The sequence below is a fragment of the Pristiophorus japonicus genome, chromosome 15, assembly GCF_044704955.1.
Source record: "Pristiophorus japonicus isolate sPriJap1 chromosome 15, sPriJap1.hap1, whole genome shotgun sequence".
NCBI lineage: Eukaryota > Metazoa > Chordata > Chondrichthyes > Pristiophoridae > Pristiophorus > Pristiophorus japonicus.
This window is the reverse complement of record NC_091991.1, coordinates 101,532,720-102,109,435: the sequence shown is the minus strand read 5'-3', so window position 1 is coordinate 102,109,435 and position 576,716 is coordinate 101,532,720. Positions and strand designations below refer to the sequence as shown.

General features: G+C 48.2%; 1 protein-coding gene and 2 pseudogenes across 1 annotated transcript; 2 read left to right on the top strand and 1 right to left on the bottom strand.

The window, feature by feature from the left end:
* Positions 1 to 103,020: 103,020 nt before the first annotated feature.
* Positions 103,021 to 543,948, top strand: LOC139281577 (zinc finger protein 585A-like; annotated as a pseudogene).
* Positions 519,433 to 519,634, bottom strand: LOC139225994 (U2 spliceosomal RNA; annotated as a pseudogene).
* A 2,104-nt stretch (positions 543,949 to 546,052) lies between the features above and the next one.
* Positions 546,053 to 548,884, top strand: LOC139281576 (histone H2B-like). Its single transcript, XM_070901731.1, has 3 exons — positions 546,053 to 546,123; positions 547,253 to 547,487; positions 548,765 to 548,884. The coding sequence occupies exons 1-3, from the start codon at positions 546,053 to 546,055 to the stop codon at positions 548,882 to 548,884; spliced, it is 426 nt and encodes a 141-aa protein (XP_070757832.1).
* The last annotated feature ends 27,832 nt before the right edge of the window (positions 548,885 to 576,716 follow it).

Sequence of the window (576,716 nt, the reverse complement as noted above, 5' to 3'; positions counted from 1 at the left end):
CCGCAGTATGTTGTAAATTCTCCCCATTCAAATAATATTCCCTTTTACTGTTTTTTTTTTGCAAGGTGGATGACCTCACATTTTCTAACATTGTATTCTATCTGCCAAACCTTAGCCCATTCGCTTAACCGAACTGAATCGCTTTGCAGGCTCTCTGTGTCGTCTACAAAACCGCTTTCCCACTAATCTTTGTGTCATCTGCAAATTTTGTTACACTACACTCTTTCTCCTCTTCCAGGTCATCTATGTATATTGTAAACAGTTGTGGTCCCAGCACCGATCCCTGTGGCTCACCACTAACCACCGATTTCCAACCCGAAAAGGACCCATTTATCCCGACTCTCTGCTTTCTGTTAGCCAGCCAATTCTCTATCCATGCTAATACATTTTGTCTGACTCTGCGTACCTTTATTTACTGCAGTAACCTTTATAGTGTGGCACCTTATCAAATGTCTTTTGGAAATCTAAATATACTACATCCATCGGAATACGTCTATCCACCATGCTCGTTATATCCCCATCGGAGACTATGTGATGACCCCGGGCCGGCAACAGACCATGTGATGACCCCGGGCCCAGGAGGACATGTGATGACATTGTGCCCGGCAGACCATGTGATGACCCTGGGCCGGCAGGAGACAATGTAATGACCTTGGGCCAAGGAGACCATATGATGACCCTCGGCCCAGGAGACCATGTGATGACCCTGGGCCAGGAGATCATGTGATGACCCCGGGTGCAGGAGATCATGTGATGACCCTGCGCCAGCCGGATACTATGTGATGGCCCCAGGCCAGGTGATGATTACTGGCGGGCAGGAGACCATGTGATGACCCCGGGCCTGGAGACCATGTGATGGCACTGCACCGGCAGGAGACCATGTGATGACGCCGCGGTGGCAGGAGACCATGCGTTGATCCTATGCCAGCAGGAGACCATGTGATAACCCTGGGCCAGGAGGCAATATCAAGACACTGGTCCAGCAGGAGACCATATGATAACTTTGGGCACACTAGACCATGTGATGATTCTGGGCCCAGTAGACCATGTGATGAACCCAGGCCCAAGAGACTATGTGATGACCCCGGGCCCAGGAGACCATGTGATGATCCTGGGCCAGGAGACCATGTGATGACCCCGGGCCCAGGAGGTCATGTGATGACCCTCTGCCCAGGAGACCATGTGATGACACCGGGTCCAGGAGACCATGTGATGACCCCGGGCCCAGGAGATCATGTGATGAATCTTGGCCAGACGGAGACCATATGTTGGCCCCGGGCCAGGTGATCATCTCATGTGATGACCACTTGGTCCTGTGCCCATGCCGAGGTGACCATGTGATGACCCCGGGCCAGGAGACCATGTGATGACACTGCACTGGCAGGACACCATGTGATTTCCCAGGGCTGGCAGTAGACCATGCGTTCACCCTGTGCTGGCAGGAAACTATGTGATGAGCCTGAACCAGGAGACCATATCATGATTCCGGTCCAGCAGGAAACTATGTGATAACCTTGGGCACACGAGACCGTATGATGATTCTGGGCCCAGTAGACCATGTGATGACCTCGGGCCCAAGAGTCTATGTGATGACCCTCGGCCCAGGAGACCATGTGACGACCCTTGGCCGGAAGGAAACCATGTGATGACCGCGGGCCCAGGAGACCATGTGATGACCCTGGGCCAGGAGACGACGTGATGACCCAGGGCCCAGTAGAACATGTGATGACCTTGTGCCTAGGAGACCATGTGATGACCCTGGGCCCAGGAGACCATGTGATGACCTTGGCCGGAAGGAAGCCATGTGATGACCCCGGGCTCAGGAGACTATGTTTTGGCCACTGGCCGGCAGGAGACCATGTGATGAGCCTGGGCCCGGAGACCATATAATGTCTCCAGTCCAGCAGGAAACCATGTGATATCCTTGGGCACAGGAGACCATATGATGATTCTGGGCCCAATAGACCATGTGATGACCATTGGCCGGAAGAAAACCATGTGATGACCCCGTGCCCAGAAAACCATGTGATGACCCTGGGCCAGGAGACCATGTGATGACCCCGGGCCCAGGAGACCATGTGATGAACCTGTGCCCAGGAGACCATAAGAACATAATAACATAAGAATTAGGGACAGGTGTAGGCCATCTAGCCCCTCGAGCCCGCTCCGCCATTCATCAAGATCATAGCTGATCTGGCCGTGGACTCAGCTCCACTTACCCTCCCGCTCCCCGTAACCCTTAATTCCCTTATTGGTTAAAAATCTATCTATCTGTGATTTGAATACATACAATGAGCTAGCCTCAACTGCTTCATTGGGCAGATAATTCCACAGATTCACAACCCTCTGGGAGAAGAAATTCCTTCTCAACTCGGTTTAAAATTGGCTCTTCCGTGTTTTGAGGCTGTGCCCCCTAATTCTAGTCTCCCCGACCAGTGGAAACAACCTCTCTGCCTCTATCTTGTCTATCCCTTTCATTATGTTAAATGTTTCTCCAAGATCACCCCTCATCATTCTGAACTCCAACGAGTAAAGATCCAGTCTACTCAATCTATCATCATAAGGTAACCCCCTCATCTCCGGAATCAGCCTAGTGAATCATCTCTGTATCCCCTCCAAAGCTAGAATATTATTCCTGAAGTAAGGTGACCAAAACTGCACGCAGTACTCCACATGCGGCCTCACCAATACCCTGTACAGTTGCAGCAGGACCTCCCTGCTTTTGTACTCCATCCCTCTCGCAATGAAGGCCAACATTCCATTCACCTTCCAAATTATCTGCTGCACTTTTAAGAATTCATATATACGGACCCCCAGGTCCCTCTGCACCGCAGCATGCTGTAATTTCTCCCCATTCAAATAATATTCCCTTTGACTGTTGTTTTTTTGCAAGGTGGATGACCTCACATTTTCCGACATTGTATTTTATCTGCCAAAACTTAGCCCATTCGCTTAACTGAACTAAATCGCTTTGCACGCTCTCTGTGTCGTCTACACAACCCGCTTTCCCACTAATCTTTGTGTCATCTGCATATTTTGTTACACTAACTCTGTCCCCTCTTCCAGGTCATCTATGTATATTGTAAACAGTTCTGGTCCCAGCACCGATCCCTGTAGCACACCACTAACCACCAATTTTCAACCCGAAACGGACCCATTTATCCCGACTCTCTGCTTTCTGTTAGCCAGCCAATTCTCTATCCATGCTAATACATTTCATCTGACTCCGCGTACCTTTATCTACTGCAGTAACCTTTTGTGTTGCACCTTATCGAATGCCTTTTGGAAGTCGAAATACACCACATCCATCTGTACACGTCTATCCACCATGCTCGTTATATCCCCATAGCAGACTATGTGATGACCCCGGGCCGACAAAAGACCATGTGATGACCCCGGGCCCAGGAGGCCATGTGATGACCTTGTGCCCGGGAGACCATGTGATGACCTGGGCCGGCAGGAGACCATGTGATGACCTTGGGCCAAGGAGTCCATATGATGACCCTCGGCCCCGGAGATCATGCGATGACCCTTTGCCCAGGAGACCACGTGATGTCCCTGGATCCAGGAGACCATATGAGGACCCTCGGCTGGCAGGTGACGTTGTGATGACACTGGACCCATGTGATGATTCCTGCCTGGCAGGAGACCATGTGATGGCCCTGGGCCAGCCGGAGACCATGTGATGGCCCTGTGCCCAGCTGATGATCCCTGGCGGGCAGGAGATCATGTGATGACCCCGGGCCCAGGAGATCATGTGATGACCCTGGGCCAGCCAGAGACTATGAGATGGCCCCGGGCCAGGTGATGATTAGTGGCGGGCAGGAGACCATGTGATGACCCCGGGCCAGGAGACCATGTGATGGCACTGCACCGGCAGGAGACCATGTGATGACCCCGGGCCAGGAGACCATGTGATGGCACTGCACCGGCAGGAGACCGTGTGATGACCCTGGGCCAGGAGGCAATATCAAGACACCGGTCCAGCAGGAGACCATATGATAACCTTGGGCACAGTAGACCATGTGATGAACCCAGGCCCAAGAGACTATGTGATGACGCCAAGCCCAGGAGACCATGTGATGATGCTGGGGCAGGAGACCATGGGATGACCCCGGGCCCAGGAGATCGTGTGATGACCCTCTGCCCAGGAGACCATGTGATGACCCCGGACCCAGGAGACCATGTGATGACCCCGGGCCCAGGAGATCATGTGATGAATCTTGGCCAGACGGAGACCATATGATGGCCCCAGGCCAGGAGATCATCTCATGTGATGACCACGTGGCCCTGTGCCCATGCCGAGGAGACCATGTGATGACCCCGGACCAGGAGACCATGTGATGACACTGCACTGGCAGGAGACCATGTGATTACCCCGGGCTGGCAGTAGACTATGCGTTGACCCTGTGCTGGCAGGAGACTATGTGATGAGCCTGAGCCAGGAGACCATATGCTGACTTCGGTCCAACAGGAAACTATTTGATAACCTTGGGCACACAAGACGATATGATGATTCTGGGCCCAGTAGACCACGTGATGACCCAGGGCCAGTAGACCATGTGATGACCCTGTGCCCAGACCATGTGATGACCCTGGGCCCAGGAGACCATGTGATGGCACTGCACCGGCAGGAGACCGTGTGATGACCCTGGGCCAGGAGGCAATATCAAGACACCGGTCCAGCAGGAGACCATATGATAACCTTGGGCACAGTAGACCATGTGATGAACCCAGGCCCAAGAGACTATGTGATGACGCCAAGCCCAGGAGACCATGTGATGATGCTGGGGCAGGAGACCATGGGATGACCCCGGGCCCAGGAGATCGTGTGATGACCCTCTGCCCAGGAGACCATGTGATGACCCCGGACCCAGGAGACCATGTGATGACCCCGGGCCCAGGAGATCATGTGATGAATCTTGGCCAGACGGAGACCATATGATGGCCCCAGGCCAGGAAATCATCTCATGTGATGACCACGTGGCCCTGTGCCCATGCCGAGGAGACCATGTGATGACCCCGGACCAGGAGACCATGTGATGACACTGCACTGGCAGGAGACCATGTGATTACCCCGGGCTGGCAGTAGACTATGCGTTGACCCTGTGCTGGCAGGAGACTATGTGATGAGCCTGAGCCAGGAGACCATATGCTGACTTCGGTCCAACAGGAAACTATTTGATAACCTTGGGCACACAAGACGATATGATGATTCTGGGCCCAGTAGACCACGTGATGACCCAGGGCCAGTAGACCATGTGATGACCCTGTGCCCAGACCATGTGATGACCCTGGGCCCAGGAGACCATGTGATGACACTTGGCCGCAAGGATACCATGTGTTGACCCCGGGCCCAGGAGACTATGTTATGGCCACGGACCGGCAGGAGGCCATGTTATGAGCCCGGGCCTATGAGACCATATGATGACCTTGTGCCCAGGATACCATGTGATGTCCCTCGGCCAGGAGACTATTTGATGACCCTGGGCCCAGGAGACCATGTGATGAACTTGGGCACAGGAGACCATGTATTGACTCTGAGCCCAGGGGACCATGTGATGACCCTGGGCCCAGGAGACCATGTGATGAACCAGGGCCCAGGAGACCATGTGATGACCCTGGGCCAGCCGGAGAACATGTGATGGTCCTGTGCCCAGGTGATGATCCCTGGCGGGCAGGAGACTATGTGACGACCCCGGGCCAGCAGATCATGAGATGAACCTGCGCCAGCCGGAGACTATGTGATGGCCCCGGGCCAGGTGATTATCAGTGGCGAGCAGGAGACCATGTGATGACCCCGTCTAGGAGACCATGTGATGGCACTGAACCGGCAGGAGACCATGTGATGACCTCGGGCCTGCAGAGACCATGCGTTGATCCTGTGCTGGGAAGAGACCATGTGATGACCCTGGCCCAGGTTACCATATGATGAATCCTGGCCGACAGGAGACCGTGTGATAACCCTGGGCACAGGAGACCATGTGATGACTCAGTGCCCAGAAGACCATGTGATGAGCCCTTGCCCAAAAGGCGATGTGATAACCCTGGGGCCAGAAGACTATGTGAAGAACCTTGGCCGGAATGAAACTATGTGATGACCCTGGACCCAGGAGACCATGTGATAACCCTGGATCGAGGAGACCATGTGATGAACCTGCGCCCAGGAAACCATGTGATGACCATGGGCCAGGAGACCATGTGATGAACCTGGGCCCAGGAGACCATGTGATGGCCCTGGGCCTACGAGGCCATGAGATAATCCTGGGCCCAGGAGACCATGTGATGACCCTTGGCCAGATGAAAACCATTTAATGAACCTGGGCCCAGGAGATTATGTGATGGCCATGGGCCGGCAGGAGACCATGTGATGAGCCGGGGCACAAGAGACCATATGATGACCTTGTGCCCAGGAGACCATGTGATGACCCTGGGCCAGGAGACCATGTGAAGAACCTGGGCCCAGGAGACCATGTGATGAACTTGACCCAGGCGACCATGTATTGACCCGAGGCCCAGACGACCATGTGATGACCCTGGGCCCAGGAGACCATGTGATGACCCTGGGCTAGCCGGAGAACATGTGATGGTCCTGTGCCCAGGTGATGATCCCTGGCGGGCAGGAGACTATGTGACGACTCCGGGCCAGCAGATCATGAGATGAACCTGGGACAGCCGGAGACTATGTGATGGCCCCGGGCCAGGTGATTATCAGTGGCGAGCAGGAGACCATGTGATGACCCCGGGCCAGGAGACCATGTGATGGCACTGCACCGGCAGGAGACCATGTGATGACCTCGGGCCTGCAGAGACCATGCGTTGATCCTGTGCTGGGAAGAGACCATGTGATGACCCTGGCCCAGGTTACCATATGATGAATCCTGGCCGACAGGAGACCATGTGATAACCCTGGGCACAGGAGACCATGTGATGACTCAGTGCCCAGAAGACCATGTGATGAGCCCTTGCCCAAAAGGCGATGTGATAACCCTGGGGCCAGAAGACCATGTGAAGAACCTTGGCCGGAATGAAACTATGTGATGACCCTGGACCCAGGAGACCATGTGATAACCCTGGATCCAGGAGACCATGTGATGAACCTGCGCCCAGGAAACCATGTGATGACCATGGGCCAGGAGACCATGTGATGAACCTGGGCCCAGGAGACCATGTGATGGCCCTGGGCCTACGAGGCCATGAGATAATCCTGGGCCCAGGAGACCATGTGATGACCCTTGGCCAGATGAAAACCATTTAATGAACCTGGGCCCAGGAGATTATGTGATGGCCATGGGCCGGCAGGAGACCATGTGATGAGCCGGGGCACAAGAGACCATATGATGACCTTGTGCCCAGGAGACCATGTGATGACCCTGGGCCAGGAGACCATGTGAAGAACCTGGGCCCAGGAGACCTTGTGATGAACTTGACCCAGGCGACCATGTATTGACCCTGGGCCCAGACGACCATGTGATGACCCTGGACCCAGGAGACCATGTGATGACCCTGGGCTAGCCGGAGAACATGTGATGGACCTGTGCCCAGGTGATGATCCCTGGCGGGCAGGAGACTATGTGACGACTCCGGGCCAGCAGATCATGAGATGAACCTGGGACAGCCGGAGACTATGTGATGGCCCCGGGCCAGGTGATTATCAGTGGCGAGCAGGAGACCATGTGATGACCCCGGGCCAGGAGACCATGTGATGGCACTGCACCGGCAGGAGACCATGTGATGACCTCGGGCCTGCAGAGACCATGCGTTGATCCTGTGCTGGGAAGAGACCATGTGATGACCCTGGCCCAGGTTACCATATGATGAATCCTGGCCGACAGGAGACCATGTGATAACCCTGGGCACAGGAGCCAATGTGATGACTCAGTGCCCAGAAGACCATGTGATGAACCCTTGCCCAAAAGGCGATGTGATAACCCTGGGGCCAGAAGACCATGTGAAGAACCTTGGCCGGAATGAAACTATGTGATGACCCTGGACCCAGGAGACCATGTGATAACCCTGGATCCAGGAGACCATGTGATGAACCTGCGCCCAGGAAACCATGTGATGACCATGGGCCAGGAGACCATGTGATGAACCAGGGCTAGGAGACCATGTGATGGCACTGCACCGGCAGGAGACCATGTGATGACCTCGGGCCTGCAGAGACCATGCGTTGATCCTGTGCTGGGAAGAGACCATGTGATGACCCTGGCCCAGGTTACCATATGATGAATCCTGGCCGACAGGAGACCGTGTGATAACCCTGGGCACAGGAGACCATGTGATGACTCAGTGCCCAGAAGACCATGTGATGAGCCCTTGCCCAAAAGGCGATGTGATAACCCTGGGGCCAGAAGACTATGTGAAGAACCTTGGCCGGAATGAAACTATGTGATGACCCTGGACCCAGGAGACCATGTGATAACCCTGGATCCAGGAGACCATGTGATGAACCTGCGCCCAGGAAACCATGTGATAACCATGGGCCAGGAGACCATGTGATGAACCTGGGCCCAGGAGACCATGTGATGGCCCTGGGCCTACGAGGCCATGAGATAATCCTGGGCCCAGGAGACCATGTGATGACCCTTGGCCAGATGAAAACCATTTAATGAACCTGGGCCCAGGAGATTATGTGATGGCCATGGGCCGGCAGGAGACCATGTGATGAGCCGGGGCACAAGAGACCATATGATGACCTTGTGCCCAGGAGACCATGTGATGACCCTGGGCCAGGAGACCATGTGAAGAACCTGGGCCCAGGAGACCATGTGATGAACTTGACCCAGGCGACCATGTATTGACCCTGGGCCCAGACGACCATGTGATGACCCTGGGCCCAGGAGACCATGTGATGACCCTCGGCTAGCCGGAGAACATGTGATGGTCCTGTGCCCAGGTGATGATCCCTGGCGGGCAGGAGACTATGTGACGACTCCGGGCCAGCAGATCATGAGATGAACCTGGGACAGCCGGAGACTATGTGATGGCCCCGGGCCAGGTGATTATCAGTGGCGAGCAGGAGACCATGTGATGACCCCGGGCCAGGAGACCATGTGATGGCACTGCACCGGCAGGAGACCATGTGATGACATCGGGCCTGCAGAGACCATGCATTGATCCTGTGCTGGGAAGAGACCATGTGATGACCCTGGCCCAGGTTACCATATGATGAATCCTGGCCGACAGGAGACCATGTGATAACCCTGGGCACAGGAGACCATGTGATGACTCAGTGCCCAGAAGACCATGTGATGAACCCTTGCCCAAAAGGCGATATGATAACCCTGGGGCCAGAAGACCATGTGAAGAACCTTGGCCGGAATGAAACTATGTGATGACCCTGGACCCAGGAGACCATGTGATAACCCTGGATCCAGGAGACCATGGGCTAGCCAAACTGGAAGCAATACGGTGGAGGAGGATTTCCTGGAGTGCATAAGGGATGGTTTTCTAGACCAATATGTTGAGGAACCAACTAGGGGGGAGGCCATCTTAGACTGGGTGTTGTGTAATGAGAGAGGATTAATTAGCAATCTCATTGTGCGAGGCCCCTTGGGGAAGAGTGACCATAATATGGTGGAATTCTGCATTAGGATGGAGAATGAAACAGTAATTTCAGAGACCATGGTCCAGAACTTAAAGAAGGGTAACTTTGAAGGTATGAGGCGAGAATTGGCTAGGATAGATTGGCGAATGATACTTAGGGGGTTGACTGTGGATGGGCAATGGCAGACATTTAGAGACCGCATGGATGAAGTACAACAATTGTACATTCCTGTCTGGCGTAAAAATAAAAAGGGGAAGGTGGCTCAACCGTGGCTATCTAGGGAAATCAGGGATAGTATTAAAGCCAAGGAAGTGGCATACAAATTGGCCAGAAATAGCAGCGAACCTGGGGACTGGGCGAAATTTAGAACTCAGCAGAGGAGGACAAAGGGTTTGATTAGGACAGGGAAAATGGAGTACGAGAAGAAGCTTGCAGGGAACATTAAGGCGGATTGCAAAAGTTTCTATAGGTATGTAAAGAGAAAAAGGTTGGTGAAGACAAACGTAGGTCCACTGCAGTCAGAATCAGGGGAAGTCATAACGGGGAACAAAGAAATGGCGGACCAATTGAACAAGTACTTTGGTTCGGTATTCACTAAGGAGGATACAAACAACCTTCCGGATATAAAAGGGGTCAGAGGGTCTAGTAAGGAGGGGGAACTGAGGGAAATCTTTATTAGTCGGGAAATTGTTTTGGGGAAATTGATGGGATTGAAGGCCGATAAATCCCCAGGGCCTGATGGATTGCATCCTAGAGTACTTAAGGAGGTGGCCTTGGAAATAGCGGATGCATTGACAGTCATTTTCCAACATTCCATTGACTCTGGATCAGTTCCTATGGAGTGGAGGGTAGCCAATGTAACCCCACTTTTTAAAAAAGGAGGGAGAGAGAAAACAGGGAATTATAGACCGGTCAGCCTGACCTCAGTAGTGGGTAAAATGATGGAATCAATTATCAAGGATGTCATAGCAGTGCATCTGGAAAATGGTGACATGATAGGTCCAAGTCAGCATGGATTTGTGAAAGGGAAATCATGCTTGACAAATCTTCTGGAATTTTTTGAGGATGTTTCCAGTAAAGTGGACAAAGGAGAACCAGTTGATGTGGTATATTTGGACTTTCAGAAGGCTTTCGACAAGGTCCCACACAAGAGATTAATGTGCAAAGTTAAAGCACATGGGATTGGGGGTAGTGTGCTGATGTGGATTGAGAACTGGTTGTCAGACAGGAAGCAAAGAGTAGGAGTAAACGGGTACTTTTCAGAATGGCAGACAGTGACTAGTGGAGTGCCGCAAGGTTCTGTGCTGGGGCCCCAGCTGTTTACATTGTACATTAATGATTTAGACGAGGGGATTAAATGCAGTATCTCCAAATTTGCAGATGATACTAAGTTGGGTGGCAGTGTGAGCTGCGAGGAGGATGCTATTAGGCTGCAGAGTGACTTGGATAGGTTAGGTGAGTGGGCAAATGCATGGCAGATGAAGTATAATGTGGATAAATGTGAGGTTATCCACTTTGGTGGTAAAAACAGAGAGACAGACTATTATCTGAATGGTGACAGATTAGGAAAAGGGAAGGTGCAACGAGACCTGGGTGTCATGGTACATCAGTCATTGAAGGTTGGCATGCAGGTACAGCAGGCGGTTAAGAAAGCAAATGGCATGTTGGCCTTCATAGCGAGGGGATTTGAATACAGGGGCAGGGAGGTGTTGCTACAGTTGTACAGGGCCTTGGTGAGGCCACACCTGGAGTATTGTGTACAGTTTTGGTCTCCTAACTTGAGGAAGGACATTCTTGCTATTGAGGGAGTGCAGCGAAGGTTCACCAGACTGATTCCCGGGATGGCGGGACTGACCTATCAAGAAAGATTGGATCAACTGGGCTTGTATTCACTGGAGTTCAGAAGAATGAGAGGGGATCTCATAGAAACGTTTAAAATTCTGACGGGTTTAGACAGGTTAGACGCAGAAAGAATGTTCCCAATGTTGGGGAAGTCCAGAACCAGGGGTCACAGTCTGAGGATAAGGGGTAAGCCATTTAGGACCGAGATGAGGAGAAACTTCTTCACCCAGAGAGTGGTGAACCTGTGGAATTCTCTACCACAGAAAGTAGTTGAGGCCAATTCACTAAATATATTCAAAAGGGAGTTAGATGAAGTCCTTACTACTCGGGGGATCAAGGGTTATGGCGAGAAAGCAGGAAGGGGGTACTGAAGTTTCATGTTCAGCCATGAACTCATTGAATGGCGGTGCAGGCTAGAAGGGCTGAATGGCCTACTCCTGCACCTATTTTCTATGTCTATGTTTCTATGTTTCTATGAACCTGCGCCCAGGAAACCATGTGATGACCATGGGCCAGGAGACCATGTGATGAACCTGGGCCCAGGAGACCATATGATGGCCCTGGGCTAGCCGGAGAACATGTGATGGTCCTGTGCCCAGGTGATGATCTCTGGCGGGCAGGAGACTATTTGACGACCCCGGGCCAGCAGATCATGAGATGAACCTGGGACAGCCGGAGACTATGTGATGGCCCCGGGCCAGGTGATTATCAGTGGCGAGCAGGAGACCATGTGATGACCCCGGGCCAGGAGACCATGTGATGACCCTGGGCCAGGAGACCATGTGATGACCCTGGGTCCAGGAGACCATGTGATGACCCTGGGCCAGGAGACCATGTGATGACCCTGGGTCCAGGAGACCATGTGATGAACCTGTGCCCAGGAGACCATGTGATGACCCTGGGCTAGGGGACCATAAGAACATAATTATATAAGAATTAGGAACATCTAGCCCCTTGAACCTGGTCCGCCATTCAACAAGATCATGGCTGAACTGGCCGTGGACTCAGCTCCACTTACCTGCCCGCTCCCGTAACCCTTAATTCCCTTATTGGTTAAAAATCTATCTATCTGTGATTTGAATTCATACAATGAGCTAGCCTCAACTGCTTCCTTGGGCAGATAATTCCACAGTTTCACAACCCTCTGGGAGAAGAAATTCCTTCTCAACTCGGTTTTAAATTGGCTCCCCTATATTTTGAGGCTGTGCGCCCTATTTCTAGTCTCCCCGACCAAAGGGAACAACCTCTCTGTCTCTATCTTGTCTATCCCTTTCATTATTTTAAATGTTTCTGCAAAATCACCCCTCATCATTCTGAACTCGAACGATTAAGACCCAGTCTACTCAATCTATCATCATAAGGTAACCGCCTCATCTCTGGAATCAGCCTAGTGAATCGTCTCTGTACCCCCTCCAAAGCTAGTATATTATTCCTTAAGTAAGGTGAACAAAACTGCACGCAGTACTCCAGGTGCGGCCTCACCAATACCCGGTACAGTCGCAGCAGGACCTCCCTGCTTTTGTACTCCATCCCTCTCGCAATGAAGGCCAACATTCCATTCGCCTTCCTGATTACCTGCTGCACCTGCAAACTAACTTTTTTTGGGATTCATGCACAAGGAGTTTCATTATCTAAAGGGGCTGCTCCTGAAATTCTGGCCGCACTTCAGTCCCACTCTCCTGATCTTTGGGCACCCTGTGCGGAGGGGAGCGGGTAGGTCCGAGGGCCTCCTCGTAGGACTGCTCCTGGGCACGGCCAAGGGTGCCAATAGCCGGTCCAGGCAGCGGGCGGTCGAGGGGGTCGTTCAACCTGACTGCCTGCCTCTCTTCCGCTCTTACATCCGGTCCAGGGTGTCCTTGGAGATGGAGCACGCGGTGTCCACCGGTACGCTCGCGGCCTTCCGCGAGAGGTGGGCACCGGAGGGACTGGAGTGCATCATCACGCCCGGCAACCAAATTTTAATTTGATTTTACGTTTTAAAGTTTAATTTGTTTTAATTGCCGGTGCTTTTAGTGTCCCCCTCCCCTTTTATAGGGGGCACTGGAAAAAATTTGATTTTAGCGCCCAAAAAAAAACCCCCAAAAAAAGAAAAACACAAATAAAAACCACAAAAAAGAAAAAAAGGGCCTTGTAAATGTCTGCTGTGTCATCCAGGGCGGGTGGCACGGTTTAATGTTTTATGTTTTACAGGTAAACTCCAAAAGAGTTTCATGCACAAGAACCCCCAGGCCCCTCTGCACCGCAGTATGTTGTAATTTCGCCCCAATCAAATAATATTCCCTTTTACTGTTTTTTTTTGCAAGGTGGATGACCTCACATTTTCCGACATTGTATATTCTATCTGCCAAACCTTAGCCCATTCGCTTAACCGAACTAAATCTCTTTGCAGCCTCTCTGTGTCGTCTACACAACCCGCTTTCCCACTAATCTTTGTGTCATCTGCAAATTTTGTTATACTACACTCTGTCCCCTCTTCCAGGTCATCTATGTATATTGTAAACAGTTGTGGTCCCAGCACCGATCCCTGTGGCACACCACGAACCACCGATTTCCAACCCGAAAAGGACCTATTTATCCTGACTCTCTGCTTTCTGTTAGCCAGTCAATTCTCTATCCATGCTAATACATTTCGTCTGACTCTGCGTACCTTTATCTACTGCAGTACCCTTTTGTGTGGCACCTTATCGAATGCCTTTTGGAAATCTAAATACAGCACATCCATCGGTACACGTCTATCCACCATGCTCGTTATGTCCCCATAGGTGACTATGTGATGACCCCGGGCCGGCAACAGACCATGTGATGACCCCGGCCCCAGGAGGCCATGTGATGACCTTGTGCCCGGGAGACCATGTGATGACCCTGGGCCGGCAGGAGACCATGCGATCACCCTTGGCCCAGTAGACCATGTGATGACCCTGGGTCCAGGAGACCATGTGAGGACCCTCGGCTGGCAGGTGACGATGTGTTGACACTGGGCCCATGTGATGATCCCTGCCTGGCAGGAGACCATGTGATGATCCCTGGCCAGGTGACCATGTGATGAATCTGGGCCCAAGTGACCAAGTGATGACCCTGGATCCAGGACTCCATGTGATGACCTGGGCCAGGAGATCATCTGATGACCCTTGGCCCAGGAGACCATGAAATGACACCGGCCCCAGGAGATCATGTGATGGCCCTGTGCCCAGGTGATGATCCCTGGGCCAGGAGACCATGTGATGGCCCTGGGCCAGCCGGAGACCATGTGATGGCCCTGTTCCCAGGTGATGATCCCTGGCGGGCAGGAGACTATGTGATGACCCCAGGCTAGGAGACAGTGTGAAGAACCTAGGCCCAGTAGACAATGTGATGAACTTGGGCCAGGAGACCATTTGATGACCCCGGGACCAGGAGATCATGTGATGACCCTGGGCCAGCCAGAGACTATGTGATGGCCCCGGGCCAGGTGATGATTAGTGGCGGGCAGGAGACCATGTGATGACCCCGGGCCAGGAGACCATGTGATGGCACTGCACTGGCTGGAGACCATGTGATGACCCCGCGCTGGCAGGAGACCATGCGTTGACCCTATGCCGGCAGGAGACCATGTGATGACACTGGCCCAGGAGGCACTATCAAGACACCGGTCTGGCAGAAGACCATATGATAACCTTGGGCACAGTAGACCACGTGATGATTCTGGGCCCAGTAGACCATGTGATGAACCCGGGCCCAGGAGACCATGTGATGATCCTGGGCCAGGAGATCATGTGATGACCCCGGGCCCAGGAGATCATGTGATGAAACTGCACTGGCAGGAGACCATGTAATTACCCCGGGCTGGCAGTAGACCATGCGTTGACCCTGTGCTGGTAGGAGACTATTTGATGAGCCTGAGCCAGGAGACCATATGATGACTCCGGTCCAGCAGGAAACTATGTGATAACCTTGGGCACACGACACCATATGATGATTTTCGGCCCAGTAGACCATGTGATGACCCCGGGCCCAAGAAACAATGTGATGAACCTAGGCCCAGGAGACCATGTGACAACCCTTGGCCGGAAGGAAACCATGTGATGACCGCGGGCCCAGGAGACCATGTGATGACCCTGGGCCAGGAGACCACGTGATGACCCAGGGCCCAGTAGACCATGTGATGACCCTGTGCCCCAGAAACCATGTGATGACACTGGTCCGAGGAAACCATGTGATGACCCTGGGCCCAGGAGACCAAGTGATGAACCTGGGCCCAGGAGACCATGTGATGACCCTGGGCCCAGGAGACCATGTGATGACCCTTGGCTGGAAGGAAACCATGTGATGACTCCGCGCCCAGGAGTGTATGTGATGACTCCGGCCGGCAACAGTCGATGTGATGACCCCTGGCCCAGCAGACCATGTCATGACCTTGTGCCCGTGAGACCATGTGATGACCTGGGCCAGGAGACCATATGATGACCCTGGGTCCCAGAGACAATGCGATGACTCTGGGCTCGTGAGACCATGTGATAATCATTGGCCGGATGGAAACCATGTGATGACCCCGGGCCCAGGAGACCATGTGATGACCTTGTGCCCAGGAGACCATGTGATGACCCTGGGTCAGGAGACCGTTTAATGACGCTGGGCCGGTAGGAGACCATGTGAAAACCCTGGGCTCGCAGGTGATCATGTAATAACACTGCGCCCTGGAGACCATGTGATGACCCTGGGCCCAGGATACCATGTGATGACCCTGGGACCAGGAGACTATGTGATGAACCTTGGGCGGAAGGAAACCATGTGATGACCCCGGGCACAGGAGACTATGTAATGGCCCCGGGCCTGCAGGAGACCATGTGATGATCCCGGACCCAGGAGACTATGAGATGACCCTTGGCCCAGGAGATCATGTGATGACCCTTGGCCGGAAGGAAACCATGTGATGACCACGGGCCCAAGAGACTATGTGATGATCCCGGGCCGGCAACAGACTATGTGATGACCCCGGGCCCTGCAGATCATGTGATGACCTTGTGCCCAGGAGACCATGTGATGACCCTGTGACAGGAGACCATGTGATGAACCAGGGCCGGCAGGAGACCATGTGATGACCTTGGGCCAAGGAGCCCATATAATGACCGTGGGCCCCGACCATGCGTTGACCCTGGGCCAGGAGATGATATGATGACGCGGGCCGGCAACAGACTATGTGATGACCCTAGGCCCTGCAGACCATGTGATGACCTTGTGCCCAGATGACCATGTGATGACGCTGGGACAGGACACCATGTGATGAACCAGTGCCGGCAGGAGACCATGTGATGACCTTGGGCAAAGGAGACAATATAATGACCCTGGGCCCCGGAGACCATGCGATGACCCTGGGTCCAGGAGGCCATGTGATGATCCCGGGCTGGAAGGAGACCATGTGATGACCCCGGGCCCAGGAGACCATGTGATGACATTGTACCCACGGCATCATATGATGACCCTGGGTCAGGAGACCATATGATGACCCTGGGCCCAGAAGACCATGTGATGACCTTGGGCAAAGGAGACCATGTGAGGGCGCTGGGCTCGCAGGTGACCCTGTGATGACTCTGCGCCCAGGAGACATGTGATGACCCTAGGCCCAGGAGACCATGTGATGACCCTGTGCCCAGGAGACCAATTGATGACCATTGGCCGGAATGAAACCATGTGATGACCTCGGACCCAGGAGACTATATGCTGGCCCCGATTCGGCAGGAGACCATGTGATGACCCCAAGCCCAGGAGACTATGTGAACTCCTTGTGCCCAGGAGACCATGTGATGACCCCGGGCCGGAAAGAGATCATGTGATGACCCCGGGCCCAGGAGACCATGTGATACCCTGTGCCCAGGAGACCAATTGATGACCCTTGGCCGGAAGGAAACCATGTGATGACCCAGGTCCCAAGAGACTATGTGATGGCCCCGGGTCGGCAGGAGTCCATGTGATGACCCTAGGCCCAGAAGACTATGTGAACTCCTTGTAACCAGGAGACCGTGTGATGACCCTGGGCCGGCAGAAGACCTTATGATGACCTTGGGCAAAGGAGACCATGTGAGGGCGCTGGGCTCGCAGGTGACCCTGTGATGACTCTGCACCCAGGAGACCATGTGATGACCCGAGGCCCAGCAGACCATGTGATGACCCTGTGCCCAGCAGACAATGTGATGAACCAGTGCCGGCAGTAGAACATGTGATGACATTGGGCCAAGGAGACCATATGATGACCCTGTGCCCCGGAGACCATGCGATGACCCTGGGCCCAGGAGACCATGTGATGATCCTTGGTCAGAAGGAAACCATGTGACCACCCCGGGCCCAGGAGACTATATGATGACCCCGGGCTGGCAGGAGACCATATGATGACCCCGGGCCCAGGAGACCATGTGATGACCTTGTGCCCAGGAGACCATGTGATGACCCTGGGTCAGGAGACCGTGTGATGACTCTGGGCCGGCAGGAGACGATGTGATGACCTTGGGCAAAGGAGACCATATGATGACCCTGTGCCCCGGAGACCATGCGATGAACCTGGGCCCAGGAGACCATGTGATGATCCTTGGCTGGAAGGAAACCATGTGACCACCCCGGGCCCAGGAGACTATATGATGACCCCGGGATGGCAGGAGACCATATGATGACCCCGGGCCCAGGAGACCATGTGATGACCTTGTGCCCAGGAGACCATGTGATGACCCTGGGTCAGGAGACCGTGTGATGACCCTGGGCCGGCAGGGGACCATGTGATGACCTTGGGCAAAGAAGACCATATGATGACCCTGTGCCCCGGAGACCATGCGATGACCCTGGGCCCAGGAGACCATGTGATGATCCTTGGCCGGAAGGAAACCATGTGACCACCCCGGGCCCAGGAGACTATATGATGACCCCGGGCTGGCAGAAAACGATATGACGATCCCGGGCCCAGGAGACCATGTGATGACCTTGTGCCCAGGAGACCATGTGATGACCCTGGGTCAGGAGACCGTGTGATGACCCTGGGCCGGCAGGAGACCATGTGATGACCTTGGGCAAAGGAGACCATATGGTGACCCTGGCGCCAGGAGACCATGTGATAACCTGGGGCTCAGGACAACATGTGAGGATCCTGGGTTCGCAGGAGACCATGTGATGACCGTTAGCCGGAAGGAAACCATGTGATGACCCCGGGCCCAGGACACTATGTGATGGCACCGGGCCGGCAGGAGACCATGGGATGACCCCGGACCCAGAAGAATGTGAACTCCTTTTGCCAAGGAAACCATGTGATGACACTGGGCCAGGAGACCATGTGTTGATCCTGGGCGAGCATGAGACCATATGATGACCCTGGACCCCGGAAACCATGTGATGAGCCAGGGCCCAGGAGACCATGTGATGACCCTGGGCTAGGAGACCATGTGATGACCCAGGGCTCCGAAAACCATGTGAAGACACTGGGACCAGGAGACCATGTGAGGAACCTGCGCCAGGAGACCATGTGATGACCCTGAGACCAGGAGAGCATGTAATGACCCTTGGCCAGAAGGAAACCATGTGATGACCCCCGGCGCATGAGACTATGTAATGGCCCTGGGCCGGCAGGAGTCCATGTGATGAACCAGGACGCAGGAGACGATGAGATGACCTCGGGCCCAGCAGACCATGTGATGACCTTGTGCCCGGGAGACCATGTGATGACCTGGGACAGGAGACCATGTGATGAACCAGGGCCAGCAGGAGACCATGTGATGACCTTGGGCAAAGGAGACCATATGGTGACCCTGTGCCCCGGAGACCATGCGATGAACCTGGGCCCAGGAGACCATGTGATGATCCTTGGCCGGAAGGAAACCATGTGACCACCCCGGGCCCAGGAGACTATATGATGACCCCGGGCTGGCAGGAGACCACATGATGACCCCGGGCCCAGGAGACCATGTGATGACCTTGTGCCCAGGAGACCATGTGATGATCCTGGGTCAGGAGACCATGTGATGACCCTGGGCCGGCAGGAGACCATGTGATGACCTTAGGCCAAGGAGACCATATGATGACCCTGGGCCCAGGAGACCATGTGATGACCTTGTGCCCAGGAGACCATGTGATGATCCCGGGCCCAGGAGACGATGTGATGACCCCGGCCAGGCAGGAGACCATGTGATGACCCCGGGCCCAGCAGACCATGTGATGACCTTGTGACTGGGAGACCATGTGATGACCTGAGACAGGAGACCATGTGATGAACCAGGGCAAGCAGGAGACCATGTGATGATCTTAGGCCAAGGAGACTATATGGTGACCCTGGGCCCAGGAGACCATGTGATGACCCCGGGCCGGCAGGAGATCATGTGATAACCCCGGGCCGGCAGGAGATCATGTGATGACCTTGTGCCCAGGAGACCATGTGATGACCCTGGGTCATTAGACCGTGTGATGAAGCTGGGACGGCAGGAGACCATGTGATGACCCTGGGCTCAGGAGACCATGTGAGGACCCTGAGCTAGCAGGTGACCATTTGATAACACTGCCCAGGAGACCATGTGATGACCCTGAGCCCAGGATACCATGTGATGACCCTGGGCCCAGGATACCATGTGATGAACCTTGGCCGGAAGCAAACCATGTGAAGACCCCGGGGCAGGAGACTATGTAATGCCCCGGGCCGGCAGGAGACCATGCGATGACCCCGGGCTCAAAGAGACTGTGTGATGACCCTTGGCCCAGGAGACCAAGTGATGACCCTTGGCCGGAAGGAAACTATGTGATGACCCCGGGCCCAGGAGACTATGTGATGACCCCGGGCCCAGCAGACCATGTGATGACCTTGTGCCCGGGAGACCATGTGATGACCCTGGGCCAGGAGACCATGTAATGAACCAGGGCCGGCAGGAGAACATGTGATGACCTTGGGCCAAAGACACCATGTGATGGCCCAAGGCACTGGAGACCATGCGATGATCCTGGGACCAGGAGACCATGTGATGACACTTGGCCGGAAGGAAACCATGTGATGAGCCCGGGCCCAGGAGACTATGCGATGACCCCGGGCTGGCAGGGAGACCATGTGATAACCCCGGGCCCAGGAGAACATGTGATGACCCTGGGCCCAGGAGACCATGTGTTGATCCTGGGCGAGCATGAGACCATATGATGACCCTGGGCCCCGGAAACCATGTGATGAGCGACCCTGGGCTAGGAGACCATGTGATGACCCAGGGCTCCGAAAACCATGTGAAGACACTGGGCCCAGGAGACCATGTGAGGAACCTGCGCCAGGCGACCATGTGATGACCCTGGGACCAGGAGAGCATGTGATGACCCTTGGCCAGAAGGAAACCATGTGATGACCCCGGGCGCATGAGACTATGTAATGGCCCTGGGCCAGCAGGAGTCCATGTAATGACCCAGGACCCAGGAGACGATGAGATGACCCTTGGCCCAGGAGACCATGTGATGACCCTTGGCCGGAAGGAAACCATGTGATGACCCCGGGCCCAAGAGACTATGTGATGACCCCGGCCCGGCAACAGCCCATGTGATGACCCCGGGCCCAGCAGACCATGTGATGACCTTGTGCCCGGGAGACCATGTGATGACCTGGGACAGGAGACTATGTGATGAACCAGGGCGAGCAGGAGACCATGTGATGACCTTAGGCCAAGGAGACCATATGATGACCCTGGGCCCCGGAGACCATGCGATGACCTGGGGTCCAGGAGACCATGTGATGATCCTTGGCAGGAATGAAACCATGTGATGACCCCAGGCCCAGGAGACGATGTGATGCCCCCGGCAAGCAGGAGACCATGTGATGACGCCGGGCCCAGCAGACCATGTGATGACCTTGTGCCCGAGAGACCATGTGATGATCTGGGACAGGAGACCATGTGATGAACGAGGGCCAGCAGGAGACCATGTGATCACCTTAGGCCAAGGAGACTATATGATGACCCTGGGCCCAGGAGACCATGTGATGACCCCGGGCCGGCAGGAGATCATGTGATGACCCCGGGCCGGCAGGAGATCATGTGATGAGCTTGTGCCCAGGAGACCATGTGATGACTCTGGGTCAGGAGACCGTCTGATGAAGCTGGGCCGGCAGGAGACCATGTGATTACCCTGGGCTCAGGAGACCATGTGAGGACCCTGAGCTAGCAGGTGACCATGCGATAACACTGACCAGGAGACCATGTGATGACCCTGAGCCCAGATACCATGTGATGATCCTGGGCCCAGGATACCATGTGATGAACCTTGGCCGGAAGCAAACCATGTGAAGACCCCGGGGCAGGAGACTATGTAGTGCCCCGGGCCGGCAGGAGACCAGGTGATGACCCCGGGCTCAGGAGTCTATGTGATGACCCTTGGCCCAGGAGACCAAGTGATGACCCTTGGCCGGAGGGAAACCATGTGATGACCCCGGGCCCAGGAGACTATGTGATGACCCCGGGCCCAGCAGACCATGCGATGACCCGGGGTCCAGGAGACCATGTGATGATCCTTGGCCGGAATGAAACCATGTGATGAGCCCGGGCCCAGGAGACTATGTGATGACCCCGGGCCGGCAGGAGACCATGTGATAACCCCGGGCCCAGGAGAACATGTGATGACCCTGGGCCCAGGAGACCATGTGATGATCATTGGCCGGAATGAAACCATGTGATGACCCTGGGTCAGGAGACCGTGTGATGACACTGGGCAGGCAGGAGTCCATGTGATGACCTTGGGCAAAGGAGACCATATGATGACCCTGGGCCCAGGAGACCATGTGATGACCCTGGGCTCAGGAGACAATGTAAGGACCCTGGGCTCGCAGGTGACCGTGTGATGACACTGCGTCCTGGAGACCATGTGATGGCCCAAGGCACTGGAGACCATGCGATGATCCTGAGCCCAGGAGACCATGTGATGACCCTTGGCCGGAAGGAAACCATGTGATGACCCCGGGCCCAGGAGACTATGTGATGACCCCGGGCCGGCAGGAGACCATGTGATGATCCCGGGCCCAGGAGACTATGTGAACTCCTTGTGCCCAGGAGACCATGTGATGACCCTGGGCCCAGGAGACCATGTGATGAATTTGGCACTGGAGACCATGTGAGGACCCTGGGCTGGCAGGTGACCATCTGATGACACTGGGCCCAGGAGACCATGTGATGACCGTGGCCCTGGAGACCACATGATAACCGTGGGCCCAGGAGATTATGAGATGACCCTGGGCCAACCGGAGACCATGTCATGGCACCGGACCAGGTGATGAGCCCAGGCGGGCAGGAGACCATGTGATGACACTGCACTGGCAGGAGACCATGTGATGACACCGGCCTGGCAGCAGACCATGCATTAACTCACTGCCGGCAGGAGACCATGTGATGATTCTGGGACAGGAGACCATATCATGACTCTGCTCCGGAGGGAGACCATGTTATAACCTTGGGCACAGGAGACCATGTGATGATTCTGGGCCCTGTATACCATGTGACGACCAAGAGACTACGTGATGACCCTCGGCCAAGGAGACCACGTGATGATCCTTGGTGGAAGCAAACCATATGATGAATGCGGGCCCAGGAGACCATGAGATGACCACGGGCCCAGGAGACCTTCTGATGACTCTGGGCCCAGGAGACCATGTGATGATCCTGGGCTGGGAGACCATGTGATGACTCTGGGCCCAGGAGACCATGTGATGATCCTGGGCACAAAAGAGAACATGTGATGATCCAGTGCCAGGAGACCCATGTGATGTGCCTGGGCCCAGGAGACCATGCGATGACCCTGGGCTCAGGAGACCAGGTGATGACCCTTGGCCGGAAGGAAACCATGTGATGACCCAGGGCCCAGGAGACTATGTGATGGCCCCGGGCCGGCATGAGACCATGTGATGACCCCGGGCCCAGGAGACTATGTGATGACCTTGTGTCCAGGGGACCATGTGATGACACGGGGCCAGGAGACCATGTGATGAACCTGGGTCAGGAGACTATGTGATAACCCTGGGCCCAGGACACCTTGTGATGACCGTGGGCTCAGGAGACCATGTGAGGACCCTGAGCTAGCAGGTGACCATGTGATAACACTGTCCAGGAGTCCATGTGATGACCCTGAGCCCAGGATACCATGTGATGAACCTTGGCCGGAAGCAAACCATGTGAAGACCCCGGGGCAGGAGACTATGTAATGTCCCGGGCCGGCAGGAGACCATGTGATGACCCCGGGCTCAGGAGACTATGTGATGACTCTTGGCCCAGGAGACCAAGTGATGACCCTTGGCCGGAAGGAAACCATGTGATGACCCCGGGCCCAGGAGATTATGTGATGACCCCGGGCCCAGCAGACTATGTGATGACCTTGTGCCCGGGAGACCGTGTGATGACACTGGGCCAGGAGACCATGTGATGAACCAGGGCCGGCAGGAGAACATGTGATGACCTTGGGCCAAGAACACCATATGATAACCCTGGGCCCCGGAGACCGTGTGATGACCCCGGGCTCAGGAGACTATGTGATGACCCTTGGTCCAGGACACCAAGTGATGACCCTTGGCCGGAAGGAAACCATGTGATGACCCCGGGCCCAGCTGACTATGTGATGACCCCGGGCTGGCAGGAGACCATGTGATGACCACGGACCCAGGAGACTATGTGAACTCCTTTTGCCAAGGAAACCATGTGATGACACTGGGCCAGGAGACCATGCGTTGATCGTGGGCGAGCATGAGACCATATGATGACCCTGGGCCCCGGAAACCATGTGATAAGCCAGGGCCCAGGAGACCATGTGATGGCCCAAGGCACTGGAGACCATGCGATGATCCTGGGCCCAGGAGACCATGTGATGACCCTTGGCCGGAAGGAAACCATGTGATGACCCCGGGCCCAGGACACTATGTGGTGGCACCGGGCCGGCAGGAGACCATGGGATGACTATGTGAACTCCTTTTGCCAAGGAAACCATGTGATGACATTGGGCCAGGAGACCATGTGTTGATGCTGGGCGAGCATGAGACCATATGATTACCCTGGGCCCCGGAAACCATGTGATGTGCCAGGGCCCATGAGACCATGTGATGACCCAGGGCTCCGAAAACCATGTGAAGACACTGGGCCCAGGAGACCATGTGAGGAACCTGTGCCAGGAGACCATGTGCTGACCCTGGGACCAGGAGAGCATGTGATGACCCTTGGCCAGAAGGAAACCATGTGATGACCCCGGGCGCATGAGACTATGTAATGGCCCTGGGCCGGCAGGAGTCCATGTGATGACCCAGGACCCAGGAGACGATGAGATGACCCTTGGCCCAGGAGACCATGTGATGACCCTTGGCCGGAAGCAAACCATGTGAAGACCCCGGGCTCAGGAGACTATGTGATGACCCCGGGCCCAGCAGACCAAGTGATGACCTTGTGCCCGGGAGACCATGTGATGACCCTGGGCCAGGAGACCATGTGATGAACCAGGGCCTGCAGGAGAACATGTGATGACCTTGGGCCAAGGACACCATATGATAACCCTGGGCCCCGGAGACCATGCGATGACCCGGGGTCCAGGAGACCATGTGATGATCCTTGGCCGGAATGAAACCATGTGATGAGCCTGGGCCCAGGAGACTATGTGATGACCCCGGGCCGGCAGGAGACAATGTGATGACCCCGGGCCCAGGAGACCATGTGATGATCTTGTGCCCAGGAGACCATGTGATGACCCTGGGTCAGGAGACCGTGTGATGACCCTGGGCAGGCAGGAGTCCATGTGATGACCTTGGGCAAAGGAGACCATATGATGACCCTGGGCCCAGGAGACCATGTGATGACCCTGGGCTCAGGAGACCATGTAAGGACCCTGGGCTCGCAGGTGACCGTGTGATGACACTGCGCCCTGGAGACCATGTGATGGCCCAAGGCACTGGAGACCATGTGATGATCCTGGGCCCAGGAGACCATGTAATGACCCTTGGCCGGAAGGAAACCATGTGATGACCCCGGGCCCAGGAGACTATGTGATGACCCCGGGCCGGCAGGAGACCATGCAATGACCCGGGCCCAGGAGACTATGTGAACTCCTTGTGCCCAGGAGACCCATGTGATGACCTGGGCCCAGGAGACCATGTGATTAACATGGGCCTTGGAGACCATGTGATGACCCTGGGCCCAGGAGACCATGTGATGAACTTGGCACTGGAGACCATGTGAGGACCCTGGGCTGGCAGGTGACCATCTGATGACACTGGGCCCAGGAGACCATGTGATGACCGTGGCCCCAGGAGACCATGTGATGACCGTGGGCCCAGGAGATCATGAGATGACCCTGGGCCAACCGGAGACCATGTGATGGCCCCGGACCAGGTGATGAGCCCAGGCGGGCAGGAGACAATATGATGACGGCGGGCCAGGAGACCATGTGATGACACTGCACTGGCAGGAGACCATGTGATGACACCGGCCTCGCAGGAGACCATGCATTTACCCTGTGCCGTCAGGAGACCATGTGATGATTCTGGGACAGGAGACCATATCATGACTCTGCTCCGGCAGGAGACCATGTGATAACCTTGGGCACAGGAGACCATGTGATGATTCTGGGCCCTGTATACCATGTGACGACCCCGGGGCCAAGAGACTATGTGATGACCCTCGGCCCAGGAGACCATGTGATGATCCTTGGTGGAAGCAAACCATGTGATGAACCCGGGCCCAGGAGACCATGAGATGACCACGGGCCCAGGAGACCTTGTGATGACCCTGGGCCCAGGAGACCTTGTGATGACCCTGGGCCCAGGAGATCATGTGATGATCCTGGGCTGGGAGACCATGTGATGACTCTGGGCCCAGGAGACAATGCGATGATCCTGGGCCCAGGAGACTATGTGATGGCCCCGGGCCGGCATGAGACCATGTGATGACCCCGGGCCCAGGAGACTATGTGATGATCTTGTGCCCAGGAGACCATGTGATGAACCTGGGTCAGGAGACTATGTGATAACCCTGGGCCCAGGACACCATGTGATGACCCTGGGCTCAGGAGACCATGTGATGACCCTGGGCCCAGGAAACGATGTGATGACCCTTGGCCAGAAGGAAGCCATATTTTGGCACCGTCCCCGGAGACCATGTGATGACTCCAGGCCGGAGGAGACCAGGTGGTGACCCGCGCCCAGGACACCATGTGATGATTCTGTGCCCAGGAGACCATGTGATGAACCTGAGTCACGGCACCATGTGATAACCTTGGCCCCAGGTCACCATGTGATGACCCTGGGTCCAGGAGACCATGTAGTGTACCTGGAACGAGATGCACATGTGATGACCCTGGACCCAGGAGACCACGTGATGAACCTGGATCATTAGACCATGTGATGAACTTGTGCCCAGGAGACCATGTGATGACCCTCGAAGAGCTGGAGCGCATGTGATGGCCCTGTGCCCAAGATATGATCCCTGGCGGGCAGGAGACCATGTGGTGACGCTGGGGCCAAGTGACCATGTGATGACACTGGACCCAGGAGTCCATATGATGACCCCGGACCCAGGAGATCATGTGACGACGCTGGTGCTGCCATTGACCAAGTGATGGCCGCGGGTCAGGTGATGATCCCTGGCGTGCAGGAGACCTTGTGATGACCACGAGCCAGGAGACATGTGATGACACTGCACCTGCAGGAGATCATGTGATGACCCCGGGATGGCAGGAGACCATGCGTTGACCCGGTGCCGGCAGGAGACCATGTAATGATCCTGGACCAGGAGACCACATGATGACTCCGGTCCGGCAGGAAACCATATGATAACCTTGGGAACAGGAGACCATGTGATGATTCTGGGCCCAATAGACGATGTGATGTCCCCGGTCCCAAGAAACTATGTGATAACCCTCGGCCCAGGAGAGCATGTGATGACCCTTGGCCGGAAGCAAACCATGTGATGACCCCGGGCCCAGGAGACCATGTGATGACTCTCGGTCAGGGCACCATGTGATGATGCCGGGCCCAGGAGACCATGTGATAACCCTGTGCCCAGGGGACCAAGTGATGAGCCTGGGCCGAGGATACCATGTGATGAACCTTGGCCGGAAGGAAGTCATGTGATAACACCGGGCCCAGGGGCTATGTGATGACCCCGGGCCGGCAGTAGACCATGTGAGGACTCCGGGCCCACGAGACCATGTGATGACCTTGTGCCCAGGGGAACATGTGATGACCTTGGGCCAACGAGACCATATGGTGACGCTGGGCCCCATGTCCATGTGATGACCCTGGGCTCAGGAGACCATGTGATGACCCTAGGCCCAGGAGGCCATGTGATGACCCTGGGCCCAGGAGACCATGTGTGGATCCTGCGATGTCTGGTGACCATGTGATGACACTGGGCCCATGTGATAATCCCTGGTGGGCAGGAGACCATGTGATAACCCCGGGCCTGGTAACCATGTGATGACCCCGTTCCCAGGAGATCATGAGATGACCCTGGGCCAACCGGACACCATGTGATGGCCCCGGGCCAGGTGATGAGCCCAGGCGGGCAGGAGACAATATGATGACCGTGGGCCAGGAGACCATGTGATGACACTGCACTGGATGGAGACCATGTGATGACCCCGGGCTGACAGGAGACCATGCGTTGAACCTCTGCCGGCAGGAGACCATGTGATGATCTGGGCTAGGGGACCATATCATGACTCTGGTCCGGCAGGAGAACATGTGATAACCTTGGACACAGGTGATGATTCTGGGCCCAGTAGACCATGTGACGACCCCGGGCCCAAGAGACTACGTGATGACCCTCGACCCAGGAGACCATGTGATGATCCTTGGCCGGAAGGAAACCATTTGATGACCCCGGGCCCAGGAGACAATGCGATTACCCTGGACGAGGAGACCATATGATTACCACGGGCCCAGGAGACCATGTGATGACCCTGGGCCCAGGAGACCATGTGATGATCCTGGGGCGAGGAGACCATGTGATAAACCTGGGCCCAAAAGAGACCACGTGATAACCCCGGGCCAGGTGACCATTTGATGAACCTGGGCCGAGGTGATCATGTGATGATCCTGGACCCAGGAGCTCATGTGATGACCGGGACCAGGAGACCATGTAATGACACTGGGCCCAGAAGACCATGTGATGACCCTGGGCCGGCAGCAAACCGTGTGATTACCCAGGGCTAGGAGATCATGTACTGAAACTGGGCAAGCCGGGGACCATGTGAGGGCCCTGTGCCCAGGTGATGATCCCTGGCGGGCAGGAGACAATGTGATGACCCCGGGCCAGGGGTCCATGTGATGACACTGCACGGACAGGAGACCATGTGATGAGCCTGGGCCGGAAGGAAATCATGCGACGACCCCGGGCCCAGGATACCATGTGATGATGCTGAGCGCAGGAGACCATGTGATGACCGTGGTCTAGGAGATCATGGGATGACCCTGGGCTCAGGAGACCATGTGATGATGCTGGGCCCAGGAGACCATGTGATGAACCTGGACCGGCAGGAGACTATGTGATGACCTTGGGCCCAGGAGACCATGTGATGATCTTTGGCCGGAAGGAAACCATGTGATGACCCCGGGCCCTGGACACTACATGATGTTACCCTGGGCCCAGGAGACCATGTGGTGACCTTGTGCCCAGGAGACCATGAGATGGGCCTGGGCCAGGAGACCATGTGATGACACTGGGCCGGCAGGAGGCCATGTGATGACGCTTGGGCTTCGAGACCATGTGATGACACTGGGCCAGGAGACCATGTAATGACCCTGGGCCCAGAATACCATATGAAGACCCTGGGCTGGCAGGTGACCATGTGATGACACTGGGCCCAGGAGACCATGTGATGACTGTGGGCCCAGGAGACCATGTGATGACACAGGGCCCAAGAGACTATGTGATGATCCTAGATCCAGGAGACCATGTGATAACCCGGGCCGGCAGGAGACCATGTGATGACCCACGCCCAGGAGACCATGGGATGATTCTGTGCCCAGGAGAACATGTGATGACCCTGTGCCCAGGATACCATGTGACGACTCTGGGCCCAGTTGACCATATGATCACCCAGGACCCAGGAAACCATGTGATGATCTTGGGCCAGGGGACCATGTGATGAACCTGGGCCAGCCGGAGAACATGTGATGGACCTGTGCGCAGGTGATGAGCCCTGGCGGGCAGGAGACCATTTGATGACTCCACGCCAGGATAGCAAGCGATGACCCCCCGGTCGTAAGGAGACCATGTGATGATCACGGGCCTTCAGTAGACCGTGTGATGACCCTGGGTCGGCAAGAGTACATGTGATGACCCTGCGCCGGCAGGAGTTCATGCGATGAATCGGGGCCCAGGAGACCGTGTGATGACCCTGGGCCCAGGAGAACATGTGATGATCCTGTGCTCAGGAGACCATGTGATGACCCTGGGCCCAGGAGACCAGGGGTGGACCCTGGGCTTGCAGGAGACCATGTGATGACACTGGGCCCAGGGGATCATGTGATGACCCTGGGTCCATGAGACCATGTGATGACCCCGGGCCCAAGAGAGTATATGATGACCCTTGGCATGAAAAAAACCATGTGATGACGCCGGGCGCAAGAGACCATGTGATGACCTTGGGCCGGTAGGAGACCATGTGATGACCCCGGCCCCGAAGGAGACCACGTGATGACGCTGTGTCTAGGAGACCATGTGATGACTCTGGGCCAGGAGACCATTTGATGACCCTGAGCCCCGGAGACCATGGGATGTCTCTGTGCCCTGGAGACCATGTGATGAACCCAGGCTAGGAGACCGTATGATGACCCCGTGTCCAGGAGACCATGTGATGATCCCGGGCCCAGGAGCTGAAGTGATGACCCTGTGCCCAGGTGATTATCCCTGGCGCGCAGGAGACCATGTGATGACCCCGGGCCAGGAGAATATATGATGATTCCGGGCCAGCAGGAGACCATGTGATAATCCTGGGCCCAAAAGACTATGTGATGACCCTGATCCCAGGAGACCATGTGATGAACTTTGGCCGGAAGGAAACTAAGTGATGTCCCCGTGCCCAGGAGACCATGTGATGACCCCCGGCCGCATGGGGACCATGTGTAGACCCCGGGCCTTCAGGAGACTATGTGAGTACCCTAGGCCGGCAGGAGAACAAGTGATGACTCTGGGCCGGAAGGCGACCACGTAATGACCCTGGGCCTACGAGACCATGTGATGACCCGGGGCCGGCAGCAGACCATGTGGTGACCCGTGTCCAGGAGACCATGTGATGACCCTGGGCCAGCCGGAGACCATGTGATGGCACTGTGCCCAGGTGATGATCACTGGTGGGCAGGAGACCATGTGATAACCCCGGGCCAGGAGACCATATAATGATTCCGGGCCGGCAGGAGACCATGTGATGACCCCGGGCCCAGGAGACCATGTGATGACCTTGGGCATAGGAGAACATGTGATGACCCTGGGCCCAGGAGACAATGTGATGACACTGGGCCCACGAGACCGTGTGATGACCCTGGGCCCAGGAGACCATGTGATGACCCCGGGCCCAAGAGGCTATTTGATGACCCTGGGCCGGAAGGAAACCATGTGATGACACCGGGCCTAGGACACCATGTGATAACCCCGGGCTGGTAGGAGACCATGTGATGACACCGGGCCCAGGTGACCATGTGATGACCTGGGCCAGGAGACCATGTTTTACCCCAGTCCAACGAGATCATGTGATGACCCTGGGCCAGCCTGAAAACATGTGATGGCTCTGTGCCCAGGTGATGATCCCTGGCGTGCAAGAGACCATGTGAAGACCCCGACCGCAAGGAGGCCATGTGCTGACGCCGGGCCTTCGGGAGACCACTTGATAACCCAGGCCGACTGCAGTCCATGTGATCACCCTAGGCCCATCAGACCATGTGATGACCCTGGGCCAGGAGACCATGTTATGCCCCTGGGCCAGCCGAAGAACATGAGATGGCGCTGTACCAAGGTGAGGATCCCTGGCGGTTAGGAGACCATATGATGACCCCACGCCAGGAGACCATGTTATGACACTGCACTGACAGGAGACCATGTGATGACCCTGGGCCAGCAGGAGACCATGTGATGCCACTGGGCTAGGAGACCATGTGATGACCCTGGGCCCAGGGGACCATGTGATGAACCTGGGCCCAGGAGATCATGTGATGAGCCTGGGCCATAAAGAGACCATGCGATGAACCCGTCCTTCAGTAGACCATGTGATGACCCTGGGCCGTTAGGAGAACATGTGATAACTCTGGGCCGGCAGGAGACCATGTACTGACCCCGGGCCCAGGAGACCATGTGATGACCCGGAGCCGGCAGGATACCATGTGATGACCCGGTGCCCAGGTGATGATCCCTGGCGGGCAGGGGACCATGTGATGGCCGCAGGCCAGGAGACCATGTGATGACACTGCATCGGCAGGAGACCATGTGATGACCCCGGGCCGGCAGGAGACCATCCATTGAACCTATGCCGGTAGGCGACCATTTGATAACCCTGGGCACAAGAGACTATGTGATGACTCTGGGCCGAGTAGACCATGTGATGAACCCGGGCCCATGAGACTATGTGATGACCCTGGGCCCAGGAGAACATATGATGAGCCTTGGTCAGAAGGAAATCATGTGATGGCCCTGGGCTCAGGAGACCAAGTGATGATCCTGTGCCAGCCGGAGATCATGTGATGGCCCTGTGCCCATGTGATAATCCCTAGCGGCCAGACCATGTGATGATCGCGGGCCAGGAGACCATGTGATGACACTGCACCAGCAGGAGACCATGTGATGAGCGTGAGCCGGCAGGAGACCATGCGTTGATCCTGTGCCGGCAGGAGACCATGTTATAACTCCGGGCCGGCAGGAGCCCATGTGATAACCCTGGGCACAGGAGACGATGTGATAACTCTGGGCCCAGTAGATCATGTGATGAACCCGGACCCACGAGACTAGGTGATGACCTTGCACCCAGGAGAACATGTGATGACCCTTGGCCTGAAGTAAACGATGTGATAACCACGGGGCAGCAGGAGGCCATGTGATCACCCTAGGCCCATCAGACCATGTGATGACCCTGGGCCAGGAAACCATGTGATGCCACTGGTCCAGCCGGAGACCATGAGATGGCGCTGTGCCAAGGTGATGATCCCTGGCGAGCAGGAGACCATGTGATAACCCCGCGCCAGGAGACGATGTTATGAGACTGCACTGACAGGAGACCATGTGATGACCCTGGGCCAGCAGGGGACCATGCGTTGACCCTGTGCCGGCAAGAGACGATGTGAAGACCCCGGGCCCAGGAGATCATATGATGAGTCCGGGCAGGCAGGAGACCATGTGATAACCCCACGCCCAGGAGACAATGTGATGACCCCTGGGGCGGCAGGAGACCATCTGATGACCCCGTGCCCAGTAGACCATGTGATGACCCTGGGCCCAGGAGACCATGTGATGACACTGGGCTAAAAGACCATTTGGTGACCCTGGGCCCAGGGGACCATGTGCTGAACCTGTGCCAGGAGACCATGTGATGACACTGGGCTAAAAGACCATTTGGTGACCCTGGGCCCAGGGGACCATGTGATGAACCTGGGCCAGGAGACCATGTGATGAACCTAGGCCCAGGAGACCATGTGCTGACCCTGGGCCAGGAGACCATATGATGACCCTGGGCCAAGGAGACCATGTGATGACCCTGGGCCAAGGAGACGATGTGATGAACCTGGGCCGGCAGGAGACCATGTGATGAACCTGAGCTAGGAAACCATGTGATGACCCTGAGACCAGGAGACCATGTGATGACCCTGGGCCCAGGAAACCATGTGACGAACCTCGGCCCAGGAGATCATGTGCTGACGCTGGGCCAGGAGACCATGTGATGAGCCTGGGCCCAGGCGACCATGTGATGACCCTGGACCCAAGAGACTATGTGATGAGCCTGGGCCCAGCGGACCATGTGATGACTCTTGGCCGGAAGGAAACCATGTGATGACCCCGGGCCCAGGAGACTATGTGATGACACCGGACCGGCAGGAGACCATGTGATGAGCTGGTACCCAGGAGACCATATGATGACCCTGGGCCAGGAAACCATGTAATGACCCCTTGCCCAGGAGACCATGTGATGACTCTGGGACTAGCAGACCATGTGATGACCCTATGCCAGGAGACCATGTCATGACCCTGGATCCAGGAGACCATGTGATGATCCGGCCGAAAAGAGGCAGCTTGTGCAGAGCACAGAGGGCAGCAGCATAGAGTGGCATCTGTGAGTTTGGTAAGTGGGTGCGTTTTAAGGGTTATTCTATTTAAACCATTTGGAGGCTGGAGTAAATTGTTAGTGGCAATTGCAAGAAGCTTCTAAGTAAGTAGCAGTTTAATTTAAAGGGGAAAAGTTAAGTAGTTGGGATTCTTTCAGGTTTAGGCAGAGAAAAACAAGGAAACTCTCCAGTAGGAGGCAATTAGCAGCTAGTTAAAACCAGTTCTGTAAACGACTGACCAGTAGTGAGTCATCTGACCTAGATACAGTTTAAAAAGAGGCAGCTCGTGCAGAAACACGGGGTGCAGCAGCATAGAGTGGCATTTGGGAGTTTGGTAAGTGGGTGAGTTCGGGCAAGTGCTGTTTTGTCTTGTTTTTCCGACCAGTGCTGACACTAGAGCAGCTGATAAGGAGTGCGAGAGTAGGAGACGGAGGCTCAGAGACCAGCCCAAGCAGCTGCAGACAATGATAGTGGGGTGAGAAATCGAGAGGTGATGTCAGAGTGCGGGGAGGAGCAGCGTCAGCGGCAGACCGGGGCCAGTGGCCTCCAAAGGCCCAGCGGCAGACTGGGGCCAGTGGCCTCCAAAGGCCCAGCGGCAGTCGGTGAGCGAGCAGTGCGGGGAGGAGGGACAAGAAATCAAAAAGTGACGTCACAGCCAAGCTGGTAAGTAGTTGGCTGATCGGCTGGTGAGTATATCTCTTTGATTTTGTGTTCTAATAGATAAGAGGATAAATTACTAAATAGCTGTTTAGTGTGTGTAGTGGGAGTCAGTGTTTTTGCTGGGTAATTTAAGGGTAACTAGTGGGATGGCAGGGCAGTTCGTTCAAACGGAATGCAACACCTGTGCCATGTGGGAATTCCTGGATGCTTCCCGCAACGGGGATGACCACATGTGCAGGAAGTGTCTCCAGCTCCTCCAACTCGAGCGCCGAGTCTCGGAGCTTGAGCGAGGACTGGAGGCACTGAGGAGCATCCGAGAGAATGAGAGGTACGTGGATAGCACGTTTCAGGCGTTGGTGATCCCACAGATTAAAAGGGTACAGGAGGATAGGGAATGGGTGACCGTCGCACACAAGAGTATGGCGAGGCAGGTAGTGCAGGAGGCCCCTGAGGCTATCCCGCTCTCCAACCGGTACTCTATTCTGACTACTGGCGAGGGTGGTGATGCCTCTGAGGAATGCAGCCAGGGCCAAGTCCACAGCACCGGGGGTGGCTCAGCTGCACAGGGGGGGAGGAAGGAGACGGGAAGGGCTATAGTGATAGGAGATTCAATAGTTAGGGGAACTGATAGGCGCTTCTGCAGCAGCAAAAGTGACATCAGAATGGTGTGTTGCCTCCCTGGTGCAAGGGTCAATGATGTCACTGAGTGACTGCAGGGCATTCTGGGGAGGGAAGGGGAACAGCAGTGGTTGTGGTCCACATTGGTACCAACGACATAGGTAGAAAGAGGGGTGAGATCCTGAAAGCTGAGTTTAGGGAGCTAGGAGTAAGATTGAAAGCCAGGACCTCAAAGGTGGTAATCTCGGGATTACTGCCAGTGCCACCTACTAGTGAGGGTATAAATAGGAAGGCTAGTCAGATAAATACGTGGCTGGGGCATTGGTGTAGGAGGGAGGGCTTTAATTTCCTGAACAATTGGGACCGCTTCTGGGGTCGGTGGGACCTGTACAAGTCGGACAGGTTACACCTCAACAGAGACGGGACCAATGTTCTCGTGGGTGGTTTTGATAGTGCAGTTGAGAGGGCTTTAAACTAGCTTGGCAGGGGGATGGGAACCCAGGAGAGGGCTCTGAGCTAGTTAGAGTGGGTGAGAGCTCAGATGAACAGAATCCCAAGAAAGGATGCAAAAGGCAGGAGGCAACAGAGCAGAGTAGCACTGGGGTAAGTGTAAACCACAGGGTGATAGGAAGGGAAAATATGTATGAATATAAAGGGGCTGCAGGAGGGGTCAAAACTAAAAATCATGGTTGAAAAACTAGTATTAAAACACTTTACCTAAATGCACACAGCATTCGAAACAAAGTAAATGAGTTGACGGCACAAATCATTACAAATTGGTATGATTTGGTAGCCATTACTGAAACGTGGTTGCAGGGTGGACAAGACTGGTAATTAAACATACAGGGGTATCTGACAATTCCGAAAGATAGACAAGAAGGGAAAGGAGGTGGGGTAGCTCTGTTAATAAAGGATGATATCAGGGCAGTTGTGAGAGACCATATTGGCTCTAATGAACAAAATGTTGAATCATTGTAGGTGGAGCTTAGAGATAGTAAGGGGAAAAAGTCACTGGTGGGTGTAGTTTATAGGTCCCCAAATAATAACTTCATGGTGGGGCAGACAATAATCAAGGGAATAATGGAGGCATGTGAAAAAGGAACGGCAGCAATCATGGGGGATTTTAACCTACATATTGACTGGTCAAATCAAATCGCACGGGGTAGCCTTGAGGAGGAATTCATAGAATGCATACGGGATTGTTTCTTAGAACAGTATGTTACAGAACCTACAAAGGAGCAAGCTATCTTAAATCTGGTCCTGTGTAATGAGACAGGAATAGTAAACGATCTCCTAGTGAAAGATCCTCTCGGAATGGTTGATCACAGTACGGTTGAATTTGTAATACAGATTGAGGGTGAGGAAATAGTGTGTCAAACGAGCGTACTATGCTTAAACAAAGGGGACTATTGTGGGATGAGGGCAGAGTTGGCTAAAGTAGACTGGGAACACAGACTAAATGGTGGCACAATTGAGGAACAGTGGAGGACTTTTAAGGAGCTCTTTCCTAGTGCTCAAAAAAATATATTCCAGTGAAAAAGAAGGGTGATAAGATAAGGGATAACCAGCCGTGGATAACCAAGGAAATAAAGGAGAGTATCAAATTAAAAACCAATGCGTATAAGGTGGCCAAGGTTAGTGGGAAACTAGAAGATTGGGAAAATTTTAAACGACAGCAAAGAATGACTAAGAAAGCAATAAAGAAAGGAAAGATAGATTACGAAAGTAAACTTGCGCAAAACATAAAAACAGATAGTAAAAGCTTTTACCGATATATAAAACGGAAAACAGTGACTAAAGTAAATGTTGGTCCCTTAGAAGATGAGAAGGGGGATTTAATAATGGGAAATGTGGACATGGTTGAGACCTTAAACAATTATTTTGCTTCGGTCTTCACAGTGGAAGACACAAAAACCATGCCAAAAATTGCTGGTCACGGGAATGTGGTACGGGAGGACCTTGAGACAATCACTATCACTCGGGGGGTAGTGCTGGACAGGCTAATGGATCTCAAGGTAGACAAGTCCCCTCGTCCTGATGAAATGCATCCCAGGGTATTAAGAGATGGCGGAAGTTATAGCAGATGCATTCGTTATAATCTACCAAAAATCTCTAGACTCTGGGGAGGTACCATCGGATTGGAAAGCAGCTAATGTAACGCCTCTGTTTAAAAAAGGGGGCAGACAAAAGGCAGATAACTATAGGCTGGTTAGTTTAACATCTATAGTGGGGAAAATGCTTGAAGCTATCAAAGAAATAGCAGGAAATCTAGATAGGAATAGTGCAATCAAGCAGACGCAACATGGATTCATGAAGGGGAAATCATGTTTAACTAATTTGCTGGAATTCTTTGAAGATATGACGAGCATGGTGGATAGAGGTGTACTGATGGATGTGGTGTATTTAAATTTCCAAAAGGCATTCGATAAGGTGCCACATAAAAGGTTACTGCAAAAGATAAAGGTACGCGGAGTCAGAGGAAATGTATTAGCATGAATAGAGAATTGGCTGGCTAACAGAAAGCAGAGAGTCGGGATAAATGGGTCCTTTTCGGGTTGGAAATCGGTGGTTAGTGGTGTGCCACAGGGATCGGTGCTGGGACCAGAACTGTTTACAATATACATAGATGACCTGGAAGAGGGGACAGAGTGTAGTCTAACAAAATTTGCAGATGACACAAATATTAGTGGGAATGCGGGTTGTGTGGAGGACACACAAAGGCTGCATAGAGATTTATATAGGTTAAGCGAATGGGCTAAGGTTTGGCAGATGGAATACAATGTCAGAAAATGTGAGGTCATCCACCTTGGGAAAAAAAAAAGGAAAAGGGAATATTATTTGAAAGGGGAGAAATTACAACATGCTGCAGAGGGACCTGGGGGTCCTTGTGCATGAAACTCTTTTAGTCTACCTGTAAAACAAAAACCATTAAACCGCGCCACCCGCCCTGGATGACACAGCAGACATTTACAAGGCCCTTTTTTTTTCCTTTTTTGTGGGTTTTTTTTGGGGCGCTAAAATCACATTTTTTCCAGTGCCCCCTATAAAAGGGGAGGGGGACACTAAAAGCACCGGCAATTAAAACAAATTAAACTTTAAAACGTAAAATCAAATTAAAATTTGGTTGCCGGGCGTGATGATGCTCTCCAGTCCCTCCGGTGCCCAACTCTTCCTTGTGCATGAAATTCTTTTGAGTTTACCTGAAAAAAAACATGAACATTAAACCGTGCCACCCACCCTGGATGACACAGCAGACATTTTCAAGGCCCCTTTTTTTTTTTTCCTTTTTTTGATTTTTTTTTCTTTCTTTTTTTGGGGTTTTTTTTTGGGCGCTAAAATCAAATTTTTCCAAGTGCCCCCTATAAAAGGGGAGGGGGACACTAAAAGCACCGGCAATTAAAACAAATTAAACTTTAAAACGTAAAATCAAATTAAAATTTGGTTGCCGGGCGTGATGATGCTCTCCAGTCCCTCCGGTGCCCACCTCTTCCTTGTGCATGAAACTCTTTTTGGAGTTCACCTGCAAAAACATAAAACATTAAACAGTGCCACCCGACCTGGGTGACACTCCAGACATTTACAAGGCTCTTTTTTTTTTCCCCCTTTTTTTTGTTTTTTTTTGTGTTTTTCTTTTTTTTGTTTTTTTTTGGGCACTAAAATCACAATTTTCCCCAGTGCCCCCTATAAAAGGGAAGGGGGACACTAAAAGCACTGGCAATTAAAACAAATTAAACTTTAAAACGTAAAATCAAATTAAAATTTGGTTGCCGGGTGTGATGATGCTCTCCAGTCCCTCCGGTGCCCACCTCTTCCTTGTGCATTAATCCCAAAAAGGTAGTTTGCAGGTGCAGCAGGTAATCAGGAAGGCGAATGGAATGTTGGCCTTCATTGCGAGAGAGATGGAGTACAAAAGCAGGGAGGTCCTGCTGCAACTGTACAGGGTATTGGTGAGGGTACAGAGACGATTCACTAGGCTGATTCCGGAGATGAGGGGGTTACCTTATGATGATAGATTGAGTAGACTGGGTCTTTACTCGTTGGAGTTCAGAAGGATGAGGGGTGATCTTTAAGATACATTTAAAATAATGAAAGGGATAGACAAGATAGAGGCAGAGAGGTTGTTTCCACTAGTCGGGGAGACTAGAACTTGGGGGCACAGCTTCAAAATACGGGGGAGTCAATTCAAAACCTAGTTGAGAAGGAATTTCTTCTTTTAGAGGGTGGTGAATCTGTGGAATTCTCTGCTCAGGGAAGTAGTTGAGGCTAGCTCATTGAATGTATTCAAATCACAGATAGATAGATTTTTAACCAATAAGGTACTTAAGGGTTATGGGGAGCGAGCAGGCAAATGGAGCTGAGTCCACGGCCAGATCAGCCATGATCTTGTTGAATGGCGGAGCAGGCTCGAGGGCTAGATGGCCTACTCTTGTTCCTAATTCTTATGTTCTTATGTATTTAATCTGGAGGGTCTGGCTGTCTCCTGGCGCAAAAGATCCAGGTAACTTTGTCCCTCCCTGATGCCTTGCAATGTCTGTAGCTCAGACTCCAGCTCCTCAACTCAGATCCGAAGTTCGTCAAGCCATAGACACTTACCGCAGATGTAGTTACCCTGGAGCAAAATGTCCAGAAGCTCCCATATACTTCAGCAGCAACACATCTCCTGTTTTCCCATTATATTATTTAATTAATTAGTTTAGCTTTAATCAAGTATTTACCCTATATAGTTTATTAAATTAGTTAAACAAATAAAGGTTAGTTTTTCATATTTAATTATATGCTATATGTTAATTTAAAAGAAAAACTTAGCCCACAATCACTACCAATCGCTTACCTGCCTTAAGTGGAATTAGTGACTCCAGAAGGTGTGGAATTAGCTGCTCCAGAAACAGGGAAATTACCTCCAGAAACAGCTGAATTATTTCCAACACCAGTGGAATTAGGAGCGCCAGAAACAATGGAATTAATGGAGAAATAGGAACTCCAGCAAAAAGAGGAATTAGCTTCAGCAACAGAGTAATTAGGACCTGCAGCAACCGCGAAATTTGCTTCAGAAACTGAGGAATTAAGAGCTCCAGAAATAGGGAATTTACTGACATGAACAGGGGAATTGGGAGCTCCAGAAACAGTGGAATAAGGAGCGCCAGCCACAGGGTAATTTGTTCCACAAAAAGGGGTACTATCCCCTGAACAGGGGAATTAGGATTTCCAGAAACAGCGAAAGTAGATGCTCCAGAAGCAGGGACATTTGGAGCTCCAGAATCGGGGCGATCAGGAGCTCCATAAACAAGGGAATTAGTTCCAGAAATTGAAGTATTAGAAGCTCCAGAAAGAGAGGAATTATGAGCTGCAAAAACAAAAATTCGTAACTATAGAGACAGAGGAATCAGCTCCTAAAACAGGGGAATTAGCGCCAAAAACAGGGGCAATTAGATCCAGAAATATTGGAAAGATGTGCTCCAGAAATAGGGGAATTATGAGATCCAGAAACAGGGATAATAACTCCAGAAACACGGGAATAAAGGGCTCCAGGAACAGGGAAAGTAGGTGAATGAGGAGCTCCGAGTCACCGGAAATAGCAGCTTGATAAAGAGCGAAATTAACAGCTCCATTAGCAGGGAAATTAGGAGTTCCAGAAACAGGTTAATTACGAGAGGGCAACGCAAAAATGGACCACTCTCTCAGTCCCCTGACCCCACTCACATACTCCTGACCCCACTCAATGACCCCATACTTTGATACTATTCTGTGACCACGCTCGATGATCCCTGACCCAACTAACTGACCCATTATCCCAATTACTGATCCCACTCATTGACCTAACCCCAATCTCTGAGCGACTCACTGACGACTGTCCTCCCTCTCTGACACGTGATACCATTCTCTGACCTCTGGTTCCACTCTCTGATCTCTGACGCCACTCTCTGTCCAACTATCTGACCCCGGCACCACTTTGTGACGGTTGACCTCACTCTCCGTTCCTGACCCCACTTTCTGAGCACTTAGCCCATTCAGTGAATGCTGAGCCCACTCACTGACACCTAACTTCCATCTCTGAACCCATTCATTGACCATACACACTTACCCCTCTCACTGACCCCACTCGCTGACCTGGCCCCAATCTCTGACCCACTCAGTGAATCCAACCCCAAATTCTGACCTCTGACCCTACCCTATTACCATTCTCTCTGACCGCACTCTGACCCCTGACCCCACTCACTGACCCCGACCTCCATCACTGACCCCACTCACTGAACTGACCAAAATCCTCCAATGATCCCAGTTACTGACCCCTGACACCACACTCTGACCCCTCTATCTGACAACTGACTCCACTCACTGTCCCTTCACTTCACATCCTGAAACCTGCTTCAAATATCTGACCCCTGATCCCACTCTCTGAATTCTGACCCCATTATCTGACCTAAACTCCACTCTCTGACCCCCTCTTTCTGACACCAACACCACTTTTTGACTGCTGACTCCACTCTCTGACCTTTGACCGCACTTTATGGCACCTTACCCCACTCACTGACACCACTCTGACCTCTGACCCCACTCTCTGACCCCTGACAGAACTCACTGACTCCTGACCCCACTCAATGACCCCAAACCCTGATACCACCCCTGACCCCACTAATTGACCCATGACACCACTTACTCACCCCACTCACTGTTCCTACTCACTGACCTCTGTACTTCCTCACTGAACCATGACCTCATTCTCTGACCAAAACCCAATCCCTGCACCACTCACTGATCCCTGACCCCATTCTCTGACCCTACTCACTGACCTCTGAACTCAATCTCTGACGATACTCTGTCCCCGACACCGCTTTGTGACCCCTGACATGACTCTCTGACACCTGACACCACTTTCTGACCCCTTATCCAACTCACTGACTCCTGAACCCACTCACTGCTCATTGACCCCACTCTCTCACCTCTGATCCCACTCTGCGCACACTCACTGACCCATGACCCCACTCACTGATCCCTGACCCATCTCGGTGACCCTATTTACTGAATGCCCACGCTTACCCCACTAACTGACCCCAGAGCCGATTTACTGACCTCTGACCCCACCCTTTGACTTGACCTCAAGCTCTGACCCACTCAATGACCTCAATCCCACTCTCTGACCCGATTCACTGAAGTCTGACCTCACGCTTTGACCATTCTCTCTGATTGCACTCACAGACCACTGACCCCACTCACTGACCCTTGACCTCATTCTCTGACACCTGACCCAATTCTTTAACACCTAATTCCACTATCTGTCGGCAAACCCCACTTTCTGACGCCAACAAAAATTTCTGACCGCTGACTCCACTCTCTGTTACTTGACCGCACTATCTCCTTGCCTCACTCACTGACCACACTCTCTGACCACTGACACCACACGCAGACCCCACTCTCTGGCCTCTGACTCCACTCTCTGAGCACATTCACTGAACCCTGAAACCACTCACTTCCTCCTGAACCCTCTCTCTTACCCCATTCACTGACCGCACAAAATTACACCACTAACTGACACAAGAGCTCACTCAGTGACCCCTGACCCCACTCTCTGACCTGATCCCAATCTCTGATCTCACTCACTGATAGCTGACCCCACTCACTGACCTCTGACCCCACTCACTCACACCACTCACTGACCTTGCTCTGACCTGACCAAAATCTCTGACCCCAATTAAATACCCCAGACTCCAAACTCTGATCCCTCTATCTGACCACTCACCACATTTATGGACACCTGATGTCACACACTGACAACTGCCCCAATTCTCTGACCCCCTGATACCACTCTCTTAACCCTGATCTCCTTATCTGACCACAAACCCCACTCTCCGACCCCATTTTCTGACCCCGACACCATGTTCTGACTGCTGTCTCCACTCTCTGACCCTTGAATTCACTTTCTGACCTCTTGACCCACTCACTGACCCCACTCCATGACAGCAGACCACACTCCCTGACCCCTGAACTCACCCACTGAATCCTGACCCTACTCAACGGCCCCATAATCTGATACTACACTCAGACCTGACTCAATGACCTCTGACCCCACTCTCTGACCCATGACCCCACTTACTGACCCCACTTACTGACCCAACTTACTACCAGTCTCTGAATCCACTCACTAACCCCTGTTCCTATTTATTGACTCCTGACCCCACTCAATGACCAGACCGCAATCTCTGAGCCACTCTCTGACCACTGACGCCGTGATGCCTGACTCACTCTCTGACACGTGACCCCTTTACCACTTTCTGACCGCTGACTCCACTCTCTGACACGACAGCACTTTCTGACACCTTACCCCACTCACTGACCCCACTCACTGACCATTGACCCCACTCATTGATGCCACTCTGAGAACACTCACTGACCCCTGACTCCACTCACTGACCCTGGCCCATCTCTCTCTGACTCCATTCACTGACTGTATGCAATTACCCCCCACCAGACCCAAGAGCCCACTCACTGACCCCTGACTCAACTTCTGACTTGACCCCAATCTCTGACCCTACTCACTGACACCACTCACTGAACTCTGACCCCAATTTTTGACCGTACTGACTGACATCTGACATCATTCAATGACTGCTGATCCAACTATCTGACCCCACTCTCTGATCCCACTCTCAGACCTAACCAAAATCTCTGACGCCACTTACGGATCCCTGACCCCACACTCAGACCCATCTATCTGAACCCTGACGCCACTCACTGACTCCTGACCTCACTTCCTGACACCTGCCCCAAATCTCTGACCCCTGCCCACCCACTGAGTCCTGACCCATACTCTTAGACCACACTCGATGACCCCTGACCCCACTAAATGATCCATGATCCCACTCTTTGACCCCACTTACTGACCTCACTCTCTGAGCCTACTCACTGACCCCTGTCCCTATTTACTGACCCCTGACACCAATCTCTGAGCCACTCTCTGAGCCCTGACGCCGTGATGCCTGACTCACTCTCTGACACGTGACCCCATTACCACTTTCTGACCACTGACTCCACTCTCTGACACGACAGCACTTTGTGACCCCGTACCCCACTCACTGAACCCACTCACCTCTGACTTGACCCCAATTTCTGACCACACTATCTGACCGCAATGACTGACCTCACTCACTGACCTCCGATCCCACTCTCTGACCCCACTTTCTGACCCCACTCTCTGACACGACCAAAATCTCGGATGCCACTTACGGTCCCGTGACCCATCTCTCTGACCCATCTCTCTGATCCATGACCCCACTCACTGACCCCTGACCTCACTCCCTGACACCTGCTCCACATCTCTGATTCCTGATATCACTCTCTGAAACTGGACCCCATTATCTGAGCGCAATTCCTACACTCTCACCCCACTTTCTGACCACGACATCACTTTCTGACCACAGACTCCACTCTCTGACCATCGACCGCAATGTATGACCCCTTACCCCACTCGCCACAATTTCTGACCGCTGACACAACTCATGGACTCCTATCACCACTCAATGAACCCACACTCTGCTACCACTCTCTGACCACACTCGCTGACCCCGCACCTCACTACCTGACCCATGACCCCACTCTCTGACCGCACTTAACAACACCACTCACTGACCTCTGTCCCTACTCACCGTTCCATGACCCCACTCTCTGACCTGACGGATGACTGAGCCACTCACTGACCCCACTCAATGAACCCACTCTCTGACATCTGTCCCGAATCCTTAACGCCTGAACTCACTGACACGTGACCCCATTCTCTGACCACTAATTCCACACTCTGATCACTGACCCCACTCGCTTACCTCTGATGCCACTCTGTTCCAGCTTTCTGACCCCGACACCACGTTGTAACCCCTGACTCCACGCTCCGACCCCTGACCCCACTTTCTGACCCCTTATGCCATTCAGTGAATCCTGAACCCACTCACTGACCACTGACCCCACTCTCTGAGCACAGTCACTGACCACTGACCCCACCTACTAATTCCTGACCCCTCTTTGTGTCCCCATTCACTGCCCGCCCAAACTGACACCACTAACTGACCCCATAGCCCAATCATTAACCCCTGACCCCAACCTCTGCCCTGACGCCAATCTGTGACCCACTCATTGAACCCAACCCCACTCTCTGTTCACATTCTCTGATCTCTGACCTCATTCTCTTACCATTCTCTCTGATCGCACTCACTGACCGCTGACCCCACTCACTGACCCTAATTTATGACCTGACTAAACTCTCTGACACCTCTATCTGACACCTGACCTTACTCACTGAACCCTGACCTCATGCTCCGACACCTGACCCAATTCTCTGACCCCTGATCCCATTCTCTGAACCCAGACTGCACTAGCTGACCGCAAATGCCTCTCTCTGACTCCACTCTCTGACACTTGAATAAATTTTTTTAACCCTAACTAAACTCAGTGAACCCACTCGCTGATGCCGGACCACAAGCTCTGAACCCAGACACCACCCATTGACTCCTCACCCCTCTCAACGGCCCCATACACTGATACCACACTCGAGGACCCCTGATCCCACTAATTGACCAGAAACCACACTCTCTGAGCCCACTTTCTTACCCCGATAACACTTTCTGACTGCTGACTCCATTCTCTGACACAACCATACTTGCTCCTTACCCCACTCACTGACCCCACTCACTGACCCCACTCTCTGACCCCAGTCTCTGAGCACACTCACTGACCCCTGACACCACTCACTGAACCCTGACCCCTCTCGATGACCCCATTCACAGACCCACTCAATTACATCATTAACTGACTTAAGAGCCCACTCACTGACCTCTGACTCCAGTCTCTGACCTAAACCCCACCTCTGACCCCCTCACTGACCCCTAACCACAATCTCTGACCCCACACTCTGCTGCACAGGAGGACAGGAAAAAGAGTGGGAGAGCTATAGTGATAGGCGATTCTATTGTAAGGGGAATAGATAGGTGTTTATGCCTCTGCAAACAAGACTCCAGGATAGTATGTTGCCTTCCTGGTGCAAGGGTCAAGGATGTCTCAGAGTGGCTGCAGGGCATACTGGAGGGAGAGGATGAACAGCCAGCTGTTGAGGTGCATATAGGTACCAACGATGTAGGTAAAAAACAGGATGAGGTCCTACAAGCTGAATTTAGAGAGCTAGGAGTTGAATTAAAAAGTAGGATCTCAAAGGTAGTAATCTTAGGATTGGTACCAGTGCCATGTGCCAGTCAGAGTAGGAATAGCAGGATAGTTCACATAAATATGTGGCTTGAGAAATGGTGCAAGGGGGAGGGATTGAAATTACTGGGACATTGGAACCGGTTCTGGGGGAGGTGCGACCAGTACAAACTGGACGGTCTGCATCTGACCAGGACCGGAACTGATGCCCTAGGCAGAGTATTTGCTAGTGCTGTTCGGGAGGGTTTAAACTAATCTATGCAGGAAGGCAGAGGAAAGTAAAAAGGGGGCAGAAGAAAAATGTAGGAAGGAGAAAATAAGAGTGGAAGGCAGAGAAATCAATGGCAAAAATCAAAAACCGCCACATCACAACATAATTCTAAAAGGGCAAAGAATGCTAACAAACAAGCCTAAAGATTCTGTGTCTCAATGCGAGGAGCATTCGTAATAAGGTGGATGAATTAACTACGCAGATAGCTGTTAACGGATATGATGTAATTGGGATTATGGAGACATGGCTCCAGGCTAACCAAGGCTTTGAACTCAAAATCCAGGGGTATTCAATATTCAGGATGGATAGGCAGAAAGGAAAAGGAGTTGGGGTAGCATTACTGGTTAAAGAGGAGGTTAACGCAATAGTAAGTTAGGTCATTAGCTTGGATGATGTGGAATCTATATGGGTAGAGCTGCGAAACACCAAAGGCCAGAAAATATTAGTGGGAGTTGTGTACAGACCACGTAACAGTAGTAGTTATGTTGGGGATGGCATTACACAGGAAATTAGAGATGCGTGCAATAAAGTTACAGCAGTTATCATAGGTGACTTTAATCTACATATAGATTGGGCTAACCAAACTGGTAGCAATACGGTGGAGGAGGATTTCCTGGAGTATATAAGGGGTGGATTTCTAGACCAATATGTCGAGGAACCAACTAGAGAGCAGGCCATCCTAGACTGGGTCTTGTGTAATGAGGGAGGATTAATTAGCAATCTTGTCATGCGAGGCCGCTTGGGGAAGAGTGACCATAATATGGTAAAATTCTTCATTAAGATGGAGAGTGACACAATTAATTCGGAGACTAGGGTGCTGAACTTAAAAATAAAATGGGGAAGGTGGCTCAACCGTGGTTAACAAGGGAAATTAATGAGAGTATTAAATCCAAGGAAGAGGCATATAAATTGGCCAGAAAATGTAGCAAACCTGGGAACTGGGAGAAATTAAGAACTCAGCAGAGGAGGACTAAGTGTTTACTTACGAGGGAGTAAATAGAGTTTGCCTGCAGAGAACATAAAAACTGACTGATGCTTCTATAGATATGTGAAGAGATAAAGATGTGTGAAGACGAATGTAGGTCCCTTGCAGTCAGAATCAGGTGAATTCATAATGCGGAACAAGGACATGGCAGACCAATTGAACTAATACTTTGCTTTTGTTTTCAATAAGGAAGACACGAAAAAGCTCCCGAAAAAACTAGAGGACCGAGAGTCTAGCAAGGAGGAGGAAGTGAAGGAAATCCTGATTAGTCAGGAAATGGTGTTAGGAAAATTGATGGGATTGAAGGCCAGTAAATCCCCAGGGCCTGCTAGTCTGCATCCCAGAATATTAAGGAGGTGGCCCTAGAAATAGTAGATGTATTGGTGGTCATTTTCCAACATTCCATGTATTCTGGATTAATTCCTATGGATTGGAGGGTAGCTAATGAAACCCCACTTTTTAAAAAAGGAGGGAGAGAGAAAACAGGCAATTATAGACTGGTTAGCCTGACATCGCTAGTGGGGAAAATGCTGGAAGCAATTATTAAAGATGTAATTGCAGCACATTTGGAAAGTAGTAGGAGGATCGTTTCAAGTCAGCATGGATTTATGAAAGAGAAAGCATGCTTGACAAATCTTGTAGAATTTTTTGAGGATGTAACTAGTAGAGTGGACAGGGGAGAACCAGTGGCTGTGGTGTAATTGGACTTTCAAAAGTTTTTTGACAATGTCGCACACAAGAGATTAGTGTGCAAAATTAAGACACATGGTATTGGGGGTGATGTATTGACGTGGATAGAGAACTGTTTGGCAGACAAGAAGTAAAGAGTGGGAATGAACGGGTCTTTTTCAGAATGGCAAGCAGTGATTGGTGGGGTACCGCAAGGTTCAGTGCTGGAACCCCAGCTATTTACAATATACTTTAATGATTTAGACGAAGGAATTGAATGTAATATTTCCAAGTTTGCAGATGACACTAAGCTGGGTGGCAGCTTGAGCTGTGAGGAAGATGCTAAGAAGCTGCAGGTTGACTTCGACAGGTTAGGTTAGTACGCAACTGCATGGCAGATGCAATATAATGTGGATAAATGTGAGGTTATCCACTTTGGAGGCAAAAACAGGAAGGCAGATTATTATCTGAATGGTGAAAGATTAGTAAAAGGGGAGGTGCAGTGAGACCTGGGTGTCTTGGTACATCAGTCATTGAAAGTACGCATGCAAGTAGAGCAGGCTGTTAAAAAAGCAATGGCATGTTGACCTTCATAGCGAGAGGATTTGAGTATGAGTAGGGAGGTCTTGTTGCAGTTGTACAGGGCCTTGATGAAACCTCACCTTGAGTTTTGTGTGCAGTTTTGGTCTCCTAATCTGAGGAAGGACATTCTTGCTATTGAGGTAGTGCAGCGAAGGTCCACCAGACTGATTCCCGGGATGGCAGGACTGACTGTGAAGAAAGACTGGATCGACTAGGCTTATATTCACTGGAATTTAAAGGAATGAGAGGGGATCTCATAAAAGCATATAAAATTATGACGGGATTGGACGGGTTAAATGCAGGAAGAATGTTCCCAATGTTGGGGAAGTCCAGAACTAGGCATCATGGTCTCAGGATAAGGGATAAGCCATATAGGACCGAGATGAAAAGAAACTTTTTCACCCAGAGAATTTAAACCTATGGAATTCGCTACCACAGAAAGTTGTTGAGTCCAGTTCGTTGGATATATTCAGAAGGGAGTTAGATGGCCCTTATGGGTAAATGGATCAGAGGGTATTGAGAGAAGGCAGGAGTGGGATATTGAAGTTGCATGATCAGCCATGATCATATTGATTGGTGGTGCAGACTCAAAGGGCCGAATGGTCTACTCCTGCACCGATTCTCTATGTTTCTATATTTCTATGACCTCACTCTCTGACCTCACTCTCTGACCTACCACTCTGTGACCCGCCGCTCTGTGACCCGCCGCTCTGTGACCCGCCGCTCTGTGACCCGCCGCTCTGTGACCCGCCGCTCTGTGACCCGCCGCTCTGTGACCCGCCGCTCTGTGACCCAACGTTCTCTGACCTCGCTCTGTGACCCGCCGCTCTGTGACCCGCCGCTCTGTGACCCGCCGCTCTGTGACCCGCCGCTCTGTGACCCGCCGCTCTGTGACCCGCCGCTCTGTGACCCGCCGCTCTCTGACCCGCCGCTCTGTGACCCAGCACGTTCTGACCCGACGCTCTCTGACCCAGCACGTTCTGACCCACTGCGCTTTGACCCACCGCTCTCTGACCTGCCACGCTCTGACCTACTACTCACTGACAACTGTCCCAATTCTCTAACCCCTGATCCTAATCTCTGAACCCTGACCCCATTTTCTGACCTCAATTCTCAATTTCTGACACTGTTTCTGACCCCGTCACCACTTTCTCACCCCTGACTCCACTCTGACTGCTTATCTCACTCATTGACCCCACTTCCTGACGCCTGACCACACTCTCTGACCCTTGACCCCACCCACTTAATCCTGATCCCACTCAACGGCCCCATATTCTGATACCATTCTGAGACCACACTCGATGACCCTGACCTCACTAACTGACACATGACCCCACTCTATGAACCCACTTAGTGACCTCACTCACTGACCTCTGTTCCTATTCACTGAGCCCTATCCCCTCTCAATGAAGCCTGATCTGAATCCCGGATGCATGACTCACTCTCTGACTCATGACAGCAATTATCACTTTCTGACCGTGGGTCCACTCACTGACCCCTCTCTCTGACCTCTGAACTCACTTGCTGACCTCACTGAGCACACTCACTGACCCCTGACACCACTCAGTGACTCCTGACGCCTCTCTCTGACCCCATTCACTGACCGTATGCACTTACCCTACTAATAGACTCAAGAGCCTACTCACTGACCCATGACCCACTCTCTGACTTAACCAAAATATCTGACCCCACTTGCTGACCCCTGACCTCACTCTCTGATAACTGCCCCCATTGTGTGACCCCTGATCTCACTCTCTGAAACCTGACCCCATTATCTGACCGCAAACCCTGCTCTGACTACAATCTCTGATTCTTGAACGCACCTTCTGACCGCTTAACCCACTCATTGACCCCACTCCCTGGCACCTGACCACACTCTCTTAGCTTTGACCCCACCCACTGACTCTTGACCCCATTCTCTGAGCACACTCTGACCCCTGACCTCACCTACGATCCCCTGACAACTCTCTTTGAAGTTTGCACTGACTGCACCCACTTACACACTAACTGACCCCAGAGCCCACTTAATAACCCCTGACCCCACTCGCTGACCTGACGCCAATCTCTGACCCACACACTGAACCCAACCGCACTCCCTAACCCCATTTACTGTCCTCTGACCCACTCTCTGATTATTCTCTCTGATCGCACTCACTGACCCCTAACCCTACTCACTGACCTCTGACCTCACTCTTCATCCCACTCACTGTTCCCACTCACAGAGTCAAATCTCTGACATGAACAAAATCTCTGGCCCCACTTACTGACATGTGACCCCACACTCTGACACGTCCATCTGACACCAAACTTTGACCACTATATCTGACCCCTGACCCCAATCACTGATGCCTGACCTCATGTTCTGATATCTGACCCAATTCTCTGACCCCTGATCCCACTCTCCGAACCCTGACTACACTATCTGACCGCAAACTTCACTCTGTGACCCCATTTTCTGATCTGGATGACATTTTCTGATCACTTACGCCACTGTCAACACACTTTCTCCATACCGCACTGATTGACCCCACTCTGATAACTCTCCCCACACACTGACCGCCCTTCTAGTCTCTGATCCCACTCACTGACTCCACTCTCTGAAAACACTCACAGACCCCTGACATCATTCACTTTCCCCTAACCACTCTCTCCAACACCATTCACTGACCGCACTCAATTACGCCACTAAATGACCCAAGAGCCCACTCACTGACCCTGGACCCCACTCTCTGACCTGACCCCAATCTCTGCTCCACTCACTGATCATTCACCCCGCTCTCTGACCCTATTCTTTGGCCCCACCGATTGACACTACTCTGACCTCACCAAACTCTCTGACCCCACTTACTGACCTTGACCCCACTCACTGACTGCTGACTTATCAGTTGGAAACCTTTGGCAATGTTGCGAAATTAAGTTAATCTAAGAGGTAAGTCATGGCAGGAGAACCCATACCCGTGCCATGCTCCTCCTATGCTATTTGGGAAATCTCTGTAAACCCCGCACTCTCTCTCTCTACCTCCCTCGGTCTGTTGGTCTCTTTGCCTGGCTCCAAAGATTTTTTTTAATCGTTCAGGAATGCGGGCATCGCTACCAAGGCTTTCCGTCCTTTATTGTCCTTTTACAACTGCGATGGAAACGCTGGTGGTGAGTCAACATTTTGAACCGCTGCAATCTGTGTGATGAACCCATTCCCGCAGTGCTGACTTTTTTGTAGCGGTTTGTTACAACTGAGTGGCTTCTTGGACCATTTTCGAGGCATTGAAGTATCAACCACATTGCTATGGATCTGGAGCCACGTATAGCCCAGACCACGTAAGGACAGCAGATTTCATCCCGTAATGGACATTAGTGGACCAGATGGATTGTTATGACAATGTAATAGTATCATGGTCATTACTGATACTAGCTCTTCAAATCCAGATTGTTGTAATTACTGAATTTAAATTCCCCAGCTACTGTGGCAGGATTTGAACTCACATCTCGGGAACTTTAGTCCAGGCCACTGGATTAGTATTTCAGTAACATTCCAACTCTGCTATCGTATGGTTTCTCTCTCTCTCTTGGTTTATTCCCATGCTGTCCTTCTTCTTTCTCCCCCATCTGCCTCTTTCTTCCCATCAGCATTTTTCACCGCCTGTCTCCATCAGTCTATCTCTCTTCCCACCTCCTATACCTGTCCGTCTCTTAGTCTGAACCCTCTTATGTCTCTCTCATTCTGCCTCCTTGTATGTTTCCACATTCTGTCTCACCTGTACGCTTCTCTTTCTGTCTCTGTCTCCTCATCAATCTCCTCTTGCTGTCCCCCCATCTTCTTCTCTCGCCAGCTCCCCTTGTCTGCCCGGCTGTTTCACCCATCTGTCTATTTATCTGTCTCTTACACGTCTACCTCACCCCCCGCCCCCCCCCGTCCCCTCTCACTCTCACTGTCTCACCCCACCGTCTCTCTCTCTCTCTCTATCTCAACGCAGTCTGTTCTCTTTCTGGCTAATCCCCATCTGCCTCCCCTGTCCATCACTCACTATCTTCCTTCCATCAGTCTGCCTTGTGTGCATCCCCTGTCTACCACGCTGTCTCTCAATCATTAGTCTCCCTCGTCTGCCTCCCCTCTCCATCACCCTCTGTCTCGTTTCAGTCATTCACCCTGTCTGGCTTGTCCCTTCTGCCATCCCAGTCTAACTGTCTCTTTGTGACCCATCATCACTCCTCCCACAGATGTCACCATCTGTTTCTCAGCCTGTTGGTCTATCTTGCTGCCCCCCACCCCCACCCCGCCCCGTGTAATGTTGCTCGTTAAATCCCCCACTGTCATTATCTCACTGTCAGGCACTATCTGTCTCCCATCCCCTCCACGACTGTCTCTCTTTGTCAAAACCTGTCTGTCTTGCTTTCTGTCTCTGTGGACTGGCTCCTCTCCATCAAAATCCCCAGTCATCAAGATCCACGGCATGGCCCTGGACAACGTGGACCACTTCCCTTATCTCAGGAGCCTTCTATCAACAAGAGCGGGCATTGATGACGAGATTCAACACAGCCCCCAGTGCGCCGGTGCAGCCTTCGGCCGCCTGAGGAAAAGAGTGTTTGAAGACCAGGCCCTCAAAACTCTCACCAAGCTCATGGTCCACAGGGCTGTAGTAATACCCGCCCTCCTGTATGGCTCATAAACGTGGACTATGTACAGTAGACACCTCAATTCGCTGGAGAAATACTACCATGTCTCCGCAATATCCTACAAATCCCCTGGGAGGACAGACGCACCAACATTAGTATCCATGACCAGGCCAACATCCCGAGCATTGAAGCACTGACCACACTTGATAAGCTCCGCTGGGCAGCCCACATTGTTCGCATGCCAGACACGAGACTCCCAAAGCAACCTCTCTACTCGAAACTCCTTCACGGCAAATGAGCCAAAGGTGGGCAGCGGAAACGTTACAAGGACACCCTCAAAGCCTCTCTGATGAAGTACAATATCCTCACTGATACCTGAGAGTCCCTGGCCAAAGACCGCCCTAAGTGAGGAAGTGCATCTGGGAGAGCGCTGGCCACCTCGAGTCTCATCGCCGAGAGCATGCAGAAATCCAGCGCAGGCTGCAGAAATAGCATGCAACAAACCAGTCCCCTGCACCCCTTCCCTCAATGACTGTCTGTCCCACCTGTGACAGAGACTGTGGTTCTCATATTCGACTGTTCAGCCACATAAAAACTCATGTTAAGAGTGGAAGCATGCATTCCTCAATTCCGAGGGACTGTCTATGATGATGATTTGCAACTTGCTTCAGGGCATTGTTTCTTCCCTACTATGAAAAGTGAGCGATACTCGGCCATTCCTGTTAAATATAATAATGGCTGCACCATATTCCGAGTGTAATCAACATTGAATATTTATTAACCAGTGTCTTAAAATCGTCTGTGAAATGAGAACGGATGAAATTTCAACACGCAAAGCACAAAGTCTGATTCAAGTTTCGCAATCTTTCTGCTCCCATATATTTACCTCAGTCTGAAAGAGAAAGTTACCAGTTGTCCATGCCGATTACAGCAATTATTCATCTTTCACATAATTTTATGTAATTCATTTAATAAGCTTCATTTTATTTAATAAATCACCGATCGAACCTGTGCCGTGGAGGATAGAACGCTGAATTCTCACCACTCTGCCAGGACCTCCCCAAAATCCAGGGAATTTTGGTAAATTACAACCAATGCCTCCACAATCCCTGCCTCTACTTCGTTTAATACCTTGGGATGCAAGCCATCAGGTCCAGAGGATTTATCTGCCTTTAGTCCCATTATCTTACTGAGTGCCACCTCCTTCTTGATTGTGACAGTGTTAAGTTCCTCCCCCCTATTGTCCCTTGACTATCCACTGGAATATTGTTGGTGTCCTCTACCGTAAAGACTGATACAAAATATTTGTTCAAAGTTTCTGCCATCTCCATGTTCCCCATTACTAAGTCCCCAGTCTCGTCCTCAATGGGACCAACATTTACTTTAGCTATTCTTTTCCTTTTTATATACCTATCTTTTTTTATATTTTGTGCTAATTTACTTTCATAGTTTATCTTCACTTTCTGAATCATTTTTTTAGTCATTCTTTGCTGGCTTTTAAAAGCTTCCAAGTCTTCTGTCCTCCCACTAGTTTTGGCCACTTTGTATGCCAATGTTTTTAATTGGATACCGTCGTTTATGTCTTTAGTTAGCCACGGATGTCTATCTTTTCTCTTACACCTTTTCCTCCTCACTGGAATATATTTTTCTTCAGAGTTGGGAAATATCTCCTTAAATGTACACCACTGTTCATCAACCGTCCTACACTTTAATCTATTTTCCCAGTTCACTTTAGCCAACTCTGACCTCATATCTTCATAGACTCTTTTATTTAAGTTGATTAGAGATCCAACGTTCTCACCCTCACTCTGAATTTGAAATTCAACCATGCTATGATCACTCATTCCAAGGGGATCCTTTACTAGGAGATTGTTTATTAATCCTGTCTCATGACACAGGACCAGATCTAAGATAGCCTGCCCCCTGGTTGGTTCCTTTACATACTGCTCAAGGAATCCGTTCCTTATGCACTCTATGAACTCCTCCTCAAGGCTACCCTGACCAATTTGATTTGTCCAATCAATAATCGAAGACTTCTTGAAGAGAGCCTGAATGAGGAGGTCGAGGGAGACAGGTAATTAAGTTACAAGAAACCATAGGCTTGCTTTGGCTTGGGCAATAGCTTGTGAGGACAAAAATCAGCCATAGCTTGGACATCAGCTTGTGTGGCAAGACAAGGCTAATCAAGAAAAAGTGAAATGTGATCATTCTAAATTAACTTTCAGCAGCTTATTGAATGAAGGGCACAACGGTTACAACTGTATTTGTGTGTCAAAAGCCCTGTTAACTGTGCTGACTGCAATTGCCAGTAACGTATTAGTACTGAAGCAACGATGGTTGCAACAGTGTGTAAGTCAATGGATCCTCTATTTGTGCTGACCGTAACCATCTATGAGATAAGTGTTTAACTGTCATCCAAACTGCTATCTAAACTAAGGTGCCTGGTGCAATACGAATTAAGGCTCATGATAAGAACATAAGAAGAGAAGAAATAGGAGCAATAGAACATAAGAACATAAGAAATACGGCCCCTCGAGCCTGCTCCGCCATTCAATAAGATCATGGCTGATCTGCTCTTGGACTCAGCTCCACTTCCCTGCCCACTCCTCAAAACCCCTTATCCTCTTATCGTTTAAAAAACTGTCTATTTCTGTCAAATTTATTTAGTGCCCCAGCTTCCACAGCTCTCTGAGCCAGCGAATTTCATAGAGTCGCAACCATTTGGGAGAATAAATTTCTTCTCATCACAGTTCTAAATGGGCGACCCCTTATTCTAAGATCATGTCCTCTAGTTCTAGTCTCCCCTATCAGTGGAAACATCCTTCTCTGCATTCAGCCTGTCAAGCCCTCTCATAATCTTATAAGTTTCGATAAGATCACCTCTCCTTCTTCTGAATTCCAATGAGTAGAGGCCCAAACTATTCAACCTTTCCTCATAAGTCAACCCCCTCATCCCCGGAATCAACATAGTGAACCATCTCTGAACTGCCTCCAAAGCAAGCATATCCTTTCATAAATATGGAAACCAAAACTGCACGCAGTATTCCAGGTGTGGCTTCACGAATACCCTGTATATCTGTAACAATACTTCCCTGCTTTTATACTCCATCCTCTTTGCAATAAAAGCCAATATTCCATTGGGCTTCCTGATCACTTGCTGTACCTGCATACTATCCTTCTGTGTTTCATACACAAGTACTCCCAGGTTCCGCTGTACTGCAGCACTTTGCAATCTTTCTCCATTTAAATAATAACTTTCTCTTTGACTTTTTTCTGCCAAAGTGCATGATCTCACAATTGCCAACATTTTACTCCATTTCCATTTTTGCCCACTCACTTAGCCTGCCTATGTCCTTTTGCATCTTTTTTATGTCCTCCTCACACATTGCTTTTCCTCCCATCTTTGTATGATGAAGTAATATAGAATATTCTACATGGTAGGCAGGGTCATTGTACAATCTGTGATTAATGTCTACAAATATCAGCAAACTGCTGTATCAATTCGGAGAAGCTTGGCTAAAGAGAGAAAGCAAGTTGTCTCCCCACGCATGTGAATAAAGCCCGTTTGAACTCTCGATTTCAGACCTGTGTTGAGTATTGTAAAATATTCCACAAGAATTGTTGTATTCGGCACGATCTCAACTGGATGGCAGACACTGGTGGATGGAAGCCATGCCGAAGGTGTAATTGTATTTTAATTACCACACACAGTTAGGACAAAGAGAGAAATCTGTCTGGTGTCAGCTATCTGAGAGATCCGATCCTGCAGATCTGAACGAGGCTACAGGCACTCCACAGTTGCCTACCCCACGTAAAATGACATATTTAATTGAGAGTTATCAGGATTGAATCGGCAGCATAGAGTGTTATCTGGATTGAATCGGCAGCATAAAGTATGTGTTAAGAACTTTGCGATTGCACGTATAAAGTCGGTATAAGTTGCAAGTGTCGGTCTGGGGAGAAAGGGAAATACTGATAACTAATAACCATGTGGAGTGAGGACATGGAGTGGGGACACGAGGTTCTCTAATCAAATATGTAGCCAATAGGAATAAAAAGATTACAGAAAAAAATCGTGTTATCTGGATTCAATCGGTAACATAGTGTGTACGTTAAGAACGTTGCAATTGACTGTAATTTTTAAAGGTGCACGTAACTGTCACATTCGGATAAGAGGAATGGAGGGAGGTACCGCTTCACAAACCATGGAGAACACGGATTTGGACTGGGTACCAGAGGGGTCCCTAACCAAATATTTGGCTGACAAAAATAAGAAAATTATAGAGAAAATGCAGCAAATAATTGGGATCCCGTCGAATAAAAGCGATGGTGGAAGGGTGAAAAGAAACATGTTGAAAAATAAATGGGATCCCAGTGCACTTCCCGTTGAGGAAACAAAGTCTTGGGAAGATGAGAAGAAATATAAGGAAGAAATGGCATGCATAATATTAGATTGCACATATAACAAAATAAGAAAAAAGGTTACTGAGGCAGTTACAAAAAGAATGCAAGCAAACACTAAGAAACCGTGCGCAAGTGCAATTGTATCACAATCCACAACAGTGCAGACAGCACCAGACATGGCAGGCAATGACCAGGATGATGACGGATCCATAGATTGGCAAGACTTTTGAGAGAAGGCAGCAGAATATAATAGGTGGCAGTTCAGCAAAGAGTACGAGATAAGATCCAAAGGGGGAACGAGGTAGCGGACAAAGCCATCCATAAGGCGGCAGAGATGGAAGCTGTGACCCAAATAGCTGCAGCTGACTTTGGGCCAGAGGAAAGATATATAAAGTACACAGATGTTAACGAAAAGGAAGGGTGGAAATAAAAGGGGGCAAAACAAGAGGAAGACAGGATGTGGAGAAATAATACCCGAGTGGTAGCACCCGACTGCATCCAGAAAAACCTATTAGACATATACCACGGGCCAGAATATGTAGGGAGAGAAAGTATGTTAAACAGATATAAACAAGATTGGTGATGGTGTGGTCTCAGCAGATAAGTGGCTAAACTCTGCCAATGTTTCACAACGAGTGCCGAGCATAATCCGGGCAAACCCATGAAGGTCCGAATTGCCCACCAGTCCAGACCAAAGGGACCATGGGAAAATCTACCAACAGGTTTCGCTGGACCATTACCATCTAGTAGAGGCAAAACCTACTGCTTGGTAATAACAGACCAATTCACTTGGTGGGTAAAGGCATACCCTACACGGGATTGCACCACCAATACTGTAGCCCAAATATTCACATACAAAATTATCCTGCGATGGTGTGTCCCGTTACAGATACACTCTGATTAAGGAAGCCATTTTACAGGAAAGGTAATGAAAGATGCCTGTCAATTACTGGGACTCCGATAACGGTTTCACGTACCCTACTACCCCCAAAGCTCCGGGATGGTGAAATGGATGAATCAAACCCTCAAAGCAGCTATAGCTAAAGCCATCACAGACACAGGAAAATCATGGTCAGATGTATTGCCCGGCATATTAATGCATCTTCGAGCAATGCCCAACCGAACGACGGGACTGACATTGCATGACTCATTGACTGGACGTGTTAGAAACATAGAAACAGAGAAAATAGGTGCAGGAGTAGGCCATTCGGCCCTTCGAGCCTGCACCGCCATTCAATGAGTTCATGGCTGAACATGCAACTTTAGTACCCCATTCCTGCTTTCTTGCCATACCCTTTGATCCCCCTAGTAGTAACGACAACATCTAACTCCTTTTTGAATATATTTAGTGAATTGGCCTCAACAACTTTCTGTGGTAGAGAATTCCACAGGTTCACCACTCTCTGGGTGAAGAAGTTTCTCCTCATCTCGGTCCTAAATGGCTTACCCCTTATCCTTAGACTGTGACCCCTGGTTCTGGACTTCCCCAACATTGGGAACAATCTTCCTGCATCTAACCTGTCTAAACCCGTCAGAATTTTAAACGTTTCTATGAAATCTCCTCTCATTCTTCTGAACTCCAGTGAATACAAGCCCAGTTGATCTAGTCTTTCTTGATATGTCAATCACGCCATCCCGGGAATCAGTCTGGTGAACCTTCGCTGCAGTTCCTCAATAGCAAGAATGTCCTTCCTCAAGTTAGGAGACCAAAACTGTACACATTACTCCAGGTGTGGCCTCACCAAGGCCCTGTACAACTGTAGTGACACCTCCCTGCCCCTGTACTCAAATCCCCTCGCTATGAAGGCCAACATGCCATTTGCTTTCTTAACCGCCTGCTGTACCTGCATGCCAACCTTCAATGACTGATGTACCATGACACCCAGGTCTCGTTGCACTGCCCCTTTTCCTAATCTGTCACCATTCAGATAATAGTCTATCTCTCTTTTTATCACCAAAGTGGATAACCTCACATTTATCCACATTATACTTCATCTGCCATGCATTTGCCCACTCACCTAACCTATCTAAGTCACTCTGCAGCCTCATAGCATCCTCCTCGCAGCTCACACTACCACCCAACTTAGTGTCATCCGCAAATTTGGAGATACTACATTTAATCCCCTCCTCTAAATCATTAATGTACAATGTAAACAGCTGGGGCCCCAGCACAGAACCTTGCGGTACCACACGAGTCATTGCCTGCCATTTTGAAAAGTATCCATTTACTCCTACTCTTTGCTTCCTGTCTGCCAACCAGTTCTGAATCCACGTCAGCACACTACCCCCAATCCCATGTGCTTTAACTTTGCACATTAATCTCTTGTGTGGGACCTTGTCAAAAGCCTTCTGAAAGTCCAAATACACCACATCAACTGGTTCTCCCTTGTCCACTCTACTGGAAACATCCTCAAAATATTCCAGAAGATTTGTCAAGCATTATTTCCCTTTCACAAATCCATGCTGACTTGCACCTATCATGTCACCTCTTTCCAAATACGCTACTATGACATCCTTAATAATTGATTCCATCATTTTACCCACGACCGATATCAGGTTGACATGTCTATAATTCCTTGTTTTCTCTCCCTCCTTTTTCAAAAAGTGGGGTTACATTGGCTACCCTCCACTCCATAGGAACTGATTCAGAGTCTATGGAATGTTGGAAAATGACTGTCAATGCATCCGCTATTTCCAAGGCCACCTCTTTAACCATTCTGAGATGCAGTCCATCAGGTGCTGGGGATTTATTGTCCTTCAATCCCATCAATTTTCCCAACACAATTTCCTGACTAATAAGAATTTGCCTCATTTCCTCATTCTTACTAGACCCTCTGACCCCTTTTATATCCGGAAGGTTGTTTGTGTCCTCCTTAGTGAATACCGAATCAAAGTACTTGTTCAATTGGTCTGCCATTTCTTTGTTCCCCGTTATGTCTTCCCCTGATTCTGACTGCAGGGGACCTACGTTTGTCTTTACTAACCTTTTTCTCTTTACATATCTATAGAAGCTTTTGCAGTCTGTCTTAATGTTCCCTGCAAGCTTCCTCTCGTACTCTGTTTTCCCTGCCTTAATCAAACCCTTTGTCCTCCTCTGCTAAGTTTTAAATTTCTCCCAAACCCCGGGTTCGCTGCTATTTCTGGCCAATTTGTATGCCACTTCCTTGGCTTTAATACTATCCCTGATTTCCCTTGATAGCCACGGTTGAGCCACCTTCGCTTTTTTATTTTTACGCCAGACAGAGTCTACCTGAAGGAATCTTCACCGGAAGCACAGAGCTAGGGCCAATCAGAAATTGAATTCGAAATTATGTTGCAATAATAAATGAGCAACTTAAAGCTCTATGGAGGGAAGTAATGGAACAACAGATAATTAAAGTTCAGCATAACTAGAATGCAGAACCAATAGAATTCATATCAATGGTAGAAGATTCAGTAATGGTCCAAACATTGCCTGGGCACCCAGGGTTTGCCATGCGGTGGACTGGAACCCATCATCATCATCATCATAGGCAGTCCTTCGGAATCAAGGAAGACATGTTTCCACTCTAAGAATGAGTCCTTAGATGGTTGAACATTCTAATATGAGAACCACTGACCCAGTCACAGGTGGGACAGGTAGTCATTGAGGGAATGGGTGCATGGGACTGGTTTGCCACACCCTCTTTACGCTGCCTGCACTTGATTTCTGCATGCTCTCGGCGATGAGACTCGAGGTGCTCAGCGCCCTCCCGGATGCACTTCCTGCACTTAGGGCAGTCTTTGGCCAGGTTCTCCGAGGTTTCGGTGGAGATGTTGCACTTTTTCACGGAGACTTTAAGGGTGTCCTTGTAACGTTTCCTCTGCCCATCTTTGGCTCGCTTGCCGTAAAGAAGTTCCGAGTAGAGAGCTTGCTTTGGGAGTCTCGTGTGTGGCATGCGAACAATGTGGCCTGCCCAGCGGAGCTGATCAAGTGTGGTCAGTGCTTCAATGCTGGAGATGCTGGCCTGGTCGAGAACGCTAATGTTGGTGCATCTGTCCTCCCAGGGGATTTGTAGGATCTTGTGGAGACATCATTGCTTGTATTTCTCCAGCAAATTGCGGTGACTATTGCCTCTGAGCCATGCAGGAGGGCGGGTATTAATACAGCCTTGTAGACCATGAGAGTTGTGGTGGATTTGACGGCCTGGTCTTCAAACACTCTTTTCCTCAGGCTGCCGAAGGCTGCACTGGTGCACTGGAGGCAGTGTTGAATCTCGTTGTCAATGTCTGCGCTTGTTGATAAGAGGCTCCCGAGGTATGGGACATGCTCCACGTTGTCCAGGGCCACGCTGTGGATCTTGATGACTGTGGGGGAGTGCTGTGCACCGAGGACAGGCTGGCAGAGGACCTTTGTCTTATGGATGTTTAGCGTAAGGCCCATGCTTTTGTACACCTCAGTAAATACGTTGAATATAACTTCGAATTCAGCCACTGTATGTGCGCAGATGCAGGCGACGTCCATGTACTGTAGCTGGATGACAGATATTGGGTGGTTTTGGACAAAGCCTGGAGTCGACAAAGGTTGAACAGGTCCCCACTGGTTCTGTAGTTTAGTTGCACTCCAGTGGGAAGCTTGTTGAGTGTGAGGTGGAGCATGGCAGCGAGGAAGATTGAGAAGATGGTTGGGGCGATGACACAACCCTGTTTGTCCCTGGTCCGGACGTGGATTGCGTCTGTTATGGATCCGTTGGAGCAGGCAGAGGATGGTGACAAACTTTTGAGTGCATCTGAAACGGAGAAGGACGCTCCATAGGCCTTCGCAGTTGACAGTGTCAAAAGCCTTTGTAAGTTTGAGGAATGCCATGTATAAGGGCTGGTGCTGTTCCCTGCATTTTTCCTGGAGTTGTGGCGCTGTAAAAATCATGTCCATTGTGCTCCATAGGGGACGAAATCCACACTGTGACTCCGGGAGGAGCTCCTCAGCCACAGGGAGAAAACGGTTGAGGAGGACTCTAGCGATGACTTTCCCAGTGGCTGATGTTAGGGAGATTCCTCTGTAGTTGCCGCAGTCGGACATGTCCCCTTTTTTAAAGGTGGTCACGGTCACTGCATCTCTGAGATCTCCTGGCATGCTCTCGTTTCTCCAGATGACAGAGCTGAGGTCATGTATTCGTGCCAACAGTACCTTTCCGCCATACTTCAGTGCCTCAGCAGGGATTCCATCCGCTCCCGTAGCATTGTTGTTCTTGAGCTGTCTTACGGCTTTTTCTACCTCATGCAGTGCTGACAAATGATACGTGTGCATGTGTAGATATGAATGGAAAGGATCATTAGAAACACTGGACCCAGCTTAAGAGATAAAATAGTAATAGCCACTAACTCTTGATGATGACCAAAACTTTATTATACCCTCACAGGTAAACCACTATTATGGGTTATTATTGGTTTTGGACTTACTACCGGCGAGGGTATACGTGGGCGATACCACTTCAATATATGATTTAACGCGGATGACATTGTAAACTACATTAATGGAACAATCTAGGCACGCACACGGGCACCAGTATGCATATAATGTGTGGAACATGGAAACTGGTCCCTCTTCACCAAAGAAAACGCAGTTCCATAATGACACTGAAACTGTGGGAGTGTCCGGAGACAACCCCGGGTCCTAACGGTGGACTGGTGTTAGTGAACAATCAGAGAATAATGTACGCCACGTGCACTTGCCTGCGGTATTGAATTTGGCACGGACCTATCTTCCCATATGGTATAGTCCACAAATGCAACAGCTTATATAACACACTGAAAAAAACTTGTAATAGACCATGCTGCACAAGGGTCAGGGACGCATAGGAAAGGATAAAGAAAGTGGGGTAAAAGGAAAATGAGCATACACGCGGGCAGAGAGAGACCCTGGTAGGTATATCACTGACATGAGTATGGAAACACAGTGACGTGCCCACACCCAGTAGGGACTGGAACCCAGTCACTATGCGGATTTAATATTACCACAAATTGCCCTATGGAAGTGACACGGGCCCTATATGAGCCAATTCGCGCTGCATGCCAGGGTAAGGGGAAGTGCTGTGAGACGACAAGTGAAAACAGTATACCTATGGACCCCTAGTGTGCCTGATCCACACTGCGAGCTTTTATTTTCACCCGCAAACCCCAACTACAATCGGGAACCAACACCTGGTAGTAATAGACAAAATACGACAGATGATCTTCACTGCCACGGAGGGGATCAAAGGGAACTTGCGGGAATACCTAATTCCGGGAGGGATCTGAAATCCCAAAACTTCCTGAGCATTTAACGCAGTTGGCGGAAAAGATGGAGAAAATTGTGAAACAATATCACCAGTTATAAGAAGAAACCAGTGACACTGGGAAGGAAATCAAAACATTGGGTGCTCCCCAGTGGTACACCAAAGTCTGGGACTGGGGCATGAATGTCAAGACTCATCCCTGGATAAGAATAGTGTCCCACACCTTGGTATACCTACAGGTAGTAATCAGTCTATAACTGACAGAAAGCTGCTGCAGGCAACTAAGAGCCAAAAGATTGGCAGAAGCCGCAAATGCTGATATGCACAGAGCCGTGTATGAGAACATTTACAGACAGATGGACAATGACCCTAATATGTCCTTACTACACAGTATAAATGCACACGAGGCCCATACTTGAGAAAAGATCACTCTGTGACCAGTTACCTTTATTACCCAGACTTCAAGAGGCAGACGGTGGGTGGAGCTTCCCCTTTTATACCGGAAAGTCCAGATTAGGAGTGTCTCCCACAAGTTCGGCCCCTGTGATCAGTGTCTCAAGTTGTACAACTTAGGTCAGCTTATACATGGGTTACAATGACAGTTGAATACATGACATCACCTCCCTCCGCAAAGTCTTATTGGGATCTCAGGTTAAGTCTCTCTGGTGGTTTACGCTCCCTTGTAGAGCGCCTGAGTTGGGGCTCCGGTTGTTGGACGCTGGATTGAGTGTCTGCTGTTTGCGGTGCCTCAGGCCTGTCCGGACTGTCCACAGTGACTGGGCTCTCCTCCACTTGGTTCCGGTGTTCGGTCACCTGTGGTGGAGTAAACTCTACGTTGTGTTCTTCCTCTGCTTCTTCTATGGTGTTGCTGAACCTCCTTTTAGTTTGATCCACATGGTTGCGGCAGATTTGTCCATTGATCAGTTTAACTATGAAAACCTATTCCCCTCTTTGGCAATCACAGTACCTACAAGTCATTTGGGTCCTGCAGCATAATTAAGGAAAAAAACAGGGTCATTGACATCAATACATCGCGCCCTCGCATTCCTGTCATGGTAGTCACATTGTGCTTGACGCCTGCTCTCAACAATTTCTTTCATACTAGGGTGTATAAGAGATCACCTGGTTCTGAGCGTCCTTTTCATTAGCAGCTCTGTGGGTGGAATCCCTGTGAGCAAGTCTGGTTGGGATCTATTGGCTAACAGGAGGCATGATAAGCGGTTTTGTAGGGAACCCCCTTGGATTCTGAGCATTCCCTGTTTGATTATCTGCACTGCTCGTTCCACCTGGCTGTTTGAGGCCGGCTTGAAGGGTGCCGTTCTGACATGGTTGATTCCATTGCCTGCCATGAAGTCCTGGAATTCAGTGCTTGTGAAGCACAGATCATTGTCACTGACCAAGACATCCGGTAGACCATGGGCGGCGAACATTACCCGTAGATTTTCTACCATGGCAGAGGATATGCTTGAATTTAAAATGGCACACTCAATCCATTGGGAGTAGGCTTCTACTACACCAAAAACATTTTTCCCATGAAAGGACCTGCGTAGTCCACATGGTTGTGTGACCATGGCTTGGAGGGCCAGGACCAGAGGCTAAGGGGGGCTTCCTTGGGTGCGTTGCCCAGTTGGGTACACGTGTTGCACCTGTGAACACAAAGTTCCAGGTCTGCATCTATCCCTGGCCACCAAACGTGTGACCTGGCAATTGCCTTCATCACGACAATGCCCGGGTGATCATTGTGAAGTTCTCTGATAAACAACTCTCTGTCCATCTGGGGCATGACTACTCGGTTTCCCCACAGTAAGCAATCGGCCTGAATTGAGAGTTCATCCTTGCGCCTATGAAACGGTTTAATTCCTCAGGGCATACCCCATACGTGGCTGCCCAGTCCCCATTCAGGACACATTTCGTAGCTAAAGACAGTAGCGGGTCTTTATTTGTTCAGACTTTAATCTGACGGGCTGTCACAGGTGAGCCATCGCTTTGGAAAGCTTCAACAGCCATGACCATCTCAGCATCATGCTCAGTTGGCCCCTCAGTGGTGGCTAGTGGGAGCCTGCTGAGTGCATCAGCGCAGTTTTCAGTGCCTGATCTGTGCCGAATTGTATAGTCATAGGTGGCTAACGTGAGTGCCCATCTCTGTATGTGGGTCGATGCATTCACATTTATGGCCTTGTTGTCGGCCAAAAGGGTCGTTAGGGGTTTGTGATCTGTCTCCAGCTCAAATTTCCTGCCAAACAGGTACTGGTGCATTTTTTTTTACTGTATATATACATGCTAGCGCTTCCTTTTCTACCATCCCGTAGCCCCTTTCTGCCTGGCACAGACTTCTGGAGGCATAAGTTATCGGCTGTAACTGACCATTGGAATTTACATGCTGCAACACACACCCGACCCCATAGGATGATGCAACGCACGTTAAAACAAGTTTCTTACACGGGTCATATAACGTTACCAGTTTGTTGGAGCATAACAAATTGTGTGTTCTATCAAAAGCCCTTTCCTGGCTTTCCCCCCAGATCCAATTGCGACCTTTGCATAGGAGCATGTGTAGCGGCTCTAACAGCGTGTTCAATTTGGGAAGATAGTTACCAAAATAGTTCAGGAGCCCCAAGACACAGCTCCGTCATGTTACGGGGTCTGGGTGCTCTCTGGAGCACTTCCATTTTGGACGCAGTAGGTCTGATCCCGTCTACTGCTACCCTCCTCCACAGGAATTCTACCTCTGGAGCTAAGAAGATGCACTTTGCCTTTTTCAGTCGCAGCCCTACCCGGTCCAGCCTGCATAGCACCTCCTCCAGGAGGTGTTCTTCAGTATCACATCCCGTGATGAGGATGTCGTCTTGAAAAACCACCGTCTTTGGAATCGGCTTGAGGAGGCTTTCCATATTTTGCTAAAAGATCGTGGCAGCCGAACGAATCCTGAACAGACATCTGTTATACTCAAACAACCCCTTGTGTGTCTTCGACTCACTCGCCAGCTCCTGGGTCATGTAAGCTGAGGTCAGGTCCAATTTTGAAAAAAGTTTGTCACCGGATAGCATCGCAAAGAGGTCCTCCGATCTCGGTAGCGGGTACAGGTCTTGGACTGACAATCAATTGATGGTGGCCTTGTAATTGCCACATATCCTGACCGACCCATCCGCCTTGAGCACCGACATGATCGGGCTCACCCAGTCACTGAATTCGACTGGCGAGATGATGCCTTCCCTCAGCAGGTGGTCCAATTCGCATTCTATCTTTTCCTGCATCATGAACGGCACCGCTCTGGCCTTGTGGTGTACTGGCCTGGCATCCGGGTTTATGTGAATCACTACCTTGGCCCCCATGAAAGTGCCAATGCCGGGTTGAAATAATGAGTCAAATTTGTCCAGGACCTGTGAGCATGATACTCGCTCCACAAAAGAAATTGCATTGACATCGTCCCCTTTCCAGTTCATGACAGCAAGCCAACTCTTCCCCAGTAATGCAGGACCGTCGCCCGGGACAATCCAGAGTGACAACATGTTCTCTGAATTTTTGTGGGTCACGACTACGGTGGTGCTGCCGAGCACCTGAATGATCTCCTTTGTATATGTCCGTAGCTGTGCGTCAATCAGCAAAAATGTTGGCCTCCTGGCTTTGGACACCCAAAACCTATCTACCTGTTTGATACTCATCAGGGACTGGCTGGCTCCCGTTTCTAGCTCCATTAATACTAGGATGCCATTGAGGAGCACTTTCATCATTATCCTGGCGTCCTGGTATATGTGCTCCACATGAACTCGCTGAACCTCAGCTTCCAGTGATTTCCCCCAGTATTCATTTGGCCTCATAGGGCTTACATCGGGTCCGTCCTCCTCGTACATCAACCTGGCTGCAGGCTGCCTGCACATACGCGCCAAGTGACCACTGATGTTGCAGTTTCTGCAGGTATGCTGCTGATACCTGCAAGCTCTGGCTGGGTGTTTGCCTCCACAAATCCAGCATGAGCTGGAGGCTCCATTGTTGGAAACAAAAGGTCCATTACCAGTCGATCATCTCTGACTGTCTCTGTAACTGTCCTTAAACGCACCATTAACAGGTGTTGATGGCCCCATTACTGGCCGCATTGTCCATTGCGATGGCATGAATCATCGTTTAACTAGCCATTGTCTCTGTTGAATTCCCCGTTTGGGTCCGACTACATGCTGGGGCATATCCGATTGCTCTTGTCTGCCTAGAGAACTGTGTGCCGCATTAACAATGTTGACTCCCTGGTCGTTTGCTGCATTTGAGCCAAGATTTTTGTCATACATCATTCTGGTCTCTTCCTCACCTGAGAAAAATATCTGTGCTATCAGAGCCGCCGTTTCCAAGGTCAAGTCGTTGGTCTCAATTAGTTTTCTGAAAACCCCAGCGTGCCCCATGCCCTCAATAAAAATATCTCGCAGCATCTCCACTCTGCATGCATCTGTGAACTTACATAGGCTCGCCAGTCGCCGGAGGTCTGCCATGAAGTCTGGAACGCTTTGCCCTTCTCGCCGCCGGTGTGTGTAAAACCGATGTCTCGCCATGTGCATGCTGCTCGCCAGTTTAAGGTGTTCCCCGATCAACTTACTGAGCTCTTCGAACGTCTTGTCCGCCGGCTTCTCTGGCGCTAGAAGGTCCTTCATCAGGGCATACGTTCTGGATCCACAAACCGTCAGGAGGTGAGCCCTGCTTTTGTCGGCCAAATCCTGTCCCAACCATTCCTTAGTGACAAAACTTTGCTGTAGTTTCTCAATAAAGTCGTCCCAATCATCACCAACATAGTACCTCTTTTCTGTGCTGCTAGTGGCCATGCTCACGTGGTTTAAATCCCAGTTTCTCATCGCCAATGATATGTACTTACTTTACAGTATAAATGCACACGAGGCCCATACTTGAGAGAAGGTCACTCTGTGACCAGTTACCTTTATTACCAAGACCTCAAGTGATGAAGGTGGGTGGAGCTTCCCCTTTTATACCTGAAAGTCCAGGTTAGGAGTGTCTCCCACATGTTCACCCCATTGTGGTCAATGTTCTTAAGGTGTACAACTTAGGTCAGCTTATACATGGGTTACAATGACAGTTGAATACATGACAGTTGATAATAGGGAGATTCCTCTGTAGTTGCCGCAGTGGGACTTGTCCCCTTTTTTAAATATGTTCGCGATCACTGCATTTCTGAGCTCTCCCATAGTTCCTAAGGAAAGGTGCAGGCCCTATTGCCTGGTGGGATGCTCAGCTAGCTCACCGGGCATCGTCGGGGATTGAGGATGGGGTGAGGTGGGTGAGTCGAGGAGGGGAATACTGAAGGGGGGAAGAGATCCAGGTCGCCGCTGCAGGAGGCTCGATGGTCGCAGGTAGTCCGGTCGTCGTCGCCAATGGATGATGTGGTGGGAAGCCTGAGGTAGGCCCGAAATTGTGGAATTGGATTGGGTTGAGTTTAAGCTTAAATTAAATAAAATAGAGTTGGCAGGGCAGATGATGTCTTGCAGCTGTAGCATGTGGGAGCTGGTGGACACCAGTTTGATCCACGGCGACCACACCTGCAGTAAGTGTTGGTGGCTCCAGGAACATCAGCTCAGAGGTGATGAGCTGGAGTCCGAGCTTCAGACACTGTGATACATCAGGGAGGGGGTGAGATATCTGGACGCTGTTCCAGGATGCAGTCACACCCCTTAGATTCAACACGACAGGGACAGGAGGGTATGACTATGAATGAGGCATGTATGGGGACTCAGGAGGTAGCATTGGAGGAGCCTCAGCCCTTGAAATTGTCCAACAGGGACGAAATTAAAAAGCAAAATCGCAATTGTAATAATCTTTGGATTACTATCTGAGCCACGAACACATTGGCATTATGTAAATAATATCAGAGAGATAAATGTGTGGCTCAAAGATTGGTGTGGGAGTCATTGGTTTCGATTCATAGAGCACTGGCACCAATATTGGAAGAAGAGGGAGCTGTTCCGTTGGGATGGGCTTCACTTGAACCATGCTGGTACCAGTGTCCTGGTAAATAGCCATCATAGAGATGTGGTTGCCAAGTGACCAAGGCTGTGAACTGAATATTCTGGGGTATTTGACAATTTGGAAGGACGGACAGAAAGGTAAAAGGTAAAGGTGTAGCACTGTTAATAAAGGATGAGATCAGTGCATTAGTGAGAAACAATATTGGCTCAGAAGATCAAGATGTTGAATCAGTTTGGGTGGAGATAAGGAACAATAAAGGGGAAAAATTCGCTGGTGGGCATAGTCTATAGGCCCCTTAAGAGTAGCTACATTGCTGGACAAATATCAATCAAGAAATAATGGAGGCTTGTAAAAACGGAACAGCAAAAGTCATGCGCGATTTTAACCTTATTGATTGGACACAGCAAATTGGCCAGGGTAGCCTTGAGGAAGAGTTCATAGAGTGTATCCGGGATAGTTTCCTTGAACAGTATGTTGCGGAACCAACCAAGGAGCAGGCTATCTTAGATCTGGTACTGTGTAATGAGACAGGATTTATAAACAATCTCCTAGTAAAGGATCTTCAAGGAATAAGTGACTATACCATGGTTGAATTTCAAATTCAGTTGGAGAGTGAGAAATTTGGATCTCAATCCAGCGTACTAAGCTTAAATAAAGGAGAATACAAAGGTATGAGAGCAGAGTTAGCTAAAGTAGACTTGTAAAATAGATTAAAGCATGGGATGGTTGATGAGCAGTGGCAGACATTTAGGGAGATATTTCATAACTCGCAACAAAAATATATCCCAATGAGAAGGAAAGACTGTAAGAAAAATGGCAACCATCTGTGGCAAACTGAGAAAATAAGGGATTGTATCAAATGAAAAACAGGGGCATACAATGCGGCCGAGTCTAGTGGGAGGTCAGAGGATTGGGAAACTTTTAAAAGCCAGCGAAGAATGACTAAATAAACAATAGAGAGGGAAGATAGATTATGAATAAAAACTAGCACGGAATATAAAAACATAGAAACATAGAAAGTAGGTGCAGGAGTAGGCCATTCGGCCCTTCGAGTCTGCACCACCATTCAATATGATCATGGCTGATCATGCAACTTCAGTACCCCATTCCTGCTTTCTCTCCATATCCTTTGATCCCTTCAGCCATAAGGGCCACATCTAACTCCCTTTTGAATATATCTAACGAACTGGCTTCAACAACTTTCTGTGGTAGAGAATTCCACAGGTGCACAACTCTCTGATGAAGTTTCTCCTGCTCTCGATCCTGAATGGCTTAGCCATTATCCTTAGACTGTGTCCCCTGGATCTGGACTTCCCCAACATCGGGAACATTCTTCCTGCATTTAACCTGTCCAATCCCGACAGATAGTAAGAGTTTTTACGCGTACATAAAAAGGAAAAGAGTGGCTAAAGTAAATGTTGCTCCCCTAGAGGATGAGACTGTGGAATTAATAATGTGGAACAGAGAAATGGCAGAAACGTTGAACAAATATTTTGTATCGGTCTTCACGGTAGAAAACACTAAAAACATTCCAATAGTGGATAATCAGGGGGCTATTTGGAGGGAGGAACTTAACACAATCACTATCGCTAAAGCAGTACTGCTCGGTAAAATAATGGGCCTAATGGCGGACAAGTCCCCTGGACCTGATGGCTTATATCATAGTGTCTTAAAAGTAATGGCTGCAGAGATAATAGATACTTTGGTTGTGATCTCCCAAAATTCCTTGGATTTTGGGGAGGTCCCAGCGGATTGGAAAACCGCAAAATAACACCCCTATTTAAAAAAGGAGGCAGACAGAAAACAGGAAATTATAGACCAGTTAGCCTAACTGGTCTATAATGGTTGTTGGGAAAATGCTGGAGTCCATTATTAAGGAAGCAGTGGCAGGTCAATTGGAAAAGCAAAATTCAATCAAGCAGAGTCAGCATGGTGTTATGAAAGGGAAATCATAAGAACATAAGAACTAGGAACAGGAGTCGGCCATACGACCCCTCGAGCCTGCTCCACCATTCAATAAGATCATGGCTAATCTGATAATGGGCTCAGCTCCACTTCCCCGCCCAGTCCACATAACCCTTTATCCCCTTATCCTTTAATAAATTGTCTATTTCTGTCTTAAATTTACTCAATGTCCCAGCTTCCACAGCTATCTAAGGCAGCGAATTCCACAGATTTACACCCTCCTGAGAGAAGAAATTTCTCCTCATTTCTGTTTTAAATGGTCGGCCACTTATTCTAAGATCATGCCCTCTAGTTCTAGTCTCCACCATCAGTGGAAACATCCTCTCTGCATTCTCCACCTTGTCAAGCCCCCTCATAATCTTATACATTTCGAAAAGATCACCTCTCATTCTTCTGAACTCCAATGAGTAGAGGCCCAACCTACTCAACCTTCCCTCATAAGTCAACACCCCAGAATCAACCTAGTGAACCTTCTCTGAACTGCCTCCAAAGCAAGTATATCCTTTTGTAAATATGGAAACCAAAACTGCACTCAGTATTCCAGCTGTGGCCTCACCAAAACCTAGTATAGCTGTAGCAAGACTTCCCAGCTTTTATACTCCATCCTCTTTGCAATAAAGGCCAATATATCATTGGCCTTCCTGATCACTTGCTATACCTGAATACTATCCTTTTGTGTTTCATGCACAAGTACCCTCAAGTCCCTCTGTACTGCGGCACTTTGCAATCTTTCCCCATTTAAATAATGACTTGCTCTTTGATTTCTTCTGTCAAAGTGCATGACCTCACAATTTCCAACATTTTACTCCATCTGCCAAATTTTTGCCCACTCACTTAGCATGCCTATGTCCTTTCGCAGATTTTCTGTGTCCTCCTCACACATTGCTTCTCCTCCCATCTTTGTATCATCAGCAAACTTATTAAACTCAGTCCCTTCTTCCAAGTCGTTAATATGTTTGACAAATCATGTTTGACAAATTTGCTGGAATTCTTTGAGGATGTAACGTGCAGGGTGGATAAGGGGGAAACAGTGGATGTGGTGTATTTGGATTTCCAGAAGGCATTTGATAAGGTGCTTCATAAAAGGTTACTGCACAAGGTAAAATTTCACGGAGTAAGGGTTAATATAATTGTGTGGATAAAGGATAGAGGAACTAACAGAAAACAGAGTGTCAGGATAAATGGGTAATTTTCTGGTTGGCAAATAGTAACTAGATAATGTCGATAAATGTGAGGTTATCCACTTTGGTGGTAAAAACAGGAAAACAGATTATTATCTGAATGGTGACAGATTAGGAAAAGGGGAGGTGCAATGAGACCTGTGTGTCATGGTACATCAGTCATTGAAAGTTGGCATACAGGTACAGCAGGCGGTGAAGAAGGCAAATGGCATGTTGACTTTCATAGCGAGAGAATTTGAGCATAGGAGCAGGGAGATCTTACTGCAGTTGTACAGAGCCTTGGTGAGGCCACACATTGAATATTGTGTACAGTTCTGGTCTAATCTGAGAAAGGACATTCTTGTATTGAGGAAGTTCAGCGAAGGTTCACCAGACTGATTCCCAGGATGACAGGACTGACATATGAAGAAAGATTGGATCGACTAGGCTTATATTCAATGGAATTTAGAAGAATGAGAGGGGATCTCATAGAAACATATAACATTCTGACGGGATTGGACAGGTTAGATGCAGGAGAAATATTCCCCATTTTGGGAAAGTCCAGAACCAGGGGCCACAGTCTAAGGATAAGGGGTAAGTCATTTAGGACCGAGATGAGGAGAAACTTCTTCATTCAGAGAGTTGTGAACCTGTGGAATTCTCTGCCACAGAAAGTTGTTGAGGCCAGTTCGTTAGATATATTCAAAAGGGAGTTAAATATGGCCGTTACGGCTAAAGGGATCAAGGGGTATGGAGAGAAAGCAGGAATGGGGTACTGAACTGCATGATCTGCATGATCATATTGAATGGTGGTGCAGGTACGAATGGCCGAATGGCCTACTCCTGCACCTGTTTTCTATATTTCTATGTTTCTATGTTTAGTGGGGTGCAACAGGGATCGTTGCTACGTCCCCAACTATTTAAAATCTATATTAATGACTTGGATGAAGGGACTGAGTATATTGTAGCCAAGTTTGCTGATCATACAAAGTTGGGTGGGAAAGCAATTTGTGAGAAGGACACAAAAATATCAGCAAAGGAATATAGACAGGCAAAGTGAGTGGGCAAATATTTGACAGATGGAATATAATGTGGGAAAATGTGAGCTTATCCACTTTGGCATTAAAAAATCCAAAAAGAAATGATTATTTAAATGGAAAAAATTGCAAAGTGCTGTATTACAGCAGGACCTGGGGGTACTTGTGCATAAAACACAAAAAGTTAGTATGCAGGTGTTATGTACGCAACACCTTGTAAGCAGCAATCTACTGCCACAAGAGGGCGCATCTGTTGGCGTCCCAAGGGATTCCAGCATCCTTTGGGAGCACTGCATATAAGCAGGCCTCCCATGCTGTGCCAGCACTCTGGAGTCAGAATAAAGAGACTAAGGTCACACTTACTCAAGTCTACAGTACTCAGTCACGTTGCTTTATTTGAGACATAACAACTGGCAATGAGTAAAATATAACAATCCATTACGTGAAAATGCAGAAAACTGTTGGTATCCTGGAGAAATTCTCAGAAGAAGACGATTGGGAGGCCTTAATGGAGTGACTCGACCAACACCTCATGGCCAGCGAGCTGGAAGAGAATGAGAACGCTGCCAAATGAAGGGCGATCCTCCTCACCGTCTACGGGGCAACAACCTATGGCCTCATGAAGAATCTTCTTGCTTCGGTGAAATCAACAACAAAATTGTATGAAGAACTGTGTGTGCTGGTTCGGGAGCACCTAAATCCGAAGGAGAGTGTTCTGATGGCAAGGTATCGATTTTACACATGACAATGGTCTGAAGGCCAGGAAGTGGCGAGCTACATCGCCGATCTAAGGCGCCTTGCAGGACATTGCAAATTCGATGGATTCCTGGAGCAAATGCTAAGAGACCTTTTTGTGCTTGGCATTAGCCATGAGGTTATCCTTCGCAAACTATTGACTGTTGAAACACCATAATGATAGCCAAGCATTTATGTACACCAGTGAATACACCAAACAAATTTTGCAGCATAAAAATGCATCGGCAAGTAATGTACACAAAGTAACGTCGTTTTCAGGCAGGAATGCATATGGCAGAATGTACGACCTCACATGACTCAGAGTCCGCCATCAAGTGTGAATGCCAGGCAGTTAACACCTTGTTGGCGCTGCGGAGGTGATTATTGAGCCCATCAATGCTACTTCAAACAATGCGTGCAAAGGCTGTGAAACAATGGGACACCTCCAGCGAATGTGCAGATGAGCTGCAAACCCTGCAAACCACCACATTGCAGAGGAAGACCGATCCATGGCAGATCAAACTGAACTAGAGTGTGGAAGAAAGAATCTATGAATCTATGGCTTATGGAAAAGGGAAGGGTTAAATTCTGTTTTTGCTATGCTTAAAGAAATAATAGGACTAGAAAAATAGCTACGCTTTTTAGCCTTGAAACTCAGAGATGCAATTAAATGACCATCTGGTATTAAAAGGGAGTCTCCTGATATCAGACTGTGAACAGGGAGAAACTATGCAAGGACAGATAGAGTGTGTACCTCCCGAGACGACCTTTGTACTCGCGGGACTAATGAATAAGATTCCTTTTATATTTCTGTATTCAATTTCTGTATAAAGATAGGGACAATTTGCTTGTACAGGAGAGTTTTCTGCCTTAGTACGGTCCAAGCAGGCTCTCCGAGATATCTCGCTTTTTAAAATACAATTCTCTCAAAGTGCAGTTCTGAAAGTCTCTGCCTGAGTTAATTTAAGCTAAATATTTCCTCGACAGATTCTGGCGTAGTCCGGCAGGATCTCTAAAAAACGAGATCCAAAAGAACTAAATTTAACTTTTAAAGAGAAAAGAGGAATTTTAAGGACCTTCCTAACTGAAAGGAGGAAGGTGCCTAGGCCGTCCTAGCAAAAGGGGGACGGACCGCCGAGATCCCCGAGGGGGTGAGGCATAAGGTAGCTACCACAAAGAAGCTAAAATAACAAAAAGGCAAAAGGAGACCCCGAGCTGAGCGGAAAAGAGAACACCGGTGAGCGCTTTGTAAATTATTGTATATTTTGTAGGATTGTCCTAACTCTCATTTCAGAAAAGATCGCGAGAAGTTGCACCCGGCAGAATGGGAAACGGCTCTAGTCGAGCAGGGTGCTTGCGCCCAGCTCCTAGAAAAGGAAAGAAGGACGACCTCTCAACTGAAAGAATGAAAGTACATCCTAAGACTGAGAAAAGAATCAGTAAGGTAGTAAAGCAACGAGAGAAGGTAGGAGATCCCATTGTGCCGCCCGGCTCGCTGGCGGACACTGTAATTAAAGAAACAGGAGACGACAGATACGCGGTAACGTTTAGTAGCGATTTGTACGGTTGGTCTGATGGGGATTGGCCATATAGAGGAAGTTTTAAATTGTCCTTAATTGAGGAATGGAGACAGACCACCAAAAATGGGACAGGGGACCCCACTTGGGATAAAGATTATATGGAGAATTGTTTTAAAAAAATATCAGCCGCCCCTAATCCTGTTAAGAAGCCAGTAGTCTTTCACAACTGGCTTGAGCAAACCTGTACCATTTATAACCCCCTCCCCGGAGATGTGAAATTATTACTGCAGGCAGCATATGGGTCCTCTTGGCAAGGGGTAAAAGATACCCGCCGGCGAAAACGGAGATTGGCGGGAAAATAATGACATGAGTCCCGGGAACATTGGTTGCAGCACCGGGGCAAGGATGCCATATTAAAGGGAGCTAAAAAGCATGGAGATATAGGGGAAGTCACCCGCTGCTTGCAGAAAGCAGAAGAATAGATTTTGCAGGCAGATGGAAAAATAGTTGGGACGAGCGTGCAGGAATACCAATGGATCAAAATGAACCTTTGGCAGTGCAAACCTTGTTAAATTGTATGTTGCCACAACAAGCAAGAACATACAAAATAAAGGTTTTGGACTGGCAAGGAAAAAGTTGGAAAGAGACAGTTACAGTACTGGCTAACATGGATAGAGAGGGACTATTTACCTATAAGGAAAATAAGGCTTAAACAGCAGGTCAGTACTATCAGCAAAAGGGACGAGGACAGGCACAGAATAATCAGCATAGGGATGCCCCGGAGGCTTAGTGGTACAGGCGGCAGCCCTCCGCTTATCGGCAGACATAGAAGAAAACCCTCTGGCAGTAGTAAAAGTAGGAGACACTTATGTGAAATTCCTGGTGGATACCGGTGCTACTATGTCTTCTGTACCATCCTCTGTGGGATTACCTGTAAGCAACACCACCGTCTTAAGTATGGGTGTGGCCGGTATCCTCATGAAAGAATTTTTATCTGAACCTACCAAATTGATAATTGAAGGACAACCAGTTAATGATGAGACTTTGATAGTCTCTAAAACAACACCTCTCCCTTTATTGGGAAGACAGACTTTGTGCAAACTAGGAGCCACAATTTATTGCACAAAGGAAGGAATGTTCATGGAGCTCCCTCCAAATAAAATCCATCAGTTCTTTAATGGGATTAAAGAAGAGAAAAGGGAGGATAACAAAGAAAAGGCTGCCCTCTATTGTTGGCAATTGATTGGCAACTTCTATTCCCCCTTGATACATGAAGTTATACAAAACTTAAAAGCTAAATTTGACTCTAATACTGAAGAATTGATGTATATAATTTTGACAAGCTTTGAGGCAGTTCAGCTTCACTGTACAGCCTGGTATACTCGACAAAAAGCTGAAACTTACCAGTGTCTGGTACAATCCTTTTTAAATAGAGAAGAAATAGTAGAAGCTACGCCCCGCATTTATTTTGGACCAGAAGGATTGGGGGTAGTCATCGATTTGACACCCTTACAGCAACAGCGGTTTAGAGAAGCGAACTCGACACCCCATCTGACATTGGCTGTAAAACCGCCAGCGAAACCTAAAGATATGGGTCCGATGATTGGAGGAATAGAAAAAGAAAAACAGCAACGAGGCTATCAACCTTGGGCAGTAATAAAATTGCAAAATGTTCAGATAGACTTTATCACCCACAACAGGGGGATTCTCCAGTGGAAAGGTAAAAATCATGCCTCCACTTTTGAAAAACAGCAACCCCCGGAACAACCAAGCCCTAAGCTGCCAATGGCATTGAATCAAGTATCTTCTGAACTTTGGGCAAAGCATAAGAATCATGTTGGGCAAGTACATTCTGCAGTACCCCATCGGGTACAATTGATAAAGAATGCCGTGTTACCAAGCATTAGGCAGTACAGACTGCCTCCAGAGGCAGAAAATGGGATAGAGCCAGTCATTTCTGCATTGTTGGAACAAGGAGTTTTAGAAAAGGCACAGAGCCTGTGCAACACTCCGATACTGCCCATACCAAAGGTTAATAGGCCGAATGAATGGAGATTTGTGCAAGATCTGAGAGCTATTAATAAGATAGTAGTCCCTATCACCCCTGTGGTACCGGACACCAACATTATACTATCTGCTATACCACCAACAGCAACTGTCTTTACTGTAATAGACCTGTGTTCAGCTTTTTTCTCCATCCCGTTAAATCAAGAAAGTCAGTATCTGTTTGCTTTCACCCACAAGAAGCAGCAGTACACATGGACCAGGTTGCCCCAAGGATACACCGAAAGCCCCGCAGTATATGCAGCAGCAGTAAAAAGAGACCTCGAAGACTGTTCATTATCAGACCAGTCTGTGCTGTTGCAGTATGCGGACGATTTGCTTGTGGCTTCTAGCCACGGATACAGGTGCATGCAAGATTCCCTGAAACTGTTACAGCACCTATGTGAAAGAAAGCACCAAGTGTCGTTACAAAAGTTACAATTTTGTCAGACTCAAGTCCAGTACCTGGGTTTTCACATATCTCAAGGGCAGAGGCAGCTAGGACCAGAAAGAATTCAGACAATTCAAAGGGCCACCATACCAAAGACAAAGAAGGAAATCTTGTCATTTTTGGGGATGGTTGGGTACTGTAGACAATGGATCCCCGATTATCGAGAATGGGATGCGGTCCTAAGATCAGCTGCCCTAAATGATGCCCCACCCAAGGTGGAGTGGACCCCAGAGAGAGAGGAGGCATTTAAACAGTTAAAGAAAGCCATTACTAATGCTCCGGTGTTGGGACTTCCGAATTATGGTAAACCTTTTCAGATGTATGTGAATGAGAAAGAAGGATTTGCAACAGCAGTACTAACCCAAGAACATGGTGGGGGAAATAGACCAGTTGCTTATTATTCGGTTTTGCTGCCTCCAGTAGTAAGGGGAATACCAGCATGTCTACGTGCTGTAGCTGCTACTGCGGTCATGGTGGAGAAGTCGGTACCTATTGTTTTGGATCATCCATGTACTGTCATTACAGCCCATGCTGTGTTATTACTTTTGAATTCAGCTGCCACACAACATTTTACAGCGTCTCGAAGAGCAGGTTATGAAGTATTACTGCTGTCACACCTTTCGACGTGCACCGGTAGTGAACCCAGCCACCTTTCTTTCTACTAAAGAAGTAGAGGATCCAGACCAGCATGATTGTCTGTTAACGATGGAAGTAGCCACCTTACCAAGACCAGATTTGCTCACAGAGCCCATGGACAATCCTGATCTTATTCTCTATACGGATGGATCATCACATAGGCCGTCGGATGATTTGTTTTTGGCAGGCTATGCTATTGTAAATCCCCACGAAACTGTTGAAGCATTCGCCCTGCCTCCCGGAACCTCGGCTCAGGCTGCTGAATTGTTTGCCCTCACTAGAGCTTGTATAATAGCTAAAGATCAAACTGCTAATATCTATACTGATTCTAGATATGCATTCGGGGTAGTCCATGATTTTGGACAACTGTGGAAAAACAGAGGCTTTATCACCTCTGGTGGAAAGCATATTAAACACTCTCAACTGGTGCTTAATCTATTAGACGCCATTCAGTTGCCAAGTAAGGTAGCCGTTATCAAATGTGCAGCTCACACAACCGGTGAGGATGAAGTATCAGTCGGAAATAGGAGGGCTGACGAAGCAGCCAAACAGGCCGCTTCGGTACAGGCAGACTGCCTTCAAGCAGTCGCAGTCTCCCCTCCACAGGTACTTGACATCCAACAACATAAAACAGCCCAACAACAAGTTACTATGCAGGAAGGAAGAACTTGGGAAAATCAGGGTTGTTTTCTAAAAACAACACCCTGATGGGCGAACTGTTCGCCCTAGATCTCTATTTTTGTCCCTGTCTCACCTAGCACACGGTCAGGCTCACATGGGCAAGGGAGGGATGATACATGCTATTAATGCACAGTGGTATGCACCAGGAATAACAGTAGTAATTGAGAAAGTTGCTAGAACATGCCAAATTTGTCAACAAAATAACAGAGGTAAAACACCTGCTGAATATGATCATCTACCCCAACCAAGTATGCCCTTTGAAAATTTGCAAATTGATTTTGTCCACATGCCTCCAGTATCAGGTCTTAAGTATCTATTAGTCATAGTAGATATGTTCACAAGGTGGGTAGAAGCGTACGCCACTAGGAGAGACGATGCCCGAACAGTAGTAAAAATTCTATTTAAAGAAATAGTACCAAGATATGGGATACCTATGGGAATCAACAGTGACAGGGGAACCCACTTCACCGGAAAAATAGTGCAAAATCTTGCAGAAGCGTTAGGTTTCCAGTGGAAGTTACATATACCATATCAACCACAGTCCTCGGGAATGGTAGAGAGAGTAAATGGGATAATAAAATCTACCCTTACCAAGGTATGTCAGGAGACTGGTCTGAAGTGGCCAGAAGCCTTACCATTAGTATTGTATACAATGAGAAACCAGAAAAACCGAAACACTGATTTAACACCACATGAAGCCTTATTGGGAAGACCAATGCCTACTGGCGTAAAACCACCACTGGCAGATGAAAAAATAGCATTAATTTGGAATGATGAACAATCACTAAAGTATGCTCAGGCCATGTGTGAAATAGCAAGAAGTCTGCATGAACAAATAAAGCAGACACAGGTGCCCCCGTCGGAAGGAAATATGCACCCTTTCAGACCTGGCGATCAAGTGTTAGTAAAAACATTAAATAAAGAATCCTTTTCTCCTAGGTGGAAAGGACCATATCAGATAATTCTCACAACACGAACCGCTTTGAAGTTCGAAAAGCACCCGAACTGGGTGCATGCAACCCGCTGTAAATATTATTTCCCCGACGAATTACAGCCGAAGGAAAAGGCATTGAACCAGGATGTACTACGGTCGCCCGACTAAGAAAACAGCCATCTTCTCGCTGAAGAACTGTACCTGCTCTTGTATTAAATATTTGGACTTGAAAATATTGCCCAAAATTCACGGACGGATGTCAGAGCTCATTTGTGTGCCAGTTTGGGCCTTTATTATTTGGGTCACTGTTACTATCGTGAGGACGTGTTGTTATTGTAACGACTTAATTCAAGAGTGGTATAGAAACAAACAAGAAAGGGAAGATGGGAAGGGACTCTTGGAAAAATTATAAATGGACGTTAGGTATACTGACCATTTTAGCGACAGGGAATTCCCGGCAGGAGGAAGAAGTCCTAAAAGAAGGAAGAGTATGGAAGGGAAATTTTACGGCACGATGTGAGGCATGTGGAATGAAGGAAGAAAGAGGGGAGTTCCAGTTTATATTGGGGAAAAGGTATCAGTTGTTCATAGAATATCAGGCCGATGTGTGGATGAAGTGTACCCGGAGCACAGGAAAAAACAAGAGATGGGGGTACATAGGAGGGCCGGACGAGAGAAAAAGACTTCCTCCGTTATTCATATACAATTATGGTAGAAGGGCAGCAGATGTTGTGCATGAATAACACCCCGGTGAATGGAGGAGACCCATTTGTGGTAAAATGGTCAGTAAAAGAATCTGGCCACCCAGAAGACCGGGACCCGGGACATCTAAAAAAGGATACTGACCACTTGCATCCCAGTGGTAAGATCCCCAGGTGTATTAAATCTAACAATACGAATTAAATATCCCCCAAAGAAAGAAGATGGTTGCCACACAACCAGTGTTAAGGTATCTTTTGAAAAAGAAAGACCCCAAAGAAAGAAACGGGATGTATTAGAGACTGTGTTAGGTGGAGTGGGAGCAGGAATAGGAGCATTGAACTCCATGGATATCGAGACCCTACAAAATAAAATCCAGGCCATCGGAGGACTGGTAGGGGAAGATATAAAAATCAGAAATGCCTGGGATGAAGGATTACAGCAATTACAGATATCAGGTTACGTCATAAATGAAATGACCTGGCAACAGAATGAAGGGATAGAGAAGGAAATAGAGAACCTAATGAAAGAACAACAGGGAGTAAACAAGTACACCCATTGCCTGTTTAAAGAAATGATCAGACAGCTATTAAGAGCCGAGTTAGAAAGGAAAATATTATCCTTCCATGCTAACACATGGGAAAGGTTGCTGGAAATTAACAAAAGAGATAAGCTTCTTAATTTAACCATTAGCCCTCAAAAAAGATATACCAGTTGTAATCTGGATGGAATTTTGTATAAACCCCCCATTAATAAATGCGTGAGAAGAGTCTACACTCTGTATGACCCTGAAGTAAAAAGAACTTATACCTTTGGGCAATGGCAAAATGTAGAAAAATATCTGTCTATGCACAAGATTGAACCCTTACCCCCTGTAATTAATTTGACCAGACTGCACAATTTGATACGGAATGACAAGAAAATTGAGGAAGCTCTGTCAAAGCAAGGCAGAGACATCCACCAATTTAGAGTCGAAATGAGTTACAAGAAGGGGCAGCTAGTGAGAATCGCAGACGAAGTCACCTCTTTGACAGTACACCACTGGTGGGATGTGTTTACCGGATGGTCCCCAAAAGCTACAGCAGTACTGAAGCTTACTATACACCTCATAGTAATCGTAGGCGTGGTTATGCTTGTATTATTAATAATCCTTTGCGGAATGTGGATAAAATTAAAAAATTTAATTAGTCAAGTAATGGGCCTGCTCTCCGAAATAGAAAGAAAAGGTGTGTGCATGAAAGGAAGGTTAAGTCGCTTAGAGGAAAAGGTTGATGAAGACGAATATCTCCAAATGCGACCCTATCCTGAAGGGTATAAACCCCCTTTTGTTCAAGAAGAGAATATTGTGTTGATCTAAAAAATAAAAAGATCAACAAGGAGGGAATTGTGGAAGAAAGAATCTATGAATCTATGGCTTATGGAAAAGGGAAGGGTTAAATTCTGTTTATGCTATGCTTAAAGAAATAATAGGACTAGAAAAATAGTTACGCTTTTTAGCCTTGAAATTAGAGATGGAATTAAATGACCATCTGGTATTAAAAGGGAGTCTCCTGATATCAGACTGTGAACAGGGAGAAACTATGCAAGGACAGATAGAGTGTGTACCTCCCGAGACGACCTTTGTACTCGCAGGACTAATGAATAAGATTCCTTTTATATTTCTGTATTCAATTTCTGTATAAAGATAGGGACAATTTGCTTGTACAGGAGAGTTTTCTGCCTTGGTACGGTCCAAGCAGGCTCTCCGAGATATCTCGCTTTTTAAAATACAATTCTCTCGAAGTGCAATTCTGAAAGTCTCCGCCTGAGTTAATTTAAGCTAAATATTTCCTCGACATAGAGACTCGAACCGAGGAGGCAGAAGTGTACGGGGTACACACCTTCACCACAAAATGTCCATCGATCATGTTAAAAGATGAACTGCACGGAATTCCAGTATCCATGGAATTGGACACGGGTGCGAGTCAGACTATCATGAGCAAAAAGGCCTTCGAGAGGCTGTGGTGCAACAAGGCACAAAGGCGCAAGCGGAGCCCTATTCATACCAAGCTGAGAACTTGCACTAAAGAGCTGATCCCTGTAATTGGCAGTGCAGCAGTAAAAGTCTCCTATGATGGAGTGGTGCACGAACTACCACTATGCATTGTACCAGGAGATAGCCCCACACTGTTCGGCAGAAGCTGGCTGGGAAAAATCCGAAGCAACTGGGATGACATCCCAGCACTTTCGTCCATCGATGATACCTCATGTGCCCAAGTTTTGGGCAAGTTTCCATCATTGTTTGAACCAGGCATCGGAAATTTCTCTGAGGCGAAGGTGCAGATCCACTTGATTCCCAGTACATGACCTGTCCACCACAAGGCACTTGGGATGCCATACATGATGCGAGAGAAAGTGGAGATTGAGCTGGAGAGGCTGCAACGAGAGGCATCATTGCGCCGGTTGAGTTCAACGAGTGGACCAGTCCAATTGTTCCAGTTCTCAAGGGCGATGGCACGGTCAGAATTTGTGGGAACTATTAAGTAATGATTAACCGTTTTTCGCTGCAGGATCAGTACCCGCTACCCAAGGCAGATGACCTATTTGCGATGCTGGCAGGAGGAAAGATGTTCACCAAGTTGGACCTGACCTCGGCCTACATGATGCAGGATCTACGGGAATCTTCGAAAGGTCTCACCTGCATCAACACACACAAAGGTCTGTTCATCTACGATAGATGCCCGTTTGGGATTCGATCGGCCACGGCTATTATTCAAAGGAACATGTAGAGTCTGCTCAATTCTGTTCTGCGCACCATGGTTTTCCAGGACAACATATTGATCACATTTCGGGACACCATCTAACACTTGCAGAACCTGGAATAGGTTCTAAGTCAGCTAGATCACATGGGACTCAGGTTGAAACGCTCGAAGTGTGTTTTCCTGGCGCCAAAGGTCAAGTTCTTAGGGAGAAGAATCGCGGCAGATGGCATCAGACTCACCGATGGCAAGACGGAGGCCATCAAGAATGTGCCGAGACCACAGAACGTGATGGAGCTGTGGTCGTTCCTGGGACTCCTCAATTATTTTGGGAATTTCCTACCCGGTTTAACCACCTTGTTAGAATCTCTACATTTGTTGCTACGCAAGGGAGATGACTGGGTATGCGGACTGCTTTTGAAAAAGCCAGAAATCTGTTATGTTCCAACAAACTGCTTGTTCTGTATGACCCATGTAAACGTTTATTGAGAGCTTGTGATGCGACTTCGAACGGGGTTGGGTGTGTGTTACAATAAGCAAATGAATCAGGAACATTGCAATCGGTCGCTTATGCATCCAGGAGTTAGTCCAAGGCTGAAAGGGCCTATAGCATGATTGAAAAAGAAGCTATGGCATGCATTTACGGGGTGAAAAAAATGCACTAGTATCTTTTTGGGCTTAAGTTCGGTTAGAACCTGACCATAAGCCACTCATATCACTATTCTCAGCATATTAATACCAATGCCTCTGCCCACATCCAAAGATAGGCACTCATGCTGTCTGCACATAACTATGTAATTCGCCACAGGCCAGGCAATGAGAACTATGCTGATGCTCTCATTGGCTACCATTACCAATCACTGGGGTGGAAATGGCACAGCCTGCAGACTTGCTCTTGCTGATGGATCCATTTGAAAATGAAAAGTTACCTGTTACGGGCCGCCAGATCAGGTCCTGGAACAGCCAGGATCCTTTACTGTCCCTTGTAAAAAAAGCTGTGTCCTCCATGGTAGCTGGTCCAGCGTCCCAGTGGAGATGCATGAAAAGATCAAGATGTTCCAGCGGCGCAAAGATGAAATGCCCATACAGGCAGACGGTCTTTTGTGGGTAATCGCGTAGTTTTGCCTAAGAAAGGCAGGGAAACGTTCATACGCGATCTACACAGTACCTATCCAGGCATAGTGATGATGAAAGCTATAGCCAGATCCCATGTTTGGTGGCCCGGCATCGACTCAGATTTGGAGTCTTGCGTGCACCAATGCAACACTTGATCTCAACTGAGCATTGGACCCAGGGAGGCACCGCTAAGTTTGTGGTCATGGCCCTCCAAACCGTGGTCTATGATACATGTTGACTTCGTTGGCCCATTTCTAGGCAAAATGTTCTTGGTTGTTGTGGCTGCTTATTCAAAATGGATTTAGTGTGTAATAATGTCTGTAAGCACGTCCATTGCCACCATCGAAAGCCTACGAGCCATGTTTGCCACGCATGGCCTGCCTGATGTCCTTGTCAGCAACAATGGGTCATGCTTCACCAGTGCTGAATTCAAGGAATTCATGACCCGCAATGAGATCAAACACGTCACATCTGCCCCGTTCAAGCTCGCATCTAACCGCCGGGCAGAACGGGCAGGCCAAATCATCAAGCAAAACTTGAAATGTGTGTCGGAAGGTTCCCTGCAGACCCGCCTGTCCCGAGTCCTGCTCAGCTACCTCACAAGACCCCACTCGCTCATCGGGGTTCCCCTGCCGAACTGCTCATGAAAAGGGCACTCAAAACAAGGCTCTCTCTAGTTCACCCTGATCTCCATGATCATGTCGAGGGCAGGCGGTATCAACAAAGCATCTACCATGATCGTGCAAATTTGTCACGCGATATTGAAGTCAATGACCCTGTATTTGTACTCAACTATGGATCTGGTCCCAAATGGCATGCTGGCACTGTCGTAGCCAAAGAAGGGAGTAGGGTGTCTGAGGTCAAACTTGCAAATGGACTAACTTGCAGAAAGCATTTGGACCAAACCAAACTGCGATTCACAGCCAGCCACGAGCAATCTTAAGAGGTCACCACCAACTTCGACTCTCCGATACACACACACAGGTGGCAACCGACATCACGGTTGACCACGAAGCTGAACTCATCGCCCCCAGCAGCCCAGCAAGGCCAGTTGCACTGCAGCCCAGCGAAGACCCAACCAACTCACCTGCACATGCATTTGTACCGAGACGATCAACTAGGGAGCGGAAAGCCCCAGATCGTCTCACCCTGTAAATAAGTGTACGATTGACTTTGGGGGAGAGTGATGTTATGTATGCAGCACTTTGTAACCAGCATTCTACCGCTACAAGAGGGCGCATCTGTTGGATTCCCAAGGAATCCCAACATCCCTTGGGAGCACTGCATATAAGCAGGCCTCCCATGCTGTGCCAGCACTCTGGAGTCAGAATAAAGAGACTAAGGTCACACTTACTCAAGTCTACTGTACTCAGTCACATTGCTTTATTTGAGACATAACAGCAGGTACAGCAAGTAATCACAAAGGCAAATGGAATGTTGGTCCTTATTACAAGGTGGATAGAGTATAAAAGCAGAGAAGTCCTGCTACACCTGCACAGAGTATTGGTGAGGCCACACCTCGAGTGCTGCGTACAGTTTTGCTCCCCGTATTTAAGGAAGGATATATTTGCATTGCAGGTTGTTCAGAGAAGGTTCACTAGGTTGATTGCGGAGATGAGGGGTTGATTATGAAGATAGGTTGATTAGTTTGTGCCTATACACATTAGAGTTCAGAAGAATGAGGTGTGAAATTATAGAAACATATAAGATAATGAGGAGGCTTGACAAGGTGGATGCAGAGAGGATTTTTCCACTCATGAGGAAAACTAAAACAAGGAGCCTTGTTTCAGTATAAGGGGCCGCCCATTTAAAACTGAGATGGGGAGGAATTTCTTCTCTCAGAGGATTGTAAATCTTTGGAATTATCAGCCCCAGAGAGCTATGGGGGCTGGGTCAATGACTATATTGAAGGCAGAGTTTTTTGAGTGATAAGGGAATAAAGGGTTATGGGGAGCGGGCGGGGAACTGGAGCTGAGCCCATGATCAGATCAGCTATGCTCTTATTAAATGGCAGAGCAGGCTCGAGGGGCCAAATGACCTACTCCTGCTCCTATTTCTTATATTCTTAAGGCATTAGTGTCCTGAACTTAAATACAAGCAATTGCAAGGTTATGAAGGCAGAGTTTTCTAAAGTGGACTGCGAAAACGGATTAAAGGATAATACAATAGCTAAAACGTGGCAGACAGTTGGGGAGATATTTCATAATTCTCAGCAAAGATGTGTTCCAGTGAGAAAAAAAATTCAATGAAGGATGATCCACCCATGGCTAATAAATTGAAAACAAAGGCATAAAATGATGTGAACATCAGTGTTAGGTCAGAGGATTCGGAAATTTTTAGAACCAAGAATAGGACGACTTAAAAAATAATAGAGAGAATATAGATTATGAGAGTAATCTAGCAAGAAATAAAAAAGAGCCTGTGAGAGCTTCTACAGGTATATAAAAATGAAGCGCGTAGCTAAAGTAAACGGTGGTGCCTCACTGGATGCGACTGGGGATGTAATCATGGGAAACAAGGAAATGGCAGAGACTTTCAACAAATATCTTGAATCGGTCTTCACAGTAGAAGGGACTAAAAGCATCCCAATAATAATAGATTTTCAAGGGGCTATGGGAATCACTAGAGAAATAGCACTCGGCAGAAAATAGGACTAAAGGTGGACCTGATGGCCTGCATCCTACGGTCTTAAAAGAAGTGGCTGACATTGGTTGTAATATACCAAAATTCCTTAGATTCAGGAGAGGCGCCAGCGGATTGGAAAACCGTAAATCTAATGCCCCTATTGAAGAAAGGAGGGAGACAGAAAGCAGGAAACTGTTCACCAGTTAGCCTAGCGTTTGTCATGGGGAAAATGCTGGAGTCCATTATTAACATAGAAGCATAGAAACAGAGAATATAGGTGCAGGAGTAGACCATTCGGCCCTTCGAGCCTGCAAAACCATTTAATATTCTGGCTGATCATACTCCTTTCCTGCTTTCTCTCCGTACCCCTTAATCCTTTTAGCCGTAAGGGCCATATCCAACTCCCTCTTGAATATATCCAATGAACTTGCATCAACAACTCTCTGCGTTGGGAATTCCACAGGTTAATAACTCTCTGAGTGAAGAAGTTTCTCCTCATCTCAGTCCTAAATGGCCTAACCCTTATCCTAAGACTGTGTCCCCTGGCTCTGGACTTCCCTAACATCGGGAACATTCTTCCCGCATCTAACCTGTCCAGTTCCGTCAGAATCTTACATGTTTCTATGAGATCCCCTCTAATCCTTCTAAACTCCAGTGTATAAAGGCCCAGTTGATCCAGTCCTCCTCATATGTCAGTCCAGCCATCCCGGGAATCAGTCTGGTGAATCTTCGCTGCACTCTCTCAATAGCAAGAACGTCCTTCCTCAGATTAGGAGCCAAAACTGAACACAATATTCCAGGTGAGACCTCACCAAGGTCCTGTACAACTGCAGTAAGACTTCCCTGCTCCAATACTCAAATCTCCTAGCTATGAAGGCCAACGTACCATTTGCCTTCTGCTGTATCTGCATGCCAACTTATAATGACTGATGAGCCATGACATCCAGGTCACGTTGCACCTCCTCTTTTACTAATCTGCCGCCATTCAGATAATATTCTGCCTTCGTGTTTATCCCCCCAAAGTGGACAACCTCACATTTATCCACATTATATTGCATCTGCCATGTATTTGCCCACTTAGCTAAACTGTCCAAGTCAACCTGCAGCCTGTTAGCGTCCTCCTCACAGCTCACATCGACACCCAGTTTAGTGTCATCTGAAAACTTGGAGACATTACACTCAATTCCTTCATCTAAATCATTAATGTATATTGTAAAGAGCTGGGGTCCCAGCACTGAGCCCTGCGGCACCCCACTAGTCACTGCCTGCCATTCTGAAAAGGACCCATTTATCCCGACGCTCTCTGTTCTGTCTGCCAACCAGTTCTCTATCCACATAAGTACATCATCCCCAATACCATGTGCTTTGATTTTGCACAACAATCTCTTGTGTGAGACCTTGTCAAAAGCCTTTTGAAAGTCCAAATACACCACATCCACTGGTTCTCCCTTGTCTACTCTACTAGTTACATCCTCAAAAAATTCCAGAAGATTTGTCAAGCTTGATTTCCCTTTCATAAATCCATGCTGACATGGACCGATCCTGTCACTGAATTCCAAATACGCTGCTATTTCATCTTTAATAATTGATTCTAACATTTTCCCCACTACTGATGTCAGGCTAACTGGTCTATAATTTTCCGTTTTCTCTCTCCCTCCTTTTAAAAAAAGTGGTGTTACACTCCATTCCTCCAGTCCATAGGAACTGATCCAGAGTCGATGGACTGCTGGAACATGATATCCAAAGCATCTACTATTTCTCTGGCCACTTCCTTAAGTACTCTGGGATGCAGCCTATCAGGCCCCCGGGATTTATTGGCCTTCAATCCCATCAATTTCCTAACACAATTTCTTGCCTAATAAGGATAATCTTCAGTTCCTCCTTCTCATTAGACCTTCGGTGCCCTAAGACTTCCGGAAGGTTATTTGTGTCTTCGTGAACACAGAACCAAAGTATTTGTTCAACTGGTCTGCCATTTCTTTGATCCCCACTATAAATTCACCTGAATCTGACTGCAAGCGACCTACGTTTGTCTTCACTAATCTTTTTCTCTTCATATATCTATAGAATCTTTTGCAGTCAGTCTATATGTACCCAGCAAGCTTCCTCTCAAACTCTATTTTCCCCCTCCTAATTAACCCTTTGTGATCCTCTGCTGAATTCTCAATTTCGCCCAGTCCTCAGGTTTGCTGCTTTTTCTGGCCAATTTATATGCCTCTTCCTTGGATTTAACACTATCCTTAATTTCCCTTGTTAGCTACGGTTGAGCCACCTTCCCCGTTTTATTTATTTATTTTTATTTTTATTTTTCGTTGCCAATCTTTCCAATTCTTTGTCAAATCACAAACGCCAGAGGTCACCTTGCACACATCAAGGATCACTCTGCGCCAATGCTCTTAGCCAAAAGGCCGAGAGCCACTGCACCGTTCCTGGAAGTACTGCAATACCAGGTTCGTGCCATGGAGGTGGATGGGTCAGGCCCCCCACACACCTCCTATTTTATTTTTACTCCAGACAGGGTTGTACAATTGTTGAAGTTCATCCATGTGATTTTTAAATGTTTGCCATTGCCTATCCACCGTCAACCCTTTAAGTATCATTTGCCAGTATATTCTAGCCCATTCACGCCTCATACCATCGAAGTTACCTTTCCTTAAGTTCAGGAAATAATTGCAGGACATTTGGAAAAGCATAATTCAATCAAACAAAGTCATCATGGTTTTATGAAAGGGAAATCATGTTTGACAAATTTGCAAGACTTGGATAAAGGGGGAGCAGTAGATATTGTGTATTTAGATTCCCAGGTGTTTGATAAGGTGTAACATAAAAAGTTACTGCACCAGTTAAGAGTTTACGGTGTTTTGGGTAATATATTAGAAAACAGGGAGTTGGGATAAATGTGTAATTTTTAAGTTGACAAACTGTAACTAGTGGGGTGCCACACGCATCAGTACTAGGTCCTCAACTATTTACAGTCGATATTAATGACTTGGATGAAGGGACTGAGTGTAATGTAGCCAAGTTTGCTGATGATACAAAGATGGCTGAGCAAGCAAATTTTGAAATCTGCAAAGGGATATAGATAGATTAAGCAAGTGGTCAAAAATTTGGCAGTTGGAGTATAATGTGGGAAATGTGAGGTTATCTACTTTGATGGGAAGAATAAAACAGCAAATTATTATTTAAATGGAGAGAGACTTCAAAATACAGGGTGGATGCAGTGAGGATGTTCCCCCTTGTGGGGGAATCTAGACCTAGAGAGCATACATGCAGAATTTAGGAGTCGCCCATTTATAATGGAGATGCAGAGGAATTTCTTTTTAGAGCAGCAGGGATTGTGGATACTTTGGTTGTAATTTACCAAAATTCTCTGGATTCTGCGGCGGTCCCAGCAGATTGGAAAACTGCAAATTTAACGCCCTTGGTTAAAAAAAGGAGGCAGATAAAATGCAGGAAACTATAGACCAGTTAGCCTAACATCTGTCGTTGGAGTCCATTATTAAACAGGCATAGCAGGATATTTGGAAAAGCAAAATTCAGCTAGGCAGAGTGAGCATGGATTTATGAAGCGGAAGTCACATTTGGCAAATTTGTTGGAGTTCTTTGAGGATCGAAACATAGAAACATAGAAACATAAAAACATCGAAATTAGGTGCAGGAGTAGGGCATTGGGCCCTTCGAGCCTGCAACACCATTCAACAAGATCATGGTTGATCATTCACCTCAGTACCCCTTTCCTACTTTCTCTCACTACCCCTTGATCCGTTTAGCTGTCAGGGCCATCTACAACTCCCTCTTGAATATAGCTAATGAACTGGCATCAACAACTGTCTGCAGTAGAGAATTCCACAGGTTCACAATTCTCTGAGTGAAGAAGTTTCTCCTTATCTCATACCTAAATGGCTTAACCCTTATCCTTAGGCTGTGACCCATGGTTCTGGACTTCCCCAACATTGGGAATATTCTTCCTGAATCTAATCTGTCCATGCCCGTCAGAATTTTATATGTTTCTATGAGATCCCCTCTCATTCTTCTAAACTCCAGTGAATATAGGCCCAGTCGATCCAGTCTCTCCTCATATATCAGTCGCGCCATCCTGGGAATCAGTCTGGTGAACCTTCACTGCACTCCCTGAAAAGCATAAACGTGCTTCCTCAGATTAGCAGAGCAAAACTGAACACAATATTCCAGGTCAGGCCTCACCAAGGCCTTGTACAACTGCATTAAGACCTCACTGCTCCTATACTCAAATCCGCTAGCTATGAAGGTCAACATGCCATTTGCCTTCTTCACCGCCTGATGTACCTGCATGCCAACTTTCAATGGCTGATGTACCATGACACCCAGGTCTCATTGCACCTCCCCTTTTCCTTATCTGCCGCCATTCAGATAATATTCTGCCTTCGCGTTTTTGCCACCAAAGTGGATAACCTCACATTTATCCACACTATACTACACCTGCCATGCATTTTGCCCACTCAGTTAACCTGTCCAATTCACCCTGCAGCCTCTTAGCATCTTCCTCATAGCTCACACCGCAACCCAGCTTAGCGCATCTGCAAACTTGGAGATATTACACTCAATTCCTTCATCTAAATCATTGATGTATACTGTAAATAGCTTGTGCCCCAGCACTGAGCCCTGCGGCACCCCACTAGTCACTGCCTGCCATTCAGAGAATGACCCGTTTATCACAACTCTCTGCTTCATGTCTGCCAACCAGTTCTCTATCCACGACAATACATTACCCCCAATAAAATGTGCTTTAATTTTGCACACTAATCTCTTGTGTGGGACCTTGCCAAAAGCCTTTTGAAAGTCCAAATACACCAAATCCACTGGTTCTCCCTTGTCCACTCTACTAGTTACATCCTCAAAAAATTCTACAAGTTTTGTCAAGCATGATTTCCCTTTCATAAATCCATGCTGACTTGGACCGATCCTGTCATTGCATTCCAAATGCGCTGCTATTTCATCTTTAATAATTGATTGCAACATTTTCCCCACTAACTGGTCTATAATTACCCGTTTTCTCTCTCCCTCCTTTTTGAAAAAGTGGTGTTACATTAGCTACCCTCCAGTCCATAGGAACTGATCCAGATTCGATAGACTGCCGGAAAATGATCACCAATGCATCCACTATTTCTATGGTCACTTCCTTAAGTACTCTGGGATGCAGCCTATCAGGCCCCGGGGATTTATTGGCCTTCAATCCCATCAATTTACCTGACACATTTCCTGCCTAATAAAGATATCCTTCAGTTCCTCCTTCTCACCAGACCTTCGGTGACCTAGTACTTCCAGAAGGTTATTTGCATCTTCCTTCGTGAAGACAGAACCAAAGTATTTGTTCAACTGGTCTGCCACTTCTTTGATCCTCATTATAAATTCACCTGAATCTGACTGCAAGGGACCTACGTTTGTCTTCACTAATCTTTTTCTCTTCACATATCTATGGAAGCGTTTGCAGTCAGTCTTTATGTTCCCAACAAGCTTCCTCTCATACTCTATTGTCCCCCTCCTAATTAAATCCTGTGTCATCCTCTACTGAATTCTAAATTTCTCCCAGTCCTCATGTTTGCTGCTTTTTCTCGCCAATTTATATGCCTCTTCCTTGGATTTAACACGATCCTTAATTTCCTTCGTTAGCAACGGTTGAGCCACCTTCCCCGTTTTATTTTTACTCCAGACAGGTTTGTAGAATTGTTGAAGTTCATCCATGTGATCTTTAAATGTTTGCCATTGCCTATCCACTGTCAAACCTTTAAGTATCATTTGCCAATCTATTCTAGCCAATTCACGCCTCATACCATCGAAGTTACCTTTCCTTAAGTTCAGGAAGTAATTACAGGACATTTGGAAAAGCATAATTCAATCAAACAAAGTCATCATGGTTTTATGAAAGGGAAATCATGTTTGACAAATTTGCAAGGCTTGGATAAAGGGGGAGCAGTAGATATTGTGTATTTGGATTCCCAGGTGTTTGATAAGATGTCACATAAAAAGTTACTGCACCAGTTAAGAGTTCACGGTGTTCTGGGTAATATATTAGAAAACAGGGAGTTGGGATAACTGTATCATTTTTAAGTTGACAAACTGTAACTAGTGGGGTGCCACACGCATCAGTACTAGGTCCTCAACTATATACAGTATATATTGCTGACTTGGATGAAGGGACTGAGTGTAATGTAGCCAAGTTTGCTGATGAGACAAAGATGGTGGGAAAGCAAATTTTGATAACTGCAAAGGGATATAGCTAGATTAAGCAAGTGGGCAACAATTTGCCGGTTGGAGTATAATGTGGGAAATGTGAGGTTATCTACTTTGATAGGAAGAATAAAACATCAAATTATTATTTAAATGGAGACTTCAAAATGCAGGGTGGATGCAGTGAGGATGTTTCCCCTTGTTGGGGAATCTAGACCTAGAGAGCATTCATGCAGAATTTAGGAGTCGCCCATTTATAACGGCGATGCAGAGGAATTTATTTTCAGAGCGGCAGGGATTGTGGATGCATTGGTTGTAATTTGTCATAAATTCTCTGGATTCTGCGGAGGTCCCAGCAGGTTGGAAACTGCTAATTTTAACACCCCTATTTTAAAAAGGGGGCAGACAAAAGGCAGGAAACTATAGACCAGTAGCCTAACATCTATGGTTGGAGTCCATTATTAAAGAGGCAGTAGCAGGATATTTGGAAAAGCAAAATTCGGTCAGGCGGAGTGAGCATGGAATTATGAAGGGGAAGTCACATTTGGCAAATTTGCTGGAGTTCTTTGAGGATAGAAACATAGAACCATAGAAAATAGGTGCAGGAGTAGGGCATTCAGCACTTCAAGCCTGCAACACCATTCAATAAGATCATGGCTGAACATTCACCTCAGTACTTCCTTCCTGCTTTCTCTCCATACCCCTTGATCCGTTTAGACGTCAGGGCCATATCTAACTCCCTTTTGAATATATCTAATGAACTGGCATCAACAACTCTCTGCGGTAGAGAATTCCACAGGTTCACAATTCTCTGAGTGAATAAGTTTCTCCTCATCTCGATCATAAATGGCTTACCCCTTATCCTTAGGCTGTGATCCCTGGCTCTGGACTTCCCCAACATTGGGAACTTTCTTCCTGCATCTAACCTGTCCTGCCCCGTCAGAATGTTATATGTTTCTATGAGATCCCCTCTCATTCTTCTAGACTCCAGTGAATATAGGCCCAGTCGATTCAGTCTCTCCTCAGATGTCGGTCCCGCCATCCCGGTAATCAGTCTGGTGAACCTTCGCTGCTCTCCCTCAATAGCAAGTTCGTCCTTCCTCAGATTAGGAGACCAAAACAGAACACAATATTCTGGGTGAGGCCTCACCAAGGCCCTGTACAACTGCATTGAGACCTCCCTGCTCCTATACTCAAATCCGCTAGCTATGAAGGTCAACATGCCATTTGCCTTCTTCACTGCCTGCTGCACCTGTGTGCCAACTTTCAATGACTGATGTACCATGACACCCAGGTCTCATTGCACCTCCCCTTTTCTTTATCTGCCACCATTCAGATAATATTCTGCCGTTGCGTTTTTGTCACCAAGTGGATAACCTCACATTTATCCACAATATATTGCACCTGCCATGCATTTTGCCCATTCAGTTAACCTGTCGAAGTCACCCTGCATCTTCTTAGCATCCTCCTCACAGCTCACACCGCCACCCAGCTTAGTGTCATCTGCAAACTTCGAGATATTGCACTCAATTCCTTCATCTAAATCACTGATGTATATTGAAAATAGCTGGGGTCCCAGCACTGAGCCCTGCAGCACCCCACGAGTAGTGACTGAGAAGGACCCGTTTATCTGTACTCTCTGCTTCCTATCTGTCAACCAGTTCTCTATCCACAACAATACATTAACCCCAATAACATGTGCTTTAATTTTGCACACTAATCTCTTGTGTGGGACCTTGTCAAAAGCCTTTTGGAAGTCCAAATACACCACATCCACTGGTTCTCCTTTGTCCACTCTACTAGTTACATCCTCAAAAAATTCTACAAATTTTGTCAAGCATGATTTCACTTTCATAAATCCATGCTGACTTGGACCGATCCTGTCACTGCTTTCCAAATGTGCTGCTATTTCATTTTTAACAATTAATTCCAACATTTTCCCCACTACTGATGTCAGACTAACCAATTATAATTCTCCGTTTTCTGTCTCCCTCCTTTTTTAAAAAGTGGTATTACATTAACCTCCCTCCAGTCCATAGGAACTGATTCAGACTCGATAGACTGTTGGAAAATGATCACTAATGCATCCACTATTTCTAAAGTCACTTCCTTACGTACTCTGGGGTGCAGACTAACAAGCCCTGGGGAATTATCGGCCTTCATTCTCATCAATTTCGCTAACACAATTTCCTGACTAATAAGGATTTCCTTCAGTTCCACCTTCTCACTAGACACTCGGTCCCCTAGTATCTCCGGAAGATTTATGTGTCTTCCTTCGTGAAGACAGAACCAAAGTACTTCTTCAATTGGTCTGCCCTTCCTTTGTTCCCACTAGCGTTTTCTGCCTTTTGGTATTCCGCAGCTCTACCCACACAGATTCCACATCATCCAAGCTAATGTCCTTTCTTACTATTGCGTTAATTTCCTCTTTAACCAGCATTGCTACCCCACCTCCTTTTTCTTTCTGTCTATCCTTCCTAAATGTTGAATACCCATGGATGTTGAGTTCCCAGTCTTGGTCACCCTGGAGCCATGTCTCCATAATCCCAATTATATCATATTCGTTAATAGGTGCCTGTGCAGTTAATTCGGCCACCTTATTATGAATACTCCTCGCATTGAGGCACAGAGCCTTCAGGCTTGCGTTTGTAACACACTTTGTCCCTTTAGAATTTGGCTGTATTGTGGCCCTTTTTGATTTTTGCCTTGGGTTTCTCTGCCCTCCATTTTTACTTTTCTTCTTTCTAACTTTTGCTTCTGCACCCATTTTACGTCCCTCTGTCTCCCTGCTTAGGTTGCCATTCCCTTGCCATATTAGTTTCACCCCTCCCCAGCAGCAGTAGCAAACACTGCCCCTAGGACATTGGTTCCAGTCCTGCCTCGGTGCAGACCATCCGGTTTGTACTGGTCCCACCTCCCCCAAAACCGGTTCCAATGTCCCAGGAATTTGAATCCCTCCCTCCTGCAATACTCCTCAAGCCACGTATTCATCTTAGCTATTCTGCGATTCCAACTCTGACTAGCACGTGACACTGGTAGCAATTCTGAGATTACTACCTTTGAGGTCCTGCTTTTTAATTTAACTCCTTGTTCCCTAAACTCAGCTTGTAGGACCTCATCCCAACTTTTACCTATATCGTTGGTACTTATATGTACCACGACCGTTGGCTGTTCACCTTCCCCTTCCAGAATGTGCTGCAGCCGCTCTGAGACATCCTTGATCCTTGCACCAGGGTGGCAACATACCGTCCTGCAGTCTCGTTTGCAGCCGCAAAAAAACGCCTATCTATTTGCCTTACAATAGAATCCCCATCACTACAGCTCTCCCACTCTTTTTCCAGCCCTCCTGTGCAGCAGAGCCACCTCTGGTGCCATGGGCTTGGCTGCTGCTGCCTTCCCCTGATGAGTCATCTCCCCCAACAATACCCAATGTGGTGTATCTGTTTGGAGGGAGATGCCCGCAGGGGGCCCCTGCACTACCTTCCTTCCACTGCTCTACCTGAGGGTCACCCATTTTCTATCTGCCTGAGTAATCTTTACCTGTGCTGTGACCAACTCACTAAACATGCTATTCACGACATCCTCAGCATTGCGGATGCTTCAGAGCGAATCCATGCGCAGCTCCAGTGCCGCAATGTTGTCTGTTAGGAGCTGCAACTGGATGCACGTCCCAACATGTAGTCATCAGGGACACTGGAAGCGACCCTGGCTTCCCACAGAGCACAGGGGGAGCATGTCACTGGTCTGGGCTCTCCTGCCATGACTTAACCCTTAAAATACTTAACAGGGTCAATAAAGGGGAACCAGTGGATGTGGTGTATTTGGACATCCAGTAGGCATTTCACAAGGTGGCACGTAAAAGGTTACTGCACAAAATAAAATTTCACGGGGTTGGGGGTAACATATTAGCATGGATAGAGGATTGGCTAATTAACAGAAAGCATAGAATCAGGATAAATGGTTCATTCTCTGGTCGGCAACCAGTAACTAGTGGGGTGCCACAGGGATAAGTGCTGGGACCCCAACTATTTGCAATCTATATACTTGAAAGAAGGGACTGAGTGTAACTTAGCCAAGTTTGCTGTTGATACAAAGATGGGAGGAAAAGCAATGTATGAGGAGGACACAAAATATCTGCAAAAGGACATAGACAGATTAACTGAGTGGGCAACAATTTGGCCGACAGAGTATAATGTTGGAAAGTGTGAGGTCATGCACTTTGGCTGAAAAACTCAAAGAGCAAGTCATTATTTAAAGAGAAAGATTGCAAAGTGCTGCAGTACAGCAAGACCTGGGGCTACTTGTGCATGAAATACAAAAGGATAGTATGCAGGTACAGCAAGTGATCTCGAAGGCCAATGGTATCTTGGCCTTTATTGCAAAGGGGATGGAATATAAAAGCAGGGAAGTCTTGCTACAGTTATACAGGGTATTGATAAGGCCACACCTGGAATACTCTGTGCAGTTTTGATTTCCATATTCACGAAAGGATATACTTGCTTTGGAGGCAGTTCAGAGAATGTTCACTTGGTTGTTTCCGGGGATAAGGGGGTTAACTTATGAGGAAAGGTTGAGTGGGTTGAGCCTCTACTCATTGAAATTTAGATGAATGAGAGGTGATCTTATCGAAACATATATTATGAGGGGGCTTGAGAAGGTGGATGCAGAGAGGATGTTTCCGCTGATGGAGGAAACTAGAACTAGAAACTAGAAAGTATAACTAGAACTAGAAACTAGAAATGGAACCTTAGAATAAGAGGCTGTCCATTTAAAACAGAGATGAGGAGAAATTTCTTCTCTCAGAGGGATGTAAATCTGTGGAATTCACTGCCTCAGAGAGCTGTGGAAGCTGGGACTTCGACTAAATTTAAGGCAGAAATAGACAGCTTCTTTAAGGATAAGGGGTAAGTGGTTATGGGAAGCGGGCAGGGAAGTGGAGCTGAGTCCATGATCAGATCAGCCATGATTTTATTAAATGACGGAGCAGGCTCGAGGGGCCGGATTCCTATTTCTTATGGTCTTATGTTCTATGTGAATCTTTGGAATTCTCTACCTCAGAGAGCTGTGGAGGCTGTGTCATTGAATATATTTAAGGTGGAGATGGACAGATTATTGAATGATAAGTGAGTCAAGGGTTATGGGGAGCGGGCAGGTAAGTTAGTTCAGGCCAAGATTAGATCAGCCGTGATCTTATTGAATGGCTGGGCAGGCTCGTTTGGTTTGTTTGCCAGCTTCGGATCCTCCCCTTCCAATATCCTGAAAATGGTGGTTACTGAAACTGTTACTGTAATTGCAGGATAGAAATTCAGAACGGATGATTCTAGATTCTATTGACCAAGCCACATTGTGCCACGAAATCCAGGCACCAAATCCAAGGATCACTTACACAGCGCCAAGAAATGGATTCATGGAATCATAGAAATTTACAGCACGGATGGGGGCCATTTCGACCCATCGTGTCCTTGCCAGTCAACAAGAAGCTATTCAGCCTAATCCCACTTTCCAGCTCTAGGTCCATAGGCCTGCAGGTTACAGCACTTCATGTGCACATTTAAGAAATCCAGGGATCACTTACACTGTGACACCAAATCCAGGGACCACTTATACTGTCACACCAAATAAAAGGAACACTTACACTGAGACACCAAATCCAGGGACCACTTTCACTGTGGTGCGCTAGTGCTGACTTTGGCCACCTCAGTCAGAGAGTGTTCAAAGATCAGGCCCTTCAATCCGGCACCAAGCTTATGGTCCACAGGGCTGTAGTGATACCCTCCCTCCTGTATAGCTCACATACTTTGCAATATTTATTTAATCAAGATAATTGATTTAAAATGTACTTTTATCAGGTCTATAGCTCCTGCATTGATCCCTGTCAATAATCTAGGTTCGGATTAGTGTTTAGGGAATGGGGTTACTGTTATGGATAGGAATGAGATTAGAGGCTGGGGTTAGGGGCTGGTGTTCGGGTTAGGATATTAGGCTAATGAGAAAGCGATTAGGTTTACAAACCACTATTGGCAACGCTAGTGTCACTAGATGCGTCCTTTATCATTTCTTTTTTTTTAATCTTAAAGACAAATAGCAAAACGGCCACATGAATTGTTCCTTCAAGGAACCTTCCTTCTGTTCTGAGCCCAATTTCCTCCCTTCCTTCACATCTCTACAGTTTCTACATAAAAGACATCAGTGACATTAGACTTTGGGAGTTGGGGACGAGAACAGGTGGATCCAGGTGCTGCATTGACTAAATCCAATCATCGGCCTACTTGAAAAGGGACTTCTGACAATAACCTCTCACCAGTCCGCATATACAGTAGATAACTCAAATCGTTGGAGAAATACCATCATTGATGTCGCTGCAAATCCCTCAAATCCCCCTGGGAGGACAGATGCACCAATGTTTGCGTCCTCGATCATAGAAACATAGAAAATAGGTGCAGGAGTAGGCCATTTGCCCCTTCGAGCCTGCACCAAAATTCAATAAGATCATGGCTGATCATTCACCTCAGTAGCCAACATCCCCAGCATCGAATCACTGACCAGACTCGACCAGCTCCGTTGGGTTGGCCACATGGTTCCCATGCCTGACACAAGACTCCCAAAGCAAGCGCTCTACTCAGAACTCCTACACGGCAAGCCAGCCCCAGCTGGGCAGAGGAAGTGTTTCAAGGACACCCTCAAAGCCTCCTTGATAAAATACAACATCCCCACCGACACCTGGGAGTGCCTGTACAAAGTGGAGGAAGAGCATCCCCGGGAGGGCGCTGAGCACCTCGATTCTCGTCACCGAGTGCATACAGAAAGCAAGTGCAGGCAGTGGAAGGAGCGTGCGGCAAACCAGGCCCCCCACCCACCTTTTCCTTCAACGACTGTCTGCCCCACCTGTGACAGAGATTGTAATCCCTGTATTGGACTGCTCAGTCACCTAAGAACTCACTTTTAGAGTCGAAGCAAGTCTTCCTCGATTTCGAGGGACTGCCTATGATAATGATGATGATCCAGTCTAATCCAAATTACCAGCTCTAAGCCTAATATCCTAACCCGAACACCAGCCCCTAACCCCAGCCTCTAAACCCATCCCTATCGATAACTGTAACCCCATTCCCTGAACACTAACCCGAACCTAGATTATTGACAGGGATCAATGCAGGCGCTATAGAGCTGATAAAATTACTATTTGAATCAATTATCTTGATCAAATAAATATTGCAAAGTATGTTAGGAATAAGAGATTAAATCAACAAAAACTTGTATTTATATATTGCATTTAACGTAGTGAAACATCCCAAGGTGCTTCACATGAGTATTATCTGATAAAAATTTGACACGAGTCACGCAAGTGACCGAAAGCTTGGTCAAAGTGGTATGTTTTAAGGACCGTCTTGAAGGAGGAAAGAGAGGTAGAGAGGCAGATATGTTTAGGCAAATAATGTAAGAGTTTGGGGCCTAGGCAACAGAAGGCGTGACCACTATTGGTTGAGCAATTATAATCATGGATAAAATTAACAAATATAATCATGCTCAAGTGGGCAGAATTAGAGGAGCGCAGATATCTCGGAGAATGGGCGATGGTGGGGGGGAAGGGGTGGTTGTGGGGCTTGAGGAGATTACAAAGATAGGGAGGAGCGAGGCCATGGAGGAATTGAAAATAAGGATGAAAATTTTGAAATTGAGGCGGTGCTCAACCGAAAGCCAATGTAGGTCAGCAATCACAGGGGTGATGGGCGAGTGGGACTAGGTGCCAGTTAGGACACAGGCAGCTGAGTTTTGGATCACCTCTAGTTTACATAGGGTAGATTGTGGGAGCAGTGCATTGGAATAGTCAAGTCCAGAGGTAACATGAATGAGGCTTCAGCAGTGATGAGCTGAGTTAGGACAGAAATGGATGAGGTTACAGAGATGGAAATAGGCGGTCTTAGTTATGCTGCGGATATGCAGTCAAAAATTAATTTCAAGGTCAAATATGACACCAAGATTGCGAACAGACTGGTTCAGCTTCAGATAGAAATTGGGGAGAGGGATGGAATCAGTGGCCAGGGAAAGGAGTTTGTGGTAATGACAATGACAAACATCAGAATATTTCAGAGGCTATCACATGCAAAACGTGCGGAGGAATTTATATTAAGTTAAATTGGATCCAAATGGTACTGACAATAACAGATTTCAAACCTTCTGCAAGACAGTTCAAAGGAACATCAGATGATTTTAAAATGAGACACTCTAGTTCAGCCTATGATAGCCACAAGCCATGTATTCAAACGGAACAATTTTTGGGTTTGATATGGTAGGACATGAACTAGATGAGAAGAGATATACGTTAGAGTAAGAAAAGGCCCAAACTGGAACAGTCGCAACAGAACAGCAATTAGAGAAATCAAATACTCGCCACACAGCGTGTGTATTCAATATTTATAAAGCATATTAATCTCCAGCCCTGGCATCGTGTTATTAAGATCAGCGGAAACAAACTATTACTGCCAGAATGGACATGTTTTAGTGCTAAATGCAAACACAATGAATCTGGTCTGTTCAGCAATGGCGGCTTTTACCCAGCATTCCCCGTGGGGCGGAACATGCCGCACCCAGACTACTGGAGCCCAATGCGCAAGCGCAGGATGCCCCTTGATTTGGAGCATGCGCGGTGCTTGTCATGGCGGAGCGGTCATGTTGCACGGCGGCTCTGGAAAAGCATCGTGATTCAGCACGGCCGGGGGGGAGCAACGAACCGACCGGTGTGCAGAGTGGCTTCATAAACCACTGGTGCCCGCAGTGAGTCCGGAAAAAGAATCTAAATGTCGGCGTTTGCAGCTTCCGGCTTTCTCCCGGACACAGGCCCAGGATAATGGCGACCATCTTTGTATAGGAGGGTAGGTTCCGTGCTCTGACATTTTGATTCAGTGAATAGCAAAGCGCATGCGCGGCCATCTTGGTGCAGGAAAAAAGAGTGAGCTGTGTCACTGTCTGATTCCAACCGGGTCCGCGTGCCCGTGTGAATCAAACAATCTCTCAAGATATTTTATTGTCACTCTCCACACCTCGGATTTCTCACCATCTCTTCTAAAGGCGCTGCACAGTGCCGAGCTTACAGTTTCCATCCCACACAATTGTAACTGAACAACCCTAGAGCTGAGTCCTCTTTTGCGGACCCAGGTCTGGAATCCCCTTCCATAATCCCAGGGTTAGAATCCCCATATACAGTCCCAGGGTTAGAATTCTGATGTATGTCGCAGGCAAGGTTAGAATCCCCATGTACAGTCCCAGGGATGGAACCCGATGTACAGTCCCAGGGATGGAACCCGATGTACAGTCCCAGAGATGGAACCCGATGTACAGTCCCAGGGATGGAACCCGATGTACAGTCCCAGAGATGGAACCCGATGTACAGTCCCAGGGATGGAACCCGATGTACAGTCCCAGGGATGGAACCCGATGTACAGTCCCAGGGATGGAACCCGATGTACAGTCCCAGGGATGGAACCCGATGTACAGTCCCAGGGATGGAACCCGATGTACAGTCCCAGGGTTACAATCCACATTTACTATCCCCATGTACAGTCCCAGCGTTACAATCTCCATGTATATCCCAGCGTTAGAATCATCATGTACAATCCCTGGGGTGCAGTGAATTGTGGGTCCCCGGCCGCCATTGGTCAATGGCTGTGGTCAGTGGTTTATTGCCTGATGATGGAAGGTCAGCACTCTGTTTCACTCTCCACAGGTGCTGCCTGACCTGCTGCATGTTTCCAGCATTTTCTGTTTTTATTTCAGATTTCCAGAACCCACAGTATTTTGCTTTTGTTTTATTGCAGGCCTTGCTCACAGAGCCAAATCTGGGAACACAGAGCGAGCAATTCAGAGCTGGTTAGCATTAAGGTGGGCACTGGATGAGGAAGTCGGTCTCTGGCCTCCTGTGTGGGTCTGTTTGTTGCATCAGTTTCAGCTGGAATGGCCAGGGAGGAGAAGCTGCTGTGTTTAAGCCCCCGTACTTTTGACAACAGTAGGACCCAATAATTTTGAAGTGAGGCTGTCAACGATGGTGGATTGTAGGGGAGATTTGGTTGCTAAATATACACTGTCCACACAATCTAGAACAGTATTGTGTTAGGAATAAGAATTTCTGTAGAGGCTTTCAATATACAGATTTGTTTTAATTCATTCTTGGGATGTGGGTGTCGCTAGATGGGCCAGAATATATTTCCAATTTCCATTTGCCCCTTTGACAAGGTGATGGTAGGCATTCTGCTCAAACTGCTACAGTCCGTGTGATGAAGGTACTACCACTATACTATTAGGTGAGGAGTTCCAGGATTTTCAACCAGTGACGATGTAGAAATGGCGATATATGTCCAAGTCAGGAAGATGTGAAACTTGGAGGTGATGGATTTCATCTGGTCCATCCAAGTTGTAGAGGTTGAGGGTTTTGATGACGATTGGAGGTTCTGTCAAAGTTCTGGTCGAGTTGCAGATAGATATACAGAGTCGATCGCCTCCCCCCCGCCCCCCCCACCTCTCTCTCTCTCTCTCTCTCTCTCTCTCTCCTCCCATAGAGGCCAAAGTCTTGTGTAGTCCCGGACAGGGTGGCAGGTTCCCTTCCCTGAAGGACATTAGTGACCAGTCGGATTTTTATGACAATCTGGCAGCTTTCATGGCCACTTTTTTCTGCTGCTGCTCGCACAAATAAGGTTCATTAAGCTCAATCGTACAACCTGACTTTGTGTTTTTGTGGGCTCTCTCTCGCTCTCCCTTTTTCATCTTTGAAATTCATTTTACAGGATGTTAAAAGAGGAGGATTTGTAGACTGGAAGCTCAAATCAAACATCACATCAAGATCTGACGGAGTTACTCGATTCATCCGGACTGGAATATCGTCGGCCTTTGACCATGGAAGCAGAAGGTACCACTCACAGCGGGGAGAAACCGTACACGTGTTCTGTGTGTGGACAAGGCTTCAGCCGATCGTCCAACCTGGAGAGACACAAGCGCAGTCACACCGCTGAGAAACCTTTCACTTGCTCTGAGTGTGGGATGGGATTCACTCGGTCAACCAGCCTGCTGATACACCAGCGAGTTCACACTGGGGAGAGGCCATTCACCTGCTCCGAGTGTGGGAAGGGATTCGCTCGGTCATCTGCCCTGCTGCGACACCAGCGAGTTCACACTGGGGAGAGGCCGTTCACCTGCTCCGACTGTGGGAAGGGATTCACTCTGCTTTCCACCCTGATGAAACACCAGCGAGTACACACTGGGGAGAGGCCATTCCTCTGCTCCGTGTGTGGGGAGGGATTCACTCAGTCATCCCACTTACTGACACACCAGCGAGTTCACACTGGAGAGAGGCCATTCCCTTGCTCTGAGTGTGGGAAGGGATTCACTACTTCATCCGACCTGTTGACACACCAGCGAGTTCACACTGGGGAGAGGCCGTTCACCTGCTCCGACTGTGGGAAGGGATTCACTCAGTCATCCAACCTGCTAACACACCAGAGAATTCACACTGGGGAGAGGCCGTTCACCTGCTCCATGTGTGGGAAGGGATTCACTCGGTCATCCCACCTGCTGAGACACCAGCGAGTTCACACTGACGAGAGACTTTTTAAATGCCCAGACTGTGGGAAATGCTGTAAAAGTTCCAGGGAACTGACGTGCCATCAACTTGTTCACACTGACTAGATACCGTTCAGGCTCTCTCACTGTGCGACTGGGTTTAGGCGATCATTTCACCTTACTGAACACCAGCGAGTTCACTCTGGGGAGGCGCCGTTCACCTGCTCCGAGTGTGGGAAGGGATTCACAACCTCATCCCATCACCATATCATAGGCAGTCCCTCGGGTTCGAGGATGACTTGCTTCCACACGAAAAATGAGTACTCAGGTGACTGATGAATTCATTTTAAACGGAAGATGCCTGTGCTTAAATTCTTTTAACATGGGGTGCTGTTGCACAACAGCCTCCACACGGACTTGACAGAACAAGGCCTTGGTCCAGTGGCATGGGGCTCCAAGATGACTGGAGACCAGGCTCCGCTGCATGTGCCAATACATACACACAAACTCAAACACTCCTACTGTCCTCCTTCCGACCTTCCCATAGGACCTCTCTCCACATGGAATTCATAGCACGCAATGTGAGCCTCGCAGCCTCGCTATTAGCATGTGCTGCGCTTTCCCTTGGTCAGTCATGTCCATGCTGCTCCACCTCTGGGCTCCGACCACTGCGTGCTCATCCCTTCTCTCCGCTCCCGACCCCCGCTCCTCGCCGCTCCCGACCCCCGCTCCTCGCCGCTCCCGACCCCCGCTCCTCGCCGCTCCCGACCCCCGCTCCTCGCCGCTCCCAACCCCCGCTCCTCGCCGCTCGCCGCTCCCGACCCCCGCTCCTCGCCGCTCCCGACCCCCGCTCCTCGCCGCTCCCGACCCCCGCTCCTCGCCGCTCCCGACCCCCGCTCCTCGCCGCTCCCGACCCCCGCTCCTCGCCGCTCCCGACCCCCGCTCCTCGCCGCTCCCGACCCCCGCTCCTCGCCGCTCCCGACCCCCGCTCCTCGCCGCTCCCGACCCCCGCTCCTCGCCGCTCCCGACCCCCGCTCCTCGCCGCTCCCGACCCCCGCTCCTCGCCGCTCCCGACCCCCGCTCCTCGCCGCTCCCGACCCCCGCTCCTCGCCGCTCCCGACCCCCGCTCCTCGCCGCTCCCGACCCCCGCTCCTCGCCGCTCCCGACCCCCGCTCCTCGCCGCTCCCGACCCCCGCTCCTCGCCGCTCGCCGCTCCCGACCCCCGCTCCTCGCCGCTCCCGACCCCCGCTCCTCGCCGCTCCCGACCCCCGCTCCTCGCCGCTCCCGACCCCCGCTCCCGACCTCCGCTCCCGACCCCCGCTCCTCGCCGCTCCCGACGCCCGCTCCTCGCCGCTCCCGACCCCCGCTCCTCGCCGCTCCCGACCCCCGCTCCCGACGCCCGCTCCTCGCCGCTCCCGACCCCCGCTCCTCGCCGCTCCCGACCCCCGCTCCTCGCCGCTCCCGACCTCTGTTGTTGATTCTGCTGCTGCGGTGGCTAGTTTATTTTGATTTGCCCACAGCTCCAACCTCATGCTCCAAACTGCTCTGACTCAAACTCCTCATCCCACCTCACTAAACACCAGCGAGTTCACATTGGGGAGAAGCCGTTCACCTGCTCTGAGTGTGGGAAGGGATTCACTTGGTCACCCTGTACAGGGTATTGCTGACCCCACACCTGGAGTACTGCGTATAGTTTTGGTCTCCATATTTAAGGAAGACTGTTCAGAGCAGGTTCACTAGGTTGATTTCAGAGATGAGGGTTTGACTTATGAAGATAGGTTGAGTAGTTTGTGCTTATACTCATTGAAATTCAGAAGAATGAGAGGTGATTTTATTGAAACTTATAAAATAATGAGGGGGCTCGACAAGGTGGATGCAGAGAGGATATTTCCACTCATAGGGGAAACTAAAACTAGGGGACATAGTCATAGAATAAAGGGCCGCCCATTTGAAAATGAGATGAGGAGAAATTTTTTCTCTCAGATTGTTGTAAGTCTATGGAATTCTCTGCCCCAGAGAACTGTGGAGGCTGGGTCATTGAATATATTTAAGGTGGAGATAGACAGATTTTTGAGAGATAAGGGAGTAAAGGGTTATGAGGAGCGGGCGGGGAAGTGGAGCTGAGTCCATGATCAGATCAGTCATGATCTTATGGAATGGTGGAGCAGGCTCGAGGGGCCAAATGGCCTACTCCTGCTCCTATTTCTTATGTTCTTATATCATGTTCATCCGCCCTGCTGAGAAACCAGCGATGTCACAAGTGACTGCAGGGGTTGGATGCTGCTGTTATTGCTGCTTTTAATCACATCCAGGACAATCATGTTCATTCCAACAGTTGGGGTGCGTTTCTGCTTATGTTAATAAACTCCAGCCCAGTTACAGAGGTTAATATTCTGGATAGATGTCAAATAAATCCGCTTTGCTTTCATCACATTGTTGTAGATTTTTGTCTTTCCCACCTGTGTGTTTAGCATCACCCGGCTCTAACTCAGAAAGGACAATCTGGGAGGAGGATTGTACGGGGCGGCAAACTTCAGTCTGGGCACAGTCCTTCAGAGCCACACTGAGAGCGGCAAACAGTAATTTGGTCTTTCTCGTCTCTCTTCACTGACAGCAAACTCTCCGTGTGAGTTAATGTTGGGGCCCGTATGAATTGTGTCCCAACTGTTCTCTTCCATTGTTCAGAGCTCCTAGGCACGGAACTGAAGGCTACTTTACAATCGTGTTTAGAGTCAGGAAGAACAGCGGTGAAAGCTGGAGACGTGCTGTCAAATCAGAGATTGGTTTAAACTTCGATCTGTTCCTGACTGAAAGTGACACGACACGGTAAGTTTCCAGTCATGGACATATGTCAAATAAATCTGCTTTGTTTCAAACACACAGTGCATCGAGTCTTTGACATCACTGAGATAAGGGCGGACTTACCGACTGTTCCATTTTGGGCCTTTTCTCCTTTGCTTGTATTTTTATAGTGGCTTTCAGTCTCAGGATGTCTCAAAGCAATTTACAGCCAATGAAGTACTTTTGAAGTGTAGTCACTGTTGTAATGTTGAAAGTGCGGCAACCACGGTGTGCACAGCAAGCTCCACAAACAGCAATGTGATAATGACGATCGGTTTTAGTGATGTTGACTGAGGGATAAATATTGGCCATGACACCAAGGAGAACTCCCCTCCTCTTCAAAATAACATCATGCGATCTTTTACGTCCACCTGAGAGGGAAGGTGGGCCCTTGGTCGAATGTTTCATCCAATAGATGGCACCTCTGACAGTGCAGCAATCCCTCAGTCCTGCCCCTCCGACAGTGCAGCGCTCCCTCAGTCCTGCCCCTCTGACAGTGCAGCGCTCCCTCAGTCCTGCCCCTCTGACAGTGCAGCGCTCCCTCAGTCCTGCCCCTCTGACAGTGCAGCGCTCCCTCAGTCCTGCCCCTCTGACAGTGCAGCGCTCCCTCAGTCCTGCCCCTCCAACAGTGCAGCGCTCCCTCAGTACTGCCCCTCTGACAGTGCGGCGCTCCTTCAGTGTTTGCTAGTGCTGTTTGGGAGGAGTTAAACTAATATGGTTAGGCCAAACAGTTCTGTTGCCTCAGCAAATTTGCTGAGTATTAATTGCAGGCCACTCCTTGTGTGCCATGAGGGCGCAGTCGTCAGCAAAGAGTGCCTGTAGAATCAGTCGTTTCCGTACTTTGGTCTTTGCAGCAAGGCGGCAGGGGTCGAACAGCGAACCATCTAATCGATATTACAGATAGACCCCAAACTCCAAGTCTTTTATGGCATAGTTCAAGACACAGGTAAAGAATAGGTTGAACAGAACTGGAGCGCGAGTACACAACCTTGTTTCACTCCATTTGAGATGGCAAATGGAGCCATGGTTGTGCCGTCTGAGAACACTTCACCTGTCATGTTGTCATGAAACAGCTCGATGATGTGGACAAACTTCCTTGGACACCCAAGTTCATCAAGATTGACCACAGTGCTGCTCTGTTGACAGTATCAAAGGCCTTAGTGAGGTCAATAAATACAGCGTACAGGTTCATATTCTGCTCAATGCACTTCTCCTGCACTTGTCTGCGTGCAAAGATCATGTCTGCTGTGCTCCGACCAAGTCGAAAGCCACATTGTGTTTCTGGGAAATTTGCTGCTGAGACACTAGCTATGAGTCAGTTCAGCACTATGCGGGCGATGATTTTCCCAGCAATGGACAGAAGCGATATTCCTCTATAATTGCCACACTCTCCTTTGTTGCCCTTGTTCTTGTAGAGGGAAACTATCATTGCATCACTAAAGTCCTGTGTCATGTCTTCCTCTTCCCAGATGCTGGTTATTATGTCATGAAAGACCTCGAGAGTTGCTGGGCCTACTGTCTTGTAGATTTCGGCAGGGATTCCATCCTTTCCTGGAGCCTTTCCTGCACTCATCTGGTTGATGGCTTTCTTTACTTCGTCCATGATTGGAGGGAGATCAAGATCTTCTTTGATAGGTTGCTGGGATATGGAGTCAAGTGCTTTTTCATTCACTGTTGAAGGTCTATTAAGAAGATTGCTGAAATGTTCTCTCCAGCTCTCATTTATGCCAGTCCTGTCTTTGATCTAAGTGCTGCCATCTGCTGAAAGGAGTGGAGTAGTGCTGGGTTTTGATGATCGATAGACTGACTTGATGGCGCTGAAGAAAATCTTTATATTGTGAGTTTCAGCATAATGTTCCACTTCCACTGCTTTTGTCTGCCACCATTTATCTTGCATCTGGCGAAGGTCTCTCTGTGTTTTGCTCTGCATGTGTCTGTAGCAGTCCCTCTTGGAAATTGAGGAAGGGTCATTTTGCCATTTTAGATAGGCTTTTTTCTTTTCATCCAGCGGTCTTGCAGATCTCAACATTGTTTTCATCGAACCAGTCTTGATGTACCTTCTTTTTAAGTCCAAGAGTTGTCTTTACTGATTCTGTCACCATCTGTTTGAGCTTTGTCCACTTCTGTGTGATGTTGCCAGTGAGCGGTCCGTGAGACATCAGCCTGTTATCGAGGTCATCCTGGAACTGCTCATGGTAGCACTGATGTTTCAGCCTAGCTGTGTTAAAGGCACTTCTGCTCGGTTTTGGACGCTTGCGCTGAAGTGGAGCAATGTGCAGCTGGAGGGTGGATCTGACTAGACGGTGACCTGTCCAGCATTCTGCTCCCCGCATGGCTCTTGTGATCTTTACATCCTTAATGTCTCGCCTTCTTACAATGACATGGTCTATCATGTGCCATTGCTTAGACCTGGGGTGCATCCAAGTTGTTTTCTACTTGTCAGCCTGCTTGAATAGAGTATTTGTGATAGTCAAGTCGTTTTCCGCACACATACTCAAGAGGAGGAGACCATTACTGTTTAATTTTCCTGTGCCATACTGTCCAATGATTTCCTTCCTGTGCTTGCTGTCTTTTCCAACTCGTGCGTTGAAATCACTCAGGATGATCAACTTGTCTCCAGCAGGTGTGGACCTGACCAGTCTGTCGAGATCTTCATATAACCTCTCTTTCATCTCATTGGGGCTTGGAAGGGTGGGTGTATAAGCACTTATAATGGTGATGTGGCGCTTGGCATTCAGGGGGGAATGCAGTTTCATAAGTCTTTCGTCAATCTCTTCAGGCAGATTCGGAAACTTGCGTAAGAGAAGTCTTCACTGCTATGCCAACTCCGTGGATCCTGTTCTCATTCTCTGTCTTGCCTTTCCAATGGAAGATGTAGCCGCTACCTAGTTCACCCACGTAGCCCTTCTCTGCAAGTCTTGTCTCGCTCAGAGCTGCTATATCGATGTTATAACGCTGCAGCTCTCTTGCAATAAGGGCAGTCCATCTTTCCGGTCTTAGAGAACCTCAGTTTTACTATCAGCCTGCCCCTGGCACACAGCACCTGCTCCCACAGTCACCATCGGCAGTATACAACTAGTGACAGTGGACAGCTTCAAGTACCTTGGCAGCACCATATCAAGTGATGGGTCCTTGGACAAGGAGATTGATGCAATGATCTGCAAAGCCAGCCAGGCACTTGGTCGCTTGCGCACTAAGGTGTTGAGTCACCACCATATCCTACTGTCAACTAAATTGTTGGTGTATAGAGCAGTCGTTCTCTCATCTCTCCTTTATGGATGTGAGACCTGGACATCCTACAGGCGACACACCAAAAAGTTGGAAGCTTTCCATGTGCGCAGTCTCAAACCGATACTCCACATATGCTGGCAAGACCGGGTGTCAAACCTTGAGGTTCTGGAGAGAGCACAATCAACTAGCATTGAGGTGATGATCATGTGAGCCCAGTTCTGGTGGGCGGGACATGTGATCCGTATTGATAAGTCAAGGATCCCTCGTCAGCTTCTTCACGGCGAGCTCTGTGAAGGCCGAAGACACGAGGGGCGCCCCCACAAGCACTATAAAGATTGCATTAAGGCTAACCTCCAGTACTGTGGCATCCGACCAAAGGACCTCGAGAATACAACAGCTAATAAAATCCAGTGGTGGACCCTCATGAGGACTGCTTGCCAGACCTTCGAAGAAAGCCGATGTCAACACCTGCGGGATACTAGAGATAGGCAACATCAGGTGGCAGTACTGTCAGCATCAGGCACACTAAACTTCCCTTGTCCGATGTGCAAGAGACTATGTGCATCCAGAATTGGCCTATACAGCCACTTGAAGACACATGCCATTGATGATTAGCACAACAACGTCTTTGTTGGATACGACAGACTACCAAAAAGACTAATATGGCAGGGAGATGGGAACCTATGCAGAGAGACTGAGGGGGATAAAATGGAGACAGGAGCAAAAGATAGAAAGGAGAATAGCAAAAGTGGAGGGCAGAGAAACCCAAGGCAAAAAACAAAAAGGGCCACTTTACAGCAGAATTCTAAAGGGTCAAAGTGTGCTTAAAAAGATAAGTCTGAAGGCTCTGTGCCTCAATGCGAGGAGTATTCAGAATAAGGTAGCCGAATTAACTGCGCAGATAACAGTTAACGGGTATGATGTGATTGGCATCATGGAGACATAGCTCTAGGGTGACCAAAGCTGGTAACTCAATATCCAGGGGTATTCAGCATTTAGGAAGGATAGACAGAAAGGAAAAGGAGACAGGGTGGCGTTGCTAGTTAAAGAGGAAATTAATGCAATTGTAAGGAAGGACATTAGCTTGGATGATGTGGAATTGGTATGGGTGGAGCTACGGAATACCAAAGGGCAGAAAACGCTAGTGGGACTTGTGTACAGGCCACCAAATAGTAGTAGTGAGGTTGGGGATAGCATCAAACAAGAAATAAGGGATGTGTGCAATAAAGGTACAGCAGTAATCATGGGCGACTTTAATCTACATATTGATTGGCTAACCTAACTGGTAGCAATGCGGTGGAGGAGGATTTCCTGGAGTGTATTAGGGATGGTTTTCTAGACCAATATGTCGAGGAACCAACCAGAGAGCTGGACATCCTAGACTGGGTGATGTGTAATGAGAAGGGACTAATTAGCAATCTTGTTCTGCGAGACCTCTTGGGGAAGAGTGACCATAATATGGTAGAATTCTTTATTAAGATGGAGAGTGACAAAGTTAATTAAGAAACTAGAGTCCTGAACTTCAGGAAAGATAGCTTTGATGGTATGAGGCGTGAATTGGCTAGATTAGACTGGCAAATGATACTTAAAGGGTTGACGATGGATAGGCAATGGCAAACCTTTAAAGATCATATGGACGAACTTCTCAACAATTGTACATCCCTGTCTGGAGTAAAAAATAAAACGGGGAAGGTGACTCAACCGTGGCTGACAAGGGAAATTAAGGATAGTGTTAAATCCAAGGAAGAGGCATACAAATTAGCCAGAAAAAGTAGCAAGCCGGAGTACTGGGAGAAATGTAGAATACAGCAGAGGAGGACAAAGGGTTTAATTAAGAGGGGGAAAATAGAGTACAAGAGGAAGCTTGCCGGAAACATAAAAAATGACTGCAAAAGCTTCTATAGATATGTGAAGAGAAAAAGATTATTGAAGACAAACGTTGGTCCCTTGCAGTCGGATTCGGGTGAATTTATAATGGGAACAAAGAAATGGCAGACCAATTGAACAAGTACAATGGTTCTGTCTTCAAAAAGGAAGACACAAATAACCTTCCCGATGTACTCGGGGTCTGAAGGTCTAGAGAGAAGGAGGAACTGAAGGATATCCTTATTAGGTGGGAAATTGTGTTAGGGAATTTGACGGGATTGAAGGCCGAAAAATCCCCAGGGCCTGATAGTCTACATCCCAGAGAACTTAAGGAAGTGGCCCTAGAAATAGTGGATGCATTGGTGATAATTTTCCAACAGTCTATCTACTCTGGATCAGTTCTTATGGACTGGAGGGTTGCTAATGTAACACCACTTTTTAAAAAAGGAGGGAGAGAGAAAACAGGTAATTATTGACCAGTTAGCCTGACATCAATAGTGGGGAAAATGTTGGAATCAATCATTAAGGGTGAAATAGCAGCACATTTGGAAAGCAGTGATAGGATTGGTCCAAGTCAGCATGGATTTATGAAGGGGAAATGATGGTTGACAAATCTTCTACAATTTTGTGAGGATGTAACTAGTAGAGTGGACAGGGGAGAACCAGTGGATGTGGTGTATTTGGACTTTCAAAAGACTTTTGACAAGGTCCCACACAATAGATTGGTGTGCAAAATCAAAGCACATGGTATTGGGGGTAATGTACTGGATAGAGAACTGGTTTGCAGACAGGAAGCAGAGAGTCTGGATTAATGGGTCCTTTTCAAAATGGCAGCAGTGACTAGTGGAATGCTGCAGGGCTCAGTGCTGGGACCCCAGCTCTTTACAATATATATTAATGATTTAGATGATGGAATTGAGTGTAATATCTCCAAGTTTGTAGACGACACTAAACTGGGTGGGGGTGTGAGCTGTGAGGAGGACGTTAAGAGGCTGCAGGGTGATTTGGACAAGTTAGGCGAGTGGACAAATACATGGCAGATGCAGTATAATGTGGATAAATGTGAGGTTATCCACTTTGGGGGCAAAAACATGAAGGCAGAATATTATCTGAATGGCGGCAGATTAGGAAAAGGGGAGGTGTCATGATTTATCAGTCATTGAAGATTGGCATGCAGGTACAGCAGGTGGTGAAGGAGGCAAATGGTATGTTGGCCTTCATAGCAAGATGGATTTGAGTATAGGAGCAGGAAAGTCTTACTGCAGTTGTACAGGGCCTTGGTGAGGCCCCACCTTGAATATTGTGTTAGTTTTGGTCGTTCTTGCTATTGAGGGAGTTCCGCGGAGGTTCACCAGACTGATTCCTGGGATGGCAGGACTGACCTATAAGGAGAGACTGAATCGATTGGGCCTGTATTCACTGGAGTTTGGAAGGATGAGAGGGGATCTCATCGATACATATAAAATTCTGACGGGCCGGACAGGTGAGATGCAGGAAGAATGTTCCCGATGTTGGGGAAGTCCAGAACCAGGGAACATAGTCTTAGGATAAGGAGTAAGCCATTTATGACTGAGATGAGGAGGAACTTCTTCACTCAGAGAGTTGTTAACCTATGGAATTCCCTACCGCAGAGAGTTGTTGATGCCAGTTCCTTGGATATATTCAAAAAGGAGTTAGATATGGCCCTTGCGGCTAAAGGGATCAAGGGGTATGGAGAGAAAGCAGGAACGGGGTACTGAAGGAATGATCAGCCATGATCTTATTGCAGGCTCGAAGGGCCAGATGGCCTGCTCCTGCACATATTTTCTATATTTCTAGTACTGCCCTTCCGACAGTGTGGCGCTCCCTCAGTACTGCACTTCCGACAGTGTGGCGCTCCCTCAGTACTGCCCCTCTGACAGTGCAGCACTCAGTATTCAGGAAGAAGATGTTGGTATTGTTCTTAATGAATACTTGTGCATCTGTTTTCACAAAGGAAAGGGGTAATGCAGATATCGAGGAGGAGTGTTCTGCATGAAATAAACAGAGTGAGAAAGGAGGTATTAGGGGTTTAGCAGCTTTGAAAGTAGATAAGTCCCCCAGGGCCGGATGAAATGCATCGCAGGCTATTGAAGTAAAAGAGGAAATAGCAGAGGCCTTGACCATCATTTTCCAGTCCTCTTTGGATCTGGGCATGGTGCCGGAGGACTGGAGAACTGCTAATGTGGTGCCCTTGTTTAAGAAGGGGGAAAGGGATAGGCCAATTAATTAAAGGCCTGCCAGCCTAACCTCAGTGGTGGGAAAATTATTGGAAAATATCCTGAAAGACAGGATAAATCTACATTTGGAAAGGTAAGGATTAATTAGGGACAGTCAGCACAGATTTGTTAAGGGAAGATCGTGTTGACTAAGCTGATTGAATTTTTTGAAGAGATAACCAAGAGGATCGACGAGGGTAGTCCATACAATGTAGTGTACATGGACTTTAGCAAAGTTTTTTGATAAAGTCCCACATGGTAGACTGGTCATGAAGCCCATGGGATCCAGGGCAAAGGGGCTAGATGGATCCAAAATTGGCTTCAAGGTAGGAAGCAAGGGGTAATGATTGATGGATCTTTTTGTGACTGGAAAGATGTTTCCAGTGGGGTTCCGCAGGGCTCAGTACTGGGTCCCTTGCTTTTTGTGGTGTATATCACTGATTAGATTTGAATATAGTGAGAATGATTAAGAAGTTTGCAGATGACACTAAAATTGGCTGTATGATTGGTAATGAAGAGAAAAGTCATGGGCTGCAGGAGGATATCAATCTACTGGTCAGGTGGGCAGAGCAGTGTCAAATGGAATTTAATTCGGAGAATTGTGCAGTAATGCACTTTGGGAGGGCTAATAAGGAAAGGGTATACACATTAAGTGGTAGGCCACTTAATAGTGTAGATGAACAAAGGGACCTTGGAGTGCTTGTATACAGAACTCTTTTTGGGAGGAAACTAAAACATTAAATCATTAAATCGTGTCCCCCCGATCTGGGGGGGACACAACATTTTCAAGGCCCTTTTTTTTTTGTTTTTTTGTGGTTTTGATTTTTTTTTTTTTTAGTTTTTTTTTGGGCACTAAAATCATATATTTTTTTCACCAAGTGCCCCCTATAAAAGGGGAGGGGTGCTTGTATACAGATCCCTGAAAGTAGCAGGCCAGGTGGCTAAGAAGGCACATGGAATGCTTGCCTTCATTGGCTGAGGCATGGAATACAGGAGCAGTGAGGTTATGCTTAAATTGTATTATACACTGGTTAGGCCACAGCTGGAGGACTGCGTGCAGTTCTGGTCGCCGTATTATAGGAAGGACGTGATTGCACTAGAGAGGGTGCAGAGGAGATTTACTAGGATGCTGCCTGGAATGGAGAATCTTAGCTATGAGGACAGATTGGATAGGCTGTGTTTGTTCTCATTGGAACAGAGAAGGTTGAGAGGAGACCTCATTGAGGTGTACCACATTTTGACGGGCCTGGATATAGTGGATAGTAAGGGTCTATTCCCATTGGTGGAGGGGTCAATTATGAAGGGGCATAATTTTAAGGTGGTTGGTGGAAGGTTCGGAGGGGATTTGAGGGGGGGCTTCTTTACGCAGAGGGTCGTGGGGATCTGGAACTCATTGGTTGGAATGGTGGTGGATACAGAAACCCTCACCACTTTTAAGAGATGGCTGGATGGGCAGGGTTACGGACCTAGAGCTGGTAATTTGGATTAGACTGGATCATCATCATCATCGTAGGCAGTCCCTCGAAATCGAGGAAGACTTGCTTCCACTCTAAACGTGAGTTATTAGGTGACTGAACAGTCCAATACGGGAGTTACAGTCTCTGTCGCAGGTGGGACAGACAGTCATTGAAGGAAAGGGTGGGTGGGACTGGTTTGCCCCACGCTCCTTTCGCTGCTTGTGCTTATTTTTTGTGTGCTCTCGGCGATGAGACTCTTCCTCCACTTAGGGCAGTCTTTGGCCAGGGACTCCCAGGTGTCAGTGGGGATGTTGCACTTTATCAAGGAGGCTCTGTGGGTGTACTTGAAATGTTTCCTCTGCCCACCTTGGGCTCGCTTGCCGTGTAGGAGCACTTGCTTTGGGAGTCTTGTGTCAGGCATGCGAACAAAGTGGCCCGTCCAATAAAGCTGGTCGAGTGTGGTCAGTGCTTCGATACTGGGGATGTTGGCCTGATTGAGGACACTAACATTGGTGTATCTGTCCTCCAAGACCATTTGCAGGATCTTGCAGAGACATCGTCGGTGGTATTTCTCCAGCGATTTAAGGTATCTACTGTTTCTGGCTCACCTCTCTGAGCGATACAGGAGGGCACGTATCACTACAACCCTGCAGACCATGAGCTTAGTGGTTGATTTGAGGGCCTGGTCTTCGAACACTCTCTTCCTCAGGTGGCTTAGACTGGATAATCTTTTGTTGGCTGGTGTAGACACGATGGTAAGTACTGCAGGGAATCGAATATGCCCAGGGTGATTTTTTGGACTAGTTCCGATCGCCTGGATGGGTCAGAGAGGAATTTTCCCAGATTTTCGTTTTTCCCCAATTGGCCTGGGTTTTTATCTGTTTTTTGCCTTTCCCAGATCACATGGATCCGGTTGGGGAGGAGTGTAGAATGTTTTAGTGTTAGGGGTGTCGCAGTTTATGTGGTGGACTGGTTTGGCTGGGTGCTCTTTAGCTTTCTGCCATTTTTAATAGGTTTATCTGTAACTTTCAGGGCTGCTGACCGAGGGCCGTGCAGCTCTTTGTCAGCTGGCGCGGACATGATGGGCTGAGGTGGCCTCCTTCTGCGCTGTAAATTTCTATGTTCTATGTTTCTAGGTACTGCCCCTCTGACACTGCAGTGCTATCTCAGTACTGTAATGGAATGTCAGCCCAGATTTTGTGCTCAATTCTCTGTGGGTGGAACCCACAATCTACTGATGCAGAGACGAGGATGCTAGCCGTGAGCCACAACTAACATTAGCATTACTTCAGATCATTTCAGTCCTCATAAATTCGATGACTCTCATCGAAAAGTCACAGCTCTCCATACCTTACAGAGTGGCTCTCCTAGCCGTGGTCCAGGGAATATCTCAGTAACACGACCATGTACCTGGCCTACAACTATCTTACATGTACTGTACCAGTCCTGTTACCAGTGCAGAGGGAGCTTTACTCTGTATCTAACGCCGTGCTGTACCTGCCCTGGGAAAGTTTGATGGGCAAGTGTAGGGGGAGCTTTACTCTGAATCTAACCCCGTGCTGTACCTGTCCTGGGAGTGTTTGATGGGATAGTGTAGAGGGAGCTTTACTCTGTATCTAACCCCGTGCTGTACCTGTCGTGGGAGTGTTTGATGGGACAGTGTAGGGGGAGCTTTACTCTGTATGGAGATATAATAGCAGCGCATTTGGAAAGCAGTGACAGGATCGGTCCAAGTCAACATGGATTTATGAAAGGGAAATCATGCTTGACAAATCTAGAATTTTTTGAGGATGTAACTAGTAGAGTAAATAAGGGAGAACCAGTGGATGTGGTGTATTTGGACTTTCAAAAGGCTTTTGACAAGGTCCCACACAAGATATTAGTGTGCAAAATTATGCCACATGGGATTGGGGGTAATGTATTGACGTGGATAGAGAACTGGTTGGCAGACAGGAAGCAAAGAGTGGGAATAAACGGGTCCTTTTCAGAATGGCAGGCAGTGACTAGTGGTGTACCGCAATGATTTAGACAAAGGAATTGAATGTAATATCTCCAAGTTTGCAGATGACACCAAGCTGGTTGGCAGTGTGAGCTGTGGGGAGGATGCTAAGAGGCTGCAGGATGTCTTGGATCGGTTTAGCTGAGTGGACAAATGCATGGCAGATGCAGTATAATGTGGATAAATGTGAGGTTGTCCACTTTGGTGGCAAAAATAGGAAGGCAGATTATTATCTGAATGGTGACAGATTAGTAAAAGGGGAGGTGCAACGAGACCTGGGTGTCATGGTACATCAGTCATTGAAAGTAGGCAAGCAGGTACAGCAGTCATTAAGAAAACAAATGGCATGTTGGCCTTCATAGCGAGATGATTTGAGTATAGGAGCAGGGAGGTCTTGCTGCAGTTGAACGGGGCCATTGTGAGACTACACCTTGAGTATTGTGTGCAGTTTTGGTTTCATAATCTGAGTAAGGACATTCTGGCTATTGAGGGAGTGCAGCGAAGGTTCACCAGACTGATTCCCAGGATGGCAGGACTATGAAGAAAGATTGGATCGACTCGGCTTATATTCACTGGAATTTAGAAGAATGAGAGGGGATCTCATAGAAGCATATACAATTCTGACGGGATTGGACAGGTTAGATGCAGGAAGAATGTTTCCGATGTTGGGGAAGTCCAGAATCATGGGTCACAGTCTAAGAATAAGGGGTAAGCCATCTAGGACCGAGATGAGGAGAAACTTTTTCACACAGAATTGTGACCTATAGAATTTTTTACCACAAAGTTGTTGAGTCCATTTCGTTGGATATATTCAAAAGGGAGTTAGATGTGGCCCTTACAGCTAAATGGATCAGGGGTTATGGAGAGAAGGCAGGATTAGGGTACTGAAGTTGTATGATCAGCCATGATCATATTGAATTGAATGGTGGTACAGACTCGAAGAGCCGAATGGCCTGCTCCTGCACCTATTTTCTATGTATCTAACCCATGCTATTCCTGCCCTGGGAGTGTTTAAAATAAATATAAGCAAAAAGGCTAGTGAAATATTATAACCAGAGGGCTAGAATATAAAGGGGAGGAGGCATTGCAACAGCTATAGAAAGCCCTGATTAGGCTAGCCAACAAAAGGTTAGAGTGAAGCTTCCTCTACACAGTCAGGTCAAATATAACCTGGGCACGTAAAGCACGGGTTAGATACAGAGTAAAGCTTCCTCTAAACTGTCCCATCAAACACTCCCAGAGCAAGTACTGCATTGGTTCGATACAGATTATGGCTCGCTCTGCACTGTTCCATCAAACCCTCCCAGGATAGGTACAGCATGAGTTCGATATAGAGAAAGCTCCCTTTACTGTGTCACACTAAACATTCCGAGGGCAGGTACAGCAAGGATTAGATAGAGTAAAGCTCCCTCTACACTGTCCCATTACACACTCCTGGTAGAGGTACAGCACGGTTTAGATACTGAGTAAAGCTCCCTCTACACTGTCCCATTGCACACTCCCAGTAGAGGTACAGCACGGTTTAGATACTGAGTAAAGCTCCCTCTGCACTTTCCCATTAATCACTCCCAGGTCAGGTCCACCACTGGTTAGGTACAGAGAAAAGCTCCCTCTACACTGTCCCATCAGACACTCCCAGGACAGGTACAGCACAGGGTTAAATGGAGAATAAAGCTCGCTCTACACTGTTCCATCAAACACTCAAAGAGCAGGTACCGCACAGGGTTTAGATACAGAGGAAAGCTCCCTTTACACTGTCCCATCAGACACTCCCAGGACAGGTACCACACGGGGTTAAATACAGAGTAAAGCTCCCTCTACACTGTCCCATCGAAGACTCTCAGGGCAATGCAGCACGGGTTAGATACAGAGTAAAGCTCCTCCCTCTCCCCGTCCCGTTTCCCCGCCCCCACTCCATGCCACATCCTCTTGTCCCTGCTTCCCACTCCACGCTCCTGCTTGCTGCCCTGTCTGTCTGTTCCCCGCCCCATCTTCCCACTCCCCTTCTCTGCTACAGCCCAGGTTAGATACAGAGTAAAGCTCCATCTACACTGTCCGATCAAACACTCCCCGGGCAGGTACAGCACGGGGTTAGATACAGAGTAAAGCTCCCTCTACATTGTCCCATCAAACACTCCCAGGGCAGGTACAGCACGGGGTTAGATACAGAGTAAAGCTCCCTCTACATTGTCCCATCAAACACTCCCAGGGCAGATGCAGCACGGGTTAGATACAGAGTAAAGCTCCCTCTACATTGTCCCATCAAACACTCCCAGGGCAGATGCAGCACGGGTTAGATACAGAGTAAAGCTCCCTCTACATTGTCCCATCAAACACTCCCAGGGCAGGTACAGCACGGGGTTAGATACAGAGTAAAGCTCGTTCTACACTGCTCCAAACACTGCCAGGGCAGTACAGCACGGGGTTAGATACAGAGTAAAGCTCCCTCTGCACTGTCCCATCAAACATTCCCAGTGCAAGTACAGCGCGGTGTTAGACACAGAGTGAAGTCACCGGGCATGTGCAGTATCTCTTCCAGCGACAGGAGCTGGGGAGCATCCTGTGCTGGACAGCGTGTTTAGTGGAACATTGGTGGGCGGCCCTCGACAGCTCACCAAACCTGTTAAGTGGCCCTCTATCCCAAATAATAGCCCACCCCTGCACTAAACCCTCCTTCACACTCTTGTTCCTGGGGAGTTACATTCAACCTGTCTCTCACACCCGTATCTGGGGAGGTCCCTCTAACCGCTCTCTTACACTCCTGTATCTGGGAAGATCCCTCTAACAACTCTCAGCCTCCTGTATCTGAGGTGAACCCTCGAACCCCTCTCTCACACTCCTGTATCTGGGGAGGTCCCTCTAAACCTCTCACTCACACACCTGTATCTCGGGAAGTACGTCTAACACCTCCCTCACGCTCCTGATTCTGAGGAGGTCCCTCTAAACCTTTTATCTCACTCCTGTTTCTAGTGAGGTCCCTCTAATTGCTCTCTTACATTACTGTATCTCGGGAAGTCCCTACAACCCCTCTCTCACACTCCTGTATCTGGGGAGATACCTCTAATCCACTCCTGTATCTGGGTAGATCTCTCTAACCCCACTCACACTCCTGTATCTGGGAAGATCCCTCCAAGCCCTCTTTCACAGTCCTGTATCTGGGGAGGTCCCTCTAACCGCTTTCTCACACCTGTATTTGGAGAGCCTCCTCTAACCCTTCTGTCACACTCCTGTATCTGGGACGGTACCTCTAACCCACTATCACATCCTATATCTGGGGAGGTCCCTTTAACTCCTCTGTCACACACCTGTATCTGGAGAGGTCCCTCTAACCCTTCTGTCACACTCCTGTATCTGGAGAGGTCACTTTAACCCTTCTGTCACACTTCTGCATCCGGGGAGGTCCCTCTAACACCTCTCTCACACTCGTGTATCTGAGGTGGACCCACTAACCCCTCAGTCACAGTTGTGTATCTGGGGACGATACTCAAACCACTCTCTCTCACGCCTTTTCCTGGGGAGGTCCCTCTAATCCCTCTCTCACACTTCTGTATCTGACGAAGCCCCTCTAATCCCTCTATCTCACTCCTGTTTCTGACGATGTTCCACTAACCGTTCTCTTACACTACTGCATCTGGGGAGACCCCTCCAATCCCTCTCTCACACTCCTGTGTCTGGGAAGGTCCCTCTAAAGACCACTTTCCCACTCCTGTATCTGGGCAAAACCCTCTAAACCCTCCCTCACATGCCTGTATCTGGGGAGATCCCTCTAACTCCTCTCTCACATTCAAATAATCTGGGCAGATCCCTCTAACCCCTCTCTCACACTCCTGTATCTGCGGTGGTCCATTTAACCAGGGGGCCGGTGCCCATGTAACTGTAGCCAGCAAGAATCAGTGCATGGACCTGTGTCAGATAGAGGTCACTGATTTGCTTGAGAGAGCAGAGAGGAGAGAATGAGGAAGGAGCTGTGATTCTATAATATCTGTTATGAATATCTATGTTGCTATTTCCCTGGTATTGTTGACATTTAGTGGTGAGCTATTGACTGGGTTTGTTTGGAAGATGTATATGAACTGCAGTTAACTGCAGCGATCCTGATTTCGATGTGGAACATTTGCTCACGGACAGAAAAAGGGAAGGGTAAAAAAAGGTTATAAAACTGACGTCGCTTGTGAACTGTGAGATTAAGACAACAGCTCTCAGCTATTGCCTAATGACTCATTCTGACTCCGGATACAGTCCAGCTATCTGGGGAGGTCCCACTAACCAGCAACTCTCTCACTCTGTATCTGGGGACATCCATCTAACCCCAATTGTCTCACTGCTGTATGACATTCCTCTAATTCTATCTCTCTCACTCCTGTATCTGGAGAGGTCCCACTAACCCCTAACTGATTCACTGATGTATCTGGAGAGCTGCCTCTAAAACCATCTCTCACACTCCTGTATCTGGGGAGGCCCCTCTAACCCCATCTCACACTCCTGAATGGTGAGTTGTCTCTAAACCCTCTTTCACAATCCTGCATCTAGGGAGGACCATCTAAACCACTCTCTCTTACCCCTTTTTCTGTGGAGGTTCCTCTAACCCCTCTCAACCCTGCAGCTGGGGAGGACCATCTAAACCACTCTCACTCCTTTTTCTAGGGAGGTCCCTCTAACCTCCCCTCGACACCTGTTTCTGGAGAGGGCACTCTAAACCCTCTCTTATACTACTGTATCTGGGGAAGTCCCTTCAACCACTCCTTCACAATCCTGTATCTGCAGAAGTCCTTCTAACCCCTCTCTCTCACGCCTGTATCTGGGAAGATCCCGCTAACCCTTCTCTCTCATCTTGAATCTGCAGTGGCCCCTTTAGCCAGACTAAAGTAGGTCCCCTGCAATCAGAATCAGGTGAATTTATAATGGAGAACAAGAAAATGACAGACCAATTGAACAAATTCTTTGGTTCTGTCTTCACCTAAGGAAGACACGAATAACCTCCCGAAAATACTAGGTGATCGAGGGACTAGCGAGAAGGAGGAACTGAGGGAAATCCTTATTAGTCAGGAAATGGTGTTAGGGAAATTGAAGGGACTGAAGGCCGATAAATCCCCAGGGCCTGATAGTCTGCATCCAAGAGTACTTAAGAAAGTGGCCCTAGAAATAATGGATGCATTGGTGGTAATTTTCCAACATTCCATGGACTCTGGATCAGTTCCTATGGATTTGAGAGTAGCTAATGTAACCCCACTTTTTAAAAAAGTAGGGAGAGAGATAACAGGGAATTATACACCGGTTAGCCTGACATCGGTAGTGGAGAAAATGATGGAATCAATCATTAAAGATGTAATAGCAGCGCATTTGGAAAGCAGTGATAGGATCGGTCCAAGTCAGCATGGATTTATGAAAGGGAAATCATGCTTGACAAATCTTCTCGAAGTTTTTGAGGATGTAACTTGTAGAGTGGATCAGGGAGAACCAGTGGATGTGGTGTATTTGGACTTTCAAAAGGCTTTTAACAAGGTCCCACACAGGAGACTTTTGTGCAAAGTTAAGGCACATGGGATTGAGGGTAATGTATTGACGTGGATAGAGAATTGGTTGGCAGACAGGAAGCAATGAGTGGGAATAAATGGGTCCATTTCGGAATGGCAGGCAGTGACTAGTGGGGTACCGCAAGGTTCAGTGCTGGGACTCCAGCAATTTACAATATATATTAATGATTTAGACGAAGGAATTGAATGTAATCTCTCCAAGTTTGCAGATAACACTAAGCTGGGTGGCAGTGTGAGCTGTGAGGAGGATGCTAAGAGGCCGCAGGGTGACTTGGATAGGTTAGGTGAGTGGGCAAATGCATGGCAGATGCAGTATAATGTAGATAAATGTGAGGTTATCCACTTTGGTGCAAAAGCAGGGAGGCAGAATATTATCTGAATGGTGACAGCTTAGTAAAAGGGGAGGTGCAGTCATTGAAAGTACAGGTACAGCAGGCAGTAAAGAAAGCAAATGGCATGTTGCCCTTCATAGCGATAGGATTTGAGTATAGGAACAGGTAGGTCTTGCTGCAGTTGTACAGGGCCTTGATGAGACCACATCTCGAATATTGTGTGCAGTTTTGATCTAATCTGAGGAAGGAGATTCTTGCTATTGAGGGAGTGCAGCGAAGGTTCACCATACTGATTCCCGGGATGGCAGGACTGACATATAAAGAAAGACTGGATCGACTAGGCTTATATACACTGGAATTTAGAAAAATGAGAGGTAATCTCATAGAAGCATATAAAATTATGACAGGATTGGACAGGTTAGAAGCAGGAAGAATGTTCCCGATGTTGGGGAAGTCCAGAACCAGGAAACACAGTCTAAGGATAAGGGGTAAGCTATCTAGGACTGAGATGAGGAGAAACTTTTTCACCCAGAGAATTGTGAACCTGTGGAATTCTCTACCACAGAAAGTTGTTGAGTCTAGTTCGTTGGATATATTGAAAAGGGAGTTAGATGTGGCCCTTACCGCTAAAGGGATCAGCGGGTATGGAGAGAAGGCAGGAGTAGGGTCCTGAAGTTGCAGGATCAGCCATGATCATATTGAATGGTGGTGCCGGCTCGAAGGGCCGAATGGCCTGCTCCTGCACCTATTTTCTATGTTTCTATGTTTCTATGAGCCGGTGCCCATATAACTATACCCAGCAAGTCTGAGTGCATGGACCTGTGTCATATAGAAGTCACTGACTTGCTTGAGGGAGCAGAGCAGAGAATGAGAATGTGAGCTCCTACACTGATACAGTGATCTCCTGCACTGACAGACAGATCCTTCATCATCATCATAGGCAGTCCATCGGAGTCGTGGAAGACTTGCTTCCACTCTAAAAATGAGTTCTTAGGTTACTGAGCAGTCCAATACTTGAACCACAGTCCCTATAACAGGTAAGACAAACGGTCGTTGAAGGCAAGGGTGGGTGGGGAGTCTGGTTTTTCGCATGCTCTTTCCGCTGCCTGCGCTTGGTCTGCATGCTCTCGGCGATGAGACTCGAGGAGCTCAGCGCCCTCCCGGATGCACTCCCTCCACTTAGGGCTGTCTTTGGCCAGAGTCCCCCAGGTGCCGGTGGGGATGTTGCACTTTATCAAGGAGGCTTTGACGGTGTCTTGAAACGTTTTCTCTGTCCACCTTTGACTCTTTTTTCCGCTAAGGAGTTCCGAGTAGAACGCTTGCTTTGGGAGTCTCGTGTCAGACATGCGAACAATATGGCCTGCCCAGCGGAGCTGATCAAGTGTGGTCAGTGCTTCAATGCTGAGGATGTTGACCTGGTCAAGGATGGTAACGTTGGTGCGCCTGTCATCCCAGGGGATTTGCAGGATCTTGCGGAGACATCGTTGGTGGTATTTCTCCCGTGACTTGAGGTGTCTGCTGTACATGGTCCATGTCTCTGAGCCTTACAGCAGGGCGGGTATTACTACAGCCCTGTAGACCATAAGCTTGTTGGCAGATTTTAGGGCCTGGTCTTTGAACACTCTTTTCCTCAGGCGGCCGAAGGCTGCACTGGCATTCTGGAGGCGGTATTGAACCTCGTCGTCAATGTCTGCCCTTGTTGTTAAAGGCTCCCGAGGTATGGGAAGTGGTTCATACTGTCCAGGTCTGCGCCGTGGATCTTGATCACTGGGAGGCAGTGCTGTGCGCCGAGGACAGGCTGGTGGAGCACCTTTGTCTGACAGATGTTTAGCGTAAGGCCCATGCTTTTGTACGCCTCAGTGAAAATGTTGACTCTGACTTGGAGTTCAGCCTCTGTATGTGCGCAGTCCGCATACTGTCGCTCAACGACAGAGGTTGGGGTGGTTTTGGACCTGGTCTGGAGATGGCATAGGTTGTACAGGTTCTCACTGGTTCTGTACTTTAGTTCCACTCCAGCGGGGAGCTTGTTGATTGTGAGGTGGAGCATGGCGGCGAGGAAGATTGAGAAGAGGGTTGAAGCGATGACCCGGCCCAGTTTGACCCTGGTCCAGACGTGGATTGGGTCTGTAATGGATCCATTGGTAAGGATCACGGCTTGCATGTCGTCATGGAGCAGGTGAAGAATGGTGATGTACTTTTGGGGGGCAGCCGAAACGGAGGAGGACGATCCCTAGACCCTTGGCGTTGACAGTGTCAAAGGTCTTTGTAAGTTGCAAGAAGGCCATGTATAAGGGCTGGCACTGCTCCCTGTATTTTTCTTGCAGCTGTCGCGCTGTAAAAAGCATGTCCATTGTATCCCGTAGGGGACAAAATCTGCACTGTGATTCCGGGAGGAGCGCCTCAGCCACAGGGAAAAGATGGTTGAGGAAGATTCTAGCGACGACTTTCCCAGTGGCTGATAGCAGGGAGATTCCCCTGTAGTTGCCGCAGTCGGACTTGTCCTCTTTTTTAAAGATGGTCATGATCACAGTATCTCTGAGATCACCCGGCATGCTCCCCTCCCTCCTGATGAGGGAGATGAGGTCATGCATTCATGCCAACAGTGCCTCTCCACCATACTTCAGTGCCTCAGTGGGGATTCCATCCGCTCCTGTAGCCTTGTTGGTCTTAACCTGTCTTATGGCCTTTTCTGCCTCGTGCAGTGCTGGGGATTTACTGAGGTGGTGACGGGTAGCATGCTGCGGGATGGAGTCGAAGACACTCGAGTCAGAGGCAGAGTCTTGGTTGAGGAGATCTTCAAAGTGCTCTTTGCAGCGGGCCCTGACTGCCTCGGTGTCCTTGAGTGTTTCCCCATTCTTGGCCAGCAGTGGGGTGGGGCCTTGGGTGTTTGACCCGTAGGTGGTCTTGATTGCAGTGAAGAATCCTCGCACATCATGGTTGTCGGCCAGCTGCTGTATCTCCCGTGCCTTCTCCATCCACCACTTGTCCTTCAGGGCCCAAGATTTTTGTTGGACGTCAACCTTGCTGCTCCCAAGTTGGGTTGTTGCTTTAGATTCAGAAATACCCAGTGCTTGCGATCTATTAGCTCCTGGATCTCCTGGCCATTCTCATCAAACCAGTCCTGGTCTTTCCTGGTTGAGTGACCGAGCGTCTCATCGCAGGCACTGGTTATGGAGGCCTGGAGGGCAGACCAAGTGCTGTGGCCATTCTGCGTCTCGGAGTCATTAAGGCATGCCAGGTTAGCAGTGAGACGCTGACTGTATAGAGCTCTCTTAGCTGGGTGTTTGAGTGCCCCGGCGTGATTTTTCTGCAGCAATGCATCTTTTGCCGTCATCGCTTTGGAGCTGTATTGATGTTGATGATGGAACGGATTAGGCAGTGGTCCGTCCAGCAGTCGTCGGCTTCTTGCTTGGATGATAACATCGTTGAGCAGGTGCCAATGCTTGGAGTGAGGTGCTTGCCACTGGCGGAACAAGGTGTTGGTCATGACAAGGTCGTATTGCAGGCTGTTTATCAGGAGTAGGGTAAAGCTGCCCATCTCTGCTGATCACGCCTCCCCAGAGGGCTGTGTTCCTACCAACTCTGACATTGAAGTCACCGAGGAGGATCTGTTTGTCATTCGTAGGGACGCAGAATAGAGATTGTTCAAAGCTGGAGTAAAATCACTGTTTGGCATCATCTGTTGCTATCTAACGAATCGCCATCTCTCTCCCCTCCCCCGACCCCCTGCCAGTAACGGAGGCCCAGCCCCGCCCGAAGCTCCCCTTCAGCCGCCGGCAAAGGTGTCAGTGAGTGTGTGAGTCCGCAGGGAGTCGCTCCAACTCCTCCCCCTGCGCTGTCACCACACAGCCACAGCCAGTGGCGATGCCGCACAGGGCATGAGCCCAACCAGCGCTGATCCATGCCAATCAGCAGCGAGGGGCGGGGCTACGGCACCAATCAATTAATCGGCAAAAAATACAAGGCTAACTCTACTTAAAGGAGCAGAGTCTCTTTAAAGGAAGAATGTCTCTGCGTCTGTTTAAAGGGACATTGTCTCTGGACCTGTTTAAAGAGATAATGTCTCTGGACCTGTTTAAAGCGGTAATGTCACTGTACCTGTTTAAAGAGGCAGTGTCTCTGGATGCTTAAAGGGGCAGTGCCACTGTGCCTGGTTACAGGGGCAGTGTCTCTCTGCCTGTTTAAAGGGGCAGTTTTCTGGGCCTGTTTAAAGGAGCAGTGTCACTGTGCCTGGTTAAAGGGGCAGTGTCTCTCTGCCTGTTTAAAGGGGCAGTTTTCTGGGCCTGTTTAAAGGGGCAGTGTCTGTTTAAAGGGCCAGTGTGCCTGTTTGAAGGGGCAATGTCACTGTGCCTGTTTAAAGGGGCAGTGTCACTGTGCCTGTTTAAAGGGTTTAAAGCAACAGTGTCACTGTCTGTTTGAAGGGGCAGTGTCACTGTGCCTGTTTAAAGGGGCAGTGTCACTGTGCCTGTTTAAAGGGGCAGTGTCACTGTGCCTGTTTAAAGGGGCAGTGTCACTGTGCCTGTTTAAAGGGGCAGTGTCACTGTGCCTGTTTAAAGGGGCAGTGTCACTGTGCCTGTTTAAAGGGGCAGTGTCACTGTGCCTGTTTAAAGGGGCAGTGTCTGTTTAAAGGGGCAGTGTCTGTTTAAAGGGCCAGTGTGCCTGTTTAAAGGGGCAGTGTCTGTTTAAAGGGGCAGTGTGCCTGTTAAAAGGGGCAGTGTCACTGTGCCTATTTAAAGGGGCAGTGCCACTGTGTTTAAAGAGGCATGTCTCTGGACCTGTTTAAAGCGACAGTGTCACTGTCTGTTTGAAGGGGCAGCACCACTGTGTCTGTTTAAAGGGGCAGCGTCACTGTGTCTGTTTAAAGGGGCGGTGTCACTGTGTCTGTTTAAAGGGGCAGTGTCTCTGGACTTGTTTAAAGCGACAGTGTCACTGTGTCTGTTTAACTGGGCAGTGTCACTGTCTGTTTGACGGGGCAGTGCCACTGTGCCTGTTTTAAGGGACAGTGTCTCTGTGCCTGTTTAAAGGGGCGGTGTCACTGTGTCTGTTTAAAGGGGCAGTGTCTCTGGACTTGTTTAAAGCGACAGTGTCACTGTGTCTGTTTAACTGGGCAGTGTCACTGTCTGTTTGACGGGGCAGTGCCACTGTGCCTGTTTTAAGGGGCAGTGTCTCTGTGCCTGTTTAAAGGGACAGTGTCACTGTTTAAAAGGGCAGTGTCACTGTTTAAAGGGGCAGTTTTCTGGGGCTGTTTAAAGGGCCAGTGTCTCATGGTCTGTTTAAAAGGGCAGTGTCTGTGCCTGTTTAAAGGGGCAGTGATTTTGTGCCTGTTTAAAGGGGCAGTACCTCTGGACCTGTTTAAAGGGGCAGTGGCTCTGTGCCTATTTAAAGAGGCAATGTCTCTGGACCTGTCTAAAGCGACAGTTTCACTGTCTGTTTGAAGAGGCAGTGCCACTGTGCCTGTTTAAAGGGACATTTTCTATGTGCCTGTTTAAAGGGGCAGTGCCACTGTGTCTGTTTAATCGGGCAGTATCACTGTCCGTTTAAAGGGGCAGTGTCACTGTGCCTGGTTAAAGGTGCAGTGTCTCTCTGCCTGTTTATAGGGGCAGTTTTCTGGGCCTGTTTAAAGGAACAGTGTCTCTGTGCCTGTTTAAAGGGTCAGCATCACTGTCTGTTTAAAGGGGCAGTTTCACTGTGCCTGGTTAAAGGGGCAGTGTCTCTCTGCATGTGTAAAGAAGCAGTGTCTCTGTGCCTGTTTAAAGGGGCAGTGCCACTGTGCCTGGTTAAAGGGGCAGTGTCTCTGGGCCTGTTTAATGGGGCAGTGTTCTGGGCTTGTTTATATGGGCAGTATCACTGTCTGTTTAAAGGGGCAGTGTATCTGTGCCTGTTTAAAGGGGCTTTGCCCGAAACCAGCTCCGAGAGTGGGAGCTGTCGAAATCTCGACCTCAGAAAAGAATGACTCCGACACTTACAGCTCCGATAGAAGTTTCCCTTTTAATTTACTTGCTCGCAAGGGGTAGGTTTCACTCAGTCAAGGGCTAAATGAACACCTCCGCAATGGTACAGCTTCACAAGATATTTATACAGTAAAACCCAAGTTCTGGCCTCTCCCTGTGTATTGCTCTGTCTCACAGTCAGTGAATACAGATAAAGAGTTAATTACTATATCCTGGTCCTGACATGGTGTCAAGATATTCCCTTTTGTCAGGGTTATCAGAAAGCCAAACGGCCATTACTCCATGAGTCATAGGTAATGGGCTATCACCTGTCTTGTATTGTGTCAGGATTATCCAATTTCCTGGTCAGTTTACCTGTTTGCTTCAAATGGATGAGGTCTCGGAAAGAGATAATGGCTAGAAGATAAGGGTGGGGTGACATGGAACTCCTGTAGTGTAGACAATAGGAGAGCACCATGGGGGGGTTACTTGTCTCAGCATGACTTGTCTCCTAGCTGTCTGATGGCCATCAGCCATCTAACAGCAGGTTTAGCTGTTTATGCAAGCTGGCTGCTAAAATGCAGAAAGTTCTGGAAGGGCCAGGACTCCATTTTAATCAAAAGGCACACAAATACCGTATGGTATCAGCTTAGATAAAAATACATTTCCACATTCCCCCATTTTGTCCTTCACAAGGACAACTCAATCCATTCTGATCTTGCACAGTCTCTCCATTTCCATTTCTTTAGTTTCATTACTCACTAGGCATATTATACCTTCAGGATTTCTTATTCTGGGAGTAATGCTTAGGAAGGGAGGCTGATGGTTATTATCATAATTGGGCTGGTACCATCCCTGGAAGGCTGTGAGTTTATACTCTGCCGACCTCCATTCTGTTTGCTCCTTCGTTTCTGGCCCCTTAGTTAGTTTTGTCCTATTTTGCACTGTCAACCATTCTACCATTTCTGATTCGTTAAAGGGGACAGATCTCAGGGGAATACCCCCCCTGGAGTGGACAGGTACATGGGAACATATCCAACAACTCGACAAGTTTCTTACTTGAGCATACCTATGACTCAGTGCCATAAATACGTTTACGTGCAATTCCCTTCGGTGGCGGGTCTGTACCCCTGGTGTAATCAATAATGTGAAGTAAAACCCTGTCAAGCCCAGCACCATCAGTCCCCATAGTCCATACAGTTCTTTATTCAGTCTTCCTTTTTCTGTTCCTCTGATTCCTTCGTCCCTTCCTCCTGGTCGGGTGCCCGTTTGCAATGGGATGCGTGGATCCATGTTGGTCTTTCCTTTACCTTGATTGCAGTATTGGTCGCCAGCAAGACCTGGTATGGTCCTTCGAATCATGGCTGTAGACTGCTTTTCCTTTTAAAAATCTTGATGTAAACGAATTCCCCTGGCTCCAGGTTATGACACTTCCCTTCCGCTGGCTTGACTTGGGCTTCCTTTACCTGTGAATGAAAGCTGGAAATACATTTGGTTAGTGCAATACAATAATTCAACATATTTTCCTCCATTTTGTGGATGTCCATCTGTTTTGCAGTAAATGGTGCTGTAAAAGGTAGTCGTTGGGGACGTCCCATAACTATCACATGCGGTGACAGGCCTGTTGTTCTGTTGGTTGAAGATCGCATTACCATCAAAGCTAAGGGCAGCAGTTCTGTCCATTTCAGTCCAGTGTCATTGCATAGTTTTGCCAGCTTATTTTTAAGCATTCCATTATATCTTTCAACAAGTCCAGCTGATTGTGGATGATAACTGCAATGAAAACGTTGATTAATCTGTAAAGCTTTACACATTTCTCTTATGACAGTTCCCGTGAAATGTGACCCGTTATCACTGGAAAGCTTAGCAGGGATTCCAAAGCGCGGTACAATTTCTTTTAACAAACATTTAGCAACAGTAGTGGCATCGGCCTTTTTACATGGAAAGGCTTCAATCCATCTAGAGAACACATCTACAATAACTAATACATACTTGAATCCCATACACATAGGTAATTCAATAAAATCCATTTGTAAATGTACAAAAGGCCCGACTGGATTTGGGTGGGAGGCAGATTCTACTTTTTCCGTCTTACCCGGATTCATTGTCTGACAGGTAACACAATTTTCACAGATTTGTTTTGCAATTGCCGAAATACCTGGTGCATACCAAGTTGACAAAATATAATCTGCCAATCCCCCTTTGCCTGCATGTGTGAATGTATGAACACATCGGGCAATCCATGGAAGTAAGGATCTAGGGGCCACCACGCGGCCGTCATGGTGAACCCATATTCCTTCTGGATTTTTATAACATTGATCCTTCGTCCAGGTCACCACCTCCTCCGTACTGGCCTGTGTCTGAAAGGCCAGCACGTCATTAATAGTGGGTGGCGGGTCTGAGCAATTATTTTTCCTTAGTGGGAACAATGACACCTGCATCCCCCCTTTTGACAGAGCTGCTGACTTAGCTGCATTATCAGCTCTGGCATTCCCAAGTGCCACCTCATTCGACTGGCCTGTATGTGCCTGGCATTTGATAATGGCAAGTTTTAAGGGGCATTGAATGGCTCGCAGGAGATTTTCCACTTGTTCTGCATTTTTGATAGGGGTTCCTGAAGAAGTCAGGTACCCGCGAATCTTCCAAATTTGTCCATAGTCATGTGATACCCCAAAAGCATACCTGGAGTCAGTGTAGATATTAACTGTGTGTCCTTCAGCCAGAATACAGGCTCGAGTTAACGCAAACAATTCGGCTTGTTGGGCTGAAACGGAGTCTGGAAGAGAGGCTGTTTCGACAAAATTAAACTGAGTTACAATTGCATAAGCTGCTCTCAGTTGGCCCTTATCATTTCGTAAGTCTGATCCGTCAACATAGTACACTAGCTCAGGGTTACACATTGGTACATCTGTTAGATTGATACGTGGTTTAGTCACTAATTCGGTTACCATTTCACATGAATGGGGTTCACCGTCGTCTTCCGTGGGGAGTAGAATGGCTGGATTTAAGGTAGTACATCTTTTGATGATAAGGTTCGGATTTGATAACAGTTCGACCTCATATTTAGTGGTTCTTGCGGAGGTTAGGTGGCACACTTAGTAAGTAAAATCTCAACAGAGTGTGGGATATATAAAATGGTCTGATGATTTAGAGTTATTGTCTGAGCCTGTTGCATAGCATAATAAGCTGTTGCCAACGAAGGAAGACATCCTGGTAGTCCGGTGCCACTGGGTCTAGTTGGGTACTGAAATACGCTACCGGTCGCTGCCTGTCCCCATGTAACTGAGTCAAAACAGATTGTGCAAAACCCGACTTGTGATGCACAAATAAGTTGAATAGCTTAGTGTAATCTGGTAATCCCAAGGCTGGTGCTGAAGTGAGGGACTGCTTAAGGTTCTGGAAAGCATTCCGGGATACTTCATTCCACATCCTTTAAGCATTGTGAGAATATAGTAGATTCATTCACAGCTCGTAGGTCATGGACAAACCTCCATTTGTGTGGGCTTCTGAACTGGACAAATCTGTGTGTTACACGGACTTCTCATTTATGCTTATAGTGATTCACAGATCACAGAATGTAAAGTACTTGTTTTCTAATCTTATTAAAAGGCCTCCAAACCCAAGATTTTTCCAATACACTCAAAATGTTGATCAAGGAGATCACCTGAAATATCTCAAAATTCCAATTCAATTATTGTACTGCCACTCTTTATCCAAAAAAATCCTCCTACTGAGTTAGAAGCTTTTGTACCAAGATTTTACACCAAGGACAATGAGAGTGTACTCCCCCAGCCTGCACCTCGAGAGACCCACAAAGGCTTTTTTTAAAAAAAAAAGGCATTACAACTTTTAACCACGGGACCATGTCTCAACAAACCTATCCTTTGTACATTTCCTAGCTCCGTAACCTCTCATCCGAATAAATCCACACCTGCGCTTCTAACTTAAAATGTCTTAAACTTCCCACATACAGGACAACACTATGAAGGGTTAAAAAACTTCACTTTGTTTGAAAAAGTGGGTGGAGCTAAAACAAACAGGCAGCTCCACAACTTTTCCAAACAGGTTTCCAGACACAAGGAAAAAAGACAGAAGCACTCTCATTCAAAGACAAGACATTCACGCACTCTCATTCAAAGACAAGACATTCACAAGTCTCTCTCCATTCAATAAAGCTTTTTCTTTTACTAGCTTCATTTTTTTTTTCATAAGTCACTATCAGGTTCTCTTTTTTTTTTCATTTGATTTACTTCCTCTGTTAATTTTACATGGGCTTGAAGAATCGGAACCCAGGCCTTTTCTATTACTTTCCTTTTTTTTTACCTGGATCTCTGTTTATAAGACATTCCTCTAGACATGTTGTTCTCTCTAAATTAAATGAACCATCGGGTGGAAATGGCCTGTTTTCACCCTTAGTCCACTTTACTGGTTTTTGTTTCTTTGGTCAATTGAAGACTGACCACAATTCTGGAGCATGACATAGGCTGGTGTGCCTTTTGTGGTGTTTTAACTTGCTCCGGCACCTATTCTGGATGATTTAAGATTTTCCACAGTTTCTGATCTCACAATCCTTTCGGCCAACCGAGTTCTCTACGCCCACTTCTCCTGGCCGTTACGTGGCCTGAAAAGGCTCTTAATTCGGGCTCAGTCTGGGTGTGTGAGATATGTTGGCACGAACCAACCGTAGTTGATCAATCAGTTACTGTTTCTTTTCTTAATCAATCCTTGTGTTTTTTTTTTCCCGAATCACAATTTTCCCTAGTGACTCTTCCCGTTTCTCTAATGGCAATGACTCACAAAGGTATTGCACACAACAATAATACAAGGACAACAAACAATATTCCCGTGAGTACACAAATCATAACCTCTAAACAAATTCTCAGTCTGCGTTGTACGCCACTACAGACCGAGTCCTTAACTTATCCTAATAACAGCTGATAAAACTTAAGGTTCCGTACCCAAACTCTTTGATCGATTGCGCTCTATTTTTAATAGTCTTATCACATAAGAACCCCTTCCGAATTAAAAACAATAAAAATCTTATCACATAAGAACCTTCGATCGATTAGCGCTTTCTTTTTTCTTTTTTTTTTTAATAGTCTTATCACATAAGAACCCCTTCCGAATTAAAAACAATAAAAATCTTATCACATAAGAACCTGGAACCCTTTTCGATCGACTAGCGCTCCCTTACCTACTGAAACCTTCCCCGGGCTGTCTCGAGATTTTTTCCAGAACCTGTTCTCTTCTGCTGGCGAGCTGAGAAAGAAATGGTTATAAAAAAAATACCTTTAACTTTTAAATGCCGAGTCTTGTAGATGCAGTACCTCCGCTGTGGACAACAGATTACATATGCGATTCAACAGTGAAGAAACCTCTTGTGAGCAAAGGCTCACCTTGTTTGGCCACCGAAGCCTTTCACTGGAGAGGCACTATGCCTGTATCCGTTTTACTCACAGAACAGAGAGTATGCATCTCGGTGGAACCTCCAATAACTGTCGAAATCTCGACCTCAGAAAAGAATGACTCCGACACTTAAAGCTCCGATAGAAGTTTCCCTTTTAATTTACTTGCTCGCAAGGGGTAGGTTTCACTCAGTCAAGGGCTAAATGAACACCTCCGCAATGGTACAGCTTCACAAGATATTTATACAGTAAAACCCAATTTCTGGCCTCTCCCTGTGTATTGCTCTGTCTCACAGTCAGTGAATACAGATAAAGAGTTAATTACTATATCCTGGTCCTGACATGGTGTCAAGATATTCCCTTTTGTCAGGGTTATCAGAAAGCCAAACGGCCATTACTCCATGAGTCATAGGTAATGGGCTATCACCTGTCTTGTATTGTGTCAGGATTATCCAATTTCCTGGTCAGTTTACCTGTTTGCTTCAAATGGATGAGGTCTCGGAAAGAGATAATGGCTAGAAGATAAGGGTGGGGTGACATGGAACTCCTGTAGTGTAGACAATAGGAGAGCACCATGGGGGGGTTACTTGTCTCAGCATGACTTGTCTCCTAGCTGTCTGATGGCCATCAGCCATCTAACAGCAGGTTTAGCTGTTTATGCAAGCTGGCTGCTAAAATGCAGAAAGTTCTGGAAGGGCCAGGACTCCATTTTAATCAAAAGGCACACAAATACCGTATGGTATCAGCTTAGATAAAAATACATTTCCACAGAGCAGAAGGGGATAAAAGCAGCGCCCAAAACCAGAACATTTAGAAAAACAAAACAAAGTGTGACAACACAGGAAAGCAGATACATCATTGGTGATTTCTTCTCCTATTTTTCTAAACTTGGGCACTGTTTTAAATTATGAGCTGTGATTACAGATTAAAAACTGTATATAGGTAATTCATATTTGTCATCAGGCTCAGCAGACTCATCGGGCGTGGCTGGGGATTGGGTGGGGCAGCTGAGTCGGCCACGTCCAGTCGGGAGAGAGAGGAAAGCCTGTAAGGAGCATGGGGAGAAGAGGAGAGATCCGAATGCCGCTGAAGGAGAGGAGGTCCGGTTGCTGTAGTAGAAGAGGTCCAGATTAATGCTGAAGGGAAGAGGCTCAGACGCTGCAGGAGGCTAGGTCGCCACTGGTTGGAGGATAGTTCAGTCATCGCTGATGGTTGGAAGTGGGGGTTCTGAGGGAAGCTTTGCGCCAGAGGTAGGCCCAAATTTGTGGGATTTAGGGTTTCCGGTAAAGAAATGCATCCCCTATTCGGGCTAGGGGAAGTTTAAACAGTGGAAGGGGGGAGATTGGGGGTGAAAGGTTGTCGGATGGTAACACATGGCAAGTATATGGTTGTTTGGCTGGGGTACTCCCGAGGATGCTGTCAACCTGGTGGCCATCTTGTACAGGGTAGATGCCGAAAGCTCCTGCACTGGCACAGCGAGCTCCTGCACTTGCACAGCGAGCTCCTGCACTGGCACAGCGAGCTCCTGCACTGGCACAGCGAGGTCCTGCACTGGCACAGCGAGGTCCTAGACAGATTGAGTAGCTGCGACACAACAACAACTTAGATTTATGTAGTGCCTTTAATACAGTAAAATGGTCCAAATCGATTCACAGGCGATGTTAAAAACAAAACTGATGATAAGCCACACAAGGAGATATTAGGGAAGGTGATAAACATCTTGATTAAACAGATGGGTTTTAAGGAGCATTTTAAAGGACAAAATTGAGGTTGAGAGTCAGAGCGTGTTAGGCAGGATGTTCCAGAGCTCGGGCCACTTCAAGATTGGGCATGGCTTCTAATACTTGAGCAATTATAATCAGGTAAGCTTAGGAGAGCAGAATTATAGGAGTGCATATCTTGTGGAGGTTGTGGGGCTGGAGGAGATTACAGAGATAGGGAGGGGAGGGGAGAGGCCATGAGCGGATTTGAACAAAAAGTTGAGAATTTTAAATTCGACCCGCTGCTTAACTGGGAGCCTATGTAGTTCGAGCACAGTGTTGATGGATTAGCGGGACGTGGTACGTGTTAGCATATGGTCACCGAGTTTTGTATCACTGCTAGTTTAAATAGAGTATAAGGTGGGAGGCCAGCCAGGTGAGCATTGAAATAGTCACATCTAGAGGTGACAAGGCTGAGGGTTTCAGCAGTGGCTGAGCTGAGGCAATGGCAGAGATGAGTGATCTTACAGAGGTGGAAATAAGTGGTCTTGGTTATGCTTCAGATATGTGGTCGAAACTCCTTTTTTGAAATATGACACCAAAGTTGCAAACAGTGTCATTCAGCCTCAGACAGAAGTTGGGGAGAGCGTTTAAGGCAGTGGCTCAGGAGCGGAGTTTTTGGCGGGGAGTGAAAAAAATGGGTTCAGTCTTCCCAATAATTAATTGGAAAAAAATTCTGCTCATCCAGACCTGGATGTCGGATAAGCAGTCGGACATTTTAGAGACTGTGGCGGGGTCGCGAGAATTGCTAGTGAGGCAGAACTGAGTGTCAACAGCGTAGGTGTGGAAAATGACACTATGCTTTCACATAATGATGCCAAGGTGCAACATGTAGATGAGAAATAGGAGAGGGCCAAGGATAGATCCTTGGGGGACACCAGAGGTAACAATGCGAGATCGAGAAGAGAAGCTATTGCAGGAGATTTTCTGGCTACGATTAGAATGATCAGAATGGAATCAACCAGTCTTATCCAGCTGGATGATGGTGGAGAGGGGTTGGAGAAGGATAGAGTGGTCATCTGTGTCAAAGGCTGCAGACAAGTCAAGAATGAAGAGGAGGGATAGTTTTCTTTTCTTACAGTTTCAAATGGTTTCCTTTGTGACTTTGATGAGAGCCGTTTTGGCACTGTGGCCACAGTGGAAAGCGGATTGGATGGATTCAAACATGGAAAGATGGCTGTGGATTTGGGAGGTGACGTCACGTTCAACGACTTCAGCGATGAAAGGGAGCTTGGCGATGGGGTGGTCGTTTGCAAAGCTGAATGGTTCAAGGGTAGTTATTTTGAGCAGAGGGGTGATGACTGCAGATTTGAGTGAGAGGGGAACAATAGCTAAGAAGAAAGAAACGTTAACAATGGCAGCTAATATGGCATCCAGAAAAGATGGTTGGGTGGTCACCAGTTTGATGGGAATAGGGTAAACGGAGCACAAGTGGATCTCATGGACAAGATGAGATCGGAGAGGCCATGCGGGGAGATCGGAGAGAAACTGGAGAAACTTGTGATATCAGGACTAAGGCAGTGTATTACTGCTCAACCCTGGGAAGCATAATACCACAGCCCGGGTAAAGCTCATCGTACACGAGCACAGTGACAAAAAATATCCCGGAGATTGCTGCTTGTTCACTCGGCACCCAGCAACATTTACTGAATGAAGGAAACGTTTTATTGGCTGCGTGGTGAAATCCATGGGCAGGGATTACCTGCAGCATCTGTCAGGCTGGCAAAATTGTGTAAATCGCTGCATTGTAGTCACATTTTTTCTGGAGCCATGGGTTTGAATCCTACATCTGACATTTAGGACTTTACATACACTATGTGTGGCCGGCTGAGGGTGATTGTTTGAATAAGTTGATTTACTCCTTCCAGAAAACAAAGGCAGTTTGATTCATCAGTCAAAAGAATGTCTGGTGTTGGGTGCAGAACAGGGCCAATGGAATCAATCCATTGTGACACAGACCAGTTCTTTCAATACCATAGTCACAAGCCTCATTTAACTCAATAGAAATCGTAAGGTGCCTCATTGTAAATTTTAATATAAAATTAAAAGTGAGCAATATTCAGTATTTGAACATGTGATCTCAATACTCATATTCACATGACCTATTCATGTGGACTAACCATTTTGTGTGCATTTGGTAACATTGTGAGATGAAAAGCAGAATGTGCAAGTGTTGTTTGATTGTTGTAATGCATTTACTAACTTGATAAGTAGAAGTCTGTTGTGAAATATATACACGTGGAGTACATTTACCTGAATTGTGTGTGTGTGAGGTGTTATACTCAAATACGTGCATGTGGATAAAATCATGTTGTCATAGCCCCAATGCGGGCACTTAGCACTACCTATTCGACAACACTGGCACAGAGCATAAGAACATAAGAAATATGCAGTATGCCCCACAGCCCCTCGAGCCTGCTCCCCCATTTAATAAGACTATGGCAGATCATCGACCTCAATTCCACTTTCCCGCCACCTTCTCATCCCTTCATTGCCCGAGACTCAAAAAAAATCTATCTATCGCAGCCTTGAATATATTCAGAGACTCAGCATCCACAGCCCCCTGGCACAGAGAATTCCCATGATTCATCACCTTCTGAGTGAAGAAATTCCTCCTAATCTATGTCTTAAATGGCCGACCCCTTATCCTGAGACTGTGCCCTCATTGTTCTGGAGAATCAAACCAGGAGAAACCTAAACGCACGCAGGATTCGAAATAAAGTAAATGAGTTGACAGCACAAATCATTACAAATGGGTATGATTTGGTGGCCATTACAGAAACGTGGTTGCAGGGTGGCCAAGAATGGGAATTAAACATACAGGGGTATCTGACAATTCGGAAAGATAGACAAGAAGGGAAAGGAGATGGGGTAGCTCTGTTAATAAAGGATGATATCAGGGCAGTTGTGAGAGACCATATTGGCTCTAATGCACAAAATGTTGAATCATTGTGGGTGGAGATTAGAGATAGTAAGGGGAAAAAGTCACTGGTGAGTGTAGTTTATAGGCCCCCATATAATAACTTCATGGTGGGGAGGGCAATAATCAAGGGAATAATGGAGGCATGTGAAAAAGGAACGGCAGTAATCATGGGGGATTTTAACCTACATATCGATTGGTCAAATCAAATCGCATGGGGTAGCCTTGAGGATGAATTAATACGGGATTGTTTCTCAGAATAATATGTTACAGAACCTACAAGGGAGCAAGCTATCTTAGATCTGGTCCTGTGTAATGAGGCAGGAATAATAAACAATCTCCTTGTAAAAGATCCTCTCGGAATGGGTGATCACAGTCTGGTTGAATTTGTAATACAGATTGAGGATGAGGAATTGTGTCTCAAACGAGTGTACTATGTTTAAACAAAGGGGACTACAATGGGATGAGGGCAGAGTTGGCTAAAGTAGACTGGAAACACAGACTAATCGGTGGCACAATTGAAGAACAGTGGAGGACTTTTAAGGAGCTCTTTCATAGTGCTCAACAAAAATATATTCCAGTGAAAAAGAAGGGCGGTAAGAGAAGGGATAACCAGCCGTGGATAACCAAGGAAATAAAGGAGAGTATCAAATTAAAAACCAATGCGTATAAGGTGGCCAAGGTTAGTGGGAAAATAGAAGATTGGGAAAATTTTAAACAACAGCAAAGAATGACTAAGAAAGCAATAAAGAAAGGAAAGATAGATTACGAAGGTAAACTTGCGCAAAACATAAAAACGGATAGTAAAAGCTTTTACAGATATATAAAACGGAAAAGAGTGACTAATGTAAATGTTGGTCCCTTAGAAGATGAGAATGGGGATTTAATAATGGGAGATGTGGAAATGGCTGAGACCTTAAACAATTATTTTGTTTCGGTCTTCACAGTGGAAGACACAAAAACCATGCCAAAAATTGCTGGTCACAGGAATGTGGGAAGGGAAGACCTTGAGACAATCACTATCACTAGGGGGGTAGTGCTGGACAGGCTAATGGGACTCAAGGTAGACAAGTCCCCTGGTCCTGATGAAATGCATCCCAGGGTATTAAAAGAGATGGCAGAAGTTATACCAGATGCATTCGTTATAATCTACCAAAAGTCTCTGGACTCTGGGAAGGTACCAGTGGATTGGAAAACAGCTAATGTAACGCCCCTGTTTAAAAAAAGGGGGCAGACAAAAGGCAGGTAACTATAGGCCAGTTAGTTTAACATCTGTAATGGGGAAAATGCTTGAAACTATCATTATGGAAGAAATGGCGGGACATCTAGATCGGAATAGTGCAATCAAACAGACGCAGCATGGATTAATGAAGGGGAAATCATGTTTAACTAATTTACTGGAATTCTTTGAGGATATAACGAGCATGGTGGATAGAGGTGTACCGATGGATGTGGTGTATTTAGATTTTCAAAAGGCATTCGATAAGGTGCCACACAAAATGTTACTGCAGAAGATAAGGGTACGCGGAGTCAGAGGAAATGTATTAGCATGGATAGAGAATTGGCTGGCGAACAGAAAGCAGAGAGTCGGAATAAATGGGTCCTTTTCGGGTTGGAAATCGGTGGTTAGTGGTGTGCCATAAGGATCGGTGCTGGGACCACAACTGTTTACAATATACATAGATGATCTGGAAGAGGGGACAGAGTGTAGTGTAACAAAATTTGTAGATGACACAAAGATTAGTGGGAAAGCGGGTTGTGTAGAGGACACAGAAAGGCTGCAAAGAGATTTCGATAGGTTAAGCGAATGGGCTAAGCTTTGGCAGATGGAATACAATGTCGGAATGTGTGAGGTCATCCACCTTGGAAAAAAAAACAGTAAAAGGGAATATTATTTGAATGGGGAGAAATTATAACATGCTGCGGTACAGAGGGACCTGGGGGTCCTTATGCATGAATCCCAAAAGGTTAGTTTGCAGGTGCAGCAGGTAATCAGGAAGGCGAATGGAATGCTGGCCTTCATTGCGAGAGGGATGGAGTACAAAAGCAGGGAGGTCCTTCTGCAACTGTATAGGGTATTGCTGAGGCCGCACCTGGAGTACTGCGTGCAGTTTTGGTCACCTCACTTAAGGAAGGATATACTAGCTTTGGAGGGAGTACAGAGACGATTCACGAGGCTGATTCCGGAGATGAGGGGGTTACCTTATGATGATAGATTGAGTAGACTGGGTCTTTACTCGTTGGAGTTCAGAAGGATGAGGGGTGATCTGATAGAAACATTTAAAATAATGAAAGGGATAGACAAGATAGAGGCAGAGAGGTTGTTTCCACTGGTCGGGGAGACTAGAACTAGGGGGCACAACCTTAAAATACGGGGGAGCCAATTTAAAACCGAGTTGAGAAGGAATTTCTTCTCCCAGAGGGTTATGAATCTGTGGAATTCTCTGCCCAAGGAAGCAGCTGAGGCTAGCTCATTGAATGTATTCAAATCACAGATAGATAGATTTTTAACCAATAAGGGAATTAAGGGTTACGGGGAGCGGGCGGGTAAGTGGAGCTGAGTCCACGGCCAGATCAGCCATGATCTTGTTGAATGGTGGAGCAGGCTCGAGGGGCTAGATGGCCTGTTCCTAATTCTTATGTTCTTATGTATTCAGGACACTTTTCTCGAATTATATATTTCAGAACCGACACTAGGACAAGCCATACTAGAATTAATGATGAGTAACAAACCCAAATTAGTTAATGATTTAAGGGAACATCTTTGGAATAGTGGCCATAATATTTCACATTAGGTTGGAGATGGAGAATCACAAAGATTTTAAATTTAAGTTGAGCCAACTTCGCATGGATAAGAAGTAAATTGACCACAGTAAACTGGGCTGAACTGTTAATGAGAAACGTACAGACAGTGGGACGTATTCAAAAAGGCATTTGATATGTTACAAAGTTGAAAAGCGTGAGGTCATACACTTTGGCAGTGTGAGGTCATGCACTTTGTTAGAAAAAAATCAAAGAGTAAGTTATTATTTAAATGGAGAAAGATTGCAAAGTGCTGCAGTATAGTGGGACCTGGGGGTACTTGTGCATGAAACACACAAGCATAATATGCAGGTACAGCAAGTGATCAGGAAGGCCAATGGAATCTTGGAATCTTGCCCCTAAATGGAATCTTCTTTCAGAGAGTTGTAAATCTGTGGAATTCGCTGCCTCAGAGCTGTGGAAGCTGGGACATTGAATAAATTTAAGACAGAAATAGACAGTTTCTTAAACAATAAGGGGTTATGGGGAGCGGGCAGGGAAGTGGAGCTGAGTCCATGATCAGATCAGCCATGATTTTATTGAATGGCGGTGCAGGCTTGAGGGGCCGTATGGCCTATTTCTGTTCCTATTTCTTATGTTCTTATGTTCTTATGAAACATCCTCTCAGCATTTACCCCTCAATCCCCTTCAGAATCTTGTATGTTTCAATGGGATTAACTCTCAGTCTTCTAACTCCAAAGAGTATACAATATCTCATCATAAGTCAAGCCTCTCATCACAGGAATCCATCTAGTGAACCTTAATTACACCGCCTCCAAGGCAAGTATATCATTCTAAATATAAGGAGATCAAAACTGTGCACAGTACTCTAGGTGTGGTCTCACCAGGACCCTGTACAATTATAGCAAGACTTCCTTACTCTTATACTCCAACCACCTTGCAATAAAGGACAGCATGCCATATGTTGTCAAAATCTCGACTCTCAATATACGACTCTAACACAATCAGCTCTGGTAGATGTTCCTTTAATAAATTTTACTTACAGCAAGGAAGAGTCTCACTCAGACAAAGGCTAAGCGAAGACTCCCAATATGGTACAGTTTCACAAGGTATTTATACAGTAAAAAAACAAGTTATAGTTCCATCCTGTGTATTGGTTCTGCCTTTGTAGTCAGCGAAAACAGATAAAGAGTTAATGATTACCCCATCCTTGTCTTGACATTTTTTCCAAATGTCTCCTTTGTCAGTGGTTTTGGTGGGCCAGTCAGCAATAACTCAATTAAGGTGTGATAATGTGCTATCACTGGCTTTGCATTGTTTTAGGATTGTCCAGTTCCCTGGCCAGTTATTTGGGCCCATGATTTCCATAGTGGTTGATTGGGTACTTGGCTTCTTGCATATTATGGATGAGTTCTGTACAAGAGATAATGGCTGAAAATTTGATTATCTCTTGGGGGGTGAATTGGTGCTGCATCTTTACAACCTTTATCCAGCCATTCTAAGGTCTGGTATAGCGACAGACTATTGATAATACAGGGGAGCACAATGGGTGGTACTTATCTCAGCAGGACAGTTTTAATATTGCCTGGTGGCTATTAATCAGCTATCAGCAGTTTCAGTCAAGGTTAGTAGGTTTATGCAAACAAACTGTCTGTTGCCAGAAGTTTCTGGTAGGACCAGGACTCCATTTTGTTTTGTGGCAAAAAGGGTACAAAAAAACAGTGTAATGCAATTTTAAAAATATATTTCCACATTCTCCCCTTTTTTCCTTCACAAGGACAACTTAATCCATTCTAATCTTGCACAGTCTTTCTATTTCCATTTCCACACAAGAAACCTTCAGCAGTTGTTGCTACCATAACCCTGGTCTCAGTTGGTAACACTGTTTTTACCAACCTGGCACAGCAACACTTAACTTAGGAAAACAAAAGATATAGGGCGAAGACTATCAGCAAGAATATGATCAAACACTGTACCAAAGATCTCCCTAGGGATACCAACCACCCTGATGACCAATCCCACAAGGTGGTACCATCCTGGCCAATAGTTTGTTTGTACTCTATTACCTTTTATCTAATATATTCAGCTAGACTGCCAATCTCTTCTGACTTATCCTGGATATACGTACAGCATTCTTCACCAATTAACGCGCATGTCCCTCCTTCTTTGGCTAGGAGATAATCTAAGGCCATACAATTTTGGAGAGCCACTGTTCGAATTGCTACCGTTTCATCATTCACCCCTTCGAAGGCTTGGGAAGTTGCGTTGGCTACTGATTCTACTAAATTAGCCAGTTCTCATAATTGCCATTCGTTTGATGCTATTCCTTAGGGTGGCATCATTACCTTGAATATTCCATTTAACCATGTCAAATCCCGTTTAAGTCTATGACTTCCATAGGCATCCCTTAGAGTGTTTGTTGTCCTAATAAAGGGTACCACATATCCTAAGTAACAGGACGCTGTCCAGTTGGTTGATAACCGTGGGTAGGCTTTATGGCCTCAAATAAAGTAAGTGCAATTATAAGACGACCGCTTTTGGTCCTTCCGTGCCATCCATACTCGAGTGGTCTCACCGTCCCGCCCTTCACCTGAGGCTTTATTATGGACCATCGTCCAGTTAACGGTTGCTATTTTTCTCCCGTCAGTGAGATTTGTTATGGCTTGCCATTTAGTCATTTGGGAACACTTGCTGCGTCCCATTTCTGGTCTTTTAGTCTCATTACTCACTAGGCATATTATACCTTCAGGATTTCCTATTCCGGGAGTAATACTTAGGAAGGGCGGCTGATGGTTATTATTATAATTTGGCAGGTACCATCCCTGGAAGGTTGTAAGTTTATACCATGCTGACCTCCATTCTGTTAGATCCTTCGTTTCTGACACCTTGGTTAAGTTTGTCTTATTTTACCATTCTAACATTTCTGATTCATTAAAGGGGACAGATCTTGGGGGAATACCCCATTCAGAGCGGACAGGTACATGGAAACATATCCAACAACTAGACACGTTTCTTTCTTGAGCATACGTATGACTCAGCGCCATAAATACATTTACCTGCAGTTCCCTTCGTTCGCGTTTCTGTACCCCATGGTATTATCAATGATGCAAAGCAAAACCCTGTCGAGCATAGCACTATCATTCCCCATAGTCTGTACAGTTCCTTATTCGGTCTTCCTTTTTTGTTCCTCTGGTTCCTTCTTCACTTCCTCCTGGTTGGGTGCTCTTTTGCAATGGGACGCATGGATCCATGTTGGTCTTTCCTTTTCCTTGATTGCAGTATTAGTCGCCAGCAAGACCTGGTATGGCCCTTCAAATTGTGGTTGTAGACTGCTTTTTCTTTTAAAGATTTTATGTAAACAAATTCCCCGGGCTCCAGATTATGACACTTTCCTTCCGCTGGCTTGACTTGAGCTTCTTTTACCTGCGAATGAAAGCTAGAAATACATTTGGTTAGTGCAATACAATAATTCAACATATTTTCTTCCATTTTCTGGATGTCCATTTGTTTTGCAGTAAACGGTGCTGTAAAAGGTAGTCGTTGGGGACATCCCATAACTATCTCATGCGGTGACAGGCCTGTTGTTTTGTTGGTTGCAGATCGCATTACCATCAAAGCTAAGGGCAGCAGTTCTACCCATTTCAGTCCAGTGTCATTGCATAATTTTGCCAGCTTATTTTTAAGCATTCCATTATATCTTTCAACAAGTCCAGCTGATTGTGGATGATAACTGCAATGAAAACGTTGGTTAATCTGTAAAGCTTTACACATTTCTTTTATAACAGTTCCCGTGAAATGTGACCCATTATCACTAGAAAGCTTAGCAGGGATTCCGAAGCGCGGTACGATTTCTTTTAACAAAAATTTAGCAACAGTAATGACATGGAAAGGCTTCAATCCATCTAGAGATCACATCTACAATAACTAATACATACTTGAATCCCACACACATAGGTAATTTAATAAAATCCATTTGTAAATGTATAAAAGGCCCGACTGGATTTGGGTGGGAGGCAGATTTTACTTTTTCCATCTTCCCCGGATTCATTGTCTGACAGGTAACACAATTTTCACAGATTTGTTTTGCAATTGCTAAAATACCTGTTGCATACCAAGTTGCCAAAATATAATCTGCCATCCCCATTTTGCCCGCAAGTATGAATGTATGAACACATCGGGCAATCCATGGAAGTAAGGATCTGGGGGCCACCAAGCGGCCGTCATGGTAAACCCATATTCCTTCTGGATTTTTATAACATTGATCCTTCGACCAGGTCAACACCTCCTCCGTACTGGCCTGTGTGTCTGAAAGGTCAGCACGTCATTAATAGTGGGTGACGGATCTGAGCAATTATTTTTCCTTCGTAGAAATAATGACACCTGCATCCCCCCTTTTGACAGAGCTGCTGACTTAGCTGCATTATCAGCTTTGGCGTTTCCAAGTGCTACCTCATTCAACTGTCCTGTATGTGCTTAGCATTTGATAATGGCAAGTTTTAAGGGGCATTGAATGGCTCGCAGAAGGTTTTCTACTTGTTCTGCATTCTTGATGGTGGTTCCTAAAGAAGTCAGGTACCCGTGAATTTTCCAAATTTGTCCATAGTCATGTGTTACTCCAAAAGCATACCTGGAGTCAGTGTAGATATTAACTGTTTGTCCTTCAGCCAGAATACAGGCTCGAGTTAACGAAAACAATTCGGCATGTTGGGCTGAAAAGGAGTCTGGAAGAGAGGCTGTTTCGACAACATTAAACTGGGTTACAATTGCATAAGCCGGTTTAGGTTGGCTCCTATAATTTCGTAAGGCTGATCCGTCAACATAGTACACTAGATCAGGGTTACACATTGGTACATCTGTTAAATTGATACGTGGTTTAGTCACTAATTCGGTTACCATTTCGCATGAATGGGGTTTGCCGACTTCTTCCGTGGGGAGTAGAGTGGCTGGATTTAAGCTAGTACATCTTTTAATAAGGTTTGAATTTGATAACAGTTCAACTTCATATTTAGTGGTTTTTGCAGAAGTTAGGTGTTGAGTGGCACATTTAGTAAGTAAAATCTCGACAGAGTGTGGAATATATAAAACAGTTTGATGATTTAGATTTATTGTCTGAGCCTATTGTACAGCATAATAAGCTGCTGCCGAAGAAGGAAGACATCCTGGTAGTCCACTTACCATTGGATCTAGTTGGGCACTGTAATACGCTGTCGGTCGCTGACTGTCCCCATGTAACTGAGTCAAAACAGATTGTGCAAAACCCGACTTGTGATGAACAAATAAGTTGAATGGCTTCGTGTAATCTGGTAAACCCAAGGCTGGTGCTGAAGTGAGGGACTGCTTAAGATTCTGGAAAGCATTGCGGGATACGTCATTCCAAATCAACTTTTCTGGTAGTGAGGGTATGGACATGTCTAACAATGGTCTAACGATCTCGGAATAACTCATAATCCATTGCCTGCAATATCCTGACATGCCGAGGAAATGTTTCCTTTCTCTCTTGGTTACTGGTAGTGGAGCAGAGCAGATTGCTTTTACTCGGTCTTGAGTCAATTTTCTCATATCTCTGACCAATTCGTGTCCTAGATACCGAACCCTTTCTGAGACAAATTGTAACTTCGCCTTTGACACTTTGTGTCCTTTTGAGGCCAAGGCTTTTAATAACACAAGAGAATCCATTTCGCAGGCTAATTTGGAGGGTGAGGCGAGCAGTGAGTCATCAACAAACTGCACAAGTGTGGAATCCGCTGGTAAAATTAAATCCTCCAGATCCTTCTCTAAGCATTGTGAAACTATAGTAGGGCTTTTGGTAAATACCTGCGGGAGTCTTGTCCACGTAGATTGCGGTCCTTTATACGTGAAGGCAAACAGGAATTGGGACTCTGGGTGAATGGGTATTGAGAAAAATGTCGAACACAGATCAATCACCGTATAATACGTTGAGTTTGCCGGAATACTGATCAGTATAGTCGCAGGATTGGGCACCACCGGATAAGTTGGGAATACAGATTCATTCACAGCTCGTAGGTCTTGGACAAATCTCCATTTGTCACTATTGGGCTTCTGAACCGGAAAAATCGGTGTGTTACACGGACTTCTAGTTGGAACTATTATTCCCTGTGCCAGCAGAGACGTAATGACTGGCTCGATACCTTGTTCTGCAGCTGGAGACAAGGGGTATTGGGGTTTCTTAGGAAGTGGTACGGTCGAATTGATTGCTACCTTATATGGGTGTGCGGTAAGCATCTTTCCTACTTCATTAGAGTGTGTAGACCAAAGTTGCTCTGGGACCTTAGCAAGAAGTTCTCCTGTTCCTTGTTGCAATGGAAAGCTAGTGACCGAAAGTATCTTTTCTTCTAAGATAGCATCGAAATATATTTTCCTATTCAACTTGACAGAATAGTCTTCCCCTCACTCATGTTGCCCCAGAGTTCCATTAAGTGTGTGCCATTTCTCGTGTACTGGAGATCCTTGCATTCTCTTAACCATTCATCCTAAATCCTGGGGTTTATATGTGCCTGCAACCGTAGGGGTGCAGTGTGGAACGCTCCCTTTAACCCGAGACAAGGTCTGATTGTGGGAGGATAATTCAACCCCTGCCGCTATTCCTTCAGGTCCGATAAAAATTTGTTCCATCATCAATTGATGTTTACGGTGCAAGAATGGTTGATAAAAGATGTGTGCTGTAGCGCCTGATCCAGTTTTGTCATAATGCACTGTACAGTGTCACGTTTTGTGCCAATTTCCCAAGTTTTGAGATTTGAGGTAGTATGTGATTAACCTTGTCGCACACCAATATGAACTAACCAAATAGGATAGGGTTCTGCTTAGTGTGGGGTCCAAACTTTTCTAGGCATACAATATGGGTGTTGTGGGTTGAAGTAGTGGATATGCGCCACATTTATCTATGGGGAGTCGAACTTCCATACCGGTTGGAGAACAGAGGATAGTGGCACTCATTTTACATAATAGGTCACGTCCACACAGATTTACTGGAACTTCCTTAGACAGTACGAATGAATGACTATCTTCATAATCTTCTAATTGTACATTGATAGGGTTGGAGAAAAACATTTGATGAGCGTGTCCAGATAGTCCAATCATTGAGGTTTGATTAGTGGAAGTCGGAATTCCCTTTGTATCTTCCCTCGAAAGGAGCGAATAGGTGGCGCCAGTATCCACCAGGAATGGAATATCCCTTCCTTGTATTCGTATTTTTACTTCGGGTTCTCCTATGGCATTTAAACAAACGACGGGAAGCTGTTTGCTCGTCGCACTTGGATCTGGGATTGGGCGTCATTGGTCATTATAGGGATAATTTGATCGTTGGCCGAATTGATTTTGATTCTGTGGTCCAAATGGATTTTGAACAGAGAAATTAGTCTGCGGTTTAGCATGTACCTGGACTTGGGTCGCATACGGATTGGGTTCTAGAGATGGAGGAGGTGGTCTATTACCAGCCTGTTGAGCCCAATCATAATTTGGTTGTTGCTGTTTTGATGGGTAATTTCTAGTCCAGTGTCCAGCCTGGCCACAATTGTAACAGGTGCTATATTGTCCTTGCCCTACACCTCCTCTCCTTCTTCCTCTAAAATTTCTTCCTCTGCCTCGTCCTCTTCCTCTACCCTGTGGAGGGCAGGAGGAAGGTGTCGCTGGGGCGGGTGTTGTTGGAGCTGGTTGTTCCATAAACACAATGACCTTGCTTTTAGATTCTCTATTTTGCTCTTTTATGTCCTTTAACATAGAAGCAACCTTGGATAGCGATTCCTGCAAAACAGATACACTGCTTTGAATACTGTTGGGGGGGAATGACTCATCAGGGGAGGGCAGCAGCAGCCAAGTTCATGGCACTGTGGCTGGCTCTGCTGCACAGAAGGGCAGGAAAAAGATTGGGAGCGCGATAGTGATAGGGGATTCGATGGTGAGGGGAATAGATAGGCGTTTCTGCGGCCGCAACCGAGACTCCAGGATGGTATGTTGCCTCCCTGGTGCAAGGGTCAAGGAGTCTCGGAGCGGGTGCAGGACATTCTGAAATGGGAGGGAGAACAGCCAGTTGTCGTGGTGCACATTGGTACCAACGACATAGGTAAAAAAAGGGATGAGGTCCTACGAAAAGAATTTAAGGAGCTAGGAGCTAAATTAAAAAGTAGGACCTCAAAAGTAGTAATCTCGGGATTGCTACCAGTGCCACGTGCTAGTCAGAGTAGGAATCGCAGGATAGCACAGATGAATACGTGGCTTGAGCAGTGGTGCAGCAGGGAGGGATTCAAATTCCTGGGGCATTGGAACCAGTTCTGGGGGAGGTGGGACCAGTACAAACCGGACGGTCTGCACCTGGCCAGGACCGGAACCAATGTCCTAGGGGGAGTGTTTGCGAGTGCTGTTGGGGAGGAGTTAAACTAATATTGCAGGGGGATGGGAACCTATGCAGGGAGACAGAGGGAGATAAAAATGAGGCAAAAGCAAAAGACAGAAAGGAGATGAGGAAAAGTGGAGGGCAGAGAAACCCAAGGCAAAGAACAAAAAGGGCCACTGTACAGCAAAATTCTAAAAGGACAAAGGGTGTTAAAAAAGCAAGCCTGAAGGCTTTGTGTCTTAATGCAAGGAGTATCCGCAATAAGGTGGATGAATTAACTGTGCAAATAGATGTTAACAAATATGATGTGATTGGGATTACGGCGACGTGGCTCCAGGATGATCAGGGCTGGGAACTCAACATCCAGGGGTATTCAACATTCAGGAAGGATAGAATAAAAGGAAAAGGAGGTGGGGTAGCATTGCTGGTTAAAGAGGAGATTAATGCAATAGTTAGGAAAGATATTAGCTTGGATGATGTGGAATCTATATGGGTAGAGCTGCAGAACACTAAAGGGCAAAAATCGTTAGTGGGAGTTGTGTACAGACCTCCAAACAGTAGTAATGATGTTGGGGAGGGCATCAAACAGGAAATTAGGAGTGCATGCAATAAAGGTGCAGCAGTTATAATGGGTGACTTTAATATGCACATAGATTGGGCTAACCAAACTGGAAGCAATACGGTGGAGGAGGATTTCCTGGAGTGCATAAGGGATGGTTTTCTAGACCAATATGTCGAGAACCAACTAGGGGGGAGGCCATCTTAGACTGGGTGTTGTGTAATGAGAGAGGATTAATTAGCAATCTCGTTGTGCGAGGCCCCTTGGGGAAGAGTGACCATAATATGGTGGAATTCTGCATTAGGATGGAGAATGAAACTGTTAATTCAGAAACCATGGTCCAGAACTTAAAGAAGGGTAACTTTGAAGGTATGAGGCGTGAATTGGCTAAGATAGATTGGCGAATGATACTTAAGGGGTTGACTGTGGATGGGCAATGGCAGACATTTAGAGACCGCATGGATGAATTACAACAATTGTACATTCCTGTCTGGCGTAAAAATAAAAAAGGGAAATCAGGGATAGTATTAAAGCAAAGGAAGTGGCATACAAATTGGCCAGAAATAGCAGTGAACCTGGGGACTGGGAGAAATTTAGAACTCAGCAGAGGAGGACAAAGGGTTTGATTAGGGCAGGGAAAATGGAGTACGAGAAGAAGCTTGCAGGGAACATTAAGGCGGATTGCAAAAGTTTCTATAGGTATGTAAAGAGAAAAAGGTTAGTAAAGACAAACGTAGGTCCCCTGCAGTCAGAATCAGGGGAAGTCATAACGGGGAACAAAGAAATGGCGGACCAATTGAACAAGTACTTTGGTTCGGTATTCACTGAGGAGGACACAAACAACCATCCGGATATAAAAGGGGTCAGAGGGTCTAGTAAGGAGGGGGAACTGAGGGAAATCTTTATTAGTTGGGAAATTGTGTTGGGGAAATTGATGGGATTGAAGGCCGATAAATCCCCAGGGCCTGATGTTCTGCATCCCAGAGTACTTAAGGAGGTGGCCTTGGAAATAGCAGATGCATTGACAGTCATTTTCCAACATTCCATAGACGCTGAATCAGTTCCTATCGAGTGGAGGGTAGCCAATGTAACCACACTTTTTTAAAAAAGGAGGGAGAGAGAAAACAGGGAATTATAGACCGGTCAGCTTGACATCGATAGTGGGTAAAATGATGGAATCAATTATTAAGGATGTCATAGCAGCGCATTTGGAAAGAGGTGACATGATAGGTCCAAGTCAGCTTGGATTTGTGAAAGGGAAATCATGCTTGACAAATCTTCTGGAATTTTTTGAGGATGTTTCCAGTACAGTGGACAAGGGAGAACCAGTTGATGTGGTGTATTTGGACTTTCAGAAGGCTTTCGACAAGGTCCCACACAAGAGATTAATGTGCAAAGTTAAAGCACATGGGATTAAGTGTAGTGTGCTGACGTGGATTGAGAACTGGTTGGCAGACAGGAAGCAAAGTGTAGGAGTAAATGGGTACTTTTCAGAATGGCAGGCAGTGACTAGTGGGGTACCGCAAGGTTCTGTGCTGGGGCCCCAGCTGTTTACATTGTACATTAATGATTTAGACGAGGGGATTAAATGTAGTATCTCCAAATTTGCGGATGACACTAAGTTGGGTGGCAGTGTGAGCTGCGAGGAGGATGCCATGAGGCTGCAGAGTGACTTGGATAGGTTAGGTGAGTGGGCAAATGCGTGGCAGATGAAGTATAATGTGGATAAATGTGAGGTTATCCACTTTGGTGGTAAAAACAGAGAGACAGACTATTATCTGAATGGTGACAGATTAGGAAGGGGAAGGTGCAGCGAGACCTGGGTGTCATGGTACATCAGTTATTGAAGGTTGGCATGCAGGTACAGCAGGCGGTTAAGAAAGCAAATGGCATGTTGGCCTTCATAGCGAGGGGATTTGAGTACAGGGGCAGGGAGGTGTTGCTACAGTTGTATAAGGCCTTGGTGAGGCCACACCTGGAGTATTGTGTACAGTTTTGGTTTCCTAACTTGAGGAAGGACGTTCTTGCTATTGAGAGAGTGCAGCGAAGATTCACGACTGATTCCCGGGATGGTGGGACTGACCTATCAAGAAAGACTGGATCAACTGGGCTTGTATTCACTGGAGTTCAGAAGAGTGAGAGGGGACCTCATAGAAACGTTTAAAATTCTGACGGGTTTGGACAGGTTGGATGCAGGAAGAATGTTCCCAATGTTGGGGAAGTCCAGAACCAGGGGTCACAGTCTAAGGATAAGGGGTAAGCCATTTAGGACCGAGATGAGGAGAAACTTCTTCACCCAGAGAGTGGTGAACCTGTGGAATTCTCTACCACAGAAAGTAGTTGAGGCCAATTCACTAAATATATTCAAAAGGGAGTTAGGTGAAGTCCTTACTACTCGGGGGATCAAGGGGTATGGCGAGAAAGCAGGAAGGGGGTACTGAAGTTTCATGTTCAGCCATGAACTCATTGAATGGCGGTGCAGGCTAGAAGGGCACCTATTTTCTATGTTTCTATGTTTCCTGTCGCCATCTGAGACAAACTAATTTAAAGGGATCTCTAAGTTTGGGTTGTAGTCCGTTTACCACGGCGGTAATCATGGGAGAATCTACTTCCTCTATTTTCATGCCTGAACATTGGATCATGATTTCTCGCACTCTTTCTACGTAATCCTCAACATCCTCATTCTATCTTTGTGTAGTTTCCATGATTTTGGACCAATTCGTTTTCCTAGAGAATACTTGATGTAAGGCTTCCCAACATCTTCCCCAGAACCCCTCTCCTGGCTTCGTGCCAGGATCTGCATTGGGGGCCTCTCGATGGGTTTAACATCTTTGAATTTTGTCTCGAATTCGGCAAATTTAGTGTCCTTTAACCATGCTTTCAGCAAAATTTGACCATCGAATATACTGGGTTCGTGGCACAAGATGATCACTTTTAATTGGGCTTTTCAATACTGGTTTTAGGGTCTGACAATCCTTCCACAATTGTTCTTAACTCATTTGGTGACCATGGTCGATAAATAGGAATCGGAGCTCCGTCAGGGACTGGATTGGGGAAAAATCTTAATGGGAATGTAGATGGCTCTAGGGCACTGGACCCTGGTCCACGAGTATGACTTCGCGTACTACCTGCAGGGCCGTCATGGTATTGATTTCCTTGTGACAGGTCTACTTCTCCTGTAGCCGCACCTGCATTGTTGGGAGCGGGTGTTACCCTTTCTCCCTGTGCTCTGTCCCGAGGATCGCCTCCTCCCTGTTGGCCTGGAGCACCCACTTGGGGTAGAACACATGGCGGTGGTCGATGGCTGTAGGAAGTCCATTCCTCGTCCCAATCCTCATCTTCATCTTTTTCCCAACCCTAAAGGGCATTTGTCGGGTGTGCCTTTGTTTCTTTAGCAACCATAACAGATGGATGTTTACCATGTCTAGGGCGATTCACCTGCTCTACTCGTTCATCCACCTGCTTTCTCCCTCTAGTACACTGCTAGCTAACCCATCGGCTCTTCTCGTGTCGTTCCTCGGCTTCCCTTTTCCAATCTCCAAATGCTGACCAATTTACTTTCTTTTTACCTCTTCTACCTGGGTCTCTGTCTATAAGGCACTCCTCTAGACAGGTTATTCTCTCTAAATTAAATGAACCATCGGGTGGAAATGGCCTGTTTTCACCCTCAGTCCATTTTACCCATTTTTTTTTAGGTGGTCAAGTGAAGACTGACCACAATTCTTAAGCATAAAATAGACTGATGTGTCCTTTGGTACTGCACCCATTCTGGATGATTAAGATTTTTTTCACAGTTTCTGATCTCACAATCCTTTCGGTCAACTGAGTTCTCTATGCCCACTTCTCCTGGCCGTCACATGGCCAAAAAAGGCTCTTAATTCGGGCTCACTCTGGGTGTGTGAGATATGTTGACACGAACCAACCGTAGTTGATAAATCAGTTACTGTTTCTATTCTCAATCAATCCTTGTTTTTTTTTCTGAATCACAATTTTCCCTAGTGACTCTTCCCGTTTCTCTAATTGCAGTGTCACACAAAGGTATTGAACACAAAAGTATAACAATGACAATTAGGACAATCAACATTCACACGGGTATACAAATCATAGCCTTAAACTCTATCTAAACAAATAGTCAATTCTCAGTCTGCGTTTACGCCACTACAGACTGAGTCCTTAACTTATCTTAATAAAGTTTATGGTCCTATCACACAAGTACCCGAATCCTATCACACAAGGACCCTGTCCCACTAAGGCATTCATATCGCACAAGGAACTTTCCTTTAGGGACTTGTATTATCCTATCACACAAGGATCATCTTAATTTATGTCCTACCACACAAGGGCCCTGATCCTATCACACAAGGATCATCGATCGATAGCACTCTTTTTTTTTTTTACCTTTTACCAATGAAAATCTCCCCGGGCTGTTTCCAGATCGGATATTTTAAGGATCAGATCCCTTCTGCCTATAAGCTGAGAAGGAAATGATTACAAAAATAACTTTAGCTCTTAAATGTCGAGTCTCGTAGATCGCAGTACCTCCACTGTGGACAACAGATTACATATGCAATTCAACAGTAAAGAGACCTCTTGCGAGCAAAAGGCTCACCTTATTCTGGCCAGTGAAGCCCTTCACAGAAGAGGCACTATGCCGGCATCTGTTTACTCACAGAGTAGAGAGTAAGCGATCTCGGTAGACCCTCCAAGAAGTAACTGTCGAAATCTCGACTCTCAATATACGACTCTCAATATACAATCAGCTCCGGTAGATGTTCCTTTAATAAGTTTTACTTGCAGCATGGAAGAGTCTCACTAAGTCAAAGGCTAAGCAAATACTCTGAATATGGTACAGTTTCACAAGGTATTTATACAGTAAAAAACACGTAATGGTTCCATCCTGTGTATTGGTTCTGCCTTTGCAGTCAGCAAAAACAAATAAAGAGTTAATGATTGCCCCATCCTTGTCCTGACATTTTTTTTCCAAATGTCTCCTTTGTCAGTGTTTTTGGTGGGCCAGTCAGCAATAACTCGATTAGCGTGTGATAATGTGCTATCACCGGCTTTGCATTGTTTTAGGATTGTCCAGTTTCCTGGCCAGTAATTTGGGCCCATGATTTTCATAGTGGTTGATTGGGTATTTGGCTTCTTGCATATTATGGATAAGTCCTGTACAAGAGATAATGGCTGGTAATTTGATTATCTCTTGATGCTGCATCTTTACAACCTTTATCTAGCCTTTCTAAGGTCTGCGACAGACTATTGACAATACAGGGGAGCGCAATGGGTGGTACTTATCTCAGCAGGACAGTCTTAATGTTGTCTGGTGGCTATTAATCAGCAAACAGACCTTAAATAATTATTTTATATTTATTTTGCTTCGGTCTTCACAGTGGAAGACACAAAAACCATGCCAAAAATTGCTGGTCACAGGAATGTGGGAAGGGAGGACCTTGAGACAATCACTATCACTAGCGGGGTAGAGCTGGACAGGCTAATGGGACTCAAGGTAGACAAGTCCCCTGGTCCTGATGAAATGCATCCCAGGGTATTAAAAGGGATGGCGGAAGTTATAGCAGATGCATTCGTTATAATCTACCAAAATTCTCTGGACCCTGGGGAGGTACCAGCGGATTGGAAAGCAGCTAATCTAATGCCTCTATTTAAAAAAGGGGGCAGATAAAAGGCAGTTAACTACAGGCCGGTTAGTTTAACATCTGTAGTGGGGAACATGCTTGAAACTATCATTAAGGAAGAAATAGCGGGACATCTAGATAGGAATAGTGCAATCAAGCAGACGCAACATGGATTCATGAAGGGGAAATCATGTTTAACTAATTTACTGGAATTTTTTGAGGATATAACGAGTATGGTGGATAGAGGTGTACCGATGGATGTGGTGTATTTAGATTTCCAAAAGGCATTCGATAAGATGCCACACAAAAGGTTACTGCAGAAGATAAAGGTACGCGGAGTCAGGAAATGTATTGGCATGGATAGAGAATTGGCTGGCTAACAGAAAGCAGAGAGTCGGGATAAATGGGTCCTTTTCGGGTTGGAAATCGGTGGTTAGTGGAATGCCACAGGGATCGGTACTGGGACCATAACTGTTTACAATATACATAGATGACCTGGAAGAGGGGACAGAGTGTAGTGTAACAAAATTTGTTAATGATACAAAGATTAGTGGGAAAGCGGGTTGTGTAGAGGACACAAAGAGGCTGCAAAGAGATTTAGATAGGTTAAGCGAATGGGCTAAGCTTTGGCAGATGGAATACAATGTCGGAATGTGTGAGGTCATCCACCTTGGGGGAAAAAAAACAGTAAAAGGGAATATTATTTGAATGGGGAGAAATTATAACATGCTACGGTGCAGAGAGACCTGGGGGTCCTTGTGCATGAATCCCAAAAAGTTAGTTTGCAGTTGCAGCAGGTAATCAGGAAGGCGAATGGAATGTTTGCCTTCATTGCGAGAGGGATGGAGTACAAAAGCAGCGAGGTCCTTCTGCAACTGTATAGGGTATTGGTGAGGCCACACCTGGAGTACTGCATGCAGTTTTTTTCACCTTACTTAAGGAAGGATATACTAGCTTTGCAGGCGATTCACTAGGCTGATTTCGGAGATGAGGGGGTTACCTTATGATGATAGATTGAGTAGACTGGGTCTTTACTCATTGGAGTTCAGAAGGATGAGGGGTGATCTTATAGAAACATTTAAAATAATGAAAGGGATAGACAAGATAGAGGCAGAGAGGTTGTTTCCACTGGTCGGGGAGACTAGAACTAGGGGGCACAACCTCAAAATACGGGGGAGCCAATTTAAAACCGAGTTGAGAAGGAGTTTCTTCTCCCAGAGGGTTGTGAATCTGTGGAATTCTCTGCCCAAGGAAGCAGTTGAGGCTAGCTCATTGAATGTATTCAAGTCACAGATAAATAGATTTTTAACCAATAAGGTAATTAAGGGTTACTGGGAGCGGGCGGGTAAGTGGAGCTTAGTCCACGGCCAGATCAGCCATGATCTTGTTGAATGGCGGAGAAGGCTCGAGGGGCTAGATGGCCTACTCCTGTTCCTAATTCTTATGTTCTTTTGACTGTCTGTTGCAGAAGTTTCTGGCAGGACCAGGACTCCATTTTGTTTTTTTACAAAAAGGGTACAAAAAACAGCGTAATGCAATTTTAAAAATACATTTCCACAGTGCCTTCCTTATTGCTTGCTGTACCTGCAGGTTAGCTTTCTGTTTCTTGCACAAGGACAGCCAAATCTCTCTGAACACCAACACTTAAAAGTTTTGCACTCACATTTCCCTACATTATACTCCATCTCTCACTTACTGCCTACTCACTTGATCTATCTACATCACTTTGCAGACGCTTGTGTTCTCCTCACAGCTTGCTGCCATGCATAGCTTTGTATCTACAGCAAATTTGGATACATTACACTCGGCTCCTTCAGCTAGATACTTAATATAGATTGTAAATAGCATCGTGGAACGGGCTGAGCCAGGATAGTTAGGCTCCGGTGTTTTCAGGCTTGGTTTGCGATTGTGGTCACTGATAAACTTTCCACAAACACGGAAGGATTGGCTGCAGTTTTTGTATAAAGCCCGGTGTCAAACACACACTCTGTACATGCACATTTGGTGTTGTATCATAGTTTGTGGGATACCTTTTAAGCCTGTTCAGAAGAAATTTGAAAACGTTCTCCATTGGAATAGAATAATTCAATTTTAAAATAGAAACATAGAAATTTGCAGCGCAGGAGGAGACCAGTTCGGCACATCGTGTCCACACCGGCCGACAAAGAGCCACACGGCCCTCAGTCAGCAGCCCTGAAGGTTACATATAAACCTATGAACAATGAACAATGGCAGAAAGGCAAAGTGCACCCAGCCCAAACAGTCTGTCCCACACAACTGCCACACCCTTTATACTGAAACCTTCTACACTCCAACCCAACCGTAGCCATGTGATCTCCTGGGAGAGGCAAAAAACAGATTAAAAACCCAGGTCAATTCAGGGAGAAAAAATAAGGGAAAATTCCTCTCCAACCTATCCAGGCGATAGACACTAGTCCAGGAGATAAACCTGGTTGTGTTTGATTCCCTGCAGTACTTACCATAATATCTGCAGTGGCCAACAAAAGGTCCTCCAGTCTAATCCCAATTCCCAGCTCTAGGTCCGTAACCCTGCAGGTTACAGCACTTTCAGTTGTAGGCATTTTGTATTGCTGCAATGAATGATGCTCTGTAGAAATTTGAAACGTTGGTTAGGAGGGCGCAATGGTTCTCATGATTCTTTGATTAATGGCAGGTCAAACAGCCCCAAAACACACGGTTTCCTGACAGGGAATCTAAACTCGGGCAGCGGTGGTGGGAGCGCTGGATCCTAACCATGTGACCACCAGTGAAGCATTGAAAAAATATTTACTCCTTCAAACCAGCTTCTTCTCCCAGCTTTTCCTGCCTTCCACAATCAATAGCCCTCTTTTACTCTGCTCACTATTCTCCCCACAACAATGTACACTTTCTGCCAGAAACACACCAGCCCAGTCTTTGGTGCTTTCTCCTTTGACATTCAGGTCACCAGGAAAACCGTTCGCACAAAATAATGCAACAGACATGTTCGTGCAACCACAGCACCAAGTGCAGGTAGGCATCTAATGATAATGCACAGTGAGGGAAAATATTACCACAAGGATTAAGGTTTAATTCGCCGTGGGGCATGGCTCGAATTCCACCGGTGCCGTAAATTTTGGTGGGGATATTTTTGGTCTTATCACAAAAACCCATCTGTTTCAAGCAATGCTCTGTGGCCAGAGCAGGTCTATACCAGCTGACGTGTGGCGCGTTGAACATATAGTGATTAGTACACTGCGTTATGGCCTCAGCAAACTCGGCTCGAATCCGAGTCATGGCACAGTTCACACTATGTCTTCAGTACCTGCTGATGGAACGCAGCAAATCATCAATCTTTAATACTTGAAACAAATATTATTTTGTCGGCATTGAAAATGTATTTACTTCTTCAAACCTGACTCCTCTCCCAGCGTTTTCTGCCTTCCACAATCAATAGCTCTCTCTTACTTTGCTCACTATTCTCCCCATCACAATTTTTCTGGCGACGGCAGCAGCCGTGTGACCTAATGGATAAGACTTCGATACTAACGAAGAACTGTCATGGTCATTTAACTCACCGGGCGAAACTTTTCTTCTCTGTTCTGAATCATTCTCATAAACGAACATTTCTGACAGTCCCTCACCTGAAGTAATGAACACCTTTAGCTGACAGAAGCTGATTTTACACTTTCACCATTGTCGATCTGGGTGCTCGGTAAGGACAAGCAGTGAATGGGGACTTTGTCTGCGGGGTTATCTGTTTGGATACAAAAAGCAGGAAAGGGGATGGCTTATCACATTGCCTCACTAAAATGAGATGGCCAAGTGGTAAATGCGAATGGTGTGCTAACCCATTGTGATAGCACGCAGTATTTGAATCCCATCCTCATCGGTATTATGGTAAACCTTTGATGCCTCTGGTTATTTTGTCAATCACCTGAAACTTCATGTCCAAATTCACCTTAAATTCCAAGCATGCTACACTCAGCTTATGTCATGTCTCAAATTACGAATATAAACTTTAAAGGGAAAACTTTTCGAGGACTATAGGGTATGGGACTAACGGTACAGCACTCTCAGAGACACAGCACAAGCACGATGGGCCGAAGAACTTTCTTCAGTACTTAATGTGTTGCACTTCTTTTTTTCGGCGGCTCATTGATCTTGGGTTTTGATTCTTGCTTTGGGATTTTTAAAGCTGAGATGCAAGAGATCACGGATAATCAAAAATCAGTTTCAATCAGTCGATTGACATTGCGGAAAACAATAATACTTTAAATTAAAAAGTGTGAATTTGCGCCGTATTCACATAACGTCCGAAATCGTAGAGCTTCACAAAAGTAACATGAAAACCAACCAAATGAATAAAGTTAAAGGTCTCTGAATGTATTCGGCACTGTATCGCAGGTCTTAAAACACGTGTTCAATTCCAGCCAATACAGGATATTTTATATTTTCCTTCCTGCACTCATGAACTCGCCTGAATTAGAATAAACTTACATTCATCGTCAAACTTCACATCTTCTTGAAACAGTCTCTGCCCTGAATAATACTCAGTGATGTTTTCTCCAGCGCCAAAAAGATGTGGAAGCTGGCATTTGAATTGGTCTTATTGGTACCGAATTCAGAGAATTACAGTGGATATATGGCACAGAAACAGACCTTTCGGCCTAACCAGTCCCTGCCGCCGTTTATGCTCCACTGGAGTCTCCTCCTGTCTTTCCTCATTTAATTCTATCAGCACAGCCATCTATTCCATTCTTCTTTAATATGCATATGGATTGGGCTAACCAAACTGGAAGCAATACGGTGGAGGAGGATTTCCTGGAGTGCATAAGGGATGGTTTTCTACACCAATATGTCGAGGAACCAACTAGGGGGGAGGCCATCTTAGACTGGGTGTTGTGTAATGAGAGAGGATTAATTAGCAATCTCGTTGTGTGAGGCCTCTTGGGGAAGAGTGACCATAGTATGGTGGAATTCTACATTAGGATGGAGAATGAAACAGTTAATTCAGAGACCATGGTCCAGAACTTAAAAAAGGGTAACTTTGAAGGTATGAGGCGTGAATTGGCTTGGATAGATTGGCGAATGATACTTAAGGGGTTGACAGTGGATGGGCAATGGCAGACATTTAGAGGCCACATGGATGAACTACAATAATTGTACATCCCTGTCTGGCATAAAAATACAAAAGGGAAGGTGGCTCAACCATGACTATCAAGGGAAATCAGGGATAGTATTAAAGCCAAGGAAGTGGCTTACAAATTGGCCAGAAATAGCAGCGAACCTGGGGACTGGGAGAAATTTAGAACTCAGCAGAAGAGGACAAAGGGTTTGATTCGGGCAGGGAAAACAGAGTACGAGAGGACGCTTGCAGGGAACATTAAAACGGACTGCAAAAGCTTCTATAGATATGTAAAGAGACAAAGGTTAGTAAAGACAAACGTAGGCCCCCTGCAGTCAGAATCAGGGGAAGTCATAACGGGGAACAATGAAATGGCAGACCAATTGAACAAGTACTTTGGTTCAGTATTCACTAAGGAGGACACAAACAACCTTCCGGATATAAAAGGGGTCAGGGGGTCTAGTACGAAGGAGGAACTGAGGGAAATCCTTATTAGTCAGGAAATTGTGTAGGGGAAATTGATGGGATTGAAGGCCGATAAATCCCCAGGGCCTGATGTTCTGCATCCCAGAGTACTTAAGGAGGTGGCCTTGGAAATAGCAGATGCATTGACAGTCATTTTCCAACATTCCATAGACACTGAATCAGTTCCTATCGAGTGGAGGGTAGCCAATGTAACCACACTTTTTAAAAAAGGAGGGAGAGAGAAAACAGGGAATTATAGACCGGTCAGCTTGACATCGATAGTGGGTAAAATGATGGAATCAATTATTAAGGATGTCATAGCAGCGCATTTGGAAAGAGGTGACATGATAGGTCCAAGTCAGCTTGGATTTGTGAAAGGGAAATCATGCTTGACAAATCTTCTGGAATTTTTTGAGGATGTTTCCAGTAGAGTGGACAAGGGAGAACCAGTTGATGTGGTGTATTTGGACTTTCAGAAGGCTTTCGACAAGGTCCCACACAAGAGATTAATGTGCAAAGTTAAAGCACATGGGATTAAGTGTAGTGTGCTGACGTGGATTGAGAACTGGTTGGCAGACAGGAAGCAAAGTGTAGGAGTAAATGGGTACTTTTCAGAATGGCAGGCAGTGACTAGTGGGGTACCGCAAGGTTCTGTGCTGGGGCCCCAGCTGTTTACATTGTACATTAATGATTTAGATGAGGGGATTAAATGTAGTATCTCCAAATTTGCAGATGACACTAAGTTGGGTGGCAGTGTGAGCTGCGAGGAGGATGCTATGAGGTTGCAGAGTGACTTGAATCGGTTAGGTGAGTGGGCAAATGCATGGCAAATGAAGTATAATGTGGATAAATGTGAGGTTATCCACTTTGATGGTAAAAACAGAGAGACAGACTATTATCTGAATGGTGACAGATTAGGAAAAAGGGAGGTGCAACGAGACCTGGGTGTCATGGTACATCAGTCATTGAAGATTGGCATGCAGGTACAGCAGGCGGTTAAGAAAGCAAATGGCATGTTGGCCTTCATAGCGAGGGGATTTGAGTACAGGGGCAGGGAGTTATTACTACAGTTGTACAGGGCCTTGGTGAGGCCACACCTGGACTATTGTCTCCTAACTTGAGGAAGAACATTCTTGCTATTGAGGGAGTGCAGCGAAGGTTCACCAGACTGAGTCCCGGGATGGCGGGTCTGACATATCAAGAAAGAGTGATCAACTGGGCTTGTATTCACTGGAGTTCAGAAGAATGAGAGGGGATCTCATAGAAACGTTTAAAAGTCTGACTGGTTCAGACAGGTTAGATGCAGGAAGAATGTTCTCAATGTTGGGGAAGTCCAGAACCAGGGGTCACAGTCTAACATAGAAACGTAGAAAGATAGAAAATAGGTGCAGGAGTCGGCCATTCGGCCCTTCGAGCCTGCACCACCATTCAATGAGTTCATGGCTGAACATGCAACTTCAGTACCCCATTCTTGCTTTCTCACTATACCCCTTGATCCCCCTAGTAGTAAGGACTACATCTAACTCCTTTTTGAATATATTTAGTGAATTGGCCTCAATAACTTTCTGTGGTAGAGAATTACACAGGTTGACCACTCTCTGGGTGAAGAAGTTTCTCCTCATCTCGGTCCTAAATGGCTTACCCCTTATCCTTAGACAGTGACCCCTGGTTCTGGACTTCCCCAACTAAGGATAAGCAATTTAGGACCGAGATGAGGAGCAACTTCTTCACCCAGAGAGTGGTGAACCTGTGGAATTCTCTACCACAGAAAGTTGTTGAGGCCAATTCACGAAATATATTCAAAAAGGAGTCAAATGTAGTCCTTGCTACTAAGGGGATCAAGGAGTATGGCTAGAAAGCAGGAATGGAGCACTTAAGTTGCATGTTCAGCCATGAACTCATTGAATGGCAGTGCAGGCTCAAAGGGCCGAATGGCCTACTCCTGCACTGATTTTCTATGTTTCTAAGTTACCTCATAACCTTATCTAACCACCCCTTACAGGCATCTATACTATTTGCTTGAACCATTCCCCATAGAGGCGAGTTCCACATTCTTACCTCTCTTTGGGTTAAGAGATTTCTTCTGAATTTGCTATTGGATACTATTTTGTACTGATGGCTTCTAGTGATGCTTTTCCCCAAAAGTGAAAAATCTCTATCTGTATCTACTCTATCAAAACCTTTCATGATGTCAAATACGTCGATTAGTTCACCCCTCCGACTTCTCTTTTCAATAGAAAGGATATTGTTCATCCTTTCCAAATACTATACCCTCGCATTTCTGGTATTTTCCTTGTAAATCTTCTCTGCATCCTCTCCAGTGCCTCTTTATCCTTTTTGTAATATGGTGACCAGAATGGCACACAGTAGGCAAAATGTGGTCCAACTGTTTTGACCGGGAATAAAACCAGTATAGCCAGGATGCCTGGTCTGTTCAAAATAAGTCTGTGCCTCAGCTATCTGTTGTGCTCCTAACACAGATGAGACTGCACACAGGTAGGTTAAAGTAACAATGACCTCAGTCTTTATTAAGACACTCCAGAGTGAGTAACAGGCCTTAGGGGCGGGCTTATATCCACTGCTCCCAAGGGATGCTGGGATCCCTTGGGACTTCAGGGGATGCGCTCCGTAGTGGCGGAACATGGGAGTGCATGCTTTACAGATACACAACATCACTTCCCCCCAAAAAGTCAAAGTGAAAACTATTTACAAGGTGAGGCGGTCGGGAGCCTTTCTTTCCCTGGTGGACCGCCTCGGTACAAATGTCTGTTCTGGTGTTGGCTTTGCCCTCACTGGGCTGGCGTGTTGTTGGCCCTGCAGGGCTCTGGGTGAGCCTGGCCTTGTTGGGCTGTTGGGCGTGATGGGTTCTATTTCCTGGTCCGGCGTGTGTCGTTGATCCTTTGGGTGTGTGTTGTGGGCTCGAAAAAGTTGGTGTCTGCTGTGGGTTGTTCAGGGCAGTCTATGAACCGCAGCCTCGTTTGGTCCAGGTGCTTTCTGCAAATTTGTCCATTGTCTAGTTTGACTAAAAACACCCTACTCCCTTCTTTAGCTATCACCGTGCCCGTGATCCACTTGGGACCATGTCCAGAGTTTAGCACATACACAGGGTCATTCAGATCCATTTCCTGTGACACAGTGACGCGACCATCATTTACATTTTGTTGCTGCCACCTGCTCTCTACCTGATCATGCAGGTTGGGGTGAACCTGCGAGAGTCTGGTTTTAAGTGCCATTTTCTTGAGTAGCTCAGCCGGGAGCACCCCTGTGAGCGAGTGGGGTCTCGGTGCGGTAGCTGAGCAGTACTCGGGACAGGCGGGTTTGGAGTGAGCCTTATGTGACTCGTTTGAGGCTCTGTTTGATTGTTTGTACTGCCCGCTCTGCCTGCCCATTGGAGGCTGGTTTAAACAGGGCCGAGGTGACATGTTCGATCCCATTGCAGGTCATGAATTCTTTAAATTCGGCACTGGTGAAACATGGTCCGTTGCCACTGACCAGTATGTCAGGCAGGCTGTGGGTGGCAAACATGGCCCTCAGGCTTTCAATGGTGGTGGTGGCGGTGCTTCCCGACATTATTTCACATTCAATCCATTTTGGGAAAGCACCCACCACCACCAGAAACATTTTACCGAGAATTGGGCCCGCATAGTCGACATGGATCCTCGACCATGGTCTGAAGGGCCAGGACCACAAACTTAGTGGTGTCTCTCTGGGCGTGTTGCTCAACTGAGCACACACGCTGCATTGCCGTACACAGGACTCTAAGTCAGAGTCGATACCGGGCCACCACACGTGGGATCTGGCTATCGCTTTCATCATTACTATACCTGGGTGTGTGCTGTAGAGATCCGAGATGAACGTCTCCCTGCCCTTTTTGGGTAGGCTACACGGTTATCCCACAACATGCAGTCTGCCTGAATGGACAGCTCGGCATTTCGCCACTCGAATGGCTTGATTAGCTCTTGCATTTCAACGAGGATGCTGGCCCAGCTCCCATGCAGTACACAGTTTTTTTTACTAGGGACAGCAGAGGATCTTGGCTGGTCCAAGTCCTAATCTGGCGGGCAGTGACAGGTAATTTAACATTTTCAAACCCTTCCATGACCATCAACAAGTCTGCGGGCTGCGCCACCATCAGCAAGTTTGCAGGCTGCGCCATTTCCACCCCCGTGGTTGGCAATGGTAACCAACTGAGAGCATCCACACAGTTCTCGGTCCCCTGCTTGTGGCGGATGGTATAGTTATATGCTGATAGCGCGAGTGCCCACCTTTGTATGTGGGCTGAAGCATTCGTATTTATCCCCTTGTTTTCAGCGAACAGGGATATGAGGGGCTTGTGATCGGTTTCCAGCTCAATATTGAGGCCACACAGGTACTGATACATTTTCTTTACCCCGAACACACACGCTAATGCCTCTTTCTCAATCATGCTGTAGGCCCTCTCAGACTTAGACAAGCTCCTGGAAGCATAGGCGACAGGTTGCAACCTCCCTGCAACGTTAGCTTGTTGTAAATACACACCCGACTCCGTACGACAACTCATCACATGCTAGCACGAGTCATTTACGTCAGTTATACAATACAAGCAGCTTGTTGGAGCATAAAATGTTTCTGGCTTTCTCAAAAGCAATTACTTGTTTTATTCCCCATACCCAGTTCTCACCTTTACGCAATAACACATGTAGGGGCTCTAAGAGGGTGCTTAACTCTGGTAGGAATTTACCAAAATAGTTGAGGAGTCCCAGGAACGACCGCTGCTCCGTGACGTTCTGTGGCCTGGGCGTGTCCCTGATAGCCTCTGTCTTGGCGACTGTGGACCGAATGCTGTCCACCGTGATCTTTCTCCCCAAAAACTCAATTTCTGTTGCCATGAAGACGCATTTCGACCTCTTCAGCCACAGCCCTACGTGATCCAGTCGCTGGAAGACCTCCTCCAGGTTTTGTAGGTGTCCCGACCCGTGACCAATATGTCGTCCTGAAAAATCACCATGCGTGGTACCGACTTGAGTAGGCTCTCCATGTTTCTCTGGAAGATCGCTGCAGCCGACCGAATTCCAAACGGGCATCTGTTGTAGATGAGCAGTCCCTTGTGCATGTTGATGCAGGTGAGGCCCTTTGAAGACTCCTCCAGCTCCTGCGTCATGTAGGCCGAAGTCAGGTCGAGCATGGTAAAGTCTTGCCTCCTGCCAGCGTTGCAAATAGGTTGTCTGCCTTGGGTAGCGGGTATTGGTCCTGTAGCGAGAAATGATTAATAGTTACTTGTTAATCGCCGCAAATCCTGACCATGCCATCACATTTTAGTACTTGAACAACCAGGCTGGCCCACTTGCTGAATTCCACTGGGGAGATGATGCCCTCGCGTTGCAGCCTGTCCAGCTCAATTTCCACTCTCTCCCTCATCATGTGAGGTACCGCTTGCACCTTGTGGTGAATGGGTCGTGCCTCTGGGACCAAGTGGATCCGCACCATCGCCCTGGAAAAGTTTCCAGTGCCTGGCTCAAAAGGGAAGGAAATTTGTTAAGAACCTGGGTACATGAGGCCTCATCGACATGTGATAGCGCTCGGATGTCATCCCAGTTCTAGCGGATTTTGCCCAGCCAGTTCCTTCCAAGCAGTGTGGGGCCATCGCCCTGGAAAATCAAGAGTGGCAGTTCATGCACCGTGCCCTCGTATGTGGTCTTTACCATGGTGCTGCCCAGGACAGTGATAAGCTCTTTGGTGTACGTTCTCAGTTTCGTGTGGATGGGGCTCAGGTCTGGTCTGAGTGACCTGTTGCATCACAGTCTCTCAAAAATCTTTTTACTCATGATAGATTGGCTAGCACCAGTGTCCAGTTCCATGTCTATGGGTAAGCCATTAAATTTTACGTTTAGCATTATAGGTGGACATTTCATCAAGAATGTGTGCACCCCGTGTACGTCAGCACCTGCCGCCTCTCTCTGAGGCTCGAAATTGCTTTGGTCCACCATGGACCGATCTTCCTCGGCCACGTGGTGGTTAGCAGATTTTGCCCCATTGTTCCACAGCTCTTGCAAACATACGCTTTGAAGCGGCATGAATAGGCTGAATGCAAGGCAATTCACATCTTGTTGGCGTTGTGGAAGCCTCCACAACGCAAACAAGGTGTGAATTGCCTTGCATTCATAACTTGTTGCGGACTCTGAGTCATCTGGGTCACCTGAGGCCTGCTGGCAGTTGCAGACTCATGGTTTCTGCCCTGTACATTTTTGCTCGTAAACACAGTTCCAATTAATTTATGAACATTGCTAGCACTTGTGTGCTGAGAGATTTGTTTGGTGTTATCAGTGGTGGACATAAACGCCTGTGCTATCGCAATGGCCTTACTGAGAGTCGGTATCTCTACAGTCAAAAATTTTCATAGGATGGTCTCGTGGCCAATGCCCAGTCTCTGAGCATTTGCTCCAGGTAGCCATCAAACTCACATTGTCCTGCAAGTCGCCTAAGCTCGGCGACGTAGCTCACCACTTCCTGACCTTCAGATCGCTGGTACGTATAGAACCGATACCTCACCATCAGCACGCCCTCCCTCTGGCTAAGATGCTCCCGAACCAGTGTACACAGCTCCTCATACGACTTATCTGTGGGTTTCACTGGAGCCAGAAGATTCTTCGTGAGGCTGTCGTTCGGTGCGCCGCAGACCGTGAGGAGGACCGCTCTCCTTTTTGCAGCGCTTCCTTCTCCATCCAGCTCGTTGGCTACAAAGTACTGGTCTAACCATTCGACATTGGCTTCCCAGTCCTCACCCTCGGAGAACTTCTCCAGGATGCCCACAGTTTGCTGCATCTTTGTGTTGGATTCGTGTACCCGTCGCCAGTTGTTGTGTTCCTAACACAGATGAGACTGCACACAGGGAGTCTTTATTAAGACACTCCAGAGTGAGTAACAGGCCTTAGGGGGGTGGCTTATATACAGTGCTCCCATGGAATGCTGGGATCCCTTGGGACTTCAGGGGATGCGCTCCCTGGTGGCGGAACATGGGAGTGCATGCTTTATAGATACACAACACTATCGATGAGACAGTTTACAGCTTCCTGAAGTAATGGAAGGCCTTTTGCTTACATTCAATGCTGATTGTACATTTTCAACTTTGGCGATCTGGGTGCATGGGCAGGGCACGCGGGGAAGGGGTCTTTCTGGCAGAGTATTTCTGTTTGGATGCAAAAAGCAAGAAATGGAATGGCTGTGTTGTTGTAGATGGTAGACGTGAGGTGCTCATGTGTTAAACGTTTGATGCTGAAAAAATGTCCCAGCATTTTATAAATCTTACATAAAATAGGCTTTAAATCCAAATCTCCTTAAAACCACTGGTCTGTGCCTTGGTATTGTTCATATCTTGTTAAAATTAACATGGACCATTGGAATTCTTCGCCGTCATGAATTAATGTATCGCATATCAGGGATATAACTTTTCCTCACTTCTTCCTTCAGTTCATTCAGCTGGAGCGAACTGACAGAGATTTTTAAAAATGATATCAAAAGGGAATAATGTGCACGAAAATCCTCTTTTACCGCAAGTCCTGCCCGTGGATCCAAATCCACAATGTTGAAACTGTGCAGTCCGCTTCTGTGAGCAGAAGTAAGTTAGGTATTTACATGACATGAGGTCAGAGACTGTTAGAAATGTTCAGGTGTAACAGAGTTGGAACCCAGTGTGCTAACCGACCACGACAGACTCTAATCGACAATTGTTTGATAACATTATGATACAAACCGAAAATAAACCTCGTATCCTTTATGCTAAACGGTCACTGACGATGTCAGGATGATTTCTTTTTTTTTGAACTGCCAACTGACCAGAGAAATTACTTTCACTCCACGTGATCGGCTCAGCCTATCATTGGGCCGCATGGCGATTGGTGCAACCAAATTCTCCAGCTGAATCATGAATGTTCTTTCAGGAATGGAACATGTCCCCAACACTTCCTATTATACAATTGGCCCCAGTCCCATCCCACTTTCATGATGCTTAATCCACTCTCAGCTGGACTGGGCAACCATTCTCAAGAAAAAGTCTCATGGTCTGCTCAGCAAAAAGTCAATTTGCTCGAGGTGCAGCTCTGCCAGACTGCATGTTCTTTCAGATAGCTTTGCAACTGCACACAGGCATCCAGTAGATAGTGTAAGTGCTTTACGAGCATCGCTGACTATTTCCATTCAACAGCATATGATTCTCTTTACAAACCGAAATATGCATCTGTGACTTGTATTATGAAAGATGATCATGCAGCAATAATAGATCTAGATTCTCGTTTGTCTCGGCATTCTCATATTATACACTCCATTTTCAGTCAACTGTAATCAAAATGCTGCTTTGGTTCACTGTGAAAGCGAACAGACATGTGTGTGAAGACATTGACCAAGACATTTCTCCTTTACATGGCCTATAGTTTCAGTCTTTCAATACCCTTCCCCCATACGCTTTTCTGTCCCTGTTGCGGGTTAGATCAGCCCCGGAGGACCATGAAAGACAAGAGACAGAGATGGAGAGATACATGTGCAGAAAATAACAAAAAACAAGAATAATGCAGCTTGAGGGGAAATCCTTCTCGTCTCTTCAAATGTTGCAGCAGGGCATTGGGTGAAAGTTTAAACGCACCTCCCTCGCTGGCGTATCTCTCTGGTTCAGGAAGGAAATGCAGCCCGGCATCTCCAGCTCTTATTTTTTCTAGAATTGAACGGAGCTTTAAACAGTGTCGCAGTGAGCAAAAATCCCGAGTGGATTTCAAGCCCAACGCATTAACCCTTCCGGCATCGCAGACAGTTGCGGTTTTGCTGGAAAATTTCACTTTCCAGCCTCGGAACCAGCAAACCCTGCCCTGTAGGGGTACCGGGATAGGACAGGGGAGTAGGACTAGCTGAGAGCCGGCACAGGCTCGATGGGACGAATGGCCTTCTTCTGTGCAGTAACCTTTCTATGACTCTACAATTGGATATCGGTGGGATTCGAATCGACAACTTTTGAATATTTCTATCAAACAGAATCAGCGAAAAGTCCAATGCATGAGCCATTGCGTCACTGAGCGCAAAATCCGCAACGACATGTTCAGGAGAATCTGCTGAAAATGCTGCAGGAAACATGTACAGATAACCCGTGAGTTTACACATCTTCCCGTTTTTGACAAATGTCTTCCCACTGAGTTAGAATCGGGTCTGTTTCTGGTACATTATTCTTTACATCAGAGTTACTCTTACTGAAGAAGAGTGAAAACGCCTCCATTCCCTACTATAAACAAGTATAACTCTAATCCTCCATTGCAAAATTGTGTGCAAGAGGAACCTAAGTGCTCAAATGGAACAGCTAATAAAAAGTTAACGTTTGGGGATGCATTAAAGCTCCGAATCCTGTAGAAATGGCACAAGCAAAAGCAATGGCTACTCTAGGTGAGCGTCAGATTTCTCTGTGGTAAATCATATATCGGAGTAGTATTGCGCATGTATACCCTCACCGGTAGTAAGTCCAAAGCCAGTGACTACCCATAATAGCGGCGTCATGGTTACGGTTTACCTGTGAGGATATAATATGGTCTTGGTCTCACCAGCAGTTAGTGGCTATTACTACTTAATCTCTTAATCTGGGTCCAGTGTTTCCATTATCCCTTTCCATTCCTATCTACACATGCACATGCATCGCTCATCAGTATTAGTTCGTGGGGTCCAGTCCGCCACGTGGCAAACCCTGGTCGCCCAGGCAATGTTTGGACCATTATGGAGTCTCCTACATTTGGAAGGAATTCTATTGATTCTGCATTCTGGTTATCCTGATCTTTAATTATCTGTTGTTCCATTACTTCCCTTCGGAGAGATTTAAGTTGCTTGTCTAATATTGTAACATAATTTTGAATTCAGTCTCAGATTGGTCCTAGTTCTGTGCTTCCGGTGGAGTTTCCTTCAGATAGACGCATAGCACGTCCAGTCACTGAGTCATACAGGGTCAGTCCCGTCGTTTGGTTGGGTATTGCTTGAAGATGCATTAATATGCCGGGCAATACATCTGACCATGATTTTCCTGTTTCTGTAATAGCTTTAGCTATAGCTGTTTTGAGAGTTCGATCCATCAGTTCCATCATCCCGGAGCTTTGGGGGTGATAGGGTTACGTCGAATTGTAGTCGGATTCCCAGTAATTTACAGGCATCTTTCATTACCATTCCTGTAAAATGGTTTTGTTGATCAGAGTGTATCTGTTGCGAGTCGCATCATCGCGGGATAATTTCATATGCGAATATTTGGGCTACAGTACTTGCAGTGCATTGAAACATAGAAAATAGGTGCAGGAGTAGACCATTTGGCCCTTCAAGCCTGCACCAGTATTCAATATGATCATGGCTGATCATGCAACTTCATTACCCCACCCTGCTTTCTCTCCATACGCATTGATCCCTTTAGCCGTAAGGGCCACATCTAACTCCCTTTTGAATATATCTAACGAACTGGCCTCAACAACTTTCTGTGGTAGAGAATTCCATAGGTTCACAATTCTCTGAGTTAAGAAGTTTCACCTCATCACGGTCCTAAATGACTTAGCCCTTATCCTTAGATTGTGATCCCTGGTTCTGGACATCCCCAACATCGGAAACATTCTTCCTGCATCTAACCTGTCCAATCCTGTCAGAATTTTATATGTTTCTATGAGATCCCCTCTCATTCTTCTAAATTCCAGTGAATATAAGCCCAGTTGATCCAGTCTCTCTTCATATGTCAGCTCTGCCATCCCGGGAATCAGTCTGGTCAACCTTCACTGTACTCCCTCAATAGCAAGAATGTCTTTCCTCAGATTAGGAGTCCAAAACTGTACACGATATTCATGGTGTGGCCTCACGAAGGCCCTGCACAACTGCAGTAAGACCTCCCTGCTCCTATACTCAAATCCTCTTACTATGAAGGCCAACATGCCATTTGCCTTCTTCACTGCCTGCTGTACCTGCATGCCAACTTTCAGTGACTGATGAACCATGACACCTAGGTCTCGTTGCACCTCCCCTTTTCCTAATCTGTCACCATTCAGATAATATTCACCCTTCCTGTTTTTGCCACAAAAGTGGATAACCTCACATTTATCTACATTATACTGCATCTGCCATGCATTTGCCCACTCACCTAACCTGTCTAAGTCACTCTGCAGCCTCTTAGCATCCTCCTCACAGATCACAGTGCCACCCAGCTTAGTGTCATCTGTAAACTTGGAGATAATACATTCAATTCCTTCATCTAAATCATTAATGTATGCTGTAAATAGCTGGCGTCCGAGCACTGAACCTTGCAGCACGCCGACTAGGCACTGCCTGCCATTCTTAAAACGCCACGTTTATTCCAATTTTTTGCTTCCTGTCTGCCAACCAGTTCTCTATCCATGTCAATTCATTACCCCCAATATCATGTGCTTTAATTTAACACACTAATCTCTTGTGTGGGACCTTGTCAAAATCCTTTTGAAAGTCCAAATACACCATATCCACTGGTTTTCCTTTATCCACTTTACTAGTTACATCCTCAAAAAACTCTCAAAGATTTGTCAAGCATGATTTCCCTTTCATAATCCATGCTGACTTGGACCGATCCTGTCACTGCTTTCCAAATGCGCTACTATTACATTTTTAATAATTGATTCCAGCATTTTCCCAACCAACGATGTCAGGTTAACTGGTCTATAATTCCCTGTTTTCTCTCTCCCTCCCTTTTTATCTTGTGCAGTAACCTTTTATGTGGCCCCTTGTCAAATGTCTTCTGGAAATCCAAATACATCCACTGGTTCCCCTTTATCCACCCTGTTCGTTACTCAAAGAACTCCAGCAAATTTGTCAAACATGACATCCCCTTCATAAATCCATGCTGACTCTGCCTGACCGAATTTTGCTTTTCCAAATGTCCTGCTACTGCTTCTTTAATAATGGACTCCAACATTTTCCCAACAACAGATGTTAGGCTAACTGGTCTATAGTTTCCTGTTTTTTATCTGCCTCCTTTTTTAAATAGGGGCATTACATTTGCAGTTTTTCAATCTGCTGGGACCTCCCCAGAATCGAGAGAATTTTGGTAAATTACAACCAATGTATCCACAAACCCTGCCGCTACTTCTCTTAAGACCCTAGGATGCAAGCCCTCAGGTCTAAGGGATTTATCTGCCTTTAGTCCCATTATCTTACTGAGTACCACCTCCTTAGTGATTGTGATTGTGTTCCTCCCCCCAGGTGCCCTCCCCCCCCCCCCCCCACCCCCCATAGCCCTTTCACTATCCACTGTCGGAATATTGTTAATGTCCTCTACCATAAAGACTGATGCAAAATATTTGTTCAGAGTTTTTGCCGGCTCCATGTTCCCCATTACTAATTCACCGGCCACGTCCTCTAAGGGACCAATATTTACTTGAGCCATCCTTTTCCTTTTTATATACCTATAGAAACTCTTGCTATCTGTTTTTATATTTTATGCTAGTTTACTTTCATAGTCTTAATTTCCCTTTCTTAATGATTTTTTTAGTCATTCTTTGCTGGCTTTTAAAAGCTTCCCAGTCTTCTGTCCTCCCAATAGTTTTGGCCACTTTGTATGCCCTTGTTTTTAATTGGATATCATCCTTTATATCTTTAGTTAGCCACAGATGGCTATCTTTTCTCTTACACCCTTTTCTCCTCACTGTAATATATTTTTCTTGAGAATTGTGAAATATCTCCTTAAATATACACCATTGTTCATCAACCATCCTACACTTTAATCTATTTTCCCAATCCACTTTACCCAACTCTGCCCTCAAAACTTTGTAGTCTCCTTTATTTAAGCTTAGTACGCTGGTTAGAGATCCAACTTTCTCACTCTCCATTTGAATTTGAAATTCAACCATGCTATGATCACTCATTCCAAGGGGATTCTTTACTAGGGGACTGTTTATTAATCCTGTCTCATTACACAGGACCAGATCTAGGATAGCCTGCTCCCTGGTTGGTTCCATATGTTACTGCTCAAGGAACCCGTCCCTTATGCACTCTGTGAACTCCTCCTCAAGACTACCCTGACCAATTTAATTTGTCCAATCAACATGGAGGTTAAAATCACCCACAATTATTGCTATTCCCTTTTCACAAGCCCCCACTATTTCCTAGTTTATGCTCCAACCATCAGAGTTGCTACTGTTAGGGGGCCGAAAGAACGTGATGTGAATTTCGAAGAAGCAAGGAGGAAAGACTGTGTTGGTCTACTTGTTGGCAAAACATTGGTAGCAGCTTCCCTTGTGGTTGAGTGGTTAGTATTCGGTGATCTCACCACTGCGGCCCTGGTTCGATTCTGATCAGGGACAGTATGTTTGGGCTGCTTGAACTGTTCCTGAACAAATTTACAGCTTACCACATTGCAGCTGCCCAACCATCAGCAGCGCATCATTTGTTGCAGCGACACCAACTATACTTCCATGCCTGCTGTTTTAAAGTCAGCAGCAATTGGAATTGCTGATTGACATTAAATGTTGCCAACATTTAACTGCAGTGTGAGAACAATCACGTTTATCATTAGTTTTCCATGTAAGTCCTTGCGCTACATCACCCTAGCTTATCACAGCACGGCTATCAGTCAATTCATCGGGCCAGTGTGGAAAAATGCACATTTTGAACATTGCAACGTGTGCAAGACTGGAATCATAGAAACATAGAAACATAGAAAATAGATGCAGGAGTAGGCCATTCGGCCCTTCGAGCCTGCACCACCATTCAATATGATCATGGCTGATCGTTCACCTCAGTACCCTTTTCCCCCTTGCATGGGCCGTGGGCAATGATAACTTTTGAGCATTAAGATTTTCATTATCATTATACATTACATTAAGACAACCTGAGCTCCGGGATCTACTCGGGACCCATTGCCCAGAAGTGAGGACTGAGTGAGTGGGGCAATTCCTCCCGGGGGTGGGTTTTCTTTCAAAAAGATGTGAGAATATTTTCTTCCATTTCTTGTTGCTTCGAAATAGCTCAGTTGGGAGAGCACTAGACTGAAAATCTCGAGGTACCTGGTTCAATCCTGGGTTTTGCCAGTTCATGGTTATTTTGTGTTCTCTTCATTTTAAGGGGTCTTATATTTATAATTGCATTGTGGAGAACATCTGTTGTTGTAAATGTAGTTCCTGATTATATCTTTACAGCTATGTTACTCATCCTCCATGCCAAATTGGGTGCAAGAGGAACCGAAGCGCTTGCACTGGACAACAACTAAGCAGACAGAGTTTGGGGATACATCAATCGTGGCTTTGAATCTACTCTAGGTGAGGCTCAAACTCACAACCTGGGCATTTCCCGGGCCTGGACGGCAATATCAGTACCGTCCACTAACCGATTGCACCAATGTGTTGTCTCAGTGCTCCCATCATACAGCTGCCTATTCCACCTGTCTTGTGAGAGCGAAGATAAATAATTATAGAATAATTCAGCACAGCATGAGGCCATTCATCCCATCCTGTCTGTGCCGGCTCTCTGCAACAAGTCTTCCATTATGGAGACTCCATAGATTACCGCCATAGATGTGTTTTATTTCTGTGTGTACTTTTTTGTTATTTCTAATGAATTCGGATATACATGTACAAATATATTTGTGCAACCACCTGTGTGATTTAAATGAAATTGTGTGTAGCGTTAGTTATCAAATAATTTGTGTTCACCTCTTATTATAAATGTTCCATGCTGCTCCCGCCCGCCGTTCGCCACTCCCTTTAAGGCCCCGACCTGCCGGTGATGTTCCCTCGCAGGTCAGGGCCTGCAGCACCGCTCCTTCTAAAGCTGCACACACACACACACTCAAAACATACACACACACACTCAAAACATACACACACACACTCAAAACACACACACTCACAACATACACACACACACTCAAAACACACACACTCACAACATACACACACACACTCAAAACATACACACACACACTCAAAACACACACACTCACAACATACACACACACACTCAAAACATACACACACACACTCAAAACACACACACTCACAACATACACACACACACTCAAAACACACACACTCACAACATACACACACACACTCACAACATACACACACACACACTCAAAACATACACACACACACACACACACTCACAACATACACACACACACTCAAAACATACACACACACTCACAACATACACAAACACAAAACACACACAAAACATACACACACACTCACAACATACACACACACACACACACACACACACACACACACACAAAACATACACACACACACACAAAACATACAAACACACACACTCACAACATACACACACACACACACACACACACAACATACACACACACACAAAACATATACACACACTCACAACATACACACACACTCACACACACACACACAAAACATATACACACACACACAAAACATATACACCCACACTCACAACATACACACACACAAAACACACACACTCACAACATACACAAACACAAAACACACACACTCAAAACATACACACACACTCACAACATACACACACACTCACACACACACACACAAAACATATACACACACACACAAAACATACAAACACACACACTCACAACATATACACCCACACTCACAACATACACACACACAAATCACAGACACTCACAACATACACAAACACAAAACACACACTCACAACATACACACACACAAAACATAGAAACACACACACTCAAAACATACACACACACTCAAAACATACACACACACAAAACACACACACACACACAAAACATACAAACACACACACAACATACAAACACACACACACAAAACATACATACACACACACAAAACATACACACACACACACACACAAAACATACACACACACTCAAAACATACACACACACTCAAAACACACACACACACTCAAAACATACACACACAAAACATACACACACACACACACTCAAAACATACACACACACACACGCTCAAAACATACACACACACTCAAAACATATACACACACACTCACAACATATACACACACACACACAAAACACACACACTCACAACATACACACACTCTCAAAACACACACACACAAAACATACAGGAGGAGGAGGCGGGAGTCTGGGTCAGCGTCCGAGGCCTATAAAAGGCCCAGTCGGTGAGTCGGAGAGGCAGTCGAGGAGGCGGGAGTCTGGGACAGTGTCCAAGGCCTATAAAAGGCCCAGTCGATGAGTCGGAGAGGCAGTCGAGGAGGCGTGAGTCCGGGGCAGCGTCGGAGGCCTATAAAAGGCCCAGTCGGTGAGTCGGAGTAGCCCATCGATGCAGCTGCAGCGGGGAGGAAAAAATAAGTAGAAAGAAATTGAAAGGTGACTTCACAGCCAAGGGGGTAAGTGATTGGCTGGTGATTGGTAAGCAGTTTTTCTTTTTCTTTTCCATATCAGTAAGAAACTTTTAGCATTGTTGTCAAATTAAGTTTAAAAAAAAAAGGGTTCAGTCATGGCAGGACAGCTCGGACACGTGTTATGCTCCTCATGTACTATGTGGGAAGTCAGGGATGCTTCCGGTTTCCCTGACGACTACGTCTGCGGGAAGTGTATCCACCTCCAGCTCCTGACAGACCACATTGGGGCACTGGAGCTGCAGGTGGATGAACTCTGGAGCATCCACGATGCTGAGAATGACGTGAATAGCAGGAAAAGGGTACACAGCCAGATAGTAAATGGGTGACCAGCAGGAAGAGCAGTGCAAGGAAGGGAGTGCAGGGGTCCCCTGCGGTCATCCCCCTGCAAAACAGATACACCGCTTTTGGTACTGTTGAGGGGGATGACTCATCAGGGGAGAGCAGCAGCAGCCAAGTTCATGGCACCATGGGTGGCTCTGCTGCACAGGAGGGCAGGAAAAAGAGTGGGGGAGCTATAGTGATAGGGGATTCGATTGTAAGGGGAATAGATAGGCGTTTCTGCGGCTGTAACTGAGACTGCAGGATGGTATGTTGCCTCCTTGCTGCAAGAGTCAAGGATATCTCTGAGCGGGTGCAGTACATTCTGAAAAAGGAGGGTGAACAGCCAGTTGTCGTGGTGCATATAGGTACCAACAATATAGGTTTAAAAAAAAAGGGATGAGGTCCTACGAGACGAATTTAGGAGCTAAATTAAAAAGTAGGACCTCAAAAATAGTAATCTCAGGATTGCTACCAGTGCCACATGCAAGTCAGAATAGCAATCACAGGATAGCTCAAATGAATACGTGGCTTGAGGAGTGGTGCAGATGGGAGGGATTCAAATTCCTGGGACATTGGAACCGGTTCTGGGGAAGGTGGGACCAGTACAAACCAATCGGTCTGCACCTGGGCAGGACCAGAACCAATGTCCTCTGGGGAGTGTTTGCTAGTGCTGTTGGGGAGGAGTTAAACTAACATGGCAGGGGGATGGGAACCTATGCAGGGAGGGAGAGGGAAATAAAATAGAGGCAGAAGCAAAAGATAGAAAGAAGAATAGTAAAAGTGGAGGGCAGAGAAACCCAAACCAAAAAACAAAAATGGCCACATTACCAAAAAAATCTAAAGGGGCAAAGTGTGTGACAAAGACAAGCCTGAAGGCTCTGTGCCTCAATGCGAGGAGTATTCGGAATAAGGTGGACGAATTAACTGCGCAGATGGCAGTTAATGGATATGAAGTAATTGGCATCACGGAAACATGGCTCCAGGGTGACCAAGGCTGGGAACTCAACTTCCGGGGGTATTCAACATTTAGGAAGGATAGGCAGAGAGGAAAAGAAGACGGGGTGGTATTGCTGGTTAAAGAGGAAATTAATGCAATAGTAAGGAGGGACATTAGCCTGGATGATGTTAAATTGGTATGGGTGGAGCTACGGAATTCCAAAGGGCAGAAAACGCTAGTAGGAGTTGTGTACAGACCACCAAACAGTAGTAGTGAGGTTGGGGACAGCATCAAACAAGAAATAAGGGATGTGTGCAATAAAGGTACAGCAGTTATCATGGCCGACTTTAATCTACATATTGATTGGGCTAACCAAACTAGTAACAATGTGGTGGAGGAGTATTTCCTGGAGTGTATGAGGGATGGTTTTCGAGACCAATATGTCGAGGAACCAACTTGAGGGCAGGCCATCCTAGACTGGGTGATGTGTAATGAGAAGGGACTAATTAGCCATCTTGTTGTGAGAGGCCCCTTGGGGAAGACTGACCATAATATGGTAGAAATCCTTATTAAAATGGAGAGTGACACAGTTAATTCGGAACCTAGGGTCCTGAACTTAAGGAAAGGTAACTTCGACGGTATGAGGCGTGAATTGGCTAGAATAGACTGGCAAAGGATACTTAAAGGGTTGACGGTGGATAAGCAATGGCAAACATTTAAAGATCACATGGATGAACTTCAGCAATTGTGCATCCCTGTCTGGGAAGATGGCTCAACCATGGCTAACAAGGGAAATTAAGGATAGTGTTAAAGCCAAGGAAGAGGCATATAAATTGGCTCGAAAAAGCAACAAACCTGAGGTCTGGGAGAAATTTAGAATTCAACAGAGGAGGACTAGAGTTTAATTAAGAGGGGGAAAATAGATTACTAGAGGAAGCTTGCAGGGAACATAAAAACTGACTGCAAAAACTTCTATAAATATGTGAAGAGAAAAAGATTAGTGAAGACAAATGTAGGTCCCTTGCAGTCGGATTAAGGTGAATTTATAATGGGGAACAAAGAAATGGCAGACCAATTGAACCAATACTTCGGTTCTGACTTCACGAAGGAAGACACAAATTACCTTCCGAATGTACTAGGGGACAGTGGGTCTAGTGGGAAGGAGGAACTGAAGGATATCCTTATTAGGCGGGAAATTTTGTTTGGGAAATTGATGATATTGAAGGCCGATAAATTCCCGGGGCCTGATAGTCTGCATCCCAGAGTACTTAAGGAAGTGGCCCTAGAAATAGTGGATGCATTGGTGATCACTTTCCAACAGTTTATCGATTCTGGATCAGTCCCTATGGACTGGAGGGTAGCAAATGTAACACCACTTTTTTAAAAAGGAGGGAGAGAGAAAACGGGTAATTATAGACCGGTTAGCCTGACATCAGTAGTGGGGGAAATGTTGGAATCAATCATTAAGGATGAAATAACAGCGCATTTGGAAAGCAGTGACAGGATCGGACCAAGTCAGCATGGATTTATGAAAGGGAAATCATGCTTGACGAAGCTTCTGGAATTTTTTGAGGATGTAACTAGCAGAGTGGACAAGGGAGAACCAGTGGATGTGGTGTATTTGGACTTTCAAAAGGCTTTTGACAAGGTCCCGCACAAGAGATTGGTGTGCAAAATCAAAGTGCATGGTATTTGGAGTAATGTACTGATGTGGATAGAGAACTGGTTGGCAGACAGGAAGCAGAAAGTCGGGATTAACTGGTCGTTTTCAGAATGGCTGGCAGTGACTAGTGGAGTGACGCAGGGTTCAGTGCTGGGACCCCAGCTCTTTACAATATATATTAACGATTTAGATGAAGGAATTGAGTGTAATATCTCCAGGTTTGCAGATGACACTAAACTGGGTGGCGGTGTGAGCTGCGAGGAGGATGCTAACAGGCTGCAGGGTGATTTAGACAGGTTAGGTGAGTGGTCAAATACGTGGCAGATGTCGTATAATGTGGATAAATGTGAGGTTATCCACTTTGGGGGCAAAAACACGAAGGCAGAATATTATCTGAATGGCGGCAGATTAGGAGGTGCAACGAGACCTGGGTGTCATGGTTCATCAGTCACATGCAGGTACAGCAGGTGGTGAAGAAGGCAAATTGTATGTTGGCCTTCATAGCTAGGGGATTTGAGTATAGGAGCAGGGAGGTCTTGCTGCAGTTGTACAGAGCCTTGGTGAGGCCTCACCTGAAATATTGTGTTCAGTTTTGGTCTCCTAATCTGAGGAAGGACGTTCTTACTATTGAGGGAGTGCAGCGAACATTCATCAGTCAGATTACAGGGATGGCTGGACTGTCATATGAGGAGAGACTGGATCAACTGGGCCTCTATTCACTGGAATTTAGAAGAATGAGAGGGGATCTCATAGAAACGTTTAAGATTCTGAAGGGATTGGACAGGTTAGATGCAGGAAGAATGTTCCTGATGTTGGGGAAGTCCAGAACCAGGGGACATAGTCTGAGGATAAGAGGTAGGCCATTTAGGACTGAGCTGAGGAGAAACTTCTTCACTCAGAGAGTTGTTAACCTGTGGAATTCCCTGCCGCAGAGAGTTGTTGATGCCAGTTCATTGGATATATTCAAGAGGGAGTTAGATATGGCCCTTACTGCTAAATGGATCAAGGGGTATGGAGAGAAAGCAGGAAAGGGGTACTGAGGGAATGATCAGCCATGATCTTATTGAATGGCGGTGCAGGCTCGAGGGGCCGAATGGCCTACTCCTGTGCCTATTTTCTATATTTCTATGTTTCTATACACACAAACACAAAACATACACACACACACACACACACACACACAACACACACATACCCCACACACTCACACATACAGAATACACACAAAGCATGATGTCTATCACTGCAAGGTACTGCACGAGCTCTTTCAGGATGGTGATGACAGCGAAGAGGGTGACTGGATTGGACATCATCAAGGTCCCTCCTTTTTTAAAAAGTGGTGTTATATTAGCTACCCTCCAATCCATAGGAACTGATCCAGAGTCTATAGAAGGTTGGAAAATGACCACCAATGCATCCACTATTTCTAGGGCCACTTCCTTAATACACTGGGATGCAGACTATCAGGCCCTGGGGATTTATTAGCCTTCAAGCATATCAATTTCCCAAACACCATTTCCTGACTAACAAAAGCAAGCTTGTTTTTTTTTATTTTGAACTGAGTGCCTGCGCACTGTTCTGCCAGCGCTGCCTGCCCTACTGGCAGGAAACCATGCAAATCGTTGTAAATGTCATGTTCAAACTGCAAACTGAGTTGCCTTCGGCCTTTCATTCGACATGGTATAGCTGCAGCTAATAATGAGGAGCGGCGAGAGATCATGGCGGAGGTGCGGCAAATGAGGGTAAAGGGCCCAGAAGAGCCGAGGGCCCAGGGGCAGCACGGACCAGCCTACACTGCGATATGTGCACTCACTCGGTCCATGCAGCAGAGCTGGTCTCCAGTCGTCTTGGTTAATCCTTGCCAATGGATAAAGGCCAAGCTCTGTCAAGCCCGTGTGGGGGCTGATGTGCAACGGTCACCACATGTTAAAAAAAAAACACGCACCGGCCTCCTCCACCCCTTCAACTGGTGTTCCGGACTGGAACATCGGGTCCTTCATTGAAACATCTGTGAACTCATGTGGAAGCAAGTTATCCTCGTTCGAGGGATTGCCAATGATGACTTGATAACCCTGGGCCAGCAGGAGACGATGTGATGACCACGGGCCAGCTGGAGACCATGTGATGATCCCGGGCCCAGGAGACCGTGTGATGACCCTGGGCCCAGGAATCCATGTGATGACCCCCGGCCGGCAGGAGACCATGTGATGACATTGGGCCAGGAGACCATGTGATGACCCTGGGCCGGCAGGAGACCACTTGATGAACCTTGGCCCAGGAGAGCATGTGATGACCCCGGGCTGGCAGGACACCATATGATGACCCCGGGCCGGCAGGAGACCACATGATGACCCCAGGCTGGAGGGAGAACATGTGATGACCCTGGGGCCAGGGGACCATGTGATGACCCTGGGCCCAGGTGACCATGTGATGACCGTGGGCACAGGAGACCATACGATGACCCCGGGCCGGCAGGGGACCATTTGATGACCCCAGATCGGTAGGAAACTGTGATGACCCCGGGCCGGCAGGAGACCATGTGATGACCCTCGGCCAGCAGCATACCATGTGATGACACTGGGCCCAGGAGATGATATGATGACCCCGGGCCAGCAGGAGAACATGTGATGACTCTGGGCCAGCAGAAGACCATGGAATGTCCCTGGGCCTAGATGATGATCCCTGGCGGGTAGGAGACCATGTGATGACCCTGGGCCAGCCAGAGACCATGTGATGGCCCTGTGCCCAGATGATGACCCTGGCAAGAAGGAGACCATGTGATGACCCCGGGGCAGGAGACCATGTGATGACCCCGGGGCAGGAGACCATGTGATGAAACTGCACCGGCAGGAGACCATGAGATGACCCCCGGCCGGCAGGAGACCATGCGTTGACCCTGTGCCGGCAGGAGACCATTTGATGCCCCAGGGCCAGGACACCATATGATGACCCTGGGCCTAGGAGAGCATGTGATGGCCCTGGGCCCAGGAGACCATGTGATGGCCCTTGGCCCAGGAGACCATGTGATGACACTGGGCCCAGTAGACCATGTGATGACCCTGGGCCAGGAGACCATGCGATGACCCTAGGCCCAGGTGACCATATGATGACCCTGGGCCCAGGCAACCATGAGATGACCCTGGGCCGGCAGGATACCATGTGATGACCTTGAACCAAGGAAACCAGATGATGAGCCTGGGCCCATGTGACCATGTGATGGCCCTGGGCCCATGTGACCATGTGATGACCCTGGGCCCATGTGACCATGTGATGACCCTGGGCCCATGTGATCATGTGATGACCCTGGTCCCAGGAGACCATGTGATGACCCCGGGGACACAAGACCATGTGATGAACCTGGGCCAGCTGAAGAACATGTGATGGCCCTGTGCCCAGGTGATGATCCCTGGCTGGCAGGAGACCATGTGATGACCCTGGGCCAGGAGACCATGTGATGACCCTGGGCCCATGTGACCATGTGATGACCCTGGACCCAGGAGACCATGTGATGACCCTGGGCCAGGAGACATATAATAACCCTGGTCCCAGGAGACCATGTGAAGACTCCGGGGACACGAGACCATGTGATGAACCTGGGCCAGCCGGAGACGATGTGAAGGCCCTGTGCCCAGGTGATAATCCCTGGCGGGCAGGAGACAATGTGATGAACCTGGGCCAGGTGACCTTATGATGACTCCGGGCCGGCAGGAGAGCACGTGATCACGCTGGGCCAGGAGACCACGTGATGGCCCTGGGCCAGCCGGAGACGATGTGAAGGCCCTGTGCCCAGGTGATGATCCCTGGCGGGCAGGAGACAACGTGATGACCCTGGGCCAGGAGACCATGTGATGAACCTGGGCCAAGGTAACCATGTGATGACCCTGGACCCAGGACAGCATGTAATGATCCTGGGCCCAGGAGATCATCTGATGTCCCTGGGTCCACGAGACCATGTGATGACCCCGGGCCAGCAGGAGACCATGTGATAACCCTGGGCACAGTAGACCATGTGATGACCCGGGGACGGCAGGTGACCATGTCATGACTCCGGGCCAAGGAAACCATGTGATGACCGTGAGCCCAGGAGACGATGTGATGACCACGGGCCCAGGAGATCATGTGATGACCGTGAGCCCAGGAGACCATGTGATGACCACGGGCCCAGGAGACCATGTGATGACCACGGGCCTTCAGGAGAACATGTGATGACACTGGGCCAGGAGACCACGTGGTGGCCTTGGGCCAGCCGGAGACCATGTGATGACTGTGCCGCGGACACATAGCGCAGGAGCCCAGTGCGCAGGCGCTAATCAGAGTTGGGCTCGGGCTGTGAGAGGCTGAGGCCGGACCCCAAATTTGCAGCGAAAACGAAAGCATCGGGCCGCAGGGGAGTAACGCACTCGGCGGGTAGGCTTCATAAGCACCTGGTGTAGGTCGCACACCCGGACTCGCAAACTACAGGTCCCGAATTTGCTGCTCCGGGGCTTATTCGCGGTTCCGGGCCCAGGCTGACGGCCGCCATCTTTGTAAAGGGCAGCTGCAGATTTGTGAGATTCATCGAGACACAGCGCATGCGTCATGAGCGAGGTGTGGGCGGGGCTTCAGGGTCCCAGTGACTGAACCCAGACAGAGTCAGACCTTCAGGGGAGGGGAACCAGTGAGTGTAGAACTGAACCCAGACAGAGTCAGTCCTTCAGGGGAGGGGAACCAGTGAGTGTAGAACTGAACCCAGCCAGAGTCAGACCTTCAGGGGAGGGGAACCAGTGAGTGTAGAACTGAACCCAGCCAGAGTCAGTCCTTCAGGGGAGGGGAACCAGTGAGTGTAGAACTGAACCCAGACAGAGTCAGTCCTTCAGGGGAGGGGAACCAGTGAGTGTAGAACTGAACCCAGCCAGAGTCAGACCTTCAGGGGAGGGGAACCAGTGAGTGTAGAACTGAACCCAGCCAGAGTCAGAGCTTCAGGGGAGGGGAACCAGTGAGTGTAGAACTGAACCCAGCCAGAGTCAGAGCTTCAGGGGAGGGGAACCAGTGAGTGTAGAACTGAACCCAGCCAGAGTCAGACCTTCAGGGGAGGGGAACCAGTGAGTGTAGAACTGAACCCAGACAGAGTCAGTCCTTCAGGGGAGGGGAACCAGTGAGTGTAGAACTGAACCCAGCCAGAGTCAGTCCTTCAGGGGAGGGGAACCAGTGAGTGTAGAACTGAACCCAGCCAGAGTCAGACCTTCAGGGGAGGGGAACCAGTGAGTGTAGAACTGAACCCAGCCAGAGTCAGTCCTTCAGGGGAGGGGAACCAGTGAGTGTCGAACTGAACCCAGCCCAAGTCAGTCCTTCAGGGGAGGGGAACCAGTGAGTGTAGAACTGAACCCAGCCAGAGTCAGTACCTTCAGGGGAGGGGAACCAGTGAGTGTCGAACTGAACCCAGCCAGAGTCAGTCCTTCAGGGGAGGGGAACCAGTGAGTGTAGAACTGAACCCAGCCAGAGTCAGACCTTCAGGGGAGGGGAACCAGTGAGTGTAGAACTGAACCCAGCCAGAGTCAGTCCTTCAGGGGAGGGGAACCAGTGAGTGTCGAACTGAACCCAGCCCGAGTCAGTCCTTCAGGGGAGGGGAACCAGTGAGTGTAGAACTGAACCCAGCCAGAGTCAGACCTTCAGGGGAGGGGAACCAGTGAGTGTAGAACTGAACCCAGCCAGAGTCAGTCCTTCAGGGGAGGGGAACCAGTGAGTGTCGAACTGAACCCAGCCCAAGTCAGTCCTTCAGGGGAGGGGAACCAGTGAGTGTAGAACTGAACCCAGCCAGAGTCAGTACCTTCAGGGGAGGGGAACCAGTGAGTGTCGAACTGAACCCAGCCCGAGTCAGTCCTTCAGGGGAGGGGAACCAGTGAGTGTAGAACTGAACCCAGCCAGAGTCAGTCCTTCAGGGGAGGGGGACCAGTGAGTGTAGAACTGAACCCAGCCAGAGTCAGTCCTTCAGGGGAGGGGAACCAGTGAGTGTCGAACTGAACCCAGCCCGAGTCAGAGCTTCAGGGGAGGGGAACCAGTGAGTGTCGAACTGAACCCAGCCCGAGTCAAAGCTTCAGGGGAGGGGAACCAGTGAGTGTAGAACTGAACCCAGCCAGAGTCAGACCTTCAGGGGAGGGGAACCAGTGAGTGTAGAACTGAACCCAGCCAGAGTCAGTCCTTCAGGGGAGGGGAACCAGTGAGTGTCGAACTGAACCCAGCCCGAGTCAGTCCTTCAGGGGAGGGGAACCAGTGAGTGTCGAACTGAACCCAGCCCGAGTCAGTCCTTCAGGGGAGGGGAACCAGTGAGTGTAGAACTGAACCCAGCCAGAGTCAGACCTTCAGGGGAGGGGAACCAGTGAGTGTCGAACTGAACCCAGCCCGAGTCAGTCCTTCAGGGGAGGGGAACCAGTGAGTGTAGAACTGAACCCAGCCAGAGTCAGAGCTTCAGGGGAGGGAAACCAGTGAGTGTCGAACTGAACCCAGCCAGAGTCAGTCCTTCAGGGGAGAGGAACCAGTGGGTGCAGAACTGAACCCAGCCAGTGTCAGCACATTCAGGGGAGGAGCACATAAGAACATAAGAAATAGGAGCAGGGGTAGACAATATGGCCCCTTGAACCTACTCTCTCATTTGATATGATCATGGCTGATCCGATCATAGACTCAGGTCCACTTCCCTGCCCGCTCCCCATAACCCCTTATTCCTTTTTTGGTTAAGGAAGTGTCTATCTCTGTATTAAATTTATTCAATGACTTTATCAGGGAGGCTTTGAGGGTGTCCTTGTAACGTTTCCTCTGCCCATCTTTGGCTCGTTTGTCGTTAAGGAGTTCCGAGCACTTGCTTTGGGAGTCTCGTATCTGGCATGCGAACAATGTGGCCTGCCCAGCGGAGCTGATCAAGTGTGGTCAGTACTTCAATGCTGGGGTTGTTGACCTGGTCGAGGACGATAATGTTGGTGTGTCTGTCCTCCCAGGGGATTTGTAGGATCTTGTATACCTATAGAAACTCTTTCGTGCTTGTTTATTTTGATAGTCTATCTTCCCTTAATAATTTTTTTAGTCATTCTTTGCTGGCTTTTAAAAGCTTCCCAATCTTCTATCCTCCCACTAATTTTTGTCACTTTGTATGCCCTTGTTTTTAATTGGATACCATCCTTTATTTCTTTTTTTAGTCATGGATGGCTATCTTTTCTTTTACACCTTTTCCTCATCACTGGAATATATTTTGCTTGAGAGTTGTGAAATATCTCCTGAAATGTACGCCACTGTTCATCAAGCATCCTGCATTTATTCTATTTTCCCAGTCCACTTCAGCCAACTCTGCCTTCATACGTTTATAGTCTCATTTATTTAAGCTTAGAACTGAACACAGCCAGAGTCAGCACCTTCAGAATAGGGAGAAGGAGGGGAACCAGTGAGTGTAGAACTGAACCCAGCCAGAGTCAGACCTTCAGGGGAGGGGAACCAGTGAGTGTAGAACTGAACCCAGCCAGAGTTGATGGTGAAAATTGGGAGCGGAGGACAAGCTGCCTTCAGATGGAGATTTGTTTGAATTTCAGGACAGGGAGGGGAAAGTGTATGGGGCAGGGATTTACAGCTTTGGAGGAACAAGAGAGGAAAGAATGTTCCATAAAATCTAGAATTGTCTGTTCTGAATTTATGTCCTGTACTTGCAGTAACGATTTTTATAAATTCCTTTTCCAGGGTATTCGAGGGGCAGGATTTGCAGACGGGGAACTCAAACCAAACATCACGTCAAGATCTGACGGACTCAATTAATTCCTCACGATCTGAATATCATCGGACTTTGAATGTGGAAGGAGAAATGTTTGTCTGTTCTGTCTGTGGGAACGTATTTCAAACATCAGTGTGACTGGACAAGCCCCAAGACACACACACCCGAGTGAGAGTTTCCAGTGCACTGACTGGAAAGACCTGTAACCCAGCCTGAAAAAACATCGCAGCATTGACAGCGGGGAGAAACCGTATGCCTGTTCTGCGTGTGGACCAGAGTTCAACTGATTGTCCAACCTGGAGAGACACAAGGACACCCGCACCATGGAGAAACCGTGGGAATGTGCGGACTGTAGGAGGGGATTCAATTACCCGTCTGAGCTGGAAGTGCATCGGCGCAGTCACACTGGGGAGAGGCCGTTCACCTGCTCCGAGTGTGGGAAGGGATTCACTATCTCATCCCACCTGCTGGAACATCGGCGCAGTCACACCGGGGAGAGGCCGTTCACCTGCTCTGAGTGTGGAAAGGGATTCACTGTGTCATCCCACCTGCTGAGACACCAGCGAGTTCACACTGGGGAGAGGCCATTCACCTGCTCCGAGTGTGGGAAGGGATTCACTCGGTCATCCCACCTTCTAACTCACCAGCGAGTTCACACTGGGGAGAGGCCGTTCACCTGCTCCGAGTGTGGGAAGAGATTCACTCGTTCATCCCACCTTCTAACTCACCAGCGAGTTCACACTGGGGAGAGGCCATTCACCTGCTCAGAGTGTGGGAAGGGATTCACTCAGTCATCCCACCTGCTGATACACCAGCGAGTTCACACTGGGAATAGGCCATTCACCTGCTCCGAGTGTGGGAAGGGATACACTCAGTCATCCGACCTGCTGATACACCAGCGAGTTCACACTGGGGAGAAACCATTCACCTGCACTGTGTGTGGGAAGGGATTCACTGTGTCATCCCACCTGCTGAAGCACCAGCGTGTTCACACCGGAGAGAGGCCATTCACCTGCTCTGAGTGTGGGAAGGGATTCACTCGATCATCCACTCTGCTGACACACCAGCGAGTTCATAAGTGAATGCAGGGTTTGGATTCTGCTGTTACCCCAGATTGAATCGTGCCCATTCTGACAAGTTGGAGTTTCTTTCTACTGACATTGATAAACTCCAACCCAGTTATAGGTGTAAGTATTCGGAATATTTGACCAATTAATCAATGGGAAAAGGGTGAGATAAAAATAATGCTGATTGTGTTTGCATCCTTACTTGACCCTTTAAAAAAACATAAATAGGAGCAGGAGTAGGCCATTGGCCACTCGAACCTGCTCTGCCATTTAATAAGGTCATGGCTGATCTGATCTTGGCCTCAGCTCCACTTCGCTGCCCGCTCCCCAAAATCCTTCACTCCCTTATCGTTCAAAAATCTGTCTATCTCCACCATTAATATATTCAATGACCCAGCCTCCACAGCTCTCTGGGGTACAGAATTCCATAGATTTGCAAACCTCAGAAGAAATTTCTCCTCATCTCAGTTCAAACTCAGCAATCCCTTATTCTTAAACTATGCCCCCTAGTTCTCGATTCCCCCATGAGTGGAAACATTCTGCATCCAATTTGTCGAGTCTCCTTAGTGTCATGTATTTCAATAAGATCACCTCTCATTCTTCGAAACTCCAATGAGTATGGGCCCAACCTGCTCAACATTTCTTCATAAGTCAACCCCCTTCCCTCTAGGAATCAAACTAGTGAAGCTTCTCTGAACTGTCTCCAATGCAAGTATATCCCTCCTTTAAATAAGGAGGAGACTAAAACTGTACGCAGTACTATCGGTGTCTCACCAATACTCTGTACAGGTATAGCAGGACTTCGCTGCTTTTATACTCCATCACCTACAATAAAGGCCAACATTCCTTTTTTTGCCTATTCTCCATCTACCAAATGTTTGCCCAATCTCTGAGCCTGTCTATATCCCTTTGCAGATTTTTTGTGTCGTCCTCACAATTTGCTGTCCCACCCATCTTTGTAACATCAGCAAGCTTGGCTACATTACACTCGGTCCCTTCATCATAGTATTATTATAGATTGTAAATAGTTGAGGCCCCAGCACCGATCCCTGTGGCACCCCACCAGTTACCATTTGACAACCGAAAAATGCCCTGTTTATCCCGACTCTCTTTTCTGTTAGTTAGCCAATCCTCTATCCATGCTAATATATTACCCCCAACCCCATAAGCTCTTATCTTGTGCAGTAACCTTTTATGTGGCACCTTATCGAATGCCTTATGGAAATCCAAATACACATTTACTGGTTTCCCCTTATCAACCCTGCTCGTTACATCCTCAAAGAACTCCAGCAAATTTGTCAAACATGATTTCCCTTTCATAAACCATGCTGACTCTGCTTGATTGAATTATTATTTTCCAGATGTCCCAATATTGCTTCCTTAATAGCTTTTTCCCAATGCAAGATGTTAGGCTAACTAGTCTATAGTTTCCTGTTTTCTGTCTCCCTCCGTTTTTAAATAGAGATGTTACATTTGTGGTTTTCTAAACAACTGGGACCTCTCCACAATCCGGGGAGTTTTGGTAGCTTACAACCAATGCATCCACTATCTCTACAGCCACTTCTTTTAAGACCCTAGGATGCAGGCCATCAGGTCCAGGGCAATGTCCACTTCTGGTCACATTATTTTACCGAGTACTTTTCCTGTAGTGTCAGTGAGGTTTTAAGTTCCTCCTTCCCTATAGCCCCTTGATTATCTATTATTGCGATGTATTTAGTATCTTCTACCATGAAGACCAATACAAAATATCAGAAGGGTTTTATTCAAATATTGAAAGCTGCAACAAATGGAGCCAAACTTTGTTAAATAATTGATAATAAAATGAATTGAATCCTCAGGTTGTGTTTGGATTTCTGAGACATGATGTGCCTTGAAATACCGCCAGTGCCAAGTAGATGACGCTGTCCTTGCAATTAATTTGAACTGATTGGAGCGTGGCTGCCCCCTGGAGCAGGAGGCATGTGGGCAGCTCAGGGTCAGACCCTGAACGTACTGCACCCCACAGGGACATCACACACTGCCCCCTCCCTGGGGCAGCTCAGGGTCAGACACTGAACATACTGCACACTATAGGGGATGCACGAACTGCCCTGTCTCTGGCGAGACAGCTATTAAGGAAGCAGTATCGGATTCATACCAAATCCCACATTCTGTGCTGCAGGCTGAGAAGTCACAGAGACCACGTGGAACCTCACGGACTTTGGAGAGACTCCCAGACCCCAGAGCTTTGGCCCACAGACCTGGGACACTGGGTCACTGGGTCTCCGCACGGGGTGAGCGATCCGTCTGCCCCTCAGATGCCCCATGTTAGCTCCACTGTCACTGTGAGCTGCGGGGAGTTACGTTTACCCACAGCAGCTCTCCTCCCCTGAAGATGCTGACTCTGGCTGGGTGCAGAAATACAGAGCAATCGTCTTCAATTCCCAGCACACACTCAGGAAACGTGCCCCACTTGCCGGGCACTGTACAGGACTGGAGCAGACAACATCTCCCTCAATTGTCCTGGTCCCAGACTGACCCAGAACCAGGCCTCCCCCCCCCCCCCCCCCCCCCTCCCCCTCACCCTCCCCTGTCCCAGACTGACCCAGACCCCCTCCCCCTCACCCTTCCCTGTCCCAGACTCCCCACCCTCCCCTGTCCAGACTGACCCAGACCCCCTCCCCCTCACCCTTCCCTGTCCCAGACTCCCCACCCTCCCCTGTCCAGACTGACCCCCCCCTCACCCTCCCCTCCTTCCCCCCTCACCCTCCCCTGTCCAGACTTCCTAAAAGGTTCTTGGTAAGATGCCACACAAGGGGCTGCTCTATCAACTCAAAGCCTAGACCATAAGAAATAGGAGAAGGAGTAGGCCATTTGGCCCCTCGCACCTGCTCTCCCATTTAATAAGATCATGGCTGATCTCATCAGGGACTCAGCTCCACTTCGCTGCCCTCTCCCCATTATATTTTATTACCTTATCTCTGAAAAAGCTGTCTATCTCCGGCTTAAGTATATTTAATGACCCAGCCTCCACAACTCTCTGGGCAACAGAATTCCACAGATTTACAAACCTCAGAGAAGAAATTTCTCCTCATCTCGGTTTTAAAGGGGCCCTTATTCTGAGACTGTGTTCCCCAGTTCTAGTTTCCCCTCTAAGTGGAAATATCGTCTCTGCACCAACCTTGTCGAGACCCCTCATTATCTTATATGTTTCGATAAGATCATCTCTCATCCTTCTGAACTACAATGAGTACAGGTCCAACCTACTCAATCTATCTTCATAAGTCAACCGCCTCATCTCTGGAATCAACCTAGTGAACCTTTTCTAAACTGCCTCCAATCCTTCCTTAAATATGGATACCAAAACTATATGCAGTACTCCAGCTGTGGCCTCACCAATACCCTGTACAGTTGTAGCAGAACTTCTCTGATTTTATACTCTATCCCCTTGCAACAAAGGCCAACATTCCATTTGCCTTCCTGATTACTTGCTGTACCTGCATACTAATTTCTTGTGTGTCATGCTCAAGGACGCCAGGTCCCTCTGTACTGCAGCATTTCTCCTGTTAAATAATAATTTGCTTTATTATTTTTCCTGCCCAAGTGGATAACCTCACATTTTCCCACATTATACTCCATCTGCTGAAATGTTGCCCACTCACTTAGCCTCTCTATATCCCTTTGCAGATTTCCTGCGTCCTCACAACATTCTTTACCATCCATCTTTGTATCATCAGCAAACTTGGCTACATTACACTCGGTCCCTTCATCCAAGTCATTAATATAGATTGTAACTAGTTCAGGCCCCAGCACCGATCCCTGAGGAACCCCACTAGTTACTGTTTGCCAACCGGAAAATTATGCATTAGTCCCAAATCTCTGTTTTCTGTTCGTTAGCCGATCCTCTATCCATGCTAATATATTACCCCCAACCCCGTGAGCTTTTATCTTGTGCAGTAACCTCTTATGTGGCACCTTATCAAATGCCTTCTGGAAATTCTGCTCCACAATTCAATATGATCGTGGCTGAACAGCCAAAAATCCAGACGGTGCTTCTGACAAAGGAATCCAATGCTGGGCCCAGCAAGAACAAGTAAAGTGGAAAGATTTAATCTAATAACACATTGGTTCTTTTCAGAGCCACCCACTCTAACTGAAAGGGCCTCTTACTGTCTGAAGATATTGATCTATTGATCACAATCTTACCAGCTGTGCTTCAGTTGGTAGCAACTCTCACTTCTGAGTCAGAAGGTTGTGGGTTCAAGTCCCATTCCAGGGACTTGAGCACAAAATTCTAGGTTGACACACCAGTGCAGTGATGAGGGAGTGCTGTCCTGTCGGAGGTGTCATTTATAGGAAGAGACGTTAAACCGAGGTCCCTTCTGCTCTTTCAGGTGGATGTAATAAATCCCACGGCCACTATTTTGAAGAAGAGCAGGTCAGTTATCCCCAGTGTCCTGCCCAATACTTATCCTGCGAGCAACATAACACAACAGCTTATCCAGTCATTATCACATTGCTGTTTGTTGGAGCTTGCTGTGTGTGAAATGTCTACCGCCTTTCCTATATTATGACCGTGTCTACACTTCAAAAAGTATTTAATTGGCTGCGAAGCATATTCAGAAGTCCGATCGTCGTGAAAGGTGCAATATAAATCCAAGTCTTTCATATTAAATCCCTACTGTTGATAAGCTGGGAGATTCCTGACCAAAAGTGACCCTCAGTCGATCTCAGTTATAAACTGGTCAATGTCTGTTGAACATGTAGAAATCTAGATTGACAAACAGAGCAGCGAGTTTGCTGCTTAGATCATTGAATATATATATTAAAACATTAATGAACCTTCCTCGTAAGTTTTTTTTGCCTGTTAGCAGATTAGAAACACAAAGAACAGAGTATAAATCAGGAGATGCTATAACTGATGACCCCATTCAAGAATATTTCATTGTGGCGATCAACAAATCTGATTGGATGTTTAAAGTGACCAATCGGAGAGATACAGAACAATGGATATTGACAAGGCGGCCAATGAACCAATCACAATCATTACCTTCACCGATCTCTCATGAGCATAGTGTTGTGGGCGGAGTGTGGGGCTGCCCATATAATGCTGGCTCGGAGCAGAGTTTCCTCAAACCTGCGCCTCACTGAACGAGACGATGGCTGATGAAAAGTAAAGAGTTACCGCCAAGAAAGGTGCCACGAAAGTAATCAAGAAAACACCACCGAAGGGCAGCAAGAAGCATAGAAAGTCGAGGAAGGAGAGTTACTCCATCCACATCTACAAAGTGATGAAGCAGGTTCACCCAGACACCGGCTCGTTTGTGAACGATATTTCCGAGCACATCGCGGGTGAGACTTCCCGCCTGGCCCATTACAACAAACGCCGCACCATCAGCTCCCAGGAGTTCCAGACCACCGTGCACCTGCTGCTGCCCGGGGAGCTGGCCAAGCACGCCGTGTCAGAACGGACAAAGGCGGTAACCGAGTACACCAGCTCAAAGTAAAACTGTATGCTGACCTGAGAGAACAAACCCCAAACACAACGGCTGTTTTAAGAGACACCCACAAACTCTCTGGAAGAGCTGTACAAACGCATCGCTCGTTAGACTCAAATCACTAATTATTTCCTGAACAAGTGAGAACCTTTGCAGTTCCAGCTGTAGGTTTAGTTTTGAATTCTCCGAAAAGCAGCTTCACTGTCCGGTTCGACCTTAGCGTCGCTGGAATTACCCGCTCACAAACTACAAACACGGTCCCAGGGCGCTCTTTCCCTTTGCTCTCAGGCCCATTCGTTTACACCGCCTGCCAAATTAAGAGCTTGTTTAGGGGCTGAGATTCAGATTTCAGTCACACATTCTCTCTCGCAAGCCCTTTTCATGTTTATTTTTCAATTCCTGTTGCAGGTCAGTCCGTTTATTAACCCGACATTCCCCACAGTGTAACAACCCCGAATGGGAGTTCTTACCGAGACCAGAACCGGGGCAGTTTGAACATTCTGTCCCTCTTCTCTTTTCACAGGACTCCCAGTTCTGGTCTCACTCCCACAGCAGCTCCTGTGAAAAGATGCTTACTTTTACAGAGTTTGAGTTGGAATGTGTCCTGTTACAGAATCAGTGGGGACTGACTCTCGCTCGTTAAAGACCGTTTGAAACTGAACCCCAATTTAATCCTGATTTAAACAAGCTGGAATTTGCAATGGAAATATGGAATATGACAAAAGGAAACCAAAAGTGTTTGGAAATATTTGGCTAATGGTAAATGTAACATAATCCACAATTTTAATAATTATTAGAAGGATTTTTGAATTAAAAAATCGTTCGGGTCTGACTGTTGAGAACAGTAATTTCCGCCCTATTTTCATTGGCGGGCTAAACAGACTCTGGCCATGGGAAATGACAAATGAAATCCACTGCAGAGTGACCAATCACAAGTTCGCTCCCTGCATTCCTCCAGAAGGTATAAGAAGGGCAGATGTGGGCGGAGTATCTCATTCTTTCGCTGAACGTGTGGATTGTGAAACTATCTGGAAGAGGAAAAAGCGGCGGCAAAGCTCGGGCCAGGTCTTGCTCCTCTCGGGTGGGACTGCAGTTCCCTGTGGGCCGTGTTCACAGGCTCCTGCGGAAGGGGAACTACACTCAGCGTATGGGTGCCGGAGCCCCGGTCTACATGGCTGCTGTGCTCGAGTATCTGACTGCTGAAATCCTGGAGCTGGGCGCAGCGCGGCCCGCAACAACAAGCAGACCCGCATCATCCCCTGACACCTGCAGCTGGCCATCCGCAATGACCAGGAGCTCAACAAGGTGCTGGGAAAGGTGACCATCGCTCAGGGCAGGGTGCTGCCTAATATCCAGGCTGTGCTACTGCCCAAGAAAATGACCAGCAAGTAGAGTGGACAAGATTTAATCCAATAGCCCAAAGGCTCTTTTCAGAGCCACCCACAGTATCAATGTAAGGGCAGGTTACTTTTCTATGGATCATAATTGCCCCAGATCTAAATCAGAACATAAGAAATTGGAGCAGTAGTAGGCCATTTGACCCCCCTAGCCTGCTCCGCCATTTAATACGATCATGGCTGATCTGATCATGGAATCATCTCCCTTCCCTGCCCGCTCTCCATAACCTCATATTCCCTGATCATTTAAGAAACTGTCTATTTCTGTCTTAAATTTATTCAATGTCCCAACTTCCACAGCTCTCTGAGGCAACTAATTCCACAGATCCACAACCCTCAGAGAAGAAATTTCTCATCTCAGTGTTAAATGGGCGGCCCCTTATTCTAAGATTGTGCCCTCTAGTTCTAGTTTCCCTATCAGTGGAAACATCCTCTCTGCATCCACCTTGTCAAGCCCCCTCATAATCATATACATTTCGATAAGATCACCTCTCATTCTTCTGAATTCCAGTGAGTAGAGGCCCAACCTACTCAACCTTTCCTCATAAGTCAACCCCCTCATCCCTGAAATCAACCTTGTGAATCTTCTCTGAACTGCCTCCAAAGCAAGTATATCCTTTCGTAAATATGCAAACTAAAACTGCACGCAGTGTTCCAGGTGTGGCCTCAACAATACCTTATACAACTGTAGCCAGACTTCCCTGCTTTTATACTCCTTTCCCTTTGCAATAAAAGGCCAAGTTCGTTGGCCTTCCTGATCACTTGCTGTACTTGCATACTAACCTTTTGTGTTTCATGCACAAGTACCCCCAAGTCCTGCTGTACTGCAGCACTTTGAAATCTTTCTCCATTTAAATAATAACCTGCTCTTCGATTTTTTTTCTGCCCAAGTGCATGACCTCACACTTTCCAACATTTGCCAAATTTTTGCCCACTCACCTAGCCTGTCTATGTTCGTTTGCAGATTGTGTGTGTCCTCCTCACACATTGCTTTTCCTCCCATCTTTATATCATCAGCAAATTTGCCTATGTTACACTCGGTCCCTTCCTCCAAGTCGTAAATATAGATTGTAAATAGTTGGAGTCCCAGCACTGATTCCTGTGGCACCCCACTGGTTACCAATTGCCAATCCGAGAATGAACCATTTATCCCGATTCTCTGTTTTCTGTTCGTTAGCCAATCCTCTATCCATGCTAATATATTACCCCCAACCCCATGAACTTTTATCTTGTGCAGTATCTTTTATGTGGAACTTTGTCAAGTGCCTTCTGGAAGTCCAAATACAGCAAATCCACTGGTTCCCCTTTATCCACCCTGATCATTACATCCTCAAAGAATTCCAGAAAATGTCAAACATGACTTTCCCTTCATAAATCCATGCTGACTCTGCCTGATCGAATTTTGCTTCTCCAAATGTCCTGCTACTGCTTCTTTACCAATGGACTCCAACATCTTCCCAACCACAGATGTTAGACTAACTGGTCTATAGTTTCCTGCTTTTTGTCTGCCTCCTTTTTTAAATAGGGGCGTTACATTTGCAGTTTTCCAATCTGCTGGGACCTCCCCAAAATCCAGGGAAGTTTAGTAAATTGCAATGAATTCATCCATTATCCCTGCCGCTACTTCTCTTAAGACCCTAGGATGCAAGCCATCAGGTCCAGGGGATTTATCTGCCTTTAGTCCCATTATCCTATTGAGTACCACCTCCTTAGTGATTGTGATTGTGTTAAGTTCCTCCCACCCCACTCCTCCCATAGCCCCTTGACTGTCCACTGTTGGAATATTGTTAGTCTACCGTAAAGACTGATACAAAATATTTGTTCAGAGTTTCTGCCATCTCCATGTTCTCCATTACTAATTCCCCGGTCTTGTCCTCTCAGGGACCAACATTTACTCTAGCCACTCTTTTCCTTTTTATATACCTATAGACATTTTTGCTATCTGTTTTTATATTTTGTGCTAGTTTACTTTCAAAGTCTTCCCTTTCTGAATCATTTTTTTAGTCATTCTTTGTTGCCATTTAATCGCTTCCCAATCTTCTGTCCTCCCACTAGTTTTGGCCACATTGTATACCCTTGTTTTTAATTGGATATCATCCTTTATATCTTTAGTTAGCCACGGATGGCTATCTTTTCTCTTACGCCCTTTCCTCCTCATTGGAATATATGTTTCCTGAGAGTTGTGAAATATTTCCTTAAATGTACACCACTGTTCATCAAACGTCCTAAATTTAATCTATTTTACCAGTCCACTTTAGCCAACTCAGACTTCATATCTTCATAATCTCCTTTATTTAACCTTTGTACGCTGGTTAGAGATCCAACTTTCTCACTCTCCATCTGAATTTGAAATTCAATCACACTATCATCACTCATTCCAAGGGGATCCTTTACTCAGAGATTGTTTATTAATCCTGACTCATTACATTAACAATTCAGCTGTTAGTTTCCTGATCAGAAATGACCCTCAGACATGCTCGGTTATAAATTGGTGACTGTTGACAAATATTGCAATGGGTTTGCTGTTATAAAATCCTGTTCCATCGTACCATAAATAATTTCTGGCCTCGAGGCTTGGTAAATTTACCTCGATTGCGATGGCTGGGAATCGAAGCTCGGTCAACTGCTTCCCTCGATATCGAGGAAGACTTGCTTCCGCTCTAAAAGTGAGTTCTTAGGTGACTGAACAGTCCAATACGGAATTACAGTTGTAGTGGAGTATTTAAAATTAACACTCAACACTAGGTCTGGGTTCGAAGATTCAAGTAGTCTTTAATATGCTTGCAAGGGAGAGTCAAGTCTGCAGTCAACCTCACTTGCTCTCTCTGACCAAAGAACACATAGGTTTTTTTATACAGTTCCTCGGTCTATAATGGCTGGACATTCAATACATGAGACATACATTGATTTAAATGGTCAAAACCCTTGTCACTCAAAGTAAAGGTACATTATTGACCACAACTATCTCCAGTACTTTTCCACAAACCTCAGTGTGTACCAAAAGTTCATTAACACATTGGAATGTTATCTTATCTCTCTTCCCTTGACCAGATGGAGTTTTTCCAAAGTGTCACTTTTGACCTCTTGCCCTGTCTACCTGCCCCTCTGAGCTTCCTGTGGTTCAACAGTTTAGCCTCCTGTAACTGTCCTCATTCATTCTGATATGTTATTTCCCTTTAAACACCGTTAGAATGTTGACCACTACAAAAGCCTATGTCAGCTCGTTTTAATTCCGAGATCCATTTTTAACATAATTATAACAGAGTTCGATAGCCCCACTTCACAGATTTTCATCATCATCATCTTAGGCAGTCCCTCGAATCGAGGATGACTTGCTGCCACATCAAAAAGTTTACAAGTGTTTCAGTGAAGGACCTAATATTCCAGCTCCCGAACTAAATCTTGAAGGATGGAAAATACCTGTGCGTGATTGTTAGAATGTGTGGTGACCATTGCACACCAGTCACCTCTGTCACAGGTGGGACAGACAGTCGTTGAAGGAAAGGGTGGGTGGGACTGGGTTGCCGCACGCTCCTTCTGCTGCCTGCACTTGTTTTCTGCATGCTCTCAGCGACGAGGCTAGAGATGCTCAGCACCCTCACGGATGCATTTCCTCCACTTAGGGCGGTCTTTGGCCAGAGACTCCCAGGTGTCGGAGGGGATGTTGCATTTTATCATGGAGGCTTTGAGGGGGTCCTTGAAACGTTTCCTCTGCCCACCTGGGGCTCGCTTGCCATGTAGGAGTTTCGAGTAGAGCGCTTGCTTTTGGAATCTTGTCAGGCATGCGAACAATGTGGCCTGCCCAATGAAGCTGGTCGAGTGTGGTCAGTCCTTAGATGCTGGCCTGATTGAGGACGCTAACGTTGGTGCTTCTGTCGCCCCAGGGGATTTCCAGGTACAGCCCTGTAGACCATTAGCTTGGTGCTAGATTTGAGGGCCTGATCTTCGAACACTCTCTTGCTCAAGCAGCTGAAGGCTGCACTGGAGGCGGTGTTGAAACTCGTCGTCGATATCTGCCCTTGCTTAAAATAGGCTCCCGAGGTATGGAAAATGGTGCAAATTGTCCAGGGCCGCGCATTGAAGAGAGACATAGAAACAGAGAAAATAAGTGCAGAGATTGGGGTGGTCTTGGATCTGGGCTGGAGGCAACAAATGTTGAACAGGTTCCCACTGGTTCTGTAGTTTAGTTCCACTCCAGCGGGAACTTATTCAGTGTGAGGTGGAGCATTGCTGCGAGGAAGATTGAGCACGATATGGTTGGCACGATAACGCAGCCCTGCTTCACCCTGGTCCAGACATGGATTGGGTCTGTGATGGATCCATTGATCAGGATCACGGCTTGCATGTCATTGTGGAGCTGGCAGAAGATGGCAACCAACTTTTTGGGACAGCCAAAATGGGGGAGGACACTCCATAGTCCCACACGGTTGATGGTGTCAAAGGTCTTGTAAGGTCAAAGCCAGGTTGGTGCTGTTCACTGCATTTTTCTTGCAGTTGTCGCGCCGATTCTGGGGAGGTCCCTGCAGATTGAAAAACTGCAAATGTCACACCCGTATTTAAAAAAGGAGGCAGACCAAAAGCAGGAAACTATAGACCAGTTAGCCTAACATCTGTGGTTGGGAAAATGTTGGAGTCCATTATTAAATAAGCAGTAGCAGGACATTTGGAAACGGAAAATTCGGTCAGGCAGAGTCAGCATGGATTTATGAACAGGAAGTCATGTTTGACAAATTTGCTGGAATTCTTTGAGGATGTAACGAACAGGGTGGATAAAGGGGAACCAGTGGATATGATGTATTTGGACTTCCAGAAGGCATTTGACAAGGTGCCACATAAAAGGTTACTGCACAAGATAAAAATTCACAGGGTTGGAGGTAATATATAAGCATGGATGGAGGATTGGCTAACTAACAGAAAACAGAGATTTGAGATAAATGATTCATTCTCGGGTTGGCAATCAGTAACTAGTGGGGTGCCGCAGGGATCAGTGCTGGGACCCCAATTATTTACAATCTATATTATCAACTTGGAGGAAGGGACCGAGTGTAACATAGACAAATTTGCTGATGATATAAAGATGGGAGGAAAAGCAATGTGTGACGAGGACACACAAAATCTGCAAAAGGACATAGACAGGCTAAGTGAGTGGGCAAAAATTTGGTAAGTGTGAGGCCGCACGGACTGCTGGGCTAGGCTGCTACACTGCTCCTTCCACTCCCCGGCCTGCTCCGATGGTCTATAACAGGCCGGGGGCTGCACAGATGGCTGTGCTAGGCAGCCACTCTGCTCGTTCCGTTCCCCGGCCTGCTCCGAAGCTGAAGTGGAGTCAAACTCTCTCCTGGCCCACGGTCAATGCTACGTTCAGAGTGTCTAGTGTATAGACCCCTCATGATTTTGAATATCTCTCTCAAATCTCTCAACCTTCTGAGCTCCATGGAAAATAACACCAGCTTCTCCTGTCTATCCACACAACTGAAGTCCCTGATCCCTGCTATCACAGGAATAGGAGATGGCAATTCAGCCCCTCGAGCCTGTTACATAGGTTCAGGAGGAGGCCATTCAGCCTCTACGGGCTTGTTAGACATGAATAGGAGGAAGCCCTTCAGCCCCTTAAGCATGTTAAATTAGGAACATGAAGAGGTCGTTGAGGGCCTCGGGAAACTTACATAGGAACGAGTCATTCAGCCCCTCAACACAGTGTTGTAAGAACAGGAGCCGCCCATTCATCCACGCGAGCTTGTACACAGGAACATGATCAGGTCATTCTGCCTCTCTAGCCTGTTACACTGGAAGAGGAGGAAGTCTTTCAGCCCATCGAGTCTTTATCCTTCGGGATTGTAGGAGGCCATCCAACCACCTCGAGCTTGTTACATAGGAAATGGTTGTGGCCATTCTGCCCAACATATCTATTACACAACAACAGAAGGAGGTCAATCAGCTCCTCCATCTTGTCACACAGAGAAGGAGGAGGAGCTCATTCAGCCCCTTGTGACTGTTACATTAGGACCAGGAGAAGGACAGTCACCCCATAGAGCATTTTGCATAGGAACAAGAGGAGACCATTGAGTCCCTTGAGATTGTTACGAGGAACTAGAGAAGGCCATTCATCCCCTGGAGCCTGTTACACAGGAATGGGAGGAGGCCATTCAACCCCTGGAGTCTGTTACATGGGAACAGGAGAAGGCCATTCATCACCTGGATCATGTTCTATCAGAACCGGATGTGGCCATTTTGCCCATCGAGTTTGATACATTGGAACAGAAGGCATTCAGCCTCAGAGCCCTTACCATTAGGAACGGGAGGAGTCCATTCAGCCCCAGAGCCTGTTACACAGGAAAGGAATGAGGACATTCTGCCCCTCGACCTAGTTGTATAGAGCAGGAGATCATTCAGCCCATTGAGCATGTTACAGAGAAACAGAAGAGGCCATTCAAACATAAAGCCTGTTATACAGTAATAGGATGAGGCAATTCTGCCCTGCAACCCTGTTAAACAGAACAGAAGGAGGCCATTTAGAACTCCAAACTGTTACACAGGAGCAGATTGAGGTTATGCTGCCCCTCAATTCTGTAATATACAACCGAACACTATTCCATCCCTTGAGCCTTTATCATTAGGAACAGGAGGAGGTCATTCAGCCCCTGGAACCTGTTACACAGGCAATGGAGGAGGCCATTCAGCCCCTCCAGCCCACTACACAAAAACAGGAGGAGGCCATTCAGCCCCAGAGCTTTTAACATTAGGAACAGGAGAAGACAATTCAATCCCTTAAGCCTATCGCATAGGAATGAATGGAAAGGAGGCCATTCAGCACCTCAGATCTGTGACTTAAGAACAGGAGCTGGCCATTCAGCCCTTGAGCCTGTAGCATTATCAACTGTTCAGCCCATCCAGCCTGTTACAAAGGAACAGGAGGTAATTGTAGGATAAGGAGGAGGTGATTCATCCCCTCGAGCTAATTATAATATACGGGGTCATGGTCCCATTAACGCGGATTGTGGTTCCATTGTCCGGGGCGGCTGTTCCATTAACCAGGATCATGGTCCCATTCAACCGGGGTCGGGGTCCCATTCAACCGAGGTGACGGTTCCTTTAACCAGGTACACAGTTCCTTTAACCAGGTTAAGTCTCCCATTAAGCCGGGTCACAGTCCCATTAACCAGAGTTCGGGTCCCAATAACCTCAGAGAGGAAGCCATTAACAAGGTTCAAAGTCTCTTTAACCGGTGTCAGGGACCCATTAAACTGGTTCAGGGACGCAATAACTGGGGTCACAGTCCCTTTAACCAGGGGAAGTGTGCCTTTAACCGGGGCTGGGCTCCCATTATCCGGGGTCGGGCTCCCATTAGCCGGGGTCGGGGTCACAGAAACATTGAAACATAGAAAATAGGTGCAGGAGGAGGCCAATCGGCCCTTCGAGCCTGCACCACCATTCAATAAGATCATGGCTGATCTTTCACCTCAGTACCCCTTTCCTGCTTTCTCTCCATACCACTTGATCCCTTAAGCTATAAGGGCCACATCTAACTCACTCTTGAATATATCCAACAGACTGGCATCAACAACTCTCTGCAGTAAGAAATTCCACAGGTTGACAACTCTTTGACTGAAGAAGTTTCTCCTCATCTCAATCCTAAATGGCTTACCCCTTATCCTTCGACTGTGTCCCCTGGTTCTGGACTTCCCCAACATTGGGAACATTCTTTCTGCATCTAACCTGTCCAGTCCCATCAGAATTTTATATGTTTCTATGAGATCGCCTCTCATCCTTCTAAACTCCAGTGAATAAAGGCCCAGTGATCCAATCTCTCCTCATATGTCAGAACAGCCATCCCTGGAATCAGTCTGGTGAACCTTCGCTGCACTCCCTCAACAGCAAGAACGTCCTTCCTCAGATTAGGAGACCAAAACTGAACACAATATTCCAGGTGAGGCCTCACCAAAGCCCTGTACAACTGCAGTATGACCTCCCTGCACCTATACTCAAAACCCCTAGATATGAAGGCCAACATACCATTTGCCTTCTTCACCGCCTGCTGTACCTGCATGCCAACTTTCAATGACTAATGTACCATGACACCCAGGTCTCGTTGCAACTCCACTTTTCCAAATCTGTCGCCATTCAGATAATATTCTGCCTTCGTGTTTTTGCCCCCAAAGTGGATAACCTCACACTTATCCACATTTTACTGCATCTGCCATGCATTTGCCCACTCACTTAACCTGTCCAAGTCACCCTGCAGCTTCTTAGCGTCCTCCTCGCAGCTCACAACGCCACCCAGTTTAGTGTCATCTGCAAACTTGGAGATATTTCACTCAATTCCTTCATCTAATCATTAATGTATATTGTAAATAGCTGGGATCCCAGCACTGAGCCCTGCGGTACACCACTCATCACTGCCTGCCATTCTGAAAAGGACCCGTTTATCCCGACTCTCCGCTTCCTGTCTGCCAACCAGTTCTCTATCCACGTCAGTACATGGCCCCCAATACCATGTGCTTTAATTTTACACACCAATCTCTTGTGTGGGACCTTGTCAAAAGCCTTTTGAAAGTCTAAATACACCACATCCACTGGTTCTTCCTTGTCCACTCTACCAATTACAGCCTCAAAATATTCCAGAAGATTTGTCAAGCATGATTTCCCTTTCATAAATCCATGCTGACTTGGACCGATCTTGTCACTGCTTTCCAAATGTGCTGTTATTTCATCTTTAATAATTGATTCCAACATTTTCCCCACTACTGATGTCAGGCTAACCGGACCATAATTACCTGTTTTCTCTCTCCCTCCTTTTTTAAAAAGTGGTGTTACATCAGCTACCCTCAAGTCCATAGGAACTGATCCAGAGTCGATAGACTGTTGGAAAATGACCACCAATGCATCCACTATTTCTAGGGCCACTTCCTTAAGTACTCTGGGATACATACTATCAGGCCCCGTGGATTTATCGGCCTTCAATCCCATCAATTTTCCTAACACAATTTCCCGCCTAATCAGGATAGCCTTCAGTTCCTCCTTCTCACTCGACTCTCGGTCGCCTAGTACTTCCGGAAGGTTATTTGTGTCTTCCTTCGTGAAGACAGAACCAAAGTATTTGTTCAACTGGTCTGCCATTTCTTTGTTCCCCATTATAAATTCACCTGAATCTGACTGCAAGGGACCTACATTTGTCTTCACTAATCTTTTTCTCTTCACATATCTCTCGAAGCTTTTGCAGTCAGTTTTTATGTTCCCGGCAAGTTTCCTCTCGTACTCTATTTTCCCGTTCCTAATTAAACCGTTTTTCCTCCTCTGCTGAATTCTAAATTTCTCCCAGTCCTCAGATTTTCTGCTTTTTCTGGCCAATTTATATGCCCCATTAACTGGGGTCAGGATCCCATTAACCGGGGCCGGGGTCCCATTAACCAGGGTCGGGGTCCCATTTACACATTAACCAGTGTCGCGGTCCCATTAGCCGGGGTCAGGATCCTTTTAGCAAGGTTAAGTGTCCCTTTAACCGGGTTCAGGCTCCCCTTAACCGGGATCAGGCTCCCTTTGACACGGGTCTGGTTCCCATTGACCCGGGTCACGGCTCCCATTGACCAGAGTCAGGCTCCCGTTGACCGGGGTCAGGCTTCCGTTGACCGGGGTCAGGCTCCCGTTGACTGGGGTCAGGCTCCCGTTGACCTGGGTCAGGGTTCCATTGACCCGAGTCAGGGTTCCATTGACCCGAGTCCGGGTTCCATTGATTGGGTCAGGGTCCCAATGACAGGGGTCAGGGTCCCATTAACCAGGGTCAGGGTGCCATTGACATGAGCCAGGGTTCCATTCACCTGAGCCAGGGTTCCATTGATTGGGTTGGGGTCCCATTGACCGGGGTCGGGGTCCCATTGACCGGGGTAACAGCACCCTTAACACATTAACCGGGGTCAGGGTCCAATCATCCGGGGTCAGGCTCCCGTTAACCAGGGTCAGGGTCAGGGTCCCATTAACTGGGGTCGGGGTCCCTTTGACCGGGGTCAGGGTTCTATTGATTGGGTCAGGGTCCCAATGACCGGGGTCAGGGTCCCATTAAGTGGGGTCAGGGCCCCCTTAATACATTAACCAGGGTCACGGTCCCAGTAACCTGGGTCACGGTCCCATTAACCGGGATCAGGGTCCCATTAAATGGGGTCAGGGTAACATTAACTGGGGTCAGGGTAACATTAACCGGGGTCACGGCACCCTTAACACATTAACCGGGGTCAGGGTCCAATGATCCGGGGTCAGGCTCCCGTTAACCGGGGTCAGAGTCAGGGTCCTATTAACTGGAGTCGGGGTCCCTTTGCCACGGGTCTGTTTCCCATTGACCTGAGTCAGGGTTCCATTGATTGGGTCAGGGTCCCATTAAGTGGGGTCTCGACACCTTTAACACATTAACTGGGGTCAGGATCACATTAAGTGGGGTCCGGACCCATTAACCAGGGTCAGGGTACCAATAAACGCCGGGAGGGATCCATTAATCAGGTTCACAGTTTTTTTAACTGGGGTTACGGTCCCATTAACCGAGGTTATGGTCCCATTAACCGGGGTCAGGATCCCATTAACCAGGGTTAGAGTCCCATTAAGCGGGGTCAGGGTCCCATGAACCGTGGAGAGGAACCCATTAACCAGGTTCACAGCCTCTTTTACCGGGGTCAGGCTCCAATTAACCGGGGGTCAGGCTCCCATTAACCGGGGGTCAGGCTCCTATTAACCGGGGGTCAGGCTCCCATTAACTGGGGGTAAGGCGCCCATTAACCGGGGGTCAAGCGCCCATTAACCGGGGGTCAGGCTCACATTAACCGGGGGTCAGGGTTCCCAATATCCGGCGTCAGGGTCCCATTAACTGGGATCAGTGTCCCTTTGACACGGATCTGGTTCCCACTGAACCGGGTCACTGTTCCATTTGACTGAAGTCAGGGTCCCCTTGACCGGAGTCAGGGTCCCATTGACAAGAGATCAGGGTCCCATTGACCGGGTTCACGGCTCCCTTAACACATTAACCGGGGTCAGGGTCCTATGATCCGGGGTCAGGATCCCATTAACGGGGTCAGGATCCCATTAACTGGGGTCAGGGTCAGGGTCCCATTAACAGGGGTCGGGGTTCCTTTGACACGGGTCATGGTCCCATTGACCGACATCAGAGTCCTATTAACCGGGGTCGGGGTCCCATTAACCGGGGTCATGGCCCCATTAACATATTAACCAGGGTCACGGTCCCATTAACCAGGCCCAGGGTCCCATTAACCGGGGCCAAGGGCCTGTTAACCGGGGCCAGGGGCCTGTTAACCGGGGCCAGGGTCCTATTAACCGGGCCAGGGTCCCATTAACACATTAACCGGGTCAGGTTCCCATTAACTGGGGTCAGTGTCAGGGTCCCATTAACTGGGGTCGGGGTCCCTTTGACACGGGTCTGGCTCCCATTGACCTGGGTCAGGGTTCCATTGAACGACATCAGGGTTCTATTAACCAGGGTCGGGGTCCCATTAACCGGGGTCATGGCCCCCTTAACACTTTAACCGGGATCAGGATCCGATTAACCAGGGTCAGGATCCCATTAACCGGGGTCCAGTTCACAATAACGGGGTCACAGTCCCATTAGCAAGGTTAAGTGTCCCATTAACCGGGGTCACAGTCTCACTGACCCGGGGTCTGGATCCCACTGACCCGGGGTCTGGGTCCCACTGACCCGGGGTCAGGGTCCCATTGACACATAAACCGGGGTCAGGTTCCCATGATCCGGGGTCAGAGTCCATTTAACCGGGGTCAGGGTCCATTTAACCGGGGTCAGGGTCCACTTAACTGGGGTCAGGGTCCCAATAAACGAGGAGAGGAACCCATCAACCAGGTTCAAAATCCCATTAACCGGGGTCACGGTCCCATTAACCGGGGTGAGGATCCCATTAACCGGGGTGAGGGTCCCTTCAGCAAGGTTAAGTGTTCCATGAGCCGGCGTGATGGTCCCTTTAACCAGGGTCACAGTCCCTTTAACCAGGGTAAGTGTCTCATTAACCCGGGTCATGGTCCGATTAACCCGGGTTCGGGTCCCAAGAACTGCGGAGAGGAACCCATTAACAACATAGAAACATAGAAACATAGAAAATAGGTGCAGGAGTAGGCCATTCGGCCCTTCTAGCCTGCACCGCCATTCAATGAGTTCATGGCTGAACATGCAACTTCAGTACCCCATTCCTGCTTTCTCACCATACCCCTTGATTCCCCTAGTAGTAAGGACTTCATCTAACTCCTTTTTGAATATATTTAGTGAATTGGCCTTTAACCGGTTCACAGACTCTTTAACCGGAGTCAGGGTCCCATTAACCAGAGTCAGGGTCCCATTAACCGGGTTCAGGATCCCATTAAACGGGGTCAGGGTCAAAATAACCGGGGTCACAGTCCCATTAACCAGGGTAAGTGTGCCTTTAACCGGAGTCAGGGTCCCATTAACTGTGGTCATGGTCACATTAACCGGGGTCAGACTCCAATTAACCAGGGTCAGAGTCCCAATATTCGGGGTCTTGGGTCCATTAACCGGGGTCAGAGACCCATTGACCCGCTTCAGGGTCCCACTGACCAGAGACAGGGTCCCGCTGACCGGAGACAGGGTCCCACCGACCCATTAACCGGGGTCACCGTCCCATTAACTGGGGTCACCATCCCATTAACCGGGGTCACCGTCCCATTAACCGGGGTCAGGGTCCTGGTCCCAATAACCGTCGAGAGGAAACAATTAACCAGATTCACAGTCTCTTTAACTGGGGTCACAGTCCCTTTAACCAGGGTCACAGTCCCTTTAACTAGTGTTCGGGTCCCAAGAACCGCGGAGAGCAACCCATTAACAAGGTTCACAGTCTCTTTAACTGGGGTCAGGTTCCCATTAACCGGGGTCAGGGTTAGCATCCCATAAACTAGGGTCGGGGTCCCTTTGACACAGGTCTGTTTCCCATTGACCCGGGTCAGGGTCCCATTGACCGAGGTCAGGATCCCATTATCCGGGGTCAGGGTCAGAGTCCCATTAACTGGGGTCACAGCCCCATTAAACCATTAAACGGGGTCACAGTCGCGTTAAACGGGGTCAGGTTCCCGTTAACCGCTGTCAGGTTCCCGTTAACCGGGTGATGGTCCTATTAACAAAGATCACGGTCCCATTCACCGGGGTCACAGTCTCTTTAACTGGGGTGAAGGTCCCATTAACCGGGGTCAGGATCCCATTAACCGGGGTCAGGATCCCTTTAGCAAGGTTAAGTGTCCCTTTAACGGGTTGGGCTCCCATTCACTGGGGTCGGGGTTCCATATAACCCTGGTCAGGGTCCCATTAACCTGGGTCAGGCTCTCATTAACCGGGGTCACAGTCCCATTAACCGGAGTCAGGTTTCTATTCACTGGGGTCAGGGTTCCTTTAACCTTGGTCAGGGTCCCATTAACCGTGGTCAATGTCCCATTAGCCGATGTCAGGGTCCCATTAACCGGGGTCAGGGTTCCATTTACCGTAGTCAGGTTTCCATTAACTGGGGTCAGGGTTCCCATTAACCGTGGTCAGTGTCCCATTAACCGGGACCGGGGGACGAGCGTCTGCACGGCCCACCCTCACTGCCTCAGTCCCCGGCCCATGGCCCAAGCCGCTCCCGGGGTCGGACCCTCCCTCTGCCCAGCCAAACATCTGCCCGTCGCCAAGCGCAACACATCTGCTCCCCACATGGTGCATGCGCTGTGCACTCCGGCCTCATTGCCACAAAACCTCCATGACATCAGCACGCTCAAGCTGAGCGATGCCGCCGCGCATCACGTGACTGTGACAACAGCCCGAGTGTGAGAGAGAGGGGGAAAGAGAGAGAGAGAGGGAGCTGTCAATCAAAGGAGCTGCAGACAGTCGGCCCCGCCCAGAGGGTGGTTGCAAAAATAAATGCAAATTCTGCAACCATGCACAAATCAAATGAGCAATTTTCTAAACAGAAAGAGGATCAAAACTACAAATGCTCGTGTGCAAAGGCAGCTAGGATTAACCTTTCAGGTCGACAGAAGGTTCAATGTCCCTGAGCCGTTAATCTGAGCTTCCCTTCCCCACAAAACCAGCAGGACCTGCTCAATCCTTTCCAGCATTTTATTTTATTCTTTCTGTATCATAGAAATTTACAGGAGGCCATTTCAGCCCATCATGTCCGCTCCAGCCAACCAAGAGCTACCCAGCCTAATCCCACTTTCTAGCTCTTGGTCCGTAGCTCTGTAGGTTCCGGCACTTTAAAGTGCACATCCAAGTACTTTTTAAATGTGGTGAGGGTTTCTGCCTCTACCTCCCTTTCAGGCAGTGAGTTCCAGACCCCCACCACCCTCTGGGTGAAGACATTTCCTCTCATATCTCCACTAAAGCTTCCGCCAGTGGCTTTAAACCCATGCCCCGGTTTTTGACCACTCTGCCACTCTATCTAGGCCCCTCATAATTTTATATACTTCAATCAGGTCTCCCATCGCCCTCCGCTGTTCCAAAGAAAATGTCCTGCTTTCCTCTTTGATCGTTTCCTGTGAAACTTTCAGCCTTATACTCAGTTTATATTTGCAGAATCATAGAAACTTACAGCACAGAAGGAGGCCATTCAGTCCTGTGTGTCTGTGCTGGATCTTTGACAGAGCTGTCGTGCTGAATTACACGCCGCCCGCTCTTTTGACCCTAACCTGTAGGTTGCTCATCCTCAAATACCTGCCCACTCCCTTTTAAAATGATTGACGGTGTCATGTATTCAACCAGCATTGTAACCCATGTATAAACTGACCTAAGTTGTACACCGTGAGAACACAGACCACTCCTAACCTGGACCTTCAGGTATAAAAGGGGAAGCTCCACCCACCTTGATCACTTGAGTGCTAAGGAATAAAGGACAGGTCACGGACTGACCTTCTCTCAAGCATGGGCCTCGTGTGCATTTATACTGTGTAGTAAGGACGTATCAATGGCGACAAGAAACTGGGATTTAAACCACGCGAGCATGGCCACTAGCAGAACAGACGAGAGGTACTGTGTTAAGGAATGGTTGGGACAGAGATTCAACATTGTTAAAGCAGCACACAGTTCTCCAGGCAGACAAGGGCAGTCAGGCATGCCCCAACATGTAGTCGAACCCAGAGGGGAAGTTCGACAGAGACAATGGCAAGCTGAACAGCGATTCACGCCATTGCAAGGGACAATGCGGCCAGTAATGGGGCCATCAACACCTGTTAATGGTGCACTCAAGGACAATAACAGGGGCAGTCAGGGACGATCGACTGGCAAGGGACCTTTTGTTTCAAACCGCAACTCATGCTGGAGGTGTGGAGGCATACGTTCAGCCGGAGTTTGCAGAGATGAGCAAAACACCTGCAGAAATTGCAGAAATGGACACTGGGGGAAATCGCTGGAAGCTGAAGTTCAGCGAGTTCATGTGGAGCACGTATACAGTTCATACACCAGGACGCCACCTCAACGTGCTCCTCAATGGCATCCCAGTATCAATGGAGTTAGACACGGGTGCCAGCCAGTCCCTGATGGGTATCAAACAGTTCGAAAAGTTGTGGGCATCCAAGGCCAGGAGGCCAAAATTATCGCCGATTGACGCACAGCTACGGACTTACACAAAGCAGATCATTCCGGTGCTGGGCAGCGCCACGGTAGTCGTGACACACAAAGATTCGGATAATAGGTTGCCACTCTGGATTGTCCCAGGGGACGGTCCCGCACTACTGGGGAGGAGTTGGCTTGCTGTCATGAACTGGAAATGGGGCGATGTTAATACAATTTCCTCTGTGGAGCGAGTATCATGCTCACAGGTCCTGGAAAAATTTGACTCATTATTTCAACCCGGCATTGGCACTTTCATGGGAGCCAAGGTAGTGATTCACATAAACCCAGACGCCAGACCAGTACACCACAAGGCCAGAGCGGTGCCGTACGTGATGCGGGAAAAGATAGAAGGCGAATTGGACCGCCTGTTGAGGGAAGGCATTATCTCGCCAGTCGAATTCAGTGACTGGGCGAGCCCGATTGTGCCGGTGCTCAAGGCGGATGGGTCGGTCAGGATATGTGGCGATTACAAGGCCACCATCAATCGGGTGTCACTCTGAGACCAGTACCCGCTACCGAGAGCGGAGGACCTCTTTGCGATGCTATCCGGTGGCAAACTTTTTTCAAAATTGGACCTGACCTCAGCTTACATGACCCAGGAGCTGGCGAGTGAGTCGAAGAAGCTGACCACCATCACGACACACAAGGGGTTGTTTGAGTACAACAGATGTCCATTCGGGATTCGCTCGGCCGCCGCGATCTTCCAACGAAATATGGAAAGCCTCCTCAAGTCGATTCCAGGGACAGTGGTTTTTCAGGACGACATCCTCATTACGGGTTACGATACTGAAGAACACCTCCACAACCTGGAGGAGATGCTACGCAGACTGGACCAGGTAGGTCTGCGACTGAAAAAGGCGAAGTGCGTCTTCCTAGCTCCAGAGGTAGAATTCCTGGGGTTGAGGTTAGCAGCAGACGGGATCAGCCCGACTGCATCCAAGACGGAAGCGATCCAGAGAGCACCCAGACCTCGCAACACGACGGAGCTGCGTTCGTTCCTGGGGCTCCTGAACTATTTTGGTAACTTTCTTTCCAAATTGAGCACGCTGCTCGAGCCGCTACAAGTGCTCCTACGCAAAGGTCACGAATGGGTCTGGGGGGACAGCCAGGAAAGGGCTTTTAATAGAGCATGCAATTTGTTATGTTCCAACAATCTGTTAACGCTATATGACCCATGTAAGAAACTTGTGTTAACGTGCGATGCGTCGTCCTATGGTGTCGGGTGTGTGTTGCAGCATGCCAATGCCAAGGGTCAATTACAGTCGGTAGCTTATGCCTCCAGGAGTCTGTCCCAGGCAGAAAGGGGCTACGGGATGGTAGAAAAGGAGGCGCTCACATGTGTATATGCGGTAAAGAAAATGCACCAATACCTGTTTGGCAAGAAATTTGAGCTGGAGACAGATCACAAACCCCTAACGTCCCTTTTGGCCGACAACAAGGCCATAAATGCAAACGCATCGGCCCGCATACAGAGGTGGGCACTCACGTTAGCTGCCAATGACTACACAATTCGGCACAGACCGGGCACCGAAAACTGCGCCGATGCATTCAGCAGGCTCCCACTAGCCACCACTGAGGGGGCTACCGAGCATGGTACTGAGATGGTCATGGCTGTTGAAGCTTTCGGAAGCGAAGGCTCACCCGTGACAGCCCGTCAGATCAAAGTCTGGACAAATAGAGACCCGCTATTGTCTCTAGTCAAGAAATGTGTCCTGAATGGGGACTGGGCAGCCACTACAGGGCATGCCCTGAGAAACTTAAACCATTTCACAGGCGCAAGGATGAACTCTCGATTCAGGCCGATTGCCTACTGTGGGGAAACCGTGTAGTCATGCCCCAGATGGGCAGAGAGGTGTTCAGCAGAGAACTCCACAATGGGCATTGTCACGATGAAGGCAATTGCCAGGTCACACGTTTGGTGGCCAGGGATAGACGCAGATCTGGAACTTTGTGTTCGCAGGTGCAACACGTGTGCCCAGCTGGGCCATGTGCCCAAGGAAGCCTCCCTTAGCCCCTGGCCATGGCCCGCCAAGCCTTGGTCACGCATCCATGTGGACTACGCAGGTCCTTTCATGGGGAAAATGTTTTTGGTTGTAGTAGACGCCTACTCCAAATGGATCGAGTGTGACATTTTAAATTCAAGCACATTCTCTGCCACGGTAGAAAGTCTACGGGCAATGTTCGCTGCCCACGGTCTACCGGACATCTTGGTCAGCGACAATGGCCCGTGCTTCACAAGCACTGAATTCCAGGACTTCATGGCAGGCAATGGAATTAACCATGTTAGAACGGCACCGTTCAAGCCAGCCTCAAACGGCCAGGCAGAACGAGCAGTGCAGATAATCAAACAGGGGATGCTCAGATTCCAAGGGGGTTCCCTACAAACCTGCTTATCACGCCTCCTGTTGGCCTATAGATCCCGACCACACTCGCTCACAGGGGTTCCACCCGCAGAGCTACTAATGAAAAGGATGCTCAAAACCCGATTATCCCTTATACACCTCACCATGAAAGAAATTGTCGAGAGCAGGCGCCAGTCACAATATCACTACCATGACAGGAATGCGAGGGCGCGATGTATTGATGTAAATGATCCTGTTTTTGTCCTCAACTATGCTGCAGGGCCCAAATGGCTCGCAGGCACTGTGGTTGCCAAAGAGGGAAATAGGATTCTGGTAGTTAAACTTACCAATGGACAAATCTGTCGCAAACCTGTGGATCAAACAAAAAGGAGGTTCAGCAACCCCATAGAAGAAGCAGAGGAAGAACACGATATAGAGTTCACTCCACCACAGGTGACCGAACACCGGAACCAAAGGGAGGAGAGCCAAGTCACTGTGGGCAGTCCGGACAGGCCTGAGGCACTGCAAACAGCAGACAGTCAGGCCAGCGCCCAACAACCGGAGCCCCAACTCAGGCGCTCTACAAGGGAGCGTAAACCACCAGAGAGACTCAACCTGTGATCCCAATAAGACTTTGGGGGGGGAGGTGATGTCATGTATTCAACCAGCATTGTAACCCATGTATAAACTGACCTAAGTTGTACACCGTGAGAACACTGACCACTAAGTGGGAGTCACTCCTAACCTGGACCTTCAGGTATAAAAGGGGAAGCTCCACCCACCTTCATCACTTGAGTGCTAAGGAATAAAGGACAGGTTACAGACTGACCTTCTCTCAAGTATGGGCCTCGTGTGCATTTATACTGTGTAGTAAGGACGTATCAGACGGGATCAGCATCCACTACCTTTTTAGGCAGTGCATTCCAGACCCCTCATCTGCCCTCTTGATGTTTTATAATGATTTTAAAACCATGACTGTGGTTTTTGGTATATGTGTGTGCTGTTTATTCTGTACCTGTCATTCTCTCATATGTGAGTGTGTATTTTATTCTGTACCTGTCAGTTTCTGGTATATGTGTGTGCATTTCATTCTGTACCTATCAATCTATTGTATATGAATGTGTGTTTAATCTGTATCTATGAGTTTCAGGTATATGAGTGTTTATTGTATTCTGTACCTATCAATCTCTGGTATAGAAACATAGAAAAATAGGTGCAGGATTAGGCCATTCGAGCCTGCACCACCATTCAATAAGATCATGGCTGATCATTCCTTCAGTACCCCTTTCTTGCTTTCTCTCCATACCCCTTGATCCCCATATCTAACTCCCTCTTGAATATATCCAGTGAACTGGCATCAACAACTTTCTGAGGCAGGGAATTCCACAGGTTAACAACTCTCTGAGTGAAGAAGTTTCTCCTCATCTCAGTCCTAAATGGCTTACCCTTTATCCTAAGATAATGTCCCCTGGTTCTGGACTTCTCCAACATCAGGAACATTCTTCCCGCATCTAACCTGTCCAATCCTGTCAGAATATAGGCCTAGTCGACCCAATCTCTCCTCATACAACAGTCCTAGCATCCCAGTAATCAGTCTGGTGAACCTTCGCTGCACTCCCTCAATAGCAAGAATGTCCTTTCTTAGGTAAGGAGACCAAAACTGCACACAATACTCCAGGTGCGGTCTCACCAAGGCCCTGTATAACTGTAGTAAGACATCCTTGCTCCTGTACTCAAATCCTCTTGCAATGAAGGCCAACATACCATTTGTCTTCCTAACTGCTTGCTGCACCTGTATGTTTGCTTTTAATGACTGGTGTACAAGGACACCCAGGTCCCTCTGTACATCGACACTTCCCAAGCCATCACCATTTAAATAATACTTTGTCTTTATGTTTTTCCTATCAAAGTGGATAACTTCACATTTATCCACATATAAGTGCAGTGTTTAAACTGTACCTGTCAGTTTCTGGTATGTGCATGTGGGGTTTAATCTCTACCTGTCAGTTTCTGGTTGATGAGCATGGTGTTCAATCTGAACCTATCAGTTTCTGTTATAGGAGTGCAGGTTTAATCTGTACCTCTCATTTTTTTGTTTGTGAGTTTATTTTTTATTATGTATCTGTTATATGACTGTGGTTTGAATCTGTGGCTGTCAGTTTATGCCAGAGGATTGTGAGTTTAATGTGCACCTATCAGTTTCTGGTATGTGATTGTGGGTTTTTCACTGTTCCAGTCAGTTTCTGGTACGATAGTGTAGTTTTAATCCGGTAGATCAATGTGGTGCCTAACATGTTCTTGTATATGTGTGTGGGGATTAATCTGTACCTGTCAGTTTCTGGTATATGAGTGTTTGTTCTCTCTATACTTGTTCATTTATGGTATGGAAGTGTGGGTTTTATCCTGTATCTCTCAGTTTCTGGTATATGAGTGTGGTGTTTAATCTGTACCCATCAGTCTCTGATAAGTGGGTTTTAATCTGTACCTGTCAGTTTCTGCTTTGTGAGAGTGGGTTTACATAGAAATATAGAAACAGAAAATAGGTGCAGGAGTCGGCCATTCGGCCCTTCAAGACTGCACCACCATTCAATGTGAACATGGCTGATCATGCAACTTCAGTACCCCATTCCTGCTTTCTCTCCATACCCCTTGATCTCTTTAGCCGTAAGGGCCACATCTAACTCCCTTTTGAATATATCTAATGAACTGGCCTCAACAACTTTCTGTGGTAGAGAATTCCACAGATTCACAATTTTCTGAGTGAAGAAGCTTCTCCTCATCTCGGTCCTAAATGGCTTACCCCTTATCCTTAGACTGTGACCCCTGGTTCTGGACTTCCCCAACATCAGGAACATTCATCCTGCATCTAACCTGTCCAATCCCGTCAGAATTTTATATGTTTCTATGAGATCCCCTCTCATTCTTCTAAATTCCAGTGAATATAAACCTAGTCGGTCCAATCTTTCTTCATATGTCAGTCCTGCTATCCCGGGAATCAGTCTGGTGAACCTTCGCTGCACTCCCTCAATAGCAAGAATATCCTTCCTCAGATTAGGAGACCAAAACTGTACATAATATTCAAGGTATGGCCTCACCAAGGTCCAGTACAACTGCAGTAAGACCTTCCTGCTCCTATACTCAAAGCCTCTTGCTGTGAAGGCCAACATGCCATTTGCTTTCTTCACCGCTGCTGTACCTGTATGCCAACTTTCAATGACTCATGTACCATGACACCCACGTCGCGTTGCACCTTCCCTTTTCCTAATCTGTCACCATTCAGATAATATTCTGCCTTCCTATTTTTGCCACCAAAGTGGAACAACTTCCCATTTATCTACATTATACTGCAACTGACATGCATTTGCCCACTCACCTAACCTGTCCAAGTCACACTGCAGCCGCTTAGCATTCTCCTCACAGCTCACACTGCCACCCAATTAGTGTCATTTGCAAACTTGGAGATATTACATTCAATTATTTCGTCTATATCATTAATGTATATTGTAAAAAGCTGAGGTCCCAGCAGTGAACCTTGCGGTACCCCACTAGTCACTGCCTGCCATTCTGAAAAGGACCCATTTATTCCGCCTCTTTTCTTCCTGTCTGCCAACCAGTTCTCCATCCATGTCAGTACATTACCCCCAATACCACGTGCTTTAATTTTGCACACTAATCTCTTGTGTGGGACCTTATCAAAAGCCTTTTGAAAGGCCAAATACACCACATCCACTGATTCTCCCTTGTCCACTCTATTTACGTCCTCAAAAAATTCTAGAATATTTGTCAAGTATGATTTCCCTTTCATAAATCCATGCTGACTTGGACCAATCCTGTCACTGCTTTCCAAATGCTCTGCTATTGCATCTTTAATAATTGATTCCACCATTTTCCCCACTACCGATGTCAGGATAACCGGTCTATAATTCCCTGTTTTCTCTCTCTCTCCTTTTTTCAAAAGTGGGGTTACATTAGCTACCCTCCAATCCACAGGAACTGATGCAGAGTCTATAGAATGTTGGAAAATGACCCCCAATGCATCCACTATTTCTAGGGCCACTTCCTTAAGTACTCTGGGATGCAGACTATCATGCCCTGGGGATTTATCAGCCTTCAATCACATCAATTTCCCTAACACAATTTCCTGACTAATAAGGATTTCTTTCAGTTCCTCCTTCTCGCTAAACCCTCTGTCCCAAAGGTTTTCCAGAAGGTTATTTGTTCTTCCTTAGTGAAGACTGAATCAAAGTATTTGTTCAATTGGTCTGCCATTTCTTTGTTTCCTTATTATAAATTCACCTGATTCTGACTGCAAGGGACCTACATTTGTCTTCACTAATATTTTTCTTTTCACATATCTATAAAAGCTTTTGCAGTCAGTTTTTATGTTCCCTGCAAGCTTACTCTAATATTGTATTTTCCCCCTCCTAATTAAACCCTTAGTCCTCCTCTGCTGAATTCTAAATTTCTCCCAGTCCGCAGGTTTGCTGCTTTTTCTGACCAATTTATATGCCTCTTCCTTGGATTTAACACTATCCCTAATATCCCTTGTTAGCCACTGTTGAGTCACTTTCCTCGTTTTATTTTTATGCCAGACATCACCCCCGGCAACCACATTTTAATTTGAACCACATGTCTAAAGTTTGATTTATCTAAGTCTGTCGGTTTTAGTGCCCCTCCTTTTTAACCAGGCGGCAATTGTTTAATTTGTGGTTTTGGTGCCCTCAGTAAAACCCAAGGGGCACTTGATTGAGTTTTTGGAGGGTGACCCCCCCCTTTAACTAGGGGGCACTTGTTTACAGATACAACACAAAATAGTTGTCGAGCTGTTGGGGACGGGGCCTGTACACTTGGTGCTGTGAGTCTGTGAAGGAAGGAGCTCCTGCAATTCTCTCTGCAAACCTTTGTACCCAGGAGAGGAGGAAGGGGCCTAATGAATCAACACTTCGAGGGAGAGGAGAGCAAGCGCATCAACAACACCACTTCCAAAGAGTTGGAGAGAGGGAAAAGAAAACAAACAACAAACAATTTGAAAAAAAAACAGCATTTGTGTGGAAGGAGGGAGAGCCATCTACAAACAAACTATGGTGAGTGTATTTGGTGCACTCATCAAAAAGACTTTGTTTTATCAGTGGGGGGAGGAAAGAAGATTAGAGACGGTCGGAATATCATGGGGTGTATGTGTGTCTAAGTGTGTGTGTGGTTCTTGCCAACAACTGGGCCCCACACACCACTAAAAGCACCCCTCCCCCATTGCATGGCCCGGGACAGCTGGAGTTGCTTGGGTGAAGACTCGTTTTTCAATCAATCATTACATCATTAAGACCTGGTAGAGGACGTGCCAGGGTAGTTCCATGTCCTGGGTGAAAACATCTCCCCTGCCCCCAAGCACCCTCCCCCCACTTCCTCCACAACAGAAGGCCACTCTTATAAGACTTAGTTTGGTTTCCATCGGGGAGTGCACCCCTGCAAGCACCCACTTAATCTGTGAGGAGTGACCCTGATCCCACAGCCTCCCTCTTTCCCAGCTCTCTCTCTCACTCTCTCTCTCTCTGTCACTCCCCTCTCTCTCTGCGAAGCCTCTTTCTCCACTTGTTTAAAAAAAAATTACTTAAAAAAACAGCAGAGAGAAAAAGGCCCCTCCCAAACTGTTAAGCAGGGGAGACGTCTGCCTCATTAAGAGCTCCCTCTGCTCAAATAAAGGAGGCCATTAAGACCTTTAGGCCTGAGACATTGGGCTGAGTGTAACCCTTAAAGGGACCCTGACATGGAGAGTCCATCTGCGTCGGTGGCAGGGCCAGTGCAAACTTATGCGCGTGTGGTGTCCGCCTTTTAAACTACTAACCAAAAAACATGGGGTCAAGAGCTACAACACTGAGGTGTGTGTGAGGGCAATGGCTGGGGTAATCGGCCCCTTGGCCATTGTAGCCACCTCTAAAATGTCCGGGAGACTGTGTTCTTCCTGGGGATGGAGCGGGCGGTGTCTCTGGACCTCAGTAAGGGGCTCACGGTGGGCCCAACTTTCCTGTCGATGGATCCTCTTGAAGCCACCGCACAGAGAGTTGTAATATCAAGCGTCATGCCCTTTGTTACTGGTAAGCTCCTCCTCCCCCACCTACGTCAAATGGGGGCGGTGAGATCTGGGATAAACCCCATACCGCTCGGCTTCAGGAATGCCAGCCTCCCTCATGTGTTCTCCTTCTGCTGCCAGCTTTTCATCCAGCTGGCATGGGAGGAGATAACGTGGTCCACGAGGGGACAGCCTACCGCGTCTTCTGGATGGTGTGCGGTGCCATGCCTGTAAGGAGGTGGCACACGTTCGCAAGAACTGCCCCACCTCCAAGGTTGCTAAAACAGCCAAAGTGTCCAAGACAGGTGCCGCCACCATTCCTCTCCCTGTCACCATCTGTGTGTCGGGAGCTGTAGGTGAGCGGGCATCATCGGGGGCCTTTTTCTTCACAGCCTCTGGCGGGGGGGAGGGAGAGTGTCCGTGCAGAAGGAAGGTGAGGAGGAAAATGAAACACCATCAGACGAGGCCCCTCAGTGTGCTCGGCCCCTTTTTATCACCGGCGAGCGCAGAACATCCTGAGCCGGTGCCCGAGCCCTTGACCACACCTGCTTCCATGGAGAGTTTACCACCCGCAGAAGGAGGGAGCAGAGACGGGAGCCCTGGCAGACATGGAGGTCGCCCTGTCTCCACGCCCTTCCAGATAAAAAAGGAACACTGCTCAGGAAAGCGGAGGATGATAAAGGTCCCTCCGTGGAGGAGTTGGTGCCTGGTATGTGTCCCACGTTCCCCACCAGCGCTCCCAATGCGCGCCGGAGGCAGAGGGAGTCTGTCCCTGAGAAGGGTGAGACATCCGAGGCTGCCCAACCTGTGCCTCCCAGGGATGGTGATGAAGAAGTGCCTGTTGTGGGGGGCGCTGGGCCGCAAATTTAATGTATCGCCGCCGAGTTGAGCATCACGTGGTTTAAGGTGGGCAAGGCCGAAGAGGCTATGTCCGAGCCCGCCCAGCCAAACATTGACATCCCCCAGGGTCTGCTCGATCTGGCGGTAAAAGAAAACGATTTAAACAAATGTTATGAACCCTCACCTGCTGGGCCGGAGGGTGGTGATGGGGAAGGTGAGGAAACTTCAATCTTCGTCCCTGACGTTGGAGCTGGGGGACATGGAGGATCTGAAACTATTTTTTGGCCCAGTTTCTTCATGCTCCCCGGTGCCTGGGGTGGACGGGAACCTCCATCCGCTGCCACTTCCCGACCCTGCATTCCAGGAGGATCCCAGGGGGACGCCTCTGCCGATGATCCTGAGGGTGGGATCGTGACAGAGGTAGGACCAGATGGTGCGGCCGGGCCATTTGCCACACCCTGTTCTCGATGGACCGGCTGCTGGTGGCGACCTCGCAGAAGAGGACAGAGACTCGGTGGTAAGTGCGGGAGCGGATTTAGAGTCCATCGCCAGTGAGATGATGGATCTCCTCATGCCCGTCGCTCAGTCGCCCATCATTCCTGCCAAGGAACTCTGGGACTTTTTGGTGGAATGCCAGGGTCACTGCAATAGAGCCCACCTGGCCGTGGACAAATGGTCCGAGCCGGCGCTGCTCATCAGGTCCGTCCGTGCCGCCGTCAAAACCATGAACGTGGACAGGACCTTATCAAAACAAGAAAACCTCAAGCTGCACCAGATCAAAACGTTCCTCGCTTAGTTGCTGAGGTCATCAAATGACTCCGCTCCCCCCCCCACCCACTCCACAGTAGTTTAAGTTAGAGGTTGCACTATGCTCTTGTCATGAAGATAACTATAGCCAGCCTCAACATCAAAGGCGGCAGAGAGGCTCGCCATAGATTTAACAATTTTTTGCTCCTACAGGAGGGGATATATGCGGTGTGCTTCCTGCAAGAAACCCACACTGTTGCGGGACATGAGGCCACGTGGCTCCTGGAATGGCAAGGAGAGATCTGCATGATCCACCTCACTGCCATTTCTTGTGGGGTGGCTATCTTGCTGACCCCACATTTTCAGCCGGAGACCTTGGGTTCGAGGAGCCTGTGCCAGGCCGCTTGCTCCATGTCAATGTTCACCTGGGGGATGCTCCAATTAGTGAACGTGTAAGCACCCCAGCCTGGTCCGCAGCAAGTGCACTTCTTGGAAGACGTGGCTACTCTTCTAGGCTTCGTTGACGTTGCTCGGGGTGAGGGACTGCTCCGGCGCACCGCAGAGCATGACGGCGATGGAGAAGTTGAGAGACCTGGTCAGGTCCTTCGACTTGGTGGATGTCTGCCAAAATCTCCATCCCGACTCCAGCACCTTTACTTAGGTGAGGCCTGGAAGAGGATGTTCCAGAATTGAATGCCTGTATATATCCTGGGCGTACATCCCCTGCATTCTGGCGGCCTCCATGCGGCCGGTGCCATGCTCGGACCACCACTCTGCGCGCGGGTGGGATCTGCGTACTGTCATTTTAACAACCTGCTGCTGGAGGACGAGTGATTCCAGGATTCGTATCGTTGGTTCTAGTCTGACTGGAGAAGGAAGCAGGGGTCTTCCCCTCCTTGAGGTTATGGTGAGATGTGGCCAAGGCTCACATCCATCTCTTCCAGCAAGAATACGCGAAGGGATCGACCAAGAGGCGGGAGGCCAGGGTGGGGCACCTGGAGAAGGAGGTGCTCGACCTGGAATCCCGTCTCGGTCAAGTCATCGAGGACCCATCTCTGCGAACAGTGTATGAAGTGAAGAAGGCCGCGCTGAACGACCTGCAGCTTGTCGGGTCTAGAGGCGTGTTGGTGAGGTCGAGGATCCAGTTCAGCCAGGACCTGGACTGCAGCTCCCCCTTCTTCTACATGCTGGAAAAAAGACAGGGGGTCCGCAAGCAGCTCTTGGCACTGCTGGCCGACGATGGTTCTCTCGTCTCCGATCTGGACGGCATCAGCAACAGGGCCCGAGCCTATTACAGGGCTCTGTTCTCTCCGAATCCATCCAGCGAGGAAGCGCATAGAATTTTCTGGCAGGACCTGCCGAAGGTCAGCCCGCAGTGCGCCGAAAATCTGGATGCTCCGCTAAGCCTGGCGGAGCTGACCGTTGCCCTCGGCCAGCTCTCAAGGAGAAAGTCCGCGGTTCTGGATGGGCTGACCATGGAGTTCCACAGGGCTTTCTGGGACATCCTGGTGGGCGACTACATGTGGGTCCTGGAGGATAGTCTAGCGACCGGGCAGATGCCCCTCTCTTGGTGCAGGGCAGTCATCGTCCTGCTGCCTAAGATGGGCGATCTCCGCCTACTTAAGAACTGCCGCCTGGTCTCCCTCCTCAGCACGGATTACAAAATTCTTGCCAGGGTGATGTATGCTCGCTTTGTCACCGTGCTGGATCACATCATCCAACCCAACCAGTCCTACATGGTCCCGGACTGTACAATCCATGACAACATCCATCTGGTCCAGGACCTGGTCCACCATTCCCAGAGGGCTGGTCTGGCAGTCGCCTTCCTTTCCCTAGACCAGGAGAAAGCCACGAGTATCTGTTCAGAACTCTGCATGCTTTCGGGTTTGAGATGCTTTTCGTCGCCCGTATCCGACTTTTGTAGGCCGCCGCAGAGTGTCTGATTAAGATTAATGGGCCTTTGACAGTGCCCCTTCACTTTGGGAGAGTGGTGCACCAGGAATGCTCCATGTCCAGACAGTTATCTGCCATCAGCATGCAGCCTTTGCTGCGCCTCTTGCGGAAGAGGTTGACGGGACTGGCTCTGCAAGGGCCGGGCGTGGAGGTCGACCTCTCAGCTTATGCCGATGACATGCTCCTCATGGTCAAGTATCCCATTGACCTGCGGAGGATGCGTGAGTGCCAGGAAATTTACTCGGCCACATCGTTCACCAGGATTAACTGGGAGAAATGTTGCAGACTCCTGGTGCGTCAGTGGTGGGTGGACTCCGTGCCAGGTGAGCTCAGGCTTTTTCCTGGAGCACGACCCATCTCCTCTATCTGAGAGTCTACCTTAGCCCTAATGAGGAAGCCTGGCCGGTGAACTGGCAGGAGCTGGAGGCCAAAGTCGCCGCTCGCCTAGGGCGCTGGACAGGACTGCTCCGAGTGCTGTCCTGCAGGGGTCGAGTGCTGGTCATAAACCAGCTGGTGGGCACTATGCTGTGGTAACAGCTGGTCACTTTGACCCTTCCCCCTGCGTTTGTCGCCAAGATACCAAAGAACCTGGTGGACTTCTTCTGGAACAACAGGAAGCACTGCGGTTCTGAGTCTCCTGCTTAGGGAGGGCGGTCAGGCATTGGTGTGCATCAGCACCCAGCATGTGACTTTCTGCCTTCATACCCTGCAGAGATACCTCTATGTCGAGCCCCCTCCTAGGTGGCATGTGCTGGCGACGTATTTCTTCTGCCAGCAGTACAGCCTCATTTACAACACGCAGCTCCTGTTTGTGAGCCTGGGGAGGCATCAGGACCGCCATGCGGGGGCTGCCTATCTTTTACCAGGAACTCATCAAGGTTTGGAACAGAGTTGCCACCAAGCACAGCTCTCCCCCATCTGGAGTGGTGGCTGTCCTGAAGGAGCCGCTGCTCAGGAATCCGTACCTCCACGACCGCGGTTTTAGGTGGCAGGTGGATGAGAGGGCTGTGGCTGGCGAGGTGACCAGGGTCAGGGACCTGCTCGCTGGTGGAGGAGCGGGCCGGATGGCGCCAGACGTGCTGGCATGGTGCCTATCCTGGGCTGACGTCTGGTACACAGCCAATGCCATCAAGTTGCTAAAAATAGCGCTGGACCCTGAATCCATTAGATGTGTCGAGGAGGCTCAAGCATGTGCGGAGATCCTGTCCAAACTGACCCCGTACAGATGGAATTCTTCATTGGCGCCAAGCCCCAAAACCTCCCTCGGGAGCCAGCACCTCACAACTTGAGACTCCTCGGGGAAATCTCCTCCGTGCCTTTCAGTTCTGCATGGAGGAGTTTTCTGTACGGGCTGCTCCTGCACACTCTCCATGTTGCCATCCTCATCTGCCGTCCGGACATGCCATGGCACACCATCATGCCATCCAGAGGAGGCGGGGTCCCCAATGGAGTGCACTCTATGCGGGAATCCTCCCTCTATTTATTGGGGATTTGGCCTGGTGGGTGTTGCACGGAGCAGTCCAGTGCAATAAGTTTTTAAGTCGATTCTCGGGTTCCCAAGCCACCTGCAATTTCTGTGGTCTGGAAGAGTCCGTGTTCCATGTTTTTATCGAATGTGCGAGCTTGCAGCCTCTATTCGTGTATTGAAGGAGCTGCTCCTCAAATTCTGGCTGCACTTCAGTCCCACACTCCTGATCTTTGGGCACCCTGTGCGGAGGGGAGCAGGCAGGCCGGAAGGCCTCCTCGTAGGACTGCTCCTGGGCATGGCCAAGGTGGTCATCAGCTGGTCCAGGCAGCGGGTGGTCAAGGGGGTCATTCATCTCGACTGCCTGCCTCTCTTCCACGGTTACATCCGAGCCAGGGTGTCCCTGGAGATGGAGCACGCGGTCTCCACCGTTACACTCGCAGCCTTCTGTGAGAGGTGGGCGCCGGAGGGACGAGAATGCATCATCACCCCCGGCAACCAAATTTTGATTTGATTTAATGTCCAAAATTTAATTTGTTTATTGTGTCGGTTTTAGTGCCTCCCCTTTTAGCCAGGGGGCACTTGTTTAATTTGTGTTCTTAGTGTCCCCTCCCAAAAAAAAACAAGGGGGCATGTGAAATTTTTTTGGAGTGTGCCCCCCTCCCCCCCGCTTTAATCAGGGGGCACTTGATAATTAGTTTACAACAAAATAGTTGTAGGTGGAGGGGCAATGTGTGACGGGGATTGATGGAGGGGGAGGGGCAGTGTGTGATGGAGGGGGAGAGGAGGGGCAGTGTGTGGGGGGGTTGATGGACAGGGAGTGGAGGAGAGGGACAGTGTCTGATGGAGATTGATGGATCTGGAGAGTCAGTATGTGATGAGGGTTGGTGTTGGGGGAGGGGCAGTGTGTGATGGAGGGGGAGGGGCACTCTGTGATGGAAGGGGAGGGGCAGTGTGGAATAGGGGATTGATAGATGGGGAGAGGTAATAAGTGATGGGAGATTGATGAAGAGGGTGTTGAGGGGCAGTGTTTGATGGGGAGGAGTAGTTTGTGATGGGGGTTTGATGGTGGGGGAGGGGCAGTGTGTGATGGGATATTGATGGAGGGGTAAGGAAGTGGCAGTGTCAATCAACAACAAAAAAACAATTTGTGGTCATTATCCTGTTATGCATTAATATTTGGGTTCAGCAGACACCAGAGGGCGCCGTGGTCGGAGGTCATCGGGTTGTACGCATGTGGCATGTGTGCTTGGTCACCTGTATATAAGCTGGGTGTTTTTGTCACGCAGTCACTCTTGGGCTGGAGTGAAGATGGATCAGTTTGCACCTGAGTGAGTTTACAGTAACCAGACTCTTGAGACATTACAATTGGTGACGAGCTAATTTAAGAACGTTCGCATGCACAATGGGAACTTTTGGAAACCTGGAGAGATTCGTGGAGGGCGAGGATTGGGTTGATTTTGTTAACCGCTTGAATCAGTATTTTGTGGTCAACAGCATGGAGGCAGAGCCCTACACAGTTAAGCGAAGGGCAGTTCTCATCGTTCGTGGTCTAAAAATTTACGGCCTCATGAAGATAGGTCTGGCAGAAAAAGGGTACGAGGAATTGTGTACGTTGGTGGGTAACCATCTGAAGCCACAAGATATTTTTGGGATTCGTTCAGCTGCAACCATATTTCAGTGGAATATGGAGAGTTTACTGAAATCCATTCCAAGAACTGTCGTGTTTCAAGATGACATTCTAGTCACAGGTCGCGACACTGCTGAACATATGAACAACCTTGAAGTCCTACACCGTCTGGACAAAGTGGGACTCAGGCTAAAATGCTCGAAGTGTGTATTCATGGCACTTGAAGTCGAATTCCTCAGGGGCAAGATTGCTGCTGATGGCATCAGGCCCACTGATTCAAAAACTGAGACCATCAAAAATGCACTCAGGCCTCAGGTTGTGACAGAGCTGCGTTCGTTCTTTGGGCTATTCAATTACTTTGGTGACTTCTTACCCCGATTGAGCACTTTACTAGAGCCACTGCATGTATTACTAAGAAAAGGCGCCAACTGGGTTTGGGTTGTGTCTCAAGATCTCTTTGAGAAAGCCAAGAATCTGCTATGCTCAAACAAGTTGATTGTTCATTATGATCCACGTAAGTGTCTTGTATTGGCCTATGATGTTTCATCATATGGGGTTGGCTGCATACTCCAACAAGCAAATGAATCGGGCAAGCTACAACCTGTTGCGTATGCTTCGAGAAGTCTGTCTAAAGCAGAAATAGCTTACAGTATGGTCGAGAAAGAAGCTTTGGCCTGTATGTATGGGATAAAAACAATGCACCAGTACCTGTTTGGCCTTCGTTTTTAACAAGAAGTAGACCACAAGCCACTCATTTTATTGTTTGTGGAAAACAAAGGTATTAATACCAATGCATCATCCCACATTCAAAGGTGGGCACTGACATTATCTGCCTATGATTATGTCATCTGTCATAGACCTGGTACTGTGCCGATGCACTGAGTTATCTGCCCTTACCCGCAACTGAGATGGAGACACCTCAACCTGCAGATCTACTGTTAGTAATAGATGCTTTTGAGAGTGAAGGAACTCTGTCACTGCTCAACAAGTTAGGATCAGGGCCAGCCGTGACCCTATTTTATCAGTTGTGAAATGGTGTGTAGTCAGTGGTGATTGGTCTGCCATACCTATGGAGATGCATGAGGAGACCAAACCTTACAACCATCGCAAGGATGAGCTGTCCATTCAGTCAGACTGTTTACTGTGGGGTAATCGTGTAACCATGCCTAAGAAAGGTAGAGAAACATTTGTACGTGAACTTCATAGCACTCATCCTGGTATTGTCATGATGAAGTCCATTGCTCGGTCTCATGTATGGTGGCCTGTAATTGACACTGATCTGGATTCATGCGTGCATCAGTGCAATATTTGCATGCAGCGAAGTAAAGTACCAGTGGAATCTCCGCTGAGTCTTTGGTTGTGGCCATCCAAACCATGGTCGAGGATCCACATTGATTTTTTGGGCCCGTTCTTTGGAAAGATGTTTTTTGTCATCGTAGATGCATATTCTAAGTCGATAGAGTGTGTTATTATGTCATAGAGCACGTCTACAGCCACCATTGAGAGCCTTCTTATCATGTTTGCTACTCATGGTTTGCCTGTCAATGTTGTGAGCGACAACGGATCTTGTTTCACAAATCTTGAGTTACAGGAGTTCAAGAAGCTCAATGACATCATGCATGTGAGATCAGCTCCATTCAAACCTGCTTCTAATGCTCAAGCAGAGTATGCCATTCAAACGATCAAGCAAAGTATGAATCATGTAACTCAGGGCTCACTGCAGAGACATGTATATTGCTCAGTTACAGGTCAAGACCTCCTACGCTTACTGGGGTTCCTCCTGCTGAACTACTGATGAAGAGAAATCTCAAGACAAGGCTTTCTCTTCTTCATCCTGATTTGAATGATCGTGTTGAAAACAGACATCAAAGTCAGCAATGTTGTCATGATCATGTTGCCGTGTCACATGACATCTCGGTCAACGATCTGGTTTATGTACTGAACTATGGTCAAGGTCCAAAGTGGATCGCCGGCACTGTTGCAGCCATCGAGGGTAACAGAGTGTTTATTGTCAGCAGGAAACACCTTGACCAGGTTAAACTGCTGCACATGGATGAACTGCCACTGAGTGAGTAAGATGCAGTCAGTGATCAACCAACCATTGTTCACTCATCAGAGGACTCTGCTGATATTACTGACACTGAACCTTCAGTCTCTGATGTGGTCATTAGCACTCCCATCAGAGCACCTACTCAGCCCTCAGCCTCAACGGACTCAGAATGCTCGCCCAGGGCCAAAGTTGAACTGAGATGATCAACTTGTGAGAGGAAAGCCCCAGACCATCTCAATTTGTAAAAAGACTACTGTTAATGTTTTAAAAGGGGGATGTTGTTATGTATTTATGCTTGGGGGTCACCAGACACCAGAGGGCGCCGCGGTCAGAGGTCATCAGGCTGTATGCATGTGGCATGTGTGATTAGTCACCTGTATAGAAGCTGGGTGCCTTTGCCACGCTGGCATTCTTGAGCTGGATTAAAGATGGATCAGGTTGCACCTGAGTTTACAGCAACCAGACTCTTGAGTCATTACATATCCCATTGCTGATTTTGGGAGCTTGCTGTGGGCAAATTGGTTGCCACCTTTTCTACAGTACAACAGTCTAGTACAGAAGTACTTCATTGGACGTAAATTGCTTTAGGATGTCTGATGGTCAAAGGTATTTTATAAATGCAAGTCTTCCTTTCTTTTATCTGCTTCAGTGAGATTAATGTCCAGAGCGGGTTGAAGACCGAATTCAAATTTCAGCAAAGATCGTTCAAAGTATGTGTAGATTGTTGAGGTGCCTGTAATCCAGAGTATTTGCATAGCCTACTTCCCAGTCCTTCAGATTCACATGGATTGATTTGGCTTCTTCTCCTAGTTTTCCAAAAGTTTCAGCGGCCGTTCAAGCTCAAATGGTTTGGACAGAAAGAGCGCTCATCTGGGATTTGAAACTGAGACCTCACACATATTTCAGCTAACAAACCCGAAGCGAGAAACGTAACATTAGAGCAACTAATGTTGCTAGCAGCAGGCACACTCCTGAACTACCCATAACCAAACCATTTGTTGCACATTCTTAATAACCAGAGCACGTGAGACCGATGCAGCTTTGACTTTGCCTTCTCGACCAGCCTTCGAAAGAGCCGCACTACTCCACATTTAATGTGCATTTAGGACGGCAATGTATCAAGGCAGCAGGTGTCCTTCCCGAGCGCAGCAACAGAATTTCTGCATTACTTTGGCGTGAGGCCTCAGATTTGGACAATGTATCAGCAAAGGCAGTGAGAAGGGATGGTGGCGGCCAATGATGCAACAACTGCCCCGGATGTGACATGTCGATTCTGTGACTGTGGCCAGTATTGTTTGGGCAGCGGATTTACTATCAGTTTAGAGCCCCGCCGAACTCTTTCCTCGCCCATCATGTTTTGCCGTGTCATGACATTCGGAGCAGGATTCGGGCAAATGGTTCGCTTTCTCCCCTGGGTTCGCTGTGGCTCGGACTGCTCTTTGTACCAAGTCACCCAGTTTGTAAAGTTAAACCTGAAAAAACTCCCTAGCATGGAAGGGGAGGCTGTCCAAATCTCAGTCCCGTCAGACAGATTTTTTGATCAAAACAATTACTACGCATTTCTAGGCAGCTCCTACTCAGACCAAGGGAGAGCCACCAGCGGCAGAGATAGGCCCTACCCAGACCCACACAGTTCCTACATAGCCAGATAGTTACTGCACAGACATAGGCAGTTCACGCACAGACCAATTGAGCTTAATCCGAGCAAGGGAGCGCCAAAACAAATCCAGACAGGCCCGACACAGACACAGAATGGTCCGACACAGAACAAGATTTTTCCTACACAGAACACAGCCAGAATATTTCTACACAGTCCCAGACAGCTGCTTCACAGACACAGGCAGCTACTGAACAGAGGAGCACTGCTGCTACCGCACTCAACACAGCTACTTCTACAACACAGACGCAGTCACTCCAATGCAGACCCAGAAAACTCTTGCACAGTCCCATGCTGCTTCTACACTGACCCCGACAGCTCCGTACACAGACCGATCATCACCTACACAGGACCAAACATCTCCAAATCATCTCCCACACAGACACAGATAGCAAGTACACAGACCCAGACAACTCATCATCATCATAGACATAGAAACATAGAAAATAGGTGCAGGAGTAGGCCATTCGGCCCTTCGAGCCTGCACAGCCATTCAATGAGTTCATGGCTGAACATGCAACTTCAGTACCCCATTCCTGCTTTCTCGCCATACCCCTTGATTCCCCTAGTAGTAAGGACTACATCTAATTCCTTTTTGAATATATTTAGTGAATTGGCCTCAACAACTTTCTGTGGTAGAGAATTCCACAGGTTCACCACTCTCTGGGTGAAGAAGTTTCTCCTCATCTCGGTCCTAAATGGCTTACCCCTTATCCTTAGACTGTGCCCCCTGGTTCTGGACTTCCCCAACATTGGGAACACTCCTCCTGCATCTAACCTGTCTAAACCCGTCAGAAATTTAAACGTTTCTATGAGGTCCCCTCTCATTCTTCTGAACTCCAGTGAATACAAGCCCAGTAAATCCAGTCTTTCTTGATATGTCAGTCCCGCCATCCCGGGAATCAGTCTGGTGAACCTTCGCTGCCCTCCCTCAATAGCAAGAATGTCCTTCCTCAAGTTAGGAGACCAAAACTGTACACAATACTCCAGGTATGGCCTCACCAAGGCCCTGTACAATTGTAGCAACACCTCCCTGCCCCTGTACTCAAATCCCCTCGCTATGAAGGCCAACATGCCATTTGCTTTCTTAACCGCCTGCTGTACCTGCATGCCAACCTTCAATGACTGATGTACCATGACACCCAGGTCTCGTTGCACCTCCTCTTTTCCTAAGCTTAGGCAGTCCCTCGAAGTGAGGATGACTTGCTTCCACGCCAAAAAGGGATGAGTTCACAGGTGTTTCAATGAATAATGTTCCAGATCCCGAAATACATGTTGAAGGATGGAAGATGCCTGTGCGTGGATTTGTTTTAACGTGTGGTGGCCGTTGCACACCAGCCACCACACGGGCTTGACAGAACTAGGTCTTGGTCCAGTGGCAAGGATTACCCAAGACGACTGGAGACCAGCTCTGCTGCAAGGCCCCAGTGCGCACACATATCGCAGTGTGGGCTGGCCCGTGCTGCCCCTAGGCCCGCCTTTCCTGATCCCGGTCACTTCCCTCTACAAACTCTTGCCTCTCCTTCGCCCCCTCCCCCTGTGCCTGCCCGCACTGCAATCAGCGACCTGGCTTCGAGCGGTAGCCCTCCTGCAGCAGCACGCACTGCTCCCTGCAGTGGCCCCGGCCTGCTGATGGTCTTGATAGACAACAACTACACAGACCCAGTGGCTGCACAGTCCTTCACCTAAAGTAAGCCTTTTGCTTGCATAAGCCGATTGTACATTTTCAACATTTTCGATCTGGGGCAACAGGCAGAAATAGTGCATGAGATCTGAGACTTCGGTTTCAAGACTTAACAGAAAGCTGGCATGGCCGATCGTGCAGCACTCGCTCAGTATTGCACTGGACTGTCAGCCTGGTAATGTGTGCAAGTATTTCGCGTGGGATTTGAGTTTGTCAACGCTGAGCCACGGCTGACATCTAAATTCACTTCATCCGTACGGAGTGAAATGACAAAGGTAAAAAAGAAAAATTGGCATTGGAGTAAAACTTCAACTTGGCGCCCAATAAGTAAACCGGGAATCCATTTCATAAGCAACGAAAAATAAGCTGTTTCTATAATGGACATTCTATATTAAAAATAATGTGCTGTCAGTCCCGGATCATGCTCTCACTGTTAAAACGGGATGCGTTGTTAGTTCCATCATTCTGTGTCTGTTTAAGAGGGATATGGTGTTAGTCCCCGATCATTCTGTATTTGGTTAAAAGGGATATGCTGTCACTCCCGCATCATTCTGTTTCTGTTTAAAAGGGACGCTCTCTCAGTCCCGGCTCATTCTGTGTCGGTTTAAACGGGTTTGCAGCCAGTCTTGGATCATTCTGGCTATGTTTAAAAGGGATGTGCTCTCAGTCCCAGATTATTCTGTGCCTGATTAAATGGGATAATTTTCAGTCACGTATCATTACGTGCCAATTTAACAAGGATTTGCTGTCAGTCCCAGATCATTCAGTGGCTGTTTAAAATGATTTGTTGTTAGTTCCGGATCATTCTGTGTCTGTTTAAAAAGGGATGTACAATCAGTGCCGCTTTATTCATTGTCTGTTTAAAAGTGATGTGCTCTTAGTTCCGTATGTCCTGTCAGTCCCGGTTAATTCTGCGTCTGGTTTAAATAGATTATTGTCAGTCCCGGATAATTCTGCCGCAGTTTAAAAGGGATGTGATGTCAGTCCCGGGTGATTCGGTGTCTGTTTAAAGGAGATGTGTCTCAGTCAGGGAACATTCTGTGTCTGTTTAAAAGGAATGTGCTGTTAGTCCCGGATCATTCTGGGTCTGTTTAAAGGGGATGTGCTGTTAGTCCCGGATCATTCTGCGTCTGTTTAAAGGGGGTGTGCTCTCAGTCAAGAAACACTCTGTGTTTGTTTAAAGGGGATGTGCAGTTAGTCCCGGATCAATATATTCAGAAGGCATCTGCTGCAAACCCAGGATCACTCTGTGTCTCTTTAAAAGGGATGCGCTGTCAGTCCCGGATAATTCTCTCCTGTTTAAAAGAGAGGTTCTGTCAGTCCCTGATCATTCTGTGTGTGTTTACATAGAAACAATAGGAGCAGTAGTAGGCCATTCGGCCCTTCGATCCTGTACCGCCATTCAATATGGTCATGGCTGATCCTGTATCTCAATATCATATTCCTGCTTTCTCCCCATACCCCATAATGCGTTTTGTGTCTAGAAATCTATATATCTCCTTTTAAAATATATTCAGTGACTTGGCCTCCATAGCCTTCTGTGGTAGAGAATTCCACAGGTTCACCACCCTTTGAGTGAAGAGATTCCATATCAACTCAGTCCTAAATTTCCTGAGACTGTGACAACTTGTTCTTGACTTCTCAGCCAGGGGAAACATCCTCCCCGCATCCAGTCTACCCATCCCCGTCAGAATGTTATATGTTTCAATGAGATCCCCTCTCATTCTTCTCAACTTTAGTGAATACAGGTCTAGTCGACCCAATCACTCCTCAGACGACAGTCCTGCCATTCCAGGAATCAGTCTGGTGAACCTTCGCTGCAATCCCTCTATGGCAAGTATATCCTTTCGTAGGTAAGGGGACCAAAACTGCACACAATACTCCAGGTGTGGTCTCACCAAGGCCCTGTATAACTGTAGTAAGACATCCTTGCTCCTGTACGCAAATCCTCTTGTAATGAAGGCCAACATACCATTTGCCTTTCTAACTGCTTGCTACACCTGCATGTTTGCTTTCAATGACTGGTGTACAAGGACACCCAGGTCCCTCTGTACATCGACACTTCCCAAGCCATCACCATTTAAATAATACTTTGTCTTTATGTTTTTCCTATCAAAGTGGATAACTTCACATTTATCTATGATATATTGCATCTGCCATGTGTTTGCCCACTCACTCAATCCATCTAAATCGCCTTGCAGCGTCTTTGCATCCTCCTCACAACTCACGACTAGTTTTGTGTCATCAGCAAACTTGGATATATTACATTTGGTTCCCTCATCCAAATCATTTGTAAATATATTATGAATAGCTGGGGCACAAGCATTGATCCCTGTAGTACCCACTAGTCACTGCCCACCACCACGAAAAAGACCCGTTTATTCCTACTCTCTGTTTCCTGTCAGTTAACCAATTTTCAATCCATACTAATATATTACCCCCAATCCTATGTGCTTTAATTTTGCACACTAGCCTCTTATGTGGGACTTCATCAAAGACCTTCTGAAAATCCAAATACACTACATCCACTGGTTATCCTTTATCTATTCTATCAGTTACATCCTCAAAAAACTCCAGTAGCTTTGTCAAACACGATTTTCCTTTTCTAAATCCATCTTGACTTTGTCTAATCCCGTTGATATTTTCTAAGTGTCCCGTTATCAAATCCTTTATAATAGACTTCAGCATTCTCCCTACTACTGATGTTCGGCTAACCGGTCTGTAGTTCCCTGTTTTCTCTCTCACTCCTTTTTTAAATAGTGGGGTTACATTTGCCATCCTCCAATCTGCAAGAACAGTTCCATAATCTATAGAATTTTGGAAGATGACAACCAATGCATCCACTATTTCCATGACTACCTCTTTTAGTACTCTGGGATGCAGATTATCAGGCCCTGGGCATTTATCGGCCCTCAGCCCCATTAGTTTTTGCAGCACTATTTTCTTACTAATAATAATGTCCTTTAATTCCTCTTGCTCAGTAGACCCTTGGTTCCCTAACATTTCTGAGATGTTATTTGTGTCCACTTCTGTGAAGGCAGAATCAAAGTATTTATTTAATTGTTCTGCCATTTTCTTGATCCCCATTATAAATTCTCCCGCTTTTTGACTGCGAAGGACCTATATTTGCCTTCATTAATCTTTTTGTTTTTACATACGTGTAGAGACTTTTGCAGTTGTGTTTTAATGTTACTTGCAAGTTTATTCTCTATTTTCCCCTCTTAATCAATCTCTTGGTCGTTTTTTGCTGAATTCTAAATTGCTCCGAATCCCCAGGCTTGCTACTTTGTCTGGAAACTTTGTGTGACTTCTCTTTGGATCTAATACTATCCTTAATTTATTTTGTTAGCCATGGTTGGGCCACTTTTCTTTTTGTGTTTTTGATCCATAAATGAATGTAAAACTTTTGCAATTCATCCATTCGTCCCTTAAATGTTAGCCATTGTCTATCCACCATCATGCCTTTTAATGAATCTTCCCAATCTATCATCCCTCATACTTTCATAGTTTCCTTTGGTTAGATTTAGGAATTTAGTTTTGAATTGGACTACTTCACTTAATAAAGAATCCAATTATGTTATGGTCACTCTTCCCTAAAGGATCCTGCACAACAAGACTATTCATTAACCACGTCTCATTGCACAATACCCAATCTAGGATAGCCTGTTCCTGAGTAGGCTCCTCAACATATTGTGCCAAGAAAAACATCTCATACACACTCCTCATCCTCCACAGTATTATTACTAACTTGGTTTGGACAGTCTATATGTAGATTAAAGTCATGACGATTACTGTAGTACCCTTGTGACATGCATCTCTAATTTCATGTTTGATGGCGTCCCCTACACTACCACTACTGTTTGGAGGTCTATAGACAACTCCCACCAAAGTTTTCTGCCCCTTGGTGCTCCTTAGCTCCACCCAGACTGATTCTGCATCTGGATTTTCTGAGCCAATAGCCTTTCTCACTATTGGTCTGATTTCATCCTTTACTAACAACGCCACACCACCCACTTTTCCTTTTTGTCTGTCCTTCCTAAATATCGAATATCCTTGGATATTCAATTCCAAACCCTGGTCACCCTGCAACCATATCTCCGTAATTGTAATTATATCGTATCTGTTTATATTTATTCGTGCTGTTAATTCTTCTACCTTATTACGAATGTTTCCTGCATTCAGATATAGGGCTTTTATGCTAGCCTTTTTAACATTATTAGACTCTTAACATTTTTTGAACTATAGCCCTATTTGTCATATCACTATTTTTTCTCAAAGGGATGTGCTGCCAACCCCGGTTCAGTCTGTGTCTGTTTAAAAGGGATGTTTTATCAGTCCCGCATCTTTCTGTGCTTTCTCAAGCAGTATTTATGTCAGTTCTAGATAATTCTGTATAGAAACATAGAAACATAGAAAATAGGTGCAGGAGCAGGCCATTCAGCCCTTCTAGCCTGCACCGCCATTCAATGAGTTCATGGCTGAACATGAAACTTCAGTACCCCCTTCCTGCTTTCTCGCCATAACCCTTGATCCCCCGACTTGTAAGGACTTCATCTAACTCCCTTTTGAATATATTTAGTGAATTGGCCTCAACTACTTTCTGTGGTAGAGAATTCCACAGGTTCACCACTCTCTGGGTGAAGAAGTTTCTCCTCATCTCGGTCCTAAATGGCTTACCCCTTATCCTCAGACTGTGATCCCTGGTTCTGGACTTCCCCAACATTGGGAACATTCTTTCTGCATCTAACCTGTCTAAACCCGTCAGAATTTTAAACGTTTCTATGAGGTCCCCTCTCATTCTTCTGAACTCCAATGAATACAAGCCCAGTTGATCCAATCTTTCTTGATAGGTCAGTCCCGCCATCCCGGGAATCAGTCTGGTGAACCTTCGCTGCACTCCCTCAATAGCAAGAATGTCCTTCCTCAAGTTAGGAGACCAAAACTGTACACAATACTCCAGATGTGGCCTCACCAAGGCCCTGTACAACTGTAGCAACACCTCCCTGCCCCTGTATTCAAATCCCCTCACTATGAAGGCCAACATGCCATTTGCTTTCTTAACCGCCTGCTGTACCTGCATGCTAACCTTCAATGACTGATGTACCATGACACCCAGGTCTCGTTGCACCTTCCCTTTTCCTAACCTGTCACCATTCAGATAATAGTCTGTCTCTCTGTTTTTACCACCAAAGTGGATAACCTCACATTTATCCACATTATACTTCATCTGCCATGCATTTGCCCACTCACCTAACCTATCCAAGTCACTCTGCAGCCTAATAGCATCCTCCTCGCAACTCACACTGCCACCCAACTTAGTATCATCCGCAAATTTGGAGATACTGCATTTAATCCCCTCGTCTAAATCATTAATGTACAATGTAAACAGCTGGGGCCCCAGCACAGAACCTTGAGGCACTCCACTAGTCACTGCCTGCCATTCTGAAAAGTACCCGTTTACTCCTACTCTTTGCTTCCTGTCTGACAACCAGTTCTCAATCCACGTCAGCACACTACCCCCAATCCCATGTGCTTTAACTTTGCACATTAATCTCTTGTGTGGGACCTTGTGGAAAGCCTTCTGAAAGTCCAAATATACCACATCAACTGGTTCTCCTTTGTCCACTTTACTGGAAACATCCTCAAAAAATTCCAGAAGATTTGTCAAGCATGATTTCCCTTTCACAAATCCATGCTGACTTGGACCTATCATGTCACCATTTTCCAGATGCACTGCTATGACATCCTTAATAATTGATTCCATCATTTTACCCACTACTGAGGTCAGGCTGACCGGTCTATAATTCCCTGTTTTCTCTCTCCCTCCTTTTTTAAAAAGTGGGGTTACATTGGCTACCCTCCACTCCATAGGAACTGATCCAGAGTCAATGGAATGTTGGAAAATGACTGTCAATGCATCCGCTATTTCCAAGGCCACCTCCTTAAGTACTCTAGGATGCAGTCCATCAGGCCCTGGGGATTTATCGGCCTTCAATCCCATCAATTTCCCCAACACAATTTCCCGACTAATAAAGATTTCCCTCAGTTCCCCCTCCTTACTAGACCCTCTGACCCCTTTTATATCCGGAAGGTTGTTTGTATCCTCCTTAGTGAATACCGAACCAAAGTACTTGTTCAATTGGTCTGCCATTTCTTTGTTCCACGTTATGACTTCCCCTGATTCTGACTGCAGGGGACCTACGTTTGTCTTCACCAACCTTTTTCTCTTTACATACCTATAGAAACTTTTGCAATCCGCCTTAATGTTCCCTGCAAGCTTCTTCTCTTACTCCATTTTCCCTGCCCTAATCAAACCCTTTGTCCTCCTCTGCTGAGTTCTAAATTTCTCCCAGTCCCCAGGTTCGCTGCTATTTCTGGCCAATTTGTATGCCACTTCCTTGGCTTTAATACTATCCCTGATTTCCCTAGATAGCCACGGTTGAGCCACCTTCCCTTTTCTATTTTTACGCCAGACAGGAATGTACAATTGTTGTAATTCATCCATGCGGTCTCTAAATGTCTGCCATTGCCCATCCACAGTCAACCCCCTAAGTATCATTCGCCAATCTATCCTAGCCAATTCACGCCTCATACCTTCAAAGTTACCCTTCTTTAAGTTCTGGACCATGGTCTCTGAATTAACTGTTTCATTCTCCATCCTAATGCAGAATTCCACCATATTATGGTCACTCTTCCCCAAGGGGCCTCGCACAATGAGATTGCTAATTAATCCTCTCTCATTACACAACACCCAGTCTAAGATGGCCTCCCCCCTAGTTGGTTCTCGACATATTGGTCTAGAAAACCATCCCTTATGCACTCCAGGAAATCCTCCTCCACCGTATTGCTTCCAGTTTGGTTAGCCCAATCTATGTGCATATTAAAGTCACCCATTATAACTGCTACACCTTTATTGCATGCACCCCTAATTTCCTGTTTGATGCCCTCCCCAACATCCCTATTACTGTTTGGAGGTCTGTACACAACTCCCACTAACGTTTTTTGCCCTTTGGTGTTCTGCAGCTCTACCCATATAGATTCCACATCATCCAAGCTAATGTCTTTCCTAACTATTGCATTAATCTCCTCTTTAACCAGCAATGCTCCCCCACCTCCTTTTCCTTTTATTCTATCCTTCCTGAATGTTGAATACCCCTGAATGTTGAGTTCCCAGCCCTGATCATCCTGGAGCCACGTCTCCGTAATCCCAATCACATCATATTTGTTAACATCTATTTGCACAATTAATTCATCCACCTTATTGCGGATACTCCTTGCATTAAGACACAAAGCCTTCAGGCTTGTTTTATTAACACCCTTTGTCCTTTTAGAATTTTGCTGTACAGTGGCCCTTTTTGTTCTTTGCCTTGGGTTTCTCTGCCCTCCACTTTTCCTCATCTCCTTTCTGTCTTTTGCTTTTGTCTCCTTTTTGTTTCTCTCTGTCTCCCTGCATTGGTTCCCATCCCCCTGCCATATTAGTTTAAATCCTCCCCAACAGCACTAGCAAACACTCCCCCTAGGACATTGGTTCCGGTCCTGCCCAGGTGCAGACCGTCCGGTTTGTACTGGTCCCACCTCCCCCAGAACCGGTCCCAATGCCCCAGGAATTTGAATCCCTCCCTGCTGCACCACTGCTCAAGCCACGTATTCATCTGCGCTATCCTGCGATTCCTACTCTGACTAGCACGTGGCACTGGTAGCAATCCCGAGATTACTACTTTTGAGGTCCTACTTTTTAATTTAGCTCCTAGCTCCTTAAATTCGTTTCGTAGGACCTCATCCCTTTTTTTACCTATGTCGTTGGTACCAATGTGCACCACGACAACTGGCTGTTCTCCCTCCCATTTCAGAATGTCCTGCACCCGCTCCGAGACATCCTTGACCCTTGCACCAGGGAGGCAACATACCATCCTGGAGTCTCGGTTGCGGCCGCAGAAACGCCTATCTATTCCCCTCACAATTGAATCCCCTATCACTATCGCTCTCCCACTCTTTTTCTTGCCCTCCTCTGCAGCAGAGACAGCCACGGTGCCATGAACTTGGCTGCTGCTGCCCTCCCCTGATGAGTCATCCCCCTCAACAGTACCCAAAGCGGTGTATCTGTTTTGCAGGGGGATGACCACAGGGGACCCCTGCACTACCTTCCTTGCACTACTCTTCCTGCTGGTCTTCCATTCCCTATCTGGCTGTGGACCCTTTCCCTGCGGTAAGACCAACTCACTACACGTGATACTCACGTCATTCTCAGCATCGTGGATGCTCCAGAGTAAATCCACCCTCAGCTCCAATTCCGCAACACGGTCCGTCAGGAGCTGGAGGCGGATACACTTCCCGCACACGTAGTCGTCAGGGACACCGGAAGTGTCCCTGAGTTCCCACATGGTACAGGAGGAGCATAACACCCGACCGAGCTCTCCTGCCATGTCTTAACCCTTAGATACACTTAAACTGGTAATAACAATGTTAAAAGTTACTGACTAATATAAGAAGAAAAAGAAAAACTACTCACCAATCACCAGCCAATCACTTACCCCCTAGGCTGTGACGTCACCTTTGTATCTTTGCCTTCTCCCTGTAGCTGCACCGGTACGCCTCTCGCCGACCCCGGACTCGCGCTGCTCCGATCTCCCGCCTCCTCGACTGACTGCTCGAACTGCTCGACTCCCGCTGGCCTTTATAGGCCTCTCGCCGACCCCGGACTCGCGCTGCTCCGAGCTCCCGCCTCCTCGACTGACTGCTCGAACTGCCTGACTCCCGCTGGCCTTTATAGGCCTCTCGCCGACCCCGGACTCGCGCTGCTCCGAGCTCCCGCCTCCTCGACTTTAAAGGTGGTGTGCTCAAAGTTGCGAATCATTCTGTATGGAATCTTTTTAAAAGGAGTGAGATTCCCACTGTGATGACTGAGTTGTTAAGGTGTTGTGTTCGAGGTTACATTGGATTTCACTGCGCAGATGTGAACCCAGCTCGCAACGCATCTGTTCATTTACTGGAAATATTGTCATTTATTTCCGAAATCTACTCCTTTAGATGAGCAGTTGTCCTGAAGTTGCTCACATTTCTCCTCACCACAATTTTCATGCCAATGGCAGTGGCCCCGTGGCTTAATGGATAAGGCATTTAACTTCAATGTTAACTGTGATATAATTAGAAGATTGCAGATTCGAGTCCTGCTGCAGTCGATTAACTCAGTGAATCATCTTTTTCTCTGTTCTCAATCTGTCTCAAGACCAACCATTTCTGACAGTCCCTCAATTGAAGTAACGGAAGGCCTTTTGCTTTCAGAAGCTGATTCTACATTTTCAACATTGTCGATCTGCTTGCACGGACAGGACACGCGGTGTAGCGCACTTTCTTGCAGAGTATTACATTTTGGATACAAAAAGCAGAAAATGGAATGGGTGTGGGTGATGAGGTGGCCCAGAGGTGAGGTGATGCACTGCTAAACTATTCTGCTCTGCACGCGCGGATTTAAGGACCGTCCTCAGCATTGTGCTAAACATTGAATGGCTATGGTTGTTTTGTCAGTCACCTTAAATCTCATGTCCAAAATCACCTTTTGTTCCCCAACATGCTGCACTTAGCACTAGTCGTGTCTGAAATTATTATAATATACTTCAAAGGGAAGACGTTTGTAGGACTATAGAAAGTGGCACTAATTAGATAGCTCTCTCAGAGACACAGCACAGGCTCAATGCACCAATTCTTCACTACAGTCACAATCTGAGATTTCAATACTTCATGAGTTGCACAGGTTTCGTTCGTTGGTCTAGGGGTATGATTCTTGCTTTGGGATTTTCATAGCTCAAAAAAGAGAGGTGCTGAGTTCAAATCCAAATCCAGGACAAATCCCATAAGATGTAAGAATCCTAAATCTAACTGAGTTTATGACCACGAGCACTAAAATGCTCTCCCATTGATACCCATTCCACTTGCCCAGCGTCATTCCCTAAAACTAGAACCGTCCCCTCCCTTGTTGGACTTGTGGCAAACCGGCTGTAATGGTTCCCTTGAATGCATTTTAGGAATTCTGTCCCCTCAATACCTTTCATCCTAATTCTATTCCAACAATATTAGGGTAGTTCGAAACACGTTGCAGTCAATTTCTTGTTCCACAGGTGGAATTTTGTATTTGTTAAGTCACAATAAACAATATTGGCTCATTTGTTCTTCACTGTCAGAGGAAGAATTAGCTGATATCCTCATGTATTTTATGTTGGAAACAAACACAGTTCATCATTCAGAATCAGAATCAATCCACAGATTGATACTGAGTTAAACACGAGAGATACAGGCATCATCGGCAGACATGGATAAATTAAAAACACACCCAAACTCCAACAGGCAGCGAAAGGTAGATATCAATGAGTGGAGGCGAGGCACTGAATTTGTGATTTGGCCCCGTGCCGTAGGTGCTCAAAACGCCTGTCTATCAAACAGTAGTTCCTGGGTTCGACTTCTAGCGGGGTCTGCTCATTTCCTGTTCATGGGCCACAAAGGACGAGTTTAAATGTAACTACGGTTGCACCAGTTCTCATTCTCGAGTAAGGCTCCAGTCGCTGTGGGCCCTGGGTCGAACTTCACCACTGCCATAATTTCTGGAGGGGCTGACTTTGGCCTCATTGCAAAAAATCCATCTTTTCTGAGCAATGCTGTGTTTGACTTTGCTAAGGTCAGAGCAAGTGTGCAGCAGCTGAAATGTGCCCTGTGGTTCGTACCCTGCATTATGACTGCAGCGGCCTCAGTTCGAATTCGAGTCATGGAACAGCTTGCTTTACTAACTTGAATGAAATATTTTGTTGGCGGTGAAATCCCACTTACTCCTTCAAACCTGCCTCTTCTCCCAGCTTTTCCTGCCTTCCACAATCAGTAGCCCTCCTTTACTTTGCTCACAATTCTCACTGCAACAATTTTTGTGGCGAAGCCATGACCACGTGGCCTGATCGATAAGGCGTCTGACTTCGGTGCTAACAAAGTCCAGTTGTGGTCGTTTAACTTACCGGGCGAAAATATATTTACTCTCTTCATAATCTGTCTCAAAACCGATCATTTCTGAAACTTCCTCACCTGAATTAACGGAAGTGCCTTTGATGACAGAAGCTGATTGTACACTTTCAATATTAAAGGGTTGACAGTGGATAGGCAATGGCAGACATTTATAGATTACATGGATGAACTTCAACAATTGTACATCCCTGTCTGGAGTAAAAACAAAACTGGGAAGGTAGCTCAACCGTGGCTAACAAGGGAAATTAGGGATATTGTTAAATCCAAGGAAGAGGCATATAAATTGGCCAGAAAAAGCATCAAACCTGAATACTGGGAGAAATTTAGAATTCAGCAGAGGAGTACAAAGAGTCTAATTAGAAGGGGGAAAATAGAGTATGAGAGGAAGCTTGCAGGGAACATAAAAACTGACTGCAAATGCTTCTATAGATATGTGAAGAGAAAAAGATTAGTGAAGACCAACGTAGGTCCTTTGCAGTCAGAATCAGGTAAATTTATAATGGGGAACAAAGAAATGGCAGACCAATTGAACAAATATTTTGGCTCTGTCTTCAGTAAGGAAGACACAAATAACCTTCCGGAAATACTAGGCGTTCGAGGTCTAGCGAAAAGAGGATCTGAAGGAAATCCTTATTAGTCAGGAAATTGTGTTAGGAAATTGATGGGATTGAAGGCCGCTAAATCCCCAGGGCCTGATAGGTTGCATCCCAGAATACTTAAGGAACTGGCCCTAGAATTGGTGGATGCATTGGTGATCAGTTTCCAACATTCTATTGACTCTGGATCAGTTCCTAGGGACTGGAGGGTAGCTAATGTAACACCACTTTTTTTAAAAGGAGGGCGAGAGAAAACATGGAATAATAGACTGGTTAACCTAACATCGCTGGTGGGGAAAATGTTGGAATCTATTATTAAAGATCAAATAGCAACGCATTTGGAAAGCAGAGACAGGATCGGTCCAAGCCAGCATGAATATATGAAAGGGAAATCATGCTTGACAAATCTTCTAGAATTTTGTGAGGATGTAACTGGTAGAGTGGACAAGGGTGAACCAGTGGATGTGGTGTATTTGGACATTCAGAAGGCTTTTGACAATGTCCCATACAAGAGATTAGTGTGCAAAATTAAAGCCCATGGTATTGGGAGTAATGAAGGTGGTGAAGAAGGCAAATGGCATGTTGGCCTTCATAGCTAGAGGATTTGAGTGTAGGAGCAGAGAGGTCTTACTGCAGTTGTACAGAGCCTTGGTGAGGCCACACCTGGAATATTGTGTTCAGTTTTGGTCTCCTAATCTGAGGAAGGACGTTCTTGCTATTGAGGGAGTACTGTGAAGGTTCACCAGATTGATTCTTGGATGGCAGGACTGAGATATGAGGAGAGACTGGATGAACTAGGCTTGTATCCATTGGAGTTTAGAAGAATGCGAGGGGATCTCATAGAAACATCAAAAAATTCTGATGGGATTGGACAGTTTAGAGGCACGAAGAATGTTCCCGTTGCCAGGGAGTTCCAGAACCAGGGGTCAGAGTCAAAGAATAAGCAATTTAGGACCAAGATAAGGAGAAACTTCTTCACTCAGACAGTGGTTAACCTGTGGAATTCTCCACCGCAGAAAGTTGTTGAGGCCAGTTCGTTAGATACATTCAAAAGGGAGTTAGATATGACCCTTATGGCCAAAGGGATCAAGGGGTATGGAGAGAAAACAGGAAAGGGGTACTGAGGTTGAATGATCAGCCATGATCTTATTGAATGGCAGTGCAGGCTCGAGGGGCCGAATGGCCTACTCCTGCACCTAATTTCTATGTTTCTATGTTTCTATGTCGATCTGGGTGCTCGGGCAGGACTAGCAGTGAAGGCACTTTGTCACATGGGATTTCTGTTTGGATGCAAAAAGCAGGAAACGGAATGGCTGATTGCGCTATACTACTAAGATGAGGTGGCCGGGTGGTTAAGGTGATGGATTGTTCATCTATTGTGCTGTGCATGCCTGGGTCTGAATCTTATCCTTGTCATTATTGTTTTAAACCCGTGATATCTCTGGTTTGTTTGTCATTCACCTTAAACTTCATGTGCAAATTCACCTTTTTCTCCCAAGCAGGCCATGTCATGTCTCAGATTACTAAGCGAGCCCCGCTAGCTTTGAGACAAAAATAAAGAAAAACTTCTGAATTTGCGCCGTTTTCCCCACATTGTCCATAATCCCAGAGTTACACAGGAGCAATGTGAATAGAAATCAACTGAGTCAAGTTAAAGGTTTCCAGTTGAGTTCAGCGCTGTGTCTCATTTGATAAATGTACATTCAGTGTCAATCTCCACAACTTCTTGGAAAAACCCTCTTCCCTGAAGACCAGTCAGTGTTGCTTTCTCGAGCGCAGAAAGTTGTGAGAATTTGACTTTTAAATTGGTCTCCTGGGTGCCGAGTTCATAGGAATAGAAACATAGATACATAGGAGCAGGCAACCCGGCCCTTCGAGCCTGCACCACCATTCAATAAGATCATGACTGATCATGCAACTTCAGTACCCCACTCCTGCCTTCTCTCCATACCCGCTGATCCCTTTAGCTGTAAGGGCCACATCTAACTCCCTTTTAAATCTAGCCAACAAACTGGACTCACCAACTTTCTGTGCTATAGAATTCCATAGGTTCAAAATTCTCTGGGTGAAATAGTTTCTCCTCATCTCGATCCTATATGGCTTACCCCTTATCCTTAAACCCCTAGTTCTGGACTTCCCCAACATCAGGAACATTCTTCCTGAATCTAACCTGTCCAATCCCGTCAGAATTTTATATGCTTCAATGAGATCCCCTCTCATTCTTCTAAATTCCAGTGAATATAAGCCTAGTCGATCCAGTCTTTCTTCATATGTCAGTCCTGCCATCCCAGGAATCAGTCTGGTGAGCCTTCACTGCACTCCCTCAATAGCAAGAATGTCCTTCCTCAGATTAGGAGAACAAAACTGCACACAATACTCAAGGTGTGGTCTCGTCAAGGGCCTATACAAATGCAGAAAGACCTCACTGCTCCTATACTGAAATCCTCTCGCTATGAAGGTCAACATGCCATTTGCTTTCTTTACTGCCTACTGTACCTGCATGCCTACTTTCAATGACTGATGTGTGAATGTAGATGGAAGAATCATGAAAGGGTTAATAAAATGGTTCTACGAATCAATAAGAAAATAAGAAAAGACAGAATTGGTTTCCCGTGAGAAAGTAGTGGACAAAGTCATCACTGATGAACAAGGGTTTATGGCCATGACTTGATAAGGAACACATTTGCTTCGTGTGATTAAGCTGGGCTATTCCGCTCGTAAAAGCATAAAGTGTTCTAAAGATAAACAGGCTGTCAATTCATGAAGCCCTAGTAACAACACACTGTGATTGATGAAGCAGGCCATACCTCCTTCGGTTTGTAAGAATAAAAGGGATGAGTCTGTGAGGATAGGCAGACCTTTTGTCTGCCTGCCCCGGAATCTGTAGACTCTGTGCTGGCAGTTTGGTAACAGGTCCGAAGCTGCTTCAATAAAGATGTAAAGATTGAAGGTATCTGAATCGATTATTGTCGAATGCAGCTGACCACCCGAACTAGGACTTACTGCATGCCTACTTTCAATGACTGATGTACCATGGCACCCAGGTCTCGTTGCACCTCCCCTTTTACTAATCTTTTATCATTCAGATAATAATCTGCCTTCCTGTTTTTGCCTCCAAAATGGATAACCTCACATTTATCCACATTATACTGCATCTGCCATGCATTTACCCACTCAGCTAACCTGCCAATCACCCTGCAGCCTCTTAGCATCCTCCTCACAGCTCACGCTGCCACCCAGCTTAGTTTCACCTGAAAACTTGCAGATATTACATTCAATTCCTTCGTTTAAATCATTAATATTTATTATAAATAGCTGGGGTCCCAGCACTGAACCTTGCGGTACCCCACTAGTCACTGCCTGCTATTCTGAAAATGACCCATTTATTGCCATGCTTTGCTTCCTGTCTACCAACCAATTCTCTATCCACGTCAATACAATACCCCCAAACCCATGTGCCTTAATTTTTCGCACTAATCTCTTGTGTGGGACCTTATCAAAAGCCTTTTGAAAGTTCAAATACAGCACATCCACGGGTTCTCCCTTGTCCACTCTACTGGTTACATCCTCAAAAAATTCTCGATTTGTCAAGCATGATTTCCCTTTCATAAATCCATGCTGACTTGGATCGATCCTGTCACTGCTTACCAAATGTGCTGCTATTGCTTCTTTAATAATTAATTCTAGCATTTTCCCCACTACCGATGTCAGGCTAACAGTCCATAATTTCCTGTTTTCTCTCTCCCTCCTTTTTTAAAAAGGTGGGATTACATTAGCTAACCTCCAATCCATAGGAACTGATCCAGCATCCATGGACTGTTGGAAAATGACCACCAATGCATCCACTATTTCTAGGGCCACTTCCTTAAGTACTCTGCGATGCAGACTATCAGGCCCTGGGGATTTGTTGGCCTTCAATCCCATCAATTTCCCTCACACCATTCCTGACTAATAAGGATTTCCCTCAGTTCCCTCAGTTCCTCCTTCTCGCTAGACCCTTAGTCCCCTTGTATTTTCAGGGGGTTATTCGTGTCGCCCTGAGTGAAGACAGAACCAAAGTATTTGTTCAATTGGTCTGCGATTTCCTTGTTCCCCATTATAAATTCACCTGAATCTGACTGCAAGGGACCTACATTAGTCTTCACTAATCTTTTTCTCTTCACATATCTATAGAAGCTTTTGCAGTCACTTTTTATGTTCCCTGCAAGCTTACTCTCATACTCTATTTCGCCCCTCCTAATTAAACCCTTTGTCCTCCTCTGCTGAATTCTAAATTTCTCCCAGTCCTCAGGTTTGCTGCTTTTTCTGGCGAATTTATATGCCTCTTCCTTGGATTTAACACTGTCCCTAATTTCGCTTGTTAGCCACGGTTGAGCCACCTTCCCCATTTTATTTTTCCGCCAAACAGGGATGTACAATTGTTGTAGTTCATCCATTAGATAGGATATGTAGTGCAGAAACAGGCTATTTGGACAAAGCAGTCCATGTTGGTGTTTATGCTCCACTAGAGCCTTCTCCTGTCTTTCCTCATCGAACTCTATCAGCATAGCCCTCTATTCCCTTCTCCCTCATATGCTTATCTAACCACCCCTTACATGCATCTATACCATTTGCTTCAACCGGACCCTGTGATAGCGAATTTCACATTTTTACACTCTCTGGGTAAAGGAGTTTCTTCTGAATTCCCTACTTGATTTATTGTTGACTATCTTATATTAATTGTCTTTGGTCATGCTCTTTCTCACAAGTGGAAACTCGCTTTCTGTATCTACGCTATCAAAAAACATTCATGATTTTAACAACCTCTATTGGGTCACCCCTCAGACTTCTCTTTTCAAGACAAACAAGACTAAGCCTGTTCATCCTCTCCTGATCAGGGACTAGACTTTCCATTTTTTTTGCATTGCTACCGCCACTTAACGTCCTTTTGAACACTGAGCTGAAGTATAACGTCCAGATACCACCCATTTAGGCACAAAATTGAAAATAACGCCCACTTTTTGCTCATTTATTGCCGAGCGTTATTTTCAGCATGTAATTAATGCTGAGAAATAATAATACTGCTCACCCACTTTTTATTGTCGTAAAGATCAGAATTGCCAAAACTCACACCCAAAATATCAGCGAGCATTACTTTTGCCACCTCACACACATATCGCCGAAAATATTTATCGCCGAAAAACTGCTGTGAAAACGTTGCTCTCACCTGAACTAATCAGAGCGATGTGGATGCCATTTTGTAAGTCGCAGGTCAGTTCATTTAAAAGGCTGCTTCAACTTCTAGGGAGTTTTGATGTACTGTGGAGTCCTTTTAAGGTGATTTGAACATCTTATCATACTGTGGACGATTGGAATTTATTTTAGGTGCCTAAGTGAAAAATGTATTGATTGTGAACAATAGGTATAATACTGATAGTTATTATAATGGGGCCTGTAATTTCTCAGCTTGTCTTGATGACGATGCACATGCTGCAGATTAAAGCTGGCAGAAGATATATTCAACAGCATTATTTGCCCAATCTAAGATGTGCCAGACTGCTGAGGAGGACGAGACCTTACACCCCACACACTTCAGGGAGAAGTAGTCTTACCTGAACACGCCTGATAACACGTGCCTTAGGAGACTGCGCTTCCACAAAGAGGCGATCAGTGAGATATGTCAGCTCATTAGGGGAGATCTGCAACCTGCCAGCACCATCAGGATCGCACTGTCTGTCGAGGTCAAGGTCACTGTGGTACTTTCCTTCTATGCATCGGGTTCCTTTCAGGCCTCAGCTGGCAACATTTGAATTATATCTCAGCATGCCACATATTGCTGCATTCAACAGGTCCCTGTACGCACGCAGGATAGACTTTATCAGCTTCCCTATGATCAGGGAGGCTCAGATGAGAGGGTTTTAGGTTTCTACCGAATTGCTAACTTCCCAAAGGTGCAGGGAGAAATAGACTGTATGCACATCGCCAAGCAGCACCTTTCAGGATGCACATGTTTTTCGGAACTAAAAGGGAGTCCACTCCCTGAATGTACAACTCGTTGTCGACCACCAGCAAATTATTTTGGCAGTGAATGCAAAATTTCCGGGCAGCATTCATGATGCTCACATCCTGCGTGAGAGCGCTGTATCGGACATGTTTACCAGTCTGCCAAAGGTCAATGCTGGATGCTTGGTGACAAAAAATATGGCCTCGCCACCTGGCTGATGAACCCCTTGCATAACACCCAGACAGAAGCTGAGAAGCGATACAATGAGAGCCACAGAGCCACATGAAATATCGTCGAGAAAACCATGGAGTGCTTAAGCAGCACTTTAGATGCCTGGACCACTCAGGAGGCGAGCTCCAATACCACCCTGAGCAGATAGCTAAATTCGTGGTGGTGTGCTCCATGCTGCAAAACTTGGCTATCAGGAGGGGACAAGAATTGCCAGAAGCGACTGCCAGTCCACGTCAGGAGAGAGAGGAGGAGGAGGACGAGGAGGTGGACACTGACCTCGAGCCAGATAATCAAACTGACGTTGAAGCCATGTCCCCGCCTCCTCTAGACTGCTGGAAAGGGCCCATGGTGGCTACATAGCTGCAAGACTCTTACGTCAGCAGCTCATAAATGAGTACTTTGCTTGAAATAACATTGGTGATATTTACAAAGCTGCAACACTGCTGTGTCTGTAGCTCATACATCAATAGTGTGCATCACCTTGGTGACAGCTAAAGTTTAAGTTGATTCAAGTTAAGTTTAATATTCCCCTTTCATGTTAAGGCATCACCAGTGAGTAACAGTGCAGCTATCTGGGACAATTCACAACAAGGTTATGTTAAATAAAAAATATTTAATGAGAATATTTGTATGAAATCTTAAATATAACTGTAAAAAACACCCCACCCACATCTACCCGACCCCGCAACAAATTTATAATATTTATATAATTCATTATACCTTTCACATTTCCAACCACAGTTCATAAACATTGAACACAAATGCAAAAAAACAAGGTGCCCCCTCCCCCCTAACCTCTCAACAAAATAGCAGCAACACCAATAAAATACTGTGAGCAAGACAACAGCTGCGGCCATGCACCTCACTTTCCTTTCCCCAGCCCCCCACCTACCCGCTTCTCCTCCCCACCTCTACCCGTTCCCCTTCCCCTCCTGACTCCAAGCCGCCTGGCCGAGGAGCTCCTCAGGCGCTGCTTCATTGGGGGAATGATGACAAAACCGCTGCTTGGACATATACCGGAGAGGATGGCCCCGAGATGGGAACGTGCTCCGAGCCAGAAGCAAGATCTTCCTCCATGTAGCTGGCAATAGGCGTGTGGCACCTTGGGGTCCAGTGCCATGCTCCGGGACCAGTGGGTGCTCTCTGGCACCAGTGTTCCTGGCTGTCACCTGGTGGGCCTCCGCCATCTGCGGCACATACTCGCTCATGGTAGCAGACATGCTGGCCATCTGTTGGGATATGCCGCCCCCCACCATTGTCTGTAGGATCTGCTGACCTATGTCAGCACTCCTCCTGGACAAGTGTACCATGTTGCCGCTCAGATCTGCTGCTCGTGGAGCAGGCCTGCTGTGTCGAACCACCCTCCGTGTGGTCAGCACCATCCTGGAGACACCTCAGGTGCCTTGCGACTAGGTGCTTGGGCCCGGTACCTCCACGGTGGAGGAGGGAATGGCTGCAGGAGCACGAGATGTAATGGGTGTCAGCTCCTCGAAGTCTGCACTCTCATCCGTGGCGAAGGCACCCAGCAGCTCCACGGGCGAGAATCGGGGCTCCTCAGCAACAGATGCACCATCGTCCTGCGACAATGGCCCCACATCCCCATCTTCTGGATTCGGTGGTGTTGCATGGGGCTGCGCTGCTGGCTGAGCTACAAAACGTAAATGAGGTTATTAGAGGAGAAGGCGGTGGGGTAGGGTCACAAGGTGATTCCAACGCTACACATAGCATATGCACGTCAAAAACAGCACCACTATCAAAACCATCACAGATATCACATTTCATGACCATGACCAAATTCTGCATTGCAACGATTCTCATGAGGCTATCATTATTTAGAGAACACTTTTTTCAATTATATATCATATGTTATTGGTCGGATATGAGTGGGTGTGGCATATATTGACTTTACATCATGCAATGGTGTATACTGTACTCACGTGGCATCACATTAGGTTCTGCAGCTGCCTGCGTGGCCAACCGGGGGTGGCTCCCCTCTACCCGCTCCTTGATGTCGGTGAGCTCGATGATGACTGGTGATCTACCATCCGTTCACCACTGCTTGGCCCTATTACTTGAAAGCTTCTTCTGTAAAAGATAACACAAGCACGACATGACATGAAATAGTTGCGTGTCGCAGAGACTGATATGACACAAAACCGACAGATGTAGTCATGATTATTATGATAATTATCAATCTTTACCTAGAGCTGTACACCTTAAACGCAGGCTTTGAGTAAAACGCTCCCGGCATAAGTGCAAGACATCTCATCTGATTGTAATCAATCATTACATTTACATATTAAATTATATCAATACATAAGTAAATGTAAGTAAATGTAATACTTACTCTGGTGGATCCGACAAGGTTGCTCCAGTGCTTGCGACATTGTTTGCCCCCACGTACCTTGTTGGTCGCCGACGAGACCAGCTCCACTATCTCAGCCCATATCCTCCGGTAGATTCACCCCAGCATGACTCCACCTCCTGCAGGAGGGAGGCATTTGCCTCATCAGAGAATCTCCTCGCTCATCTGCATCCTCCCAATTGTTCTTCTCCCAGCTCACTGCTTTCGCCAGCATCAGTCTCCACAGTATGTTGGGTTGCCTCCTCCATCCCTTCCATTTTAAATATTATTTTTTCGACAGAAACTCGGTGGCAACAACGTTATTTGTGCTCAGCAGGCCTTTTGCTGCTGGTAAATCTCCCTCCTGCCTCCAAAAACAGCCAAACAAACACACAATACATCCACACACGCTTTCAGTTGCTCTCTGCTCCCTCTCTCTCTCCTTTTCTGCACATGACCCCTGACCTCCTGAAACGCGGGAAACGACTTCTGCCATGCGTTGCTATGGACACCGACATTTTACGGCAGAAGGTCAAAAAAATTTAATGCTGACGCCCATTTCAGACCACTCGCAGTAACGCCCATTTTATAAAATGGAAAGTTGTGATTTTGAAAATGGGCGATAATCCGGCGATCTCAAAACCCATATTTACCGCTAACACTGTCAATAACGCCCATTTTTGGGTGATCTGCACATTAATGGAATGTCTATCCCAATATACCCTCGCATTTCTGGTATCATCCTTGAAAATCTTCTCTGCACCCTATCCAGCGTCTCTATATCTTTTTTATAACATGGCGACCAGAATTGTATGCTGTGTGCCAAATGTTGTCTAACTACACAGGGTTCTGTACTGGCCAGGAAACAAACTGGTGTGGCCAGGCTGCCTGGTCTCATTAAAAGAGGTCTGCACCTCATCTTTCAATAAGGCAGTTTACAGCTTTCCTGAAGTAATAGAAGGCATTTTGTTTACAGAAGCTGTGCGTACAATTTCAACATTGTCGATCTGGGTGCACGGGTAGGACTAGCGCTGAAGACCCTCAATGTTGAAAATGTACAGTCAGCTTCTGTGAGCAAAACGAATTTTGGTAGTCCGGTTACACGAGGTCAGAGACTGTTAGAAATGGTCGTGTATCAAACAGTTTCGATCCACGTTGGAACTCAGTGTGCAAACCGATCGCAATTTCCTGATATCAGAATGATACACACTGAAAATAAACCACTTCTCCATTATGCTACTCGGTCACTGACTAAGTCACGTTGATTTCTTGTTTTAATTGAAATTCCAACTGAAGTAAATGACTGGAGAATACCACGTGATCGGCTCGGCTGATCCTTGGGCCGCGTGGCGAGTGGTGCAAAATAATTCTGCAGCAAAAACTGCAACTGGATCATTATTTTTCTCCAAGAATTGGAAACTGCCCCTATACTTCCTGTTATACAAGTAGTCCCAGTCCCATCCCATTCTCATGATGCTTAATCTATGCTGAATTGGAGAACCATTTTCAAGAAGGAGGCTCATAGTCTGCTCAGCAGAAAGTCAATCAGTCGTAATAAGGTGGATGTATTGACTGCACAGATAGCTGTTAATTGGATATGATGTAATTGAGATTACGGAGACGGGCTCCAGGGAGAGCAAGGTTGGGAACTGAACGTCCAGGGGTATTCAATATTCAGGAAGGACAGACAGGATGGAAAAGGAGGTAGGGTAACGTTACTGGTTAAAGAGGAGATTAGTGCAATAGTAAGGAAGCACATTAGCTTGGATGATGTGGAATCTATATGGGTAGATCTGCGAAACACCAAAGGGCAGACAACGTCAGTGGGAGTTGTGTACAGGCCAGCAAATAATATTAGTGAGGTTGGGGATGGCATCAAACAGAAAATTAAGGACACATGCAATAAGGGTGCAGCAGTTATCATGGGTGACTTTAATCTGCATATTGATTGGGCTCACCAAACTGATAACAATACTGTGGAGGAGGATTTCCTGGAGTGTATTAGGAATGGTTTTCTAGACCAATATGTCGAGGAACCAACTAGACAGCAGGCCATCCTAGACTGGGTCTTGTGTAACGAGAGAGGATTAATTCCCTTTGGGAAGAGTGACCATAATATAGTAGAATTCTTCATTAACGTGGAGAGTGACACAGTTAATTTAAAGACTAGGGTACTGAACTTAAAGAAAGGAAACTTCGACGGTATGAGACGTGAATTGGATAGGATAGACTGGAAAATGATACTAAAGGGTTGACGGTGGATAAGCAATGGCAGACTTTTAAATATCACATGGATGAACTACAACAATTGTACATCCCTGTGTGGTGTAAGAATAAAAAAGGGAAGGTGGCTCAACCGTGGTTTCAAAGGGAAATTAGGGAGAGTGTTTAATCCAAGGCAGTGGCATATAAATTGGCTAGAAAAAGCAGCAAACCTGAGGATTGGGAGAAATGTAGAATTCAGCAGAGGAGGATTAAGGGTTAAATTAGGAGGGTGGGGAAGACACGAAAAACCTGCCGAAAATATTAGGGGACCGAGGGTAAAACAAGAAGGGGGAACTGAGGGAACTCCTTATTAGTCAGGAAATGGTGTTAGGGAAATTGAAGGGACTGAATGCCGATAAATCCCCAGGGCCTGATAGTCTTCATCCAAGAGTATTTAAGGAAGTGGCCCTAGAAACAGTAAATGCATTGATGGTAATTTTCCAACATTCCATGGACTCTGGTTCAGTTCCTATGTATTGGAGGGTAGCTAATGTAACCCCACTTTTTAAAAAAGGAGGGAGAGAGAAAACACGGAATTATAGACCGGTTAGCCTGACATCGGTGGTGGGGAAAATGCTGGAATCAATTATTAAAGATGTATTAGCAGCGCATTTGGAAAACAGTGACAGGATCAGTCCAAGTCAGCATGGATTTATGAAAGGGAAATCATGCTTGACAAATCTTCTAGAATTTTTTGAGGATGTAACTAATAGAGTGGATAAGGGAGAACCAGTGGATGTGGTGTAGTTAGACTTTCAAAAGGCTTTTGAAAAGGTCCCACACAAGAGATTAGTGCGAAAAATTAAGGCACATGGTATTGGGAGTAATGTGTTGACGTGGATAGAGAACTGGTTGGCAGAGAGGAAGCAAAGACTGGGAATAAACGGGTCATTTTCAGAATGGCAGGCAGTGACTAGTGGGGTGCCGCAGGGTTCAGTGCTGGGACCCCAGCTTTTTACAATATACATTAATGATTTAGACGAAGGAATTGAATGTAATATCGCCAAGTTTGCAGATGACACTAAGCTGGGTGGCAGTGCGAGCTGTGAGGAGGATGCTAGGAGGCTGCAGGGGGACTTGGATAGGTTAGGTGAATGGACAAATGCATGGGAGATGCAGTATAATGAGGATAAATGTGAGGTTATCCACTTTGGTGGCAAAAACAGGAAGACAGATTATTAGGTGACAGATTAGTAAAAGGGGCAGTGCAACGAGATCTGGGTGTCATGGTACATCAGTCATTGAAGGTAGGCATGCAGGTACAGTAGTTAGTAAAGAAAGCAAATGGCATGCTGGCCTTCATAGCGAGGGGATTTGAGTATAGGAGCAAGGACGTCTTACTGCAGTTGTACAGGGACTTGGTGAGACCACACCTTGAGTATTGTGTGCAGTTTTGGTCTCCTTATCTGAGGAAGGACATTCTTGCTATTGCGGGAGTGCAGCGGAGGTTCACCAGACTGATTCCCGGGATGGCAGGGCTGACATATGAAGAAAGACTGGATCGACTACGCTTATATTCACTGGAATTTAGAAGAATAAGAGGGGATTTCATAGAAACATATAAAATTCTGACGGGATTTGACTGGTTAGATGCAGGAAGAATGTTTCCGATGTTGGGGAAGTCCAGAACCAGGGGTCACAGTCTAAGGATAAGCGGTAGGCCATTTAGGACCGAGATGAGGAGAAACTTCTTCACTCAGAGAATTGTGAACCTGTGGAATTCTCTCCCACAGAAAGTTGTTGAGGCCAGTTCATTGGATATATTCAAAAGGGAGTTATATGTGGCCCTTACAGCTGAAGGGATCATGGGGTATGGAGAGAAAGCAGGAATGGGGTACTGAAGTTGCATGATCAGCCTTGATCATATTGAATGGTGGTGCAGGCTCGAAGGGCCAAATGGCCTGCTCCTTCACCTATTCTCTATGTGTCTATGTTTCTATGTAATCTGCTGGAGGTCCAGCTCTGCCAGACTGCATGTTCTTTCAGACAGCGTTCCAACTGGACACAGGCATCCAGCTGCCGTGTGAGCATTGCTGACTATTCCCAGTCAACAATATTAGATTTACTTTACAAAACTAATTGTCAATCTGTTACTTGTATTATCAAATAATATTTTGCAGCATTGACCATGTTGTCGTCTGTCTCGGAATCCGCATTTGTTATGCTCTAAAATTAATCAACTCCAATCAAAATGCTGCTTTCTTTCTCTGTGAGAGTGGAGAGCGATATATGTGAAGACATTGGCCAATAATTGTCACCGTTAATTGTCCTATAGTCGGTCTCTCTTCACCCTTATCTGCGCCTGTTGCGGCTTAGATCAGCCCTGGCCGGCCACGGAAACCTTAGAATTCAATTAGCAAAGAATAGAGAAAGAGGAGAGATAGAGAGAGGCATGCGAAGAAAATGAAGAGAAAATTAATATTGCAGCTTGAGGGGAACTCCTTCTCGTCTTTTTGAATTTTGCAACATGGCACTGGTGGATCTCTTCGGCTCTGAGTGAGGGAAATGCAGCCCGTCAGCTCCAGCTCTTATTTACTCGTGTATTGAACGGAGCTTTAAACAGTATCGCAGGAAAACCCGAGTGGATCAAGTCCTACGCATTAACCCTCCTGGCAATCGCAGCTGCAAGCGGCAGGCGCTACGCCTCCGGTGAGCAGAAAGTTGCAGTTCTGCCGCAAAATGTCACAGTCCAGCGCTGGAACCAACGAACCCTGTCCTACAGGGCTACAGAGATTGGACGGGGAAGTGGGACTATCTGGCATGGGCTTGATGGGACAAATGGCCTACTTCTGTGCGGTAACCATTCAATGATTCTACAGTTGGTTTTTGGTTTTACTCGAATCAACAAACACTTAGAATCAGCTAGCAGTCTAATGGTTGTCGCTTCACAGCCTACCAAAGTCCAATTTCAGGACAGGGTTCAATTGGATTTGGTGCTGGAATGTGATATTATCCACCAAATCGCAACTGTCTTATCGACGGAGATGGAGAGGGACAGAGGGATCTAGGGGTCCTTGTACATGAAAACCAAAAGCTTAGCATGCAGGTGCAGCAAATAATTAGGAAGGCAAATAGAATATTGACCTTTATTCTAAGGGGCTTGTATTCTTTGTACAAAATCTCGTGTTCTGAGAGGCTCTCAGCCTCAATTTTTAAGTAGAATATCGCCCGCCTCTTTAAGTAGGGACATACGAGGGATATGCAGGTCGGTTTTATTTTGTTGCTTGAATTCACATAACACGGATTAAAGCAAGGCCTCGCTAGAAGTCAAGCCCATGATTGCTTGGTTACGAGAGAGGTACTTCAACGAACAAGCCATGGAGCCATAGTACTTACGCTTCTGCTCCAGGGCCACAGATATTGTAGGTGTCCCCTGTTTGATTCTCCAACTATCGGTACTTTCTGAATTGTTGAGTTTGTTTTGCTTTGTGGATGAGCTCCTGCCCACACTCCCAGATTGACAACGTGGGCATTGTGGAGAAGCTTCTGATAACAAACGTATTGATAGCTGAAAGGGTAGAAAAGACTTAAACCGCCAAATCATTTAAAATGTACTTGGATATGCACTTAAGGGCTGTAACCTACAAGAGCTAGAAAGTGAGACAGGGTGAATGGATCTTTGTCGGCCGGCGCGGATACGACGGACGAATGGCTTTCTGTGCAGTAACTCTCTACTATTCTATGAGTCTATGACATTTTATGTTACAGTTTCGGCATATCTGGTACTGAATTCCTGATTTTATTAATACAATCGCGTGTTTCTTGCCATATAACTGGGCACATGCTCTGCAAAATCTTTTGGCAGCTACTATTTTAAGTCTACTGCAGTGACGCCACGATTCGTGATTATTGAACTTGAACCCGAGATCCAGAGATGGATTAAGTGTGCCTCGGGCTCTGGGCAGTACCCTGGGCATTGGTCCCATACTTCCATTCACATCAAGCAGTAAATGACATTAGTGAGCTAAGTCACAGGGTATTGAGTATGCATCAGGTCAAGGTCAGGTCAGGATTACATCTCAGGTTATATTATTGATAATCTGACGACACTCATTTAATATTTTATTATGTTTCCAAAGATTCAAACCGATACCTTCATGGAACCCTGTATAAACAGTGAATAACAATGCTCTAATAAAAAATATCCTTCCATTTTGAAACTGAATTGACAATGACAATTTTGAACAAGACACCGCATTTTATTTGGAAGACCATCATTTGTCATTTACAATCCATTTTCTCCACAGAGACAACTGCAAGTATAAATTACATTGGTCTTCTCCTAATGTTTTGCCGGCTAATCTAGTCACTGATTTTAGAGATGTCAAGTCCTCTCAATACTTTGCTTTCGACGCTGATGATTGAAATACTATTAAGTCGAGCTTGTCCCATTTGGTTCGTGACCCTATCCTTGATGTGTTTTAGTTTGGAGCTGGACCGATCAAAGCTGCAATGTGATACAGATTCAGCGTCCCAAATCCGGAGTCCGGAACCAAAACACCAGGCTGATCCGTGGCAAGGTAATCCGGAAACCGAAACATATTCCGAAATTTGGACATTCCCGCCTCGGCCGCCCGATTTCCTCCAGACTTGGCCTCCGGAACTCCGGCTGGCTCTGTTCCCCGCCTCGGCAGCCCGACTTTCCCCCCCGCCGCCCCCCACCCACTCCGCCTGAGCCGCCGGAACTCTTGCCACCTCAGTCGGCCAATATCCCTCCCGCCTCGGCCATCCGATCTCTGGCCACCTCGGTCCCCTGTTCAGCCGCCCGACCTTCACTCGCATCGGCCGGCTGATCACCCCCTGCCTCGGCCCCTCTACTTTCGGCTGTTCGACCTACCCCTGCCTCCGCCCCCCGCCTCGACCGCCTGAACTCCGGCTGCCCGACCTCCTACTGCCTCAGTTGCCCGACCTTAGCCCCCCGCATCGGCCGCACAAACGCCCCCCCTCCCACCCACAACGGCCTCCGGCTGCCCGACCTCTCCCCTCCTCAGCTACCTGACCTCCGGCCTGACCACTCTCCCATCCATTGGCGACACGAACACCCTCCTCTCCCCTTCCTACCTTGTCACAGGCGTTTCCGGATTCGGGACATCGGAAATACATTCTGTATTCCGGAAATACCCGAACCTCAGCCAGGGCGTTTCTGAAAATTTCAGTGCAAAGATGTTCTGAAATACGGAAATACCCTAAATCAGGAACGGCCTCAGTCCCGAGGTTTCCTCTACCATCATGGACAGATATATCCGAAGAGCTATATCAGTGTTGGAAAAGATTTGGATGAGGACGTTTGTGTGGAGGAATTGCTACATTCTCAGCTCTGCTGACTTAGTTTGTTTGACACAAATTGAGGCTTCAAACTCTGCTGAGGATGCCACCGTTAGAAAACTGGATGAATTAACTGTCAATCATAGGTTCCAGATCATTGCGATAGGAGCGGGCATGATGCTGCAGCTTGCTTGATCTCATGAGTCGAGAGAACATGCTAGTTTGGACAGGAATTTAAACTTACAGTTGATTTCCCTCTTTTCTTCAAGGCGGTGTTTCCAGGTCGTGTTTAATTGATCAATGATGACAAGGAACACTTCAGTTTTGAATTTCTCCTTGGGTGACAGCACAGAGTTTTCAGGAGCTTCATTGTCATATCAGCAGCTGCGTACCTGGAAGCCTCTCTGATCTGAATTGTACTCGTTGTGACCACAATATTGGTTTCCATATTTACGAAAGGATATACTTGCTTTGGAGGCAGTTCAGAGAAGGTTCACTAGGTTGATTCCGGAGATGAGGGGGTTGAGTAATGAGGAAAGGTTGAGTAGGTTGGGCCCCTATTCGTTGGAGTTCAGAAGAATGAGAGGTGATCTTATCGAAACGTATACGATTATGAGGGTGCTTGACAAGCTGGATGCAGAGAGGATGTTTCCACTGATGGGGGAGACTAGAGCGAGAGGGCACGATCTTAGAATAAGGAGCCGCCCATTTAAAACAGAGATGAGGAGAAATTTCTTCTCTCAGACGCTTGTAAATCTGTGGAATTCACTGCCTCAGAGAGCTGTGGAAGCTGGGACAATGAATAAATTTAAGACACAAATAGACAGTTTACAAACGATAAGGGGATAAGGGGTTATAGTGAGCGGGCAGGGAAGTGGAGCTGAGTCCATGATCGGATCAGCCATGATATTGAATGGATGAGCAGGCTCGAGTGGCCGTATGGACTACTCCTGTTCCTATTTCTTATGTTTTTATGTTCTTAACATTTAATTCTTAGGTCTTCAAAGTCCCCAAACACTGTCTGCAGAGTCTTGACAAAATCGACAAGGGACGTGACTAAGGAGACCATGACATTCAGCTTAAAGCTGAAGGAGAAATTGGTCAGGTGAAAGCTCTTCAACATTGTGTTCCAAGTAACAATGAGAATAGCTGGATCCAGTTCGCCCAGTTTGTCAAAGATCAATTGAGCTTCATTTCGGCATTACTTTCTGTTCCATGTCAGTTGGCAGGGATTCCAACATTTCACATATGGGAGTGTAACCTTTGAGCAGGGTTGACACTGCTTCATACCTTGCTGAGCATCGAGTAGCACAAAGCTGTTTGACGACAGGCAGGCCGAAATGAATTCGTTGTTCATAAAGTAGTTGCAAGTGATATGTCGATACAGAGAGAAACGTATGAACTTTTGTAGATTGACAAAAAATTTGACGATCACTGGGCTGCATTCGGCACTATTTTCCCCACAAGGTTGAGTGAGTGCGCTGCACATTGTATGAGCATCGCATAAGGTGATAATTTGGACACCAATGTATTTCCGATTCCTATTTGAAGCACTATCATAAGAATGTCAATATCAATCTCATCCAGAAATGCCCATATTATTTCTGCTATTTCTTGAACAGTATGGTTGAGTATCGGCAAGAATTTTAGGAACATTTCCTCAGGAACATTTCCTCAGGGCCAGTCGGTAGAACATAGTGGGTGACAAATGTCAGCTGATCTGAGTGTGTGACATCGGGTGTTGAATCAACAGATATTGAATCGAACTCCTGGAAAATCGTCTCAAGTACGTTGCCACACATTAGACTAATCAGTTCTTCACAAGTGGTGAAGACAAGTATGAAATATCCCCTTTCCATTGTTGGAGAACTGCTTGATGTGTTCAGCAAGAAATGCAGCGTAGTTTGTGAGAACACACTCAATTGATTGCATTACTTAGCAACACAACAGTTTCGTCTCTGCCTCGCAATGAATTGCCTCATTCAAAGAGAAACGTTATCACAAAAATAGCCCACTCTAGCACCTTGCACCGCTACTGCGTTTCATTTTCAAACTGGAAGATAATATGACCATCCACACAGACAGTGCCAGCTTCTCTCGTGCACATTACTACCATGGCTTCTCCTGGCTGGTGGCTGTTTTTTGAGATGAAATCCTCTCATCTCCATGCTTCCTGTCATTAAACACATGAGTAGTGGCTACTTGTTCATCCTGTGACCTTGCAATCAAAGTAGTATACTCTACCGTTTGAAGGTGAATAACAGAGCCACATTTGCTCCACACGTTCCCCTGTCAGTGGTTGCACACGTGTGAAAAAGAACTTTGATCAGTACTGGTGACATCTTTCCTTGGCATGAATAATGCCAGAGTTTTGGAAGACTTTATCACGGTTTCAGCAGTCCTTGCTACATTTTACAAACAAATGCCTTTGCATTTCTTCTGACATATTGTCTCCATTCAGCCCAATGTCAATCGTAAGTTGTGCATCTTCCAGCTCATTATGTACCAGTTGGTTTTCATCTTATTCAACTTTTTAGACTTGGAGCTCCAACTCGGCCAACTCCGGGTCTGGTACCACTGGTGGTTACATTGTTGAACTTGACTGCACAGTGTCGACTTGGCTTACATCTTTATGATCTTGAATTTTAGTTGGAAAACAATATCTAGTTTAAGCAGTTGAGCTACTTCTCGTCTCTTTTGCTCCTCACGTAGCTGGTGCTGTTTCATTTTTTTCGTGCCCGAATTGAGTGTAGAATGCATCTCTAGAAAAAGTGCACCTAAAGTCGGTTTACATCAAGTCGAGAATAACGTGCGCCTGAGCCCTCGCAGCTTCGCTCTGCACTTGCTACATCACTTATGTCAATACCCTTACCCTTAATCCGATCCTGTATGGGGCCCATTCTAGGTTTGGGCCCTGTGCCGCTGCTCCATCTGCCCCCGCCCCTTAATCCTTCCGTGCCAGGACTTCTCACAACTCTCTCCACGAAATATTTATAAGCACGAAATACAGAACCTCAGTCCATGTGCCCATATCCTGAATAACGGTGTTTAACTGTCTTACATAGTGTACTGTTTAATACGGCACACACTGCTCCCAGGATGTTCAGCCACCCCACTGCATTACATTTATTGGAAAAGGCTGACATTTGTGTCTGGGCTGAAATCCTGGGATTTTTTGGTGAGGAACAGAAGGAATATTTCAACAAGTTTTTTGAAGATCAGGCAGTGGCAGCAGCTGTTTTCAAACACGTGGAGGAGAACGAGATCCTGTACACCATGTGCTACAACCCTTCCTATTGCTGGATCCTCGGTCTGGCACTGGGTCCATTCTTTACACAAAGTGCCAGGAGACTGCAGTGAGTTCCGAAGACCATCACACAACTATATTTCTGCTATATTTACAACATCCTGAAAAACAATTTATAATGATTTAAAGCCACCATAATGTGTTACTGAAGAGCGGCGAGATGGCCATCACAGGAGTATCGAGAGAAGAAGATTTTGTTTAGAAATACAATTTTATCATGTATAAAATTGGCTGTGTGATTGATAATGAAGAGGAAAGTCATGGGCTGCAGGTGGATATCAATCTACTGGTCAGGTGGGCAGAGCAGTGGCAAATGGAATTTAATTCGGAGAAGTGTGAGGTGATGCACTTTGACAGGGCTAATAAGGAAAGGGTATACACATTAAGCGGTAGGCCACTGAATAGTGTAGATGAACAAAGGGACCTTGGAGTACTTGTCCACAGATCCCTGAAGGTAGCAGGCCAGGTGGATAAGGTGGTAATGAAGCCATACGGAATGCTTGCCTTTATTGCTGAGGCATAGAATATAAGAGCAGGGAGGTTTTGCTTAAATTGTATAATACTTTGGTTAAGCCATAGCTGGAGTAGTGCATGCAGTTCTAGTGGCCGTATTATAGCAAGGATGTGATTGCACTAGAGAGAGTGCTGGGGAGATTACTAGGTTGCTGCCTGGAATGAAGAATCTTAGTTATGAGGATAGATTGGTTTGTTCTCATTGGAACAGAGGAGTTTGAGAGACCTCATTGAGGTGTACAAAATATTGAGGGGCCTGGACATAGTGGACAGTAAGTGTCTATTTCCATTGGTGGAGGGGGCTATTATGAGGGGGCAGAGTTTTAAGGTGGTTGGTGGAAGGTTTAGAGGGGATTTGAGGGGGGCTTCTTTACACAGAGGGTTTGTCGGGATCTGGAACTCATTTCCTGGATGCAGAAACCCTCACCACTTTTAAGAGATGGTTGGATGGGTACTTAAAGTGCCGTAAGCTGCAGGCTTACGGACCTAGGGCTGGTAATTAGGATTAGACTGGATGACCTTTTGTTGGTCGGTGCAGATATAATGGTAAGTTCTGCAGGGAATAGAATACGGCCAGGGTGATCTCCTGGACTAGTTTCGATTTACTGGATGGGCAGGAGAGGAATTTTCCCAGATTTTTTCTCGCAAATTGGCTTGGGTTTTTATGTTTTTTGCCTCTCCCAGGAGATCACATGGCTCCAGTTGGGGTGGAGAGTAGATGTTTTTAATATAAGGGGTGTTACAGTGTTGTGGGGCGGACTGTTTGGACTGCTCTTTGCCTTTCTGTCATTGTTCATGGGTTTGTATATAACATTTAGGACTGCTAACGAAGGGCTGTGTGGCTCTTCATCGGCCGGCGCAGACACGATGGGCCGAAATGGCCTCCTTCTGCAATGTAAATTTCTATGTTTCTATGTTTCTATGAAACCTTCCCAGTTCCTAGCTGGGTTCATGATGCAGCATTTTGGAAAGAGATGATTCTGCCCAGAGCGTGGTGTACACATTCCCGCCCCTCACTATCCAAGAGTTTGTAGACACACTCGCACAATTCCTGACTTTTGATCCTGGAGACTTCTGGAAAATCTTCAGTGAAGCCTACAGCTTGAGGGGATGAGGGGCAATTTGAAATATTTGAGATAATGCTGGTCTCTCCTCCCCACAGGCAGCTTGGCACCTGAAGGAGTTTCCTCATCAAACAAACTGCAAAGTGATTGCTTAGTGAAGGAAAAGGTTGGAGGACAGATTGCAAACTGCTAAAAGCAACTTCCTGAACAAATTCCAGTATATGTTTGAATCTGTGGAAACACTTACATTTAAACTTTTGAGACTGACGCCAATTGACTGACTGTCCTCTCTCGTGTCATTATACACTGTGAGACAATAAACCACCTCGATCTGGGGAGATGCGTCATTCAGTATGAAGACGTCCAGCGGCTTGACCCCGTACAACACAGATGCCAAAAGTTGAGGTGACTGTTTATTTGTCTCTTACTGTTGGGTGAATTGTATTACATTCACGGAATGTGTTGTTGCTCCATAATTAAGGGAAGCAAAGAGATCAGTGAAACCAGAGAGAAGCTGATTCAACACAACAATGACCAATAATTAGAGGATCGGTTATTAATTCCCTAAGGACTGGAGTATCTAAAATGGATCCTTTTAGATAAGTTGGGATTTTGCATGATTTATCAGATCAGAAAATATAAGTCACTGAAAGAGTTTGTTCATTCAATTACATTAAATTTAATTTGATAAGACTTAACATCAGAATGTAAACAAAAAATATAAAGCATCAGAACAGAAAACAATTTAAAATATTTTTACCAGCCACTATTTCAACTAGAATTCAACTAGGCCTCAACTGGAGTATTGCATGCAGTTCTGGTCACCACATTGCAGGAAAGATGTGATTGCACTGGGAAGGTTGCAAAGGAGATTTACAGGAATGTTGCCTGGCCTGGAGAATTGTGGTATGACAAAAGGTTGGAGATGCTGGGTATGTTTTCTTTGGAACAGAGGAGGTGGGTAGGAGAGCTGATTGAGATGTATGAAATTATGAAAGGCCTAGATAGAGTGGACATGAAGGAACTATTTCCCTTGCCAGTAGGAGTCAACAACCAGGGTGCATAGATTTAAATTAATTGAAGGGGGGGAGGTTTAGAGAAGATATGAGGGGAAATGTCTTCACCCAGAGAGTGGTGGAGGTCTGGAATTCACTGTCTAAAAGGCATTAGAGGCAGAAACCCTCACCACATTTTAAAAATACTTCAATATGTACTTAAAGGGCTATGGACCAAGAGCTGGAAAGTGGGATTTGGCTGGCTAGAAACATAGAAACATAGAAAATAGGTGCAGGAGTAGGCCATTCGGCCCTTCTAGCCTGCACCACCATTCAATGAGTTCATGGCTGAACATTCAACTTCAGTACCCCATTCCTGCTTTCTCGCCATACCCCTTGATCCCCCTAGTAGTAAGGACCTCATCTAACTCCTTTTTGAATATAGTGAATTGGCCTCAACAACTTTCTGTGGTAGAGAATTCCACAGGTTCACCACTCTCTGGGTGAAGAAGTTCCTCCGCATCTCGGTCCTAAATGGCTTACCCCTTATCCTTAGACTGTGACCTCTGGTTCTGGACTTCCCCAACATTGGGAACATTCTTCCTGCATCTAACCTGTCTAACCCCGTCAGAATTTTAAATGTTTCTATGAGGTCCCCTCTCATTCTTCTGAACTCCAGTGAATACAAGCCCAGTTGATCCAGTCTTTCTTGATAGGTCAGTCCCGCCATCCCGGGAATCAGTCTGGTGAACCTTCGCTGCACTCCCTCAATAGCAAGAATGTCCTTCCTCAGGTTAGGAGACCAAAACTGTACACAATACTCCAGGTGTGGCCTCACCAATGCCCTGTACAACTGTAGCAACACCTCCCTGCCCCTGTACTCAAATCCCCTTGCTATGAAGGCCAACATGCCATTTGCTTTCTTAACCGCCTGCTGCACCTGCATGCCAACCTTCAATGACTGATGTACCACGACACCCAGGTCTCTTTGCACCTCCCCTTTTCCTAATCTGTCACCATTCAGATAATAGTCTGTCTCTCTGTTTTTACCACTAAAGTGGATAACCTCACATTTATCCACATTATACTTCATCTGCCATGCATTTGCCCACTCATCTAACCTATCCAAGTCGCTCTGCAGCCTCACAGCATCCTCCTCGCAGCTCACACTGCCACCCAACTTAGTGTCATCCGCAAATTTGGAGATACTACATTTAATCCCCTCGTCTAAATCATTAATGTACAATGTAAACAGCTGGGGCCCCAGCACAGAACCTTGCGGTACCCCACTAGTCACTGCCTGCCATTCTGAAAAGTACCCATTTACTCCTACTCTTTGCTAGCTCTTGGTCTGCCGGTGTGGACACGATGGGCCGAAATTTCCTCCTTCCGTGATGTAAATTTCTATGATACTACAAATCTATGAATTCTAGGTACTTATCCTTATCCTTAGACTTTGACCCCTGGTTCTGGACTTCCCCACCATTGGGAAAATTCTACAGTCTAAGGATAACGGTTAAGCCATTTAGGACCGAGATGAGGAGAAACTTCTTCACCCAGAGAGTGGTGAATCTGTGGAATTCTCTACCACAGAAAGTTGTTGAGGCCAATTCACTAAATATATTCAAAAAGGAGTTAGATGTAGTCCTCACTACTCCGGGGATCAAGGGGTATGGCGATAAAGCAGGACTGAAGTTGCATGTTCAGCCATGAACTCATTGAATGGTGGTGCAGGCTCGAAGGGCCGAATGGCCTACTACTGCACCTATTTTCTATGTTTCTATGTTTCTATACCATTGAATTTCATGAACTCCTGAAACTCAAGACTTGTGAAACAAGATCCGTTGTTGCTCAAAACAATGTCAGGTAAACCATGAGTCGCAAACATGACACGTAGGCTCTCAATAGTGGCTGTAGATGTACTGGATGACATAATAATACACTCTATCCACTTTGAATATGCATCCACCACAACAAAAAACATCTTTCTAAGGAATGGACCAACTAAATTGATGCGGATCCTTGACCATGGTCTAGATGGCCACGACCAAAGACTCAACGGAGATTCCGCTGGTACATTACTTAGCTGCATGCAAGTATTACACTGATGCACACATGATTCCAGATCACAGTCAATTCCAGGCCACCATACATGAGACCTAGCAATGGCTTTTATCATAACAATACCAGGATGAGTGATATGAAGCTCATGTATAAATTTTCTCGACCTTTCTTAGGCATGTTGACACGATTACCCCAAAGTAAACAATCTGACTGAATGAACAGCTTATCTTTGCGATGATTGTAAGGTTTGGTCTCTTCACACAACTCTGTAGGTATTTCAGACCAATCACCACTGAGGGCACAATGTTTCACAACTGACAAAATAGGGTCATGGCTGGTCCAGATCCTAACTTATTGAGCAGTGACAGGAGTTTCATCACTCTTAAAAGCATCCATTATCAACATTCCATCCGGGGTTGAGGCTTTTTCACATCAGCTTTCGGCAAAGGCAAATGACTCAGTGCATCGGCACAATTCTCAGTACCGAGTCTATGATGAATAATGTAATTATAGATCGACAATGTCAACGCCCACCTCTGAATACAGGACGATTCATTGGTATTAATACCTTTGTTTTCAGAAACGGCTTGTGATCTGTTTCGAGTTCAAAACGGAGATTCTGAAGCATCTTTGTTACACCATGCACACAGGCCAAAGGTTCTTTGTCTACCATGCTGTAAGCTCTTTCCGCTTTTGATAAAAAGCATGCGCAACAGGTTGAAGCTTACCCGACTCATTGGGTTGTTGGAGTACGCAGCCAACACCATATGATGAAGCGTCACATGCTAATACAAGACACTTACATGGATCATAATGAACAAGCAGCTTGTTTGAACATAGCAGACTCTTAGCTTTCTCAAAGGCTCCATCTTGAGACATACCCCAGCCATAATTGTTACCTTTTCTGAGTAGCAAAGGCAGTGCCTCTAATAAAGTGCTCAATCTGGTTAAGAAATTACCAAATTAGTTGAGCAGCCCACAAACGAACGCAGCTCTGTCACATTCCGAGGCGTGGGTTCATTTTTGATGGTTTTTGAATCAGTGGGCCTAATGCCTTCAGCAGCAATCTACCTACCAAGGAATTCAACTTCAGGTACCATTCAGCTTCACATTAACAGTTATCAGCTGGCTGTTTGACGAGAATGAATACAACTCTACACTTCCTCCTCAGGTTGTGTATCAAAGTCGGCACTGGACTGGTCATCATCAACAATATGATGAGCAGCAGCAGCACGCTTGCTCAGTTGTCGGCACATTTTTGGGAGATGTCGAACTTTCGAACAGCCATTACAAGAGTATTGTTTAAACCAACACTGATGAGGCCGATGATTGCCCCCATAACGCCAACACGGTGAACTCAGCTTCATACCAGTTGTCGGGCTCTGAGCAGCTATAGGTTTCACGTAAACAGTTGACTTGGCCCTGCCATGAGCAGCTTTGCCAGAAGACGACACAATCCTGTTTACAGTAACTGACAAGCCTGCCGTGGAGCTCCGACCATTGGATGATATCGGCCTCAAGTTCTCATCAGTCGTCATCCAATCCTGGGCAATCGCGATGGCCTTTTTTAAGTCCAGTTTCTCTTCGGCCAATAACTTCTGAAGCATCACATCATGGTTGATGCCTATCACGAAAACGTTTCTCAACCTGTCTCCCGAACTTACACGGCTCAGCAAGACATCATAGGTCGGCGATTAATCCCGACATGTCCAGGCCCTCAGCACGGACATGCATGTAAAAGTGATAGCGTGATATGATGATCCTTTCCTTTGGCTTTAGATGGTCATGCACCAAATCACACAATTCCTTGGCAGTTAGACGTAAAGGCGAGAGAAGGTTCTTCATAATGCTGTAAACCTTCTGACCACAGAGGGCGAGGAGAACCGCCCTGCGACCGCCCTGCGATGGACTGCATGAGCCTCCCCCTCCATTTTGTTGGCAACAAAATATTGATCCAGGCAGTTGACAAATCTGCCCAATTCTTGCCATCCACGAATTCGTGCAGAATTCCAATAGTGCCCATTGTAAATAAGAAAGTTCTTAGTTTACGTCATCGCCAAGGTAATAACACAAGAGTCCTGTTATTATAAACTGCCTCCGGTGTGTACCCGATCTCTTTTATTCCCACTTCGGATAAGTACAAGAGTTGACTTCCTGTATTACCTGAATGACATCTGACAGTGGTGCCCTCTGGTGTCAGGTGACGCCAAACGTAAATATATTATCCATCAATCTGACTCTACATTTATTTCAGTTGTAACTGGCCCAATAGTTTTTGAGGAATTTTCGGAAGTTACCTCCCGGAGCGGGGCCTCACACCTACTTGAACAAGCTTTTGGTCACTGACCTAATTTCTACTTATCTGTCTCAGTGTCAAATTTTTAAAATCTCAAAATACTCCTTGTGACATTTCACTGTGTTAAAGGCGCTATATAAATAAAAGTTTTGTTGTAGAAATAGGACAGAACTCCGAGTTTAAATCAAGCAGTTACATGTTCACTCCAATACTGTTCAGGGTGTGCCTCGTCGAGGGGACCGATTCCTTAATTGATAATATTGGGAATCAGGAATTCTTTCAGCTGTTAATGTTTAGAATTATTCAGTCCTAAACATTAAATTAAGGATGACATGCAGGATCGAAGGCCTTCTGGTTACAAAGGTTCCAGTCTAATGTTTGTGGGATATTATTCTCAGAAGACGGACACACACGGGCCAGCGGTGTGGCCTCGCACAAAGCGGACATTTTCTGGGTAAACCGCGGGCAGTCAACCCGGGAATTTCCAATAATCCTCCTCCTGTGTGTGAGGCCCCGCTCGGGGAGGGAACTTCTGAAAATTCCTCAAAAACTATCGGGCCAGTTACAACTGAAATAAATTTAGAGGCAAATTGAAGGGGAATAAAATGAGAGACTTCCATTGCCCTATAAATTAGGAGTACCGGGACAGTTGAATCTTGGAACGGGACAGAATAAACTCTCCTTGTTACATGAAATCCTGGGAGATGGATTTTACAGCAGCAGTTAGCGCCGTTTCACAATGTAACTCACCCCATGATATTATACAGATTAATGTAATGCACAGAATATAAAATAGAGGGAATCGTTGCTTTATCATGTTATTGAGGGAAAAACACACCGTTCCTATAAAACCCAGGATTTAAGGAGTTGAAGAAATGAGACAGGTTTCCCCAAACATGATGGGCCCGGTTACTGAGCTCATAGAGCGTAATTCTGATCATAAGGGAATGAGACCAGACTACGGGTCATTTAAAGACTTCACACAGACAGCACTTTATTTAATCAAAAGATTTACTGACAGTCCCTGAATAAATGGAGAGTTGGACAGAGTGAGATTTTTACCAGTGACTTCAAGGGGGGAATATTCTCAATGATCATCAGGCGCGATCGGTGGCGTGCTGTGTGTAAAAAAAAATATTTTTTGACGGTGGTCGGGACCCCGCTGTCAACCTGCCACCACCAGAAGCCTTTCCCAAATGTGGTTCTGTCAGCGCTGAGTAGACCAGACATGCAGCTGTGGTGGAGAGAATTCAGGTATCGTGACCTTGTTAACTGAGGATTAACAACTAATTTCAGCTCACCTTCAGATTTTATCAGTTCGCCCACAGGATTTATACTGCTCAGTGATCACGTGTGGTGAGCAGGACAGCATTTGAATGGCCATGGAATCATCTCATTATTTGACGGCAGGTAATGTGCTCAAAGCACCCATCTCACAACTGTTCACTTTCCAAGCTCAGCAACTGATTCTTAATGTATTTGCAAGACAGATTGAGGTTTATGCAGGTTGCAGGTGTTTGGACAAAACTATCTATCCAATGCCACCTTATTGGAACAACCACTCTCATCATTGACAGATCACTTTTGTCACCTGTCCCAGCAGTTGGAGGAGCGGCAGCGTCGGAGGAGCAGTCAACTGGTGCAGCTGCAGCGGGGAGAGAAGGCAGAAAAGAAGTAAAAATAAATCGAATTGTAACGTCACAGCCAAGGGGGTAAGTGATTGGCTGGTGATTGGTCAGTAGCTTTTCTTCTTTATCTTTTCCTTTATCAGTAAGAAACCCTTGACATTGTTGCCAAATTAAATTACTTTAAGTGTTAAGTCATGGCAGGAGAGCCCAGACCCGTGTCATGCTCCTCCTGTGCTATGTGGAAGTCAGGGACGCTTCCAATGTCCCTGACGACTACATGTGCAGGAAGTGTATCCAGCTGCAGCTCCTGACAGACTGCAATGCCGCACTGGAGCTGCACATGGATTCACATTGGAGCATGTCGTGAATAGCACATTAAGTGAGTTGCTCACACCGCAGATAAAGGTTACTCAGATACATAGAGAATGGGTGACCATCAGGCAGAGCAGTGGAAGGAAGGTAGTGCAGGGGTCCACTGCAGTCATCCCCCTACAAAACAGATACACCACCTTGGGTGCTGATGGGGGTATGACTCATCAGGGGCGGGCAGCTGCAGCCAATTTCATGGCACCAGGGGAGCTAGGAGTTAAATTAAAAAGTAGGACCTCAAAGATAGTAATCTCAAGATGGCTACCAGTGCCACGTGCTAGTCAGAGTAGAAATAGCAGAATAGCTAAGATGAATACTTGGGTTGAAGAGTGGTGCAGGAGGGAGGGATTGAAATTCCCAGGACATTGGAAGTGGTTCTGGGGGAGGTGGGACCAGTACAAACCGGAGAGTCTGCACCTGAGCAGGACCAGAACCAATGTCCTAGTTTGCTTGTGCTGTTGGGGAGGGGTTAAACTAATATGGCAGTGGGATGGGAACCTATCCAGGGAGACAGAGGGAAGTAAAATGCGGGCAGAAGCAAAAGAAAGAAAGAAGAAAAGTAAAAGTGGAGGGCAGAGAAACACAAGGCAACAATCAAAAAAGGCCACATTACAGCAAAATTCTAAAGTGACAAAGTGTGTTAAAAAGACGAGCCTGAAGGCTCTGTGCCTCAATGCGAGGAGTATTCGTAATAAGGTGCATGAATTAACTGAGCAGCAGCTATTAACAAATATGATATAATTGGGATAACAGAGACATTGCTCCAGGGTGACCAAGGCTGGCAATACTGGGAACAAAACATCCAGGGGTATTCAACATTTAGGAATGAGAGACAGAAAGGAAAAGGAGATGGGGTAGCATTGCTGGTTAAAGAGGAAATTAACACAATAGTAAGGAAGGACATTAGCTTGGATGACATGGAATCTGTATGGGTAGAGCTGCGGAATACCAAAGGGAAGAAAATGCTAGTGGGAGTTGTGTACAGACCACCAAACAATAGTAGTGAGGTTGGGGACAGCATCAAACAATAAATTAGGGATGCATGCAATAAACGTACAATAGTTATCATGGGCGACTTTAATCTTCATATAGATAGGGCTAACCAAACTGGTAGCAATACGGTGGAGGAGGATTTCCTGGAGTGTATTATGGATGGTTTTCTAGACCAATATGTCGAGGAACCAACTAGAGGGCTGGCCATCCGAGACTGCGTGATGTGTAATGAGAAAGGACTAATTTGCAATCTTGTTGTGCGAGGCCCCTTGGGGAAGAGTGGGCAAAATATGATAGAATTCTTTATTAAGATGGAGAGTGACACAGTTAATTCAGAGACTAGGGTCCTGAACTTAAGGAATGGTAACATTGATGGTATGAGACGTGAATTGGCTAGAATAGACTGGCAAATGATACTTAAAGGGTTTACGGTGGACATTTCAAGATCACATGCATGAACTTGAACAATTGTACATCCCTGTCTGGAGCAAAATTAAAACGGGGAAGGTGGCTCAACCGTAGCAACAAGGGAAATTAGGGATAGTGTTAAATCCATGGAAGAGGCATGTAAATTGGCCAGAAAAAGCAGCAAACCTGAGGACTGGGAGAAATTTAGAATTCAGCAGAGGAGGGCAAAGGGTTTAATTAGAAGGGGGGAAATAGAGTATGAGGAGAAGGTTGCTGGGAACATATAAAACTGATTGAAGAAGCTTCTATAAATATGTGAAGAGAAAAATATTATACAAGATAAACTTAGGTCCCTTGCACTCAGAATCAGTTGAATTTATAATGGGTAACAAAGAAACAGCAGACCAGTTGAACAAATATTTTGGTTCTGTCTTCACAAAGGAAGACACAAATAGCCTTCTGGAAATACTAAGGGACCAAGGGTCTCACGAGAAGGAGGAACTGAAGGAAATCCTTATTAGGCGGGAAATTGTGTTAGGGAAATTGATGGGATTGAAGGCCGAAAAATCCCCGGGGCCTGATAGTACGCATCCTAGAGTACTTAAGGAAGTGGCCTTAGAAACAGTGGATGCATTGGTGATCATTTTCCAACATTCTATCAACTCTGGATCAGTTCCTATGGACTGGAGGTAGCTAATGTATCACAACTTTTTAAAAAAGGAGGGAGAGAGAAAACGGGGTATAATAGACCGGTTAGCCTGACATCAGTAGTGGGGAAAATGTTGGAATCAATTATTAAGGATGAAATAGCAGCACCTGTGGAAAGAGTGACAGGATCGGACGAAGTCAACATGGATTTATGAAAGGGAAATCCTGCTTGACAAATCTTCTAGAATTTTTTGAGGATGTAACTGGTAGAGTGGACAAGGGAGAATCAGTGGATGTAGCGTATTTGGAATTTCAAAAGGCTTTTGACAAGGTCCCACACAAGAGATTGGTGTGCAAGTTTAAAGCATATAATTTTGGGGGTAATGTATTGTCATGGATAGCGAACTGGTTGGCAGACAGGAAGCAGAGTGTTGGGATAAACGAGTCCTTTTTAAGAATGCCAGGCAGTGAATAGTGATGCACCGCAGGGCACAGTGCTGGGACCCCAGCTTTTTACAACATACATCAATGATTTAGATGAAGGAATTGAGTGTACTATCACCAAGTTTGCAGATGACACTAAGCTGGGTGGCCGTGTGAGCTGTCAGCAGGATGCTAAGAGGCTGCAGGGTGACTTGGACAGGTTAGGTGAATGGGCAAATGGATGGCAGATGCAGTATAATGTGGATAAATGTGAGGTTATCCAGTTTGGCTTCAAGAACATGAAGGCAGAATATTATCTGAATGGTGGCAGATTAGGAAAAGGGGAGGTGCAACGTGACCTAGGTGTCCTGGTACATCAGTCATTGAAAGTTGGCATGCAGGTACAGCAAGCAGTGAAGAAGGCAAATGACATGTTGGCCTTCATAGCTAGGGGATTTGAGTATAGGAGCAGGGAGGTCTTACTGCAATTGTACAGGGCCTTGGTGAGGCCTCACCTGGAATATTGTGTTCAGTTTTGGTCTCCTAATCTGAGGAAGGACGTTCTTGCTGTTGATGGAATGCAGCGAAATTTCAACAGACTGATTCCAGGGATGACAGGACTGACATATGAGGAGAGACTGGATTGACTGGGCCTGTATTCACTGGAGTTTAGAAGAATGAGAGGGAATCTCATAGAAACATATAAAGTTCTGACGGGACTGGGCAGGTTAGATGCAGAAAGAATGTTCCCGATGTTGGGGAAGTCCAGAACCAGGGGTCACAGTCTAAGGATAAGGGGTAAGCCATTTCGGACCGAGATGAGGAGAAACTTCTTCACTCAGAGAGTTGTTAACCTGTGGTATTCTCTGCCACAGAGAGTTGTTGATGCCAGTTCGTCAGATATATTCCAGAGGGAGTTAGATATGGCCCTTACGGCTAAAGGGATCAAGGGGTATGGAGAGAAAGCAGGAAAGGGGTACTGAGGTGAATGATCAGGCATGATCTTATTGAATGGTGGTGCAGGCTCGAAGGGCTGAATGGCTTAATCCTGCACCCATTTCTATGTTTCCATGTTTCTATCTCAGTTTAACCACCACTATTCTCATCTTGGTCCTCAGAATGTGACCATGATCATGCCCAGCACCAGCAGCATCATGCACAACAATAGCACCAACATCCACATCAACCTTCTCCGCTACCACTTGATGCTGCACAGGACTCAACCACATTGCTGCCCAGGATGCCAGGGATGCTCTCACCATGGTCAGATATGCTTCACTTGATGCGGCACATTCTGGCAGCCTCATGTTGCGCCAGGTTGGCACCGCCCAACACCAACATAATAACGCATCCCAACAATGCACCAGCCATTCCTTTCACGCTCATATGTATTGTCTGACCATTCACTGTACCTCAATGATCCACTTACGAAGGCGCACACAGATCTGTCCAAGAACGGAAAGTATTGAAAGAAGGTTTCAATGTTTGACAGCACATTAACAGAATCGTCTCATGAACATTGGCGAAAATTCACATTTGCCTACCCTTTGTCTTGTTAATTAGTCTGATTATACTGGGTAGATGGTGAGTATGAGCGGTGGCCATTTGAGATGTGGATGTGATATTGTAGATAGAGAGGGATAGGAGGAGGAGTGATATAAGTTGTTATGAGTAATGATGTGGAGGAGTAGGGTAGGGAAGGCAGAGCGATGGGGTTGTGATGAGTGGTACAGCAGGTTGAGTATGAGTACGGCGTTGTAGCAACATTTAGTGATTTACTTAGTTCATTGAAGGGTTTGCACCACTGTAGCCGGTCCTCTGGATGACATCCCTGCTGGTGCCCTTCTGTGCAAAGTGCAATTAGCTGCGTTGGTCTCCTGGGGAGGTCATTGCAAGTGAGGTGGACCTCCCTGCGTCCTCTAAGCATATGGACGGTGTCATGGGATTGCTTAGGTGCATCCGTGCACCTCTGTGCAGTGCTTGTCAGTGTTTGAAGCACCTCAAACTGTAGAGCACTGACAGCACAACTGTACAAATCAATATGCCCCTGGTTCCTTGAAGGAAATCCTCTATGAAGCCTCATCGAATTATGTCATTAGGCTCACTTTCTTCAAATGGCCGGAAAACGCGCTGTGCGAGGCTTAACAAGACTAATCATGGGAGACTTTCATGGATTGGGCTGGAGCCGGCAGCAAGTTTGGGACCCCCCACCGAACCTGGCTGCACCAGACCCGCCCAGCTGGAGAAATGACTGCCGAAAACCGGGTTATTAATATCCTGAGGTTCTATAAGTGATTGCTGTAATATCCGAGAGATAACATATATGAGATCCGGCGTGTGGTTCAGATTTGTTTCTCACTCTCTGTTTGTGTTTAGACCGAGTGAGAATGCGATCAATAACCTAGGAGATTCAGGAGTGAAACTGCCGTCTGAGGAACCCGGACACTAAAATACAGCAACTGTGTTAAGTTCCAGACTGTGTGGGATTGTGTTTATAATAACGGGATGTTTAACACTATAATTACAATTAGTATCAGTAATAATGTTATTAATAAACACTGTACATTATTATTCGTATTAGTAATAATGTTATTAATAAACCCAGTATATTATTATCAGATAAACACTGGGGATTTACCATGAATCCTATTATTTATTTTTCCCTTCGATCCCCAGACTGCATAAAAACTATCTCACATATCCTCCGGATGATGATCTCGTCTCCATTCTAAGGACAAACCGTTCACAAATGGTTTTGTCCCTGGGGTCTAATAACCTGAGAGAGTCATGATGAAACTGGCTCAGTGGAACCCGGACTATAAAATAGAGAAAGTGTGGTAAGTTCCAGATTGTGTGTTCATAATAACTGGTTGTCTAAAACTGTACATTATTCTTAATTTCAGTAATAGTGTTATTCATAAAGACTGGGGATTTACTTTGATTCCTGTTATTTCTTTATCTCTGATCCCCAGGCTGTGGGAAAATTATCTCAGAAGTTCTTGTGCCGAAGATCTCACCACCGCTTTCAGTGCAAACTGGTCACTGAAGAATTTGTACCTATGGTCACAGTCCTTCACATCTGTTCCCTTTCTCTGCCGCCTCATAATGACCTACAACATTCTGGAGCTGACCGAATGAGTGTTGTGTTAATCTTTAATGTCATAGAAAACATAGAACCAGTGAAAATAGGTGCAGGAGTAGGCCATTCGGAGTAGGAGTCTGTACCACCATTCAGTATGATCATGGCAGAGCATGCAACTTCAGTACCCCATTCATGCTTTCTCTCTATATCCCTTGATCACTTTAGCCGTAAGGGCCACATCTAACTCACGTTTGAATATATCCAACGAACTGGCCTCAACAACTTTCTGTGGTAGAGAATTCTCTGAGTGAAGAAGTTTCTCCTCATCTCGGTCCTATATGGCTTACCCCTTATCCTTAGGTTGTGACTCCTGGTTCTGGTGTTCCTCAACATCGAGAATATTCTTCCTGCTTCTCACCCGTCCAGTCCCATCAGAATTTTATATGTTTCTATGAGATCCCCACTCATCCTTCTATACTCCAGTGAATACAGGCCCAATCGATCCAGTCTCTCCTCATATGTCAGTCCTGCCATCCCGGAAAACATTTCGGTGAACCTTCGCTGCACTCACTCAGATTAGGAGACCAGACCTGAACACAATATTCCAGGTGAGGCCTTACTAAGGCCCTGTACAACTGCAATAGGACCTCAATGCTTCCACACTCAAATCCCCTCGCTATGTAGGCCAACATACCATTTGCCTTCTTCATCGCCTGCTGTACCTGCATGCCAACTTTCAATGACTGATGTACCTTGACATCCAGCTCTCATTGCATCTCCCCTTTTCCGAATCTGCCACCATTCAGATAATATTCTATCTTCGTGTTTTTGCACCAAAGTGGATAACCTCACATTTATCCACATTATACTGCATCTGCCATGGGTTTGCCCCCTCACCTAACCTGTCCAAGTCATCCTGCAGCCTTTTAGCATCCACCACACAGCTCACACCGCCACCCAGCTTAGTGTCATCTGCAAACTTGGAGATATTACACTCAATTCCCTCACCCAAATCATTAATGTATATTTTAAATAGCTGGGGTCCCAGCACTGAGCCCTGCGGCACCTGACTAGTTACGGCCTGCCAATCTGAAAAGGACCCGTTTATCCCGACTTTCTGCTTCCTGTCTGCCAACCAATTCTCTATCCACGTCAGTACATTACCCCCAAGACCATGTGCTTTAATTTTGCACATCAATCTCTTGTGTGGGACGTTGTCAAAAGAATTTTGAAAGTCTAAATGCACCACATCCACTGGTTCTCCCTTGTCCACTCTACCAATTACATCCTCAAAAAATTCTAGATTTGTCAAGCAGGATTTCCCTTTCATAAATCCATGCTGACTTGGACCGATCCTGTCACTGCTTTCCAAATGTGCTGCTATTTCATCTTTAATAATTGATTCCAACATTTTCTCCACTACTGATGTCAGGTTAACTGACCTACAATTACCCGTTTTCTCTCTCCCTCCTTTCTTTGAAAATGGTGTTACATTAGCTACCCATATCAAATCCATAGGAACCGATCCAGAGTCGATAGACTGTTGGAAAATGATCACCAACACATCCACTAGTTCTAGGGCTACTTCCTTAAGTACTCTGGGATGCAAACTATCAGGCCCCGGGGACCTTCAATCCCATCAATTTCCCGAACTCAATTTCCCATCTAATAAGGATTTCCTTCAGTTCCTCCTTCTCATTAGACCCTCGGTTTCCTAGTATTTCCGGAAGGTTATTTGTGTCTTCCTTCGTGAAGACAGAACCAAAGTATTTGTTCAACTGGTCCGCCATTTCTTTGTTCCCCATTCTAAATTCACCTGAATCCGACTGCAAGGGATCTACATTTGTTTTCACTAATCTTTTTTTCTTCACATATATCTATAGAAGCTTTTGCAGTCAGTTTTTATGCTCCAGCAAGCTTCCTCTCATACTCTATTTTCCACCTCCTAATTAAATCCTTTGTCCTCCTCTGCTGTATTGCATAATTCTCCTCGTCCTCAGGTTTGCTGCTTTTTCTGGACAATTTATATGCTTCTTCCTTGGATTTAACACTATCCCTAATTTCCCTTGTTAGCCACAGTTGCGCCAACTTCCCCATTTTATTTTTACTCCAGTCAGGATGTACAATTGTTGAAGTTCATCCATGTGATCTATAAATGTTTGCCATTGCCTATCCACCATCAACCCTATAAGTATCACTCGCCAGTCTATACTCGCCAATTCACGTCTCATACCATCGAAGTTACATTTCCTTAAGTTCAGAACCATCGTCTCTGAATTAACTGTATCACTCTCCACCTTAATAAAGAATTCTACCATATTTTGATCACTCTTCCCCAAAGGGCTTCGCACAAGAAGATTGTTAATTAGTCCTTTTTCATTACACATCACCCAGTCTAGGATGGCCAGCCCTCTAGTTGGTTCCTCGACATATTGGTCTAGAAAAACATCCCGAATACACTCCAGGAAGTCCTCCTCCACTACATACTACCAGTTTGGTTAGCTCAATCAATATGTAGATTAAACTCGCCCATGATAACTGTTGTACCTTTATTGCAAGCATCGCTAATTTCTTGTTTGATGCTGTCCCTAACCTCACTACTGTTTGGTGGTCTGTACACAACTGCCACTAGCATTTTCTGCCCTTTGGTATTCCGTAGCTCCACCCATACAGATTCCACATCAACCAAGCTAATGTCCTTCCTTACTATTGCATTAATTTCCTCTTCAACCTGCAACGCTACCCCACCTCCTTTTCCTTTCTGTTTATCCTTCCTGAATGTTGAATACCCCTGGATGTTGAGTTCCCATCCATTGGTCACCCTGGAGCCATATCTCCGTGATGCAAATGACATCATATCCGTTAACTGTTATCTGCGCAGTTAATTCGTCCACCTTATTCCGAATACTCCTCGCACTGAGTCACAGTGCCTTCAGGCTTGTCTTTTTAACACCCTTTGACACTTTAGAATTTTGCTGTAATGTGGCTCTTTATGCTTTTTGCCTTGGGATTCTCTGCCCTCCACTTTTACTTTTCTTCTTTCTATCTTTTACTTCTGCCCCCATTCTACTTCCCTCTGTCTCCCTGCATAGGTTCCCATCCCCCTGCCATATTAGTTTAACTCCTCCCCAACAGCACTAGCAAACACTCTCTCTAGGACATTGGTTCTGGTCCTGCCCAGTTGCAAGGCCTATATAAGATAATGCGTGGGTTCGACAAGGTGAATGCAGAGAGGATGTTTCCACTCTTTGAGGAAACTAAAACTAGGTGACATAGTCTTAGACTAAGGGGCTGCCCATTTAAAACAGATAAGGAGGATTTTCTTCTCTCAGAAGGTTGTAAATCTATGGAATTTTTTGCCCCAGAGAGCTGTGCATGCTGGGTCATTGAACATAGTTAAGGCAGAGATAGTTTTTTGAGTGAAAGGGGAATAAATGCGTTTGGGGTGCGGGCAATGACGTTGAGGTGAGTCCATGATGATATCAGCCATGATCTTATTGCATGGCGGAGCATGCTGGAAGGGCCTGGTGGCCTACTCCTGCCCTTACTTGATATATTCTTGTGTAAGAGGTAACCTTGGACAGAAGATCTGAAGGATTTATGTTTTAACTCTCTTCACCATTTAGGGTAATCAGAGCTGTGATCAACCAAGGCTGTGTTATTATGCATCAAGTTTTACAGATAGATATGCTATTCAAACAACCTTTAAGTCACTGGTGCAACTCGAACCTCAGAATGGAGAATTAGTCTGCTTCGGGAGACTGAGAGATGAGTTTTGTGTTGGTGTCCTCTTTGGAGTTTTTCTGGTCATTGTTCAAGGTCTCCTCCACATTTGTCTATCTCAGGGACTGTGTAGTGGACTATATTCTGCTTTTACTTTAGAAGGGCTGCTCTTATACAATTGCTGTTGACAGAAACAAGCCTTCCAGTGACTTTCCAATCTCTCTCTCTCCAATGGTTACACAGATTGATGCTATTAAAAGATCCAGCAGGCGTTTGTGAGGCAGTCGTTGAGGCGGGAGTCTGGGGCAGCGTCGGAGGCCTATAAAAAGGCCCAGCAGGAGTTCGTGAAGCGGGAGTCCGGGGCAGTGTCGGAGGCCTATAAAAAGGCCCAGCAGGCGTTTGTGAGGCAGTCGTTGAGGCGGGAGTCCGGGGCAGCGTCGGAGGCCTATAAAAAGGCCCAGCAGGAGTTCGTGAGGCAGTCGGTGCAGTTGCAGCAGGGGCAGAAGGTAAACAAAGATGTGGAAAGAAATCAAAAGGTGATGTCACAGCCAAGGGGGTAAGTGATTGGAATGTGATTGGTGAGTAGTTTTTCTTTTCTTTTCCTTATCAGTAGGTAATCTTTATCATTGTTGTTTCCAAATTAAGTTAATCTAGGGATTCAGACATGGCAGGAGAGCTCAGACATGTGTTATGCTCCTCCCGTACTATATGGGAACTTAGGGACGCTTTCAGTGTCCATGATGACTACGTGTGCGGGAAGTGTGTCCTGCTGCAGCTCCTGACAGATGTTGAGGATATCATGAATAGCACGTTTAATGAGTTGGTCAGACCGCAGTTAAGGGTTACACAGACAGATAGGGAATAGATGACCAACAGGAAGAGCAGTGGAAGGGAGGTAGTGCAGAGGTCCCCTGCGGTCATCCCCCTCCAAAACAGATACACTGTTTTGGGTATTGTTGGGGGGATGAATCAGCAGCAGGGGAAGTCAGCAGCAGCCAAGTCCATGGCACCATGGGTGGCTTTGCTGCACAAGAGGGCAGGAAAAACAGTGGGAGCGCTATAGTGGTAGGGGATTCCATGGTAAGTGGAATAGATAGACATGTCTGTGGCCACAATCGAGACTCCAGGATGGTATGTTGCCTCCCTGGTGCAAGGGTCAAGGATGACTCGGAGCGGTTGCAGGACATTTTGGAAAGTGAAGAGCCAGTTGTTGTGGTGCATATAGGTACCAACGATATAGGTAAAAAAACGGGATGAGGTCCTACCAGGTGAATTTAGGCAGCTAGGACTAAAATTAAAAAGTAGGACCTCAAAAGTAGTAATCTCAGGATTGCAATCAAAACCATGTGCTATTCAGAGTAGGAAACGCAGGATAGCTCAGATGAATACGTGGCTTCAGGAGTGGTGCAGAAGGGAGGGATTCAAATTCCTGGGACATTGGAAGCGGTTCTGGGGGAGGTGGGACCAGTATAAACCGGACGATCTGCACCTGGGCAGGACTGGAACCAATGTCCTAGGAGGAGTGTTTGTTAGTGCTGTTGGGGAGGAGTTAAACTAATATGGCAGGGGGGTGGGAACCTATGCAGGGAGACAGAGGGAAGTAGAATGGGAGCAGAAGCAAAAGATAGAAAGAAAAAAAGTATAAGTGGAGGGCAGAGAAACCCAAGCCAAAAATCAAAAAGGACCACATTACAGCAACATTCCAAAAGGGCAGAGTGTGTTAAAAAGACAAGCCTGAAGTCTCTGTGCCTCAATGCGAGGAGTATTCATAAAAAGGTGGTCAAAATAACTGCACAGGCAGCAATTAATGAATATGATATAATTGGCAGCACGGAGACATGGCTCCAGGGTGACCAAGGCTGGGAATTCAACAGCCAGGGGTATTCAACATTCAGGAAGGATAGACAGAAAGGAAAAGGAAGTCGGGTAGCGTTGCTAGTTAAAGAGGAAATTAACGCAATAGTGTAGAAAGACATGAGCTTGGATGATGTGGAATCTGTATGGGTGAAGCTGCGGAACAGCAAAGGGCAGAAAACGCTAGTGGAAGTTGTGTACAGACCATCAAACTGAATTAGTGAGGTTGGGGACAGCATCAAACAAGAAATTAGGGACGCATGCAAGAAAGGCACAGTATTTATCATGGGCGACTTTAATCTACATATAGATTGGGATAACCAAACTGGTAGCATTACGGTGGAGGAGGATTTCTTGGAGTGTATTAGGGGTAGATTTCTTGACCAATATGTCGAGGAACCAACCAGAGGGCTGGCCATCCTAGTCTGGGCAATGTGTAATGAGAAAGGACTAATTAGCAATCTTGTTGTGCGAGGCTCATTGGGAACGAGTGACGATAATATGGTAGAATTCTTTATTAAGATGGAGAGTGACAGTTAATTCAGGGACTAGGGTCCTGAACTTTTAAGGAAAGGTAACTTCGATGGTATGAGGCGTGAATTGATTAGAATAGACTGGCAAATGCTATTTAAAGGGTTGACGGTGGATGGGCAATGGCAAACATTTCAAGATCACATGGATGAACTTCAACAATTGTACATCCCTGTTTGGAGTAAAAAATAAAACGGGCAAGTTGGCTAAACAGTGGCTAACAAGGGAAATTAAGGATAGTATTAAAACCAAGGAAGAGGTATATAAATTGGCCACAAAATGCAGCAAACCTGAGGACTGGGAGAAATTTAGAATTCAGCAGAGGAAGACAAAGGGTTTTAATTAGATGGGGGGATATAGAGTATGAGAGGAAGCTTGCAGGGAACATAAATACTGACTGCAAAAGTTTCTATAGGTATGTGAAGAGAAAAAGATTAGTGAAGACAAAAGTAGCTCCCTTGCAGTCAGAACAGGTGAATCTATAATTGGGAACAAAGAAATGGCAGACCAGTTGAACAAATACTTTGGTTCTGTCTTCATGAAGGAAGACACTAATAACCTTCCGGAAGTACTAGGGGACCGAGGGTCTAGTGAGAAGGAGGAACTGAAGGGTATCCATATTAGGCGTCAAATTGTGTTAGGGAAATTAAGCGGATTGAAGGCCGATAAATCCCCGCGGCCTGTTCATCTGCAGTGTACTTAAGGAAGTGGCCCGAGAAATAGTGGATGCATTGGTGATCATTTTCCAACAGTCTATCGAATCTGGATCTGTTCCTCTGGATGCAGGAAGAGTGTTCCCGATGTCTGGGGAAGTCCAGAACCAGGGGACACAGTCTTAGGATAAGGGGTAGGCCATTAAGGACTGAGATGAGGAGAAACTTCTTCACTCAGAGAGTTGTTAACCTGTGGAATTCCCTGCCGCAGAGAGTTGTTGATGCCAGTTCATTGGATATATTCAAGAGGGAGTTAGATATGGCCCTTACGGCTAAAGGGATCAAGGGGTATGGAGAGAAAGCATCAAAGGAGTACTGAGGGAATGAGCAGCCATGATCTTATTGAATGGCCTACTTCTGCACCTATGTTTCTATGCTACCGCACAGCACCTAGTGAATGCCAAGGTTCGTCGAGATCTCCTTATCTGCAGCTTCCAGACAATCTGCAGAACACTTTTGGAATAAGGTCAGTAAACTCAACATATCTTCTTGAACTAAGCAATGCAGGTCTCTTGCTAGTTCTTTAGTTTCCTTAGAATCGGTATTGAAATGCCTAAAATGTTTCCAGAGGGAGCAGATTGAAGAAAAAAATATGATTTGAAGGAATTGATTCCAATATAGGGAAACCCATTCGCAAGTCCAGCACCTTAACCACTCGGCCATCGCAGCTGCAGGAAATCTACCCCCAACAAGTTACATTTTCAAATACTGCGGATGCTGCAATCTGAAATAAAAACAGAAAATGCTGGAAATCTCAGCGTGTCAGGCCGCATCTGTCGAGCGAAAAACAGTTAACATTTCGGGTCGATGACCCTTCGTCAGAACTGGAGAATGTTCGAAAAGCACACATTCTGAAGAAGCATTGAAAGGGGGAGGGGAAGAATGAACAAAGGGGAAGGTCTGTGATAGGGTGGAAGACAGGAGGGATGAGAGAGAGAGAAAAGGGATGATGGGACGAATTGAAATGGTAATGGCAGGAGTTAAAAATGGTTAGTCTAGATAGGGTGTGAATGGCAGAATAATAACGAGCTTCCATTGGAGACAAAGAGAAAACTAACCTAAGAAAGGGAGAGGAGGGAGCGGGGAAGGGATCCAAAGATGGCTAGTGGTTATGCTCTAAAATTGTTGAAGTCGATGTTGAGTCCAGAAGGCTCTAAAGTGCCTAAAGAAAGATGAGGTGCTGTTCCTCGAGCTTGCGTTTGAGCTTCATTGAAACAGTGCAGGAGTCCGCGATGGAGATATGAGAGTGGGAATGGAGTGGAGAATTAAAGTAACAGGCGACAGGAAGCTCAGGATCATTCTTACGGACTGAGTGGCACTGTTCCGCAAAGCGGACACACAATCTGCGCTTATTCTCCCCAATGAAGAGGAGACCACATCGTGAGCAGCAAATATAGTATACTAAATTGAAAGAAGTACAAGTAAATTGTAACCTTAGACTCCAACATTCAGCGACAGGTAGCTGATAGATATCAGTGAGTGGAGGCGAGGCACCAGAGGTAGGATTTGGCTCCGTGGTTTTCCTGGTCAAAGCGCATATCTAGTAAACAGGCAATCATGAGTTCAATAGCCAGCAACATCTGCTCGTTTTCTATTCGTGACCCACAAGAGCTTAATTTCTTCCTGGGTGCAAATGCTGCAATCCTTTTAAATGTTACTACGGTTTACCAGTTCCCATTCTGGATTAACGCTCCATTCGCCGTGGGACGTGGGTCGAATTCCACCGCTGCTATAAATTTTGTTGGGGCTATTTGTGGCTTTATCACAAAAACCCATCTGTTTCAAGCAATGCTCTGTGGCCAGAGCAGGTCTTTACCAGCTGACGTGTGGCGCGTTGAACATATAGTGATTAGTACACTGCGTTATGGCCTCAGCAAACTCGGTTCGCATCCGAGTCATGGCACAGTTCACACTATGTCTTCAGTACCTGCTGATGGAACGCAGCAAATCATCAATCTTTAATACTTGAAACAAATATTATTTTGTCGGCATTGAAAACATATTTACCATTTCAAACCCGCCTCTTCTCCCACCGTTTCCTGCCTTCCACAATCAATAGCCCTTTTGTACTTCGCTCACTATTCTCCCCACAACAATTTTTCTAGCGACGGTAGCGGCCGTCTGGCCTAATGGATAAGATGACTGACTTCGATACTAACGAAGAACTGTCATGGTCATTTAACTCACCGGGCGAAACCTTTCTTCTTTGTCCCGAATCATTCTCACAACTGAACATTTCTGACAGTCCATCACCTGAAGTAATGAACACCTTTAGCTGACAGAAGCTGATTTTACACTTTCACCATTGTCGATCTGGGTGCTCGGTAAGGACAAGCAGTGAATGGGGACTTTGTCTGCGGGGTTATCTGTTTGGATACAAAAAGCAGGAAAGGGGATGGCTTATCACATTGCCTCACTAAAACGAGATGGCCAAGTGGTAAATGCGAATGGTGTGCTAACCCATTGTGATAGCACGCAGTATTTGAATCCCATCCTCATCGGTATTATGGTAAACCTTTGATGCCTCTGGTTATTTTGTCAATCACCTGAAACTTCATGTCCAAATTCACTTTTTATTCCCAAGCATGCTACACTCAGCTTATGTCATGTCTCAAATTACGAATATAAACTTTAAAGGGAAAACTTTTCTAGGACTATGGGGTATGGGACTAACGGTACAGCACTCTCAGAGACACAGCACAAGCACAATGGGCCGAAGAACTTTCTTCAGTACTTAATGTGTTGCACTTCTTTTTATCGGCGGCTCGTTGATCTTGGGTTTTGATTCTTGCTTGGGGATTTTTAAAGTTGAGAGGCAAGAGATCACGGATGATCAAAAATCAGTTTCAATCAGTCGATTGATATTGCAGAAGACAATAATACTTTAAATTAAAAAGTGTGAATTTGTGCCGTTTTTCACATATTGTCCGAAATCGTAGAGCTTCACAGAAGTAACATGAAAACCAACCAAAGGCCTCTGAATGTATTCATCACTGTATTGCAGGTCTTAAACACGTGTTCAATTCCAGCCAATACAAGATCTTTTACATTTTCCTCTCTGCACTCATGAACTTACATTCATCGTCAAACTCCACATCTTCTTGAAACATTCTCTACCCTAAATATTAGTCCCTGGATGCCGGGACTGACATATCAAGAAAGACTGGATCAACTGGGCTTGTATTCATTGGAGTTCAGAAGAATGAGAGGGGATCTCATAGAAACGTTTAAAATTCTGATGGGTTTAGACAGGTTAGATGCAGGAAGTATTACACCAGGCACCTTAGTTTAGATAGCAGTTTGGATGAGAGTTAAACATTTACCTCATAGATGGTTGCGGTCAGCACAACTAGAGGATCCATTGACCTATACACTTTTGCAACTATCGTTACTTCAGTCCAAATACGTACTGGCAATTGCAGTCAGCACAGTTAACAGGACTTTTAACACACAAATACGGTTGCAACCGTTGTGCCCTTCGTTCAATGTGGTGCCGGCAGTTAATTTAGAATTATCACATTTCACTTTTTCATGATTAGTCTTGTCTTGCCACACAAGCTGTTGTCCAAGATATTGCTGACTTTTGTCCAAACAAGCTGTTGCCCAAGCAAAAGCAGCCTATGGTTTCTGAAACTTAATTTCTCTGTCTCCCCTGACCTCCCCATTCAGGCTCTCTTCAAGAAGCCTTCAATTAGTGATTGGACAAATCAAATTGGTCAAGGTAGCCTTGAGGAGGAGTTCATAGCGTGCATAAGGGACGGATCCTTGAGCGCAAAGTGGCCTAAACTAGTGGGAGGACAGAAGACTGGGAAACTTTTAAAAGCCAGCAAAGAATGAGTAAAAAAATGATTAAGAAAGGGAAGATAGACTATGAAAGTAAATTAGAACAAAATATAAAAAGAGATAGGTATATCAAAAGGAAAAGAGTGGCTAAAGTAAATGTTGGTCCCTTTGAGGACGAGATGGGGGAATTAGTAATGGGGAACATGGAGATGGCAGAAACTCTGAACAAATATTTTGTATGAGTCTTTACGGTAGAGGACACAAACAATATTCCAGTGGATAGACAAGGGACTATAAGGGAGGAGGAACTTAACACAGTCACAATCACGAAGAAGGTGGTACTCAATTAGATAATGGGACTAAAGGCAGATAAATCCCCTGGACCTGATGGATTGCATTCCAGGGTATTAAGAGAAATAGCGGCAGGGATTGTGGATACATTGGTTGTAATTTACCAAAATTCCCTGGATTTTGGAGAGGTCCTAGCAGAGTGGAAAACTGCAAATGTAACGCCCCTATTTAAAAAAGGAGGCAGACAAAAAGCAGGAAACTATAGACCAATTAGCCCATCATCTGAGGTTGGAAATATGTTGGAGTCCATTATTTAAAAAGCAGTAGCAGGACATATGGAAAAGCAAAATTCGGTTAGGCAGAGTCAGCATGGATTTATGAAGGGATAGTCATGTTTGACAAATTTGCTGGGATTCTTGGAGGATGTAACGAACAGGGTGGATAAAGAGGAACCAGGGGATGTGGTGTATTTAGACTTCCAGAAGGCATTTGACAAGGTGCCACATAAAAGGTTACTGCACAAGATAAACGTTCACGGGGTTGGGGGTAATATATTAGCATGGATAGGAGATTGGCTAACTAACAGAAAACAGAGAGTCGGGATAAATGGTTCATTCTCGTGTTGGCAACCAGTAGCTAGTGGGGTGCCGCAGGAATCAGTGCTGGGACCCCAAATATTTACAATCTATATTAACGATTAGGAAGAAGGGACTGAGTGTAACGTAGCCAGGTTTGCTGATGATACAAAGATGGGAGGAAAAGTAATGTGTGAGGAGGACACAAAAAAATCTGTAAAAGGACACAGAGAGGCAAAGTGAGTGGGCAAAAAATTGGCAGATGGAGTATAATATTGGAAAGTGTGAGGTCATGCACTTTGGCAGAAAAAAATCAAAGAGCAAGTTATTATTTAAATAGAGGAAGATTGCAAAGTGCTGCAGTACAACGGAACCTGGGATTACTGGTGCATGAAACACAAAAGGATAGTATGTAGGTACAGCGAGTAATGAAGAAGGCCAGTGGAATCTTGGCCTTTATTGCAAAGGCGATGGAGTATAAAAACAGGGAAGTCTTGCTACAGCTATACAGGGTATTGGTGAGGCCATACCTGGAATACTGCGTGCAGTTTTGGTTTCCATATTTACGAAAATATATACTTGCTTTGGAGGCAGTTCATAGACGGTTCACTAGGTTAATTCTGGAGATGAGGGTGTTGACTTGTGAGGAAAGGTTGAGTAGGTTGGGCCTCGGCTCATTGGAATTCAGATAATGAGAGGTGATCTTATCGATACGTTTAAGATTATGAGGGGGGTTGACAAGGTGGATGCAGAGAGGATGTTTCCACTGATGGGGGAGCCTAGAACTAGGGCACATCATCTTAGAATAAGGGGCTGCGCATTTAAAACAGAGATGAGGAGAAATTTCTTCTCTCAGAGGGTTGTAAATCTATGGAATTCGCTGCCTCAGAGAGCGGTGGAGGCTGGGACAGTGAATAAATTTAAGACAGAAATAGACAGTTTCTTAAACGATGAGGGGATAAGGGGTTATGGGGAGCGGGTAGGGAAGTGGAGCTGAGTCCATGGTCAGATCAGCCATGATCTGATTGAATGGCGGAGCAGGCTCGAGGGGCCATATGGCCTACTCCTGCTCCTATTTCTTAGTTTCTTACATTCTAATTATTGACACTCCACAAATTTTCTCCATAGACGTATTTTATTTTTTGTGTATAATGTTTTGTAATTTCTGATGAATTTCGATATACATGCGTCATATTCATCAATATGTTTATGCATCTATCTGTCTGTTGTAAATTAAATTGCGTGTAGCCTTAGTTATCAATTGTTTTTTGTTCATCACTGTGTTCGTATAAATGTATTTGTTTGTATCTCTGTTTTATTTATGACCTTATCACTGTTTATATATGTGCTTTAATTGTATTTATGTTCATTTACGAGTTGTTAAATAAATCCTTCGCATTCAAGTATATAAATACTAACACAGATACAGAAATTAGATTTATATCCCACAGAAAAATGAGCAGCTACAATTGCTATTAACCAGAGACACCAAAATATATTTATAACTATCACAGAACAACTAACATTTTATTCACTGCGATTCCTTTAGAAAAAGCTGCTGTGTCTATTTCCCCTGTGCTTTTACTCGGGGTATGGGAAGGTTTGGCCAGGCCATGGTATATCTTTTCCAAGGCATGCACTTTCCGAGGCTACATTCATGGCTGTATTTGATACATAATAATTATCTGGACTTGGATATGTTAAGATCTACATTTGTTTCATCCTGGTGCATATCCCACTGCCAAATTAGTTTAGATCCTCCCTTGTACTAGTTAACCTTCCTATGAGGATATTGGTCCAAGCTCTGTTGATGTGCAACCCATTTAACTGTAACCATTCTCCGGCACCAGAACTGGTCCCAATGCCCCAAGATACTGATACTGAACGTCCTGTACCATTTATCCAGACACACGTTAATATTCCTAACTTCACTAGCGCAGGGACACTGAGAGTAATCCATATAATACCTTTCAGGTCCTGCCGTTTAATTTTCTCAATTGTACTTGAAACTCTGATTCAAGAAACTCATCCCCCTGCTTTCCTATGTCATTGGTTACCAAATCTACGACAGCTTTTAATGTTCCCCTTCCCCCCTCAAAATGTTCTGCACCCACTCAGTGATGTTCTTTATCCTGGGAAGGACCACACTAAGCATGACTCACGTTTCCGTTGCAGAAAAGCCCTGACTATCGAATCCCCAATGACCTCAACTTGTTTTACATTTTAGTTTCAAAAGTAAAGTACTGCGAATCCTGGAAATCTGATTGATATCTGAAAATGTTGCTTACACTCAGCCAGTCAGGCAGCATCTGTGGAAAGTGTGGTGTATGCAGCACACAAATCACTGACTCCACACGGTCTGGTGTAAGTCTAACTGCTGTGACCTTCGTCCTTTATTGTTCAGCTCCAGAGTGCCTCCCAGGTGTGGTGGTCAGCCTTATATAGTCCTTGTTGCAGGTACTACCAGGGTTTCCCACCACAGCGCCCTCTGTGGTGTGGCATAGTACTTACATTACATTTAAGGTACTGGGACGATGCACACATCATTACATAACATCACCTTCCCCCGCCCCCCACCAGGACGCAGGACAACGTTACACACGTCATTACATAACATCACACTTGTCCAATGGAAGGCAGGTGGGCATAGACAGTGCGTTAGTATGGTACATATTATCTGGTATATTAACTGGTTATTGACTGGTAGCGGAACCTTGATTTCCTTGTTAGCCATTCTCATTAATTGTACTTCATCCATTATTTTACACAAATACAGTGGCCATTCAGCATTAAAAAAGTAATTCTTATTATAAATTCACTATCTCACATTACATTGCTCATTTTAGACTCGCTCTGCCTTGCAGAAGTCCTTTGTGGGGATCACCTCTTGGTAAGGCCCTTTCAAGACTCCCGGGTGCATTTCCTTTTTAAGGCGCCATCTTTGGTGCAGGAGGATTCCACGAGGCTTCTCATTGGGCGCCGCCATCTTTGATGCTCTGCTGCTCCGACATGATGCCGCCGCCATCTTAGAATCATAGAAACATAGAAAATAGGTGCAGGAGTAGGCCATTCGGCCCTTCTAGCCTGCACCGCCATTCAATGAGTTCATGGCTGAACATGCAACTTCAGTACCCCATTCCTGCTTTCTCGCCATACCCCTTGATCCCCCTAGTAGTAAGGACTTCATCTAACTCCTTTTTGAATATATTTAGTGAATTGGCCTCAACAACTTTCTGTGGTAGAGAATTCCACAGGTTCACCACTCTCTGGGTGAAGAAATTCCTCCTCATCTCGGTCCTAAATGGCCTACCCCTTATCCTTAGACTGTGACCCCTGGTTCTGGACTTCCCCAGCATTGGGAACATTCTTCCTGCATCTAACCTGTCTAACCCCGTCAGAATTTTAAACGTTTCTATGAGGTCCCCTCTCATTCTTCTGAACTCCAGTGAATACAAGCCCAGTTGATCCAGTCTTTCTTGATAGGTCAGTCCCGCCATCCCGGGAATCAGTCTGGTGAACCTTCGCTGCACTCCCTCAATAGCAAGAATTTCCTTCCTCAGGTTAGGAGACCAAAACTGTACACAATACTCCAGGTGTGGCCTCACCAAGGCCCTATACAACTGTAGCAACACCTCCCTGCCCCTGTACTCAAATCCCCTCGCTATGAAGGCCAACATGCCATTTGCTTTCTTAACCACCTGCTGTACCTGCATGCCAACCTTCAATGACTGATGTACCATGACACCCAGGTCTCTTTGCACCTCCCCTTTTCCTAATCTGTCACCATTCAGATAGTCTGTCTCTCTGTTTTTACCACCAAAGAGGATAACCTCACATTTATCCACATTATACTTCATCTGCCATGCATTTGCCCACTCACCTAACCTATCCAAGTCACTCTGCAGCCTCACAGCATCCTCCTCGCAGCTCACACTGCCACCCAACTTAGTGCTATCTGCAAATTTGGAGATACTACATTTAATCCCCTCGTCCAAATCATTAATGTACAATGTAAACAGCTGGGGCCCCAGCACTACTTCTCCGCCACTCCGGATGCCCTCCGCCGTCGCAGCCTCCGCTCCCCTCCGCTGACTTTCCACCTCTCCTGCGGCCGTCGTGGTCTCTCCAGCGGCTGCACTTGTCGCGTCCCCTGCGGCCGCCATGGCCGCCGACCTCCAGCTGCTCCCGCCGCCCAACGCTACCAGCTCCTCGGCGAGGCCCGCCCAACGGCACCTTCCTCTGTGGGGCTCTTCCGAACCGCCGGCCATCCTGAATCCCTCGGCACCCGCCGGCTCACCCCCCCCCCCCCACCCCCCCACCGCTAGGCCCCTCTGTGCAGGGCTGCTTGCCTGTGGGGGCTGGGGCTGCAGGGTCTCTGTGTGAGATCCGGGCCTGGGACTTGCCTGTGGAGATTGAGTCTTCAGGGTCTCTGTGTGAGGTCCAGGCCTGGGGCTTGCCTGTGGGTGGATTGAGGCTGCAGCTCCAGCTCGGTCGGCGCTGCTCTCTGGGCATCCGGGGCACGGCAGCACCCCAGGAAGCAGCAGTCTGTGCAGTGATGAAGTCTTCTCAGCTCCCACGGACCGTCCCCATCCTCCTCCGGCCGAGGAGTGTCGGCCCATCGCCTGCAACGACCCACAGAGGTAAAGCGTGCGTCTCGTCCCCGTGGGATACCTACACCATCGCTCTGCCAAGAACAGGTATCAGTTCCCTGGTGTAGGTACGCAGCTTTGCTGTGACCAGGATCAGCTTGGATCGTGCAGCCGAGTTAATCCACAGTTTATCAAAAGTTCTCCGACTCATCAACGACGGACTTGAGCCCACGTTCACTTCCATACTCACAGGGACTCCGTTGATTTTTACTTCTCTTATCACTGGGGGCGAATCATCGGTACACGTGTACAGTCCCAACAACTCATCTTCTTCTACCTGCTCCTCGCTGAACAGTGGATCATCCCCCATCTCCTCAGCCACATGGTGAGTCTGATTTTTTTTACACATACGTTGAAGGTGGCCTTTCAGGTGGCAGGTATTGCACGTGTACTCCGCAAACCTGCACCGGTGAGCCCCATGGCTTCCTCCACAACGCCAGCATGGTGCTGCTTGATTGGCCCCCCTCGGTGGACTCTGAGCTCCAGGATCCCGAGGTCCGTGCTCTCTGCCCCGGGCAGAGCCATGTTCTGCAGTTTTGTCCCTGGTGGGCGCTATCCTGTGGACAGTGCCTACCGGGTTTGAGACTGTGTGGATTATTTGCTTGGTGCTGCAAGTCGAGGTCATATATGCCCGGCTGATGGCGATGGCCTTTGTTAGAATGATTGTGGGTTCCGTGGCCAGCAGCTTGTGAAGGAGGCTCTCGTGGCCAATCCCCATAATGAAAACGTCCCGCAAAGCCTCGTCAAGGTGTGCCCCAAAATCACATGGCGCTGCGAGTCTCCTGAGGTCCGCAGCATATTTGGTGACATCCTGGCCCTCGGGTCTGCAGTGATGGTAAAATTTGTATCTGGCCGTGAGGATGCTCTCCTTCGGTTTCAACTGGTCACGAATGAGTTCAATCAGCTCCTCGTATGACTTGTCCCTGGCACTCCCAGGTGCCAGCAAATCCCTGACAAGACAGTAAACCTCATCTCCACAACTGGAGAGCAATATCGCCTTACGCTTCTCTCTCATTGCGTATGTGTCCTCCGTCAGGTCATTTGCTGTGAAGTAGTACTCGAGCCTTTCCGTAAAGGCCTCCCAATCATTGCCCACAGTAAAATCCTTTAGCGAGCCCAGAGTAGCCATGGTTGCGTGGAGTTCGTCCGCTTCCTCGTTGCCAATGTGGTGTATGTAGCACACAAATCACTGACTCCACACGGTCTGGTGTAAGTCTAACTGCTGTGACCTTCGTCCTTCATTGTTCAGCTCCAGAGTGCCTCCCAGGTGTGGTGGTCAGCCTTATATAGTCCTTGTTGCAGGTACTACCAGGGTTTCCCACCACAGCACCCTCTGTGGTGTGGCATAGTGCTTACATTACATTTAAGGTACTGGGACAATACACGCATCATTACATAACAGAAAGATTTATGATGAAGGAGTTGTGATTAAATGTCATCGACCTGAATCATCAACAATGCAATCCAGATACTGTCCGACATTGTAATCCCAGAGCGCCAGTTTGTTGTTATTGAAACCCAGCCGGATACCACGCATTAATCTGAGAGTTAAATTGTTGTTGTTCTTCTTCTTGTAAAGAAACATCCAAGTCATCAAGAAAAATCCTATGTTTTACAGTTAATAAAAGGAGCAAGTTCCAAAATACATTCAATCCTCAAAAGGGTCAATCTGCGCCGTTTCATTCCCGCCATGTGTGCCGGGGCAAAACACAGGCTTTGGCTGTAATTTTATTGCGATTCACTGCTAAAGCGACTGGTTTATTTTGAACATTCTCCCTTTGAACATTCTCACAGAGGCCGCCTGACTGGTTCATGAGTTCTCGGCATCAACTGTGCTGGTCCTTTACTTGCCCAAGTGAATGGTACCTAGTGGTGAGAATTCAGCGTTCTATCCTCCACGGCACAGGTTCGATGCCCGGTCGGGGATTTATTAAATGAAAATGAAGCTTATTAAATGAATTACATAAAACTATGTGAAAGATTAATAATTGCTGTGATTGGCATGGACAACTGGTAACTTTCTGTTTCAGACTGAGGGACATACATGGGAACAGAAAGATTGCGAAACTTGAATCAGATTTTGTGTTTTGCGTGTGATGAAATTTCATCCATTCTCATTTCATAGACTGTATTTTAAGACTCTGGTTAATAAATGTTCAGTGTTGATTACACTAGGAATCTGGTGCAGTCATTATTATATTTAACAGGAATGGCCGAGTGTCGCTCACTTTTAAAATAGGGAAGAAACTATGCCCTGAAGCAAGTTGCAAATCATCATCATAGGCAGTCCCTCGGAATTGAGGAATGCATGCTTCCACTCTTAACATGAGTTCTTATGTGGCTGAACAGTCCAATACGTGAACCACAGTATCTGTCTTAGGTGGGGCAGAAAGTCATTGAGGGAAGGGGTGGAAGGGACTGGTTTGCCGCATGCTTTTTCTGCAGCCTGCGCTGGATTTCTGCATGCTCTCGGCAATGAGACTCGAGGTGCTCAGTGCTCTCCCAGATGCACTTCCTCCACTTAGGGCCGTCTTTGGCGAGGGACTCCCAAGTGTCAGTGGGGATGTTGCACTTCATCAGAGAGGCTTTGAGGATGTCCCTGTAACGTTTCCTCTGCCCACCTTGGGCTCATTTGCTGTGAAGGAGTTCCGAGTAGAGCGCTTGCTTTGGGAGTCTTGTGTCTGGCATGTGAACAATGTGGCCCGCCCAACGGAGCTTATCAAGTGTGGTCAGTGGTTCAATGCTGGGGATGTTGGCCTGGGCAAGGATGCTAATTTTGGTGCATCTGTCCTCCCAGGGGATTTGTACGATCTTGCGGAGACATCGATGGTGGTATTTCTCCAGCGAATTGAGTTGTCTACTGTACATAGTCCATGTTTATGATCCATCCAGGAGGGCGGGTATTACTACATCCCTGTAGACTATGAGCTTGGTGACAGTTCTGAGGACCTGGTCTTCAAACACTCTTTTCCTCAGGCGGCCGAAGGCTGCACTGGCACATTGGAGGCAGTGTTGGATCTGGTCATCAATGCCCGCTCTTGTTGATAGGAGGCTCCCGAGATAAGGGAAGTGGCCCATGTTGTCCAGAGCCATGCCGTGGATCTTGATGACTGGGGGGCAGTGCTGTGTGGCGAGGACTAGCTGGTGGAGGACATTTGTATCACTGATGTTTAGCATAAGGCCTATGCTTTCGTACGCCTCAGTAAATACGTCGACTATGTCCTGGAGTTCAGCCAGGCATCGTCCACCTACTGTAGCTCGACGACAGAGGTTGGGGTGGCCTTGGACCTGGCCTGGAGACAGCGAAGATTGAACAGGTTTCCACTGGTTCTGTACGATGTTAGCACGCACCTGTAGAGGCCCCGCAAGTGAGTTTCTTGGCGCATGATGAAGATGCACCGAAAACCGGTACTTGTGAAATGTCAAAATGGCTTTTGACAGGTCCAACGCATCCCCGGGAGAAGGGCCCTTACGATCGGAGATTTGGACTATTTTCTTGCCAAGAAAACCTCCTTATGCCTGTTTAAAGCAAAAAGATAATGATAAAGAGATAGACAGACAGGGGGAGAGAGTTATGTGCATGACAGAGAAAGGGACAGACAGACAGACAGGAGATTGTGATGGGGAGGAGACAGTCCACAGAGACAGAAGTGAGACAGACAGGTTTTGACAAAGAGAGACAGTCCTGGAGGGGATGGGAGACAGAGAGTGCCTGACAGTGAGATAATGACAGTGGGGGATTTAGCGAGCAACATTACACGGGGCGGGGTGGGGATGGGGGGCAGCTAGATTGACCAACAGGCTGAGAAACAGATGGTGACAAACTGTGGGAGGAGTGATGATCGGTCACAAAGAGACTGTTAGATTGGGAAGGCAGAAGGGACAAGCCAGACAGAGAGAATGACAGAAGGGAGACGGAGATTGATGGAGAGGTGAGGCAGACGAGGGAGACTAATGGATGGGAGACAGAGTGATAGACAGGGGATGCACACAAGGCAGACTGATGGAAGGAAGATAGTAAGTGACGGACAGGGGAGACAGATGGGGATTAGCCAGAAAGAGAACAGACTGCGTTGAGATAGAGAGAGAGAGAGACGGTGGGGTGAGACAGTGAGAGTGAGGGGGGGGTGGGGGGGGGGGGGGGGGGTGAGGCAGACGTGTAAGAGACAGATAAATAGACAGATGGGTGAAACAGCCGGGCAGACAAGGGGAGCTGGCGAGAGAAAAAGATGGGGAGACAGCCAGGGGAGATTGATGAGGAGACAGAGACAGAGAGAGAAACATACAGGTGAGACAGAATGAGGAAAACATAAAAAGAGGCAGAATGAGAGACCATAAGAGGGTTCAGACCAAGAGACGGACAGGGGTAGGAGGTGGGAAGAGAGAGATAGACTGATGGAGACAGGTGGTGAAAAATGCTGATGGGAAGAAAGAGAGAGGCAGATGGTGGAGAAAGAAGAAGGAGACAGCGCGGGAATACACTGAGAGAGAGAGAGAAACCATACGATAGTAGAGTTGGAATGTTACCGAAATACTAATCCAGTGGCCTGGACTAAAGATCCCGAGATGTGAGTTCAAATCTTGCCACAGTAGCTGGGGAATTTAAATTCAGTAATTACGACAATCTGGATTTGAAGAGCTAATATCAGTAATGACCATGATACTATTACATTGTCGTAACAATCCATCTGATTCACTAATGTCCATTACGGGATGAAATCTGCCGTCCTTACGTGGTCTGGGCTATACGTGGCTCCAGATCCATAGCAATACGTGGCTCCAGATCCATAGCAATGTAGTTGATGCTTCAATGCCCCGAAAATGGCCCAAGAAGCCACTCAGTTGTAACAAACCGCTACAAAAAAGTCAGCACTGCGGGAATAGGTTCATCACAGAGACTGCAGCGGTCCAAAAAATTGACTCACCACCAGCATTTCCATGGCCGTTATAAAAGGGCAATAAAGGACGGAAGGCCTTTGTAGCGACGCCCGCATTCCTGAATGAATTTTTTTAAATCTTTGGAGCCAGGGAAAGAGACCAACAGACCGAGGGAGGTAGAGAGAGAGAATCAATAGGGGGCGGGGGTTACAGAGAGCGGAGCAGATGGCGAGGTAATGGATGGGTCAAACAGAGAGGAGAGAGATGAAGAGAGAGACAGACTTGGGGAGAAACAGAGAGAGAGAGAAACAGAAGGAGAGGCACAGATAAAGACAGACAGACAGTGGGCAGACAGACCGGCGAAACAAAGAGAGACAAACATTTGGGGGTGACAGAGAGTGAGAGATGGGCAGAGGTGGGGAGACGGCGGTGGATAGACAGAGAAAGGTGGGTTTGAGACAGAACTGAGTACAGGTGCGGATGGACAGATGTGGGAGAGAGATGGGAAGAAAACAGACCCGGAGAGACTGAGGGAGAAAATGACGGGGTAGAAACATAGAAACATAGAAAATAGGTGCAGGAGTAGGCCATTCGGCCCTTCGAGTCTGCACCACCATTCAATAAGATCATGGCTGATCATTCACCTCATTGCCCCTTTCCTGCTTTCTCTCCATACCCCTTGATCCCTTTAGCCGTAAGGTCCATATCTAACTCCCTCTTGAATATATCCAATGAACTGGCATCAACAACTCTCTGCGGTAGGGAATTCCACAGGTTAACAACTCTCTGAGTGAAGAAGTTTCTCCTCATCTCAGTCTTAAATGGTCTACCCCTTATCCTAAGACTGTGTCCTCTGGTTCTGGACTTCCCCAACATCGGGAGCATTCTTCCCGCATCTAACCTGTCCCATCCCGTCAGAATCTTATACGTTTCTATGAGATCCCCTCTCATCCTTCTAAACTCCAGTGTATAAAGGCCCAGTTGATCCAATCTATCCTCATATGTCAGTCCGGCCTCCCTGAAATCAGTCTGGCGAACCTTCGCTGCACTCCCTCAATAGCAAGAACATCCTTCCTCAGATTAGGAGACCAAAACTGAACACAATATTCCAGGTGAGGACTCACCAAGGCCCTGTACAATTGCAGTAAGACCTCCCTGCTCCTATACTCAAATCCCCTAGCTATGAAGGCCAACATGCCATTTGCCTTCTTCACCGCCTGCTGTACCTGTATGCCAACTTTCAATGACTGATGAACCGTGACACCCAGGTCTCGTTGCACCTCCCCTTTTCCTAATCTGCTGCCATTCAGTTAATATTCTGCCTTCACTTACTGGACAGGGTTTATTAATCTAAAAATAAGTGTTTACATTCAATTTTTATATGTTTCAAAACTCTTACGCTGGTAAAAGCAAGCTATGCGCCTGCTTTTACCAGGCCTAAAAATTTGAAGGACATTCGCTGGGCATGAGTTGGGCAAATAGCCCAATTTCTCTCGCGCGAATGTCCTTCCCCCGGGGATGCGGAGGATCTGTCAAGAGAAAACTTAACAGATCGGAAAAGCCATTTTTTGGCGCATGCGCATTGTGCCCTGAAAAAGCAGCTTTTGCGCGTCCTCGCCGCGCCCGTACATATTTTGTACGGACCCGGCGAGGCTGCAATTTTCAGCCCATTAAAATGTTTTTCCCCAAAAAATTTTTTTTCTAAAACATTTAATTACTTTCGATTTCAATTAATTTTAAATGTGAGGTGTTTTTTCATTTATTGTGTTGTGTTTCTTGTTTAAGGGGGATATTCTCATTGATAGTAATGGAAGCTCGTAAAAACAAAGCTCCTAATATTATCAATGAGAATACTAGATACTGATTGGTGGCCCAGGCCCACGTGATTCCAGGCTGCACATGTTCCCGTACCCTGCGCAGTGAATGAAGGCCTCTGACCGGAATCCTACGTTCCTCCGGGACCACCAGGTATTTTCGTAGATTATTTTCGGGTAGACAAAGAGAAAGAGAGACATACGCTGGGAGAGTGTGAGACAGAGAGAGAACAACAACATTGGGTGTTGTGGGAGAGAGACCAACTGGTAGAATGGCGGATTGCGACAGACTGTTGATGTATTATAAAGAGAAGGACAGAGACAGTGCTGGGCGGGAGCAAGTAAACAGGTGAGCCAGACGGGGAGACGGCCGAGGGAGATAGGGAGGAGACAGAGAGGGAGTGATAGAAAGAGACCTACAGGAGGGGATAGAGAGAGAGTGACAGACCGTGTGGTGGTGTTAGACGGACTTGAAATGTGATAGAGGGATACAGTGGGAGAGACTGATGGTTGTAGACAGATGGGTGGAGGTAGACAGGGAGAGAGATGCAGCAGAGACAGACGGGGAAGATAGAAATAGAATAGATGGATCAGACTGACACAGGAGAGTTAGCGAAAGAGAGAGGCAGACGGGGGGAGACGGAGAGAATGACAAACGGGGAAGACAAACAGGAGGGAGACAGGAAGGTAGCGACAGAGACAGACAGTGAGAGAAATAGGGTGACAGACGGCGACGCCAGACGGGCGGAATACTACAAGGGACAGACTGGGGAGATGGAAGAAGAGACAGATGGGAGAGGGAAGGAGGAGGAGAGACTGATGGACGCAGATGGGGAGACAGAAAAAGAGAACAGCGGAGGAAAGGAAAAGGCAGTGTGAGTCAGATGGAGAGACAGACAGGGACTAGACAAATGGCTAGAAAGACAGTGGAGAGATAGATGGGCGAGAGAGAGTGGGTGATAGATGGGAGACAGAAAGAAAGCCAGACGTGAGGAGGCAGAAAAAGAAAAACAAACGGGGGGGACACTTTCCAGTTCCGCTTTCTCATCCAATTTTATGAATAACATTGTAACTGACACTGCAAATAATGTGGTGGGACATTGGGACATAACATTGCAAAGAGGCGTTGATTGTGTAGGAAAACAACTGTACAGATATAGGTCTCTGTGGTTGAGTGTAAATTCTTCCACTTTGGACCTCCGACAGATAGATCACAATACAATATACTTAGACACTGTGCCTGAAAATGATATTTAGGGTCCAAGTACTAACATCTTTCCTAAATCCACCATGTTGGTAGTCCTAAATCACCTGTCTTTGGAGCAACTAATGTCCCTGTCGCCGGAATCCTAATTCACCTTTACCTATATCGCCTATTTTCCACATTTTTCAGGAGCTCCTAACTCCCCTTTCTAGAACTGCTCATTCCCCTGTTTCAGGAGCTCCTAATCACCCTGCTTCTGGAGTTCCCAATTCCCCTGTTTCAGGAGCTCCTAATCACCCTGTTTCTGGAGCTCCAATTCCATTCTTTCTGGAGCTCCTAATCACCGTGTTTCTGGAGCTCCATTTCCACTGTTTCTGCAGTTCCTATTTCCAATGTTTTTGGAACGCCTCGCTGTATTGTGTCAGGTATTCCCTTGTCTTTGGAAGGCCTAATGCCCTATATCTGGAGCTCGTAATTTTCCTGTATCAGGCGATCCTAATTACCCTGTTTATCTCACTCCAAATTCCCCTTGTTCTCGTGCTCCTAATTCCTCTGCTTTTCGAGGTACAATTTCTCAATTTCTGCAACGCTTAATTTCCCTCTTCATGGAGCTCCTAATCCCCCTGTTTCTGGTATTCCTACTTTCCCTGATTATGATGCCCTGTCCTAATTCTCCAGTATACGGAGCTATGAATTCCACTCAATCTGGAACTGTCTAGTAATGTCCGTTTCTAGAGCTCGCTACTAATTTTCAGTTTTCTGGAACCCTCTCCTAATTCCTCTGTTGCTGGTGACCCTTCATAATTCCCTGGTTCCTGGAGGTCCTAATTCCCCTGTTTCTGTTGCTCCTAATTCTCCATGTTTCTGGAGATCCTAACTCCCCTGCTTCTTGATTCGAATTCCCCTTATTGTAGGGCACTCTCCTTATTCCGCTGTTTCTAGAGATCAACAAATGCCAATGTTTAGAGAACTCCTTATTTCACTTTTTCTGGAGCTCCTAATTCCCTGGTTTCTGAAATTCCAAATTCCACTCTTTCTGGTGCCCTCCCCTAATTCCTCCTTTTTATGAATATCCTAACTCCGCTGTTTCAGCAGCACCTAATTCCACCTTATTACAAATGCTCCTCACATTTAGACACAGAGCCTTCAGGCTTTTTGTTAACACTCTTTGTCTATTTAGAATTATGTTGTAATGTGGCTCTTTTGATTTTTGCCTTTGATTTCTCTGCCCTCCACTTTTCCTGATCTCCTTTCTACCTTTTGCTTCTGCCCCTATTTTGCTTCCCTCTGTCTCCTTGCATAAATTCCCACCCCCCTGCCATATTAGTTTAAACCCCCCTCAACGGCACTAACAAATACTTCCCCTAGGACACCGGTTCCAGTCCTGCCCAGGTGCAGACCGTCCACTTTGTACTGGTCCCACCTCCCCCAGAACCGGTTCCAATGTTCCAGGTATTTGAATCCCTGCCTCTTGCACCATTTCTACCTTCCTGTTTTTGCCACCAAAGTGGATAACCTCACATTTATCTACATTATACTGCATCTGCCATGCATTTGCCTACTAATCTAGCCTGTCAAACTCAACCTGCAGCCTCTTAGCATCTTCCTCACAGCTCACACTGCCACCCAGCTTAGTGTCATCTGCAAACTTGGAGATATTACATTCAATTCCTTCGTCTAAATCATAAATATATATTGTAAATAGCTGGGGACCCAGCACTGAACCTTACGGTAACCCAATAGTCACTACCTGTCATTCTGAAAAAGATCTGTTTATTCCCACTCTTTGCTTCTTGTCTGCCAAACAATTCTCTATCCACGTCAATACATTACCCCCAATACCATGTGCCTTAATTTGCACACTAATCTCTTATGTTGGACATTGTCAAAAGTCTTTTGAAAGTCCAAATACATCCACTGGTTCTCCCCTATCCACTCTACTAGTTACATCTTCAAAAAATTCTAGAAGATTTGTCAAGCATGATTTCCCTTTCATAAATCCATGCTGACTTGAACCGATCCTCCTACTACTTTCCAAATGTGCTGCTATTACATCTTTAATAATTGCTTCCAGCATTTTCCCCACTACCGATGACAGGCTAACCAGTCTATAATTGCCTGTTTTCTCTCTCCCTCCTTTTTTAAAAAGTGGAGTTACATTAGCTACACTCAAATCCATAGGAATTGATCCAGAATACATGGAATGTTGGAAAATGACCACCCATGCATCTACTCTTTCTAGGGCCACTTCCTTAAGTACTCTGGGATGCAGCCTATCAGGCCCTGGAGATATATTGGCCTTCAATCCCATCAATTTCCCGAACACCATTTCCTGACTAATAAGGATTTCCTTCAGTTCCTCCTCCTTGCTAGACCCTCGGTCCTCTAGTTTTTTCGGGAGTTTTTTGTGTCTTCCTTATTGAAGATAGAATCAAAGTATTGGTTCAATTGGTCTGCCATTTCCTTGTTCCGCACCATGAATTCACCTGATTCTGACTGCAAGGAACCTACATTTGTCTTCAATAATCTTTATCTCTTCACATATTTATTGAAGCATTTTCAGTCAGTTTTTATGTTCTCTGCAAGCTTACTCTCATACTCTATTTTCCCCCTCTGAAGTTAACCCTTAGCCCTCCTCTGCTGAATTCTAAATTTCTCCCAGTCCTCAGGTTTGCTACTTTTTCTGGCCAATTTATATGCCTCTTCCTTGGATTTAACATTATCCCTAATTTCCCTTGTTAGCCACAGTTGAGCCACCTTCCCCATTTTATTTTTAAGTTCAGTACGTCAGTCTCTGAATTAACTGTGTCACTTTCCATCTGATGAAGAATTCAACGATATTATGGTCACTCTTCCCCAAGGGATCTCGCACGACAAGATTGCTAATTAATCCTCCCTCATTACACAAGACCCAATCTAGGATGGCCGGCTCTATAGTTGGTTCCTCGACATATTGGTCTCGAAATCCATCCCTTATATACTCCAGGAAATCCTCCTCCACCGTATTGCTAACAATTTGGTTAGCCCAATCTATATGTAGATTAAAGTCTCCCATGATAACTGCTGTAACTTTATTGTACGCATCTCTAATTTCCTGTTTGATGCCATCCCCAACCTCACTACTACTGTTTCGTGGACTGTACACAACTCCCACTAAAGCTTTCTGCCCTTTGGTGTTTTGCAGCTCTACTCATGTAGATTCTACATCATCCACGCTAATGTCCTCCTTACTATTGCGTTAACCTTCTCTTTAACCAGTAATGCTACCCCACCTTCTTTTCCTTTCTGTCTATCCATCCTGAATATTGAATACCCCTGGATTTTGAGTTCAAAGCCTTGGTCAACCTGGAGCCATGTCTCCATAATCCCAATTTCATCACATCCGTTAACAGCTATCTGCGCAGTTAATTCATCCACCTTATTACGAATGCTCATCGCATTGAGACACAGAATCTTTAGGCTTGTTTTTTTAGCAGTCTTTGCCCTTTTAGAATTATGTTGTAATGTGGCTCTTTTTGATTTTTGCCCTTGATTTCTCTGCCCTCCAATCTTATTTTCTCCTTCCTACATTTTGCTTCTGCCCCCTTTTTACTTTCCTCTGCCTCCCTGCATAGATTAGTTTAAACCCTCTCCAACAGCAAACACTCTGCCTAGGACATCAGTTCCGATCCTGGCCAGATGCAGACCGTGGGGTTTGTACTGGTCCCACCTCCCCCAAAACCGGCTCCAATGTCCCAGGAATTTGAATCCCTCCCCCTTGCACCATTCCTCAAGCCACCTATTCATCTGAACTATCCTGCTATTCCTACTCTAACTGGCACATGGCACTGGTAGCAATCCTAAGATTACTACCTTTGAGATCCTACTTTTTAATGTAACTCCTAGCTCCCTAAATTCAGCTTGTCGGACCTCATCCTGTTTTTTACCTATATCGTTGGTACCTATATGCACCTCGACAGCTGACTGTTCACCCTCCCCCTTCAGAATGCCCTGCAGCCACTCTGAGACATCCTTGACCCTTGCACCAGGAAGGCAACATACCATCCTGGAGTCTCGTTTGCAGAGGCAGAAACGCCTATCTATTCCCCTTACAATAGAATCCCACATCACTATAGCTCTCCCACTCTTTTTCCTGTCCTCCTGTGCAGCAGAGTGTGCGGTCAGAATTAGGGTTAGGGATCAGTGAGGGGGTCAGATGTGGGGTCAGGTCAGAGAGCGGAGTCAGAGGTCAGTGAGTGGGCTCTTGAGTCAGTGGCATAATTGAGTGTGGTCAGTGAATGGGGTCATAGAAAGGGGTCAGGGTTCAGTGAGTGGTGTCAGGTGTCAGTGAGTGTGCTCAGAGACAGGGGTCAGATAGTGGGGTCAGTGAGTGGGGTAAGGAGCAAGTATATGGTTGTTTCAGAGAATGGAGTCAGCGGTCAGAAAGTGTTATCGGGGTAAGAAAGTGGGCTCAGAGAGTGTGGTTTGTGGTCAATTAGGAGGGTCAAGGGTCCTCGAGTGTGGTATCAGTGTATGAGGCCGTTGAGAGGGGTGATGAGTCAATGGGTGGTGTCAGGGTTCAGAACGTGTGGTCCGGCATCAGCGAGCGGGTTCACTGAGTGTGGTTAGCGGTAAAAAAATGTATTCAAGTGTCAGAGAGTGGAGTCAGAGAGAGGCATTTGTGGTCAGCTAGTGCAGTCCGGGTTCAGAGAGTGGGATCAGGGGTAAGAGAATTGGGTCAGGTGTCAGAGCATGAGGTCAAGGTTCAGTGAGTGAGGCCAGGCGTCAGGTAGAGGTGTCAGAGATTTTAGTCAGGTCATAAATTAGGGTCAGTGAGTGGGGTCAGGGGCCAGTGAGTGCGATCAGAGAGAATGGTAAGAGAATGAGGTCAGAGGTCAGTGAATGTGAACAGAGAGTGGGGTTGGGGGTCAATGAGTGGGTCAGGACAGAGTTTGGGGTCAGGGGTCACTGACTGGACTCTGGGGTCAGTTAGTGGTGTCAGTGTGTGTGGGCAGTGAATGGGGACACAAAGAGGGGTCAGGAATCAGTAGGTGGGGTCAGTGTTCAGTGAGTGTGCTCAGAGAGTGGGGGCAGAGAGTGGGGTCAGTGGCCAGTGAGTGGGTTCAGTATTCACTGAGTGGCATAAGGGGTCAGAAAGTGGGGTCGGAGCGTGGAGTCAGGGGTTTCAACGTGGTGTTGGGGTCAGAAAGTTGGAACAGAGTGGCGTCAGAGGTAAGCGAGTGGGGTCAGTGGTCAGAGTGTGGAACTAGTGGTCAGAGAATGGGGTCACGATTCAGTGAGTTCAGGCATTAATATTCGGGTCAGATGTCAGAGAGTGGGGTCTTTGAGTGGGGTCAGGGGTCAGTGAGTGGCTCAGTCATCGGGGTCAGGTCAGAGAGTAGGGTCATGGAACAGTGAGTAGGGACAGAGGTCAGTGAGTGGGGACGTTAAGTGGGATCAGAGAGTGGGGTCATGGGTCACGTAGTGGGGTCAGGGGTCATCGAGTGTGGTCAGAGAGTTGTATCAGAGTGTGGGTTCATTGAATAGTGACAGGAGATCGTGAGTTGTGTCAGCGGTCAGAAATTGTGGTGAGTGGGGTAAGGGGTCATACATTGCGGCCGATGGTCAGAGAGTGGAGTCTGTGGTCAGAAAGTGATGTCGGGGTCAGAAAGTGGGGTGAGAGAGTGGGATTTGCGCTCAGATAATGGGGTCCGGTTTCAGATAGTGATATCAGGAGTTAGAGATTTGGAACAGGTGTCAGGGGTCAGTGAGTGGGGTCAGGGGTCAGGGCTCAGAGAGATGGATCAGAGTGTGAGGTCACGGGTCCGTAATTTGCCTCAGAGATTTTGGTCGTGTTGGAGAGTGGGGTCAGAGAGTGGGGTTAGAGAGTCTGGTCAGAGAGTGGTATCGGAGGTCATTGACTGAGGTCAGGTGTCAGTCAGTGCGGTCAGATAGTGTGGTCAGAAATTGGGATCAAGTCAGATGTCGGGTCAGGGGTCAGTGAGTGGTCTCTTGGGTCTGTTAGTGGGGTAAGTGCACATGGTCAGTGCGTGGGGCCAGGGTCAGTGAGTGGCGTCAGTAGTCAGTGAGTGTGCTCAGAATGGCATCAGCGAGTGGGGTCAAAGATCAAAGAATGCGGTCAGTGAGTGGTGTCAATGGTCAGTGAGTGGGTTCAGTGAGTGGGGTAAGGGGTCAGAAAGTGCTGTCGTGTCAGATAGTGGAGTCACCGGTCAGAAAGTGGTAATGGGGTCACGTGTCAGAGAGTGACTCAGGCATCACGGCGTCAGGGGTCAGAGAGTGGCTCAGAGATTGGTGTCAGGTCAAAGAGTGGGGTCAGGGGTCAGTAAATAAGGACAGGGTTCAGTGAGTGGGTTCAGAGAGTGGGGTCAGTAAGTGGGGTCAGTGAGTGGGGTCATGGGTCAGTTAGTGGTGTCAGGGGTCATCGAGTGTGGTCTGAGAGTGGTATCAGAGTATGGGGCTGTTGAGTAGGGTCAGGAGTCAGTGGGTGGGGCAGAGGTCAGAGATTTTGGACAGGTGTCAGGGAGTGAGGTCAGGGGCCAGTGAGTGGGGTCAGGGTTCAAATAGATGGGTCAGAGTGTGGGGTCAGGGATCCGTAAGTGGCATCAGAGATTTTGGTCAGGTCTGAGAGTCGGGTCAGAGAGTGGGTCAGATAGTGGGGTCAGCAGTCATTGAGTGAGTGAGTGAGGGCAGATGTCAGTCAGTGCGGTCAGCTAGTGTGGTCAGAAATTGGGGTCAGAGTTCAGTGAGTGGGGTCAGAGATTGGGGTCAGGTGTCAGTGAGTGGTCTCTTGGGTCTGTTAGTGAGGTAAGTGCACATGGTCAATGCATGGGGTCAGAGAGATGGGCCAGAGTCAGTGAGTGGTGTCAGGGGTCAGTGAGTGTGCTCAAACTGGCGTCAGCGAGTGGGGTCAGTGAGTGGGGTAAGAGGTCAGAAAGTACTGTCGTGTCAGATAGTGGAGTCAGCGGTCAGAAAGTGGTAATGGGGTCACGTGTCAGAGAGTGAGTCAGGCATCACGGCGTCAGGGGACAGAGAGTGGCTCAGAGATTGCGGTCTGCTCATAGAGTGGGATCAGGGGTCAATAAATAGGAACAGGGGTTAGTGAGTGGGGTCAGTAAGTTGGGTCAGTAAATGAGGTCAGTAAGTGGGATCATGGGTCAGAGAGTGGGTCAGGGGTCATTGAGTGTGGTCTGAGATTGGTATCAGATTATGGGGCCGTTGAGTAGGGTCAGGAGTCAGTGGGTGGTGTCAGGGGTCAGGGAGTGTAGTCTGGTGTCATGGAGTGGGGTCAGTGAGTGTGTCAATGGGTCAGAAAGTTAATTCAAGGGTCAGAGAGTGGAGTCAGCAGTCACTCATGGTGTCGGGGTTAGAAAATGGGGTCAGAGAGTGGGATTTGCGGTCAGATAACGGGATCAGTGTTCAGAGAGTGGGCTCAGGGGGTCAGAGAATTGGGGCAGTGTGTGACATCAGGTGTCCGTAAATGGGGTGAGTGGTCAGATAGAGGGGTCAGAGTTTGGAGTCTGGGGTACTTAATTGGGGTCAGAGATTTTGGTCAGATCAGAGCAAAGTCAGTGAGTGGGGTCAGAGGTCAGTGAGTGGGGTCAGCTGTCAGTGAGTGGGATCAGAGATTGGGATCAGGTCAGAGAGTGGTGTCAGGGGTCACTGAGTGAGCTCTTGTGTCAGTTAGTGGTGTAATTTTGTGCGGTCAGTGAATGGGGTCAGAGAGAGGGGTCAGGAGTCAGTGAGTGATTTCAGGGTTCAGTGAATGTGCTCAGAGAGTTGGGTCAGAGGCCAGAGAGTGGGGTCTGTGTGTGGTGTCAGTGGTCAGAGAGTGTGGTCAGTGAGTGGGGCAAGGAGGTAATGCGGTCAAGAAACAGAGAGTGGAGTCAGCGGTCAGAAATTTTTGTTGGGGTCAGAAAGTGGGGTTTGCCGACAGATAGTGGAATTAGGTGTCAAAGAATTGGGTCAGGTGTCAGAGAATGAGGTCAAGGGTCAGTGAATGGGGTCAGTGGTCTTTGGCTGCAATCAGTGAGAATGATCAAAGCGTGAGGTCAGAGTTCAGTGAATAGGGTCAGAGAGTGGGGTTGGGGTCAGTGAGTGGGTCAGAGCTTGAGGTCAAGTCAGAGGGTGGGGTCAGAGGTCAGTAAATTGGCTCTGGGGTCAGTTAGTGGGGTAAGTGTGTGCATTCAGTGAATAGGGTCACAGAGATGGGTCAGGGATCAGTGGGTGGGGTCAAGGGTCAGTGAGTGTGCGCAGAGTGGGGTCAGAGGTGAGAAAGTGGGTTCACTGATCAGTGATTGGGTTCAGGATTCAGTGAGTTGGATAAGAGGTCAGAAAATGAGGTCAGGGGTCAGAGGGTCATGTCGGGTCACAAAGCGGTGTCGGGGTCAGAGAGTATGGTCAGAGATTGGGTTCAAAAGTCAGTGAGTAGGGGCAGAAAGTGGGGTCAGGGATCAGTGAGTGCTTCAGAGATTGGGTTTCGGTCAGAGAGTGGGGTCATGATTCAGTGAGGAGGGACAGGGGTCAGTGAGTAGGAACAGTGAGTGGGGTCATTAAGTGGTGTCATGGGTCAATTAATGGGGTCAGGGGTGGTATCAGAGTTTGGGGTCATTGAGTGGTGTCAGGAGGAAGTGAGTTGTGTCAGGGGTCATAGAGGGGTCATGGGTCAGAGTGGTGTCAGTGAGTGGGGTAAGGTGTCATAAAGTGCGGTCAAAGGTCAGAGAGTGAAGTCAGCGGTCAAAAAGTGGTGTCGGCGTCAGAAAGTGGGGTCAGAGAGTGGGGTTTAGGTCAGATAATGGGGTCAGAATTCAGAGAGTGGGGTCAGGGGTAAGAGTGCGGTCAGAGAGAATGGTAATAGAGTAGGGTCAGAGGTCAGAGATTTGGGTTGGGTTCACTGAATGGGTCAGAGATTGGGGTCAGGTCAGCGAGTGGGGTCAGTGGTCAGTGCATGTGCTCTGGGGTCAGTTAGAGGGGTAAGTGTGTACGGTCAGTGAATGGGTTCAGAGATAGATGTCAGGGGTCAGTGAGTGGGCTCAGGATTCACTGAGTGGGATAAGTGCTCAGAAAGTGGGGTCAGGAACGGAGAGCGAGGTCAGCCGTCACAAAGTGGTGCCAGGGTCAGAAAGTGGGGACAGAGAGTGGTGTCAGAGATCAGAGAGTGGAACCAGAGGTCAGAGAATGGTGTCACGTGTCAGAGAGGGCGGACAGTCGTCAGTGAATCGCTCAGAGATTGGGGTCAGGTCAATGAGTGGGATCAATATTTGGGGTAATGGATCATCGAGTGTGGTCACAGAATAGTATCAAAGTATGGGGTCATTGAGTGGGGTCAGGAGTACGTGAGTGGGGTCAGGGGACTGAGAATGTGGTCAGAGTGGAGTCAGGGATAAGAGAGTGGTCCATGTTCGCGTTGCCCTCTCGTAATGACCCTGTTTCTGGAGCTCTGAAACTACTGTTTCTGGAACTCCTAATTTCCCTGCTAATGGAGCTTTTAATTTCCCTCTTTATCAAGGTGCTATTTCCAGTGACTCAGAGCTCCTCATTCACAAGTTTCAGGTGCACCTACTTTCCCTGTTTCTGGAGCCGCTTATTCCAATGTTTCTGAAGTTATTATCCCTGTTTCTGGAGCTCATAATTCCCCTATTTCTGGAGCACATCATTCCATTGTTTCTGGATCTAATTCCCTCTGTTTCTGGCGCTAGTTCCCCTGTTTTAGGAGCTAATTCCTCCCTCTCTGGAGCTCCTAATTCCCGTTTCTATAGTTGCGAATTCCTTTGTTTTTGCAGCTCATAATTCCTCTCTTTCTGAAGCTTCTAATACCTCAATTTCTGGTACTAATTCCCTTGTTTATGGAGCTCCTGATCCCCCCGATTCTGGAGCTCTAAATGTCCCTGCTTCTGGAGCATCTACCTTCGCTGTATCTGGAGATCCTAATTCCCCTGTTGAGGGGATCGTTCCTCTGTTTCTGGAGCAAATTTCCCTGTTCCTGGAGCTCCTTATTCCACTGTTTCTAGAGCTCCCAATTCCCCTGTTCATGTCACTAATTTCCCTATTTCTGGAGCTCTTAATTTCTCAGTTTCTGAAGCCAATTTCCAGGTTGCTGCAGGTCCTAATTACCCCGTTGCTGGAGTTCCTATTTCTCCATTAATTCCATTGATTCCGGAGCTCCTAATTCCACTGGTGTTGGAAATAATTCAGCTGTTTCTGGAGGTAATTTCCCTGTTTCTGGAGCTCCTAATTCCACACCTTCTGGAGTCACTAATTCCACTGAAGGCAGGTAAGTAACTGGTAGTGATTGTGGGCTACGTTTTTCTTTAAATTAACATATAGCATATAACTAAATACTAAAAACTAACCTTTATTTGTTTAACTAATTTAATAAACTATATCGGGTAAATACTTGATTAACGCTAAAATAATTAATGAAAAAATATAATGGGAAAACAGGAGACGTGTTGCTGCTGAATTATGTGGGAGCTTCTGGACGTTTTGGTCCAGGGTGACTACATCTGCGGTAAGTGTCTACGGCTTGACGAATTTCGGATTTGAGTTGAGGAGCTGGAGTCTGAGCTGCAGACATTGTGAGACATCAGGGAGGGAGAAAGTTACCTGGATCTTTTGCTCCAGGAGACAGCCACACTCTCCAGATTAAATACTTCAGGATTGACACGTGGTCAGGGACAGGAGGGTGTGACTGCGAGTGAGGCAGGTATGGGGATCTAGGATTGCAGGAGCCTCTGTCCCTGCACTTCTCCAATAGATTTTAGTTCTTGCAACCCTTGTGAACCGGTGTGCAGACTGCGGGATGGACGACCTTGGTGCAGAATGCCATTCAAGTGGGGGGAGTAAAGAGACAGGTGGTTGTAGTAGGGGACATTATAGTTAGGGGGATAGATACAGTTCTCTGCAGCCAAGAGCATGCATCCCGAAGGCTGTGTTGCCTTCCCAGTGCCTGGGTAAAGGACATCTCCTCCGGGCTGGAGAAGAATTTGGAGTGGGATGGGGAGGATCCAGTTGTCGTGGTACACGTAGGTACCATTGACATAGGTAGGACTATGAAAGAGGCTCTGCTGAGAGTGTTTGAACAGCTAGGGACTACATTGAAAAGCAGAACCACAAAGGTAATAATCTCTGCATTATTACCTGAGCCACGAACAAATTGACATAGGGTCAATGGAATCACGGAGATGAATGCGTGGCTCAGAGGCTGGTGTGGGAGAAGTGGGTTTCGATTCGTGGGGCACTGGCACCAATACTCGGGAAACAGAGACCTGTTCCTTGGGGATGGATTACACCTGAACTATGCTGGGACCAGCGTTCCAGCGATTCGAATAACTAGGGAGATAGACGGGGCTTAAACTAAATAAATGGGTGGGGGGGGGGAGGGGAGGGGCACGGTGGTAGTAGAGAAAAATCTAGAATGCTAAAGAGAAAAGAAAAGGAAGCAATGCAGGTAAGTGATTGAGGTAAGGATTACCAGATTATGTCAGGAAGGGACAGAGCATACAAACAAAAGAGTGCACTAGGAAATAGGGTCCAGGGAATAAAAATAGCCGTCAGACAAATAGGGATATAGTACCAAATAATGTTAAGATGTCTAATAATGTTAAAAATACAAATCTAAAAGCACTGCATCTGAATGCACGAAGCATCTGTAATAAGCTAGATGAATTAACAGCGCAAATCGAGTTAAACTGATACGATATAGTTTCAATTACGGAGATGAGGTTCAGGGTGATGAGGATTGGAAACTGAATATCCAAGGAAATTCGATGTTTAGGAAGGACAGGCAAAAAGGAAAAGGGATGGTGTGGCATTGTTAGTAAAGGATGAAAGCAGAGCAATAGTGAGAAAGATATTGGCTCAGAAAATCAAGATATAGAATCTGTCTGAGTGGAGCTAAGGAGCACCAAGGGGCAGAAAATATTGGTGGGAGTTGTCTATAGGCCTCCAAAAAGTAGTGGTAGTGTAGGGGTCGGCATCAAACAGGAAATTAGAGATGCATGTAACAAGGGTACTACAGTAATCGTAGTGACTTTAATCTACAAATTAGTAATAATACTGTGGAAGATTAATTCCTGGCATGTGTACGAGATGGTTTTTTAGACCAGTATTCTGAGGAGCCTATTAGGCAACAGGCTATCCTAGATTGGGTATTGTGTAATGAGAAGGGGTTAATTAACAATCTTGTTGTGTGGGGTCCTTTAGGGAAGATTGACCATAACATGATTAAATTCTTTATTAAGATGGGAAGTGAAGTAGTCCAATCCTAAACTAGGGTCCTAAATTTAAACAAAGGAAACTACAAAGGTATGAGGAATGAATTGGCTATGATAGATTGGGAAGATGCATTAAAAGGTATGATCGTGTACAGGCAATGGCTAACATTTAAGGAACGAATGTATGAATTGCAACAGTGAAACATTCCTTGCTGGCGTTAAAAACACAAAAGGAAACATGGCACAACCATGGCCATCAAAAGAAATTAAGGATAGTATTAGATCCAAAGAGCAGTCATACAAAGTTGCCAGAAAAAGTAGCAAGCCTGAGGATTGGGAGCAGTTAAGAATTCAGCAAAAAAGGACCAAGAGATTGATTGAGGTGAAAAATAGAGTATTAGAGTAAACTTGCCAGGAACATAAAAACTGACGGTGAAAGTTTCTATAAGAAAAGGAAAAAGATTAGTGAAGACAAATGCAGGTCCTTTACAGTCAGAAATGGGATAATTTATAATGGGGAACAAGGAAATGGCAGAACAATTAAATAAATACTTAGGTTGTGTCTTCGTGGAAGAGGACACAAATAACGTCCCAGAAATGCTACAGAGCCAAGGGTCTAGTGAGCAAGAGAAGTTAAAGGAAATGATTATTAGTAAGAACATAGTGCTCGAGAAACTAATGGGACTAAAGGCCGATAAATCCCCATGGCCTGATAATCTGCATCCCAGAGTACTAAAAGAGGTAGCCATGCAAATAGTGGATGTATTGTTGTCAACTTCCAAAATTCTATAGATTACGGAACAGTTCCTGCAGATTGGAGGGTGGCAAATGTAACTCCACTATTTAAAAAAGGAAGGAGAGAAAACAGGGAACTACAGACCGGTTGGCCAAACATCAGTAGTAGTGAAAATGCTGGAGTCTATTATAAAGGATGCGATAATGGCACACTTAGATAATATCAACGGGATTAAGTAAGTCAACATGGATTTATGAAAAGAAAATCGTGTTTGACAAAACTACTGGAGTTTTTTGAGGATGTAACTGATAGAATAGATGAGGGAGAACCAGTGGATGTAGTGTATTTGGATTTTCATAAGCCCTTTGATAAAGTCCCACGTAAGAGATGAGTGTGCAAAATTAAAGCACATAGGATTTGGGGTAATGTGGTGGCATGGATTGAAAATTGGTTAACTGACAGGAAGCAGAAAGGAGGAATAAACGGGTCTTTTTCGGGGTTGTGGGCAGCAACTAGTGGGGTACCACAGGGATTAGTGCTTGGGCCCCAGTATATGGTCCACGTCCTTGAGCCATATAGGTGGGCAGCTATCACTACAGCCCTGTAGACCATAAGCTTGATGCCAGATTTGAGGGCCTGATCTTTGAACACTCTCTTCCTCAGGGCCGAAGGCTGCGCTGGTGCACTGTTGAACTCGTCATCGATGTCTGCCCTTGCTGATAATAGACTCCCGAGATATGGAAAGTGGATCACGTTGTCCAGGGCCATGCCGTGGATCTTGATGACTGCGAGGCAGTGCTGTGTGGTGGGGTCAGGTTGATGGAGGACCTTTGTACCTTTGTCTTATGGATGTTTAGTGTAAGGCCCATGCATTCATACGCCTCGGTGGAGATGTTGACTATGACTTGGATTTCAGCCTCTGAATGTGCGCAGACGCAAACATCATCTGCATACTGTAGCTCGACAACAGAGGATGGAACGGTCTTGGATCTTGCCTGGAGGCGACGAAAGTTGAACAGTGGTTTTGTATGTTTAGTTCCACTCCACTGGTTCTCCCTTGTCCACTCTGCTAGATACATCCTCAAAAAAATCCAGAAGATTTGTCAAGCTTGATTTCCCTTTCATAAATCCATGCTGACTTGGACCGATCCTGTCACTGCTTTCCAAATGCGCTGCTATTTCATCCTTAATGATTGATTCCAACATTTTCTCCACTACTGATGTCAGGCTAAACGGTCTATAATTAATTTGGGGACAGGAGCAAGGATGTCTTACTACAGTTATACCATCATATCATTACCATCATCGGCAGTCCCTCAAAAGTGAGGAAGACTTACTTCCACTCTAAAGGTGAGTTCTCAGGTGACTGAAAAATCCAATATGGGAATTACAGTCTCTGTCACAAGTGGAGCAGACCGTCGTTAAAGGAAAGGGTGGGTGGGGAGTCTGGTTTGCTGCATGCTCCTTCCGCTGCCTGCGCTTGCTTTCTGCTTACTTTTGGCGATGAGACTCAAGGTGTTCAGCGCCCTCCCGGATGCTCTTCCTCCACTTATGGTGGTCTTTGGCCAGGGACTCCCAGATGTCAGTGGGGATATTGCATTTTATAAAGGAAGCATTGAGGTTGACCTTGAAACGTTTTCTCTGCCCACCTGGGGCTCGCTTGCCATGTAGGAGTTCCGAGTAGAGTGCTTGCTTTGGGAGTATTGTGTCAGGCTTGCAAACAATGTGGCCCGCCCAATGGAGCTGGTCGAGTATGGTCAGTGCTTCAATGCTGGAGAAGATGGCCTGATCAAGGACACTAACGTTGGTGCATCTGTCCTCCCAGGCGATTTGCAGGATCTTGCAGAGACATCGTTGGTGGTATTTCTCACCACCTACTGTATCTAAATGCCGACTTTCAATGGCTGATGTACCATGACACCCAGGTCTCGTTGCATCTCCCCTTTTCCTAATCTGCCGCCATTCAGGTAATATTCTGCCTTCATGTTTTTCCACCAAAGTGGATAACCTCACATTTATCCACATTATACAGCATCTGCCAACTCACCTAACCTGTCCAAGTCATCCTGATGCCTCTTAGCATCCTCCTCATAGCTCACACCGCCACCCAGCTTAGTGCCATCTGCAAACTCGGAGATATTGCACTCAATTCCTTCATCTAAATCATTGATGTATATTGTAAATAGCTGGGGTCACAGCACTGTACCCTGCGGCTCCCCACTAGTCACTGCCTGCCATTCTGAAAAGGAACCATTTATCCCGACTCTCTGTTTCCATCTGGCAACCAGTTCTCTATCCACGTCAATTCATTACCCCCAAAACCATGTGCTTTAATTTTGCACACCTATCTCTTGTGTGGAACCTTGTCAAAAGCCTTTTGGAAGTCCAAATACACCACATCCACTGGTTCTCCCTTGTCCACTCTGCTAGTTACATCTTCAAAAAATTCTAGAAGATTTGTCAAGTATGATTTCTCTTTCATAAATCCATGCTGGCTTGGGCCGATCCTGTCACTGCTTTCCAAATGCGCTGTTATTTCATCTTTAATAATTGATTCCAACATTTTCGCCACTACCGATGACAGGCTAACCGGTCTATAATTCCCTGTTTTCTCTCTCCCTCTTTTTTTCAAAAGGGGTTACATTAGCTACCTTCCAATCCATAGGAACTGATCCAGAATCTATAAAATGTTGGAAAATGATAACCAATGCATCCACTATTTCTAGGGCCACTTCCTTAAGTACTCTGGGGATTTATCAGCCTGCAATTGCATCAATCTCCCTAACACAATTTCCTGACTAATAAGGATTTCCTTCAGTTTCTCCTTCTCGCTAGACCCTTGACAGGGTGGATGCAGGGAGGATGGTTCCACTGATGGGGGAGACTCGAACTAGAGGGGACCATCTTAGAATAAGGGGCCGTCCATTTAAAACAGAGATGAGGAGAAATTTCTTCTCTCGGGGTTGTTAATCTGTGGAATTTGCCACCTCAGAGAGCTGTGGCAGCTGGGACGTCGCACACAGAGCTAGACGTTTTCTTAATCGATAAGGGGATAAGGGGATATGGGGAGCGGGCCGGGATATGGAGCTGAGTCCATGATCAGATCAGCCATGATCTTATTGAATGGCGGAGCAGGCTTGAGGGGCTGTATGGCCTACTCCTGTTCCTATTTCCTATGTTCTTATGTGCAGGGCTGAGGTTTTGCTTAGCTTACCATAACCCCTAGAGCTCCCCCTGCCCTTTATCAATCCCTATCACAGCTGCCACTCCCGCTCCACCAATTCCCCATCACACAGTGCCCCTACTCCTCCCCGTCCTTCAATTCCCCATCACACATTGCGCCTCCCCCACAATCAATCCCGCATCACAAACTGCCCGTCCCCTCCACATCCATTAATTCTCCCATTACACACTGTTCCTTCTATCCCTCCATCACACACTGCAGCTCCCCCTCCCCCACTAGCCAAACAGTAGCTCCTCTCTTTATTTCCTCCTCCTCCAATGTCCCACGCCCTCCGTATCCCCCTCCCCCAGTGTCCCACGCCCTCCGTATCCCCCTCCCCAGTGTCCCCAGTATCCCACTCCCCCAGTGGTCCCACGCCCTCCGGATCCCCCTCCCCAGTGTCCCCAGTATCCCCCTCCCCCAGTGTCCCACGCCCTCCGTATCCGTATCCCCCTCCCCCAGTGTCCCCAGTATCCCCCTCCCCCAGTGTCCCACACCCTCCGAATCCCCCTCCCCCAGTGTCCCATGTCCCCAGTATCCCCCTCCCCCAGTGTCCCCAGTATCCCCCTCCCCCAGTGTCCCACGACCTCCGTATCCCCCTCCCCCAGTGTCCCACGCCCTCCGTATCCCCCTCCCCCAGTGTCCCATGTCCCCATTATCCCCCTCCCCCAGTGTCCCCAGTATCCCCCTCCCCCAGTGTCCCATGTCCCCCAGTGTCCCATCCCCCCAGTATGCCCCCTCTCGCTGTATGATCACAAGCGCCTGCCTCCCGCTCCGGGACTCCCGGACTGCCGCTGCACCATTGTGGGCCAGGCAACACCGACCTTCGGCATCGATGAGCCACTTCCGGTCGGCAGCTGCTGGGCCTGACTCATCTCCCCTGGCAACTGGGGACAGAACTTGGAAAACCTGGATTAATTATGACAGATTTGCTGAATTCGGTTGGTTTTGCCGATACGATTCTCGGTTTTATAGTTTTATTAATAAACAAATGCCAAGTTGGATTATTCTATTTTGACATGAGCGATTGCGCACTGTTTTTTTTTAATTCGTGGCCAATCTTTCCAATTCTTTGTCAAATCACAAACGCCAGAGGTCACCTTGCACACATCAAGGATCACTCTGCGCCAATGCTTTTAGCCAAAAGGCCGAGAGCCACTGCACCGTTCCTGGAAGTACTGCAATACCAGGTTCGTGCCATGGAGGTGGATGGGTCAGCAACCCCACACACCTCCTATTTCCAAAAAGCATAGGAGAACCACCTTCCTGATCCAGGGAGAACCACTTTGGGGTCATGGTTACTCCCCTGTCAGGTCAGTTACGCATGATCTTAGCCAAAAGGCCGAACCCCAGCACCACCTGCCCTGCCAACAGGAGACCATGTGATGACCCCGGGCCCAGGAGACCATGTGATGACCCCGGGCCCAGGAGACCATGTGATGACCCAATGCCACGGGCACAATGCGCAGGAGCCCACTGCGCAGGCTGGAGGTCGGCATGCGCAGTGTGGCTCTAATCAGAGCTGCGTATGGTTTGTGACCGGGCTCGCTATTTGGAGCCAAAACGGAAGCATCGATTCGCAGGGGAGTAACGCACTCGGCGGGCAGGCTTCATGAACACCTGGTGTAGGTCGCACACCTGGACTCGGAAACTACAGGTCCCGAATTTGCTGCTTCGGGGCTTATTCTCGATTCTGAGCCCAGGCTGACGGCCGCCATCTTTGTAAAGGACAGCTGCAGGTTTGTGTGATTCATCGAGACACAGCGCATGCGTCATGAGCGAGGTGTGGGCGGGGCCTCAGGTTACCAGGGACTGAACCCAGTCAAGAGTCAGCACCTTCAGTGGAGGGGAACCACTGGGTGTGTATCTGAACCCAGCCAGAATCAGCACCTTCATGGCACGGGAACCCGAGTCAGGAACTTCAGGGGAGGGGAACCAGTGAGTGGCGAACTGAACCCAGCCAGAGTCAGCTCCATCAGCGGAGGGCAACTCGTGAGTGTAGAACTGAACCCAGCCAGAGTCAGCACCTTAAGGGGAGGGGAACCAATGAGTATAGAACTGAGTGCAGATATCAGGGCAGTTGTGAGAGACGATATTGGCTTAAATGAACAAAATGTTGAATCATTGTAGGTGGAGATTAGCGATAGTAAGGGGAAAAAGTCACTGGTGGGCGTAGTTTATAGGCCCCCAGATAATAACTTCACGGTGGGGTGGGCAATTATCAAGGGAATAATGGAGGCATGTGAAAAAGGAACTGCAGTAATCATGGGGGATTTTAACCTACATATCGATTGGTCAAATCAAATTGCACGGGGTAGCCTGGAGGAGGAATTCATAGAATGCATATGGGATTGTTTCTTAGAACAGTATGTTACAGAACCTACAAGGGAGCAAGCTATCTTAGATCTGATCCTGTGTAATGAGACAGGAAAAATAAACGATCTCCGAGTAAAAGATTCTCTCGGAATGAGTGATCACAGTATGGTTGAATTTGTAATACAGATTGAGGGTGAGGAAGTAGTGTCTCAAACGAGCGTACTATGCTTAAACAAAGGTGACGACAGTGGGATGAGGGCAGGGTTGGCTAAAGTAGACTGGAAACACAGACTAAACGGTTGCACAATTGAGGAACAGTGGAGGACTTTTAAGGAGCTCTTTCATAGTGCTCAACAAAAATATTCCAGTGAAAAAGAAGGGCGGTAAGAGAAGGGATAACCAGCCGTGGATAACCAAGGAAATAAAGGAGTATCAAATTAAAGACCAATGTATATAAGGTGGCCAAGGTTAGTGGGAAACTAGAAGATTGGGAAAATTTTAAACAACAGCAAAGAATGACTAAGAAAGCAATAAAGAAAGGAACGATAGATTACGAAGGTAAACTTGCGCAAAACATAAAAACAGATAGTAAAGGCTTTTACAGATATATAAAATGGAAAAGAGTGACTAAAGTAAATGTTGGTCCCTTAGAAGATGAGAAGGGGGATTTAATAATGGGAAGTGTGGAAATGGCTGAGACATTAAACAATTATTTTGCTGTGGTCTTCACCATGCCAAAACTTGCTGGTCACCGGAATATGGGAAGGGAGGACCTTGAGACAATCACTATCACTAGGGGGGTAGTGCTGGGCAGGCTAATGGGACTCAAGGCAGACACGTCCACTGGTCCTGATGAAATGCATCCCAGGGTATTAAAAGAGATGGCGGAAGTGATAGCAGATGCATTTGTTATAATCTACCAAAATTCTCTGGACTCTGGGGAGGTGCCAGCGGATTGGAAAGCAGCCTCTGTCTAAAAACGGGGCAGACAAAAGGCAGGTTAGTTTAACATCTGTAGTGGGGAAAATGCTTGAAGCTATCATTAAGGAAGAAATAGCGGGACATCTAGACGCAGCATGGATTCATGAAGGGGAAATCATGTTTAACTAATTTACTGGAATTCTTTGAGGATATAATGAGCATGGTGGATAGAGGTGTACCGATGGATGTGGTGAATTTAGATTTCCAAAAGGCATTCGATAAGGTGCCACACAAAAGGTTACTGCAGAAGATAAAGGCACGCAGAGTCAGAGAAAATGTATTAGCATGGATAGAGAATTGGCTGGCTAACAGAAAGCAGAGAGTCGAGATAAATGGGTCCTTTTCGGGTTGGAAATCGGTGGTTAGTGATGTGCCACAGGGATCAGTGCTGGGACCACAACTGTTCACAATATACATAGATGACCTGGAAGAGGGGACTGAGTGTAGTGTAACAAAATTTGCAAATGACTCAAAGATTAGTGGGAAAGCGGGTTGTGTAGAGGACTCAGAGACTGCAAGGAGATTTAGATAGGTTAAGCAAATGGTCTAAGGTTTGGCAGATGGAATACAATGTCGGAAAGTGTGAGGTCATCCACCTTGGGGGGGGGGGAACAGTAAAAGGGAATATTATTTGAATGGGGAGAAATTTACAACATGCTGAGGTGCAGAGGGACCTGGGGGTCCTTGTGCATGAATCCCAAAAAGTTAGTTTGCAGGTGCAGCAGGTAATCAGGAAGGCAAATGGAATGTTTGCCTTCATTGCGAGAGGGATGGAGTACAAAAGCAGGGAGGTCCTGCTGCAATTGTATAGGGTATTGGTGAGGCTGCACCTGGAGTACTGCATACAGTTTTGGTCTCCTTACTGAAGGAAGGATATATTAGCTTTGGAGGGGGTACAGAGACGATTCACTAGGCTGATTCCGGAGATGAGGGGGTTACCTTATGATGATAGATTGAGTAGACTGGGTCTTTACTCGTTGGAGTTCAGAAGGATGAGGGGTGATCTTATAGAAACATTTAAAATAATGAAAGGGATAGACAAGATAGAGGCAGAGAGGTTGTTTCCACTGGTCGGGGAGACTAGAAATAGGGGGCACAGCCTCAAAATACGGGGGAGCCAATTTAAAACCGAGTTGAGAAGCAATTTCTTCTCCCAGAGGGTTGTGAATCTGTGGAATTCTCTGCCCAAGGAAGCAGTTGAGGCTAGCTCATTGAATGTATTCAAGTCACAGATAAATAGATTTTTAACCAATAAGGGAATTAAGCGTTATGGGGAGCGGGCGAGTAAGTGGAGCTTAGTCCACGGCCAAATCAGCCATGATCTTGTTGAATGGCAGAGCAGGCTCCAGGGGCTCGGTGGCCTACTCCTGTTCCAAATTCTTATGTACTTATGTTCTTATGAACCCAACCTGAGTCGGACCTTCAGGGGACGCGACCCAGTGGGTGTAGAACTGAACCCAGCCAGAGTCAGCACTTTAAGGGGAGGGGAGCCAGTGGGCATAGAACTGAACCCAGCCAGAGTCAGCACTTTAAGGGGAGGGGACCCAGAGTCAGCACCTTCAGGGGAGGGGAACCAGTGAGTGTAGAACTGAACCCAGCCAGAGTCAGACCTTCAGGGGCGGGGAACCAGTGAGTGTAGAACTGAATCCGGCCAGAGTCAGTCCTTCAGGGGAGGGGGACCAGTGAGTGTAGAACTGAACCCAGCCAGAGTCAGCACCTTCAGGGGAGGGGAACCAGAGTCAGCAACTTCAGGGGAGGGGAACCAGTGAGTGTGGAACTGAATCGAGCCCGAGTCAGATCTTCAGGGGAGGGGAACCAGTGAGTGTAGAACTGAATCCAGCCAGAGTCAGCACCTTCAGGGGAGGGGAACCAGTGAGTGTAGAACTGAATCCAGCCAGAGTCAGCACCTTCAGGGGAGGGGAACCAGTGAGTGTAGAACTGAATCCAGCCAGGGTCAGCACATTAGGGGAGGGGACCCAGTGGGTGTAGAACTGAACCCAGCCAGAGTCAGCTTCAGGATAGGGGAACTAGTGAGTGTAGAACTGAACCCAGCCAGAGTCAGCACCTTCATGGGAGGAGAGCACAGAAGAACATTAGAAATAGGAGCCGGATTAGGCCATATGGCCCCTTGAGCCTGCTCTGTCATTTGATACGATCATGGCTGATCCGATCATAGACACAGGTCCACTTCCCTGCCCCCTCCCCATAACCCCTTATTCCCTTTTTGGTGAAGAAATTGTCTATCTCTGTGTTAAATGTATTCAATGTCCCAGCTTCCACAGCTCTCTGAAGCAGCGAATTCCACAGATTTACAACTTTGAGAGAAGAAATTCCTCCTCATCTCAGTTTTAAATGGGCGACCCCCTTATTCTAAGATAATGCCTCCTCGTTCTAGTCTCCTCTTTCAGTGGATAGGACCTCTCTGCATCCACCTTGTCAAGCCCCCTCATAATCTTATACATCTTGATAAGATCACCTCTCATTCTTCTGAATTTCAATGGGTAGAGACCCAACCTACTCAACCTTTCCTCATATGTCAACACCCTCATCTCTGGAATCAACCTAGTGAACCGAACTGCCTCCAAAGCAAGTATATTCTTTCCTAAACATGAAAACCAAAACTACGCAGTATTCCAGGTGTGGCCTCACCAATACCCTGTATAACTGTAGCATGACATCCCTGATTTTATACTCCATCCCCTTTGCAATAAAGGCCATGATTCCATTGGCCTTCCTGATCACTTGCTGTACCTGCATACTAACCTTTTGTGTTTCATGCATAAGTACCCCAGGTCCCGCTGTACTGCAGCACTTTGCAATTTTTCTGCATTTAAATAATAACTTGCTCTTTGAATTTTTTCTGCCAAAGTGCATAACCTCACACTTTCCAACATTATACTCCATCTGCCAAATTTTTGCCCACTCACTTCGCCTGTCTATGTCCTTTTGAAGATTTTGTGTGTCCTCGCACGTTGTCTTTCCTCCCATCTTTGTATCGTTAGCAAACTTGGCTACGTTACACTCGGTACCTTCTTCCAAATCATTAATATAGATCGTAAATAGTTTGGCCCCAGCACTGATCCCTGCGGCACCTGATTAGTTACTGATTACCAACCCGAGAATGAACCATTTATCCCAACTCTCTGTTTTCTGTTAGTTAGCCAATCCTCTATCCATTACCCCCAACCCCGTAAACTTTTATCTTGGGCAATAACCTTTTATGTCGCACCTTGTCAAATACTTGCTGGAAGTCTAAATCCACCACATCCACTGTTCCCCTTTATCTAGCCTGTTCGTTACATCCGCAAAGAATTCCAGCCAATTTGTCAAACGTGACTTCCCCTTCATAAATCCATGTTGACTCTGCCTGACCGAATTATGTTTTTCCAAATGTCCTGCTATTGCTTCTTTTAATAATGGACTCCAACATTTTCCCAACCACAGATGTTAGGCTAACTGGTCGATAGTTTCCTGCTTTTTGTCTGCCTCCTTTTTTAAATAGGGGCATTACATTTGCAGTTTTCCAATCTGCTGGGACCTCCCCAGAATCCAGGGAATTTTGGTAAATTACAACCAATGCATCAACAATCCTTGCTGCTACTTTTCTTCAGACCCTAGGATGCAAGCCATCAGGTCCAGGGGATTGATCCACCTTTAGTCCCATTATCTTACTAAGTACCACCTCTTCAGTGATTGTGATTGTGTTAAGTTCCTCCTCCCTATGACTATCCACTCTTGGGATATTGTTCATGTCCTCTACATTAGTAAAGACTGATACAAAATATTTGTTCTGAGTTTCTGCCATCTCCATGTTCCTCATTACCAATTCCCCGGTCTCGTCCTCTAAGTGACCAACATTGACTTTAACCACTCTTTTCCTTTTTATATACCTCATCATAGGCAGTCCCTCAGAATCGAGGAAGACTTGCTTCCACTCTTAAAATGAGTTCTTAGGTGGCTGTCCAGTCCAATACGAGAACCATAGTCTCTGTCACAGGTGGGACAGACAGTGGTTGGAGAAAGGGGTGAGTGGGACTGGTTTGCCGCACGCTCCTTCCGCTGCCTGTGCTTGGTTTCTCCATGCTCTCGGCGACGAGACTTGAGGTGTTCAGCGCCCTCCCGGATGCTCTTCCTCCAGTTTGGGCGGTCTTTGGTCAGGGACTCCCAGGTGTCAGTGGGGATGTTGCATTTTATCAGGGAGGCTTTGAGGGTGTCCTTGTAACGTTTCCTCTGCCCATCTTTGGCTCGTTTGTCGTTAAGGAGTTCCGAGCACTTGCTTTGGGAGTATCGTATCTGGCATGCAAACAATGTGGCCTGCCCAGCGGAGCTGATCAAGTGTGGTCAGTACTTCAATACTGGGGTTGTTAACCTGGTCGAGGACGCTAATGTTGGTGCGTCTGTCCTCCCAGAGGATTTGTCGGATCTTGTATATCTATAGAAACTCTTGCTATCTGTTTTTATATTTCGTGCTTGTTTATTTTCATCGTCTATCTTCCCTTAATAATTTTTTTAGTCATTCTTTGCTGGCTTTTCAAAGCTTCCCAATCTTCAGTCATACCACTAGTTTTTACCACTTTGTATGCCCTTGTTTTTAATTGGATACCATCCTTTATTTCTTTAGTTATCCATGGATGGCTATCTTTTCTTTTACACCCTTTCCTCCTCACTGGAATATATTTTGCTTGAGAGTTGTGAAATATCTCCTGAAATGTACGCCCCTGTTCATCAAGCATCCTACATTTATTCTATTTTCCCAGTCCACTTTAGCCAACTCTGTCTTCATACGTTTATAGTCTCGTTTATTTAAGCTTAGAACTGAACCCAGCCAGAGTCAGCACCTTAAGGAGAGGGACAAGGGGGAGAACCAATGAGTGTACAATTGAACTCAGCCAGAGTCAGACCTTCAGGGGAAGGGAACCAGTGAGTGTAGAACTGAAGCCAGCCAGAGTCAGACCTTCAGGGGAAGGGAACCAGTGAGTGTAGAACTGAATCCAGCCAGAGTCAGACCTTCAGGGGAGGGGAACCAGTGAGTGTAGAACTGAATCCAGCCAGAGTCAGACCTTCAGGGGAGGGGAACCAGTGAGTGTAGAACTGAACCCAGCCAGAGTTGATGGTGAAAGTTGGGAACGGAGGACAAGCTGCCTTCAGACGGCGATGTGTTTGAATTTCAGGACAGGGAGGGGGAAGAGTGTATGGGGCAGGGATTTACAGCTTTGGAGGAACGTGAGAGGAAAGAATATTCCATAGAATCTAGAATTGTCTGTTCTGAATTTATGTCCTGTACTTGCAGTAAGATTTTTATAAATTCCTTTTCCAAGATATTCGAGGGGCAGGATTTGCAGACGGGGAACTCAAACCAAACATCACGTCAAGATCTGACGGACTCAGTTAATTCCTCAGGATCTGAATATCATCGGACTTTGAATGTGGAAGGAGAAATGTTTGTCTGTTCTGTCAGTGGGAACATATTTCAAACATCAGTGTGACTGGACAAGCCCCGAGTAAGAGTGTTCCAGTGCACTGATTGTGGAAAGATCTTTAACCAGTTACACAGGCTGAAAAAACATCGCAGCATTGACAGCGGGGAGAAACCGTATGCCTGTTCTGTGTGTGGACCAGAGTTCAACTGATTGTCCAACCTGGAGAGACACAAGGACACCCGCACCATGGAGAAACCGTGGGAATGTGCGGACTGTGGGAAGGGATTCAATTACCCGTCTGAGCTGGAAGTGCATCGGCGCAGTCACACTGGGGAGAGGCCGTTCACCTGCTCCGAGTGTGGAAAGGGATTCTCTGCCTCATCCCACCTGCTGGAACATTGGCGCAGTCACACCGGGGAGAGGCCGTTCACCTGTTCTAAGTGTGGGAAGGGATTCACTGTGTCATCCCACCTTCTAACTCACCAGCGAGTTCACACTGGGGAGAGGCAGTTCACCTGCTCCGAGTGTGGGAAGGGATTCACTGTGTCATCCCACCTTCTAACTCACCAGCGAGTTCACACTGGGGAGAGGCCGTTCACCTGCTCCGAGTGTGGGAAGAGATTCACTCGTTCATCCCACCTTCTAACTCACCAGCGAGTTCACACTGGGGAGAGGCCGTTCACCTGCTCTGAGTGTGGGAAGAGATTCACTCGTTCATCCCACCTTCTAACTCACCAGCGAGTTCACACTGGGGAGAGGCCGTTCATCTGCTCCGAGTGTGGGAAGGGATTCACTCAGTCATCCAACCTGCTGATACACCAGCAAGTTCACACTGGGGAGAGACCGTTCACCTGATCCAAGTGTGGGAAGGGATTCACTCAGTCATCCGACCTGCTGATACACCAGCGAGTTCACACTGCGGAGAGGCCGTTCACCTGCTCCGAGTGTGGGAAGAGATTCATTCGTTCATCCCACCTTCTAACTCACCAGCGAGTTCACACTGGGGAGAGGCCGTTCACCTGCTCCGAGTGTGGGAAGAGATTCATTCGTTCATCCCACCTTCTAACTCACCAGCGAGTTCACACTGGGGAGAGGCCGTTCACCTGCTTCGTGTGTGGGAAGGGATTCACTATGTCATCCCACCTGCTGAAACACCAGCGAGTTCACAAGTGAATGTAGGGTTTGGATTCTGCTGTTACCCCAGACTGAATTGTGCCCTTTCTGACAAGTTGGGGTTTCTTTCTGCTGACATTGATAAACTCCAACCCAGTTATAGGCGTAAGTATTTGGAATAATCGACCAATTAATCAACGGGAAAAGGGTGAGATAAAAATAATGCTGATTGTGTTTGCATCCTTACTTGATCCTTTAAAAGACATAAATAGGAGCAGGGGTAGGCCATTGGCCACTCGAACCTGCTCTGCCATTTAATAAGGTCATGGCTGATCTGATCTTGGCCTCAGCTCCACTTCGCTGCCCACTCCCAAAACCCTTCACTTGCTTATCGTTCAAAAATCTGTCTATCTCCACCATTAATATATTCAATGACCCAGCCTCCACAGCTCTCTGGGGTACAGAATTCCATAGATTTGCAAACCTCAGAGAAGAAATTTCTCCTCATCTCAGTTCAAAATCAACAATCCCTTATTCTTAAACTATGCCCCCTAGTTCTCGATTCCCCCATGAGTGGAAATATTCTCTCTGCATCCACTTTGTCGAGTCTCCACAGTGTCATGTATTTCAATAAGATCACCTCTCATTCTTCGAAACTCCAATGAGTATGGGCCCAACCTGCTCAACATTTCTTCATAAGTCAACCCCCTTCCCTTTAGGAATCAAACTAGTGAAGCTTCTCTGAACTGTCTCCAATGCAAGTATATCCCTCCTTTTAAATAAGGAGGAGACCAAAACTGTACGCAGTACTCTAGGTGTGGTCTCACCAATACTCTGTACAGGTGTAGCAGGACTTCGCTGCTTTTATACTCCATCACCTACAATAAAGGCCAACATTCCTTTTGCCTATTCTCCATCTGCCAAATGTTTGCCCAATCTCTGAGCCTGTCCCTTTGCAGATTTTTTGTGTCGTCCTCACAATTTGCTGTCCCACCCATCTTTGTAATATCAGCAAACTTGGCTACATTACACTCGGTCCCTTCATCATAGTATTATTATAGATTGTAAATAGTTGAGGGCCCAGCACCGATCCCTGTGGCACCCCACCAGTTACCATTTGACAACCGAAAAATGCCCCGTTTATCCCGACTCTCTGTTTTCTGTTAGTTAGCCAATCCTCTATCCATGCTAATATATTACCCCCAACCCCATAAGCTCTTATCTTGTGCAGTAACCTTTTATGTGGCACCTTATCGAATGCCTTATGGAAATCCAAATACACATTTACCAGTTCCTCCTTATCCACCCTGCTCGTTACATCCTCAAAGAACTCCAGCAAATTTGTCAAACATGATTTCCCTTTCATAAACCATGCTGACTCTGCTTGATTGAATTATTATTTTCCAGGTGTCCCCATACTGCTTCCTTAATAGCTTTTTCCCAGTGCAAGATTTTAGGCTAACTAGTCTATAGTTTCCTGTTTTCTGTCTCCCTCCGTTTTTAAATAGGGATGTTACATTTGCGGTTTTCCAAACAACTGGGACCTCTCCACAATCCGGGGAGTTTTGGTAGCTTACAACCAATGCATCCACTATCTCTGCAGCCACTTCTTTTAAGACTCTAGGATGCAGGCCACCAGGTCCAGGGCAATGTCCACTTCTGGTCACATTATTTTACCGAGTACTTTTCCTGTAGTGTCAGTGAGGTTTTAAGTTCCTCCTTCCCTATGAGAATGTGAAAAAGGATTGCAAAAGTGGTAGATGGCTGGAGAAGGTAGCAAAAGGATGGAGATAGGGAATCATGGGAAAATGGCTAAAAGAAAATGTCAAGCTGCGATATTTGCCCTGTCGACAAAGGATTACTCAGAGTTGTGGTCAAACACGAGTTACGCGAAAAAGCAAAAGTCAGACATGAGTCAGACGAGGGGCTGCTATATCCAGCCATGAAATAGGGAAATCGAAACAATTAACACATCCCTGGAGCCTGCCCTATTTGGAGAGTTGACAGCCTGCAATTGGGTATGTATGGGGGAAATCGACCAATGATTGTATAAACTAAGTGTCACTCAAATGTGTTCTGCTGTAACAATGTATAAGTGTTGAGCTTTTGTACTGTTACGTAGCTTGTCAGGACAGAGGTGGACAAACTCGACTCGAGTGGGTTCCCCTTTATCTTAACAGGTCCCAGCCGGAAGATTCTCCAATAAAGGTCTTATGTTGCTAAGAGTAAAAGTGTTCGTGTGTCAGTGAATTCGCTGAAACAGATTGAAGGGAAAAGAATCCAGTATCAACATTTGGTGTCAGAAGTGGGATCTCAACGGACGACTGCCGAAAACTTGCGAATTCAGAGCTAGACTAGCCTTGGACGAGACGAGAGGAAAATGGCCACTGGAGTAAGTATAATTTCAATACTGCTCCAGTTTCCTCCGGTTTCAAAAGTCTGAGGAAAGTTTAGCCACTCGCTGGTTCTCAGGTGGTGTCTGAACGAGATCCAAGTCAATCTGGCGAACACATTTTAAATTTAGTAAATAAGTGTCCAAGGCAGGTGTGACGTCGACCTTGTATATCACTTGGCCCGTCTAGGCACTGATTGGATTTAAATCGGGAACCTAGAAAGATTGTCGTGCGGCATCACGAACAGGCTGTGTGGGTTCGAGGCCCAAGTAAATTAAGTAAGAATTGTCGTGCGGCGTCACAAACATACTGTGTGGGTTCGAGGCCCAAGTAAATAGAGAATCGCGCGAACCGCGTAGGGAAACGCGGAGGTTAGGGAATTACGTAAAATTAAGCTGCGGGACTACGCGGGACTGTTAAATTTTAAATCGTACTTACGCCAGGTGCGGTGTCGATCTTGTATATCACTTGGTCCACCTAGACTCTGGTTAAGCTAAACTGAGATCACCACGGGGCGGCGTGGGGGACGATTCGGATTAATTAGGACCCTGATCCATCGTGCGGCGACACAAGGATGGGTAATTTAGATAAAACTACGAATTCCCTGAAAGGTCATGGATCCAAAAAAAAAGAATCTTGTGAACGTCTGTTTTAAATGCTTGTATGCTTTTTACTGTGGAGAAGGAAGCTTGTGTGTGGAAACCGGGGAGTTGTGGTTTGCTTTAGCTCCACCCACTTTTTCAAACAGTGAAAGTTTTTTAACCCTTCGTAGTGTTGTCCTGTATGTGGGAAGTTTAAGATTGTGAACCTTATTGAATTACGTATAGTCGGATGATAAGTTACGGAGCCAGGAAATGCACAAAGGATAGGTTTGTTGAGTAAAAACAAAATATATGGTCCCGGTGGTTTAAAAAAAAAAGAGATAAGGATTTAATAGCCAAATGGAGACAGTACTGTCAAAAGCTGAAAGATGAGTCCCTTCTGTCAAGCTGGCAGGAGAATGCCACTAAACTAGGACTTTCCTTGACAGAAGGAGGACATGTTAAAACTGTAGACGTCTTAAAGAAAGAGTGCGCGCACGAGAAACGTACTAAGAGTTCCCTTGGGACCTCTGAGAAGGATACCGATAGACCACGTGGTCGAATGGTTGCTTTTGCGTTGACCGAGGCTGATGATGAATTTGATGAATGGTCACTGACTCGGCGCCCAACCCCAACAGTGCCTCCCGCAGCCCCGGGCCTCTCACCACAGTCCCCTTCCCGCCAACCTCCACCCTACACTCCAGCGGTAGGAGGTGATGATAACCGTAACCCCACACCAATGAACCGACAAGCCCAGATGGACTCTTCCTCTTCAGATTGTGACTCAAGTCCTCAGTTCACGGACCCTGTGGCCGGTAGGACCAAATCTAAGACTAAAGGACATAACCTGACCGTTCAGACCCCTAGTCCAGAGAAGCGACGCGGGCGCTCTCATCAGCCCCGCTCTCAGTCCGAACCTCGGGGCCATTGGCGACGACTCACTCGTCATAACCGAAGCTCCAGTATTAGTTCTACAGGCTCGGAGTGCTCTTCAGATAGAGAAACAGCCTCAGGAAATAATACTTCTGTCCAGAAAACTAGGGTGGGAACTAGGCAGTTCCCAGTTCGACCCATGCCGAATCCCGATTCAGACCAGGTTGCGGAACACCCCACCATAGATGTATATGTACCCTGGAAGCCGAATTAAATTATGGCTATCCTGGCTACCATACCAGATCGAAAGAGAGAACCTGTCAAGTTTATCGATCGCCTCCGACTCACCATTGGAGTTTATAGTGTGGAATCAAGAGACTTGTGGTCCTTAGTGCAGCAGACCCTGAGCCCGACTGAACACGTCCGGTTCTTAGAAAATTTGAGGCGAGCCACCCATGATGCATTAGTGACTGCTCACCCTAATAATGCCCAGGATCGCCTAAACGCTATCTTTAATGCTCTCAGCAAGAACCTTCAGAAGCCCATATTATTGGCAGGAGAAGAAAGGAGGGGAAGGAGGAGGTGCACCCCTGACCCGGGTCAAAACCGAATATGTGACTAGAAAGGAAGAACCCCCATGGAGATGACCCTGGTCCGACCCGAGGGGATACCAGATGGAACCACAGTACTGTGTAAAGGGATGGGTGGATAACCAAGGATACGGATATACCCAACACCCAAATGGCCCGGGCCCTGCTAATTATGGACCACCCTACTGTCCCCGGCCTGGTATGGGAAGAGGTCGGGGCTGGGAAAGACGAGATGGATGCTTTAATTGTGGGCAAGAAGGACATTGGAGTAGAGAGTGTCCCTCCCATCGGCACGAAAGAGGAAGAGGAGGGGGGCAAGGGGGGAGAGGACGGGGATCTTACACTAACTTCTCCCAGAACAACCCCTTTGGCCAACTGTCCCCGATTACGTAGCTTGATTGTACAGAGAACCTCCCCGGATGACGAACCAATTTGCCAGTTTCCAGTCCCTAGCACGGCTAAACAAATGCGGCAGTGGTTGGGGATGATCAATTACTGCAGATCCTGGATCCCTAACGTCGCCCTGATGACTAAGCACCTTACCCCGTATACAAATAAGGAAGGCAGCTTTGAAATAAAAACTGCAGACGTTCAAGCCTTTAAGGAACTAAAGACAGCCCTGCTGCAAGCTCCGGCTTTGGGCCGGCCATTCTATGAGTCTTAACTCAGAAACACGGGGATAAGCATAGGCCTGTTGCATACTACTCTTCCAAAATAGACTCTGTTGCCTTGGGGCACCCTGTATGTACCCAAATATTAACCGCTATCTACAATAGCCTTCAATCCGCTGCAAACATTACCCTCCAGCAGGATATTGTTGTGTACACCTCTCACTCCATAGCTGCCCTCCAGGGCCAACTGCAGACTCAACAACTTACAATGGTCAGGCAAAGCAGATATGAGATCTACCTACTGAATAATCCTAAGCTGACCTTTCGGCACTGTACGGCCATTAATCCGGTCTGTTTTCTTACTGAGCCACCCCAAGATGAGGAAGAACCCAGTCATGATTGTTTATCTTTAATTCAGGAGGCCTAATCGGTCAGGGAAGATTTAGTTGACGTACCAATGGAAGACCCAGATTGTATTATGTATGTTGACGGAAGTTCTTCTATTAATCCAGAAGGTACACGAATCTCAGGATACGCCATAGTAAACCAGGAGAATCAGGTCTTGGAATCTGCCACCTTTGAAACCGCCTATTCTGCCCAACAAGCTGAACTATTCGCCCTCACCCGAGCCTGTATCTTGGCCAAAGACCTCAAAGTCAATATCTATACCGACGCTAGGTATGCCTTTGGGGTAGCCCATGATTTCGGACAGTTATGGAAAAATAGGGGATTCCTGACCCCTCAGGGAAACGAGATATCTCATAGGCAACTAGTATCAGATTTGTTGCAAGCCCTCATGCTCCCTAAACGTATTGCTATTGTCAAGTGCACTGCCCACACTACCGGAAACTCTCCTGTCGATATAGGAAACTGCCGTGCTGACAGAGAGGCTAAACAGGCCTCTTGCGGACAACAAATGGTAGTGCCTAGAATGATGAGTCAAACTAAAAGTCCTGCCAAGGATAAGTTAGCCTAGGAAAAACCAATGCCAACCATCCAAGATGTCATTAAAGCACAGGAGGACGCTCCTGAAAAAGATAAACTGTTGTGGAAAGATTATGGATGTACTTATGACAATGTTTCTAAACTCTGGACCACTCCCGCGGAACAGACTTGCATGTCTGACGAGTTGGCCCTATGGGTTATTGAATGTATGCATTTTGCTACTCATTGTGGAGCAAGGACAACAAGTGACACGCTTTTGGCCACTTGGTGGCACCCTAGACTCCAGGCGCTCGTCCAGAACATCAGTAGTCGCTGCCTTGTTTGCCAACAGCATAATCCAGGGAAGGGAGTCCCCTGTGATTGGGGTAAGACACCTCTACCAGAAGGCCTCTTTGAGACCTTGCAGTTGGACTACCTTGAGTTGCAAAAAGTTCAGTCTTACAAATATGTGTTAGTAATAGTAGATGTGTTTAGCAGATGGATTGAAGCCAACCCTACCCTGGACAATAAGGCTCAAACTGTTGTTAAGGTGTTAATGAGGGAAATTGTCCCTAGATATGGTATCCCAGCTCGACTGATGACCACCTATGTTCTTTCTCTGACTCAGGCTTTGCGAACAGCCCACAACCAGGTTCGAGATGCTCACCTTGACCTCTCAGTGTTACCCGAATCATCTCTCGTGCGACCAGGAAAATATGTCCTGATCAAGAAATGGATTCGAAAGGGACTAGAGCCACAATGGGAGGGGCCTTTTCAGGTGTTACTCACTACCCCCACCGCAGCTAAGGTTGAAGGGAGAAGTGCCTGGGTTCACCTGCACCACTGTAAACTTATTACTTCATAATGAGTCTCTCAGTGGTCGTCCTAACCCTTGTTTCTGTTCCAGACTTCCTCTCCACCATAGCTGAATAAACCACATCCTTGGGGCAGGAAGAAAAATGCCAAGAACACGGGAAAAGAAAGGAAAAAACAGACTTAGCTGTTTTTGATTTGTCCTTATCCTATTGTTAACTAATGTATAGTATCGTCTAAAATTATTTAAACATGTGTAAGCTAGCAGGTATAATTGTGCTATCCTAGCAGAACTAGAAGGACTACAGGATAACTTATTTTATCAGACCCATACCCGATTGCATGGCAATCGAACTGTGTGTTACCCACTAGCCCAATCAGTAGAGGCCCTGTTCATGGCTACCCCTGGGTGGACTCCCCGCGACTTATATACGGCAGATACCTCGGACGCACCCTGTGAGGGACAAATGGGCGAATATAGAAGGGGTATACCGGGAAGATGTGTGGAATTAATAGACTCCATGAATCCTGAGTGCAGGGGATCCCAGGGAAAGAACGGACTGGTATGCTCAGACATTGCAAGCTACCCGCTTTGCTTCTCAGGACAAGGGTGGGGGTGTGTATATGCCCTGGTCCCCGGGAACGCCACCTGTGTGCAGATGCAGTGTGCCCATCAGCACTGTCGAGTGCGTAAGGGCCAGTTTACCTGTACCTGTAACGAGCAAAGATGGCTGAACGTGACTGCATGAAGGCAAGTCAGCTCAGAAACATGGACATACCCGTTTGATGCTTACCAATTGGTAGGATCAGGCTCAAATTCAAGGGAACCTAGAAAATGGTGGTATAAGCAGTTCACGAGTGTTAGCAACACCGACGTAAAGTGTTATAGAGCTAAGGAAGGATTCGTGTTCCTCCTCAACGGCACCTACAAGACAGCAACACTGACCCTCCCGATCCTCTTTGCAGTAGGAACTATAGGACCACTCACTGTCCCATGCCCCAAAAGGGGGCATACCCGGAGAAGGATAGTAACACGGGCCATCAGCAAGGAATTCTGTGCCGATTGGGAGGATCCTATCATGCTAGGATCATCACTCGGCTATGGGTTCCTTGGGGCCCTGTCTGTAGGTGAATCAGCAGGGGTAATTAGTGCCAAAAATAGGAACTACCTTATTTGTGGATTGACTATTTTGGGAAATAGCACTTCCAAGGGGCTAGATGCCATCAACAGAGAACTGCCTGAACTAAGATTGTATATGCAGCAAACCCGCTATGGCGTAGATTATCAGCTGGCCCAACAAGGAGGAGTGTGCACCATTATAGGGGACAAATGTATAACACATGTCACGGATGAATCATACAATATCCCCCAGGCTATTGATGCTATAAAAAAGCAGCTGGTTGAGTTTAGGCAGGGCCCAAAGAAAGGAGATGGTTGGTTAGATTGGTTACTCGGAGGATCATGGGTATCCTATTTACTCGAGAATCAAGAAGAGTATGAGAAACAAGAATGCGAACGGCTGAATGCGATACTCCTGGAATAATCACCAGGGTTATCATAGAATGATAAAAGGGGGGAATGAGAATGTGAAAAAGGATTGCGAAAGTGGTAGATGCTAGAGAAGGTAGCAAAAGGATGGAGAGAGGGAATCATGGGAAAATGGCTAAAAGAAAATGTCAAGCTGCGATATTTGCCCTGTCGACACAAACAAAGGATTACTCAGAGTTGTGGTCAAACACGAGTTACGCGAAAAAGCAAAAATCAGACATGAGTCAGACGAGGGGCTGCTATATCCAGCCATGAAATAGGGAAATCGAAACAATTAACACATCCCTGGAGCCTGCCCTATTTGGAGAGTTGACAGCCTGCAATTGGGTATGTATGGGGGAAATCGACCAATGATTGTATAAACTAAGTGTCACTCAAATGTGTTCTGCTGTAACAATGTATAAGTTTTGAGCATTTGTACTGTTATGTAGCTTGTCAGGACAGAGGTGGACAAACTCGACTCGAGTGGGTTCCCCTTTATCTTAACAGGTCCCGGCCGGGAGATTCTCCAATAAAGGTCTTATGTTGCTAAGACTAAAAGTGTTCGTGTGTCAGTGAATTCGCTGAAACAGATTGAAGGGAAAAGAATCCAGTATCAACACCTATAGCCCCTTGATTATCTATTATTGCGATGTATTTAGTATCTTCTACCATGAAGACCAATAGAAAATATCAGAAGGATTTTATTCAAATACTGAAAGCTGCAACAAATGGAGCCAAACTTTTAAAAATAATTAATAATAAAATGAATTGAATCTGCAGGTTGTGTTTGGATTTCTCTGACATGATGTGCCTTGAAATACCGCCGGTGCCCAGTAGATGACGCTGTCCTTGCAATTAATTCGGACTGATTGGACGTGACTGCCCCCTGGAGCAGGAGGAATGAGGGCAGCTCGGGGTCAAACCCTGAACGTACTGCATCCCACAGGGACACCACACACTGCCTCCTCCCTGGGACAGCTCAGGGTCAGACCCTGAACGTACTGCACCCCACAGGGATATCACACACTACACCCTCCCTGGGGCAGCTCAGGGTCAGACACTGAACATACTGCACACTATAGGGGATGCACGAACCGCCCTGTCTCTGGGGGAGTTGCTGCTGGAGGGTCCACAGACAGGAGGAGAACTTTTCCACACCTGGTAATGAATCCTGAATCGGATTCATACCGAATCCCACATTCTATGCTGCAGGCTGAGAAGTCACAGAGACCACGTGGAACCTCACGGACCCTGGAGAAACCCCCAGACATCGATACATAAAAAACACAGACCTCAGAGCTTTGGCCCACAGACCTGGGACACTGGGTCTCCACATGGGGGCAGAGATCAGTCTGCCCCCCCAGACCCCCCATGTTAGCTCCATTGTCACTGTGAGCTGCAGGGAGTTACATTTACCCATAGCAGCTCTCCTCCCCTGAAGATGCTGACTCTGGCTGGGTGCAGAAATACACAGCAATCGTCTCCAATTCCCAGCACACACTCAGGAAACGTGCCCCACTTGCCGGGCACTGTACAGGACTGAAACAGACAACACTTCCCTCAATTGTCCTGGTCCCAGCCTGACCCATAACCAGACCCGCCCTCATCTCACCCTCCCCTCTCCCAGACTGAATCAGACCCCCCCCCCTCACCCTCCCCTGTCCCAGACTGACCCAGAACCAGACCCCGCCATCATCCTCTGTCCCAGACTGAACCAGACCCCCCTCGCCCTCCCCTGTACAGACTTCCGAAAAGGTTCTTGGTAAGGGGCTGCTCTATCAGCTGCAAGCCTAGACCATAAGAACGTAAGAAATAGGAGCAGGAGTCGGTCATTTGGCCCCTCGCACCTGCTCTGCCATTTAATAAGATCATGGCTGATCTCATCAGGGACTCGGCTCCACTTCGCTGCCCTCTCCCCATTATCCTTTATTCCCTTATCGCTGAAAAATCTGTCTATCTCCGGCTTAAGTATATTCAATGACCCAGTCTCCACAACTCTCTGGGGTACAGAATTCCACAGATTTACAAACCTCAGAAGAAATTTCTCCTCATCTCGGTTTTAAATAGGGGGCCCTTTATTCTGAGACTGTGTTCCCCAGTTCTAGTTTCCCCTCTGAGTGGAAATATCGTCTCTGCACCAACCTTGTCGAGACCCCTCATGATCTTATACGTTTCGATAAGATCATCTCTCATCCTTCTGAACTACAATGAGTACAGGCCTAACCTACTCAATCTATCTTGATAAGTCAACCGCCTCATCTCTGGAATCAACCTAGTGAACCTTCTCGAAACTGCCTCCAATCCTTCCTTAAATATGGATACCAAAACTGAACGCAGTACTCTAGCTGTGGCCTCACCAATACCCTGTACAGTTGTAGCAGAACTTCTCTGCTTTTATACTCTATCCCCTTGCAACAAAGGCCAACATTCCATTTGCTTTCCTGATTACTTGCCGTACCTGCATACTAACTTCTTGTGTTTCATGCTCAAGGACGCCAGGTCCCTCTGTACTGCAGCATTTCTCCTGTTCAATAATAATTTGCTTTATTATTTTTTCTGCCCAAGTGGATAACCTCACATTTTCCCACATTATACTCCATTGGCCGAAATGTTGCCCACTCACTTAGCCTCTCTATCCCTTTGCAGATTTCTTGCGTCCTCCTCACAACTATCTTTCCCACCCATCTTTGTATCATCAGCAAACTTGGCGACATTACACTCGGTCCCTTCATCCAAGTCATTCATATAGATTGTAATGAGTTCAGGCCCCAGCACCGGTCCCTGAGGAACCCCACTAGTTACTGTTTGCCAACCAGAAAATAATACATTAATCCCAAATCTCTGTTTTCTGTTAGTTAGCCAATCCTCTATCCCCTCATTAGCATAGGGCTGTGGGCGGAGTGTGGGGCTGCCCATATAATGCTGGCTCGGAACAGCGTTTCCTCAAACCTGCGCCTCACTGAACGAGACGATGGCTGATGAAATGCTCCACAATTCAATATGATCATGGCTGAACAGCCAAAAATCCAGGCAGTGCCTCTGACAAAGGAATCCAATGCTGGGCCCAGCAAGAACAAGTAAAGTGGAAAGATTTAATCTAATAACACATTGGTTCTTTTCAGAGCCACCCACTCAATCTGAAAGGGCCTCTTACTGTCTGAAGAAGCTGATCTATTGATCACAATCTTACCAGCTGTGCTTCAGTTGGTAGAAACTCTCACATGAGTCAGAAGGTTGTGGGTTCAAGACCCATTCCAGGGACTTGAGCACAAAATTCTAGGTTGACACACCAGTGCAGTGATGAGGGAGTGCTGTCCTGTCGGAGGTATCATTTATAGGAAGAGACGTTACACCGAGGTCCCTTCTGCTCTTTCAGGTGGACGTAATAAATCCCACGGCCACTATTTTGACGAACAAAGTGATGAAGCAGGTTCACCCAGACACCGGCTCGTTTGTGAACGATATTTCCGAGCACATCGCGGGTGAGACTTCCCGCCTGGCCCATTACAACAAACGCCGCACCATCAGCTCCCAGGAGTTCCAGACCACCGTGCGCCTGCTGCTGCCCGGGGAGCTGGCCAAGCACGCCGTGTCAGAACGGACAAAGGCGGTAACCGAGTACACCAGCTCAAAGTAAAACTGTATGCTGACCTGAGAGAACAAACCCCAAACACAACGGCTGTTTTAAGAGACACCCACAAACTCTCTGGAAGAGCTGTACAAACGCATCACTCAAATCACGAATTATTTCCTGAACAAGTGAGAACCTTTGCAGTTCCAGCTGTAGGTTTAGTTTTGAATTCTCCGAAAAGCAGCTTCACTGTCCGGTCCGTCGCTGGAATTACCCGCTCACAAACTACAAACACGGTCCCAGGGCGCTCTTTCCCTTTGCTCTCAGGCCCATTCGTTTACACCGCCTGCCAAATTAAGAGCTTGTTTAGGGGCTGAGATTCAGATTTCAGTCACACATTCTCTCTCGCAAGCCCTTTTCATGTTTATTTTTCAATTCCTGTTGCGGGTCAGTCCGTTTATTAACCCGACATTCCCCACAGTGTAACAACCCCGAATGGGAGACCAGAACCGGGGCAGTTTGAACATTCTGTCCCTCTTCTCTTTTCACAGGACTCCCAGTTCTGGTCTCACTCCCACAGCAGCTCCTGTGAAAAGATGTTCACTTTTACAGAGTTTGAGTTGGAATGTGTCCCATTACAGAATCAGTGGGGACTGACTCTCGCTCGTCAAAGACCGTTTGAAACTGAACCCCAATTTAATCCTGATTTAAACAAGCTGGAATTTGCAATGGAAATATGGAATATGACAAAAGGAAACCAAAAGTGTTTGGAAATATTTGGCTAATGGTAAAGTTAACATAATCTGCAATTTTAATAATTATTAGAAGGATTTTTGAATTAAAAAATCGTTCGGGTCTGACTGTTGATTTCCGCCCGACTTTCATTGGCGGGCTAAACAGACTCTGATTGGTCATCGGAAAAGACAAATGAAATCCACTGCAGAGCGACCAATCACAAGTTCGCTCCCTGCATTCCTACAGAGGGTATAAGAAGGGCAGATGTGGGCGGAGTATCTCATTCTTTCGCTGAACGCTTGGATTGTGGAAATATCTGGAAGAGGAAAAAGCGGCGGCAAAGCTAGGGCCAGGGCCAAGGTCAAGTCTCGCTCCTCCCGGGTGGGACTGCAGTTCCCTGTAGCCCGTGTTCACAGGCTCCTGCGGAAGGGGAACTACACTCAGCATGTGGGTGCCGGAGCCCCGGTCTACTTGGCTGCTGTGCTCGAGTATCTGACCGCTGAAATCCTGGAGCTGGGTGCAGCGCGGCCCGTGACAACAAGCAGACCCGCATCATCCCCTGACACCTGCAGCTGGCCATCCTCAACAAGGTGCTGGGAAAGGTGACCATCGCTTAGTGCAGGGTGCTGCCTAATATCCAGGCTGTGCTACTGCCCAAGAAAACGACCAGCAAGTAGAGTGGACAAGATTTAATCCAATAGCCCAAAGGCTCTTTTCAGAGCCACCCACAGTATCAATGTAAGGGCAAGTAACTTTTCTATGGATCATAATTGCCCCAGATCTAAATAAGAAAGTGGAGCAGGAGTAGGCCATACGACCCCCCCGAGCCTGCTCCGCCATCTAATATGATCATGGCTGATCTGATCATGGAATCAGGTCTACTTCCCTGCCCGCTCTCCATAATTCCATATTCCCTTATCGTTGAAGAAACTGTCTATTTATGTCTTCAATTTATTCAATGTCCCAGCTTCCACAGTTATCTGAGGCAGCGAATTCCACAGAGTTACAACCCTCTGAGAGAAGAAATGTCACCTCATCTCAGTGTTAAATGGGTGGCCACTTATTCTAAGATTGTGCCCTCTAGTTCTAGTTTCCCCTATCAGTGGAAACATCCTCTCTGCATCCACCTTGTCAAGCCCCCTCACAATCTTATACGTTTCGATATGATCACCTCTCATTCTTCTGAATGCCAATGAGTGGAGGCCCAACCTACTCAACCTTTCCTCATAAGTCAACCCCCTCATCTCCAGAATCAACCTTGTGAATCTTCTCTGAACTGCCTCCAAAGCAAGTCTAACCTTTCGTAAATATGCAAACCAAAACTGCACGCAGTATTGCAAGTGTGGCCTCAACAATACCTTGTAGGACTGTAGCAAGACTTCCCTGCTTTTATACTCCTTCCCCTTTGCAATAAAGGCCAGGATTCCATTGGCCTTCCTGATCACTTGCTGTACTTGCATACTAACCTTTTGTGTTTCATACACAAGTACCCCCAGGTCCAGTTGTACTGCAGCACTTTGTAATCTTTCTCCATTTAAATAATAACCTGCTCTTTGATTTTTTTTCTGCCCAAGTGCATGACCTCACACTTTCCAACATTTGCCAAATTTTTGCCCACTCACCTAGCCTGTCTATGTTCTTTTGCAGATTTTGTGTGTCCTCACACATTGCTTTTCCTCCCATCTTTATATCATCAGAAAATTTGTCTATGTTACACTCGGTCCCTTCCTCCAAGTCGTTAATATAGATTGTAAATAGTTGGGGTCCCAGCACTGATTCCTGTGGCACCCCACTGGTTTCCAATCACCAACCCGAGAATGAACCATTTATCCCAATTCTCTGTTTTCTGTTAGTTAGCCAATCCTCTATCCATGCTAATATATTACCCCCAACCCCGTGAACTTTTATCTTGCGCAGTAACCTTTTATGTGGAACTTTGTCCAATGCCTTCTGGAAGTCCAAATACAGCAAATCCACTGGTTCCCCTTTATCCACCCTGTTCATTGAATCCTCTAAGAATTCCAGCAAATGTCAAACATGACTTCCCCTTCATAAATCCATGCTAACTCTGCCTGATCGAATTTTGCTTCTCCAAATGTCCTGCTACTGCTTCTTTAATAATGGACTCCAACATCTTCCCAACCGCAGATGTTAGGCTAACTGGTCTATAGTTTCCTGCTTTTTGTCTGCCTCCTTTTTTAAATAGGGGCATTACATTTGCAGTTTTCCAATCTGCTGGGAGCTCCCCAGAATTCAGGGAAGTTTGGTAAATTACAACGAATGCATCCACTATCCCTGCCGCTACTTCTCTTAAGACCCTAGGATGCAAGCCATCAGATCCAGGGGATTTATCCGCCTTTAGTCCCATTATCCTATCGAGTACCATCTCCTTAGTGATTGTGTTAAGTTCCTCCGCCCCCGCCCCAACCTCCCCATAGCCCCTTGACTGTCCACTGTTGGAATATTGTTAGTGTGCTCCACCGTAATGACTGATACAAAATATTTGTTCAGAGTTTCTGCCATCTCCATGTTCTCCATTACTAATTCCCCGGTCTCGTCCTCTCAGGGACCAACATTTACTCTAGCCACTCTTTTCCTTTTTATATACCTATAGACACTCTTGCTATCTGTTTTTATATTTCGTGCTAGTTTACTTTCATAGTCTATCTTCCCTTTCTTAATCATTTTTTTAGTCATTCTTTATTGCCATTTTCCAATTTCCAATCTTCTGTCCTCCCACTAGTTTTGGCCACATTGTTTGCCCTTGTTTTTTAATTGGATACCATCCTTTATTTCTTTAGTTAGCCATGAATGGCTATCTTTTCTCTTATGCCCTTTCCTCCTCACTGGAATATATGTTTCTTGAGAGTTGTGAAATATCTCCTTAAATGTACACTGGTATTCATCAACCGTCCTAAATTTAATCTAATTTCCCAGTCCACTTTAGCCAACTCAGACCTCATACCTTCATACCTTCATAATCTCCTTTATTTAACCTTAGTACGCTGGTTAGAGATCCAACTTTCTCACTCTCCATCTGAATTTGAAATTCAATCACACTATCATCACTCATTCCAAGGGGATCCTTTTCTAAGAGATTGTTTATGAATCCTGTCTCATTACATTAACATTGAATCTCTGCAATTCAGCTGTTAGTTTCCTGATCAGAAATGACCCTCAGACATGCTCGGTTGTAAATTGATCACTGTTGACAAATATTGCAATGGGTTTGCTGTTATAAAATCCTGCTCCATCGTACCATTAATAATTTCTGGCCTCGAGGCTTGGTAAATTTACCTCGATTGCGATGGCCGGGAATCGAAGCTCGGTCAACTGCTTGGAAGGCCTCATCATCATAGGCAATCCCTCGATATCGAGGAAGACTTGCTTCTGCTCTAAAAGTGAGTTCTTAGGTGACTGAACAGTCCAATACAGGAATGACAGTTGTCGTGGAGTATTTAAAATTAACACTCAACACTAGGTCTGGGTTCGAAGATTCAAGTAGTCTTTAATATGCTTGCAAGGGAGAGTCAAGTCTGCAGTCAACCTCACTTGCTCTCTCTGACCAAAGAAAACATTTTTTATACAGTTCCTCAGCCTATAATGGCTGGACATTCAATACATGAGACATATATTGATTTGAATGGTCAAAATCCTTGTCACTCAAAGTAAAGGTACACTATTGACTACGCCGATCTCCAGTACTTTTCCATAAACCTCACTGTGTACCAAAAGTTCATTAACACATTGGAATGTTATCTTATCTCTCTTGCCTTGACCAGATGGAGTTTTTCCAAAGTGTCACTTTTGACCCCTTGCCCTGTCTACCTGCCCCTCTGAGCTTCCTGTGGTTCAACAGTTTAGCCTCCTGTAATTGTCCTCAGGTTACACAGCTTGAAACAATTAATCATTCTGATATGTTATTTCGCTTTAAACACCTTTAGCAAGTTGACCACTACAAAAGCCTATGTCAGCTCGTTTTAATTCCGAGATCCATTTTTAACACTTTAATTATAACAGAGTTCGATAGCCCCACTTCACAGATTTTCATCATCATCATCTTAGGCAGTCCCTCGAATCGACGATAACTTGCTGTCACGTCAAAAAGTTCACAGGTGTTTCAATGAAGGACCTAATATTCCAGCTCCCAAACTAAATCTTGAGGGGTGGAAAAAGCCTGTGCGTGAATTGTTAGAATGTGTGGTGACCACTGCACACCAGCCACCACTTGCACACCAGTCACCTCTGTCACAGGTGGGACCAACAGTCGTTGAAGGAAAGGGTGGGTGGGACTGGGTTGCCACACACTCCTTCCACTGCTTGCGCTTGTTTTCTGCATGTGCTCAGCGACGAGGCTAGAGGTGCTCAGTGCCTTCCCGGATGCTTTTACTCCACTTAAGGCGGTCTTTGGCCAGGGACTCCCAGATGTCGGAGGGGATGTTGTATTTTATCAAGGAGGCTTTGTGAGATCCTTGAAACGTTTCCTCTGCCCACCTGGGGCTCGCTGCCGTGTAGGAGTTTCGAGTAGAGCGCTTGCTGTTGGAATCTTGTGTGAGGCATGCGAACAATGTGGCCTGCCCAACGAAGCTGGGCGAGTGTGGTCAGTCCTTAGATGCTGGGGATGTTGGCCTGATTGAGGACGCTAACGTTGGTGCCTCTGTCATCCCAGGGGATTTGCAGGATCTCGCAGATACATCATTGGTGGTATTTGTCCAGCGACTTGAGGTGTCAACTATACATGGTTCACGTCTCTGAGCCACACAGGAGGGTGTGTACAGCCCTGTGGACCATTTGCTCGGTGCCAGATTTGAGGGCCTGATCTTCGAACACTCTCTTCCTCAGGTGGCTGAAGGCTGCACTGGCGCACTGGACGCAGTGTTGAAACTCGTCGTCGATGTCTGCCCTTGCTTAAAATAGGCTCCCAAGGTATGGAAAATGGTCCAAATTGTCCAGGGGCGTGCATTGAATAGAAACATAGAAACATAGAAACGTAGAAAATAGGTGCAGAAGTTGTGGTGGTCTTGGATCTGGGCTGGAAGCGACAAATGTTGAACAGGTTCCCACTGGCTCTGTAGTTTAGTTCCACTCCAGTGGGGAGTTTGTTGAGTGTGAGGTGGAGCATTTCTGTGAGGAAGATTGAGAAGATGGTTGGCACGATAATGCAGCCCTGCTTCACCCCGATCCAGACATGGATTGAGTCTGTGATGGATCCATTGATCAGGATCACGGCTTGCATGTCATTGTGGAACTGGAAGAAGATGGCAGCCAAAACGGAGGACACTCCATAGTCCCTCCTGGTTGATCATGTCAAAGGTCTTGTAAGGTCAAAGTCAGGTTGGTGCATTTTTCTTGCAGTTGTCGCGCCAATTCTGGGGAGGTCCCTGCAGATTGGAAAACTGCAAATGTAAAGCCTCTATTTAAAAAAGGAGACAGATCAAAAGCAGGAAACTATCGACCAGTTAGCCTAACATCTGTGGTTGGGAAAATGTTGGAGTCCATTATTAAATAAGCAGTAACAGGACATGTGGAAAAGCAAAATTCGGTCAGGCAGAGTCAGCATGGATTTAAGAAAGAGAAGTCATGTTTGAAAAATTTGCTGGAATTCTTTGAGGATGTAATGAACAGAGTGGATAAAGGGGAACCAGTGGAAGTGATGTATTTAGATTTCCAGAAGGCATTTGACAAGGTGCCACTTAAAAGGTTACTGCACAAGATGAAAGTTGGGGGTAATATATAAGCATGGATGGAGGATTGGCTAACAAACAGAACACAGAGATTTGAGATAAATGGTTAATTCTCGGGTTGGCAATCGGTAACTAATGGGGTGCCGCATGGATCAGTGCTGGGACCCCAACTATTTACAATCTATATTAACGACTTGGAGGAAGGGACCGAGTGTAACATAGACAAATTTTCTGATGATATAAAGATGGGAGGAAAAGCAATGTGTGAGGAGGACACACACAATCTGCAAAAGGACATAGACAGGCTAGGTGAGTGGGCAAAAATTTGGCAAATGTTGGAAAGTGTGAGGTCGCACAGACCGCTGGGCTAGGCTGCTACGCTGCTCCTTCCACTCCCTGGCCTGATCTGAAGCTGAAGTGGAGTCAAACTCTCTCCTGGCCCACGGTCAATGCTACGTTCAGAGTGTCTAGTGTCTAGTGTATCGACCCCTCATGATTTTGAATACCTCTCTCAAATCTCCTCTCAACCTTCTGAGCTCCATGGAAAATAACACCAGCTTCTCCTGTCTATCCACACAACTAAAGTCACTGATCCCTGCTATCACAGGAATAGGAGATGGCAATTCAGCCCCTCGAGCCTGTTACATAGGTTCAGGAGGAGGCCATTCAGCCTCTACGGGCTTGTTAGACATGAATAGGAGGAAGTCCTTCAGCCCCTTAAGCATGTTAAATTAGGAACCTGAAGAGGTCATTGAAGGCCTCGGGAAACTTATATAGGAACAGGAGGAGGCCATTCAGCCCCTCAACACTGTGTTGTAAGAACAGGCGCCGCCCATTCATCCACTCGAGCTTGTACACAGGAACATGATCAGGTCATACTGCCTCTCTCGCCTCTTACACTGGAAGAGGAGGAAGCCTTTCAGCCCATCCAGTCGTTATCATTAGTGACCGCAGGAAGCCATCCAACCACCTCGAGCTTGTTGCATAGGAAATGGTTTTGGCCATTCTGCCCAACATATCTATTACACAACAACAGAAGGAGGTCAATCAGCTCCTCTATCTGGTCACAGAGAAGGAGGAGTAGCTCATTCAAACCCTTGTGACTGTTACATTAGGACCAGGAGAAGGACAGTCAACCCATAGAGCATCTTGCATAAGAACAAAAGGAGAACATTGAGTCCCTTAAGATTGTTATATCGGAGCTACAGAAGGCCATTCATCGCCTGGAGTCTGTTACACAGGAATGGGAGGAGACCATTCAACCCCTGGAGTCTGTTACATGGGAACAGGAGAAGGCCATTCATCACCTGGATCATGTTCTATAGGAACCGGATGTGGTCATTTTGCCCATCGAGCTTGATACATTGGAACAGAAGGTATTCAGCCTCAGAGCCCTTACCATTAGGAACGGGAGGAGTCCATTCAGCTCCAGAGCCTGTTACACAGGAAAGGAATGAGGACATTCTGCCCCTCGACCTAGTTGTATAGAGCAGGAGATCATTCAGCCCATTGAGCCTGTTACAGAGAAACAGAAGAGGCCATTCAAACATAAAGCCTGTTATATAGTAATAGGATGAGGCAATTCTGCCCCACAACCCTGTTAAACCGAACAGAAGGAGGTCATTTAGAACCTGAACCTGTTACACAGGAGCAGATTGAGGTTATGCTGCCCCTCAATCCTGTAATATACAACCGGACACCATTCCACCCCTCGAGGCTTTATCATTAGGAACAGGAGGAGGACATTCAGCCCCTGGAGCCTGTTACACAGGCAATGGAGGAGGCCATTCAGCCCCTTCAGCTCATTACACAAAAACAGCAGGAGGCCATTCAGCCCCAGAGCTTTTAAAATCAGGAACAGGAGAAGACAATTCAGTCCCTTAAGCCTATCGCATAGGAATGAATGCAAATGAGGCCATTCAGCACCTCAGGTCTGTGACTTAAAAACAGGAGCTAGCCATTCAGCCCCTCGAGCCTGTAGCATTATCAACTGTTCAGCCCATCCAGCCTGTTACAAAGAAACAGGATGTCATTGTAGGATCAGGAGGAGGTGATTCATCCCCTCGAGCTAATTATATATGGGGTCATGGTCCCATTAGCGGGGATTGTGGTCCCATTATCCTGGGCGGCTGTTCCATTAACTGGGGTGATGGTTCGGTTATCCAGGGTTAGGGTCACATTAACCGGGGTCAGGTTCCCAGTAAACGGGGTAAGTGACCCTATAACCAGGGTCAGGGTCCCATTAACCGGGGTCAGGGTTCCATTAACCGGGGTCAGGGTCAGGAACCCATTCACAGGGGTCAGGGTCCCTTTGACCCGGGTCTGGGACCCATTGACCTGGGTCAGCATTCCATTGACCTGAGTCAGGGTTCCATTGACCGGGATCAGAGAAACATTGACTAGGGTCAGGGTCCCATTAACCGAGGTCACGGCCACATTAATCCATTTTCCGGGGTCAGTGTCCCATTAACTGGGGTCACGGCCCCATTAACCCATTAAGCGGGGTCATGGTACCATTAACCGGTGTCAAGGTCCCATTAAACGGGGTCAGTGTATCATTAACTGGAATCAGGGTCCCATTAACCGGGAACAGAGTCCCATTAACCGGGGTCAGTGTCCCATTAACCGGGGACACGGTCCCATTAACCATGGTCACGGTCCCATTAAATGGGGTCAGGGTCGCAATAACCGGGGTCAGGGTCCCATTAAACGTGGTCAGGGTACCACTAACCGGGGTCAGGGTCCCATTAACAGGGGTCAGGGTCCCATTTACCATGGTCAGAGTCCCATTATTCGGGGTCAGTGTCCCATTAACCGGGGTCCGGGACCCATTAACCAGGGTCAGTGTCCCATTAACAGGGGTCAGGGTTCAATTAACCGGGGTCAGGGTTCCATTAACCGGGGTCAGTGTCCCATTAATCGAGGTCAAAGTCCTATTAACTGGGGTCAGGGTCCCATTAACTGGGGTCAGTGTCAGGGTCCCATTAACTTGGGTCAGGGTTCCATTGACCCGAGTCAGGGTCCCTTTGACCAGGGTCAGGGTCCCATTGACTGTGGCCAGGGTCCCATTGACCGGGGTCACGGCCTCATTAACCAATTAACTGGGGTCAGGGTCCCATTAACGTGGGTCAGGGTACCATTAACCGGGGTCTGGGTCCTATTAACCCGGGTCAGGGTTCAATTAACCGGGGTCGGGATCCTATTAACCGGTGTCGGGGTCCGATTAACCGGGGTCAGGGTCTCATTACTCGGGTTCAGGATCCATTAATCAGGGTCAGGGTCCCATTAACCGAGGTCACGGTCCCATTGACCGGGGTCAGGGTCACATTAACCGGGGTCAGGGTCCTATTAATCGGTGTCAGGGTCCCATTAATCGGGGTCAGGGTCCCATTAACCGGGGTCAGGGTCCCATTAACCGGGGTCAGGGTTCCATTGACCCTAGTCAAGGACCCATTGCCCGGGGCAGGGCCCCATTAACCGGGGTTGGGTTCTCAGTAACCGGGGTCACGACCCCATTAACCCATCAACCGGGGTCAGGGACCCATTAACCGGGGTCAGGATCCCATGAACCAGGGTCAGGATCCCATTAACCGGGGTCATAGTCACATTAACCGAGGTCAGTGTCTCTTTAACTGGGGTCAGGGTCCCGTTAACCAGGGTCACGGTCCCATTAAGCGTGATCACGGTCTCATTAACCAGGGTCACGGTCCCATTAACCAGGGTTACGGTTCCATTAACTAGGTCACGGTCACATTAACCGGGGTCAGGGACCCATTAAATGGTGTCAGGATCGCAATAACTGGGGTCACAGTCCCTTCACAGTGTAAGTGTGCCTTTAACCGGGTACAGTGTGCCATTAACTGGGGTCAAGCTCCCATTAACAGGGGTCAGAGTCCCATTAACAGGGGTCAGAGTCCCATTATTCGGGGTCAGGGTCCCATTAACCGGGGTCAGGGTTCCATTTACCGATGACAGGGTCCCATTTACCGATGCCAGGGTCCCATTAGCGGGGTCAGGGTCCCTTTAACCAGGGTAAGTGTGCCTTTAACCAGGTTCAGTGTCCCATTAACTGGAGTCATGGTCACATTAACTAGGGTCACCGCCCCATTAACCAATTAACAGGGGTCAGGGTCCCATTGACCAGGTCATGGCTCCATTAACCCATTAGTCGGGGTCAGGGTTCCATTAACCGAGGTCAGGGTCCCATGAGCCAGGGTCAGGGTCCAATTAACTGGGGTCACGGTACCATTAACGTGGATCAGAGTCCCATTAGCCGGGGTCAGGGTCCCATTGATCTGAGGTCAGGGACCCATTAAGCGGGGTTGGGGTCCCATTAATCGGGGTCAGGGTCCCATTAACCGGCATCAGGGTCCCCTTAACCGGGGTCAGGGTCCCATTAACTGGGGTCACGATCCCATTAACCGGCATCAAAGTCCCATTAACTGGGTTCAGGATCCCATTAACCGGGGTCATGATCCCATTAACCAGGGTCACGCTCTCATTAACTGGTGTCAGGGTCCTATTAACCGGGGTCAGGGTCAGGGTCCCATTAACCGGGGTTGGGGTACCATTAACCGGGGTCACCGCCCCATTAATCAGTGTCACAGTCCCACTATCCAGGGTCACGGTCCCATTAACATGGGTCAGGCACCCATTAACTGGGGTCAGGGTACTATTAACCGGGGTCAGGGTCCCATTAACCGGGGTCGGGGTCCCAATAACCGGGGTCGGGATCCCATTAACCGGGGTCGGAGTCATAAAAACATTGAAACATAGAAAATAGGTGCAGGAGTAGGACATTCGGCCCTTCGAACCTGTACCACCATTCAATAAGATCATGGCTGATCTTTCACCTCAGTACTCCTTTCCTGCTTTCTCTCCATACCACTTGATCCCTTTAGCCATAAGGGCCACATCTAACTCCCTCTTGAATATATCCAACAAACTGGCATCAACAGCTCTCTGCGGCAGGTTGACAATTCTCTGAGTGAAGAAGTTTCTCCTCATCTCAGTCCTAAATGGCATACCACTTATCCTTCGATTGTGTCCCCTAGTTCTGGACTTCCCCAACATCGGGAACATTCTTCCTGCATCTAACCTGTCCAGTCCCGTCAGAATTTTATATGTTTCTATGAGATCCCTTCTCATCCTTCTAAACTCCAGTGAATAAAGGCCCAGTCGATATAATCTCTGCTCATATGTCAGACCAGCCACCCCGGGAATCAGTCTGGTGAACCTTCGCTGTACTCCTTCAATAGCAAGAACATCCTTCCTCAGATTAGGGGACCAACACTGAACACAATATTCCAGCTGCAGTAAGACCTCCCTGCTCCTATACTCAAAACCCCTAGCTATGAAGGCCAACATACCATTTGCCTTCTTTACCGCCTGCCATACCTGCATGCCAACTTTCAATGTCTGATATACTATGACACCCAGGTCTCGTTGCAACTCCACTTTTCCTAATCTGTCGCCATTCAGATAATATTCTGCCTTCGTGTTTTTGCCCCCAAAGTGGATAACCTCACATTTATCCGCATTTTGCTGCATCTGCCATGCATTTGCCCACTCACCTATCCTGTCCAAGTCAACCTGCAGCCTCTTAGCGTCCTCCTCACAGCTCACAACGCCTTCCAGTTTAGTGTTATCTGCAAACTTGGAGATATTTCACTCAATTCCTTCATCTAAATCATTAATGTATATTGTAAATAGCTGGGCCCTGCGGCTCCCCACTAGTCACTGCCTGTCATTCTGAAAAGGACCCGTTTATCCCGGCTCTCTGCTTCCTATCTACCAACCAGTTCTCTATCCACGTCAGTACATTGCCTCCAATAGCATGTGCTTTAATTTTACACACCAATCTCTTGTGTGGGACCTTGTCTTTTGAAAGTCCAAACACACCACATCCACTGGTTCTCCCTTGTCCACTCTACTAATTACATCCTCAAAAAATTCCAGAAGATTTTTCAAGCATGATTTCCCTTTCATAAATCCATGTTGACTTGGATCGATCCTGTCACTGCTTTCCAAATGCGCTGTTATTTTATCTTTAATAATTGATTCTAACATTTTCACCACTGCTGATGTCAGGCTAACCGGTCCATAATTACCTGTTTTCTCTCTCCCTCCTTTTTTTAAATAGTGGTGTTACATCAGCCACCCTCCAGTCCATAGGAACTGATCCAGCGTCGATAGACTATTGGAAAATGACCACCTATGCATCCACTATTTCTAGGGCCACTTCCTTAAGTACTCTGGGATGCAGACTATCAGGCCCCGTGGATGTAACGGCCTTCAATCCTATCAATTTCCCTAACACAATTTCCCGCCTAATAAGGATATCCTTCAGTTCCTCCCTCTCACTAGACCCTCGGTCGCTTCGTACTACCGGAAGGTTATTTGTGTCTTCCTTCGTGAAGACAGAACCAAAGTATTTGTTCAACTGGTCTGCCATTTCTTTGTTCCCCATTATAAATTCACCTGAATCTGACTGCAAGGGACCTACATTTGTCTTCACTAATCTTTTTCTCTTCACATATCTCTCGAAGCTTTTGCAGTCAGTTTTTATGTTCCAGGCAAGTTTCCTCTCGTACTCTATTTTCCCCTTCCTAATAAAACCGTTTATCCTCCTCTGCTGAGTTCTAAATTTCTCCCAGTCCTCAGATTTGCTGCTTTTTCTGGCCAATTTATATGCCCCATTAACCGGTGTCAGAATCTCATTAACCGCGGTCAGGGTCCCATTAACCGGGGTCAGGATCCTATTAACCGGGGTCATGGTCCCATTAAACTGGGTCCCAGTCCCATTAACTGGGATCAGGGTCCCATTAAAAGGGGTCAGAGTCCCATTAACCGGGGTCAGGGTCCCTTTAACCCAGGTCTGGGTCCCTTTCACTCGGGTCAGGGTTCCATTGACTGGGTCAGAGTCCCATTGACCGTGTTCAGGGTTCCATTAACCGGGGTCGGGGTCCCATTAACCGGGGTCGGGGTCCCATTAACCGGGGTCAATGCACCCTTTACATGTTAACCAGGGTCGCGGTCCCATTAACATGGGTCACGGTCCCATTAACTGGGATCAGGGTCCCATTAGATGCGGTTAGGGTCCCATTAACCGGGGTCAGGACCCCATTAACCAGGGTCACGGTCCCATTAACTGGGGTCACAGTCCCATTAACCCGGGTCAGGGTTCCATTAACCAGGGTAAGTGTCCCATTAACCTGGGTCACGGTCCCATTAACCAGGATCACGGTCCCATTAGCTGGGGTCATGGTCCCATTAAACCGGGGTCAGGATCCCATTAACCCGGGTCAGGGTCCCAGTAACCGGGGTCGGGTCACAATAACTAGGGTCACAGTCGCTTTAGCAAGGTTAAGTGTCCCTTTAAGAGGGCTCAGGTCCTATTAAGCGGCGTCACGGTGCCATTAACAGGTGTCGCGGTCCCATTAACCGAGGTCAGGGTTCCATTAACCAGGGTAAGTGTCCCATTAACCTGGGTCACGGTCCCATTAACCAGGATTCGGGTCCCAATAACAGCGGAGAGGAACCCATTAACCAGGTTCACAGACTCTTTAACCGGGGTCAGGGTCCCATTAACCGGGGTCAGGATCCCACTAGCCAGGGTCAGGGTCCCATTACCCGGGGTGAGGGTAACAATAACCGGGGTCACAGTCTGTTTAGCAAGGTTAAGTGTCCTGTTATCCGGGGTAGGCTCCCATTAACTAGGGTCAGTGTCTCATTAACTGGGGTCAAGATCCCATTAACCGGCATCAGGCTACCATTAAACGGGGTCAAGGTCCCATTACCCTTAGGCAGGTTCCCATTAACCAGGGTCCCATTAACCGGGGTCACGGTTCCATTAACCGGGGTCAGGGTTCCCATTAACCGGGGTCAGTGTCAGGGTCCCATTAACCGGGAGCAGGGTTCCTTTGACACGGGTCTGGTTCCCTTTGACCCGGGCCAGGGTTCCATTGACCGGGGTCAGGGTCCCATTGACCGAGGTCAGGGTCCCTTTAACCGGGGTCAGGGTCAGGGTCCCAGTTACTCGGGGCAGGGTCCCTTTGACCCAGGCCTGGGTCCCATTGTTCCGCGTCATGCTTCAATTGACCAGAATCAGGGTCCCATTGACGAGGGTCATGGTCCCATTAACCAGGGTCACGGCCCCATTAAACCATTAACTGGGGTCAGGTCCCATTAACTGGGGTCAGGTTCCCATTAACCGGGGTCAGAGTCACATTAACCGGGCTCAGGGTCGCATTAACCCCAGGGTCAGGTCACATTAATCAGGGTAAAGATCGCATTAACTGGGGTCAGAGTCCCATTAACCGGGCTAAGGGTCAGGATCCCATTAACCGGGCTCAGGGTCAGGATCTCATTAACCGGGTCAGGGTTCCATTGACCCGAGTCAGGGTCCCATTAACCAGTGTCAGGATCCTATTAAACGTGGTCAGGGTCACATTAACCGGTGTCGGGGTCCCAAGAACTGAGGTCAGGTTCCCATGAACCGGGATCAGAGTCTCATTAACCGGGGCCGCGGTTCCATTTAACCGGGACCAGGGTCCCATAATCAGGGTCAAGTTCCCATTAACCCATTAACCAGGGTCAGGGTCCCATTGACCGGGAACACGGCCCCCTTAACCCATTAACCGGGGTCAGGGTCCAATTAACCGGGTTCACATTCCTATTAACAGGGTCAGTGTCCCATTAACCTGGATCAGGGTCCCATTAACCGGGGTCAGGTTCCCGTTAACCGTGGCCGGGGACCCATTAACCGGGGTCAGATTCCTAATAACTGGTGTCAGGGTCCCATTAAACGGGGTCACTGGCTCATTAACCGGGGTCACGGTTTCATTAACCAGGGTCAGGATCCCATTAGCCGGGGTCAGGGTCACATTAACAGGGATCAAGGTCCCATTAAATGGGGTCAGCGTCCCATTAACCAGGGTCAGGGTCCCATTAACCGGCGGCAGGATTCCTTTGACCTGGGTCTGGGTCTCTTTGACTGGGTCAGGGTCCCATTAACCAGGGTCGGGGTCCCATTAACTGGGTCACGGCCCACTTAACACATTAACCGTGGTCACGGTCCCATTAACCGTGTTCAGGGTCCCATTAACCGTGGTCAGGGTCCCATTAACCAGGGTCATGGTCCCATTAATCGGGGTCACAGTCCCATTAACCGGGGTCAGGGTTCCATTAACCAGGGTAAGTGTCCCATTAACCGGGGTCAGGGTCCCATTAACCAGGGTCACGGTCCCATTAACCGGGTTCATGGTCCCATTAACTGAGTTCAGGGTCCCATTAACTGGGGTCAGGTTGCCATTAACTGGGGTCAGGTTGCCATTAACTGGGGTCACGGTCCCATTAACCAGTGTCGGGATCCCATTAACCGGGTCACGGCCCACTTAACACATTAACCGTGGTCACGTTCCCATTAACCGTGGTCAGGGTCCCATTAACCGTGGTCAGGGTCCCATTAACCAGGGTCATGCTCCCATTAATCGGGGTCACGGTCCCATTAACCGGGGTCAGGGTTTCATTAACCAGGGTAAGTGTCCCATTAACCGGGGTCAGGGTCCCATTAACCAGGGTCACGGTCCCATTAACCGGGTTCATGGTCCCATTAACCGGGGTCAGTGTTCCATTAACTGGGGTCAGGTTGCCATTAACTGGGGTCACGGTCCCATTAACCAGGGTGACGGGTCCCTTTTACTAGGTTCACAGTCCCTTTAATCAGTGTAAAGGGTCCCAATAACCCGGGTCACGGTCCCATTCACCAATGTTCGGGTCCCAATAACCGCGGAGAGGGACCCATTAACCAGGTTCACAGTTTCTTTAACCGATATCAGGGTCCCATTAACCCGGGTCAGTGTCCCATTAACCAGGATCAGGGTCCCATTAACCAGGGTCAGGGTCCCATTAACCAGGGTCGGTGTCACAATAGCCGGGATCACAGTCCCTTTAGCAAGGTTAATAGATCTTTTAAATGGGGTCAGGCTCAAATTAACCGGGGCCACAGTCACTTTAACCGGGGTCGCAGTCCCTTTAACCAGGATCACAGTCCCTTTAACCAGGGTAAGTGTCCCATTAACCCGGGTCACGGTCCCCTTAACCAGCGTTCGGGTCCCAAGAAGCACGGAGGGGAACCCATTAACAAGATTCACAGGATCTTTAACCGGGGTCAGGGTCCTATTAATCGGAGTCAGGGTGCCATTACCGGGGGTCAGGGTCCCATTAAATGGGGTCAGGGTCGCAATAAACGGGGTTCACAGTCCCTTTAACCAGGATAAGTATGCCTTTAACCGGGGTCATGGTCACATTAACCTGGGTCAGACTCCCATTAACCAGGGTCAGAGTCCCATTATTCGGGGTCAGGGTCCCATTAACCTGGATCAGGGTCCCATAACCCGGATCAGGATCCCATAACCGAGGTCAGGGTTCCATTAACCGGGGTCACAGTTCCATTAACCGGGGTCAGGCACCCTTAACCGGGGTCAGGGTCCCATTAACCGTGGCCAGGATCCCATTAACCAGGATCACGGTCCCATTAATCGGGGTCACGGTCCCATTAACCGGGGTCAGGGTTCCATTAATCAGGGTAAGTGTCCCTTTAACTGGGGTCAGGGTCTCATTAACCAGGGTCACGGACCCATTAAACCATTAACTGGGGTCAGGTCACATTAATCGGGCTCAGGGTCGCATTAACCGGGGTCAGAGTCACATTAACCCCGGGGTCAGGATCACATTAATCAGGGTAAAGTTTGCATTAACTGGGGTCAGGGTCCCATTAACCGGGCTCAGGGTCAGGATCCCATTAACCGGGGTCAGGGTTCCATTGACCCGAGTCAGGGTCCCATTAACCAGTGTCAGGATCCTATTAAACGCGGTCAGGGTCACATTAACCGGTGTCGGGGTCCCAAGAACTGAGGTCAGGTTCCCATGAACCAGGATCAGAGTCTCATTAACCGGGGCCACGATTCCATTAACCGGGAGCAGGGTCCCATAACCAGGGTCAAGTTCCCATTAACCCATTAACCGGGGTCAGGGTCCCATTGACCGGGGACATGGCCCCATTAACCCATTAACCAAGGTCAGGGTCCAATTAACCGGGTTCACATTCCTATTAACAGGGGTCAGTGTCCCATTAACCTGGATCAGGGTCCCATTAACCGGGGTCAGGTTCCCGTTAACCGTGGCTAGGGACCCATTAACAGGGGTCAGATTCCTATTAACCGGTGTCAGGGTCCCATTAAACGGGGTCACTGGCTCATTAACCAGGGTCACGGTCTCATTAACCAGGGTCAGGTTCCCATTAAATGGGGTCAGCATCCCATTAACCGGGGTCAGGGTCCCATTAACCGGCGCCAGGATTCCTTTGACCCGGGTCTTGGTTTCTTTGACTGGGTCAGGGTCCCATTAACCGTGGTCAGGGTCCCATTAACCGGGGTCATGGTCCCATTAATCGGGGTCACGGTCCCATTAACTGGGGTCAGGGTTCCATTAACCAGGGTAAGTGTCCCATTAACCGGGGTCACGGTCCCATTAACCGGGGTCACGGTCCCATTAACCGGGTTCATGGGCCCATTAACCGAGTTCAGGGTCCCAATAACTGGGGTCAGGTTGCCATTAACTGGGGTCATGGTCCCATTAACCAGGGTCGGGATCCCATTAACCGGGTCACGGCCCACATAACACATTAACCGTGGTCAAGTTCCCATTAACCGTGGTCAGGGTCCCATTAACCGTGGTCAGGGTCCCATTAACCAGGGTCACGGTCCCATTAATCGGGGTCATGGTCCCATTAACCGGAGTCAGGGTTTCATTAACCAGGGTAAGTGTCCCATTAACCGGGGTCAGGGTCCCATTAACCAGGGTCACGGTCCCATTAACCGGGTTCATGGTCCCATTAACCGGGGGTCAGTGTTCCATTAACTGGTGTCAGGTTGCCATTAACTGGGGTCACGGTCCCATTAACCAGGGTGACTGGTCTCTTTTACTAGGTTCACAGTCCCTTTAATCAGTGCAAGCGTCCCAATAACCCGGGTCACGGTCCCATTCACCAATGTTCGGGTCCCAATAACCGCGGAGAGGAACCCATTAACCAGGTTCACAGTCTCTTTAACCGATGTCAGGGTCCCATTAACCCGAGTCAGTGTCCCATTAACCAGGGTCAGGGTCCCATTAACCAGGGTCGGTGTCACAATAGCCGGGATCACAGTCCCTTTAGCAAGGTTAATAGACCTTTTAAATGAGGTCAGGCTCAAATTAACCGGGGTCACAGTCACTTTAACCGGGGTCGCAGTCCCTTTAACCAGGATCACAGTCCCTTTAACCAGGGTAAGTGTCCCATTAACCCGGGTCACGGTCCCCTTAACCAGGGTTCGGGTCCCAAGAAGCGCACAGAGAAACCCATTAACAAGGTTCACAGGATCTTTAACCGGGGTCAGGGTCCCATTAGTCGAAGTCAGGGTGCCATTACCGGGGGTCAGGGTCTCATTAAATGGGGTCAGGGGCGCAATAGCCAGGGTTCACAGTCCCTTTAACCAGGGTAAGTATGCCTTTAACCGGGGTCATGGTCACATTAACCGGGGTCAGACTCCCATTAACCAGGGTCAGAGTCCCATTATTCGGGGTCAGTGTCCCATTAACCGGGATCAGGGTCCCATAACCGGGGTCAGGATCCCATAACCGAGGTCAGGGTTCCATTAACCGGGGTCACGGTTCCATTAACCGGGGTCAGGCACCCTTAACCGGGGTCAGGGTCTCATTAACCGTGGCCAGGATCCCATTAACCAGGATCACGGTCCCATTAACCGGTGTCAGGGTCCCTTTGACCCGGGTCTGAATCCCTTTGACCCAAGTCAGGGTTCCATTGACTGGGGCAGGGTCCCATGGACCGGGGTCAGGGTCCCATTAACCGGGGCCGGGGTCCCATTAACCTGGGTCACGGCCCCTTTAAGACATTAACCGCGATCACAGTCCCATTAACCTGGGTCACGGTTTCATTAACCGGGATCAGGGTCCAATTAAATGGGGTAAGAGTGACATTAACTGCGGTCAGGGTCCCATTAATCGGGGTCAGGGCCCCATTGACCCGGGTCAGGGTTCCATTGATTGGGTCAGGATCCCATTGACCGTGGTCAGGGTCGTATTAACCAGTGTTGGCGTCCCATTAACCAGGGTCCCGGCCCCATTAAACCAATAACCGGGGTCAGGATCGCATTAAGCGGGGTCAGGGTCCCATTAAACCGGGGTCAGGTTCATATTAACTGGGGTCACGATCCCATTAACCGGTGTCAGGTTCCCATTAAACGGGGTCAGGGTCACAATAACCGGGGTCACAGTCCCTTTAAATAGGGTAAGTGTGCCTTTAACCGGAGTCAAGGTCCCATTAACTGGGGTCATGGTCACATTAAACAGGGTTTAACTCCAATTAACCAGTGTCAGAGTCCCTATATTCGGGGTCTGGCTCCCATTAACCGGGGTCAGGGGCCCATAACCGGGGTCAGGGGCCCATTAACGGGGTCAGGATTCCATTATCTGGGGTCACGGTTCTATTAACCACAGTCAGGGACCCATTAACCGGGGTCAGGGTCCCATTAATCTGGATCAGGGTCAGGGACCCATTTACCGCGGTCAGGGTCCCTTTGACCCGCGTCCGGGTTCCATTGACTGGAGACAGTGTCCCATTGACCAGTGTCAGGGTCCCATTAACCGGGGTCAGGGTCCCATTAACCCATTAACCGTGGTCAGGGTCCCATTGACAAGGGTCACGGCCCCATTAATCCATTAACCGAGGTCAGAGTCCCAATAACTGGGGTTGGGATCCCTTTGACATGGCTCTGTTTCCCATTGACATGGGTCAGGGTCCCTTTGACCCGCGTCCGGGTTCCATTGACTGGAGACAGTGTCCCATTGACCGGTGTCGAGGTCCCATTAACAGGGGTCACGGCCCCATTAAACCATTAACCGGGGTCAGAGTCCCATTAACTGGGGTCGGGATCCCTTTGACATGGGTCTGTTTCCCATTGACCCGGGTCAGGGCTCCATTGACTAGAGTCAGGGTTCCAATGATTTTGTCAGGGTCCCATTGACCGGGGTCAGGGTCACATTAAACAGTGTCGAGGTTCCATTAAGTGGGGTCACGGCTCCATTAACACATTAACCAGGGTCGGGATCCCATTAAATGGGGTCAGCGTCCCATTAATGGGGTCAGTGTCCCTTTGACCCGGGTCAGGGTCCCATTAACTGGGGTCTGGGTCACGTTAACTGGAGTCACGGCACTCTTAACACATTAACCGGGGTCAGAATCCCATGATCCGGGGTCAGGATCATATTTAGCGGGGTCAGGTCCCATTATACAGGGTCACGGTCCCATTAACCATGGTCAGGGTCCCATTTACCGGGGTCACAGTCCCTTTAACCAGGGATTGGGTCCCAATAAACGCGGAGAGGAACCCATTAACCAAGTTCACAGTTTCTTTAACTGGGTTTACGGTCCCATTAACCAGGGTCAGGATCCCATTAACCAGGTTCAGGGTCCCATTAACCGGGGTCCGGTTCACAATAACCGGTGTTACAGTCCCTTTAGCAATGTTAAGTGTCCCTTTAACCGGGGTCAGGTCCCATTAATCGGGGTGGCGGTCCCATTTACCGGGGTCACAGTCCCATTAACCGGGGTCACAGTCCCATTAACCAGGGTAAGTGTCCCATTAACCTGGGTCACGGTTCCATTAACCAGGGTTTGGTTCCCAATAACCGTGGAGAGGAATCCATTAACCAGGTTCACATTCTCTTTAACCGGGGTCAGGGTTGCATTAGCCGGGGTCAGGATCCCATTAACCAGGGTCAGGGTCCCATTAACCGGGATCAGGGTCACAATAACCGGGGTCACAGTCCCTTTAGAAAGGATCAGTGTCCCTTTAACTGAGGTCAGGCTCACATTAACTGGGGTCAGCCTCCCATTAACCAGGATCAGGGTCCCATTAACTGGCGTCAGGATCCCATTAACCAGGTACAGGCTCCCATTAACCGGGGTCGAGCTCCCATTAACTGGGGTCAGCGTCCCATTAACCCTGGTCAGGGTACCATTAACCGGGTCCCATTAACCGGGGTCACTCCCATTAACCGGGGTCAGGGTTCCCATTAACCGGGGTCAGGGTCAGTGTCCCATTAACCGGGGTCGGGGTCCCTTTGACACAGGTCTGAGTCCCATTGACCCGGATCAGTGTTCCATTGACCGGGCTTCAGGGTCCCATTGACTGAGGTCAGGGTCCTATTAACCGGGGTCAGGTTCACAGTCCCATTAACCGGGGTCAGGGTCAGTGTCCCATTAGCCGGGGTTCCATTAACCGGAGTCACATTCCCATTAACCGGGGTCAGGGTTCCCCTTAACCCGGGTCAGGGTCAGTGTCCCATTAACTGGGGTCAGGGTCCCATTGACCGGGGTCAGGGTCCCATTAACCAGGGACGTGGTTCCATTAACCGGAGTCACGTCCCCCTTAATCATTAACCGGAACCAAGTCCCCATGATCCGGGGTCAGGATCGCAATAAGTGGAGTCACGGTCCCATTTACCATGGTCACGCTCCCATTAAACGGGGTCAGGGTTCCATTAACCAGGGTAAGTGTCCCATTAACCTGGGTCATAGTCCCATTAACCAGGGTTTGGGTCTGAATAATCACGGAGAGAAACCCATTAACCAGGTTCACAGTCTCTTTAACCAGGGTCATGGTCCCATTAACCGGGGTCAGGATCCCATTAACCAGGAATAGGGGTCCATTAACAGGGGTCAGGGTCACAATAACCAGGGTCACAGTCCTTTTAGAAAGATTCAGTTTCCCTTTAAGTGAGGTCAGGCTCCCATCAACTGGGGTCAGGTTCCCATTAACGAGGGTCAGGTTCCCTTTAACCAGGGTCAGGGTCACATTAACTGGCGTCAGGATCCCATTAACCGGGGTCAGGCTCCCATTAAACGGGGTCAGCGTCCCATTAACCCTCGTTACGGTCCCATTAACCAAGGTCCCATTAACCGGGGTCACATTCCCATTAACCGGGGTCAGCGATCCCATTAACCGGGGTCAAAGTCAGTGTCCCATTTATCGGGGTCGGGGTCCCATTAACCGGGGTCATGGCTCCCTTAACACATTAACCACGATCACGGTCCCATTAACCTGAATCACGGTTCCATTAACCGGGATCAGGGTCTGATTAATTGGGGTCAGGGTCCCATTAACCGGGGTCGGGGTCCCATTTACTGGCGTCACGGCCCCCTTAACACATTAGCCGGGGTCACAGTCCAATTAACCTGGGTCACGGTCCCATTAAATGGGGTCAGGGTCCCGTTAATTGGGGTCAGGTTCCCATTAACCGGTGTCAGGGTCTCTTTGACCCGGGTCTGAATCCCTTTGACCCGGGTCAGGGTTCCATCGATCCAAGTCAGGGTTCCATTGACTGGGTCAGGATCCCATTGACCGGGGTCAGGGTCCTATTAACCAAAGACGGGGTTCCATTAACCGGGGTCACGTCCCCCTTAAACATTAACTGGAGCCAAGTCCCCATGATCCGGAGTCAGGATCGCAATAAGTGGAGTCACGGTCCCATTTACCATGGTCACGGGGTCAGGGTTCCATTAACCAGGGTAAGTATCCCATTAACCTGGCTCATGGTCCCATTAACCAGGGTTTGGGTCTAAATAAACACGGAGAGGAACCCATTAACCAGGTTCACAGTCTATTGAACCAGGGTCAGGATCCCATTAACCAGGATCAGTGTCCCATTAACCAGGGTCGGGTTCCCATCAACCGGGGTCACAGACCCCTTAACACATTAGCCGTGGTCACAGTCCCATTAACCTGGGTCACGGTCCCATTAAATGGGGTCAGGGTCCCATTAATTGGGGTCAGATTCCCATTAACCGGGGTCAGGGTCCCTTTGACCCGGCTCAGGGTTCCATTGACCTGAGTCAGTGTTCCATTGACATGAGTCAGGGTCCCATTGACCGGGTCAGGGTCCCAATAACAAGGGACGGGGTCCCACTAACCGGGGTCACGTCCCCCTTAAAACATTAACCGGAGCCAAGTCCCCATGATCCGGGGTCAGGATCGCAATAAGTGGAGTCACGGTCCCATTTACCATAGTCACGCTCCCATTAACCGGCGTCAGGGTTCCATTAAGCACGGTAAGTGCCCATTAACCTCGGTCACGGTCCCATTAACCAGGGTCAGGCTCCCATTAACCAGGGTCAGGGTCCCATTAACTGGTGCCATGATCCCATTAACCGGGTACAAGCTCCCATTAACCGTGGTCCCATTAACCAGGGTCACATTCCCATTAACCGGGGTCAGGGGTCCCATTAACCGGGGTCAGGGTCAGTGTCCCATTAACCGGGGTTATGGTCCCGTTGACAAGGTTCTGGTTCGCATTGACCCCGGTCAGGGTCCCATTAACCGGGATCGGTGTTCCATTAACCGGAATCACAGCCCCCTTAAGACATTAACCGCGATCACGGTCCCATTAACCTGGGTCACGGTTCCATTAACCGGGATCAGGGTCCGATTAAATGGGGTAGGGGTCACATTAACTGCGGTTAGGGTTCCATTGACTGGGTCAGAATCCCATTGACCGTGGTCAGGGTCCCATTAATCAGTGTTGGCGTCCCATTAACCAGGGTCCCGGCCCCATTAAACCAATAACCGGGGTCAGGATCCCATTAAGCGGGGTCAAGGTCCCATTAATCGGGGTCAGGATCTCATTAACCGGGGTCACGGTCCCATTAACCTGGGTCACGGTCCCATTAACCGGGGTCAAGGTCCCATTAACCAGGGTCAAGGTCCCATTTACCAGAGTCAAGGTCTCATTAACCAGGGTGATTGTCCCTTTAAACAGGGTCATTGCCCTTTCGTCAGGATAAGTGTCCCATTACCCCGGGTCACGGTCCCATTAACCAGGTTTCGAGTCCCAACAACCGTGGAGAGGAACCCATTAACCAGGTTCACAGTCTCTTTAACTGGTGTCAGGGTCCATTAACCCTGGTCAGTGTCCCATTAATCAGGGACGGGGTCACATTAACCTGGGTCAGGGTCCCATTAACCAGGGTCGGGGTCACAAGAACCGGGATCACAGTCCCTTTAGCAAGGTAAGGAGACCCTTTAACCGGAGTCAGTCTCCCATTAACCGGAGTCACAGTCACTTTAACCGGTGTCACAGTTCCTTTAACCAGGGTTACAGTCCCTTTAACAAGGGTAAGTGTCCCATTATCCCGGGTCATGGTCCCATTAACCAGGGCTCGGATCCCAAGAGCCGCGGGGCGGAATCCATTAACAATGTTCACAATCTCTTTAACCGGAGTCAGGGTCCCATTAACCGGAGTTAGGGTCCCATTAACCAGGGTCAGGATCCCATTAAACGGGGTCAGGGTCATCAATAACCGGGGTCACAGTCACTTTAAATAGGGTAAGTGTGCCTTTAACCGGAGTCAAGGTCCCATTAACTGGGGTCATGGTCCCATTAACGGGGTCAGGGTTCCATTAACTGGGGTCACGGTTCTATTAACCACAGTCAGGGTCCCATTAACCGGGGTCAGGGTCCCATTAACCTGGATCAGGGTCAGGGACCCATTTACCGGGGTCAGGGCTCCTTTGACCCGCGTCCGGGTTCCATTGACTGGATACAGTGTCCCATTGACCAGTTTCAGGGTCCCATTAACCGGGGTCAGGGTCCCATTAACCCATTAACCGTGGTCAGGGTCCCATTGACAGGGTTCACGGCCCCATTAACCCATTAACCGGGGTCAGAGTCCCATTAACTGGGGTCGGGATCCCTTTGACATGGGTCTGTTTCCCATTGACCCGGGTCAGGGCTCCATTGACCAGACTCAGGGTTCCATTGATTTTGTCAGGGTCCCATTGACCAGGGTCAGGGTCGCATTAAACAGTGTCGAGGTCCCATTAAGTGGGGTCACGGCTCCCTTAACACATTAACAGGGGTACGGTCCCAGTAACCTGGGTCACGGTCCCATTAACTGGGATCGGGATCCCATTAAATGGGGTCAGCATCCCATTAATGGGGTCAGTGTCCCTTTGACCCGGGCCATGGTTCCATTGACCCGGGTCAGGGTCCCATTAACTGGGGTCTGGGTCACGTTAACTGGAGTCACGGCACTCTTAACACATTAACCGGGGTCAGAATCCCATGATCCGGGGTCAGGATCATATTTAGCGGGGTCAGGTCCCATTATACAGGGTCACGGTCCCATTAACCATGGTCAGGGTCCCATTTACCGCGGTCACAGTCCATTTAACCAGGGATTGGGTCCCAATAAACGCGGAGAGGAACCCATTAACCAAGTTCACAGTTTCTTTAACTGGGGTTACGGTCCCATTAACCAGGGTCAGGATCCCATTAACCAGGTTCAGGGTCCCATTAACCGGGGTCTGGTTCACAAAAAACGGTGTTACAGTCCCTTTAACAAGGTTAAGTGTCCCTTTAACCGGGGTCAGGTCCCATTAATCGGGGTGACGGTCCCATTAACCGGGGTCACAGTCCCATTAACCGGGATCACAGTCCCATTGACCGGGGTCAGGGTCCCATTAACCAGGGACGTGGTTCCATTAACCGGAGTCACATCCCCCTTAATCATTAACCGGAACCAAGTCCCCATGATCCGGGGTCAGGATCGCAATAAGTGGAGTCACGGTCCCATTTACCATGGTCACGCTCCCATTAAACGGGGTCAGGGTTCCATTAACCAGGGTAAGTGTCCCATTAACCTGGGTCACGGTCCCATTAACCAGGGTTTGGGTCTAAATAATCACGGAGAGGAACCCATTAACCAGGTTCACAGTCTCTTTAACCAGGGTCATGGTCCCATTAACCGTGGTCAGGATCCCATTAACCAGGAATAGGGGTCCATTAACAGGGGTCAGGATCACAATAACCGTGGTCACAGTCCTTTTAGAAAGATTCAGTTTCCCTTTAAGCGAGGTCAGGCTCCCATCAACTGGGGTCAGGTTCCCATTAACGAGGGTCAGGCTCCCTTTAACCAGGGTCAGGGTCCCATTAACTGGCTTCAGGATCCCATTAACCGGGGTCAGGCTCCCATTAAACGGGGTCAGCGTCCCATTAACCCTCGTTAGGGTCCCATTAACCAGGGTCTCATTAACCAGGGTCACATTCCCATTAACCGGGGTCAGCGATCCCATTAACCGGGGTCAGAGTCAGTGTCCCATTAATCGGGGTCGGGGTCCCATTAACCGGGGTCATGGCTCCCTTAACACATTAACCACGATCACGGTCCCATTAACCTGGATCATGGTTCCATTAACCGGGATCAGGGTCCGATTAAATGGGGTCAGGGTCCCATTAACCGGGGTCGGGGTCCTATTAACTGGGGTCACGGCCCCCTTAACACATTAGCCGGGGTCACAGTCCAATTAACCCGGGTCACGGTCCCATTAAATGGGGTCAGGGTCCCGTTAATTGGGGTCAGGTTCCCATTAATCGGTGTCAGGGTCCCTTTGACCCAGGTCTGAATTCCTTTGACCCGGGTCAGGGTTCCATTGATCCAAGTCAGGGTTCCATTGACTGGGTCAGGGTCCCATTGACCGGGGTCAGGGTCCTATTAACCAAGGACGGGGTTCCATTAACCGGAGTCACGTCCCTCTTAAACATTAACTGGAGCCAAGTCCCCATGATCTGGAGTCAGGATCACAATAAGTGGAGTCACGGTCCCATTTACCATGGTCACGCTCCCATTAACCGGGGTCAGGGTGCCATTAACCAGGGTAAGTATCCCATTAACATTGCTCATGGTCCTTAACCAGGGTTTGGGTCTAAATAAACACGGAGAGGAACCCATTAACCAGGTTCACATTCTAGTTAACCGGGGTCATGGTCCCATTAACCGGGGTCAGGATCCCATTAACCAATATCACGGTCCCATTAACCGGGGTCGGGTTCCCATCAACCGGGGTCACAGCCCCCTTAACACATTAGCCGTGGTCACAGTGCATTAACCTGGGTCACGGTCCCATTAAATGGGGTCAGGGTCCCATTAATTGGGTTCAGATTCCCATTAACCGGGGTCAGGGTCCCTTTGACCCGGGTCAGGGTTCCATTGACCTGAGTCAGGGTTCCATTGACCTGAGTCAGGATCCCATTGACCGGGTCAGGGTCCCGATAACAAGGGACGGGGTCCCATTAACCGGGGTCACGGCCTCCTTAAAACATTAACCGGAGCCAAGTCCCCATGATCCAGGGTCAGGATCGCAATAAGTGGAGTCACGGTCCCATTTCCCATGGTCACGCTCCCATTAACCGGCGTCAGGGTTCCATTAAGCACGGCAAGTGCCCATTAAATTGGGTCACGGTCTCATTAACCAGGGTCAGGCTCCCATTAACCAGGGTCAGGGTCCCATTAACTGGCGCCATGATCCCATTAACCGGGAACAAGCTGCCATTAACCCTGGTCCCATTAACCAGGGTCACATTCCCATTAACCGGGGTCAGGGTTCCCATTAACTGGGGTCAGGATCAATGTCCCATTAACCGTGATCGTGGTCCCATTAACCGGGATCACAGCCCCCTTAAGACATTAACCGCGATCACGGTCCCATTAACCTGGGTCACGGTTCCATTAACCGGGATCAGGGTCCGATTAAATGAGATAAGGGTCACATTAACTGTGGTCACGGTCCCATTAATCGGGGTCAAGGCCCCACTGACCCGGGTCAGGGTTCCATTGACTGGGTCAGGATCCCATTCACCGTGGTCAGTGTCCCATTAACCAGTTTTGGTGTCCAATTAACCAGGGTCCTGGCCCCATTAAACCAATAACCGGGGTCAGGATCCCATTAACCCTGGTTAGGGTCCCATTAACCGGGGTCACATTAACCAGATCACATTCCCATTAACCGGGGTCAGGGTTCCCATTAACCGGGGTCAGGGTCAGTGTCCCATTAACTGGGGTCATGGTCCCGTTGACACGGTTCTGGTTCGCATTGACCCCAGTAAGGGTCCCATTAACCGGGGCGGGGTCCCATTAACCGGGATCACGGCCCCCTTAAGACATTAATCGCGATCATGGTCCCATTAACCTGGGTAATGGTTCCATTAACCGGGATCAGGGTCCGATTAAATGGGGTAAGGGTCACATTAACTGCGGTCAGGGTCCCATTAATCAGGGTCAGGGCCCCATTGACCTGGGTCAGGGTTCCATTGACTGGGTCAGGATCCCATTGACCGTGGTCAGGGTCCCATTAACCAGTGTTGGCGTCCCATTAACTGGGGTCCCGGCCCCATTAAACCAATAACCGGGGTCAAGATTCCATTTAGCGGGGTCAGGGTCCCATTAATCGGGGTCAGGATCTCATTTACTGGGGTCACGGTCCCATTAACCGGGGTCACGGTCCCATTAACCGGGGTCAAGGTCCCATTAACCAGGGTCAAGATCCCATTAACCAGGGTCAAGGTCCCTTTAACCAGGGTCATTGCCCTTTCGCCAGGGTAAGTGTCCCATTAACCCGGGTCACTGTCCCATTAACTAGGGTTCGAGTCCCAACAACCGTGGAGAGGAACCCATTAACCAGGTTCACAGTCTCTTTAACCGGTGTCAGGGTCCATGAACCCTGGTCAGTGTCTCATTAAAAATGGACGGGGTCACATTAACCTGGGTCAGGGTCCCATTAACCGGAGTCAGGGTCCCATTTACCAGGGTCAGGATCCCATTAAACGGGGTCAGGGTCACAATAACCGGGGTCACAGTCCCTTTAAATAGAGTAAGTGTGCCTTTAACCGGAGTCAAGGTCCCATTAACTGGGGTCATGGTCCCATTAACGGGGTCAGGGTTCCATTAACTGGGGTCACGGTTCTATTAACCACAGTCAGGGTCCCATTAACCGGGGTCAGGGTCCCATTAACCTGGATCAGGGTCAGGGACCCATTTACCGGGGTCAGGGCTCCTTTGACCCGCGTCCGGGTTCCATTGACTGGATACAGTGTCCCATTGACCAGTTTCAGGGTCCCATTAACCGGGGTCAGGGTCCCATTAACCCATTAACCGTGGTCAGGGTCCCATTGACAGGGTTCACGGCCCCATTAACCCATTAACCGGGGTCAGAGTCCCATTAACTGGGGTCGGGATCCCTTTGACATGGGTCTGTTTCCCATTGACCCGGGTCAGGGCTCCATTGACCAGACTCAGGGTTCCATTGATTTTGTCAGGGTCCCATTGACCAGGGTCAGGGTCGCATTAAACAGTGTCGAAGTCCCATTAAGTGGGGTCACGGCTCCCTTAACACATTAACAGGGGTCACGGTCCCAGTAACCTGGGTCACGGTCCCATTAACTGGGATCGGGATCCCATTAAATGGGGTCAGCGTCCCATTAATGGGGTCAGTGTCCCTTTGACCCGGTTCATGGTTCCATTGACCCGGGTCAGGGTCCCATTAACTGGGGTCTGGGTCACATTAACTGGAGTCACGGCACTCTTAACACATTAACCAGGGTCAGAATCCCATGATCCGGGGTCAGGATCATATTTAGCGGGGTCAGGTCCCATTATACAGGGTCACGGTCCCATTAACCATGGTCAGGGTCCCATTTACCGGGGTCACAGTCCATTTAACCAGGGATTGGGTCCCAATAAACGCGGAGAGGAACCCATTAACCAAGTTCACAGTTTCTTTAACTGGGGTTACGGTCCCATTAACCAGGGTCAGGATCCCATTAACCAGATTCAGGGTCCCATTAACCGGGGTCTGGTTCACTATAACCGGTGTTACAGTCCCTTTAACAAGGTTAAGTGTCCCTTTAACCGGGGTAAGGTCCCATTACTCGGGGTGACGGTCCCATTAACCGGGGTCACAGTCCCATTAACCGGGATCACAGTCCCATTGACCGGGGTCAGGGTCCCATTAACCAGGGATGTGGTTCCATTAACCGGAGTCACGTCCCCCTTAATCATTAACCGGAACCAAGTCCCTATGATCCGGGGTCAGGATCGCAATAAGTGGAGTCACGGTCCCATTTACCATGGTCACGCTCCCATTAAACGGGGTCAGGGTTCCATTAACCAGGGTCAGGGTCCCATTAACTGACGCCATGATCCCATTAACCGGGTATAAGCTCCCATTAACCCTGGTCCCATTAACCAGGGTCACATTCCCATTAACCGGGGTCAGGGTTCCCATTAACTGGGGTCAGGATCAGTGTCCCATTAACCGGGGTCATGGTCCCGTTGACACGGTTCTGGTTCGCATTGACCCCGGTCAGGGTCCCATTAACCGTGATCGGGGTCCCATTAAATGGGATCACAGCCCCCTTAAGACATTAACCGCGATCACGGTCCCATTAACCTGGGTCACGGTTCCATTAACCGGGATCAGGGTCCGATTAAATGGGATAAGGGTCACATTAACTGTGGTCAGGGTCCCATTAATCGGGGTCAAGGCCCCACTGATCCGGGTCAGGGTTCCATTGACTGGGTCAGGATCCCATTCACCGTGGTCAGTTTCCCATTAACCAGTTTTGGTGTCCCATTAACCAGAGTCCCGGCCCCATTAAACCAATAACAGGGTTCAGGATCCCATTAACCGGGGTCAGGATCCCATTAACCGGGGTCAGGGACTCATTAACCGGGGTCACGTTCCAATTAACCGGGGTTACGGTCCCATTAACCAGGGTCAAGGTCCCATTAACCAGGGTCAAGTTCCCATTAACCAGGGTCATTGCCCTTTCGCCAGGGTAAGTGTCCCATTAACCCGGGTCACGGTCCCATTAACCAGGGTTCGAGTCCCAACAACCGTGGAGAGGAACCCATTAACCAGGTTCACAGTCTCTTTAACCGGTGTCAGGGTCCATTAACCCTGGTCAGTGTCCCATTAACCAGGGACGGGGTCACATTAACCTGGGTCAGGGTCACATTAACCTGGGTCAGGGTCCCATTACCCAGGGTCGGGGTCACAAGAATCGGGATCACAGTCCCTTTAGCAAGGTAAAGAGTCCCTTTAACCGGAGTCAGTCTCCCATTAACCGGAGTCACAGTCACTTTAACCGGTGTCACAGTCCCTTTAAACAGGGTTACAGTCCCTTTAAAAAGGGTAAGTGTCCCATTAACCTGGGTCACGGTCCCATTAACCAGGGTCAGATCCCATTAACCAGGGTCAGGGTCCCATTAACTGGCGCCATGATCCCATTAACCGGGTACAAGCTCCCATTAACCCTGGTCAGGGTCCCATTAACCGGGGTCACATTAACCAGGTCACATTCCCATTAACCAGGGTCAGGGTTCCCATTAACCGGGATCACGGCCCCCTTAAGACATTAATCGTGATCACGGTCCCATTAACCTGGGTAACGGTTCCATTAACCGGGATCAGGGTCCGATTAAATGGGGTAAGGGTCACATTAACTACGGTCAGGGTCCCATTAATCAGGGTCAGGGCCCCATTGACCTGGGTAAGGGTTCCATTGACTGGGTCAGGATCCCATTGACCGTGGTCAGGGTCCCATTAACCAGTGTTGGCGTTCCATTAACTGGGGTCCCGGCCCCATTAAACCAATAACCGGGGTCAGGATTCCATTTAGCGGGCTCAGGGTCCCATTAACCGGGGTCAGGATCTCATTTACTGGGGTCACGGTCCCATTAACCGGGGTCACGGTCCCAGTAACCGGGGTCAAGGTCCCATTAACCAGGGTCAAGGTCCCATTAACCAGGGTCAACGTCCCTTTAACCAGGGTCATTGCCCTTTCGCCAGGGTAAGTATCCCATTAACCCGGGTCACTGTCCCATTAACCAGGGTTCGAGTCCCAACAACCGTGGAGAGGAACCCATTAACCAGGTTCACAGTCTCTTTAACCGGTGTCAGGGTCCATTAACCCTGGTCAGTGTCCCATTAACCAGGGACGGGGTCACATTAACCTGGGTCAGGGTCCCATTAACCGGAGTCAGGGTCCCATTTACCAGGGTCAGGATCCCATTAAACGGGGTCAGGATCACAATAACCGGGGTCACAGTCCCTTTAAATAGAGTAAGTGTGCCTTTAACCGGAGTCAAGGTCCCATTAACTGGGGTCATGGTCACATTAACCAGGGTTTGACTATAATTAACCAGTGTCAGAGTCCCTATATTCGGGGTCTGGCTCTCATTAACCGGGGTCAGGGGCCAATAACCGGGGTCAGGGTTCCATTTACTGGGGTCACGGTTCTATTAACCACAGTCAGGGTCCCATTAACCGGGGTCAGGGGCCCATTAACCTGGATCAGGGTCAGGGACCCATTTACCGGGGTCAGGGCCCCTTTGACCCGCGTCCGGGTTCCATTGACTGGAGACAGTGTCCCATTGACTGGTGTCAGGGTCCCATTAACCGGGGTCAGGGTCCCATTAACCCATTAACCGTGGTCAGGGTCCCATTGACAGGGGTCACGGCCCCATTAACCCATTAACCGGGGTCAGAGTCCCATAAACTGGGGTCGGGATCCCTTTGACATGGGTCTGTTTCCCATTGACCCGGGTCAGGGCTCCATTGACCAGAGTCAGGGTTCCATTGATTTTGTCAGGGTCCCATTGAACGGGGTCAGGGTCGCATTAAACAGTGTCGAGGTCCCATTAAGTGGGGTCATGGCTCCCTTAACACATTAACCGGGGTCACGGTCCCAGTAACCTGGGTCACGGTCCCATTAACTGGGATCGGGATCCCATTAAATGGGGTCAGCGTCCCATTAATGGGGTCAGTGTCCGTTTGGCCCGGGTCAGTGTTCCACTGACCGGGGCCAGGGTCCCATGATCCGGGGTCAGGATCATATTTAGCAGGGTCAGGTCCCATTATACAGGGTCACGGTCCCATTAACCATGGTCAGGGTCCCATTTACCGGGGTCACAGTCCCTTTAACCAGGGATTGGGTCCCAATAAACGCGGAGAGGAACCCATTAACCAAGTTCACAGTTTATTCAACTGGGGTTACGGTCCCATTAACCAGGGTCAGGATCCCATTAACCAGGTTCAGGGTCCCATTAACCGGGGTCCGGTTCACAATAACCGGTGTTACAGTCCCTTTAGCAAGGTTAAGTGTCCCTTTAACCGGGGTCAGGTCCCATTAATCGGGGTGACAGTCCCATTAACCGGGGTCACAGTCCCATTAACCGGGGTCACAGTCCCATTAACCGGGGTCACAGTCCCATTAACCAGGGTCAGGGTCCCATTAACTGGCGCCATGATCCCATTAACCGGGTACAAGCTCCCATTAACCCTGGTCAGGGTCCCATTAACCGGGGTCACATTAACCAGGTCACATTCCCATTAACCGGGGTCAGGGTTCCCATTAACCGGGGTCAGGGTCAGTGTCCCATTAACCGGGGTCATGGTCCCGTTGACACGGTTCTGGTTCGCATTGACCCCGGTCAGGGTCCCATTAATTGGGGTCGCGGTCCCATTAACCGGGATCACGGCCCCCTTAAGACATTAATCGCGATCACGGTCCCATTAACCTGGGTAACGGTTCCATTAACCGGGATCAGGGTCCGATTAAATGGGGTAAGGGTCACATTAACTGCTGTCAGGGTCCCATTAATCAGGGTCAGGGCACCATTGACCTGGGTCAGGGTTCCATTGACTGGGTCAGGATCCCATTGACCGTGGTCAGGGTCCCATTAACCAGTGTTGTCGTCCCATTAACCAGGGTCCCGGCCCCATTAAACCAATAACCGGGGTCAGGATTCCATTTAGCGGGGTCAGGGTCCCATTAACCGGGGTCAGGGTCTCATTTACTGGGGTCACGGTCCCATTAACCGGGGTCACGGTTCCATTAACCGGGGTCAAGGTCCCATTAACCAGGGTCAAGGTCCCATTAACCAGGGTGATTGTCCCTTTAACCAGGGTCATTGCCCTTTCGCCAGGGTAAGTGTCCCATTAACCCGGGTCACTGTCCCACTAACCAGGGTTCGAGTCCCAACAACCGTGGAGAGGAACCCATTAACCAGATTCACAGTCTCTTTAACCGGTGTCAGGGTCCATTAACCCTGGTCAGTGTCCCATTAACCAGGGACGGGGTCACATTAACCTTGGTCAGGGTCCCATTAACCGGAGTCAGGATCCCATTAACCAGGGTCAGGATCCCATTAAACGGGGTCAGGGTCACAATAACCGGGGTCACAGTCCCTTTAAATAGGGTAAGTATGCCTTTAACCGAAGTCAAGGTCCGATTAACTGGGGTCATGGTCACATTAACCAGGGTTTGACTCCAATTAACCAGTGTCAGAGTCCCTATATTCGGGGTCTGGCTCACATTAAGCGGGGTCAGGGACCCATTTACCGGGGTCAGGGCCGCTTTGACCCGCGTCCGGGTTCCATTGACTGGAGACAGTGTCCCATTGACTGGTGTCAGGGTCCCATTAACCGGGGTCAGGGTCCCATTAACCCATTAACCGTGGTCAGGGTCCCATTGACAGGGGTCACGGCCCCATTAACCCATTAACCGGGGTCAGAGTCCCATAAACTGGGGTCGGGATCCCTTTGACATGGGTCTGTTTCCCATTGACCCGGGTCAGGGCTCCATTGACCAGAGTCAGGGTTCCATTGATTTTGTCAGGGTCCCATTGAACGGGGTCAGGGTCGCATTAAACAGTGTCGAGGTCCCATTAAGTGGGGTCATGGCTCCCTTAACACATTAACCGGGGTCACGGTCCCAGTAACCTGGGTCACGGTCCCATTAACTGGGATCGGGATCCCATTAAATGGGGTCAGCGTCCCATTAATCGGGTCAATGTCCGTTTGACCCGGGTCAGGGTTCCACTGATCGGGGCCAGGGTCCCATGATCCGGGGTCAGGATCATATTTAGCAGGGTCAGGTCCCATTATACAGGGTAACGGTCCTATTAACCATGGTCAGGGTCCCATTGACCGGGGTCACAGTCTCTTTAACCAGGAATTGGGTCCCAATAAACGCGGAGAGGAACCCAGTAACCAGGTTCACAGTCTCTTTAACTGGGGTCAGGGTTGTATTAGCCGGGGTCAGGATCCAATTAACCAGGGTCAGGGTCCCATTAACCGGGATCAGGGTCACAATAACCGGGGTCACAGTCCCTTTAGAAAGGATCAGTGTCCCTTTAACCGAGGTCAGGCTCACATTAACTGGGGTCAGGCTCCCATTAACCGGGGTCAGCCTCCCATTAACCAGGATCAGGGTCCCATTAACTGGCGTCAGGATCCCATTAACCGGGTACAGGCTCCCATTAACCGGGGTCAGGCTCCCATTAACTGGGGTCAGCGTCCCATTAACCCTGGTCAGGGTAACATTAAACGGGGTCCCATTAACCGGGGTCACATTCCCATTAACCAGGGTCAGGGTTCCCATTAACCGGGGTCAGGGTCAGTGTCCCATGAACTGGGGTCGGTGTCCCGTTGACACAGGTCTGAGTCCCATTGACCCTGATCAGTGTTCCATTGAGCGGGGTCATGGTCCCATTGACTGAGGTCAGTGTCCCATTAACCGGGGTCAGGTTCACAGTCCCATTAACCGGGGTCAGGGTCAATGTCCCATTAACTGGGGTCACATTAAGCGGAGTCACATTCCCATCAACTGGGGTCAGTGTTCCCATTAACCGGGGTCAGGGTCAGTGTCCCATTAACTGGGGTCGGGGTCGCTTTGACACAGGTCTGAGTCCCATTGACCGGGGTCAGGGTCCCATTAACCAGGGACGTGGTTCCATTAACCGGAGTCACGTCTCCCTTAATCATTAACCGTAACCAAGTCCCCATGATCCGGGGTCAGGATCGCAATAAGTGGCGTCACGGTCCCATTTATCATGGTCGCGCTCCCATTAAACGGGGTCAGGGTTCCATTAACCAGGGTAAGTGTCCCATTAAACTGGTTCACGGTCCCATTAACCAGGGTTTGGATCGAAATAATCACGGAGAGGAACCCATTAACCAGGTTCACAGTCTCTTTAACCAGGGTCATGGACCCATTAACCGGGGTCAGGATCCCATTAACCAGAAATAGGGATCCATTAACAGGGGTCAGGGTCACAATAACCGGGGTCACAGTCCTTTTAGAAAGATTCAGTTTCCCTTTAAGCGAGGTCAAGCTCCCATCAACTGGGGTCAGGTTCCCATTAAGGAGGGTCAGGCTCCCTTTAACCAGGGTCAGGGTCCCATTAACTGGCGTCAGGATCCCATTAACCGGGGTCAGGCTCCCATTAAACGGGGTCAGCATCCCATTAACCCTCGTTAGGGTCCCATTAACCAAGGTCCCATTAACCGGGGTCACATTCCCATTAACCTGGGTCAGCGATCCCATTAACCGGGGTCAGAGTCAGTGTCCCATTAATCGGGGTCGGGGTCCCATTAACCGGGGTCTTGGCTCCCTTAACACATTTACCACGATCACGGTCCCATTAACCTGGATCACGGTTCCATTAACCGGGATCAGCGTCCGATTAAATGGGGTCAGGGTCCCATTAACCGGGGTCGGGGTCCCATTAACTGGGGTCACGGCCCCCTTAACACATTAGCCGGGGTCACAGTCCAATTTACCTGGGTCACGGTCCCATTAAATGGGGTCAGGGTCCCGTTAATTGGGGTCAGGTTCCCATTAACCGGTGTCAGGGTCCCTTTGACCCGGGTCTGAATACCTTTGACCCAGGTCAGGGTTCCATTGATCCAAGTCAGGGTTCCATTGACTGGGTCAGGGTCAATGTCCATTTAACTGGGGTCCCATTAGCCGGGGTCACATTCCCATTAACCGGGGTCAGGGTTCCCATTAACCGGGGTCAGGGTCAGTGTCCCATTAACTGGGGTCGGGGTCGCTTTGACAAAGGTCTGAGTCCCATTGACCCGGATCAGTGTTCCATTAACCGGGGTCAGGGTCCCATTGACCGGGGTCAGGGTCCCATTAACCAGGGACGTGGTTCCATTAACCGGAGACACGTCCCCCTTAATCATTAACCGGAACCAAGTCCCCATGATCCGGGGTCAGGATCGCAATAAGTGGAGTCATGGTCCCATTTACCATGGTCACGCTCCCATTAACCAGGGTCAGGGTTCCATTAACCAGGGTAAGTATCCCATTAACCTGGCTCATGGTCCCATTAACCAGGATTTGGGTCTAAATAAACACGGAGAGGAACCCATTAACCAGGTTCACAGTCTATTTAGCCGGGGTCATGGTCCCATTAACTGGGGTCAGGATCCCATTAACCAGGATCAGGTTCCCATTAACCGGGGTCGGGTTCCCATCAACCAGGGTCACAGCCCCCTTAAAACATTAGCCGTGGTCACAGTCCCATTAACCTGGGTCACGGTCGCATTAAATTGGGTCAGGGTCGCATAATTGGGGTCAGATTCCCATTAACCGGGGTTAGAGTCCCTTTGACCCGGGTCAGGGTTCCATTGACCTGAGTCAGGGTTCCATTGACCTGAGTCAGGGTCCCATTGACTGGGTCAGGGTCGTAATAACAAGGGACAGGGTCCCATTAACCGGGGTCACGTCCCCCTTAAAACATTAACCAGAGCCAAGTCCCCATGATCCGGGGTCAGGATCACAATAAGTGGAGTCACGGTCCCATTTACCATAGTCACGCTCCCATTAACCGGCGTCAGGGTTCCATTAAGCATGGTAAGTGCCCATTAACCTGGGTCACGGTCCCATTAACCAGGGTCAGGCTCCCATTAACCAGTGCCAGGGTCCCATTAACTGGCGCCATGATCCCATTAACCGGGTACAAGTTCCCATTAACCCTCGTCAGGGTCCCATTAACCGGGGTCCCATTAACCAGGGTCACATTCCCATTAACCGGGGTCAGGGTTCCCATTAACCGGGGTCATGGTCCCGTTGACACGGTTCTGGTTCGCATTGACCCCGGTCAGGGTCCCATTAACCGGGGTCGGGGTCCCATTAACCGGGATCACGGCCCCGTTAAGACATTAACCGCGATCACGGTCCCATTAACCTGGGTCACGGTTCCATTAACCTGGATCAGGGTCCGATTAAATGGGGTAAGGGTCACATTAACTGCGGTCAGGGTCCCATTAATCGGGGTCAGGGCCCCATTGACCGTGGTCAGGGTCCCATTAAGCAGTGTTGGCGTCCCATTAACCAGGGTCCCGGCCCCATTAAACCAATAACCGGGGTCAGGATCCCATTAAGCGGGGTCAGGGTCCCATTAACCGGGGTCAGGGTCTCATTAACTGGGGTCACGGTCCCATTAACCAGGGTTCAGGATCCCATTAAACGGGTTCAGGGTCACAATAACCAGGGTCACAGTCCCTTTAAATAGGGTAAGTGTGCCTTTAACCGGAGTCAAGGTCCCATTAACTGGGGTCATGGTCACATTAACCAGGGTTTCACTCCAATTAACCAGTATCAGAGTCCCTATATTCGGGGTCTGGCTCTCATTAACCGGGGTCAGGGGCCCATAATCGGGGTCAGGGTTCCATTAACTGGGGTCACGGTTCTATTAACCACAGTCAGGGTCCCATTAACCGGGGTCAGTGCCTCATTAACCTGGATCAGGGTCAGGGACCCATTTACCGGGGTCAGGGCCCCTTTGACCCGCGTCCGGGTTCCATTGACTGGAGACAGTGTCCCATTGACTGGTGTCAGGGTCCCATTAACCGGGGTCAGGGTCCCATTAAACCATTAACCGGGGTCAGAGTCCCATTAACTGGGGTCGGGATCCCTTTGACATGGGTATGTTTCCCATTGACCGGGGTCAGGGCTCCATTGATCAGAGTCAGGGTTTCATTGATTTTGTCAGGGTCCCATTGACCGGGGTCAGGGTCGCATTAAACAGTGTCGAGGTCCCATTAAGTGGGGTCACGGCTCCCTTAACACATTAACCGGGGTCATGGTCCCAGTAACCTGGGTCACGGTCCCATTAACTGGGATCGGGATCCCATTAAATGGGGTCAGCGTCCCATTAATGGGGTCAGTGTCCCTTTGAACCGGGTCAGGATTCCATTGACCGGGGTCAGGGTCCCATTAACTGGGGTCTGGGTCACGTTAACTGGAGTCACGGCATTCTTAACACATTAACCGGGGTCAGGATCCCATGATCCGGGGTCAGGATCATATTTAGCGGGGTCAGGACCCATTATACAGGGTCACGGTCCCATTAACCATGGTCAGGGTCCCATTTACCGGGGTCACAGTCCCTTGAACCAGGGATTGGGTCCCAATAAATGCGGAGAGGAACCCATTAACCAAGTTCACAGTTTCTTTAACTGGGGTTACGGTCCCATTAACCAGGGTCAGGATCCTATTAACCGGGGTCCGGTTCACAATATCCGGTGTTACAGTCCCTTTAGCAAGGTTAAGTGTCCCTTTAACCGGTGTCAGGTCCCATTAATCGGGGTGACGGTCCCATTAACCGGGGTCACAGTCCCATTCACCGGGGTCACGTCCCCCTTCAACATTAACTGGAGCCAAGTCTAATGATCTGGAGTCAGGATGGCAATAAGTGGAGTCACGGTCCCATTTACCATGGTCACGCTCCCATTAACCAGGGTCAGGGTTCCATTAACCAGGGTAAGTATCCCATTAACCTGGCTCATGGTCCCATTAACCAGGGTTTGGGTCTAAATAAACATGGAGAGGAACCCATTAACCAGGTTCACAGTCTATTTAGCCGGGGTCATGGTCCCATTAACCGGGGTCAGGATCCCATTAACCAGGATCAGGTTCCCATTAACCGGGGTCGGGTTCCCATCAACCAGGGTCACAGCCCCCTTAAAACATTAGCCGTGGTCACAGTCCCATTAACCTGGGTCACTGTCGCATTAAATGGGGTCAGGGTCGCATAATTGGGGTCAGATTCCCATTAACCGGGGTTAGAGTCCCTTTGACCCGGGTCAGGGTTTCATTGACCTGAGTCAGGGTTCCATTGACCTGAGTCAGGGTCCCATTGACTGGGTCAGGGTCGTAATAACAAGGGACAGGGTCCCATTAACCGGGGTCACGTCCCCCTTAAAACATTAACCGGAGCCAAGTCTCCATGATCCGGGGTCAGGATCACAATAAGTGGAGTCACGGTCCCATTTACCATAGTCATGCTCCCATTAACCGGCGTCAGGGTTCCATTAAGCACGGTAAGTGCCCATTAACCTGGGTCACGGTCCCATTAACCAAGGTCAGGCTCCCATTAACAAGTGCCAGGGTCCCATTAACTGGCGCCATGATCCCATTAAACGGGTACAAGTTCCCATTAACCCTAGTCAGGGTCCCATTAACCGGGGTCCCATTAACCAGGGTCACATTCCCATTAAGCGGGGTCAGGGTTCCCATTAACCGGGGTCATGGTCCCGTTGACACGGTTCTGGTTCGCATTGACCCCGGTCAGGGTCCCATTAACCGGGGTCGGGGTCCCATTAACCGGGATCACGGCCCCGTTAAGACATTAACCGCGATCACGGTCCCATTAACCTGGGTCATGGTTCCATTAACCTGGATCAGGGTCCGATTAAATGGGGTAAGGGTCACATTAACTGCGGTCAGGGTCCCATTAATCGGGGTCAGGGCCCCATTGACCGTGGTCAGGGTCCCATTAAGCAGTGTTGGCGTCCCATTAACCAGGGTCCCGGCCCCATTAAACCAATAACCGGGGTCAGGATCCCATTAAGCGGGGTCAGGGTCCCATTAACCGGGGTCAGGGTCACATTAACTGGGGTCACAGTCCCATTAACCGGGGTCACGGTCCCATTAACCGGGGTCAAGGATCCATTAACCCGGGTCACGGTCCCATTAACCAGGGTTCGAGTCCCAACAACCATGGAGAGGAACCCATTAACCAGGTTCACAGTCTCTTTAACCGGTGTCAGGGTCCATTAACCCTGGTCAGTGTCCCATTAACCAGGGACGGGGTCACATTAACCTGGGTCAGGGTCCCATTAACCAGGATCGGGGTCACAAGAACCGGGATCACAATCCCTTTAGCAAGGTAAAGAGTACCTTTAACCAGAGTCAGTCTCCCATTACCGGAGTCACAGTCACTTTAACCGGTGTCACATAGAAACATAGAAAATAGGTGCAGGAGTAGGCCATTCGGCCCTTCTAGCCTGCACCGCCATTCAATGAGTTCATGGCTGAACATTCAACTTCAGTACCCCATTCCTGCTTTCTCGCCATACCCCTTGATCCCCCTAGTAGTAAGGACCTCATCTAACTCCTTTTTGAATATATTTAGTGAATTGGCCTCAACAACTTTCTGTGGTAGAGAATTCCACAGGTTCACCAGTCTCTGCGTGAAGAAGTTGCTCCGCATCTCGGTCCTAAATGGCTTACCCCTTATCCTTAGACTGTGACCTCTGGTTCTGGACTTCCCAAACATTGGGAACATTCTTCCTGCATCTAACCTGTCTAACCCCGTCAGAATTTTAAATGTTTCTATGAGGTCCCCTCTCATTCTTCTGAACTCCAGTGAATACAAGCCCAGTTGATCCAGTCTTTCTTGATAGGTCAGTCCCGCCATCCCGGGAATCAGTCTGGTGAACCTTCGCTGCACTCCCTCAATAGCAAGAATGTCCTTCCTCAGGTTAGGAGACCAAAACTGTACACAATACTCCAGGTGTGGCCTCACCAATGCCCTGTACAACTGTAGCAACACCTCCCTGCCCCTGTACTCAAATCCCCTCGCTATGATGGCCAACATGCCATTTGCTTTCTTAACCGCCTGCTGCACCTGCATGCCAACCTTCAATGACTGATGTACCACGACACCCAGGTCTCTTTGCACCTCCCCTTTTCCTAATCTGTCAACATTCAGATAATAGTCTGTCTCTCTGTTTTTACCACCAAAGTGGATAACCTCACATTTATCCACATTATACTTCATCTGCCATGCATTTGCCCACTCACCTAACCTATCCAAGTCGCTCTGCAGCCTCACAGCATCCTCCTCGCAGCTCACACTGCCACCCAACTTAGTGTCATCCGCAAATTTGGAGATACTACATTTAATCCCCTCATCTAAATCATTAATGTACAGTGTAAACAGCTGGGGCCCCAGCACAGAACCTTGCGGTACCCCATTAGTCACTGCCTGCCATTCTGAAAAGTACCCATTTACTCCTACTCTTTGCTTCCTGCCTGACAACCAGTTCTCAATCCATGTCAGCACACTACCCCCAATCCCATGTGCTCTAACTTTGCACATCAATCTCTTGTGTGGGACCTTGTCGAACGCCTTCTGAAAGTCCAAATATACCACATCAACTGGTTCTCCCTTGTCCACTCTACTGGAAACATCCTCAAAAAATTTCAGAAGATTTGTCAAGCATGATTTCCCTTTCACAAATCCATGCTGACTTGGACCTATCATGTCACCGCTTTCCAAATGCACTGCTATGACATCCTTAATAATTGATTCCATCATTTTACCCACTACCGATGTCAGGCTGACCGGTCTATAATTCCCTGTTTTCTCTCTCCCTCCTTTTTTAAAAAGTGGTGTTACATTGGCTACCCTCCACTCTATAGGAACTGATCCAGAGTCAATGCATCCACTATTTCCAAGGCCACCTCCTTAAGTACGCTGGGATGCAGTCCATCAGGCCCTGGGGATTTATCGGCCTTCAATCCCATCAATTTCCCCAACACAATTTCCCGGCTAATAAGGATTTCCCTCAGTTCCTCCTCCTTACTAGACCCCCCGACCCCTTTTATAACCGGAAGGTTGTTTGTGTCCTCCTTTGTGAATACCGAACCAAAGTACTTGTTCAATTGGTCCGCCATTTCTTTGTTCCCCGTTATGACTTCCCCTGATTCTGACTGCAGTGGATCTACGTTTGTTTTTACTAACCTTTTTCTCTTTACATATCTATAGAAAGTTTTGCAATCCGTCTTAATGTTCCCTGCAAGCTTCTTCTCATACTCCATTTTCCCTGCCCTAATCAAACCCTTTGTCCTCCTCTGCTGAGTTCTAAATTTCTCCCAGTCCCCAGGTTCGCTGCTATTTCTGGCCAATTTGTATGCCACTTCCTTGGCTTTAATACTATCCCTGATTTCCCTTGATAGCCACGGTTGAGCCACCTTCCCTTTTTTATTTTTATGCCAGACAGGAATGTACAATTGTTGTAGTTCATCCATGCGGTCTCTAAATGTCTGCCATTGCCATCCACAGTCAACCCCTTAAGTATCATTCGCCAATCCATCCCAGCCAATTCACGCCTCATACCTTCAAAGTTAGCCTTCTTTAAGTTCTGGACCATGGTCTCTGAATTAACTGTTTCATTCTCCATCCTAATGCAGAATTCCACCATATTATGGTCACTCTTCCCCAAGGGGCCTCGCACAACGAGATTGCTAATTAATCCTCTCTCATTACATAACACCCAGTCTAAGATGGCCTCCCCCTAGTTGGTTCCTCGACAAATTGGTCTAAAAAACCATCCCTTATGCACTCCAGGAAATCCTCCTCCACCGTATTGCTTCCAGTTTGGTTAGCCCAATCTATGTGCATATTAAAGTCACCCATTATAACTGCTGCACCTTTATTGCATGCACCCCTAATTTCCTGTTTGATGCCCTCCCGAACATCACTACTACTGTTTGGAGGTCTGTACACAACTCCCACTAACGTTTTTTGCCCTTTGGTGTTCTGTAGCTCTACCCATATAGATTCCACATCATCCAAGCTAATGTCCTTCCTAACTATTGCCTTAATCTCCTCCTTAACCAGCAATGCTACCTCACCTCCTTTTCCTTTTATTCTATCCTTACTGAATGTTGAATACCCCTGGATGTTGAGTTCCCAGCCCTGATCATCCTGGAGCCATGTCTCCGTAATCCCAATCACATCATATTTGTTAACATCTATTTGCACAGTTAATTCATCCACCTTATTGCGGATACTCATTGCATTAAGACACAAAGATTTAGGCTTGTTTTTTTAACACCCTCTGTCCTTTTAGAATTTTGCTGTACAATGGTCCTTTTTGTTCTTTGCCTTGGGTTTCTCTGCCCTCCACTTTTCCTCATCTCCTTTCTGTCTTTTGCTATTGCCTCCTTTTTGTTTCCCTCTATCTCCCTGCATTGGTTCCCATCCCCCTGCCATATTAGTTTAACTCCTCCCCAACAGCAATAGCAAACACTCCCCCGATGACATTGGTTCCGATTCTGCCCAGGTTTACAGTCCCTTTAACAAGGGTAAGTGTCTCATTATCCTGGGTCATGGTCCCATTAACCAGGGTTCGGATCCCAAGAGCCGTGGGGTGGAATCCATTAACAATGTTCACAGTCTCTTTAACCGGAGTCAGGGTCCCATTAACCGGAGTCAGGGTCCCATTAACCGGGGTCAGGATCCCATTAAACGGGTTCAGCGTCACAATAACCAGGGTCACAGTCCCTTTAAATAGGGTAAGTGTGCCTTTAACCGGAGTCAAGATCCCATTAACTGGGGTCATGGTCACATTAACCAGGGTTTGACTCCAATTAACCAGTATCAGAGTCCCTATATTCGGGGTCTGGCTCTCATTAACCGGGGTCAGGGGCCCATAATCGGGGTCAGGGTTCCATTAACTGGGGTCACGGTTCTATTAACCACAGTCAGGGTCCCATTAACCGGGGTCAGGGTCCCATTAACCTGGATCAGGGTCAGGGACCCATTTACCGGGGTCAGGGCCCCTTTGACCCGCGTCCGGGTTCCATTGACTGGAGACAGTGTCCCATTGACTGGTGTCAGGGTCCCATTAACCGGGGTCAGGGTCCCATTAACCCATTAACCATGGTCAGGGTCCCATTGACAGGGGTCACGGCCCCATTAACCCATTAACCGGGGTCAGAGTCCCATAAACTGGGGTCGGGATCCCTTTGACATGGGTATGTTTCCCATTGACCCGGGTCAGGGCTCCATTGATCAGAGTCAGGGTTCCATTGATTTTGTCAGGGTCCCATTGACCGGGGTCAGGGTCGCATTAAACAGTGTCGAGGTCCCATTAAGTGGGGTCACGGCTCCCTTAACACGTTAACCGGGGTCACTATCCCAGTAACCTGGGTCACTGTCCCATTAACTGGGATCGGGATCCCATTAAATGGGGTCAGCGTCCCATTAATGGGGTCAGTGTCCCTTTGACCCGGGTCAGGGTACCATTGACCGGGGTCAGGGTCCCATTAACTGGGGTCTGGGTCACGTTAACTGGAGTCACGGCACTCTTAACACATTAACCGGGGTCAGGATCCCATGATCCGGGGTCAGGATCATATTTAGCGGGGTCAGGACCCATTATACAGGGTCACGGTCCCATTAACCATGGTCAGGGTCCCATTTACCGGGGTCACAGTCCCTTGAACCAGGGATTGGGTCCCAATAAATGCGGAGAGGAACCCATTAACCAAGTTCACAGTTTCTTTAACTGGGGTTATGGTCCCATTAACCAGGGTCAGGATCCTATTAACCGGGTCTGGTTCACAATAACCGGTGTTACAGTCCCTTTAGCAAGGTTAAGTGTCCCTTTAACCGGGGTCAGGTCGCATTAATCGGGGTGATGGTCCCATTAACCGGGGTCACAGTCCCATTAACCGGGGTCACAGTCCCATTAACCGGGGTCACAATCCCATTAACCGGGGTAAGTGTCCCATTAACCTGGGTCACAGTTCCATTAACCAGGGTTTGGTTCCCAATAACCGTGGAGAGGAACCCATTAATCAGGTTCACAGTCTCTTTAACTGGGGTCAGGGTTGCCTTAGCCGGGGTCAGGATCCAATTAACCAGGGTCAGGGTCCCATTAACCGGGATCAGGGTCACAATAACCGGGGTGACAGTCCCTTTAGAAAGGATCAGTGTCCCTTTAACCGATGTCAGGCTCACATTAATTGGGGTCAGGCTCCCATTAACCGGGGTCAGGCTCCGATTAACCAGGATCAGGGTCCCATTAACTGGCGTCAGGATCCCATTAACCGGGTACAGGCTCACATTAACCGGGGTCAGGCTCCCATTAACTGGGGTCAGCGTCCCATTAACCCTGGTCAGGGTACCATTAACCGGGATCCCATTAACCGGGGTCACATTCCCATTAACCGGGGTCAGGGTTCCCATTAACCGGGGTCAGGGTCAGTGTCCCATTAACCGGGGTCGGGGTCCCGTTGACACAGGTCTGAGTCCCATTGACCCTGATCAGTGTTCCATTGACCGGGGTCAGGGTCCCATTGACTGAGGTCAGGGTCCCATTAACCGGGGTCAGGTTCACAGTCCCATTAACCGGGGTCAGGGTCAATGTCCATTTAACTGGGGTCCCATTAGCCGGGGTCACATTCCCATTAACCGGGGTCAGGGTTCCCATTAACCGGGGTCAGGGTCAGTGTCCCATTAACTGGGGTCGGGGTCGCTTTGACATAGGTCTGAGTCCCATTGACCCGGATCAGTGTTCCATTAACCGGGGTCAGGGTCCCATTGACCAGGGTCAGGGTCCCATTAACCAGGGACGTGGTTCCATTAACCGGAGTCACGTCCCCCTTAATCATTAACCGGAACCAAGTCCCCATGATCTGGGGTCAGGATCGCAATAAGTGGAGTCATGGTCCCATTTACCATGGTCATGCTCCCATTAAACGGGGTCAGGGTTCCATTAACCAGAGTAAGTGTCCCATTAACCTGGGTCATTGTCCCATTAACCAGGGTTTGGGTCTAAATAATCATGGAGAGGAACCCGTGCACAAGGTTCACAGTCTCTTTAACCAGGGTCATGGTCCCATTAACCAGGGTCAGGATCCCATTAACCAGGAATAGGAGGGGTCCATTAACAGGGGTCAGGGTCACAATAACCGGGGTCACAGTCCTTTTAGAAAGATTCAGTTTCCCTTTAAGCGAGGTCAGGCTCCCATCAACTGGGGTCAGGTTCCCATTAACGAGGGTCAGGCTCCCTTTAACCAGGGTCAGGGTCCCATTAACTGGCGTCAGGATCCCATTAACCGGGGTCAGGCTCCCATTAAATGGGGTCAGCGTCCCATTAACCCTCGTTAGGGTCCCATTAACCAGGGTCCCATTAACCGGGGTCACATTCCCATTAACCGGGGTCAGCGCTCCCATTAACCGGGGTCAGAGTCAGTGTCCCATTAATCGGGGTCGGGGTCCCATTAACCCGGGTCATGGCTCCCTTAACACATTTACCACGATCACGGTCCCATTAACCTGGATCACGGTTCCATTAACCGGGATCAGGGTCCGATTAAATGGGGTCAGGATCCCATTAACCGGGGTCGGGGTCCCATTTACTGGGGTCACGGCCCCCTTAACACATTAGCTGGGGTCACAGTCCAATTAACCTGGGTCACGGTCCCATTAAATGGTGTCAGGGTCCCGTTAATTGGGGTCAGGTTCCCATTAACCGGTGTCAGGGTCCCTTTGACCCGGGTCTGAATCCCTTTGACCCGGGTCAGGGTTCCATTGATCCAAGTCAGGGTTCCATTGACTGAGTCAGGGTCCCATTGACCGGGGTCAGGGTCCTATTAACCAAGGACGGGGTTCCATTAACCGGGGTCACGTCCCCCTTCAACATTAACTGGAGCCAAGTCCCCATGATCCGGAGTCAGGATCGCAATAAGTAGAGTCACGGTCCCATTTACCATGGTCACGCTCCCATTAACCGGGGTCAGAGTTCCATTAACCAGGGTAAGTATCCCATTAACCTGGCTCATGGTCCCATTAACCAGGGTTTGGGTCTAAATAAACATGGAGAGGAACCCATTAACCAGGTTCACAGTCTATTTAACCGGGGTCAGGATCCCATTAACCAGGATCAGGTTCCCATTAACCGGGGTCGGGTTCCCATCAACCAGTGTCACAGCCCCCTTAAAACATTAGCCATGGTCACAATACATTAACCTGGGTCACGGTCCCATTAAATGGGGTCAGGGTCCCATTAATTGGGGTCAGATTCCCATTAACCGGGGTTAGAGGCCCTTTGACCAGGGTCAGGTTTCCATTGACCTGCGTCAGGGTTCCATTTACCTGAGTCAGGGTCCCATTGACCGGGTCAGGGTCCCAATAACAAGGGACGGGGTCCCATTAACCGGGGTCACGTCCCCCTTAAAACATTAACCGGAGCCAAGTCCCCATCATCCGGGGTCAGGATCGCAATAAGTGGAGTCAGGGTCCCATTTACCATGGTCACGCTCCCATTAACCGGCGTCAGGGTTCCATTATGCACGGTAAGTGCCCATTAACCTGGGTCACGGTCCCATTAACCAGGGTTACATTCCCATTAACCGGTGTCAGGGTTCCCATTAACCGGGGTCAGGGTCAGTGTCCCATTAACCGGGGTCATGGTCCTGTTGACACGGTTCTGCTTCGCATTGACCCCAGTCAGGGTCCCATTAACCGGGGTCGGGGTCCCATTATCCGGGAACACGGCCCCCTTAAAACATTAACCGCGATCACGGTCCCATTAACCTGGGTCACGGTTCCATTAACCGGGATCAGGGTCCGATTAAATGGGGTAAGGGTCACATTTACTGCGGTCAGGGTCCCATTAATCGGGGTCAGGGCCCCATTGACCTGGGTCAGGGTTCCATTGACTGGGTCAGGATCCCATTGACCGTGGTCAGGGTCCCATTAACCAGTGTTGACGTCCCATTAACCAGGGTCCCGGCCCCATTAAACCAATAACCGGGGTCAGGATCCCATTAAGCGGGGTCAGGGTCCCATTAACCGGGGTCAGGGTCTCATTAACTGTTGTCACGGTCCCATTAACCAGGGTCACGGTCCCATTAACCGGGGTCAAGGTCCCATTAACCAGGGTCAAGGTCCCATTAACCAGGGTGATTGTCCCTTTAACCAGGGTCATTGCCCTTTCACCAGGGTAAGTATCCCATTAACCCGGGTCACGGTCCCATTAACTGGCATCAGGAGCCCATTAACTGAGGTCAGGCTCCCATTAACTGAGGTCAGCGTCCCATTAACCCTGGTCAGGGTAGCATTAACCGGGGTCCCATTAACCGGGGTCACATTCCCATTAAGCGGGGTCAGGGTTCCCATTAACCGGGGTCAGGGTCAGTGTCCCATTAACCGGGGTCGGGGTCCCTTTGACACAGGTCTGAGTCCCATTGACCCTGATCAGCATTCCATTGACCGGGGTCAGGGTCCCATTGACTGAGGTCAGGGTCCCATTAACCGGGGTCAGGTTCACAGTCCCATTAACCGGGTTCGGGGCCAGTGTCCCATTAACTGGGGTCCCATTAACCGGGGTCACATTCCCATTAACCGGGGTCAGGGTCAGTGTCCCATTAACTGGGGTTGGGGTCGCTTTGACACAGGTCTGAGGTCCATTGACCCGGATCAGTGTTCCATTAACCGGGGTCAGGGTCCCATTGACCGGGGTCAGGGTCCCATTAACCAGGGACGTGGTTCCATTAACCGGAATCACGTCTCCCTTAATCATTAACCGGAACCAAGTCCCCATGATCCGGGGTCAGGATCGCAATAAGTGGAGTCACGGTCCCAATTACCATGGTCACGCTCCCATTAAACGGGGTCAGCGTCCCATTAACCCTCGTTAGGGTCCCATTAACCAGCGTCCCATTAACCGGGGTCACATTCCCATTAACCGGGGTCAGCGATCGCATTAACCGGGGTCAGTATCAGTGTCCCATTAATCGGGGTCGGGGTCCCATTAACCGGGGTCATGGCTTCCTTAACACATTAACCACGATCACGGTCCCATTAACCTGGATCACGGTTTCATTAACCGGGATCAGGGTCCGATTAAATGGGGTCAGGGTCCCATTAACCGGGGTCGGGGTCCCATTAACTGGGGTCACGGCCCCCTTAACACATTAGCTGGGGTCACAGTCCAATTAACGTGGGTCATGGTCCCATTAAATGGGGTCAGGGTCCCGTTAATTGGGGTCAGGTTCCCATTAACCGGTGTCAGGGTCCCTTTGACCCAGGTCTGAATCCCTTTGACCCGGGTCAGGGTTCCATTGATCCAAGTCAGGGTTCCATTGACCGGGGTCAGGGTCCTATTAACCAAGGACGGGGTTCCATTAACTGGGGTCACGTCCCCCTTCAACATTAACTGGAGCCAAGTCCCCATGATCCGGAGTCAGGATCGCAATAAGTAGAGTCACGGTCCCATTTACCATGGTCACGCTCCCATTAACCGGGGTCAGGGTTCCATTAACCAGGGTAAGTATCCCATTAACCTGGCTCATGGTCCTTAACCAGGGTTTGGGTCTAAATAAACACGGAGAGGAACCCATTAACCAGGTTTACAGTCTATTTAACCGGGGTCATGGTCCCATTAACCGGGGTCAGGATCCCATTAACCAGGATCAGGGTCCCATTAACCGGGGTCGGGTTCCCATCAACCAGGGTCACAGCCCCCTTAACACATTAGCCGTGGTCACAGTCCCATTAATCTGGGTCACGGTCCCATTAAATGGGGTCAGGGTCCCATTAATTGGGGTCAGATTCCCATTAACCGGGGTCAGGGTCCCTTTGACCCGGGTCAGGGTTCCATTGACCGGGTCAGGGTCCCAATAACAAGGGACAGCTCCCATTAACCGGGGTCACGTCCCCCTTAAAACATTAACCGGAGCCAAGTCCCCATGATCCGGAGTCAGGATCGCAATAAGTGGAGTCACGGTCCCATTTACCATGGTCACGCTCCCATTAACCGGCGTCAGGGTTCCATTAAGCACGGTAAGTGCCCATTAACCTGGGTCACGGTCCCATTAACCAGGGTCAGGCTCCCATTAACCAGGGTCAGGGCCCCATTAACTGGCGCCATGATACCATTAACCGGGTACAAGCTCCCATTAACCCTGGTCCCATTAACCAGGGTCACATTCCCATTAACCGGGGTCAGGGTTCCCATTAACTGGGGTCAGGGTCAGTGTCCCATTAACTGGGGTCAAGGTCCCGTTGACACGATCCTGGTTCGCATTGACCCCGGTCAGGGTCCCATTAACCGGGGTCGGGGTCCTATTAACCGGGATCACAGCCCCCTTAAGACATTAACCGCGATCACGGTCCCATTAACCTGGGTCACGGTTCCATTAACCGGGATCAGGGTCCGATTAAATGGGATAAGGGTCACATTAACTGTGGTCAGGGTCCCATTAATCGGGGTCAAGGCCCCATTGACCCGGGTCAGGGTTCCATTGACTGGGTCAGGATCCCATTGACCGTGGTCAGGGTCCCATTAGCCAGTGTTGGCGTCCCATTAACATGGGTCCCGGCCCCATTAAACCAATAACCGGGGTCAGGATCCCATTAAGCGGGGTCAGGATCCCATTAACCGGCGTCAGGGTCTCATTAACCGGGGTCACGGCACCATTAACCAGGGTCACGGTCCCATTAACCAGTGTCAAGGTCCCATTAACCAGGGTCAAGGTCCCATTAACCAGGGTCATTGCCCTTTCGCCAGGGTAAGTGTCCCATTAACCCAGGTCACGGTCCCATTAACCAGGGTTCGAGTCCCAACATCCGTGGAGAGGAACCCATTAACCAGGTTCACAGTCTCTTTAACCGGTGTCAGGGTCCATTAACCCTGGTCAGTGTCCCATTAACCAGGGACGGGGTCACATTAACCTGGGTCAGGTTCACATTAACCTGGGTCAGGGTCCCATTAACCAGGGTCGGGGTCACAAGAACCGGGATCACAGTCCCTTTAGCAAGGTAAAGAGTCCCTTTAACCGGAGTCAGTCTCCCATTAACCGGAGTCACAGTCACTTTAACCGGTGTCACAGTCCCTTTAACCAGGGTTACAGTCCCTTTAACAAGGGTAAGTGTCCCATTAACCTGGGTCACGGTCCCATTAACCAGGGTCAGGCTCCCATTAACCAGGGTCAGGGTCCCATTAACTGGCGCCATGATCCCATTAACCGGGTACAAGCTCCCATTAACCCTGGTCAGGGTCCCATTAACCGGGGTCCCATTAACCAGGTCACATTCCCATTAAGCGGGGTCAGGGTTCCCATTAACTGGGGTCAGGGTCAGTGTCCCATTAACCGGGGTCATGGTCCCGTTGACACGGTTCTGGTTCGCATTGACCCCGGTCAGGGTCCCATTAACCGGGGTCGGGGTCCCATTAACCGGGGTCGGGGTCCGATTAAATGGGGTAAGGGTCACATTAACTGCGGTCAGGGTCCCATTAATCGGGGTCAGGGCCCCATTGACTGGGTCAGGATCCCATTGACCGTGGTTAGGGTCCCATTAACCAGTGTTGGCGTCCTATTAACTGGAGTCCCGGCCCCATTAAACCAATAACCGGGGTCAGGATCCCATTAAGCGGGGTCAGGGTCGCATTAACCGGGGTCAGGGTCTCATTAACTGGGGTCACGGTCCCATTAACCGGGGTCACGGTCCCATTAACCGGGGTCAAGGTCCCATTAACCAGGGTCAAGATCCCATTAACCAGGGTGATTGTCCCTTTAACCAGGGTCATTGCCCTTTCGCCAGGGTAAGTGTCCCATTAACCCGGGTCACGGTCCCATTAACCAGGGTTCGAGTCCCAACAACCGTGGAGAGGAACCCATTAACCAGGTTCACAGTCTCTTTAACCGGTGTCAGGGTCCATTAACCCTGGTCAGTGTCCCATTAACCAAGGACGGGATCACATTAACCTGGGTCAGGGTCCCATTAACCAGGGTCAGGGTCACAAGAACCGGGATCACAGTCCCTTTAGCAAGGTAAAGAGTCCCTTTAACCGGAGTCAGTCTCCCATTACCGGAGACACAGTCACTTTAACCGGTGTCACAGTCCCTTTATCCAGGGTCACAGTCCCTTTAAATAGGGTAAGTGTGCCTTTAACCGGAGTCAAGGTCCCATTAACTGGTGTCATGGTCACATTAACCAGGGTTTGACTCCAATTAACCAGAGTCAGAGTCCCTATATTCGGGGTCTGGCTCTCATTAACCGGGGCCAGGGGCCCATATCCGGGGTCAGGGTTCCATTAACTGTGGTCACGGTTCTATTAACCACAGTCAGGGACCCATTTACCGGGGTCAGGGCCCCTTTGACCCGCGTCCAGGTTCCATTGACTGGAGACAATGTCCCATTGACCGGTGTCAGGGTTCCATTAACCGGGGTCAGGGTCCCATTAACCCATTAATCGTGGTCAGGGTCCCATTAACCGAGGTCAGGGTCCCATTAACCCATTAACCGTGGTCACGGTCCCATTAACCAGGGTCAGGCTCTCATTAACCAGGGTCAGGGTCCCATTAACTGGCGCCATGATCCCATTAACCGGGTACAAGTTCCCATTAACCCTGGTCAGGGTCCCATTAACCGGGGACCCATTAACCAGGGTCACATTCCCATAAACCGGGGTAAGCATTCCCATTAACCGGGGTCGGGTTCCCATTAACCGGGATCACGGCCCCCTTAAGACATTAACCGCGATCACGGTCCCATTAACCTGGGTCACGGTTCCATTAACCGGGATCAGGGTCCGATTAAATGGGGTAAGGGTCACATTAACTGCGGTCAGGGTCCCATTATTCAGGGTCAGGGCCCCATTGACCCGGGTCAGGGTTCCATTGACTGGGTCAGGATCCCATTGACCATGGTCAGGGTCCCATTAACCAGTGTTGGCGTCCCATTAACCAGGGTCCCGGCCCCATTAAACCAATAACCGGGGTCAGGATCCCATTAAGCGGGGTCAGGGTCCCATTAACCGGGGTCAGGTTCTCATTAACTGGGGTCACGGTCCCATTAACCGGGGTCACGGTCCCATTAACCGGGGTCAAGGTCCCATTAACCCGGGTCACGGTCCCATTAACCAGGGTTCGAGTCCCAACAACCGTGGAGAGGAACCCATTAACCATGTTCACAGTCTCTTTAACCAGTGTCTGGGTCCATTAACCCTGGTCAGTGTCCCATTAACCAGGGACGGGGTCACATTAACCTGGGTCAGGGTCCCATTAACCAGGATCGGGGTCACAAGTACCGGGATCACAGTCCCTTTAGCAAGGTAAAGAGTCCCTTTAACCAGAGTCAGTCTCCCATTAATGGAGTCACAGTCACTTTAACCGGTGTCACAAGTCCCTTTAAGCAGGGTTACAGTCCCTTTAACAAGGGTAAGTGTCCATTATCCCGGGTCATGGTCCCATTAACCAGGCTTGGATCCCAAGAGCCGTGGGTTGGAATCCATTAACAATGTTCACAGTCTCTTTAACCGGAGTCAGGGTCCCATTAACCGGAGTCAGGGTCCCATTAACCGGGGTCAGGATCCCATTAAACGGGTTCAGGGTCACAATAACCAGGGTCACAGTCCCTTTAAAAAGGGTAAGTGTGCCTTTAACCGGAGTCAAGGTCCCATTAACTGGGGTCATGGTCACATTAACCAGGATTTGACTTCAATTAACCAGTGTCAGAGTCCCTATATTCGGGGTCTGGCTCTCATTAACCGGGGTCAAGGGCCCATAACCGGGGTCAGGGTTCCATTTACTGGGGTCACGGTTCTATTAACCACAGTCAGGGTCCCATTAACCGGGGTCAGGGTACCATTAACCTGGATCAGGGTCAGGGACCCATTTACCGGGGTCAGGGCCCCTTTGACCCGCGTCCGGGTTCCATTGACTGGAGACAGTGTCCCATTGACCGGTGTCAGGGTCCCATTAACCGGGGTCAGGGTCCCATTAACCCATTAACCGTGGTCAGGGTCCCATTGACAGGGGTCACGGCCCCATTAACCCATTAACCGGGGTCAGAGTCCCATAAACTGGGGTCGGGATCCCTTTGACATGGGTCTGTTTCCCATTGACCCGGGTCAGGGCTCCATTGATCAGAGTCAGGGTTCCATTGATTTTGTCAGGGTCCCATTGACCGGGGTCAGGGTCGCATTAAACAGTGTCGAGGTCCCATTAAGTGGGGTCATGGCTCCCTTAACACATTAACCGGGGTCACGTCCTAGTAACCTGGGTCACGGTCCCATTAACTGAGATCGGGATCCCATTAAATGGGGTCAGCATCCCATTAACCTTGATCAGGGTCAGGAACCCATTTACCGGGGTCAGGGACCCTTTGACCCGCGTCCGGGTTCCATTGACTGGAGACAGTGTCCCATTGACAGGGGTCATGGCCCCATTAACCCATTAACCAGGGTCAGAGTCCCATAAACTGGGGTCGGGATCCCTTTGACATGGGTCTGTTTCCCATTGACCCGGGTCAGGGCTCCATTGATCAGAGTCAGGGTTCCATTGATTTTGTCAGGGTCCCATTGACCGGGGTCAGGGTCGCATTAAACAGTGTCGAGGTCCCATTAAGTGGGGTCACGGCTCCCTTAACACATTAACCGGGGTCACGGTCCCAGTAACCTGGGTCACGGTCCCATTAACTGGGATCGGGATCCCATTAAATAGGGTCAGTGTCCCATTAATGGGGTCAGTGTCCCTTTGATCCGGGTCAGGGTTCCATTGACCGGGGTCAGGGTCGCATTAAACAGTGTCGAGGTCCCATTAAGTGGGGTCACGGCTCCCTTAACACATTAACCGGGGTCACGGTCCCAGTAACCTGGGTCACGGTCCCATTAACTGGGATCGGGATCCCATTAAATGGGGTCAGCGTCCCATTAACCTTGATCAGGGTCAGGGACCCATTTACCGGGGTCAGGGACCCTTTGACCCGCGTCCGGGTTCCATTGACTGGAGACAGTGTCCCATTGACAGGGGTCATGGCCCCATTAACCCATTAACCGGGGTCAGAGTCTCATAAACTGGGGTCGGGATCCCTTTGACATGGGTCTGTTTCCCATTGACCCGGGTCAGGGCTCCATTGATCAGAGTCAGGGTTCCATTGATTTTGTAAGGGTCCCATTGACCGGGGTCAGGGTCGCATTAAACAGTGTCGAGGTCCCATTAAGTGGGGTCACGGCTCCCTTAACACATTAACCGGGGTCACGGTCCCAGTAACCTGGGTCACGGTCCCATTAACTGGGATCGGGATCCCATTAAATAGGGTCAGTGTCCCATTAATGGGGTCAGTGTCCCTTTGATCCGGGTCAGGGTTCCATTGACCGGGGTCAGGGTTCCATTGACCGGGGTCAGGGTCGCATTAAACAGTGTCGAGGTCCCATTAAGTGGGGTCATGGCTCCCTTAACACATTAACCGGGGTCACGTCCTAGTAACCTGGGTCACGGTCCCATTAACTGAGATCGGGATCCCATTAAATGGGGTCAGCGTCCCATTAACCTTGATCAGGGTCAGGGACCCATTTACCGGGGTCAGGGACCCTTTGCCCCGCGTCCGGGTTCCATTGACTGGAGACAGTGTCCCATTGACAGGGGTCATGGCCCCATTAACCCATTAACCGGGGTCAGAGTCCCATAAACTGGGGTCGGGATCCCTTTGACATGGGTCTGTTTCCCATTGACCCGGGTCAGGGCTCCATTGATCAGAGTCAGGGTTCCATTGATTTTGTCAGGGTCCCATTAACCAGGGACGTGGTTCCATTAACCGGAGTCACGTCCCCCTTAATCATTAACCGGAACCAAGTCCCCATGATCCGGGGTCAGGATCGCAATAAGTGGAGTCATGGTCCCATTTACCATGGTCATGCTCCCATTAAACGGGGTCAGGGTTCCATTAACCAGAGTAAGTGTCCCATTAACCTGGGTCATTGTCCCATTAACCAGGGTTTGGGTCTAAATAATCATGGAGAGGAACCCGTGCACAAGGTTCACAGTCTCTTTAACCAGGGTCATGGTCCCATTAACCAGGGTCAGGATCCCATTAACCAGGAATAGGGGTCCATTAACAGGGGTCAGGGTCACAATAACCGGGGTCACAGTCCTTTTAGAAAGATTCAGTTTCCCTTTAAGCGAGGTCAGGCTCCCATCAACTGGGGTCAGGTTCCCATTAACGAGGGTCAGGCTCCCTTTAACCAGGGTCAGGGTCCCATTAACTGGCGTCAGGATCCCATTAACCGGGGTCAGGCTCCCATTAAATGGGGTCAGCGTCCCATTAACCCTCGTTAGGGTCCCATTAACCAGGGTCCCATTAACCGGGGTCACATTCCCATTAACCGGGGTCAGCGCTCCCATTAACCGGGGTCAGAGTCAGTGTCCCATTAATCGGGGTCGGGGTCCCATTAACCCGGGTCATGGCTCCCTTAACACATTTACCACGATCACGGTCCCATTAACCTGGATCACGGTTCCATTAACCGGGATCAGGGTCCGATTAAATGGGGTCAGGATCCCATTAACCGGGGTCGGGGTCCCATTTACTGGGGTCACGGCCCCCTTAACACATTAGCCGGGGTCACAGTCCAATTAACCTGGGTCACGGTCCCATTAAATGGTGTCAGGGTCCCGTTAATTGGGGTCAGGTTCCCATTAACCGGTGTCAGGGTCCCTTTGACCCGGGTCTGAATCCCTTTGACCCGGGTCAGGGTTCCATTGATCCAAGTCAGGGTTCCATTGACTGAGTCAGGGTCCCATTGACCGGGGTCGGGGTCCCATTATCCGGGAACACGGCCCCCTTAAAACATTAACCGCGATCACGGTCCCATTAACCTGGGTCACGGTTCCATTAACCGGGATCAGGGTCCGATTAAATGGGGTAAGGGTCACATTTACTGCGGTCAGGGTCCCATTAATCGGGGTCAGGGCCCCATTGACCTGGGTCAGGGTTCCATTGACTGGGTCAGGATCCCATTGACCGTGGTCAGGGTCCCATTAACCAGTGTTGACGTCCCATTAACCAGGGTCCCGGCCCCATTAAACCAATAACCGGGGTCAGGATCCCATTAAGCGGGGTCAGGGTCCCATTAACCGGGGTCAGGGTCTCATTAACTGTTGTCACGGTCCCATTAACCAGGGTCACGGTCCCATTAACCGGGGTCAAGGTCCCATTAACCAGGGTCAAGGTCCCATTAACCAGGGTGATTGTCCCTTTAACCAGGGTCATTGCCCTTTCACCAGGGTAAGTATCCCATTAACCCGGGTCACGGTCCCATTAACTGGCATCAGGAGCCCATTAACTGAGGTCAGGCTCCCATTAACTGAGGTCAGCGTCCCATTAACCCTGGTCAGGGTAGCATTAACCGGGGTCCCATTAACCGGGGTCACATTCCCATTAAGCGGGGTCAGGGTTCCCATTAACCGGGGTCAGGGTCAGTGTCCCATTAACCGGGGTCGGGGTCCCTTTGACACAGGTCTGAGTCCCATTGACCCTGATCAGCATTCCATTGACCGGGGTCAGGGTCCCATTGACTGAGGTCAGGGTCCCATTAACCGGGGTCAGGTTCACAGTCCCATTAACCGGGTTCGGGGCCAGTGTCCCATTAACTGGGGTCCCATTAACCGGGGTCACATTCCCATTAACCGGGGTCAGGGTCAGTGTCCCATTAACTGGGGTTGGGGTCGCTTTGACACAGGTCTGAGGTCCATTGACCCGGATCAGTGTTCCATTAACCGGGGTCAGGGTCCCATTGACCGGGGTCAGGGTCCCATTAACCAGGGACGTGGTTCCATTAACCGGAATCACGTCTCCCTTAATCATTAACCGGAACCAAGTCCCCATGATCCGGGGTCAGGATCGCAATAAGTGGAGTCACGGTCCCAATTACCATGGTCACGCTCCCATTAAACGGGGTCAGCGTCCCATTAACCCTCGTTAGGGTCCCATTAACCAGCGTCCCATTAACCGGGGTCACATTCCCATTAACCGGGGTCAGCGATCGCATTAACCGGGGTCAGTATCAGTGTCCCATTAATCGGGGTCGGGGTCCCATTAACCGGGGTCATGGCTTCCTTAACACATTAACCACGATCACGGTCCCATTAACCTGGATCACGGTTTCATTAACCGGGATCAGGGTCCGATTAAATGGGGTCAGGGTCCCATTAACCGGGGTCGGGGTCCCATTAACTGGGGTCACGGCCCCCTTAACACATTAGCTGGGGTCACAGTCCAATTAACGTGGGTCATGGTCCCATTAAATGGGGTCAGGGTCCCGTTAATTGGGGTCAGGTTCCCATTAACCGGTGTCAGGGTCCCTTTGACCCAGGTCTGAATCCCTTTGACCCGGGTCAGGGTTCCATTGATCCAAGTCAGGGTTCCATTGACTGGGTCAGGGTCCCATTGACCGGGGTCAGGGTCCTATTAACCAAGGACGGGGTTTCATTAACTGGGGTCACGTCCCCCTTCAACATTAACTGGAGCCAAGTCCCCATGATCCGGAGTCAGGATCGCAATAAGTAGAGTCACGGTCCCATTTACCATGGTCACGCTCCCATTAACCGGGGTCAGGGTTCCATTAACCAGGGTAAGTATCCCATTAACCTGGCTCATGGTCCTTAACCAGGGTTTGGGTCTAAATAAACACGGAGAGGAACCCATTAACCAGGTTTACAGTCTATTTAACCGGGGTCATGGTCCCATTAACCGGGGTCAGGATCCCATTAACCAGGATCAGGGTCCCATTAACCGGGGTCGGGTTCCCATCAACCAGGGTCACAGCCCCCTTAACACATTAGCCGTGGTCACAGTCCCATTAATCTGGGTCACGGTCCCATTAAATGGGGTCAGGGTCCCATTAATTGGGGTCAGATTCCCATTAACCGGGGTCAGGGTCCCTTTGACCCGGGTCAGGGTTCCATTGACCTAAGTCAGGGTTCCATTGACCTGAGTCAGGGTCCCATTGACCGGGTCAGGGTCCCAATAACAAGGGACAGCTCCCATTAACCGGGGTCACGTCCCCCTTAAAACATTAACCGGAGCCAAGTCCCCATGATCCGGAGTCAGGATCGCAATAAGTGGAGTCACGGTCCCATTTACCATGGTCACGCTCCCATTAACCGGCGTCAGGGTTCCATTAAGCACGGTAAGTGCCCATTAACCTGGGTCACGGTCCCATTAACCAGGGTCAGGCTCCCATTAACCAGGGTCAGGGCCCCATTAACTGGCGCCATGATACCATTAACCGGGTACAAGCTCCCATTAACCCTGGTCCCATTAACCAGGGTCACATTCCCATTAACCGGGGTCAGGGTTCCCATTAACTGGGGTCAGGGTCAGTGTCCCATTAACTGGGGTCAAGGTCCCGTTGACACGATCCTGGTTCGCATTGACCCCGGTCAGGGTCCCATTAACCGGGGTCCCATTAACCAGGGTCACATTCCCATTAACCGGGGTAAGCGTTCCCATTCACCGGGGTCAGGGTCAGTGTCCCATTAACTGGGGTCAAGGTCCCGTTGACACGATCCTGGTTCGCATTGACCCCGGTCAGGGTCCCATTAACCGGGGTCGGGGTCCTATTAACCGGGATCACAGCCCCCTTAAAACATTAACCGCGATCACGGTCCCATTAACCTGGGTCACGGTTCCATTAACCGGGATCAGGGTCCGATTAAATGGGATAACGGTCACATTAACTGTGGTCAGGGTCCCATTAATCGGGGTCAAGGCCCCATTGACCCGGGTCAGGGTTCCATTGACTGGGTCAGGATCCCATTGACCGTGGTCAGGGTCCCATTAGCCAGTGTTGGCGTCCCATTAACAGGGGTCCCGGCCCCATTAAACCAATAACCGGGGTCAGGATCCCATTAAGCGGGGTCAGGATCCCATTAACCGGCGTCAGGTTCTCATTAACCGGGGTCACGGCACCATTAACCAGGGTCACGGTCCCATTAACCAGTGTCAAGGTCCCATTAACCAGGGTCAAGGTCCCATTAACCAGGGTCATTGCCCTTTCGCCAGGGTAAGTGTCCCATTAACCCGGGTCACGGTCCCATTAACCAGGGTTCGAGTCCCAACATCCGTGGAGAGGAACCCATTAACCAGGTTCACAGTCTCTTTAACCGGTGTCAGGGTCCATTAACCCTGGTCAGTGTCCCATTAACCAGGGACGGGGTCACATTAACCTGGGTCAGGTTCACATTAACCTGGGTCAGGGTCCCATTAACCAGGGTCGGGGTCACAAGAACCGGGATCACAGTCCATTTAGCAAGGTAAAGAGTCCCTTTAACCGGAGTCAGTCTCCCATTAACCGGAGTCACAGTCACTTTAACCGGTGTCACAGTCCCTTTAACCAGGGTTACAGTCCCTTTAACAAGGGTAAGTGTCCCATTAACCTGGGTCACGGTCCCATTAACCAGGGTCAGGCTCCCATTAACCAGGGTCAGGGTCCCATTAACTGGCGCCATGATCCCATTAACCGGGTACAAGCTCCCATTAACCCTGGTCAGGGTCCCATTAACCGGGGTCCCATTAACCAGGTCACATTCCCATTAAGCGGGGTCAGGGTTCCCATTAACTGGGGTCAGGGTCAGTGTCCCATTAACCGGGGTCATGGTCCCGTTGACACGGTTCTGGTTCGCATTGACCCCGGTCAGGGTCCCATTAACCGGGGTCGGGGTCCCATTAACCGGGGTCGGGGTCCGATTAAATGGGGTAAGGGTCACATTAACTGCGGTCAGGGTCCCATTAATCGGGGTCAGGGCCCCATTGACCCGGGTCAGGGTTCCATTGACTGGGTCAGGATCCCATTGACCGTGGTTAGGGTCCCATTAACCAGTGTTGGCGTCCTATTAACTGGGGTCCCGGCCCCATTAAACCAATAACCGGGGTCAGGATCCCATTAAGCGGGGTCAGGGTCGCATTTACCGGGGTCAGGGTCTCATTAACTGGGGTCACGGTCCCATTAACCGGGGTCACGGTCCCATTAACCGGGGTCAAGGTCCCATTAACCAGGGTCAAGATCCCATTAACCAGGGTGATTGTCCCTTTAACCAGGGTCATTGCCCTTTCGCCAGGGTAAGTGTCCCATTAACCCGGGTCACGGTCCCATTAACCAGGGTTCGAGTCCCAACAACCGTGGAGAGGAACCCATTAATCAGGTTCACAGTCTCTTTAACCGGTGTCAGGGTCCATTAACCCTGGTCAGTGTCCCATTAACCAAGGACGGGATCACATTAACCTGGGTCAGGGTCCCATTAACCAGGGTCGGGGTCACAAGAACCGGGATCACAGTCCCTTTAGCAAGGTAAAGAGTCCCTTTAACCGGAGTCAGTCTCCCATTACCGGAGACACAGTCACTTTAACCGGTGTCACAGTCCCTTTATCCAGGGTCACAGTCCCTTTAAATAGGGTAAGTGTGCCTTTAACCGGAGTCAAGGTCCCATTAACTGGTGTCATGGTCACATTAACCAGGGTTTGACTCCAATTAACCAGAGTCAGAGTCCCTATATTCGGGGTCTGGCTCTCATTAACCGGGGCCAGGGGCCCATATCCGGGGTCAGGGTTCCATTAACTGTGGTCACGGTTCTATTAACCACAGTCAGGGACCCATTTACCGGGGTCAGGGCCCCTTTGACCCGCGTCCAGGTTCCATTGACTGGAGACAATGTCCCATTGACCGGTGTCAGGGTTCCATTAACCGGGGTCAGGGTCCCATTAACCCATTAATCGTGGTCAGGGTCCCATTAACCGGGGTCAGGGTCCCATTAACCCATTAACCGTGGTCACGGTCCCATTAACCAGGGTCAGGCTCTCATTAACCAGGGTCAGGGTCCCATTAACTGGCGCCATGATCCCATTAACCGGGTACAAGTTCCCATTAACCCTGGTCAGGGTCCCATTAACTGGGGACCCATTAACCAGGGTCACATTCCCATAAACCGGGGTAAGCGTTCCCATTCACCGGGGTCAGGGTCAGTGTCCCATTAACCGGGGTCATGGTCCCGTTGACACGGTTCTGGTTCGCATTGACCCCGGTCAGGGTCCCATTAACCGGGGTCGGGTTCCCATTAACCGGGATCACGGCCCCCTTAAGACATTAACCGCGATCACGGTCCCATTAACCTGGGTCACGGTTCCATTAACCGGGATCAGGGTCCGATTAAATGGGGTAAGGGTCACATTAACTGCGGTCAGGGTCCCATTATTCAGGGTCAGGGCCCCATTGACCCGGGTCAGGGTTCCATTGACTGGGTCAGGATCCCATTGACCATGGTCAGGGTCCCATTAACCAGTGTTGGCGTCCCATTAACCAGGGTCCCGGCCCCATTAAACCAATAACCGGGGTCAGGATCCCATTAAGCGGGGTCAGGGTCCCATTAACCGGGGTCAGGTTCTCATTAACTGGGGTCACGGTCCCATTAACCGGGGTCACGGTCCCATTAACCGGGGTCAAGGTCCCATTAACCCGGGTCACGGTCCCATTAACCCATTAACCGGGGTCAGAGTCCCATAAACTGGGATCGGGATCCCTTTGACATGGGTCTGTGTCCCATTGACCTGGGTCAGGACTCCATTGAACAGAGTCAGGGTTCCATTGATTTTGTCAGGGTCCCATTGACTGGGGTCAGGGTCGCATTAAACAGTATCGGGATCCCATTAAATGGGGTCAGCGTCCCATTAATGGGGTCAGTGTCCCTTTGATCCGGGTCAGGGTTCCATTGACCGGGGTCAGGGTCGCATTAAACAGTGTCGAGGTCCCATTAAGTGGGGTCATGGCTCCCTTAACACATTAACCGGGGTCACGTCCTAGTAACCTGGGTCACGGTCCCATTAACTGAGATCGGGATCCCATTAAATGGGGTCAGCATCCCATTAACCTTGATCAGGGTCAGGAACCCATTTACCGGGGTCAGGGACCCTTTGACCCGCGTCCGGGTTCCATTGACTGGAGACAGTGTCCCATTGACAGGGGTCATGGCCCCATTAACCCATTAACCAGGGTCAGAGTCCCATAAACTGGGGTCGGGATCCCTTTGACATGGGTCTGTTTCCCAATGACCCGGTTCAGGGCTCCATTGATCAGAGTCAGGGTTCCATTGATTTTGTTAGGGTCCCATTGACCGGGGTCAGGGTCGCATTAAACAGTGTCGAGGTCCCATTAAGTGGGGTCACGGCTCCCTTAACACATTAACCGGGGTCACGGTCCCAGTAACCTGGGTCACGGTCCCATTAACTGGGATCGGGATCCCATTAAATAGGGTCAGCGTCCCATTAATGGGGTCAGTGTCCCTTTGATCCGGGTCAGGGTTCCATTGACCGGGGTCAGGGTCGCATTAAACAGTGTCGAGGTCCCATTAAGTGGGGTCACGGCTCCCTTAACACATTAACCGGGGTCACGGTCCCAGTAACCTGGGTCACGATCCCATTAACTGGGATCGGGATCACATTAAATGGGGTCAGCGTCCCATTAACCTTGATCAGGGTCAGGGACCCATTTACCGGGGTCAGGGACCCTTTGACCCGCGTCCGGGTTCCATTGACTGGAGACAGTGTCCCATTGACAGGGGTCATGGCCCCATTAACCCATTAACCGGGGTCAGAGTCCCATAAACTGGGGTCGGGATCCCTTTGACATGGGTCTGTTTCCCATTGACCCGGGTCAGGGCTCCATTGATCAGAGTCAGGGTTCCATTGATTTTGTCAGGGTCCCATTGACCGGGGTCAGGGTCGCATTAAACAGTGTCGAGGTCCCATTAAGTGGGGTCACGGCTCCCTTAACACATTAACCGGGGTCACGGTCCCAGTAACCTGGGTCACGGTCCCATTAACTGGGATCGGGATCCCATTAAATAGGGTCAGTGTCCCATTAATGGGGTCAGTGTCCCTTTGATCCGGGTCAGGGTTCCATTGACCGGGGTCAGGGTCGCATTAAACAGTGTCGAGGTCCCATTAAGTGGGGTCATGGCTCCCTTAACACATTAACCGGGGTCACGTCCTAGTAACCTGGGTCACGGTCCCATTAACTGAGATCGGGATCCCATTAAATGGGGTCAGCGTCCCATTAACCTTGATCAGGGTCAGGGACCCATTTACCGGGGTCAGGGACCCTTTGCCCCGCGTCCGGGTTCCATTGACTGGAGACAGTGTCCCATTGACAGGGGTCATGGCCCCATTAACCCATTATCCGGGGTCAGAGTCCCATAAACTGGGGTCGGGATCCCTTTGACATGGGTCTGTTTCCCATTGACCCGGGTCAGGGCTCCATTGATCAGAGTCAGGGTTCCATTGATTTTGTCAGGGTCCCATTGACCGGGGTCAGGGTCGCATTAAACAGTGTCGAGGTCCCATTAAGTGGGGTCACGGCTCCCTTAACACATTAACCGAGGTCACGGTCCCAGTAACCTGGGTCACGGTCCCATTAACTGGGATCGGGATTCCATTAAATGGGGTCAGCGTCCCATTAACCTTGATCAGGGTCAGGGACCCATTTACCGGGGTCAGGGACCATTTGACCCGCGTCCGGGTTCCATTGACTGGAGACAGTGTCCCATTGACAGGGGTCATGGCCCCATTAACCCATTAACCGGGGTCAGAGTCCCATAAGCTGGGATCGGGATCCCTTTGACATGGGTCTGTGTCCCACTGACCTGGGTCAGGGCTCCATTGAACAGAGTCAGGGTTCCATTGATTTTGTCAGGGTCCCATTGACTGGGGTCAGGGTCGCATTAAACAGTATCGAGGTCCCATTAGAAACATAGAAACATAGAAAATAGGTGCAGGAGTAGGCCATTCGGCCCTTCTAGCCTGCACCGCCATTCAATGAGTTCATGGCTGAACATTCAACTTCAGTACCCCATTCCTGCTTTCTCGCCATACCCCTTGATCCCCCTAGCAGTAAGGACCTCATCTAACTCCTTTTTGAATATATTTAGTGAATTGGCCTCAACAACTTTCTGTGGTAGAGAATTCCACAGGTTCACCACTCTCTGGGTGAAGAAGTTCCTCCGCATCTCGGTCCTAAATGGCTTACCCCTTATCCTTAGACTGTGACCCCTGGTTCTGGACTTCCCCAACATTGGGAACATTCTTCCTGCATCTAACCTGTCTAACCCCGTCAGAATTTTATATGTTTCTATGAGGTCCCCTCTCATTCTTCTGAACTCCAGTGAATACAAGCCCAGTTGATCCAGTCTTTCTTGATAGGTCAGTCCCGCCATCCCGGGAATCAGTCTGGTGAACCTTCGCTGCACTCCCTCAATAGCAAGAATGTCCTTCCTCAGGTTAGGAGACCAAAACTGTACACAATACTCCAGGTGTGGCCTCACCAATGCCCTGTACAACTGTAGCAACACCTCCCTGCCCCTGTACTCAAATCCCCTTGCTATGAAGGCCAACATGCCATTTGCTTTCTTAACCGCCTGCTGCACCTGCATGCCAACCTTCAATGACTGATGTACCATGACACCCAGGTCTCTTTGCACCTCCCCTTTTCCTAATCTGTCACCATTCAGATAATAGTCTGTCTCTCTGTTTTTACCACCAAAGTGGATAACCTCACATTTATCCACATTATACTTCATCTGCCATGCATTTGCCCACTCACCTAACCTATCCAAGTCGCTCTGCAGCCTCACAGCATCCTCCTCGCAGCTCACACTGCCACCCAACTTAGTGTCATCCGCAAATTTGGAGATACTACATTTAATCCCCTCATCTAAATCATTAATGTACAGTGTAAACAGCTGGGGCCCCAGCACAGAACCTTGCGGTACCCCACTAGTCACTGCCTGCCATTCTGAAAAGTACCCATTTACTCCTACTCTTTGCTTCCTGTCTGACAACCAGTTCTCAATCCATGTCAGTACACTACCCCCAATCCCATGTGCTCTAACTTTGCACATCAATCTCTTGTGTGGGACCTTGTCGAACGCCTTCTGAAAGTCCAAATATACCACATCAACTGGTTCTCCCTTATCCACTCTACTGGAAACATCCTCAAAAAATTCCAGAAGATTTGTCAAGCATGATTTCCCTTTCACAAATCCATGCTGACTTGGACCTATCATGTCACCTCTTTCCAAATGCACTGCTATGACATCCTTAATAATTGATTCCATCATTTTACCCACTACCGATGTCAGGCTGACCGGTCTATAATTCCCTGTTTTCTCTCTCCCTCCTTTTTTAAAAAGTGGGGTTACATTGGCTACCCTCCACTCCATAGGAACTGATCCAGAGTCAATGGAATGTTGGAAAATGACTGTCAACGCATCCACTATTTCCAAGGCCACCTCCTTAAGTACTCTGGGATGCAGTCATGGGGTCATGGCTCCCTTAACACATTAAACGGGGTCACAGTCCCAGTAACCTGGGTCACGGTCCCATTAACTGGGATCGGGATCCAATTAAATGGGGTCAGCGTCCCATTAATGGGGTCAGCGCCCCTTTGACCCGGGTCAGGGTTCCATTGACCGGGGTCAGGGTCCCATTAACTGGGGTCTGGGTCACGTTAACTGGAGTCACGGCACTCTTAACACATTAACCGGGGTCAGGATCCCATGATCCGGGGTGAGGATCATATTTAGCGGGGTCAGGTCTCATTATACAGGGTCACGGTCCCATTAACCATGGTCAGGGTCCCATTTACAGGGGTCACAGTCCCTTTAACCAGGGATTGGGTCCCAATAAACGCGGAGAGGAACCCATTAACCAATTTCACAGTTTCTTTAACTGGGGTTACGGTCCCATTAACCAGGGTCAGGGTCCCATTAACCAGGTTCAGGGTCCCATTAACCGGGGTCCGGTTCACAATAACTGGTGTTACAGTCCCTTTAGCAAGGTTAAGTGTCCCTTTAAGCGGGGTCAGGTCCCATTAATCGGGGTGACGGTCCCATTAACCGTGGTCAGAGTCCCATTAACCGGGGTCACAGTCCCATTAACCGAGGTCACCGTTCCATTAATCAGGGTAAGTGTCCCATTAACCTGGGTCACGGTTCCATTAACCAGGGTTTGGTTCCCAATAACCGTGGAGAGGAACCCATTAACCAGGTTCACAATCTCTTTAACCGGGGTCAGGGTTGCATTAGCCGGGGTCAGGATCCAATTAACCAGTGTCAGGATCCCATTAACCGGGATCAGGGTCACAATCACCGGGGTCGCAGTCCATTAAGAAAGGATCAGTGTCCCTTTAACCGAGGTCAGGCTCACATTAACTGGGGTCAGGCTCCCATTAACCGGGGTCACAGTCCCTTTAGAAAGGATCAGTGTCACTTTAACCGAGGTCAGGCTCACATTAACTGGGGTCAGGCTCCCATTAACCGGGGTCAGCCTCCCATTGACCAGGATCAGGATCCCATTAACTGGCGTCAGGATCCCATTAACCGGGGTCAGGTTCACATTCCCATTAACCGGGGTCAGGGTCAGTGTCCCATTAACCGGGGTCCCATTAACCGGGGTCACATTCCCATTAACCGGGGTCAGGGTTCCCATTAACCGGGGTCAGGGTCAGTGTCCCATTAACTGGGGTCGGAGTCGCTTTTATACAGGTCTGAGTCCCATTGACCCGGATCTGTGTTCCATTAACCGGGGTCAGGGTCCCATTAACCGGGGTCAGGCTCCCATCAACTGGGGTCAGGTTCCCATTAACGAGGGTCAGGCTCCCTTTAACCAGGGCCAGGGTCACATTAACTGGCGTCAGGATCCCATTAACCGGGGTCAGGCTCCCATTAAACGGGGTCAGCATTCCATTGACCCTCGTTAGGGTCCCATTAACCAGGGTCCCATTAACCGGGGTCACATTCCCATTAACCGGGGTCAGCGATCGCATTAATTGGGGTCAGAGTCAGTGTCCCATTAATCGGGGTCGGGGTCCCATTAACCGGGGTCATGGCTCCCTTAACACATTAACCACGATCACGGTCCCATTAACCTGGATCACGGTTCCATTAACCGGGATCAGGGTCTGATTAAATGGGGTCAGGGTCCCATTAACCGGGGTCGGGGTCAGTGTTCCATTAAACGGGGTCACGGTCCCGTTGACACGGTTCTGGTTCGCATTGACTCGGGTCAGGGTTCCATTGACTGGGTCAGGGTCCCATTGACCGGGGTCAGGGTCCCATTAACCGGGGTCGGGGTCCCATTAACCGGGGTCACGGCCCCCTTAAGACATTAACCGCGATCACGGTCCCATTAAGCTGGGTCACGATTCCATTAACCGGGATCAGGGTCTCATTAAATGGGGTAAGGGTCACATTAACTGCAGTCAGGGTCCAATTAATCTGGGTCAGGGACCCATTGACCCGGGTCAGGGTTCCATTGACTGGGTCAGGATCCCATTGACCGTGGTCAGGGTCCCATTAACCAGTGTTGGCGTCCCATTAACCAGGGTCCCGGCCCCATTAAACCAATAACCGGGTTCAGGATCCCATTAAGCGGGGTCAGGGTCCCATTAACCGAGGTCAGGGTCTCATTAACTGGGGTCACGGTCCCATTAACCGGGGTCACGGTCCCATTAACTAGTGTCAAGGTCCCATTAACCAGTGTCAAGGTCCCATTAACCAGGGTCAGGGTCCCATTAACCAGGGTGATTGTCCCTTCAACCAGGGTCATTGCCCTTTCGCCAGGGTAAGTGTCCCATTAACCCGGGTCATGGTCCCATTAACCAGGGCTCGGATCCCAAGAGCCGCGGGGTGGAATCCATTAACAATGTTCACAATCTCTTTAACCCGAGTCAGGGTCCCTTTAACCGGAGTCAGGGTCTCATTAACCGGAGTCAGGGTCCCATTAACCGGGGTCAGGAACCCATTAAACGGGGTCAGGGTCACAATAACCGGGGTCACAGTCCCTTTAAATAGGGTAAGTGTGCCTTTAACCGGAGTCAAGGTCCCATTAACTGGGGTCATGGTCACATTAACCAGGGTTTGACTCCAATTAACCAGAGTCAGAGTCCCTATATTCGGGGTCTGTCTCCCATTAACCGGGGTCAGGGGCCCATAATCGGGGTCAGGGTCCCATTAATGGGGTCAGGGTCCCATTAACTGGAGTCACGGTTCTATTAACCACAGTCAGGTTCCCATTAACCGGGGTCAGGGTCCCATTAACCTGGATCAGGGTCAGGGACCCATTTAGCGGGGTCAGGGTCCCTTTGACCCGCGTCCGGGTTCCATAGACTGGAGACAGTGTCCCATTGACCAGTGTCAGGGTCCCATTAACCGGGGTCAGGGTTCCATTAACCGTGGTCAGGGTCCCATTGACAGGGGTCACAGCCCCATTAACCAGGGTCAGAGTCCCATTAACTGGGGTCGGGATCCCTTTGACATGGGTCTGTTTCCCATTAACCCAGGTCAGGGCTCCATTGAGCAGAGTCAGAGTTCCATTGATTTTGTCAGGGTCCCATTGACCGGGTTCAGGGTCGCATTAAACAGTGTCGAGGGCCCATTAAGTGGGGTCACGGCTCCCTTAACACATTAACTAGGGTCACGGTCCCAGTAGTCTGGGTCACGGTCCCATTAACCGGTATCAGGTTCCGATTAAATGGGGTCACGGTCAGATTAATTGGGGTCAGGTTCACATTAATCGGGGTCAGGGTCCCTTTGACCTGGGTCAGGGTTCCATTGACTGGGTCAGGGTCCCATTGACCGTGGGCAGGGTCCCGTTAACCAGGGTTGGGGTCCCATTTACCGGGATCAGGGTCCCTTTGACACGGGTCTGTTTCCCATTTGCACGGGTCACGGTTCCATTGCCGAGAGTCAGGATCCCATTGACTGGGTCAGGGTCCCATTGACCGAGATCAAGGTCCCATTAACCGGGGTCACAGTCCCATTAACCGGAGTCAGGTTTCCATTAACTGGGGTCAGGGTTCCCATTAACCGTGGTCAGTGTCCCATTAACCGGGACCGGGGGACGAGCGTCTGCACGGCCCACCCTCACTGCCTCAGTCCCCGGCCCATGGCCCAAGCCGCTCCCGGGGTCGGACCCTCCCTCTGCCCAGCCAAACATCTGCCCGTCGCCAAGCGCAACACATCTGCTCCCCACATGGTGCATGCGCTGTGCACTCCGGCCTCATTGCCACAAAACCTCCATGACATCAGCACGCTCAAGCTGAGCGATGCCGCCGCGCATCACGTGACTGTGACAACAGCCCGAGTGTGAGAGAGAGGGGGAAAGAGAGAGAGAGAGGGAGCTGTCAATCAAAGGAGCTGCAGACAGTCGGCCCCGCCCAGAGGGTGGTTGCAAAAATAAATGCAAATTCTGCAACCATGCACAAATCAAATGAGCAATTTTCTAAACAGAAAGAGGATCAAAACTACAAATGCTCGTGTGCAAAGGCAGCTAGGATTAACCTTTCAGGTCGACAGAAGGTTCAATGTCCCTGAGCCGTTAATCTGAGCTTCCCTTCCCCACAAAACCAGCAGGACCTGCTCAATCCTTTCCAGCATTTTATTTTATTCTTTTTGTATCATAGAAATTTACAGTATAGAAGGAGGCCATTTCAGCCCATCATGTCCGCTCCAGCCAACCAAGAGCTACCCAGCCTAATCCCACTTTCTAGCTCTTGGTCCGTAGCTCTGTAGGTTCCGGCACTTTAAAGTGCACATCCAAGTACTTTTTAAATGTGGTGAGGGTTTCTGCTTCTACCTCACTTTCAGGCAGTGAGTTCCAGACCCCCACCACCCTCTGGGTGAAGACATTTCCCCTCATATCTCCACTAAAGCTTTCCCCAATGGCTTTAAACCTATGCCTCGGTTTTTGACCCCTCTGCCAAGGGAAGCATGTCCATTTTAGCCACTCTATCCAGGCGCCTCATAATTTTATACACCTCAATCAGGTCTCCCATCGTCCTCCGCTGTTCCAAGAAAATGTCCCGCTTTCCCCTTTGATTGTTTCCTGTGAAACTTTCAGTCTTGTACTCAATTTATATTTGCAGAATCATAGAAACTTACAGCACAGGAGGCCATTCAGCCCTTTGTGTCTGTGCTGCATCTTTGACAGAGCTGTCGTGCTGAATTACACACCGCCCGCTCTTTTGTTCCTAACCTGTAGGTTGCTCATCCTCAAGCCCAACTCCCTTTTAAAATGATTGATGGGATCAGCATCCACTACCTTTTTAGGCGGTGCATTCCAGACCCCTCATCTGCCCTCTTGATGTTTTACAATGATTTTAAAACCATGACTGTAGATTCTAGTATGTGTGTGTGCTGTTTGTTCTGTACCTGTCATTCTCTCGTATGTGAGTGTGTATTTTATTCGGTACCTGTCAGTTTCTGGTATATGTGTGGTTTTAATCTGCATCTGTCAGTTTCTGGTGTATGTGTGTGCATTTCATTCTGTACCTATCAATCTCTGGTATATGAATGTGTGTTTAATCTGTACCTGTCTGTTACTGGTATATGAGTAGGTTTTATTCTGTACCTGTCAATCCCTGGTATATGAATGTTGGTTTAATCTGTACCCATGAGTTTCTAGTATACGAGTGTTTATTGTATTCTGAACCTGTCAATCTCTGGTATATAAGTGTGGTGTTTAATCTGTACCTGTCAGTTTCTGGTATGTGCATGTGGGGTTTAATCTCTACCTGTCAGTTTATGGTTGATGAGTATGGTGTTTAATCTGAACCTATCAGTTTCTGTTATAGGAGTGCAGGTTTAATCTGTACCTCTCATTTTTTTGTTTGTGAGTGTATATTTTAATATGTATCTGTTATATGATTGTGGTTTGAATCTGTGACTGTCAGTTTATGCTAGAGAATTGTGGGTTTGATGTGCAACTTCAGTTTCTGGTATGTGAGTGTGGGTTTTTCACTGTTCTGGTCAGTTTCTGGTACAATAGTGTAGTTTTAATCTGGTAGATCAATGTAGTGTCTAACATTTTCTTGTATATCTGTGTGGGGATTAATCTCTATATGTGTGTGGGGTTTAATCTGTACCTGTCAGTTTCTGGTATATGAGTGTTTGTTCTCTCTATACTTGTTCATTTATGGCATGGAAGTGTGGGTTTTATCCTGTATCTCTCAGTTTCTGGTATATGAGTGCAGGTTTAATCTGTAAGGTTCTGGTATATGAGAGTGGTGTTTAATCTGTACCCATCAGTCTCTGATAAGTGAGTGTGGGTTTTAATCTGTACCTGTCAGTTTCGGCTATGTGAGAGTGGGTTTACATAGAAACATAGAAACAGAAAATAATTGCAGGAGGAGGCCATTCGGCCCTTCGAGCCTGCACCATCATTCAATGTGATCATGGCTGATCATGCAACTTCAGTACCCCATTCCTGCCTTCTCTCCATACCCCTTGATCTCTTTAGCCGTAAGGGCCACATCTAACTCCCTTTTGAATATACCTAACGAACTGGCATCAACAACTTTCTGTTGTGGAGAATTCCACAGAATCACAATTTTCTGAGTGAAAAGTTTCTCCTCATCTTGGTCCTAAATGGCGTACCCCTTATCCTTAGACTGTGACCCCAGGTTCTGGATTTCCCCAACATCGGGAACATTCATCCTGCATCTAACCTGTCCAATCCCGTCAGAATTTTATATGTTTCTATCAGATTCCCTCTCATTCTTCTAAATTCCAGTGAATATAAACCTAGTTGATCCAGTCTTTCTTCATATGTCAGTCCTGCTATCCCGGGAATCAGTCTGGTGAACCTTCGCTGCACTCCCTCAATAGCAAGAATGTCCTTCCTCAGATTAGGAGACCAAAACTGGACACAATATTCAAGGTGTGGCCTCACCAAAGTCCGGTACAACTGCAGTAAGAAGTCCCTGCTCCTATACTCAAATCCCCTCGCTATGAAGGCCAACATGCCATTTGCTTTCTTCACTGCCTGCTGTACCTGCATGCCAACTTTCAATGACTCATGTATCATGACACCCAGGTCTCGTTGCACCTTCCCTTTTCCTAATCTGTTCCCATTCAGAAAATATTCTGCCTTCCTATTTTTGCCACCAAAGTGGATAGCCTCCCATTTATCTACATTATACTGCATCTGCCATGCATTTGCCCACTCACCTAACCTGTCCAAGTCACACTGCAGCCGCTTAGCATCTTTCTCACTGCACACATGGCCACCCAGTTAGTGTCATCTGCAAACTTGGAGATATTACATTCAATTCCTTCATATCATTATTCCTTCATAGACATATCAGATATGTCTATATCATTAATTTATATTGTAAAAAGCTGAGGTCCCAGCAGTGAACCATGCGGTACCCCACTAGTCACTGCCTGCCATTCTGAAAAGGACCCGTTTATTGCTACTCTTTTCTTCCTGTCTGCCAGCCAGTTCTCTATCCGCATCAATACATTACCCCCAATACCATGTGCTTTAATTTTGCACACTAATCTCTTGTGTGGGACCTTGTCAAAAGCCTTTTGAAAGTCCAAATACACCACATCCACTGGTTCTCCCTTGTCCACTCTATTTACATCCTCAAAAAATTTTTGAATATTTGTCAAGCATGATTTCCCTTTCATAGATCCATGCTGACTTGGACCGATCCTGTCACTGCTTTCCAAATGCTCTGCTATTACATCTTTAATAATTGATTCCAACATTTTCCGCACTACCGATGTCAGGATAACCGGTCTATAATTCCCTATTTTCCCTCTCCCCCCTTTTTTCAAAAGTGGGGTTACATTAGCTACCCTCCAATCCACAGGAACTGATGCAGAATCTACAAAATGTTAGAAAATGACTACCAATGCATCCACTATTTCTAGGGCCACTTCCTTAAGTGCTCTGGGATGCAGACTATCAGGTCCTCGGGATTTATCGGCCTTCAATCGCATCAAATTCCCTAACACAATTTCCTGACTAATAAGGATTTCCTTCAGTTCCTCCTTCACGCTAGACACTGAGTCTTTCCAGAAGGTTATTTGTGTCTTTCTTAGTGAAGACAGAACCAAAGTATTTGTTCAATTGGTCTGCAATTTCTTTGTTCCCCATTATAAATTCACCTGAATCTGACTGCAAGGGACCTACATTTGTCTTCACTCATCTTTTTCTCTTCACATATCTATAGAAGCTTTTGCAGTCAGTTGTTATGTTCCCTTCAAGCTTACTCTAATACTCTATTTCCCCCCTCCTAATTAAACCCTTAGTCCTCCTCTGCTGTATTCTAAATTTCTCCCAGTCCTCTGGTTTGTTGCTTTTTCTGGCCAATTTATATGCCTCCTCCTTGGATTTAACACTATCCCTAACTTCCCTTGTTAGCCACTGTTGGATCACCTTCCCCGTTTTATTTTTTATGCCAGACAAGGATGTACAATTATTGTAGTTCATCCATGTGATCCTTAAATGTCTGCCATTGCCTATCGATCGAAAACCCTCTAAGTGTCATTCGCCAGTCTATTCTAGCCAATTCTTATCTCATACCATTGAAGTTACCTTTCTTTAAGTTCAGGACCCTTGTCTCTGAATTAACTGTGTCACTCCCAATCTTAATGAAGAATTCTACCATATTATGGTCACTCTTCCTCAAGGAGCCTCACACAACATGATTGTTAATTAATCCTCTCTCATTACACAACACCCAGTCTCAGATGACCAGTTCTCTCGTTGGTTCCTCGACATATTGGTCTAGAAAACCATCCCTTATACACTCCAGGAAATCCTCTTCCACCAGTTTGGTCATAGTATAGTATTAGGCAGTCCTAATCGAGGATGACCTGCTTCCATACCAAAAAAGGGATGAGTTCACAGCTGTTTCAATGATGAACCTGACATTCTACATCCCGAACTACATACTGAAGGGTGGAAGATGCCTGTGCATGTATTCTTTCAACATGGGGTGGCCGTTGCACACCAGCCACCACACGGGCTTGACAGATCTAGGTCTTGATTCAGTGGCAAGGGTTAACCAAGACGACTGGAGACCAAGCTCTGCTGCACAGACCTAGTGTGCATGCATGCTCCTACTATCCATAGATCAGTGTGGGATAACCCAAGCTGTCCCTGGGCTCTCGCCTCTCCTGGGCCCCGAACCCTCACCTCTCCTTGGTCCCAATCACGATGCTCCTGGGCCCCAATCTCTCACTGCTTCTTCACCCAATCAAATATGGAGCAGTCAGGACATAGACAAACTAAGTGAGTAGACAAACATTTGGCAGATGGAGTATCATGTTGGAAACTTTGGCAGAAAAAATCAAAGAGGAAGTTACTATTTAAATGGAGAAAGATTGCAAAGTGCCGCAGTACAGCGGGACATGGGAGCACTTGTGCATGAAATACAAAAGAATAGTTTGCAGGTACAACAAGTGATTAGGAACGCCAATGGAATCTTGGCCTTTATTGCAAAGGAGATGGAGTATAACAGCAGGGAAGACTTGCTACAACTATATAATATACTGGTGCGTGCAGTTTTGGTTTCCATATTTACGAAAGGATATACTTGCTTTGGAGGCAGTTCAGAGAAGGTTCACTAGGTTGATTCCGGGGGTGAGGGGTTTGACTTATGAGGAAAGGTTGAGTAGGTTGGGCCTCTACTCATTGTAATTCAGGAGAATGAAAGGTGATCTTATTGAAACGTATAAGATTGTGGGGGGCTGGACAAGAAGGATGGAGAGAGGATGTGTCCACTGATGGGGGAGACGAGAACGAAAGGGCCTGATTTTAGAATAAGGGGATGAGGAGAAAGTTCTTTTCTGAGCGTTGTAAGTCTGTGGAATTCGCTGCCTCAGAGAACTGTGGAAGCTGGGACATTGAATAACTTTAAGACAGAAATAGAGTGTTTCTTAAACAATAAGGGGATAAGGGGTTATGGGGAGCGGGCGGGGAAATGGATCGGAGTCCATGATCAGATCAGCCATGATCTTATTGAATGACGGAGCAGGCGCGAGGGGCCGTATTGCCTACTCCTGTTCCTATTTCTTACATTCTTATAATGAGGGGTGTCGACAAGGTAGTTGCAGAGAGGATATTTCCACTCATAGGGGAAACTGGAACCTGGAGCAAAGTTTCAGAATAAGGGCTGCGCAATTCAAACTGAGATGCAGAGGAATTTCTTCTCTGCAGGTTGCAAATCTGTGGAATTCTGTGCCCCTGAGAGCAGTGGAGGCTGGGTCATTGAGTATATTTAAGGCGGAGATAGACAGATTTTTGAGTGACAAGGGAACAAATGGTTATGGGGAGCAGGCTGCGAAGTGGAGCTGAGTCCATTTTCAGATGAGCCATGATCTTATTGAACTGCCGAGCAAGGCTTGAGGGGCCAAATGACCGACTCCTGCTCCTATTTCTTATGTTCTAGGCTTCGAGCTGATAGAGCACCTTATAGGAAGACTGGACAGTGGAGGGTGAGGGTGGTGTCTGGGTCAATCTGGGACAGGGGATGGTGAGGGGGTTCTGGTTCAGTCTCGGACAGGGAAGGGTGAGGGGGGTCTGGTTCAGTCTGGGACAGAGGAGGGTGAGGGGTGGTCTGGTTCTGGGTCAGTCTGGGACCAGGACAATTGAGGGAGGTATTGTCTGCTCCAGTCCTGTACAGTGCCCGGTAAGTAGGGCACGTTTCCTGAGTGTGTGCTGGGAATTGAAGACGATTGCTGTGTATTTCTGCACCCAGCCAGAGTCAGCATCTTCAGGGGAGGAGAGCTGCTATGGGTAAATGTAACTCCCCGCAGCTCACAGTGACAGTGGAGCTAACATGGGACGTCTGGGGGGGGCAGACGGATCTCTGCTCCCATGTGGAGACCCAGTGTCCCAGGTCTGTGGGCCAAAGCTCTGGGGTCTGGGGGTTTCTCCAGGTTCCGTGAGGTCCCACGTGGTCTCTGTGACTTCTCAGCCTGCAGCACAGAATGTGGGATTCGGTATGAATCCGATTCAGGATTCATGACCAGGTGTGTCTGTCTGCAGACCCTCCAGCAGTGACTCCTCCAGAGACAGGACAGTTCGTGCATCCTCTATAGTGTGCAGTATGTTCAGTGTCTGACCCTGAGCTGCTCTCATTCCTCCTGCTCCAGGGGGCGGTCACGCTCCAATCAGTCCGAATTAATTGTAGTGACAGCGTCATCTACTGGGCACCGGCGGTATTTCAAGGCACATCATGTTCCAAAGAAATCCAAAACCAACGTGCAGATTCAATTCATTTTATTATCAATTGTTTAATAAACTTTAGCTCCATTTGCTGCAGCTGTCAGTATTTGAATAACATCCTTCGGATATTTTGTATCAGTCTTCACAGCGGAAGATACTAAATAGATCCCAATAATAGATAATCTAGGGGCTATAAGGAAAGGAGGAATTTAAAACAATCACAATCACTAATGGAAAAGTACTCCGTAAAATAATGGGATCAAAGGTGGACAAGTCCCCTGGACCAAAGCTGGATAAGTCCTCTGGACCTGATGGCCTGCATCCTAGGATTTTAAAAGAAGTGGCTGCAGAGATAGTGGATGCATTAGTTGAAATCTACCAAAACTCCCTGGATTGTGGAGAGGTCCCAGCTGTTTGGAAAACTGCAAATATAACATCCCTATTTAAAAAAGGAGACAGAAAACAGGAAACTATAGATTAGTTAGCCTAACATCTATCGTTGGGAAAAAGCTGGAGTCCATTATTAAGGAAGCTGTAGCAGGACATTCGGAAAATAATAATAGACAAGCAGTCAGTGTGGTTTTATGGGAGGGAAATCATGTTTGACAAATTTTCTGGAGTTCTTGGAGGATGTAATGAGCTGGCTGAAAAAGTGCAACATCCCCACTGACACATGGGAGTCCCCGGCCAAAGACCGCCCCAAGTGAAGGAAGTGCATCCGGGAGGGCGCTGAGCACCTCGAGTCTCATCGCCGAGAGCATGCAGAAATGAAGCGCAGGCAGCGGAAAGAGCGTGCGGCAAACCTGTTCCACCCACTCCTTGCCTCAACGACCATCTGTCCCACCTTTAACAGGGACTGTGGTTCTCTTATTTGACTGTTCAGCCAACTAAGGACTCAGTTTAAGAGTGGAAGCAAGTCTTCCTAGATTCCGAGGGACTGCCTATAATGATGATGATGAGGGATAAGGGGGAACCAGTGAATGTGTTGCATTTGGATTTCCAGAAGCCATTCGATCTGCTGCCACACAACAGGTTACAAGATAAGCACTCACAAGGTTGGAGCTAATATATTAACACGGATAGAGGATTGGCTAACTAACAGAAGACAGAGAGTCGGGATAAATGGGTTATTTTCCTGTTGGCAAAGGGTGACTAGTGGGGTGCCGCAGCGATCGGTGTTGGGGCCTCAACTATTTGCAATCTATATTAATGACTTGAATGAAGGGACTGAGTGTAATGTAGCCAAGTTTGCTGATGATACAAAGATGGGTGGGAAAGCAGGTTGCAGGAGACCACAAAGAATCTGCAAAGGGATATAGACAGGCTAAGTGAGTGGGCTAATATTTGGCAGATGGCGTATAATGTGGGAAAGTGTGAGGTTATCCACTTTGGCAGGAAAAATAAAAATACCATTTATTATTTAAATGGAGATATATTGCAGAGTGCTGCAGTACAGAGGGACCTGGGGGTCCTTGTGCATGAAACTCAAAAAGTTAGTATTCTGCTACAGCAAGTAATTACAAAGGCAAATGGAATGTTGGCTTTATACAGTATGAAAGTAGGGAAGTCCTGCTGCAACTGTATAGGGTATTGGTGAGACCACACCTGGAGTACTGCATACAGTTTTGACCTCCTTATTTAAGGAGGGATATCCTTGCATTGGAGACAGTTGAGAGAAGCTTCACTAGTTTGATTCCAGAGATGAAGGGGTTGACTTATGAAGATAGTTTGAGCAGGTTGGGCCAAAACCCATTGGAGTTTAGAAGGATGAGAGTTGATCTTTTTGAAACATATTGATACTGAGGGAGCTCGACAAGGTAGATGCAGAGAGGATGTTTCCACTCGTGGGGGAGTCTAGAACTAGGGGGCATAGTTTAACAATAAGGGATCACCGATTTAGTACCGAGATGAGGAGAAATTTCTTCTCTCACAGTGTCGTAAATCTGTGGAATTCTCTACCTCAGAGAGCTGTAGAAGCTGGTTCATATATTTAAGGTGGAGATAGCAAGATTTTTGAACGTTAAAGGAGTGAAGGGTTATGGGGAGCGGGCAGGGAAGTGGAGCTGTGCCCAAGATCAGATCAGCCATGATCTTATTAAATGGCAGAGCAGGTTTGAATGGCCTATGGCCTAATCCTGCTCCTATTTCTTATGTCAGAATAGCTTAATATTGGGGTATGCTTGTTTGAACCATGAATGGTTTGTGAACGGAGAATGATTTTCTGCGATCTGATTGAGAGAAAATTAAGGGTGAAGTATGGATGCAACCACAATTGGCATCATTTTCACCCTTTTCCCGTTGATTAATTGGCCAAATATTCAGAATATTAAACTCCAGCCCATTTATAGGGATACTCAATATCAGCAGAAAGAAACTCCAACTGTCAGAATGGACACGATTCAGTCTGGGGTAACAGCAGAATCCAAACCCTGCAGTCACTTGTGAACTCGCTGGTGTGTCAGCAGGGTGAATGAACGAGTGAATCCCTTTCCACACACGGAGCAGGTGAACGGCCTCTCCCCAGTGTGAACTCGCTGGTGTGTCAGCAGGTTGGATGACAGAGTGAAAGCGTTCCCACACTCGGAGCAGGTGAACGGCCTCTCCCCGGTGTGAACTCGCTGGTGTTTCCGCTGTTGGGATGAGGTAGTGAATCCCTTCCCACACTCGGAGCAGGTAAATGGCCTCTCCCCAGTGTGAACTCGCTGGTGTATCAGCAGGTGGGATGAGGTTGTGAATCCCTTCCCACACTCGGAGCAGGTGAACGGCCTCTCCCCGGTGTGGCCTCGCTGGTGTCCCAGCAGGTGGGATGACTGAATGAATCCCTTCCCACACTCGGAGCAGGTGAACGGCCTCTCCCCAGTGTGAACTCGCTGGTGATTTAGAAGGTGGGATGAGGTAGTGAATCCCTTCCCACACTCGGAGCAGGTGAACGGCCTCTCCCCAGTGTGAACTCGCTGGTGAGTTAGAAGGCTGGATGACCGAGTGAATCCCTTCCCACACTCGGAGCAGGTGAATGGGCTCTCCCCAGTGTGAAATCGATGGTGAGTTAGAAGGTGGGATGATCGGGTGAATCCCTTCCCACACTCAGAGCAGGTGAATGGCCTCTCCCCAGTGTGATCTCGCTGGTGTTCTAGCAGGCGGGATGACACAGAGAATCCCTTCCCACACTCAGAGCAGGTGAACGGCCTCTCCCCGGTATGACTGCGCCGATGAACTTCCAGCTCAGACGGGTAATTGAATCCCCTCCCACAGTCCGCACATTCCCACGGTTTCTCCGTGGTGCGGGTGTCCTTGTGTCTCTCCAGGTTAAACGATCAGTTGAAGCCTGGTCCACACACAGAACACGTGTACGGTTTCTTCCCGCTGTCAATGCTGCGATGTTTTTTCAGGCTGGGTTACAGGTCTTTCCAGTCAGTGCACTGGAAACTCTCACTCGGGTGTGTGTGTCTTGGGGCTTGTCCAGTCACACTGATGTTTGAAATATGTTCCCACAGACAGAACAGACAAACATTTCTCCTTCCACATTCAAAGTCTGATGATATTCAGATTTTGATGAATTGAGTGATTCTGTCAGATCTTGACGTGATATTTAGTTTGAGTTCCCCGTCTGCAAATCCTGCCCCTCGAATACCCTGGTAATGATACAGGAGAGAAAGTAAGAACAGACAATTCGAGATTCAATGGAACATTCTCTGCTCTGTTGTTCCTCCAAAGCTGCAAATCCCCACCCCATATACTCTTCCCCCTCCCTGAACTGAAATTCAAACACATCGCCGTCTGAAGGCAGCTTGTCCTCCGCTCCCAATTTTCACCATCAACTCTGGCTGGATTCAGTTCTGCACTCACTAGTTCCCCTCCCCTGAAGGTTTGAAACAGTCTGGGTTCATTTCCAAACTCACTGGTTCCGCTCCCTCTCCTCCTCTTCAGGTGCTGACACTGGCTGGGTTCAGTTCGACACTCACCTGGTTCCCCTCCCCTGAAGGTCTGACTCTGGCTGGGTTCACTTTTACACTCACTGGTCCCCTCTCTCCACTCCCCTGAAGGTGCTGACTCTGGCTGGGTTCAATTCTACATAGAAACATAGAAAATGGGTGCAGGAGTAGGCCATTCGGCCCTTCGAGCCTGCACCACCATTCAATATGATCATGGCTGATCATCCACTTCAGTTTCCCATTCCTGCTTTCTCTCCATACCCCTTGATCCTTTAAGCCGTAAGGGCCACATCTAACTCCCTTTTGAATATATCTAACGAACTGCCCTCAACAACTTTCTGTGGTAGAGATTTCCACATGCTTACAACTCAGTGAAGAAGTTTCTCCTCATCTCGGTCCTAAATGGCTTACCCCTTATCCTTAGATTGTGACCCCTGGTGCTGAACTTCCCCAACATCAGGAACATTCATCCTGCATCTAACCTGTCCAATCCTGTCAGAATTTTATATGTTTCTATGAGATCCCCTCCCATTCTTCTAAATTCCATTGAATACAAGCCTAGTCGAGCCAGTCTTTCTTCATATGTCAGTCCTGTTATCCCAGGCATCACTCTAGTGAACCTTCGCTGCACTCCCTCAACTGCAAGAATGTCCTTCCTCAGATTAGGAGACCAAAACTGCGCACAATATTCAAGATGTGGCCTCACCAAGGCCTTGTACAACTGCAGCAAGACGTCCCTGCGCCTATAATCAAATCCCTAGTTATGAAGCCCAACATGCCATTTGCCTTCTTCACCGCCTGCTCTACCTGTATGTAACTTTCAATGACTGATGTTCCATGACACCCAGGTCTCGTTGCACCTCCCCTTTTATTAATCTATCACCATTCAGATAATAATCTGCCTTCCTGTTTTTACCACCAAAATGGATAACCTCACATTTATCTACATTATACTGCATCTGCCATGCATTTGCCCACTTACCCAACATGTATAAGTCATCCTGCAGCCTCTTAGCATCCTCCTCACAGCTCACACTGCCACCCAGCTTAGTGGCATCTGCAAACTTGGAGATATTACATTCAATTCCTCCGTTTAAATCATGAATGTATTTTGTAAATAGCTGGGGTCCCAGCACTGAACCCTGCGGTACTCCACTAGTCACTGCCTACCATTGTGAAAATGACCCGTTTATGGCTACTCTTGGCTTCCTGTCTGCCAACCAGTTCTCTATCCACATCAATACATGACCCCCAATACCATGTGGTTTAATTTTATACACTAATTTCTTGTGTCGGACCTAGTCAAAAGCCTTTTGAAAGTCTAAATACACCACACCCACTGGCTCGCCCTTGTCCACTCTACTAGTTCCATCCTGGAAAAATTCTAGAAGCTTTGGCAAGCATGATTTCCCTTTCATAAATCCATGCTGACTTGGACTGATCCTGTCACTGCTTTCCAAATGCGCTGCTATTACATCTTTAATCATTGATTCCAATAATTTCCCCACCACCGATGTCAGGCTGACCGGTCTATAATTTCCTGTTTTCTTTTTACATCGTTTTAAAAAAAATGGGGTTGCATTAGCTACCCTCCAGTCCATCGGAACTGATCCAGAGTCAATAGAATGTTGGAAAATGACCACCAATGCATCCACTATTTCTAGAGCCACTTCCTTAAGTACTCTGGGATGCAGACTATCAGGCCCTGGGGATTTATCGGCCTGTTATTCTATCAATTTTCCTAGCACAATTTCCTGACTAATAAGGATTTCCTTTGGTTCCTCCTTCTCGCTAGACCTTCGGTTTCCTCGTATTTCTGGAAGGTTATTTGTGTCTTCCTTAGTGAAGACAGAACCAAAGGATTTGCTCAATTGGTCTGCCATTTCTTTGTTCCCCATTATAAATTCACCTGATTCTGATTGCAAGGGACCTACATTTGTCTTCACTAATCTTTTTCTCTTCACCTAGCTGTAGAAGCTTTTGCAGTCAGTTTTTATGTTCCCTGCAAGCTTATGCTCGTATTCTATTTTCCCCCTCCTAATTAAACCCTTAGTCCTCCTCTGCTGAATTCTAAATTTCTCCCAGTCTTCAGGTTTGATGCTTTTTTTGGCAAATTTATATGCCTCATCCTTGGATTTAACACTATCCCTAATTTCCCTTGTAAGCCACAGTTGAGCCAACTTCCCCGTTTTATTTTTACACCAGACAGGGATGTACAATTGTTGATGTTCCTCAATTTGATCTTTAAATGTCTGCCATTGCCGATCCACTGTCAACCCTTTAAGTATCATTCGCTAGTGTAGCCAAGCCAAATCACGTCTCATACCGTCGAAGTTACCTTTCGTTAAGTTCCGGACTCTAGTCTCTGAATTAACTGTGTCACTCTCCATCTTAATGAAGAATTCTACCATATTATGGTCACTCTTCCCCAAAGGGCCTCGCACAACAAGATTGCTAATTAATCTTCTCTCATTACACAACACCCAGTCTAGAATGGCCAGCTCTCTCGTTGGTTCTTCGACATATTGGTTGAGAAAACCATCCCTTATACACTCCAGGAAATCCTCCTCCACCGTACACCGTATTGTTTAGCCCAATCTATATGTAGATTAGTCACCCATGATGACTGCTGTACCTTTATTACACGCATCACTAATTTCCTGTTTGATGCCATCCCCAACCACACTATGATTGTTTGGTGGTCTGTACACAACTCCCACTAGCGTTTTCTGTCTTTGGTGTTCCGCAGCTCCACCCATACAGATTCCACCTCATCCACGATAATGTCCTTCCTTACTATTGTGTTAATCTCCTCTTTAGCCAGCAACACTACCCCACCTCCTTTTCCTTTCAGTCTATCCTTCCTGAATATTGAATACCCTTGGATGTTGAGCTCCCAGCCTAGGTCACCCTGGAGCCATGACTCCGTAATCCCAATTACATCATGTCCGTTAACAGCTATCTGTGCAGTTAATTCATCCACATTAAATTAAGAATGCTCCTTGCATTGAGACAGAGTCTTCAGGCTTGTTGTTTTAACATTCTTTGTCCGTTTTGAATTATGTTGTAATGTGGCCCTTTTTGAATTTTGCCTTTGACTTTTGACTTTTCTGCCCTCCACTTTTACTTTTCTCCTTTATACCTTTTGCTTCTGACCCCATTTTACTTCCCTCTGTCTCCCTGCATAGATTCCCACCCCCCTGCTCTATTATTTTAAATCCTGTCCAACAGCACGAGCAAATACTACCCCCTCAGATATTGGTTCCAGCCCTGCACAGGTTCAGACCTTCCGGTTTGCACTGGTCCCATCTCCCCCAGAACCGGTTCCACTGTCCCAGAAATTTGAATCCCTCCCTCTTGCACCAGTCCTCAAGCCACGTATTCATCTTAACTATCCTGCTATTTATATTCTGACTAGAACGTGGCACTGGTAGCAATCCTGAGATTACTACCTTTGAGTCCTACTTTTTAATTTAATTCCTAGCTCCCTAAATTCAGTTTGTAGGACCTCATCCCATTTCTTCCTATATCATTGGTACCTATATGTACCACAACAACTGGCTGTTCACCTTCCTTTTCAAAATGTCCTGCACCTGCTCCGAGACATGCTTGACTCTTGTACCAGCGAGGCAATATACCACTGGTTCAGTGCTACACTTATTGGTCACCCTCCCCTGAAGGACTGACTCTGGCTGGGTTCAGTTCTGCACTCACTGGTTCCGCTCCCCTGAAGGACTGACTCTGGCTGGGTTCAGTTCTACACTCACTGGTTGCTCTCCCCTGAAGCTCTGACTCTGGCTGGGTTCAGTTCTACACTCACTGGTTGCTCTCCCCTGAAGCTCTGACTCTGGCTGGGTTCAGTTCGACACTCACTGGTTCCCCTCCCCTGAAGGACTGACTCTGGCTGGGTTCAGTTCTACACTCACTGGTTGCTCTCCCCTGAAGCTCTGACTCTGGCTGGGTTCAGTTCTACACTCACTGGTTCCCCTCCCCTGAAGGTGCTGACTCTGGCTGGGTTCAGTTCTACACTCACTGGTTCCCCTCCCCTGAAGGTCTGACTCTGGCTGGGTTCAGTTCTACACTCACTGGTTCCCCTCCCCTGAAGGTGCTGACTCTGTCTGGGTTCAGTTCTACACTCACTGGTTCCCCTCCCCTGAAGGTGCTGACTCTGGCTGGGTTCAGTTCTACACTCACTGGTTCCCCTCCCCTGAAGCTCTGACTCTGGCTGGGTTCAGTTCTACACTCACTGGTTCCCCTCCCCTGAAGCTCTGACTCTGGCTGGGTTCAGTTCTACACTCACTGGTTCCCCTCCCCTGAAGCTCTGACTCTGGCTGGGTTCAGTTCTACACTCACTGGTTCCCCTCCCCTGAAGCTCTGACTCTGGCTGGGTTCAGTTCTACACTCACTGGTTCCCCTCCCCTGAAGGTACTGACTCTGTCTGGGTTCAGTTCTACACTCACTGGTTCCCCTCCCCTGAAGCTCTGACTCTGGCTGGGTTCAGTTCTACATTCACTGGTTCCCCTCCCCTGAAGGTACTGACTTTGTCTGGGTTCAGTTCTACACTCACTGGTTCCCCTCCCCTGAAGGACTGACTCTGTCTGGGTTCAGTTCTACACTCACTGGTTCCCCTCCCCTGAAGGTACTGACTCTGTCTGGGTTCAGTTCTACACTCATTGGTTCCCCTCCCCTGAAGGACTGACTCTGTCTGGGTTCAGTTCTACACTTCGCTGGTTCCCCTCCCCTGAAGGACTGACTCTGTCTGGGTTCAGTTCTACACTTCACTGGTTCCCCTCCCCTGAAGGACTGACTCTGTCTGGGTTCAGTTCTACACTCACTGGTTCCCCTCCCCTGAAGGTCTGACTCTGGCTGGGTTCAGTTCTACACTCACTGGTTCCCCTCCCCTGAAGGTCTGACTCTGGCTGGGTTCAGTTCTACACTCACTGGTTCCCCTCCCCTGAAGGACTGACTCTGTCTGGGTTCAGTTCTACACTTCACTGGTTCCCCTCCCCTGAAGGACTGACTCTGTCTGGGTTCAGTTCTACACTCACAGGTTCCCCTCCCCTGAAGGACTGACTCTGGCTGGGTTCAGTTCTACACTCACTGGTTCCCCTCCCCTGAAGGACTGACTCTGGCTGGGTTCAGTTCTACACTCACTGGTTCCCCTCCCCTGAAGGACTGACTCTGGCTGGGTTCAGTTCTACACTCACTGGTTCCCCTCCCCTGAAGGTCTGACTCTGGCTGGGTTCAGTTCTACACTCACTGGTTCCCCTCCCCTGAAGGTCTGACTCTGGCTGGGTTCAGTTCTACACTCACTGGTTCCCCTCCCCTGAAGATGCTGACTCTGGCTGGGTTCAGTTCTACACTCACTGGTTCCCCTCCCCTGAAGGTCTGACTCTGGCTGGGTTCAGTTCTACACTCACTGGTTCCCCTCCCCTGAAGGACTGACTCTGTCTGGGTTCAGTTCTACACTTCACTGGTTCCCCTCCCCTGAAGGACTGACTCTGTCTGGGTTCAGTTCTACACTCACAGGTTCCCCTCCCCTGAAGGACTGACTCTGGCTGGGTTCAGTTCTACACTCACTGGTTCCCCTCCCCTGAAGGACTGACTCTGTCTGGGTTCAGTTCTACACTCACTGGTTCCCCTCCCCTGAAGGACTGACTCTGGCTGGGTTCAGTTCTACACTCACTGGTTCCCCTCCCCTGAAGGTCTGACTCTGGCTGGGTTCAGTTCTACACTCACTGGTTCCCCTCCCCTGAAGGTCTGACTCTGGCTGGGTTCAGTTCTACACTCACTGGTTCCCCTCCCCTGAAGATGCTGACTCTGGCTGGGTTCAGTTCTACACTCACTGGTTCCCCGCCCCTGAAGGACTGACTCTGGCTGGGTTCAGTTCTACACTCACTGGTTCCCCTCCCCTGAAGGACTGACTCTGTCTGGGTTCAGTTCTGCACTCACTGGTTCCCCTCCCCTGAAGGACTGACTCTGTCTGGGTTCAGTTCTACACTCACTGGTTCCCCTCCCCTGAAGGACTGACTCTGGCTGGGTTCAGTTCTACACTCACTGGTTCCCCTCCCCTGAAGGACTGACTCTGTCTGGGTTCAGTTCGACACTCACTGGTTCCCCTCCCCTGAAGGACTGACTCTGGCTGGGTTCAGTTCTGCACTCACTGGTTCCCCTCCCCTGAAGGTCTGACTCTGTCTGGGTTCAGTTCTACACTCACTGGTTCCCCTCCCCTGAAGGACTGACTCTGTCTGGGTTCAGTTCTACACTCACTGGTTCCCCTCCCCTGAAGGTCTGACTCTGTCTGGGTTCAGTTCTACACTCACTGGTTCCCCTCCCCTGAAGGACTGACTCTGTCTGGGTTCAGTTCTACACTCACTGGTTCCCCTCCCCTGAAGGTCTGACTCTGTCTGGGTTCAGTTCTACACTCACTGGTTCCCCTCCCCTGAAGGTCTGACTCTGTCTGGGTTCAGTTCTACACTCACTGGTTCCCCTCCCCTGAAGGACTGACTCTGTCTGGGTTCAGTTCTACACTCACTGGTTCCCCTCCCCTGAAGGACTGACTCTGTCTGGGTTCAGTACTACACTCACTGGTTCCCCTCCCCTGAAGGTCTGACTCTGGCTGGGTTCAGTTCTACACTCACTGGTTCCCCTCCCCTGAAGGACTGACTCTGGCTGGGTTCAGTTCTACACTCACTGGCTCCCCTCCCCTGAAGGTACTGACTCTGTCTGGGTTCAGTTCTACACTCACTGGTTCCCCTCCCCTGAAGGACTGACTCTGGCTGGGTTCAGTTCTACACTCACTGGCTCCCCTCCCCTGAAGGTACTGACTCTGGCTGGGTTCAGTTCTACACTCACTGGTTCCCCTCCCCTGAAGGTACTGACTCTGGCTGGGTTCAGTTCTACACTCACTGGTTCCCCTCCCCTGAAGGACTGACTCTGGCTGGGTTCAGTTCTACACTCACTGGTTCCCCTCCCCTGAAGGACTGACTCTGGCTGGGTTCAGTTCTACACTCACTGGTTCCCCTCCCCTGAAGGTCTGACTCTGTCTGGGTTCAGTTCTACACTCACTGGTTCCCCTCCCCTGAAGGTCTGACTCTGTCTGGGTTCAGTTCTACACTCACTGGTTCCCCTCCCCTGAAGGACTGACTCTGGCTGGGTTCAGTTCTACACTCACTGGTTCCCCTCCCCTGAAGGACTGACTCTGGCTGGGTTCAGTTCTACACTCACTGGTTCCCCTCCCCTGAAGGACTGACTCTGGCTGGGTTCAGTCACTGGGACCCTGAAGCCCCGCCCACACATCGCTCATGACGCATGCGCTGTGTCTCGATGAATCGCACAAACCTGCAGCTGCCCTTTACAAAGATGGCGACCGTCAGTCTGGGCCCGGAACCGCGAATAAGCCCCGGAGCAGCAAATTCGGGACCTGAAGTTTCCGAGTCCAGGTGTGCGACCTACACCAGGTGCTTATGAAGCCTACCCGCCGAGAGCGTTGCTCCCCTGTGGATCGATGCTTCCCTTTTCGCGCACAAATGACAGGTCCTGCCTCAGCCGCTCACAGCTCAGACCCAAATCTGATTAGAGTCACACTGCGCATGCCTACCTCTAACCTGCGCACTGGGCTACTGCGCATTGTGCCCGCGGCAAAGGGTCATCACATGGTCTCCTGGGCCCAGGGTCATCGCATGGTCTCCTGAGCCCGGGGTCATCACATGGTCTCCTGGGCCCAGGGTCATCGCATGGTCTCCTGAGCCCGGGGTCATCGCATGGTCTCCTGAGCCCGGGGTCATCGCATGGTCTCGTGGGCCCGGGGTCATCACATGGTCTCCTGAGCCCGGGGTCATCACATGGTCTCCTGGGCCCGGGTCATCACATGGTCTCCTGAGCCCGGGTCATCGCATGGTCTCCTGAGCCCGGGGTCATCGCATGGTCTCGTGGGCCCGGGGTCATCACATGGTCTCCTGGGCCCAGGGTCATCGCATGGTCTCCTGAGCCCGGGGTCATCGCATGGTCTCCTGAGCCCGGGGTCATCACATGGTCTCCTGGGCCCGGGTCATCGCATGGTCTCCTGAGCCCGGGGTCATCACATGGTCTCCTGAGCCCGGGGTCATCACATGGTCTCCTGAGCCCGGGTCATCGCATGGTCTCCTGAGCCCGGGGTCATCGCATGGTCTCGTGGGCCCGGGGTCATCACATGGTCTCCTGGGCCCAGGGTCATCGCATGGTCTCCTGGCGGCAGGGCAGGGGACGCTGGGATAAAAGTGTGCAGGCGCTCCTGTCAAAATATAAAACTCAACCTGGCATTTGTTTATTGTTTAATAAAATGATGCAGCCGAGAATCGTATCAGAGAATCCAATCAAATGGTGCAAATCTTTCATGATTAATCGCGGTTTTTAGAGTTCTGTTCACAGTTGCCGGGGAGACGCGTCAGTCCCAGTTGCTGACGGGCATAAATGGCTTCGCGAAGTAGGATTTGCAGATTGCCCGGAGTGATGGTGAGGCCGGGCGGACTATGGCGGAGCGGAGGCGGAGCCCACAGGGGCCAGCATGTGAGAGGGAGGCGCTCCAGAGAAAGGGGGATACATATGCGGGGGTTACAGAGGGGAGGGTGAGATTGCAGCCCCTCTTCCACTATTTGAAGAGGCTGCTCCTCAAATTCTGGTTGCACTTCAGTCCCATACTCCTAATCTTTGTGCACCCTGTGCAGAGGAAGGCCTCCTCGTAGGACTGCTCCTGGGCATGGCCAAGGGGGTCATCAGCCGGTCCAGGCAGCGGGCGGTCGAGGGGGACGTTCAGCCGAACTGCCTGCCTTTCTTCCGTGGTTTCATCTGAGCCGCGGCATTCCGCGAGAGATGGGCACCAAAGGGACTGGTGTGCATCATCACCCCCGGCAACCACATTTTAATTTGAACCACATGTCTAAAATTTGATTTATCTAAGTCTGTCGGTTTTAGTGCCCCTCCTTTTAAACCATAAGGCAATTGTTTAATTTGTGGTTTTGGTGCCCTCAGAAAAACCCAAGGGGCACTTGATTGAGTTTTTGGAGGGTGACCCCCCCCCTTTAACTAGGGGACACTTGTTTACAGATACAACACAAAATAGTTGTCGAGCTGTTGGTGGCAGGGCCTGTACACTTGGTGCTGTGAGTCTATGAAGGAAGGAACTCCTGCAATTCTCTCTGCAAGCCTGTGTACCCAGGAGAGGAGGAAGGGGCCTAATGAATTCAACACTTCGAGGAGAGGAGAGCAAGCGCATCAACAACACTACTGCCAAAGAGTTGGAGAAGAGAGGGGAAAAGAAAACAAACAACAAACAACTTGAAAAAAAAACATTTGTGTGGAAGGACGGAGAGCCATCTACAAACAAACTATGGTGGGTGTATTTGGTGCACTCATCAAAAAGACTTTGTTGTATCGTTGGGGAGAGGAAAGAAGATTAGAGATGGTCGGAATATCATGGCGTGTGCGTGTGTCTAATTGTGTGTGTGGTTCTTGCCAACAACTGGGCCCCACACACGACTAAAAGCACCCCTCCTCCATTGCCTGGCCCGGGACAGCTGGAGTTGATTGGGTGAAGACTCGTTTTTCAATCAATCATTACATCATTAAGACCTGGTGGAGGACGTGCCAGGGTAGTTCCACATCCTGGGTAGTTCCACGTCCTGGCTTCATGTGGCGGTCGGAAGAGAGGGCTGTGGCTGGTGAGGTGACCAGGGTCAGGGACCTGCTCGATGGCGGAGGAGCGGGCTGGATAGCGCCAGACACGCTGGCGCGGCGCCTAAACTCTGCCAACGTCCGCCACGCGGCCGATGCCATCGAGTCGCTAAAAACAGCTCTGGGCCCTGACTCCGTTAGGTGCATCGAGGAGGCTCAAGCACGTGGGGAGATCCCGTCCGAACTGACCCCCGTCCGGACGGAATTCCTCATCGGCGCCAAACCCCGGAACCTCCCTCGGGGGCCGGCGCCTCACAACTTGAGCCGCCTCGGGGAAATCCCCTCCGTGCCTTTCAGTTCCGCGCGGAGGGGTTTCCTGTACGGGCTGCTCATGCACACCCTCAACTTTGCCATCCTCGCCGGCCGTCCGGACACGCCATGGCGTACCATCTTGCCGTCCGGAGGAGGCGGGGGTCCCCGATGGAGGGCACTCTACGCGGGGGTCCTCCCACTATTCATCGGGGACTTGGCCTGGAGGGTGGTGCACGGAGCAGTGCCGTGCAACAAATTTTTAAGCCGGTTCACGGACTCCCAGGCCGCCTGCAATTTCTGCGGTCTGGAGGAGTCCGTGTTCCATGTTTTTATTGAGTGCACAAGGTTGCAGCCCCTGTTCCATTATTTGAAGGGGCTGCTCCTGAAATTCTGGCTGCACTTCAGTCCCACTCTCCTGATCTTTGGGCACCCTGTGCGGAGGGGAGCGGGTAGGTCCGAAGGCCTCCTCGTAGGACTGCTCCTGGGCACGGCCAAGGGTGCCATCAGCCGGTCCAGGCAGCGGGCGGTCGAGGGGGTCGTTCAACCTGACTGCCTGCCTCTCTTCCGCTCTTACATCCGGTCCAGGGTGTCCTTGGAGATGGAGCACGCGGTGTCCACCGGTACGCTCGCGGCCTTCCGCGAGAGGTGGGCACCGGAGGGACTGGAGTGCATCATCACGCCCGGCAACCAAATTTTAATTTGATTTTACGTTTTAAAGTTAATTTGTTTTAAATGCCGGTGCTTTTAGTGTCCCCTTCCCTTTTATAGGGGGCACTGGGGAAAAATTGTGATTTTAGTGCCCAAAAAAAAAAACAAAAAAAAAAAGAAAAAACACAAAAAAAAAACACAAAAAAGGGGGAAAAAAAAAAGGGCCTTGTAAATGTCTGGAGTGTCACCCAGGTTGGGTGGCACCGTTTAATGTTTTATGTTTTCACAGATAAACTCAAAAGAGTTTCCACGTCCTGGATGAAAACATCTCCCCTGCCCCCAAGCACCCTCCCCCCACTTCCCCACAACAGAAGGCCACTGTTATAAGATTTAGTTTGGTTTCCATCGGGGAGTGCACCCCTGCAAGCACCCACTTAATCTGTGAGGAGTGACCCTGATCCCACAGCCTCCCTCTTTCCCAGCTCGCTCTCTCTCTCTCTCTCTCTCTGTCACTCCCCTCTCTCTCTCTGAGAAGCCTCTTTTTCCACGTGTTTAAAAAAAACTTTAAAAAAACAGAGCAGAGGGAAAAAGGCTCCTCCCAAACTGTTAAGCAGGGGAAAGGTGTGCCTCATTAAGAGCTCCGTCTGCTCAAATAAAGGAGGTCATTAATACCTTTAGGCCTGAGACATTGGGGTGAGTGTAACCCTTAAAGGGACCCTGACATGGAGAGTGCATCTGCGTCGGTGGCAGGGCCAGCGCAAACTTATGCGCGTGTGGTGTCCGCCTTTAAAACTACTAACCAAAAAACATGGGGTCAAGAGCTACAACATTGAGGTGTGTGTGAGGGCAATGGCTGGGGTAGTTGGCCCCTTGGCCATTGTAGCCACCTCGAAAATGTCCGGGAGGCTGTGTTCTTCCTGGGGATGGAGCGGGCGGTGTCTCTGGACCTCAGTAAGGAGCTCACGGTGGCCCAACTTTCCTGTCGATGGATCCTCTTGAAGCCACCGCACAGAGAGTTGTAATATCAAGTGTCATGCCCTTTGTTACTGGTAAGCTCCTCCTCCCCCACCTACGTCAAATGGGGGAGGTGAGGTCTGGGATAAACCCCATACCGCTCGGCTTCAGGAATGCCAGCCTCCATCATGTGTTCTCCTTCTACTGCCAGCTTTTCATCCAGCTGGCATGGAAGGAGATAACGTGGTCCACGAGGGGACAGCCTACCGCGTCTACTGGATGGTGTGCAGTGCCATGCCTGTAAGGAGGTGGCACACGTTCGCAAGAACTGCCTCACCTCCAAGGTTGCTAAAACAGCCAAAGCGTCCAAGACAGGTGCCGCCACCATTACTCTCCCTGTCACCATTGTCTGGAGCCATAAGAACATAAGAACATAAGAATTAGGAACAGGAGTAGGCCATCTAGCCCCTCATGCCTGCTCCGCCATTCAACAAGATCATGGCTGATCTGGCCGTGGACTCAGCTCCACTTGCCCACCCGCTCCCCATAACCCTTAATTCCCTTATTGGTTAAAAATCTATCTATCTGTGATTTGAATACATTCAATGAGCTAGCTTCAACTGCTTCCTTGGGCAGAGAATTCCACAGATTCACAACCCTCTGGGAGAAGAAATTCCTTCTCAACTCGGTTTTAAATTGGCTCCCCCATATTTTGAGACTGTGCCCCCTAGTTCTAGTCTCCCCGACCAGTGGAAACAACCTCACTGCCTCTATCTTGTCCATCCCTTTCATTATTTTAAATGTTTCTATAAGATCACCCCTCATCCTTCTGAACTCCAACGAGTAAAGACCCAGTCAACTCAATCTATCATCATAAGGTAACCCTCTCATCTCCGGAATCAGCCTCGTGAGCGGGCATCATCGGGGGCCTTTTTCTTCACAGCCTCTGGCGGGGGGGAGGGAGAGTGTCCGTGCAGAAGGAAGGTGAGGAGGAAAATGAAACACCATCAGACGAGGCCCCTCAGTGTGCTCGGCCCCTTTTTATCACCGGCGAGCGCAGAACATCCTGAGCCGGTGCCCGAGCCCTTGACCACACCTGCTTCCATGGAGAGTTTGCCACTCGCAGAAGGAGGGAGCAGAGGCGGGAGCCCTGGCAGACATGGAGGTCGCCCTGTCTCCACGCCCTTCCAGATAAAAAAGGAAACACTGCTCCAGGAAAGCGGAGGATGATAAAGGTCCCTCCGTGGAGGAGTTGGTGCCTGGTATGTGTCCCACGTTCCCCACCAGCGCTCCCAATGCGCGCCGGAGGCAGAGGGAGTCTGTCCCTGAGAAGGGTGAGACATCCGAGGCTGCCCAGCCTGTGCCTCCCAGGGATGGTGATGAAGAAGTGCCTGTTGTGGGGGGCGCTGGGCCGCAAATTTAATGTATTGCCGCCGAGTTGAGCATCATGTGGTTTAAGGCGGGCAAGGCCGAAGAGGCTATGTCCGAGCCCGCCCAGCCAAACATTGACATCCCCCAGGGTCTGCTCGATCTGGCGGTAAAAGAAAACGATTTAAACAAATGTTATGAACCCTCACCTGCTGGGCCGGAGGGTGGTGATGGGGAAGGTGAGGAAACTTCAATCTTCGTCCCTGATGTTGGAGCTGGGGGACATGGAGGACCTGAAACTGTTTTTTGGTCCAGTTTCTTCATGCTCCCCGGTGCCTGGGGTGGACGGGAACCTCCATCCGCTGCCACTTCCCGACCCTGCATTCCAGGAGGATCCCGGGGGGACGCCTCTGCCAATGATCCTGGGGGTGGGATCATGACAGAGGTAGGACCAGATGATGCGGCCGGGCCATTCGTCATACCCCATTCTCAATGGACCGTCTGCTGGTGGCGACCTCCCGGAAGAGGACAGAGACTCGGTGGTAGGCACGGGAGTGGATTTCGAGTCCATCACCAGTGAGATGATGGATCTCCTCATGCCCGTCGCTCAGTCGCCCATCATTCCTGCCAAGGAACTCTTGGACTTTTTGGTGGAATGCCAGGGTCACTGAAATAGAGCCCACCTGGCCGTGGACAAATGGTCTGAGCCGGCGCTGCTCATCAGGCCCGTCCGTGCCGCCGTCAAAACCATGAGCGCGGACAGGACCTTAGCAAAACAAGAAAACCTCAAGCTGCACCGGCTCAAAACGTTCCTTGCTTAGTCGCTGAGGTCATCAAATGACTCCGCTCCCCCCCCCCACCACATACACACAGTAGTTTAAGTTAGAGGTTTCACTATGCTCTTGTCATGAAGATAACTATAGCCAGCCTCAACATCAAAGGCGGCAGAGAGGCTCGCCATAGATTTAACAATTTTTCGCTCGTACAGGAGGGGATATATGCGGTGTGCTTCCTGCAAGAAACCCACACTGTTGTGGGACATGAGGCCATGTGGCTCCTGAAATGGCAAGGAGAGGTCTGCATGAGCCACCTCACTACCATTTCTTGTGGGGTGGCTATCTTGGTGGCCCCACATTTTCAGCCGGAGACCTTGGGTTCGAGGAGCCTGTGCCAGGCCGCATGCTCCATGTCAATGTTCACCTGGGGGATGCTCCAATTAGTGAACGTGTAAGCACCCCAGCCTGGTCCGCAGCAAGTGCACTTCTTGGAAGACGTGTCTACTCTTCTAGGCTTCGTTGACGTTGCTCGGGGTGAGGGACTGCTCCGGCGCACCGCAGAGCATGACGGCGATGGAGAAGTTGAGTGACCTGGTCAGGTCCTTCGACTTGGTGGATGTCTGCCAAAATCTCCATCCCGACTCCAGCACCTTTACTTAGGTGAGGCCTGGAAGAGGATGTTCCAGAATTGAATGCCTGTATATATCCTGGGCGTACATCCCCTGCATTCTGGCGGCCTCCATGCGGCCGGTGCCATGCTCGGACCACCACCTGGTGTGGGCGGAGTTCACTTCACTCTGCGCGCGGGTGGGATCTGCGTACTGTCATTTTAACAACCTGCTGCTGGAGGACGAGCGGTTCCAGGATTCGTACCGTTGGTTCTAGTCTGACTGGAGAAGGAAGCAGGGGTCTGCCCCTCCTTGAGGTTATGGTGGGACGTGGCCAAGGCTCACATCCATCTCTTCCAGCAAGAGTATGCGAAGGGGTCGACCAAGAGGCGGGAGGCCAGGGTGGGGCACCTGGAGAAGGAGGTGGTCGACCTGGAATCCCGTCTCAGTCAAGTCATCGAGGACCCGTCCCTGCGAACAGTGTATGAAGTGAAGAAGGCTGCGCTGAACGACCTGCAGCTTGGCGGGTCTAGAGGTGTGTTGGTGAGGTAGTGGATCCAGTTCAGCCAGGACCTGGACTGCAGCTCCCCCTTCTTCTACATGCTGGAAAAAAGACAGGGGTTCAGCAAGCAGCTCTTGGCACTGCTGGCCGATGATGGTTCTCTAGTCTCGGATCTGGACGGCATCAACAACAGGGCCCGAGGCTATTACAGGGCTCTGTTCTCTCCGGATCCATCCAGCGAGAAAGTGCATCGAGTTTTCTGGGAGGACCTGCCGAAGGTCAGCCCGCAGTGCGCCAAAAATCTGGATGCTCCGCTAAGCCTGGCGGGGCTGACCGGTGCCCTCGACCAGCTCTCGAGGAGAAAGTCTGCGGTTCTGGTTGGACTGACTGTGGAGTTCCACAGGGCAATCTGGGACGTCCTGGTGGGCGACTCCGCGTGGGTCCTGGGGGAAAGACTTGCGACTGGGCAGATGCCCCTCTCTTGGTGCAGGGCAGTCATCGTCCTGCTTCCTAAGACGTTCAATCTCCGCCTACTTAAGAACTGGCGCCTGGTCTCCCTCCTTAGCACAGATTACAAAATTCTTGCCAGGGTGATGTATACTCACCTTGGCACCGTGCTGGACCATATCATCCACCCCAACCAGTCCTACATGGTCCCGGACCGTACAATCCACGACAACATCCACCTGGTCCAGGACCTGATCCACCATTCCCAGAGGGCTGGTCTGGCAGTCGCCTTCCTTTCCCTAGACCAGGAGAAAGCCACGAGTATCTGTTCAGAACTCTGCATGCTTTCGAGTTTGCGATGCTTTTCGTCGCCCGTATCCGACTTTTCTAGGTCGCCGCAGAGTGTCTGATTAAGATTAATGGGCCTTTGACAGTGCCCCTTCGCTTTGGGAGAGTGGTGCACCAGGAATGCTCCATGTCCAGACAGTTATCTGCCATCAGCATGCAGCCTTTGCTGCGCCTCTTGCGGAAGAGGTTGACGGGACTAGCTCTGCAAGGGCCGGGCGTGGAGGTCGACCTCTCAGCTTATGCCGATGACATGCTCCTCATGGTCAAGTATCCCATTGACCTGCGAAGGATGCGTGAGTGCCAGGAGATTTACTCGGCCACATCGTTCACCAGGATTAACTGGGAGAAATGTTGCAGACTCCTGGTGCGTCAGTGGTGGGTGGACTCCGTGCCAGGTGAGCTGAGGCTTTTTCCTGGAGCACGACCCATCTCCTCTATCTGAGAGTCTACCTTAGCTCTAATGAGGAAGCCTGGCCGGTGAACTGGCAGGAGCTGGAGGCCAAAGTCGCCGCTCGCCTAGGGCGCTGGACAGGACTGCTCCGAGTGCTGTCCTGCAGGGGTCGAGTGCTGGTCATAAACCAGCTGGTGGGCACTATGCTGTGGTAACAGCTGGTCACTTTGACCCTTCCCCCTGCGTTTGTCGCCAAGATACCAAAGAACCTGGTGAACTTTTTCTGGAACAACAGGAAGCACTGCGGTTCTGAGTCTCCTGCTTAGGGAGGGCGGTCAGGCATTGGTGTGCATCAGCACCCAGCATGTGACTTTCTGCCTTCATACCCTGCAGAGATACCTCTATGTCGAGCCCCCTCCTAGGTGGCGTGTGCTGGCGACGTATTTCTTCTGCCAGCAGTACAGCCTCATTTACAACATGCAGCTCCTGTTTGTGAGCCTGGGGAGGCATCAGGGCCGCCATGCGGGGGCTGCCTATCTTTTACCAGGAACTCATCAAGGTTTGGAACAGAGTTGCCACCAAGCACAGCTCTCCCCCATCTGGAGTGGTGGCTGTCCTGAAGGAGCCGCTGCTCAGGAATCCGTACCTCCACGACCGCGGTTTTAGGTGGCAGGTGGATGAGAGTGCTGTGGCTGGCGAGGTGACCAGGGTCAGGGACCTGCTCGCTGGTGGAGGAGCGGGCCGGATGGCGCCAGACGTGCTGGCATGGTGCCTATCCTGGGTTAACGTCTGGTACACAGCCAATGCCATCGAGTTGCTAAAAACAACGCTGGACCCTGAATCCATTGGATGTGTTGAGGAGGCTCAAGCATGTGGGGAGATTCCGTCCGAACTGACCCCGTACAGATGGAATTCTTCATCGGCGCCAAGCCCCAAAACCTCCCTCGGGAACCAGCACCTCACAACTTGAGACTCCTCGGGGAAATCCCCTCCGTGCCTTTCAGTTCTGCATGGAGGAGTTTTCTGTACGGGCTGCTCCTGCACACTCTCCATGTTGCCATCCTCATCTGCCGTCCGGACATGCCATGGCACACCATCATGCCATCCAGAGGAGGCGGGGTCCCCAATGGAGTGCACTCTATGCGGGAATCCTCCCTCTATTTATTGGGGATTTGGCCTGGTGGGTGTTGCACGGAGCAGTCCAGTGCAATAAGTTTTTAAGTCGATTCTCGGGTTCCCAAGCCACCTGCAATTTCTGTGGTCTGGATGAGTCCGTGTTCCATGTTTTTATCGAATGTGCGAGGTTGCAGCCTCTATTCGTGTATTGAAGGAGCTGCTCCTCAAATTCTGGTTGCACTTCAGTCCCACACTCCTGATCTTTGGGCACCCTGTGCGGAAGGGAGCGGGCAGGCGATAAGGCCTCCTCGTGGGACTGTTCCTGGGCATGGCCAAGGTGGTCATCAGCTGGTCCAGGCAGCGGGTGGTCGAGGGGGTCATTCATCTTGACCGCCTGCCTCTCTTCCGCGGTTACATCCGAGCCAGGGTGTCCATGGAGATAGAGCACGCAGTCTCCACCGTTACACTCGCGGCCCTCTGTGAGAGGTGGGCGCCGGAGGGACGAGAATGCACTATCACTCCCGGCAACCAAATTTTGATTTGATTTCATGTCCAAAATCTAATTTGTTTATTGTGTCGGTTTGAATGCCCCCCCCCCTTTTAGCCGGGGGGCACTTGTATAATTTGTGTTCTTAGTGCCCCCCCAAAAAAAAAACAAGGGGGCACGGCGTGAAACGTTTTTGGAGTGTGCCCACCCCACCGCCTCCCTTTAATCAGGGGGCACTTGATTATTAGTTTACAACAAAATAGTTGTAGGGGGAGGGGCAATGTGTGACTGGGATTGAGAGATGGGGAGGGGCAGTCTGTGATGGAGGGGGAGGGGCAATGTGTGACGGGGATTGAGAGATGGGGAGGGGCAGTCTGTGATGGAGGGGGAGTGTCAGTATGTGATGGGGATTAATAGAGGGGGAGGGGCAGTGTGTGATGGAGGGGGAGGGGCAATGTGTGACGGGGATTGATGGAGGGGGTGGGGCAGTGTGTGATGGAGGGGGAGGGGCAATGTGTGACGGGGATAATGGAGGGGGAGGGGCAGTGTGTGGGAGGGGGAGGAACAGTGTGTGATGGAGAGGGAAGGGGCAGTGTGTGATGGGGATTGATGGGGGGAGTGGTAGTGTGTGATGGGGGAGGGGCAGTATGTGATGGAGGGGGAAGGGGCAGGGTGTGATGGGGATTGATGGGGGGAAGGGTCGTGTATGATGGAGGGGGAGGGGCAGTATGTGATGGAGGGGGAGGGCCAGTGTGTGACGGGGATTGATGGAGGGGAGGGGCAGTGTGTGATGGAGGGGGAAGGGCAGTGTGTGGGAGGGGGAAGGGCAGTGTGTGATGGAGGGGGAAGGGCAGTTTGTGATGGAGGGGGGGGCAGTGTGTGATGGAGGGGGAAGGGCAGTATGTGATGGAGGGGAGGGGCAGTGTGTGATGGAGGGCGAAGGGCAATGTGTGATGGAGGGGGAGGGGCAGTGTGTGATGGAGAGGGAGGGCCAGTGTGTGACGGGGATTGATGGAGGGGAGGGGCAGTGTGTGATGGAGGGGGAGGGGCAGTGTGTGATGGAGGGGGAGGGCCAGTGAATGATGGGGTTGATGGAGAGGGAGGGGCAGTGTGTGATGGAGGGGGAGGGGCAGTTGTGATGGAGGGGGAGGGGCAGTGTGTGATGGGGATTGATGGAGGGGGAGCGGCAGTGTGTGATGGAGGGGGAGGGGCAGTGTATGATGGAGGGGGAGGAGCAGCATGTGATGCAGATTTTGAAGCAGGAGGGGCAGTGTGTGAAGCGGAATTGATAGTGGGTAGAGAAGGGGTTGAGTGAGGGGTGGATTAATGGAGGGTGAGGGGAGGGGCAGCGTGTGGGGGGCTGATGGACAGGGAGTGGAGGGGAGGGACAGTGTGTGATGGGGATTGATGGATCCAGAGAGTCAGTATGTGATGGGGGTTGATGGAGGGGGAGGGGCAGTGTGTGATGGAGGAGGAGAGGCAGTGTGGAATCGGGGATTGATAGATGGGGAGAGGTAATAAGTGATGGGAGATTGATGGAGAGGGTGTTGAGGGGCAGTGTTTGATGGGGAGGAGTAGTTTGTGATGGGGGTTTGATGGTGGGGGAGGGGCAGTGTGTGATGGGAGATTGATGGAGGGGTAAGAAAGTGGCAGTGTCAATCAACAACAAAAAAACAATATGTGGTCATTATCCTGTCATGTATTAATGCTTGGGTTCAGCAAACACCAGAGGGCGCCGTGGACGGAGTTCATCGGGTTGTACGCATGTGGCATGTGTGTTTGGTCATCTGTATATAAGCTGGGTGTTTTTGTCACGCAGTCACTCTTGGGCTGGAGTGAAGGTGGATCAGTTTGCACCTGAGTGAGTTTATAGTAACCAGACTCTTGAGTCATTACAATTGGTGACGAGCTGATTTAACATGTTCGCATGCACAATGCGAACTTTTGGAAACCTGGAGAGATCCGTGGAGGGTGAGGATTGGGTTGACTTTGTCAACTGCCTGAATCAGTATTTTGTGGTCAATGGCATGGAGGCAGAGGCCTAGAGAGTTAAGCGCAGGGCAGTTCTCCTCATCGTTTGTGGTCCGAAAATTTACGGCCTCATGAAGATACGTCCGACAGAAAAAGAGTACGACAAATTGTGTACGTTGTGGGAAGCCACAAGAGGGGATCATAGAAAACATAGAAAATAGGTGCAGGAGCAGGCCATTCGGCCCTTCGAACCTGCACCGCCATTCAATGTGTCCGTGGCTGAACATACAACTTTAGTACCCCATAATGTGAATGTTTAAAAATGTATAAAGTCGAGAAGTTGAGAACGTGGGAATTATATATGGACAGTATAAGCTAACAAAGAATTCATGGTGTAATAGCCATGACATCTCAGACTCGAGACTGCAAAATGTTACAACACTAACACATATTGAAACAAAACCCACAACTTGCAGAAAAACCTCAAGGTCTTATTAAATCATGTTATTAACCTGAAACATTAACAGAAGGTCTTTGTTTAAAATCAGACCATACTTAGGTCGGCTTATGAGTGGATAAAAGGGAAAGATTGATCAAAAGGGATAGGCTGAACTAGGATGTCACTCTAGCCCTATCTTGTTATCTTTTGCCGAAAATGTATAACCGTTGTCCCTTTACAATGTAACGTCACTTTGTCCGCAGGAAGTGAGTGCATTCTATCAGAGTTGCATTCCTTCTGTCTGATAAGGTCCCCGATCGGGATTTGCTTTTTAAATAAAAGCTTGCTTTGTTTAAAGCAGAAACGGTATTCGTTTCAGTAATTTTGCTGAACCAGATTGAGAGAAAAGAATCTACATTTACATTTTCTGCTTACTCGCCATACCCCTTGATCCCCGAGTAGTAAGGACTTCATCAAACTCCATTTTGAATATATTTAGTGAATTGGCCTTAACAACTTTCTGTGGTAGAGAATTCCACAGGTTCACCACTCTTTGGGTGAAGAGGTATCTCCTCATCTCCGTCCTAAATGGCTTAACCCTTATCCTTAAACTGTGACCCCTGGTTCTGGATTTCCCCAACATTGGGAACATTCTTCCTGCATCTAACCAGTCTAAACCCGTCAGAATTTTAAACGTTTCTATGAGATCCCCTCTCATTCTTCTGAACTCCAGTGAATACAAGCCCAGTTGATCCAGTCTTTCTTGATATATCAGTCCCACCATTCCGGGAATAGGTCTGGTGAACCTTCGCTGCACTCCCTCAATAGCAAGAATGTCCTTCCTCAAGTTAGGAGACCAAAACTGTGCCCAATACTCCAGGTGTGGCCTCACCAAGGCCCTGTACAACTGTAGTAACACCTCCCTGCCCCTGTACTCAAATCCCCTCGCTATGAAGGCCAATATGCCATTTGCTTTCTTAACTGCCTGCTGTACCTGCATGCCAACCTTCAATGACTGATGTAGCATGACACCCAGGTCTCGTTGCACCTTCCCTTTTCCTAATCTGTCACCATTCAGATAATAGTCTGTCTCTCTGTTTTTACCACCAAAGTGGATAACCTCACATTTATCCACATTATACTTCATCTGCCATGCATTTGCCTACTCACCTAACCTATCCAAGTCACTCTGCAGCCTCATAGCATCCTCCTCGCAGCTCACACTGCCACCCAACTTAGTGTCATCTGCAAATTTGGAGATACTACATTTAATCCCCTCGTCTAAATCATTAATGTACAGTATAAACAGCTGGTGCCCCATCACAGAACCTTGTGGTACCCCACTAGTCACTGCCTGCCATTCTGAAAAGTACCCATTTACTCCTACTCTTTGGTTCATTATAGCATGCTACCATTTTTACACGCATGTTCCTGCTGAGGGCCAGGACGTGGCGGGATTTGTCGCCGACCTGAATCGTCTTGCCGAGCCGTGTAAGTTCGGGAACATGCTGGAAGACATGTTGCATGATGTCTTTGTGATAGGCATCAGCCATAACCCTAACCCAACCCAAACCCTAATCCTATCCCTAACCCTAACCCTAACCATCAGGAAGCTGTTGGCTGCAGAGACGCTGGATTTGTAAAAGGACATCACAACTGCCCAGCTATGCACGATGACGGATGATAACTTGAGGTGGATATCATTGACGAGTCAGAGTTCCACGGCAAGTATTGTAAACAAGATGGCGTCGTCTTCAGGCAGAGCTGCTTACATGAAACCTGCTGCTGCTCAGAGCCCACCACCTGGTTTGATCCAGGTTTGACCCTGTTGGCATTGTGGCGACAATCAAAGGCCTCATCAGTGTTGGTTTAGACAATACTCATGCAATGGATCTTCGAAAGTGGGGCATCTTCACAGTATGTGCCCACAATGGAGCAAGCATGGTGTGGCTCACCACGTGGTTGATGAGGACCAGTTCAGTGATGGCTCGGATACGTAACCCGAGGAGGAGGTGAATGGACTGTATTCATTCCTGAGCAAGAGCCAACCAATAGTCGTTAATGTGAAACTGAATGGCGTGCCTGTATCAATGGAGCTGGACACGGGTGCGAGTCGGTTGATAATGAGCCAAAGGACATTCGACAAGCTGTGGGACACAAAAGCTGCGAAACTGAAGCTGAGTCCAGTCAAAGCAGGGTTGCATAATTACACTAAGGAACTCATACCGGTGCTCGGCAGTGCAACAATGGAGGTGTCATATGACAGTGTGGTTCACGAGCTGCCATTATGAATCATCCCAGGTAATGGTCCAACGCTGTTCGGCAGGAATTGGCTTGAGAAAATTAAACAAAAGTGGAATGATGTCAAGATGTTGTCCTTGGTAGACGATACTTCGTGTACTCAAGTATTGAAAACGTGTCCTTCTTTCTTTGAACCGTGCATTGGTAATTTTGCGGGAGACAAGGTGAGCCTGTCTATCACAAAGCTCTGTCTGTTCCATACATGATGAGGGAGAAGGTTGAAATTGAGCATGACACACTCCAGCGTGAATGGATCATATCACCGGTCGAGTTTAATGAGTGGGCTTGTCCTATTGTTCCTGTGTTGAATATTGATGGCGCTGTCAGGATTTGTGGAGACTACAAGGTTACGATTAACTGCTGTATGAAACAGGATCGGTATCCATTATCAAGGGCTGATGACCTGTTCGCCATGCTAGCTGGTCATAAGTCGTTCACGAAACTGAATCTGACATTGGCCTATATGATCCAGGACACTTCAAAGAAAGTCACCTGCATCAATACCCATAAATGACTGTTCATCTACAACAGGTGTCCTTTTAGGATTCGTTCACCTGTCTTGTATTGGCCTGTGATGTTTCATCATATGGGGTTGGCTGCATACTCCAACAAGCAAATGAATCGGGCAAGCTACAACCTGTTGCGTATGCTTCGAGAAGTCTGTCTAAAGCAGAAATAGCTTACAGTATGGTCGAGAAAGAAGCTTTTGCCTGTACGTATGGGGTAAAAACAATGCACCAGTACCTGTTTGGCTTTCGTTTTTAACTAGAAGTAGATCACAAGTCACTCATTTTATTGTTTGTGGAGAACAAAGGTATTAATACCAATGCATCATCCCGCATTCAAATGTGGGCACTGACATTATCTGCCTATGATTACGTCATCTGTCATAGACCTGGTACTGTGTCGATGCACTGAGTTATCTGCCCTTACCCACAACTGAGATTGAGACACCTCAACCTGCAGATCGACTGTTAGTAATAGATGCTTTTGAGAGTGAAGGAACCCCTGTCACAGCTCAACAAGTTAGGATCAGGGACAGCCGTGAACTTATTTTATCAGTTGTGAAATGGTGTGTAGTCAGTGGTGATTGGTCTGCCATACCTATGTTATGCGTGAGGAGACCAAACCTTACAATCGTCGCAAGGATGAGCTGTCCATTCAGTCAGGCTGTTTACTGTGGGGTAATCGTGTAACCATGCCGAAGAAAGGTAGCGAAAAATTTGTACGTGATCTTCATAGCACTCATCCTGGTATTGTCATGATGAAGTCCATTGCTGGGTCTGATGTATGGTGGCCTGGAATTGACACTGATCTGGATTCATGCGTGCATCAGTGCAATACTTGCATGCAGCTAAGTAAAGTACCAGCGGAATCTCCGCTGAGCCTTTGGTTGTGGCCATCCAAACCATGGTCGAGGATCCACATTGATTTTTTGGGCCCGTTCCTTGGAAAGATGTTTTTTGTCATCGTAGATGCATATTCTAAGTCGATAGAGTGTGTTATTATGTCATAGAGCACGTCTACAGCCACCATTGAGAGCCTTCTTATCATGTTTGCTACTCATGGTTTGCCTGTCAATGTTGTGAGCGACAACGGATCTTGTTTCACAAATCTTGAGTTACAGGAGTTCAAGAAGCTCAATGACATCATGCATGTGAGATCAGCTCCATTCAAACCTGCTTCTAATGCTCAAGCAGAGTATGCCATTCAAACGATCAAGCAAAGTATGAATCATGTAACTCAGGGCTCACTGCAGAGACATGTATATTGCTCAGTTACAGGTCAAGACCTCCTATGCTTACTGGGGTTCCTCCTGCTGAACTACTGATGAAGAGAAATCTCAAGACAAGGCTTTCTCTTCTTCATCCTGATTTGAATGATCGTGTTGAAAACAGACATCAAAGTCAGCAATGTTGTCATGATCATGTTGCCGTGTCACATGACATCTCGGTCAACGATCTGGTTTATGTACTGAACTATGGTCAAGGTCCAAAGTGGATCGCCGGCACTGTTGCAGCCATCGAGGGTAACAGAGTGTTTATTGTCAGCAGGAAACACCTTGACCAGGTTAAACTGCTGCACATGGATGAACTGCCACTGAGTGAGTAAGATGCAGTCAGTGATCAACCAACCATTGTTCACTCATCAGAGGACTCTGCTGATATTACTGACACTGAACCTTCAGTCTCTGATGTGGTCATTAGCACTCCCATCAGAGCACCTACTCAGCCCTCAGCCTCAATGGACTCAGAATGCTCGCCCAGGGCCAAAGTTGAACTGAGATGATCAACTTGTGAGAGGAAAGCCCCAGACCATCTCAATTTGTAAAAAGACTACTGTTAATGTTTTAAAAGGGGGATGTTGTTATGTATTTATGCTTGGGGGTCACCAGACACCAGAGGGCGCTGCGGTCAGAGGTCATCAGGCTGTATGCATGTGGCATGTGTGATTAGTCACCTGTATAGAAGCTGGGTGCCTTTGCCACGCTGGCATTCTTGAGCTGGATTAAAGATGGATCAGGTTGCACTGAGTTTACAGTAACCAGACTCTTGAGTCATTACATATCCCATTGCTGATTTTGGGAGCTTGCTGTGGGCAAATTGGTTGCCACCTTTTCTACAGTACAACAGTCTAGTACAGAAGTACTTCATTGGACGTAAATTGCTTTAGGATGTCTGATGGTCAAAGGTATTTTATAAATGCAAGTCTTCCTTTCTTTTATCTGCTTCAGTGAGATTAATGTCCAGAGCGGGTTGAAGACCGAATTCAAATTTCAGCAAAGATCGTTCAAAGTATGTGTAGATTGTTGAGGTGCCTGTAATCCAGAGTATTTGCATAGCCTACTTCCGTCCTTCAGATTCACATGGATTGATTTGGCTACTTCTCCTAGTTTTCCAAACGTTTCAGCGGCCGTTCAAGCTCAAATGGTTTGGACAGAAAGAGCGCTCATCTGGGATTTGAAACTGAGACCTCACACATATTTCAGCTAACAAACCCGAAGCGAGAAACGTAACATTAGAGCAACTAATGTTGCTAGCAGCAGGCACACTCCTGAACTACCCATAATCAAACCATTTGTTGCACATTCTTAATAACCAGAGCACGTGAGACCGATGCAGCTTTGACTTTGCCTTCTCGACCAGTCTTCGAAAGAGCCGCACTACTCCACATTTAATGTGCATTTAGGACGGCAATGTATCAAGGCAGCAGGTGTCCTTCCCGAGCGCAGCAACAGAATTTCTGCATTACTTTGGCGTGAGGCCTCAGATTTGGACAATGTATCAGCAAAGGCAGTGAGAAGGGATGGTGGCGGCCAATGATGCAACAACTGCCCCGGATGTGACATGTCGATTCTGTGACTGTGGCCAGTATTGTTTGGGCAGCGGATTTACTATCAGTTTAGAGCCCCGCCGAGCTCTTTCATGTTTTGCCGTGTCATGACATTCGGAGCAGGGTTCGGGCAAATGGTTCGCTTTCTCCCCTGGGTTCGCTGTGGCTCGGACTGCTCTTTGTACCAAGTCACCCAGTTTGTAAAGTTAAACCTGAAAAAACTCCCTAGCATGGAAGGGGAGGCTGTCCAAATCTCAGTCCCGTCAGACAGATTTTTTTATCAAAACAGTTACTACGCATTTCTAGGCAGCTCCTACTCAGACCAAGGGAGGGCCACCAGCGGCAGAGATAGGCCCTACCCAGACCCACACAGTTCCTACATAGCCAGATAGTTACTGCACAGACATAGTCAGTTCACGCACAGACCAATTGAGCTTAATCCGAACAAGGGAGCGCCAAAACAAACCCAGACAGGCCCGACACAGACACAGAATGGTCCGACACAGAACAAGATTTTTCCGACACAGAACACAGCCAGAATATTTCTACACAGTCCCAGACAGCTGCTTCACAGACACAGGCAGCTACTGAACAGAGGAGCACTGCTGCTACCGCACCCAACACAGCTACTTCTACAACACAGACGCAGTCACTCCAATGCAGACCCAGAAAACTCTTGCACAGTCCCATGCTGCTTCTACACTGACCCCGACAGCTCCGTACACAGACCGATCATCACCTACACAGGACCAAACATCTCCAAATCATCTCCCACACAGACACAGATAGCAAGTACACAGACCCAGACAACTCATCATCATCATAGACATAGAAACATAGAAAATAGGTGCAGGAGTAGGCCATTCGGCCCTTCGAGCCTGCACAGCCATTCAATGAGTTCATGGCTGAACATGCAACTTCAGTACCCCATTCCTGCTTTCTCGCCATACCCCTTGATTCCCCTAGTAGTAAGGACTACATCTAATTCCTTTTTGAATATATTTAGTGAATTGGCCTCAACAACTTTCTGTGGTAGATAATTCCACAGGTTCACCACTCTCTGGGTGAAGAAGTTTCTCCTCATCTCGGTCCTAAATGGCTTACCCCTTATCCTTAGACTGTGCCCCCTGGTTCTGGACTTCCCCAACATTGGGAACACTCCTCCTGCATCTAACCTGTCTAAACCCGTCAGAAATTTAAACGTTTCTATGAGGTCCCCTCTCATTCTTCTGAACTCCAGTGAATACAAGCCCAGTAAATCCAGTCTTTCTTGATATGTCAGTCCCGCCATCCCGGGAATCAGTCTGGTGAACCTTCGCTGCCTTCCCTCAATAGCAAGAATGTCCTTCCTCAAGTTAGGAGACCAAAACTGTACACAATACTCCAGGTATGGCCTCACCAAGGCCCTGTACAATTGTAGCAACACCTCCCTGCCCCTGTACTCAAATCCCCTCGCTATGAAGGCCAACATGCCATTTCCTTTCTTAACCGCCTGCTGTACCTGCATGCCAACCTTCAATGACTGATGTACCATGACACCCAGGTCTCGTTGCACCTCCTCTTTTCCTAAGCTTAGGCAGTCCCTCGAAGTGAGGATGACTTGCTTCCACGCCAAAAAGGGATGAGTTCACAGGTGTTTCAATGAATAATGTTCCAGATCCCGAAATACATGTTGAAGGATGGAAGATGCCTGTGCGTGGATTTGTTTTAACGTGTGGTGGCCGTTGCACACCAGCCACCACACGGGCTTGACAGAACTAGGTCTTGGTTCAGTGGCAAGGATTACCCAAGACGACTGGAGACCAGCTCTGCTGCAAGGCCCCAGTGCGCACACATATCGCAGTGTGGGCTGGCCCGTGCTGCCCCTAGGCCCGCCTTTCCTGATCCCGGTCACTTCCCTCTACAAACTCTTGCCTCTCCTTCGCCCCCTCCCCCTGTGCCTGCCCGCACTGCAATCAGCGACCTGGCTTCGAGCGGTAGCCCTCCTGCAGCAGCACGCACTGCTCCCTGCAGTGGCCCCGGCCTGCTGATGGTCTTGATAGACAACAACTACACAGACCCAGTGGCTGCACAGTCCTTCACCTAAAGTAAGCCTTTTGCTTGCATAAGCCGATTGTACATTTTCAACATTTTCGATCTGGGGCAACAGGCAGAAATAGTGCATGAGATCTGAGACTTCGGTTTCAAGACTTAACAGAAAGCTGGCATGGCCGATCGTGCAGCACTCGCTCAGTATTGCACTGGACTGTCAGCCTGGTAATGTGTACAAGTATTTCGCGTGGGATTTGAGTTTGTCAACGCTGAGCCACGGCTGACATCTAAATTCACTTCATCCGTACGGAGTGAAATGACAAAGGTAAAAAAGAAAAATTGGCATTGGAGTAAAACTTCAACTTGGCGCCCAATAAGTAAACCGGGAATCCATTTCATAAGCAACGAAAAATAAGCTGTTTCTATAATGGACATTCTATATTAAAAATAATGTGCTGTCAGTCCCGGATCATGCTCTCACTGTTAAAACGGGATGCGTTGTTAGTTCCATCATTCTGTGTCTGTTTAAGAGGGATATGGTGTTAGTCCCCGATCATTCTGTATTTGGTTAAAAGGGATATGCTGTCACTCCCGCATCATTCTGTTTCTGTTTAAAAGGGACGCTCTCTCAGTCCCGGCTCATTCTGTGTCGGTTTAAACGGGTTTGCAGCCAGTCTTGGATCATTCTGGCTATGTTTAAAAGGGATGTGCTCTCAGTCCCAGATTATTCTGTGCCTGATTAAATGGGATAATTTTCAGTCACGTATCATTACGTGCCAATTTAACAAGGATTTGCTGTCAGTCCCAGATCATTCAGTGGCTGTTTAAAATGATTTGTTGTTAGTTCCGGATCATTCTGTGTCTGTTTAAAAAGGGATGTACAATCAGTGCCGCTTTATTCATTGTCTGTTTAAAAGTGATGTGCTCTTAGTTCCGTATGTCCTGTCAGTCCCGGTTAATTCTGCGTCTGGTTTAAATAGATTATTGTCAGTCCCGGATAATTCTGCCGCAGTTTAAAAGGGATGTGATGTCAGTCCCGGGTGATTCGGTGTCTGTTTAAAGGAGATGTGTCTCAGTCAGGGAACATTCTGTGTCTGTTTAAAAGGAATGTGCTGTTAGTCCCGGATCATTCTGGGTCTGTTTAAAGGGGATGTGCTGTTAGTCCCGGATCATTCTGCGTCTGTTTAAAGGGGGTGTGCTCTCAGTCAAGAAACACTCTGTGTTTGTTTAAAGGGGATGTGCTGTTAGTCCCGGATCAATATATTCAGAAGGCATCTGCTGCAAACCCAGGATCACTCTGTGTCTCTTTAAAAGGGATGCGCTGTCAGTCCCGGATAATTCTCTACTGTTTAAAAGAGAGGTTCTGTCAGTCCCTGATCATTCTGTGTGTGTTTACATAGAAACAATAGGAGCAGTAGTAGGCCATTCGGCCCTTCGATCCTGTACCGCCATTCAATATGGTCATGGCTGATCCTGTATCTCAATATCATATTCCTGCTTTCTCCCCATACCCCATAATGCGTTTTGTATCTAGAAATCTATATATCTCCTTTTAAAATATATTCAGTGACTTGGCCTCCATAGCCTTCTGTGGTAGAGAATTCCACAGGTTCACCACCCTTTGAGTGAAGAGATTCCATATCAACTCAGTCCTAAATTTCCTGAGACTGTGACAACTTGTTCTTGACTTCTCAGCCAGGGGAAACATCCTCCCCGCATCCAGTCTACCCATCCCCGTCAGAATGTTATATGTTTCAATGAGATCCCCTCTCATTCTTCTCAACTTTAGTGAATACAGGTCTAGTCGACCCAATCACTCCTCAGACGACAGTCCTGCCATTCCAGGAATCAGTCTGGTGAACCTTCGCTGCAATCCCTCTATGGCAAGTATATCCTTTCGTAGGTAAGGGGACCAAAACTGCACACAATACTTCAGGTGTGGTCTCACCAAGGCCCTGTGTAAATGTAGTAAGGCATCCTTGCTCCTGTACTCAAATCCTCTTGCAATGAAGGCCAACATACCATTTGCCTTCCTAACTGCTTGCTGCACCTGTATGTTTGCTTTCAATGACTGGTGTACAAGGACACCCAGGTCCCTCTGTACATCGATGCTTCCCAAGCTATTACCATTTAAATAATACTTTGTCCTTATGTTTTTCCTACCAATGTGGATAACTTCACATTTATCTGTGATATATTGCATCTGCCATGTGTTTGCCCACTCACTCAATCCATCTAAATTGCCTTGCAGCGTCTCTGCATCCTCCTCACAACTCATGACTAGTTTTGTGTCATCAGCAAACTTGGATATATTACATTTGGTTCCCTCATCCAAATCATTTATATATATATATTATGAATAGCTGGGGCACAAGCATTGATTCCTGTAGTACCCACTAGTCACGGCCCGCCATCACGAAAAAGACCCGTTTATTGCTACTCTATGTTTTCTGTCAGTTAAGCAATTTTCAATCCATGCCAATATATTACCCCCAATCCTATGTGCTTTAATGTTGCACACTAGTCTCTTATGTGGGACTTTATCAAAGGCCTTCTGTAAATCCAAATACAATACATCCACTGGTTATCCCTTATCTATTCTATCAGTTACACCCTCAAAAAACTCCAGTAGCTTTGTCAAACATGATTTTCCTTTTCTAAATCCATCTTGACTGTCTAATCCCGTTGATATTTTCTAAGTGTCCCGTTATCAAATCCTATATAATAGACTCCAGCATTCTCCCTACTACTGATGTTAGGCTAACTAATCTGTCGTTCCCTGTTTTCTCTCTCACTCCTTTTTTTGAATAGTGGGATTACAATTGCCATCCTCCAATCTGCAGGAACAGTTCCATAATCTATAGAATTTTGGAAGAGGACAATCAATGCATCCACTATTTCCATGACTACCTCTTTTAGTACTCTGGGATGCAGATTATCAGGCCCTGGGCATTTATCGGCCCTCAGCCCCATTAGTTTCTGCAGCACTATTTTCTTACTAATAATAATTTCCTTTAATTCCTCTTGCTCATTCGATCCTTGGTTCCCTAACATTTCTGAGATGTTATTTATGTCCACTTCCGTGAAGGCAGAACCAAAGTATTTATTTAATTGTTCTGCCATTTTCTTGATCCCCATTATAAATTCTCCCGCTTTTTGACTGCGGAGGACCTATATTTGCCTTCATTAATCGTTTTCTTTTTACATACGCGTAGAGACTTTTGCAGTTGTGTTTTAATGTTCCTTGCAAGTTTATTCTCTATTTTCCCCTCTTAGTCAATCTCTTGGTCGTTTTTTGCTGAATTCTAAATTGCTCCGACTCCTCAGGCTTGCTACTTTGTCTGGAAACTTTGTGTGACTTCTCTTTGGATCTAATACTATCCTTAATTTATTTTGTTAGCCATGGTTGGGCCAATTTTCCTTTTGTGTTTTTGCGCCATAAAGGAATGTAAAACTGTTGCAATTCATCCATTCGTCCCTTAACAAGCTAACAAGCCATTGTCTATCCACCGTCATGCCTTTTAATGAACCTTCCCAATCTATCATAGCCAATTCATTCCTCATACCTTCGTAGTTTCCTTTGTTTAGATTTAGGAATTTAGTTTCGGATTGGACTACTTCACTTAATAAAGAATTCAATCATAAAGGATCCTGCATAACAAGACTATTCATTAACCACTTTTCATTGCACAATACCCAGTCTAGGATAGCCTGTTCCCGAGTAGGCTCCTCAACATATTGTGCTAAAAAAAACATCTCGTACACACTCCTCATCCTCCACAGTACTATTACTAATTTGGTTTGCACAGTCTATATGGAGATTAAAGACATGACGATTACTGTAGTACCCTTGTGACATGCATCTCTAATTTCCTGTTTGATTGCATCCCCGACACTACCACTACTGTTTGGAGGTCTATAGACAACTCCCACCAAGGTTTTCTGCCCCTTGGTGCTTCTTAGCTCCACCCAGACTGATTCTGCATCTTGATTTTCTGAGCCAATAGCCTTTCTCACTATTGGTCTGATTTCACCCTTTACTAACAACGCCACACCACCCCCTTTTCCTTTTTGCCTGACCTTCCTAAATATCGAATATCCTTGGATATTCAGTTCCCAACCCTGGTCACCCTGCAACCATGTCTCCGTAATTGTAACTATATCGTATCTGTTTAGATTTATTTGTGCTGTTAATTCTTCTACCTTATTACGAATGCTCCCTGCATTCAGATACAGGCCTTTTATGCTAGCCTTTTTAACATTATTAGACTCTTAACATTTTTTGTACTATAGCCCTATTTGTCATATCGCTATTTTTTCTAAAAGGGATGTGCTGCCAATCCCGGTTCAGTCTGTGTCTGTTTAAAAGGGATGTTTTATCAGTCCCGCATCTTTCTGTGCTTTCTCAAGCAGTATTTATGTCAGTTCTAGATAATTCTGTATCTCTTTAAAGGTGGTGTGCTCAAAGTTGCGGATCATTCTGTATGAAATCTTTTTAAAAGGAGTGAGATTCCCACTGTGATGACTGAGTTGTTAAGGTGTTGTGTTCGAGGTTACATTGGATTTCACTGCGCAGATATGAACCCAGCTCGCAACGCATCTGTTCATTTACTGGAAATATTGTCATTTATTTCCGAAATCTACTCCTTTAGATGAGCAGTTGTCCTGAAGTTGCTCACATTTCTCCTCACCACAATTTTCATGCCAATGGCAGTGGCCCCGTGGCTTAATGGATAAGGCATTTAACTTCAATGTTAACTGTGATATTATCAGCAGATTGCGGATTCGAGTCCTGCTGCAGTTGATTAACTCAGTGAATCATCTTTTTCTCTGTTCTCAATCTGTCTCAAGACCAACCATTTCTGACAGTCCTTCAATTGAAGTAACGGAAGGCCTTTTACTTTCAGAAGCTGATTCTACATATTCAACATTGTCGATCTGCTTGCACGGACAGGACAAGCGGTGTAGCGCACTTTCTTGCAGAGTATTCCATTTTGGATGCAAAAAGCAGGAAATGGAATGGGTGTGGGTGATGAGGTGGCCCAGAGGTGAGGTGATGCACTGCTAAACTATTCTGCTCTGCATGCGCGGGTTTAAGGACCGTCCTCAGCATTCTGTTAAACATTGAATGGCTATAGTTGTTTTGTCAATCACCTTAAATCTCATGTCCAAAATCATGCTACACTTAGCACGAGCCATGTCTTAAATTATTAAAATATACTTCAAAGGGAAGACGTTTGTAGGACTATAGAAAGTGGCACTAATTAGATAGCTCTCTCAGAGACACAGCACAGGCTCAATGCACCAATTCTTCACTACAGTCACAATCTGAGAATTCAATACTTCATGAGTTGCACAGGTTTTTGTCGCTGGTTCGTTGGTCTAGGGGTATGATTCTTGCTTTGGTATTTTCATAGCTCAAAAGAGAGAGGTGCTGAGTTTAAATCCAAATCCAGGACAAATCCCATAAGGTGTAAGAATTCTAAATCTAACTGAGTTTATGACTACAAGCACTAAAATGCTCTCCCATTGATATCCATTCCACTTACCCAGCGTCATTCCCTAAAACTAGAACCGTCCCCTCCCTTGTTGGACTTGTGGCAAACCGGCTGTAAAAGTTCCCTTGAATGCATTTTAGGAATTCTGTCCCCTCAATACCTTTCATCCTAATTCTATTCCAACAATATTAGGGTAGTTCGAAACACGTTGCAGTCCGTTTCTTTTTCCACATGTGGAATTTTGTATTTGCTAAGTCACAATAAACAATATTGGCTCATTTGTTCTTCACTGTCAGAGGAAGAATTAGCTGATATCCTCGTGTATTTTATGTTGGAAACAAATACAGTTCATCATTCAGAATCAGAATCAATCCAGAGATAAACATGAGAGATACAGGCATCATCGGCAGACATGGATAAATTAAAAACGCGCCCAAACTCCAACAGGCAGCGAAAGGTAGATATCAATGAGTGGAGGCGAGGCACTGAATTTGTGATTTGGCCCCGTGCCGTAGGTGCTCAAAACGCCTGTCTATCAAACAGTAGTTCCTGGGTTCGACTTCTAGCGGGGTCTGCTCATTTCCTGTTCATGGGCCACAAAGGACGAGTTTAAATGTAACTACGGCTGCACCAGTTCTCATTTTCGAGTAAGGCTCCAGTCGCTGTGGGGTCGAACTTCACCACTGCCATAATTTCTGGAGGGGCTGACTTTGGCCTCATTGCAAAAAATCCTTCTTTTCTGAGCAATGCTGTGTTTGACTTTGCTAAGGTCAGAGCAAGTGTGCAGCAGCTGAAATGTGCCCTGTGGTTCGTACCCTGCATTATGACTGCAGCGGCCTCAGTTCGAATTCGAGTCATGGAACAGCTTGCTTTATTACTTGAATGAAATATTTTGTTGGCGGTGAAATCCCACTTACTCCTTCAAATCTACCCCTTCTCCCAGCTTTTCCTGCCTTCCACAATCAGTAGCCCTCCTTTACTTTGCTCACAATTCTCCCCACAATTTTTCTGGCGAAGCCATGACCACGTGTCCTGATCGATAAGGCGTCTGACTTCGGTGCTAACAAAGTCCAGTCGTGGTCGTTTAACTCACCGGGCGAAAATATATTTACTCTGTTCATAATCTGTCTCAAAAGCGACGATTTCTGAAACTTCCTCACCTGAATTAACGGAAGTGCCTTTGATTACAGAAGCTGATTGTACACTTTAAATATTAAAGGGTTGACAGTGGATAGGCAATGGCAGACACATATAGATTACATGGATGAACTTCAACAATTGTACATCCCTGTCTCGAGTAAAAATAAAACGGGGAAGGTAGCTCAACCGTGGCTAACAAGGGAAATTAGGGATATTGTTAAATCCAAGGAAGAGGCCTATAAATTGGCCAGAAAAAGCATCAAACTTGAGCACTTGGAGAAATTTAGAATTCAGCAGAGGAGGACAAACGGTCTAATTAGAAGGGGGAAAATACAGTATGAGAGGAAGCTTACAGTGAACATAAAAACTGACTGCAAAAGCTTCTATAGATATGTGAAGAGAAAAAGATTAGTGAAGACCAACGTAGGTCCTTTGCAGTCAGAATCAGGTGAATTTATAATGGGGAACAAAGAAATGGCATACCAATTGATCAAATACTTTGGATCTGTCTTCACTTCGGAAGAGACAAATAACCTTCCGGAAATACTAGGCATTCGAGGTCGAGCGAAAAGGAGGAACTGAAGGTTATCCTTATCAGTCAGGAAATTATGTTAGGGAAATTGATGGGATTGAAGGCCGATAAATCCCCAGGGCCTGATAGGCTGCATTACAGAATACTTAAGGAAGTGGACCTAGAAATAGTGGATGCATTGGTGATCAGTTTCCAACATTCTTTTGACTCTGGATGAGTTCCTATGGACTGGAGGGTAGCTAATGTAACACCACTTTTCAAAAAAGCAGGGAGAGAGAAAACATGGAATAATAGACCAGTTAGCCTGACATCGCTAGTGGGGAAAATGTTAGAATCATTTATTAAAGATGAAATAGCAGCGCATTTGGAAAGCAGTGACAGTATCGGTCCAAGTTAGCATGGATATATGAAAGAGAAATCATGCTTGACAAACCTTATAGAATTTTTTGAGGATGTAACTAGTAGAGTGGCCAAGGGAGAACCAGTGGGTGTCGTGTAATTGGACTTTGAAAAGGCTTTTGACATGGTCCCACACAAGACATTAGTGTGCAAAATTAAAGCCCATGGTATTGGGAGTAATGAAGGTGGTGAAGAAGGCAAATGGCATGTTGGCCTTCATAGCTGGAGGATTTGAGTATAGGAGCAAGGAGGTCTTACTGCAGTTGTACAGAGCCTTGGTGAGGCCACATCTGGAATATTGTGTTCAGTTTTGATCTCCTAATCTGAGGAAGGAAGTTCTTGCTATTGAGGGAGTACTGTGAAGGTTCACCAGATTGATTCCCGGGAGGGTAGGACTGAGATATGAGGAGAAACTGGATGAACTAGGCTTGTATCCACTGGAGTTTAGAAGAATGAGAGGGGATCTCATAGAAACATAGAACATTTCTGATGGGATTGGAAAGGTTAGAGGCAGGAAGGATGTTCCCGTTTCCGGGGAGTTCCAGAACCAGGGGTCAGAGTCTAAGAATAAGGGGTAAGCCATTTTGAACCGAGATAAGGAGAAACTTCTTCACTCAGAGAGTGTTTAACCTGTGGAATTCTCTACCGCAGAAAGTTGTTGAGGCCAGTCTGTTAGATAAATTCAAAAGGGAGTTTGATGTGGCCCTTATGGCCAAAGGGATCAAGGGGTATGGAGAGAAAACAGGAAAGGCGTACTGAGGTTGAATGATCAGCCATGATCTTTTTGAATGGCACTGCAGGCTCGAGGGGCCGAATGGCCTACTCCTGCACCTAATTTCTATGTTTCTATGTCGATCTGGGTGCTCGGACAGGACTCGCGGTGAAGGCACTTTGTCACATGGGATTTCTGTTTGGATGCAAAAAGCAGGAAACAGAATGGCTGATTGCGCTATACTACTAAGATGAGGTGGCCGGGTGGTTAAGGTGATGGATTGTTCATCTATTGTCCTGTGCAGGCCTGAGTCTGAATCTTATCCTCGTCATTATTGTTTTAAACCCGTGATATCTCTGGTTTGTTTGTCATTCACCTTAAACTTCATGTGCAAATTCACCTTTTTCTCCCAAGCAGGCCATGTCATGTCTCAGATTACTAAGCGAGCCCCGCTAGCTTTTAGACAAAAATAAATAAAAACTTCTGAATTTGCGCCGTTTTCCCCACATTGTCCGCAATCCCAGAGTTACACAGGAGCAATGTGAATAGAAATCAACTGAGTAAAGTTAAAGGTTTCCAGTTGAGTTCAGCGCTGTGTCTCATTTGATAAACGTACATTCAGTATCAATCTCCACAAGTTCTTCGAAAAACCCTCTTCCCTGAAGACCAGTCAGTATTGCTTTCTAGAGCGCAGAATGTTGTGAGAATTTGACTTTTAAATTGGTCTCCTGGGTGCCGAGTTCATAGGAATAGAAACATAGATACATAGGAGCAGGCAACTCGGCCCTTCGAGCCTGCACCACCATTCAATAAGATCATGACTGATCATGCAACTTCAGTACCCCATTCCTGCCTTCTCTCCATACCCGCTGATCCCTTTAGCTGTAAGGGCCACATCTAACTCCCTTTTGAATATAGCCAACAAACTGGACTCACCAACTTTCTGTGGTATAGAATTCCATAGGTTCACAATTCTCTGGGTGAAATAGTTTCTCCTCATCTCGATCCTATATGGCTTACCCCTTATCCTTAGACTGTGACCCCTAGTTCTGGACTTCCCCAACATCAGGAACATTCTTCCTGAATCTAACCTGTCCAATCCCGTCAGAATTTTATATGCTTCGATGAGATCCCCTCTCATTCTTCTAAATTCCAGTGAATATAAGCCTAGCCGATCCAGTCTTTCTTCATATGTCAGTCCTGCCATCCCGGGAATCAGTCTGGTGAGCCTTCGCTGCACTCCCTCAATAGCAAGAATGTCCTTCCTCAGATTAGGAGAACAAAACTGCACACAATACCCAAGGTGTGGTCTCACTAAGGGCCTTTCCAAATGCAGCAAGACCTCACTGCTCCTATACTGAAATCCTCTCGCTATGAAGGCCAACATGCCATTTGCTTTCTTTACTGCCTGCTGTACCTGCATGCCTACTTTCAATGACTGATGTACCACGACACCCAGATCTCGTTGCACCTCCCCTTTTACTAATCTGTTATCATTCAGATAATAATCTGCCTTCCTGTTGTTTCCTCCAAAATGGTTAACTTCACATTTATCCACATTATACTGCATCTGCCATGCATTTGCCCACTCACCTAACCTGTCCAATCACCCTGCAGACTCTTAGCATCCTCCTCACAGCTCACGCTGTCACCCAGCTTAGTGTCACCTGAAAACTTGGAGATATTACATTCAATTCCTTCGTCTAAATGATTAATATTTTTTATAAATAGCTGGGGTCCCAGCACTGAACCTTGCAGTACCCCACTAGTCACTCCCTGATATTCTGAAAATGACGCGTTTATTGCCACGCTTTGCTTCCTGTCTGCCAACCAATTCTCTATCCACGTCAATACATTACCCCCAAACCTATGTGCCTTAATTTTTCTCTTGTGTGGGATCTTGTCAAAAGCCTTTTGAAAGTCCAAATACACCACATCCATGGGCTCTTCCTTATCCACTGTACTGGTTACATCCTCAAGAAATTCTAGATTTGTCAAGCATGATTTCCCTTTCATAAATCTATGCTGACTTGGATCGATCCTGTCACTGCATTCCAAATGCACTGCTATTACATCTTTAATAATTAATTACAGCATTTTCCCCTCTCCCGATATCAGGCTAACATTCTATAATTTCCTGTTTTCTCTCTCCCTCCTTTTTTAAAAAGTGGGGTTACATTAGCTACCCACCAATCCATAGGAACTGATCCAGCATCCATGGAATGTTGGAAAATGACCACCAATGCATCCACTATTTCTGGGGCCGCTTCCTTAAGTACTCTGGGATGCAGACTATCTGGCACTGGAGAGTTATCGGCATTCAATCCCATCAATTTCCCTCACACCATTTCCTGACTAATAAGGATTTCCCTCAGTTCCTCCTTCTCGCTAGACCCTCGGTCCCCTAGTATTTTCAAGAGGTTATTCGTGCCTCCCTTAGTGAAGACAGAACCAAAGTATTTGTTCAATTGGTCTGTGATTTCCTTGTTCCCCATTACGAATTCACCTGAATCTGATCGCAAGGGACCTACATTAGTCTTCACTAATCCTTTTCTCTTCACATATCTATGGAAGCTTTTGCAGTCAGTTTTTATGTTCCCTGCAAGCTTACTCTCATACTCTATTTCGCCCCTCCTAATTAAACCCTTTGTCCTCCTCTGCTGAATTCTGAATTTCTCCCAGTCCTCAGGTTTGCTGCTTTTTCTGGCGAATTTATATGCCTCTTCCTTGGATTTAAAACTGTCCCTAATTTCCCTTGTTAGCCACAGTTGAGCCACCTTCCCTGTTTTATTTTTCCACCAGACAGGGATGTACAATTGATGTAGTTCATCCATTAGATAGGATATGTAGTGCAGAAACAGGCTATTTGGACAAAGCAGCCCATGTTGGTGTTTATGCTCCACTGGAGCCTTCTCCTTTTTTTCCTCATCGAACTCTATCAGCATAGCCATCTATTCCCTTCTCCCTCATAGGCTTATCTAACCACCCCTTACATGCATCTATTCCATTTGCTTCAACCGAACCCTGTGATAGCGAGTTTCACATTTTTACACTCTCTAGGTAAAGGAGTTTCTTCTGAATGACCACCAATGCATCCACTATTTCTAGGGCCGCTTCCTTAAGTACTCTGGGATGCAGATTATCTGGCACTGGAGATTTAACATCATTCAATCCCATCAATTTCCCTCACACCATTTCCTGACTAATAAGGATTTCCCTCAGTTCCCTCAGTTCCTCCTTCTCGCTAGACCCTCGGTCCCCTAGTATTTTCAAGAGGTTATTCGTGTCTCCCTTAGTGAAGACTGAATTCCCTATTTGATTTATTGTTGACTATCTTATATTAATTGTCTTTGGTCATGCACAAGTGGAAACTCACTTTCTGTATCTACGCTATCAAAGAACGTTCATGATTTTAACAACCTCTATTGGGTCACCCCTCAGACTTCTCTTTTCAAGAGAAACAAGACTAAGCCTGTTCATCCTTTTCTGATCAGGGGCTAGACTTTCCACTTTTTTTGCATTGCTACCGCCACTTAACGTCTTTTTGAACACTGAGCTGAGGTATAATGCCCAGATACCACCCATTTATGCACAAAATTGAAAATAACGCCTACTTTTCGCTCATTTATTGCCGAGCGATACTTTTTAGCATGGAATTAATGCTGAGAAATAATAATACTGCTCACCCACTTTTTATTGTCGTAAAGATCAGAATTGCCAAAACTCACGCCCAAAATATTGGCGATCATTACTTTCGCCACCTCACACACATATCGCCGAAAAACTGCTGTGAAAACGTTGCTCTCTCCTGAACTAATCAGAGCGGTGTGGATGCCATTTTGTAAATCGCAGGTCGGTTCATTTAAAAGGTTGCTTCAAATTCTGGGGAGTTTTGATGTACTGTGGACTTCTTTTAGGTGATTTGAACATCTTATCATCCTGTTAACGATTGGAATTTATTTTAGGTGCCTAAGTGGGAAATGCATTGATTGTGAACAATAGGTATAATACTGAAAATTATTGTAATGGGGCCTGTAATTTCTCAGCTTGTCTTGATGACGATGCACATGCTGCAGACTAAAGCTGGCAGAAAATATATTCAACAGCATTATTTGCCCAATCTAAGATGTGCCAGACTGCTGAGGAGGACGAGACCTTATACCCCGCACACTTACAGGGAGAAGTGGTCTTACCTGAACACGCCTGATAACACGTGCCTTAGGAGACTGCGCTTCCACAAAGAGGCTATCAGTGAGATATGTCAGCTCATTAGGGGAGATCTGCAACCTGCCAGCACCATCAGGATCGCACTGTCTGTCCAGGTCAAGGTCACTGTGGTACTTTCCTTCTACGCATCAGGTTCCTTTCAGGCCTCAGCTGGCAACATTTGAATTATATCTCAGCATGCCACATATTGCTGCATTCAACAGGTCCCTGTACGCACGCAGGATAGACTTTATCAGCTTCCGTATGACCAGGTAGGCTCAGAATGAGAGGGCTCTCAGCTTCTATAGAATTGCTAACTTCCCAAAGGTGCAGGGAGAAATAGACTGTATGCACATCGCCAAGCAGCACCTTTCAGGATGCACATGTTTTTCGGAACTAAAAGGGAGTCCACTCCCTGAATGTACAACTTGTTGTCGACCACCAGCAAATTATTTTGGCAGTGAATGCAAAATTTCCAGGCAGCATCCATGATGCTCACATCCTGCGTGAGATCACTGTATCAGACATGTTTACCAGTCTGCCAGAAGGTCAATGCTGGATGCTTGGTTGATAAAAGTTATGGCCTTGCCACCTGACTGAAGAACCCCTTGCATAACACCCAGACAGAAGCCGAGAAGTGATACAATGAGAGCCACAAAGCCACATGCAATATCGTCCAGAAAACCATTGGAGTGCTTAAGCAGCACTTTAGATGTATGGACTACTCAGGACGCGAGCTCTAATACCACCCTGAGCAGATAGCTCAATTCGTGATGGTGTGCTCCATGCTGCAGGACTTGGCTATCAGGAGGGGACAAGAATTGCCAGAAGCGACTGCCAGTCCACATCAGGAGAGAGAGGAAGAGGAGGACGAGGAGGTGGACGCTGACCTCGAGCCAGACAATCAGACTGACGCTGAAGCCATGTCCCCGCCCCCTCTAGACTGCAGGAAACGGCCCGTGGTGGCTACATAGCTGCAAAACTCTTACATCAGCAGCTCATAAATGAGCGCTTTGCTTGAAATAACATCGGTGGTATTTACAAAGCTGCAACACTGCTGTGTCTGTGGCTCATACATCAATGGTGTGCATCACCTTGGTGACAGTTGAAATTTAAGTTGATTCAAGTTAAATTTAATTATCTCCTTTCATGTTAAGGCATCATCAGTGAGTAACGGTGCAGCTATCTGAGACAATTCACAACAAGGTTATGTTAAACAAAAAATATTTAATGAGAATATTTGTATGAAATCTTAAATATAACTGTAAAAAACACCCCACCCACATCTACCCGACCCCGCAACAAATTTATAATATTTATATCATTCATAATATCTTTCACATTTCCAACCACAGTTCATAAACATTGAACACAAATACAAAAAACAAGGTGCCCCCTCCCCCCTAACCTCTCAACAAAATAGCAGCAACACCAATAAAATACTGTGAGCAAGACAACAGCTGCGGCCATGCACCTCACTTTCCTTTCCCCAGCCCCCCACCTACCCGCTTCTCCTCCCCACCTCTACCCGTTCCCCTTTCCCTCCTGACTCCAAGCCGCCTGGCCGAGGAGCTCCTCAGGCGCTGCTTCATTGGGGGGAATGACGACAGAACTGCTGCTTGGACATATACCGGAGAGGATGGCCCCGAGATGGGAACGTGCTCCGAGCCAGAAGCAAGATCTTCCTCCATGTAGCTGGCAATAGGCGTGTGGCACCTTGGGGTCCAGTGCCATGCTCCGGGATCAGTGGGTGCTCTCTGGCACCAGCGATCCTGGCTATCACCTGGAGGGCCTCCACCACTGCGGCACATACTCGCTCATGGTAGCAGACATGCTGGCCATCTGTTGGGATATGCCGCCCCCCACCATTGTCTGTAGGATCTGCTGACCTATGTCAGCACTCCTCCTGGACAAGTGTACCATGTTGTCGCTCAGATCTGCTGCTCGTGGAGCAGGCCTGCTGTGTCGAACCACCCTCCGTGTGGTCAGCACCATCCTGGAGACACCTCAGGTGCCTTGCGACTAGGTGCTTGGGCCCGGTACCTCCACGGTGGAGGAGGGAATGGCTGCAGGAGCACGAGATGTAATGGGTGTCAGCTCCTCGAAGTCCGCACTCTCATCCGTGGCGAAGGCACCCAGAGCTCCATGGGCGAGAATCGGGGCTCCTCAGCAACAGATGCACCATCGTCCTGCGACAATGGCCCCACATCCCCATCTTCTGGATTCGGTGGTGTTGCATGGGGCTGCGCTGCTGGCTGAGCTGCAAAACGTAAATGAGGTTATTAGAGGAGAAGGCGGTGGGGTAGGGTCACAAGGTGATTCCAACGCTACACATAGCATATGCACGTCAAAAACAGCACCACTATCAAAACCATCACAGATATCACATTTCATGACCATGACCAAATTCTGCATTGCAACGATTCTCATGAGGCTATCATTATTTAGAGAACACTTTTATCAATTATATATCATATGTTATTGGTCGGATATGATTGGTTGTGCCATCAATTAATTTCCATCATGCAATGGTGTATACTTTCCTCACATTAGGTTCTGCAGCTGCCTGCGTGGCCAACCGGGGGTGGCTCCCCACTACCCGCTCCTTGATGTCGGTGAGCTCGATGATGACTGGTGATCTACCATCCGTTCACCACTGCTTGGCCCTATTACTTGAAAGCTTCTTCTGTAAAGGATAACACAAGCACGACATGACATGAAATAGTTGCGTGTCGCAGAGACTGATATGACACAAAACCGACAGATGTAGTCATGATTATTATGATAATTATCAATCTTTACCTAGAGATGTCCACCTTAAACGCAGGCTTTGAGTAAAACGCTCCCGGCATAAGTGCAAGACATCTCATCTGATTGTAATCAATCATTACACTTACAAATCAAATTATATAAATACATAAGTAAATGTAAGTAAATGTAATACTTACTCTGGTGGATCCGACAAGGTTGCTCCAGTGCTTGCGACATTGTTTGCCCCCACGTACCTTGTTGGTCGCCGACGAGACCAGCTCCACTATCTCAGCCCATATCCTGCGGTAGATATTTCCCATGCCCACCCTGAGTCAATTCACCCCAGCATGACTCCACCTCCTGCAGGAGGGAGGCATTTGCCTCATCAGAGAATCTCCTCGCTCATCTGCATCCTCCCAATTGTTCTTCTCCCAGCTCACTGCTTTCGCCAGCATCAGTCTCCACAGTATGTTGGGTTGCCTCCTCCATCCCTTCCATTTTAAATATTATTTTTTCGACAGAAACTCGGTGGCAACAATGTTATTTGTGTACAGCAGGCCGTTTGCTGCTGGAAAATCTCCCTCCTGCCTCCAAAAACAGCCAAACAAACACACAATACATCCACACACGCTTTCAGTTGCTCTCTGCCGCCTCTCTCTCCTTTTCTGCGCATGTATTGATGACCTCTGACCTCCTGAAACGCGGGAAACGACTGCTGCCATGCGTTGCTATGGACACCGACATTTAACGGCAGAAGATCAAAAAAATTTAATGCTGACGCCCATTTCAGATCACTCGCAGTAACGCCCATTTTATAAAATGGAAAGTTGTGCTTTTGAAAATGGGCGATAATCCGGCGATCTCAAAACCCATATTTGCCGCCAACACTGCAATTAGCGCACATTTTGGGGCGATCTGCGCAATAATAGAATGTCCAGCCCAATATACCCTCGCATTTCTGTATCATCCTTGAAACTCTTCTCTGCACCCTATCCAGCTTCTCTATCATTTTTATAACATGGCGACCAGAATTGTATGCTGTGTACCAAATGTTGTCTAACTACACAGGGTTCTGTACTGGCCAGGAAACAAACTGGTGTGGCCAGGCTGCCTGGTCTCATTAAAAGAGGTCTGCACCTCATCTTTCAATAAGGCAGTTTACAGCTTTCCTGAAGTAATAGAAGGCATTTTGTTTACAGAAGCTGTGCGTACAATTTCAACATTGTCGATCTGGGTGCACGGGTAGGACTAGCGCTGAAGACCCTCAATGTTGAAAATGTACAGTCAGCTTCTGTGAGCAAAACGAATTTCGGTAGTCCGGTTACACGAGGTCAGAGACTGTTAGAAATGGTCGTGTATCAAACAGTTTCGATCCACGTTGGAACCCAGTGTGCAAACCGATCGCAATTTCCTGATATCAGTATGATACACACTGAAAATAAACCACTTCTCCATTATGCTACTCGGTCACTGACTAAGTCACGTTGATTTCTTGTTTTAATTGAAATTCCAACTGAAGTAAATGACTGGAGAATACCACGTGATCGGCTCGGCTGATCCTTGGGCCGCGTGGCGAGTGGTGCAAAATAATTCTGCAGCAAAAACTGCAACTGGATCATAATTTTTCTCCAAGGAATAGAAACTGCCCCTATACTTCCTGTTATACAAGTAGTCCCAGTCCCATCCCATTCTCATGATGCTTAATCTATGCTGAATTGGAGAAACATTTTCAAGAAGGAGGCTCATGGTCTGCTCAGCAGAAAGTCAATCAGTCGTAATAAGGTGGATGTATTGACTGCACAGATAGCTGTTAATTCGATATTATGTAATTGAGATTACGGAGACGGGCTCCAGGGAGAGCAAGGTTGGGAACTGAACGTCCAGGGGTATTCAATATTCAGGAAGGACAGACAGGAAGGTAAAGGAGGTAGGGTAGCGTTACTGCTTAAAAAGGAGATTAATGCAATAGTAAGGGAGCACATTAGCTTGGATGATGTGGAATCTATATGGGTAGATCTGTGAAAGACCAAAGGGCAGACAACGTCAGTGGTAGTCGTGTACAGGCCAGCAAACAGTAGTAGTGAGGTTGGGGATGGCATCAAACAGAAAATTAAGAACACATGCAATAAGGGTGCAGCAGTTATCATGGGTGACTTTAATCTGCATATTGATTGGGCTAACGAAACTGGTAACAATGCTGTGGAGGAGGATTTCCTGGAGTGTATTAGGAATGGTTTTCTGGACCAATATGTCGAGGAACCAGCTAGACAGCAGGCCATCCTAGACTGGGTCTTGTGTAACGAGAGAGGATTAATTAGCAATCTGGTCGAGCGGGGCCCCTTGGGGAAGAGTGACCATAATATGGTAGAATTTTTCATTCACGTGGAGAGTGAAACAGTTAATTCAGAGACTCGGGTACTTAACTTAAAGAAAGGAAACTTCGACGGTATGAGACGTGAATTGGATAGGATAGACTGGAGAATGATACTAAAGGGTTGATGGTGGATAAGCAATGGCAGACATTTAAATATCACATGGATGAACTACAAAAATTGTACATCCCTGTGTGGCGTAAGAATAAAAAAGGGAATGTGGCTCAACCGTGGCTAACAACGGATATTAGGGAAAGTGTTACATCCAAGGCAGAGGCATATAAATTGGCCAGAAAAAGCAGCAAACCTGAGGACTGGGAGAAATTTAGAATTCAGTGGAGGAGGACGAAGGGTTTAATTAGGAGGGTGAAAATAAAGTATGAGAGTAAGCTTGCAGGGAACATAAAAACTAACTCCAAAAACTTATATAGATAAGTGAAGAGAAAAGATTAGTGAAGACTAATGCAGTCAGAATCAGGGGAATTCATAATGGGGAACAAGGAAAAGGCAGACCAATTGAACAAATACTTTGGTTCTGTCTTCACGAAGGAAGACACGAAAAACCTCCCGAAAATATTAGGGGACCGAGGGTCAAGCAAGAAGGGGGAACTGAGAGAAATCCTTATTAGTCAGGAAATGGTGTTCGGGAAATTGAAGGGACTGAAGGCCGATAAATCCCCAGGGCCTAATAGTCTGCATCCAAGAATACTTAAGGAAGTGGCCCTAGAAATAGTAAATGCATTGGTGGTAATTTTCCAACATTCCATGGACTCTGGTTTAGTTCCTATGTATTGGAGGGTAGCTAATGTAACTCCACTTTTAAAAAAAGGAGGGAGAGAGAAACCACAGAATTATAGACCGGTTAGCCTGACATCGCTGCTGGGGAAATTGCTGGAATTAATTATCAAAGATGTAATAGCAGCATATTTGGAAAGCAGTGACAGGATCAGTCCAAGTCAGCATGGATTTATGAAAGAGAAATCATGCTTGACAAATCTTTTAAAATTTTTTGAGGATGTAACTAATAGAGTGGATAAGGGAGAACCAGTGGATGTGGTGTATTTAGACTTTCAAAAGGTTTTTGACAAGGTCCCACACAAGAGATTAGTGCGAAAAATTAAGGCACATGGTATTGGGAGTAATGTGTTGATGTGGATAGAGAACTGGTTGGCAGAGAGGTAGCAAAGACTGGGGATAAACGGGTCATTTTCAGAATGGCAGGCAGGGACTAGTGGGGTGCCGCAGGGTTCAGTGCTGTGACCCCAGCTTTTTACAATATACATTAATGATTTAGATGAAGGAATTGAATGTAATATCTCCAAGTTTGCAGATGACACTAAGCTGGATGGTAGTGCGAGCTGCGAGGAGGATGCTAGGAGGCTGCAGGGGGACTTGGACAGGTTAGCTGAATGGACAAATGCATGGGAGATGCAGGATAAGTGTGAGGTTATCCACTTTCGTGGCAAAAACAGGAAGGCAGATTATTAGGTGACAGGGGCAGTGCAACGAGATCTGGGTATCATGGTACATCAGTCATTGAAGGTAGGCATGCAGGTACAGCAGTTAGTAATGAAAGCAAATGGCATGTTGGCCTTCATAGCGAGGGGATTTGAGTATAGGAGCAGGGACGTCTTCCTGCAGTTGTACAAGGCCTTGATGAGACCACACCTTGAGTATTGTGTGCAGTTATGGTGTCCTAATCTGAGGAAGGACATTCTTGCTATTGCGGGAGTGCAGCGAAGGTTCACCAGACTGATTCCCGGGATGGCAGGACTGATATATGAAGACAGACTGGATCGACTACGCTTATATTCATTGGAATTTAGAAGAATGAGAGGGGATCTCATGGAAACATATAAAATTATGACGGGATTTGACTGGTCAGATGCAGTAAGAATGTTTCCGATGTTGAAGATGTCCAGAATCAGGGGTCACAGTCGAAGGATAAGGGGTAGGCCATTCAGGATCGATATGAGTGGAAGCTTGTTGAGGCCAGTTCGTTAGATATATTGAAAAGGGATTTAGATGTGATCCTTACAGCTAAAGGAATCATGGGTATGGAGAGAAAGCAGGGATGGGGTACTGAAGTTGCATGATCAGCCATGATCATATTGAATGGTGGTGCAGGCTCGAAGGGCCGAATGGCCTGCTCCTTCACCTATTCTCTATGTGTCTATGTTTCTATGTAATCTGCTGGAGGTCCAGCTCTGCCACTCTGCATGTTCTTTTAGACAGTGTTCCAACTGGACACAGGCATCCAGCTGCCGTGTGAGCATTGCTGGCTATTCCCAGTCAACAATATTAGAATTACTTTACAAAACTAATTTCAATCTGTTACTTGTATTATCAAATAATATCTTGCAGCATTGACCATGTTGTCGTCTGTCTCGGAATTCGCATTTGTTATGCTCTAAAATAAGTCAACTCTAATCAAAATGCTGCTTTCTTTCTCTGTGACAGTGGAGAGCGATATATGTGAAGACATTGGCCAATAATTCTCACCTTTACTTGTCCTGTACACGGTCTTTCTTCACCCTTGTCTGCGGCTGTTGCGGCTTAGATCAGCCCTGGCCGACCACGGAACCCTTAGAATTTAAACAGTATCGCAGCAAGCAGGAAAACCCGAGTGGATCAAGTCCTACGCATTAACCCTCCTGGCAATCGCAGCTGCAAGCGGCAGGCGCTGCGCCTCCGGAGAGCAGAAAGTTGCAGTTCTGCGGCAAAATGTCACAGTCCAGCGCTGGAACCAACGAACCCTGTCCTACAGGGCTACAGGGATTGGACGAGGAAGTGGGACTATCTGAGAGCTGGCATGGGCTCGATGGGACAAATGGCCTACTTCTGTGCGGTAACCATTCAATGATTCTACAGTTGGTTTTTGGTTTTACTCGAATCAACAAACACTTAGAATCAGCTAGCAGTCCAATGGTTGTCGCTTCACAGCCTACCAAAGTCCAATTTCAGGACAGGGTTCAGTTGGATTTGGCGCTGGAATGTGATATTTTCCACCAAATCGCAACTGTCTTATCTACGGAGATGGAGAGGGACAGAGGGATCTAGGGGTCCTTGTACATGAAAACCAAAATGTTAGCATGCAGGTGCAGCAAATAATTAGGAAGGCAAATAGAATATTGATCTTTATTCTAAGGGGCTTGTATTCTTTGTTCAAAATCTCGGTGTTCTGAAAGGCTCTCAGCCTCAATTTTTAAGTAGAATATCGCCCGCCTCTTTAAGTAGGGACATACGAGGGATATGCAGGTCGGTTTTATTTTGTTGCTTGAATTCACATAACACGGATTAAAGCAAGGCCTCGCTAGAAGTCAGGCCCATGATTGCTTGGTTACAAGAGAGGCACTTTAACTAACAAGCCATGGAGCCATAGTACTTACGCTTCTGCTCCAGGGCCACAGATATTGTAGGTGTCCCCTGTTTGATTCTCCAACTATCGGTACTTTCTGAATTGTTGAGTTTGTTTTGCTTTGTGGATGAGCTCCTGCCCACACTCCCAGATTGACAACGTGGGCATTGTGGAGAAGCTTCTGATAACAAACGTATTGATAGCTGAAAGGGTAGAAACCGCCAAATCATTTAAAATGTACTTGGATATGCACTTAAGGGCTGTAACCTACAAGAGCTAGAAAGTGAGAAAGGGTGAATGGATCTTTGTCGGCCGGCGCGGATACGACGGACGAATGGCTTTCTGTGCAGTAACTCTCTACTATTCTATGATTCTATGACATTTTATGTTACAGTTTCGGCATATCTGGTACTGAATTCCTGCTTTTATTAATACAATCGCGTATTTCTTGCCATTTAACTGGGCACATGCTCTGCAAAGTCTTTTTGGCATCTACTATTTTAAGTCCACTGCAATGACGCCGCAATTCGTGATTATTGAACTTGAACCCGAGATCCAGAGATGGATTAAGTGTGCCTCGGGCCCTGGGCAGTACCCTGGCAGTAAATTAAATTAGTGAGCTAAGTCACATGATATTGAGTATGCATCAGGTCAAGGTCAGGTCAGGATTACATCTCAGGTTATATTATTGATAATCTGACGACACTCATTTAATATTTTATTATGTTTCCAAAGATTCAAACCGATACCTTCATGGAACCCTGTATAAACAGTGAATAACAATGCTCTAATAAAAAATATCCTTCCATTTTGAAACTGAATTGACAATGACAATTTTGAACAAGACACCGCATTTTATTTGGAAGACCATCATTTGTCATTTACAATCCATTTTCTCCACAGAGACAACTGCAAGCATAAATTACATTGGTCTTCTCCTAATGTTTTGCCGGCTAATCTAGTCACTGATTTTAGAGATGTCAAGTCCTCTCAATACTTCGCTTTCGACGCTGATGATTGAAATACTATTAAGTCGAGCTTGTCCCATTCGGTTCGTGACCCTATCCTTGATGTGTTTTAGTTTGGAGCTGGACCGATCAAAGCTGCAATGTGATACAGGTTCAGCGTCCCAAATCCGGAGTCCGGAACCAAAACACCAGGCTGATCCGTGGCAAGGTAATCCGGAAACCGAAACATATTCCGAAATTTGGACATTCCCGCCTCGGCCGCCCGATTTCCTCCAGACTTGGCCTCCGGAACTCCGGCTGGCTCTGTTCCCCGCCTCGGCAGCCCGACTTTCCCCCCCGCCGCCCCCCACCCACTCCGCCTGAGCCGCCGGAACTCTTGCCACCTCAGTCGGCCAATATCCCTCCCGCCTCGGCCATCCGATCTCTGGCCACCTCGGTCCCCTGTTCAGCCGCCCGACCTTCACTCGCATCGGCCGGCTGATCACCCCCTGCCTCGGCCCCTCTACTTTCGGCTGTTCGACCTACCCCTGCCTCCGCCCCCCGCCTCCACCGCCTGAACTCCGGCTGCCCGACCTCCTACTGCCTCAGCTGCCCGACCTTAGCCCCCCGCCTCGGCCGCACAAACGCCCCCCCTCCCACCCACAACGGCCTCCGGCTGCCCGACCTCTCCCCTCCTCAGCTACCTGACCTCCGGCCTGACCACTCTCCCATCCATTGGCGACACGAACACCCTCCTCTCCCCTTCCTACCTTGTCACAGGCGTTTCCGGATTCGGGACATCGGAAATACATTCTGTATTCCGGAAATACCCGAACCTCAGCCAGGGCGTTTCTGAAAATTTCAGTGCAAAGATGTTCTGAAATACGGAAATACCCTAAATCCGGAACAACCTCAGTCCCGAGGTTTCCTCTACCATCATGGACAAATATATCCGAAGAGCTATATCAGTGTTGGAAAAGATTTGGATGAGGACGTTTGTGTGGAGGAATTGCTACATTCTCAGCTCTGCTGACTTAGTTTGTTTGACACAAATTGAGGCTTCAAACTCTGCTGAGGATGCCACCATTAGAAAACTGGATGAATTAACTGTCAATCATAGGTTCCAGATCATTGCGATAGGAGCGGGCATGATGCTGCAGCTTGCTTGATCTCATGAGTCGAGAGAACATGCTAGTTTGGACAGGAATTTAAACTTACAGTTGATTTCCCTTTTTTCTTCAAGGCGGTGTTTCCAGGTCGTGTTTAATTGATCAATGATGACAAGGAACACTTCAGTTTTGAATTTCTCCTTGTGTGACAGCACAGAGTTTTCAGGAGCTTCATTGTCATATCAGCAGCTGCGTACCTGGAAGCCTCTCTGATCTGAATTGTACTCGTTGTGACCACAATATTGGTTTCCATATTTACGAAAGGATATGCTTGCTTTGGAGGCAGTTCAGAGAAGGTTCACTAGGTTGATTCCGGAGATGAGGGGGTTGAGTAATGAGGAAAGGTTGAGTAGGTTGGGCCCCTATTCATTGGAGTTCAGAAGAATGAGAGGTGATCTTATCGAAACGTAGACGATTATGAGGGTGCTTGACAAGCTGGATGCAGAGAGGATGTTTCCACTGATGGGGGAGACTAGAGCGAGAGGGCACGATCTTAGAATAAGGAGCCGCCCATTTAAAACAGAGATGAGGAGAAATTTCTTCTCTCAGATGCTTGTAAATCTGTGGAATGCACTGCCTCAGAGAGCTGTGGAAGCTGGGACATTGAATAAATTTAAGACACAAATAGACAGTTTACAAATGATAAGGGGATAAGGGGTTACAGGGAGCGGGCAGGGAAGTGGAGCTGAGTCCAGGATCGGATCAGCCATGATATTGAATGGATGAGCAGGCTCGAGAGGCCGTATGGATTACTCCTGTTCCTATTTCTTATGTTTTTATGTTCTTAACATTTAATTCTTAGGTCTTCAAAGTCCCCAAACATTGTCTGTAGGGTCTTGACAAAATCGACAAGGGACGTGACTTAGGAGACCATGACATTTAGCTTAAAGCTGAAGGAGAAATTGGTCAGGTGAAAGCTCTTCAACATTGTGTTCCAAGTATCAATGAGAATAGCTGGATCCAGTTCGCCCAGTTTGTCAAAGATCAATTGAGCTTCATTTCGGCATTACTTTCTGTTCCATGTCAGTTGGCAGGGATTCCAACATTTCACATAACCTTTGAGCAGGGCTGACACTGCTTCATACCTTGCTGAGCATCGAGTAGCATAAAGCTGTTTGACGACAGACAGCCTGAAATGAATTCGTTGTTCATAAAGTAGTTGCAAGCGATACGTCGATGCAGAGAGAAACGTATGAACTTTTGTAGATCTGACGATCACTGGGCTGCATTCGGCACTATTTTCCCCACAAGGTTGAGTGAGTGCGCTGCACATTGTATGAGCGTCGCATAAGGTGATAGTTTGGACACAAATGTATTTCCGATTCCTATTTGAAGCACTATCATAAGAATGTCAATGACATACCACCCGTTCTCATTCAGAAATGCCCATATTATTTCTGCTATTTCTTGAACAGTATGGTTGAGTATCGGCAAGAATTTTAGGAACATTTCCTCAGGAACATTTCCTCAGGGCCAGTCGGTAGAACATAGTGGGTGACAAATGTCAGCTGATCTGAGTGTGTGACATCGGGTGTTGAATCAACAGATATTGAATCGAACTCCTGGAAAATCGTCTCAAGTACATTGCCACACATTAGACTAATCAGTTCTTCACAAGTGGTGAAGACAAGTATGAAATATCCCCTTTCCATTGTTGGAGAACTGCTTGATGTGTTCAGCAAGAAATGCAGCGTAGTTTGTGAGAACACACCCAATTGATTGCATTACTTAGCGACACAACAGTTTCGTCTCTGCCTCGCAATGAATTGCCTCATTCAAAGAGAAACGTTATCACAAAAATAGCCCACTCTAGCACCTTGCACCTTCAAACTGGAAGATAATATGACCATCCACACAGACAGTGCCAGCTTCTCTCGTGCACATTACTACCATGGCTTCTCCTGGCTGGTGGCTGTTTTTTTGAGATGAAATCCTCTCATCTCCATGCTTCCTGTCATTAAACACATGAGTAGTGGCTACTTGTTCATCCTGTGACCTTGCAATCAAAGTAGTATACTCTACCATTTGAAGGTGAATAACAGAGCCACATTTGCTCCACACGTTCCCCTGTCAGTGGTTGCACACGTGTGAAAAAGAACTTTGATCAGTACTGGTGACATCTTTCCTTGGCATGAATAATGCCAGAGTTTTGGAAGACTTTATCACGGTTTCAGCAGTCCTTGCTACATTTTACAAACAAATGCCTTTGCATTTCTTCTGACATATTGTCTCCATTCAGCCCAATGTCAATCGTAAGTTGTGCATCTTCCAGCTCATTATGCACCAGTTGTTTTCATCTTATTCAACTTTTTAGACTTGGAGCTCCAACTCGGCCAACTCCGGGTCTGGTACCACTGGTGGTTACATTGTTGAACTTGACTGCACAGTGTCGACTTGGCTTACATCTTTATGATCTTGAATTTTAGTTGGAAAACAATATCTAGTTTAAGCAGTTGAGCTACTTCTCGTCTCTTTTCCTCCTCACGTAGCTGGTGCTGTTTCATTTTTTTCGTGCCCGAATTGAGTGTAGAATGCATCTCTAGAAAAAGTGCACCTAAAGTCGGTTTACATCAAGTCGAGAATAACGTGCGCCTGAGCCCTCGCAGCTTCGCTCTGCACTTGCTACATCACTTATGACAATACCCTTACCCTTAATCCGATCCTGTATGGGGCCCATTCTAGGTTTTGGCCCTGTGCCGCTGCCCCATCTGCCCCCGCCCCTTAATCCTTCCGTGCCAGGACTTCTCACAACTCTCTCCACGAAATATTTATAAGCACGAAATACAGAACCTCAGTCCATGTGCCCATATCCTGAATAACGGTGTTTAACTGTCTTACATAATGTACTGTTTAATACGGCACACACTGCTCCCAGGATGTTCAGCCACCCCACTGCATTACATTTATTGAAAAAGGCTGACATTCGTGTCTGGGCTGAAATCCTGGGATTTTTTGGTGAGGAACAGAAGGAATATTTCAACAAGTTTTTTGAAGATCAGGAGCAGCTGTTTTCAAACACGTGGAGGAGAACGAGATCCTGTACACCATGTGCTACAACCCTTCCTATTGCTGGATCCTCGGGCTGGCACTGGGTCCATTCTTTACACAAAGTGCCAGGAGACTGCAGTGAGTTCCGAAGACCATCACACAACTATATTCCTGCTATATTTACAACATCCTGAAAAACAATTTATAACGATTTAAAGCCACCGTAATGTGTTACTGAAGAGCGGCGAGATGGCCATCACAGGAGTATCGAGAGAAGAAGATTTTGTTTAGAAATACAATTTTATCATGTATAAAATTGGCTGTGTGATTGATAATGAAGAGGAAAGTTGGGACTGCAGTTGGATATCAATCTACTGGTCAGGTGGGCAGTGCAGTGGCAAATGGAATTTAATTCAGAGAAGTGTGAGGTGATGCACTTTGACAGGGCTAATAAGGAAAGGGTATACACATTAAGCGGTAGGCCACTGAATAGTGTAGATGAACAAAGGGACCTTGGAGTGCTTGTCCACAGATCCCTGAAAGTAGCAGGCCAGGTGGATAAGGTGGTAAAGAAGGCATTCGGATGCTTGCCTTTTTTGGCTGAGGCATAGAATATAAGAGCAGGTAGGCTATGCTTAAATTGGTTCAGCCCCAGCTGGAGTACTGCATGCAGTTCTGGTGGCCATATTATAGGAAGGACGTGATTACACTAGAGAGGGTGCAGAGGAGATTTACTAGATTGCTGCCTGGAATGGAGAATATTAGTTATGAGGATAGATTGGTTTGTTCTCATTGGAACAGAGGAGTTTGAGAGACCTCATTGAGGTGTACAAAATATTGATGGGCCTGGACATAGTGGACAGCAAGTGTCTATTTCCATTGGTGGAGGGGGCTAGTACAAGGGGGCACAGTTTTAAGGTGGTTGGTGGAATGTTTAGAGGGGATTTGAGGGGGGCTTCTTTACGCAGAGGGTTTGTGGGGATCTGGAACTCGTTTCCTGGATGCAGAAACCCTCACCACTTTTAAGAGATGGTTGGATGGGTACTTAAAGTGCCGTAAGCTGCAGGGTTACGGACCTAGAGCTGGTAATTAGGATTAGACTGGATGACCTTTTGTTGGTCAGTGCAGATATAATGGTAAGTTCTGCAGGGAATAGAATACGGCCAGGGTGATCTCCTGAACTAGTTTCGATTTGCTGGATGGGCAGGAGAGGAATTTTCCCAGATTTTTTCTCGCTAAATTGGCTTGGGTTTTTATCTGTTTTTAGCCTCTCCCAGGAGATCACATGGCTCCGGTTGGGGTGGAGAGTAGATGTTTTTAATATAAGGGGTGTTACAGTGTTGTGGGGCGGACTGTTTGGACTGCTCTTTGCCTTTCCGTCATTGTTCATGGGTTTGTATATAACATTTAGGACTGCTAACGAAGGGCTGTGTGGCTCTTCATCGGCCGGCGCAGACACGATGGGCCGAAATGGCCTCCTTCTGCAATGTAAATTTCTATGTTTCTATGTTTCTATGAAACCTTCCCAGTTCCTAGCTGGGTTCATGATGCAGCATTTTGGAAAGAGATGATTCTGCCCAGGGCGTGGTGTACACATTCCCGCCCCTCACTATCCAAGAGTTTGTAAACACACTCGCACAATTCCTGACTTTCGATCCTGGAGACTTCTGGAAAATCTTCAGTGAAGCCTACAGCTTGAGGGGATGAGGGGCGATTTGAAATATTTGAGATAATGCTGGTCTCTCCTCCCCACAGGCAGCTTGGCACCTGGAGGAGTTTCCTCATCAAACAAACTGCAAAGTGATTGCTTAGTGAAGGAAAAGGTTGGAGGACAGATTGCAAACTGCTAAAAGCAACTTCCTGAACAAATTCCAGTATATGTTTGAATCTGAGAATACAGCACTGGCTCGGGCCACAGTCGGATCTGTGGAAACACTTACATTTAAACTTTTGAGACTGACGCCAATTGACTGACTGTCCTCTCTAGTGTCATTATACACTGTGAGACAATAAACCACCTCGATATGGGGAGATGCGTCATTCAGTATGAAGACGTCCAGCGGCTTGACCCCGTACAACACAGATGCCAAAAGTTGAGGTGACTGTTTATTTGTCTCTTACTGTTGGGTGAATTGTATTACATTCACGGAATGTGTTGTTGCTCCATAATTAAGGGAAGCAAAGCGATCAGTGAAACCTGAGAGAAGCTGATTCAACAAAACAATGACCAATAATTAGAGGATCGGTTAGTAATTCCCTAAGGACTGGAGTATCTAAAATGGATCCTTTTGGATCAGTTGGGATTTTGCAGGATTTATCAGATCAGAAAATATAAGTCACTGAAAGAGTTTGTTCATTCAATTACATTAAATTTAATTTGATAAGACTTAACATCAGAATGTAAACAAAAAATATAAAGCATCAGAACAGAAAACAATTTAAAATATTTTTACCATCCACTATTTCAACTAGAATTCAACTAGGCCTCAACTGGAGTATTGCATGCAGTTCTGGTCATCACATTGCAGGAAAGATGTGATTGCACTGGGAAAGTTGCAAAGGAGATTTACAGGAATGTTGCCTGGCCTGGAGAATTGTGGAATGAAGAAAGGTTGGAGATGCTGGGTATGTTTTCTTTGGAACAGAGGAGGCGGAGAGGAGAGCTGATTGAGATGTATGAAATTATGAAGGGCCTAGATAGAGTGGACATGAAGGAACTGCTTCCCTTGCCAGTAGGGGTCAACAACCAGGGTGCATAGATTTAAATTAATTGAAGGGGAGGGAGGTTTAGAGAAGATATGAGGGGAAATGTCTTCACCCAGAGAGTGGTGGAGGTCTGGAATTCACTGTCTGAAAGGCAGAAACCCTCACCACATTTTAAAAATACTTCGATATGTACTTAAAGGGCTATGGACCAAGAGCTGGAAAGTGAGATTTGGCTGGATAGCTCTTGGTCTGCTGGCATGGACACGATGTGCCGAAATGTCCTCCTTCCGTGATGTAAATTTCTATGATTCTGCAAATCTATGAATTCCAGGTACTTTCCCCCTCTCCCTCAAATCTGCCGTCATCACCCCTCACCTCAAAAAGCAACCCTCGACCCCTCCGTTCTTGCAAACTATCGTCCATCTCCAACCTCCCTCTGCTCTCCAAAATCCTTGAACGTATAGTCACCTCCCAAATCCGTGTGCATCTTTCCCACACTTCAATGTTTAAATCCGCCAATATAGTTTCCGCTCCTGCTGCAGTACCGAAAAAGCTCTCATCAAAGTCAAAATTAATGTTCTCTGTGACTGGACTGTCCCTCCCCGTCCTTCTTGACTTGTCTGCAACCTTTGGCACAGTTGATTACTGTATCATTCTCCCAAGCCTCTCTACCGTCATGCAGCTGGGTGGGACTGATCTCCCCTGGTTCTATGCTTAGCTATTTACTTTTAGCCAGAGAATCTCATTCAGTGGCTTTTCATCCCACCACCACATCATTACATCAGCTGCTCCGCAAGGATCCATCATTCGCACACTCTTATTTCTCATCTACACGTTGGCATCATCCTCCAAAAACAGAGCATCAATTTCCGTTTATGCTGATACACCCAGCACTACCTCACTATCACTTCTCTCGAACACGCCATGGTCTCCAATTGTCAGACTGCTTGTCCGACATCCAGTTCTAGAGGAACAGAAACATTCTCCAGTTGAATATTGGGAAAACCGAAGACATTGCATTTGGTCCCCGTCGCATACTCCATTGCCGCTGACTCAGGTCATCTCTTTCACTCCTGTCTGAGGCTGCACCAGACTGTTCACAACATTGGTGTCACATTTTATTCTGAAATGAAAATTTGACTAGGTTAAGAAATGCCTCGATTTCCAATTCTCGATCTTGTTTTCAAATGGCCTCGCCCCTCCCGACTTCTATAATCTCCTTCAGCCCACAACTCCCCCGAGATGTCCTGCCCCATCCCACAGCCTCATTACCCAGTCCAAGTTCCTGCCCCAACCCACAGCCGAAGTTCCTGCCCAAGATCGCATATTTCCACCTCCATAACATCACCCATCTCCGCCCTTGCCTCAACTCATGCATACCTTTGTTACATCTAGACCTGACTGTTCCAATGCACTCCATTTTACCCTATGCAAACTAGAAGTGATCCAAAACTCGGCTGCCTGTATTCTGACTGCCTTGTCCCGCTCACCTATTACCCCTATGCTCACTGACCAGCATTGGCTGCTGGTTAAGAAACGCCTTGATTTCCAAATTCTCATCCAAGTTTTAAAATCCCTCCATGGCCTCACCCCTCCCGACTGCTATGGTCTCCTTCAGCCCACAACTCCTCGAGATGTCTGCGTTCCTCTTATTCTGCCCGCATCGCCTTCTGCTGCCGAGAACATAAGCTCTGGAAGTCCCTGCCTAACCCTCTTCACCTCTCTACCTCTCTATTCTCCTTCAAGACGCTCCTTAAAACCTGTGATAGGGTCTTGTTATTAGAAACGGCCTCGGGTGTGTACCCGATCTCTTTTATTCCCACTTTGGATAAGTACAAGGGTTAACTTCCTGCATGACATCTGACAGTGGTGCCCTCTGGTGTCAGGTGACCACAAGCATAAATATATTACAACATCCCCCTTTGAAGATTTTTGTATCAGTCACTTTACAATATAAGACGATCTGGAGCTTTCCGCTCACGAGTTCATCGTCTCAGTTCAAGATTAGCTCTAGGTGAACGTTCTAAGTCAGTTGTGACTGGAGGTTGAGTAACAGTTTGGTGGGAATGGTAATAACAACATCAGAGACTGAAGGTCCGGATTTAGGAATGACAACAGAGGCCTCTGGTGAATGAACGATAGTTCATGGGTCACTGTTTGGATCTTCCTCAAACAGTTCCAGGTATTCTGTGTGCCACAGTTTTACCTGGTTAACATGTTTTCTGCATGTTTGGCCATTCTTGAGTCCGACAATGAACACTCTGTTACCCTCCTTAACTGTAACAGTACCGGCGATCCATTTTGGACCTTGACCATAGTTCAATACAAACACTGGATCATTGACAGAGATATCTCGTGACACAGCAGTACGATCATGATACAATTGCTGACTTTGACGTCTGTTTTAAACACGATCATTCAAATTAGGATGAACAAGTGAAAGCTTGTCTTGAGTTTTCTCTTCATCAATAGTTCAGCAGGGGAAACACCCGTAACAGTATGAGGTCTTGTCCTATAACTGAACAATATATATGACATTTACACGTTTCATACTTTGTTTGATAGTTTGAACAACACACTCTGCTTCACCATTAGAAGCAGGTTTGAATGGAGCTGTCCTCACATGTTTAATACCGTTGAATTTCATGAACTCCTGAAACTCAAGACTTGTGAAACAAGATCTGTTGTTACTTATAACAATGTCAGGCAAACCATGAGTCGCAAACATGACACGTAGGCTCTCAATAGTGGCTGTAGATTTACTGAATGACATAATAATACACTCTATCCACTTTGAATATGCACCCACCACAACAAAAAATATCTTTCTAAGGAATGGACCAACAAAATCGATGCGGATCCTCGACCATGGTTTAGATGGCCACGACCAAAGACTCAGCGGAGATTCTGCTGGTACTTTACTTAGCTGCATGCAAGTATTACACTGATACACACATGATTCTAGATCACAGTCAATTCCAGGCCAGCATACATGAGACCTAGCAATGGCTTTCACCATAACAATACCGGGATGAGTGCTATGTAGCTCACGTATAAATCTTTCTCTACCTTTCTTAGGCATGTTGACACAATTACCCCAAAGTAAGCAATCTGACTGAATGAACAGCTCATCTTTGCGATGATTGTAAGGTTTGGTCTCTTCACACATCTCCGTAGGTATTTCAGACCAATCACCACTAAGTGCACAACGTTTCACAACCAACAAAATAGCGTCATGACTGGTCCAGATCCTAACTTGTTGAGCAGTGACAGGAGTTTCATCACTCTCAAAAGCATCCATTATCAACATTCCATCTGCGGGTTAAGGCTTTTTCACATCAGGTTTAGGCAAAGGCAAACGACTCAGTGCATCGGCACAATTCTCAGTACCGAGTCTATGATGAATAATGTATTTATAACTAGACAATGTCAACGCCCACCTCTGAATAGGAAACAATACATTGGTATTAATACCTTTGTTTTCAGAAACGGCTTGTGATCTTTTTCGAGACCAAACAGGTTCTGATGCATCTTTGTTACACCATACACACAGGCCAAAGCTTCTTTGTCTACCATGCTGTAAGCTCTTTCCGCTTTTGATAAACTTCTCAAAGCATACGCACCAGGTTGTAGCTTACCTGACTCATTGGGTTGTTGGAGGACGCAGCCAACACCATTGATGAAGCATCACAGGCTATTACAGGACACTTACATGGATCATAATGAACAAGCAGCTTGTTTGAACAGAGCAGACTTTTTGCTTTCTCAAAGGCTCCATCTTGAGACATACTCCAGACACAATTGTTTCCTTTTCTGAGTAGCAAATGCAGTGGCTCTAATAAAGTGCTCAATCTGGTTAACAAATTACCAAATTAATTGAATAGCCCACGAACGAACGCAGCTCTGTCACATTCTGAGCCTTGTGTGCATTTTTGATGGTTTTTGAATCAGTGGGCCTGATGCCATCAGCTGAAATCTTCCCAACAAGGATTTCAACTTCAGGTGCCAGGAAGGCACCCTTTGAACGTTTCAGCCTGAGTCCCACTTTGTCCAGACGATGTAGAATTTCCTCAGATTGTTCAGATGTTCAGCAGTGACGCGACCTGTGACCAGAATATCATCTTGGAACACAACAGTTCTAGGAACGGATTTCATAGACTCTCCATATATGGCTGTTGCTGAACGAATTCGAAAATGACACCTGTTGTAGGTTAGTTTCTTCGAATTATTGACGAGCCCCTATGTCAGGCAGGCCGACGTCAGATCTAGCTTAGTGAATGACTTTCCACCAGCTAGCATGGCGAATAGGTCATCAACCTTCGGTAACGGGTACTGAACCTGTTTCAAGAATTGGTTAATCATAACCTTGTAGTCTCCACAAATCGTGACAGTGCCATCACTCTTCAACACAGGAACAATAGGACTAGCCCACTCATTAAACTCGACCGGTGATATGATCCATTCATGTTAGAGTCTTTCAAGCTCAATCTTAATCTTCTCCCTCATCATATAAGGGACAGACCGAACTTTGTGATAGACAGGCCTTGCATCAGAATCCAGGTGAATGTGCACCTTGGTTCCAGTAAAATTACCAATGCCAGGCTCAAACAAAGAAGGAAACTCTTTCAACACTTGAGCACAATAAGTGTCATCCACCAAGGACAATGCTTTGACATCACTCCAGATCAGCTTGATGTTCTCGAGCCAATTCAGACCGAACAGCGTTGGACAATTACCTGGGATGATCCATAATGGTAGATCTTGGATCACACCATCATACGACACCTTGGCTACTGCATTGTCAATCACATGTATGCGTTCCTTCATATAAGTATGCAACTTGGCCTTGACTGGACTCAGCTTAGGCATCACAGCCTCAGTGTCCCACAGCTTGCCAAATATCACTTGGCTCATGATCGACTGACTTGCACCCGTGTCCAGCTCCATTGATACAGGCCTGCCATTCAGCTTCACATTAACAGTTATCAGCTGACTGTTTGATGAGAATGAATACAACTCTACACTTCCTCCTCAGGTTGTGTATCAAAGTCGGCACTGGACTGGTCATCATCAACAATATGATGAGCAGCAGCAGCACGCTTGCTCAGTTGTCGGCACATTTTTGGGAGATGTCGAACTTTCGAACAGCCATTACAAGAGTATTGTTTAAACCAACACTGATGAGGCCGATGATTGACCCCACAACGCCAACACGGTGAACTCAGCTTCATACCAGTTGTCGGGCTCTGAGCAGCTATAGGTTTCACGTAAACAGTTGACTTGGCCCTGCCATGAGCAGCTTTGCCAGAAGACGACACAATCCTGTTTACAGTAACTGACAAGCCTGCCGTGGAGCTCCGACCATTGGATGATATCGGCCTCAAGTTCTCATCAGTCGTCATCCAATCCTGGGCAATCGCGATGGCCTTTTTTAAGTCCAGTTTCTCTTCGGCCAATAACTTCTGAAGCATCACATCATGGTTGATGCCTATCACGAAAACGTTTCTCAACCTGTCTTCCAGCATGTTCCCGAACTTACACGGCTCAGCAAGACATCATAGGTCGGCGATTAATCCCGACATGTCCAGGCCCTCAGCACGGACATGCATGTAAAAGTGATAGCGTGATATGATGATCCTTTCCTTTGGCTTTAGATGGTCATGCACCAAATCACACAATTCCTTGGCAGTTAGACGTAAAGGCGAGAGAAGGTTCTTCATAATGCTGTAAACCTTCTGACCACAGAAGGCGAGGAGAACCGCCCTGCGACCGCCCTGCGATGGACTGCATGAGCCTCCCCCTCCATTTTGTTGGCAACAAAATATTGATCCAGGCAGTTGACAAAATCTGCCCAATTCTTGCCATCCACGAATTCGTGCAGAATTCCAATAGTGCCCATTGTAAATAAGAAAGTTCTTAGTTTACGTCATCGCCAAGGTAATAACACAAGAGTCCTGTTATTATAAACTGCCTCCGGTGTGTACCCGATCTCTTTTATTCCCACTTCGGATAAGTACAAGAGTTGACTTCCTGCATTACCTGAATGACATCCGACAGTGGTGCCCTCTGGTGTCAGGTGACGCCAAACGTAAATATATTATCCATCAATCTGACTCTACATTTATTTCAGTTGTAACTGGCCCAATAGTTTTTGAGGAATTTTCGGAAGTTACCTCCCGGAGCGGGGCCTCACACCTACTTGAACAAGCTTTTGGTCACTGCCCTAATTTCTACTTATCTGTCTCAGTGTCAAAATTTTAAAATCTCAAAATACTCCTTGTGACATTTCACTGTGTTAAAGGCGCTATATAAATACAAGTTTTGTTGTAGAAATAGGACAGAACTCCGAGTTTAAATCAAGCAGTTACATGTTCACTCCAATACTGTTCAGGGTGTGCCTCGTCGAGGGGACCGATTCCTTAATTGATAATATTGGGAATCAGGAATTCTTTCAGCTGTTAATGTTTAGAATTATTCAGTCCTAAACATTAAATTAAGGATGACATGCAGGATCGAAGGCCTTCTGGTTACAAAGGTTCCAGTCTAATGTTTGTGGGATATTATTCTCAGAAGACGGACACACACGGGCCAGCGGTGTGGCCTCGCACAAAGCGGACATTTTCTGGGTAAACCGCGGGCAGTCAACCCGGGAATTTCCAATAATCCTCCTCCTGTGTGTGAGGCCCCGCTCGGGGAGGGAACTTCTGAAAATTCCTCAAAAACTATCGGGCCAGTTACAACTGAAATAAATTTAGAGGCAAATTGAAGGGGAATAAAATGAGAGACTTCCATTGCCCTATAAATTAGGAGTACCGGGACAGTTGAATCTTGGAACGGGACAGAATAAACTCTCCTTGTTACATGAAATCCTGGGAGATGGATTTTACAGCAGCAGTTAGCGCCGTTTCACAATGTAACTCACCCCATGATATTATACAGATTAATGTAATGCACAGAATATAAAATAGAGGGAATCGTTGCTTTATCATGTTATTGAGGGAAAAACACACCGTTCCTATAAAACCCAGGATTTAAGGAGTTGAAGAAATGAGACAGGTTTCCCCAAACATGATGGGCCCGGTTACTGAGCTCATAGAGGGTAATTCTGATCATAAGGGAATGAGACCAGACTACGGGTCATTTAAAGGCTTCACACAGACAGCACTTTATTTAATCAAAAGATTTACTGACAGTCCCTGAATAAATGGAGAGTTGGACAGAGTGAGATTTTTACCAGTGACTTCAAGGGGGGAATATTCTCAATGATCATCAGGCGCGATCGGTGGCGTGCTGTGTGTAAAAAAAAATATTTTTTGACGGTGGTCGGGACCCCGCTGTCAACCTGCCACCACCAGAAGCCTTTCCCAAATGTGGTTCTGTCAGCGCTGAGTAGACCAGACATGCAGCTGTGGTGGAGAGAATTCAGGTATCGTGACCTTGTTAACTGAGGATTAACAACTAATTTCAGCTCACCTTCAGATTTTATCAGTTCGCCCACAGGATTTATACTGCTCAGTGATCACGTGTGGTGAGCAGGGCGGCATTTGAATGGCCATGGAATCATCTCATTATTTGACGGCAGGTAATGTGCTCAAAGCTCCCATCTCACAACTGTTCACTTTCCAAGCTCAGCAACTGATTCTTAATGTATTTGCAAGACAGATTGAGGTTTATGCAGTTTGCAGGTGTTTGGACAAAACTATCTATCCAATGCCACCTTATTGGAACAACCACTCTCATCATTGACAGATCACTTTTGTCACCTGTCCCAGCAGTTGGAGGAGCGGCAGCGTCGGAGGAGCAGTCAACTGGTGCAGCTGCAGTGGGGAGAGAAGGCAAAAAAGAAGTAAAAATAAATCGAATTGTAACGTCACAGCCAAGGGGGTAAGTGATTGGCTGGTGATTGGTGAGTAGCTTTTCTTCTTTATCTTTTCCTTTATCAGTAAGAAACCCTTGACATTGTTGCCAAATTAAATTACTTTAAGGGTTAAGTCATGGCAGGAGAGCCCAGACCCATGTCATGCTCCTCCTGTGCTATGTGGAAGTCAGGGACGCTTCCAATGTCCCTGACGACTACATGTGCAGGAAGTGTATCCAGCTGCAGCTCCTGACAGATGGCAATGCCGCACTGGAGCGGCGCATGGATTCACTCTGGAACATCCGTGATGCTAAGGATGTCATGAATAGCACATTTAGTGAGTTGGTCGCACCGCAGATAAAGGTTACTCAGATACATAGGGAATGGGCAATCATCAGGCAGAGCAGTGGAACGAAGATAGTGCAGGGGTCCCCTGCAGTCATCCCCCTCCAAAACAAATACACCACTTTGGGCGCTGATGGGGGGGATGACTCATCAGGGGAGGGCAGCAGCAGCCAAGTTCATGGCACCAGGGGAGCTAGGAGTTAAATTAATAAGTAGGACCTCAAAGGTAGTAATCTCAGGATTGCTACCAGTGCCACGTGCTCATCAGAGTAGACATAGCAGGATAGCTAAGATGAATACTTGGTTTGAAGGGTAGTGCAGGAGGGAGGGATTCAAATTCCCGGGACATTGGAAGTGGTGCTGGGAGTGGTGGGACTAGTACGAACTGGAGAGTCTGCACCTGGGCAGGACTAGAACCAATTTCCCAGGGGGAGTGTTGGCTTGTGCTGTTGGGGAGAGGTTAAACTAATATGGCAGGCGAATGGTAACCTATGCAGGAAGACAGGGGGAAGTAAATTGGGGGCAGAAACATATAAAATTCTGACGGGGTTAGACAGGTTAGATGCAGGAAGAATGTTCCCAATGTTGGGGAAGTCCAGAACCAGGGGTCACAGTCTAAGGATAAGGGGTAAGCAATTTAGGACCGAGATGCGGAGGAACTTCTTCACCCAGAGAGTGGTGAACCTGTGGAATTCTCTACCACAGAAAGTTGTTGAGGCCAATTCACTAAATATATTCAAAAAGGAGTTAGATGAGGTCCTTACTGCTAGGGGGATCAAGGGATATGGCGAGAAAGCAGGAATGGGGTACTGAAGTTGAATGTTCAGCCATGAACTCATTGAATGGCGGTGCAGGCTAGAAGGGCCGAATGGCCTACTCCTGCACCTATTTTCTATGTTTCTATGTTTCTAGAAGCAAAAGATAGAAAGAAGAAAAGTTAAATTGGAGGGCAGAGAAACACAAGGCAAAAATCAAAAAGGGACACATTACAGCAAAATTCTAAAGGGACACAGTGTGTTAAAAAGATGAGCCTGAAGGCTCTGTGCCTCAATGCGAGGAGTATTCGTAATAAGGTGCACGAATTAACTGAGCAGGCAGCTATTAACATATATGATATAATTGGGATTACAGAGACATGGCTCCAGGGTGACCAAGGCTGGCAACGCTGGGAACTCAACATCCAGGGGTATTCAACATTCAGGAAGGAGAGACAGAAAGGAAAAGGAGGTGGTGTAGCGTTGCATGTTAAAGAAGAAATTAACGCAATAATAAGGGAGGACATTAGCTTGGATGATGTGGAATCTGTATGGGTGGAGCTGCGGAATACCAAAGGGAAGAAAATGCTAGTGGGAGTTGTGTACAGACCACCAAAGAAAGTAGTGAGGTTGGGGACAGCATCAAACAATAAATTCGGGATGCATGCAATAAAGTACAGCAATTATCATGGGCGACTTTAATCTACATATAGATTGGGCTAACCAAACTGGTAGCAATACGGTGGAGGAGGATTTCCTGGAGTGTGTTAGAGATGGTTTTCTACACCATTATGTCGAGGAACCAACTGGAGGGCTGGCCATCCTTAACTGTGTGATGTGTAATGAGAAAGGATTAATCAGCAATCTTGTTGTGCGAGGCCCCTTGGGGAAGTGTGGCCATATTATGATAGAATTCTTTATTAAGATGGAGAGTGACACAGTTAATTCAGAGACTAGGGTCCTGACTTAAGGAAAGGTAACTTCGATGGTATGAGACGTGAATTGGCTAGAATAGACTGACAGATGATACTTAAAGGGTTGACGGTGGATAGGCAATGGCAAACATTTCAAGATCTCATGCATGAACTTGAACAATTGTACATCCCTGTCTGGAACAAAATTAAAACGAGCAAGGTGGCTCAGCCGTGGCGAACAAGGGGAATTAGTGATAGCGTTAAATCCAAGGCAGAGGCATGTAAATTGGCCAGAAAAAGCAGCAAACCTGAGGACTGGGAGAAATTTAGAATTCAGCAGAGGAGGACAAAGGGTTTAATTAGGACGGGGAAAATAGATTATGAGAGGAAATGGTGTTAGGGAAATTGATGGGAGTGAAGGCCGATAAATCCTCAGGGCCTGATAGTCTGCATCCCAGAGTACTTAGGCAAGTGACCCCAGAAATAGTGGATGCATTGGTGATCATTTTCCAATAGTCTATCGACTCTGGATCAGTCTTATGGACTGGAGGATATCTAATGTAACACAACTTTTTTAAAAAGGAGAGAGAGAGAAAACGAGGTATAATAGACCGGTTAGTCTGACATCAGTCGTGGGGAAAATGTTGGAATCAATTATTAAGGATGAAATAGCAGCGCATTTGGAAAGAGTGACAGGATCGCTCGAAGTCAGCATGGATATATGAAAGGGAAATCCTGCTTGACAAATCTTCTAGAATTTTTTGAGGATGTAATTGGTAGAGTAGACAAGGGAGAACCAGTGGATGTAGAACATAGAAAAATAGAAAATAGGTGCAGGAGCAGGCCATTCAGCTGTGGAAATGTATTTTTATCTAAGCTGATACCATACGGTATTTGTGTGCCTTTTGATTAAAATGGAGTCCTGGCCCTTCCAGAACTTTCTGCATTTTAGCAGCCAGCTTGCATAAACAGCCAAACCTGCTGTTAGATGGCTGATGGTTATCAGACAGCTAGGAGACAAGTCATGCTGAGACAAGTAACCCCCATGGTGCTCTCCTATTGTCTACACTACAGGAGTTCCATGTCACCCCACCCTTATCTTCTAGCCATTATCTCTTTCCTTTACCTCATCCATTTGAAGCAAACAGGTAAACTGACCAGGAAATTGGATAATCCTGACACAATACAAGACAGGTGATAGCCCATTACCTATGACTCATGGAGTAATGGCCGTTTGGCTTTCTGATAACCCTGACAAAAGGAAATATCTTGACACCATTTCAGGACCAGGATATAGTAATTAACTCTTTATCTGTATTCACTGACTGTGAGACAGAGCAATACACAGGGAGAGGCCAGAACTTGGGTTTTACTGTATAAATATCTTGTGAAGCTGTACCATTGCGGAGGTGTTCATTTAGCCCTTGACTGAGTGAAACCTACCCCTTGCGAGCAAGTAAATTAAAAGGGAAACTTCTATCGGAGCTGTAAGTGTCGGAGTCATTCTTTTCTGAGGTCGAGATTTCGACACAGCCCTTCTAGCCTGCACCGCCATTCAATGAGTTCATGGCTGAACATGAAACTTCAGTACCCCCTTCCTGTTTTCTTGCCATACCCCTTGATCCCCCGAGTAGTAAGGACTTCATCTAACTCCCTTTTGAATATATTTAGTGAATTGGCCTCAACTACTTTCTGTGGTAGAGAATTCCACAGGTTCACCACTCTCTGGGTGAAGAAGTTTCTCCTCATCTCGGTCCTAAATGGCTTACCCCTTATCCTTAGACTGTGACCTCTGGTTCTGGACTTCCCCAACATCGGGAACATTCTTCCTGCATCTAACCTGTCTAAACCCGTCAGAATTTTAAACGTTTCTATGAGGTCCCCTCTCATTCTTCTGAACTCCAGTGAATACAAGCCCAGTTGATCCAGTCTTTCTTGATCGGTCAGTCCCATCATCCCGGGAATCAGTCTGGTGAATCTTCGCTGCACTCCCTCAATAGCAAGAATGTCCCTCCTCAAGTTAGGAGACCAAAACTATACAAAATACTCCAGGTGTGGCCTCACCAAGGCCCTGTACAACTGTAGCAACACTCCCTGCCCCTGTACTCAAATCCCCTCGCTATGAAGGCCAACATGCCATTTGCTTTCTTAACCGCCTGCTGTACCTGCATGCCAACCTTCAATGATTGATGTACCATGACACCCAGGTCTCCTCGTTGCACCTTCCCTTTTCCTAATCTGTCACCATTCAGATAATAGTCTGTCTCTCTGTTTTTCCCACAAAGTGGATAACCTCACATTTATCTGCCATGCATTTGCCCACTCACCTAACCTATCCAAGTCACTCTGCAGCCTCATAGCATCCTCCTCGCAGCTCACACTGCCACCCAACTTAGAGTCATCCGCAAATTTGGAGATATTACATTTAATCCCCTCGTCTAAATCATTAATGTACAATGTAAACAGCTGGGGCCCCAGCACAGAACCTTGCGGTACCCCACTAGTCACTGCCTGCCTACTCTTTGCTTCCTGTCTGACAACCAGTTCTCAATCCACGTCAGCACACTACTCCCAATCCCATGTGCTTTAACTTTGCACATTAATCTCTTGTGTGGGACCTTGTCGAAAGCCTTCTGAAAGTCCAAATATACCACATCAACTGGTTCTCCTTTGTCCACTTTACTGGAAACATCCTCAAAAAATTACAGAAGGTTTGTCCAAGCATGATTTCCCTTTCACAAATCCATGCTGACTTGGACCTATCATGTCACCATTTTCCAAATGCGCTGCTATGACATCCTTAATAATTGATTCCATCATTTTACCCACCACTGAGGTCAGGCTGACCGGTCTATAATTCCCTGTTTTCTCTCTCCCTCCTTTTTTAAAAAGTGGGGTTACATTGGCTACCCTCCACTCGATAGGAACTGATCCAGAGTCAATGGAATGTTGGAAAATGACTGTTAATGCATCCGCTATTTCCAAGGCCACCTCCTTAAGTACTCTGGGATGCAGTCCATCAGGCCCTGGGGATTTATCGGCCTTCAATCCCATCAATTTCCTCAACACAATTTCCCGACTAATAAAGATTTCCCTCAGTTCCTCCTCCTTACTAGACCCTCTGACCCCTTTTATGTCTGGAAGGTTGTTTGTGTCCTCCTTAGTGAATACTGTACCAAAGTACTTGTTCATTTGGTCTGCCATTTCTTTGTTCCCCGTTATGACTTCCCCTGATTCTGACTGCAGGGGACCTACGTTTGTCTTTACTAACCTTTTTCTCTTTACATATCTATAGAAACTTTTGCAATCCGCCTTAATGTTCCCTGCAAGCTTCTTCTCGTACTCCATTTTCCCTGCCCTAATCAAACCCTTTGTCCTCCTCTGCTGAGTTCTAAATTTCTCCCAGTCCCCAGGATCGCTGCTATTTCTGGCCAATTTGTATGCCACTTCCTTGGCTTTAACACTGGTATATTTGGACTTTCAAAAGGCTTTTGACAGGGTCCCACACAAGAGATTGGTGTGCAAATTTAAAGCACATGGTTTTGGGGTTAATGTATTGATGTGGATAGAGAACTGGTTGGCAAACAGGAAGCAGAGCGTCGGGATAAATGGGTCCTTTTAAAGAATGGCAGGCAGTGACTAGTGGGGAACCGCAGGGCTCAGTGCTGTGACCCCAGCTATTTACAATATACATCAATGATTTCGATGAAGGAATTGAGTGTAATATGTCCAAGTTTGCAGATGACACTAAGCTGGGTAGCGGTGTGAGCTGTCAGCAGGATGTTTAAGAGGCTGCAGGCTGAATTCGACAGGTTAGGTGAATGGGCAAATGGATGACAGATGCAGTATAATGCGGATAAATATGAGGTTATCAGGTTTGGTGGCAAAAACATGAAGGCAGAATATTATCTGAATGGTGGCAGATTATGAAGCGGGGAGGTGCAATGCGACCTGGGTGTCATGGTACATCAGTCGTTGAAGGTTGGCATGCAGGTGCAGCAGGCGGTTAAGAAAACTCCCAACTGCACTGTTTCTGGTGCCCTCCCCTAATTCCTCCTTTTTATGAATATCTAACTCCGCTGTTTCAGCAGCTCCTAATTTCACCTTATTACGAATGCTCCTCACATTGAGACACAGAGCCTTCAGGCTTTTTTAACACTCTTTGTCCGTTTAGAATTATGTTGTAATGTGGCTCTTTTTGATTGTTTCATTTGATTTCTCTGCCCTCCACATTTCATTATCTCCTTTCTACCTTTTGCTTCTGCCCCTATTTTACTTCCCTCTGTCTCCCTGCATAGATTCCCATCCCCCTGCCATAATAGTTTAAACCCTCCCCAACAGCACTAGCAAACACTTCCCCAAGGACATCAGTTCCAGTCCTGCCCAGGCGCAGATCGTCCAGTTTGTACTGGTCCCACCTCCCCCAGAACCGGTTCCAATGTCCCAGGTATTTGAATCCCTGCCTCTTGTACCATTCCTCAAGCCACGTAATCATCTTAACTATCCTGCTATTCCTACTCTGACTAGCACGTCGCACTGGTAGCAATCCTGAGACTACTACCTTTGAGGTTCTACTTTTTAATTCAAATCCCAGCTCCCTAATTCCAGATCGCAGGACCTTATCCCGTTTTAACCTTTATCCTTGGTACCTATATGCACCACGACAATTGGCTGCTCACCCTCCCACTCCAGAATGCCCTGCATTCGCTCCGAGACATCCTTGACCTTTGCACCAGGGTGGCAACATACCATCCTGGAGTCTCAATTATGGCCGCAGAAATGCCTAACTATTCCACTTACAATAGAATCCTCCACCACTGTAGCTCTCCCACTCTTTTTCCTGCCCTCCTGTGTAGCAAAGCCACCCATGGTGCCATAAACTTGGCCGCTGCTGCCTTCCCCTGATGAGCCATCTCTCCCAACAGTATTCAAAACGGTATATCTGTTTTGGAGGGAGATGACCACAGGGGTCTCCTGCACTACCTTCCTACTCCTGCTCTGCCTGATGGTCACCCATTCCCTATCTGCCTGTGTAACCTTTATCTGTGGTGTGACCAACTCACTAAACATGCTATTCACGGCATCCTCAGCATCGCAGATGCTCCAGAGTGAATCCACGCACAGCTCCAGTGCTGCAATGTGGTCTGGCAGGAGCTTCAGCTGGATACACTTCCCGCACATGTAGTTGTCACGAACACTGGAAGTGTCCCTGATTTCCCACGTGGCACAGGAGGAGCATGACACGGGTATGAGCTCTCCTGCTATGAATTACTCCTTAGATTAACTTAATTTGGCAACAATGCCAAAGGTTGCCTACTGATAAATCAGCAGTCGGTGAGTGGGATCAAGGGTCAGTAAGTGGCGTCAGAGAGTTTGGTGACGTCAGAGTAGTGTCAATCGGTAGGGCCAAAGAGTGGGGTCAGAGAGCGAGGTGAGGGATCAGTGAGTGGAGCAGAGATTGGGGTCAGGTCAGAGAGTGGGGTCAAGGGTCAGTGAGTGGGCTCTTGGGTCACTTAGTGGCGTAATTGAGTGCGGTCAGTGAATGGGGTCGGAGGGAGGGGTTAGGGGAAAGCGAATGATGTCAGGGGTCAGTGAGTCTGCTCAGAGAGTGGGGTCAGTGAGTGGGGTCAGAAGCCAGAATTGCGGTCACTGTGTGGGGAGAGTGATCAGAGTGGGGTCAATCAGTGCGGTATGGGGAAAGTGTGTCGACAGTGGAGTAAGTGGTCAGAAAATGTCATCCGGATCAGAAAATGGGGTCAGAGAGTAAAGTTTGCAGTCAGATAGTGGAGTCAGAGTTCAGAGAGTGGGATCAGGTGTCAGAGAATTGGGTCAGATATCAGAACATGAGGTCAGGCGTCAGTGAGTGGGGTCAGGGGTCAGATATAGGGGTCAAAGTTTGGGGTCAGATAGACGTGTCAGAGTGTGGGGTCACATTCAGTAAGTGTTTCAGATATATTGTTCGGGTCAGAGATTTGACTCAGAGAGTGGAGTGGGAACAGTGAGTGGGATGGAGAGTGGGGTCAGGGGTCAGTGAGTAAGGTCAGGGGTCGGTGAGTGCAATCAGAGAGAATAATCAGAGAGTGGGTCAGAGGAAAATAAATCGGGTCAGAGAGTGCGGTTGGGTTCAGTGAGTGGGTCAGAGATTGGCGTCAGGTCAGAGAGTGAGGTCAGGGGTTATTAAGTGAGCTCTGGGGTCAGTTAGTGTAGTAAGTGTGTGCAGTCAGTGAAAACTTCAAAGAGAGGTGTCAGGGGATCGTAGGTGGGGCCAGGGGTCAGAGTGCGCTCAGAGAATGTGGTCAGGAGTCAGTGGGTGGGGTCAAAGCTAAGAGAGTGTGGTCAGGTGTCAGGGACTGGGGTCAATGAGTGGGTTAAGTGGGCAGAAATTGCGTTCAAGGATCAGAGATTGTAGTCAGAGCAGGGTTATGCGGTCAGATAATGGGGTCAGGTTTCAGAGAGTGAGATCAGGGGTCAAACAATGGGGGCAGTTATCCGAGAGTGAGGTCAGGGGTCAGCGAGTGGGGTCAGATATTTTGGACAAGTCAGAGAGTGGGTCATGGGTCAGTGAGTAGGCTCTTGAGTCTATTAGTGGGATAAGTGCATACGGTCAGTGAATGGGGTCAGAGAGAGGCATCAGTGGTCAGTGAGTGGTGTCGGGGGTCAGTGAGTGTGCTCAGTGAGGTCAACGAGTGAGGTCAGAGTTCAGAGAGAGGGGTCAGTGAGTGGAGCCAGCGGTCAGAAAGTGATAATTGGTGTCATGAGTCAGAGAGTGAGTCAGGCATCCGGGAGTCAGATCAGGCTTCATTGAGAGGGGATAGGGGTCAGTGAATAGGAACAGAGGTCAGTGAGTGGGGTCAGTAAGTGGGTTCAGAGAGTGGGTTCATGTGTCAGTTAGTGAGGTCAGGGGTCATCGAGTGCGGTCTCTGAGCGGTATCAAAATATGGGGCCGTTGAGTGGGATCAGCATTCAGTGGGTGGGGTCAAGGGTCAGAAAGCGTGGTCAGGCGTCATGAAGGGGTGTCAGTGAGTGGGATAAGGGGTCAGAGAGTGGAGTCAGGGGTCAGAAAGTGGTGACGGGGTCAGAAAGTGTGGTCAGAGATTGGGATTTGCGGTCAGAAAATGGGGTCAGGGTTCAGAGATTGGGATCAGGGGTCAGAAAATTGGGGTAGTTGTCAGTGAGTGGTAGGTCAGAGTGTGGCGGGTCAGAGCGTGCCGTTCAGAGCGTGGTGGGTCAGAGCGTGGCGGGTGGCAGGTCAGAGAGCGGCGGGTCAGGGAGCAGTGGCTCAGAGAGTGGCAGGTCACATAGCGGTAGGTCAGAGAGCGAGGTCAGAGAGTGGGGTCATAGAAACATAGAAACATAGAGAATAGGTGCCGGAGTAGGCCATTCGGCCCTTCGAGTCTGCACCACCAATCAATATGATCATGGCTGATCATGCAACTTCAATACCCCACTCCTGCCTTCTCTCAATACCCTCTGATCCATTTACCCATAAGGGCCATCTAACTCCCTTCTGAATATATCCAACGAACTGGACTCAACAACGTTCTGTGGTAGCGAATTCCATAGGTTCAAAATTCTCTGGGTGAAAAAGTTTATTTTCATCTCGGTCCTATATGGCTTATCCCTTATGCTTAGACCGTGACGCCTAGTTCTGGACTTCCCCAACATTGGGAACGTTCATCCTGCATTTAACCTGTCCAATCCCGTCATAATTGTATATGCTTCTATGAGATCCCCTTTCATTCTTCTAAACTCCAGTGAATATAAGCATAGTCCATCCAGTCTTTCTACATATGTCAGTCCTGCCATCCCGGGAATCAGTCTGGTGAACACACGCTGCACTCCCTCGATAGCAAGAATGTCCTTCCTCAGATTAGGAGGCCAAAACTACACACAATACTCAACGTGAGGTCTCACCAAGGCCCTGTGCAACTGCAACAAGACCTCCCTGCTCATACGCAAATCCTCTTGCTATGAAGGTCAACATGCCATTGCTTTCTTAACTGCCTGCTCAACTTGCATGCGTACTTTCAATGACTGATGTACCATGACACCCAGGTCTCACTGCACCTCCCCTTTTACTAATCTGTCACCATTCAGATAATAATCTGCCTTCCTGTTTTTGCCACCAAAGTGGATAACCTCACATTTATCGACATTATACTGCATCTGCCATGCATTTGCCCACTCACCTAACCTGTCAAAATCACCCTGCAGCCTCTTAGTATCTTCCTCGCAGCTCAAACTGTCACCCAGCTTAGTGTCATCTGCATACTTGGATATATTACATTCAATTCCTTCGTCTAAATCATGAATATATATTGTAAATTGCTGGGGTCCCAGCACTGAACCTTGCCGTACCCCACTAGTCACGGCCTGCCATTCTGAAAAAGACCCTTTTATTCCCACTCTTTGCTTCTTGTCTGCCAAACAGTTCCCTATCCACGTCAATACATTACCCCCAATACCATGTGCCTTAACTTTGCACACTAATCTCTTATGTGGGACATTGTCAAAAGTCTTTTGAAAGTCCAAATACACCACATCCACTGGTTCACCCCTATCCACTCTACTAGTTACATCCCCAAAAAATTCTAGAAGATTTGTCAAGCATGATTTCCCTTTCATAAATCCATGCTGACTTGAACCGATCCTGCTGCTGCTTTCCAAATGTGCTGCAAGTACATCTTTAATAATTGCTTCCAGCATTTTCCCCACTACCGATGTCAGGCTAACCAGTCTATAATTGCCTGTTTCTCTCTCCCTCCTTTTTTAAAAAGTGGGGTTCCATTAGCTACACTCCAATCCATAGGAATTGATCCAGAATACATGGAATGTTGGAAAATGACCACTATTTCTAGGGCCACTTCATTAAGTACTCTGGGATGCAGACTATCAGGCCCTGGGGATTTATTGGCCTTCAATCCCATCAATTTCCCGAACACCATTTCCTGACTAATAAGGATTCCCTTCAGTTCCTCCTCCCTGCTTGACCATCAGTCCTCTAGTTTTTTGGGGAGTTTATTTGTGTCTTCCTTATTGAAGACAGAAGCAAAGTATTGGTTCAATTGGTCTGCCATATCCTTGTTCCACATTATGAATTCACCTGATTCTGACTGCAAGGAACCTATATTCGTCTTCACTAATCCTTATCTCTTCACAGATCTATAGATGCATTTGCAGTCAGTTTTTCTGTTCCCTGCAAGCTTACCCTCATACTCTATTTTTCCCCTCCTAAGTAAACCCTTAGTCCTCCCCTGCTGAATTCTAAATGTCTCCCAGTCCTCAGGTTTGCTACTTTGTCTGGCCAATTTATATGCTTCTTCCTTGGATTTAACACTATCCCTAATTTCCCTTGTTAGCCACGGTTGAGCCACCTTCCCCGTTTTATTTTTAAGTTCAGTACCCTAGTCTCTGAATTAACTGTGTCACTCTCCATCTTAATGAAAAATTCTACCATATTATGGTCACTCTTCCCCAAGGGGCCTTGCATGACAAGATTGCTTATTAATCCTCTCTAATTACACAAGACCCAGTCTAGGATGGCCTGCTCTCTAGTTGGTTCCTCGACATATTGGTCTAGAAATCCATCCCTTATATACTCCAGGAAATCCTTCTCCACCGTATTGCTACCAGTTTGGTTAGCCCAATCTATATGTAGATTAAAGTCATCCATGATAACTGCTGTAACTTTATTGCACGCAACTCTAATTTCCTGTTTGATGCCATCCCCAACCTAACTACTACTGTTTCATGGTCTGTACACAACTCCCACTAACATTTTCTGCCCTTTGGTGTTTCGCAGCTCTACCCATATAGATACCACATCATCCACGCTAAAGTCCTTCCTTACTATTGCGTTAACCTCCTCTTTAACCATTAATGCTCCCCACCTCCTTTTCCTTTCTGTCTATCTATCCTGAATATTGAATACCCCTGGATTTTGAGTTTATAGCCTTGGTCAACCTGGAGCCATGTCGTCATAATCCCAATGACATCATATCCGTTAACAGCTATCTGCACAGTTGATTCATCCACCTTATTACAAATGCTCCTCACATTGAGATACAGAATATTTAGGCTTGTTTTTTTTAGCATTTTTTGCCCTTTTTGAATTATGTTGTAATGTGGCCCTTTTTGATTTTTGCCCTTGATTTCTCTGCCCTCCACTCTTATTTTCTTCTTGCTATCTTGTGTTTCTGCCCCCTTTTTACTTCCCTCTGCCTCTCTGCAGAGATTAGTTTAAACCCTCCCCAACAGCACTAGCAAACACTCTGCCTAGGAAATCAGTTCCGGTCCTGCCCAGATGCAGAACGTCGGGTTTGTATTGGTCCCACCTCCCCCAGAACCGGTTCCAATGTCCCAGGAATTTCAATCCCTCCCCCTTGCACCATTCCTCAAGCCACATATTCATCTGAACTATCCTGCTATTCCTACTCTGACTGGCACATGGCACTGGTAGCAATCCTAAGATTACTACATTTGAGATCCTACTTTTAATTTAACTCCTAGCTCCCTAAATTCAGCTTGTAGGACCTCATCCCGTTTTTTACCTATATCATTGGTAGCTATATGCACCTCGACAGCTGGCTTTTCACCCTCCCCCTCCAGAATGCCCTGCAGCAACTCGGAGACATCCTTGACCCTTGCACCAGGGAGGCAACATGCCATCCTGGAGTCTCGTTTGCGGAGGCAGAAACGCTTATCTATTCCCCTTACAATAGCATCCACTATCACTATAGCTCTCCCACTCTTTTTCCTGCCCTCCTGTGCAGCAGAGTGTGGGATCAGAGATGGGGTTAGGGGTCAGTGAGGGGATCAGAGGTGGGGATCAGGTCAGAGAGTGGAGTCAGAGGTCTGTGAGTGGGAGTGGAGTCAGAGGTCAGTGAGTGAGCTCTTGAGTCAGTTAGTGGTGAAATTGAGTGTGGTCAGTGAATGGGGTCATAGAAAGGGGTCATGGTTCAGTGAATGGTGTCAGGGGTCAGTGAGTGTGCTCAGAGGCTGGGGTCAGAGAGTGGGGTCAGTGAGTGGGGTAAAGAGCAAGTATCGTTGTGTCAGAGAATGGAGTCAGCGATCAGAAAGTGTTATCGGGGTAAGAAAGTGGGCTCAGAGAGTGTGGTTTGTGGTCAATTAGTGGGATCAGGGGTCAGTGATTGCGATCAGAGAGACTGGTAAGAGAATGAGGTCAGATGTCAGGGAATGTGAACAGAGAATGGGGTTGGGGTCAATAAGTGGGTCAGAAATTGGCGTCAGGACAGAGGGGGTCAGGGGTCACTGACTGGGCTCTGGAGTCAGTTAGTGGTGTCAGAGTGTGCGGGCAGTGAATGGGGACACAAAGAGTGGTTAGGATTCAGTAGGTGGGGTCAGTGGTCAGTGAGTGTGTTCAGAGAGTGGGGCAGAGATTTGGGTCACTGGTTAGTGAGTGGGTTCAGTATTTACTGAGTGGGATAAGAGGTCAGAAAGTGGGGTCAGGGGTCGGAGCGTGGAGTCATGGGTTACAACGTGGTGTCGGGGTCAGAAAGTTGGAACAGAGTGGCATCAGAGGTAAGCGAGTGGGGTCAGTGGTCAGAGTGTGGAATTAGTGGTCAGAGAATGGGGTCACGTGTCAGTGAGTTCAGGCATTAAGGATTCAGGTCAGATGTCAGAGAGTGGGGCCATTGAGTGGGGTCAGGGGCCAGTGAGTGGCTCATTCATTGGGGTCAGGTCAGAGAGTGGGGTCATGGAACAGTGAGTAGGGACAGAGGTCAGTGAGTGCGGTCATTACGTGGGGTCAGAGAGTGTGGTCATGGGTGAGGTAGTGGGGTCAGGGGTCGTCGAGTGTGGTCAGAGAGTTGTATCAGAGTGTGGGTTCACTCAGTGGTGACAGGAGTCCATGAGTTGTGTCAGTGGTCAGAAATTGTGGCGAGTGGGGTAAGCGGTCATACATTACGGCCGATGGTCAGAGAGTGGAGTCAGTGGTCAGAAAGTGATGTCGGGTTCAGAAAGTGGGGTGAGAGAGTGGGATTTGCGCTCAGATAATGGAGTCCTGTTTCAGATAGTGATATCAGGAGTCAGAGATTTGAAGCAGGTGTCAGGGAGTGAGGTCAGGGGTCAGTGAGTGGGGTCAGGGCTCAGAGAGATATGTCAGAGTGTGAGGTCACGGGTCTGTAAGTGGCATCAGAGATTTTGGTCATGTCAGAGAGTAGGGTTAGAGAGTGGGGTCAGAGAGTGAGATCGGAGGTCATTGAGTGAAGTCAGGTGTCAGTCAGTGCGGTCAGATAGTATGGTCAGAAATTGAGTTCAAGTCAGAGATTGGGTCAGGGGTCAGTGAGTGGTCTCTTGGTCTGTTAGTTGAGTAAGTGCACATGGTCAGTGCATGGGGTCAGAGAGATGGGCCAGGGTCAGTGAGTGGTGTCAGTAGTCAGTGAGTGTACTCAGAATGGCATCAGTGAGTGGGGTCAAAGATCAGAGAATACGGTCAGTGAGTGGTGTCAATGGTCAGTGAGTGGGTTCAGTGAGTGGGGTAAGGGGTCAGAAAGTGCTGTCGTGTCAGATAGTGGAGTCACCGGTCAGAAAGTGGTAATGGGGTCACGTGTCAGAGAGTGACTCAGGCATCACGGCGTCAGGGGTCAGAGAGTGGCTCAGAGATTGGTGTCAGGTCATAGAGTGGGGTCAGGGGTCAGTAAATAGGGACAGGGTTCAGTGAGTGGGCTCAGAGAGTGGGGTCAGTAAGTGGGGTCAAAGAGTGGGGTCATGGGTCAGTTAGTGGTGTCAGGGGTCATCGAGTGTGGTCTGAGAGTGGTATCAGAATACGGGGCCGTTGAGTAGGGTCAGGAGTCACTGGTTGGGGCAGGGGTCAGAGATTTGGGGCAGGTGGCAGGAGTGAGGTCAGGGGTCAGTGAGTGGGGTCAAAGTTCAGATAGATGGGTAAGAGTTTGGGGTCAGGGATCCATAAGTGGCGTCAGAGATTTTGGTCAGGTCTGAGAGTGGGGTCAGAGAATGTGGTCACAGAGTGGGGTCAGCTGTCATTGAGTGAGGTCAGATGTCAGTCAGTGTGGTCAGATAGCGTGGTCAGAAATTGAGGTCAGAGTTCAGTGAGTGGTGTCAGTGAGTGGGGTCAGAGATTGGGGTCAAGTCAGAAATTGGGTCAGGGGTCAGTGAGTAGGCTCTTGGGTCTGGTGGGGGGTAATTGCATACAGTCAGTGAATGGGGTCAGAGCGAGATGGGCCAGGGTCAGTGAGTGGAGTCAGGAGTCAGTGAGTGTTCTCAGAGTGGCGTCAGCAAGTGGGGTCCATGGTCAGTGAGTGGGGTCAGTGAGTGGAGTAAGGGGTCAGAAAGTGCTGTCGTGTCAGAGAGTGGAGTCAGCAGTCAGAAAGTGGTAATGGGGTCACGTGTCAGAGAGTGAGTCAGGCATCACGGCGTCAGGGGTCAGAGAGTGGCTCAGAGATTGCGGTCTGTTAATAGAGTGGGGTCAGGGGTCAATAAATAGGAACAGGGGTTAGTGAGTGGGGTCAGAGCGTGGGGTCAGAGCGTGGGGTCAGTAAGTGGGGTCAGTAAGTGGGGTCATGGGTCAGAGTGGGGTCAGGGGTCATTGAGTGTGGTCTGAGTATGGTATCAGATTATGGGGCCGTTGAGTAGGGTCAGGAATCAGTGGGTGGGGTCAGGGGTCAGGGAGCGTGGTCTAGTGTCATGGAGTGGGGTCAGGGAGTGGGTCAAGGGGTCAGAAAGTTAATTCAAGGTTCAGAGAGTGGAGTCCGCAGTCAGAACATGGTGTTGGGGTCACAAAATGGGGTCAGAGAGTGGGGTTTGCGGTCAGATAACGGGATCAGGGTTCAGAGAATTGGGGCAGTTGTCAGTGTGTGACATCAGGTGTCCGTAAATGGGGTGAGTGGTCAGATAGAGGGGTCAGAGTTTGGAGTCTGGGGTACTGAATTGGGGTCAGAGATTTTGGTCAGGTCAGAGCAAGGTCAGTGAGTGGTGTCAGCGAGTGGGTCAGATAGTGGGGTCAGAGGTCAGTGAGTGGGGTCAGCTGTCAGTGAGTGGGATCAGAGATTGGGATCAGGTCAGAGAGTGGGGTCAGGTGTCAGTGAGTGTGATCTTGGGTCAGTTAGTGAAGGACATTCTTGCTATTGAGGGAGTGCAGCGAAGGTTCACCAGACTGATTCCCGGGATGGCGGGACTGACCTATCAAGAAAGACTGGATCAACTGGGCTTGTATTGACTGGAGTTCAGAAGAATGAGAGGGGACCTCATAGAAACATTTAAAATTCTGACGGGGTTAGACAGGTTAGATGCAGGAAGAATGTTCCCAATGTTGGGGAAGTCCAGAACCAGAGGTCACAGTCTAAGGATAAGGGGTAAGCCATTTAGGACAGAGATGCGGAGGAACTTCTTCACCCAGAGAGTGGTGAACCTGTGGAATTCTCTACCACAGAAAGTTGTTGAGGCCAATTCACTAAATATATTCAAAAAGGAGTTAGATGAGGTCCTTACTACTAGGGGGATCAAGGGGTATGGCGAGAAAGCAGGAATGGGGTACTGAAGTTGAATGTTCAGCCATGAACTCATTGAATGGCGGTGCAGGCTAGAAGGGCCGAATGGCCTACTCCTGCACCTATTTTCTATGTTTCTATGTTTCTAATCTTGTGCAGTCAGAGAGAGGGGTCAGGAGTCAGTGAGTGGTTTCAGGGTTCAGTGAATGTGCTCAGAGAGTGGGGTCAGAGGCCAGAGAGTGGGGTCTGTGTGTGGTGTCAGTGGTCAGAGAGTGTGGTCAGTGAGTGGGGCAAGGAGATAGTGCAGTCAAGTAAACGAGAGTGGAGTCAGCGGGCAGAAATTTTTGTTGGGGTCAGAAAGTGGGGTTTGCCGACAAAGAGTGGAATCAGGTGTCAAAGAATTGGGTCAGGTGTCAGAGAATGAGGTCAAGGGTCAGTGAGTGGGTTCAGTGGTCTATGAGTGCAATCAGAGAGAATGTTAAAAGAATGAGGTCAGAGTTCAGTGAATAGGGTCAGAGAGTGGGGTTGGGGTCAGTGAGTGGGTCAGAGCTTGAGGTCAAGTCAGAGGGTGGGTTAACTGGTCAGTAAATCGGCTCTGGGGCCAGTTAGAGAGTAAGTGTGTGCATTCAGTGAATAGGGTCAAAGAGATGGGTCAGGGTTCAGTGCGTTGGTTAAAGGGTCAGTGAGTGTGCGCAGAGTGAGGTCAGAGGTGAGAGAGTGGCATCAGTGACAGGTGAATGGGCTCAGGAATCAGTGAGTTGGCTAAGGGGTCAGAAAATGGGGTCAGGGGTCAGAGAGTCATGTCAGGGGTCACAAAGCGGTGTTGAGGTCAGAGAGTATGGTCAGAGATTGGGTTCAGAGGTCAGTGAGGAGGGTCAGAGAGTGGGGTCATGGTTCAGTGAGGAGGGACAGGGGTCAGTGTGTAGGAACAGTGAATGGGGTCATTAAGTGGTGTCAAGGGTCAATTAGTGGGGTCAGGGGTGGTATCAGAGTTTGGGGCCATTGAGTGGTGTCAGGAGTCAGTGAGTTTGTCAGGGGTCAGAGAATGGGGTCAGGGTCAGAGTGGTCTCAGTGAGTGGGGTAAGGTATCATAAAGTGCGGTCAAAGATCAGAGAGTGGAGTCAGCGGTCAAAATGTGGTGTCGGTGTCAGAAAGTGAGGTCAGAGAGTGGGGTTTAGGTCACATAATGGGGTCAGAATTCAGAGAGTGGGGTCAGGGGTCAGAGATTTGGAGCAGGTTTCAGGATGTGAGGTGAGGGGTCAGTGAATGGACTCAGGTGTCAGATAGAGGGGTCACAGTGTGGTGTCAGGTGTCAGTAACTGGGATCATTGAAGGATTTTGCTCAGTTCAGTGAGTGGGGTCAGTGATGGAGGTCAGGGGTCAGTGAGTGGGGTCAGGGGTTAGAGTGCGGTCAGAGAGAATGGTAATAGACTAGGGTCAGAGGTCAGAGATTGGGGTTTGGTTCATTGAGTGGGTCAGAGATTGGGTTCAGGTCAGTGAGTGGAGTCAGTGGTCAGTGCATGTGCTCTGGGGTCAGTTAGAGGGGTAAGTGTGTACGGTCAGTGAATGGGTTCAGAGATAGATGTCAGGGGTCAGTGAGTGGGCTCAGGATTCACTGAGTGGGATAAGTGCTCAGAAAGTGGGGTCAGGAACGGAGAGTGAGGTCAGCCGTCACAAAGTGGTGCCGGGGTCAGAAAGTGGGGACAGAGAGTGGTGTCAGAGATCAGAGAGTGGAACCAGAGGTCAGAGAATGGTGTCACGTGTCAGACAGTCGTCAGTGAGTCGCTCAGAGATTGGGGTCAGGTCAATGAGTGGGATCAGTAAGTGGCGTAATGGGTCAGTTAGTTGGGTCAGGGATCATCGAGTGTGGTCACAGAATAGTATCAAAGTATAGGGTCATTGAGTGGGGTCAGGAGTACGTGAGTGGGGTCAGGGGACTGAGAATGTGGTCAGAGTGGAGTCAGGGATAAGAGAGTGGTCCATGTTCGCGTTGCCCTCTCGTAATGACCCTGTTTCTGGAGCTCTGAAACTACTGTTTCTGGAACTCCTAATTTCCCTGCTAATGGAGCTTTTAATTTCCCTCTTTATCAAGGTGCTATTTCCAGTGACTCAGAGCTCCTCATTCACAAGTTTCAGGTGCACCTACTTTCCCTGTTTCTGGAGCCGCTTATTCCGATGTTTCTGGAGTTATTATCCCTGTTTCTGGAGCTCATAATTCCCCTATTTCTGGAGCACATCATTCCATTGTTTCTGGATCTAATTCCCTCTGTTTCTGGAGCTAATTCCCCTGTTTTAGGAGCTAATTCCTCCCTCTCTGGAGCTCCTAATTCCCGTTTCTATAGTTGCGAATTCCTTTGTTTTTGCAGCTCATAATTCCTCTCTTTCTGAAGCTTCTAATACCTCAATTTCTGGAACTAATTCCCTTGTTTATGGAGCTCCTGATCCCCCCGATTCTGGAGCTCTAAATGTCCCTGCTTCTGGAGCATCTACCTTCGCTGTATCTGGAGATCCTAATTCCCCTGTTGAGGGGATCGTTCCTCTGTTTCTGGAGCAAATTTCCCTGTTCCTGGAGCTCCTTATTCCACTGTTTCTAGAGCTCCCAATTCCCCTGTTCATGTCACTAATTTCCCTATTTCTGGAGCTCTTAATTTCTCAGTTTCTGAAGCCAATTTCCAGGTTGCTGCAGGTCCTAATTACCCCGTTGCTGGAGTTCCTATTTCTTCATTAATTCCATTGTTTCCGGAGCTCCTAATTCCACTGGTGTTGGAAATAATTCAGCTGTTTCTGGAGGTAATTTCCCTGTTTCTGGAGCAGCTAATTCCACACCTTCTGAAGTCACTAATTCCACTTAAGGCAGGTAAGTAACTGGTAGTGATTGTGGGTTAAGTATTTATTATAAATTAATATATAGCATATAATTAAATACTAAAAATTAACCTTTATTTGTTTAACTAATTTAATAAACTATATGGGGTATATACTTGATTAACGCTAAAATGATTAATTAAAAAATATAATGGGAAAACAGGAGACGTGTTGCTGCTGAATTATGTGGGAGCTTCTGGACGTTTTGGTCCAGGGTGACTACATCTGCGGTAAGTGTCTACGGCTTGACGAATTTCGGATTTGAGTTGAGGAGCTGGAGTCTGAGCTGCAGACATTGTGAGACATCAGGGAGGGAGAAAGTTACCTGGATCTTTTACTCCAGGAGACAGCCACACCCTCCAGATTAAATACTTCAGGATTGACACGTGGTCAGGGACAGGAGGGTTTGACTGCGAGAGAAGCTGGTAAGGGGATTTCGGACGTAGTATTGCAGGAGCCTCAGTCCCTGCACTTGTCCAATAGATTTTAGGTTCTTGCAACCCTTGTGAACCGGTGTGCAGACTGTGGGATGGACGACCTTGGTGCAGAATGCCATTCAAGTGGGGGGAGTAAAGAGACAGGTGGTTGTAGTAGGGGACATTATAGTTAGGGGGATAGATACAGTTCTCTGCAGCCAAGAGCGTACATCCCGAAGGCTGTGTTGCCTTCCCAGTGCCTGGGTAAAGGACATCTCCTCCGGGCTGGAGAAGAATTTGGAGTGGGATGGGGAGGATCCAGTTGTCGTGGTACACGTAAGTACCATTGACATAGGTAGGACTATGAAAGGGGCTCTGCTGAGAGTGATTGAACAGCTAGGGACTACATTGAAAAGCAGAACCACAAAGGTAATAATCTCGGCATTATTACCTGAGCCACGAACAAATTGACATGGGGTCAATGGAATCGCGGAGATGAATGCGTGGCTCAGAGGCTGGTGTGGGAGAAGTGGGTTTCGATTCGTGGGGCACTGGCACCAATACTCGGGAAACAGAGACCTGTTCCTTGGGGATGGATTACACCTGAACTATGCTGGGACCAGCGTTCCAGCGATTCAAATAACTAGGGAGTTAGACAGGGCTTAAACTAAATAAATGGGTGGGGGGGGGGGAGGGGAGGGGCACGGTGGTAGTAGAGAAAAATCTAGAATGCTAAAGAGAAAAGAAAAGGAAGCAATGCAGGAAAGTGATTGAGGTAAGGATTACCAGATTCTGTCAGGAAGGGACAGAGCATACAAACAAAAGAGTGCACTAGGAAATAGGGTCCAGGCAATAAAAATAGCGATACGACAAATAGGGATATAGTACCAAATAATGTTAAGATGTCTAATAATTTTAAAAATACAAATCTAAAAACACTGCATCTGAATGCACGAAGCATCTGTAATAAGCTAGATGAATTAACAGCGCAAATCGATTTAAACGGATACAATATAGTTTTAATTACGGAGACATGGTTGCAGGTTGACGAGGATTGGGAACTGAATATCCAAGGATATTCGATGTTTAGGAAGGACAGGCAAAAAGGAAAAGGGATGGTGTGGCATTGTTAGTAAAGGATGAAATCAGAGCAATAGTGAGAAAGATATTGGCTCAGAAAATCAAGATATAGAATCAGTCTGGGTGGAGCTAAGGAGCACCAAGGGGCAGAAAACATTGCTGGGAGTTGTATATAGGCCTCCAAACAGTAGTGGTAGTGTAGGGGTCTGCATCAAACAGTAAATTAGAGATGCATGTAACAAGTGTACTACAGTAATCGTAGTGACTTTAATCTACATATTGACTGGCCAAACCAAAGTAGTAATAATACTGTGGAAGAAGAATTCCTGGCATGTGTACGAGATGATTTTTTAGACCAGTATTCTGAGGAGCCTATTAGGCAACAAGCTATCCTAGATTGGGTATTGTGTAATGAGAAGTGGTTAATTAACAGTCTTGTTGTGCTGGGTCCTTTCGGGAAGAGTGATCATAACATGATTGAATTCTTTATTAAGATGGGAAGTGAAGTAGTCCAATCCTAAACTAGGGTCCTAAATTTAAACAGGGGAACTACAAAGGTATGAGGAATGAATTGGCTATGATAGATTGGGAAGATGCATTAAAAGGCTTTATGGTGTATAAGCAAAGGTTAACATTTAAGGAACGAATGTATGCAACAGTTATACATTCCTTGCTGGCGTAAAAACACAAAAGGAAACGTGGCCCAACTATGGCTAACAAAATAAATTAAGGATGGTATTCGATCCAAAGAGCAGTCATACAAAGTTTCCAGAAAAGGTAGCAAGCCTGAGGATTGGGAGCAGTTAAGAATTCAGCAAAAAAAGACCAAGAGATTGATTGAGGAGAAAAATAGAGTATTAGAGTAAACTTGCCAGGAACATAAAAACTGACGGTAAAAGTTTCTACAAGAAAAATAAAAAGATTAGTGAAGACAAATGTAGGTCCGTTACAGTCAGAAATTGGATAATTTATAATGGGGAACAAGGAAATGGCAGAACAATTAAATAAATACCTTGGTTGTGTCTTCGTGGAAGAGGACACAAATAACGTCCCAGAAATGCTCGGGAGCCAAGGGTCTAGTGAGCAAGAGGAGTTAAAGGAAATGAGTATTAGGAAGAAAATAGTGCTCGAGAAGCTAATGGGACTAAAGGCTGATAAATCCCCATGGCCTGATGATCTGCAACTCAGAGTACTAAAAGAGGTAGCCATGGAAATAGTGGATGCATTGTTGTCAACTTCCAAAATTCTATAGATTATGGAATAGTTGCTGCAGATTGGAGGGTGGCAAATGTAACTCCACTATTTAAAAAAGGAAGGAGAGAAACCGGGAACTGCAGACCGTTTGGTCTAACATCAGTAGTAGGGAAAATGCTAGAGTCTATTATAAAGGATGTGATAACGGCACACTTAGATAATATCAATTAGGCAAGTCAACATGGATTTATGAAAGGAAAATCATGTTTGACAAACCTGCTGGAGTTTTTTGAGGATGTAACTGATAGAATAGATGAGGGAGAACCAGTGGAAGTAGTGCATTTGGATTTTCATAAGGCGTTTGATAAAGTCCCATGTAAGAGATGAGTGTGCAAAATTAAAGCACATAGGATTGGGGGTAATGTGGTGGCATAGATTGAAAATTGGTTCACTGACAGGAAGCAGAAAGGAGGAATAAATGGGTCTTTTTCGGGGTTGTGGGCAGCGACTAGTGGGGTACCACAGGGATTAGTGCTTGGGCCCCAGTATATATATAAATGATTTGGATGAGGGAAACAAATGTAATATTTCCAAGTCTGCTGACGACACAAAACTAGGTGGGATTGTGAGTTGTGAGGAGGATACAATGACGCTGCAAGGCAAGTTAGATAGATTGAGTGAGTGGGCAAAAACACATGGTAAATGCAGTATAACGTGGATGAATGTGAAGTTATCCACTTTGGTAGGAAAAACAAAGACAAAGTATTATTTAAATGGTGATAGCTTGGAAAATATCGATGTACAACGACACCTGGGTGTGCTTGTACACCAGTAATTGAAAGCAAACATGCAGGTGAAGCAAGCAGTTAGGAAGGCAAATATATGTTGGACTTCATTGCAAGAGGATTACATAGAAACATAGAAACATAGAAAATAGGTGCAGGTGTAGGCCATTTGGCCCTTCGAGCCTGCACCGCCATTTAATAAGATCATGGCTGATCATTCCCTCAGTACCCCTTTCCTGCTTTCTTGCCAAACCCCTTGATCTCTTTAGATGTAAGGGCCATATCTAACTCCATTTTGAATATATCTAATGAACTGGCATCGACAACTCTCTGCGGTAGGGAATTCCACAGGTTAACAACTCTCTGACTGAAGATGTTTCTCCTCATCTCAGTTCTAAATGGCCTACACTTTATCCTAAGACAAAGTCCCCTGTTTCTGGACTTTCCCAACATCGGGAACATTCTTCCCACATTTAACCTGTCCAGTCCCATCAGAATCTTATACGTTTCAATGAGATCCCCTCTCATCCTTCTATACGCCAGTAAATAAAGGCCCAGTTGATCTAGTATCTCCTCATATGTCAGTCCAGCTATCCCGGGAATCAGTCTGGTGAACCTTCGCTGCACTCGCTCAATAGCAAAAAAGTCCTTCTTCAGATTAGGAGACCAATATTCCAGGTGAGGCCACACCAAGGCCCTGTACAATGGCAGTAAGACCTCCCTGCTCCTATACTCAAATCCCCGAGTTATGAAGGCCAACATACCATTTGCATTCTACACCACCTGCTGTACCTGCATGCCAATTTTCAATGACTGATGAACCATGACACCCAGGTCTCGTTGTAACTCCCCTTTTCATAATCTGCCGCCATTCAGATAATATTCTGCCTTCGTGTTTTTGCTCCCAAAGTGGATAACCTCACATTTATCCACATTATACTGCATCTGCCATGCATTTGCCCACTCACCGAACCTGTCCAAGTCACCCTGCAGCCTCTTAGCGTCCTCCTCACAGCTCACACCGCCACCCAGTTTCGTGTCATCTGCAAATTTCGAGATATTACACTCAATTCCTTCATCTAAATCATTAATGTATATTGTAAAGAGCTGGGGTCCCAGCACTGAGCCCTGCGGCACTCCACCAGTCACTGCCTGCCATTCTGAAAAGGATCCATTTATCCCCACTCTCTGCTTCCTGTCTGCCAACCAGTTCTCTATCCACGTCAGTACATTACCCCCAATACCATGTGCTTTAATTTTGCACACCAATCTGTTTTGCGGGACCTTGTCAAAAGCCTGTTGAAAGTCCAAATACACCACATCCACTGGTTCTCCCTTGTCCACTCTGCTAGTTACATCCTCAAAAAATTCCAGATGATTCGTCAAGCATGATTTCCCTTTCATAAATCCATGCTGACTTGGACCGATCCTGTCAATGCTTTCCAAATGTGCTGTTATTTCATCCTCAATGATTGATTCCAACATTTTCCCCAATACTGATGTCAGGCTAACCGGTCTATAATTAACTTGAGTACAGGAGCAAGGATGTCTTATTACAGTTATACAATCATATTATTATCATCATAGGCAGTCCTTCTAAAGCGAGGAAGACTTGCTTCCACTCTAAAAGTGAGTTCTCAGGTGACTGAAAAGTCCAATACAGGAATTACAGTCTCTGTCACAAGTAGGGCAGACAATCGTTAAAGGAAAGGGTGGGTCGGGAGTCTGGTTTGCTGCATGCTCCTTCCATTGCCTGTGCTTGCTTTCTGCGTGCTCTTGGCAATGAGACTCGAGGTGTTCAGCGCCCTCCCGGATGCTCTTCCTCCACTTATGGCGGTCTTCGGCCAGGCACTCCCAGGTGTCGGTGGGGATATTGCATTTTATAATGGAAGCTTTGAGGGTGACCTTGAAACGTTTTCTCTGCCCACCTGGGGCTCACTTGCCGTGTAGGAGTTCCAAGGAGAGCACTTGCTTTGGGAGTCTTGTGTCAGGCTTGCAAACAATGTGGCCCGCCCAATGGAGCTGGTGGTCAGTGTGGTCAGTGCTTCGATGCTGGGGAAGTTGGTCTGATCGAGGACACTAACGTTGGTGTATCTGTCCTCCCAGGGGTTTTGCAGGATCTTGCGGAGACATTGTTGGTGGTATTTCTCCAGCGATTTGAGGTGTCTACTGTATATGGTCCACGTCCCTGAGCCATACAGGTGGGCAGGTATCACTACAGCCGTGTAGACCATAAGCTTGGTGCCAAATTTGAGGGCCTGATCTTTGAACACTCTCTTCCTCAGGCAGCCAAAGGCTGCACTGGCGCACCGTTGCATCTCGTCATCGATGTCTACCCTTGCTGATAATAAGCTCCCGAGGTATGGAAAGTGGTCCATGTTGTCCAGGGCCACGCCGTGGATCTTGATGACTGCGAGGCAATGTTGTGTGGTGGGGTCAGGTTGATGGACCTTTGTCTTATGGATGTTTAGTGTAAGGCCCATGCTTTCATATGCCTCGGTGGAGATGTTGACAATGACTTGGATTTCAGCCTCTGAATGTGCGCAGACGCAAGCATCATCTGCATACTGTAGCTCGACAGCAGAAGATGGAATGGTCTTGGATCTGGCCTGGAGGTGACGAAAGTTGAACAGGTTCCCACTGGTTTTGTATGTTTAGTTCCACTCCAATGGGGAGCTTGTTGAGTGTGAGGTGGCGCATTGCAGCGAGGAAGATCGAGAAGAGGGTTGGCGCGATGATGCAGTCCTGCTTGACCCCGGTCCGGACGTGGATTGGGTCTGTGGTGGATCTGCTGGTCAGGATCACAGCTTGCATGTCATCGTGGAGCAGGCGGAGGATAGTGACAAACTTTTGAGGGCAGCTAAAACGGAGAGGGATGCTCCATAGTCCCTCATGGTTAACAGTGTTAAAGGCCTTTGCAAGGTCAAAGGTGGCCATGTATCAGAGTTGGTGCTTTTCCCTGCATTTCTCTTGCAGTTGTCGTGCCGTAAAATCATGTCTGTTGTATCCCGTAGGGAACGGAATCCACATTGTGACTCTGGGAGGAGTTCCTCAGCCACAGGGAGAAGATGGTTGAGGAGGATTCTAGCAATTACCTTACCTTGCTGATAAGAAGATTGCTCTGTTGTTGCCGCATTTGGACTTGTCCCCTTTTTTAAGGATGATCATGATTACTGCATCTCTGAGATCTCCCGGCATGCTCTCCTCCGTCCAGATGCGATCGATGAGGTCATGCATTCGTGCCACTGGTGCCTCTCCACCGTACTTCAGTGCCTCAGCGGGGATTCCATCTGCTCCCGATGCCTTGTTGTTCTTGAGCTGACAATTGGCCACAAAAAAGCAGGAAACTATAGATCAGTTAGCCTAACATCTGTGGTTGGGAAAATGTTGGAGTCCATTAGTAAAGAATCAGTAGCAGGAAATTTGGAAAAGCAAAATTCGGTCAGGCAGAATCAGCATGGATTTATGAAGAGGAAATAATGTTTGACACATTTGCTGGAGTTCTTTGAGGATGTAACGGACAGGGTGGATATCGGGGAACCAGTGGATGTGGTGTAGTTGGACTTCCAGAAGGCATTTGACAAGGTGCACATAAATGGATACTGCACAAGATAAAAGTTCACGGGGTTGGGAATAATACATTAGCATGGATAGAGGATTGACTGCCTAACAGAAAACAGAGAGTTGGGATAAATGGTTCATGCTCTGGTTGGCAACTAGTAACTAGTGGGGTGCCACAGGGATCAGTGCTGGGTGTAACGTAGCCAAGCTTGCTGACGATAAAAAGATGGGAGGAAAAGCAATGAGTGAGGCAGACACAAAAAATCTGCAAAAGGACATAGACAGGCTAAGTGAGTGGGCAAAAATTTGGCAGATGGAGTATATGTTGGAAAGTGTGAGATCATGCACTTTGGCAGAAAAAAAATCAAAGAGCAAGTTATTATTTAAATCGAGAAAAATTGCAAAGTGCCACAGTATAGCGGGACCTGCGGGTATTTGTGCATGAAACACAAAAGGAAAGTATGCTGGTACAGCAAGTGCTCAGGAAGGCTAATGGTATCTTGTCCTTTATTGCAAAGGGGATGGAGTATAAAAGCAGGGATGTCTTACTACAGCTATATAAGGTATTGCTGAGGCCACACCTGGAATACTGCATCCAGTTTTGGTTTCCATATTTACGAAAGGATATACTTGCTTAGGAGGCAGCTCAGAGAAGGTTCACTAGGTTGATTCCGGGGATGAGGGGGTTGACATGAGGAAAGGTTGAGTAGGTTGGGCCTCTACTCATTGGAATTCAAAGGAATGAGAGGTGATCTTATCGAGACATGTAAGATTATGGAGGGGCTTAAAAACATAGAAAATAGGTGCAGGAGTAGGCCATTCGGCCATTCGAGCCTGCATCACCATTCAAGAAGATCACTTCACTATCCCTTTCCTGCTTTCTCTTCATATCCCTTGATCCCTTTAGCCATAAGGGCCATATCTAACTCCCTCTTGAATATATCTAATGAACTGGCATCAACAACTCTCTGCGGTAGAGAATTCCACAGGTTAACAACTCTCTGAGTGAAGACGTTTCTCCTCATCTCAATCCTAAATGGCTTACTCCTTATCCTTAGACTGTGACCCCTGGTTCTGGACTTCTCCAACATCGGGAACATTCTTCCTGCATCTAACCTGTCCAGTCGAGTCAGAATTTTATATGTTTCTATGAGATCTCCTCTCATTCTTCTAAACTTCAGTGAATACAGGCCCAGTCAATCCAGTCTCTCCTCATATATCAGTCCTGCCATCCTGGGAATCAGTCTGGTGAACCTTCGCTGCACTCCCTTAAAGCGGTAACATCCTTCCACAGATTAGTGGACCAAAATTGAACACAATATTCCAGATGGGGCCTCACCAAGGCCCTGTACAACTGCAGTAAGACATCCCTGCCCCTGCTGCTATACTCAAATCCCGCAGCTATGATGGCCAACATGTCATTTGCCTTCTTCACCGCCTACTGTACCTATATGCCAACTTTCAATGATTGATGTACCATGACATTCAGTTCTCATTGCACCTCCCCTTTTCCTAATCTGCCGCCATTCAGATTATATTCTGCCTTCATGTTTTTGCCACCAAAGTGGATAACCTCACATTTATTCACATTATACAGCATCTGCCATGCATTTGCCCACTCATCTAACCTGTTCAAGTCACCCTGCAGCCTCTTAGCATCCTCCTCACAGCTCACACTGCCACCCAGCTTAGTGTCATCTGCAAACTTGGAGATATTACACTCAATTCCTTCATCTTAATCATTGATGTATATTGTAAATAGCTGGGGTCGCAGCACGGAGCCCTGCAGCTCCCCACTAGTCACATCTTGCCATTCTGAAAAGGAACCGTTTATCCCGACTCTCTGTTTCCATCTGCCAACCAGTTCTCTATCCATGTCAATACATTACCCCCAAACCCATGTGCTTTGATTTTGCACACCAATCTCTTGTGTGGGACCTTGCCAAAAGCATTTTGAAAGTCCAAATACACCACATCCACTGGTTCTCCCTTGTCCACTCTACTAGTTGCATCCTCAAAAAATTATAGAAGATTTGTCAAGTATGATTTCCCTTTCATAAATCCTTGCTGACTTGGACCGATCCTGTCACTGCTTTCCAAATGCGCTGTTATTACATCTTTAATAATTGATTTCAGCACTTTCGCCACTACCGATGACAGGCTAATCGGGCTATACCCATTTTCTCTCTCCCTCCTTTTTTCAAAAGTGGGGTTACATTAGCTATCTTCCAATCCATAGGAACTGATCCAGATTCTTAAAATGTTGGAAAATTACCACCAATGCATCCACTATTTCTAGGGCCACTTCCTTAAGTATCTGGGATGCAGACTATCAGGCCCCGGGGATTTATCAGCCTTCAGTTGCATCAATCTCCCCACGCAATTTCCTGACTAATAAGGATTTCCTTCAGTTTCTCCTTCTCGCTAGACCCTTGACAGGGTGGATGTAGGGAGGATGGTTCCACTGATGGGGGAGACTCGAACTAGAGGGCACCATCTTAGCATAAGGGGCCGCTCATTTAAAACAGAGATGAGGAGAAATTTCTTCTCTCAGAGGGTTGTTAATCTGTGGAATTTGCCACTTCAGAGAGCTGTGGAAGCTGGGACATTGAATAACTTTAACACAGAGATAGACGTTTTCTTAATTGATAAGGGGATGAGGGGATATGGGGAGCGGGCCGGGATATGGAGCTGAGTCTATGATCAGATCAGCCATGATCTTATTGAATGACGGAGCAGGCTTGAGGGGCTGTATGGCCTACTCCTGTTCCTATTTCCTATGTTCTTATGTACAGGGCTGAGGTTTTGCTTAGCTTACCATAACCCCGAGAGCTCTCCCTGCCCTTCCATCAATCCCTATCACAGCTGCCACTCCCGCTCCACCAATTCCCCATCACACAGTGCCCCTACTCCTCCCCGTCCTTCAATTCCCCGTCACACATTGCGCCTCCCCCACAATCAATCCCGCATCACAAACTGCCCCTCCCCTCCACATCCATTAATTCTCCCATTACGCACTGCCCCTTCTATCCCTCCATCACACAATGCAGCTCCCCCTCCCCCTCCATCACTAGCCAAACAGTAGCTCCTCTCTTTATTTCCTCCTCCCCCAGTGTCCCACACCCTCCGTATCCCCCTCCCCTAGTGTCCCCATTATCCCCCTCCCCCAGTGTCCCATGTCCCCAGTATCCCCCTCCCCCAGTGTCCCACACCCTCCGTATCCCCCTCCCCCAGTGTCCCACACCCTCCGTATCCCCCTCCCCCAGTGTCCCACACCCTCCGTATCCCCCTCCCCCAGTGTCCCATGTCCCCATTATCCCCCTCCCCCAGTGTCCCACACCCTCCGTATCCCCCTCCCCCAGTGTCCCATGTCCCCATTATCCCCCTCCCCCAGTGTCCCATGTCCCCAGTATCCCCCTCCCCCAGTGTCCCACACCCTCCGTATCCCCCTCGCCCAGTGTCCCACGCCTTCCGTATCCCCCTCCCCCAGTGTCCCATGTCCCCAGTATCCCCCTCCCCCAGTGTACCACACCCTCCGTATCCCCCTCCCCCATGTCCCCATTATCCCCCTCCCCCAGTGTCCCCAGTATCCCCCTCCCCCAGTGTCCCATGTCCCCCAGTGTCCCATCCCCTCAGTATGCCCCCTCTCGCTGTATGATCACAAGCGCCTGCCTCCCGCTCCCGGACTCCGGGGCCGCCGCTGCACCATTGTGGGCCAGGCAACACCGACCTTCGGCATCGATGAGCCACTTCCGGTCGGCGGCTGCTGGGCCTGACTCATCTCCCCTGGCAACTGGGGACAGAACTTGGAAAACCTGGATTAATTATGACAGATTTGCTGAATTCGGTTGGTTTTGCCGATACGATTCTCGGTTTTATAGTTTTATTAATAAACAAATGCCAAGTTGGATTATTCTATTTTGACATGAGCGATTGCTCACTGTTTTTTTTAAAATTCATAGCCAATCGTTCCAATTCTTTGTCAAATCACAAACGCCAGAGGTCACCTTGCACACATCAAGGATCACTCTGCGCCAATGCTCTTAGCCAAAAGGCCGAGAGCCACTGCACCGTTCCTGGAAGTACTGCAATACCAGGTTCGTCCCATGGAGGTGGATGGGTCAGGCCCCCCACACACCTCCTATTTCCAAAAAAGCAAGCATATACCTTCCTGATCCAGGGAGAACCACCTTGGGGTTATGGTGGTTACTCCCCTGTCAGGTCAGCTACGCATGGTCTTAGCCAAAAGGCCGAGAAGCGATGCTCACTGTTGCCCCAGCACCACCTGCCCTGCCAACAGGAGACCATGTGATGACCCGGAGCCGAGGAGACCATGTGATGAGCATGCACTGGGGAAAATGCGCAGGAGCCCACTGCGCAGGCTGGAGATGGGCATGCGCAGTGTGGCTCTAATCAGAGCTGCGTAGTATGTGACCGAAGTCGCCATTTGGAGCCAAAACAGAAGCATCGATCCGCAGGGGAGTAACGCACTCGGCGGGCAGGCTTCATGAACACCTGGTGTAGGTTGCACACCCGAACTCGGAAACTACAGGTCCCTAATTTGCTGCTCCGCGGCTTATTCACGATTCCGGGCCCAGGCTGACGGCCGCCATATTCGTAAAGGGCAGCTGCAGGTTTGTGTGATTCAGCGAGACACAGCGCATGCGTCATGAGCGAGGTGTGGGCGGGGCTTCAGGGTCCCAGTGACTGAACCCAGACAGAGTAAGAGTCAGAGTTAGAGTTAGGGGAGGGGAACCAGTGAGTGTAGAACTGAACCCAGACAGAGTCAGTCCTTCAGGGGAGGGGAACCAGTGAGTGTAGAACTGAACCCAGACAGAGTCAGTCCTTCAGGGGAGGGGAACCAGTGAGTGTAGAACTGAACCCAGCCAGAGTCAGTACCTTCAGGGGAGGGGAACCAGTGAGTGTAGAACTGAACCCAGCCAGAGTCAGTACCTTCAGGGGAGGGGAACCAGTGAGTGTAGAACTGAACCCAGACAGAGTCAGACCTTCAGGGGAGGGGAACCAGTGAGTGTAGAACTGAACCCAGACAGAGTCAGTCCTTCAGGGGAGGGGAACCAGTGAGTGTAGAACTGAACCCAGCCAGAGTCAGTACCTTCAGGGGAGGGGAACCAGTGAGTGTAGAACTGAACCCAGACAGAGTCAGTCCTTCAGGGGAGGGGAACCAGTGAGTGTAGAACTGAACCCAGCCAGAGTCAGTACCTTCAGGGGAGGGGAACCAGTGAGTGTAGAACTGAACCCAGACAGAGTCAGTCCTTCAGGGGAGGGGAACCAGTGAGTGTAGAACTGAACCCAGCCAGAGTCAGACCTTCAGGGGAGGGGAACCAGTGAGTGTAGAACTGAACCCAGACAGAGTCAGTCCTTCAGGGGAGGGGAACCAGTGAGTGTAGAACTGAACCCAGCCAGAGTCAGACCTTCAGGGGAGGGGAACCAGTGAGTGTAGAACTGAACCCAGACAGAGTCAGTCCTTCAGGGGAGGGGAACCAGTGAGTGTAGAACTGAACCCAGACAGAGTCAGTCCTTCAGGGGAGGGGAACCAGTGAGTGTAGAACTGAACCCAGCCAGAGTCAGTCCTTCAGGGGAGGGGAACCAGTGAGTGTAGAACTGAACCCAGCCAGAGTCAGACCTTCAGGGGAGGGGAACCAGTGAGTGTAGAACTGAACCCAGACAGAGTCAGTCCTTCAGGGGAGGGGAACCAGTGAGTGTAGAACTGAACCCAGACAGAGTCAGTCCTTCAGGGGAGGGGAACCAGTGAGTGTAGAACTGAACCCAGCCAGAGTCAGTCCTTCAGGGGAGGGGAACCAGTGAGTGTAGAACTGAACCCAGCCAGAGTCAGTCCTTCAGGGGAGGGGAACCAGTGAGTGTAGAACTGAACCCAGACAGAGTCAGTCCTTCAGGGGAGGGGAACCAGTGAGTGTAGAACTGAACCCAGCCAGAGTCAGACCTTCAAGGGAGGGGAACCAGTGAGTGTAGAACTGAACCCAGCCAGAGTCAGTCCTTCAGGGGAGGGGAACCAGTGAGTGTAGAATTAAACCCAGCCAGAGTCAGACCTTCAGGGGAGGGGGACCAGTGAGTGTAGAATTAAACCCAGCCAGAGTCAGTCCTTCAGGGGAGGGGAACCAGTGAGTGTCGAACTGAACCCAGCCAGAGTCAGACCTTCAGGGGAGGGGAACCAGTGAGTGTAGAACTGAACCCAGACAAAGTCAGTACCTTCAGGGGAGGGGAACCAGTGAGTGTAGAACTGAACCCAGCCAGAGTCAGTCCTTCAGGGGAGGGGAACCAGTGAGTGTAGAACTGAACCCAGCCAGAGTCAGACCTTCAGGGGAGGGGAACCAGTGAGTGTAGAACTGAACCCAGCCAGAGTCAGTCCTTCAGGGGAGGGGAACCAGTGAGTGTAGAACTGAACCCAGTCAGAGTCAGACCTTCAGGGGAGGGGAACCAGTGAGTGTAGAATTAAACCCAGCCAGAGTCAGACCTTCAGGGGAGGGGGACCAGTGAGTGTAGAATTAAACCCAGCCAGAGTCAGTCCTTCAGGGGAGGGGAACCAGTGAGTGTCGAACTGAACCCAGCCAGAGTCAGACCTTCAGGGGAGGGGAACCAGTGAGTGTAGAACTGAACCCAGACAAAGTCAGTACCTTCAGGGGAGGGGAACCAGTGAGTGTAGAACTGAACCCAGCCAGAGTCAGTCCTTCAGGGGAGGGGAACCAGTGAGTGTAGAACTGAACCCAGCCAGAGTCAGACCTTCAGGGGAGGGGAACCAGTGAGTGTAGAACTGAACCCAGCCAGAGTCAGTCCTTCAGGGGAGGGGAACCAGTGAGTGTAGAACTGAACCCAGCCAGAGTCAGACCTTCAGGGGAGGGGAACCAGTGAGTGTAGAACTGAACCCAGTCAGAGTCAGTCCTTCAGGGGAGGGGAACCAGTGAGTGTAGAACTGAACCCAGCCAGAGTCAGACCTTCAGGGGAGGGGAACCAGTGAGTGTAGAACTGAACCCAGTCAGAGTCAGTCCTTCAGGGGAGGGGAACCAGTGAGTGTAGAACTGAACCCAGTCAGAGTCAGACCTTCAGGGGAGGGGAACCAGTGAGTGTAGAACTGAACCCAGTCAGAGTCAGACCTTCAGGGGAGGGGAACCAGTGAGTGTAGAATTAAACCCAGCCAGAGTCAGACCTTCAGGGGAGGGGGACCAGTGAGTGTAGAATTAAACCCAGCCAGAGTCAGTCCTTCAGGGGAGGGGAACCAGTGAGTGTCGAACTGAACCCAGCCAGAGTCAGACCTTCAGGGGAGGGGAACCAGTGAGTGTAGAACTGAACCCAGACAAAGTCAGTACCTTCAGGGGAGGGGAACCAGTGAGTGTAGAACTGAACCCAGCCAGAGTCAGTCCTTCAGGGGAGGGGAACCAGTGAGTGTAGAACTGAACCCAGCCAGAGTCAGACCTTCAGGGGAGGGGAACCAGTGAGTGTAGAACTGAACCCAGCCAGAGTCAGTCCTTCAGGGGAGGGGAACCAGTGAGTGTAGAACTGAACCCAGCCAGAGTCAGTCCTTCAGGGGAGGGGAACCAGTGAGTGTAGAACTGAACCCAGCCAGAGTCAGTCCTTCAGGGGAGGGGAACCAGTGAGTGTAGAACTGAACCCAGCCAGAGTCAGACCTTCAGGGGAGGGGAACCAGTGAGTGTAGAACTGAACCCAGCCAGAGTCAGCACCTTCAGGGGAGGGGAACCAGTGAGTGTAGAACTGAACCCAGCCAGAGTCAGACCTTCAGGGGAGGGGAACCAGTGAGTGTAGAACTGAACCCAGCCAGAGTCAGCACCTTCAGGGGAGGGGAACCAGTGAGTGTAGAACTGAACCCAGCCAGAGTCAGACCTTCAGGGGAGGGGAACCAGTGAGTGTAGAACTGAACCCAGCCAGAGTCAGTCCTTCAGGGGAGGGGAACCAGTGAGTGTAGAACTGAACCCAGCCAGAGTCAGTCCTTCAGGGGAGGGGAACCAGTGAGTGTAGAACTGAACCCAGCCAGAGTCAGACCTTCAGGGGAGGGGAACCAGTGAGTGTAGAACTGAACCCAGCCAGAGTCAGCACCTTCAGGGGAGGGGAACCAGTGAGTGTAGAACTGAACCCAGCCAGAGTCAGACCTTCAGGGGAGGGGAACCAGTGAGTGTAGAACTGAACCCAGCCAGAGTCAGCACCTTCAGGGGAGGGGAACCAGTGAGTGTAGAACTGAACCCAGCCAGAGTCAGACCTTCAGGGGAGGGGAACCAGTGAGTGTAGAACTGAACCCAGTCAGAGTCAGTACCTTCAGGGGAGGGGAACCAGTGAGTGTCGAACTGAACCCAGTCAGAGTCAGACCTTCAGGGGAGGGGAACCAGTGAGTGTAGAACTGAACCCAGCCAGAGTCAGCACCTTCAGGGGAGGGGAACCAGTGAGTGTAGAACTGAACCCAGCCAGAGTCAGACCTTCAGGGGAGGGGAACCAGTGAGTGTAGAACTGAACCCAGCCAGAGTCAGACCTTCAGGGGAGGGGAACCAGTGAGTGTAGAACTGAACCCAGCCAGAGTCAGTCCTTCAGGGGAGGGGAACCAGTGAGTGTAGAACTGAACCCAGCCAGAGTCAGTCCTTCAGGGGAGGGGAACCAGTGAGTGTAGAACTGAACCCAGCCAGACCCAGACCTTCAGGGGAGGGGAACCAGTGAGTGTAGATCTGAACCCAGTCAGAGTCAGACCTTCAGGGGAGGGGAACCAGTGAGTGTAGAACTGAACCCAGCCAGACCCAGACCTTCAGGGGAGGGGAACCAATGAGTGTAGAACTGAACCCAACCAGACCCAGACCTTCAGGGGAGGGGAACCAGTGGGTATCGAACTGAACCCAGCCAGACCCAGACCTTCAGGGGAGGGGAACCAATGAGTGTAGAACTGAACCCAGCCAGAGTCAGACCTTCAGGGGAGGGGAACCAATGAGTGCAGAACTGAACCCAGCCAGAGTCAGACCTTCAGGGGAGGGGAACCAGTCAGTGTAGAACTGAACCCAGCCAGAGTCAGTCCTTCAGGGGAGGGGAACCAGTGAGTGTAGAACTGAACCCAGCCAGAGTCAGCACCTTCAGGGGAGGGGAACCAGTGAGTGTAGAACTGAACCCAGCCAGAGTCAGACCTTCAGGGGAGGGGAACCAGTGAGTGCAGAACTGAACCCAGCCAGAGTCAGACCTTCAGGGGAGGGGAACCAGTGAGTGTAGAACTGAACCCAGCCAGAGTCAGTACCTTCAGGGGAGGGGAACCAGTGAGTGTAGAACTGAACCCAGCCAGAGTCAGACCTTCAGGGGAGGGGAACCAGTGAGTGTAGAACTGAACCCAGATAGAGTCAGTCCTTCAGGGGAGGGGAACCAGTGAGTGTCGAACTGAACCCAGACAGAGTCAGACCTTCAGGGGAGGGGAACCAGTGAGTGTAGAACTGAACCCAGACAGAGTCAGTCCTTCAGGGGAGGGGAACCAGTGAGTGTAGAACTGAACCCAGCCAGAGTCAGTACCTTCAGGGGAGGGGAACCAGTGAGTGTAGAACTGAACCCAGCCAGAGTCAGTACCTTCAGGGGAGGGGAACCAGTGAGTGTCGAACTGAACCCAGACAGAGTCAGACCTTCAGGGGAGGGGAACCAGTGAGTGTAGAACTGAACCCAGCCAGAGTCAGTACCTTCAGGGGAGGGGAACCAGTGAGTGTCGAACTGAACCCAGACAGAGTCAGACCTTCAGGGGAGGGGAACCAGTGAGTGTCGAACTGAACCCAGTCAGAGTCAGACCTTCAGGGGAGGGGAACCAGTGAGTGTAGAACTGAACCCAGCCAGAGTCAGCACCTTCAGGGGAGGGGAACCAGTGAGTGTCGAACTGAACCCAGACAAAGTCAGCACCTTCAGGGGAGGGGAACCAGTGAGTGTAGAACTGAACCCAGACAAAGTCAGTACCTTCAGGGGAGGGGAACCAGTGAGTGTAGAACTGAACCCAGCCAGAGTCAGTCCTTCAGGGGAGGGGAACCAGTGAGTGTAGAACTGAACCCAGCCAGAGTCAGTCCTTCAGGGGAGGGGAACCAGTGAGTGTAGAACTGAACCCAGCCAGAGTCAGTCCTTCAGGGGAGGGGAACCAGTGAGTGTAGAACTGAACCCAGCCAGAGTCAGACCTTCAGGGGAGGGGAACCAGTGAGTGTAGAACTGAACCCAGCCAGAGTCAGCACCTTCAGGGGAGGGGAACCAGTGAGTGCAGAACTGAACCCAGCCAGAGTCAGACCTTCAGGGGAGGGGAACCAGTGAGTGTAGAACTGAACCCAGCCAGAGTCAGCACCTTCAGGGGAGGGGAACCAGTGAGTGTAGAACTGAACCCAGCCAGAGTCAGAGCTTCTGGGTAGGGGAACCAGTGAGTGTAGAACTGAACCCAGCCAGAGTCGGACCTTCAGTGGTGGGAAACCAGTGAGTGTAGAACTGAACCCAGCCAGAGTCAGAGCTTCTGGGTAGGGGAACCAGTGAGTGTAGAACTGAACCCAGCCAGAGTTGGACTTTTAGCGGAGGGGACCAGTTTGTGTAAAACTGAACCCAGCCAGAGCCAGCACATTCAGGGGAGGGGAACCAGTGAGTGTAGAAATTAACCCAGCCAGAGTCAGCACCTTCAGGGGAGAGGAACCAGTGAGTGTAGAAGTGAACCCAGCCAGAGTCAGTCCTTCAGGGGAGGGGAACCAGTGAGTGTAGAACTGAACCCAGCCAGAGTCAGCACCTTCAGGGGAGGGGAACCAGTGAGTGTAGAACTGAACCCAGCCAGAGTCAGACCTTCAGGGGAGGGGAACCAGTGAGTGTAGAACTGAACCCAGCCAGAGTCAGCACCTTCAGGGGAGGGGAACCAGTGAGTGTAGAACTGAACCCAGCCAGAGTCAGACCTTCAGGGGAGGGGAACCAGTGAGTGTAGAACTGAACCCAGTCAGAGTCAGTACCTTCAGGGGAGGGGAACCAGTGAGTGTCGAACTGAACCCAGTCAGAGTCAGACCTTCAGGGGAGGGGAACCAGTGAGTGTAGAACTGAACCCAGCCAGAGTCAGCACCTTCAGGGGAGGGGAACCAGTGAGTGTAGAACTGAACCCAGCCAGAGTCAGACCTTCAGGGGAGGGGAACCAGTGAGTGTAGAACTGAACCCAGCCAGAGTCAGACCTTCAGGGGAGGGGAACCAGTGAGTGTAGAACTGAACCCAGCCAGAGTCAGTCCTTCAGGGGAGGGGAACCAGTGAGTGTAGAACTGAACCCAGCCAGAGTCAGTCCTTCAGGGGAGGGGAACCAGTGAGTGTAGAACTGAACCCAGCCAGACCCAGACCTTCAGGGGAGGGGAACCAGTGAGTGTAGATCTGAACCCAGTCAGAGTCAGACCTTCAGGGGAGGGGAACCAGTGAGTGTAGAACTGAACCCAGCCAGACCCAGACCTTCAGGGGAGGGGAACCAATGAGTGTAGAACTGAACCCAACCAGACCCAGACCTTCAGGGGAGGGGAACCAGTGGGTATCGAACTGAACCCAGCCAGACCCAGACCTTCAGGGGAGGGGAACCAATGAGTGTAGAACTGAACCCAGCCAGAGTCAGACCTTCAGGGGAGGGGAACCAATGAGTGTAGAACTGAACCCAGCCAGAGTCAGACCTTCAGGGGAGGGGAACCAGTGAGTGTAGAACTGAACCCAGCCAGAGTCAGTCCTTCAGGGGAGAGCAACCAGTGAGTGTAGAACTGAACCCAGCCAGAGTCAGACCTTCAGGGGAGGGGAACCAGTGGGTGTCGAACTGAACCCAGCTAGACCCAGACCTTCAGGGGAGGGGAACCAGTGAGTGTAGAATTAAACCCAGCCAGAGTCGGAGCTTCATGGGAGGGGAACCAGTGAGTGTAGAACTGAACCCAGCCAGAGTCAGTCCTTCAGGGGAGGGGAACCAGTGAGTGTAGAACTGAACCCAGCCAGAGTCAGTCCTTCAGGGGAGGGGAACCAGTGAGTGTAGAACTGAACCCAGCCAGAGTCAGACCTTCAGGGGAGGGGAACCAGTGAGTGTAGAACTGAACCCAGCCAGAGTCAGCACCTTCAGGGGAGGGGAACCAGTGAGTGTAGAACTGAACCCAGCCAGAGTCAGACCTTCAGGGGAGGGGAACCAGTGAGTGTAGAACTGAACCCAGCCAGAGTCAGCATCTTCAGGGGAGGGGAACCAGTGAGTGTAGAACTGAACCCAGCCAGAGTCAGACCTTCAGGGGAGGGGAACCAGTGAGTGTAGAACTGAACCCAGTCAGAGTCAGTACCTTCAGGGGAGGGGAACCAGTGAGTGTCGAACTGAACCCAGTCAGAGTCAGACCTTCAGGGGAGGGGAACCAGTGAGTGTAGAACTGAACCCAGCCAGAGTCAGCACCTTCAGGGGAGGGGAACCAGTGAGTGTAGAACTGAACCCAGCCAGAGTCAGACCTTCAGGGGAGGGGAACCAGTGAGTGTAGAACTGAACCCAGCCAGAGTCAGTCCTTCAGGGGAGGGGAACCAGTGAGTGTAGAACTGAACCCAGCCAGAGTCAGTCCTTCAGGGGAGGGGAACCAGTGAGTGTAGAACTGAACCCAGCCAGACCCAGACCTTCAGGGGAGGGGAACCAGTGAGTGTAGATCTGAACCCAGTCAGAGTCAGTCCTTCAGGGGAGGGGAACCAGTGAGTGTAGAACTGAACCCAGCCAGACCCAGACCTTCAGGGGAGGGGAACCAGTGAGTGTAGAACTGAACCCAGCCAGACCCAGACCTTCAGGGGAGGGGAACCAATGAGTGTAGAACTGAACCCAGCCAGAGTCAGACCTTCAGGGGAGGGGAACCAATGAGTGTAGAACTGAACCCAGCCAGAGTCAGACCTTCAGGGGAGGGGAACCAGTGGGTGTCGAACTGAACCCAGCCAGACCCAGACCTTCAGGGGAGGGGAACCAGTGAGTGTAGAATTAAACCCAGCCAGAGTCGGAGCTTCATGGGAGGGGAACCAGTGAGTGTAGAACTGAACCCAGCCAGACCCAGACCTTCAGGGGAGGGGAACCAGTGAGTGTAGAACTGAACCCAGCAATAGCCAGACCTTCAGGGGAGGGGAACCAGTGAGTGTAGAACTGAACCCAGCCAGAGCCAGACCTTCAGGGGAGGGGAACCAATGAGTGTAGAATTGAACCCAGCCACAGTCAAACCTTCAGGGGAGGGGAACCAATGAGTGTAGAACTGAACCCAGCCAGAGTCAGACCTTCAGGGGAGGGGAACCAGTGAGTGTAGAAGTGAACCCAGCTAGAGTCAGACCTTCAGGGGAGGGGAACCAGTGAGTGTAGAACTGAACCCAGCCAGAGTCGGACTTTCAGGGGAGAGGAACCAGTGAGTGTAGAACTGAATCCAGCCAGAGTTGGACTTTTCGCGGAGGGAACCAGTGTGTGTAAAACCGAACCCAGCCAGAGTCAGCACATTCAGGGGAGGGGAACCAGTGAGTGCAGAACTGAACCCAGCCAGAGTCGGACCTTCAGGGGAGGGGAACCAGTGAATGTAGAACTGAACCCAACCAGAGTCGGACCTTCAGGACGGGGAACCAATGAATGTAGAACTGAACCCAGCCCAGAGCTTCAGGGGAGGGGAACCAGTGAGTGCAGAACTGAACTCAGCCAGAGTCAGAGCTTCAGGGGAGGGGAACCAGTGAGTGCAGAACTAAACCCAGCCAGAGTCGGACTTTCAGGGGAGGGGAACCAGTGAGTGCAGAACTGAATCCAGCCAGAGTTAGAGCTTCTGTGTTGGGGAACCAGTGAGTGCAGAACTGAACCCAGCCAGAATCAGCACCTTCAGGGGAGGCGAACCAGTGAGTGTCGAACTGAACCCAGCCAGAGTCGGATCTTCACGGGAGGGGAACCAGTGAGTTTCGAACTGAACCCAGCCAGACTCGGACTTTCAGGGGAGGGGAACCAGTGAGTGTATAACTGAAGCCAGCCAGAGTTGGACTTTTAGCGGAGGGAACCACTCTGTGTAAAACTGAACCCAGCCAGAGCCAGCACATTCAGGGGAGGGGAACCAGCGAGTGTAGAAGTGAACCCAGTCAGAGTCGGACCTTCAGTGGTGGGAAACCAGTGAGTGTAGAACTGAACCCAGCCAGAGTCAGAGCTTCTGGGTAGGGGAACCAGTGAGTGTAGAACTGAACCCAGCCAGAGTCGGACCTTCAGTGGTGGGAAACCAGTGAGTGTAGAACTGAACCCAGCCAGAGTCAGAGCTTCTGGGTAGGGGAACCAGTGAGTGTAGAACTGAACCCAGCCAGAGTTGGACTTTTAGCGGAGGGGACCAGTTTGTGTAAAACTGAACCCAGCCAGAGCCAGCACATTCAGGGGAGGGGAACCAGTGAGTGTAGAAATTAACCCAGCCAGAGTCAGCACCTTCAGGGGAGAGGAACCAGTGAGTGTAGAAGTGAACCCAGCCTGAGTCAGATCTTCAGGGTAGGGGAACCAGTGAGTGTCGAAGTGAACCCAGCCAGAGTCAGAGCTTCTGTGTTGGGAAACCAGTGAGTGCAGAACTGAACCCAGCCAGAATCAGCACCTTCAGGGGAGGGAACCAGTGAGTGTAGAACTGAACCCAGCCCAGAGCTTCAGGGGAGGCGAACCAGTGAGTGTGGAACTGAACCCAGCCAGAGTCAGACCTTCAGGGGAATAGAACCAGTGAGTGTAGAACTGAACCCAGCCAGAGTCAGACCTTCAGGGGAGAGGAACCAGTGTGTGTGGAACTGAACCCAGCCAGAGTCGGAATTTCAGGGGAAGGGAACCAGTGTGTGTAGAACTGAACCCAGCCAGAGTCGGACCTTCAGGGGCGGGGAACCAATGAATGTAGAACTGAACCCAGCCCAGAGCTTCAAGGGAGGGGAACCAGTGAGTGCAGAACTGAACTCAGCCAGAGTCAGAGCTTCAGGGGAGGGGAACCAATGAGTGCAGAACTGAACCCAGCCAGAATCAGACTTTCAGGGGAGGGGAACCAGTGAGTGTAGAACTGAACCCAGCCAGAGTTGGACTTTTAGCGGAGGGAACCAGTGAGTGTAAAACTGAACCCAGCCAGCATCAGCACCTTCAATGGAGAGGAACCAGTGAGTGTAGTACTGAACCCAGCCAGAGTCGGACCTTCAGGGTAGGGGAACCAGTGAGTGTAGAACTGAAACCAGCCAGAGTCGGACTTTCAGGGGAGGGGAACCAGTGAGTGTAGAACTGAACCCAGCCAGAGTTGGACTTTTAGCGGAGGGAACCAGTGAATGTAGAACTGATGCCAGCCAGAGTCGGACCTTCAGGGGAGGGGAACCAGTGAGTGTAGAACTGAACCCAGCCAGAGTCAGAGCTTCTGGGTAGGGGAACCAGTGAGTGTAGAACTGAACCCAGTCAGAGTCGGACCTTTAGTGGTGGGGAACCAGTGAGTGTAGAATTGAACCCAGCCAGAGTTGGACTTTTAGCTGATGGAACCAGTTTGTGTAAAACTGAACCCAGCCAGAGTCAGCACATTCAGGGGAGGGGAACCAGTGAGTGTAGAAATGAACCCAGCCAGAGTCAGACCTTCAGGTGATAGGAACCAGTGAGTGTAGAAGTGAACCCAGCCAGAGTCAGATCTTCAGGGGAGGTGAACCAATGAGTGTAGAACTGAACCGAGCCAGAGTCGGACTTTCAGGGGAGAGGAACCAGTGAGTGTAGAACTGAATCCAGCCAGAATCAGCACCTTCAGGGGAGGGGAACCAGTGAGTGTAGAAATGAACCCAGCCAGAGTCAGACCTTCACGGGAGTGGAACGAGTGAGTGTAGAACTGAACCCAGCCAGAGTCAGAGCTTCTCGGTAGGGGAACCAGTGAGTGTAGAACTGAACCCAGTCAGAGTCGGACTTTTAGCGGAGGGAACCAGTTTGTGTAAAACTGAACCCAGCCAGAGTCAGCACCTTCAGGGGAGAGGAACCAGTGAGTGTAGAAGTGAACCCAGCCAGAGTCAGATCTTCAGGGGAGGTGAACCAATGAGTGTAGAACTGAACCCAGCCAGAGTCAGAGCTTCAGAGGAGGGGAACCAGTGAGTGTAGAAATGAACCCAGCCAGAGTCACAGCTTCTGTGTTGGACAACCAGTGAGTGCAGAACTGAACCCAGCCAGAGTCAGAGCTTCAGAGGAGGGGAACCAGTGAGTGTAGAATTGAACCCAGCCAGAGTCAGACCTTCAGGGGAGGGGAACCAGTGAGTGTAGAACTGAACCCAGCCAGAGTTGGACTTTTCGCGGAGGGAACCAGTTCGTGTAAAACTGAACCCAGCCAGAGTCAACACTTTCAGGGGAGGGGAACCAGTGAGTGTAGAAGTGAACCCAGCCAGAGTCAGACCTTCAGGGGAGAGGAACCAGTGAGTGTAGAAGTGAACCCAGCCAGAGTCAGACCTTCACGGGAGTGGAACGAGTGAGTGTAGAACTGAACCCAGCCAGAGTCAGCACCTTCAGGGGAGAGGAACCAGTGAGTGTAGAAGTGAACCCAGCCAGAGTCAGATCTTCAGGGGAGGGGAACCAATGAGTGTAGAACTGAACCGAGCCAGAGTCAGCACATTCAGGGTAGGGGAACCAGTGAGTGTAGAAGTGAACCCAGCCAGAATCAGAGCTTCTGTGTTGGGGAACCAGTGAGTGTAGAACTGAACCCAGCCAGAGTCAGCACATTCAGGGTCGTAGAACTGAACCCAGCCAGAGTCAGCACATTCAGGGGAGGGGAACCGGTGAATGTAGAACTGAACCCAGCCAAGTCAGACCTTCAGGGAAGAGGAACCAGTGAGTGTAGAACTGAACCCAGCCAGAATTGGACCTTCAGGGGAGGGGAACCAGTGAATGTAGAACTGAACCCAGCCAGAGTCGGACCTTCAGGGGAGAGGAACCAGTGAGTGTAGTACTGAACCCAGCCAGAGTTGGACTTTTAACGGAGGGAACCAGTGTGTGTAAAACTGAACCCAGCCAGAATCAGCACCTTCAGGGGAGACGAAGCAGTGAGTGTAGTACTGAACCCAGCCAGAGTCAGACTTTTAGCGGAGGGAACCAGTGTGTGTAAAACTGAACCCAGCCAGAGTCAGAGCTTCTGGGGAGGGGAACCAGTGAATGTAGAACTGAACCCAGCCAGAGTCAGAGATTCAGGGGAAGGGAACCAGTGAATGTAGAACTGAGCACAGCCAGAGTCAGCACCTTCAGGGGAGGGGAACCAGTGAGTGTAGAACTGAACCCAGCCAGAGTCAGAGCTTCTGGGTAGGGGAACCAGTGAGTGTAGAACTGAACCCAGTCAGAGTCGGACCTTTAGTGGTGGGGAACCAATGAGTGTAGAACTGAACCCAGCCAGAGTTGGACTTTTAGCGGAGGGAACCAGTTTGTGTAAAACTGAACCCAGCCAGAGTCAGCACATTCAGTGGAGGGGAACCAGTGAGTGTAGAAGTGAACCCAGCCAGAGTCAGATCTTCAGGGGAGGGGAACCACTGAGTGTAGAACTGAACCGAGCCAGAGTCAGCACATTCAGGGGAGGGGAACCAGTGAGTGTGGAACTGAACCCAGCCAGAGTCAGAGCTTCAGGGGAGGGGAACCAGTGAGTGTAGAAGTGAACCCAGCCAGAGTCACAGCTTCTGTGTTGGACAACCAGTGAGTGCAGAACTAAACCCAGCCAGAGTCAGAGCTTCAGGGGAGGGGAACCAGTGAGTGTAGAAGTGAACCCAGCCAGAGTCACAGCTTCTGTGTTGGACAACCAGTGAGTGCAGAACTGAACCCAGCCAGAGTCAGAGCTTCAGGGGAGGGGAACCAGTGAGTGCAGAACTGAACCCAGCCAGAATCGGCACCTTCAGGGGAGGGGAACCAGTGTGTGTACAATTGAACCCAGCCAGAGTTAGCATCTTCAGGAAAGGGGAACCAGTGAGTGTAGAACTGAACGCAGACAGAGTCAGAGATTCAGGGGAGGGGAACCAGTGAATGTTACACTGAATCCAGCCAGAATCAGCACCTTCAGGGGAGAGGAACCAGTGTGTGTAAAACCGAACCCAGCCAGAGTCAGCACATTCAGGGGAGGGGAACCAGTGTGTGTACAATTGAACCCAGCCAGAGTCAGCACCTTCAGGGAAGGGGAACCAGTGAGTGTGGAACTGAGCCCAGCCAGAGTCAGACATTCGGCGGAGGGGAACCAATGAGTGTCGAACTGAACCCAGCCAGAGTCAGTCCTTAAGGGGAGGGGAACTAGTGAGTGCGGAACTAAATACAGCCAGAGTCAGCACCTTCAGTGAAGGGGAACCAGTGAGTGTAGTAATGAACACAGCCAGAGTCGGACCTTCAGGGGAGGGAACCAGTGTGTGTAAAACCGAACCCAGCCAGAGTCAGCACATTCAGGGGAGGGGAACCAGTGAGTGTAGAACTGAACCCAGCCAGAGTCGGACCTTCAGGGGAGAGGAACCAGTGAGTGTAGTACTGAACCCAGCCAGAGTTGGACCTTCAGGGGAGGGGAACCAGTGTGTGTGGAACTGAACCCAGCCAGAGTCGGTCTTTCAGGGGAGGGGAACCAGTGTGTGTGGAACTGAACCCAGCCAGAGTCGGACTTTCATGGGTGGGGAACCAGTGAGTGTAAAACTGAACCCAGCCAGAGTCAGAGCTTCTGGGGAGGGGAACTAGTGAATGTAGAACTGAACCCAGCCAGATTCAGAGATTCAGGGGAGGGGAACCAATGAGTGGAGAACTGAACACAGCCAGAGTCAGCACCTCCATGGGAGGGGAACCAGTGAGTGTAGAACTGAACCCAGCCAGAGTCGGACCTTCAGGGGCGGGGAACCAGTGAGTGTAGAACTGAACCCAGCCAGAGTCGGACCTTCAGGGGAGGGGAACCAGTGAGTGTCGAACTGAACCCAGCCAGAGTCGGACCTTCAGGGGAGGGGAACCAGTGAGTGTAGAACTGAACCCAGCCAGAGTCGGACCTTCAGGGGAGGGGAACCAGTGAGTGTCGAACTGAAACCAGCCTGAGTCGGACCTTCAGGGGAGGGGAACCAGTGAGTGTCGAACTGAAACCAGCCTGAGTCGGACCTTCAGGGGAGTGGAACGAGTGAGTGTAGAACTGAACCCAGCCAGAGTCAGCACCTTCAGGGGAGAGGAACCAGTGAGTGTAGAACTGAACCCAGCCAGAGTCAGCACATTCAGGGTCGTAGAACCAGTGAGTGTAGAACTGAACCCAGCCAGAGTCAGCACATTCAGGGGAGGGGAACCGGTGAATGTAGAACTGAACCCAGCCAGAGTCGGACCTTCAGGGGAGAGGAACCAGTGAGTGTAGTACTGAACCCAGCCAGAGTTGGACTTTTAACGGAGGGAACCAGTGTGTGTAAAACTGAACCCAGCCAGAATCAGCACCTTCAGGGGAGACGAACCAGTGAGTGTAGTACTGAACCTAGCCAGAGTCGGACCTTCAGGGGAGGGGAACCAGTGTGTGTGGAACTGAACCCAGCCAGAGTCGGTCTTTCAGGGGAGGGGAATCAGTGAGTGTAGAACTGAACCCAGCCAGAGTCGGTCTTTCAGGGGAGGGGAACCAGTGAGTGTAGAACTGAACCCAGCCAGAGTTGGACTTTTAGCGGAGGGAACCAGTGTGTGTAAAACTGAACCCAGCCAGAGTCAGAGCTTCTGGGGAGGGGAACCAGTGAATGTAGAACTGAACCCAGCCAGATTCAGAGATTCAGGGGAGGGGAACCAATGAGTGGAGAACTGAGCACAGCCAGAGTCAGCACCTTCATGGGAGGGGAACCAGTGAGTGTAGAACTGAACCCAGCCAGAGTCGGACCTTCAGGGGCGGGGAACCAGTGAGTGTCGAACTGAACCCAGACAGAGTCAGTCCTTCAGGGGAGGGGAACCAGTGAGTGTAGTACTGAACCCAGCCAGAGTCGGACCTTCAGGGGAGGGGAACCAGTGAGTGTAGAACTGAACCCAGCCAGAGTTGGACTTTTAGCGGAGGGAACCAGTTTGTGTCAACCTGAACCCAGCCAGAGTCAGCACATTCAGGGCAGGGGAACCAGTGAGTGTAAAAATGAACCCAGCCAGAGTCAGACCTTCACGGGAGTGGAACCAATGAGTGTAGAGTGAACCGAGCCAGAGTCAGCACATTCAGGGTAGGGGAACCAGTGAGTGTCGAACTGAACCCAGCCAGAGTCAGAGCTTCTGTGTTGGGGAACCAGTGAGTGTAGAACTGAACCCAGCCAGAGACAGCACATTCAGGGGAGGGGAACCGGTGAATGTAGAACTGAACCGAGCCAGAGTCAGACCTTGAGGGAAGGGGAACCAGTGAGTGTGGAACTGAACCCAGCCGGAGTTGGATTTTCAGCAGAAGGGAACCATTGAGTGTGCTGCTGAACCCAGCCAGAGTCAGTCCTTCAGGGGAGGGGAGCCAGTGAGTGTAGAACTGAACCGAGCCAGAGTCAGACCTTGAGGGGAGGGGAACCAGTGAGTGTCGAACTGAACTGAGCCAGAGTCAGACCTTCAGGGGAGGCGAACCAGTGAGTGTAGAACTGAACCCAGCCAGAGTCAGAACTGAACCCAGCCAGAGTCAGAAATTCCGGGGAGGGGAACCAGTGAGTGTAGAACTGAACCCAGCCAGAGTCGGACCTTCAGGGGAGGGGAACCAGTGTGTGTCAAATTGAACCCAGCCAGAGTCAGTCCTTCAGGGGAGAGGAACCAGTGAGTGTAGAACTGAACCCAGCCAGAGTCAGACCCTCAGGGTAGGGGAACCAGTGAGTGTAGAACTGAACCCAGCCAGAGTCAGTACCTCAGGGGAGGGGAACCAGTGAGTGCGGAATTGAAACCAGCCAGAGTCAGCACATTCAGGGGAGAGGAACCAGTGAGTGCAGAACTGAACCCAGCCAGAGTCAGTACCTCAGGGGAGGGGAACCAGTGAGTGTAGAAGTGAACCCAGCCAGAGTCAGACTTTCAGTGGAGTGGAACCAGTGAGTGTAGAACTGAACCCAGCCAGAGTCAGAGCTTCAGGGGAGGGGAACCAGTGAGTGTAGAACTGAACCCAGCCAGAGTCAGACCTTCAGTGGAGTGGAACCAGTGAGTGTAGAACTGAACCCAGCCAGAGTCAGATCTTCAGGGGAGGGGAACCAGTGAGTGTAGAACTGAACCCAGCCAGAGCCAGAGCTTCAGGGGAGGGGAACCAGTGAGTGTAGAACTGAACCCAGCTGAGTCGGAGCTTCAGGAGGGGAACCAGTGAGTGTAGAACTGAACCCAGCTGAGTCGGAGCTTCAGGGGAGGGGAACCAGTGAGTGCAGAACTGAACCCAGCCAGAGTCAGCACATTCAGGGTTGGGGAACCAGTGAGTGTGGAACTGGTCCTAGCCAGAGTCAGCACCTTCATGGGAGGAGAGCACATAAGAACATTAGACATAGGAGCCTGAAGTAGGCCATATGACCCCTTGAGCCTGCTGTGTCATTTGATGCGATCATGGCTGATCTGATCATAGACTCAGGTCCACTTCCCTGCCTGCTCCCCATAACCCCTTATTCCCTTTTTGGTTGAGAAAGTGTCTATCTCTGTCTTAAATTTATTCAATGTTCCAGCTTCCACAGCTCTCTGAAGCAGTGAATTCCACAGATTTGCAACTTTGAGAGAAGAAATTCCTCCTCATCTCAGTTTTAAATGTTCGACCATTTATTCTAAGATAATGCGCCCTAGTTCTAGTCTCCCCTATTAGTGGAAACACCCTCTCTGCATCCACCTTGTCAAGACCCCTCATAATCTTATATGTCTCGATAAGATCACCTCTCATTCTTCTGAATTCCAATGGGTAGAGACCCAACCTCCTCAACCTTTTCTCATAAGTCAATACCCTCATCTCGAATCAGCCGAGTGAACCGAACTGCCTCCAAAGCAAGTATATTCTTTCCTAAACATGAAAACCAAAACTACGCAGTATTCCAGGTGTGGCCTCACCAATACCCTGTATAACTGTAGCAAGACATCCCTGATTTTATACTCCATCCCCATTGCAATCAAGGCCAAGATTCCATTGGCCTTCCTGATCACTTGCTGTACCTGCATACTAACCTTTTGTGTTTCATGCATAAGTACCCCAGGTCCCACTGTACTGCAGCACTTTGCAATTTTTCTGCATTTAAATAATAACTTGCTCTTTGATTTTTTTTTTCTGCCTAAGTGAATTACCTCACACTTTCCAACATTATACTCCATCTGCCAAATTTTTGCCCACTCACTTCGCCCGTCGATGTCCTTTTGCAGATTTTGTGCGTCCTTCTCACACATTGTTTTTCCTTCTATCTTTGGGCCCAAGTTTCCACACGATAAAAAACGGGCGCCCCTCCGAGCTGGGCGCCTGTTTTTCGCGCCTAAAACAGCGCCTGAAAAAAATCTCGCAATTCTGGAGCGTTCTGCAGCTCCTTGTCTGCCTGGCGTGGCGCCCAGGGGGGCGGAGCCTACACTCGCGCCGATTTGTAAGTGGGAGGGGGCGGGTACTATTTAAATTAGTTTTTTTTCCTGCCGGCAACGCTGCCCGTGCGCGTTGGAGCGTTCGCACATGCTCAGTGTGAAAAAAACATTGGCACTCGGCCATTTTTGTAGTTCTTTGTAGCTGTTTAATTTTTGAAATTTTTTTAAATAAAAGCACATTAGCACTTGCAGCCTTCTCACTGTCTCCTTCCCCCCCTCCCCCGCGGGAACGAAGCGGCTGTTCCCTTCTCTCTCTCCCCCCCCCCCCCGCGGGAACGAACGCCTGCACCATTCTCCGTGCCTGAAGCACTTTCACACAGGTAGGAAGATGGTTTATTTAATCTTTTCTTTACTTATAAATGTTTATTCAGGTTGGATTTATTTGTATGATATTTGTAGAAGTATAAATAAGGAATTATTGTAGAATTTAATGAGTTCCCTTCCCCCCCTTCCCCCCCCACCTCGTTCTGGACGCCTAATTTGTAACCTGCGCCTGATTTTTTAATGTGTAGAACAGGTTTTTTCAGTTCTACAAAAATCTTCACTTGCTCCATTCTAAGTTAGTTTGGAGTACGTTTTCACTGTGGAAACTTTGAAATCAGGCGTCAGTGGCCGGACACGCCCCCTTTTGAAGAAAAAATTCTGTTCCAAAGTAGAACTGTTCTACCTGACAAGAACTGCAGAAAAAAAAATGTGGAGAATTGCGATTTCTAAGATAGTCCGTTCTCCACCAGTTGCTCCTAAAAAATCAGGCGCAAATCATGTGGAAACTTGGGCCCCATGTATCGTTAGCAAACTTGGCTATGTTACACTCGGTACCTTCTTCCAAGTCATTAATATAGATTGTAAATAGTTGAGGTCCCAGCACTGATCCCTGCGGCACCCGATTAGTTACTGATTACCAACCTGAGAACGAACCATTTATCCCAACTCTCTGTTTTCTGTTAGTTGGCCTATCATCTATCCATGCTAATATACTACCCCCACCCCCGTAAACTTTTATCTTGTGCGGTAACCTTTTATGTGGCACCTTGTTAAATACTTTCTGGAAGTCCAAATCCACCACATCCACTGGTTCCCCTTTATCTAGCCTGTTCGTTACATCCGCAAAGAATTTCAGCAAATTTGTCAAACGTGACTTCCCCTTCATAAATCCATGTTGACTCTGCCTGACTGAATTCTGTATTTCCAAATGTCCTGCTATTGCTTCTTTCATAATGGACTCCAACATTTTCCCAACCACAGATGTTCGGCTAACTGGTCGATAGTTTCCTGCTTTTTTCCTGCCTCCTTTTTTAAATAGGGGCATTACATTTGCAGTTTTCAAATCTGCTGGGACCTCCCCAGAATCCAGGGAATTTTGGTAAATTACAACCAATGCATCAACAATCCTTGCTGCTACTTTTCTTAAGACCCTAGGATGCAAGCCATCAGGCCCACGGGATTGATCCGCCTTTAGTCCCATTATCTTACTAAGTACCACCTCTTTTGTGATTGTGTTAAGTTCCTCCTCCCTATGACTATCCACTCTTGGGATATTGTTCATGTCCTCTACATTAGTAAAGACTGATACAAAATATTTGTTCTGAGTTTCTGCCATCTCTATGTTCCTCATTACCAATTCCCCGGTCTCGTCCTCTAAGGGACCAACATTTACTTTAACCACTCTGTTCCTTTTTATATACCTCATCATAGGCAGTCCCTCGGAATCGAGGAAGACTTGCTTCCACTCTTAAAATGAGTTCTTAGATGGCTGTACAGTCCAATACGAGAACCACAGTCTCTGTCACAGGTGGGACAGATAGCCGTTGAGGGAGGGGGTGGGTGGGACTGGTTTTCTGCACGCCTTCCGCTGCCTGCGCTAGATTTCTGCATGCTCTCGGCGACGAAACTCGACGTGTTCAGCGGCCTCCCAGATGCACTTCCTCCACTTTGGGTGGTCTTTGGCCAGGGACTCCCAGGTGTCAGTGGGGATGTTGCACTTTATCAGGGAGGCTTTGAGGGTGTCCTTGTAACATTTCCTGTGCCTATCTTTGGCTCGTTTGTCGTTAAGGAGTTCCGAGCACTTGCTTTGGGAGTATTCTATCTGGCATGCGAACAATGTGGCCTGCCCAGCGGAGCTGATCAAGTGTGGTCAGTGCTTTAATGCTGGGGTTGTTGACCTGGTCGAGGACGCTAATGTTGGTGCGTCTGTCCTCCCAGGGGATTTGTAGGATCTTGTATACCTATAGAAACTCTTGCTATCTGTTTTTATATTTCGTGCTCGTTTATTTTGATAGTCTATCTTCCCTTAATAATTTGTTTAGTCATTCTTTGCTGGCTTTTAAAAGCTTCCCAATCTTCTATCCTCCCACTCATTTTTGCCACTTTGTATGCCCTTGTTTTTAATTGGATACCGTTCTTTGTTTCTTTAGTTAGTCATGGATGACTATCTTTTCTTTTACACCCTTTCCTCCTCACTGGAATATATTTTGCTTGAGAGTTGTGAAATATCTCCTGAAATGTACGCCCCTGTTCATCAAGCATCCTACACTTTAATCTATTTTCCCATTCCCTTTAGCCAACTCTGCCTTCATAATGTTTATAGTCTCATTTATTTAAGCTGAGAACTGAGCCCAGCCAGAGTCAGCAACTTCAGAATACGGGGAAGGAGGGGAACCAGTGAGTGTAGAACTAAACCCAGCCAGAGTCAGCAACTTCAGGGAAGGGGAACCAGTGAGTGTAGAACTGAACCCAGCCAGAGTCAGCAACTTCAGGGAAGGGGAACCAGTGAGTGCAGAACTGAACCCAGCCAGAGTCAGACCTTCAGGGAAGGGGAACCAGTGAGTGTAGAACTGAACCCAGCCAGAGATGGTGATAATTAGGAGCATAGGACAAGCTGCCTTCAGACGGCGATGTGTTTGAATTTCAGGACAGGGAGGGGGAAGTGTATGGGGCAGGGATTTACAGTTTTGGAGGAACAAGAGAGGAAAGAATGTTCCATAAAATCTAGAATTGTCTGTTCTGAATTTATGTCCTGTACTTGCAGTAACGATTTTTATAAATTCCTTTTCCAGGGTATTCGAGGGGCAGGATTTGCAGACGGGGAACTCAAACCAAACATCACGTCAAGATCTGACGGACTCAGTTAATTCCTCAGGATCTGAATACCATCGGACTTTGAATGTGGAAGGAGAAATGTTTGTCTGTTCTGTCAGTGGGAACATATTTCAAACATCAGTGTGACTGGACAAGCCCCGAGTAAGAGTGTTCCAGTGCACTGATTGTGGAAAGATCTTTAACCAGTTACACAGGCTGAAAAAACATCGCAGCATTGACAGCGGGGAGAAACCGTATGCCTGTTCTGTGTGTGGACCAGAGTTCAACTGATTGTCCAACCTGGAGAGACACAAGGACACCCACACCATGGAGAAACCATGGGAATGTGCGGACTGTGGGAAGGGATTCAATTACCCGTCTGAGCTGGAAGTGCATCGGCGCAGTCACACTGGGGAGAGGCCGTTCACCTGCTCCGAGTGTGGAAAGGGATTCGCTGTCTCATCCCACCTGCTGGAACATCGGCGCATTCACACCGGGGAGAGGCCGTTCACCTGCTCAGAGTGTGGGAAGGGATTCACTGTGTCATCTCACCTGCTGAGACACCAGCGAGTTCACACTGTGGAGAGGCTATTCATCTGCTCCGAGTGTGGGAAGAGATTCACTCGTTCATCCCACCTTCTAACTCACCAGCGAGTTCACACTGGGGAGAGGCCGTTCACCTGCTCAGAGTGTGGGAAGAGATTCACTCGTTCATCCCACCTTCTAACTCACCAGCGAGTTCACACTGGGGAGAGGCCGTTCATCTGCTCCGAGTGTGGGAAGGGATTCACTCAGTCATCTCACCTTCTAACTCACCAGCGAGTTCACACTGGGGAGAGGCCATTCACCTGCTCTGAGTGTGGGAAGGGATTCACTCAGTCATCCGACCTGCTGATACACCAGCGAGTTCACACTGGGGAGAGGCCATTCACCTGCTCCGAGTGTGGGAAGAGATTCACTCGTTCATCCCACCTTGTAACTCACCGGCGAGTTCACACTGGGGAGAGGCCGTTCACCTGCTCCGAGTGTGGGAAGGGATTCACTGTGTCATCCCACCTGCTGAAACACCAGCCAGTTCACACTGGGGAGAGGCCATTCACCTGCTCTGAGTGTGGGAAGGGATTCACTCGATCATCCACTCTGCTGACACACCAGCGAGTTCATAAGTGAATGCAGGGTTTGGATTCTGCTGTTACCCCAGATTGAATCGTGCCCATTCTGACAAGTTGGGGTTTCTTTCTTTTGATATTGATAAACTCCAACCCAGTTATAGGGGTGAGTATTCGGAATATTTGACCAATTAATCAATGGGAAAAGGTTGAGATAAAAATAATGCTGATTGTGTTTGCATCCTTACTTGATCTTTTAAAAAACATAAATTGGAGCAGGAGTAGGCCATTGGCCACTCAAACCTGCTCCGCCATTTAATAAGGTCATGGCTGATCTGATCTTGGCCTCAGCTCCACTTCGCTGCCCGCTCCCCAAAACCCTTCACTCCCTTATCGTTCAAAAATCTGTCTATCTCCACCATTAATATATTCAATGACCCAGCCTCCACAGCTCTCTGGGGTACAGAATTCCATAGATTTGCAAACCTCAGAAGAAATTTCTCCTCATCTCAGTTCAAAATCAGCAATCCCTTATTCTTAAACTATGCCCCCTAGTTCTCGATTCCCCCATGAGTGGAAACATTCTCTCTGCATCCACTTTGTCGAGTCCCCTCAGTGTCATGTATTTCAATAAGATCACATCTCATTCTTCGAAACTCCAATGAGTATGGGCCCAACCTGCTCAACATTTCTTCATAAGTCAACCCCCTTCCCTCTAGGAATCAAACTAGTGAAGCTTCTCTGAACTGTCTCCAATGCAAGTATATCCCTCCTTTAAATAAGGAGGAGACCAAAACTGTACGCAGTACTATTGGTGTGGTCTCACCAATACTCTGTACAGGTATAGCAGGACTTCGCTGCTTTTATACTCCATCACCTACAATAAAGGCCAACATTCCTTTTTTTGCCTATTCTCCATCTACCAAATGTTTGCCCAATCTCTGAGCCTGTCTATATCCCTTTGCAGATTTTTTGTGTTGTCCTCACAATTTGCTGTCCCACCCATCTTTGTAACATCAGCAAACTTGGCTACATTACACTCGGTCCCTTCATCATAGTATTATTATAGATTGTAAATAGTTGAGGGCCCAGCACCGATCCCTGTGGCACCCCACCAGTTACCATTTGACAACCGAAAAATGCCCCGTTTATCCCGATTCTCTGTTTTCTGTTAGTTCGCCAATCCTCTATCCATGCTAATATATTACCCCCAACCCCATAAGCTCTTATCTTGTGCAGTAACCTTTTATGTGGCACCTTATCGAATGCCTTATGGAAATCCAAATACACATTTACTGGTTTCCCCTTATCCACCCGGCTCGTTACATCCTCAAAGAACTCCAGCAAATTTGTCAAACATGATTTCCCTTTCATAAACCATGCTGACTCTGCTTGATTGAATTATTATTTTCCAGATGTCCCAATATTGCTTCCTTAATAGCTTTTTCCCAATGCAAGATGTTAGGCTAACTAGTCTATAGTTTCCTGTTTTCTGTCTCCCTCCGTTTTTAAATAGGGATGTTACATTTGTGGTTTTCCAAACAACTGGGACCTCTCCACAATCCGAGGAGTTTTGGTAGCTTACAACCAATGCATCCACTATCTCTGCAGCCACTTCTTTTAAGACCCTAGAATGCAGGCCACCAGGTCCAGGGCAATGTCCACTTCTGGTCACATTTTGCAGAGTACTTTTCCTGTAGTGTCAGTGAGGTTTTAAGTTCCTCCTTCCCTATAGCCCCTTGATTATCTATTATTGCGATGTATTTAGTATCTTCTACCATGAAGATCAATACAAAATATCAGAAGGATTTTATTCAAATACTGAAAGCTGCAACAAATGGAGCCAAACTTTGTTAAATAATAATAAAGTGAATTGAATCTGCAGGTTGTGTTTGGATTTCTGAGACATGATGTGCCTTGAAATACCGCCGGTGCCCAGTAGATGACGCTGTCCCTGCAATTAATTCGGACTGATTGGACGTGACTGCCCCCTGGAGCAGGAAGAATGAGGGCAGCTCAGGGTCAGACCCTGAACTTACTGCACTCCACAGGGACATCACACACTGCCCCCTCCCTGGGGCAGCTCAGGATCAGACACTGAACATACTGCACACTATAGGGGATGCACGACCTGCCCTGTCTCTGGGGGAGTCGCTGCTGGAGGGTCAACAGACAGACGGGGAACTTCTCCACACCTGGTCATGGATCCTGAATCGGATTCATACTGAATTTCACATTCGATGCTGCAGGCTGAGAAGTCACAGAGACCACGTGGAACCTCACGGACCCTGGAGAAACCCCCAGACCCCAGAGCTTTGGCCCACAGACCTGGGACACTGGGTTTCCACATGGGGGCAGAGATCCATCTGCCCCCCCAGACCCCCCATGTTAGCTCCACTGTCATTGAGCTGCAGGGAGTTACATTTACCCACAGCAGCTCTCCTCCCCTGAGATGCTGACTCTGGCTGGGTGCAGAAATACACAGCAATCGTCTTCAATTCGCAGCACACACTCAGGAAACGTGCCCCACTTACCGGGCACTGTGCAGGACTGGAGCAGACAACACTTCCCTCAATTGTCCTGGTCCCAGACTGATCCAGAACTAGACCCCCCCTCACCCTCCCCTGACCCAGACCCCCCCCTCACCCTCCCCTGTCCCATGCTAAACCAGAACCCCCCCCTCACCCTCCCCTGACCCAGACTGAACCATGCCCCCTCACCCTCCCCTGTCCCAGACTGACCCTCACCCCGCCCCCTCACTCTCCCCTGTCCAGACTTCCTAAAAGGTTCTTGGTAAAGTGCCACACAAGGGGCTGCTCTATCAGCTCGAAGCCCAGACCATAAGAACGTAAGAAATAGGAGAAGGAGTAGGCCATTTGGCCCCTCGCACCTGCTCTCCCATTTAATAAGATCATGGCTGATCTCATCAGGGACCCAGCTCCACTTTGCTGCCTGCTCCCCATTATCCTTTATTCCCTTATCTCTGAAAAATCTGTCTATCTCCGGCTTAAGTATATTTAATGACCTCCATAACTCTCTGGGGTACAGAATTCCACAGATTTCCAAACCTCAGAGAAGAAATTTCTCCTCATCTCGGTTTTAAATAGGGGGCCCTTATTCTGAGACTATGTTCCCCAGTTCTAGTTTCCCCTCTGAGTGGAAATATTGTCTCTGCATCAACCTTGTCGAGACTCCTCATTATCTTATATGTTTCGATTAAGATAATCTCTCATCCTTCTGAACTACAATGAGTACAGGCCCAACCTACTCAATCTATCTTCATAAGTCAACTCAACCGCCTCATTGCCGGAATCAACCTAGTGAACCTTCTCGAAACTGCCTCCAATCCTTCCTTAAATATGGATACCAAAACTGAACGCAGTACTCCAGCTGTGGCCTCACCAATACCCTGTACAGTTGTAGCAGAACTTCTCTGATTTTATACTCTATCCCCCTTGCAACAAAGGCCACCATTCCATTTGGCTTCCTGATTACTTGCTGTACCTGCATACTAACTTCTTGTATTTCATGCTCAAGGACGCCAGGTCCCTCTGTACTGCAGCATTTCTCCTGTTAAATAATAATTTGCTTTACAATTTTTTCTGCCCAAGTGGATAACCTCACATTTTCCCACATTATACTCCATCTGCCGAAATGTTGCCCACTCACTTAGCCTCTCGATATCCCTTTGCAGATTTCTTGCGTCCTTCTCACAACTTACTTTCCCATCCATCTTTGTATCATCAGCAAACTTGGCTACATTACACTCGGTCCCTTCATCCAAGTCATTAATATCGATTGTAACTAGTTCAGGCCCCAGCGCCGATCCCTGAGGAACCCCACTAGTTACTGTTTGCCAACCGGAAAATGATACATTAATCCCAAATCTCTGTTTTCTGTTAGTTAGCCAATCCTCTATCCATGCTAATATATTACCCCCAACCCTGTGAGCTTTTTATCTTGTGCAGTAACCATAAGAGGCACCTTATCGAATGCCTTCTGGAAATTCTGCTCCACAATTCAATATGATCATGGCTGAACAGCCAAAAATCCAGGCAGTGCTTCTGACAAAGGAATCCAATGCTGGGCCCAGCAAGAACAAGTAAAGTGGAAAGATTTAATCTAATAACACATTGGTTCTTTTCAGAGCCATCCACTCAATCTGAAAGGGCCTCTTACTGTCTGAAGAAGCTTATTTATTGATCACAATCTTACCAGCTGTGCTTCAGTTGGTAACAACTCTCACTTGAGTCAGAAGGTTGTGGGTTCAAGTCCCATTCCAGGGACTTGAGCACAAAATTCTAGGTTGACACACCAGTGCAGTGATGAGGGAGTGCTGTCCTGTCGGAGGTGTCATTTATAGGAAGAGACGTTAAACCGAGGTCCCTTCTGCTCTTTCAGGTGGACGTAATAAATCCCATGGCCACTATTTTGAAGAAGAGCAGGTCAGTTATCCCCAGTGTCCTGCCCAATACTTACCCCTCGAGCAACATAACACAATAGCTGATCCAGTCATTATCACATTGCTGTTTGTTGGAGCTTGCTGTGCGTAAAATGTCTACCGCCTTTCCTATATTACTACAATGGCTACACTTCAAAAAGCATTTAATTGGTTGCGAAGCATATTCAGAAGTCCGATCGTCGTGAAAGGTGCAATATAAATCCAAGTCTTTCATATTAAATCCCTACTATTGATAAGCTGGGAGATTCCTGACCAAAAGTGACCCTCAGTCGATTTCAGTTATAAACTGGACAATATCTGTTGAACATGTGGAAATCTAGATCGACAAACAGAGCAGCGAGTTTGCTGCTTAGATCATTAAATATATATATTAAAACATTAATGAACGTTCCTCGTAAGGTATTTTTGTCTGTTAGCAGATTAGAAACACAAAGAATAGAGTATAAATCAGGAGATGCTATAACTGATGACCCCATTCAAGAATATTTCATTGTGGCGATCAACAAATCTGATTGGTCACTTTAAACATCCAATCAGAGAGATACAGAACAATGGATATTGACAAGGCGGCCAATGAACCAATCACAATCATTACTTTCACCGATCTCTCATTAGCATAGTGTTGTGGGCGGAGTGTGGGGCTGCCCATATAATGCTGGCTCGGAACAGAGTTTCCTCAAACCTGCGCCTCACTGAACGAGACGATGGCTGATGAAAAGTAAACAGTTACCGCCAAGAAAGTAATCAAGAAAACACCACCGAAGGGCAGCAAGAAGCGGAGGAAGGAGAGTTACTCCATCTACATCTACAAAGTGATGAAGCAGGTTCACCCAGACACCGGCTCGTTTGTGAACGATATTTCCGAGCACATCGCGGGTGAGACTTCCCGCCTGGCCCATTACAACAAACGCCGCACCATCAGCTCCCAGGAGTTCCAGACCACCGTGCGCCTGCTGCTGCCCGGGGAGCTGGCCAAGCACGCCGTGTCAGAACGGACAAAGGCGGTAACCGAGTACACCAGCTCAAAGTAAAACTGTATGCTGACCTGAGAGAACAAACCCCAAACACAACGGCTGTTTTAAGAGACACCCACAAACTCTCTGGAAGAGCTGTACAAACGCATCGCTCGTTAGACTCAAATCACGAATTATTTCCTGAACAAGTGAGAACCTTTGCAGTTCCAGCTGTAGGTTTAGTTTTGAATTCTCCGAAAAGCAGCTTCACTGTCCGGTTCGTCGCTGGAATTACCCGCTCACAAACTACAAACACGGTCCCAGGGCGCTCTTTCCCTTTGCTCTCAGGCCCATTCGTTTACACCGCCTGCCAAATTAAGAGCTTGTTTAGGGGCTGAGATTCAGATTTCAGTCACACATTCTCTCTCGCAAGCCCTTTTCATGTTTATTTTTCAATTCCTGTTGCGGGTCAGTCCGTTTATTAACCCGACATTCCCCACAGTGTAACAACCCCGAATGGGAGACCAGAACCGGGGCAGTTTGAACATTCTGTCCCTCTTCTCTTTTCACAGGACTCCCAGTTCTGGTCTCACTCCCACAGCAGCTCCTGTGAAAAGATGTTCACTTTTACAGAGTTTGAGTTGGAATGTGTCCTGTTACAGAATCAGTGGGGACTGACTCTCGCTCGTTAAAGACCGTTTGAAACTGAACCCCAATTTAATCCTGATTTAAACAAGCTGGAATTTGCAATGGAAATATGGAATATGACAAAAGGAAACCAAAAGTGTTTGGAAATATTTGGCTAATGGTAAAGTTAACATAATCTGCAATTTTAATAATTATTAGAAGGATTTTTGAATTAAAAAATCGTTCGGGTCTGACTGTTGATTTCCGCCCGACTTTCATTGGCGGGCTAAACAGACTCTGATTGGTCATCGGAAAAGACAAATGAAATCCACTGTAGAGCGACCAATCACAAGTTCGCTCCCTGCATTCCTACAAAGGGTATAAGAAGGGCAGATGTGGGCGGAGTATCTCATTCTTTCGCTGAACGCTTGGATTGTGGAAATATCTGGAAGAGGAAAAAGCGGCGGCAAAGCTAGGGCCAGGGCCAAGGTCAAGTCTCGCTCCTCCCGGGTGGGACTGCAGTTCCCTGTAGCCCGTGTTCACAGGCTCCTGCGGAAGGGGAACTACACTCAGCGTATGGGTGCCGGAGCCCCGGTCTACTTGGCTGCTGTGCTCGAGTATCTGACCGCTGAAATCCTGGAGCTGGGCGCAGCGCGGCCCGTGACAACAAGCAGACCCACATCATCCCCTGACACCTGCAGCTGGCCATCCGCAACGACCAGGAGCTCAACAAGGTGCTGGGAAAGGTGACCATCGCTCAGTGCAGGGTGCTGCCTAATATCCAGGCTGTGCTACTGCCCAAGAAAACGACCAGCAAGTAGAGTGGACAAGATTTAATCCAATAGCCCAAAGGCTCTTTTCAGAGCCACCCACAGTATCAATGTAAGGGCAGGTTATTTTTCTATGGATCATAATTGCTCCAGATCTAAATAAGAACATAAGAAATTGGAGCAGGAATAGGCTGTATGACCCCCGAGCCTGCTCCGCCATTTAATACGATCATGGCTGACCCGAGATCATGGAATCAGGTCTACTTCCCTGCCCGCTCTCCATAACCCCATATTCCCTTATCGTTTAAGAAACTGTCTGTTTCTGTCTTCAATTTATTCAATGTCCCAGCTTCGACAGCTCTCTGAGGCAACTAATTCCACAGATCCACTAACCTCTGAGAAGAAATTTCTCCTCATCTCAGTGTTAAATGGGCGGCCCCTTATTCTAAGATCATGCCCTCTAGTTCTAGTTTCCCCCATCAGTGGAAACATCCTCTCTGCATCCACCTTGTCAAGCCCCCTCATAATCTTATGCGTTTCGATATGATCACCTCTCATTCTTCTGAATGCCAATGAGTGGAGGCCCAACCTACTCAACCTTTCCTCATAAGTCAAGCCCCTCATCTCCAGAATCAACCTTGTGAATCTTCTCTGAACTGCCTCCAAAGCAAGTATATCCTTTCGTAAATATGCAAACCAAAACTGCACGCAGCATTCCAGGTGTGGCCTCAACAATACCTTGTACAACTGTAGCAAGACTTCCCTGCTTTTATACTCCATCCCCTTTGCAATAAAGGCCAAGATTCCATTGGCCTTCCTGATCACTTGCTGTACTTGCATACTAACCTTTTGTGTTTCATGCACAAGTACCCCCAGGTCCTGCTGTACTGCAGCACTTTGCAATCTTTCTCCATTTAAATAATAACCTGCTCTTCGATTTTTTTTCTGCCCAAGTGCATGACCTCACACTTTCCAACATTTGCCAAATTTTTGCCCACTCACCTAGCCTGTCTATGTTCTTTTGCAGATTGTGTGTGTCCTCCTCACATTGCTTTTCTTCCCATCTTTATATCATCAGCAAATTTGTCTATGTTACACTCGGTCCCTTCCTCCAAGTCGTAAATATAGATTGTAAATAGTTGGGGTCCCAGCACTGATTCCTGTGGCACCCCACTGGTTACCAATTGCCAATCCGAGAATGAAGCATTTATCCCTATTCGCTGTTTTCTGTTCATTAGCCAATCCTCTATCCATGCTAATATATTACCCCCAACCCCATGAACTTTTATCTTGTGCAGTAACCTTTTATGTGGAACTTTGTCAAGTGCCTTCTGGAAGTCCAAATACAGCAAATCCACTGGTTCCCCTTTATCCACCTTGTTAATTACATCCTCAAAGAATTCCAGCAAATGTCAAACATGACTTCCCCTTCATAAATCCATGCTGACTCTGCCTGATCGAATTTTGCATCTCCAAATGTCATGCTGCTGCTTCTTTACCAATGGACTCCAACATCTTCCCAACCACAGATGTTAGGCTAACTGGTCTATAGTTTCCTGCTTTTTGTCTGCCTTTTTTAAATAGAGGCGTTACATTTGCAGTTTTCCAATCTGCTGGAACCTCCCCAGAATCCAGGGAAGTTTGGTAAATTACTATCCTTGCCGCTATTTCTCTTAAGACCCTAGGATGCAAGCCATCAGGTCCAGGGGATTTATCCACCTTTAGTCCCATTATCTTATTGAGTACCACCTTCTTAGTGATTGTGATTGTGTTAAGTTCCTCCCATGCCCCCCGCCCCCCGCATAGCCCCTTGACCGTCCACAGATGGAATATTGTTAGTGTCCCTTACCGTAAAGACTGATACAAAATATTTGTTCAGAGTTTCTGCTATTTCCATGTTCTCCATTACTAATTCCCTGGTCTTGTCCTCTCAGGGACCAACATTTACTCTAGCCACTCTTTTCCTTTGTATATACCTATAGAAACTCTTGCTATCTGTTTTTATATTTCGTGCTAGTTTACTTTCATAGTCTTCCCTTTCTTAATCATTCTTTTAGTCATTCTTTGTTGCCATTAAAACGCTTCCCAATCTTCTGTCCTCCCACTAGTTTTGGCCACATTGTATGCCCTTGTTTTTAATTGGATACCATCCTTTATTTCTTTAGTTAGCCATGGATGGCTATCTTTTCTCTTACGCCCTTTCCTCCTCACTGGAATGTTTGTTGAGAGTTGTAAAATATCTCCTTAAATATACACCACTGTTCATCAACCGTCCTAAATTTAATCTATTTTCCCAGTCCACTTTAGCCAACTCAGATCTCATACCTTCATAATCTCCTTTCTTTACCCTTTGTACGCTGGTTAGAGATCCAACTTTCTCACTCTCCATCTGAATTTGAAATTCAATCATACTATAATCGCTCATTCCAAGGGGATCCTTTACTCAGAGATTGTTTATGAATCCTGTCTCATTACATTAACATTGAATCTCTGCAATTAAGCTGTAAGTTTCCAGATCAGAAATGACCCTCAGACATGCTCGGTTATAAATTGATCACTGTTGACAAATATTGCAACGGGTTTGCTGTTATAAAATCCTGTTCCATCGTACCATAAATAATTTCTGGCCTCGAGGCTTGGTAAACTTACCTCGATTGCGATGGCCGGGAATCGAAGCTCGGTCAACTGCTTGGAAGACATCATCATCATCGGCAATCCCTCGATATCGAGGAAGACTTGCTTCTACTCTAAAAGTGAGTTCTTAGGTGACTGAACAGTCCAATACGGAATTACAGTTGTCGTGGAGTATGTAAAATTAACACTCAACACTAGGTCTGGGTTCGAAGATTCAAGTAGTCTTTAATATGCTTGCAAGGGAGAGTCAAGTCTGCAGTCAACCTCACTTGCTCTCTCTGACCAAAGAAAACAGGATTTTTATACAGTTCCTCGGCCTATAATGGCTGGACATTCAATACATGAGACATATATTGATTTGAATGGTCAAAACCCTTGTCACTCAAAGTAAAGGTACAGTATTGACCACGCCTATCTCCAGTACTTTTCCATAAACCTCACTGTGTACCAAAAGTTCATTAACACATTGGAATGTTATCTTATCTTTCTTGCCTTGACCAGATGGAGTTTTTCTAAAGTTTCACTTTTGACCCCTTGCCCTGTCTACCTGCCCCTCTGGGCTTCCTGTGGTTCAAACGTTTGGCCTCCTGTAATTGTCCTCAGGTTACACAGCTTGTAACAATTAATCATTCTGATATGCGTTTTCCCTTTAAACATCTTTAGAAAGTTGACCACTACAAAAGCCTATGTCAGCTCGTTTTAAGTCCCAGATCCATTCTTAACACTTTAATTGTAACAGAGCTCAATAGCCCCAATTCACAGATTTTCATCATCATCATCTTAGGCAATCCCTCGAATCGAGGATAACTTGCTGCCACGTCAAAAAGTTCACAGGTGTTTCAATGAAGGACCTAATATTCCAGGTCCCGAACTAAATCTTGAGGGGTGGAAAAAGCCTGTGCGTGGATTGTTAGAATGTGTGGTGACCATTGCACACCAGCCACCACTTGCACACCAGTCACCTCTGTCACAGGTGGGACAGACAATTGTTGAAGGAAAGGGTGGGTGGGACTGGGTTGCCGCACGCTCCTTCCGCTGCTTGCACTTGTTTTCTGCATGCGCTCAGCGACGAGGATAGAGGTGCTCAGCGCCCTCCCGGATTCTTTTCCTCCACTTAGGGCGGTCTTTGGCCAGGGACTCCCAGGTGTCAGAGGGGATGTTGCACTTTATCAAGGAGGCTTTGAGGTGCTCCTTGAAATGTTTCCTCTGCCCACCTGGGGCTCGCTGCCATGTAGGAGTTTCGAGTAGAGCGCTTGCTTTTGGAATCTTGTGTCAGGCATGCGAACAATGTGGCCTGCCCAATAAAGCTGGTCGAGTGTGGTCAGTCCTTAGATGCTGGGGATGTTGGCCTGATTGAGGACGCTAACGTTGGTGCCTCTGTCGTCCCAGGGGATTTGCAGGATCTCGCGGAAACATCATTGGTGGTATTTGTCCAGCGATTTGAGGTGTCAACTGTATATGTTTCACGTCTCTGAGGCACACAGGAGGGTGGGTACAGCCCTGTAAACCATTAGCTTGGTGCCAGATTTGTGGGCCTGATCTTCGAACAGTCTCTTCCTCAGGTGGCTGAAGGCTGCGCTGGCGCACTGGAGGTGGTGTTGAACCTCGTCGTTGATGTCTGCCCTTGCTGAAAATAGGCTCCCGAGGTATGGAAAATGGTCCAAATTATCCAGGGGCGTGCATTCAATAGAAACATAGAAATATAGAAACTAATTGCAGAGGTTGGGGTGGTCTTGGATCTGGGCTGGAGGCAACAAAGGTTGAACAGGTTCCCACTTGTTCTGTAGTTTAGTTCCACTCCAGCGGGAACTTGTTGAGTGTGAGGTGGAGCATTGCTACGAGGAACATTGAGAAGATGGTTGGCACGATAACGCAGCCCTGCTTCACCCCGGTCCAGACATGGATTGCATCTATGATGGATCCATTGATCAGGATCACGGCTTGCATGTCATTGTGGAGCTGGCAGAAGATAGCGACAAACTTTTTGGGACAGCCAAAACGCAGGAGGACACTCCATAGTCCCTCACGGTTGATGGTGTCAAAGGTCTTGTAAGGCGAAGGCCAGGTTGGTGCTGTTCGTTGCATTTTTCTTGCAGTTGTCGCACTGATGCAAATGTAACGCCCCTATTTAAAAAAGGAGGCAGACAAAAAGCAGGAAACTATAGACCAGTTAGCCGAACATCTGTGGTTGGGAAAATGTTGGAGTCCATTATTAAATAAGCAGTAGCAGGACATTTGGAAAAACAAAATTCGGTCAGGCAGTGTCAGCATGGATTTATGAAGGGGAAGTCATGTTTGACAAATTTGCTGGAATTCTTTGAGGATGTAATATAAGGGTGGATAAAGGGGAACCAGTGGATGTGATGTATTTGGACTTCCAGAAGGCATTTGACAAGGTGCCACATAAAAGGTTACTGCACAAGATAAAAGTTCACAGGGTTGGGGGTAATATATAAGCATGGATGGAGAATTCGCTAACTAACAGAAAAAGGGATTTGAGATAAATGGTTCATTCTTGGGTTGGCAATCAGTAACTAGTGCGGTGCCGCAGGGATCAGTGCTGGGACCCCAACTATTTACAATCTATATTATCGACTTGGAGGAAGGGACCGAGTGTAACATAGACAAATTTGCTGATGATATAAAGGTGGGAGGAAAAGCAATGTGTGACGAGGACACACAAAATCTGCAAAAGGACAAAGACAGGCTAAGTGAGTTGGCAAAAATTTGGCAAATGTTGGAAAATGTGATTTCGCACAGACAGCTGGGCTAGGCTGCTACGCTGCTCCTTCCACTCCCCAGCCTGCTCCGATGGTCTATAGCAGGCCGGGGGCCGCACAGCCTGCTGGGCTAGGCAACCACTCTGCTCCTTCTGTTTCCCGGCCTGCTCCGAAGCTGAAGTGGAGTCAAACTCTCTCCTGGCCCACGGTCAATGCTACGTTCAGAGTGTCTAGTGTATAGACCCCTCATGATTTTGAATAGCTCTCTCAAATCTCCTCTCAACCTTCTGAGCTCCATGGAAAATAACACCAGCTTCTCCTGTCTATCCACACAACTGAAGTCCCTGATCCCTGCTATCATAAGAATAGGAGATGGCAATTCAGCCCCTCAAGCCTGTTACATAGGTTCATGAGGAGGCCATTCAGCCTCTACGGGCTTGTTAGACATGAATAGGAGGAAGTCCTTCAGCCCCTTGAGCATGTTAAATTAGGAACATGAAGAGGTCATTAAAGGCCTCAGGAAACTTACATAGGAACAGGAGGAGGCGATTCAGCACCTCGACGCTGTGTTGTAAGAACAGGAGCTGCCCATTCATCCACTCCAGCTTGTACACATGAACATGATCAGGTGATTCTGCCTCTCTAGCCTGTTACACTGGAAGAGGAGGAAGCCTTTCAGCCCATCGAGTCTTTATCATTTGGGATTGCAGGAGGCCATCCAACCACCTCGAGCTTGTTACATAGGAAATGGTTGTGGCCATTCTACCCAACATATCTATTACACAACGACCGAAGGAGGTCAATCAGCTCCTCCATCTTGTCACAAAGAAGGAGGAGGAGCTCATTCAGCCCATTGTGACTGTTACATTTGGACCAGGAGAAGGACAGTCACCCCATAGAGCATGTTGCATAGGAACAAGAGGAGAACATTGTGTCCCTTGAGATTGTTATGTAGGAACTAGAGAAGGCCATTCATCCCCTGGAGCCTGTCACACAGGAATAGGAGGAGGCCATTCAACCCCTGGAGTCTGTTACATGGAAATGGTAGAAGGCCATTCAACGCCTGAAGGATGTTCTATCGGAATCGGATGTGGCCATTTTGCCCATCGAGTTTGATACATTGGAACAGAAGACATTCAGTCTCAGAGCCCTGACCATTAGGAACGGGAGGAGTCCATTCAGCCCCAGAGCCTGTTACACAGGAAAGGAATGAGGACATTCTGCCCCTCAACCTAGTTGTATAGAGCAAGAGATCATTCAGCCCATTGAGCCTGTAACAGAGAAACAGAAGAGGCCATTCAAACATAAAGCCTGTTATACAGTAATAGGATGAGGCAATTCTGCACCGCAACCCTGTTAAATAGAACAGAAGGAGGCCATTTGGAACCTCAACCTCTTAAACTGGAGCAGATTGAGGTTATGCTGCCCCTCAATCTTGTAATATACAACCGGACATCATTCCGCCCCTCGAGACTTTATCATTAGGAAGAGGAGAAGGCCCATTCAGCCCCTCCAGCCCATTACACAAAAACAAGAGGAGGCCATTCAGCCCCAGAGCTTTTAATATTAGGAACAGGAGAAGACAATTCAATCCCTTAAGCCTATTGCAGAGGAACAAAAAGAGGCCATTCAGCACCTCAGATCTGTGGCTTAAGAACAGGAGCTGGCCATTCAGCCCCTCGAGCCTGTAGCATTATCAACTGTTCAGCCCATCCAGCCTGTTGCAAAGGAACAGAAGGTCATTGTAGGATCAGGAGGAGGTGATTCATCCCCTCGAGCTAATTATAATATACGAGGTCATGGTCCCATTAATGGGGATTGTGGTCCCATTATCTGGGGCGGCTATTCTATTAACCAGGGTGAGGGTCCCATTTGCCGGGGTCAGTATCCCATTAACTGGGCTCAAGGTCCCATTAACCATGGTCAGGTTCCCATTAAACAGGGTCAGGGTCCCATTAACTGGGGTCAGGGTCCTAGTAACCGGTGTCGGGGTCAGGGTCCCATTCACAGGGGTCAGGGTCCCTTTGACCCGGGACTGGGTCCCATTGACCCGGGTTTGGATCCCATTGACCCGGGTCAGCGTTCCATTGACCCGAGTCAGGGATCCATTGACCGGGGACAGGGTCCCATAGACTAGGGACAGGATCCCATTAACCGGGGTCACGGCCACATTAACCCATTACCGGCGTCAGGGTCCCATTAACCGTGGTCATGGCCCCATTAACCCATTAAGCGGGGTCAGGATCCCATTAACCGGGGTCAGAGTCCTATTAAACGGGGTCAGGGTCCCATTAACCGGGGTCACGGTCCCATTAACCGGGGTCACGGTCCCATTAACCGGGGTCAGGATCACATTAACCGCGGCCAGGGACCCATTAACCGGGGTCACGGTCCCATTAACCTGGGTCACGGTCCCCTTAACCGGGGTCAGCGTCTCATTAACCGGGGTCAGGATCGCAATAACCGGGGTCAGGGTCCCATTAACCGGGGCTAGGGTCGCATTAAGCAGGGTCAGTGTACAATAACCGGGGTCAGGATCACAATAACTGTGGACACAGACCCTTAAACCGGGGTCAGGATCACATTAGCCGGGGTCAGTGTCCCATTAATCGGCGTCAAGGTCCCATTAACTGGTGTCAGGGTTCCATTAACCGGGGTCAGGGTCAGGGTCCCATTAACCAGTGTCAGGGTTCCATTGATGCGAGTCAGGGTCCCATTAACCGGGGTCAGGGTCCCATTGAGTGGGGTCAGGGTCCCATTAATTGGGGTCATGGCCCTATTAATCCATTAACCGTGGTCAGGGTCCCATTGACCGGGGTCACGGCCTCATTAACCAATTAACCGGGGTCAATGTCCCATTAACCGGGGTCAGGGTCCCATTAACCAAGGTCAGGCTCCCATTAACCGGGGTCACAGTCACTTTAACCAGGGTCACAGTCCCTTTAACCAGAGTAAGTGTAACATTAACCCGGGTCACGGTCCCATTAACCAGAGTTCGGGTCCCAATAACCTCGGAGAGGAACCCATCAACAAGGTTCAAAGTCTCTTTAACCGGGGTCAGGGTCCCATTCACCGGTGTCAGAGTTACATTAACCGAGGTCACGATCCCATTAACCGGGGTCACGGTCCAATTACCCGGGGTCACGGTCCCATTAACCTGGATCAGGGTCCCATTAACGGGATCAGGGTCCCATTAAGCGGGGTCGGGGTCCCATTAATCGGGGTCGGGGTCCAATTAACCGCCATCAGGGTCCCATTAACCGGGGTCAGGGTCCCATTAACCGGAGTCACGATCCCATTTACCGTGGTCAAGGTCCCATTAACCAGGGTCTGGGTCAGGGTCCCATTAACCGCGGTTGGGGCACCATTAACCGGGGTCACTGCCCCCTTAATCAGGGTCACGGTCCCATTAACCAGGGTCATGGTCCCATTATCCAGGGTCACGGGACCATTAACGTGGGTTAGGCACTCATTAACTGGGGTCAGGGTCCCATTAACCGGGGTCAGGGTCATCGAAACATTGAAACATAGAAAATAGGTGCAGGAGTATGCCATTCGGCCCTTCGAGTCTGTACCACCATTCAATAAGATCATGGCTGATCTTTCACGTCAGTACAACTTTCCTGCTTTCTCTCCATACCCCTTGATCCTTTAGCCATAAGGGCCACATCTAACTCCCTCTTGAATATATCCAACAAACTGGCATCAACAACTCTCTGCAGTAGGGAATTCCACAGGTTGACAACTCTCTGAGTGAAGAAGTTTCTCCTCATCTCAGTCATAAATGGCTTAACCATTATCCTTAGACTGTGTCCCCTGGTTCTGGACTTCCCCAACATCGGGAACATTCTGCATCTAACCTGTTCAGTCCCGTTAGAATTTTATATGTTTCTATGAGATTTCCTCTCATCCTTCTAAACTCCAGTGAATTAAGGCCCAGTCAATCCAGTCTCTTCTCATATGTCAGATCTGCCAGACCAGACCCGGGAATCAGTCTGGTGAACCTTCGTTGCACTCCTTCAATAGCAAGAACGCCCTACCTCAGATTAGGAGACCAAAACTGAACACAATATTCCAGGTGAGACCTCACCAAGGCCCTGTACAACTGCAGTAAGACCTCCATGCTCCGATACTCAAAACCCCTAGCTATGAAGGCCAACATACCATTTGCCTTGTTCACCGCCTGCCGTACCTGCATGCCAACTTTGAATGACTGACGTACCATGATACCAGTTCTCATTGCAAATCCCTTTTTCCTAATCTGCCACCATTCAGATAATATTCAGCCTTCGTGTTTTTGCCCCCAAAGTGGATAACCTCACATTTATCCACATTATACTGCATCTGCCATGCATTTGCCCATTCACCTAACCTGTCCAAGCCATCCTGTAGCCTCTTCGCGACCTCCTTGCAGCTCACAACGCCACCCAGTTTAGTGTTATCTGTAAACGTGGAGATATGTCACTCAATGTCTTCATCTAAATCATTAATGTATATTGTAAATAGCTGGGGTCTCAGCACTGAGCCCTGCGGCACCCTACTCGTCACTGCCTGCCATTCTGAAAAGGACCCATTTATCCCGACTCTCTGCTTCCTATCTGCCAACCAGTTCTCTATCCACATCATACATTAACCCCAATACCATGTGCTTTAATTTTACACACCAATCTCTTGTGTGGGACCTTGTCAAAAGCCTTTTGAAAGTCCAAATACACCATATCCACAGTTTCTCCCTTGTCCACTCTACTAATTAAATCCTCAAAAAATTCCAGAAGATTTGTCAAGCATGATTTCCCTTTCATAAATCCATGTTGACTTGGACCGATCCTGTCACTGCTTTCCATATGCGCTGCTGGGCAAGGCTGCCGCGCTGCTCCTTTCACTCCCCAGCCTGCTCCGATGGTCTATAGCTGGGTGGGGCCGCACAGACTGCTGGGCTCGGCAGCCACTCTGCTCCTTCCATTCCCCGGCATGGTCCGAAGCTGAAGTGGGGTCAAACTCTCTCCTGGCCCACGGTCAATGCTACGTTCAGAGTATCTCGTGTCGAGTGTATAGACCCCTCATGATTTTGAATAGCTCTCTCAAATCTCCTCTCAATCTTCTGGGCTCCATGGAGAATAACACCAGCTCCCTGATCCCTGCTATCATAGGAATAGGAGATGGCAATTCAGCCCCTCGAGCCTGTTACATAGGTTCAGGATGAGGCCATTCAGCCTCTACGGGCTTGTTCGACATGAATAGGAGGAAGCCCTTCAGCCCCTTAAGCATGTTAAATTAGGAACATGAAGAGGCCGTTGAGGGCCTTGGGAAATTTACTTAGGAATAGCCTCCTATTCAGCCCCTCGACACTGTGTTGTAAGAACAGGAGCCGCCCATTCATCCATTCGAGCTTGTACACAGGAACATGATCAGGTCATTCTGCCTCTCTAGCCTGTTACACTGGAAGAGGAGGATGCATTTCAGCCCATCGAGTCTTTATCATTAGGGACCGCAGGAGGCCATCCAACCACCTCAAGCTTGTTACATAGGAAATGGTTGTGGCCATTCTTCCCAACATATCTATTACACAATAACAGAAGGAGATCAATCAGCTCCTCCATCTTGTCACAAAGAAGGAGGAGGAGCTCATTCAGCCCATTGTGATGTTACATTAGGACCAGGAGAAGGACAGTCAACCCATAGAGCATCTTGCCTCGGAACAAAAGGAGAACATTGAGTCCCTTGAGATTGTTATGTAGGAACTAGAGAAGGCCATTCATCCTCTGGAGCCTGATTCACAGGAATTCCCATTCAACCCCTGGAGTCTGTTACATGGGAACAGGAGAAGGCCATTCAACACCTGGAGCATATTCTATAGGAACCGGATGTGGCCATTTTGCCCATCGAGCTTGATACCTTAGAACAGAAGACATTCAGCCTCAGAGCCCTTACCATTAGGAACGGGAGGAGTCCATTCAGCCTCAGAGTCTGTTACACAGGAAAGGAATGAGGACATTCTGCCCCTCAACCTTGTTGTATAGAGCAGGAGATCATTCAGCCCTTTGAGTCTGTTACAGAGAAACAGAAAGAGGCCATTCAAACATAAAGCCTGTTATACAGTAATAGGATGAGGCAATTCTGCCTCGCAATCTTGTTAAATAGAATAGAAGGAGACCATTTAGAACCTCAATCTGTTACACAGGAGCAGATTGAGGTTATGCTGCCCCTCAATCCTGTAATATACAACCGGACGCCATTCCGTCCCTCGAGCCTTTATCATTAGGAACAGGATGAGGACATTCAGTCTCTCGAGCCTGTTACACAGGAACAGGAGAAGGCCATTCAGCCCCTCCAGCCCATTACACAAAAACAGGAGAAGGCCATTCAGCCCAGAGCTTTTAACATTCGGAACAGGAGAAGACAATTCAATCCCTTAAGCCTATTGCATAGGAATGAATGCAAATAAGGCTATTCAGCACCTCAGGTTTGTGACTTAAGAACAGGAGCTAGCCATTCAGCCCCTCGAGTCTGTAGCATTATCAACTGTTCAGCCCATCCAGCCTGTTACAAAGGATCAAGAGGAGTTGATTCATCCCCTCGAGCTAATTATAATACACAGGGTCACAGTTCCATTAACGGGCATTGTGGTCCCATTATCCGGGGCTGCTGTTCCATTAACCAGGATCATGCTTCCATTAGCCAGCATCATGGTCCCATTAATTGGAGTGATGGTTCTATTAACCTGGGTCACAGTCCTATTAACCGGGGTCAGTGTCCCATTAACTGGGGTCGGGTTCCCATTAACCGGGGTCAGGGTCTGTGTCCCATTAGCCGGAGGCAGATTCCCTTTGACATGGATCTAGTTCCCATTGACCTGGGTCAGGGTTCCATTGACCAGAGTCAGGGTCCCATTGACTGGGGTCAGGGTCCCATTGACCGAGGTCAGAGTCCCATTATCCAGGGTCAGGGTCAGGGTCACATTTACCAGTGTCATGGGTCCCTTTGACACGGGTCTGGCTCCCATTTTCCCGGGTCAGGTTTCCATTGACCAGAGTCAGTGTCCCATTGACCAGGGTCAGGGTCCCATTAACCGGGGTCATGGCCCCATTAAACCATTAACTGGGGTCAGGGTGACATTACCCGGGGTCAGGGTCCCATTAACCGGGGTCAGGGTCACATTAACCGGGGTCAGGATCGCATTAATCAATGTCAAGGTCCCATTAACTGGGATCAGGGTCCCATTAACCGGGGTCTGGGTCAGAGTCCTATTAACCGGGGTCAGGGTCCCATTAACCATAGTCAAGGTCACATTAACCGGGGTCAGGATCCCATGAACTGGAGTCAGGGTCCCATGAATCAGGAGCAGGGTCTCATTAAGCAGGGTCACGGTTCCATTAACCGTGGTCATGGTTCCATTAACCAGGGTCAAGGTCCCATTAACCAGGGTCACGGTACCATTAACCAGGGTCAAGTTCCCATTAACCAGGCTCAAGGTCACATTAACTAGGTCACAGTCCCAATAATCGGGTTCAGGATTGCATTAACTGGGGTCACAGTCCCATTAACCAGGGTGACGGTCCCTTTAACTAGGTTCACAGTCCCTCTAACCAGGATAAGTGTCCAATTAACCTGGCTTATGGTCCCATTAACCAGGCTTCGGGTCCCAATAACCGCGGAGAGGAACTCATTAACCAGGGTCACAGTCTCTTTAACCGGTGTCAGGGTCCCATTAACCCGGGTCAGTGTCCCATTAACCAGTGCCAGAGTCCCATTAACCAGGGTCAGGGTCCTATTAACCAGGGTCGGGGTCACAATAACCGGGATCACAGTCCCTTTAGCAAGGTTAAGTGTCCTTTTAACCGGGTCACAGTCCGTTTAACCAGGGTCACAGTCCCTTTAACCATGATTAAGTGTCCCATTAACCCGGGTCATGGTCCCATTAACCAGGGTTCGGGTCTCAAGAACCGCAGAGAGGAACCCATTAACAAGGTTCACAGTCTCTTTAACCGGGGTCAGGGTCCCATTAATCGGAGTCAGGGTCCCATTAACGGAGGTCATAAACCCATTAAAGGGGGTCAGGGTTGCAAAAGCCGGGGTTCACAGTCCCTTTAACCAGGATAAGTATGCCTTTTACTGTGGTCATGGTCACATTAACTGGGGTCAGACTCCCATTAACCAGGGTTAGATTCCCATTATTCTGGGTCAGGGTCCCATTAACCGGGGTCAGAGTTCCATTAACCGGGGTCAGGGTCCCATTAACCGGGGTCAGAGACACATTAACCGGGGTCAGGGTCCCATTAACCGGGGTGAGGGTCAGTGTCCCATTAACCGGTGTCAGGCCCCCATTAAACGGGGTCAGGTTCCATTAACCCTCATCACGGTCCCATTAACCGGGGTCCCATTAACCGGCATCACCGTCCCATTAACCAGGGTCAGGGTTCCCATTAACCGGGGTCAGGCTCCCATTAACCAGGGTGATGGTCCCATTAACTGGGGTCAGGGTCCCATTAACCGGGGTCATGGTCCCATTAACCGGGTTCGGCGCCCTTAACACATTAACTTTGCTCACGGTCCCATTAACCGTTGTCAGGGAAACATTAACCGGGGTCAGGGTCCCATTAACCAGGGTCAAGGTCCAATTAACCGTGGTCAGGGTTGAATTAACCGGGGTCAGGGTCCCATTAACCACGGTCACGGTCCCATTAACCGGGGTCACACTCCCAATAACCGGGGTCAGGTTTCCATTAACATGGTAAGTGTCCCATTAATCTGGGTCACGGTCCCATTAACCAGGGTTTGGGTCGCAATAAACGCAGAGAGGAACCCATTCACCAGGTTCACAGTCTTTTTAACCAGAGTCACAGTTCCATTCACCAGGGTTAGGATCCCATTAACCAGGGTCAGGGTCCCATTAACCGTGGTCCGGGTCACAATAACCGGGGTCACAGTAACTTTAGCAAGGTTAAGTGTGCCTTTAACCGCTGTCAGGTCCCATTACCGGGATCACGGGCTCATGAACCATGGTCAGTTCCCATTACCGGGATTACGGTCCCATTAACCGTGGTCAGTTCCCTTTAACTGGGGTCGCGAGTCCATTAACCGAGGTCAGAGTTCCATTAATCTGGGTCAGTGTCCCATTAACCTGGGTCATGGTGCCATTAATCAGGGTCCTGGTCCCAATAACTGCAGAGAGGAACCCATTAATCAGGTTCACAGGTTCTTTAACCGGGTTCACTGTCACATTAACCGGGGTCAGGATCACATTAACCGGGCTCTGGGTCAAAATATCCGGGGTCACAGTCCCTTCAGCAAGGTTAAGTGTCCCTTTTACCGGGGTCAGGCTCCCATTAACTGGGGTCAGGCTCCCATTAGCCGGGGTGAGGGTCAGTGTCCCATTAACCGGGGTCAGGCTCCCATTAACCGGGGTCCCATTAACCGGCATCACGGTCCCATTAACCATGGTCAGGGTTCCCATTAACCGGGGTCAGCGTCTGTGTCCCATTAGCCGGGGTCAGTGTCCCAAGACACGGTCTGGTTCCCATTGACCCGGGGTGGGTACTATTGAGCGGGGTCAGGGTCCCATTAACCGGGATCAGGTTCAGGGTCCTATTAACTGGGGTCAGGGTCAGTGTCCCATTAACCGGGGTCAGGGTCTCTTTCACACGGTTCATGTTCCCATTGACCTGAGTCGGGTTTCATTCACTGAATCAGGGTCCCATTGACCGGGGCCACGGTCCCATTAACCGAGGTCGGAGTCCCATTAACCGGGGTCACGGCCCACTTAACACATTAACCGGGGTCACGGTCCCATTAACCTGGGTCACAGTCCCATTAAACGGGATCAGGATGACATTAAACGGGGTCAGGGTCACATTAACTGGGGTCAGAGTCCCATTAACTGGGGTCAGGGTCCCATGATCCGGGGTCATTATCCCATTAACCGGGGTCAGGCTCCCATTAAACAGGGTCAGGGTCCGATTAACTATGGTCAGGATCCCATTAGCCGGGGTCAGACTCCCATTAACCGGGGTGAGGGTCAGTGTCCCATTAACCGGGGTCAGGCCCCCATTAAACGGGGTCAGGTTCCATTAACCCTCATCACGGTCCCATTAACCGGGGTTCCATTAACCGGCATCACCGTCCCATTAACCAGGGTCAGGGTTCCCATTAACCGGGGTCAGGCTCCCATTAACCAGGGTGATGGTCTCATTAACTGTGGTCAGGGTCCCATTAACCGGGGTCATGGTCCCATTAACCGGGTTCGGCCCCCTTAACACATTAACTGTGGTCACGGTCCCATTAACCGTTGTCAGGGAAACATTAACCGGGGTCAGGGTCCCATTAACCAGGGTCAAGGTCCAATTAACCGTGGTCAGGGTTGAATTAACCGGGGTCAGGGTCCCATTAACCATGGTCACGGTCCCATTAACCGGGGTCACACTCCCAATAACCGGGGTCAGGTTTCCATTAACATAGTAAGTGTCCCATTAATCTGGGTCACGGTCCCATTAACCAGGGTTTGGGTCGCAATAAACGCAGAGAGGAACCCATTCACCAGGTTCACAGTCTTTTTAACCAGAGTCACTCTTCCATTCACCAGGGTTACGATCCCATTAACCAGGGTCAGGGTCCCATTAACCGTGGTCCGGGTCACAATAACCGGGGTCACAGTAACTTTAGCAAGGTTAAGTGTCCCTTTAACCGCTTTCGGGTCCCATTACCGGGACCATGGGCTCATGAACCATGGTCAGTTCCCATTACCGGGATTACGGTCCCATTAACCATCGTCAGTTCCCATTAACCGGGGTCGCGACCCCATTAACCGAGGTCAGAGTTCCATTAATCTGGGTCAGTGTCCCATTAACCTGGGTCATGGTGCCATTAATCAGGGTCCTGGTCCCAATAACTGCAGAGAGGAACCCATTAATCAGGTTCACAGGTTCTTTAACCGGGGTCAGGATCACATTAACCGGGCTCTGGGTCAAAATATCCGGGGTCACAGTCCCTTCAGCAAGGTTAAGTGTCCCTTTTACCGGGGTCAGGCTCCCATTAACTGGGGTCAGGCTCCCATTAACCGGGGTGAGGGTCAGTGTCCCATTAACCGGGGTCAGGCTCCCATTAACCAGGGTCCCATTAACCGGCATCACGGTCCCATTAACCATGGTCAGGGTTCCCATTAACCGGGGTCAGCGTCTGTGTCCCATTAGCCGGAGTCAGTGTCCCAAGACACGGTCTGGTTCCCATTGACCCGGGGTGGGTACTATTGAGCGGGGTCAGGGTCCCATTAACCGGGATCAGGTTCAGGGTCCTATTAACTGGGGTCAGGGTCAGTGTCCCATTAACCGGGGTCAGGGTCTCTTTCACACGGTTCTTGTTCCCATTGACCCGAGTAGGGTTCCATTCACTGAATCAGGGTCCCATTGACCGGGGCCACGGTCCCATTAACCAAGGTCGGGGTCCCATTAACCAGGGTCACGGACCCCTTAACACATTAACCTGGGTCACGGTCCCATTAACCTGGGTCACAGTCCCATTAAACGGGATCAGGATGACATTAAACGGGGTCAGGGTCACATTAACTGGGGTCAGAGTCCCATTAACTGGGGTCGGGGTCACATTAATCGGGTTCACGGCCCCCTTAACACATTAACCGGGGTCAGGGTCCCATGATCCGGGGTCATTATCCCATTAACCGGGGTCAGGTTCCCATTAATCGGGGTCAGGATCTCATTAACTGTGGTCGGGGTCCCTTTGACACGGGTCTGTTTCCCATTGACCCGAGTCAGGGTTCCATTGACGTCATCAGGGTCCCATTGACGTCATCAGGGTCCCATTGACCGAGATCAGGATCCCATTAACCAGGAACGGGGTCCCATTAACCGGGGTCAAGGTCCCATTAACCGGTCTCTGGGTCAAAATAAGCGGGGTCACAGTCCCTTTAGGAAGGTTATGTGTCCCATTAACCTGGGTCACGGTTCCATTATCCAGGGTCCGGATCGCTATAACCACAGAGAGGAACCCATTAACCTGGTTCACAAGCTCTTTAACCGGGTTCACTGTCCCATTAACCGGGATCAGTTTCCCACTAACCAGGGTCAAGGTCCCATTAACCGGTCTCTGGGTCAAAATAAGCGGGGTCACAGTCCCTTTAGCAAGGTTATGTGTCCCTTTTAACGGGGTCAGGCTCCCATTAACTGTGGTCAGGCTCCCATTAACCGGGGTCAGGCTCCCATTAACCAGGGTCAGGATCCCATTAGCCGGGGTCAGGCTCCCATTAACCGGGGTGAGGGTCATTGTCCCGTTAACCGTGGTCAGGCCTCCATTAAATGAGATTGGGTCCCATTAACCCTCATCATGGTCCCATTAACCAGGGTCCCATTAACCGGCGTCACCGTCCCATTAACCAGGGTCAGGGTTCCCATTAACCGGGGTCATGGTCCCATTAACTGGGTCCCGTCCCCCTTAACACATTAACTGTGGTCACGGTCCCATTAACCGTTGTCAGGTTAACATTAACCGGGGTCAGGGTCCCATTACCCAGGGTCAAGGTCCAATTAACCGTGGTCAGGGTTGAATTAACCGGGGTCAGGGTCCCATTAACCACGGTCACACTCCCATTAACCGGGGTCAGGTTTACATTAACCACGGTAAGTGTCCCATTAAGCTGGGTCAAGGTCCCATTAACCAGGGTTTGGGTCGCAATAAACGCAGAGAGAAACCCATTCACCAGGTTCACAGTCTTTTTAACCGGAGTCACTGTTCCATTAACCAGGGTCAGGATTCCATTTACCAGGGTCAGGGTCCCATTAACAGGGTTCCGGGTCACAATAACCGGGTCGCAGTAACTTTAGCAAGGTTAAGTGTCCCTTTAACCGGTGTCAGGACCCATTTCCGGGATCATGGTCCCATGAACGGTGGTCAGTTCCCATTACCGGGATCACGGTCCCATTAACTGTGGTCAGTTCCCATTAACCGGGGTCCCGGTCCCATTAACCGGTGTCGCAGCCCCATTAACCGAGGACAGAGTTCCATTAATCTGGGTCAGTGTCCCATTAACCTGAGTCACGGTTCCAATAACCAGGGTCCGGGTCCGGGTCCCAAAAACCGCAGAGAGGAACCCATTAATCAGGTTCACAGGCTCTTTAACCGGGTTCACTGTCACATTAACCGGCATCAGGATCCCATTAACCAAGGTCAAAGATCCTATTAACCGGGTTTTGGGTCAAAATAACCGGGGTCACAGTCCCTTTAGCAAGGTTAAGTGTCCCTTTTAACGGGGTCAGGCTCCCATTAACCGGGGTCAGTTTCCCATTAACCAGGGTCAGGGTCCCATTAACTAGGGTCAGGATCCCATTAGCCGGGGTCAGGCTCCCATTAAACGCGGTCGGGGTCCCAGTAACTCTGATCAGGCTCCCATTAACCGGGGTCCCATTAACCGGCATCACGGTCCCATTAACCATGGTCAGCGTCTCTGTCCCATTAGCTGGGGTCAGTGTCCAAAGACACGGTCTGGTTCCCATTGACCCGGGGTGGGTACCATTGAGCGGGGTCAGGGTCCCATTGACCGAGGTCAGGGTCCCATTAACCGGGATCAGGTTCAGGGTCCTATTAACTGGGGTCAGGGTCAGTGTCCCATTAACCGGGGTCAGGGTCCCTTTGACACGGGTCTGGTTCCCATTGACCCGAGTAGGGTTCCATTCACTTAATCAGGGTCCCATTGACCGGGGCCAGGGTCCCATTAACCGAGTTCGGGGTCCCATTAACCAGGGTCACGGCCCCCTTAACACATTAACCGGGGTCACGGTCCCATTAACCTGGGTCACAGTCCCATTAAGCGGGATCAGGATGATATTAAACGGGGTCAGGGTCACATTAAATGGGGTCAGGGTCCCATTAACTGGGGTCGGGGTCACATTAATCGGGTTCATAGACCCCTTAACCCATTAACCGGGGTCAGGGTCCCATGATCCGGGGTCATTATCCCATTAACCGGGGTCATGTTGCCATTAATCGGGGTCAGGATCCCATTAACTGTGGTCGGGGTCCCTTTCACACGGGTCTGTTTCCCATTGTCATGGGTCAGGGATCCAATGATGTCATCAGGATCCCATTGATCGAGATCAGGATCCCATTAACCGGGGACGGGGTCCCATTAACCGGGATCAGTGTCAGGGTCCCATTAACTGGGGTCGGGGGCCCTTTGACACTGGTCTGTTTCCCATTGACCCGTGTCAGGGTTCCATTGACCCGAGTCAGGGCTCCATTGACTGGGTCAGTGTCAAATTGACGTGGGTCAGGGTCCCATTAACTGGGGTCGGGGTCCCATTCACCAGGATCACGGCCCCCTTAATACATTAACAGGGGTCACGGTCCCATCAACCGGGATCAGAATCCCGTTAAATGGAGTCAGGGTCCCATTAACTGGGGTCAAGGACCCATTAACCTGGTTCAGGATCCCTTTGACCCGGGTCGGAATCCCTTTGACCCGGGTCAGGGTTCCATTGACCCGAGTCAGGGTTCCATTAACTGGGTCAGGGTCCCATTGACCGGGGTCAGGGTCTCTTTAACTGGGGTCGGGGTCCCATTAACCGACGTCACGGACCCTTTAACACATTAACCGGGGTTCAGTTCCCATGATCTGGGTTCAGGAGCACATTAATTGGGGTCGGGTCCCATTAACCAAGGTCAAGGTCCAATTAACCGTGGTCAGAGTTGAAGTAACCAGGGTCAGGGTCCCATTAACCACGGTCACGGTCCCATTAACCGGGGTCACATTCCCATTAACCGGGATCAGGGTTCCATTAACCAGGGAAAGTGTCCCATTAACCAGGGTCACGGTCCCATTAACCAGGGTTTGGGTCGCAATAAACGCATTGAGGAACCCATTCACCAGGTTCACAGTATTTTTAACCGGGGTTACTGTTCCATTAACCACGGTCAGGATCCCATTAACCAGGGTCAGGGTCCCATTAACCGCAGTCTGGGTCACAATAACCGGGGTCACAATCCCTTTAGCATGGTTAAGTGTCCCTTTAACCTGTGTCAGGTCCCATTACCGGGATCACGGTCCCATTAACCATGGTCAGTTCCCATTACCGGGATCACGGTCCCATTAACCGTGGTCAGTTCCGATTAACCGGGGTCTCGGTCCCATTAACCGGGTTTGCAGCCCCATTAACCGAGGTCAGATTTCCAATAACCTGGGTCAGTTTCCCATTAACCTGGGTCACGGTTCCATTAACCAGGTTCCGGGTCGCAATAACCACAGAGAGGAACCCATTAACCAGGTTCACAGGCTCTTTATCCGGGTTCACTGTCCCATTAACCGGGATCAGGATCCCATTAACCAGGGTCAGGTTCCCATTAGCCGGGGTCAGGCTCCCATTAACCGGGGTGAGGGTCAGTGTCCCATTAACCGGGGTCAGGCTCCCATTAACCGGGGTCCCATTAACTGGCATCACGGTCCCATTAACCATGGTCAGGGTTCCCATTAACCGGGGTCAGCGTCTGTGTCCCATTAGCCGGGGTCAGTGTCCCAAGACACGGTCTGGTTCCCATTGACCCGGGGTGGGTACTATTGAGCGGGGTCAGGGTCCCATTAACCGGGATCAGGTTCAGGGTCATATTAACTGGGGTCAGGATCAGCGCCCCATTAACCGGGATCAGGGTCTCTTTGACACGGTTGTGGTTCCCATTGACCCGAGTAGGGTTCCATTCACTGAATCAGGGTCCCATTGACCGGGGCCTCGGTCCCATTAACCGAGTTCGGGGTCCCATTAATCTGGGTCACGGCTCCCTTAACACATTAACCGGGGTCACAGTCCCATTAAACGGGATCAGGGTGACATTAAACGGGGTCAGGGTCACATTAACTGGGTCAGATTCCCATTAACTGGGGTCGGGGTCACATTAATCGGGTTCACGGCCCCCTTAACACATTAACCGGGGTCAGGGTCCCATGATCCGGGGTCATTATCCCATTAACCGGGGTCAGATTCCCATTAATCGGGGTCAGGATCTCATTAACTGTGGTCGGGGTCCCTTTGACACGGGTCTGTTTCCCATTGACCCGGGTCAGGGTTCCATTGACGTTATCAGGGTCCCATTGACGTCATCAGGGTCCCATTGACCGAGATCAGGATCCCATTAGCCAAGAACGGGGTCCCATTAACCGGGGTCAGTGTCAGGGTCCCATTAACTGGGGTCGGGGGCCCTTTGACACTGGTCTGTTTCCCATTGACCCGTGTCAGGGTTCCATTGAACCGAGTCAGGGCTCCATTGAATGGGTCAGTGTCAAATTGACGTGGGTGACGGTCCCATTAACTGGGGTCGGGGTCCCATTCACCAGGATCACGGCACCCTTAAGACATTAACAGGGGTCACGGTCCCATTAACCGGGATCAGAGTCCCGTTAAATGGAGTCAGGGTCCCATTAACTGGGGTCAAGGACCCATTAACCTGGGGTCAGGGTCACTTTGACCCGGGTCAGGGTTCCATTGACCCGAGTCAGGGTTCCATTAACTGGGTCAGGGTCCCATTGACCGGGGTCAGGGTCTCTTTAACTGGGGTCGGGGTCCCATTAACCAATGTCACGGACCACTTAACACATTAACCGGGGTCAGGTTCCCATGATCTGGGGTCAGGATCCCATTAATTGGGGTCGGGTCCCATTAACCAGGGTCAAGGTCCAATTAACCATGGTCAGGGTTGAAGTAACCGGGGTCAGGGTCCCATTAGCCACGGTCACGGTCCCATTGACCGGGGTCACATTCCCATTAACCGGGATCAGGGTTCCATTAACCAGGGTAAGTGTCCCATTAACCAGGGTCACGGTCCCATTAACCAGGGTTTGGGTCGCAATAAACGCATTGAGGAACCCATTCACCAGGTTCACAGTATTTTTAACCAGGGTCACTGTTCCATTAACCACGGTCAGGATCCCATTAACTAAGGTCAGGGTCCCATTAACCGGGGTCCGGGTCACAATAACCGGGGTCACGGTCCCATTAACCGTGGTCAGTTCCCATTACCGGGATCATGGTCCTATTAACTGTGGTCAGTTCCCATTAAGCGGGGTCGCGGTCCCATTAACCGGGTTTGCAGCCCCATTAACCAAGGTCAGATTTCCATTAACCTGGGTCAGTGTCCCATTAACCTGGGTCACGGTTCCATTAACCAGGGTCCGGGTCGCTATAACCACAGTGAGGATCCCATTAACCAAGTTCACAGGCTCTTTAACCGGGTTCACTTTCTCATTAACCGGGGTCAGGCTCCCATTAACCAGGGTCAGGATCCCATTAGCCGGGGTCAGGCTCCCATTAACCGGGGTGAGGGTCAGTGTCCCATTAACCGGGGTCAGGCCTCCATTAAATGGGGTTGGGTCCCATTAACTCTCATCACGGTCCCATTAACCAGAGTCTCATTAACCGGCTTCACCATCCCATTAACCAGGGTCAGGGTTCCCATTAACCGGAGTCATGGTCCCATTAACTGGGTCCCGGCCCCCTTAACATATTAACTGTGGTCACGGCCGCATTAACCGTTGTCAGGGTAACATTAACCGGGGTCAGTGTCCCATTAACCAGGTTCAACGTCCAATTAACCATGGTCAGGGTTGAATTAACCGGGCTCAGGGTCCCATTAACCACGGTCACACTCCCATTAACCGGGGTCATGTTTCCATTAACCAGGGTAAGTGTCCCATTAACTTGCGTCACGCTCCCATTAACCAGGGTTTGGGTCGCAATAAACGCAGAGAGGAACCCATTCACCAGGTTCACAGTCTTTTTAACCGGAGTCACTGTTCCATTAACCAGGGTCAGGATCCCATTAACCAGGGTCAGGGTCCCATTAACAGGGTTCCGGGTCACAATAACCGGGGTCGCAGTCCCTTTAGCAAGGTTAAGTGTCCCTTTTAACGGGGTCAGGCTCCCATTAACTGGTGTCAGGCTCCCATTAACCGGGGTCAGGCTCGCATTAAACAGGGTCATGGTCCCATTAACCAGGGTTCTGGTCCCCATAAGCGTGGAGAGGAAACCATTAACTAGATTCACAGTCTCTTTAACTGGGGTCAGAATCCCATGAACCAGGGTCAGGGTCCCATTAACCGTGGTCAGGATCCCATGAACCAGGGTCAGGATCCCTTTAACTGGGGTCAGGGACACAATAAACGAGGTTACAGTCCCTTTAGGAAGGTTAATTGACGCTTTACCTGGGGTCAGTCTCCCATTAACTGGGGTCAGTCTCCCATTAACCGGGGTCAGGCTCTCATTAACCGGGGTCAGGCTCCCATTAAACGGGGTCAGACTCCTGTTAAACGGGGTCAGGGTCCCATTAACTGTGGTCAGGGTCGTGATAAACGGGGTCAGGTTCCCATTAACCGGGGTCAGGGTCAGGGGCCCATTAACTGGGGTCGGGGTCCCTTTGACACGGGTCTGTTTCCCATTGACACGGGTGACGGTTTCATTGACCCGAGTCAGGGTTCCATTGACTGGGTCAGGGTCCCATTGACTGGCGTCAGGTTCCCATTAAACGGGGTGGGGATTCCATTAACAGGGGTCATGACTCCCTTAAACGAGATCTGGTTCCCATTGACCCGGGTCAGGGTTTCATTATGCCCGAATCAGGGTCCATTGACTGGGTCAGTATCCCATTGACCTGCGTCAGTATCCCATTAACCGGGGTCACGGACCCCTTAAGACATTAACCGGGTTCACGGTCCCATTAACCTGGGTCATGTCCCATTAACCGGGATCGGGGTCCCATTAAATGGGGTCGGGGTCCCATTAACCGGAGTCAGGATCCTTTGACCCGAGTCTGGATCCTTTGACCCGGTTCTCGATTCCTTTCACCCGGGTAAGGGTTCCATTGATTGGGTCAGGGTCCCTTTGATCGGGGACAGGGTTCCATTAACCAGAGTTCGGGGTCCCATTAACAGGGGTCACGGTCCCATTCACATATTAATAGGTGTCAGGGGCCCATAACCGGGGTCAGGGTCCACAGAACCAGTGTTGGGGTCCCATTAAGCACGGTCCGGTCCTATTAACTGGGGTCAGGGTCCTATTAAAAGGGTCATGGTCCCATTAACCGGGTCTCGGCCCCCTAAACACATTAACTGTGGTCACGGTCCCATTAACCGTGGTCAGGGTAACATTAACCAGGGTCAGGGTCCCATTGACCCGGGTCTGGATCCCTTTGACTCGGGTAAGGGTTCCATTGACTGGGTCAGGGTCCCATTAACTGGGGTCGGGGTCTCGTTAACCGGAGTCAGTGTCCCTTTGACCCGGGGCTGGATCCATTTGACTCGGATCAGGTTTCCATTGACCCGAATCAGGGTTCCATTGACTGTGTCAGAGTCCCATTGACCGGGGTCAGGGTCCCATTAACCAGGGTCGGGTCCCATTAACCGGGGTCACGGCCCCCTTAACATATTAAATGGGGTCAGGTTCCCATGATCCAGGGTCAGCATCCCATTAATGGGGTTAGGTCCCGTTAACCAGGGTCATGGTCCCATTAGCTGTGGTCAGAGTCTCATTACCCGGGCTCACAGTCCCACTAACCAGGGTCACGGTCCCATTTACCGGGGTCAGGGTTCCATTAACCAGGTTAAGTGTCCCATTAACCTGGGTCACAGTTCCATTAACCTTGGTCAGGCTCCAACTAAGCTGGGTTAGGGTCACATTAACCAGGGTCGCGGTCCCATTAGCCTTGGTCCTGGTCCCATTAACCAGGGATTGGGTCACAATAAACGCGGAGAGGAACCCATTAACCAGGTTCACAGTTTCCTTAACTGGGGTTATGATCCCATTAACCGGGGTCAGGATCCCATTAACCAGGGTCAGGGTCCCATTAACCGGGATCCGGATCACAATAACCAGGGTTACAGTCCCTTTAGCAAGGTTAAGTGTCCCTTTAACTCTGGTCAGGTCCCATTAACCGTGGTCACGCCCCTTTAACCGTGGTCAGGGTCCCATTAACCGAGGTCAGCATTCTATTAACCAGGGTAAACGTCCCATTAACCTCGGTCACAATTTCATTAACCAAGGTTCGCGTCCCAATAACCCATTAATCGGGGTCAGGATCCCATTAACCGGGGCCAGGGACAAAATGACCGGGATCACAGTCCCTTTAGAAAGGTTAAGTTTCCCTTTAACCGGGGTCAGGCTCCCATTAACGGGGGTCAGGCTCCCATTAATCAGGGTCAGGGTCCCATTAACTGGGGCCAGGATCCCATTAACCTGGGTCAGGCTCCCATTAACCGGGGTCAGGCTCCCATTAAACGGGGTCAGTGTTCCAAATAACTGGGGTCTGGGTCAAGGTCCCATTAACCGGGATCAGGGTCCCTTTCACACTGGTCTGATTCACATTGACCCGCGTCAGGGTTCCATTGACCGGAGTCAGGGTCCCATTCACTGGGTCAGTGTTCCAAATAACCGGGGTCTGGGTCAAGGTCCCATTAACCGGGATCAGGGTCCCTTTCACACTGGTCTGATTCACATTGACCCGCGTCAGGGTTCCATTGACCGGAGTCAGGGTCCCATTCACTGGGTCAGGGTCCCACTGACAGAGATCAGGATCCCATTAACCAGGGTCAGGGTCTCATTAACCGGGGTTATGCTCACATTAAATGTGGTCAGGGTCCCGTTAACCTGGGTCACGTGGTCAAGGTCCTATTAACCGGGGTCAGGTTCCCATTAACCGGGGTCAGGCTCAGGAGCCCATTAACTGGGATCGGGGTCCCTTTGACACGGGTTCGTTTCTCATTTACCGGGGTCAGGGTCACAATAAACGGTGTCACAGTCCCTTTAGCAAGGTTAAGTGTCCCTTTAACCGGGGTCAGGCTCCCATTAACTGGGGTCAGTCTCTCATTAACCGGCGTCAGGCTCCCATTAACCAGGGTCAGGTTCTCATTAACTTGGGTCAGGATCCCATTACACGGGGTCAGGTTCCCATTAACCGGCATCAGACTCCCATTAAACGGAGTCAGGGTTCCAAATAACCGGGTTCAGGGTCACGGTCCCATTAACTGGGATCAGGGTCCCTTTGACACGGGCGTGGTTCCCATTGACCCAGGTCAGGGTTCCATTGACCGGAGTCAGGGTCCCATTGACTGGGTCAGGGTCCCACTGATAGTGATCAGGGTCTAATTAACTGGGGTCGGGGTCCCATTAACCGGCGCCACAGCCCCCTTAACACATTCACCGGGGTCAGAGTCCCATGATTCTGGGTCAGGATCCCATTAACCGGGGTCAGGTTCCCATTAACCGGGGGCAGGGTCCCATTAACTGCGGTCGGGGTCCCTTTGACACAAGTCTCTTTCAAATTGACCCGGGTCAGGGTTCCATTGACTGGGTCAGTGTCCCATTGACAGAGATCAGCGTCCCATTAACTGGGGTCGGGGTTCCATTAATCAGGGTAAGTGTCCCATTAACTTGGGTCATGGTCCCATTAACCAGGCTTCTGGTCCCAATAAGTGTGGAGAGGATCACATTAACTAGATTCACAGTCTCTTTACCTGGGGTCAGTCTCCCATTAACTGGGGTCAGTCTACCATTAACCGGGGTCATGCTCCCATTAATCAGGGTCAGGGTCCCATTAACTGGGGTCAGGCTCTCATTAACCGGGGTCAGGCTCCCATTAAACAGTGTCAGAGTCCCGTTAAACGGGGTCAGGCTCCCATTAACCGGGGTCAGGCTCCCATTAAACGGGGTCAGTGTTCCAAATAACCGGGATCAGGGTCCCTTTCACACTGGTCTGATTCTCATTGACCCGCATCAGGGTTCCATTGACCAGAGTCAGGGTCCCATTCACTGGGTCAGGGTCCCACTGACAGAGATCAGGCTCCCATTAACAGGGGTCGGGGTCCCATTAACCGGGGTCTTTGCACCCCCTAACACATTAACCGTGGTCAGGATCCCATTAACCAGGGTCAGGGTCTCATTAACCGGGGTTATGCTCACATTAAACGTGGTCAGGGTCCCGTTAACCTGGGTCACGTGGTCAAGGTCCTATTAACTGGGGTCAGGTTCCCATTAACCGGGGTCAGGATCAGGAGCCCATTAACTGGGATCGGGGTCCCTTTGACACGGGTCTGTTTCTCATTTACCGGGGTCAGGGTCACAATAAACGGTGTCACAGTCTCTTTAGCAAGGTTAAGTGTCCCTTTAACCGGGGTCAGGCTCCCATTAACTGGAGTCAGTCTCTCATTAACCGGCGTCAGGCTCCCATTAACCAGGGTCAGATTCTCATTAACTTCGGTCAGGATCCCATTACACGGGGTCAGGCTCCTATTAGCCGGCATCAGACTCCCATTAAACGGAGTCAGGGTTCCAAATAACCGGGGTCAGGGTCACGGTCCCATTAACTGGGATCAGGGTCCCTTTGACACGGGGCTGGTTCCCATTGACCCGGGTCAGGGTTCCATTGACCGGAGTCAGGGTCCCATTGACTGGGTCAGGGTCCCACTGATAGTGATCACGGTCTAATTAACTGGGGTCGGGGTCCCATTAACCGGCGCCACAGCTCCCTTAACACATTCACCGGGGTCAGAG

Excerpts from the sequence above, each read along its gene's own strand:
- LOC139281576 (XM_070901731.1), top strand. The coding sequence starts at position 546,053 with ATGGCTGAACAGCCAAAAATCCAGGCAGTGCTTCTGACAAAGGAATCC. Across the intron at positions 546,124-547,252 it reads GCTGGGCCCAGCAAGAACAA|CAAGAAGCGGAGGAAGGAGA; the intron begins GTAAAGTGGAAA and ends ACCGAAGGGCAG. Across the intron at positions 547,488-548,764 it reads TGTCAGAACGGACAAAGGCG|CTGGCCATCCGCAACGACCA; the intron begins GTAACCGAGTAC and ends TGACACCTGCAG.